General features: G+C 49.1%; 3 protein-coding genes and 3 long non-coding RNA genes across 23 annotated transcripts in view; 4 read left to right on the plus strand and 2 right to left on the minus strand.

Annotated features, from left to right (window-relative positions):
- LOC307180270 overlaps nucleotides 1-30,519 on the minus strand; it is a 491,651-nt gene extending 461,132 nt beyond the window's left edge. The window contains exon 1 of the long non-coding RNA XR_013825713.1: nucleotides 30,383-30,519. This is a non-coding gene — a long non-coding RNA (uncharacterized lncRNA). The remainder of the gene's footprint in view (nucleotides 1-30,382) is intronic.
- Nucleotides 30,520-32,025: 1,506 nt separating this feature from the next.
- On the plus strand, nucleotides 32,026-82,118 carry LOC307180269. 2 transcript variants are annotated; one of them, XR_013825712.1, is made up of 4 exons: nucleotides 32,026-32,094; nucleotides 72,644-73,002; nucleotides 78,564-78,845; nucleotides 79,977-82,118. It is a non-coding gene; the product is annotated as an uncharacterized lncRNA (long non-coding RNA). The 2 variants fall into 2 exon arrangements; XR_013825711.1 differs by having other exon boundaries at nucleotides 78,564-82,118.
- Nucleotides 82,119-123,883: 41,765 nt separating this feature from the next.
- On the plus strand, nucleotides 123,884-394,898 carry TBL1X (transducin beta like 1 X-linked). 15 transcript variants are annotated; one of them, XM_079910408.1, is made up of 20 exons: nucleotides 123,884-124,029; nucleotides 127,047-127,206; nucleotides 162,263-162,345; nucleotides 251,274-251,348; nucleotides 304,000-304,100; nucleotides 324,675-324,763; nucleotides 338,612-338,730; nucleotides 367,371-367,516; nucleotides 370,748-370,997; nucleotides 373,002-373,134; nucleotides 373,514-373,655; nucleotides 374,433-374,496; nucleotides 374,616-374,713; nucleotides 377,174-377,234; nucleotides 382,606-382,727; nucleotides 386,261-386,335; nucleotides 386,701-386,828; nucleotides 388,573-388,738; nucleotides 390,472-390,573; nucleotides 391,517-394,898. In XM_079910408.1, exons 7-20 carry the CDS (start codon nucleotides 338,673-338,675, stop codon nucleotides 391,541-391,543), a joined length of 1,572 nt encoding a protein of 523 aa, XP_079766534.1. In that variant the 5' UTR covers nucleotides 123,884-124,029; nucleotides 127,047-127,206; nucleotides 162,263-162,345; nucleotides 251,274-251,348; nucleotides 304,000-304,100; nucleotides 324,675-324,763; nucleotides 338,612-338,672; the 3' UTR covers nucleotides 391,544-394,898. The 15 variants fall into 15 exon arrangements, 14 of the variants coding, with proteins under 14 accessions (XP_079766534.1, XP_079766541.1, XP_079766530.1 ...); XM_079910415.1 differs by lacking the exon at nucleotides 304,000-304,100; XM_079910411.1 differs by lacking the exons at nucleotides 123,884-124,029; nucleotides 127,047-127,206; nucleotides 162,263-162,345; nucleotides 304,000-304,100 and adding exons at nucleotides 174,171-174,418; nucleotides 187,100-187,173; nucleotides 246,314-246,494.
- A 3,726-nt stretch (nucleotides 394,899-398,624) lies between these two features.
- Nucleotides 398,625-424,414, minus strand: GPR143 (G protein-coupled receptor 143). The gene is made up of 9 exons (XM_079911332.1): nucleotides 424,059-424,414; nucleotides 420,534-420,643; nucleotides 419,512-419,606; nucleotides 413,205-413,297; nucleotides 410,630-410,739; nucleotides 408,965-409,073; nucleotides 407,221-407,338; nucleotides 405,796-406,039; nucleotides 398,625-398,932 (listed from the first exon to the last, which is right to left on the minus strand). The coding sequence occupies exons 1-9, from the start codon at nucleotides 424,324-424,326 to the stop codon at nucleotides 398,838-398,840; spliced, it is 1,242 nt and encodes a 413-aa protein (XP_079767458.1). The 5' UTR covers nucleotides 424,327-424,414; the 3' UTR covers nucleotides 398,625-398,837.
- On the plus strand, nucleotides 411,096-420,710 carry LOC307180820. Its single transcript, XR_013825787.1, has 6 exons — nucleotides 411,096-411,242; nucleotides 411,543-411,594; nucleotides 412,191-412,320; nucleotides 419,306-419,540; nucleotides 420,231-420,257; nucleotides 420,550-420,710. It is a non-coding gene; the product is annotated as an uncharacterized lncRNA (long non-coding RNA).
- A 15,733-nt stretch (nucleotides 424,415-440,147) lies between the features above and the next one.
- The window catches only part of SHROOM2 (shroom family member 2), a 135,925-nt gene continuing 3,350 nt past the window's right edge, over nucleotides 440,148-572,722 (plus strand). The window contains exons 1-9 of one of the 3 annotated variants that reach the window (XM_079910391.1): nucleotides 440,148-440,487; nucleotides 501,560-501,711; nucleotides 516,301-516,432; nucleotides 523,675-525,922; nucleotides 527,128-527,225; nucleotides 559,083-559,736; nucleotides 564,160-564,678; nucleotides 565,763-565,934; nucleotides 570,481-570,753. In XM_079910391.1, the coding sequence (XP_079766517.1) occupies nucleotides 440,323-440,487; nucleotides 501,560-501,711; nucleotides 516,301-516,432; nucleotides 523,675-525,922; nucleotides 527,128-527,225; nucleotides 559,083-559,736; nucleotides 564,160-564,678; nucleotides 565,763-565,934; nucleotides 570,481-570,753 (4,413 nt within the window). In that variant the 5' untranslated portion in view covers nucleotides 440,148-440,322. The remainder of the gene's footprint in view (nucleotides 440,488-501,559; nucleotides 501,712-516,300; nucleotides 516,433-523,674; nucleotides 525,923-527,127; nucleotides 527,226-559,082; nucleotides 559,737-564,159; nucleotides 564,679-565,762; nucleotides 565,935-570,480; nucleotides 570,754-572,722) is intronic. The other 2 variants (XM_079910392.1, XM_079910393.1) reach the window with 2 other exon arrangements.

Consider the following 572,722-nt stretch of genomic DNA (forward strand, 5'->3'; position numbering starts at 1 on the left):
TGTTTCAACTTCCCCACGCCCGGCCCCTGAGAAACCCTGGTGTGAAATCATCCTGAAATCAGAAGAACACAAATAGCTTTTCCAACAGGAGGCAGGAGGCTCCTTTTCCATTGTGGATGGCGTGTCCACCTCCAGCACCCTGTGCAGACAGGCTCCCAAGCTCCCTACCTCTTCACGCCCCTGACCTTTTCTCGCTAGCACAGCCTCACAGCTCTCTGTCCTGGCCCATAAGGACCAAATCCCAGTTGTGGCGTAAACGGCCCTGGCCGTGCAGGAGCACAAGGGTCACAACTCTACCCAAGCCACACAGAAGCATTTTAAAGAGCTCTTCCACAGAGCACTTACAATTTTCTAACATAGCATATAACTCTGTTATTTGTTATTGTCATGCGTTGCCTCTCTCCCTCCGCCAGCATGCAGATCCACGTTCCTTGGGCACCTCTGCATGTTATATACGTGGATATATTTATCCCAAATGTTAAGTGCAGTGCCTGGGAATTCCTGGCAATAGGTGCTCCAACAAGATGTGTTGAATCAAGATATGCTGAATGTGTTGAGACTTCCCATTTTTAGTGCACATAGTTCTTAGCAGTATTGCTTATAATCAGAATATAGTTATGCCCCCATGGGGAATTACAACAGTTATGACTGCAAAAAGGAAACAGGAGAAATAAAGAGCCTGCAGAAAAGACTGAGACAATACGTTATCCTGCATCCATGTAACAGAACGATAGACAACCAAGTGAAGACGATGAAGGTCAGATGCCAAGGACAAACGGTGGCATCTTCAGGTCTTGTGCTGCGTTTATGCAGAAGATAACCTGGATCCACGGAGCTTTACCAACCCCACAGAGGTAGCTATGCCGGGCACAATGATCATTCTTGTAGACGTCTACGGAGTTGCCCCCTCCATACCTTTTCGGTTTTGAAACGGTAACTGTCTTGACCTAACAGGATGCTGCTCGTATTGACACACTCAAGAGCATACCGGGAAGACAGGTTAAATGGTAGAGGGCTGTCCCATCTGCATTTCTGAAACTCAGATCTAACGACGACATCCTCACCTTCACATCCTCAATGATTCCTGGTTGCCCATGTGCTAAAGGCTGATTTCTTCGTGTGGCGAACTTGCTCAGCTCTTTGGAACATTCTCCAACTACCCATCTCCATAGCCACGTTTTCATCACCCCCTTCCCACCTCCCTTCCTCCACAGGTCTTTAGACCTGGGGCTCCAGGTCCACCTCATGGAAAAACTGAGAAAAAAGCATCATTCAGTCTGTCAAATTTTCATAACCCCTAAGTCACTCTGTCTCCAATAACCATCCATTTACTTTAAAACAAACAAACAAACAAACAAAACAAACAGTTTCTAGTTAAGGAAAAGCTATGTACCAGGCATGGGGTTTTTAAAAAAAAAAAAAGGAAAAAAATTCATTTGCATTATTTCACTTTAATACTAAAAAAAAATCCTATCAACACGAATGTCATTCTGCATGTATATATATACAGACACTCAATAAGTATAAGTGCACTTCACCCAAGAACAGATAAAGATGGCATATAAACACAGGAGAAAATGTTCAGCATCTTTAGCCATTAGGGAACTGCAAATTAAAATCACAATAAAATACCACTATTAAATGGAAAATTGTTTTAACCGACCGTGCCCAGACTGGCAAGGACGTAGAGCAACTGTGACTCTCGCGCGCTGCTAGGAGGAAAGTAAAACAGCACGGCAACTTTGGAAACCAGTTGGGTGGGTTTCTACACAGCTGAACACACATTTAACGCAAGATGCAGCAATCGCACTCCTGGGGATGTACACAAGTGAAATAAAATCACGTGTTCACGCCAAGACATAGGTGTACATGTATGCAGTGACTTTATTCATCGTCTCTCAAACCTGGAAACAACCCAGTGTCCTTCAACTGACGGGCGGATAAACAAACTACAGTAAGTACATCCATACAAGGGAAGACTACGCAACAGTAAAATGAAAAGACCACTGATGCTCTCAACAAACTGGATGACCCTCAAAGGTGTTATGCCAAGGGAAAGAAGCCAGACACCAAAGCCTCATTCTGTACGATTTACTGTCCATGACATTTTGGAAGCAGCAAAACTGTGGACAGAGATGAGATGGGTGGCTGCCAGAAGCTAGGAGGGGGAGGGCGTGACCACAAAGGGACAAGAGAGAACTTTAGGAGGGTGACGGAACAATTCTATATCATGATTGTTACGGTGATTACATGCTTATTAGCGTTTGTCAGATCTCAAACCGTATATAAGTGGATGTGTTTGACTGGATGTAAATTACACATCAACAAAGCTTAGAGTGAAAAACAATCAGTCAACAGAAAGAAACACAAGTACCTTGTCATAGACCACAAGGCTCCTGAATGGTCAAGCTGGACTGTACATTTGCAGTATGCTTATTTTCGTATTTCCAAATAACTTACCAGTACTACTGCCACTCAGGAATATATTACAGCACAAAAATACGTACATAGGAAAACATCTATCATTGTCAAACTTGGACATAAAACCATATAGTCTTCTTGATCGTTTTTATTTATTTTTTGGGGGGCGGGGGGGGGTGGTCAACTTTTTGCCAGATCTGACAGGGACAACGTTTTCACCTCACAATATAGCAAACAACAAACACAAATCAGACATGTTCTTGTGGTTCGCAGTGCTTGGAGGATTGCGCTTGGTTTTAGCAGGTTGTGTTTTCAGACTTCTTTTTTTTTTTTTTTTTTTTTTTGCAGTATGTAGGCCTCTCACTGTTGTGGCCTCTCCCGTTGCGGAGCAAAGGCACCAGACGCGCAGGCCCAGCGGCCATGGCTCACGGGCCCAGCAGCTCCGCGACATGTGGGATCCTCCCAGACCGGGGCACGACCCCGTGTCCCCTGCATTGGCAGGCAGACTCTCAACCACTGCGCCACCAGGGGAGCCCTTCAGACTTCTTTTTAAGCTATTCAAATGTCCCGTGGAGGCTGGCTCTCCATCAACTTAACGACGTAATCTCTGGATCAGCCTGCCCACACGTGAGTGAGGCCAGACACGTGCTCTGTCCTCGGATTACCTCTCCTCCTGCTTCTGACGTGGGGCGTCTACCACACAGCTTGGGTGTGAGCACAAGGAATGATCTGTATGCGAGCTGACAATGCTACAGACTTTCTGACACTGACATGTATTGTTTGTTCTTTCAAAATGGTCTAGTATTTTCTTCCCCCATGCAGACTGTCACAAACACCTCCTTTTATGCTTGCCCACTGTGGAGAGGTCTATTCTGGTTGGCCTCCTTTCCCTAATATACTTAAAGACATTTTACAGTTTCCACTTCTTTGCCAAGTCTTATACATCTTGGACCCATGAGATCTGACACACATTGGTCATGCATCTGACTCCCCTTTTCCCATTTACTGAAAGCAATCTTTTTTCCTGCTAGTGTCATTCTGGGACATTTCTTCAGGAATGACATTTCTAGGACACTTCCTTAAGAATGACATTTAGAGAAAATTCTTCAGTGCATGTTTTTTGTGAATTTCCAGAAACAACTGTAAATAGTCTAGAGGTCTGTTGCAGGTAACTGACTTGCTTAATCCTACCTTTCAAGGCTGGGGGCTTTTTTGCTTTCCTTTGCCAATACTGAATGGAGTGCTAGGGTGCTCACCTGCCTTTAGTTTTATGACTTTTATTGTGCTGTGCTCATTAAAACTTAGCGACTCCCGCACAGCCCACTTCTGACGAGGCCTTATATGCCACTTCCCATTGCTTTGTTTAGACCTTCAAGTTTTCTGTTTAATTTCTCTTTCACTGTAAACTTGAGCCTATAACCATAAAACAGGTTTTCTCAACTCATCACTGTGGACATTTGGGCCAAATCACTCTTTACTGTGGTGACGGGGCCACGGGGGTGGGGGCCGTCCTGTGCATTGTTCCATGCTGAGCAGTATCCCTGGCCTCCACCCACTAGATGCCAGGAGCACCCTCTCCCCTAGTTAACTACAACAGAATGTCTCCAGATGTTGCCAGATGTCCCTGGGGGGCATGACCGCCCCCAGTTGAAAACCACTGCTATCAAACAACCCGTTCCATTTAAAAGAACACTCTCAGCACTAACAGCTCAGGAAACTACATATTAAATTTGCCAGCAAGTTGCAAGTAACACCCAGCAGCAAAATGGAAGTACTCATTCTCTTAGGGGAGACTGAGAAATTCTTTCCTTTTCAATAGGAAAAAAAAAGATCATTCCAGGTGTTTATACTGCTTCTCCTCTAAAGATATCTGTTCCTTCCCCCACAACGTCCTCACAGAGGTGAGCTCTCCCCTTCCCCTTCCCCTTCACCGGCAGAAAACAGGCTGGCCATACCAAACATCCTTCACGTTCAGCCCACGTGAACAATGGGGATAATAATGCTAGTGCCCACCACATAGGGGCAGCAGGGGGATTACATGAGTTAACGTAGATGGTGTGTCTGAAACAGCGCTCCTGTGCAGTAAGTGTTTTATAAGGAGTAGCTCTTAACATCGTTATAGCCAGAACGTACCATTACTCAATCACTTACTCTCGTTCTCATTTCACATCACATAGTCTTTACTGAACATCTGTGCTATGTAGACACTCTGCTGGACCAATGTCATGGTGTTCAAGAAGGGTACAGTCCGTAAGGAGATGATGAGGATGATAAAAGTGTAAACAAGATACAAAGGTGCCAGACAGGGGCGCCAACTGTGTCTAGAGGAGTCAGGGAAGGCTTCCTGAAGGAGAAGGTAGTTGAGCTGAGACCTGGATGACAAGAAGAAATTCTCCAGGGGACAAGGAGGATGGAGGGCACTGCCTTCAGAGGTCAAAGCAAAGGCTAGAAGTCCAAGAGCATTGAGTTAACATGACATTTTTAGGAAATTAAACTTCAAAATCACTACCAGTAAAAATGTGACCAGGGGAGCTACGGGAAATGAGGCTAAAGAGCAAGCTGGGGTCAGCTCATGACCAGCCTCATGGAAAGTACAGCCTCTCCCAGAATGCACCGAGAACACAAATGCCACGGGGTGTTAAAAGGTTGCCGTGTGGGAGGCGCAGGGTCAACCAAGACCATGAGAAATGCCCGGTCAAACCTAAATGAGTCTTTTGACTACAGGACTTTCCAAAACATTCAAAATGCCAAAGGTGATTATGAGTTTCCAAAGGAAAAAAACTTTAAGCAGCAATTCCCAAACTTAGGTGACAATCTCGTAAGAGCAGAGCTCCGGAAGGGATCTGGCCTGGGAAATATCGCTGAGCGAATGAGAAGACATTAAAGACTGTTTAATAAAGGAGTCTCATCACTGGTTTTGCACATGAGAAATGCCACTCTAATCTGACCAACATGGAGAGATTAAATGGGATTGGAGTAAGCCCGGAGGCGAGAAAAAACACAGGGAGACCCACACAATATTCCAAAGAAGGATAATAAGAGACCTAGCCAGGGTCACAGGCAGTGGACACGGAGAGGACAGAATGCCCTGGAGAGATATTAAGAGGTAGGAACCACGTGATGGTGGGTAATGAATGTTAGTCCTGAGATAGAGGGAGACGTACAAAAATACCCAAGTTTTCACCTTAAGCAATAAGTGAGATGCTGGAACTACTCACTAAGAAAGAAATCAGGAAGAAAAAAGTTGGTCTGAGGGGAAGCCCAGGAGTACCGTCTTAATGGGCTGCGTGTGAGGCACATGTGAATGCTCATGGGTCTGTGGGTAGGGGCACCAAAGACCCAGACTAGAGAGAGAAATTCCAGAGCCATTGACAGAGAAGTGGGTTGAAACCGCCGGCATCAAGAGGACTGGCCAGTGAGAGAGTGCAGAGTGAAAAAAGAAGGTGATACAGACCAGACCTGCAGAGGAACACCATTTAAGGGCTGGGCGGGAGCAGGAGCCTGCAAAGCAGTCACGGAAGAGGTGGGATGAGAAGAGAGAGCGGACTGCCACGTGACACAGGAAGGATAAATAATTACAAAGGAGGGAACGGCGTCATCCAGACTGAAGGTGAAGTTAGGGGAGGGACATTAATAATCCCACACCGGATGCTTTCGACAACACCCCTCCAGGAAAACAACTGTGGGGACCCCCGTTCAGTGGTTCTCAAATTGACTGGGGGTCAGGATCACCTGGAGGGCCTGTTCCAACCCAGCCTGTGGGGCTGCCCCCAGAGTTTCTGATTCACTAGGTCCCAGGTGATGCTGACGCTGCTCGGGAACCCCCCTTTAGGACCGTGGCTCTAGATAAAGGAACGCTGCCCTTTCCTCTCTGCCTTGAGCAAAACTGTCAGTTGGGGAAAGCACGAACGTTTCATCTTCTTTCTGTCTGGTCCTCTGATTCCAGAAGACGGAAGTAATTCATTTTACTGCCTTCTCATTCCAACTTAAGGAGCCCAAATCTACCGCATTTCACGGAACATAAAAGGGTTTCGACTACAAGACACACCTTTATTTTACGTAAGAAGAAAAAGATGCCAATAATTATGAGATGTGGCCGACTGTGAGAAGCAGTCTGGTTTCAGAATGTGAAATCCTACAAAAATGTACATTTCAGAATTGATAAAATGTGGCCAGTCCTGTCCTCTAGGGCCACCTGGGAAAAGTCTGAACGGAAGCCTGTTCGCCAGTGGGACCTATGATTCTGTGTCTCCTCTGTTCTTCCTCTTGTGGGATATACACACATGCTGACATCCACCTACCATATCCAAGAACTCTGCTCCTCCTGGGATCTCCCAGTAGCTGGGCCCTTCACCTGAGCCTCCAAAGGCATCGAACCCCACATTCCTCCAGTTCTCCAGAAGTTCTCAAAACTCATTATTAAATGTATCGGCACATCTCCATATAACTCCTGCATTCCCCACGTTTACCCAGGATAATGAGTGCGCAAACCCAGAGTGTGCCAGCCCAGACCGCCCACCACAGACACGATCCATTCAGGAAATGCCGTCACTACAATCGGCAAAAGCTGAAAGGAAACAGACACCCTCACGCTATTGTTCCTCCTCTTAAGCAGGAGAAATCTTCTGAATTCCATCAATGATTAATTCAAAATGACTTATAGCCAGTGGTTGCTGTTTCTTTGAACCTGGCTGCATGACAGGTACTGCTATCTGTATATACTTTCTCAAAAGCAGCACTCCAGGTAGATTACTTTTTAACGTGAAACCAAGACTCAGATGTTGGTGGTGCAGCCAAGATTAAACAAATAATAAGGGATTCATTGCAAGAGTATAAAATTTTCATACACAAGCTATTTTTTTTTTTTTTTTTTTTTTGCGGTACGCGGGCCTCTCACTGTTGCGGCCTCTCCCGTTGCGGAGCACAGGCTCCAGACGCGCAGGCTCAGCGGCCATGGCTCACAGGCCCAGCCGCTCCGCGGCATGTGGGATCTTCCCGGACCAGGGCACGAACCCGTGTCCCCTGCATCGGCAGGCGGACTCTCAACCACTGCGCCACCAGGGAAGCCCCAAGCTCTTTTATAAACACTTCCCCTAGCCTGACACTGGCCAGTGTCCACAGCCAAAATACTCAGGCAGCACCAAAAGCACAAGTGACCCTTTCACCTTTTGTGGTACCTAGAAGAAAATGTCTTTGACTCTCGTCTATGGAGTGAACTTGCCACAGAAAGTCAAAACAAAATAGCCATCCATCTCTGCTCTTTCGCGGGGAGTCTCGCAGCACTCCTCTCTCTTCTGTGAGAATTCTGCTTACCCACTTTGTGCCCCTTTGCTCTCAGAAGTACAAGTTGAAGTCAATCTGTCAACTTCTATGGGGCCTCCCAAAGCCAGGCGTCGCTGGGGTTGTCGTGCTACAATAAACAACCACGCTTTTATCACCAACACTCCCTTCTAAGATACAACACTTTACATATGTTCTACAAAACGTGAAAATGGCTACACGAAGGGCAGGCAGATCAGAAACAGAGGGAGGCCGTAAGACTCTCTGTTGAGACACTTTCTGGGTCTAACCCTGAGGCCACACTTCCTCAGAGAGGACCCAAACCTAGAAGGAGCCAGAGCTAGAACGTTCTTACCCAGGCAGCCCCTTCCACACCGTTAACACAGCAGATGAAAGGTCAACCAAAACAAATGCCTTACACAAACAGTCAAAGTCTTTTGCCTTGGGAGAGGGCTTTGAAATGACGGGAGGAAACCTGATCCCTACCTGAACGTCCCAGGAGAGCGCCCAGTAGTAGCAAATCCTCCAAGAGGGTCAAAATTGCCTGTTATTTTTAAAACCTGAAACTTAAAATAATCCCAGACCCCTTGGCCACATGTCATAAAAACTGCCAGATAAGTTGTACACATGGAATTGATTCCAACGATCCACCAGAGAAAGGGGTCTCTCACATTCGGCAACGTCTCATTTCCATGTGGAAAGAATTACTGGAACTGGGCAGAGATGGAAGGGCAGGGGAGGAGGGGTGGGGAAGGCCGGTGATGATTCCGACGAGCGGAACCATACTGCACTACCGAGTATGCAGTGCGGTGCGAGCACAAGTCACTGTAAGCGCTTAGAGGAAGACTTTTAGGAAAGCTTATATTTTTAAAGGTAGTTTCATACGTTTGTTACAGTTTCGACAGTTGTTCTTGCTCTGGCAAGGTTTCTTGTTGTAGTTGTTGTTGTTGTTTAACCTTTCCCAAATCTGAAAGCAATGAGTCCTTTGTATTCAAGCTCTGGTATCTGGAAAAGGCATCATTATGGATAGGTCGACTATGAGCTACCTGCAGGATTTCAGCTCTCCCACACGTGGGAAATTCTGACCCAACATCTGTTTTCCAGTACGATCCTGTCTTGACACAATTCCATAAGTACATCTGCATTGCCCCCAGGTGTTAGAAAGTCCAGTGATAGAGCCAAGGTCACACAGAAAACTAGGCTCCCTTTTAATTACCTCAATTCTTCTGGAAAGGTTTCTACAGTAAATGGGTTCCAGGAAACCTGAGAAGCAATACCCAGTGTTCCCAGGTTTGGTTTGGTTAGAAGACACTTCTAAATAAAGCATCATTCCCACAGTCTTCCGAGTTTAGATACCGCTTCTGAGGCTCTCTCTCTCTCTGTGAAATTCTGTAAAATTGTGCAGCTCATTGGAATCATCACCAGCCTCTCCTGGCTGCTTGCAACGGCCAAATCTATTTACAAAAAGCAGATGTTACCTAAAGCCTCCATATTCAACGTGTGGTTTAAAAGGCAGCAGCGACAGCATCTCCCGGGAGCTAGTTAGAAACACAGAGTCTCTCTCCGCCACCTCTGATCTACTGAACCATAAACTTCATTTCAGCAAGTTCCCTAGGTGACCTGCACGCACTGACTAAACCAGGGGAAGGCAGACTACGGATGTGCAGGCCAAATCCGGTGCTGTCTGTTTTCGTAAGTAAAGTCTGACTGAAACACAGCCAGAGCCGTTAACTTGCCTTTGCTTGCTTTCACACTAGCATGGCAGAATTGAGAAGCTGCAAATATGTACGTGGCCCTTTACAGAACAATGTTTACTAACCCCTGATCTCAACCTTTACTGTGGTGGCAAAGGGGGCGCTAGACACCGGTGCTAAAACCACAGCAGGAGATTATCGTAAGGACAAAGCAGACAGTCTTTTTTTGATAAGAGATCTGCTTGGCCCATTAGGTAATGGAAATCATCAGGCACATTTCTAGACCTCATTCAAGTTAAACCCCCCAAGGTCCAGCACCATTTTCCACCCTATGGACCCTGCCAAAGAAACACAGTGTCTGTCTTTATGAAATTTACAGGCAGAGAAGATGTAATTAGCATGAACTTAACGTGGTACCCCCTATATAATTCATTAATGCATTAGAAGGACCCAAATTTTTTTAAATTGATTTATTAATTTATTATTTATTTCTGGCGGCATTGGGTCTTCGTTGCTGCACGTGGGCTTTCTCTAGTTGCGGCGAGCGGGGGCCACCCTTCGTTGCGGTGCGTGGACTTCTCATTGCGGTGGCTTCTCTTTGTTGCAGAGCACGGGCTCTAGGCGCGCGGGCTTCAGTAGTTGTGGCTCGTGGGCTCTAGAGCGCAGACTCAATAGTCGTGGCGCATGGGCTTATTTGCCCCGCGGCATGTGGGATCTTCGAGGACCAGGGCTCGAACCCATGTCCTCTGCATGGGCGGGCGGATTCTTAACCGCTGCGCCACCAGGGAAGCCCGGACACAATTTGTTTAATACCAAGTTCTGGTTATTTAAGCCACACAGGAAATATTTAAACAGAAGCCGCCAGTGAAGCAGCAGGTGGGAAGCTTTTAACTGAAACCCCCACTGCTGCTATGGGGGTGGTAGGTGGGGGGACTCAGGGTATAGCCACATGCATGAGGCTTGGTGTACCAAGTGAAGAATATTCTCCCTGCCCCAAATCTCTCCCCTTCTGTCCCTCCCTCTCTCTCACCATCCTTCCGTGTCCCTCTCCTTCTCCCCTCTCTGCGCCTTTGCCCAACATGTGATTTTAAAGTCTACCACCTGCATTTCCTGGATGGCAAGACCTCTGCTGAGATGCCACCAGTGCTTTTGTAATAGGGAAGAACCAATGTGACTCTATATTAGATTTGTTCCTTTTACTTTAACATTTGTATTCTATCGTCTTTGCTTCCAGTTAAGAATGCTACCCATACCGTGAAATATATAGGATAGCCCATTCTCAAGGCTATGACCTTTGCTGGTGTAACACTTTTCCATTCATATAGTGATTAAAAGTTTCAGAACAGAGAATAACATTTGTCTTGTTGGACGATTGTAGGAACATTGTGACCTAACCTACATGGACAGCTGCAAGAACAAAGGATTCCGACACCAAGAAGTTCACAAGAACCAACCACAGCCCCTCCCCTTTTAGTATACTAACAGAAGCCTGAATTCTGACTTGGGTAAGATGGTTTTCTAGGACATTAGTCTGCCGTCTTCTCAGAGTCCTGGCTTTCCAAATAAACTCGTTATTCCTTGCCTCAACACCTCGTCTCCCGATTTATTGGCCTGTCGTGCAGGGAGCGGAACGAGCCTGGACTCGGGTAACAGTTTCGGCAAAAATGAGAAGACTTTCGATCTGAGCCCCACCTCCAGGGCCTGCACTCTCTGAGAAGAAACCTGGCCAACACAAAACATACAGGGTCTACCTTAGAAGGAGAAGAGCAGCTGGGAGGAGAAAAGAGGGGAGGGTCCCAAGGAGAAGGTCCTGGAGACACTGGGGCTGAGACAGTCCCATAGACACATGTGTGGTACCTTCCAGGTGCCTCAACACCCAAGGTCGCATCCCACACGGGCCGGGTGGCCTGCTGCTACCCTGCTGGTTGCTCGCTTTTGTTCACGTGCTTACTGGTCTGTGGTTAGGTTAGCTTTAAGCAAACTGTGGGTGGTCATCCTACTGTGTGGTTTTGGTTATTCTCAAGTAATCGTTGCTTTAGAAAAATCACAAGCACTGAAAAAAAATTTTTAATTAAAAACTTTTAGAGTAGCAGTCACAACACTCACACCCCTACTTGGACGAGCAGAAAAGGTGCTCTGTAGCTCTCCATAAAGTATTATACCTTACTCCTAAAACAAACTCTCCCCTCTGACCCAATCATGAGCAAGAAAAAAAAATCTACTTTATGTCCACTCCAGGGCAAAGCATAGTCCTAAAAAATAACATAGGTGAGTGGTGCCCAAGGTGTGGTTCCCGGTACCACCTGGGAGCGTGTGGGAAATGCAGAGTCTCAGGCCCCACCCCAGAATGGCCAAATCAGAAACCCCAGGGGTGGGGCCCTGCTATCTGTGTTTAGCAATCCCTCCAGATGGCTCTGATGCACATTCAAGTTGGAGAACCACCGATTAGACAGACAATCCCTTTAGGTAAACAAAGGTGTGTTAGCGTGTTCTTCCCTTGGGTTTTTTCACCCCTAAGACTGTGTGTCTGTGTGTGTGTGTGTGTGTCTGTGTGTAGGAGGTGGGGGAAGTTCGGGGGCTTTGGGGACCTCATGTCAGTAAATGAAGGGCCAGGTCCATGGGGGGTTGTCCTCTGCCCTCAGCAGTACCAGGAGGTATTTCTCATGCACCTGGTGTTACATTCTCAGCAGACATCTGAGGCTCAAATATTAGAGCACTGGTTGCAAAGTTTTTCTGCAAAGGGTCAGGCAGTAAACAGCTTTAACAGCCATAGGGCCTCAGTTACAACTACTCCAGTCCGCCGTCGTAGTGGGAAAGCAGCCACAGGAATATGTGACTGAATGAGTGTGGCTGAGCGCCAACAAAACTTTATTTACAGGAACAGACAACGGGCTAATCTGGCTCACAGGCTGTAGGCTGCTGAACCCTGAGTTAGAGTAACATGAGCTGCCACAACAAATAAGCCCACATGTCTCAATGGCTTTTAGGATACAAGTTTACTCTTACTCTTGTACCAATCCAACGCAGTCCAGCATTCCTAGCTGTCAGAAAGGTTTCCTCCAAGGACGCTCTGGACACCCAGGCTCTGCCTGCTTTGTGGCTCCACTCTCCCCCCACCTATTCCCAAAGGGACACGCATATCTCACCAGCAAATTAGTCACCACACCCCTCCTCAAGGCAAGAGGGCTACAAAACAGACTTGAGCTGGACACCCACTCCCAGCAGCGCCTCCACACTACGGAAGGGGAAGTGAATTCTGGAGACCTTTTAGCCATCCTTCTCACCCAGGATAAGAGAAACAGGTGGTGGCTGGAGGAAGAAAAGATGTCAAGGAAGAGCTTTCATAAGATGAAATTCATGTGCATGTTTGTACATGTATATAAAGGTCTTTCCCATCATTTACCCACGTACACAACTTTTTTTTAATCTGGCAGGTGCAGGGGTGGATGGGAGACACCTGTGGCCTGAGGAAAGTAAGGTGAAGCCCCTCATGGAAGGGAAAGAAGATGAGGGAAGGCTGGGACACACTTGGATGGACACCCCCCCCTCGCCCTCCACCTCTGCCTGGATTAAAACCTACATCAGATATTGGTGGCAATGTACTAATGAAGCCGGATTCTGCAAGGATGTGAGATAAAATCTTTACGGGCTGTAGACACGTACTCCTTTTCAGACCTTAGCATTTGGAATCTTAGGACAGTTCTATACACCGAAGGCCCTTGTCAAAATGAGGCTCCGCATGCGTGACAAATTGTTTTCTGAAAAAAAATCGTATTTGAATTGCACAAGTTTAAATAAGCCAGTGATAAGCCAAATAGCCTGCCTCTTGGAGAGCTGGAAAGAGAAAAGGGTCAGGACGGGAAATCATAAAATAAACAAATCACTGCTATGAAAATTTATACGGCTCCCCCCACCTCTGAAAGGAGAGTTCAGAACAGAAATGCTCACTCCTTACCACTGGCTATTAGATCAAGATGTGTTCAATCCGCGAGCGCGCCGCATGCCCCTACTCAGCCATGCTGTGTATTTTTCCATAGGTCTGAAACATCCGCTGTTTCCTCTGCTGCCTCCTCCCACAGACCAGACACTTGAGAGCAAATCTCATTTAGATGATGTTTTGTCTAGAGGCAGCCGAGCGGCTTCGTAGTGAGGCAGACGCAGAGCACGCAATTTCAAGCACTAGCATTCAAAAGCACAGAGCTAATTACCTGTAACTGGGGAAACAAGGCAGAGATGGATCCCCTGTTTGTGTTCAGGCAGGAGGCGATCAGAAAGATCTGTGTGCTAGGCAGGGCAGAAGAGAGCAAAGTGCGTCCTCGCCAGCACCGCCCCAGGTCCCACCAGGAGCCGGGCGGATTGCAGCGGTGGGGGCCACGGAAGCAGCCCAACCATGTGGCAGGGTGCCGTCCTCAGACGTGCGAACTTGGAGCTGCTGAAGACTACAAGCAAAATGGCCATGCAGCTGCACTGTCGGAGGACGGCCACACCGTACTTTGTAGGAAGTCCCAGCTACAGCAGAAAATCAACATACGTGGTCCTTCTCAAGACGCAGTACCTGCCATCCCAAGGGGGCCAAAAAAACCAACAAGAAGCAAAAGAAACACACATTTCAGTTCCTTAGATCATTTTCCCTTCACCTTTTTTTTCTCTGTTTTTCATTTAACAGTTCTCTCTTTTTCAGAGAAATAATTAGTGACGAAAACTTGGTATACTTTAAAACTGTGTTTAAAAGGAAAGAGATGGCCCAAATGGAGTCCGGCCTTTATAAAGTCTGACTTTTCTCAAAATTAGCTCATTGCAATTTAGGGGGAAAGTACAGATGGAGGAAGAATGTCACAAGTAACAGGATACACCTAGAATTCTTTTACCCTAAGAGCAAGTTCTTGGAATTTATAAATACCACCAATCTTTGAAATGCTGGATGGGGAAGACACTAATCCCACAATTTTCCTGTTTCCCTCTGCCTATAATGTCCTACCTATTCTTCTCCATCTTGCAAAATCTGCAGTGTTTCAAACTGCAGCTCCTGGGTGGAGGAGGCATGGACTGGGAGTTTGGTGTTGGTAGATGCAAACTATTACACATAGAATGGATGGACAACAAGGTCCCACTGTAGAGCACAGGGAACTTATATTCAATGTCCTGGGTTAAACCATAATGGAAAAGAATATAAAAAAGAATGTGTGTATGTGTATGTGTGTGTGTGTGTGTGTGTGTGTGTGTGTGTGTATAACTGACTCACTTTGTTGTACAGCAGAAATTACCACAACATTGCCAATCAACTATACTTCAATAAATAAATAAATTACTCAAATTGCAGCTCCTTTCCTAAGCCTTCCAGCCAGAGTTCACCTGCCCTGCCCCAAACTATTGTCTAATGCTTAAGGGCTACTCCCCTAATTCTCTGCTTTTAATTCTTAGTTATCTTTTTCATGTATTTCTGTTTTAAATGCCTCGACTTTGAATGCAAGTTCCTTAAAGACAGAGACTGTTATCATGTGTCTTCTTTGTCATACATCTTTGTATCTTTTCTCCCTCTGAAGTGTTTCCAACTTCAGCTGAAAGTAAAAAGTAGAAGCCCAAAGTTTTCAACTTAGGTTAAAGAATATTTGCCCCTCATATGCTTAAAGAACTGCTGGGTAAATTAAACGGTAAATCTGAGACAGCAGAGCCATTCCTCCACTGCCTAGCAGACCTAGCTAGTCCAGGTCAATAGCACTGAAGACAAACAAAACAAAACAAAAAACCCACCATCATAAACACCATGAAATGTGCAGGCTGAAATTTGCCACTAAAGCAAAGCAAAGCTTTCCAAGGACAAAGTTACTTTGAAATCCTATTTTAACTTCTGACAAGTAATTATTACTACATAAGCTGGGCTGAGAAAATTGACACTTTTTTTGAAAGATAGTCAAGGAAAGTTAATTGCAAGTGTAATATTTTCAGTAAATTATTTGGAAGAATGGGGGATGACAAATATTCTACTCTAGTATAATGTACTGAAAAATTGGTTGTAATATCTACTACAATCAAACATGAAGATTACACACATATACATAAATACGTGTATATATATATGTATTATACACAAAGCATATGACAAACACATACACTTTTGTTGCTCTGCTTCTTTATTTTGGATTAATTTTATTGTTTGGATTATTAGACTTTGGACACTGGCCTCATTCCCCACCTAAACTCCAAATTAAGAACCAGCGGTCCTGTTAGAAATTCCAATCAGGCTTTCTATAGTTGAACCTCTCACCCCTGCAGTTTATAAAGTGTTTTCACTTTGTTTTCTTTCGTTAGTATCTGGGGTTGTCTCTGTCCTAGTGCTCCATTAGATCCAATGCCCCCTTACAGAGAGCGAGGCACCAGTCCGGGTTAATCCATCCTGGTTGCATGGACTCATGGCCTTCCAGAAGGGACACCCCCATATTTAGTGTTTGAGCCATCAGATAAATGAAAAATGCTAATAGTGACAGTTTCAGATCCACACCAATAAGCCCACAGTGTCTAGTTGGTGTGACAAGGTAAAGTTAAAAAGAACAGTGTGGGGAATTCCCTGGCAGTCCAGTGGTTAGGACTCTGTGCTTCCACTGCAGGGGGGCAAGGGATCCTGCATGCCACGAGGCGTGGCCAAAAAATAAAGAAAGAAAAGAATAGGGAACACCCCAAAGCAACGTAGAAGGTAGCTATGCATACGTTAACAGTCCAAGAGATGAAGTCCTCCAAAGGGAGGGGCCGAGTGTGACCATGAGGAAATTATGTTCAGGCAGGCAACCTTACCATTAAGAGAGGCAATCATCTACCCTTTCCAAATACAAACCTAACCCTTGCCAGCATCAGTGAGAACTCAAACGACCTCTGATGTTTTATGGTACCCATCACCCCTCACTTAAATGCTCTCCAGTAAGGAAGCATGGTAAACCCAAGTTATAAAACTCTAGCAGGCTCCCCCCAAGTGCATCTGGCTTTAAATGGCTTCTCCAGGTCTCTGTAGAGTGGAGACATGCAGTGCTTCCATGAAATGCTAAATATGACATCAGAACACCTCCACATGCACAGTCAGCCGTCCCTATTCACCAATCCTCACCTTAGGACTTCTGTGCTGTGCGGAGACCTAGCATTTCCCACACTGCAGCCTTGCTCCTATCCAAGGGCCTTCCTCCCAGGAAGCTGCAGCAGCAATGTACAGGAGCCAGCTCCCGCGCAGGAGCTCCACATCCAAGCTCAGCTTCCTGTACCCCTGGCCCCAAGTTCCCTGCTTCTGACTCAACTGCACTCCCCATTCCATCACCCAAGATCCCTTTCTTTTTTTTTTAATTATTTTTTTATTTTTCGGCCACGCCACATGGCATATAAGATCTTAGCTCCCCGACGGGAGGTCAAACCCGGGCCCCCTGCCCTGGAAGCCCAGAGTCTTAACCACCGGACCGCCAGGGAAGCCCCCTAAGATCCCCTTCTGTGCCATGTGCTGGACAAGCTATTTAGGACCAGTCTCATCACATCCTGGACAGGAGCTCAGTATCTGCCCCGACACTGTCCACAACCACAGCTCAGGAGCACACGCTCTCCCTCCAGCCCCGCCCGACAAGGCCTGCCATATGCGGCCAGTTCCAGGGCAGACGGGAGCAGAGGCTCTGCAGCTGCTCAAGGATAAATCTTAATCACGGGCCTCAGTCTGGAGTGATCAGCACCCAGCACGGTCACCCTTGCAGAGTTCAGCTTATGAGGCTTGATGATATCTCAGAGCAGATGAGCCGTGCTGCTTGGGAAAAAAAAAAAACAGTAGTGACTGCAAGACACACACACACACACACATACCCTCTTTCCACCTAACTCCTGGAAAAGCGCAGAAGCCCCTCTGGGTCCGTGAGATGACAGGTGCATGTTTACGTTCCACTTCACTGTGACTGACCTTCCACATGGTTCTGAGTTCTAACAGCTAGAAGGTAAGAGACTTTTCAAACTGTACCCTTCGCAGGCAGGCAGGCAGGTGGGGCATAGAGGTGGCCGTCTCTGAACCCCTGTGGATCTTTGAAAGAATTCTGGGAAGAAATCTCTCTTGATCTCCTGTGACACTACACACGGCTGTATTCACATCCCTTTTGTGCCTAAAACCCCAGGATTCCTGAATAAACAATTGAAGAGTTTTTTTCAAAGGAGAGTGTTCGTCGCTTATAACAATTTAGAATACCTGGAGGTCTGCTTTAGAAAGTCATTTTTTTCATTTTTGAATTTGAATGGTAGAGTGTCAAACCTTTGATGAATCTCCTCTGCTTAATCTCCTCTGCTTACGTCAAAATCAACTTGTATCCTTCAGAAAGAATCACTCCCTAAACTACACAAAGAAAAATGCACGATTTACACACATGTTTACAGCGGCACTGGTCACAAGAGTCAAAAGGTAGAAACAACCGAAATGTCCATTAAAGGATGAATGGATATACAAATTGTGGAGTGTACCTACAATAGAATATTATCCAGCCATAAAAATAAATAAAATACTGACACAGGCTACAACGTAGATGAACCATGAAAACATTATGCTCAGTGAAGGAAGCCAGACATAAAAAGACAAATATCGTATGCTTCCATTTAGATGCAATACCCAGCAGGGGCAAATCCGCAGAGACAGAAAGCAGACTGGCGGTTGCCAGAAGCCGAGGGAAGGGGAAAGGGGAGTGACTGCCTCATGGGTACAGGGTTTAATTTGGGGGCGATGAAAACGTTTTGGAACTACATAGAGGTGGTGGTTGCACAATGCTGTGAAGGTACTAAATGCCAATGAATTGTTCACTCTCAAATAATCAGCTCTATTTAATGCAAATTTCACCTTCATTTTTTAAAATGACTTAAAAGGTCTGAAAAACATTTTCGCTACCTGATCTATAAGGTCTTTGTTCCAAAAGAGTTTATGTTTTCTTTTTTACGAGACTGTTCAAGAAACCTATAAAATCTTACAGTTGTGTCACTTTTTTTTAATGTCCCTTAGTGAACTTTAAGAATAACTGGTCCTAAGGGGATGGGGGGATGGGGGAGGGGGAGGGGAGGGGGAGGGGGAGGGGAGGGGAGGGTGAGGGGAGGGGGAGGGGAGGGGAGGGGGAGGGGAGGGGGAGGGGAGGGGGAGGGGAGGGGAGGGGAGGGGAGGAGAGGGGAGGGGAGGGGAGGGGAGGGGAGGGGGGAGGGGAGGGGAGGGGAGGGGAGGGGAGGGGAGGGGAGGGGAGGGGGGACCTTACTGTATGGATCCTATAACTAAAAGACAAAAATACAAATCAAATGAAGGAAACAGAGATTAAGAAGCATAGCTGGGCAATTGTAGGTAAATTAATGCAGAGGGATTTGAAGTTTTACCACATGAGAGTACAGCCCCAGGCTATCTGTAGAGAACAGCAGCACTGTGGGCACCATCTAAGAGCTTCTTAGAAATGCAGGTAGGGGTAATGGATTAACAGGTACAAACTACATACACAAAACACTGAAAATAGATAAGCAACAAGGACTTAACAGTATAGCACAGGGAATTGTACCCAATATCTTATGATAATTTATAATGGATTATAATCTGCGAAAATACTGAATCACTGTGTTGTATACCTGAAACTAGCACACGATCGTAAATCAACCATACTTCAACTGAAAGAAAGAAAGAAAGAAAGGAAGGAAGGAAGGAAGGAAGGAAGGAAGGAAGGAAGGAAGGAAGAAAGAAAGAAAGAAAGAAAGAAAGAAAGAAAGAAAGGAAGGAAGGAAGGAAGGAAGGAAGGAAGGAAGAAAGAAAGAAAGAAAGAAAGAAAGAAAGAAAGAAAGAAAGAAAGAAAGAAAGAGAAAGAAAAATGAAATGCAGGATCTCAGCCCTACCCAGAACTACAGGATCAGAATCTGCATTTTAGCAGATCCCCAGCCATCCGCATTATCGCTCCAGAACAGGCTGACTGGCCCTCACCCTGAAGGTGTTATTTTGCCTTCAACAAAGTGCCTCTACAAGGCCTTCAAAAGGCATCTGCACAAACCTGCTTCTTCCCCTCCCTCCAAGTCACCTAAGAATGTTCTATGCTGCCTCCCCACCGTGCTCACCCGCCAGACCCCTACAAGGGACAAAACTGTCAAGCAGTGCTATACAACCTAGAAACCCATGCAGAACTTTCTCACCTAAGTTTTATCAACTAACCAAGACTTGACCTCCTCCCTCAGAAGTACTTCTCTCCTTTTCCTGTCTTCCATCATTGATAAATAGACCGATGGGTTCTACTTCAGGTCCTCTGTTTCTCACAATTCTTATTCATCTGCAGATCCTTTATCTCTCTTTTATTGCCCACAGAAAAATAACCTCTAACTAAAGTTGCTATGTATAAACGTAATGCTCAGAGGGCTGCAGAAGAAAGACGGTGGTGGCTCGGAGTAGGAGAGGTTAGGAGAAACGGTCAGATCTGGACCCACATTGAAGCTGGAGCCAAAACGGCTTCCTGTTGAATTGGTGTGGACTGGAGAGAAAGATACACACAAGAACAACTCAAAGGTTTCTGGCCTGAGCTAGCAGAAGGATGGAGCTTCCATTGCTGAGATGGAAAAGGCAGTGGGAAAGGAAAGGGAAGACAGGAGGGCAATACTCACAACACTAAACAACACTAGGACGAGGTGTGCCCACTGCCCTGCAAGGGTTTCCACTCGAGGAAGCTGGACGAGGTGTGCCCACTGCCCTACAAGGGTTTCCACTCGAGGAAGCAGCCCCAAGAGCCCTTTCTCACAGCAGGCTCTCTATGTATTGACAAATGGATCTGTCATTATGACGAGTGCACGTGCAAACCTGTAAACGTGGGAGAAGGCCAGTGATTACTGCACTGAAAAACCCTTGGGGCTGCTCTCGGTGGCAGTGACGCTATGGAGATTCTAGGATGCGTGTGCCGCGTATCAGGCATGAATCATGAGACAAAACACTAAACCTCTGCAATCACACCATCTGACACTCGAGAAGATAACCCATACTCTTGTATTCCTTATTTCAGGAGGTAAATCAATTGGCATCTGAAGAAGCAAAGTGCTACATCTTGAGAAAAAACAAAACAAACCAAACGCAGCTTCCACTTCAGCGGAACAGATGCCAACAACCATGTGTATGTGTATGTAATATTTTATAATATATGATTTTATATAATATTATATTATGTAATGATTATATAATATATGAAAATTATATATAAATATAAAAATATATTTGTATACATCAAAACCATATGTAAATAATTATATAATATATATTTTTATATTATATATGATTATAGAATACAACTTTATATTTTATATATTATATGCCATAATTCTGTGTAACATCTGTTACATAACATACATTAATATGCATGATCATCAACGTATTTTCACCAGCATATACAACAGCCTCTAACAGCCTCTACCAAACCATAATATTTATGAACATCCCAAAGCAACACTAGACCGTGGCAGGCTGCCCACCCCTCTGGATGCCCTAGGCTAACGTGGGGTTGTCATCAGTGCACATTATGACCTCATTCCTGAACTGGCTCACATTCCTCACCTACCCCCAGCTTCCCTTTGGCTCACAAAAACATACACCAACCACCTACTTCAGTGCCCTTTAAATGTACCTTCTGTGCTATCAGTCATCCATTAACTTAAAGGTTTAAAAAGATGCAAGGAAAACTGAACAGAGAATTCACCTGAGCACCGCGAATGGCTCTCGAAGACAGAACCCAGCATAGGAGAGAGACAATCAATTAGCAGATGAGGCCTGGGGCACAGATCACGAGGTGTGCCCACTCAGGATGGGCCTAGAAAGCGACCATGAGGGACGAGCCAGAGGTCTGGAGTGAGATGAGTGATTCTGTACACAGGGCCAAACGTGAGTGAATGGCCACTGAAATAGGAATCGTTACTCCACAGGCACCGTTTTGTGAGGTGTCCCCTGTCTTCACACACCAAATGCATATCAGTCAGAGGAGGATAGTGGGTGTAACCAACAGCTCTCCTGGTTTAACAGAATAAACATTATTGCTTTTGCTCCGACACACAAGTTCCCACTCTGACGGTGCTCCTGTACACCTCTCCTCCTTCCGACTTATGGATATGCCCACTTCTAGGATAAGAAAGAACTTGCCTTCCAGGCACAACAAGGGGAGGAGAGAGTGTGGAACACAGCACACGAGGCTGTGTGGGGCTAGATAGGACCGGAGGTGGTGGTGTGTGTCATTTCAGCCTCATTCCGCCAGACAGAACTCAGGCATAGGGCTGCCCTATGTACCAGGGAAACTAGGAAATGGGGTCTAGCTGTGCTAGAGCCCACAGGAGGAGAAGGAAACAAGCGCAGTGAGCCTCTGCCCCAGGGCACCAGGTAGGGACCACAGAGATGACCAGAGAACAGTCATGGAAGAAAGAGTTTTTAAGATACGGTTTTACCCAATTAAGGAATGTCTTTAGAACTACCACTGTTCTCTTAACCCTGGGCTTAATATAAACAACAACAATAATCCCGTTGGTGGGGGGGATAAACTAAAAACAGCTAAACCCACACCAGGGAACATACTATGGAGTAGAATTCATTCATTCAACTATAGGTGTAATGTGAGCCGCCAATCTTACGGATAACAAAGATATAAGAGAAAACTGTACTTCAGAGTAGTCTAGGCAAGCATTTCTGTCTTGGTCTCTGACTCAGACCCACTTTACCTTTCAAAGTCTTAGTTCTTCCAGCACTGTCAGTATTCTAAACCAAGGGTCAGTAAGCCAGGGGACGGCAGGCCACAGCCCAAGGGCACATCCAGCCCACCACCTCTTTTTGCATATTCCTCAAGGTAAGAATTGCTTTTACATTTTCAAATGGTTGAACAAAATCAAAGAACAGAGCTACATCATGACCCATGAAAACTCCGTGAAAGTCAAATTCCAGCGTCCATGCATCAAGCTTTACAGCAACACAGCCGTGTTCATCTGTTTAGATGTTGCCTGTGGCTGCTTTCCACACCACAGCAGCAGCGCTGAAACCTGACAACAGACTGTGAGGCTCACAAAGCCGAAAATATTTACTATCCAGCCCCTTATAGTAAACGTTTACCAGCCCTTGGTCTAAGCCAAACTGGTTCCTCTCTGTTGTCAAATACGCCACATTTCCCTTCCCAGGGTGCAGTATGTTCAGTGTTCAAGCTTTTCCGTGTTTCTGGCTAAACCAAGTAACACATTGGCAATTCTTCATCTACTTCCCTTGCTTTTGCAGTTCCTGTTCATCAGTTCATACAACACCGGAATCTCAGTAAATACAGCAGCTACAGTGACCTGAGATGATGGGAAGGCCCCTGCTTTTCTATGCATGAACTGGGAAGATTTCGCTCAACCTCAGAAGTTTGAAGCAGAAAAAGGAATCCTCAGGCCTCTGTATGATCTGGAAGGTTTCCACCATTTCTTCCAAGTGCTTTCCTCCGTGACTATTTTCTACGTCTCATGTATAAACACCACGGCTCCCAGCTGTGGCAGCTGGGACGCAAAACCACTTCCTTTGCTGATGATTTATCATTTCACTATTTTATACACCAGCTTCCTAGGGCTGCCATAACAAAGTCAAAGCCAGGATTTACTAAGTCTCTCTGAATTCAAAGCCAAAAATTATTCCCACTAGTCCATCTTTCCGGCACTTTCTCCACCCTAGGATAAAAAGCCATGAATCTATTTCCTATCTACCCTCCACCATACATAGATCCACTGGTTTCATCCTACATTTTCTGATCTATGGATCCTTTTTCTCTGCCTGAAACAAAACATATACTTTTCAGGGCTTCCCTGGTGGCGCAGTGGTTGAGAGTCCGCCTGCCGATGCAGGGGACACGGGTTCGTGCCCCGGTCTGGGAAGATCCCACATGCCGCGGAGTGGCTGGGCCCGTGAGCCATGGCCGCTGAGCCTGCACATCCAGAGCCTGTGCTCCGCAATGGGAGAGGCCACAACAGTGAGAGGCCCGCATAACACACACACACACACACACACACACACACACACACACACACACACACACACACAAAAACATATACTTTTCAGTTTCCACCAAATCTACACTTTAATTCCTAAACTCAACTTTGTTTCTCATTTACTCTTATCTATACTTAACATAATTAGATAGAGCAATAATGCAACTAATAAAAACAATTAAGACCTTTTTACACCTGCATAAAGGTTCATAACTTATCCTGAGATGTTTTTTCTTACTGGTTGTCACGTACAGCCTGCCCAGCAGACCCTTCCAGGTTGGCCAGATTCCAGGGCTTACTCCTATGGGCCCCGCTGTAGCCCCCTGCAGGCCAGCTACAGTATCCCAGGACTCCTTGGCAACTCAGCTTCCCACATCAAACTAATTACATAACTACGTTAGGGGCAACTTTTGTTGCCATTTGTAAATGACTACTACTGGATGAGGCCACATATTTTTCATTAACTTTAGGTCATTTTTGCTCTTCCAGCCATAATTTACTCATGGCCTACCAACTAACCTTTCACTTTTGCAAGTTTCCATAATGCCGTACATCCGTGGGCAATTACTTGATATAATGAGTAAATAAAATCCTGGAAGCTTCGAGGTATTTTAAAAAGAAATATTTTATTATCATTAAGTAGTAGACACACCACCAGCACCACCACCCGCCCTCCACAGAGTTGTAAGCCAATTCCTCTTACGTAAAGTTACAAATTGTATTATGAAGGGATTACTCCTTTTCAAGGGAGGGGAGAAAACGGCAGCATTAGCTGCTGGAATCCAGAAACTGGAAGTAATGCAAATCACCACCAAATGGTCTTCAGCTAAAACAAAGACCAAACATTTCATAATTTAGCTGAGATCCTAATCCAAATTAACTCATAACAATGAATTAATGGCACAGATGGTTGTCACGGTGACCTCATTTTGGCTTTACATAATCTAGATGTCAGATGACACAGGAGAAACATGGTATTAGAGTATTGCTAAAATAATGAACAACGTGCATGCCTTAGATTCCCAGCATCTTTGACCTTCTTAAACTTACACTACTTTTTAAATCCATCTAAAAATATTCAAGACAGCACTTAGGCCGCTTCATTTATGCTAATGATTTGATCGCCCTTCCCTTCCCTTAGCAAAGCTAACCACACTAGAAAATACTGAACGGTTTAGACACCTCAACAGATTTCTGATCAAAGCAAGCATGAAATAATTTTCCCCACTTTGCACAGCAAAATTCTTTATACAAGTAAGTCAACAATATGGAGAGGAGACAATGCAATTCAATAGGCATGAAGAACGGCTTACAGAAGACGTATTTGCTAATATTATCATACGAAATTGTTTCTTTTGTTTTCTTAAGTCTCAGCTGGGAGACAGCAGCAACTGAACCAACGTTCTCCCAGCGTAGCCTGGGTCTTCAGTATGCTTTAGGGAATGAAATTACTTTCTAATCATGAAATCCGCTAGACTGTGGAACAGCCTAATAAAAGAATGACCCAGCAGCTTTTGGTCATTGTGCAGTTACCTCACAGGGCCCTGTGCTAACCTGCCTGAGGCACTGCTGAAATTAAAGCAAGTGAGAGGCCCTGGAGTGACAGAACCCAGGAGCCCTGCCTCTTGGCCTCCTGGTTTAGCATCTAATTCTCATTACCTCAGCCTCCCAGGGGTAAGGAGCTCGCCAAGTCAGGGGAGGCGATGCATACTGGGGGTGGGGTGGGTGGGGGGGGCAGGAAGAATCTGGAGTTTGTAGTAGAATTTAAAAACCAGCTTCTTCACTGTAGAATCTTGTGAGCTGTGACTCTCTTAGAAGAAAGGTGCTGCTCAGGAATAATCATAACCCAGCTGCAAGCCTTCACCCTGATGGCAGAGGGCTGAAGCATTGATGACCACGTGAGTGGCAACCTAAATACTCTGTCACATGCCCTCCCCTTTCCCACTCAAACCTGCGTTCTCCCTCCTGCTCAACCCCTCGGTCACAGCTTGGGTTCATATTGCGGGAGGAGAGAAAGTGGCCTCAGAATCTGCAGCGGGTGTAGAGCTCACCCTGGAGCCATGGGTCCCACACCTGAGAACCAATGACAATCAGCAAGCCCCAAAGGAGGGCTCGTCCAGACACCAAGGGTGGCCCCACCTGTTTCAGCAGGTCCCAGGCGCGCCCCGAGACTGCATATTACTAACCAGCTTCTCCACACCCACCCTTGCAAAACCACCTAGAGTTTAATTAAATAAGCCGTGGGGAAGATCTGAGATGCCTACTGCAAGCTCGTCCTTCACTGCTGCCTCTGGATTGGCGCTCGCTCACGTTTTGTTGCTGCACATGTCCTTTAATACCTGTCTGGTTGCTGCACATGTTAGATTTGGACGGGAGGCCGATGGCCCAGGTTAGAATCACAGCTTCCTGGTACTGCGCCCTCTGGAGAAAAGCTCATACCTTCCTTCAGTGAACAGAGAGAACCTGAGTGAGGACATCATTGAGGGCTCAGGGTGATGTGCGACGAGGCAAGCAGAGCACTGCCATGCAAAGCGCCCAAGAAGCATGGTGGCCTTTATCCTCACCGTGACTGCCTGTAATACGACTCACGTCGTGTGGCCGGCTCGAATAAATCAACATCGTGAGACGGCATTCTTTAAAGCTCCCCAGTGCTGCCTCTGCTTGTGTTTCCATGGCTCTATCCCAACCGGATACATAACTTAGAGCGTCCTCAGCCCAGATGAGATTAAGCAGAAGTAGAGGATATATTATGCTTTTACATTTAAGAAGACGACTTAGTAGGAAACTGGGAAACAATATGGGAATAAATGTAAGAAAAGCTTAAGGAGTAAATGTTACGTCTACAGGAAAAACATGGTTATGTAACGAGATAAATACTGCACCAGGCTTTCCATCTGATTAGGAGGGTTGCCTAGGAAGAAAAGTGATTTTATAACCATTTGATTTTTTTTTAAAGGAGGGAGGGAGAGACACAGGTGGAAAGGGGAGAAGAGAGTGGAGAGTGAAAGGGAAAAGGAGATGAAAAGAAAGGAAGAGAAACAAGGGAAAAGAAATGTCTCCAAGCATCAGCTGGTCTTCATTTAACTGAACAGGCAGCCTGTGGTGGTCTAGCGCAGTGGTGTTTTTGTCTGATGTACCAATGTGATGCTACTCCCACGGTCTACACAGCAGCCTGAAAGCCAAGCGCGGCATGGAGTCATGCAAGGCTCAGCAGCTGCCTCGCCCTGGAAGCTACTGCCCTTCACAGGAGCCCAGAACACCTTTTGTTACCTGAGCCCTTCACGCTGGTCTCTAGGCAACGGGGCCCCCTCCCATCTAGAGAAGGGAGGCAGCTAGCTGCTCCCAGGACTGCTGCTCTCGTTCTGTCCGCTGTCCCTGATTGCTGGCAGCTGTGCTCAGACAACCTCTCTCTGGCATCATCGGTCTGCTCCCCCTGACACGCTGATTCCTTGAAGCTTCAGTCTAGTGTTCAGGGGCCTCAAAATCATTTCTGATTACATACGAACATTAAGGCAAGCAGCAGTGGTGGGAAAAAAAGACTGAAGTACAGGAGAGGTTACCACAGGTTGTGTACGGGGAGCAAATACAAACATGCAAACATAAATGCACACGCACGTGCACAAACCTGTGTGCACATACACAGGTGCACCACACACACATCTGCACGCATGAATACACGTGCACACACATGAAGGCACGCAAACCTGTGAACACACATGCATGCACACACGTGCCCCTGTACACACGTGCACTGTTAAACTAATGAAACAAGGAGGCCATTAGACTGAGGGGGCTCTTATGCGGTGGAAGCCTAGTCAGGAAACCAGAATCAATCCCAAACAGCCAACTAGGCGCGAAGTTACAGCCAACCAATCACTTCCTTACTTTGCTTCTGCTTTTTCTCTTTCCAAGTCTACCCCAGCTCCCGTCGGTGGAGCGTTCCTAACCACTTCCGGTTAGGCACTGCCTGATTCAAATCCATTTTTGCTCAAACTCTTAAAATTGTTAACACGCCTTAGTTTATCTTTTAAGCACGCACAACCATACAGAAACACATATATACCCATACACACTCATGATGTCCATATACACCCACACAGGTGAAAGTAGTAAACTCTTCAACAACTAAAAAATTACACGAGCGGCAGATGTTAAGGGCCTCTTTCAAGGCAGAGGTCGTTATTTTTCAACTGTGAGCTGCGGCAACAACATTCTCAAGACTGAGGCTTTGAACCTGGGCCACCGGTACTCTCTGCCACCGATTTGCGGTGGCTGCTATGTGTTCTCTCATCCCAGTGACCAAGACCTGGTCTCGTGCTCCTATAAGGCCCAGGAAGCTTTCCATACCCGGTTCCCGAGTCTGAGGGAAGCAGTGGCCACGGCATCTCCCGTGTTAACCTTCCACTGACATGCTGACTGTAATTTAGCATGATACAGCTAAACCCCCCGTATTCCCAGGTTTACTCCTGGAAAACAGGTCCCTTGAGCCGAAGCGAGAAAATCGTGAAGCAAGCACAACACAGAAAAACGGTAAAACAAAATTAGATCGGGACTTCCCTGGTGGCGCAGTGGTTAAGAATCCGCCTGCCAATGCAGGGGATACGGGTTCGAGCCCTGGTCCGGGAAGATCCCACGTGCCGCGGAGCAACTAAGTCCCTGCGCCACAACTACTGAGCCTGAGCTCTAGAGCCCGCGAGCCACAACTACTGAAGCCCGCGCGTGTAGAGCCCATGCTCCGCAACAAGAGAAGCCACTGCAATGAGAAGCCCACGCACCGCAACAAAGAGGAGCCGCAGCTCGCCACAACTAGAGAAAGCCCGCACGCAGCAACGAAGACCCAACGCAGCCCCCCCCAAAATTTTTTTTTCAATTAGATCAGCTTAGAGAGCAGTAGACCGGGGACCTCCTCTCCCCCTCTACCTGCCTGCTCTTTGCACCAGGAACTAGGTCCTCCTGGTAGGTAGGCAGGTGCCCAGGTAGGGCCCAGGTGTGGGTGACAGCGGGAAGGGCGAGAAGAGCTATATACCCTATTCCCTGTCTGCAGACCATACTCAGCCCCACTGGGTGTGAGCAAAGAACAATTCATCATTAAAGGTTTTCAGGATGCCTGACGGGACCAAGCCCTCACAAGCAAATTGCCTTTCTCTCTCCCTTTACGCCTTCCCTTCTTATGTAAATGTATTCCAAAAAAAATGCCACTTTGTTTTCAATAAAATGACAACGTGAACCTGCCAGCGGTCTTCCGGCTGGCTGGGTGCTTGGCAAACATCTTTAACATCCCTATTAAAATGTGGCCTGGATCTGCAGAGTACAAACAGAAGGCGATTAGCGGGGAGGCAGGGTCCCCCGGGTGCGGGGGGACAGCTAAGCAGGGGCTTCAGATGGGCTTCTGCTTCTGATCTCTATCGGATAATTCTAAGTAATCAGGACAAATCAGCTTGTAAATGAAACCTAATTTTCAGAGTCCGAAGTTGAAAATGGAAATTTTCTTTCTGTTTATTGGTATGAATTTCACCCAATGGGACAGCCATGAGAGTTACAGCCATCAAGTCCTGATGTCTAACATCCATCATTCTAACAAGAGTTTCCAGTCAATTTTAACTGTTTTTGTCCTACATCTTCAAAAGTTAATAAGCTGAACATCTGAGATGTTCGTTAAGGGCTAATATTAAATTGTTACGCTGTCATCCACAGAAAGAAAAAGAAAGCTGATGTATGAAGACACTGCGTTTTCAAAATTGTGTGTGTTAAGTTCCTTCTGAGTGACACACTGTTTCTTTTTCATCTCAGGGCTGAGAGGGAAGATTATATTTCACTTTAGCTTTGCCTGCCGCAGGAACAATTCACTGTGTTTTTAACAACAATGGATAATCACGATGAAAAGATATTTTGTGTTAATTGTAAAAGGTAAAAATTTAGAGTAATACTTGTGTCTTAAATGACCCCATTTTTGTTTTAATCATACTAAATGAATGTGCCGGCAACCTCATTGGGATTGGATTAGGTTAAGTATCAGCTGTGGTACATCGGGCTCAGGTTCTATTTGCATTGCAACGTGCGCTATTTGACCAGTCCCTTATAACCATGTTCGCGTTTAATAATGCAGTTACTTAATGCAATTTAATTGTATATCATAATCACAACAAAAACAGAACAGAATGGAAGCGGCTCCAGGGAACTATCTCATCGAACCCTCACAAGAACCTTCTTCTATCTCCCCGCTTACAAAGGAGCACACAGATGCAGAAAATTAACGACTTGTCCAGGATCCAGGAAGCCAGGCTGGATGCGGACTCATGTGGAAGCCAGGCTGGATGCTGACTCACTCAACATGCCTCCTCCACATATATTACCTGCAAATGCTTCATTGTTTACAGACAAAACATACTATTTCTCATTAATGCATGTATGTTTCCATTTTGGCTCCGGGGCAGGGCTCTCATATTGTATCTTTGCAAGAGTAAAGAAAAAAAACTCACCTTCAAAAGGCAAAGAGTAGGATGAAGGAGACAATACTCAATTCCAGCAGCCTATTGCATCTATCCAGGGTCTCAGATAAACTCAGTGGGGAAATGTTTGGCTCCCGGAGCTGACATTCTCGATTTTTTAAAATTCAATTACGTTTCTTATACCAATTATATTTTTAAATATCATTTTACCTTTTTTCTTTGCATTCTCACACCACTTCTGATTTTTCCAAATTAATAAATACTGCAAAGTACTGAAGTATTAAGGTACTTTTTAAGTATCGATTAAGTACTTTAAAAGTACTTATTCATGTCCCAAACGGAAAATCCTATATGGGCACTTTGGTGACACAAACTCTATAACTGTCTAGCAAAAAGGCAGGGGACTTTGCAAGAACTTCTGGTGGCCACAGCTGGCCGCTGAAGTATTATATATGCTACCTGTTTCTGTGTAACAAATTGCACCGCGACTTGGCAGTCTAAAACAATAAGGACCGCTAGTTTCAATGGGTCAGGAATTTGGGAGCAGCTTACCTGGGTGGTGCTGGCTCAGGGTCTCGCGTGAGGTTGCAGTCAAGGTGTCAGCCAGGGCCGCAGTCATCTGAAGGCTTGACTGGGACTGGAGGAGGATCCAGTTCCGAGATGGGGTGTAGACAGAGCCGGCAATTTAGTGCTGGCTAGTGGTCAGGAAGCCTCAGTTCTTCATCCCAAAGACCTCTCCATGGGGATGCTTGACTGTCTTCATGATACGACAGCTGGCTTCCCCCAGAGCAGGTGACCCAAGAGAGAGCACGGCAACAAGCGGCAATGCCTTTTATGACCCGCCTGCCAAAGTCACAACCAAAGAGGTCCATGATATCCGTTATCATATAGCACTGGTCAGCCCTCACCGATGTGGAGGCAACTGCACAAGGATGTGAGTATCAGGAGGGGAGACTCACTGGTTGCCATGTTGGATGCTGGCTAAGCTACACTGTTTCCCAGAAAACAATGAGAGAAGTTTCAAAACCCACAGACCTGCTGGAACCTTGGCGGGAAAAGAAAGGTCAGGACCAAGCCTCCCTAGGGCTGGAGACTGGTTCACTTTGTACCAGGGCGGCCACCAGTGCACATTTCAACATCCGACGACGCATGGCAATTACAGCGTGCTCCTGAGATAACAAAAATACCAAACATCAAAGGCAATCCAGTCCTGTGAATGGCTGACGCAGCTAGCGAATTGACTGGAGTCAAACAGATGGCAGTACTGTCCTTCCAAATGGTCCACTCGGCTTGGGGCAAGAGTCCAGGCAGCAGCTGGGGAAAAGGGAGTCCCCATCCCCTGAGAAAGGACGCGGCTGCGGATCAGGGTAGGTCTCAAGCTGTCAAGTGAATGACAGGGCTAGTCAGGAACCAAGACCCAGGTCGGAGGCTAACGTTGAGCGCTGAACCCTCCACAAGTGCCCACGACCCTTCCGTGAAACACTGGCTATAAGCAAGGAACGCCAGCACACATTCCAGAGCGCATTCCCAGATGGATCTAAGCTTCTCACCTGTTGTGGAAAGCTCTGGATCTAGAGTTTAAAAAAAAAGAAAGAAAAAGAAAAGAGATGCCAGCCTCCATCGCCGGAGAAAACCCCAGCTGGCTCCCAGACGCCTGTCAAACCTGGTGCCGGCCGCTCAGGGCCACGTTGCATGGCAGGCAAACGAGCCCCGCTCCCACCGCGTCCCGGCGGCCCTCACGCCTCCTGAGGCCTCTTCTGCGCTGGGCCCCGCGGTGCGAGTCCGAGAGGCGAGCCCTCTAAGAGCCGAGGCTCTGGGTCTCATGGAGGCGCGACTCCTTGGTTTTCAGCGCTACCCGTTTGGGGTCTCCTCTCTCAGGCGCACACCTTCAAAGGTGGCATTCCAACCCTTCCCTCCTGGGCGGAGGGGGGGGGCGACTCCGGATTTCAAGTTCCCTCCCGACTGGGTGGGCAGCCGGGCCGGGGGGCACCGGTGTGTCCCAGCCCTTCCCACCTGCCCTCCCCGCCGCGGTGGGTCTTCTGTAGTAGGAGTTGCTCCGCGGGCTTCAGGGTTTGCTCAGAGAGAGGTTTTCCAGTCGGGCCGCCGCCGCCATCTTGAACCGGAAAGAGGACCGGAACCTGCGGTCGGGTGAGCGGAACCGGCGGCGGCGAAGGACGCCGGGGGCGTGAGGCTGCGGGAGTGAGGCGTCGCGGGCGGACAGGCGAGTGACACGCTGCCATCGACGAGGCGACTTTCATCGTACGGTAAGAGAGCCTTATTGTTTGCTCGCGTAACAAGAATCTGCAGCCGGGCGGCGGCTGGCGTCGAGTGCCTGGCGGGTGTTTCTGGTTCTCTGGGGAACGTGTGCTCATTTTCACCACCTGGCTGCTGTCACTCCAGGCTGTGTCCGCGGCAGAGGGAGCGCGACGGGGTCGCTGCGTGCGGTGTCCGCCCCTTGCGTGGGGAAAGCAGAAACTTGCATTGGAGGAGCGAGTTCCACGTATGCCTCGTGGCCCGAAGAGAGGTCGTGAGACCAACTGAGGCTCCGAGAGAGGCTATAGGAACGTAGGAGCTGACACAGGACGCCGGGGCAGGAGAGACGTTAGCATTCACGTTAGGATAGATGGGGTCTTCCTCAGACCCTCTGTGCGTCTCCCTTTTAGGACGCGTGGCTGTCCCAGAATGACACATGGCTGCGGCTTCGCCCAAAGCATACTTAACCGGACAGCAGTTCTTCAGGTTCCTCCGTGAAAAAATGAGAATTTTATGCGGGGGGGAAAGAGATTAATGGTCCCCCATTTGACACGCAGAAAGCAAAATCTTAAGTAAATGGCTCCAAGAAAGCTTTGAGCCCTGAGCATCCCGGATGCCGTTTCCTCCGTCATTCTCAGGTAGACAAGGGTGACCGAGTTTACCACCGCAGTGTGCTTTGTTAAAATATTCACCTTCCCAGCTTCCCTTGAAGCTGCAGCGAGCCATGGGATATCGTTCTAGCTGATGAGTCTGAGTAAGACACTCCTAGAGATTTGGGGGAACGTTTCAGCTTTCAGCTGAAAGCATCTTTCCTCCCTCCTTCCCTCTTTTCTTATTGGAGCCTAGAACATACACATTTGGGGAAACCATCTTGCAAATACGAGGCAGTGAGCATGAGGACTTAAGGGTACAAGCTGCAGACAAGAGAGGGAAGGGAAACAGCCTGGGGTGCGGGTGAGAATATGGACTCACTTCAGCTTGGTCACAGGCAGCCAAAGCCCAGCATAATTAATAGGATTGGCCCAGTATTGCCCAGACTTATATGGACACAGAAACTCTTTTTTGCTTCGTAGAATCTGTTAACCACATCCCACAAAATTGTTCTGCCGAGCATATTTTAGGAAAGACTGACCAGTAGCATTAGAAAGGATTTAAATAAGGGCGGAGGGAGGTGTTTCAGCTCCTCTACCGTGACGGTGTGAGAGGCCATGTGCTGCTCCTTGGGACGGGAAGGCGTCGGGGAGCCTGGGAGTCAGGGGTGAGTTTTAATGGAATGTTACCATAATTGAAAATAACTCGGGCTTCCCTGGTGGCGCAGTGGTTGAGAGTCCGCCTGCCGATGCAGGGGACACGGGTTCGTGCCGCGGTCCGGGAGGATCCCACGTGCCGCGGAATGGCTGGGCCCGTGAGCCATGGCCGCTGAGGCTGCGCGTCCGGAGCCTGTGCTCCGCAACGGGAGAGGCCACAACAGTGAGAGGCCCACGTACCGCAAAAAAAAAAAAAAAAAAAAAGGAAAATAACTCAAAGAACGAAAATCAGCAATGCTGGAAGCATTACGTCACACGTGTATTAGTCACCTTTATCTTCAGAACACAAATATTTTAAATGTTAGGTCCCACTCTGAAATTTATAATCTAGTTTTTATTACTGATTTGCATTTCTTGGACAGGAGTTAAAATTTAAAACATCTTCCGTGAACGAAATATACCTCCCAGCTGCTTGCTACCCCTGGTATCTTCCACGCACGGTAATTCAAAATAAGCACCAGCTCTTGACGATTAATATTTTATAAGTTCTGGTGGTGTGCAAGTCTGGGAGCCAGGGGTGCAGTTGCGGAGAAGCAAATTAGACTGGGGCTGAAGGGCTGCCCTGGAGCTGTGCTGTCCAAGAGGGCAGCCCCGGGCCACATGCAGCTACTGAACCCTTGAAATGTGGCTAGCCTGAATTGAGATGCGCCGTACGAATATTTCAAAGACTCGGTGTGAGAAGAAGAGTGTAAAATGTGCATTAATAATTTATATACTAATTACATGCTGCAATGATAATATTTCTGACGTATTGGATCGGTTACACATATTATTAAAATGAATTTCATCTGTTTCATATTTTTCCAATGGCACTGCCAGAAGATTTTCAGTTACGAATACGGCTGGCATCTGAGGCTGGCATCATATTTCTATTAGATGTTGTGTTCCAGACACTCTTTTTCCATTACTATATTGTGACCCTTTGGGGGAATGTTGGGGCCTCAGTTTCCCCACCTATAGAATGAGATGACTGGAATGTGTCGCTCCCAGTTTTAGATCTATGAATTTTAAAAGCCGTGTGTTCCTCTTTCCCTTTTTTGTCTCTTAAGTAAGGGAGTCATTTGGATATTTTCCTGGGAAGAACGCTGAGCTTAGCGTCAGGAAGCTTGCTTTGAGTTCTGTTTCTTCCACCCCCCGGCCAAGTGGCTGGCCACTAATTTTTTAGTATCAGTTTCACGTGGGAGGAACCCATATTTGAAATGGTTTAAAGAAAGCCCTACCTAAATGTGAAGCCGGCTCTCCGTAGATACGTGATTGTCTTGAAAGTGAGTGTTTATTTACAGACACAGAAAACAACATGTAGGAAAAAGTATTTTAAATAATGGAGGAACACCTTCCCAGCACCTTGCAGCCGCCAGCCTAAAGTACAGAAGTACATAAAATGCCTTCCACAGGGGCCCCATGTTAGTTAGTTTTCAGTCATTCTGCTTGAAGGCCCAGCGATTAGCACTTAGGTTCCCAGCAGGAGGGGAATCTCAGTAAGAAGACAAATATATGCCAGGTGCTGTTCACAAACTGGAAATACAGTTTCAAATGAAAAAAGTCAGGTCTGGCTTCTTCCCCTAATGGTGCTTATTTTTCTGCAACCCCAGAAGGTCCAGCACTGCACAGATCTGTGCGATAGCAATTAGGAACAAAAGCAGCTCGCACAGTAGACATGCAGGTGTTGATGTTTCTGTACATGACAGAAAGTTCCTCTCTGTTAAAGTTGTAACCTTTGAGAGATTACATGTAAAATGTCTAAGAATTCTGCAATGAGTTTGTCTCCTGTGATACAAGTAAGTGACCAGTCAGGGTTGGTCAAGTATAGGATGAATACTAAGACAAAACAGGTCAGAAGACAACAGATACCCAGGGTGATGCCAGAAGCCGAATGAGAGGAAAGTCTACGTATCTGAAGCTGAGGAGCACACGTGGGGCAGGGGACCGCTTCCCGAACTTCTACCTTAGAGTAGTGGGTTTTCAGACCTTGGGCTGCGGTGTGCCCAGGGCCCAAACTTAAAGGTTCAGCTCAGGCCACCAGCTCACACCAGAAGCCACTCTATAGGTTTGACTGGGCATCCTTCCTCAAATTCTTTATACACCTCTAGGTTAACTGTTATTAAACTATATGCAATTCATACAGGGTCACAATGCATGTCACTCAAGGAATCACTATCCTGTGTTTATGAAGAATCAAGATAAAATACTGTACTCAGATATTTTACGGAATTCTAGCTCGTGGAGTAGATGTCATCAGACATGTGCAGTGACCTAGCCACTTGGGAGTAGACTGGTGCCCAGGCAGGCCCTTTCCCTGTTTCATTATTCATTTATTCACTATGTATGTAATGTGTACCTGCGTTATGGGTTGAATTGTGTCTCTAAAGTTCATATGTTGAAATCCGAACCCCCAGGACCTCAGAATGTGACCTTATTTGGAAATAGGTCTATTTCAGAAGTAATTAGTTAAGTTAGGATGAGGCCATACTGTAGTGGGGGGCAGGGGAGGGGACTAATTCAGTATGACTGATGTCCTTTTAAAAAGGGAAGTTTGGAGACGCACGTAGAGAGAACTCTGCGAAGACTGGAGTTCTGCTGCCGCAAGCCAGAGAACTACCAGGTGCTAGGAGAGAGGCCTGGAATGGGCCCTTCCCAAGTACCTGCAGAGGGAGCCTGGCCCTGCCAGCACCTTGATGTCAGACTTTCAGTCTCCAGAACTGCAACACCATACACTTCTGTTGTTTAAGCCCCCCGGTCAGTGATACTCTGTGCAGTGGCCCTAGCAAGGTAAAACAGCCTGCTAACTGCCAACTCCTACTCTGATTGCCCAACGAGACCCATTAGGTCTTGCCCTCAGAGTTTAGCTACTGGAGGGCTGAGGTAGAAGTGAATAAGATGATTTCAGACGGTGATCAGGGACAGCGCTTGTACACAGTGCGTCGTGGATTCTTCTTTATATTTCTGATCACAAAACAGTGAGCGTGTACAGACTTAAATCAAACTTGAATAGGTATGGTGCCACGATGCATTCCATTCTGGAAATGAGTGGCCATTTGGCATTCAGAATATCCCATTCTAGAACCTCATACTTACAATTCAATCTTCCATATTTCTTCCTCAGTGCACATTGTCACTATTCACTATGATGCCTTTTAATCAGCATTTCTTCTCCTGTATTCCTTCTGTGTAATATAAATTTATATCTTTACAGGACAAGTCTGTAAAACCTCACCTAACATATGGTCAAGTTACCTAGGCAGGTTTAGAAAAATAATTCTTTTCATTGTATATCACGGGGCATTTTTTTAAACATTAACAGAGGGTTAGAAAATCATATGAGTGAGAGATAAAAGTAGAAAGTTGCGATGATTTAAGGGCCACTGTGCTGGCAGCTTCCATGGGAGTGTACTCAGGAGTGTGTCCTGTGGGTTAACGAGTGGATCAAGGAATACTGTCGTGAAGGTCGAGAAGCAAGCTGCCTGGGTGGAGGTGCTCGTGGAGCTTTTCATGCGTTAATCTGAACACATAACTAAATGTGTAACAAAATGTCCTACTGAAAAAAATTAATAAGGCCGTTCGACAGTACACATTTTACCATTGCCTCAATAATTCTTTACCAGAAAAATAAAGTTTTATGTGTGTATATTGATAAATAGGTAGCAGATGAATGGATGGATGGATGGATAGATAGATAGATAGATAGCTGTCTGTAGATAATTGTATCCCGGAAATAAGATGGTTACCTAGTTTCTCAAGCTGTCCTCCTCAAGTCCTGAAGTGCCCCGCCTCCCTACTGGGACCTTTGCCATTTTATCAGGACAAGTCTTCATTGTGCAGAACGATGCCAGCTCTGCAGGTGTTTGGCGTCCGTGGACTCCGTCCAGTGCACCTACCGAACCTCAGTCATGGGGATGAGGAAAGCCCTCCCTGCACACTTCTGAGTGCCCGTCTTGATCAGAGGTTGCCACCAGGCCAAACTAAATGCCACCAACAGGTTTTCCAACCTGCCCAGTGCTTCCCCACTCTTGTGTTTCAGGGAAATCTGGATTAGGTGGCAACATGTAAAGATTCATTGTTTTCCCATCAACCATCCAAGTGCCTGGCCCTCGACAAACTGAGTACCTGGTAGCAACTGGGCCCACATTTCCATGTGGCCACTGTGTGCGGGCTGCCAGCTCTCCTCCGCTACGGCTGGCTTACCTCCCTCTTTAAGGCACCTGTATGGCCCCAAAGGCATCTAGTTTACAACCTGATTCCCAGATTCTCTCTTTATCTGCTCCCCCGCCTTCCCGGAAAGCATCATTTTATTTTTACTAAAGTATAGTTGATTTACAGTATTGTGTTAGTTTCAGGTGTACAGGCTAGTGATTCAGTATTTTGCAGATTATACTCCATTATAGATTATTACAAGATAACGGGTATAATTCCGCATACGCCTAATTTGTTCCTCTCCCCTTCCCTCTCCCCACTGGTAACCACAAGTTTGTCTTCTATATTTGTGAGTCTGTTTCTGTTTTGCATATACATTCATTTGTGTATTTTTTAGATTCCACATGTAAGTGATATCATACGGTAATTGTCGTCTACGGTATTTGTCGTTCTCTGACTTATTTCACTAAGCATAATAATCTCTAGGTCCATCCACGTTGTTGCAAATGGCAGCATTTCATTCTTTTTATGGCTGAGTGATATTCCATTGTATGCATATGCCACATCTTCTTAATCCAGTCATCTGTTGATGAGCACTTGGGTTGTTCCATGTCTTGGCTACTGTAAATAATGCTGCAGTGAACATTGCGGTGCATGCATCTTTCCACCTTAGAGTTTTCATCTTTTCCACATATACAGCCAGAAGTGGGCTTGCTGGATCATATGATAACTCTATTTGTAGCTTTTTGAGCAATTTGCATACTGTTTTCCATAATGGCTGCACCAATTGATATTCCTACCAACAGTGTACAAGGGTTCCCTTTCTCCACACCCTCTCCAGCATTTATTATTTGTAGACTTTTTTTTTATATCTTTATTGGAGTGTAATTACTTTACAATGGTGTATTAGTTTCTGCTTTATAACAAAGTGAATCAGTTATACATATACATATGTTCCCATATCTCCTCCCTCTTGCGTCTCCCCCGCTCCCACCCTCCCTATCCCACCCCTCTAGGTGGTCACAAAGCACCGAGCTCATCTCCCTGTGCTATGTGGCTGCTTCCCACTAGCTATCTATTTTACATTTGGTAGTGTATATATGTCCATGCCACTCTCTCACTTCGTCCCAGCTTACCTTTCCCCCTCCCCATATCCTCAAGTCCATTCTCTAGTAGATCTGTCTCTTTATTCCCGTCTTGCCCCTAGGTTCATCGTGACATTTTTTTTCTTAGATTCCATATATATGTGTTAGCATACGGTATTTGTCTTTCTCTTTCTGACTTACTTCACTCTGTATGACAGACTCTAGGGCCATCCACCTCACTACAAATAACTCAATTTCGTTTCTTTTTATGGCTGAGGAATATTCCATTGTATATATGTGCCACATCTTCTTTATCCATTCATCCGATGATGGGCACTTAGGTTGTTTCCATCTCCGGGCTATTGTAAATAGAGCTGCAATGAACATTTTGGTACATGACTCTTGTTGAATTATGGTTTTCTCAGGGTATATGCCCAGTAGTGGGATTGCTGGGTCATATGGTAGTTCTATTTGTAGTTTTTTAAGGAACCTCCATACTGTTCTCCATAGTGGCTGTATCAATTTACATTCCCACCAGCAGTGCAAGAGTGTTCCCTTTTCTCCACACCCTCTCCAGCATTTATAGTTTCTAGATTTTTTGATGATGGCCATTCTGACTGGTATGAGATGATATCTCATTGTAGTTTTGATTTGCATTTCTCTAATGATTAATGATGTTGAGCATTCTTTTTTTTTTTTTTTTCCGGTATGCGTGCCTCTCACTGTTGTAGCCTCTCCCGTTGTGGAGCACAGGCTCTGGATGCGCAGGCTCAGCGGCCATGGCTCACGGGCCCAGCTGCTCCGCGACATGTGGAATCTTCCCGGACCGGGGCACGAACCCATGTCCCCTGCATCAGCAGGCGGACTCTTAACCACTGCGCCACCAGGGAAGCCCGTTGTTGACTTTTCTTTCATGTGTTTGTTGGCAATCTGTATATCTTCTTTGGAGAAATGTCTGTTTAGGTCTTCTACCCATTTTTGGATTGGGTTGTTTGGTTTTTTATTATTGAGCTGCATGAGCTGCTTGTAAATTTTGTAGATTAATCCTTCGTCAGTTGCTTCATTTGCAAATATTTTCTCCCATTCTGAGGGTTGTCTTTTGGTCTTGTTTATGGTTTCCTTTGCTGTGCAAAAGCTTTGAAGTTTCATTAAGTCCCATTTGTTTATTTTTGTTTTTATTTCCATTTCTCTAGGAGGTGGGTCAAAAAGGATCTTGCTGTGGTTTATGTCATAGAGTGTTCTGCCTATGTTTTCCTCTAAGAGTTTGATAGTGTCTGGCCTTACATTTAGGTCTTTAATACATTTTGAGCTTATTTTTGTGTATGGTGTTAGGGAGTGTTCTAATCTCATACTTTTACATGTACCTGTCCAGTTTTCCCAGCACCACTTATTGAAGAGGCTGTCCTTTCTTCACTGTACATTCCTGCCTCCTTTGTCAAAGATAAGGTGACCATATGTGCGTGCGTTTATCTCTGGGCTTTCTATCCTGTTCCATTGATCTATATTTCTGTTTTTGTGCCAGTACCATACTGTCTTGGTTACTGTAGCTTTGTAGTATAGCCTGAAGCCAGGAAGCCTGATTCCTCCAGCTCCGTTTTTCATTCTCAAGATTGCTTTGGTTATTCGGGGTCTTTTGTGTTTCCATACAAATTGTGAAAGTTTTTGTTCTACTTCTGTGAAAAATGCCAGTGGTAGTTTGATAGAGATTGCATTGATTCTGTAGATTGCTTTGGGTAGTAGAGTCATTTTCACAATGTTGATTCTTCCAATCCAAGAACATGGTATATCTCTCCATCTACTTGTATCATCTTTAATTTCTTTCATCAGTGTCTTATAATTTTCTGCATATAGGTCTTTTGTCTCCTTAGGTAGCTTTATTCCTAGAGATTTTATTCTTTTTGTTGCAACAGTAAATAGGAGTGTTTTCTTGATTTCACTTTCAGATTTTTCATCATTAGTGTATAGGGATGCCAGAGATTTCTGTGCATTAATTTTGTATCCTGCTACTGTACCAAATTCATTGATTAGCCCTAGTAGTTTTCTGGTAGCATCTTTAGGATTCTCTATGTGTAGTATCATGTCATCTGCAAACAGTGACAGCTTTACTTCTTCTTTTCTGATTTGGATTCCTTTTACTTCCTATTCTTCTCTGATTTCTCTGGCTAAAACTTCCAAAACTATGTTGAATAAGAGTGGTGAGAGTGGGCAACCTTATCTTGTTCCTGATCTTAGTGGAAATGCTTTCAGTTTTTCAACATTGAGCATGATGTTGGCTGTGGGTTTGTCATATACGGCCTTTATTGTGTTGAGGAAAGTTCCCTCTATGCCTACTTTCTGCAGGGTTTTTATCATAAATGGGTGTTGAATTTTGTCGAAAGCTTTCTCTGCATCTATTGAGATGATCATATGGTTTTGAGATGATCATATGGTTTTTCTCCTTCAATTTGTTAATATGGTGTATCACACTGACTGATTTGCGTATATTGAAGAATCCTTGCATTCCTGGAATAAACCCCACTTGATCATGGTGTATGATCCTTTTAATGTGCTGTTGGATTCTGTTTGCTAGTATTTTGTTGAGGATTTTTGCATCTATGTTCATCAGTGATATTGGCCTGTAGTTTTCTTTCTTTGTGACATCCTTGTCTGGTTTTGGTATCAGGATGATGGTGGCTTCGTAGAATGAGTTTGGGAGTGTTCCTCCCTCTGCTATATTTTGGAAGAGTTTGAGAAGGATAGGTGTTAGCTCTTCTCTAAATGTTTGATAGAATTCGCCTGTGAAGCCATCTGGTCCTGGGCTTTTGTTTGTTGGAAGATTTTTTTTTTTTTTGGAAGATTTTTAATCACAGTTTCAATTTCAGTGCTTGTGATTGGTCTGTTCATATTTTCTATTTCTTCCTGATTCAGTCTTGGCAGGTTGTGCATTTCTAAGAATTTGTCCATTTCTTCCAGGTTGTCCATTTTATTGGCATAGAGTTGCTTGTAGTAATCTCTCATGATCTTTTTTATTTCTGCAGTGTCAGTTGTTATTTCTCCTTTTTCATTTCTAATTCTGTCTATTTGAGTATTCTCCCTTTTTTTCTTGATGAGTCTGGCTAATGTTTTATCAATTTTGTTTATCTTCTCAAAGAACCAGCTTTTAGTTTTATTGATCTTTGCTATTGTTTCCTTCATTTCTATTTCATTATTTCTGATCTGATCTTTATGATTTATTTCCTTCTGCTAACTTTGGGGTTTTTTTTTTGTTCTTCTTCTTTCTAATTGCTTAAGGTGCAAGATTAGGTTGTTTATTCGAGATGTTTCCTGTTTCTTAAGGTAAGATTGTATTGCTATAAACTTCCCTCTTAGAACTGCTTTTGCTGCATCCCATAGGTTTTGGGTCATCGTGTCTCCATTGTCATTTGTTTCTAGGTATTTTTTGATTTCCTCTTTGATTTCTTCAGTGATCACTTCGTTATTAAGTAGTGTATTGTTTAGCCTCCATGTGTTTTTATTTTTTACAGATCTTTTCCTCTAATTGATATCTAGTCTCATAGCGTAGTGGTTGGAAAAGCTCCTTGATACAGTTTCAATTTTCTTAAATTTACCAAGGCTTGATTTGTGACCCAAGATATGATCTATCCTGGAGTATGTTCCATGAGCACTTGAGCAAAATGTGTATTCTGTTGTTTTTGGATGGAATGTCCTATAAATATCAATTAAGTCCATCTTGTTTAATGTATCATTTAAAGCTTGTGTTTCCTTATTTATTTTCATTTTGGATGTTCTGTCCATTGGTGAAAGTGGGGTGTTAAAGTCCCCTACTATGAATGTGTTACTGTCGATTTCCCCTTTTATGGCTGTTAGTATTTGCCTTATGTACTGAGGTGCTCCTATGTTGGGTGCATAAATATTTACAATTGTTATATCTTCTTCTTGTGTTGATCCCTTGATCACTATGTAGTGTCCTTCTTTGTCTCTTCTAATAGTCTTTATTTTAAAGTCTATTTTGTCTTATATGAGAATTGCTACTCCAGCTTTCTTTTGGTTTCCATTTGCATGGAATATCTTTTTCCATCCCCTTACTTTCAGTCTGTATGTGTCTCTAGGTCTGAAGTGGGTCTCTTGTAGACAGCATATATATGGGTCTTGTGTTTGTATCCATTCAGCCAGTCTGTGTCTTTTGGTGGGAGCATTTAATCCATTTACATTTAAGGTAATTATCGATATGTATGTTCCTATTCCCATTCTCTAAATTGTTTTGGGTTTGTTATTGTAGCTCTTTTCCTTCTCTTGTGTTTCTTGCCTGGAGAAGTTCCTTTAGCATTTGTTGTAAAGCTGGTTTGGTGGTGCTGAACTCTCTCAGTTTTTTCTTCTCTGTAAAGGTTTTAATTTCTCCATCAAATCTGAATGAGATCCTTGCTGGGTAGAGTAATCTTGATTGTAGGTTTTTCTCCTTCATCACTTTAAATATGTCCTGCCAGTCCCTTCTGGCTTGCAGAGTTTCTGCTGAAAGATCAGCTGTTAATCTTATGAGGATTCCCTTGTGTGTTACTTTCCCCTTGCTGCTTTTAATATGTTTTCTTTGTATTTAATTTTTGACAGTTTGATTAATATGTGTCTTGGCGTGCTTCTCCTTGGATTTATCCTGTATGGGACTCTCTGTGCCTCCTGGACTTGATTAACTACTTCCTTTCCCATATTAGGGAAGTTTTCAACTATAATCTCTTCAAAAGTTTCTCAGTCCCTTTCTTTTTCTCTTCTTCTTCTGGAACCCCTATAATTCGAATGTTGGTGCGTTTAATGTCGTCCCAGAGGTCTCTGAGACTGTCCTCAATTCTTTTCATTCTTTTTTCTTTATTCTTCTCTGCATTGGTTATTTCCACTATTTTATCTTCCAGGTCACTTATCCGTTCTTCTGCCTCAGTTATTCTGCTATTGATCCTTTCTAGAGTATTTTTAATTTCATTTATTGTGTTGTTCATCGTTGCTTGTTTCATCTTTAGTTCTTCTAGGTCCTTGGTAAATGTTTCTTGCATTTTCTCTATTCTATTTCCAAGATTTTGGATCATCTTTACTATCATTATTCTGAATTCTTTTTTAGGTAGACTGCCTATTTCCTCTTCATTTGTTAGGTCTGTTGGGTTTTTATCTTGCTCCTTCATCTGCTGTGTGTTTTTCTGTCTTTTCATTTTGCTTATCTTACTGTGTTTGGAGTCTCCTTTTTGCAGGCTGCAGGTTCGTAGTTCCCGCTGTTTTTGATGTCTGTCTCCAGTGTCTAAGGTTGGTTCAGCGGGTTGTGTAGGCTTCCTGGTGGAGGGGACTAGTGCCTGTGTTCTGGTGGATGCGGCTGGATCTTGTCTTTCTGGTGGGCAGGTCCACGTCTGGTGGTTTGTTTTTGGGTGTCTGTGGACTTATTATGATTTTAGGCAGCCTCTCTGCTAATGGGTGGGGTTGTGTTCCTGTCTTGCTAGTCGTTTGGCATAGAGTGTCCAGCACTGTAGCTTGCTGGTCATTGAGTGAAGCTGGGTGCTGGTGTTGAAATGGAGATCTCTGGGCGATTTTTGCCATTTGATATTATGTGGAGCTGGGAGGTCTCTTGTGGACCAGTGTCCTGAAGTTGGCTCTCCCACCTCAGAGGCACAGCACTGACTCCTGGCTGCAGCACCAAGAGCCTTTCATCCACATGGCTCAGAATAAAAGGGAGAAAAAGTAGAAAGAAAGAAAGAGAGAGAGAGGGAGGGAGAGAGAGAGAAAGGAAGAAAGAAAGAAAGAATAAAATAAAGTAAGATAAAATAAAATAAAGGTATTAAAATAATTATTAAGAAAAAAAATTTTTAAGTTAAAAAAAAAACGGACGGATAGAACCCTAGGACAAATGGTGGAAGCAAAGCTATACAGACAAAATCTCACACAGAATCATACACATACACACTCGCGAAAAGAGGAAAAGGGGAAAAAATAATAAATCTTGCTCTCAAAGCCCACCTCCTCAGTTTGGGATGATTCGTTGTCTATTCATGTATTCCACAGATGCAGGTACATCAAGTTGATTGTGGAGCTTTAATCCGCTGCTCCTGGGGCTGCTGGGAGAGATTTCCCTTTCTCTTCTTTGTTCGCACAGCTCCCGGGGCTCAGCTTTGGATTTGGCCCCGCCTCTGCGTGTAGGTCGCCGGAGGGCGTCTGTTTTGTGCTCAGACAGGACGGGGTTAAAGGAGCCGCTGATTCGGGGGCTCTGACTCACTCAGGCCGAGGGGAGAGAGGGGCACGGAGTGCGGGGCGGGCCTGTGGCGGCAGAGGCCAGCGTGACATTGCACCAGCCTGAGGTGCGCCGTGCGTTCTTCCGGGGGAGTTGTCCCTGGATCCTGGGACCCTGGCAGTGGCGGGCTGCACAGGCTCCCCGGAAGAGGGTGTGGATAGTGACCTGTGCTCGCACACAGGCTTCTTGGTGGCGGCAGCAGCAGCCTTAGCGTCTCATGCCCGTCCCTGGGGTCCGCGCTTTTAGCCGCGGCTTGCGCCCATCTCTGGAGCTCCTTTAAGCAGCGCTCTTAATCTCCTCTCCTCACGCACCAGGAAACAAAGAGGGAAGAAAAAATTTCTTGCCTCTTCTTCAGCTGGTCCAGACTTTTCTCCGGACTTCCTCCCGGCTAGCCGTGGCGCACCAACCCCCTGCAGGCTGTGTTCACGCCGCCAACCCCAGTCCTCTCCCTGCGCTCCGACCGAAGCCCGAGCCTCAGCTCCCAGCCCTGCCCGCCCCGGCGGGGGTGCAGACAAGCCTCTCGGGCTGGTGAGTGCCGGTCGGCACCGATCCTCTGTGCGGGAATCTCCCCGCTTTGCCCCCCGCACCCCTGTGGCTGCGCTCTCCTCCGCGGCTTCGAAGCTTCCCCCCTCCGCCACCTGCAGTCTCCGCCCGCGAAAGGGCTTCCTAGCGTGTGGAAACCTTTCTTCCTTCACGGCTCCCTCCCACTGGTGCAGGTACCGTCCCTATCCTTTTGTCTCTGTTCATTCTTTTTCTCTTTTGCCCTACCTAGGTACGTGGGGGGTTTCTTGCCTTTTGGGAGGTCTGAGGTCTTCTGCCAGCGTTCAGTAGGTGTTCTGTAGGAGTTGTTCCGTGTGTAGGTGTATTTCTCATGTATCTGTGGGGAGGAAGGTTATTTCCGCGTCTTACTCTTTCGCCGTCTTCCTCCGACTTCCTATTTGTAGACTTTTGGACAATAACCATTTGACAGGTGTGAGGTGATACCTCATTGTGGTTTTGATTTGCATTTCTCTGATAATTAGCCATGCTGAGCACCAGATTCTGCCTTTAGAGCTGCAGTTGACCAAGGATGCCTGGGTCCCCAGATATTCCGTGGACTGCTCTGGGATGAAGCCTGAGCAGTGGGACTTTTAAAGCTCCCTGGGTGATTGTAAAGTGCATCCAAGGCTGAGAGCCCTGCCCTTAAGCCTTGTTACTCAGAGTCTGCTCCGTAGATCTGGTTTCTCAGAGCATCAACATCACCCAGGGGCCTGTTTGGAAATGCAGAGCCGCAGGTCCCGCCCCATATCAGAACTTACTTCATAAATCTGTCGGCACGTTTAAACACCACTGACTAAGCCCTTTCTCCTCTCTTTGGTATAGTGGTTATTCCAGGGCCTTCAAATATCACCTCGACACAGAGGACTCCCAGATTACTCTTCCCTGATACTTTATAACACTGTGTCTGTACTAGGATGATGGAAAACTGCTGGGGCTTCCCGCTCGTTCTGACTTTGAGAGCTGTGCTTGGAATTTGGAGTCTACAAGTTTTCTCTGACTCCCGGACTCACTGGAAATGTGACTTGCAGGTCGCTGCAGTTTTTCTTGTAGATTTGCTTGTTTTTTAGGAGGAGACAGTTCAGAAATAAGCTGCCACTGTGTGCCTATCAGAGGCAGAAATCACTTTCTTGGACTTAATTTAAAAATTATGTATGATTGGGCTTCCCTGGTGGCGCAGTGGTTGGGAGTCCGCCTGCCGATGCAGGGGACGCGGGTTCGTGCCCCAGTCCAGGAGGATCCCACAGGCCGCGGAGCGGCTGCGCCCGTGAGCCATGGCCGCTGAGCCTGCGCGTCCGGAGCCTGTGCTCTGCAACAGGAGAGGCCACAGTAGTGAGAGGCCCGCATACTGGGAAAAAAAAAAATATATATGATTTATTCCTTCTTTTTTTTGTTTTTATTTCTCTTTATGGAGCTCCTATTATTGAGCTGTTGGACCCCTGGAGTGGTTCTCTGGTTTTTTATCCTTTCTCTCCTTGTCTTTTGGCTCTACTTTCTGGTACATTTCCTCAATCTCACTCTTAGTCGTTAGCTCTTTCTGCGCTTACCCATCTCCCCTTGGCACATACATTTTCACGTCTGCCAGGCTGTCTTCCAGTTGCTGACACCTACAGCTCTTGGCTTGGGGACTTTCTGTGGCCACAGACTCCACTGTGCTCTTGTGAGCAGCAAACCAAAAATGCCAAGAATTACTCTGCCTTGGGAGCAGCCTTCAACGAATGGCTGATCGGCTTTTTTCACTCAGCATATTTCCCTGGAGATACATCCAAGTTGTTGCATGGGTCCATAGCCTATTCCTTTTCATTGCCTAGTAGTATTTCATAGTACGGTTGTACCACAGTTGGTTTAACCATTCACCTGTTGAGGACGCTGGGAGCTGTTTCAAGTTTGGGGCAATTACAGATAAAGCAGCTATGAACATCCATACATGGATCTTTGTGTGAACATAAATTGCATTTCTCTGGGACCAAAGCCCAAGAGGGCAGTTGCTCGATTATACAGTATTTGCATGTGTCACGGTGCCAGGTTTTTGACATATCATCAGTGCTGACCTAGAGGAGTTTGGACTTTACTTGACAGCAATGGAAAGTGTTCACAAACTTTTGGGCAGATAGGATGCAATCACAGTATTGCTGTATGAAAAGTAATAATCTCATGCAGTGTGGAGACTAAACTGGTCATGGCGAGTCTGCGCCACCACTATAAATATAAGTAAAAGGATGAAGAGCATGAACCAGAAGAGAGTCACTGGGAGTGGACAAGAGAAACAGATCCAAGGGGCAAAGTTCTTTGGAATCTTACAGAGTTAATTCCACAGCTGGAAAAGGATACCCTTTTAAAATATGACCCATGGACTTTAACTCCCAAGAGGATATTTGAGGAGAAATAAAAGCAAAGCAAAGCAGAAAGGAAACTAGTTGTGCTTAAATTTATTTTCAATTAATGTGTCCATATAACATTAAAAACATTTCCTATAAACAAAACTCTGGTTTAAATAACAGCTGAGGGGAAAATCTCCACCTCATTTTTTTCCTGTCTGCAGCCTCTGTGTACTGCTTTTAATAAAATAAAACATGATGTGCTTCTGTGGGTAAATTATGATTTTCCCCTAATATATTCTAATTCAGACTATTTTCAGAGAGCTTGATCTGAAAATTGCTCCCATATCTATAAAAAGCACATGTATTTTGAGAACTAAAAGATGAGAAACAAGAAGGAAAAAGATACTTAAAAAAAAGAAATGCTTCAGCCTGTCTAGTTACAACTTGAGCCAAGAATTTGATGTCCTGAGAAAATAATTCTCTCCAACAGTTTTAGAAAAGGAAGAACCCAGATAAAAATAAGCCTCTAGCAAATGGAGCCTGAAGAAGAATCCATTCCCAAAAAAATCTAATTAAAAATATGTATTATCTCACTTGCTTGTGTTATTTTTGGTACCTTAAAGACAAATTACTATTAAAACTTCTCAAAGAATTGTGCCATGTTTCTCATAGCTCCCTATCTCTTTGTGGTTTCTTATTACAGAGGTAAATTGAGGGTGAGGGTTGGCGGTTTGCTTTGTCTTGTTTCCGGTAGAGTTGTTTTTCGTGACAAATTCTTAGAGGTAGAGAGCAAACCCACCATTCCATTTTTCAAATGCAGCTGGTGAGGCCAGTTTCAATACAGAAGAAAAACCAAGCCAAACAGGCAGTGAAACAGAAAACCTGCAGGGGTACATTTGCACTCAATTTTGATGAGCTGGAGAGTTAGCGCCACTGTTGAAATTTGGTCATACACAACCACCACGAGCAGCCCCAGCCAGAGAGACTGCGGACTCCTGAAGCTGCGTATCGCTTTCTCCATATTAACCTTTTTCTGCAGCTGCCTCTTTCTCCAGCCTGTACCTGTGTTCTACTGCACAGGGAACATAGGGTTCCTGTTCCAAGGCTGTCTTTAATGAGGCATTAGGCGGCCGTGCTTCATGTCGTGGAGCCACCCCCAAAACTCTTGAAGCTGCTTCTCATGAGGATATATCAGGTGCATCTCAGATGCTCTGCGGCAGGCAGTTGGGTTTTTTCTACCATGTTTGCAGACATCAACATGCTCCTTCCCAGGCTTCCAGCGGTGGAGAGGTTTTATGGAATGAGGCGAACATCAAGAGAGTTTTAGATTGCAGATCCCACATTTCCCAGATTCTCTTCCATGTGAATAAGTTCATTATTGAACCATAGCACATACACATGTTTTCTGTATCTAATGACCTGTTTCCTTCAATTACCATTATATGTGCTAAGCTCCTCAGGCATGTATAACTTCTAGCCAAGCAAAGGAGAAAAGGCATAATTCCAAGCTTAAGAGTGATTGCAGGGCTTCCCTAGTGGTGTAGTGGTTAAGACTCTGCCTGCCAATGCAGGGGACACGGGTTCGAGCCCTGGCCTGGGAAGATCCCACGTGCCTCAGAACAACTAACCCCACGTGCCAAAACTACTGAGCCTGTGCTCTAGAGCCAGAGCTCCGCAACGAGAGAAGCCACAGCAATGAGGCTGTGGGCAACGCAACGAAGAGTAGCCCATGCTTGCCCGAAAACCCAATGCAGCCGAAAATAAATAAATAAATGTATTTAAAAAAATACATCTTTAACAAAAAAAAAGAATGACTGCATACATAACAGCCTTTAACTCTTTTATCCCTTGAAGAAGGAAGTGCCTTTAAAACCACTCTTTTGTTCAAAAGCACATTCACAGTTCCCGAACTTGCTGTGTTTGAGTTCTTTTTTTTAAACCTTAAATTATTTTACTCTTTTTAAGTAGATCATGTCCAGTAGTTTATGGGAAAATTGGTATTCTACCAAGCATGTTCTCACATGTTGATAAAAACATGTGATGGAAGCATATGCTCCACGGTCGCCAGCCTCCAAGATGGCCCTCAGTGATGCTCACCAACTGAATTCATGCCCTTCCCACGTGGAACCGGGACTGGCCCTGCATGACCCACAGACTCGAGCAGAAATGATGGTGTGTGATTTCCAAGGCTAAGCCACAAAAGGCGTCGAAGCTCGCACCGTGGTCTTCTGGGTCACCCACTCTGCACAGTGCCGTCTGCCATGCTGTGAGGGTACTCAGGCAGCAGGTAGAGAGGCCACACAGACAGGGACTGACTCGCCAGTCAAGGGAGGGAGCTACCTTGCAAGCAGATCCCCAGCCCCAGTCAGGCTTTCAAGATCATCGCAGACCTGATCAAAAACTGACTGCAACCTCATGAGAGAACCAGAGCCAGGATCACCCATCTCAGTCACTCTCAAATTCCTCATGCTCAGAAACCTGGAGAGATAAGGAATTACTGCCACTGTTTTAAGCCTCTGCATTTTGAGGGTGATCTGTTACACAGCCGTAGTAGTTGGAACACACACATATATACATTACCAAACACAGATTACCCAGAAAAGGATTTAACTCCAACAGGAAAAGTTCTTTCCAAAGTGTCGGCCCTTCCAGCAGAGTATTCAGTGAAGCAGATAAAAGAATTTTTTTCTACTGACGGTCTTTAAAGTATCAAAACTCGAACATGGGGATACTTTGCATATCAATTAAATTTTTTCTTCTTAGAACCACTGTACCTCCTCCCACAGAGTCCCTTTTTCTGATTATATTCTGGTAAAGAGAGCAGAAATGGTCTGTACGCCTCTCCAGAATTTTCCGTAACTGGCTAGATATGGTTGCCAGCAGTCCATGTGAGTTCTGACATGTGATATGTAATTGAGCTGACAGAAAATATTAATCAAATCGATACTACGTAGAGCGTGATTTAGATTTTCTCCACGAAAGAAAGTTTAATAACTTAATTGAGTTGGAGGGGAACTATTGAGATAAAATTTTAAATGCTGTGTCAAATATTTGCATTGAAGAAGGGTAAAAGTCACGTTTTTCCTTTACTCTGTGCACGTAAAGGACTGAATATTTTCAAAGCTACATTACCAATAAAACTATCCTGGATATGCCAAGCCCTCTGGACTTTTAAGAAACAAATTAATTATCTGTACACAAAGGCAGTCCTGTGAGCCAGACTTGCTGTATCTTGCTACATATTTCCAATCCTGCTACATCTATGCCAAGATGGAATTCTTATCACGTTACTCATGTCTCTTTTAGCCAAATGTATCAAATTATAGTCATGGAACCAAGTGCATGAGAGCTCACAGACCAGTGGAACAACTCAGTTCATGAACTCTATGAGCAAATCCAGTATTCAGAAGGCCGCTGAAGAGAACACAGCCTGTCCCGCACAATGAAATTTAGAACAAAAATTGAGAAGGTTCTCTCACTGCAGCAGGGAGTTTCCCAGCCACAGAAAACTGCCTTCTGTATTCTGGGTAATTACCCCACATATAAAATATTTAATAGTCCTTTCTTCAGCCAGCCATTTTTCTACCCACAGATGCCACCTTCTCATCCCAAAGTCCACTCTCAAATTTCACAAGGAAATAGGCTATTAAAACTAAGGAAGAACATTTAGTCAGTGACTATCCTGCCTTCTTGTGGTTTGGGTTTTTATTGTTATCCTTTATATCAGGGAAAAGAAATAGCGCAGATTGGCTTTTTTGTTTGTTTGATGTTTATTCAGTGAGCACTTTCTCTGAGCAGAGAGCTGATTTGATCTAAGCATTCAACTGCTGTTAGTCATTTAATCCCCAATAACCATTGTGGGTTATCCTCTTTCACAATGAGGACACCAAGGCTCTGGGAGAATAAGGAACTCTGCCCAGCTCATGGGACCAGTCCAAGGAAGGACAAGGATTTGAACCTGTGAAGGCTAACATAACACCAAAGTCTACACTTGTAACCTGTACTATATCCCTGGTCACTTTAATCACTGAATTCAGTCACCAGAGGCATCTGTTCTCAGTGGCTTTAAAACAAGCCATTGTATCATCTATCGCATGGGTCGTAACACAGTAGGATTCCCAGGAAACCGGGGAATCTCCTGTACAGGAGTCTTACACCTTATACACAGTCCCTCAGACATTTCAGAAACCTAACAAACGTGGTGGTGGCACTGCTACACGTCATTAATGTACAAAAAAATACATCAAAAGGGGTTTTTCCTGATTTATGAGACTGTAATTGAAAACCCAAGTACTTGTCTAATTCATTTACAGAAGAGATTCTAAAAGCAGAGTGCCTCTTAAGGGAATGCTTGTAGCCAAGGATTAGGGTTTTTGGATTGGAGTCAAATCCAGACAGAATTAAGTGTTCTAGTCCTGTGTATTCCAGCTTTATGTATAACATTGTACATGTTCCCGATCAGTTATAAGGTGAGAAATACACAGTGGGCAACTCAAAATCAGAATCCATTTCTAAAACAAGTTAAACTATGGAAATTGATAGCAAGTATGTAACTAGGGAAAACTTAGCAAATTGTACATTAGAAAGTGAGTTTACCTTGCTAATGGCAAGCTGTCTGCCGGAAACCCACATAGGTGTGGAAGGGTAGACAATAAGTTCAATTCCTTTGTGCTAGCGACTCAGCAGTCCATTACTAGGAAGATTTATAAAAACTCACCACACAGAGAAAAGAATTAGAATGAATGAGAGGAGGTAAGGTGAGGGATTGCTGAGGAGCTGTCAAATCATCAAAACGTCGCATAGGTGGAGGTGCCTGAGTGAGATCAAAATACCTAAGCAATAAGACAGGTGAATTCTGTAACCGCTTGCCAGACTAAAGCACCTTAGGAGAGTAACAATGATAACGGTGATAATATTAATAAAAAATATCATCTTCAGTTGATGTACATTCCTTGAAAACAATTACCTCCTGAGAAGTCATCACTGGGTAACATTTAACTATCATATAGCACTGCAGTTGTTTATTGACCTCTCCGGGTTGGGTTTTTTTTTTTCCCCCTAAGATATCCATCCAGTATCTGAAAATTTAATTTAGAATCTTTAAAAAAAAAAAAAAACATTGATGCAGTTATCTCGTTTTTAAAATGATGAATCTGGAAGTTAGACGAGTTGACTGAATTACCTGAGGTTCTACTTTTATTTTTTTCCTGTCTCTGTTTATTTGGCAAATGCAACGTAAGCCGGCAGTCATGCTGTGCACTGGTCAGGCTGACCCTGGACACCCTGCATCGAGGGCAAAGTTAATACTACTAGATCCAGATCTTCTGACTTCTACTCAGAGATCTACAGAAGAAACATCAAAGTACCTGTGTCCACTAGGGTAAACAGTCTGTCAGTGGAGACTGTCTTAATACTTGATAGCAGTGTCTACAGCCGAAGCTCCGTCCCCACAGCTGTCATTACAGAAACCTAAAGGGATCTGCTAGGCATGGGGAAGTCCAGTAATTTCAGAAATGCTTCACAGTGAGTTCTGGAAGAATAAAAGGTGTGCCTCATTTCCTTCAAACTGATAGCACTTGGCATAGAAGAGTCAAGACTAGGGCACGTGCTCCATAAAGAATGCTTGAATGAGCCGAGAAAGTTGCGTTAGAAGGTTTCTGTCGCAGTTGTCTGGCATTCCTCGGGCACTTTTCTCATCCCTTTTGACACTGATCTTTGGGAAGAAAGGGGGAAAATGAGGCTAATAGAAGAAAGGTAAAAATAGCCAATATTTGGAGAGATCCAGAGCTGTCCGAAAACAAGCAAGTGAGCACTCTTGCTAAAATACAGCCGCACTGGTGGAATTACAGATATCAACAGATCAGAAGTCCAAGGCGACCAGAAGAGGAAGCCCACGCCAAAGCCCTGATCAGAGATGCGGCTGATCCCTGCCCGTTAGAGGCTTACAAACCAGAAAAGCTAGACCAACACAGGCACGCAGAAAGCAGATGCTAAAGAAAACCACTCGTGTGCTCATCAGGCTCGTTCCAGCTGGGATTCAGGGCATCACTGCTCGTTACCAGTATCCATACTGAACACAAAGAAGAAGACACCATAGGAAACGAGGCCCTCCTGGATAGCCCTCGCAACGATTCAGTAACGCATTGAATATGTGTAATGCTGTTGCATTAATATCTGCTCTTCATTAACAGAACTCACTCCTTTATTGGTAGACACTTGTTTCCTCCGCATCCTTTTTCTGCGTGTCTGTGTTGGTTTAACGCTTTTAGTTTGTAAGCCCCTGATGTGCAGAGATCAGCAACATCTAGGAATGGAAGCAAATGTTGGGAGTAAAGAACAATAGCAGGTAGATGGGAAAAATAAATTAGACAGCATGGGGATGGGGGGGGAAAGACAGAAGCTACTCTAAGCAAAGAAAGGAAATTATAATTAGAAAATTGCATCAGGAATCTACTCAGAACAGGGATGCAAAGAGCAAAGGAATATTGAGGGGGTCCAACCCGTATCAAACTGGAGTTCTAATAGAAGAGAATGGAAATGAAACGGTGAAGAAAACATTCCATGGCCCAGATCATTCCTGAATCATCCTGGATACCCTTCATTGCTCAATAGAAGCCCTGAACTAAATAAATGGGAACTTTTAAGTTCCATAATAAGTGTGAGGCCCCATGTTTCTCTGCTCTTTCCTAAATGACCAACCTCTACATAACTCCTCAAAATTTGCAAAGCTTTCTTCACGTACGGTGTCTCACTTAATCCTCTGAGCAGCCTGTGGTGTGGGTATCATTAAACTTATTTCTGTGTGAGAAAACTAAAACTCACAATCCCACAGCTAGAGAAGAACAGAGCCAGGGTAGGTGCCATGGTTTTAAAACATGTCAACAAATTCTTTGATACTTCTCCCTTCAAAAGGTGGAGCCCAGGTCCCCTTCCCTTGAGTGTGTGACTTAACCAGTCGATTAAGGGTGAAGTGAAGGCTTGTGAATTTCAAGACTCAGTCATAGGAGACACTGTGGCTTCCATCTTGCTCTCTCTCGGATCCCTCACCCTGGGGAGGTCAACTGCCGTGTTGTGAAGACATTCAAGCAGTCCATGGGACAGGGCCACTTGGTGAGGATGAAGCTTTCAACCAAAAGCCAGAGGACAGAGGCCTCCTACCAAAAGCTGTGTGACTGAGCCATCTTGAAAGCGGATCCTCCAGCCTCAATTAAGGCTTTGGATGCCTCCAGCCAGGGTTGACATCGTAAGTGCAATCTCATGAGCAACCCTGTGTCCGAACCACCCAGCTAAGTTGCCCCTAAATTCCTACCCCCAGAAACAACGAGATAATGAACATTTGTTGTTTTAAGCTGCTAGGGAATCATTTGTTATGCAGCAGTAGACAACTGATACACACCAGGAAATGAATCCAGATGTCTTGACCCCCAAAGCCTGTGCCCTTTTATTTCACACCACTGCTTTTTCTGTGACTTTTTATGCAAAATCAAAATATTTTGTCCCATTTGACTTCCATTTCCCTAACCATCAGTTCAGTCTTTGCCAACTGTGTCACATTTTTCAGTGATTATTTAGTTCTTACATTCTTAAAACACTGGCTTCCCCTTCTATATTTATAAGGGCCATGAGAACAGGGGATAGATCTGTTTGAGTGACCACTGCATCCCCAAATTTAAATAAATCCACCAAATTTAGTGTTTGGTCTGTAATGAGTACTCGATAAAAATTTGTGGATGAATGAATGGCCAAAACACATATGATACAACTAGTCTGTCACTGGGACTTTGTTTTCATTTTATGCTGAACCAAAAGGGAATAAATTCTGTATCTAAGAAGGAGGAGGGGATCCTGTTGGAGTTACAATTTTATTGACTCAAGCTCCGCAGGAGAAGTTTGTTTTAGTCTGATAAAGAAAATACCTGGAAAAGCAGAATATATTACTGTTTTTCAACAACATGCAAAAATCCCCAGGGCATGCAAAAATAATGTTTTCCTAATCAAAAGCGTCTTGTTTGATCCTTTTGCTTCCCGTCCCAGACCGACTGGAGGTTTTGGGCAGCAAGCCCTCAGACAGGAGTGGCCCAGCCTGCCGGTGACCTCAGCTGCAGAGGGGGCCGGGAGGCCTCGATTACAGACAGCATTTTTCTGGGCAAGTTATTTGTTCGCACATGAACCGTAAATCAACATGTGGTACTAACTCATGATGGCTTTTGACTTTGGGGGAAATGCCTAACCACCCAGATTTTATTTCACAGCCAGGGAAAAAACAAATAACGTGTGAGAGAAACAAAATGCAGGAAACGTCTATGAGACACGACCGAACTTTTTAAAAACCCAAGAACAATTAATGTTGCTACAGCAATGCAGCTTTGATCAAAGACCAAACATTTTTATAGCAACCACCAAAATGGGATGTGATAGCACGTGTACACGTGTAATCCAGTCCTCACTCCTTCCTTCAGCATTTTATCCTCTCGTCCAGTGCCCACCAGGACGCTCAGCTGTGATGGAGGTGTTCTGTGCTAACACAGTAACCACTCGCCGGTGTGGATGCCGAGCCCTGGAACTGTGGCGAGTGTGACGGAGAATTGAGTTTTCAGTTTAATTTCATTTTAATTATTGATTTATTGTTAATGACTATTACATTTAGTAATTTTAAATGTAAATGTCCACAAGTGGCTGGAAGCTCTGGTGTTGGCAGCATTGCTCCAGAGCCATTTCCCATAGGGTCTTCAGCTGGGGGCACTCTCAAGCTACTGGAGTAATTTAGGTTGTCAGGCTGGAAATTATTACATTTTGCCAAAGAGAGATAGCAAGAAACACCAAAATCTCAAGCTGTCTTTAAGACCTGCTAGGGGACTCTGTTGTTCTCCTGTCTTCTGGAGTCTCTCGTGGTCAGCTCCTGTACGGTTCTGCTGTCTTCTGGAGTCTCTCGTCGTCAGCTCCTGTACGGTTCTGCTGTTTTCTGGAGTCTCTCGTGGTCAGCTCCTGTACGGTTCTCCTGTCTTCTGGAGTCTCTCATGGTCAGCTCCTGTACGGTTCTGCTGTTTTCTGGAGTCTCTCGTGGTCAGCTCCTGTACGGTTCTCCTGTCTTCTGGAGTCTCTCGTGGTCAGCTCCTGTACGGTTCTGCTGTCTTCTGGAGTCTCTCGTGGTCAGCTCCTGTACGGTTCTGCTGTCTTCTGGAGTCTCTCGTGGTCAGCTCCTGTACGGTTCTGCTGTCTTCTGGAGTCTCTCGTGGTCAGCTCCTGTACGGTTCTGCTGTCTTCTGGAGTCTCTCGTGGTCAGCTCCTGTACGGTTCTCCTGTCTTCTGGAGTCTCTCGTGGTCAGCTCCTGTACGGTTCTGCTGTCTTCTGGAGTCTCTCGTGGTCAGCTCCTGTACGGTTCTGCTGTCTTCTGGAGTCTCTCGTGGTCAGCTCCTGTACTGTTCTGCTGTTTTCTGTAGTCTCTCGTGGTCAGCTCCTAATGTGAGAAGTGAGGCGTGAAGGAGCAAAGAAGAAAGCCCACCCCAGGCCTTCAACCCGGGTTCCTGTCCAGTCAGAGAAGGAGGGTTCTGTTCCACAACAGGGATGCTGCATTTGGGGTGAAATGGGCAGCAGAGTGAAGTAAAGATCTGCAGCATGGAAATCAGGTTTCATTCACCAGGAAGTTCTGACTGGAGCACAACAAGCCCTCAGAGGCCCTGAGTGGGATGCCCGGTAGCCAGACTGGCTGTGTACCACTGTCTCCTTCTGCTTTGGGAGCAAGTCCAAACTGTGCAGGCTGTCAGGGAAGCCTGCCCAGCTGTCCTCCCATCACCTAGCCACCTAGTTTCTCACTGCTCCCCAACAGATGTGACCGTCAGTTCCTGTGCGGAAGCCCCTGTCTAATCCGACTTCCCTGGCTTTCTGTAGACCTCCCTGACTGCACGCCCATCAGACTGCCCAGGTCAAAGCTGGGGAGCAGCTGGAACCTCGCCCTCTGCTGGTGGGAGTGTGAACTGACATGACCCCTGGGGAAACTGGTCTCTAGGTATCTACGAAAACCGACCACTCCTATTCCTGGGTAAATACATACCCAACAGAAACAGGTGCATATTTTCACCAAAAGACGTGCACTTTAATATCTAAAGCAGCTTTTTTGAAAGGTCCCTAACACTGGAAGCACCACAAATCCCAACAACGACCGAATGGATCAATGGGGTGTATTTATACCACGGAACACTATACAGAATGAAAACAAACTGTCTGAGAGCACACGCAGCAACAGCAGCACATCTGACATCATGAGGCCTCCAGACACAAAATAGCACCCCTCTCTCCTGTCTGCTAGATGCTTCCTGCCTTTTGCTGATATCATTCAACGTGTAGAAAGTACAGAAATGAGCACGATTAATCCATACTGTTCAAAGAAGTGGGGGTGGGTAGTGACAGAAGGGGCAGGGACGGGGGCAGTTGCAGGGTGCCCGTAACGTTCTGTTCTTGATCTATGTGCTGATTAGATGGGTGTACTCCGTTTTAAAAAGTCAGCGAGCTGTACCCTGAGGATACACACGTACAGTTTTCTATAGGTGCTCTCCAGTAGTTTTTTAAAAAGCTCTATTCATCCTCAAAAGTGCAGCTCAAAACTTACTACTTCCATAAACCGTGAAAGTCTTCTACAGTGATCTTTCATTCTCTCATCATTTAAAACAAAAAAGCAAAAAAAAACTGTGTATGGTTTCAGACACACACGTCTCACTGTATCCATCAGAATTTAAACACTCCAGTTTTTAAACCCCCCTCAGTTTTCGCACAGTAGTGGCCACAAAATACATATTTCATAAACTCTTTTAAATGAAGCACATCTTTTCTGCCATTACTTAAAATTGCTTAAATGGCAAAGACAGGTATTATCTCATACTTTCTGTGAATTTTCAAACAGCTGAGTTCAGTTAAGCACACATTTCCTTGCGCGTATAAAAATGGAAAACATGGCAACAAAAAGGACTCTGGAATTTTCCATCCATGCAGCTGTTGCTACACAGCGTCTGTGGTGTAACATTCTCTTAATGGCCCTCACTCCACAGTCCCACACAAGAGAAATGATTTCATTCTCCATGCAGTCCCATCGCTGTACTGGGCAAAGGTGTCAGAAATCATCGAGAGAAAGGAAAATACTCCCCCGAACTGTGATAAGCATGAAAACCGTTACAAAGTACTAGATCCAGAATTTGAAGATTCATGCTAAAGCCTACGTTGGCGAGTTTCCAGATGACGGTGGACTGACCAGCGTGCTTATTCTTCCACTCATGAATTCTGAGAGCGGAGGACGAGAGAAGTGTGAATCCATGGGCGAGTCCTAAACCACAGCAGTCATTTATAGGAGTCCTCACTGTGACCTAAGGACAGAGTAGGGAGGCTTTTCACTGACACACACTGTCAGTTAAGATGCATCAGTGAGGAGCTCCTTCAAGGCCTCACTTCTCCGTTCCTTCCGGCCCAATGACCACCACCAACAGGATTGGCCTCTCAAAGCGTTCTTCTGTTTGCTTGGTTTCATCAGCCCTGCGGAAAGAAGGGAAAGGAATCCCTGGTTTTCAGAAATGAGCAAAAGACGGGAGACTGAGGATTTCCCTAGCACTGTCACCTGTGCCCTAAATAAACAGTTGCAGATATAATCTCCCCACTCCTACAGCTCCACAGGGAAGTTTGGTGCCACTTGACGTGGCGTAGTCTGACATATTTACACGTGTGCACAGGAAAAGCAGAGCAGAACATCAAGCATGTGTGTTGCTCGAAAAGACTCTTGTCCAACATCCACAGAGCCGTGAGGGCTCCCTAGGAAGGCCAAGTCCATGAAATCCGAGAACCAGCCCAGCTAACGCTGTTTGGGGTGCTCTACGTCAGGCTGACCTGTGACTTTTCACTTGGTAGCAGCTATAAAATTCTTTACTCTTGGATTAAAGAACTTCCCAGAAATAATCATATTTATCATCTCTGTTCTAAGGAGTAACTAAAAGCAAAAAATTAATCACGCAGACACTCCCTTCCTCCATCTCTCTCTCTCTGCACCAGATATTTCCTTTTAAACAAACGCCCAGTCTCAGTTTCAAACCTCCTTTGAGCCCAGCAATTCCACTTCTTGTATTTACCCAAGAAAACTGAAAGCATAGGTGCACACAAAAAGTCACACACGAATGAATGTTCATAGCAGCCCTAATGTCCATCAGCTGATACCCGGATAAACAAAACGTGGCATATCCGTCCGGTGGAACATTACTCAGCCTTAAAAAGTAATGAGGTACCGATTCATGGGACTGCACGGATGAACCTTCAGAACGTTACGCTCAGGGAAATACACCAGACACGAAAGCCACGTGTTGTAGGATTCCATTTATATGAAAGAGTCAGACTAGGCACATCTCGAGACAGAAAGCATCTTAGGGTTGCCAGGGGCTGGGGGCAGAGGGACACGGGAAGTGAGTGCTGGTGGAGACGGGGTTTCTTCTGGAGGGTGATGAAAATGCTCTAAGGCTTATAGTGCTGTTAGTTGTACAACGTTGTGAGTACAGCTGACCCTTGAACAACACAGGGGTCAGGGCTGCCAGACCTCCACACAGCCTGAAACCCTGTGGGACTTGACGGTCATCCCCTTGACGGTCATCCCTCTGTATATGTGGTTCAGCGTACGGGCGGTCAACCACCCGTGGACCTTGTAGTACCGGGGCGCTCATTTATTGCAAAGATTCCGTGTAGAAGTGGGCCTGTGCAGTTCAAACCCATGCTGTTCAAGGACCAACTGTGTACTAGAAACTACTGAAGTGTGCATTTTGGGATGCCTTTTCTGGTAGGTTTATTCTATCTCACTGTTTTAAACCTCCATTTCAGACGGCTCCTCTGCTGCCCGTTCCCCCAACACACCCCCACCCTACCCGACCCCACCCCACCCTCCCAAATGCAGGACTGGGGAGTGAGGGGCCCTCTTCGCATCTCTTCGAGCCACCTCTTTCGAGCAGGGACGCAGCAGCCCCTTGCGGGTGGGGGTGGCATCACCTTCTTGGTCCTCAGCCACAGAAGCAGTCGCAAAGCACGGGTGCAGCGGGACTCTGGGCCTAGGAGTCTTTGTTCATTACGTTTCAAGCAAAGAATAGCAAGGAGGTTACGACCTTGGTGCCAACCCTTAGGGCCCGGAAAATGTGCAGTCTCCCTGCTGGACTTAAATCACAGGCATCCCCTCGGAGCTCCTGTTCATCAGGCTTAGAACAGCCCTGCGAGTTGCCCCCACAAAGCCGGAGGCCTGACTGTCAGCGCGTTTTGCTGTGTTTCCAGTGAAACAGGCCCTGGGACTCTGCAGGTCTGTCCGGCAGCATTTTCAGAAGATACCAAAGCAAACAACTGGCAATTCGAATGCAGACCAGAGACGTGGCTGCTGAGGTGTCAGGTGCTTGGTGGGGGTGGGGCGGGGGCGGGGGACTGCGAAACTGCCGGGCTCCCTCCTGTCATCAGCTCCTGGCCGCAGGGAGAACGGGAGGAGTTGCACTAGACCCCCCCTCCCCCCCCAACCTGCACAGGCCAAGCACCCTTACACCTGGGAAGGCCACACCACGTTGCCCCCCCCCGCAACCTGCACGGGCCAAGCACCCTTACACCTGGGAAGCCCACACCAGGTTGGCCCCCCAAACCTGCACGGGCCAAGCACCCTTACACCTGGGAAGCCCACACCACGTTGCCCCCCCCAACCTGCACAGGGCAAGCACCCTTACACCTGGGAAGCCCGCACCACGTTGCCCCCCCCCAATCTGCACAGGGCAAGCACCCTTACACCTGGGAAGCCCACACCACGTTGCCCCCCCGCAACCTGCACAGGCCAAGCACCCTTACACCTGGGAAGGCCACACCACGTTGCCCCAACCTTTAAGTCTCTGCCACCCAACTTGAGACGTGTCCAGAGCTTGCGCTTCCCCAGAAGAGATCCCCTTCTTGCCACAGTGCCTGAGATTCATCCACAAGGCCTCAACTGCCCTTTGGTTAAGACACTCTTTCCCTCAATACTCGTTTCCCAAATGCTTGTTTTTGCTGCCAGGGGTTCCACATTGAGCCATTAGCCCTGAGCACTGAGAGTGTCTCTCCACCCTTGTCTTCAGCTGTTCTCTCGCCGCACCCACCCACCCGTCTGCACCTGCCTGTTTGTCAGCCAAGGCAGCGCGCTCCCCTCCAGGGCTTTGCACCTGCTGTTCTCTCCGCGTGGGACAGGCTCCCTCCCTCTAGCTGCTAGCAGGCCCCCTCCCTGTATTCAGTGCTCTGCTCCAGGGTTGCCTTCTCAGGGAGACCTCCTCTGCCATCTGTGTGAAGTCCTACCATCCCCTCTTCCATCGTTCTCCGTAGCACTCAGGGCACCTGACTAGTGCACCTTTGGGGTTTGGGGCTGGAAACCCACTGGAACGTGCACTTTCTCAAAGACTGTCCATTTTGGCCACTCTGAGGTCTCCTGCCTCACTGCAGTTCCCCAATAAATAGTAGGTAAAGGAAAGAATGAGAAGTTGATTAAAAGATTAGAGATTACAAGGCGAGTCCTGTTCCCAGAAAGCTAAGTAGTGGTGTACAATCCTCAACTTACGGCGTAGACGTGCGTATCAGGTGTTTTCCATAATTCCCTGAGTGTTACACAGTGGGCACCAGTAAGCTCACTCAGTTACAAATAGCAGAGATCCCGTCTCCAGCCTCCACACTCCAGGGAACTCACTGGAGCAGTCCGGCAGTAAAGCTAGTGACAGACAAGACTTGAATCTGGGCTCAAAAAATCAACAGGACTACAATCTGGTTTTCCTCTCCAGTTCTCAGCTCTGCCTAGACAGCCATAGTTTCACTTCCACACTAAGCCTCCGTTGTGGGCCCTGGTGGGTGCCAGGCATTCAGGATGCTTCCTGTTGAAGTCCAACAGCAAAGAATCTTTTCAGACAGCACCCAAGGGCAGGTAAGGCTTTCCTTTCCCCGAAGCCCTTACATCCTATTGACTCTGTCATATGCCAACCACTGGATGCATCCATCGCTGGGACCAGCAAGCATAGAAGGAGCTTCAGCTGGGATCCAGCCCCCCCACACGTCAGACATGAAAACAGTGGAGGGCTAAATTCCTCAACAGGAAATCAGGGTTCCATCAGGTAGAGAAGTGGGAAGTCACTGCTGGAAAGACAAGCCACAAATGCCCAGTATATTGTGTGTATGTAGGCATTTAAAATGTTAAAAACCTAAAGTCTCTGTTAAATATAGAATAAAATTTTACTTCTCTAAAATCATTTCTTACCTCAAATTGCAGCTTCCTCAATTTTTAAGGGCAGTGGAAATTTTTAAAATCTTAATTGTGGTGGTAGTTACATGACTGTTAAACTGGTCAAAATTCGTAGAACTGTAGCCAAGATTGTAGACTTTATGTATAGGTCTGGAGAACAAATATGTTGCCTTTGCAGACCAAGACTGCAGCAAGTACTCGGGTGTGCCATTGTGGCATGAAAGCAGCCATAGATGATATGTAAATGAGTAGGCGTGGCCATGTTCCAATAAAACTTTATTTACAAAAACAAGCAGTGGGCCAGATTGGACCTACAAGTTGTATATAGTTTGAAGATTCCTGAACTACACACTTGAAAAAGAATGAATGTTACTACATGTAAATTGTACCTCGATAAGCAAACAAGAAAAGGGTAAAGCAGAAAAAGAAAGTACTCCAGGAAAAAAAAAACGCTGTAGTCCCTTCAGCTTACTTGAAGCAAGATTTTATCAGGAGAATAGAGGTATTTTTATTGTTTGGAAGAGGGATCTGCTGATGGTGTTTGTGCAACAGATGAGCCAGAAGGTTTATAGAAAGTTAAACGGGGAATTTTAAACTTGACTTCTGAAAATTATTTAACACACTCACTTGAAAAATTCACCAGGAAGTCGACTCCTTGCCTCTGTCCTTGACAGAGGTACCTGCAGCTGGCTGAGCCCTGAGTCAAGAGTCCAGAAATGAGCTGTTTTGTTTTGGTTTTATTTAGTGTGATGACTTTAAGACCCAGTGTCTTGTACTTCTAGTTTTTTATTGTTTGCTTCTTTTATGGCAAAGCAATCTTTATCGGACAGAGATTGTAAATAAGATCCGGTCGTTTCTTCCCCTTCGCTAAATAATGGCACAAACAAAACATCTCTGAGGCTGTTAGCCCACCAGAATTGAAAGAGAAATCAAACTACTGGGAACCAGCAAGTGAACGCTCTCAAGACCAAAAAAAAAAAAAAAAGTTTTTAAAGCAGAAGAGTTCAAAATCGGCTGGCATTCGAACACCCAAATTTGATGTAGGCAGAGTAACGTGGAGGTGCTCCCACACTGCGGAGACGCAGGTTGTATAAAAGATATACAGTCAGACTCTAGCGTCTGGATTTTTGTAAGATGTAGACTAGATAACAAATCAAAGTGTTCATCTCATCTCTGAGTGGGAGAAACACGCTTTTAAATCAAAGGAAGCTAATGTGCAGATCAGCTGGAATTTTCCACGAAGATGATCCTTCCCCCACACAAACATCAAGCCTTCAGAGGATGTACGTTAAGGGCAGATGTCATGCCAGGCTCCAGAAAGACAAATAAGACATGAGCTGCCCTCCGCTGCTGAGAGCCCAATTACGAAGACAGATGAAAACACAAATATTTAAGAAAACGTGTTGTGTTATAACAGAGTCTCTAAATACTTTAACAAGTCCAGGCCAATTTAATTTCCTCAAGGTGACGTTAAACATGCAAGCAATATGATTTCCCTTTGAAGCAATACTATTAAGAAAATATGATCAAAAGAGTCATGCAAGAGAAAAAAATTGTCACACATAATTCATTTTCCCCCTCCTAAGTCTGGTGCTATCATGGATAGTGGTGCAGAATTTTCTTTCTTTAAAAAGAAATGCCGGGGCTTCCCTGGTGGCGCAGTGGTTGAGAGTCCACCTGCCGATGCAGGGGACACGGGTTCGTGCCCTGGTCCGGGAAGATCCCACATGCCACGGAGCAGCTGGGCCCGTGAGCCATGGCTGCTGAGCCTGCGCGTCCGGAGCCTGTGCTCTGCAACGGGAGAGTCTGCAACAGTGAGAGACCCACGTATCGAAAAAAAAAAAAAGAAGAGGGTACATTGTACATGTGTGGTTAAAAAAAGAAAAAAAAGAAAAAAGAAATGTCAATTAAAAAATGTTTTTAAAAAATGTTTATTTTTGCTTGATTGTTTTGTGTTTGTTTTGTTGTGTTTTTTCTAAAATAACTTGAAGTTAATATTACCAAGAGAGATTAGGAGTAAAATAAAGAAAACATGGACCATCAGAGTTAATTTTAGTAACAGTCCTGGTCTTAGTAACCATCAGAACGTTTTCGAGACAGAATTTTGATATGGTTGTAATAACCAAGCCAGGAAGATGGAGTTAAGTTGAAAACATAAAGTCAATTTTTCCACTGAGTCATTTCCTAGAATGAGACATAAATATCCCCAACATTCTTTGCCCTGGACATTAAAATGGATAATTTGAGTGAATATCTCCTGCAGTTGATTAGAGTCACTGCAAGTTAATTGTGCGACATGAAACCTCACATGCGGGGCTCTCAGATTGTAAGGGTACCTCAGAAGGATCACAGAGGGTTCTTGTCTCAGTGCTGATTCCCAGCAACCACTCCCCAGAGAGTTTGATTCAGGAGACTAACGTGGGACCAGGAACTTAACTCATTCATCTGACAAACTGCATGGTACCCCTCCTGTAGCCAGGGAGGGACCAGGGTCTGCAGAAGCAGTCATCTGTGTGTTACCAGTACTCCAGGTGACCCGTAACCTAGAGGCTCCCAAACCTCACCACCATTGGCTCTTCAGGGCTCCCTGACAAGCCCAGAAGAATTTGGGAAGGGCCAGGGTCTCACATAGATACTGGCGGGAGATGTGCTGCATGCTGTCTAGTCCATTTGTAACCATTCAGTGAGCAAATCAAAAGTTTTAAAAGAAGAGGGGGACTTCCCTGGTGGCGCAGTGGTTGAGAGTCCGCCTGCCGATGCAGGGGACGCGGGTTTGTGCCCCGGTCCGGGAAGATCCCACATGCCGCGGAGCAGCTGGGCCCGTGAGTCGTGGCTGCTGAGCCTGCGCGTCCGGAGCCTGTGCTCCGCAACGGGAGAGGCCGCAACAGTGAGAGACCCGCGTACCGGAAAAAAAAAAAAAAAGAAGAGGGTACATTGTACATGTGTGGTTAAATTTCATCAACTCCATAAGTGCCTTTACGTTAATTGTGTCACTAAGACGTTTATTTCCTAAAACAACAGCTAATCCTCTTTATCTGAAGCTACCGGTTTTCCCAAGTCAGCAGAATAACCATATCCATGTTTCTTTTTCTTTGCAAAATAGAATCTCAGACAGCCAGCCTGAGAGGCATGCCTCAGGCCCCTTGCACTGCAGTCATCCATTTGTGTTTTGACAAATGAAGGAATCTCAGACCCAAATGACTAGAAGGAAACACGGCTTACATCCAGTCACATACTACGTTATTTGTTGAGTCCGTGTATGCAAAAAAGCTATTCTGAAGCGAGTCACGAATTGATTGTGGTCCGTTTGATTTTGTAACAACTCCACTCTGTGTTCACTGTTTCTCTCTAAATAAAGGACGCTGGTGTGCCTAAATAATCTGGCTGAATAGGAGACTTGCCTCTGTCTAGTCCAAGGGTTGGCAAATTATAGCCTGCTGCCTGTTTTTGTCAAATAATAATAATAATATTTGATTGGAACACTGACATGCCCATTCATTTAGGTGTTGCCCGTGGTTGCTTTCTGGCTACAACAGCAGAGTTAAGTCGTTGCCACAGAGCCATGTGGCTCTCAAAACTTAAAATATTTACAATCAGACCCTTTTCAGAAAACGTCTGCCAAAACCCTGATCTTGTCACTTGAGACCACCAGAGTTAGGACTCAGCCAGACAGATGAAAATGCTCGACGTTGACAACGAAGCCATCTAAGTCTGTGCAAAGAACGGCTGTGCGTAAAAGCAACAGAAGAAATCACACGGAGAAGGTCTACAGAGTTTACTCTATTTAAAGTATCTTTAAAATGAAAAGGACAATAAGGGAAAACATTGCAAAAAAATAACAGAGGTTAACGTGCTTGATACCTAAAGAACTGTCACAAATCTGTGGGAATGCCACCAGCAGTTCGGTAGAACAAACTGAAAAGGAATGGCTACAAGTTGCCGCTTTACAGAGCAGGAAATAGACAAAGCTGAAAAAAGAGTGAAAAGATGTTCAACCTAACTAGTAAATAGTAAAATTAAAAACGTAATGAAATACCATTTCAGTCTGGGAAAAAAACTGAGTGAAACAGTGAGTCATATCCAGGCTTAGTGAAGATAGGTGGACAAGGTACCCTTGAGCCCTGATCATTTGCGGGGTGGCTGGGGGGATTCTGAAGGGCAGTTGACAACATCTATTAAGATTACGTACACAGGCCCTGTGACCCCACAATTAAAATTCTTAATGTTCACCTTAGCGAAATACTTACAGTTGTTCACAAGACTGTACGTCAGAGGCCACACTATAGAAACTGTGCAGCAACTAGATAGGATGAAGCAGAAGTGAATGTACTGATGTTGACAGCACTCCAAGATTATTTTCACCCAGAAGAAACAACTTGCAAGGCAATATGTACATGAAGTTACCATTGAGTTTCTTTGAAGTCATATTTTTAACTTGTCATGGACTGAATTTTGTCCCCAAAAAAAGACAAGTCCTAACCTCCCAGTACCTCAGAATGTGACGTTATTTTAAAATAGGGTCTTCATCCAGGTAGCCAAGTTAAATGGAAGTGATTAGGCTGGGTCCTAATCCAATACGACTGGTGTCCTTGTAGAAAGGGAAAATACAGACACGGAGACAGATGCACACAGAGGGAAGATGATGTTAAGGCACGTTGGGAGAAGGTGGCCACGTGACTGGAGTGATCTCCAGGCCAAGGAAAGCCAAAGGTTGACAGCCAACCACAGAAACTGCAAGAGGCAAGGAAGGATCCTGCCCTAGAAGCTTCAGAGGGAGCACAGCCTTGCCAAAACCTTGATTTTGGACTTCCGGCTTCCAGAACTCCAGGACAATACATTTCTGTTGTTTTAGGCCCCCCAGATTGTGGTACTTCATTTCAGCAGGCCTAGGAAACTAATCCACCATCCACTCACATCTCCCCCAAAACACCTAGTCAGATCGGGACGGCTTCTACGCATAGATACCTGTGTAAGTGCACAGAAAATGATTGACAAGGTCGTACACCAACCAGTAATGCGTACCTCTGGGAGGCGTCTGCAGGTGACACGTGAGATGGACCTCACCTTTCCATGCATTATTTGATAATCCAGCCGCTAATACGTGTTAATGTAGCATTTGTTTACGTGAAAAATTCTCTCTTATAAGGTGAAATGGTGAAGAGCGTGCCCAGTGCCCCTCCCTTCTCGTGGAAGAAGAACCCCTTTTCTGGTCCCACCTCTCCCATCCCAACCATCTGGTTCCAACACGCCATCCACCATTGACTGATCCCACAGATGCCCTTTGGGACCAAGCCAGGTCCACTGGGTCTGACGGAATCCCTCCCTGTTGGGATAGCTAACGACCTAAGCCTGGGACACCCTGGCCTCTATGTCCACTGCTAGGCAGGGGAAGCAGCTCAAGTGGGACAGAACAAAGCCAGCCTAAGAAAGGAAACAAGTGATGGATGGGGCATGTCCGTGAGAACCGGTGGCCTGAAATCCTTGCTTCCAGCTGCTCCAGAAACCACCTCACCTCTGTCCTCACTTACTTGAGCCAATACTCTTTGTCACCAGTGCAACTTAGAATTGGGTTTCTGTCACACTCAAAATAGCCCTACACAGAAAAGAACAGGAAAACGTAAGAGAATAAACATTATCCATACAGTTCTAAACATCCGGTGGGAAAATGTTCAGAACCTTGTTAATAATCAAAGGAATACAGATTCCTTTAAAATGGGCTGTCTTGTTTGTTTGTTTTAACTCAGTGGCTTCTGTGCTCTGTGTGTGTGTCCCTGAAAAAACTGAAGTTCTCTGACAGCATATTTTATTCTTTTTTCATCTTTTTCTGCAGTTCCTAAATTCTTAACAATGAAAATCTATTCCTTCTATATTTAGAAGGTAATTCCCCCTCCTTTAAAAAACAAAAAACAACCTCTTACAAAAAATCAAGAGTGAAACATTTAGGACCTAGATACGAAGATATAGTCAAAGAAGTCCAAGTATGTGATCACTCACAGGGAAAAAATGAGGCAAGACGAGGGTGACATCATGGTTTAGAGCATATTTTGTCTGGCTTCTCAGCACACCTTAAATGTAGGGTGTTTGTTACTAATCTGGATTGAACAGGCTTGCGGTTGGCATGATTGTGTCCTATATTTCAAGCCCTTTAGTGTATTAGATCCTGATAACTAAGGCGGTATCTGCCTCAGTGCTCACCAGTATTCCAAGGAGAGCCGTACTCCCTGAGGAAAGATCACCTAGGTGAACTCAGGTCTGGCCCTGTGATTTGTTTCCCCCATGAAGGTGAAAAACATGACATTTCAGGGGGATGCTTTCCAGTGGGGTTGTCATTTCCCCCCCACCTCCCTATCTCCATCAGCCTCAGTCTCCACGTGACTCTTTTAGCAGAGGCCTCGGGCCAACTTGCAGTGACATGTAGCAAGAGCAAGAAAAAAGCTGAGTCATCGGGCCCTGGGGTTGTCAGTTAGTTACTGCACCATCACATGGCCTCCCCTCCCTAATGCAGTGGAAACCCAGGGAAAGAGACTACAAAGGATCTTTGGAAAGAAAAGGAAGGTTGCGCATACTCAATTGCAAAACGTATTTTAACTCTCTGACCTACTGTTCTATTCTCTTGCTATTTTTACACGCTGTAGTTATTCCTCTTGATATTCCACTAACTTAGCAAAAGGTTCTAGTGCTTTTTGAGCCTGATTAACAAGGAAGCAAAGGGAAAATCTTGGCTGTATCAGAAGCTTTAACATTTCCAGCACAGCTCATACGCTGCACTAAATTACACTGCTATCAACATAATCAAGCACAAACAAGGCCACGTTTCTGTAATACATTACCCAACTCATGATTCCCTCCACCTCCCAGTCTCAGAAGAGACTGCAGCGGGAACCACACAAGCAGCTCTGAGTAATTTTTCCCAGATTCATTTTACTCCAGTTCTAAGATGAGTTTAGACCAAAGATTTTTGCCTCGTGGAAGCTAACTTAAATCATTTCAGTAGATTCAGGCTCAGCTTGGGAAGTGTGCATATCAGGTGGCAGAAGTGCCCCTGTATTGCATCAGGGATATGCAAATATAAAGGAATAGCCCCTCACATAACAGTAAGGCAAGAACATGTTTTCATAAAACTTGAGGGAAATCGTGCATGCAAGAGATGCAGGAAAGAGTGAAATTACTTTTAACAAAGTGAATTGAGATCGTCGTCATCTAGAGCCAAGGAGCTTCTCACAAGCTGAGGTGCCTTACAGTGAAGCACACACATGCGCACGCACACACGCGCACTGACGTGCTATCTAAAATGGAGCACTGTACACACGCACGGCCACATAGAGAGGGACATACGTGGAGAAGTGGACACACACAGGCATGCACACTGTCTTCATTGGAGCAGTGTCACACACACACACACACACACCTGGACACGCACCACCTACAGTGGAGTGATGCACACACACTGGAAATACCACAGGAAGTATTTGTATCAAATTGAAATGAAATTTGTAGATTGCTGTGACTTTTTAAAAAAATGCCTTCTCAAACCACTAAGAGCTGCGGCTTTGTCTTATATGTTGATGTAAAACATTTTGGGGTTGGTCGGTGAATTTCTTGCTGTCGTAAAATTTTCAGCAAACTTGAGTCTTGACTTAAATAGGTAAACCACAGTGTTTTATCAACACAAAATTTCCCTGTGGTCCAGGTCAAGGTTGCCCAAGATGTTAATCTTTGACAAATTAAATGCTGTAAGTTCTGGCTAAGGCATGAAAACACAGTAATATCAAAAACATCAACTCCATATGTAGTTCTTTTAACCCCGTCACATGTAGGAGGCTTGGGGTGGGCAGGAATCTGCTGTTTAATATTGATGGTAGCCAAAAGGACTCCCACTGGCCAATTCAGGGACAATTAGAGCATCCAAAAGAAGAAGAATGCTAATTGATTATAACACATGTAACCAAAACAACAACAACAAATTACCAAAAAAAGAAAAAAAAACATGAGGCTCTAATGCACAAAAGTTGGGGTACAGAGAAGAAAATTTTAGCAAAGAACTTGCAGAAGACCTCACACAGTGTTAATGTGTCAATTATATCTTAATAAAGCTGGAGGGGAAATGAAAAAAGAATAGTTTATAAAAGAAATGATCAAATGAGTAATTCACCATTCTGTAACCAGCAGTGTAGCACTTCAAACAGGAACAGTTAGGGGATGGGTGTGCACCTATCTTCACAGTCCCAAAATATCACCCCCCTGGCCCCCATTGACTCATTCCTTACACAGGAGAGAAGGTGCCCGCATGACAAGGATATTGAGTGGGCACAGCCCTAACCAACTAACCAAGCTCAGCAAAAGCAATAAAAAGTCACCTTGAGCATTAGATCCCCCGGTATAACTCAATGGAAGGGACGCAGTAACACCTCTTCAGTGTTCTTGCCAACATTGTCCAACCTGCGTGGAATCCTGAGGAGACAGGCAGACAAATACAGACCATGGGACGTTATAAAAGACAATAAGCCAGGACTCTTCAAAAATGTCAGTGGCATAAAAGAAGAACTAAAGGCAGACAGACTGGTCTAGATTAAAGGAGATTACAAAGTCATGGCCAAATGCAGGGCATGATTCTTAACTGAATCTCAGACTATTTTAAAGGCTCTGGAAGCACATTCTGTACTGACGCCGGAAGCTCCTAGAATCTACTGAGTGGACACAGGTGTCAGTGGCCAGGCAGGTGTGGCGGCCTCCTGCTGCTGTGGAGGCTCACTGCATTGGAGGGGCACGGGACAGGTCTGGGGGCAGGCTGCTTTTGTGGTGGCGTTTGCACAAGGCTGAGACAGCCTGTCCAGGTGAGACCCCTGGCACCGACCTGCAGGCAACACACCCACACCCACTGCAGCTGAAACACACCCCCTGGCCCTAGGACCCATTAGGGTCTATCATTTTAAGGGAAAGTCCCTTGGCCTAGTCCCTTTGGGCTCCTCTAACAAAGTACCATAGACTGGGCAGCTTGTAAACAACAGACATTTATTTCTCACTGTTCTCTAGGCTGTGAAGTCCAAGATCAAGGTGCTAGCAGATTTGGTATCCGGTGAGGGCCTGTTTCCTGGTTCATAGAAGGTACCTTCTCCCTGTGTCCTCACATGACAAGAGAGGAGAGGGAGATCTCTAGTGTCTCTTTTACAAGGGCGCTAATCCCATTCATGAGGGCTCCACCCTTATGACCTAATTACCTGTCAAAAGCTCCACCTCCAAATACCACTACCTTGGGAGTTGGATCTCCACATATGAATTTAGGAGGAGGACATCAACATTCAGAACATTGCATTCCTGGAGTAGCTTAACACAGTTGCCCCTATCAAAGCCCGGCATTATTTTGTTAGTGGCAGCCGTATTGAAACAGAGATCCCACCAACAATTTCTAAAAGGCAACAGATGATTTAGAACTTACTAGACTGGTGATTTGTGCCTCAGTTTATATCACTTGGAAGGCAGTTTTAATGATATACGGTTTAGGGAGAGAATAAAATGGACTATTTTTGAAGGGAGTGTATTACTTTATATTACCAAGTATTTTGTATGTTTTATATTACTATAGATTTTGTATTTTATTACTAAGGGGTAATTTTGATAGTGAAATATGTGTAAAGTCCTACATTAAGTGCCCCTTACACAGTAGTATCCACTAAATTTTACTTTCTTTTCTTCCAGGAGAATACCGAGATCTTTGACAAAGTAATGAAAAGCAAGAGATGGAACAGGTGCCCTCAGATAGGCACTTGTGTGCAAGCCATTCACTGGAATCCCCAAAGGCTGTAAGCTCTTACGTCTGAAAAGTGCACCCCGTCGCCAGCCCTAACCTAATCCCACAGGAGTTCCCAGCTACTTAAGCAAGTACTTCAGTTGCAGCGAAATTACATTTACACACCAGTGTCAGAAGGAAAAATAACAATGGAAATGGAAATTCAACTTAAACACTGTCACTGAGGCACAGTTCACGGACTGCAAAACTGAAGGGACATAAACTGTTTCCAATTTCCCTCAGCCCTGAAAGGAAGAGCATGAAGCAGGTAATAAATCAAACTTTAATTTATAAACTTCTTGGGATTACACTTTCATGGATGACTATTTTATTCCAGAACTCCTTCTGAGCCTCCCTCGTCAGTAAAAGAAACATAGAAGCACCCCATTTATTTACCAGTCGCGACGGATGGCTCTCGTTCCCCAGCCCACCTCCCAAAATACATCTGCGCCGGTCACTGGTTTTTTTTTGTTGTTGTTGTTGTTTTAATGTGATCCTGAAAGGCTTTACATTTCAGGGCATTTCCCAATCACATGGAAGTCAGTTCTTATAAAATTACATCATGCCATGCTCTCAGTAAATAAAACGTTTTAACTGGGTGAGAAAAGGGCTTTACTACTTCTATAGCCCTTTGTAAATATTCCTTTCGCTTTACCGGCATGAAAACCCCCAAGTGTGTTGTTTCCTGTCTTTAACATCTGTTAGAGGGAGTTGCTGTTTCTCACGTGGACTGTGGGTGAAGCATGCCCTCACACTTCTGCAGCACTTGGGACACAGTGTGTGTATCCCGGGCCTTCACTGCCTCTGCAGAATGGATGAGAGCCGACCTACGCTTCCCCGTGTGGGTGGGTATCCAGGAGGCTTTGACACAAGGAAGAACCCCCATATGAGTGGCTGTACCCATGCTTTTTCTGCTCCCTTATTAAAAAAAAAGCAGTAAACTGTCAACAATTTCCTATTTAGTAGTCAGACCACCTTGAGAAAGATAGGTTGTCCGTTCACAGGTATTTTCTCCCTCTGTCCAAATCATGAGACTAAGAGTCATGTAGACACTTCACTTAAAAACTATAAATAAAACCCCCAAGTCTCTCAAGCAGGGATCAGCAAACTACACCCTTGGGCCAAATAAGCCACGCCTATTTTTATAAATAAAGTGTTATTGGCACTCGTCCACATCCCTTTGTTTTACATATCGTCAAAGGCTACAAGGTCGGATGAAGTTGCGAATTTTCAACAAAGATCCTATCTGTCTACCACAGAGCTCACAAGCGTCACTATCCAGCCCTTGACAAAACACGTTGGCCAATCCCTGCTTTAAAGCCATGTCGTCTAACAGAAATAGAATGCAGGCCACGTATATAATTCTAAATGGTTTAGTCGCCGTGTTAAAAATGAAAAAGAAACAAGTTAATTTTAATAATATATTTCAGCCCAGTAGATGCAAAAAGGTACGAGTTCAACATATGACCTAACATTGATACTAAAGTTATTAATGAGAAACTTTTTTTCTTCATATTAAAGTCTTAGGAAGCTGGTGTCTTTTTTTTTTTTTCTTCATATGAAGCCTTAGAAGTCTACCTCACATAACAATTCAGACTAGTCACAGTTCAACAGCTTAATAGTCACTTGGTCCCTGTACGTCCAAAGGGCATGATAAGTGAGAAGAGAAAAGGAAATAAAGAATGAGTTTTTCCATGAAGGCTCCAGCTTCACTCAAGTGAAATGTGAGATAACAGACTTTCTGCTCATCCTAAGTATATCCCAAGCAATATTTGGGATGTACTTGATATTAAAACATCCTTCGCTGTGTGTCCAAAATTCACACGTAACTAGGTGTCCTGTAATTTATCTGGCCACCCATTCCTCGGCCCCTGGATTTTCCTGTTTAGTAAAAATTCAAGCGAGAGGCAGCAAAAGGAGGGGATGGTCTCTGATGCCCTCCAGTCAGCTTGGTTGCCTCACCTCATTATTTCATTGATTCTGAAAATTGCTGGGTGTGCACACTCACTGGCCTGGGAAAGCAATTAATGCTAAATTTATCCAGCCCAAGGGCTGCCAGGGGTCATGCAGAAGCCCAGGCTGCACCCCTCAGCACGAGTCAGCAATGCCATCACCCACCAACGAGTCCGGAAGTTGAAACGCAGAAGCAATCTTCCTTTTAAGAAGGTTTTGCTCTAAAAAAAAAAAAAAAAAAAAAGTGTGTTGTCCCACCAAGGCACTAGAAACACCTTCCACAGAAAAGAAAAGAGGCCACACAAGAGTCATGATAAAAATGGACTACAGATAATTTTTCTTACTCCTGTGCAGGGGAAAAACATATTGACTGTGTCCTTTCCGCCTTCGGGGGAAAGGAGGGCAGCCCTTCTAGAAGCACTGAAGTGCAGAATTAGGGAGCACATAGTGAGATGACCAAAGAGTAATTTTAGAACATGAGAGCTGTCTGGGAATCCACGTAAGAATCCAAGTTGTGAAAACCAAGCTTCATGTGTTCTGTTTCCTATAGTCAAAAAATTCCGAAAGTATTCTCTCTTCTTAAGGCAGTGGTAACAGTTCAAAGCACAGGATGAAAATCGGATTGTGTGGAACAGAGTATCGTCTGGTGAGAGAACAGTTCGGTTTGGCAGTCGGGGACTCAGCAGATGAGTGAATTGCTTGGCAACGGCAGCATGATCAAAGCTGTCTACACAATTCGAACAAGTAAGAATAGACCCCAAAAATGAAGGAGAAAATGATCTAGTGACAGCTGCAATTATGCATTTTTTTTTTCATTTGCTCATCTTGAAAAATCATTTGGGAGAAACTTCCTCACAGAAAGAACAGAGAACCTTTATGTCATTCTTTTTCAAATTAATTCACTTGCTGAGCTGAAGATTCGAAGCACTTCATCGATCCGTTATTTAATGATGGCTCAAAAGATGTTTTGTGCAGAATGAGGGTTATCTTTCTGTTGGAACAAAACAAATTGTTTTAATCGTGTGCACGTTAATATGTCCAAATGAACATCAAACTCCAGAAGACTGAAATAACTCCACCCCATCTGAAGACACCAGAATTTTCAAAGTTCTCATGTTATTTCAGCTTCTAGCCTCAGTTACAAGTGAAGGCATTAGGAGGACTTGAAAGGTGTCCAGAATCCCGCAGATAGTCATCAGGTTCTCACAGGCTCTCTCCATTTGGATCGGTACCATGATTTAGTCTTATTTTCCTGACGTCTTGCCCACTTTGAGATTCTTTTATGCTACAAACCAGAAAGCTCACTCCAAAATAGAAAGCACAAAATGCACTGAAAAAACAATAGCCTGCATCGTGTCCATAGGCTTATAAACTAGTTTTTTCTTCTCTCTGTAGTGGGAGGCCACCAAGAAAGTAGTTCATCAGATTCTCAAAAGTATTATTGGACATAAAGATTTCTTTCTCTCATAGGTTTAAAAAAGAACAGACTGCCAGGTGTCTGCACTTGCAAGCCAGTTTTAAGTTACGCTGTATGCACTCTAGAATTCCTCAGGAAGGTGAAATAAAATCACTGCGAAAGTCCTTCCTGCCTCTGAACTGTGCAAAGATGGTGAATGTGGTAAATTTGGGGTTGTGTATATTTTACCACAATAAAAAGAATTTTTTAATAGAAATATAAAAAAATGGAATAGGGCTTCCCTGGTGGCGCAGTGGTTGAGAATCTGCCTGCTAATGCAGGGGACACAGGTTCGAACCCTGGTCTGGGAGGATCCCACATGCCGCGGAGCAACTGGGCCCGTGAGCCACAACGACTGAGCCTACGCGTCTGGAGCCTGTGCTGCGCAACAAGAGAGGCCGCAACAATGAGAGGCCCACGCACCGCGATGAAGAGTGGCCCCCGCTCGCCACAACTAGAGAAAGCCCTCGCGCAGAAACGAAGACCCAGCGCAGCCAAAAATTAATTAATTAATTAATAAACCCCTACTCCCAATGTCTTCTTAAAAAAAAAAAAAAAAAGGAATAAAACCAAATAGCCATAAAACATCACGCATAACACAGTGTTGACGGCAAGTCTTGTGCCTACAGTGCTGGCACCTACCAGATGCCAAATCTGCTTTTCCTTCATGACCTGAAGTTCCAGAAATTGCTCCCCATACTAAACACAGTTTTTGGTCCAACTGGCCATTCAGTCCTATAAGTAAACAGGGCTGTAATTTAAATAGGCTGTTAAGACACAGGATTATCTAGACTGTTCAACATCACAGTCCAGTTATTTTGCCCTAAGGTGCAAACAGAATTCCATTTAAATATTACCATAATAACCAGTGACATCTTCGAATTCCATGGCCACATTCATATTTCCCCTTCTCTTGACAGTTAGCAGTAATTTCTGTGTTACGGGAAATTGCACTTATCATTTTCATAAGCAATCATATTCTTTAATGAAGACTTTTGGGGGTTTTTTTCCCTACCAACAGGTAACTTAAGAGTAGGTATATTTGGACTTTTTTTTTAGGATTCAACATTCCATATAAAATTTCACACGTTTCTCGTCTACCGCACTGGTTGGCTTTGGGAATGGTTTTCACCTCTGTGCTCTGTTAGTTGTGGGTCTACCCATGGCACTTTGTGGACTTGGAGGAAGATGGGGGAATCCAGAGGGAGGGAGGGCATTGCTGGGCAGAGACTTAGTAAGGCATGAGAGTGGAAGGGACTAAAGGAAGGGGGAGGAATGTGGGTGCTCAGCAGAGCAGGTAAGACTGCACAGGCTGGGGAAAGTATTCCAGGCTGAGGAGTTTAGTTTACACCCAGAAGAGAAGTGGGGTACCTACCATTGGATGATTTTAAGCAAGGAGGCATGCAGTGAGGTAGATAGCAGCCCCCAAAATATATGTCCAAGTCCTAACTCCTGGCACCTCAGAATGTAACCTTATTTGAAATAGGGTTTTTGCAGATGTAATTAAGGTAAGGATCTTGAGACGAGATCATCCAGGTTCACAGTGGGCCCTAAATCCAATGACTCGTGTCCCTGAAAGAGAAAGGAAATGAAGGTTCGAAACTCAGAGGCCAAGACTCCATGTGAAGATGGAGGCAGAGCTCAGAGTAGTGGGCCCACAAGCCAAGGCAGCTGATGGCCACCAGAGCTGAGAGAGGGACATGGGGTGGATTCTCCCCCAGAGCTTCCGGAAGGGCCAATCCTGCTGACACCTTGATCTCAGTCTTCTGGCCTCCAGAACTGTAAGAGAGTACAGCCACCTGTTACAGGTCATTTGTTACGGCAGCCCTAGGAAATGAACACAGATTCATATAATCAGGTTTGCATTTCAGAAACATATTCTGACTTTGGTAGAGGGAAATAGCTTGAACTAAAACGCAGACCAGTTAGGAAGACTGTCATAATCCAGATGAGACCTGAGAAGACCCAGGAGTGTGGCAGGAGTGCTGAAGATGAGGTTATTAAGGCAAAGGCCTTTCACAGACATTGTCACGCTCAGGGTTGGGGGTGGGAAGTGGGAACCAAGGACAGAGCTACCAAGTGGAGAGAGGGCACAAGGGGAGGTGTTACCAGGAAAGAAGGGCAGCTGGACCCCAGAGATGGCAGGGAAGGTGGGCGTGGATGCAAGTAAGAGTCCTCATTGCCAAGTTAAGAAATGAATGACTTTCTACCTACTGACCACCGTTAGGCAAGGTCATCTGCTGAGAGTATGCTGAGAAGGGGCTGGGAGAAAGCTGTGTCGTTTTGACGCAGTTAGGCCTGGAGGATGGAATAGAAAAGAGGGGCTCGCAGAATCACTTGCTCTCAGGAGGGCCCAGCTGGGGTTGAAGATCATGATCTGTAGTAACATGAATTCACTCAGGTGTGCAATTTTTCTTTAGCAGCCATCAGCAGCTTGGATGTGGACCAAGGACGGCAGATGGCTGGGCTGATTCAGGATCACGCTTCCGCAAAGAGCAGGACGTAACATTTCAGTTTGTGTCCAATATGAGCTCTGTTGGACCGATCGACTTGACTTCAGTAAATTCTCTACTGTAAACGTCGGGTACAAAAACTACTCCCTAATGGATACATTGTGGCACTGTCTTCCGCTGAATACTCTGATAGCCTTTGAGAATGATGAGCTCTAGCTACGCAGACAGAGGAACATGAGGCCGGTAACGGTGAGTGACAGATGTAAGACCCCCAAGATACACGCCGTACGATCCATTAATACAACATTCATTCTGTTTAAGGGTATAGACGTGGAGTAAAGCTACAGAGCAAAGCAAGGAGATGATTATCCCCAAAGTCAAAAGAGTGGTAACTCGTAGTGGGGAAAGATGGGTGGCGATGAGGCGACCGCTGGCAGTGTTCTCTTTCGTGACGAGGGATTGCTGATTGTTCCTTTTCTATTATTTGGTAAAACATGTATCTTGAATGCATTTTTATGCCCATAGACCATACATCATAGTGAAAGAAGAAAGGAGGGAATCTCTGTGAATCTATAAATAGCATTCAATATCATTTTAATTCTCTACAAAACAGAGGTTAGTTAGTATTCTAATAAGCCAGGATTTTTTTCCCCCCAATGGCAAGCATGAGCAACTCAAATTGTGTTAAAAAAAAAAAATGCTACCTACTATGGTCTTTCTCTGTCCACTCCTTGGCTTCATGTTTCTCTATGCCTCAGTGCTGTCTTCAGTCTGAAGGACTGATAAAGATGGATTTATAAACAAACAAATCTGTTTGTTAGAAATTCTAGCAAAAGCCCACATCTGGCTGTCTCTAGATCAAGGGTCACAAACTTCTGCCTAACCAGTCACTGTAGGCAAGGGATTTGAAATGCTGTTTGGCCAGGCCTGGTCTTCAGGTCTACCCCTGGAGCTTTATATCACAGGGCCTGAGAGTTCCCTAAAGAACACACAGCCGGGGCTTCCCTGGTGGCGCAGTGGTTGAGAGTCCGCCTGCCGATGCGGGGGACACGGGTTCGTGCCCCGGTCCGGGAAGATCCCACATGCCGCGGAACGGCTGGGCCCGTGAGCCATGGCCGCTGAGCCTGCGCTCCGCAACGGGAGAAGCCACAACAGTGAGAGGCCCGCATACCGCAAAAAAGAAAAAAAAAAAAGAACCCATAGCCATGTGTTCCCTAAAGGAAACTTGACTTGTTTTAACCATAAGGCAGGGGGTGGACATGGGAGCAGACAAAACCCACCAGTGTCCACTACAGATATTTCCACCTTTCTTTGGCGCTGTCACCAAGCAGTAATTTCCTTTCATTTCCTACTCCTATCTTTCAAACACTTCCTTTCCAGCCCTCTCCCAAATAAAGAGCAAAGGCAAACAAGATAAGCAAAATACACCGAAAAACACCCAAGAATTTAGAAGGGAGCAAAAGGACTGAAAGAATGAGTGGTGCCATTTTCCCCAACCTTTGGCCTGTCATTAATTACCTAAAGGAACTCTGGGTCAAAGCTTTGCATCAGCCCAGATACATAATTGCTAGTGACTTACTGGCGGTAGATTCGTGCTCGCGTGGTGCAGCAGATGAGAATCGTTCTGCTTGGCAGGACGGTGAAGGGTGCCGGATTGACCCAGCTCCCTCAGCTTCGCCCAGTGACCAGCAACTTCTGCCCCAGAGCCTCAGGGGACAACACAACCCACTGCGCTCCTTGAACTGCATATGGGGGAAGGTCAGCAATGCCCTGGGAGTGTCCAGGACAGAATGGATTTCCCCAGAGGCAAAGGACAAGCTGCCTACCAGTGACCAAGCCAGCCAGTGCTCCAAGACCATTTCAACACAATCACAAGCAAAAATGTCTCCAGAATTACGTCTGTGGTTCACTGAATCCTCGCTGCTTCTGCCGACACTGCCGACACTGAACTGCAGGGCTGATCTGTGCACGTTTAGAAGCACCCTGAGATCACCAGCCCCTTCCAGTCACCCCTGCACTGGAATCAAGCCTTAATGAAGTCCCTTGAAACAGAGCTCCAACAGACTTTTCAGCCTTAGGACATCTCCTTCTTGAGAACGGCTTGAGGAAACCAGCAACATCAGAACATTCACAGCCGGGATATTTCTTCCCAATTAAAGCAAAGAAGAAAGACAAAACTCGGTCTCTTTTCAATAATTACCAGTAATCATTTCACAACAAAAGGCTTTGTGGTTTCTGGTACATACGATCAATGAAGATTAAATTAACATCTTGAAAATCCACATGATTATTCCACAGATATACCTTAGGCTCCCTCCTAGGTGCCCAGCTCTCTAGCAAGCTCTGGGGACCCGAACATGAATAAGATACAACTCCTGTCAAAAAGATATTACTCGGGAATAATTCACCCCTAGCGGCACATTCAGATGACACACGGGCTGCGGTGAAGGCGCGCAGGGCCCAGGTCTGGTAGTTAGCAGCTGCCCTTGCACCACCCATGGGCAGGTCCCTCCCTCCTCCACCCACTTCTTCCTCCAGACTGCACAGCCCAGGTGCCGAGAGACCACAGGGCACCCCTAGGCCAGGGTGCAGAAGGGATGGGAGTGCCTTAGCCACCCTCTCTCCCTCCTCCTGTGTGAAGCCCTCAGTCCTATTAGGACCATAGTTGTGTCCTCCCCAAAATTCGTAAACTGAAATCCTCACTCCCAGTAGGCCAGAACATGACTATATTTGGAAAGGGGGCCTTTAAAGAGATGATTAAGTTAAAATGAAGTCATTAGGGTAGGCCCTAACCCAATAGGATGGGTGTCCTTATAAGAAGAGGAGATTAGGACACAGGCTCGCAGGGGAAAGATCATGTGAGGACACAGGGAGAAGACGGTGGCGTCTACAAGCCAAGGAGAGAGGCCTCAGGAGAAATCAATGCTGCCGACACCTTGATCTTGGACTCTGGCCTCTGGACTATGAGGAAATAAATTCCTGGTGTTTAAGCAGCCTTGTCTGTGCTACTCCGATATGGCAGTCCCGGCGAAGCCAGTCCACTGCTCTGCGGCCGGAACGCAGAGACCGTAGGTACAGAAACTCTCAGGTTCATAGGAGGCCTTTTTTTTTTTCCTTCCCAATTTGCAAAGCCCAGACAGTTGAAATGCCAGACACTTCTTACTCTTTAGACTGAAATGGTATAGCTTACTAAATCCAAACATGTGCTACGCCCACGACGACCCATCCCCCCAGAAAAACTTACACGTGGCAACCAAATCCTGGCTTCTCCCTCCTGGCTCCCCCTTCTTCCTCTCTCAGACAAGTCCCCAGACGATTTTAAGGATTTTAAGACGTTGCATAACCTGGCTTGGAAGAAAGAGCCAGTGGAGCTTTTCCTGAATCTGCCTTCACGTGATGGTAACAGATTGTGAACTATACGTTTGCCAATTTTCCCCCGTGTCAGACCATTTTTAAGTTTTGTGTGCACAGAATGGCATTTAAAGGCCTAAAATATCTATAGCCCACGAAGTTCACATAACGTGCGCAAGAACAGCTGATGCAGAGTTGGGGTGGGTTTGGGGTTTTGTTTGGGGGAGGCGGCGGCGGCTTTTCTGGTTGGTTGGTTTTGTTGTTTTGCTTTGGGGCTGAAGGCGGGAGCAGGGAACAGGAGGGAACCGAGTTACAAGCAGCTTATTTAGGAAAGTCCTCGCTAGACTAGAGGGGGAAGGGCTGAGGACTGCTGGGGCTGGCGGGTGAGCAAGCCTGGGGTTGGGGGGGGGGTCCCTCTATGATGACCTGGCAGGCAGCTCCGCTGCTGGGTCTCGGGGCACCCAGCCTCCACGTTAAACCCACCCCCTCTCAGTCTGTGAACAAGTGGTTGTTTTAAAAAAAAAAAAAATGTTTTTTTTAAGCAGACTTCCTGTTATGTTCAAGGAAGGCTTGGGCCGTTTTATTATTAAGCAATTTTCTTTTTAAGTTTAAAAAAAAAAAAAAAAGGCCACATTTCCCCTCAGACTAAAATCTGCCTTACTCAAGTATCCATGTTTTAAATCTCATATTTTCTTAAGCCCTTAATTAAGCCTTCCAAAAGCTCGGCTATGTTTAATTTGCATTCCGAAACAGAAAATCTAATGTGTTTTAACATTGTCTGCTTCAGCTGAAAAGGAAACTGTAAATTTATACAGTCTGGCTTTTAAAAAAAAAAAAATTGGCAATTGCATCCTAATGAGTCTCTGGAATGGGGTTCCAACGCCCCTGTCCTTAGCCTTCCGTCCCTCCTCCATCCTCTGCTCCCTGCTCCCTCCTCCCTCCTCCTCTACTTTCCCTCCTCCTCCCCCTCCCCTCCCCTCCCCCTCCCCTCCCCTCCCCCTCCCTTCTCTGCTCCCTTCCCCCTCCCCCTCTACTTGCCATCCCCCATCCCCCTCCCTTCCCTCTCCTCCCACCCCTCTGTTTCACCTCCCATTCTTCACCTCCCCCTGCTCCCTTCGCCCTCCACTCCCTCCTGCTCGCCGCGACCACCTTCCCGCCGCAACTGCAGGCTCCCCCCTCCTCCTTCCATCTCCCCTCCCCCATACTCCTTCCCCTCCCCCATACTCCCTCCCTCCGCCAGCCACTCGCGGTGGGGGAGGGGCGAGCCTGGAAAGGTCACGTGGCCTCCTCGGCCTCCGGGACGGGGGAGGGGCGGCGGCCGAACCTGTTCTTTGTTAAGAGGTCAACGCCAGCGCCCAGCGCCGCCAGGAAGGAGTTACCGACGACCTTCGAAGAGCGGCGCACTCGCAGAGGCGCCCCCCCCCCCCAACTCCGTCGCCCCTCCCCCCAGGCCTGCTGACCCTGCTCTCTCTAAATCTTCTGCTCCGAAAATACTGCTCGGGCTCACAGTTTGCTCCCGGGGATCCTAGGGCCTTTTGGGGCGGGGAGTGGGGTCTGCGGGGAAACGGGAAAGGGACAGCAGAGGGGCTGGGCCGCGGGGGAGTGGCGGCTGGGTCTGGGGATAGGTGGGTGCGGGGGAGCTAAGGGGGAAGATCCTGGAGGCCGGGGGTGCTTTGTGGTAGCACTGGTGGACGGAGGTGGAGGATTTAAGGAAGGGAAAAGCCACATCCACACGTTTAGGGCTCTCCGCCCTGTCGGTGGACGCAGGAGGGTTTCTCTGAATTTCTGCTGAATGTCAAAAGGGTGAAGTTCCCGCTGCACAGTTTGAGAACCGCTCCCCACTACCCAGCCCTATAATTAAACCCCCAGTAGGACCGCGCGGGAGGCTGGGCCCTAGAACTGCTGTGTGCTGCCTGCCTGCCTAGTATCAGCCGCCCCATAACTGTAACTTCAGAAGCCCCTGGTGCGGTGTAGTGGCGAGAGGGTTCGCAGAGTTATCGGAGACGGTCGGGTTCATTACTAAGCCTCCTGATGAAATGTTTGCCACTTTCCTGAGACTTTACCGCTTAGATGTTAGAGGATGTTTACTCTTCCTAATACAAAGCGAAGCGTAGCCAACTTTCTGTCCAGGAAAGTAAAGATTCCCAGAGAAAACCGGTGTTAACGTTTGCGTGCATGACATGCCTGTCGTTTTTCTCTGCAGAAAAAAATGTTCCATCCAGACGGAGTTGAGGGTAGCGGGGAGGTGAATAATAAAATGGGGCTCGCACTGTTTAAATAGCTTAGCATTCTGATTTGGTTACCTAGCCTTAAAAATATTTTTTTAGGTCACTAAATACTTTTCAAAGGCATACTTTTAATGACGGCTTAAAATTCCAGTGTTTGCATTTTGTTTTTTGTTTTTTGTTTTTGAATGCAGTTTTAATTTCCTTAATGCAGAGCATTCTTCTTCTTCAACCCTAAAGAAATGTATCCTAAATTACCTCCTTGTGTAGTTATACAAGTAACTTTCTTTACCCGCAACCCACAGTGCAAAAAAAAAAAATGGTTACAGTTTCCTCCTGCCATGGATAAGTGTTTTGACGGCTTGCTTGGGGATTATTTGGAATTCCTATTTGAAGCTTTCCAGTGTTAAAGGTAGAAAAAAACATTGGCAAATTTTCCAAGCCAAGAGCTGCTTCCTGTCCTTTTGAGATCTCAGATCAGAGAAGAGGTGGGCCTGAAGGGGGAAAAGGGATGCTTCAGATGACTGGAGAGAACGAGAAATACCCCAATACCCTGGTTTTGGAAGGATCTGGGATGGGAAGCTCTCTGTCCCAAAGCACTGCCTGCCACGTTCCCTGGGATATCCAGCAAAGCCGAAACGTTCATGGTGAGGGGTGGAAATTTTCCCTCAGTTGTATTCTGTTAAGTACACAGTTTTTGTGTATGTACACATGCACATTTTAGGGGCGTGGTGGATATCACTAATTACATATAAATTGAATGACTTTGAATGCACAAAATTACGTGGTAGGGCAAGGAGGCATCACAGAGAGAAGACATCAGTCCCCGCCTGGTAATGACAAACTTCACAGGCCTGGGAGACATCGGGGTGATGGGTTTGAATGATTCCCTCTTTTGGTACCCATCACGCGGACTTTGTAAGCAAATCGTTTCCCCAAGTTATTTTTTCCCATGCTGCAACATGGACTGTGAAAAGAAGAGGTGTGAGAAAAATGCACAGCCTTTCATTTCACGAAGCGAGACCCCTCAACTTGTGTTCTACAGTCGAGAACTAATTCCAGAGGCGTCCTTGTATCTCTGCAGAACATTCACGTAGTGAATTTTTTGTTCTTTGAATCGACCACTTCAGTGTTACAGTGTGACCAGTGGTAAATAGCCACCCAAGAGGAAAGAAGACACACGTCCACACAGACTCCTAAAACAGCGTTCACAGCAGCATTATTCAGAGAAGAACTGGAATCACCCCAGATGTCCGTCAGCAGCTGAGTGGATAAACAGAATGTGGTCTCTGCACACAATGGAATGTGAGTCAGCCATAAAAAGAAATGAAATACTGGTGCGTGCTACAGCGTGGCTGCAACTCAGAAACGTTATGCTGGGACACAAAAGGCTGCCTATTATTTGATGCCATTTCTGTGAAATGTCCAGGAAGGATTAACCTGCAGAGACAGGAGGGAGCGGAGTGGTTATTGCCAGCTATAGGAGGGGAGAGATGGGGAGTGACACCTGAGGAGTGCCGCGTTTCTTTTGAGGGTGATGAAAATGTTTTAAAACTACATTTGTAGTCATGGTTGTACAACTCAGAATATACAAAGAAATAACAACAGCACTGAACTATACGCTTACGGTGGGTGGATTTTATGGTATGTAAATTGTATCTCAGTAAAAGAATTTTTTAAGGCGGTAATAGAATGCAATTTTTGCAGACACTGTCTCTAAGTGAAAAGGGGCCTCTAGCACAGACCTGTTGAAGACAGAGTATCTTCAAAATAAGCCACCCTGACACTAGCACATGGTAGAGCAACTCTGTGCCAGACACTGGCTTTTTCTTTGAGGTGTTTCTCTGTGACCCTGATCCTACCGGGTCTGAGCCCTAATCACTCCGTGTCTACACTTGGGCTCAGTCCTTCTAGTCTTTTCTGTCTTCCTGCATTCTGCCCAAGAAGCCTTGTGATGGTGGGCTTGGCCACCTCTCCCAATTACCCTACAAAAGACTCCATGAGTTGCTCTCACGGGAGACTTACACAGTTAACCCCTGATTCCTGAGGCTACAGTGCAGGGTTTCCTCCAGCTATAACCTCACCACACTTAGCTGAGCTCTCTTATCTTTCCTTCTCTCCAGATAGGAAATGCGCTCCTGGCCATCCACAGTCAGAAGCACATTTCCCATCGAACCCCAACGCTCATGAAATCACCCTTACCCTTGCCATGTGTGACAAACTGTCATTTTCTTGTTTATCCACTTTCATTTCATTTTTTCAATGCTGGTCACCACCTACTCCATTGAATTCACAACTATCTAATTATATGAGTGACCCTCCCCAGTTCAGAAAATATAGATCCACGGGGGTATTAGGCAATATATGCAGACCTTTTGGTTGTCACGGATGGGTAGGGGGTTGCTCCTGCCATCTAGCGGGTGGAGGCCGAGAATGCTACTTAACATGCTACAGTGCGCAGCAGAGCGCCCACAGCGGAGGACGACCTGGCCCCAGATAGCCACAGTGCCAAGGCTGAGAAACCCTTCGCTCAGCTTGAGCAAAGTAAACAGCAGATGAGGATCTGCTAGGCAGGTCTTGTAGTTAACTCTAAAGCAAGGCTGAAGGAGAACCCTCCGCGATTGACAGCGGTGACCTCGTTCCTGCCTCTCCTTTCTACTTGATCTTCACCTTCTGCACTGCTAATCCAGTGCAGACAGTGTAGGTCCCCAGACGACTTAGCTCAGGAGGGAGAGAGGCTCGACCCGTTATCAGTATTTAGCTGAGGGCTGGTTTGCGCCCAGTGGGTTTGCACAGGCCTCAATCAACCTAACTCGTGTAGGAGAGTATTGTATCCCTGTGAGCCCCATTCAAGCCCCCTAATTTGAACCAGCTTCCTCTGCCAGGGGTTGGTCCCCAGGGGAGTGTGGGTCTTTGTTATTTGGGCCTAAGGTTGCTTTGCGTTGCAGTGTTCTGAAATAAAGGCCCACTCTGCCCATACCAGGGCCTCAGAATGACACAGGCCTGGCTCCGCCCTCCACGCGCCTTGGCTGCAGGAAGCGTCTGGTGCTGGACCCTCCTCCTGCCGTGTGGCTTCTCCGCTCACATCTGCCTCAAGCCTCCCCCACGCGGCCCCCATCCTGCCCTGCCATCTGCTCCTGTGGAAACTTCCAGCTCGCCAGCCCCGCCCTAACTCTCCTTCTTTCTCACCTGAGAACCCAGGAACCATCCACGAGGCAGCTCGTGGGCCTCCACTCACCTCCACACCTAAATCACATGTTCCCTAAACTTTAAAACGCCTACTGCTGGAAACCTACCCCCAGAGATTTGGGGTTCTTTGGTCTGGGATGTGGCCCACCCATCGGAATTTTTTAAAGCTACCTGGAAACCCAAAGGGGGAAAAAAATTTTTTTTTTAAAGGGGAGTTCCAAGATTACCTAGCAGTTAGGATTCCGGGCTTTCAGGGCCAGGGGCCAAGGTTCAGTCCCTGGTTGGGGACCTGACATCCGGCAAGCCACGTGACACGGCCAAAAAACACAACGACTCGGAGAGGGTCATGTGTAGCCAGGGTCGGGGCTCTCCTTCCCCTCTTCTCCCCCTTGGCTGATCCCCAGTGCGCCGCTGCATTTCTTCTCTTTGTTCCCCTTAGAACTTCTTGGAGAACTCTGGGTATCTCTTTTGGGGGGTGTTTTCCTGTGAGTTAATATTCTGAATTTGGACTCATGGAGGCTTCTCCTAGGAAAGAAAGAATGCTAGATTATTGCTGGGGGAATGGAACTCAGGAACATGTTTTGAAAACTATTTTTTTCAGTTATGTGAACTCTAACACTGTTGGCATTTGGAACTGGATCCTGCCCTGTGTGTGGTAGGGTGTTGAACAGCATCCCTGGTCTCCACCCACCAGATGCCAGTTCCAGCCCCTGGTCCTACCTGTGACAACCCCACTGTCTCCAGACACTGTACACATCCCCTGCGGGGAGCAAAATCGCCCCAGTTGGGAACCACTGATGTAAGAATACACAGAAGTATGTTTCTGCTTTGCTGATTTTTAACTACGTTAAAAAATATACCTTTTCAAAATATTTTTCAATCTTATTGAATGCCAACAGCACTTTGTGTTGTCGAGGTGGGAGGGAGAGCGTCATGCCCACCCTCCCGGGTACCTGAAGAGGAAAGCAGGAACAGACCTGCTGGAAGAAGAACGACCTGGAGCTGGGCACATAAATCAGTGAGAGGCAACGCGTTCAGTGAAATTAGCAGAGGCACGGCCTGGCCTCTTCTGTCTCCCGACCGCCGCCCTGGTTCAGGCGCTGGCCTTGCAGGAGTCCACAGAGCTCCCACTGCTGCCGGGCCCAGGGCACCTCCTGACTTCCATTCTGCCCTCCATCCAGGCCAGTGCTGCTTCCTCTCTCTGGGGATCACGGGACCCCTTCCCTCTGGGAAGCTGCGCCTTGACGCACCGTCAGACAGCAGAAGAGCTGCCTGCAGTCAGGAGCGAGATGTGGCCGGGCCGAGAACCGTTTGTCACTTCTGCATGATGGGGCGCCATCAGGCCCAGCGCCCCCCAAGCTTGTGTCTGCACGCAGCTGTACCGGGGGCAACAGCTAATGAGGAGGCGTCTTTCCAAACCAACAGAGCATCAGGGGAGTTTTTAACATTTTGCAGCATCTCTAGAACTATGTTAGGAATTTCAGAGGAGACACTGGCCCTTGGATTCTCTCCTCCTGAATTGTTTGTGGGGAAATGAGCCACACTGTTTCCCGTTCTCGGACCTGCGTGCAGCACACTGCCGTGTAAAGACGTGTCCACGTGTGACTACACAGAGAGCCGCTGCACAGGGCGTGGGGCATGGCGTGGAAGGGAAATGCAGGGGCCTGTGTTCAGAGGCAGGACAAAGGAAGTTTCCTGGCTTCTGCGGTCTCTCTTGACCTGTCTTGGTGTTCTTACCTTCAATGTCACGCTGCTTCGGGCACTGCCACTCACAGGGGGTCCCCCACAGGTGCTGGGGTACTGTGACTCAGCAAGTGGGGCACGTCTGATGACCCCAGCCACCGCCCCGCACGCGGGGCAGAGGGCGGCATCAGTCCTGGGTGGAGACGGGGAAGTGGGCTGCAGAGAGCCCCCTCCCCGGGGAGCCTCCCGGCCCCAGCTCCGTGCTCCGTTATCCTCGGGCTTCACTTTCAAGTCCCACACTCAAAGATAAAATTATTACAGCTGTCCGTGTGGCAGTTTCAGAGTATTAAACCCCAGACCAGGACCCCACGTGAGCATGGGGCCTTGTGCCACTGAAGTGTCACACAGCCACGAAGCTGGCCCTGCCTACCCCTGAAGCGTCAGCCAGGCTTTGACATAACTAAGTAAGGGATGAAGAAGACATTTTCCAAATCACAAGATGATGCAATAGCCAGTTGCCCAAATAATTCGTTCTATTAGAAACAGAATTAGCATTCCAAGCACTTTTGCTCTTCTCAGTTGCCAAATTCTGTTTTCACATTGTTAGTCTCTATACAGTGGAAACATACAATGCACATTTTTTTAAATCAGCCTCCATTTTTGGAGTTCCTGGCATGTATTTCTTGATTGATTTGTAAAACAGCCAAAAAAGAACTGGGGATTTGTTGTGGCCAGAATACATACATTTCACAAAAATCCCTTGTTCAAAATATAATGAAATCACTTGCCCGGAGTTGGAAAGGGCCTAAGCAGTGTGGAGTAAGTAGGAAGCGTGATGGTAAAGGATTATCACCAGAATCTGTCACTTCTCGGCCGGGGTTTCTTGGCATGGAGACCTTGAACCTCCTGCCCTGGAATCTGCCCAGCCCCAAGGACCAGAGCGACCAGAGCTCCAGGGCTGACATCCTGGGCATCTGCCTTTGTAACAAACGCCCCAGGTGGCCTGACGCACCCACACTTGGAGAAGCACTGCCCAGTCAAACGTGGCTCTGACTGGCCCCAGGCAGTCGTGAACAGCACACGCTCCTCCTAGAAGTGGGACGAGCCCCCTCGTGTTCTAGCTGCTGTGCTTGTTCTTAGACATCCTTGGCGGGAATACCAGGCCACAGACACATGGCATCTAAAGGCGTCCCCAGCTGCCCCAGAGGTGCGGAGTCATGCAGCAAGATTCTAAGGGCGTGAGTGCCGGGCTCCTGGCCCTAAACTCGCCTCTCCAGCCGTTCTGGGTTCAAGGAGCACATGCAGGGGCTACTTACACTGCTTCATCCTAGCTTCTCCACCTCCTGAATCAGGTGTTGAAAAATACAGACACCCTTTGTGTCCTTCCTGTCTACAATCCCAACCTGCGATAGGAGGGAAAACTCCAAGCGCAGATACCTTATGCTTGGGAAACACATTCCTGTCTTCTTAGGAGGTGAGTTTCTTAACTTTAAGAAATCCTCCACCTGTGAAATGTTTTTGTTATATTCTTGAGACAGAAATCTGCCAATTTGGTAAATTTTTCTTAAACAAGATCCGTTATCTGTAGTTCTAAACATCTTTCTTTTGGGGGGAAGGGTAATTAATTTGCACTGGACAGGATGGACATTTGCTCCCATTTTCGAGTGTCCAGAACACTGTCTTCCGGTCACGTCTGCCATCCTCCCAGCCATGCATCTGTCACCTCCAGGACACTCCAGGAGAAGGAGCTGGTCCTCGTTCTATCAGCACATCTGTTTTTGGAAGGATCCCATCTGGCAAAACTTCGTCTTCTTTCCCCGAAACTTTTTGCCACAAGAGATGTGTTGATTTCATTTAAACTACGAATATACTGTACAATACAAGAGCCCAGGAGCCCTAAATGCAAAAGAAAAAAAACTTTAGGGTAAAATAGGAAGAAAATAAAGAGATTATTATATCGATAACTTCTGAGAAGCTTTCATAAATTCTGCAAGATGGTGATAACGGTCGACAACCTGGCAAGTGTTTCGGGGAAACGAACAGGAAGCGAAACCCACTGTGTGCATCACGGAGCCAGCATTTCAGTGGGTAAAGTCCCTCAAGCCTTCAGGGTCTTCAGAGCCATCTTGTAACCTACACACTCCATGGAGATGACACCCTCACCGCCTACATCCCATCCTCCAGCACAAGACTTCCTGGAGGATCTAATGGGACAAAGCTTTGAAACAAAGAAACGAACCAAGGGTGGGAGGGGCAGGAACAAACTTGGCTCTTCCCCAGAGTCTCTCAGGGTGACTGGTCTTTCTTTTTCTCTCTTATCCAGCACCGCGCCCCCGCCCACCTCCCCACCACCCCCCACCCCCACCCCCACCCCCGCTTCTTGTTCCCCATCATTATTTTGAGTCAGCAAAGAGGAAGTGTCAGGGCACTCCGCGGGAACACTCCTGATGGTGTACCTAAGGAAAAACGGCAACATCTCTCCTGTTGTTTTTACTCAGAAATCTGTGTTTGATTGGAGGATGCACTGTTCAAAGCAAAGAACTCCTTGGAGATTCTCCGGATGAGAAAGGGACTCATAGTAAACCAGTTCAAGGTCAGGCGGATGGGGTTTTTTTTGGTTTGGTTTGGCAGCGCAGCTCCCAGGCTCTCTGGTACACCAGGGCGTGCCTTAGCTGGATGTCTGCACAGAGAGTCACTTTTCATAAGGATCTGAAGGTGCAGGGGAGCGCCAGCCAGGGACAATTGCCAAAAATAGCCGACTTCCAGGGCTGCAGAGAAACTGCAAGACCAGCATAAAAGGACCCAAGTCACACCAACTAACCCATCGATGCGAAGCCAGGGGGCTAGGTTATAAAACACCCCACAATAAGATTTTTAGAAGGAGTGTTTATCTACTGAAATGTGCCTTGGGCTGCAGTTCAGCCAGCTGAAAGGAAGGTGCATTTTAGAAACGCAGCAAGGTGCATCCCCAGTAGAGAACCACTAGAGTAAGGTGACTAGTAGAGCAAATCGGCCTGGCTGGCATCAGGAGACAGTCCAGTTAGTCACTGGAGTGGGGGAGGGGAGGTTGTGCTTCACGCGGTCTTGTAGGGACCCAGATCTCGTCCATCTTGGGCTCCGCCGTCCGTCAGCATCTGAATTCTGCAGTCTAACAGGGAAGCAGAGAGAGAGAGCATGGGGCGGTCAGATGGGGGTTCCCGAAGCAGGAACGTAGCAGCCATAGAGCACTGGCAGCAGGCCTCATAAACCTGCAAGGGAGGTGGAATGCCGGCTAGCTTCATGCCCCGAAGAAAACAGAAACGGTAATGGGGTCTGAAGAGCACATGTATTCTCTATCAGACATAAATGCTTGTCAGGGTCCGCTGTCCCTCTAAAGAAATCTCTGGACGGATACGCACCGACCCAGGCATGGAAACAGTGGGGGAGGGGAGCTGGGTGTCTGAGAGTCGTGAGAGGGCAGGAGAGTTGCTCTCCACTATTTAGACGTTTTGAATTGTATATGCATGTCTACTAAAGAAGAATGAATTTTCGTTTCAAGTCCTCATTAGGAAAATAACGAGAGCTCAATGCACACAAGACCCAGAAATGGACATAAGCGCTTCCACAGGTGAATATAAAACTGCCTGTGGGCTTCCCTGGTGGCGCAGTGGTTGAGAGTCTGCCTGCCGATGCAGGGGACACGGGTTCGTGCCCCGGTCCGGGAAGATCCCACATGCCGCGGAGCGGCTGGGCCCGTGAGCCATGGCTGCTGAGCCTGCGCGTCCGGAGCCTGTGCTCCGCAACGGGAGAGGCCACAACAGTGAGAGGCCCGCGTACAGCAAAAAAAAACAAAAAAAACTGCCTGTGTTCTTGAAGACCAGAGTTCTGTCTTCTGAGGAGATTAAAGACAGAACACTTCAGATTCAGTGAATGTGAACAGGCTTTCACCAAAGTCGATTATATCTGCCTCTTTCAGTCAGTCTCCTGTCACTTCCATAGGAAACAGTTCTTGATTACTTTCAGAGTAATTGGAACCAAAATGTGTCTCTGTGAAAACATACTATTAAAACAGCTCAGGATGATTTTAATCTAGTTCATGATAATAAAAAAAAAAAAACCAATTTCATATGAATTTCCTCTATTCCAGTTTGAAAGGTTTTGCTCTAATAGCCATTCCTGTTAGGATTGCTAAACATATTTTACTTAATGTTCATAAACAGATACGCAATGTGGAAAGGTTCTTACTGGAGATTCACGATTTTTATTGAAAGAAAATCCTCCCCTAGAACTTCTGCACATTCTCTTTCTTCCCTGTTGGCTTACAGAATGTACATCCTAGGAGATAGTAACATTGTTTGAGGGTGTGACGTTTTGTTGCTCTTTGTGGTATTTCCTGATAAGTCCTTGCTGGAGGCCCTTTTAATTTTAAAAATACCTCTAAACACTGCTGTTTTGGAGTAGTTAGAAAATAATTTTCAGGTGGCTACTCTTGTATGCTCACTAGATTAAAATTTTAGATCCTGTAGAATATTTGTATCAGTCAGCTTTTTCTGCATAACAAACATCCCCAACACTTAATGACTGAAAACAACCACCGTTTACTTAGCTCATGATTCTTTGAGCTGGATTCAGGTGAGTGGCTGGACTCAGTCTTGGCTGAACTCAGTTATGAATCTGTAGTTGGCTTCCAGGTGAACTTGAGACTGGCTGCTGAGCAGATGGCTTGTCTCTGCTCCACATGGTCTGCCACCCTCCAACAGGCAAGGCAGACCTCAAAGAGAGAAGTGGGGTGTAAGACTCTTGACACCTAGGCCTGGAACTCACACATTGTCCCTGCTGTCACATTCTGTTGGCCCTAGCAAGTTATAAAGCCAGGCCAGATTCAAAGGAAGGGAAAATAGGTTTGACCTATTGATGGGGGTCATTGCAAAGGGGCATGCATGCAGGTGGCAGTGAAGGATCATGGCCGTTCTTACAATCTGCAATAGTATTTATTTCTATTTTCCTAATCACATTCTCCTATACGGAGGTTTTAAAAATCCAAGCCTGTAAAGAATGGGGTACAAGAGTTGAAAACCAGAAATCTCCATTGGATTCTGATTAGACACAAGCCCTGAATGGAATGTCCTGAATGGGCATTGTTTTTAAACTTTGAAACGTCTGGCTACATATCTGTCCTCAAAATATAACCTTGAACATCAGATTCTTAAGTTGCTCCCAAAGCTACCTGTTTTCTTGCTCGGTAAAATAATTACCCGTCTCCCGCAGCACTGGAAAATCACATGTGATCACTGTAGAGATAGTGGGTGTTACGGCAATAGAAAAAGATGTTGATTTGATACAAGGTTTACGTAGCTAAAACTCACGGATGTGGAACAAAACAGCCTCATTATTTTTGTATTCCGTTCAAAATGCAAAGTGTGGTGGGGAAGGAGAGGCAAGCCAACTTTAACAAATGGAAAAGGACAAAAACGCAGTAAAAGAAAATCATTAATGTCTTGTTCACGAGGAGGAGGCATTAACCAAGAATAATGAAAAAAGAAAATTGACAGCATGGTCCCTGGTGAAAACCATGCTGCCGCCGCAACTAAAACCAACCTGGAGCTCAGAGCCCCGTTCTCCCTCCTCCCACCCTGCCACCCTGCCAGGTCCCACCCTGCCACCGCCTCCCAACCCTTCACAGGATCGTGGGTCCACTCTCCACACATGCTATGATTTCCTAAAACATCACAAGGAGCTGGGGAGGGCACCCCCAAACTATTTCCTTACGTTTGTTTATATTGGCAGCACGTTTCCAAGGGGTAAAAATACCCATTCCCCCTCACCCCCAATATCTTTGGTGTTAAAATAAGAAGAAATGGTTTTTTGAGGTGGTGGGACAATTACACATGACTGTGTTGAAGGCATAGACCATCGAGCAGACTAAAAGTATCTGAAGGAGAAGCCAGGTACAGTGAAGAAATTACATCATGAACCTCTGAACCAGTATGTCCTTCCTCCTTTTTCTTTAGTTAATTTAATAAACAAGTTACTGAGCATTTAAAATGAGAAAGGCATTGGGCTAGTTGTGGGGGAAGCATAGAGATTAATAAAACATAGCTCTTTCTCTCGAGGAGATTATAACTTATCAGGAAAGAGAAGCACTTACTCAGTAACAGTAACACGAGGTTGAAGTAAACATAATCCATCCTCGTTATTCATGGATTCTCGATAGAATTCTTTATTGAAATCAATACTCATGGTGCTTTCACAGTCATTCAAGGCCACGTACACAATGGTAAAAATTTTTTGGTTGCTTGACAAGCATGTTCCCAGCCGAGGTTTTTCACACCCTATTTAGTACCAATGTTTTTTGCCCTTTGTGCTTTTTATTGATGATTTCAGCATTTAAAATGACCCACTAATGCTGAAGCGCTGTCTAGTGTCCTAAGCGTGAGAAGGCTTACGGAGAAAATATGTGTGTTACATGAGCTTCCTCCAGACATGAGTTATAGTGTTGGCCGTGAGTTCAGTTTGCATGAATCAATAGCACTTATTAAATAAGGTGTCGATAAACAGGAACACGCATACAAGAAGCTTATGTGCTGATGAAATGAAATGTTGCGAGCAGAGGCTCACAGGAACCTCACCCTGTCTTTCCCCAGGAGCAGTGGTTCCGTCTTCACTCACAGTGTTCATGGCAACCTTGTACAACATCACTACTGTGAATAATGAGGATCAACTGTTTGTTAAATGAATGAGTAAAAGGATGTGTGTCACAGAGGGACAGCTAAAACGCTCGGATATTCCGAGACAACTTCCAGTTGAAGGAAACCAGAAGAACTCTTTGGAGGAGGAAACATACCAGCTGAGTCTTGCAGACTGAGTCAGTTGTGGATTTAAAAAGTTGGTTACGCACACCCTGCAGGATGGAAGAGCACAGACAAAATCATAGATGTGGAAAACCCTGGTACGCGTCCTGCTTACAAGCACAAGTCCCAAGGTCAGACCCTCTGAGTCTAAAGGCAGTTCTGCGACCTCGGGTAAGTTACTCAGTTTCCAGTGAAGGGGGTTAATAATAGCATCTCTCTCATAAGGTTGCTATGAGGGTGAAAATCTGTTAAACCTTCATCAAGAGCCGCGTGCGTGTTAAATATCTGCAACAAGTCAGCTGTCACTGCTGTTATTATTTATGTCATAAGGTCAGTGGATTTTCGTTTGGCTCCGTCATAAGTTATATGAGGCAAAACTGGGAAGTAGAGCTGGAAATAAAGGTTGAAGTCAGGTCCCTGAGAACCTTGGATTTTTTTTTTTTTTTTTTTTTTGGCCACACTGCACGGCATGTGGGAATCTTAGTTCCCCCACCAGGGATCGAACCCACGCCCCCTGCATTGGAAGGCAGTCTTTTTTTTTTTTTTTTAAATACATTTATTTATATTTATGGCCGTGTTGGGTCTTCGTTGCTGCACGCGGGCTTTCTCTAGGTGCGGGGTGAGCGGGGGCTACTCTTGGTTGTGGTGCGCGGGCTTCTCGTTGCGGCAGCTTCTCTTGTTGCAGAGCATGGGCTCTAGGCGTGCGGGCTTCAGTAGTTGTGGCTCGTGGGCTCAGTAGTTGTGGCACGTGGGCTCGGTAGTTGTGGCTCACGGCCTTAGTTGCTCTGCGGCATGTGGGATCTTCCCGGACCAGGGCTGGAACCCGTGTCCCCTGCACTGGCAGGCGGATTCTTAACCACTGCACCACCAGGGAAGTCCCAAGAACCTTGTATTCTTGATGAGGAAACAGACTTTTCACCCCTTAGCACTGGGGAGCAGGAGTGGGTTTTTGAACCGGGAACAGAGAACATTCAGGTTGTGCTACAGCCTGAGGCTGATGGTGGGAAGGAGAAAGGATGGGAAGGGACACAGATGGGGACTGAGAGACCAGTGAAAAGATGGTCCAGAAGTGGGGAGGGTTCCAGGAGGGGACGGAGAAGAGAGAGTTCATGAGATCTGGAGTGGGTCAACTCAGAAGAGTCAAACGTTATGCATAGGGCGCTGGTGGTGTTTTGCTTCTTCATCTGGTGCCGGTTCCGTGAGAGCATTTAGGCTGAGAATTCAGGGAGCCTTGGCTTAGCGCGTGTGCACTTTTCTGTACGAATATGGCCGTGATGTAGCTGAAAAGTGAGTTAAAGATGTCAGGCAGGAAGGCTCGTTGGAAGATGGATCCATTTCAGTGAACAAGATGGAAAAGAAGCAGAGCTGGGCGGGGAAGGTGCCGTTCAGTTTGGCATCTGAGAGTTCGAGAAACTTCACAAATGGGGGTGATTTTGATGGAAAACGAATAGCCCCTTGGTTGCAGGGGCACCATCTGAAACCTTCCATTTCAGAGTCAAGAATCTTGAAGGTGGGCTACAGTTCTCTTGATTTTTAAATGAAGCAAGTAAAAAGGAAGGGAGGGAGGGAAGAAGGAAGGAAGGAAAGAAGGGAGGGAGGGAGGGAAGACTGGCCTCAGGTAGTGAAATTTAGGGTATTCATTGACAATTAGGCGACATTCTTGTCTTCTCACAAAAGACTAGCAGACGCTTGGATACAGGTCTGGCTCCCAGTTTTTCCTACAAGACAGGAGTGTACCACAGCCTGACTAAAATTCTCATAGAACTCTCAAAAGCTTTGCCAGCATCTTAGTTCTACTTGAAACACCAATTATCCAATGGGGAGCAGAGAGGTGCCAACCGAGAAGGTTTTAAATGTCTTCATTCCTCCTCCGTTAATCCAGCTCGTTTTACTCTGGGAAATAGGCTGGGGTGGGGTGCGGGTTAAAATCAAAAAGGTGACGTCCTATTTCTCATAAAAACAAGCCTCGTTTCTCCCTTCAAGTGCAAAAGCGAGTAATCAAAGATGGCAGCTGTCCTAGTGAACCTGTGTGTGCTCATTAAATAGCGGGGGGTACCCAGGGCGTTTATTTCAATGAAAACAATTAAGCATATACATTTTGTCTGCTCAGCCTTAATGATTCCCTGTTGACAGGGCTGCGTGCGGGGTACTTCTTGAGTTTCTAAGCAAGATGATTAAACGGAAATGACTGGCAAGTCTTATAATTTGGGTAACTGCCAGACAGACCAAGGATAAAAACACAAAAAAAGAAGAAAAAAAGAGACTGATGACCCGCAGCACTTTTTTTTTTTTTTTTTTTTTTTTTTACTGTTGGAAAGATTACCTTTGAGGCCCCAATATTTATCTGCTAGCGCAACGCGGCTTCCAAACTGGACCACCCGCCATCATACCCAAGCAGGACCATACCGTCTCTCTAAGCCTGGGAAACCACTTCTGAAACACCTCTAGGGCATCAAGGTCACGATGAAGGATTAATCACAGGAAATGTATAAAGTAGAAGAAAAACCGTCAAGGGCTCTATTTCCGACACTGCTTTCTCTAGAGTTCAAGGGATTCACGCCGTTGGGGCATCTGTCTTTGATTTTCATAATCTCACTCAAAAGAGATAGCGTTTGCCCTAAACTTGAAACACATTTAAAACACTGTGTGTTCTCAAAGAGTCAGAACATACCCCAATCAAAATTATGCTTTCCAAAACCTGATTTCATCAAAGAAGTGGATAATGAGGAAGGGGAAAGTCTCTAGGACTTCGCTGAAAATGCTGCTTCCAGAGTGTATACTGGGGCCATTAGATAGAAACCAGCCCTTCCTTAAAGTACAGGGCTTGTTAGGACGCAAGGGAAGATGATGTTAGACCCGCAGGCTGCACTCCATTCAGGAGGGATGAGGAATGAAATAGTTTGTGCGTGTTGCAACAAGGTGGAATCTGGGATCTTTTTTTTTTTTTTTTTTTTTTGCGGTACGCGGGCCTCTCACTGTGGTGGCCTCTCCTGTTGTGGAGCACAGGCTCCGGACGCGCAGGCCCAGCGGCCATGGCTCACGAGCCCAGCCACTCCGTGGCATGTGGGATCCTCCCGGACCGAGGCACGAACCTGTGTCCCCTGCATCGGCAGGCAGACTCTCAACCACTGCGCCACCAGGGAAGCCCCGAATCTGGGATCTTTTGATGAAGCTCGAGGAAACCAGAAAATTCACAACCTACTTCCTAAGGGTTAACTGTGCTTTGAAACCTAAAATGTGCTTTCTTCACAAAAAAAGGTAGATCTGAATCAAAAAATAATAAGAAAAAATGTAAGTTCACTATTCCAAATTATACATAACAGGAATTATTACTCGATGAACAGAAAACCAAAAGTCTCCTGTCATGTGTTTACCCTCTTGTGAACGGGGCACGCTCACGACAGCAGACCAGGGTCCAGTCTGCGTCTGTGGCCACAAGACTGGTTGAATGTGGAGCCCTGAGCGGGTGTCAGTTGCCAACACAATTCACTGAGTATCATGTCCTTTGGGTCACTGATCATTTGGCCACTGGTCCCAACACGTGGATCCGGTTAGCACAGGATCGCTCAGCCTCAGCACTCTTGACGTTTGGGACCAGATCTTCCTTTATTGCTGGGGGCCGTCCTGTGCACTGTACAGTGTTTAGCAGCATCCTGGCCTCCACCCACTAGATGCTGGAACTTACCCCCACCCCTGTGACGACAAGCAAAAATGTCTACAGACATGGCCAAATGTTTCAGAGGGGATGTGAGGACACAGTCACCTCCCAGTGAGAAGCGTCAGGCTTAGATACAGAGATGCAGATGCAGTCCTGCCTGTCCTGATCTCACGTTCACGACTGGCCGACCCACCCAAAGGCCCGCCACAACTGCCCAAGAAAAGCGACTCTTCACGGCTGCTCACGATTACGATCCAGCTGCCATTCTTCTCCACAACCTGACTCTTGGATTTCTGCCTCCGATCCAGGCAGTGAGACCTACGTCTGACCCCCTTACAAGAATTGTTGGACCTCCCACTCAGCTCTTGCTTCTAGGTCCCAAGTCTCCTGCTCTCGGGTCTCCAAGAGGAAGAAATTGTCATCAGGCAGCCCAGGGACCTCGGAACCTCACCAGCTGGGCCCATATCTCTGCCACCCTGTTTTCACCTCCACACGCTGTCAAGGCAAGGGGATCCAGTAACTACCGCCTGGCCTTTCTTGCACTGACCCTAAGGACAACACAGTGAAGGAATCTGCAAGTTGGTGAACCGGGTCTGCCATACTTGCTTCCACATTCTGTCTCATCAGTTGCCTCGAGCAAACTCTCCTCATTTCCCTTAAGGAAGAACTGATTAAAGGTTCAGACTTAACTCATGAAAAGTCAGCAACCAGTAAGTGTTTATTGAACGAGAAGCTAGGCCAGTGAGGACCTGGTGGTCTGGGAAGCCTCCAGTGTGTGTTCATTCGTTCAGTCACCCATTAGAACAAGACTCTGACAGGTCACCATTGTGTCTTCTATGGCTAGAAAAGTCTGATGCTGAATAAATATTTGTTGAATGAGTTCATTTACTTCTCAGAAACGTTAGGTCAATGACTATTACTTAAGGACATCTTGCATGTTCTGTGCCGGTGTCAGCAAAATGAATGAATGAATCAATCAGTCCATGATTCCTGGACACTGGTGGCTTTCTAGTGACAGGAGACCACCATTTTCATATTAGGGTTGTGGTGGGCAGAATTCTAAAGTGACCCCTGACATCCCTGACCCCTGGCATACACATGGCCTCTCCGAGTTAATCACATGCTAACACCTAGGTGCTTCTGAGGGGATTTTGCAGGTGGAATTAAATCCCAGATCAGCTGACCTTAAGAAAGGGAGATTACCCTCAGTGGGTCTGACCTAGTTAGGGGAGGCCCTAAAGGTGAGAGGGCTTTTCCTGGAAAGAGAGATTTGAAGCCTGAGGGGGAGTCTCTCTACTGGATTAAAAGATGAAGGAAGCCCTGTGGCAAAGACCGTGGGTGGCTTCTGGGAGCCGAAAGCAAGCCCCAGCTGACAGCCCACGGGAAACCCGGGCCTCAGCTTTACAACTGCGTGGAGCTGAATTCCGCCACACCCAGTTGCACCCGGGCAAGGACCACATCTTCGGCCGGGAAGCACAGCTCCACAGCCACGGCCAGGCCAACGCCGCGACAGCAGCCCAGAGAGAGCGGAACAGGGGATGCAGCTGCACGTACCCAGACTCCTGACCTACGTTCCAAGTACGAGCTGATAAACGGCTGTGACCTTAAGCTGCTCAGTGTGCGATGATTTGTGAGGTAGCAATAGAAAACGAATACAGAGTTCAAAACAACAGTAATTCAGTAAGTAGACCACAGAGCTGATGCTCATATTAATGAGGGAAAAGTTTGTATCATGTGGAACCAAACCCCTCCGCCCGGTGGCAGGAGGCTTCACCCCTCAGCCTACGACCTGCCTGAAGCTATCGTGAGAGCAGGAGATGTCTGTAAGGCAAAGAACAAGAGGAGGGAGAAAGCGGGAGAGAAATGTAGGGACGGGGCGGACAAAGGCGTCCACGAGCAATGCCGTGCTTGAGGGCAAACTGGGGAGACGTCAGTGAGTTGGGGAGAAGATACTGAGGACATTTGCCGTTCGTGTGGGATAATTAGCCAGAGAGAGGAGGGGAAAGGCTTTCACAAGTTCTGCTACGCTGGACCATGAATGAAAGCCCCATTTGGGCATTTCCTCAATGCAACGCAGACTTAAGTTACTTTGAGATGAAAATTAGTCCAGTTTCCCCATCCTTGGCTTCCCCCCGCTCTCCTAGCTCCTACCTGGAGGCCTCAGGTCTGGGAAGATTCCCTGAAGAGCCATCAACGCAATTCTACGTGAAAAATGCCCGTCTCCCTCTTGAAGCTCACTGTCCTGTGGCTCCCACCTTCCCTGGTAGCAGCGGAGAGGATGAGGAAGTGGGTGATGATAAGGGAGAGGCGCGTATGTCCGTGCCTTTTGTCAAGCTCCGCAGGAAACGACCACCTTCAAAGGGCACTCCTTGCCCAGACTCTCCCAGTCTCTTTCTCCTGCAGCAGCAGTTCTCAACTGCAGTGGGTTTTTTCCCCCAGGGAACATTCGGCGACGTCCAGAGACACGTTTGGTGGCCACGCCTGGGAAAGGAGGGGTGATCCTGGCATCGAGTGGGAAGAGAGCAGGGGTGCTGCTAGCCGTCCTGCAGTGTGCAGAGCAGCCTCACAACCAAGGCTCATCCAGCCCCAGGTGTCAATTATGCCGAGGCTGAGAGACCCTGACTTACGACCACTGATGGCCAAGGGTTGAAGATCAAAGATGCCAGAGAAAGCGATGGAAACCAAGCATATCTGCTCCCACAGGCGGGTCGCTGTGTTTGGTGTATTGGATGTTTGTCTGTGGAAAATCAGAAAAGAAAAAGAAAAAAAACCCACCATTATTTCTCAGGTTAAAAAAAAATTACTGAAATGCAAACCACGTGAGGATAGTTATCTTGTTCAGCTGCCCGCAGAAAAACATACAGCAAGACGCAGGCCAGTTTTGGAACCTCCCATCAAGCTGCCACAGGAGGAGGCGGTTCCTGATACCCGGGAGGCTGCCTTTCCACGCGTGCTGGCGATCCCTGCGCTGCCGGCCTGGCTGTACGCTCGCAGGATGGTTACGAGGCGTCTGCGAGGTAGGCTCGTCCCACGGTAGGGATCGGACACCCAAATGAACGCCGTGAGTTCTGCTTCTGGGAGGTTCCATGGGAAGAACAGATGTCACCGGTGGGGCAGGACTGCCTGAAGACAGAGCACAGAGCTGCTGGCCATCATTTGGGGGCCCAACCAAGACACCCTGTTTCTCTAAGTGGCTTCGTAGATGAGCAGGACGGCGGCCGAGGGAGGGGTGAACAGGGCAGGTGGGATTCGTTCTCAGGACTGCTCTTGCCTCCAGCTCTCCGCCCCAAAGGGCCGGCCTCTGGCCTGTCCATGGCAAGCACCTCTCAGCAGCGGGACAGCTGTGTTGCGCTCCTGACGAATGAAGCCTGGCGAGTTCTCCTGAGCTGGTGCGGTCATGTCCTGCTGAGTCAGAACCCGGGGGGATGTGGGTGTCTGCATCTGAGAGACACCCCGAGGGGCTCAGGGAGACCCACACAGAGACGCAGAGTTAGACTTATTGGGATACGATGGCCGAGGGCTCTTTCTGGAGGGAGACAGAAAGTGAGAGCAGGTGCCATGGTCAGGAGAAACAATTCCCTCTGTCAGCCTTTAAATTTTCTGGGCTTTGTTCCGTGCTGCCTTTATGAACGCGTAAACCTTAAGTTTCTATACAGCGGGATTGATGTAAGTGTATCAAGAGGCATATCAGGAAGAATTAATTTCATTTCGTCCTTTCCTTTTGTTGTGACAGAAGCACCCAGCCTGTCGACAGATCCCCAGAAACGTGAGGGCTCCCAGGACACTGATTCATTCTGTATTTACATGCTCCAGTACTTGTAGCCACGGCTCCTTCTGTGGCAGGCTTTTGCATAGCTTAATAATGCTCGGAGCGAAACAGCACGTCCTAAAGTCCAAAAGCAGTCTCTTCCTTAACGTGAGCTCAATGCCCATGATTTCATAATAATCCTAGAGTAGAAACAACTTTATTTTCAGGGATTTTACTAAAACGGTTCACTGATGATTTGGAGCTCCCATCCGCCACCCGCCACCCTCCCCCCCCTTTTTCAATTCGATGAAACTGAGTATTTACCGAGTTTCTACTACGCGCCAAGCTCTGTGCTAGGCTCTTGGGGTGGAGGTGCGGCCCACAGTTGGATCCAACAGACGTCCCTCCGCTGGCTCCGTTGTGGTGTTTTCTCTGCTGCATTCCAGTAAACTAGCCTGAGCAGAGACACAGTAAAACCCATCTAGGAGGTGAAAACAGATGAAGACACGTGGTTGTTGGGAACAGGAGACAAAGCTTGAAGTAACAGCAACCCTCAGGATTCGTCCTGCGGCTCCCGGTCAGAGGAGGACTCTATATTTGGCTCCAAGCTTCCCAGCAGCCAGTGTGAAGGGAGAAACACGATCACCGTGTACCCACAGTGTGGAAACACGCAGAGCAAATACAGCAGAACAAACACTGCTATTCTCCCTGAAAGAGCGTTCCTTCTCTCCCTTATTCTCCTAACGTGGACTCCCGCCATGGCCTGAGGCTAACAGTGTAGCCGGTAGACACACCGGGGGACAAGGCGCCTGTGAACAGCAGCCAGCAGGTGCAAGGGTGGAGTGTGGACGGGTAGATGGGACCCTCCATAGGGGAACAGAAGAAGGGCACCTGGAAAGACCTGGGGGGACAGAACCCCGAAGGTGGGCCAGATTTCCACAGAGGCAGAAAGAACGGCCTTGCATGCAGTGGGCACAGCCTTGGGCAAAGGCACAGAGTTAGGAGAGGACAAAACATCTTTTGAAAGAGGCAAGTCGGCCAAGGGTAGCTGGACTTTAAGCCTCATGGAAGCAGATGAGGAAAAGTTGGAAAGGAAAAAGCCTGGAGCTGAGACTGTGAAATCCCCGGAAGCTGGGCCGAGGGGTAGAGACACTATTGTGTGTGTCGTGGTTGGCCTCGAATGGGGAGACGTGGAAACTTTCTGGCAGCAGCCGGGAGCCCTGGGGTTGGTGCACTGAAAGAAGAGGAGATGGCGAGACCCGATCCACGGCTGGGGAGTCACGGTGTGATGGTGAGGGGGCTGTGAACCGGGCAGTGGACGGAGGAAACAAGGGGGCTCCGAGGATGAGCTTCGGGAAGCTGGCGCTCACTGGCCTCACCAAGGACTCAACCCTCGGCAAGGAGCCTCAGGGGGAACATAGGTGCTCCTCCAAGTTGGCTAGATCAGGAGCCACCGGCTGAGGGTGAGGGGAAAGGGTGGGCTGCAAAGGCTTTGGGCTTTAGAACCTGGGCAACCAGCAAGACTCCTGTAGCATTAACTGGAGTAGGGACGACAGACACAGAATCGATCAGACAGGTTGGAGTCTGAAGAGTTTTTACAATACACAGTTTTTATAACCTCCCGTCTGAGGTTGCCTGAAGGGGCAGAAGGGGTGCTGGAAATGTTCTGCGTCCCGACTGGGACATTGGGTACATAGGTGTCAAAACCCACCCAACAGTACACATGAGAGCTATGCTTCTTACTGCATACTAATTATACCTCCATGCGTGGAGATGTTTAAAATAAAGTTTCCAGCAGACCAACAAAGGTAAAGAGATCTTAGCTCTGCCCTAAAGGAGGTCATACAAGCAAACAGATACAAAAGAGCCCAACAATAAGCAGAAAGGTAAGGTGCTGAATATAAAGGGCAGAGCAGAGTCCTGGCTGGGGTTTGGGGATGGCTTCTCACACGCGGTGATATTTGACCTGGCTTTTGAAGGATAAATATACTGGGAATAAAACTGTCAAAAAAGAAAGGCAGGAATTCTAGTGTGCAGATGACTCATTGCATGATCAACTCAGACACATTTATTGTGGTGCATTTTAAAGTGCTGTACAAACATGCAGAAGTTTATGCCTATAAAGAGACAGCGTCGGGCTTCCCTGGTGGTGCAGTGGTTAAGAAGCTGCCTGCCAATGCAGAGGACACGGGTTCGAGTCCTGGTCCGGGAAGATCCCTCATGCCGTGGTGCAACTAAACCCACGAGCCACAACTACTGAGCCTGCGTGCCACAACTACTGAGCCCGCGAGCCACAACTACTGAGCCTGTGTGCCACAACTACTAAAGCCCGTGCACCTAGAGCCTGTGCTCCACAACAAGACAAGCCACCACAATGAGCAGCCCGCGCACCGCAACAAAGAGTAGCCCCAGCTCGCCGCAACTAGAGAAAGCCCACGCACAGCAACGAAGACCCAACGCAGCCAAAAATAAAATAAATTAATTTTAAAAAAAGAGAGAGAGAGACAGCTTCAGGCAGTGCAAGAACCTGGGTTTTGGAGGTGGGCCATTCTCGGGTTGAGCCCCAGCTCCACCTTTTATTGGTTGTGTGGCATTGGGCAGGTTCTGTAATCTTTCTGTAAGTGCAGGTGCTCCTTTGCCTACCAGCTAGTAGCAGTGAGAATTAGGGGAGTCAATGAAGTGAAGTGCTTAGTCCATGGTGAGTGTCCATGAACGTAAACTCGTGATCTGATTACCTAGCAAGGGCGTATGCTTAGCATTCAAGTGATTGTTAAAATAACACGCCAGACGATACCCATACAGTTATATGCTTATTTTCAAATACTTCAGGTCTGAATGTTTTAAGTTTGGTTTCTCACCTGTGAACCCCTGAGGACCTCCTGAATTTAACTTAGGACTCTCTGAAGTGTCTTCTATTAAATCCAAACATATAAACGTGCTGAAAATTTATCACAGTGTTGTGTATCTAAAACAGAGAACATTGTAACAGATGTGTGGGGAGTGTGTGTACATCATGTGTGTTATGCTTTGTTTTTTTTTTTTTTCCTCTCCCGTTAAAAGAACACACGCGGAGGTCCCATGTCCTAACTAACGGTGTACGAGACAGAGAATCACACTGCATATTCTAGAGCAGTCCCGCACCCTTGCTGAGTCTTTGAGGGCAAGGAAGTCACAGACAGGAGAATCTGTTGGTTTAAACCATTTCTTCAGAAGCTCTCAAGCTCCTGACTTGTCTGACTGATGAGGTGGCCAAGACTGACCTTTCCCCACCCCCATCACTTGAATCAAGGAAACCACCTTGCAGCCTGTCCCTGGACCACTTAGCAATCCCAATTCCAAAGGATGCTTCAAAGGGGACCTTTCTTCCTATGTGTACATAGCATTTCTCACAAGCTATGCCCAACACAGCATTATCGGAATGGTCACTGGAGACAGGTAAATGGTGAGAGTGATTCGAGCGATGAATGCTTTTTTAAATTGTTATATTTAGAACAGCCTGCCTCCCCGGCTGCCAGCATCCTTGCCGAGGCTGTCAGGTTTCCACGTTTGTGGGCTGGCATTGGTTTACTAAGATATTATAAAAAGCCAGTGGGGTTTTCTTATCTTCCTTTTGGGTGTTGGGGGCAGGGCAGGGGGGAGAGCTGGTGTCTTCTCCATTCCATGTTGTCTTTAGTTGATTGCGATGACAAGAACTGTCTTTTAAGTGGAAATCGTGACTATGCCCAGGAGCCGATCAGGGACAGATTTACTTCAATGAAGTGAAGGTCAAATTAAAATGGAAGGTGGAAGTCGACAAGCTTACTTGTGGGCAGCACAAATGAATGAATGAGAACTATTTCTGAGTGTGGGAAGTACGTCCTGCAGATGGGAAACGCGTATGTAGGAAAGGAGCTGCTGGCCACACGTCTTGTAGATTGGGAGGCGGTCTGCAGAGGGAGGTATTCTAGGGGGGAGTCATAACATCTTCCAGTGGAGACACTTTACAAGTGTTGCGATTCTGTGACTTAACTGGGGCTTTTAAACCTTCGGTGTCTTCAGCCATAGACAAGCTTTCAAGGTTCCTTATCTATTTCACATCTGTCGTGCGCCAACCACCCAGCACCCAGGGTGCATGCGGTTCCTTTCACCAGCTCATCTGTGCTCCTGCGGCCGTGTGCTATCAGATTACGGGTTAGAGTTCAGAGTGTTCGCGTTCAAACTTCAGCTCTGCTTTTGAGTACTGGGTGATGTCTCCAGTACTTGGGAAAGGCTGTGTGTTAGTTGCTGCATAATAAGCCCTTCCCTAATTTAGGGAAGTGAAACCACCATCAATATTTATTACATGTCAAAGTTCCTTTGGGTCAGGAATCCAGACGGCGCAGAAGGGACAGCTTGTCCTGGGTTCACATTATTTGGCCTTCTGCGGGAGACTTAAAGACTGGAGACCACAGCATCTAAAGACGGGACGCTGGAGGACCTCCCTCCGACTTGGCCGGTGCATCAGTTCCTCTGCACATGGCCCTCTCCACAGGACGGCTTGAGCATCCTAACAGGGCGGCTGGCTCCCCCACAGTGACTGCCCCAAGACTCCAACGAGGACCCTGAAACGGTTGCTATGACCAAGCCTCTAAAGTCACACACCATCGCTTTCTCAGTATTCTGTGGGCCACAGAGCGCGGCCACATTCAACGAGGGAGGAGCCGAGGCAACAGTGTGAACCCCAGGAGGTGCGGGTCACCGGGGACTGTCTTGGAGACTTGCTACCGCAGGCAGCATAAGCTAGCAAGCAGTGGGGTACAGTGGCAGGATGTGGTGTGTACAGTGCAGTGGTTTAGAGTGCAGTGCTGTGCAACGAAGGCTCTCCGACCACACCGCTGGGGTTCACGTCCCAGCCTGCCACTTACTCTGCGGCCTCACGCAGATTGCTTGATCCCTTTGTAACTCAGTGGCCACATATTTAAAATGCGGTAGGCTAGTTTATAGTTTGGAAGAAATTCATTCCCGGCACTGTCTTCTCCCCCAGCCCCTGCAGCATTCTCGAGAGGAGAATAATTCCCCACCTCATCAGCCCTGGGCTGGGCTCTGTGAGTGGCTTTGAGCTCATGGTGGGCAGAGTGTACCTCCCCATTTCTGGATTTTAGATTCAGCAATGCACCTTGCTTTGGCCAACGTAAGCAGATATGACAAAAGTAGGGGCCCGAAATGAGTTTGCACGGTTTTGCTTGCCCTCATGCACGTCTCCCATCACTATGGGAAACACACAGTACGGTTAGTCTACTGGCTCAAATACAAAGGGAGATACTTGGAGCAAACCTGAGCCCGAGCTGACCCAGCTGTGCCCAGACTAGATCCACTGAGTCTCAGCTGAACTGTGGACAGTGGACACACGAAGGAGATTAAATGATTGATGGGTTAAGCCAAAGACATTTTTGTGGTGATGTTTGTTACACAGCGTTTTTGACACACCAGCTAACCAATACAGGTGGCAATGATGAACCTATCTCATAGGGTCATGGGGATTATGCGAAATAATATATGTAAAGTACCTAGAACCCTGCCCGGTGCTGACGCTTGCTCGTAGAGCCTTGACTCACCTCTCAGAATGCAGGGTTGTCCCCTGACCCTCTGCAGACCCCCTTTCCCTAGTCCATGCACTCCACTTTGCCCCAGACTTCCTTGTCCTCCACCGCACTCAGCTTCACCCTCTCATGCCTTTCCACACCTTCCCAGGTGTCAAGCAGCTAATCTGACTAATTAATCCATGTTAGTACAATAGTGGGAAAATGTCACCTCCACCTCACTTCCTCCCACCAGCCTGGGAATCAGTGATTTGTTATTTTTGTTTGTTTGTTTTAAACATTTATTGGAATCAAGGGCTCCTTTTATCTCCCCAAGAGGAATCAGTCATGGTGAGCAGTGCAGAGGAGGGATGAAGGGATGGGCAGGCTGTCACAGGCTGGGAGGCGGAAGAGGGTTGCTGCAGTATTAGGACAGTTTCTTTGAAGCTGGTGGAGCTTTGAGGCAACCTGGCCTCTCTGAGCACATGGGTCCCATTCATGTTACTGCCAAGCTCTCCACCTAGGCTCAGGGCCCAGCATCCCTACCTCTGCGTGCAGGTGGTCGTTGCTGAAAACGTTCACTGGTCCCGCAAACATCCTCAGAGGAGCAGCAGAGGGTGAAGAGAATGGAAACATTCTCACGATCAGGGTGGGCGGCAAGGGTGGGATGCTTTACGGGAGACTTGCACGAGGAGGTGGAAGAAAAAGATGCAGCAGGAGGAAAAGAGGATAAAGCTAAGTGGGGAAGAGATCGGGCCAGACGAAGAAGGAGGCAGAAGAAACTCGGGAGAGAGAAATGTATCACTGCAGTGGAGAGAAAGGAAAACAAGAGGAGTGGAGAGGATTAGGTGTGGGCTGCATTTGGAAGCCAGACGACAGGAAAGCATAACTGAATGTGTAGAGACCCAGAGGGAATTTTGATTCCTACAGACTTTCTCAACTAGTCCTAAAAGGGGGAGAAAAAAAAAAGATGACGGAGACAGAATTTAACTTAGAAGTTCGTGTGGAAACTAACATGTTCCCGTGGGTCCCACGCCTGGGAATCTGCCTTTGTGAGTTATTCCTATAGCATATTTGCCTGGCTTCTTAACCCAAGGATAAAAGACCAAGGTTTTAAAAGGGGATCATGGGTGAATCTTAATGAGGCCAATTGTATCAGCCTGGATTCTTAGTTGTAAACAAGGACTTAACTCTGGCTAGTTTAAACAGAAAATGAATTTATTAGGGAATAATAAGTAGTTCACAGAGTCTCCAGGAGGCTGCCTCAGACACGGAGCTGGCAAGGTCAGAAATGGTGCAAAACAAGACAGAACAGCTCCCGCGAGGACCAGACCGCTGACACAGCTGGAAATAACGGCAGCTCTACCTTGAATAAGAAAGGAGGGTTGGCTGAGACACAGGAAGGAGAAGCCGTTTTCAGGCAAGGGATGGCATTGAGCTGTGTCTCAGTGTCCATCCTCCCTTCCTTCTGCTGCAGGAGTTCTCAGCCTGGGTGGTTTTACCCACAGGGAACATCTGGCCGTGTCTGGAGACATTTGTCGTGACTGGGGGGAAGCATCCCACTGGCATCTGGTGGGTGGCAGCCAGGGGGGCAGCTAAGCACCTAACAGTGCACGAGGTCCGTGCTCGGCTGGCCTCAGTCTCCAGCGGAGTGGCCCACCACAGCGTGGAACCCCACCGAATTCACAGCCTCGGCAAAAGTGACAGCTCGACTGCCGGGACCTCGGGGGCCACTCCCACGTTATCGACTCCTCCGCAGTTGAATCCGTAAACACCGCGGCTCTCCGATGACAGGGGTCAGCAAAATACAGCTTGCGAGCCAACTCCAGCCCCCTGCCTGTTTTTGTACGACTCATGAGCTCTGAGTGATGTTTATATTTTAAGAATGGTTTTTTAAAAATCAGCTGATGGCCTGGGATGGGCTCTTGCCTGCCCGCTCTCCTGCCTCCTGCGCCTTGCTGTATGCCACCTAACACCCCAGCCGTCACGGGCACCTCTCTTCCCTAGCAGGGGCGTGCTCCGCGGCAAGGTTCTGTGGTGGCCGTCCCCATCCCGGGATGGCAGCTCCATGGCACGTTCAGTGGGTAAAGGGGTCAGGGGAGGAGGGAGGGAGTCTCCTACCCACCCTCATCCAGGTGCCTTCTTCCAGCATTTGGAACAGAGACCCTGAAGAATGTGCATCGTACACTGGACTCTATAATTGCATAACGAGCGTCGCCAATAATAGTCATTCACTTCTGTTTACAGAAAGGTGCTCCGGTCTCTCCGCGCCGAGTCCTATAGTTGGTCGTTTTTGTGCTGCGGGAATCACAGGGAAGTACTTCTTTCTTCGGGCTTCTGCGGGCCCGACGTGGTTGCGCCAGGCCGTAGCTGACTGACACTGTGAGGGTCTCTCCACATTTCTTCCCCACTCATGTTCACATACAAAGGAGCGAGTTCCCCCGTGTGTGTAACAAGCCGCCGTGCTGAAGAGTTGAGGCTCCTAGAAGCAGTGCTCAGCAAACGGCACTTGGGAGCCAGTGTATAAATACCCCAGCTCCCTCCTCCTGAGCAGCGAAAGCTCCGAGGTGCCTGAGCTACGCAGTCTCCCTGCAGGTTCCCCGCGCCGCCCCCCCGCCCCGCCCCCGGGGATTGGGCTCCAGCTGCCCACGGTGCTCGCGGGCTTGGTGACGCTCCCCTTATTGGCAACCTTCAGTTCCCTTTCTCATCTCCTCACTCTGCTACAGCTGTCTCCTGGGATTTGCTCACACGTCAACCTGCTTGCACTCAAAGCCTGTCTCAGGGTCTGCTTTTGGGGAAACCCAGATCTGGACAGTTATCCAACTTAGAGCCCCACTGTAGGCATGAAGAAGACTTGGGTCCATTCACGTTTTAAGATGAGGGCAGTGCAGCAGCAAGACAGAGCATGGGCTTTTTAGCCCTTGGCTGTGGGGATGAGCAGACAGTTGTCAGCCGCAGTCTAAAGAGAGGGTGCACCAGCACCCAGAGACTGCCGACGGTGAAGTACAGGCCCCACGGCAGATATGAGTAACGGTTGATGGTTTTTCTCTGTTTGGTTCATAAATGTAACATGTCAAAGCTAAATCAATTGCTCTACAGCTCAGACACCTGACCCTTCAGAAAACAACATCTTTATGGAAAAAAGAGTGACCAGAGAAGGGAACACATGGGACGCCACATCACAGTCTCAATTACCTGACTCACTGGATCAGACTTCTCAAACAGAAAAGATTAAATATTGATTCTCAGTGGGGGCAGGGAGAGAACCGTCTTTTATTTCTCCTCCTCTATTCCTGCATCTGCCTCGTTAACCCCTATGTGGAAGGAATATTCAGATCCCCCTACCTGTCCATGACAACGTCCCACCTTTTATAGGGTAAGTGATTTTTGGAAGAACCATTTTACTGAGATTGTTAGCCATTAACTGTCGCCGAAAAAAATATGATGCCCCGCCCCTTGCAGAGAAAATATAGCTTTACGTTAGTGCAAGTGAAATGTGAATGTGGGAATTATTAGCTGTTGCATTAAAACTCAGTGCACACGTGCGAGGTTGAAAAGACTCTCAACATCTCTCGTAGTCCCGGATGGATTTTTATTCTTTTAAACATGATTGCTCCTATTGTACGAGATGGAAAAGTCATTATTACATATAATAAGTAAATGATAAAAACAAACCAACTAGATTTTAAAAGATACTTCCAAAATCTGCTTCTCATCATCCTTCTAAGCCTTCAGGGAGATAATTTCTGTTTTTAACAAGGAAACATAACAGTTCCTTACTGTGACTTCTTAAAATATGAAATAAGCAATGATGGTTCATTTCAGCCATTTTAGTCTTTCTATTCCTTTTGGTTCAGTGATGCTCAAACCCGAATGTACTAAAAATACAGAGCAGATTGCTCTCTTTGAGTTGCGGCATCATCTTAAGCTTCCTGCAACTGTGTTAGCTCCTGGCTTGAATCTCCACAGGGGTTTTCTTGCATATTTGCAGTAATACATCAGGCTTGCTTTCCTGCTACTCACGAGTGCCGAGGAGGACAAAGCAGCTAGCTTTTACTGTGAGGAGTGTTTCCACCCCTACTTCACAGGAGAAGCAAAACTGAGAAGGGATCTCTTCTCAAGGCCGAAAGTAGAGGGCTGGGGAAGACAGTGCCATTAACTTCTCGCTTCTGCCTTTCGGTCATGCCTGTTTCGGATTCCCACCACCTTGGCCTTCTCTCGGGTGTTACAGCTGATGCTGGCGTGCACGCGTAACTCCTCCTGTACAAGGAGGAAGGTAACTTTCTGCCCCACCAAGACCAGAAGCAGCACCTGCCTGAGCCCAGCCCAAACTGCTGGCCCAAGAACCACGAGCTAAATAAATGGTGCTTGTCTTAAGCCATTAAATCTCGGAGCTGCGTATCAAACAGCAAAAGCTAACCAATACAAATACTTTGAAGGGTTATTTTTTTTTTTAGCTCTAATGAGCATACAAGAGTGATGGTCTGAAAATTATTCAGCTCCTCAAAAACGGCAACATTTTCCGTGGTGAAAAAAATTTAATCTTTAAACACAATTTTTTAAAAAATTAAATGACCATAGAGTAGAAAGCAAAGAATGCCACCAAATATCACCATCTGAAACATGGTCACAGATCCTGTGGGATTAAATTGTTCCATAGATCTAACCACAAAAAAACCCACAGCTATTTGCATATGTCATCTTTTTATTTACAAGTAGCGAGATAGCTTTTACATGTTTTAAATGGAAGTCTAGTTTCCATACAGTGAAATGCATACGTCTAAATGTTCAGTTTGATCAGTTTTAATGACGCACACACACAGGTAACCCAAGCCCCTATCAAAATATAGAACATTTCCATCGTCCAGACAATTCCCTCGTGCCTCTTCCTAGTTAAACCTCTGCCCAGAAGCAACCACTGATCTGCCTTCTGTCCCTAAAAATTAGATCTGTCTTTCCTAGAATGTCATAAATCATGTAGTAGGTACTCTTTTATGACCGGCTTCTTTCACTCAGCAAAATGTTTTGGAAATTCATCTTCGTATGTTGGTGCATGTAGCCATAGTTCTTTCCTTTTTAGTGCTGAGTAGTATTGCATTCCATGGCTAGGCCGCTGCTTATCTACCCATTTTCCTACTGAAAGATGCCTGGACTGTTTCCAGTTTTTGGTGCCTGGAAATAAAACAGCTATGAACATTTTTTTTTTTTTGGGGGGGGCGTGTATTTTGGGTTTTTTTAACATCTTTATTGAGTATAATTGCTTTACAATGGTGTGTTAGTTTCTGCTTTATAACAAAGTGAATCAGCTCTACATATACATATATCTCCATATCTCCTCCCTCTTGCATCTCCCTCCGACCCTCCCTATCCCACCCCTCTAGGTGGTCACAAAGCCCCGAGCTGATATCCCTGTGCTATGTGGCTGCTTCCCACTAGCTATCTATTTTACATTTAGTAGTGTATATACGTCTATGCCACTCTCTCACTTCATCCCAGCTTACCCTTCCCCCTCCCTGAGTCCTCAAGTCCATTCTCTACATCTGCATCTTTATTCCTGTCCTGCCCCTAGTTTCTTCAGAACCTTTTTTTTTTTTTTTAGATTCCATATATGTGTGTTAGCGTATGGTTTTTGTTTTTCTCTTTCTGACTTATTTCACTCTGTATGACAGACTCTAGGTCCATCCACCTCACTACAAATATCTCAATTTCGTTTCTTTTTAGGGCTGAGTAATATTCCATTGTATGTATGTGCCACATCTTGTTTATCCATTCATCCGATGATGGACACTTATGTGGCTTCCATGTCCTGGCTATTGTAAATAGTGCTGCAATGGACGTTGTGGTACATGACTCTTTTTGAATTGCGGTTTTCTCAGAGTGTATGCCCTGTAGTGGGTTTGCTGGGTCATATGGTAGTTCTATTTTTAGTTTTTGAAGGAACCTCCATACTGTGCTATGAACATTCTTGCACTAGGCTGTTGTAGACATACCTTTTAATTTATCTTAGCTAGCTACCTATGAGTAAAGTTGCTAGGCATAGAACTGATACGTTCTAAACTTCTTAACAAAATGCCAGTCGTTTTTCCGAAGCACTTGTGTTATTTTAAATTCCCACCATCACTGTGTGCGAATTCTGGTGGTTCAACATCCTTGCCCTCCTTCAGTGTGGTCAATAACTGAGCCATTCCAGGACATGGCATTTCACTGCAGCCCAAATAACTTCTTTTTTATTTATTTATTTATTTTTGGCTGTGTTGGGTCTTTGTTGCTGCACGCCGGCTTTCTCTAGTTGCGGCGAGCGGGGGCTACCCTTGCTTGCGGTGCGCGGGCTTCTCATCGCGGTGGCTTCTCTTGTTACGGAGCACGGGTTCTAGGCACGCGGGCTTCAGTAGTTGCGGCAGGCGGGCTCAGTAGTTGTGGCTCATGGGCTGAGTTGCTCCGCGGCCTGTGGGATCTTCCCGGACCAGGGCTCGAACCCTTGTCCCCTGCGTTGACAGGCGGATTCTTAACCACTGGGCCCCCAGGGAAGCCCCCAAATAACTTCTTTTTAAAAGTTTCCTTTGCAGGCAAATGTTGAACAACACTTGTTTCGCTAAACAATAATGATTTTGGCTAACTAATTTGTATCACAGAGGCAGCTTGTTCAAGTACCCCATCGTAAGGTTAAGAGCCACTGGGACATGTGATGATAATGAATAAATTGAAATGAGGATGTGGGAGAGGGGATTGAAGACCAGAAACCAGGCCACTACTATCCAGGATTAAACGTGTCCAGCCCCTTAACCATCTTTGACGGTCTTGAGTTTGTCATGGGTGATGGTTGGAATTTAATCCATTCAGATATTTATTAAGCCTTAATTCTGCGCTGAGGATTGAGTATAAGGTCACGAACAGGACAGAGGTTACCCCAGCCTTCATGGAGGATACTGTTCAATATTTAGTGGGTGAAAGTCGCCAACTAGAAAGGAACTTCAGGACAGTGCAGTGAGGACCGTGGTCAGAAAGCACCTATCTAGGACTTGAGGGCTTCGTAGAGAACATCTAGGAGGGTGAACTGCCGAAGCAGGTGGCAAGGCGGGAGGGTTCCAGGCTGAGTCATGAGCCTGTAGGACAGATGAGAGAGAGTGGTGAGAATGAGCATGGTAAGCGAAGGATACCACGTGTGGAGCAGAACAGGGAGGCAGGGACCAGATCTTGAAAAGCTTGTCATGTCAAAAATGCGCATGTTACTCACAGGACAACGGGAAGCCATTTTTTTTTGGATTTATGAAGGGACGTGAGTGGAGATGTAAAATGGTGTGGCCGCAGTGGAAAATGTTTTGATGGTTCCTCGGTACGTTAAATATGAAATTCTCATATGACCCAGCAATTCTTCTCCTGGGTATGTACCCCAAAGAACTGAACACAGGCGCTCAAACAAGCATGTGCACACAAAGGTTCACAGCAACACTATTTACAGTAGCCCCAAATTGGAAACACCCCAAATGTCCACCAACAGGTGAATGGATATCTAAAGTGTGGTATTATAACGGAATATTATTCCAGTATAAGAAAAGAGTGAAGAACTGATACATGCCACAGTGTGGATGAACCTTGGAAATACTGTGCTAAGTCAAAGAAGCCAGACAAAAGCATATTGTGTGATTCCACTTACCTGAACTACCCAGATGTGGCAACTCCAAAGAGACAGAAAGCGAGTACGTGGTTGCCAGGGGCTTCGGGTTGGGGGGGAATGGGGAGAGGCTGCTCAGGGGGTGCAGAGCTGCCTTTGGGGGTGATGGAGGTGTTCTGGAACTAGAGAGCTGAAGGTGGCACAACATCGTGCATGTACTGGTGTCACTAGCCGTCAGTTTTCTTACGCGTGCATCACCACGGTTTCTTTGAGAGGGCGTGTGGTACCATGCAGTTTGTTTTGGGAAGATCAGTGTGACTGTGAATAGGGGGTGACAAGACTGGAGTTGGGGAGACCAGGTAAGATCTTTTAATTCAGGAGGAAAATGAGAGTGCGGGAGTAGTGAGTGATGGGAGGAAAGCAACAGGCGGTGGTCATACCGGAAAGAAGTCGAGGCATGGTGACGAGCGTCTGGGGATGAGGAAAGGCAGGGGAGGCGAAGATGAAGCCCCAGGTCATCGGGGCAAAAACATCTCAGAAATTATTCTGCTCTTTTCACACTTCTCTCGCTTTTAATAATACACCTGCATGGCTTGCTATTGGAGACAATATAGAGTTTGCATTGTAAATATTTCCCTTTTTTCCATAGCTGTGTTTATCCCAAAGCATGCCAGCTTTCTGCTGATGGAGACAGGGCCTAAGTCCCTCTGGAGAGACAGGCATCAACCAGTTCAAAAAGCTAGACTGCCCTTCAGGCATCTTACCTGTTTCTAAGGCCATGCTGACCCGGATCGAGCTTTTCCGGTTCCACAAGTGGTTAGGATTGTCATTTCTAGTTCAAACGATACATACAGAGAAAACTGTAGTTTATCTGATAAACTCATCACTGAAAGATAAAATTTATCTTGGGGAAACAGTCATTATAACGATAACATCAACCAAAGAGCCCAGCTATTTACTACATGCTAGGGACCATGGCCAGTGCTTTACATCTCCGAGTGTGCATGGCCTCTCATCCTCTGCCCCCCACCCCCCCCCACCTCCCTGCCCAAGAACCCAGGTCCTCATCTCAAATAATCCCCAGTCAGGGATTATCCGCGGTTCTTGCTTCCTGTCTCTACTTCTCCTCCCTCCGTCCCCTTGATAAGGTGAGAGGAGACCCTGTTCAAACCCGAAGATCCAGTGTCAAGTCCTAACACAGCTGTTGTAAACTCAGGAGAGACAGAGGGCTTCAACGGCCTTCTGAACCAGGAGTCGGCAGACTTGTCTGCAAGGGGCCAGAGAATAGGTATTCTAGACTTTGCTTTCCATCCGGTCTCTGTCACAACCACTCAACACTGCCATTGAGGCTGAAAGCAGTCAGAGACACTCTGTCCATGAACGGGTGTGGGTGCGTACCAATAAAACCTTACTTGCAAACATCGTACACCTTACTTGACCCGTGGCTACAGTTTGCCGGCCCCTGTTGTAAACTGAGGGTTTGCGATCACGTTTTCATTTTACTTACCTATAGTTGGCCTGGGCCTCCCTGCGAGAAAAAATCCAGGAGTGATGAGTGGGCTGCCAGGGGAGGGACTGTGGGCTTCAGTTGAAAGCAAAATCTCTGCTTTATGCCCCAGCAGGATCACTGATCATTACTATCCTTTCACCATTAGGTGCTCAGATATTGTTGAGATAATGGCCTAGTTAGAGGCTGCTTGGTTGTGTTCCAGTCAGCAATGCCTGGCCCTCCCACCAAGCAAAGCGGGGAAGAGGAAAACCAACCAACTAATTAATTCTTTGGTCCCCAGCAATTATGCAGGCCAGGACTAGTGAATTATTTAAAACTGAAAATTAATTATTCAGTGAGAGTTCCCAAGACGCATCTCCGGCCACACCGTCAGAGAGAAGAAAGCGGGGCATGCTACCACTTTAGAATTCAGATGCAATAGAGCGAGAGTCTGAACTTGCTGCTGCTGGTTGGGTCGGGGAGGAAGGAGCCACGGAGGCTGCGACAGGTGTGAGGTCGGGCACAGTCAGCCCCACAGTGGACCGCGTGCTTCAGAAGAGGGACGGTGCAGACAGAAAACGCAGAAACGATCTGAACGTGGGCTTCCCTGGTGGCGCGGTGGTTAAGAATCCGCCTGCCAATGCAGGGGAGACGGGTTCGAGCCCTCGTCCGGGAAGATGCCACATGCCGTGGAGCAACTAAGCCCGTGCGCCACAACTACTGAGCCTGTGCTCCACAACTACTGAAGCCCACGCACCTAGAGCCCGTGCTCCGCAACGAAAGAAGCCACCGCAATGAGAAGCCCTCGCACCACAACGAACAGTAGCCCCCGCTCGCTGAATCTAGAGAAAGACCACGCTCAGCAGCAAAGACCCAAAGCAGCCAAAGATTAATTAATTAATTAATTTTTTAAAAAAAGAAAAAACGATCTTAACGCGAATGCCCCTACCCATTAGCAGACCGAGACTGAAAAATGGTGTGTTCGGCTTGCATCTTTCTCTGTAATTGTGGATTCATAGAGAAAATGTGATTTTTAGACAAAGCTACTCGAGGCACTCGCTTCTCTTAATACTGCCGGCTAAGTATTGTTACTTGCCTGATAAGAAGCTGGAAGGCGCAGAACACGCGATCCATTCCAGGCAAACTCGTCACCAGGTGTGTGAATGAACTAATCCAGCAGGTCTCACGGAGGATTTCCTAGGAGCCAATATTTTTTCCACCAAATAACTTGTATTTTGAGCTAATTATAGATTCACAGGAGGGTGCAAGAATAATGCAAAGGAGTCTCTTGTTCCCATCACCCTTTTTTCCCCAATGGCAGCATCTTGCATAAAACCATGGCAGGTTATCAAAGCTAGGAAATCGACAAAGCCACAATACGATGAACTAGCCTACAGTCCTTACTCGGATTTCACATTTTTTTGTGCCACTCATGAAATGGGTGTGTCATTGTGTGTAACTGTATGAAGTTGTACCGCTTTTAGATTTGTATGACACCGCCACCCTCAAGACACAGAACTCTTCCATCGCCACGAGGGAAATCCCCACGTCATCTCTTTACTCTCACATCCCCCTTCTTCCCCAGCCCCTGGCAGCCAACGATCTGGTTTCCATCTCTATACTTTTGTTATATTGAGGAAGTCCTGCAATGCAGTCATAAAATATGTGACCTTTTGAGATTGGCTTTGTACACTCTGCATAATTCCCTGGAGATTCTTCCAAGTTGTTGCACGTATCAATAAATAGTGTGTCTGCACTGAAGGGCGTCCAGACTGATACCAGTTTTGGGCGCTTACGTATTTGGCGGCTGTGGGCCAGTGTCTGTGTGAACCTCAGTTTTCATTTCTCTGTGATCAATGCCCAGGGGTGACTGCTGCTGTCCAGATTTGCAGAGCGGGATCCAGCAAACATTGAATGATTTTACGTTTGTCCCCCTATTCCAGTTCCAGAGCAAACCATGTCTGTGCACCATGGTTCCTGACGAGATGTACCATTAGCCCCCAAAGGCATGGAACACCCTGGCTTCAGTGACTGTTATTCAGTCTCTTCTGTTTATGCAAGCAATCTAGATTAGAAATAAGTTTTTCCTATGGGGTGAGGAGGGGCTGACGACAAACTTTCTCTGCAAACCAAGCAGGACCCTCTGGGTCCTTCCTGGGACAGACCCCTCCCCCATATTCATTCTCTGCTGTAACTCCTCTCTGAAGTACCTGGATAACAGGGCTTGATGCACATTCCTGAGTTGTATTACAGATGCTAAGCCCCCACCAAATGGAAGAGCTAGCTACTTGGCTACTAGGCCTACTAGAGCCTAAGGATCGATCGTGTTAACCCACGTGGCACGCCCTGTTACCTCACCATCAGCCAACCCGAGAACTGTGTACAAGCTGATCACACACCCTGCCACCTGCCTCCCTCACCTGGGCTTTAGAAACGCTTTCCTGAAACCCATTTGGGAATCCGGGCTTTTTGAGCAGTGGCTGCCCTGGACTCCTTGTACGGTGCCTGCAGTGAAGGCTGCACATCCCTTCACCACAGCCGCTGGTCAATAGACTGGCTTTACTGTGCGCAGGCGATGGGACCCACGCTTGGTTCCGTAAGAGCTGGCTCAAGATCTGGCTTTAAGACAGCAAAAGAGGGACTTCCCTGGCAGTCCAGTGGTTAAGACTCCACACTCCCAATGCAGGGGGCACAGGTTCAATCCCTTGCTGGGGAACTAAGATTCCGCAGGCCGTGCAACGCGGCCGAAAAAGAAAAAGAAAGCAAAAGAAAAAGAGTCTCTAAGAGATATCTGTCAAGGGCCAAAGAAGTCTAGAAAACAGTGCAGGCTTTCACGCGGCAGGCTCATGTGAACAAGATCTCCTCCCAGACATGGATAATGTACCGCAGGGTCCTGTGGGATTCCTTTGCAGCACCTGCTGGAAGTAAGCATCGCTCAAGAAAACCCACATTTGTATGGGGAGCAGTGTTTCCTTGCCAGTTTCTCCACCTTGGACTCGGATCTGAGACTTGAGGCTTGGGAACAGGACATCAGTTAAGACTGGCCCAACAGCCCCCCAACCCCCCCCCCCCAAGTCACATTTGCTTTGGGTCGTTTTGAAACCAGCTCCTCTTTGATGATGAGTAGGTTAAAAAAAAAAGCAGGTACTACCCACAAGGTTAATTTTTCACTACGTCTTGTTTGCATTGTTGGTTTCCATTGCCCACAGTAGAAATGAAGCAGTGATTTTTATGCTCCGGGGGAAAAACAATGTTGAGTAAGAAGGCTAGTTTCAGTGACTTGCTTCTGGCCAGAAGGAGAGAGTGTGTCCCACGCTCCTGGAGGAGGGGGAGGGGGACCAGCATCCCCCACCAAAGTCGGGCAAGGGGGCCCTGCTTAGGCAGGGCGTGGCCAGAGCAGCACATCCCAGTCTCCACTTCCCAACCCAGATGGGCAGAGACTTACCGAGGGCCCTGTTTTCATCGCCATTCAGGCCCAATCTCATTCCTTCCCCAGAAAGCAGAGAGCAAGGAGTCTGTGTGTACCGCTGCCACCTCACGGACTGTCCGTTGTGAAATCCAAGTTGCGCGAACACTTTCTCTGAACGTGTAGCTGGGGGGGAAGAGATGATGCAGTTAGGTGGAGCAGTAGCTGCCGTGAACAACAAGTTTTCTTGAGTTGATGAACTAAGTAGGAGAGAAAAGAGGTCCCTTGGTGTGTCCTCCCCATTTCTGTGTCTATTTTCAGATCCGAACTGTTTCCTGTTAAAATATGCATGCCAACATTTTATTTTTAACAAATGCTAGCCAAAGTACGCATTAGTGTCTTCTCCTCAGTCTCTAAAATTGGGTACGATGGCCTAAATAGCTGGGGAGTAGCAGGAGGAGGAAAGATTCTGAGAAGAATGCAGACAGGAGGAGCTGAGTGGATGGAAAGGAGGAACTCGCTGTCTTGGTGGCGAGGGGCAGACTCCTGGGTCAGCCTCCAAGCGGAGAGGACAGGAGTGAGCGGAGGACTGGGCGGACTCACTTAGGATGCTCTTAACCCACTGGCTTGGGAAATTCGTTTGCAAGGGTAGCTTTGTTTTTTTTTTTTTTTTTTTTTTTTGGCTGCGTTGGGTCTTCGTTGCTGCACACGGGCTTTCTCTAGCTGTGACGAGCCGGGGCTACTCTTCGTTGCAGCGCACGGCCTTCTCATTGTGGTGGCTTCTCTTGTCACGGAGCACGGGCTCTAGGCGTGCGGGCTTCAGTAGTTGTGGCTCGTGGGCTCTAGAGCGCAGGCTCAGTAGTTGTGGCGAACGGGCTTAGCTGCTCCGTGACATGTGGGATCTTCCCGGACCAGGGCTTGAACCCTTGTCCCCTGCACTGGTAGGTGGATTCTTAACCACTGCGCCACCAGGGAAGCCCAAGGGTAGCATACTTTTGAAACTTGCTCCTTTATGTTGTATGAGGAAAATCACACCATAAAGACTCAAATTCTGGTGACACTTCATTTCATACAAGGAAGCTCAGCTGGTGAGGAATCTCCTTGTACTTGAAAAAAAAAAGTATTAAATCAAACTAAAGCTTGCATGTAATTCAATCAGAACGACTAATTCTCAATGCTCCGCTCCATCTCTCCTCACCCCATCCCATTCACCCACCCCAAGCAACAACTTTCCATTCCTACCTGTTTCTTCTAGAATTTCTCTCCATATTTCTAAGTACTAATAATATGCACATGCTGTTATTTCTTGATTTCTTCATTTCAGTCACCTTCTATGATGGTACCTGGGGATTTGGCTGGTTCAACCACCCCAGTTCAACTCCCTCCAGCCCCTCAACTTAGATGTTATGATTTTTGTTTAAACAGTCTTTGTATTGGGCTTCCCTGGTGGCGCAGTGGTTGAGAATCCTCCTGCCAATGCAGGGGACACGGGTTCGAGCCCTGGTCCGGGAAGGTCCCACATGCCGTGGAGCAACTGGGCCCGTGAGCCACAAATACTGAGCCTGCGCGTCTGGAGCCTTTGCTCCGCAACAAGAGAGGCCGCGACAGTGAGAGGCCCGCGCACCGAGATGAAGAGTGGCCCCCGCTTGCCGCAACTAGAGAAAGCCCTCGCACAGAAACGAAGACCCAACACAGACAAAAATAAATAAATAAATAATTTTTTTTCAAAAAAATAGTCTTTGGGGGCTTCTCTGGTGGCGCAGTGGTTGAGAGTCTGCCTGCCGATGCAGGGGACGCGGGTACGCGCCCCGGTCCGGGAAGATCCCACATGCCGCGGAGCGGCTTGGGCCCGTGAGCCATGGCCGCTGAGCCTGCGCGTCCGGAGCCTGTGCTGGGCAACGGGAGAGGCCACAACAGTGAGAGGCCCGCCTACCGCAAAAAAAAAAAAAAAGTCTTTGTATTATTTTTTTGTAAATGTATTTATTTATTTATTTTTGGCAGCATTCGGTCTTCGTTGCTGCATGTGGGCTTTCGCTAGTTGCGGTGCGCGGGGGCTACTCTTTGTTGCGGTGCGCGGGCTTCTCATTGTGGTGGCTTCTCTTGTTGTGGAGCATGGGCTCTAGGCATGTGGGCTTCAGTAGCTGTGGCACACGGGCTCAGTAGTTGTGGCGCCCGGGCTTAGCTGCTCCGCGGCATGTGGGCTCTTCCCGTACCAGGGCTCGAACCCATGTCCCCTGCGTTGGGGACCACTGCACCGTGAGGGAAGTCCCTAGTCTTTGTATTATTATGGCTTCCTATGTTCTCTGCTAATCCAAGTGACAAGCTATGATTACATTTCCTTTCTTGTTGGGCTCTGAATATTTTCTGGAATTAAAACCTGTCGCATGCCATTGCTTAGTTTTCTAGGGATGTATGCCAGTTTTTCCTACGTGCTTTGCACTGTCCACTGATGACTCCCCCAAATGCTCAGACACGTTAGTAACCTAACTGTCCTCGTTTTCCCCATGCAGAGACCACCCCTTCTCCCGCCTGCTCTGCAACGCACTGATTTGATCTGGAAACCAGCACACGGCTTGTGCTCAAACACCCCAGCCTCTCGCCTGCACTGGCTCTCGCCTCCTGGTCTCCTTGTGTTCCCCGTTCTCGGTTTACTACTTCGTGTTTCAGAAACACATTCTCCAGGAGCTTCCAAAGAGAGTGTGCAGGTGAGGTGCGTACCGTGGCTGTCTTTGCAGTAGGCGGAACCTGCTCCCTCGACCCCCTGGTTCTACCTGAGGGAGAGCCCCCTGGTTCTACCTGCATTGGAAACGTCCTCAGAATGTTCTCTGTTTTCCTTCTGCTCCTACTGCCCTAAGGATCCTACTGCCCTTGGACTCTTGTTCAGCCTCATCAGAGATGACTTGTTTTCCTCCGCAGAACCTTTTCACCCCTAGAAATAGAACAGGTGTCCCAAAGTCAGTGGTCTAATAGCTGCAATTTAAAAGGTGAAAAAGAAAGATGTGACGTTAATTTTAAGAATATATTTTATTTATCCAGTATATCAAAAATGTAATGGTTTCAACCTGTAATCAATATAAAAATGATCAGTGAGAGGTTTCAGCTTGGGGAAGTCTTTGAAATCAGGTGTGTATAGCACACTCACAGCCCACTTGATTAGGACCTGATAGGTCCAGTCAGCCCGGTGCTCAAGTATTTGGGTGAATAAGAGGGTCTTTGTGGATACAAAGCTGGCCAGCCGTCCTGGTAGGTGGCCGTCTCACAACAGGTCATGTCACTGCCCCAGGGCTTCTCTAGCCTCTGCCACGGGGCCCGACATTCGAGATGTGTTCTTGGAGTCCTGGAGGATTGTTCAGGTTTGCAACGTTTTCTGTGAAAGAGCCAACAATTCCTGGAAGAAGTGACTCTTCGGGCCTTACTGGGTAACAGGCATAAGGGAAACTGGGTATACGGCCAGCAGAGGGCCAGCCCCTGCCCAGTGGGTCTCAGGTTGGATGGCGGGCAGAAGGGCGGAGGGCAGGAGGAAGGAATACAGGACAGGGCTACTCTCCTTCCCCTTCTCTCTCTGTCTCCCTCTCTCTCTCTCCTCTTCCTCCCCCAGTCCCCATGACAGTCAAGACCCAGAGGTGCCCACCAGGGTGGCAAAAGATTCCACACTTGTATCTGTCATCTTCAAACTACAGACAAGAGCAAGCCTCCTACTTTGCTTGTCAAAAGTTTACATCATTTACATAGCGCTTATTCTCAGCCTGCCACTGTTCTAAACCCTTCTGCAAATATGCCCTCATTTAATCCTCATAACAGCCCTGTCCCCATTCTAAGGATGGGAATGCCGAGGCCCAGAGAGGGTCAGTGTATGGTTGAGGTGTGTCCCCAGGCAGTGGCTCCGCACTCCAAGCTCTCAGCCACTGCTGGTGGCTCCCCGTCTCCATGGGGTTCCTGCACACTTAGGCGGAGCGCAGGAAGTGTTTGGGTATTTCGCCATGAAATGGTCTGCTCTGGAAACAAAGCCTGTGGGCTTTGAACTGAATTTTGCAGAATGGGTTTAAATCCAGAGCCCAGGCGGCACTCCGAGCAAGGGCTGAGTTCCACGTGCTCCCTGGGGTTTCCATGCTGACCCTTTCCGGTTTCACCGAGTCTGGTCCCCTCATCCACCCTCACTGCCGGAGAGAGCCAGCTAGAGACAGAGGGCATCGCTCACCGGCTAGTAGTACCTTTGAATATGAAACTCCCACTTAAGCACATTCCAGCCGGGTTAGGCTCCCTGCTGTTTCCAACGAAGACCCTTTACTCTACCTTTTCCTTTCTGCCTTAGTCAACTTTCCGACTTCCAGAGTTTTCAACATGTTGGTGAGCCTCAAATCCCCTGTATGTGTCCTGCTAGGAACCAGCAAGCTCATAATTAATAAGATCTAATAAATTTGGGCTCCAATACTTTGCATTATGTGATGGTTTTGACAGAAGCTGGGCCAGAGTGAGCCTCCACTCTGTGAAGAAAAGGTTGGCTAATCACTGTAATCGAGTAAACATTGCAGGGACTGGATTCATCTGTTTTTCAGATCATGGAGCTATGATGCTTGTTTACGCCTGTGTAACAGCCACATGCTATTTCATACATGTAGTAATAATAGCTGGTCTTTTGTTTTCAGGACCATTGGTCTAGCTATCACGTCCTTGGGTAATGCAAGCATCCTGCCTTTTATTTTATTTTTTTGTTTGGCTTTGTTGTTACATCTGTGTTTGCCCAGTCGTGGTTTCCCCTGAGGCTCTTGCAGTCACACGGACCTGGGAATGTATAATTGTGATCTCGCCTCTTAAAATCCTACGCGTCTTGCACTCCAGCAGTTCTGAGCTATTGGAGCTCTTACTTCAGAAGCAACCCTAGGTGGAGAGACTGCTAAAAGAGAAAAAAGGTTTTCTGAATCAACAAGCAAAACCTTGCTGTAAATTTCCTAAAGATAGCATCGACAGGATACATAAATATTCCAAACTCGGAAGCAGAGACTTGTGAGATAAAGCCTCCAGTTTTGGGAGACAGTGAAGGGTCAGGGATCTATATTCTAGTCTGAGGAAAAGAAGTGGAAATTGCAAATCTGTACATGAGCTGTGAGGAGCTCGTATGCTGGTGGCAACGCAATTACCTTTGAATTAATCGTCAGGAAAATGAATGAATACAGGAATGTGGCTTTTGAGGTTTAATATGATTTTTCAGTAATAACTACGTAGGAAAATTAACTAATTCAGGACAAGTGTCTTCAAAAGTCTATTAAAATATAGCTCCGGTAAATTAAATGGTACCATCTGCTCGTGCTTCTCTCTTTAACACAACTAATAAATTGTTTTTCATGCATGTAATAAATATTAGATAACTCGAAATTGGGTTTTCCCTTATTGTGGTGTGATATTTTTAGCATGTGACCTTGGATATTCCAGAAATATTCCTGGGCTCTACCATGGTAATTAGTACTTAATTTCACTGCGATCGTTTTCCCCATGCTCCCGAAAAAGTGCACGCTAATTATGAATCATCCTCATTTGTTCGTCAAGGCAAGCCCTCCAAGGACATCCTTAAGATGACAATTTATTAACATAAACCAGGCTATTCTATGTTCTTAAAATAATAAAGCCCTTCAAATATTTTACGTTCGGAACTTACCTGTGAATTTATGGCAACCTCCCAAATAATCAGACTCACTGTCATTTGGTTCCTGACCCATCCTTTCAGAATGAGCACAGGCGCTGCCATCGGGAACCGCAAAGTGCGTGGGATGAACGTCTCCCAGCAAGAGATGGAAGCGCTCATGTCTGTTTGCTCCCTGCCCTGCACCCAGATGGCTGAGACATAACCCGCCTCGGCACCCGGCACACAGCGAGGCCTGGCAAAGGTGGGCAGCAAAGCCTTGGCTGGAAGCCCCTCCCCCCAACCCAGAGGGTAAGTCCCTTGGGGTGGGATCCATCTCCCTCCACTCCTTTCGCTGGAGCATCCCAGCACCTGGGACAGGAGCTGCCCTCAGGGTCGGCTGCGTGGATGTAAATACCTGTTTGCAGGATTGGCGCCTACATTCTGCACCCCAGTACCTTTGCCCACGAGACTGCTTCTCCCACCCTTCCTCCTGTTCCCCGGCAATGTTAGCATGAAGGTGCTTTCTCAGCAGTGCCAGAGTTGCCCTCCACCTGGGCTAATTTAGAGCTCCCGCCGGCAGTGGGAGGGGGCTGGGAGTGGTCCCCTGGGGCTCGAATTCTGGTGGCCACGGCACTAGACGTTCCTCACAACTTGATTGTGAAGTATTAGTGTGCCCATGCTTCAGGTGCAGGAAATAAGGCATACTGAGGTTTGAGGGACTCGCTGAGAACCCTGACCTCTCAAGTGCCACGTGGGCCTCTGAGCCCCGGTCTCCAGCATCCCTCTGCTTCCGCCGTGAGGCCAGGCCAACAAGCTTGAGTGTTTAGTTCACAGGAGAGGGAGACCCAGGAAGAGTGTGCCAGAGACACCTGTGCAACCACATTCTGTACCATCCACAGAAATAGGGGCGGGATGCTATATTCGTTTCCTAGGGCTGACATAGCTGGTACCACAGACCGGGTGACTTGAAACAACAGAAATCGATTCTTCCCCAGCTCGTGAGGCCGGAAGTCTGAAATCAAGGTGTCGTGGCAGAGCTGTGCCCGCTGAGGGCCTTGGGGGAAATCCATTTCCTGCCTTTCTCTTGGCTTCGGGTGCTGCTGGCAATCCTTGGTGTCGCTCGGCTTGGGGACGCATCCGTCCAATCTCTGTCATCACATGGGCTTCTGCCTGGGTGTCCTCATGTCCTCGTCCCTCCGTGCACGTCTGTCTCTGTGTGTCATCGTCTCTCCTCCCAAGGGCATCCGTCATACTGCGTCAGTGCCCTCCTTGATCCAGTAGGGCCTCCTGCTAACTAATGATGTCTGCAAAGACCCGATTTCCAGCTAAGAGGACATTCGTGAGAACCAGAGCTTGGAACTGCCACATGTCTGTTGGCGGTGGGGGGAGGCACAATTCAACCCCTAACACGCGAGCTGCGATGCCGCTTGTTTTCTGCTCACCTCGCTGGAGGCGTGCAGCGAGGGGAAACCACAGCTGGTGGAGAATGTGTTGCTGCTCAAGGCTGGCCCTACACCTGAAGGCAGCAGCAGTTTTGGGTAGATCCTCACAATATAAAGGTCACCCGCGGGCTCTGGGGTCTCATGCTGCTAAATGTCTCCCAATGCTCAGGACGGCCTCCACCGCAGAGCATGACCCCACCCATGACGTCAGTAGGGCTGAGTCTGGCAAACCCTGCCTCCATCCTGGAAGGGATCAAGTGAGACGTTCAGGCATCTCTCTGTGGGAGATACATGGGGTCCAGCTTGAGGAGCCCTGCCCCAGGCCATGCCCTGCGCTGTGTGAAACGCTCTTCAAATTGTCCAGTTCAGGAAACCCTGTTTCCTACCCAGGTGGACCCTGTCATGCTGATTTTTTTTTCAGTCCATTAGCAAAGGACTAATACAAGAGCAGGCGAGTTTTGAAGATGGAGGGAAAAGGTGTCGGAAGGTTCTGGAATGTGAGAGGCTGCCTGCTTGGACAGAGCAGAGGCAGCAGAGAACACATGGTTTTAAGCTGGGGGGAAGCAGGACATGGTGCTGTCAGCCCCAGGGAGAGGCCAGGCTCCCAGAAGGGAGTGGAGGACAGCTAGGGAGTAAGTGTATGCCTCACAGCTTGGCAAGGGAGAGTGGACCACAGTCCTGCGTCAGCCAGCCGCTAGGAGAACGGGTAACCTACAGTCGACTCTGGAGAGCTTGGCGTCTTGGGTTACGTCTCATAAAGAAGTCAGGACCGGGCAAGTCAGAGGCGACGCTTGCTCCATTGAACCGTTTGCAGTTCTGAGCTGTCTGTCTGTTTGATGCATACCCTGCTTCTCTCGGTGGATGTGAAGCTCCTGCAGTATTCTCCTGCTGTCTTTAACTTTCCAACCCCCCTTCTTCTTACATTTTATATTTGCTTAGCTATCTTATTTATTTGCTTCAGATGTTTGGTTGTATGATACTAAATGTCAGCAGAGCGTTCTTACACACCCAGGCTGGCTTCCAACACTGCGTTTTGTTAAGTGATTTGCTTGGAACAAGAAACATTTTTCTATGAAATTAATGTCCTAAAATGGTGGGCTGTCCCAGGCCACACAACAAAAGCCTCCCATAGATACACTCTCCCTGAGGACCTAGCAATAGTCGTATGGGACCTGGTGTTTTCCTGGGGAAATACCTTTGGTGGGTGATCCAACCTGGAATTGCAGATCGACCTGTACCACGATTCCGTATCAGGTGAGATGGACGGCCAGGGAGGAAGGCTCCTTCAGGAAGCAGGCATAGCTCCGTCTCCTAGCACAGGGCTTGCACATCAGCCAGGAGCTGCAGGAATGGGGGGTTTGAATGGTCCAAAAACTGGGGCAGGGGGTTCGCATGATGAGTCAGCTTGGGAGACGGAACCTGTAGGAGGAGGACGAGCTTGCGTAGAGCGCGAGGAGGAGTGTGGTAGGCAGAATAAAGGCCCCCAAAGATGTTCCTATGCTAATCCTCAATGCCTGTGAATCTGACCTCACGTGGCAAAAGGGAGGTGAATAAATCACAGATCTGGAGATGGGCCGCTTATCCTGGATTATCCGCGCAGGCCCAGTAGATCCCAAGGGTCCTTGTGAGAGGAAGGTGAGAAAGTCAGGGGCAGAAAAGGAGATGTACGGATGCAAGCAGAGGTCAGCCAGGATGTGAAGATGTTACACAACTGGCCTGGAAGATAGAAAGGGGGGCCAGGAGCCTAGGAAAGCAGGCGGCCTCCAGAGCCTGGAAGAGGCAGAAAAACAGAGTCCCCTGAGAGCCTGAAGAAGGACCCGGCCCTGCCAGCAGCCCATGCACTGTGAGAACGGAAATGTGTGTTGCTTTAACGCACTTTCAGCTTGTGATAATTAGTTACAGCGGCCATGTGGGGAAGGAACACGGCGGGGGTAGGGGGTGGGGCGGGGGTTGATGACCAGCAATGAGGGAAGTAAGGAATGCAGACGGAGAAGGACTGGAGGCTACTCCTCCCTTCACGCCACCACCTCTGTCCCCTGGCCACCGTGCTGAGGCAGAGAACTCAGGCGGGCGTAGCCTCCGAGGACGGACTGGGCTCACTCCTCCCTCGGGCCTGCCCTGGGAAACCCTGTCTCCCGGTAGCTTTCATCACCAAGGCCCTCATGACCCAACACTGTTCTCATCCCTCATTATTTGTCTTTTAAATGTGATAAGACATACGTAACATACAATTTGCCATTTTAACTATGCTTAACATCAATTCCATGGCATCAAGGGCATTCACGTTGTCGTACAAACATTACCGATATCCATCTTGAGAACTTGCTCTTTTTTTGTAATCGTATAAGTCATCCTTTTCCCCTCGCGGTACAGTTTTAGATCTTTTTTATTTATTTCCTTTTTTTTTTTTAATTTTAAAAAATGTTTTGGCTGCACCACACTGCAGGTAGGATCTTAGTTCCCTGACCAGGGATCAAACCCGCAGCCCCTGCATGGGAAGCGCAGAGTCTTAACCGCTGGACCACCAGGGAGGTCCCAAAGTATAGTTGATGTACAAGATCTCCAGAACTTTTTCATCTTCTCACACTGAGACTCTGTAACAATGGAACAATACCTCTCCACTACCTCCTCTTCCAGCCCCGCCCTGGTAACCTCACATCTATTTTCTGTCTCTAGGAATCTGCCCATTGTGGATATTTCATGTAAGAGGAGTCACACAGTATTTGTCTTTTTGTGTTGTCCACCTTATTTCAGCCAGTGTAATACTTCTAAAGTCCATTTGTGTTGAAGAGCGAATCAGAAGTTCTTTCCTCTTTTTAGGCTGAATAATATTCCATCACACGGATAGGCCCCCTTTTGTTCATCCGCTCATCTACTGATGGACAGCTGGGCTGCTCGTACCCCTCGGCTGTTGTGAATAATGCTGCAGTTAACGCTGGTATACAGTATCTGTTTGGGTTCCTGCTTTCATTTCTTCAGGGTTTATACCTAGAGGTTGAATGATTGGGTCCTATGGTAGCTCCACATTTAACTTTTTTAGGCACCAGCTGTTTCCCACAGCAGCTGCACGATTTTACGTTCCCATCAACAGTGTGCTGGGAGGTTCCCATTTCTCCGCGTCCTGGCCAACACTTGCTGGTTTCTGTTTGTTTTCATTACAGCCATCCTAGTAGTCACGCAGAACACTCATGCTTGATAGAAAAACTCAGTTGAGTACCTAAACTGTCCCTCGGGGAGCAGGGGAACTGGGTGAGGAGGAACCACGAGAAGCCTTCAGGAACGAAATCTTCAGCACTCAGAAAAGAAAGGAGAGAGGAAGGAAGTTCCTTGAGAGTCCCACGAGGGTGGCCCCTCATGGGTAAGAGACACACAGGCAGGAATCGTAAGACAGGCACCAGGCGTGCATTACCTTCCGCCTGACCAGACGTGGGGGCCTGGCCCTAATCCCTTCATCAGCATCTTTTTTTTTCTTTTAATATTTATCTATTTATTTGGTTGCACCGAGTCTTAGTTGCAGCAGGTGGGCTCCTTAGTTGCAGCTCACCAGCTCCTTAGCTGTGGCATGCAAACTCTTAGTTGCGACATGCATGTGGGATCTAGTTCCCCAACCAGGGATCGAACCCGCCGGGCCCCCTGCATTGGGAGCTTGGAGTCTCAACCACTGTGCCACCAGTGAAGTCCGCCTTAGTCAGCATCTCGAATACCCATACAAGGACACGCAGCTGTGGACCTCTTCTGCTTTACAATGATCCAGCAGAGCAAGAGACCTCAGAGGGAAAGGAGCCATTGTCTGCTCTACCGACATGACTATTTGATGAGCCCTCATCTCCGAGCATCACGGTAGGCCGTAATTTGACCCGCAACACTAGCCCTACGAACCTGATCAATTTGTGGCTGGAGAGTTGGAGAGGGTGGAGGTGTGGGATCGCTAGGCCATCACACACCTCTTAAGACAACTAACTGCTCTTCTGGCAGCATGTTTTCTGAAACAACGTCCAAGATAAAAAGATGGGTGTATGATACCGCATGGCGTGTGCGAATCAGACATGTCTGCCAGTTATGTGGACCAGTGAGGACATCTGCCTAGCGGCCTTTTTTCCTTTGTTACCATAATAGACAGAAGCAATTTTATGTCTTTAAGACATACTAATAGCAAAAAATCTATGCGACTTGGGTGTTTTCACAGTTAATTGTGTGCGTGTGCGTGTGTGGTAAAAAACATGACATAAAATTAACCATATTACCCATTTTTAACTGTAAAGTTCAATGATGTTAAGTATATTCACATTTTTGGGAAACAGATCTTCAGAACTTCTTCATCTTGCAAAACTTAAACAACTCCCCATTTCTACTTTCTGCTTCTGTGAATTTGAGTACTTTCCACACCTCAGAGAAGTGGAATCTTATAGTATTTGCCTTTTTGTGAATGGCTTATGTCAGTTAGCATAATGGCGTCAAGGTTTGGGGGGGGTTAATATTTATTTATTTATTTGGCTGCGTTGGGTCTTAGTTGCGGCGCACAGGATCTTCGTTGTGGCACACGGGCTTCTCTCTAGTTGTGGCGCTCTAGAGCCCAAGCACCGCAACTGCTGAGCCCGCACACGAGTTTAGTTGCCCCGCGGCATGTGGGATCTTAGTTCCCTGACCAAGGTTCGAACCCGCGTCCCCTGCATTGGAAGGCGGATTCTTAACCACTGGACAACCAGGGAAGTCCCTGGTCTCAAGGTTTATCCATGTTGGAGCATGTGACAGGATTTCCTTCTCTCTTAAGGCTAAATCATGTGATAGGATTTCCTTCTCTTTTAAGGCTGAATCATATTCCATTGTGTATACATATATTGTGTGTATAGACCACATTTTGTTTACCCATTGATAGGCATTTGGGTTACTTCCACCTCTTGGCTATTGTGAATAATTTTGCTATGAATGTGGGTGTGTGAATATCTCTTCAAGACCGTGCTTTCAGTTCCTTTGAAGATCTATCTATCTATATCTCTGGATGTGGGATTCCTGGATCATCACAGAGTTAGCATCTTTTTGGACTACAAAACAACAAAATTAACAGTGCAAAGACCAGTTGGCAAACTGTATTTGTACACCAGGGGCGAGCTCATAAGAGGGAAACTTTCTTGCTCCCTTTATGCCTTATTTACAGTTTATTATGAGAGCTTTCTTATTCCACTTGTTATGGAAGAATATATATAGAAACATACAAAAACCTTAAGTGTGCAGTTTAATGAATTTTCTTAAACTGAACACACTTGTGCAACCCACATTCATGTCAAGAAAGAGGACATTACCATACCTGAGAAGCTCCGTTCCCCTCATGACCTCCCCAAGAGTCAACTCTGTTCTGATCGCTCAACCTAAATAAGCATTGTTGATACTCAGAACATCATAGGGGAATAAAGAGAAGAGAGGAGAGGAGAGGAGAAGAGAAGAGAATGGAAGGGAAGAGAAGAGAAGAGAAGAGAAGAGAAGAGAAGAGAAGGGAAGGGAAGGGAGGGGAGAGTAGGGGAGGGGAGGGGAGGGGAGAAAGGAAGGGAGAGAAGGAAGGAAGGAAGGGAGGAAGGAGGGAAAGAAAGAAGGAAGGAAGGAAGGAAGCTGAGTGTGAAGGGCCCTTCCCTTGAGCTGTGTGACTTTAGGCAATTCAGTTAACAGCTAAGCCTCAGCTTTCAACCTTCTACAGTGGCGATTCTCCTAAATCCCAGCCATCGACCAGCTCAGCACTGTCATGAGGGCCATAACCAGGTTATCCAATTTTATTACAACTTAGAGAAAGCAACGTTCTGTTGGGGTTTGATGTGATAGAACTTCTGGGTCCATCCTCTCCTCTTTGGGATGGAGATTCTAGAAGAGCACTTGTCAGTCAGTCATGTCCACTCTCAAGTTTATTTGGGATTTTGCAGTGAGAGACAGGAAGCTGAAGGACAGATAGGATCTGAGAGTTCTACTTCCGGTCCGGAGGGAACAACCTCAAGCCAACAGGAAACATGAAGACTGAGTGATTCAATGCCAAGTGAAATGAACGTCAGCTCTGCCACTAGCGATTCCTTATTAGTCCAGGTGGCTCTTAATTTTCATGTCTGTACCTAGCACAACTTCTGAAATCCTCATTGAGAGGTGTGGAATCATTCCCCCACCTTTAGGTGTGTGTGAAATAGGACAGTTCTCATGCAAGGCTATGTAAATCCTGGATTATCTGGGTGGGGCCAATGTAATGACAGGAGTCCTTAAACGTGGAAGGGGAAGGCAGAAAAATTCAAATCAGAGAAGATTTGACTATGGAAGAATGGTGAGAGAGTTGCAGTGTTGCTGGATTTGCAGACAAAAGCCTTTGACCTCCGGATAGAACTTGGCTCCGGGTTGAGGGAGACACATGGAGCTGAGCCAGTCCTAGCTCAGCAGAGCTCAGCAAGGGCAAAGTTGAAGCACAGCCTGCATGCGTTGTGAGCAAGAAATAAAGGATTGCTGCGGTTGCAGCAGACAAAGCTCGTACATGCAGTACACCAGAGGATGCAGTCTGCAGGGACCAGCCTCCAGTGCACACCACGTGGCAGAGCAGGGCTGCGAATGGATCTGGGGACCAGTGGGGGAGAACCACCACGGCAGAGCATGGTGGAAGAAACCTAGAGTTACTTTCATGAGGGACTCTGGGCAGGAGACTTCAAGCCATGTGGAGGAGGCCAACAGAGCAGGCTGAATGAGAAGGGGATGAAGTGCAGGGAGGACTCTGCCCAGGACGGCATCACACTAACCCTGGGATTCGTCTCCCAGCCTGGCTTTGCACTGGATTCATGTTCCTGTCCTATGAGGAAAGGGGCAACCACCAAGGACTGCATGAGACACTCTGGGGTTCAAGTAGTGGTGATGTGGTCCCTTCCCAGCACAGGGTCACACATACAAAGCCACCCCTGCTTTGACTTGTGAGGGCTTGTAGTACACTGAGGGCAATGACCAAGGCAGAGGAGAAGACGGTGGTGCCCTGCCTGGCACTGTGGTGACCCAGGAAGCTTGTCCTTGACAAGGCTGACGTTTCTGAACCCCCTGTACATTCCTGAATGTCAGGGACCCACCTCTCTGTAGATTCCAGTGGTGGGCACTGTCATGAGTATGTACCGGTAAGTGTTTCCAGCTGTGTGGGTGCCCCACCCAGCTCACCAAGAGATGTGAAGGAGACAGGAAGTACATGGGAGGAGGAGAGGATAATCCTGGCCTTTGCCGGTCGAGGTCACGTACCTGTCACCTTGTTGAATTCTCTACATGGTTTATGCTGGATCGAAACAAGAAACAGATTTTCTTATTTTTCTTTGTGGCAATCTGACCTCATCTTTACTCATCGTTTAAGATGAAATCTTGCTGAGGAATTTGACCTTCTAATATTTCAAATTAGAATCCTACACAGGAGAGGTAGAGGGTCTTAAACAGGATGACCTAGGTTAGCAGTCAGGGTAACAGAAGGCTTTGCGGGGGAAGCAAGACCGAAGGTGAGATCTAGTGGCCTGACCCAGGCAGAGGGGACAGAGGGCATTCTGGGGAGGGAGAAATGGGTACCTACAATTCCTGAGAGGGGATGGAGAAAGGTCCCCTTTCCCAGAGGAAAAATGACTGGTGATGCCACTCTGTCATGCCACGCCTCCACTGTACCCACCAAGAAATGATGGGGAAAGTAAGCGCTGTGCTTAGAATCCAGGAATTGTCCTGAAACTGGTGGCACATTGTGGCTTTGAAAATGAGCGCAGCCCAGATCCTGCCCCCAGTGAAGTCTACTTAATTCGTTGCTGTGGGGCGTGGCCTGGGCTGTGGAATTTTTTTTTTTTTTTGCGGTACGCGGGCCTCTCACTGTTGTGGCCTCTCCTGTTGCAGAGCACAGGCTCCAGACGCGCAGACTCAGCGGCCATGGCTCACGGGCCCAGCCACTCCGTGGCATGTGGGATCTTCCCGGACCAGGGCATGAACCCGTGTTCTCTGCATCGGCAGGTGGACTCTCAACCACTGCGCCACCAGGGAAGCCCTGGGCTGTGGAATTTTTAAAGGCTCTTCTAGTGTTTTCACTGTGCAGCCAGTATTGAGAATTGCTGATCTAAAGCAATGGTTCCCCAACTTCAGCATTCACCGGGGCAACCCGGAGGTTTGTTAAAAGACAAGAGTCCTTCGCCCTACCCCTAGAACTCTCAATTCAGGAGGTTTGGAGAGGGGCTGGATCGTTTGTAACTCTCGTAATTTGCCAGGTGTTGCTGATGCTGCTGGTCCCAGGACCACACTTTGAGAACCACTAAAGGGAGAAAAAAACTGAACTTAGGTGCTGGGAGTGGGGGACCAGGGTAGGTCTACGAGTGAATAAAAGATGCTAATTTCAGGAAATTTTCAGCATTGGACCAGGTTGGGAAGAATTCAACATGGCCCAGTGCGTGGGCATCCCTAGACTATACAGAGCCTGACAACTGAAAGTCAGTTTTGCCAGAAGTCCAGGTAAGGTAGAGGAGATCCATCTGCAGGAGGCAGGACCCACTCCTGCACTGTATTCCAGTCCCTGGAGGCAAGAGCCAAGCTTGCCCATGAGAGCCAAGGACACAGAGAACCCAACATGGATCCCTCTTGGGGTGTATGAACAGGGGCTGTAGAAGGGGATGTGGGACCTCAGGAAGAGGGAGAGGCAGAGATGTTGGATCCCAGCTGGCAAGCAGATATTGAAGGAGCCTGGAAATTCAAGTGGAGAAGCCCAAGCCCCACCCACTGAGACTGACTGAGGGCTCAGCAGTCAGCATGCGTAACCCACCTCTCCCTCCCCTTCTAGTCTAGCTGGCCCCTTTTATGTTTATATAATAACACTTCTGGAGGAGGGGGGCAGAGGGGGCCACATGGAGGTGAAGGTGGCATGGGGTGATGGGAAGGAGGAAAGCTCTGAAGAAAGCACGGTAGGCAGATTCTCAGGGGGCCCCATGGTTCCCATCCCCCACGTGCATGCCTTGTATAATCGCCTCCCCTTGAGTGTGCGTGGGACCTGTGAACATGACGAGATGCAACTCCTGTGATTAGGCGACTAATCAGTTGACTGTGAGTCACTCAAAAGGGAAGACTACCCTGGGTGGGCCTGACCTAATCAGGGGAGATTTATGAACTGTGGGCCTGGCTTAATCACGCGAGCTTTACAAAAGCAGAGAGACTCTCCTGGGGGTCTCAAACACGAAACAAACAGCAACTTGTGAGCTGCCTATGGAAAAGGGTGGTCTCTAGGAGCTGAGGGCCTCAGTCCTACAACCATGAGGGACTGAATTAGCCAAAAACCAGTGGGTCTGGGAGAGAACCCTGAGCTTCAGATGAAAAGGCAGCCCGAGCCAACACTCTGATTGCAGCCTAGTGAGACCCTGAGCAGAGGACCTAGTTATGCCATGTCCAGATTCCTGATCCAGGGAACGGAGAGGACAAGTGTGCGCTGTTTGAAGTCTCTAAATTTGGGGTCACTGGTAATGCAGCAGTAAAAGAATCCACTAGGGAACATATATACACCCTCAGTCAGGCACCATTTAATACTTTTTTTTTTTTTTTTACTGGCTACGATGAAAACAAAATGAGTTGCATTCCCTTTGTCATTTATTCACTTGACTTCAATGAAGAGAGGGTTGGTCATGGAGAAATCAGCCGGATTCCCTGCAGAAGGCTTGCTACTATCACTTTCCAGGGTGACTGGCGGGGCTGTTTTCTTCAAGTTTTTGTTTTTTTGGCTGCGTTGGGTCTTAGTTACAGCACGTGGGATCTTTTGTTGTGGCACGTGGGCTCAGTAGTTGCAGCGGGAGGGCTTAGTTGCGCCGCGGCATGTGGGATCTTAGTTCACCGACTGGGGATCGAACTCGAGTCCCCTGCGCTGGAAGGTGGATTCTTAACCACTGGACCACCAGGGAAGTCCCTGGGGGGCTGTTATAGTCTAACCCTTTCTAAGCTCTTCACTTACCTGAATCTCAACTCGCAGGCTTCTGGCAGGTCCCCTCTACTCCCCAGGAGAGGCAGGGTCCCTGTCCAGGGACCCCCGACCCACTCTGCAGGGCCTTGTGAAAGCATTCCCTCTCAACTAGTGTGGGGTTGGCTTACGTGCTTCCTTATGCTTCCCGCTTTTCCGGGCAAGAATCACGACTTCAGCTTTTCCTGAGCACTTAACCAAAGGCACACTTGCAGCCTGCCAAATGCTGATGAAACACATGAGCTAGTAATAATATCCCAATGGCAAGTTTCTGCAGCGTAGCGGCTCTCAAAGTGCGCTTCTCAGACCAGCGTCAGCCTCTGCTGGGAACTTGTTCGAAAGGCAGATTCTTGGGTTTCCCCCAGACCTGCTGAGTCAAAACCCCCAGGACTGGGGCCCAGCCACCTGGGTTTGGTAAGTCCTCCCAGAAGTTCTGCTGCACTTTGAGTATCACTGCTCTGGCCTGATGTTTTGTATTTTTCAGGTCATCGGTCCCTTAATAATTCCCGGTTCTCTTTCCCCCGATTTTGTGGTAGTTATTTTATTTTGGATTTTGAGCTGAAGTTCTCCAAATCTTGTAATTCATATTGTGTCTGATCACATTGTTCCTAATTGTTGGAGACGCATATTTCAGTGGAATCATCATAGCTTCAGTTTCTTGAGCGGTGACTGTGTACTAATCGTAGACCTGAATGCAGAAAGCTTCCTCTCAAATCAGCCTCAGAAGAAGAGGTAGCCTTGGCCCCGACTTTCAGAGGCAGAATCCGGAGCAGAGCGCTGTAAATAATGCATGCGCCGCATCCCACAGCCAGCACCGACTCGAAATTCAAAGCCACGGTGTCTCGCTCCAAAATCGGTGCTTGTAACCCCAGACTAAACAGTTTCAGAACCTTAGACTCTGACTTTTAAAGGGCACCAACTGTTTATTGCATCCAAATATTTTGCCACCAGAAGCAGCTTGACATAGGTAAAGTGGAGTGCCACCAGGGGAGGTTGGAGGGCATCAGACGGAAGGTCCCTCCCTTCTCCTGGTGTTGCTTAATCACGCGCTGTGTTCATTCTGAAGCTTATTTGCCGAGCTATTCTTTTGTTCTGGGGATGACCAACGCCTTTTAAAGGTGTAAGGCCAACTGGCCCGAGGCAGGGGGACACAATCAGATTCACAGGTTGCATCAGACCGAAATTCTCCCGACCACCCAGTTCCAGGAACTGACCTGGAGACTTTGAACCCAGCCCAGCCTTCCCGCCTTTCGAGGGGCGGGACCAACAGTCCCCCAGGATACCCGAAAAGACCACCAAATAAGGAATACCCTGCACCCTCCCAGATTCACCACACCCCTTTCCCTTCTTCCCCTATAAAATCTTGCCCGACCCTCGCCCGGGTGCGACTTGTCTGGCCCCTTTCTGTGCGACTTGTCTGGCCCCTTTCTCTCGGACCAGTGAGCCTCGCCCGGGAGCGCTCCCTGATAAAGCTCACTTGAAGCTTTCCTCTGTTTCGCTGTGCCGTTTGTTAAGATCCGACCTTACAAAAGGAATAGAGCAGACTATGCCCAAAGCACTTCAAGGTCTTCCTTGTCGGTGTCGCTCTGGCACCCTGTGAAAACCACTTGGCCCTTCCACTCTGCTCCAAACTCCCTGCTCCCTCCAGCTGGTCCTGGAATCAGCTTCCACCACCTCTGCCTTCATACCGCTTTGTCCCCCTCTCACCTGGGACCCCTCCCCGGGGCTTCCAGCTGCCCCTTCCCCTCTGCATCTGGCCTCTGCAGCATTTCGGGCCACACCAACCATCTCTGTGACATTGGATGTGACACCACAATTATATCGGGGGGTCCTTAAGCAACCCCCCAGACAAAGGCTGGCAGTTCCCCCTCCTGCCTCCTGGCCCTCTTGGCCCTGCACTGGAAGGAGGTGTCCCGTGGTGCCTGAGCACCATGAAAACCGAGGGAAAAGGGATTCAATCTCCTGCCGCCATGTTGCTTCCTCCTCCGAGGTTCTCATGTCATGACACAGTCCTTTGGGGCCTTAAAACCTTTCCCTTTTCAGGACTCTCCTAGTAAAGTGGAGAAGTAACGTTATAAAACTTGGTCATATTTTGTTTGGGTTTTTCTATGGCGCTAACATATACATAACATAAATCTGAATCGTTTTTAAGCGCACAGTTCAGCGGCATTAAGCGCGTGTACAATATTGTGCGTCTATCCCTACCATCCACAGCCTGAACTTTTCCATCACCCCCAAGAGACACTCTGTTCCCATTAAACAACATCTCCATCCCTTTGTCCCCCAGTCCCTGGTGACGACAATTCTTTCTGTTTCTATGAACTTGCCTATGCTGGGTACCCCATATAAGTATATAAGTAGAATCATGAGATATTTGCTCTTTTGTGTCTGTGTCATATTATTTTTGGAAAAGGAAGAGAGTGATAGGTGTAGAGGTAGGGAGTGCGTAGTGATGAATGGAATTGGTCAACGGCCAGTGACAGAAATTCCTGTCGAAATTGAATAAAGCATAAGTCCTTGCGTGTTCGTTGTCTACTGCTCCGTAAAAAATTACCGCAAGTTCAGTGGCTTTAAGCGCACACATTTTGGGGATTCCCTGGCAGTCCAGTGGTTAGGACTCCACGCTTTCACTGCTGAGGGCGCAGGTTCAATCCCTGGTCACGGAACTAAGATCCTGCAAGCTGAGTGGTGCAGAAAAAAACAAAAAAACAAAAAAAACCCCACACACATTTCTATGCATCAGGAGTCCAGGCACAGCTTAGCCGGCTCCTCTGCTTGGGGGCTCACAGGGTCTGCAGTCCAGATGTCAGCTGGGCTGCGTTCTTATCTGGAGGTTCAACTGAGGCAGAGTCAGCTCCCAAGTTCCCTCAGGTTGTTAGAAGAATCCATTTCCTTGCAGCTGCAGGATGTAGGGCCCTTGATTCCTTGCCACACAGCAGCTGACTTCCTCAGTCCTGCAAGGTGGTCTCTAGAGCTTCTAGCTCCAACTTAATCAGAGGAGTGACCGCCACCCTACGTGCCATATTCTCTCGGTTAGAACTGAGTCACAAGTCCTGTCCACACTCCAGGGGATGGGACCCCCACAAAGGCATGAACACCAGGGGGCAGGACTCATGCGGGCTGCCTAGGGTCTGTGCAACACGCCTTCAGGGTGGGAGAACTGAGGGGAGAAATGTGCATGGAAAGCCAGCCAGGGGGACGTTTTGCTCCTTCTTGAGTTTGCATGAGGTTGCCCTGAATTTGGCCAGCAGACCTCAAAGATAGGTAGTCAGACCTTTCACCCCGAAAACGTGGGGCAGCCGGTCTTTTCTAAGAGCTTACAATTAAGACTGGAATTAAAAACACAATCAAGGGAAAGCTTACTTTTAAGTATTACTTAGTCATCTTCCTCCACCTGCAAGTTGCAGCCTCAGAATAACTTGGAGGAAAAAAAATCCCTGGTTATTTACATTTGCTCTCTATTTTTAACCGCCTTTCTGTTTTAAACATTTAATATCTTCCAAACCCCTATTGGAAGCCACTGAACCTGTAGCAAGATATCCTATTTATTTTTGTAGCTATTTTCATCTGCTTAGAGAACTTTTTGTTTTCATCTGAGCTCTTAGGGGAGGTGAAGCAGGTCAGCATGTCTGGCCCATTTGTCAACTGGCTGTGCTGCCTTCTTAATAAAACGGTGCTAAATTCAGAGCTACTTATCACGTGTCTCTTTTTATGTGGCTCAGTTTTTCCATTACTTGAAGTTCCCAAATGCTAATAAACCCTAATGTGCTATATTTGGTGGAATGAATGCATTATGCTTTTCAGAGTTGATGTTTTTACATAAATAGAACATGTTCTGCAAGAGAGAGGAAAAACCACCCTCGTAGGGCATACATCCATTTGATTTTTTCTTCCCCCTGTTGATCTGGAGCTGTTTAATCAGAGAAGGAGGGAGGGGGGAAAAGATAAACAAGGCAGAGGGAAAAATACACCTACAGATTCGGCCCACCTCTTCTGCCTTCTGTCTTCGGGCTGCAGGTTCCTTTTGTATCCGTCGATTTCACAATCACTAATCATACACTCTCAAATGGATCTAATGTAAAAGATGTGTCTGGAAGACAGAAAAATGACTCTCCAAGACTCCATAAGACAATACCTTTGTTGTTCTTCCAGCTGTAGTTAGAATAAACATTTTGCTATGGAGTCACTCGAAACTCATTAAAATCCCAACGATAGAAATCACCTCCAGTGAGAGAAATCAGAAGCGTTAGCAAACTTCCGTGGGAGTCATCGACTCTGAGTGGAACGAGGGCCCCTTGTAGACAGGAGCCGCGTCTCCATGTGGCTGCTGGTTGCTCAGGTGTACCCATAGGTAAAACACATGATGTTTTGCAAGTTATACTCAGAGGTTAAAGACAAAACTCCAACCTAACCTAGGGCTGGTGTAGTAGACACTGCAACAGAATGTGAAACCAGTGACTAAAAATCAACAAACATCATTCAGACCCACCATCGGGAATATTCTGTTTTACTCCCCTCCCCCTCCCCCTCGCCCTCACCGCACCCCACCTTCCTCTTCCTTCCTCTCCCCTCGAAATCTATCTTTGTTGCGTGATACTGTATTCTTTTTCAACCAGCTTCTGGCACAAAGATGGAGCATTTTAAGAGTTTAATGTCAGATTACTCACATTTCCCTCTTGAATGTTTTCTAATTCCATCCTTCCAAGGAGAGGAAGAAATACGAAATGTATCTCTCTACCTTGGTCTTGCCCTGCAGGCTGTTGTTGTCACCGTCTCTGACCGGTGTTTCTGGGAACAGTCAAACCAGTAGGTCAATGTAACTTGTAGTACGCAGCAAACAGAACCTGGCATTGCTTATCCTTTACCTGTTGAGCTATGCTGTTGTCATTTACGGCTTCTATTAAGGAAAGTATGCTTCTTCGCCTCCAGAAGCTCCAGCAGCAGCCAGTATCTGGACTTCATCCTGGGCGGCCGAGGGGCCAGTTCTCGTGGATTCTCAACCACGCACATGAATATGCGTCCTTGCAGCGGGTCTTACTGCACGTGCGTTTCTCTGAAATTAAAGTGCAGCCACATATCCGAGGAAGAGGCTTTTGTGTTTTTGCAGTCTAGTGGGAAAATAACTTCCGGCTACTTTTTCCAATTTTAAATTAATTTTATTTTGAAAAAAAAGGTTTAAATTTTAGGAACTTCCTTGGTACATTTTTTCTGTCTTTTTTTCTTTTTTTTGGCTAACATGAAATTCATATAACATGAAATTAGCCCTTTAAAGCAGACAGTTCAGTGGCATGTATAGTATATTCACAGCCTTCAAACTCACTCCTCGTTCCAGTCTGCCTTTGCTCTGGTCCCAGGCAGCCCTTAATCTGCTTTGTGTCTCTAATGATACACCTGTCCTGGGTGTTTCATATAAATGAAATCACGTCATATGTGACCTTTCCTCTCTGGCTTCTTTCACTCAGCATGCTTCTGAGATTCCTCTACATTGTAGCATGTGTCAGTAATTCATTAAATTCTTTTTTTTTTTTAAACCCCACATTTGTTTATTCATTTATTTTTGGCTGTGTCGGGTCTTCGCTTCTGTGTGACGGCTTTCTCTAGTTGTGGCAAGTGGGGGCCACTCTTCATCGCAGTGCGCGGGCCTCTCACTATCGCGGCCTCTCTTGTTGCGGAGCACAGGCTCCAGACGTGGAGGCTCAATATTTGTGGCTCACGGGCCTAGTTGCTCCGCGGCATGTGGGATCTTCCCAGACCAGGGCTCGAACCCGTGTCCCCTGCATTAGCAGGCAGATTCTCAACCACTGTGCCACCAGGGAAGCCCCTAAATTCATTTTTAAATGAAAATAATTTTAGATGAAAAAAATAATTTTGAACGCACTTTAGGTGTTCGTTTTTTGAGCACCTGCTGTGTGCAAGGCAGTAGACTGTAGTTAGCATGATGTAAACGTTGACCTTCTCCCCGAAATAAGCCTGCCCTGGTCACTGGAGCACCCCACCCCCATGCCACAGTCTCTGACATAAAACTATGCCAGGTGGGTTCCCAAATTAGCCAGATCCTGTGACTGAAAGCCTTTCATCTTTGGGGAGATTTATTCTCCTTCCCCTCCCACCTTTCTTTAGAGCAACGTCCATTTCCCCTGAAAGCACAGACTCATTTTAGACTTGTCATTAAAAAAAAAAAAAAAAAAAAAAGATATAGCATGCAAACAGTAAAAAAAGGGTGAAAAAAGAATTGTCATTTTAATTCATAGTGTGTCCATAAACAGGATGCAGAGGCCTGTGACTATCACAAAGAAGAGCCAGCCCTCAGGAGCGCTGCACGCTGGCAGGGGAGAAAGGACACCAAGGCAAGATGGAGACAGCAGCGTGAGCGATGGCCCGCAACCTGGTTTGTCCAGGTCGGGGAGGGGGAGGGAAGCGGGGAGGGGTGGCCCGCGAGGTAAAGGCCCCTCGAGGCCCTCTGATGTGAAATGGGCTTTGAAGGAACAGTCAGACTCTGTTGGAGGTGGGGGGGGGACATGGAGAGGGCAGGGTGAGGGCCTTGTGGCCAAAGGGGAGACTTGAGTCAAGACTTCGCTGCAGGAATAGGAGACAAGGCACAAATAAGCCATCTTGTTCAGAGTCAAGACTTATTTGGAAGTGAGCACGTGGTAGATGTCAAAACTGGCCCGCAAGAAAGAGAAGCAAAGGGACAGTAACCCCCTCTCCCTTCGCTTCCTCCAACCTCCCCACGGCCACCGTCTGATTCCCCGGCTGCTCCAGCTCAGGTGCGAATGACGACGACCACGAGGTCTTCCTGCACCCAAGGGCCGCAAGTTCTGCAGGTGCCTCTATGGTGCCAGATGAATTTCCCATCATGCCTCTCTTTCCATCCTTATGGCTCTCTCGACAAGTCTTGTGTGTGGAGACTTTGCTCTGCGTATCTGACTGCGCTCCTCTCTCCCCTCCTCCCCGTGGCAACCTCCTCTGCACTCTTCCAGACCCATCTCTCCACCCCCCAGGCAGAGCGGCTTCCTCCTTTATATCATCACCAAGTGTATCATACTCTTAGAATAACTGTTCAATCAAAAAAGACAGACTTTCTCTGTCTGGGTACACCTTGGGCATTGCCGATGATGCTGGGGCCTCACGGACGTTCCAACTTAGCTGGAAAAAAAAAAAAAAACCATAAAGGGAAGCCCTCCGTCGGGATCCAAGGCCCATATTGCAAGGTACCCCCGACTGGTAGAGCCCTTAAGTGCTCCAGATATTCAGAGGAGATAGAAAGAGCTGAGTGCAATTTGCAAAGCAGTCAGGGGGTGATGTCGGTAGAGAAGCGCAGGGAGGTCACGACGGAACAATCGAGAACAAAGACGCGCTGCAACGCAAGCTGGGGTAGACTGTGGGCACGGGCAACGTGCCCGAAAGAGTCCAGCGTGGGTGATGAGGTCCTGGGCGGGGGGTGAAATGAAGGGGCAGGTGGTAGACAGGCAGCAAGGGCAGGAGGAGCTGGAATGGACAGCCGGATTCCATTGCCTGGGGGTCTGTGGGGAGCAAGTCGTTGCAGATGGTTTCAAGGGTGGAGTTTGTATAACTGGGAGGAAATTGGAAATTCAAAAGTGGGGACAGCGTTTCCTTGTTGGGCGAAAGGCATGCTTGTGCCAGACCGTTACTGGGAGTGGATGGGTACAGCCCGAAGACCCTCAGGCCGAGTCACCCTCCTTCGGTGCTGGGAAAGGTGACAGTGATTTGTCACACACAGGCATTGTGGCCGCTGCTTGGCACGAAGCGTGACACCTGTCACATTTGTTTTTGGAATGCTTAGGCCTTGGGAGCTCCCAGAGATTGAACAGTGTGCATCACAGCACACCGCAGATGTTCCTGTTTCTATGAACAGCTAAATAATGCATGAGCCTCAACCAGACCATTTCTCACGGTGGAAACGGTGTCCTACTTCTAGCTCTTGTTCCACTAGTCCGGCCAAGTGAAAAACGTGTCCAGAGACCTGCTGCCCCGCCCCCCCAAACAGGATGTCCTCCTCTGGCCATGGCGCTGTGGTCAGAGACCCGCGCCCTGAAATCCACAGCCCTGCCCGCCCTCTCCAGCGCAAGGACCAGAAAGGATCTCTTCACTGTTCTTATTCTTGGGGATGGGTGGGGCGTGGCTAATTACTGGTAGACAGTGAGCATAAACCAGACCTTCCCAGAACCTCCCAGAAAACCAGCCTCCAAATTAAACCTGGTTAAAGGTGTGGGAGACGTAGACAGAAAGGTTCCATGTCAGGTAACAGGTTTAGGCTGCTTTGAGTTTTTTCAGGCCAGCACTGAAATCTACATTGTCTAATTTGCCAGCCTCAAGATTTTGGTGAACATAGTTTCCTCAATTACCTGAAATGGTGGAATGTTATGAAGTCACGAGAGACATGCTTTTTCATTTCATTTTAATATTTCTGCATTTCATTGAATGAAATTATAGGTAGCACAATTTCAAAAAGAAAGGAACAGAGAATTCCAAGTTTTTAGAATGCCCAGTAGGCAAAGTCTGAATTAAGAAATGAGATGGGGCTTCCCTGGTGGCGCAGTGGTTGAGAGTCCGCCTGCCGATGCAGGGGACGCGGGTTCGTGCCCTGCTCCAGGAAGATCCCACATGCCGCGGAGCGGCTGGGCCCGTGAGCCATGGCCGCTGAGCCTGCGCGTCCGCTCCACAACGGGAGAGGCCACAGCAGTGAGAGGCCCGCGTACCGCAAAAAAAAAAAAGAAATGAGGTGAATTCTTATGAGATAATGAACCTTCACACGCACGCACACAATCACTCATTTCTACCATGTATCACCCACGACTTTGTCTCCTACTAGAGTAGAAGCTTCTGGAAGGTAGGACTGTGTCTTAGTGCTTCATTTTTCCCCCATGGATCCATAAAATGCACTCAAGGTTTGTTTGAAGAGAATTACATTTATGTTACTAAAATGGTGTTTGTTTCAGTTTGTGTATTTTTTCTAGAGGACCCATTGAATTGCTATTTTAGGAACAGTTCCTTGCTTAAGAATTCACAATTGTATTAAGTAATTAAGTAAATTCCTAAATTACTTAATTCCTAGGAATTAAGTAATTCCTAAAAACATGCAGATTCAGTAAGAAGTAATAACTAATGCAACTTGAAAGGAAAGTTAGGTTGTGCTTTTCATACAAGTTACAGTTTTCAATGATTTGAGTACAAATGTATCCTGGCAGATTTCTTACCTGCTTTTTAAATTAATTTATCCAATTGTTGTTTCCTTTCTGAAGTATTTTATATACTTTATATCCAAATGCGTGCCTGTCATTTTTATGCAACCTGTGAAATTTGCACATAGGTTCTGGCAAAGGTGTTTTTTTCAAGCCAACTGAACTGACAGTTAAAAGATTATCTAAAGTGTTTAAACCTAAATGATTTTTTTTTTGAGGTTGTAACAGAAAGATCTCCTGAAGGAGAAAAAAAACCTTATCTTGTCCACCTGTATAGACTCTGACACAAATACATAATTTAGAGGAGATAAGTGGAAATGAGCGCATGCATATTTTTGAGCTAAATTAATTTTAACCGTAATAGCTGATGCAACTTTTGCAGCCGCCGGTGAAGAAAGTAGCAACGTGTTATTACTGCTGTTACTGTTACTGTCCCCTCCCTACTTACAAGGGAAAACCTTGGCACTCGGGGGGGGGGGGGGGGGGGGGGGGCACTGCAAGCCTTGCGCCATCACCTGGCTGCCTATCCACCAGCAGGTATCCAGCCTCCAGTCCCCGTGGTCTGGTATAAAATCTGGAACCTGGACCCTTCGTAAGCCGAACGATGCTTTATGGAGTGTGCTTAAGTAGAAACTAGTTCATGAGAACTCACTTCAGAATGAAGCCCTTGGAATCGACGTGGCCTAAACTAAACATCACCTTTGCGGGCAGAGGAATCTTGCTGTGGTTTGCGGGGTGGGAAGTGGGTGGTGTTGGAGGCCAGGACCTGCCTGGCGGAGGGCTCCTGGATCACAGAGCGTACTTCATCCCGCTAATTGTATAATATATGTATGATGTATGCTATGTATACATAGACGTATGCATACGTGGATGTATATACACACCAGCTGTATAACCCCAGTGAGGCACACACTCCTGCCTGACCTGGCCGAGGCGGTCGATCGGGGCCCTGCCCTGGAAGTCCTTCACACCCTTCTTCCTCTTTCTGTCCAAATCCTGTCTTCCGTGAATGGGTGAGAGGTGGCATGAAACAGACAGATGTCACCTGGGTCTTTTCACTTTAACATCCTCTTGCCACCACTTGTTTCTAATCCTCACGTCTGCTTTTGAACCAGGGATCTCTGCTCCCCTGAGCTCAGTGTTTTTCTGGGGCTGGGGGCCCAGTGTGTGCTTGGTTGGCTCCCCTCCCCAGCCCTCCTCTGCTGGGCCCCCAGCAGGATGGCAGACAACGGGGAAGTGTGCGATGCAGGTGGTCCCCGGGCTGTCCTCTGGCTCTCCCCACACGCCTGGCTGTCTGCACACCTAGGGCACCCACGGAGGGGAGGGGCTGAAGGACAGGTGGGTGGCACTGGGGCCCGGACAGCGCGTCCCCTCCTTCCGAGTGTGCCCCCCTCAGCCCCGGCCCGGGCCCTGAATTCCCTGCTGGCCGCCCTCATGCTACCGGAGCCCCACCCCATGGCTGCCTCACTGCTCTCGGCCTGGAACTCTTTCTGGAGTCTTTGCTGCCCTTCCTTGTGAAATACATTTCCTCCTCCAGCCTCTTGGACAAAGTGACTGAATAACCTCCTTCCGATGACCTGGCGATGTCTGAGCAGCGCCAAGCGTGTGGGGGGCTGAAGCTGGAGCCCTGGGCCACGGCAGTCAGGCTGGATCCGGGGGTCAGGTCAGCCTGCTGCCAGGCCCAGGTGCCGGCGTGCGGCCAGCCCAGGGGGCGGACGGGGCTGCTGCCGGGGTTCCTCTGCACCTTTGGGGGGCGCCCCGGGGAAGGGGGACACGTCGGAGCCTCTCAGTGCTGCACCTGGCTCCTTTGGTGTAAAACAGCTGTTGCACCCCAAACTGAAAGGCCTTAGTGGAGTCAGAGAGAGAGAGAAGAAGAAGAAGGAGAAAGGAAAGGAGAAAGAGAGACAAAGGAGGAAAGAGAGAGAGGAGAGGAGAGAGGCTCAGAAGCCATCTGAGCTGTCATCCCAGCCCCGAAGGGAGCATCCCTCCGTCCTCTGAGCGCAGCCCAGGTCCGCCGGGCCCTATCCTGGAGGCCCCCGTCCCTCGCGGGGCTCACACTCCCCCACTGCATTTCCCTCCCTCCTGCGAGGGGAGAGCCGCAGTCATCCCTGGAGGTGCCGCCGTGTAGCCAGTTCCCTCCGCAAAAGTAAGTCGGCTGGCTCTCAGGAGGTGCCGAGCAGACCCGTACGCGCTCCCTGAGCCCGTCGCTTTACACCTCAGCTCCGGAGTCGGGCTGCTCGGGAGCGGAGAGACGAGCGTCCTTGGAGCCTCGGTGCCCGCCCGCCCTTCCATCCTGCAGCCCTTCTGCCTGGAGCCATGAACCGCGTGGCTTCGCTTCGGTGGACGTGCTCCTCGGCTAACATTGAGCTGGTGCGGGGGCGGTTATGGAACGCCGGTCGTGGTTGAAGAAACTTTCCTTTGTCAGGGGCCCTTATCCCATCGGAGACTATGTGTCTGCCAGGAGGGAGGGCCTGGGGGTCGACCCAGCTGCCAGGCTCTGTTTTGTTCTGTGACAGTGCGATTCGGCTCCGGTCACGTCAAATAACACAGAAGGGGTGGACGGACCCCTGTGCCTGTGTTGTGCACCCCTGGGAGTGCCGGGGAGTGGCAGCCTCGGAGAGCTGCCCTGGTTCAGACAGGCTGCAGTGCCCCACCCGGCACGGGCAGCCTCTCAGGGGCGCGCTGTCTACCCAGCCCGACCCTCGGGACGCACAGGGCTCCACCAACACCTTGGCCACCTGGACGTTGGCTGGAGTATCCCTGTGACAGCAGCGACCTGGCCAGACCCAGAGGAAGTGACTAGAGGTTTGGTAACTCGCTCAAGGCCACGTGGCTCTGAGGGGCGGTGCCAAGGCCTGTGCATGTTTATCTGTCTCCAGCTCTGCTCTTGACCACGACACCCTCCAGCTCTCAGCACTGCCAAGAACCCACTTTGGAATGAGGTCATCAAAGCACGCTGGGTTCGCTCTGAGGGAATGGAGGGGGTCGTGAGGAAAACCGGAGTTGATTTTGAGGTCCCCCACACTGCGCGTGGGGTGGCCTTGTGGGAGCGAGGCAGATTCCCAGGACACAGTGCTACTGGCCAGTCGTCCTATGGGAACAGGGTCCTAGTCTGAGGAAGGATCGGAGCCCCCCCACCCTGATTCTGCAGAGGCCGTCTATTCTCATAGGTCCCCTCCACGACGGATGTCACACGTCAGCATGGCAGACTCAGCCTCGTTCCCGAAAAGCGACTCGGAGAAGCCAGATCTTATCACGGCTTTTACTAAGCGGGTGGCCCGTGGGCAGTTTGGCCATTCCGGCAGTCAATTTGCACGTAATTTGGGGGGGTGTTCATTTGACTTCCAAACAATGACACACCACACGTGAGAGGCCAGATGGAGTCTAAGAGACGCCTACACCTCCAAGCGCGCTGCAGTCTGTGTGCGGCGAGCCCCAGAGCCCCGACGTGGTCTTGATGTCGTCGCCAGCTTCTGGGGGTTTTTGTCGGAAAGACAGCCGCCTCCCTCCGTGGGTCACTCTTGCTGAGATGCAGTTGGACTAAGATGTACCAGGAAGTTAGACCTCCGAGGCTCACCCACAGCCTCACGCACACGCACGCACACACACACACGCGCACACACACACGCACGCACACACACACGCGCACGCACACACACACGCACACACACACATGCACGCACACACACACGCGCACGCACACACACACACGCACACACACACACACACCCCACCCACCCAGCCGGGGCTGCCCATAGAAGAAAAGTGAAAAACACCAGATAAACCCACGAGCAGCCAGTGCAGCCGGGAGAACTGACAGGTCCAGCTCCAAGGCGGAGGAGGACCACAGAGGCCCCTGGAGGGTTGCTCGACTCAGCTGGAGGAGTGGCCATCACGCATCTGCTCCGGGCAGCTCTGTCTCGTGAGAAGGTCAAATACGTATATATACACACACACATATTTTTTAATACGTATTTTATGTATCTATATATGTGACAGAATGGCCATTGGAATCCACAAAGCAAAGAGAGAGTTTCCCCGGTGGACAAGGAGATAGGGAGCCCGGGTAGCACAGCAAAGAAGGTCCCATGACCAGCACGCGTCCAGGGCAATGGCTGAGTGGGGCGATCGTGCCCCAGGGGGTGTCGGGCAAGGCCTGGAAGACAGTTTGGATCATTACAACTGGATGGAGGGGGATGGCCTACTGTCATCTAGGGAGTAGAGACCAGGGGTGCGATTAGACACCCTGCAATGCTTGGGGTGGCTCTCTACACCAAAGGGTGATCGGGCCCCAGATGTCAGCTGTGCCAGGATAAGAAGCCCCGCTGCAAGTCCAAGCTGTGTCTTACTCATTTTTAAACGCTGTTTCTAGACTAGGGGTTTCCAACTAGAGCAATTTTGTCCCCCACTGCCTAGGGACACTTGTCAATGAACAAAGACAGTTCGCAGGGAGGGGTGCTACTGACGTCAAGTAGGTGGAGACCAGGGATGCTGCCCAAGACCCTGCAATGCACAGGGCACTTCCCTGATGAGGCGTGATGAGGCCCCAAGCGATAACAGAGTGCCGAGATGGAGGAACCCAGGTCCCTGCTGCTCAGAGTGAGGGCCGTGCACCTGCAGCATCAGCGCCATCTGGAAGCTGGTGAGAAATGCAGAGGCTCGGGCCCCAGCCCAGCCCAGTGGAGCCCAAATCCGCAGTTTGACAAGGTGTCCCAGGTGACATGAGTGCTCAGGGGCGTTCAGGCGGCTCTGATCTAGGGGCCCGTATGCAGAGGTTGTAGGTGCTACTGAAAGGGACCAGGTGTCCTCTAATTTCTTTCTTTTTAAAATTTTTTTTTCCACTTAAAGCATTTGGCGTTCTTTTCTTAATTAATTAATTAATTTTTAATTTTGGCTGCGTTGGGTCTTCGTTGCTGCACGCGGGCTTTCTCTAGTTGTGGCGCGCGGGGGCCACTCTTCGTTGCGGTGCGCGGGCTTCTCAGCGCGGGGACTTCTCTCGGTTGCAGAGCCCCGGCTCTAGGCGCGTGGGCTTCAGTAGTTCGGACGCATGGGCGTAGTTGCTCTGCAGCATGTGGGATCTTCCCACACCAGGGCTCGAACCCATGTCCCCTTCATTGGCAGGCGGATTCTTTTTCTTCTTTCTTTCTTTTTTTAAAAAAATAGTTAATTATTTATTTATTTTAATTTTTGGCTGCGTTGGGTCTTCGTTCCTGTGCGCAGGCTTTCTCTAGTTGCGGCGAGTGGGGGCTACTCTTTGCTGCGGTGCGCACGCTTCTCATTGTGGTGGCTTCTTTTGTTGCGGAGCACGGGCTCTAGGCACGTGGGCTCAGTAGCTGTGGCGCATGGGCTCTAGGCACGCGGGCTCAGTAATTGTGGCGCACGGGCTCTAGGCATGCGGGCTCAGTAGTTGTGGCTCGCGGGCTCTACAGTGCAGGCTCAGTAGTTGTGGCGCACGGGCTTAGTTGCTCTGCGGCATGTGGGACCTTCCCGGGCCAGAGTTCGAACCCATGTCCCCTGCACTGGCAGGTAGATTCTTAAGCACTGCGCCACCAGAGAAGTCCAGTCATCCATGACTTATTGTCATGGATCCTAGGGGGGCTGGGGGTAATAAGTCTTTGTCCAAAAACACAGTAAGGGCAAGTCGTGAAAAGAAAACCTCTATATTCTCCTCCAATCCTTTATACGTGATGCCACTTTTAACTCCCTTCCTCTTTGTACCCTTGGGTTTTCTGTTTGTTTGTAACAACTTTATTGAGCTATCATTCACGTACCATTAAATTCATCCTTTCAAAGTGTGCAGTTCAGTGGTTTTTCATATACTCATAGGGTCGTGCCATCGCTCTCTAGTCCCAGAACATTTTCCTCCAGGGAGAGAATCACTATGCTTGTATACCTGAAGCTGGCACAACATTGTAAATCAACTGTACTCCAATTAAAAAGAAAAAGAGAAAAGAACCTCTGTGCCCCTTAGCAGTCACTCCATGCCCCCCAGTCCCCCAGCCCCTGGCGACCACTCATCTGCTTTCTGTCTCTATGGATTTGCCTACTTTGGGACATTCCATATGTTGCAAGCTGGATTGCGTCCCTCAAAAATTCACACGCGTTGAAATCTTAATCCCTAGTATCTCAGAACGTAACCAGATTTGGAGATTAGGTCTCTAAAGAGGGGATGAGGGTACAATGAGGTCACTAGGGTGGGCCCTGACCCCATAGGACTGGTGTCCTCCATAAGAAGAGGCCATCAGGGCACAGACACACACAGAGGGACGACCACGTGAGGACACAGGGAGGAGACGGCCGTCTACACGCCCAGGGGAGAGGCCTCACCTCAGGAGGAACCAGCCCTGCCCACACCTGGATCTCAGACTGCAGCCTCCAGGACCGGGGGACAGTAGATGTCTGCGGTTGGAGGAGCCCGGTCTGTGGTGCTGTATTATGGCAGGCCCCGCAGACTGAGACACCATATACATGGAATCACACAGCGTGGGATTTCCTGGTCTGGCCTTCCCTTGATTTCACACTGGTTGAAACCCCTAACTCACTCTCCTCCTGTTTGCCCCTCCCTCGGGGTCTCATCAACTTTCTTCTTTGGAAAACCTCTAGTTCCCGGCCACTGTTGCCAACTAGGCCCAGTGATCATTCATATCCTGGGGCGACTGGAGGAAAACCCTGAAATATTGCTGAGGCAGAACCACGATGATAATTTGATCCTTAAGATACAAGGTTGTATGAGATCTGAACCTAGTGGCTCAGAAATACGTTACGGCATTTGAAAAGTCATTTCCCCAGCGCTCTCGCTTTTCAGCTTTGAGGATTATTTCTAGTTCTCTTTATAAATGACTTAGTGTTTTCATCCACAATATTTTGGATTATTTTCAAGGCATAGCGTAAACATTTTCATGCAATTTACTGTAGCAAATAAAAAAGATATTCTGCTTTGTGATTCTATGTGTATATGTCTGATAAATTCAACGCAGTTCTTCAATCTGGATGTAGCAGTTGCGGTTCAGCCAGAGAAACAGAACCGGTAGAAGACACATGCTAGGAGATTTGCTGCCAAGATTGGCTAAGCCATTGTGTGGGAGGGGTAGGCAGGGCTGACATCTGTAGGGACTGCAGTTAGGAAGGGCGGGCTGGAATGTTTTTTGGGAACTGACGGAAACTGCCGTCCCCAAAAGAAACTTCTTCTTTTTCATAGAAACCTCAGCCCAGCGCAGCTGGCCTTTTACCTGACCGCGTGAGACCCACCCAGATGATCCGGCGTAATCTCCCTCGTTCAGAGTCAACTGATGGTGGGCCTGGATCCCATTTACAAAATACCTCCACAGCAATACCTAGGATAGTGTTAGCAGTGGGTTAAATTGTGTCCCATCCAAAAAAGATTATGTTGAAATCCCAACCCCTGGTACCTGTGAAAGTGATCTTATCTGGACATAGGGTCTTTGCAGTGAGAATCAAGTTAAGATGAGGTCATAATGGATTAAGGTAGGTCCTAAATACAGGTTCTTGGGGTAGGTCCTAAATCCAGGGGAGTTTAGACACACACACACACACACACACACACACACACACACACACACACACACACATGCAGCCATGTGAAGATGGGAGGCAGAGACTGGAATGACGCAGCTCCAAGCTAACGAACACTAAGGATTGTCAGATTCCACCAATAACCGGAACAGACGAGGAAGCGTTCTCCCCTAGAGCCTTCCACGGGAACATGTTCCTCTCAATACCTTGATTTTGGACTTCTGGCCTCCAGGACTCTGAAAAAGTAAATTCGTATTGTTTGAAGCCACCCGGGATATGGTACTTTGTCACACCAGCCCTAGGAAATAGACACAGTGTCTGAATAACTGCCGACAGCGTGATGTGTGAAGTCGAGACAACAAAAGACCATGACACCTGCCTTCCCTTCTCATCCCTCTGTCCTAACCTTCCGCTCCTCCATGGAGCTCTTATCCTAGTTGCTAGAAAAGCCAACGAAAACAAATAAACGTCAACATGTTGGCTCATGAAAGACAGATTGATTGGGGGCGGGGGTCCCACATCCTGACAGAGCCCTCAGTGCACTGAGGGGGCCTGGGGTAGTGGGAAGAGGAACGGTTGGCCAAAGAAACAGTGGGTACAGGGGCAGAAGCAAGCTGGGAAAATTTAGGGAACAGCACAGGCTGGGGTGGAGGCAGGGCAGGAACCAAGTAGGTGCAGGGAAAGTGGGAGAAGCAGAGTCTCCTGCCTCGTATTAATTTTCACTTGTCTTTAAATATACATGAAGTACACGCATGTATATATCCTCTGTCTGCGTGGCTTGAAATTTTATATAAAATATTTTTCTTGTCTCTTCCCCAGAGGCCAGTCCTATCCTCAAGTCCTTTCATTTTCCGTTTCTGCAAAATGGGATTGTGTCTGTGTGTGCAATTAGAAGTGTTTTATATATATATCTATATATATATAGATATAGATATAGATATAGATATATATATATAGTGTGTGTGTGTGTGTGTGTGTGTGTGTGGTACACGGGCCTCTCACTGTTGTGGCCTCTCCCGTTGCGGAGCACAGGCTCCAGATGCGCAGGCTCAGCAGCCATGGCTGACGGGCCGAGCCGCTCTGCGGCATGTGGGATCCTCCCAGACCGGGGCACGAACCCGCATCCCCTTTATCAGCAGGCGGCAGACCCTCAACCATTGCGCCACCAGGGAAGCCCAGAAGTGTTTTATATTTAAAAATAGTCATCTGTCAAGTCAACTGAAATAGAGCATTCTGATTTGTTGAAGCAAACTTTAACAATTTTAGAGTAGTTTTAGAGTGACACAGAGTTGAGGCTGAGAGCTCCGTCTACCCGCTCACCCAGGTTCCCCATAGTCGGGCTTTTTTCACAACTAACAAGTCAACCTTGGTCCAATACTATGAACTGGAGTCCAGTTCATAGTATTCATATTTGGATTTTCCTCAATCTTTCCACTAACGTTCTTTTCTGTCCCAGGACAGAGTTTAGTTGTCTCCTTAGGTGCCTCTGGGATGTGACAGGGTCTCCATCCTTCCTTGTTTTTGATGACCTTGACAGTTTTGAGGAATGCTGGTCACGTATCTTATAGAATGTCCTTCAATTTGGGTTTGTCTCCTGTTTTTCTCATGATTAGACCAGGCTTATGGGGTTTTGGACACGCTCAAGTTTTTATTTACGTTTCTTTGCCTATAATGTTTCAACAGACATTAATATATCTTAAAACAAGAATCATATTTAAGCTAGAAATCATGTATTTAGTAGTTGTGATCATTCGTTTAGAATCATTTATTTAGTGGCCATCCTGTCTTTGTCCTCTTGCGATAAAAATACGGAAAGCTAGGAGAGCACTTCTGTGCTCTCAGCCGCGGCTCAGACAGTGCCTTGGAAACGGACTGACTGCACAGGTCAGCCCCACACCCGAGCGACTAGACGGCAGTGTACCACTGTCGGCTTCTGTGACTGGGGAGGGTTTGATCCAAAACAGTTATTTCTAGAAGTGTGACTGATTCCCATTACTGTCTCAAAAATATATTAAGATGTTCTTTCCCTCCCTCTCTCCCTTACCGACATTTTAAGAATCACAGGTGACATATATCTGATCTTAGTAAATGTCCTCGATCTAGTGAAAATAACAGCAAACAAAAAGAGTTTCTTACACAGGTACTGGAGAAAAGCCCTGTGTTCAAATTCCTTTGAGTTTTTTTTTTTTCCTTTGAGTTTTATGGTGCATTCCTCGAATCTGCTGGGTTTTCTTTTCTTTCTTTTTTTTTTTTTTTGAAGTCAAGTTTACTGAGGTGTCATTTACATAAAGTCCACCCTTTTAGAATACAGTTCTACGAGTTCTGGCCAACATTTGCAGTCATCTGACGGCGCCCAAACCAAGATACAAAACCGCTGGGTCACCCCCCGCAAAGCATCCCCGTGGGCCTCTGTCGTCCACCTCTTGCGTGTGCCCAATGCTGGCGACCAATGATCTGATTTTGGTCCCCGTGGTTTTGCACTTTCCAGAACACCGGATAAATGGAATCATCGAGAATGTCGCCCTTTGAGTGTGGCTTCTCTCACCTCTCAGTTTACAGCTGAGATTCGTCCATGTTGTGGCACAGGCCAAAGCTGCTCCTTTCTAGGGTTCATTAGTGCTCCAACATAGGCATACACCGCAGCGAGCTTGTCCCTTCCCCTGCCGAAGGACATCTGGGTTGTTTCCAGATTTGGCAACTATAAACCAACCCACGCGTGTAGAGGTTTTTGTGTGAACCTACATTCTCACTTCTCTTAGGTGGCTAAGTAGGAGGTGATGGCTGGGTTGTCTGTGCGCATGACATATATATGTATGATCTTATCGGGTGGCTGTTCGTTTCGTAAAAACAACCTCAAAAAGGCCTTCTGACAAAGGCACCGTAGAAAAATGCAGACGTCCCGCCTCCATGTAGTTTCACCTGTGCGTTTCTTGAACCTGCTGGTTTTCTTTGTCAAAGTGGTGTTGAGCTTGACTACGTGGGAGATGATTTTTGTGCAACTATTTATAAAATCATCCTCTCTCCCAGGCTTGTTCTCCACAGCGAGTTTTAAACACTAAATGCAGAAGTGGAAACAAAGGGAGGGGGAAAAAACACATAATGTCTTATAGTGAAATATGGTTACCAAAAGAGAGAGGGAGGGGGAACGGCCTTTTGAAAATTATAATCTCCCGCTATTTTGTAACTGTGATAATAGCCACGTGTTATTTGGGGGGAATCGGAACCTTAACCCATCATGTGCAGCAGCCTTTTCTGCTGCTGTTATGGTAGTTGCCGGGTGGGTGGGCTATGAGATTATTCACGGATCGAGAGGCAACGTGGTTTGTGTTAGGAAGGCCATCGGTTTTGGAGTCAGAGGAGTTGGGCCACTCTGGCAAGCAGAATATGGTCCTCTAAGGATGTCTACACTTGAATGCCCTGAAACCTGTGAAGATGCCACCTTCTGTGGCAGAAGGGGCTTCGCAGATGTGGCTACATTTAGAATCTTGCAATGGAGTTTACACTGGATTAGACAGTTCAGCCTAATCGAATCACCAGGATCTTTGAAATTGGAAGGGGGCGGGGCAGGGGAAGAGCCGCTGGGGATGGTGTGTTGTGAGGACAGGACCAGAAGGAGGTCACATGCCGAGGAACTTGGGCTCTAGACACTGCGAAAGGCAAGGAAACAGATTCTCCCCTGGAGCCTCTGGAAAGAATCAGTCCTGCCAACAGCTCAATATTAATTCGCCCAGTGAGACCCATGTGGGACTTCTGGCCTGCAGAATGGTCAGATAATAAGCGGTCAGATCATGATGGTCAGATAATAAGTGGCTTTTTGTTAAGCCACTAAGTGTGTGGTAATTTGTTACAGCAGCAAGAGGAAACTGATGCAGCCACTAACCTCTGTGAGATTCAACGTGCCTTCCCTGTACAATGAGTATGACGGCCATTGTATCTCCCCAGTCACATCATAGGGCTGTGACAATGGGTGAGATTGTCTTTGAAAACGTTTAGAAAACTATAAGAAAACTGTTACATAGGAAAGACATATAGCTCCTGTCAGCTCGGTTCTTCCTTTGCTCACCGGCATCTGCTCCTATCAAGGTACATTTAATTTTGCTGAGTCCTTTGGATGGCCCCTAGCCTCTCTGAGTGGGTGGCTGGCCCCAGGCATTTCTGCTCTTCTAAGATCCAACCCCACCCACAAACAGGATGGGCTTGGTTCCTAAAAACACCCCCTGCTTCTTTTCCACCATCATTTTCCTCCTCCTTTTTCTTAAATATGTAAAAAAGGGTGTTCCTTAATTTAACTTTTTCTGAAAAGTTTTTGAAAACACACTATAATAAAGAAAACAATTTTCCTAGGAAGAGGTTAGCAACCTTGAGTCCTTCAGTCTCCTAGAAACAAGGGTTTCTAGGCCAAATAGTCAAGGTTATTCCCACTTCGCGGGCCACTTGACTCTGCTATTACAGCGCTGTAAGCTGGAAAGGAGTAGGCATGTTTGTGTTGCAATAAAACTTTATATGGACACTGAAATTCAAATTTTACATAATTTCCATCTCACAAAGTATCATTATTCTTTTGATCTTTTTCCCCAGTCTTTAAAAAAAAACGTATCCTTAGCTTGCAGGCTGTGCAAAAACCGCTATCAGAGCTGTCCTCTGCCAACTCCTGTCCTAGCACAGAATCTCCACCAGGGCAGGGAATTTTGCCTGTCTTGTTAACGACTCCTTCCCAGAACCTGTCTTTATAACAGCTTTTGATATTTTGCTCATCAGGGAGGCATTTTTTGGCATTAATTTAGAGTTTTAAAATATGGCACTATGATATTACTTATCTTGATGAGTAAGTTTTTGGCATCCCCTTAAAGTCACCTCACTGTAGGGTCCCGGCCCATGAGCCATGGGAGGGGGTCCATGGTGGTGGTGTGGATGAGTCTAGGTAGGCAGGAGGGCCATAGAGAATCATGGGATGCAGCTTGCACTCCCTCCCTTGGCAGGTAGGTCCCAGGGAGAGATTGCAGGGGGTCCGTGAACTTGGATGGGGAAAACCTCTGCAGTTAACCCAAACTGAGCATTTCTGACAACTATGACTATAGAGGAGATGACAGAAGCATTAACTGCATCTTTGATTTGTTACCAGTTTGTCGCCAATAGAAGTCTGATGTATTTTCAGAGCAGGTTAGAGTTGAAGCAGATTTTATTTGTACCCACCACTACTTTGAAATGACGGAAGTTATTAGTACCACCTCTAGAGCTTATGATTGGAAGTACTGAGAAAGAAGCACATGTATTATGACATTGGAATTTCTTTTTTTAATTTAACTATATTTTTACAGAATCGAGTTTCCTTGTAATCTTATGTATATTATTTTATGTATTTACGCAGTGGTAATCAATATAGTCAGTAACTTGCCAAAGAAGGTCTGGGGCATAGAAGTGGTTACAAACCCCCTCCTCTCAATCCTTTAACCTCTTGGGCCAAGTCTTTTACTCTGAGCATTGGAGATAAAAATCCCTGCCCTCCAGTATTACGGGGAGGATCAAATTCGACACTGTGCACGGACACCCCCATGCCCAATGTGAGGTGTTTTCAGTATTCAAAGGATGTGAACTGAATGTGACATTCCAAATAGAAAAAAAACAGCAACAACTCACATGCATTTGTCTGCTCGTGCTGCCGTAATAAAGCACCGAAGACTGGGTGGTTTAAATAACAGAAACTTATTAGGGCTTCCCTGGCGGTCCAGCGGTTAAGACTCTGCACTCCCAATGCAGGTGGCATGGGTTCGATCCCCGGTCAGGGAGCTAAGATCCTGCACTCGGCGTAGCCCAAAAGAATAACAAACAAACAAACAGAAATTTATTTTCTCACAGTCTTGGCGGCTGCAAGTTCAAGTCAAGGTGTCGGCAGGGGGGGTTTCTCCTGCGTCCTCCCTCCTTGCTGTGTCTTCACACGGTCTTCCCTCTGTGCGTGTCTGTGTCCCAGTCTCCCCTGCTTATAAGGACACCAGTCAGATTGGATAAGGAAGGGTCACCCTAATGACTGCATTGGATTTATTTACTACTTTAAAGGCTGTCTTTCCAAAAACAGTTGCATTCTAAGGTGCTGGGGGTTAGGACTTCAACATACGAATTTGAGGCGGGAGACACAATACATCCTATCTTGAAAAAAAGACTGGATGCCTAGGCAGGTCAAGGGTAGCAGAAGGGGCTACCACCCACCTCATCTCACATCCAAGGCAGGTGATGGAAAGCTCTGTCCTCACTCCTGTTTACTTCTCCAAGTACGTTCACCGCGTGCTACCACCTGATACAACCGGCTCCCTTTGTAGTTTCAGTTCCAGTCTCCCTGAGGAAAATTAGAAGCAAGCCCCGAAGCAAACCTCGGCCAGAGGTTTGTAAGTGAAGTTGGGGAGCACACCCCCCTTCTTCGTTTCTGCTTGTGGCGGATGCTTCCTCAAAGCTGAGACATGCTCCGCAAACATCCCCGAGAGGTCACTGTGCCGTGGAGCACACGAATGAATCCTGGACTCTCAGGCCTCTGTGAGTCGGCCAGTCACGGAAATAAATATCAGCCTATGCGTTAGGAGCCATAGAACATCAGATGGGCCTTGATGAAATTACATATCGGATTCAATGAAGACTGGGCAGTAATTCTCAAGAGAAGTTTAACACCTCTTCCTACTGTCTTTTTTTTAAAAAAAATAATAGACTTTTTTAAAAAAAGCCGTTTTAGATGTACAGAACGGTATAGCATATAGTACAGAGAGTTCCCAATTTTCCTCCTCCCACACACCATTTCCAGTGTTAACACCTTTTGTGTAAGAGTAGTACCTTTGTTACAGTGAATGAATCAATACTGATAAAATCCACAGCTGACATTAGAGCTCACTTCTGGTTCTGTGCAGGTCTACCTGTTTGGACAAATGCAAAATATCATGTATCTGCCACTACAGTATCATGCAGAATCCATTGACTGCCCTGAAAATCCCTTGTGTTCCCCGTATTCGTCCCTTCTTTCCCATCCCCAGAACCCCTGGCAACCACTGATCTTCTCAGTTTTGCCTTTTCTAGAATGTCGTAGAGTTGGACTCATCCAGTATGTAGACTTTTCAGATTGGCTTCTTTCACTTGGTGATAGGCATTTAAAGTTCCTCCTTGTCTTTACATGCCCTGATAGCTCATTTCTTTTTATTGCAGAATGATATTCTATTGTATGGAGGTGCCACAGTTTGTTTATCCATTCACCTACTGAGGACCATCTTGGTTGCTTTCGGTGTTTGGTGAGTAAAACTGCTGAACATTCCTGTGCGGGTTTTTGTGTAGACAGAGGTTTTCAACTTAGTTGGGTAAATACCTAGGAGCATGGGCGCTGGGTCGTATGTTTTGCTTTGTAAGAGACTGCCAGACTCTTCCAAAGTGGTCTTACGTTTTGCATTCCCACCAGCAACGCGTAAGAGTTCCTGTTGCTCGGCATCCGGTTGGCGTTCGATTTTTTGCCGAGCTGCGTGGCTTGTGGGATCTTACTCCCAAGACCAGGGACAGAACACAGCCCCGGCAATGAAAGCACCAAGTCCTAACCCCTGAATTGCCAGGCAATTTCCCGTAGTTTGTCTTAATGTGCAATTTCATTGTGATATGTGATATTCTGCATCTTTTCATAGGCTTGTTTGCCATCTGTATATCTCTTTGGTGAGTTGTTCTTTTTTCCAGATCTTTGGCCCATTTTTATTCTGTATTGTTTTCTTATTGTTGAGTTTTGAGCGTTCTTTGCATATTTTGGATATAATCCTTTATCAGATATGGATTTTGCAAATATTACCTCCCAGTCTGTGGGTTGTCTTTCCATTAACAGTGTCTTTTGCAGAGCAGAAGTTTTTAATTTCAATAAGTCCAATTCATCAGTTTTTTTTCCCATGGATCATGTTTTTGGTGTTGTATCTAAAAACTCACTGCTAAAACCAAGGTCGTCTAGACTTTCTCCTACGTTATCTTCCAGGAGTTTTATGTTTTTGCTTTTTACATTTAGGCCCATGATCAATTTTAAGTTAGCTTCCGTGAAAAGCCTTGAGGTCTGGGCTAGATTAATTTTTGTGTTTGTTTTGTCTATGGATGTCTGTTGTTCCAGCACCATTTGTTAAAAAGGATATTCTTTCTCTATTGAAATACCTTTGCTGTTTTGTCAAAAATTAGTTGACTATATTTGTGTGGGTTCCTGCTGCCTTTTTACTAAACATTTGGCAACTGTTTAGGGGGAATACTGATTGCATTTGTTGCGAGCGGATTCTTGTATTCCAGCTGTCTGCATCAGCAAGCGAAAATACTTGTTTGGAATATAGATATTGTGCAGCGCATACCTGTGTAGATCCTGGCTGCTCATGGCCTCCACATTAACCTTTATACTTTTGTCAGAACGCACTAGCTCCTTCCCTGCTCTGCTTTAATGTGCTTTTCCCCCTTTTTTCTTACACCATTCGAAAAATCTGCAAAACATATTAAATAAGATAGTCTAATTTAACACGTTCCTACCACCCATCTAGCATTCAGAAGGTGGAATTTCTCGGTGTTATTAGGATAAATGTAGGGGGTCGCCTTTCCTGTCTGAGGTCTTACAGAGTCCCTGGGGGCTCCTAGGAGTCTGTGATAAAAGTGCTCGACTCCATACTTGCAAGAAGACCGTTGGGATTATTGGGACACGATCAAACAGGCAAGATGGATTCCAAGCTCCCTTGCATTGTTAGCTACGGAAGACCAGCTGTAAAAAAAAAAGTGGTCACGCCGGGTCCTAGTTTGGAAGCAAGGATTTCCACCACTTTCTCGTACTTTAAATGATTGGCGTCTGCCAAGTAATCAAAACATACCAAGGAACCTTTTCATCGTGTTCAGTTCGCAATTTCCAAGCGGCTAACGACAAGCACGGCTGGCAAGCCAGTGGGCCAGTTTGGCTGCGCGGCTACTCGAGAGTGTGCGGTAGCCGGGGGCTGTGTCCCAGTAAAGCAGAGAGCTGTAATGATGTCAACTTGTTATTTACTTTCCAAATCTGAATGACTGAGCAAGGCGAAAGGAGAATCAATCAACCACAATGTGACCCTACAGGCGGAAAAAACGCAGCGCTCCCACCAGCAGGCGGTGGGGGAAGGGAAGCACGTGTAACCGGGGCAGGGTTGCATCAGGAGCTCGCTCGGGTTTTCTGTTGCCCCCCTGGTTTTTCGATTGCCTGTTAATACCTCAGCGTCAGTCCTCACAAGCCCAAGGAGCCCGGGAGCAACGACGGGCAGGCTCAAGGGAAGGTCCCACCACGTCCTTTTGGGGGGCCTTGCATGGCAACTGATACAAAATAAGGCAAAATCTATTCTGCTGATTCACAATTATGGAGACTGTGTAAGTGTATCTTTTATTGATGTGCTCTAATAATAATGTGCAGCAACCGTCGTTTTACATCACTGACGTTTCACAGCAATATTTGGCAGCATAATTTTTAGTCTGCCTTTTTGATGGAGGACCAGCCCCTTAAACACTCACCTCGGGCCCCCTCTCCGCAGAACCAGTACAGCAAATGGCCCCGTATCCCAGCAAGGAGCAAGTGAGGTTCCAGTGTAAAACGCTGAGTGTGTACTGGGCTCTTGGGGTGAAGCTCCTTATACGCCAAAGGGAGGGGCAAACTTATTCTAAAATGTTCGGCAAAGCAGACACCCAAGGTGCCGGCGGGTGGGTGCAGATGTCTGTTTAAGTGAACTCAGGCCTCGAGTGGGGGGCAGTTGTCACCAAGCAGCAGGGGAGGCAGGAGCGCTGGGGCCTCGGGTTCACCAGGGCTGGGCCGAGCGAGCTGCGGCAACCTTAGCACTTGGCCGGGGCCCGACGCCCGACGCCTCCGGGCGGGGGCGGGGGTGAGAAGGCCCGAGGGCCCGGCTTCTTCCCCCTGCCCCCGCCGGGAGCCTCCACCCCGTTGGGCCCGAGTTTCTTTCTCCCCACGCACTGCCGGCTCTTCGCTGGAGGCATTTTGCAAAGGTCGAGGCTCCCCCTGGGCCCCCACTTTTCCGGGGAGGGGAGGAGACCATTGGGGTGCCCTCCCGGCCGCCGATTTTGAGGGAGCGGCGTCCTCAGGCAGGTTGCAAGGGTTCTGCTAGGGCAGCTGGGCGGCTGCTTCTTGGAGGTGGGGGAGGGTAACAGAGCGGTGGTTCGGTTCCCCCCTCCCCTGGAAACCGCGGTGCTGGTGACCAGGCTCCTGTCCCGTGCTGGCTGGGGCCGGGCCTGGGACGGGGTGGGCACAGGCCTGCGTCTCCTTCCGCCCGCATGGAGGCCACGAGGGAGGGACGGGGTTCGGATACACTAGGGAGACCCGGATTCCCTTCAGCCACTCCGGGCGCGGCGGGGAGAGCAGAGTCAGGGGTGAGGGACGGGGGAGGGTCGCAGGTTACCCCGCCGTGGGGGCGGGGCGGGCCGGGACGCGAGTCTTCCCTGGAGCCCTGGGGGAGGGGCTGTTGGGGGCGGACTCTCCCCCTCGTGGCTGTGGGGGAGGGCAGGCCTGGTGTCCTCACCCTCAGTGGGGGAGGGACCAGCTTGGGACGCGCCCCTCCCCCCCGGGCGTGGGGGGGGGCTCGGGAGGGGAACCCGGGCTCCAGTCCCCGGGCGGTGGGGGAGGGTGCGGGCTGGGGGCCGTGGGGGGAGGGGCCGGCCCGGCGGCGGAGGCGGCCTCCCTGGCAGTCCTCCTGGCCGGGGTCGGCGCGCTGGCGGCCGCTCCCCCCGGAGGTCACTGCCCGTGCCGGTCCCTCCCGCCGTCCCGCCCTCTGCCGCCGCCACCGCTCCCGCCCCAGCCCCCCCCCCCCCGCACTCTCTGCGCTCGGGAGCGAGGTGCCGCCAGCGCCCCCGCCCCGCCGCTGCTGCCGCCGCCGCCGCCGCCGCAGCGCCCTCGGCCGCCATTCGGCATCCGAAACTTTCCAGCGCCCGCGCCTCTCGGGGACTCGGCTGCGGCGGGGCGGGGGCGGCCCGGGGGCGGCGCGCGGCTGCTCCGGGCGCCGGGCCCTCCTCGGCCGCGGCACGGCCCGGGCTCGGAGACGGCCGGCCGGAGGGAGGTTCGGGGCGGCGGCGCCGCCGCAAGTTGCGCTGCTCGCGGCGAGGTGAGTGTGCGGGGCTCGGCCGGCCGGGTGGCCAGCCGGGCGCGGGGTGGGGCGGGGCGGGGTGGCGCGAACTTGTCCCGCGTGGGGGCCGGCGGTTCCCTCCCTCCGGGGTCAGACCGGCGGCCCGGGGCTCCCGCACGCTCCGCCCGCCTCCGGGGCTCTGGAGGGGCAGGTCCCCCAGTGTCTCCCGGGCTTGGGCTGGGGTGCGGCGCGCTCCCTGCAGGCTGCACAATACCCCGTTTTGGCTGCGCCCCAAAGTGCCGGCGCGTTGGGGGCGGGCGGAGGCTGGGGGGGGCTCCTTTGTTTCGGGGAGGGGGAGGCGGCCGGCAAGTTTGAGGAAGCGCTCGATTTGTCCCCCGGTGCCCCTTTGTCTGCCCAACCCGGGGCTGGCTGGACGGACCTGCGCCGCCGCGGGATCCCCCGTGGGGGGAGGGGAGCCCCATTCATCCCCGGGCGCGGGCCGGCCAGTCCCGGGCCGGCTGGAAGCGCGGCGGCGCGGGCCCTGGGCGGCTCAGTTTCCGAGGCGCAGAAACTGTCAACGAAGTCGGGAGATCCCCAGCCCGAGCGAGGAGCGCGGGCTGGGGGCGACTTCGGCGGACGGGGGGCGTCCCTGGTCTGGCCAGGTCTGCGGAGCGCGGCCTGGGGAGGCTGCAGACCTGTTGCTCCCGGGCTGGGGGAGGGGTGCCTCCAGATTCGCGTCCCGGGCGCTGCTTACCAGGGGGACCTTGCCCACGGGGGCCGGTTTTCGGAACGGGGTGGTGCGCGCCTTCGGGGGTCGCCGGGTCTGTGACAGTTGCGGGCGCTGGGTTAGGGCCTGCCCTTCACGTGCGCTGTCCGTGCGCTGTGAGGCCCGCACCAGGGCTCGTTCTTAGCACGGCCTCGCATTTTCCGCGCCCCTCGCTTTGGAAATTCCACAAAGTTAGAGTCGGAGGTGGGTTTTTTTTTTCTTTTCTGTCGCTGATGTTGTAGAGCAGAACCCCCAAAGAAACAAGCTCCAGGTTCTGTCCCTTGTGCCACGGTTTCTGCTTTGCTTTGTCACATGTGGTTTGACCTGACTGCTGGATGTTTTTCTCTCCAGGAGCGCCGCCTGGGTCCCTGGGTTAACCTGAAAGGGGAGGGGCGGGACTCCAGCCTGGGAGGGGGAGGGGAGCGCCCCTCTTCAGTCCTGAACGGTGGTCTCGGGGTAGGAAATGGCCCAGGACGATTTTATGAAAAGTTTACAACTAGTCATTCCTAGGAAAGACGCGATGGGGGTGGGGGGCGAATGTTGAGTATGGAACAGTTGAGACGTGAAGATGACGCTTTTATGTTAAGGGATGTTAATATCTCAAACGTCCGGCAGATTTTCGTGGAAAACCCCCCAGCTGGATAATGAGTCCAGGGATGAAAAGTTGAAGTGCATCACTTGACCCACTTATGAAGATCGCCCCTTAAGGATATTCCAGAGCTGAAGGGAACGCACACCTGTGGGATGAAAATGGAGACTTCAGGTGTTGATTTGGTGGTGTGCTCAGCAGGGTGTGTGTCACTGGATCTTCTCAGGCTGGCTCTTCTTGTGTTTCCCCGGGGCTTAAGTCACTGCAGGAATTGTCAACACCCCCCATTTAAATTTCGCACCTTGACCCTTAAGTCTTCCCAAGCTCACCCCTCCCGAAGGTTTGGGTGTTTAAATGAAGTGTGTGGCGTCTAGTTGGTCCCGAGTCTTCACCTTCAACCATGGGAGCCTCAGTTTTCTCATCTGTGTGATGGCGTCATGAGTCTACCTGGGTGGGCTGTTCGGAGGGTTTCAGCGCTAGCCAGCAGAAAGGGGAATAGAGCCCCTGAGTCCACCTGCATCAGGACACCATGCTTTGCTAGAAAAGCAGTCTTTGTCCCCGTTTGGCCTGAACTAGTGAAAGGGCCCTCCCTGTTGTTGTGCTCTACCGTTGACCTTCAAGTCCTGTAACTTTTCTGAGTGTCGTTTTCTATGTGTGTAAAAATAAAAACGGGAACTGAAATCGTGGTACTCATTGGGTAGTGCAAGGACAGAAAGAGGGAATGTAAGTGTAAGTTTTCTGAAAACTACAGAGCTGCCTGTAAGTTTTAGCTGTTGGCATTGTGCAGGTGGAATCATTTTCCTAATGTTACCCTATGCAGTGAGGATTTTACACGCACTTAATACCCTGTGTGCAGCAGGTATTTCCTTCCTGCTTCACAGTCCACCGACGTGCTAATACGTGGTGGAGGGAGGATTGTTTGATTCCGAAAGCCCACCTCTTAAGCTTGGTGTTATCTTGCCTTCCTGTGTATACGTTGTGTGAATCTTCCCACTTGGAGACAAGCTCGTTAAATTACACACACACACAATTTCTCCCTCCCTCCCTCCCTCCCTCTCTCTCTCTCCCTCCACCACGTATTAGCACGTGGTGGAGGGAGAGAGAGAGAGGGAGGGAGGGAGGGAGGGAGAAGAACCTACATTGAAATCTGTTTATACACCTAGATGAATCTCAACAGAAATCATGAAATGTCCACCACAGTGGAAAGGTTGTTTTTCTCTATAGCTTAATTATCCAGTGTGGCAGCCACTAGCCAACATGTGCATATTTAGATTCAAATTAACTAAAATTCAGTAACCATTCTGTTGTTACTAAAATAAACAACTCTGTTGTTTCAGTGCTTTACCCATAATTCACATACTCAATAGATGTGTGTAGCTAGTGGCCGCCATATTGGGACAGCGCAGAACTTGCAGAACGTTCTATGGGAGGGAGATTCTCTATAGTTACTGCAAGTAAGGATTAATAAAGAAGGCAGTAAAGAGAGTTAGTCTACCTTTTGTGGGAGGAGGGGAGAGGCTGTAAGAGTTTGAAGTAATTTACTGGAAGACTTTAAAAAGAAAGGCAGGTGCATTTCAGCTAGCAGGTGACCTAGGAAAGTGATTTCAGTGAGATTTGACAGCTGTGGTTTTTGAGATTGAGGTGGTTTGGATCACTTTTGATTTAGAAAACCAGAACTCCAAGCTAGAGTCTCTCACTGAGTATTTAACCTTGGACATGGCATTTAGTGGCTCTCTGCCTCAGTTTCCCCATCTGAAAAATGGCATAGCCAGTCCCCACGTGGCCCGCCTTTGTGTGTGTCGTGGCGCACATCTCTCGGGATGGTGGGGAGCCCAAGGTGTCACCGTCAGTGAAGCCCCACGTAGGTGATTAGAGGCCTTACCTGATACGTTTAAAGCCTTGCTCACCATGGGCTACAGACTCCTCCCCCCAAGTTTAGGCCTTAAGTTTTAAGGTTTAATTTCTTGAGGGCAAAATCTTCTGTTATTAAAAGGCTGATCAGGAATCCTTCCAACAAAGTGAGGCTTAACAGTAGTCAAAGTATTTTTAAAAAGTGGCTGAGCGCTGGCCGCTTCCTGTAGACGGGTCCCTGAGTCAGGATGTTATTTTTATTACTTAGCTGGTGTGTTCTTTGCATAGTCTTTTGTATTTTTTTTATAGCAGCCTATTAGAAATTTTATTTGTGGTTGGGGGGGAAAACCCAGTTTTGCATCTGTGAGAGGTGACTTCCCAGATCGCCCTCTGCCATTTGTCCTCACTCTTGCCTTGTCTCAGGACTGCTGTGACCTGTCAAGCCTTTGAGACACCTGGGATATCCATGATTCTCTTCCAGAGGCGGGCAATGGGTTCCTGCAGAGGGAAGCCAGGCCCCCAAGAGCCATCTCACGTAGGTCCCGAGTGTCAGGAGTTCAGACCCTTCCTCAGTTACCTGTTGGGAGGGAGGACCCCACACCCCAACCCTGAGGCTGCCCCCTCTGAGCTTTCCGCCAGGTGTCTGCGTCTTGGGCTCTGCACACGTGGTTATTGCCAGGCCTGACCCGGGCCAGAGGACAAGCACGATCGCTCTGCCCTGTGAGGCGAGACCGTCCCAGGTGTGGTGTCCCCGATACCTTGCATTTGCCTCCTTCTTCTCCCGTAAAAAAGAAGAGTACGTGACTTCCAATAAGTTGTTAATCTTTCACCGCCCAAGACATTTAAAAAATAGTTTCAATCGGGAAGCAAGACTAAAGTCATTTTGTAAACATTTTTTTTTTTAAGTTGGAAAGATAAACTTTTTTTTTTTCCATAACTATGTTTAGCGTGAAGGAAGTAACTGGCCTCTTGAGTGGAGACTGGATGTGAGTTTTTCCCTCGGGTCTGGCCCTCCTTGGCCCTTGCGTCCTGTCCATCCTTTCCATGGGGCTCGACCAACCGGATGGCCCTGGCCACATTAGCAGAAAGAGACCCAGCAACCAAAATGAATGCTGGGTGTGGGAAGGGACAGACAGGCAACATGTTTATAGACGGAAAAGAGAGCCTGCTCTGAGAAAATGAGTTTCAGACCTCAGGGGGAAAATGCCGTCATTAAGGAGTGTGCTCCCCGGGAACTTGGCCATGGAGGCGGCCGCCTCCTGCAAAGCCCTCCCGTGCAGTTATCGCCGGCATCAGATATTTATTGGGAATCCGCTGCCTGATTGAAGATTGCAGATGTGAACTGGAAGCCATTGAAAAGTTAAATCGGAGCAAATTTAAACTTGAAAACAGAGGACAGAGTATTTTCTTCTGATAGAGGAAGCTGGGTTCCGTTTCCATGGCTTTGGTTTGTTCTTGGTCCTTGGAGGGAAGAGGTCGAGCTGGAGGGCGACTCGCAGGCTCCAGAGAAAGGGTGACTTAGAGACGAAGGTAGAGGAGATGGTTGTTCACGGAGGCCGTCTGTTCAGCCTGGAACTCTGGAAGCTTGTAGTCAGCCCATGGTTCTCAGGGCAGTTTGGTCCCCTACCGTCAAGCAGCTTTTGGCAATGTCTGGAGACGTGTGGTTGTTACACGTTGGGGGAGGGGGACGGTGATGTTCCTGGCATCCCGGAGGGGGGGCGGGGGGTCCGTGGATGCTGCGTAACATCCCACAGGGCACGGGACAGACCCACCCCAGAGAACGACCCGGCGCTGGATGCCCGTGATGCTAGGGTGGAGACACCAGCCCTGAGTTCTGCTGTCAGCTGTGCAGTCCTGTTTCGAGCAAGGTCCACGGGCAGGTGGACGTCAAGATATCCGGCGCTGTGGTTCTCACGGCTCCCGTAGGCCATTTTGGGATACATTAGGAAGTAAATGAGAAGGGAAAGGAGGCGGCGGGAAGCGGATGGCCTTTGAGAAGAAAGAAACGGGAGCGGCGCAAGACCAGGAGGTGTTGGGGACGGGAGGGGGGGCGCTGCGAGTCCCCTGAGCTCTGTCTCAACTGGAGTAGTTTAGAGGCCCCGATGCTAGCGCTCCTGCATGGCGCCTTCCTGTTGGTTTTGCTGATGTCATTGCAGATTGACCAGGTCTCACTTTTGGTCGGCTTCTTGGGACTTGGGTATTTATCAGGGGAGCACCGGTTCCTGGCTCCTGTTTTCGGACCCTCTCTGTGCCCAGCGAAATGTCGGTTAACCTGGCCTCGGGGTAACCTCCGTTTGGGAGGGCGGGGACAGGTCAGGGTGGGAGGTGGGCGGGGACAGGTCAGGGTGGGAGGTGTTTGCTGCTTGCAGGACCGTGGCTTCTGTTTCAGGCCCCGTCCTCTCCTGTGAATAGTTGATTCGGGAAGGGCCGGGGGGGACAGCTGGGTGCGGACCTGCAGTGGGGCCCTCTTCCGGGGCTGGGCACGGCTGGCACCTGGAGTCTGGTCCTCCGGAGCCAGCCCGTGGCCCCGTGTCCTGTTACCCCCCCCAGAGGAGCGCCAGGCCCAGCCTGGTTGGGGGCCCTGTGGGCTCCTGTGGTCATGGGGTCGGGGACGTGGTCGCAGGGAAACCTGGTTTGCAGCCAGTTCACCATGCACTCACTGCCTCTGGGCACATCCGTTACCTTCTCTAGCCTTAGGTTTCTTCTTGAGAGAGAAAGAAAATAAAATCTGTTTCTCAGGCTTGTATTAACAGAAGGAGGATTCTTATCATGCTTGGAGCTCAGTGTCCTTAGGTTTTCCTCTACTCTGAAGCTGGGAATTGGTGTGGAAATATCCAATGATGACAAAAATAATAATATATCTTTTTTAGTTACGGTGGTCTCCATCAATGGCTTGCTTGCTTTTCTTATCTCCCCTCCCCACCCCCACCCTTAAGTTAAATTTCAGGGCTGGCATACGCACACAAACACACACACATGCTATATACAGACACATGTATATCCTCTATATATTCCCTAAATTTACTATATGATAAATTACGAATTTCAGCATGCTTAAATTTCTGTAACCACCACCATCATCAGGATACCAAACAACTAAATTCCGTTACCCCAGAGGTGTCCGCGGTGCTTTGCCTCCACACTCCCCACTCCCTCAGCCCCTAACCTGGGGCACCTGCCCATCAGCTCCGCTCTCCTGGTCTTGGTAATCGCATTTTAACTCAGGATGAAATGCCTAATAGTGAATCTCTCCACTCTTCCAGCGCCTTCCTTGACTCATGAACTTTATACTGTAGCACACTTGGGCCCGTGTGTTTTCCTCAGAATGATTTTGCACTGTGGATTTTATCAAAAGCAAGGAAAAGCCAAAACTTAGAGTTTCTTAATACTTGTAAGAAATCATAGTGAAAAAGTATCAGGTGTCGTTTTGGAGCTGCCTGTAGGATTTGCGCATTTCCTACGCCAGTTGATCGTTGCTGCCAAATCAGTTGAGATGGGACGTTTTTGGATGCACTTTCAGAGACTTTTTGGAGCAGTACTATGTAAAATGTATCAGTAGGTTAGACTCATGTCTTTAGTTTCAAAAACAGGACACACATTAAGAGGCGTGGTTTTCCCAGTGGGTTGATAACGTGACCGTAAAGTGCGCTAAAAATATCCAGTTGTGTTTGCATTAGTTTGTTGTAGAAGTGAATTCCTACATCTATGTTTCTGTGTGGTGGTGAACCGGAATTTTACCTTGGGTCGTAATTTCACTATTTGTGATCGAATAAGGAATATCGTGTTTTCTAGAGGATCCTTCGCCTGGCGTCTGGGTCAGTTGTGTCCTGCCTTGGGTTGCCCGCCTGCTTGTGTGAAGTTGTTGAACCTGTGTGTGTCCTCACTTGCAAGTGAAAGGCTTGATGAGCTGATCTTGAGGCCTCTCCTACCCCGTGTGTGCGGATTGTAATGTGGAAAAGGCACACGTTAAATGTTGCGTGGGCAACATTTTTTTTTTTTAAACACATTTTTTTTTTTAAAACACTTTTGTAGGTTAAGGATTATGGTGGTTTTATATTAACTAGCAGTTTGGGTAAACTATGTTCCATGCTTTAACTATCGTTTTACCCATGATTGAAGTAAACAATATTCAGCTTAACATCGCTAAGTTACTGTAAAAAAAAGCCCGAGCAGTTCAGAAGACACTTTGGGCTGTGGGGTGCCTCTGAATAACTCTTACGAGCGTTGTAGTTTCCCAGTCTCAGGAGACCCCGTAAAATAAGCACAAACAATGCTCACGGCAAAATTCATAGTATTTAGAAGAGAGTGTCTCTGCCTTGAATTCCTGTCATTTTTTCCTATCGTGGTGGATGGAGCTGGAATCCTGAAAAGAAAACATGAGAGTTTTCTTTGCTTACTTCTCTTGAGCCTGGAACCCAGAAAATGACCCCAGATAGCCAGCCCTGAGCACTTTCCTTTCTGGAATACTTTCCGCCAACCCCCAGGGAGAATACAGAGGCAGGAGGAGGTGAGCACTCTCCCCGCGCCCCCCCCCCCTCCGCCGGCGTGATCACCTTCTCTCTCTCCAAGATACTGAAGACTTTTGTCATGTCTACTGCAACCTGGACACCCAGCCTCATCCATGTTGAAGCAAGGCTAGAGGGACACTGTCCGCTTCTTGGAGAGCTTAACTCGTAACTATTACAGACTTGCCCGTTGTCATTGGGCTTTAGAGTCTCTGTGAACATCCAGTATCCAGTTTGCAAACACTTCTGCTTGTTTAAACTTTCCGATAGATGGAAATTCGGGCAAAAGAAGCTTACTGTATGTGATGCCATTTTATTTCTTAAATCAGTAATAACAGATACTTTAATATGGTAAGACCACGTAAGTCACGATTGGGAAGAAAATTCTGTGTAACTGAGCAGTGCTTTTTGTTTCTAGTGCGTTGGGGTGATTTTTAGCCTTAGCCGGATCAGCTCTACCCTTCGAGGTACCCTTGTTATCTTGACATCCGTTTGAAGATGAGAAATGAGAACGTGGAGCTGGAGGGATGTTACCCCGTTCATATGATGCAGACATCTGTAGCACCGGTATGCAAACGTAATTCTCAGCACCTGTAAAGTTCCAGGTGGTTGCCGAGTTTTGGGTTGTATTTAGAAAAGCAACTGAGTAGAGAATTGATGTCGCTACCATTTGATTTATTTAGGAGACAGAATAAACTTGGGTCCTTGCCTTAGGTTCTTTTTACAGCAGAATCTTATCAGGCATTTTAATCCCTTGAAACTTGAATGCCAACTCTGTGTTGGTAAAGACTCAAGTATTCACAGTTATCAATGTAAAAACAACGGGTGCCAGTCTCTGACAGTCCCAGGTCAGTCTTGGGAGACACGCTTTGGTTTAGCTCCTAATTTGATTATGAAAAAATACCACATTAGGTTTGTATTTCTAAGATGCACGATGATTCTGTGCCAGTTTCAACAATTTCTAGAGATCTGTAGCGTAGTTCTTCAAAAAGCCTTGCCAGGAGAAACAGCATTGGAGGGGCACTCAGCTCAGAAGTTGATGAAAATAAGAAGTAATGATCTCATGTGTCCAGGGCATCACAGAAATTGTTGTAGACCAGATGAGAACAAGGGGAGAGGCCTGTGGAAATTAGACTCGCCTGATAGATTTCATGGGACTCTGGTAAATTTCATGGGCCTCCTAGGACATTTCCTTGAAACCAGTAGTCTCCATGTTTAGTTGGGGCAGAGGGTGACAGAAATGCCTTGTCTCGGGTTTTAATTCACAAAGTGGGCTCCCAAGTGGACTGGATATCATATCTCTGGCAGTGACAATGAGATTTGCTGGAGTGCAGGAAGAAACTTAAGTTCTCTGTTTATTTATTTTTATGTAATAGTTACAAAATGTCTATTTGTGGTCTATGAGAAATGCATATAATGATCGTTGAGTGTTATCTCTAGTTAATACGTTACGTGAGTTGGAGTTAATGCTTACAAGGTTTTCACTGAGAGGGATATGCAGTGAAAAAGCATCTAGAGATCACTGATGGGGTCCCCAGAGGTGAGAGGGGCTGATATTGAAGTCCCTGAATAAAGTGGGACACAGGTGTGTTCCCCTTTTTCCGTCTGGCTTCACCTGCCACGGTGTGTGTGTGTGTGTGTGTGTGTGTGTGTGTGTGTGTGTGTGTGTGTGTGTGTGTACACACACACACGTGTTGTGACTGAGATCTGACAGCTTAGAGATTGGACATACCTCCAGAGGCACAGCTGTTAATGATGTGACTTGGGGAAGAAAGAACATATGCTGACAGGGTGCTGTGCACGTTTTGGATCTACAGGATTGTGCGTGTTTTTAAAGCTGAAAAAATATTTGTGTTTCAGAACCAGATGACAATATCTCAGTTGCAGGTGCACGAGGAAACTTTGGAACAATGCTGTGCTTTTTAAGCATTTCATGACGCTGCAGTGTTTTCATAATCACTTAATTCTGTTTATAAATCAGCTGCTTTCATTGACGGATGCCCTCAGGGCTCCCAGGAACCAGGCTTTTTGTCAAATAGGTGATTCAAACTTTAAAAGATGGGAGATAGCGCTGGAACTGGGTTGTGATAAAAGTCTCTCGGTGCCTTCAGTCTGGCTGTTTATTTGTTGTTGTTTTCTTCCAGAAACATATTTCATCCATCGTGGTGGTTATTAAATCTTTTATTTTTTGCATTTCACATTAGAGGCTTTTTAAAAGAGAAAACTGTCATTTTGGTTGATGCTGTATTACTGGTGTTACAGAGAGTAAATAAATACAAGAGTTACATTCACACCCCAGACCACATTGTGGCCTGTGGAGGTGAGACATAGGACTCACCCCCAAACTGCAGGTCTTTGGCTGAGGTCGTTTGCTGAGAACGGCTGAAGCTTTGGTTTTCATGACACCAAGTGTCGACCGCAAGTAGTTCCAGGTTTCCGCACCAGCCTTTTTGTTTGTTTAATTTGAAATGATTGGTACGTTAGCTTCGGTTTTGTGTGTGATTTTCGGTGTTTGTGCCTGTTTTTCCCTTTGTGGATAATGAGTTTGCAGCATAGCTCTGTATGTAAAGGGAAGCTGACGTTGGTCTTGTTCTCTGTACCGTCGGGGCACCAGGGCCACACGTCATTTCACAGTCGTCAGGATCCACGTGGACATTCATTTGTCCTTTGGTAAACGGATATATTTATCTCCTACTTAAAAAAAAAATTGCTTCTCTTTACAGTAATATTCAGAACGCACCTACTGTGAAGAGAGGAGAAGCAGGAAGTAGTTTTTTTTTTTTTTTTTTTTGTCTGCACCACGTGGCCTGCGGGATCTTAGTTCCCCCACCAGGGATCGAACCCAGTCCCTCCAGGCCCTCGGCAGTGAACGCACGGAGTTCCAACCACTGGACAGCCAGGGAATTCCCAGGAAGTAGAATTTTTGACATCTACATTATGCACCTTTGTCTCTGCTCTCCAGAGATCAGGACATTTAAGCTCCCGTAACAAATTTAGTTTTAATGAAAGTCTTTGGGAATGTCCTTTATCTGCCCTGTGCCTGCCCATCTAAGAGGAGGGAGAAATTACACAAAGTATTTTGCTTTTAGCCGGTTTCCTTGAGCCTTGTCCATGTCCTGACTTCTTGCCAGCAGGTCAGCTAGACACTGGTCAGTCGCTTCAGGTCTGGACAGGAATCTTTTTCTTTGTTGTTGATAATTTTCTAATAATTATTCATTTGATTATTTGCCAGCCAAATTACCCTAAATAATATTCAGAGATGTATCAGAGACTAGCCGCATCCTGAGACTGTTCGCAGAAGTGGGCACAAAATTTGATTCTATTTCCTAAATGTGTACCTCAGGTACTCACGAAGTGCAGAGACCTGTGTATACCCTCTGGGAGTTAGAGGCCCAGGTGTACAGAGCAGGAATGCAGGGGAACAGTAGCACCAAATGTTTGCGTCAACGGGACGTGAAATCTCCAGGTATGCTGACCTTTGAGGGAAGATCTGAAAACAGATGAGTTTGTGGTGGTGCGAATTACCACTCACATCATTTCCGTCAGGGAGGCAGTTACTCTTCTTGGGAAGCTCGGGTTATTAGAATCAGCTATCTTCATTTTCCCACAAAAATATAAATCAGTTGTGGTTCAGATAATTGTATGTGAGGCTTTACCACTGGAAATTTGAAGTTAGCGGAATTGTACACCCCTGGTTAATTACATTAGTCTACTCAAACTAAATATAGGATACGATTAGCTCATGGAAATGTTTCCTTTTTCTCTCAGGCAGTACAGTGTCTGTCCACCCAATAGTTAATAGTTTTTAATTCCATTATGTAATTTTTGGATCATCCTGTGTTTCCAGAAAAGTTAACTGAATAAAACTAGAGACTGTATGTTTTCACTATTTCCCAGTTCATATTTAAACATGAAATGGTGCACAGAATAAGCTGTCCTTTGTGAATTTTAATTTTCTCAGCTCCTGGCACAATAGAGGGGTAAGCTGGGGTCCCATTTTTTTTTTAATTTTTATTTATTTATATTTATTTTTGGCTGTGTTGGGTCTTCGTTTCCGTGTGAGGGCTTTCCCTGGTTGCGGCGAGCGGGGGCCACTCTTCATCGCGGTGCGCGGGCCTCTCACTGTCGCGGCCTCTCTTGTTGCGGAGCACAAGCTCCAGACGCACAGGTTCAGTAGTTGTGGCACACGGGCCTAGTTGCTCCGCGGCATGTGGGATCTTCCCACACCAGGGCTCAAACCCGTGTCCCCTGCATTGGCAGGCAGATTCTCAACCGCTGCGCCACCAGGGAAGCCCTGGGGTCCCATTTTTCTGCGTGGCTTTTGCTTTAAGGGAAGTTTGGGTTTGGTTCATAGTTTGCTATCGAAGAGTATGTTCAACCTTCTTGAATTACCTGTTGTGTTTGCTTTTCCATTGAATGTTCTATCTTTGGACAAGGAATGTATTTTTCTGTATGGGTTTCTGGTGGCCCGGATGTTCATCAGAGCGGAATTTCTCTCTGTCCGCACTGCTGCCACTGGGCAGTTCGGCTGTTCTGTAGTTCCTAGTATTGAGTTGGACACACTGTAGATTCAGGTTGGGCTGTCATTCCTTTTGCAAGCTATGTGATACTTTGTTTTAGTTGGATTTGCCATAGATGTTTGCTTTGCCTTGGGATGGCTGTAGATGGCCACCTGTGGTGATAAATTTCACGAAGAAGATCGCTAAATCCCATTTAAGGTCTAGTTGATTTTCAGGAACCGTGTTACTGAGGTGTAAATTACATACCAAAAAAAGCACCCACTTCAAGTGTACAGTTTCAGGGATTTTTAGTCATTTTACCGAGTGGTGCAGTCATCGGTCATCATCCAGGTTTCAAGCATTTTCATTCCACAGTAAGATCGCTCCCGTCTTCAGGAAGGTCATGTCATCCATTCCTGCGCCCCCTGCCAGCCCCAGGCAGCCACTAATCTCCTTTCTGTCTCTGTAGATTTCCCTTTGCTCAGAACCCGATGGTGGGAGGTGATTTAGTGAACCTTCCCCGCCCCCTCTCCAGGAGAGGGGTGCCTAGGGAGAGTGCAGGGCCGCACGGGGAGCCTTGGTGTCCTCCCTGTAGGATCAGGATACAGATGGGTTGGTTGCAGGCTCTCCAGGCGGAGCCGTGCGGGAAGTAAGTAGCTCTGTGGAAAGACAAAAAGGTCATTATTCCCGTCTCACCCCTGGCTTCTTCGTGACTTTTTTTTCCCTTAAATTCTATATATATGTGTTAGCCTACGGTAGTTGTCTTTCTCTTTCTGACTTACTTCACTCTGTATGACAGACTCTAGATCCATCCACCTCATTACAAATAGCTCAATTTCATTTCTTTTTATGGCTGAGTAATATTCCATTGTATATATGTGCCACATTTTCTTTATCCATTCATCCCATGATGGACACTTAGGTTGTTTCCATCTCCGGGCTATTGTAAATAGAGCTGCAATAAACATTTGGTACATGACTCTTTTTGAATTATGCTTTTCTCAGGGTATATGCCCAGTAGTGGGATTGCTGGATCATATGGCAGGAATAAAGACACAGACCTACTAGAGAACGGACTTGAGGATATGGGGAGGGGGAAGGGTGAGCTGTGACAAAGTGAGAGAGAGGCATGGACATATCTACACTACCAAAGGTAAAATAGATAGCTAGTGGGAAGCAGCCGCATAGCACAGGGAGATCAGCTCGGTGCTTTGTGACCACCTAGAGGGGTGGGATAGGGAGGGTGGGAGGGAGGGAGACGCAAGAGAGAAGAGATATGGGAACATATGTATATGTATAACTGATTCACTTTGTTATACAGCAGAAACTAACACACCGTTGTAAAGCAGTTATACCCCAATAAAGAAGTTAAAAAAAAAGAAAGAAAAAAACTTTTACATTTAGGGACTTCCCTGGCAGTTCAGTAGTTAAGACTTTGCGCTTCCATTGCAGGGGGCACAGGTTTGGTCCCTGGTTGGTGAACTAAGATCCCGTATGCCCTTGCGGCACGTCCCCCCCCAAAAAGAGAGAGAGAAACGTTTACTTGTAGTCAGCAAACTGAAGCTAGAGGAGTTCGTCTTATATTTAGGGTCATACTAATCGTGAAGAATCGTGCATAAAGGGCTGCATTGGACAGGTGCGGAGTCTGGACAAGGAACTGCGTTTACAGTGATGGACTCAGTCCCTGGAGAACCCAGGACACAGCCATAGGGCAGTCAACCCTCCATGCCCCTGCTGCCTCCTCCTTGAAATCCCGTCCTGTTTCTTTCATGGCGTTGGATGTTTGACTTTGACGGAAGTTCCGTCTTGGTCGGGATATACCTTAGCTCAGTGGTCCTCCACCAAGGACAGTTTTGCTCCCAAGGGACGCTGGACAATGTCTGGGGGCCTTTCTGGTTGTTACCAATGGGGAAGGGGTGTCAGTGGCATCTAGTGGATAGAGGTCAGGGGCGCTGCCCAGCATCCTGTAATGCAGGGGATGAGGCCCCAAGGCCCACAAAGAGTTACTCAACCCAAGAGGTCATTAGTGCCGAGGTCAAGCATCCCGCCTTAGAAGCTTGAATCTCGTGGTTGAAGACTTGGTAAAGTTGAAGGACTAAAACCCGCATCAGACTTAGAGAAGTTGGGAAATCTATCCGTCCTCATACATTCCAGGGAAATACGGATCTTTTTCTACAGCAAAGGACAAGCAAGGTTTTGGGAGCTAACTTCAGAGGGAAAAGAAATTCCTTTAGAAGTATTCATTTACAAATAAACAGCGAAATTACGCGAGACGTCTGGGGTTTGATCTGGAAATCGCACTTCATCCTTACCTCTTCCCCAAGAACTGAGAAAGGAGGGCGGAAGATCCTGAGTGAAGACTCTCCACGTTGATGACTGTGCTGGAAGGGAGTGGCTGCCGTGAGCCCAGCCTTTCAGTGCATCTGCTTACGGCCCTCCCTCCAGGGTTTTGGTTTCTATAGGGTTTTCATTTGCTGTGCGGAGTGCGGAGCGTGCAGTGTGCAGGGTGTCACAATAGCCAGGCCTCCACCCCTTGTTCTCTTCATCTGGTCAACCTTTGAGCCCCCTGAGAAGTTCAGGGCCCCCTGCCTGGGCCCCAGCCCGCTTACCTGCGTGCATCCCCTTCTCTGCCCTGCATCTCCCAGCAGGAGCTGCCCCGCACCCCTGCGGCACTTGTTGCTACCCGAGGGGGGGGGCCCTTTCCCTGCCTGCACCCCTGCAGCCGGCCTTGCTTTGGGGGCTTCCAAAATGCAAGGCTTTTCCTCTGAACAGATTCTGGGTTTTGTTTCTTTTTCCTGTTCTAAGCTCGGTCCTGTTTCTAAGGTGATACCTAAGAATATGCTGATTTCCCTGAATCCCCGCACTGTGGGGTTGTAACTCCCAGCTCCTCCGGCAGAATAACCGATATTAGCAGTCCACAGTGTGATGTGGTAGATTCTGTTTCTGGCATGTTCAGCTGTCCATGTACAACTGTGTAGTCTTCCGTTTTTATCTATATGGGATCATATTACACTGGTTTTGCACCATCTGCTTGCTTGCTTTTTTTTACCCCTTTGTTAAGGTATAATGAAAGTACAGTAAACCAGGCGTATATAAGGTGTGCACGGTCATCAGTTTTCTCCTATGTTTGCTGTCTTGAGTGTGGTGCTGGCTTCTGGGACACGTGCATATCAAGATAACACGTATTTTCGTGGCTTCCACATTTCCCTGTGCCTTTCTGTAATCTCTCTCTGCTTCCCCCCACCTCCGGGCAACCATTGATGGCTTTCTATTACTAGATGGGTTGGTTTGCATATCCTGGAATTCTGTATCAGTGAAATTGCACACTGTGTGCTCATTATTTTGCCTGGCTTCTTTCACTCGGCCTGGTGATTTTCGGCTTTATCCATGTTGTGGCCTGTGTCACTAATTCATCCCCTCTTATGACTGGGTAGGATTCCATCAGGTATGGACGCACCACCGTGGATCCATTCACGCGTTGTTGGACACCTGGGTTGTTTCCATTTTGGGGGTTATTATGAATAGTGCTGCTGTAAATATTTTTGTGACCTTACCACTGGTTCTCAAACTTCATTGTGTACCAGTGCCCTGTGGAGGACTTGTGAAAACACAGGTTGCCAGGCCCCATCCCCAGAATTTCTGAGTCAGTAAATCTGGGCGGGGCCCGAGACTCTGCATTTCCAGCAAGTTCCCAGCTGACACTGATGCTCCTGGTCTGAGGCCCACACGTGCCTTAGAGGAAGTCTTTGTAGACTGTGACTGTTAGTTGTTCCAAATGTTTCTCTCCTAGACTGTTCCTTATAACGTTGCTCATGGTCTTAACCACCACGCTTCCCATTTCTGTACGCTTGGATGTGTCCGTCTTTCCTCTTGGCTTCCTTATTACGTCAAGGGGCTAATACCAGGAATAACTCAGGATGCGTGGGTCGGCGTGCTGATGAACGCCAAACGCCGGCCGTGATACCCTGCCGACTCTTGTGGTATCTGACTTGCGCCCTGTCTGCGGTTGCCGGGGTCACCTTCTGAGCAAATGGTCCAGGCCCAGGTGGGGCGGGATTGGACCCAGGCCCTGCGCCAGGGGCTCCCCATGCTGCTGGGTCCACTGCAATCTTAAGGCTGCTCACCCGCCTTTCCTCTCACAGGGGAGCAATACCTATCCTTTCTCCATCCCATCCCCTCCCCTCCCGTCTGAAACAGCCAGCCCAAGCCAGTGAACGTATTTTACTTTCAGTTTGCTTTTCGGGAGTCTAATCTGAATCTGCTGACCTGGAGCAGCCGGAAGTTATCAGTAGACGTTTGCTGCCGTAGCCAGTGTATTTGTTACCATTGTTTTTTTATTTTGGAGAGAGAGAATACTTTCATTATAGAGGGTTGCTTTAAATTACGGAGAACTGTTACTTTTGCAGAATCGTCTTCCTGCATTTCATCATGAGCCCCAGGCGTCCCACTTTGCTCCTCAGCCCGCTCCATAAACCACCTCTGGTCACAGTTTGCTGCCGACCTCTGCTCAGGCGTTCCAGAATCTTTACTGTGGAGTGGGCTGGTGCGCAGGATTGCAGGCTTGTTAAGTAAACTAACCTCCTTGGGATGGTTAAATTTTTTAAAGTTTGCAGTGACTTGTAATCATTGGCTGATATCATAGTGGTTGTTTCCTCTTCCTCTCTCTTCTTCTCCTATTTTTTAATATGACAGCTTTATTGAGATATAACTTACATACCATGCAACTCACTCATTCAAAGTGTGTATAACTCAGTACTTTCCTGGTATTTTTACAGAGTTGTGCAGTCGTCACCACTGTCTAATTCTGTAGCATTTTTATCACCCTGAAAGAAACCCCTTACCCATTAAGCCGTCACTTCCCAAATCCCCTCTCCACCCAGCCCCTGACAACCAATGACCTGCTTTTTGTCCCTGTGGATTTGCCTATTCTGGACATCTTCTATAAATGGAATCACACAATATGTACCCTTTGCTGTCTAGCTTTCTTCCCTTAGCGTTAGGTCTTTGAGGCGTGTCCATGTTGTAGTGTGTGTTATTCCAGTTTCTTGGTGAACGTTTTGTGGAATCTCTGGGTAATCAAGGAGGGCTTGGGGCCTGGGGTGGGGAATCAGGTGGAGGAATGTTACGGGCTGGGTAAACCCGGGGCACGGGCTGCTCCTTTCAGATGACGTTGAAATGGAAAACGGTTCACAGAAGGAGCCATGTTTTATAAGACCATTTCCAGTTCAGCTTCCAATTGGGCGTACACTGTATCTGCCTTCTCCTTCTCTTTAGTTCCATCTCTTCCCCTAAATTTCAACCTAGAAAACAGTTGTGGTCAGTTAAAGCTGTGTCTGCTGACCCCTCTTTTGTGCTGCCTTTTGGACGGCATTTTATTTTCTAAATTTATTTTTGGCTGCACTGGGTCTTCTTTGCTGTGTGCAGGCTTTCTCTAGTTGCGGCGAGCGGGGGCTACTCGTCGTTGCGGTGCGCGGGCTTCTCATTGCGGGTGCGCGGGTTTCTCATTGCGGTGGCTTCTCTTGTTGTGGAGCACGGGCTCTAGGCCCACGGGCTTCAGTAGTTGCAGCACACAGGCTCAGTAGTTGGCGGCACGCGGCCTCCAGGGCATGTGGGCTTCAGTAGTGGTGGCGCGTGGGCTCAGTAGTTGTGGCTCGTGGGCCCTAGAGCGCAGGCTCAGTAGTTGTGGCGCACAGGTTTAGCTGCCCCGCGGCATGTGGGATCTTCCCGGGCCGGGGCTCGAACCTGCATTGGCAGGCGGATTCTTAACCACTGAGCCACCAGAGAAGTCCCTGGATGGGATTTTAGAGGGTCCTTTCTTGGTGTGAGACGTAGGAAGCCTGTAGTCCCCAAGGGGGTAGTGTGAAGTTGCTCTGGGGTCGTGGGGTTCCAACCAGCTAGACTTTGGCTGCGTTCTGGGGCCTCCCTGAAGCCACAACGCCGGCTTAGACTGCGACAGAGTCGTAGAGTTGTTTACTTTTCTGAATGTATACGCCTTCTGCCTCTGTAGAGCCATAAATTACCGTTCCACGGTCAGGTGGGAGAATATGGGGGCTGACTTTTCCCCAGCTCTCCATAGGCACGACTTTCTGGGGTGTCTGTGCCTTGAACAGAGAGCTTATTGGTAAGGCTGAAGGTCATGTGTGTTTTCTCCGTTGATCTTATAATTGACTATGTTAGTTTCCTGTCACTCTTGGGACAGATGACCCCAAACTTCCTGCCTTGAACGACTCCGCTCTGTTATCTTATAGTTCCAGAGGTTGCAAGTCTGAGATGGGTCTCACTGTGTCAGTGGGGCCGCCTTCTTTTCCAGAGGCTTTCGGGAGAAGCCAGTCCTTGCCTCTTCCTGCTTCTAGAGGCCTCCTGCATTCCCTGGCTCATGGCCCCTTCTTCCATCTTCAAACCCAGCAGTGCAGCATCTCTGATCATTCCTCTTTGGTCACGTGTCTCTCTGACCACAGCCTGGAGAGATTGCCCACTTTTTAGGGCTCACGTGATTACATTGCCCTCCCCCCCCATCCAAGATAATCTCCCCTGCTCAGCATCCTTAACTTCATCGCATCTGCAGAGTCCTTTTGGCCATGCACGGTAACACTGTCACAGGGCCCAGGGATTAGGGCATGGGACTGTCTGGGGGCCATTATTCTCTGGCTCCATTGACAGTCTCCAAGGAGACTTATTTCCTTTGTTTCTGTCTCTAAATTTGTTCCTCTGAGCCCTGCAAGGTTTGTGTATTTATTTAATATTTGCTGTTTGTCTCTTGAATGATTCAGAAGTCGTGGAGCTGTTTGGTCGGTGTGCCTGCCGTTCACTGAGGTGGAGCCACTGGCTGAGTCGTGATTTACCTCTGGGCACACCCGGTTGTTTTCTGTCTTGGAAGGACCTGGGATTTTTGGTGCTGATCGAATACATTTGTATGTCTAGAGCCTCTCCTTCCCAAGAACTCCATAGTTGGTGGGTGGCCCTGCCACTGTCAGTTTGAGGGTCTCTCGGGGACTCTGACAGAACTATTCCCTGGAGTTAGTGTCTCACAGTCTGAGTCAGCTGTGGGAAAGACCACCACGATGTGAGAAGAGTGGGACGTGGCCCCCAGGACTTCAAAGATACCATGTGTGCCTTTATGGGGACTGAATTGGTGGGTTTGTGGCTCCATACAAGAGTGGAGGAAGACAGGTGGGGGTAGGGACAGAAAAGTCATAATAATATCCACTTGTTAATCAGCATTTTGGTTCAGAAATATTTGGGGAGTGTATCAGTCAGCTTTCTGCTTTGCTGATGATGTGTAACAAACAGCACCCCCGCATACAAAGGCTTACAGAAACAAGCACTTATTTCTTTACAGAATTTTTTAAAATTGAGGTAACGGTTTATAACATGTAAGTTTTCTGTGTACAGTACCGTATTTTGACATCTCTGTATGCTGGAGCGTGCTCACCACCAAAAGTTTAGTTTCCATCAAAAATACGGAATGCTTCATGAATTTTTGTTACCCTTGTACAGGGGCCATGTTAATCCCTGTATCTTTCCAGTTTTAATATATGTGCTGCTGAAAAGAGCACCAAGCACTTACTTCTTGCTTACTGGTCAGTGGGTGGTGAGGTGTGGCTCTGCTGGGCTCAGCTGGGTGGGATCAGGGAGGCCTGGTCAGGCTCTGGGCTGGGTTTAGGACTGAGCTCCTAATCTTCTCCTTCTGAGGCTAGTAGCCTCTTGGGGCATGTACTTCTGTCCCTCCTATCTGGTATAAGAAGAAGCCAAGCTACATCACGCAGTCACGTTTAAAACCTCTGCCTGTCCTTCCCACTAATGCTCGTTGACCGGAGCAAGTGTCGTGGCCAGATCCCACATCCATGGGCTGGGGAGGGCTGTTCCAGTCGGGAGGTCATGCAGAGTCACACAGCAAAGGGGGCAAAAGGCACGTGTGTTAAGAGGCAAGAGGGAAGAAGCGGGATTGTGATACCTTCTGCCCTGTTGGTGTGTGGGAAGGAAGATGACCCCAGTGGACGAGACTGATGCACCCAGTTATATCCAGGAAAATAGCCCCGTAGGTGGATGTTGGAAGCAGCAGGTGCCTGTGAAATATGTAGCTTCCTTGGTTCCATCTTAGAACAGGGGTTCTCAGCTGGGCAGGTGGTGGTGGTGGGGCAATCGTGTCCCCCCAGGGACATCTGGCAACATCTGGAGACATTCTGTTGTAACTAGGGGAGAGGGTGCTCCTGGCATCTAGTGGGTAGAGGCCAGGGACGCTGCTCAGCATGCAACAGTGCACAGGACGGTCCCCCACAAGGAATTACCTGGCCTGGGTCCACATGTGCCCAGGCTGAAGAGCCCTGCACAGATGCAGTTTCCAGGTGACTGTCGTGCACTTTGAAGTTTGAGCACCACATCTTGCAGGACTGTCTCCACTGGGAAGGGCAATTGGCAGTCCTTTCCATATAAAGACATAAAGCCCTCCCGAGGAAAAAGGAGTTGTTTAATCTCTCCCAGATGGCTGTGTGGAAGCAGGTTACAGCCCAAGGGTCTTGGCTAGGTCTCTGATTTCTGTGACTTATTCTCATCGGCTTGGTACTGTATTAATTCTTTAAATTTTATTAATTTTTTTTTTTTGCACAGCCTAATAAATGGACCATTTATTTGGTGTTGGAAAATCTGTTTTTTATTAGGAGATTTCCATTATGAGCTTAATACTCTTTTTTTCCAGGTGGCCTTTTGCCCACTGTTTCTCTTACGCATGTATTTTCTCTTTCCTCACCAGCAAGACTGCAAGTACTTGACAGCAGAGATCACGCCTTAGGTTTCCTTTCGGCCCTGCACCGTAGCAAGCCCACGGTAATTATGGGTCAGTTGCTCATGGTGTCCTTTGCAGTGCACGTTGTGCTGCATGGCTAAGGGTCGTTTATCATGTTTCCATGGACCAGCCTTTTGTCTCTTGCTGTAAATTCTGTTTCCAGTCTTTGGGGGCTGATGCCTTAGCGTGTTGACACTCGGTTGCTTTGTGGCCAAAAGAAAGTTTTGACCTCATTAGAGGAGGGAGCCGTGTCACTGAGAGGCTGACAGCCTCCTTCCTCCTCTCACACAAGTGTTGTTTTATTTTGGTGATTGAAATGTTGAGGGTATGAAAAAAAAATCAGAGGATCTGACTTGCTGGCGGGACAAGCAGAGGACAGTGCTGTGAGTGAGGGAGTGAAAGCCTGTCTATTCCCACCCGCATCGTCGTGCACAGCAAGCAGATAGAGATTTTCTACTAAAAAGCTGGCTGCGGAAGCACTTGCTCTAGAGGATGCTGTGTCACCTAGAATTGGCTGTCATCAGATCAGCCAAGTATCACCTCTCGGGGCGACCAGCAAGTTACGGAAGTAACTCTGTTGTGCAGAACTTTCTATTTCTCTCTTTCGTTCTCTCCCTTTCCCCCTCGGTTGAGTGCTGTTTAAATGAAATGGTTCTCCTTGATTGTGTCTTTAGTACAGTAGTTGTGAGAGCAAGGCTTTTGTTCTTCCTGATTCCCTGTTGAGAAAAGACATCTCCTGGCTTGTGGGATGCAGGGGCGGGGGGTCAGGACCCACAGAGACAGTTCCATCCTTCAACTGTCCTTTTTTATTTTCATTTCATTTTTTAAAAATTGAGATATAATTGACACATAACGTATTAGCCGAAGGCGTGTAACATAATTATTTGATATATGTAAACATTGTGATGTGACCACAGTAGGTTTAGTTCACATCCATCATCACACATAGTCACTCATTTCTTTTTCTTGTGATGAGAACTTTTTTTTTAATCTTTATTTATTTATTTTTGGCCACGTTGGGTCTTCGTTGCTGCACGCGGGCTTTCTCTAGTTGCGACGAGCGGGGGCTACTCTTTGTTGCGGTGCGTGGGCTTCTCATTGCGGTGGCTTCTCTTGTTGCGGAGCATGGGCTCTAGGTGCATGGGCTTCAGTAGTTGTGGCACACGGCCTCAGTAGTTGTGGCATACGGGCTTAGTTGCTCCGTCCATGGGGTACATGTGGGATCTTCCCGGACCAGGGCTCAAACCCGTGTCCCCTGCATTGGCAGGCAGATTCTTAACCACTGCGCCACCAGGGAAGTCCCGTGATGAGAACTTTTAAGATTTATTCTCTTAGCAACGTTCAGATATACTCTCCAGTATTGTTAACTACAGTCATGTGTTACGTTGAATCCCCCGGACTTACTCACTTATGTATGCATGTATGTATGCATGTATTATGCATGTATGTATGCGTGTATGTATGCATGTATTATGTATGTATGTATGTATGTATGTATGTATGTATTTGGCTGCGCTGGATCTCAGTCGCACTTGCGGGATCTTCCGCTGTGGCATGTGGGATCTAGTTCCCAGACCAGGGATGGAACCCGGGCCCCCTGCATTGGGAGTGCGGAGTCCTAGCCACTGGACCGCCAGGGAAGTCCCGGGACTTAACGTATTTTACGGCTGGAAGTCTGCACCTTTGATGCTCTTCACCCACATCCCCTCTCCCGCCGCCTCTGGCCACCACCATCTGTCCTCTGTGCCTTTGAGGTGTCAGTTCTTCTCTACCACCTTGTTGGCTGCCCTGTCACCTCCTGGGCTGTGAGGGCACCAAGTTGGTGTGTCTGACAAAGCAGGTGACCTAGGAGGTCGCATGGAGTAAAGGAGGAGATGAAATAGAAGTATGTGAACTAAACGAAAATTATGTGAACTACAAAATGAGAAAGGCCCTGAGCTGCCGCATTTCCACATGCAGGTCTAGCAATGTCACGTTATGCTACCGACCTTGGCAAATTTTCCAGCTGTCCTTCTGTCTAAAATACAACTTACATGAAAATGAGCCCATCCCTTGGAACTTAGTGGTTAGGAAACTGGAGTCAGGTTTGGGGAAAGGACCCTCACCTTGTTAGACCCGGCACCCCCCTCCCCTCAAGAGGCACCTGGACTGTTACTCATGGCGAACAAGTTGAGCTGAACGGCACTTAGGAGGAAACGGAACTTCCCTTTCTGTTGGGCGTGCCTGTAGCAAGACGTTCTGAGCACCGATTCTTGTCTCACAGCAGAACGTGATTCATGTTACTGTCGCTTACGGAGTAGAGTGTTGTTGAGATTGGGGGCGGGTGGGTGTGTGCGTGCGCGAAGGGGAGAGGAGCGGCCGGATGAAGCCGTGGGGAACGCAGGGAATATGTTAGAAGATGTGCTTTCGAGGACAAACAGTAAACTTTTGGCAATAGGCTGAGTTTGTGACCTGTGACTCAGACAGTGTGATTGAGGGAGATTCCAGTGGTCATTTACTTCCAGCCGCCTTATCGGTGCCACGGGGCAGTGTCTCATTCAGCTTTCCAGAACGCTCTCTAGGAACTCTTTATGCTTGATGGAGATGGTATTTCTCCTCTCACTTCACTGTGGTTTAAAGAACTGGGAACTGGCGTTACAAGCCGTCTCCACGTTCCTTTGATGATTGTGTAATTTATCAGTGGAGAGTTGCCCATGACCTTCCTGGCATCTGACTTCTCACAGGGTACCTGCGCTCACGGTCTGCCTGTGGAACACGTATAATGGAGAGTGAAGACTTTTACAACTAGGTGGGTCCTCCTGATTGGAAATTGGGGTTATTTGAGCCAACGCAAGTCAGTTCCTGACCTTATCCAAGATTAACTGCATTAAATCAAAGAAGACCTATATAACTGTAGGTTATATATATATATATTTTTTTGGTCCAATACCAAGACTGACGTTTCCCTGGAAAGAGCCCTTGAATAGGAGCAGAAGGATTGAATTTTAGGCCTAATGCTATCATTAACCACCCACTTGACACTGGCCCCAAGAGAATAAAGGAATCATCGTTTCTCTTCTGTCAGCTGATCGCTTAGGCCACATGCTCTCCAAGAGGTTCCAGCACACAACGTGATGGTTCCGTTTTCAAGACTGTCCTCAGCCCCTAGTCTGAGTTACTGGTATTATGGGGGATTGCTCTATCACTCGCAGCGGTAAGAACTGTGTATGGTGAAACCCAGTGGCCAGAAAGCTGTCTTTGGAATGTTCTCTTGTCACCTGTTAGGGAATGCGCTGTAATAATTATGTTCCCTGGAACTTTCAATGACTAAGCTGCCTTGAACAGGAGTCAGGAAAGGCCCACCTTCCAGCAGATTCCATTCTGTGGGGTTGTCTTAGAATTGAGGTCTGAGAGCATTTCTTGATTATCTAGTCAGGTGGATGTGACTTAACTAAAGGCCAGTTTGGACCCTGTTGGAGAAAATCAAGTTCAGACACTTAGTCTGAATAGAAGTGAGGAATACGGTTACCTTTATCTCATTATCTAAGCTTTCTTTGGAGGATATACAAGCTTGTACCGCATGTGACAAGCATCACATATGGAGGGATTTTCTTTTCTGCTTTTTTCTCTGAAAAGTCCTTGGGTGATCAGGTCATAGACTATTTGGTGTAAAACCCAAACCGACCAGACAAACAAAAAACAAAGCAAAACAAACAAACAGAAAAGCCGTATTTAATTTTATATTAAAATGTATAGCTTGAGAATCTTCATTGAAAAATCAGTAATCTTTTGCAGATTTGTTTAAATAGGCTTTGGTGCCTTTTAAGAAGATTCCTTTCCTGGTTGCTGTGTTTGGTCCCTTCAGAATTTGGGTCAGAACAATTCTCCAGGAAAGCAGCCATGTTAAACTGGTTCACTGCTAGGATGGCTTACATTACGGAAGAAGTTTCTACCTTTAGCCCTCTTTTTCTGCTGGTTTGCTTTCTTGGAAACATTATTACATCTGTTCTTAGGGGAGTTATAAAAGAGGAAAAAAGAGTTAACACACCGTGTTTTGTAACCGGCGTTGGCTTCTTGCCCTGAGTACTGTGTCTTTGCCGTCCGTTTCTCACTTCAGAAGTGCAGACGGGGTCCAGAGCTTCTCTGAGAGCTCCTCCCAAGCAAGGTGGAGCCGTGCCAATGGAAGGGGGCTGCAGGGATGCCTGCTAGGGCGGATGCGCTCCAGAGAGAGGGCAGGGGTTTATCTCCGCTTCCCATCGTCTGTCATTTCATTCTCTTTGGCTCCGGCTTTTTCCATTCGCAGCTGCCCTTGTTGTGTGTTGGAACCAAACTTCGCCTGTACAGAAGGGCTGTGGGCAGAGGGCCTACACGTGAAGTCGCTTAGCTTTTGCCCTGATGTAGTGAAGAGATCATAAAGGGATGAGCACAGGGGAAAAGCTGAGCGTGGGAGGGGCCACCGTGTCATTCCATACAGGGATGTCTGTGCAATAGGAAGACACAGAAGAATGGTTTTAGGGTTTTTTTTAGGTCGAGTGGAGATTAGTGATGGCTACATCTTTATGTGGCTTACGTGTATGGTCGATTTTCCTTATTCACGGTAGTTGAACATGTACAGTTGCTGAGACCTCATCGAAGCTTTGCTTCTAGGGGAAACAGAGGGTTCGGTTCCTGCAGGCCTCTGGCCACGTTATTTTCATCAACCAATCACTGCATAACCTTGTTTTACGTGTGTTTCTGCTTAAAGACACCTTATTAACTGTATACTGTTGATTCATCCATGTTGAAGTCGCGGTCAGCAGCCCTGTAGCTCATGCCTGAACCAAGCTTCTCCAACACACGTGTTCCCTCCCTACCGCACAGCACAGCCGTCTTGCCCTTCGGAACACCAGACAGCGCTGCAGCACCGTGCTTGGGGGCTGTTCTAAGCAGAGATGTCACCAACAAAAGCACAGAAATGCAAAACACGTGGCAGTAAATAGCCCACGGAGAGCACACTGGCTTACGGCCTGGGAGCTGAAACAAGAAGGTAGCACGAGGCCTCATTCCACCTGAGCTGGGAACGTGTGCACCAGCGGCTCGACCTTTTCACCCCGTGCTTGGTCCTTAAGTGACCACACCACCTCAGGTCTGGATCTGGGGCTACAGATAGATTTAGCAGGTAGGCAAATGCACGAATACCGTATCCTCAAATCATGAAAATTGACTCTGTGTGTATACACAGTGTGTGTCCCCGGGTATTAGATACACACATACACAGGTGTCTATTTTCAGGGACTTTAACGGCCTGAGAGCAGTGAGCGTTGTAACATTGGGTTGGCCCCAAAGTTCGGGTTTCGGAAAAATCCGAACGAACCTTTTGGCCAGCCTCGATAGTTGTGTCCTCTGGTCCCTCTGGAGATGCAGTGAGAGGTTCAAGTGTTTTAATGAGGGACAAAGACCTGTGAGAGATAAATGGGGGACGGGACTGAGTAAGGAAAGCCTCAGGACCTCGACGCGTATCTGATAAAGTTTGAGCCAGGCCCCCCCGCCCCCCCACCGTGAGCTCTGGAGTGGAGATTGCCTGATGGGTAGAGAGAAATGGCCTTGTTCAGTCGTGGGGCTGCTCAGAACAGAGCCATGGAGGATGGGCAGGTTCTTTCTTTCTTGAAAGGAAGAACTTTGCATCTCCACGCTGGCACAGGTGTAAACCAAATTTTGGACTTCGGTTTTATATATTAAAGAATTATTTTGCACCCATATTAGGTTGAAAGGAGCGGCATTCCCATTTCAGATCAAAAGTCGTCAAGTACCGGCAGAGTCTAATGGTCTAACCCAACAGAATCTTTTCAAGGTATAATGATATCGTTTAAGATGAGGATAACATCTGTGCCTTAAATCGCTTGTTGAGAAAAATCCACTGTACCTCATCCGAAACATGTTTGGACCCACCATGGAAGCCCGTCCGTGGTGTCCGGACTCCCGGATGATGCTTGGTTTTATCAGGACAGCCCCTCCCCCAAATGATGCTAGGAAGAGAATCGAGGTAGTATGAGGAGGTGCTGCGTTTGTGTGTATGTTTCAGGTTGTTTTAATCTGTGAACACAAGCTTTTCTGAGCAGCTCCTTCCTTTGCCTTCAGGTGTTGCGGGTGCTGGACGCTGGAGCTCCGTCATTGAGTAGGTGTTTTAAGAACAAACGGCAGATTTACAATGACAGCTTCTGCAGTGATGGGAATATTCCGTGCCGCTTGGTGGAACGTGTAACCACCACTGTGTCAAGTTAATAATTTCTCAACTTGGTCTTAAAACCAAATACACGCAGTTCGTTTCATTAAAAATACCTAAGTGGTAAAGGATGGGTGGCTTCCAATGGTGGTAGAGTCAGTTTTTAAAAACTGAAAGGAAAGTGCTTTGTTGTGATTTGCAATTCATATAGATAAGTCCTGTAAGCGGTTTCATCTTGTCTGTTTCAGGTGAGATAAAGTGTGAGACTTTCTAATTGAAGTATAGGTCATTTACAATGTTGTGTTAGTTTCAGGTGTACAGCAAAGTGATTCAGTTTTTTATATATATTTATATGTATACACACACACACACATATTCTTTTTCATTTTCTTTTCCATTATGGTTTATCACAGGATATTGAATAGAGTTCCCTGTGCTCTACAGTAGGACCTTGTTTATCCATTCTCTGTATGTACTAGTTTGCATCTGCTAATCCCAAACTCCCAATCCATCCCTCCCCCATCCCTCCCCCACCCCCCCTTGGCAACCACAAGTCTGTTCTTTATGCCTGTGAGTCTGTTTCTGTTTAGTAGATATGTTCATTTGTGTCATATGTTAGACTTCCTATGGTATTTGTCTTTCACTTTCTGACTTAACTGTTTGAAAATTGCTGAGTCCATCCCTATTGCTGCAAATGGTATTATTTTATTCTTCTTTGTGGCTGAGTAGTATTCCGTCGTGTGTGTATATATATATATGTATGTATGTATGTGTGTATGTGTGTATATATATATATGCACCACAGTTTCTTTATCCCTTCATCTGTTGATGGTTGTTTCAGTTGTTTCCCTGTCTTGGCTATTGTGAAGTGTGCTGCTGTGAGCATTGGGGTGCGTGTATCTTTTCAAATTATCGTTTTCTCCAGATATATACCCAGGAGTGGGATTGCAGGGTCATACGGCAACTCTATTTTTAGTTTTTTGAGGAACTTCCATTCTCTTTTCCGTAGTGGCTGTGCCAACTTACATTCCCGCCAACAGTGTAGGAGGGTTCCCTTTTCTCCACACCCTCTCCAGCATTTATTGTTTGTAGACTTTTTGATGCTGGCCATTCTGACCGGTGTGAGGTGATACCTCACTGTAGTTTTGATTTGCATTTCCCTGATAATTAGTGATGTTGAGCATCTTTTCATGTGCCTGTTGGCCATCTGTATGCTGAGACTCATTCTTTAAAAGGCATTTGTCCTCACCTGCATTCCTAGGTACAATGTCCTTCAGCCAAATAGTCTCCAGGAACACACAAAGCTGTAGTTGGATGAGGTTGGGTTTGTTGACCTTGCATCGCATTGAGGGGACCGTGGGACATCTCAGTCACAGGGTGCTAAGAAGACCTTGAAAGAGTTGGGCAGGGTTTATGGAATCGGGTCCCTGTCTGAGATGAGTGGTCTCTGAATTGTTTCCGTTCCAGCAGGAGAAGGCTGCAGCCTAGCCGTGAGTGCCAGGCCGGCTCCCAGCTGCCAGTGGCTGCTTTTCCCTATCGCTTATACATTCATGACTGAGAGACTAGATGGGTGAGTGACTGGGTGGGTGTGTGCCTCTTAATGATCACTCATTTTTAATACCGTGCATTGTAGCAACTGGATGTGGTCCTGGTGTCACCTGTTAGCTTTTTTTTTTTTTTTTTTTCTTTTCTGCGGTACGCAGGCCTCTCACTGCCGTGGCCTCTCCCGTTGCGGAGCACAGGCTCCGGACGCGCAGGCTCAGCAGCCATGGCTCACGGGCCCAGACGCTCCGCGGCACGTGGGATCCTCCCGGACCGGGGCGTGAACCCGCGTCTCCTGCATCGGCAGGCGGACTCTCAACCAGTGCGCCACCAGGGAAGCCCACCTGTTAGCTTTTGACGATGATGGAAGACCAACTTAATTCCTGCAGAGCCTTGCCGGGAAGGGAGCTGAGCATGACTCAGCATTATGGAACGTCAGGCTTAGTGGAGGTTGAGTTGTAATGTTGGCACTGGTCCGTGCTTTATGTTTTAGAGTTTCGGGTGTATTCTTTTTGATGCTTTTGTGAATGATATTTTCTTAATTTCATTTTCAGAATGTTCACGTCAAGTACTTGCAGGATATTACATTTTAAGGCAGTAGGAGACCTTTTTTCTTGCTAGTTACAGAAAGAGATTTTTCTCCTGGTTCAGTGCCTGTGTCTGTGGCACTGAGTTTTTAACGACCAGGAAGACCTTCTGAGGATTCGTTGGCTTCCTTTGGGTTTGCCGCTTCTTAGTTCTCCAGAGGACCAGTGACAGAGACTGTGTTTGATTTTTTTTAAATTTATTTCGGTAATTTTCATTGAAAACGATTTATTTTGGTTGATTATAGACCACAAGAAGTTGCAGAGAGAGCGCCGAGAGGTCCTGTGTGCTGTCAGCCAGGTTCCTCCAATGGTGACGTCTCACATAAGCTTAGAGCAGCAGCAAAAGCAGGACATCAGTGCGGCGCAGTACGGTTACGTCATCCACAGTCATTGCTGGGAGTTCACCAGTGTCTGCTTGTACTCATTTGTGACTTAAAGTTAAGCGTGAGTAGTATCTTCTCTCGCAAAACTCCAGTGGAGCATGAATGGAGCAGAAGGGGACGGAATGGGTTGAGGCTGTTAGACAAGCACCCGTGAAAGAGCCCCTTGACTTTCTTGGCGGCCGAACTGGACGGGGCAGGTGGCAACAGCCCCCCCGGAAGGCAAGAGGGTGCTTTGGGTGGTTAAAACCCGGGTGCAGGCGGTGCCTGAGCCCCATGTGGGGCATGCTCCTTTTGTTTGCAGTGCTCAGATGAGAGAAACCATTTCCCCTTCAAGCTCCAGGCAGATTGATGGAGAATATAATGGGGAGGAAAGCCCCCCAGCTCGTCCATCACAAGCCGAAATCACCGGCCCTGGATTCAGTTACTTAATCAGTTCCCATACGCCTTGTTTTGTAGACGGATGGGACAACCTCTTTTCTCCCCTTCGGTGACGGTAGTTATTGTGTTTGGTGTTATCCACCCCACTTAGACCTCACTTTGGAATTTCTTTCTTCTCTTCCGTTTGGTTGGTTTGCCACATGTCTGGCTAGGAAAGTGGAGACGTGAACTAAGCGTATAATGGACGTGAATCTCCCTCTGCATGGAATGTGGCCGAATGATTTTTCTTTCCCACCTCTCTTGCTGTGCAGGTGACGAGTTTGAAATGGTTAAGGTAGTCGTGAGACACCGCTGAGTGGTGTGACTCTCTCTTGGGGGGGTGGTGGCAGCACTTCATCTCGAGAGCCACGTTACGGCGTGTTGCCCTCCTGGGGGTTCTGCGTGAGCTGCTGCTCGGGAACTCAGGACAGTAGCTTGCAGTCTGGGCCTTGAGAAGCTCCTGTGAGTGAGGCGTGGAATGAAATTGCAGAAGCCGCGGCGGCTTATGGAAACCGGAGCCAGGCTGCTGTACTGGCTCGCGCCCCTGAGATGTGATAAGACTGGGAAGTGAGCTGCGAGGGCCATTGGTACCAGGGAGCCTGTCAGACACTTACAGCAGAGGCTTGCGGGCTGAACAAAAAAGGGTTTGCATCGCCAGAAAGTAGATGAGTGGTTGCCTAGGACCGGGGCTTTGGGTAGTGACTGCTGAAGGAGGGGGTCCGGGGCTGCTTCTGGGGAGATATAATGCACATGTTCCAAGGCTGATTGTACTCATCAGGGTTACACAGCTCTGTGAATATACTGAAAGCAACTGAACTGTATACTTCCGATGGGTGAATTGTGTGGTATGTGATCTGTATCTCAATAAAGCTCTTTTACAAAGGGTTCGGATCCGCTTTCATACTTTGAAGCTCGCTCTGAAAATATGTCACGTGGTCTCACGTGGTGGTAGAAGCTCCTCGTGCGTGGACATGGTGTCACTTTGCGCGCGGGGAGAGCAGTTTCAGAGTGATCAGTTCCGGAGAACGTGTCCCTGCCTGTTGTCTCTGCTCCGGCAGAGCCAAGAACCAGGCGTCCGAGGTGAGCGGGCAGTGTGGCTGATATCAGAGGAAGTGGGGCGCTGTCCTCTCTGTTATATATTTTCCCTTTTCTCACTCTCCTTAGCCTCTTCCCCTACCCCAAACAACAACCAACCAACCAACCAAGAGAAAGCGTGAGATGGGGTTGTGGCGTGGCCGGATGGCCGCGTTTTATTAGAAGAATGCGTATACACGGGAGGGAAAATACAGCCAACGTACAGCGGCCCACCCTTTCTCAAGGGCCAACATAGAGACAAAGATGGAGATAGCAAAAGGGCAGACTTGTAATGCGTCCTTCTGACTATTGAGAGGTAAGGAAATTTTGAAAACAGTAGTATCTCAAGTCACTCTTTTCACCTTGGTTGAAACTGACATAGGTGGTTTTCCTTCCTTGAGCAAGGGAAATGTATACAGTGCAGGTGCTGCAGATGAATGACCTCTCTCTGTGTTGCTCTCCAGGGAATCTTGCTTGGAGATGATTAGAAGCGCATCGCTCTAAGTAATGTGAACTATTTCTCCATTCATAAACAGAGCTCGATAAAAAGCACATCCAGGTGGTCATTTAATATTTTCTGACACTCAGCGATTTTGCCATGAGCTTTGTAGAATTGGCCGGGTGCTTAAGCTAGTCGCGGAATGACTGCAATTGCCGGTCAGGTTAAAAAACCATGAGCACTTAGTCTCCTAAAGAAACATCGTCTCAACAGTTATCTTTTGCTATTTTGTTGCTGCACGTGGTAACATGTCTTTGTTGCAGGCTGTGCATGCTATATTCAGTGGTGAGGGAGAGCTGAAGATAGAGGCTAGGGACTGAGATTCCTGGATGCAGAGCGTGTACGAGGAAGTGGCCCAGGAGAGCCGGACGAAGGGCCCCCCTAGTGGAACCAGCGCTCCTTTGTGTGTTTGAGAGTTTAATCTGCGGGGAGGGGATTTCTCTGTGACTTCCTGCATGTTGAAACCTGAGTGGCCTGTCCTGCCTTTGACCTCTGCTGTTTGGACTGTGGCTTCATTCACGTGTACCTGGTTCATTCTCAGTGCCAGGGTCACATCCTTAGGTTGACACCTGAACCTGAACTTTGGGGCTTGAATAGGGATGTAATTGAGCCTCGAGGCGGGGGTGGGGTGGGGGAGAGGGCGGGAGATAAGGATAAAAGTCGTTCTGTTGGACCTGTGACTTTTTGGGTGCCCGCTGACCGCAGGGCAGTGTCCTGGGTACTTTCTGTAGCTGGTTTTGAGCCTGCACAACAAATCCAAACCCAGAAAGGCTCTTCCTGTTTTGCAAGTGGGGAAACTGAGGTCAGGGCAGTGACGTACCGGGTCTACCCCTTGGAACTGGGACTTCAGAGCCCACCCTCTCTCCCAGGGCAGCCCCGTGCTTCTCAACAGTGGAAGGTTTTTTACCCTGAATGCATTACACTCTTCAGTCTTAGGACTCCGCAGGGACACTCGGGAGTCGTGGGGTACGGGCCGGTGGCTAGACGCCAGGGTTGTGTACGTGGGAGCCCTGGAAGAATGACGGTGTCCGATTCCAAAAGCATCTTCTGAGGCAAAGCTTGAGATAGGCTTCCTTGAAGGCAGGGGCCAGACTTGGCCTGCCACCTGTTTTTGTACAGCCTGCGAGCTAAGAATGGCTTTGTATTTTTAAACGGCCAAAAAAAGAATACTGTTCTGTGACACATGAAAATGATATGAAATTCAAAGTTTTCTTGGAACCCAGCCACACCCACTCATTTAGATACTGTCTGTGGTTGCTTATTCCCTACACAGGCTGTTGCAACAGAGACCCTCTGGCCCCTGGAAGCCTGAAGTATTGACTCTCTGGCCCTTTCCGGAACCAGCGTGTGATCCCTGCCTGTTCTGAGGCCCATACCACCTCCCTGGTGTGACCCGCACTTCCTCCTCTCTCCTGATCTGATCTTCATTTGCACCCTATTCCCATCTAACCTTGCTTGCCGGAGCCTGGTATTCCACAATTAGAGAGTCATTTGTTCGACATGAAACTTTGTTCCAATTAAAATCCCGGGAGTCCCAGGAGAGGTAGTACATTAAACTCTACCAGTCATTTCTGCCACAGGATTGGAAGGGATCGGTGCTGGCTCTGTCCCAGCAGAGCAGGGCTGTAGCATAAAAGGGGGGGGGGTACAGGGTGCTCCTGTGCTTGGTGGGAGAAGAGGGGAAGTTGGGTCATCCAGAAGAGACCTGTGTTCATGTCCTGCTTTTTCTGCTTCCCCACCTCAGTCACCCAGAGGCTGGCGGGATTGGTGGACAAAGGAAGATGCCCTGCCCACCATAGGCCTGGCTGACAGCCAAACGCCTTGGCTTCTCAGAGCGGAATTGTACGGCGCGGCAGGGCCCACAGCTGGGAAGTGGTACCACTGGCATTTGGCTCGCACCGTCTTCTTCCTGTGCCCTGGTGCTAACTACGTTCTGGTGCCTTCTGCGGAAGGCTTGGCGTAACGTACTAAGGGGGGTGACCCATTTCTTGCCTTTTTACCTGCTTTTTTTTTTTTTTTTTTTCCTTTTTTGCGGTACGCGGGCCTCTCACTGCTGCGGCCTCTCCCATTGCGGAGTACAGGCTCCGGACGCGCAGGCTCAGCGGCCATGGCTCACGGGCCCAGCTGCTCCGCGGCACGTGGGATCCTCCCGGACCGGGGCACGAGCCCGTGTCCCCTGCATCGGCAGGCGGACTCCCAACCACTGCGCCACCAGGGAAGCCCTCACCTGTGTTTTTGATGGTTGCTTCTCTTGAAGCCTAGACAACGGTGAACACACGTGGGGAAGATGAAATGTCACTCATTCCCGTCTTGCCCGTAGTAGCTGGTACCCCATACATGGGGGCAACCCCACTTCCCCCAGAAGCAGCCCGGTGATTCAGATGCTCGGCACTGAAGTGTCCGATCGCCACGCCATGGTGTGCTCCTTGGACGTTTTTTGTGGCCAGTTTACATTTCAGTTACGTTTGCAGGCTTTACAAGGCCATTCGAGACTGGCTGGGAGCTTGGTCATAGTTTTATAGCATTGTTTCTAGGAGAAAAACATTTCTGAGTGCGAAACCCATGAAGCCTTGGACAGTATCCCATCTGTAATTTGGAGGCCGCTCTGCTATCAAGATTTCTTCTTGACACTTGTCTCGTTCTGATGTGCATGGTGGCAAGCCAGAGTGTTCCATTAGCTGTGGTGTCCAGGGCGGCTTCTTTCCTTCGCGGTTCTTGTGTTTTCTTTCTCGATTTGTCAGACCCTTAGGACAGTGTGGTGGAGGCATCTACGTCTTCTGGTTGGGAGTGGCAGGGAGAGCGGGTTGGGAGAAGGGTTAAAATTAGCCAGAATTTAAAAGCAGCAGTGACAGCCCAGATCATTTTTCCTGTTAACCTACTTTGAAAGCTGCCAGAACAGTGGTAGAGTGGAAATTCTCCGGTTTCTCTTGTCCTCCTCTGGTAAGATCTAAAAATAACTTAAGGAGGAGCTGGGCACATGGCCCTTTGATCTCCTTGGCCTGGGATGTCTCTGGTTAGCAGCAGAGGCTCCCGGGACTCGGTGTTCTTCAGCGAGTGTGGGAGACGGTGGGTGGGGCCGGTTACTGTAATCTTCCTGGGTCTGTCCCTGCTTTCCATTTCTTGCTTCTCTAAATATTCTCTCTGCACACCTTCCCTTTACATCCCACCAGCTGGAATATGTGTACGGAAGCCTGGAACAGGACAGATCCCACCTTTATAGAGAACGGCTGGACTGGGTTTGTTAGCTGTTTTATCGAGGGCCTCCTGTTCCAGAATAAGTAGAACAAATATTAGACTCCCAGAGGCCCTGTGGTTTAGCTGGGGAACACAATGGCAGAACTGGATTTCACGTGTAGTAGAGGTGTCGGGAGTGCCCTGGAGCGTGGAGGTTGGGATGGCATCAGCTGAGAGCTGGTGAAATGGCCTGGAACCAGGGGCAGACATGGGGTGGAACCCTCCGTGGAGGAGAGCCGTGAAGGCGTGTGTCCGTAGGAGCCCACGCGCTCAGAGGAGGTGGGAGGAGGCAGCAGAGAAGCAGGGTGGTCGGGGCTGCTGAGGTGGGATTTGGCGCCCAGAGGCTTGGGGTGACGTGTGAGAATCCAGGTGTGGTTTTCAGGGTAGGAGCAGTGAGTCTGCAGCTGAAGACGGCATATGTGCGACGACGGGTGAAAGGCTGGAGGCAGTGGGTACACATGTCTCGGGGGGAGAGGTCCAACCTCAAAGGTCAGGGGAGAAGAGCCTTTGGGAAGGAAGCCAGTATGGGGGAAGGGGTTTTTAGTGGGGGAAGATGTGGTGTTTGAAAGCTAACAGGAAGTGAGAGGTTCCGGAGGTGCGATAAAGGACGGGGGCTGTAGTTCTTTGCCTTGGAAGAGGAGTAGTGGGGACGTGGCTTTCGGGACAGATGAGAAAGTAGTAAGTGCCTAGAAAAGAAGATGATTCCTCTTAAGAGTTTTACCAAGACGAAGGTCTTGGTTTTCTAAGAGAACAGGGGGTCCTGACTCGAGGGCAGCCAGCGCTCGTAGGATCAGCTGATGCACGAGACAGATTCGGCGTTCAGACTGTCCTTGGGTGCAGAGGGTGTGAGCTTGGGCTGGGAGCTTGGCGTCTTCTTCCTGCCTCACCCCCTCTCTATCACCAACCCTACCTGGAATCGTAGGCGCCCTCTTTAGTCTACCCTAGGCAAGGCTTTCTGTGTAAGAGGTTATTGGAACTCATTGGTTTGGTTTCTAAAACGCCATGGATGGGGCTTCCCTGGTGGTGCAGTGGTTGGGACTGCCCGCCAGTGCAGGGGACACGGGTTTGAGCCCTGGTCCCGGAAGACCCCACGTGCCGCAGAGCAGCTAAGGGAAGACCCAACGCAGCCAAAAATAAATAAATTAAAAAAAAAATCGATGGGTTGAAGCATAAACCAGGGCAGACTGCAAAGGATCGCTTGGAGACGGTCTCACCGAGCACTCTCCACTGCGGCCCTCTGCCCTGGTGAGGTGTTCTGTGTCCACACTGTCCGGTGTGAGAGCCACTGGCCGTGTGTGCCTGCGGATCGTCTGGGCTTCCAATGAGAGGGCAAGACGAGGAGGGCTTATTTATCTATTTTTTTATTTAATAAATTTATTTATTTTATTTATTTTTGGCTGCGTTAGGTCTTTGTTGCTGCACGCGGGCTTTCTCTAGTTGCGGCGAGCAGGGGCTACTCTTCATTGCGGCGCACGGGCTTCTGACTGCGGTGGCTTCTCTTGCTGCGGAGCACGGGCTCTAGGCATGCGGGCTTCAGTAGTTGTGGCACGCGGGCTCAGTAGTTGTGGTGCACGGGCTTAGTTGCTCCACGGCATGTGGAATCTTTCCAGACCAGGCCTTGAACCCGTGTCCCCTGCAGTGACAGGCGGATTCTCAACCCCTGAGCCACCAGGGAAGCCCACGAGGGCTTATGTAAATGTGTGAGTGGGATGGTCTGTCAGCAGAGCCTCCAGGAGCCGTGGCTTGGGTAAGGCTGGAAGTGGCTGGTGGGGAAGTGGCCGGGGCAGGGTGAGGGCAGAGGACTCGTAGGAGGAAACGTCTAGGTACTCACGGCCCCCGTGAACCAAAGCTGGGCTAACTATATTTTACTTGCTTCTACTGGTATTTCTTCTTACTCGTTAATTATGCTGTAAACTACAGGAAGTTTGGGACTATGCGTTTTTTCTGCTGAGCCTGGGAAAGTGATCGGCCCCGGCAGCCTTTTGCTAATTCTTCGCTAATGGATCACTGAGGGCCGTCTCTAATGACAAGCACTGGGGAGATGGCTTGATCTCCTTGGGTTCAGGGAGGGCAGGAGAACTCCTCCACGCCAGAAACACCTCCTCCATTTAACTCACTTGCTGGCCTCGCATCTTTAAATATCAACTCTCGTCAAGCCCTCCTCCTGTCTGTTGACATTTAGCCTTCAGAAAGGAAAAGGCCATCTCAGAGTTTCCATCTGTGAGCAGGGGGTTCTGAACATGTTGAAAACGTGGGCTTAATTTTGTAAGCTCAGTAAGAATTCATGTGGTTTGGGATCTGTTAAAAACTGTAGGCTTTGTAAGGAAACAAAACCTCTCGCACCTCTGTCTTCTGCAGACTCCCTAATGCCTTTAGTCTAGCGCTGCAAACACAAGCAGAGCGTTATGAAACAGCAGCAAAACCCTTTGCTTCATCCGCTAGCTTCTCGCTCTATTTTTGTCTCTCCCTCATCACACTTCGTAGGAGCACAGTTCCACGCTCCCCTGCCTTGCCCCTCTCAGCCCACACTCTCCTGGACCACGTGCAGTCTGGCATCCACCCCCCAGGCTCTGCCAGCGCCCTCCCCGGGGCCCCTGGCCCTGGGCCGCGGCCCCATCCTGCCCTCTCTGTTCCCCCTCCCTGCGTCCCCCAGCTGCCTGAGGGGCTCCGCAGAACCCCAGTGTTCAAGCATTAGTGTCAGGGAGGCACTGCGGTGGGTCCCCACTGGGAGATACTGACTTCACGCTCCTGCGCCCAAGGCTCTGAACAGCTTCCTTGTTTGTCCCCTTCTCAGACACCAGGATCCTAAACTTTCTTTTCTGCGTATGGACCCCCTTCAGCTGTCCATCGAAGCCTCGGAGGCATCTCGGAGTAGGATTTTCAAATGCATTCAAAGCTAGATAGGTTAGCAAAGGAAGCAATTACCAGTACTGGCATAAACAAAATTCCTGTGTGCCGTTACCCTCCTGCCGTCTTCCTTACTTTATGGTGGTGAAACATACCTGATGTGAAATGTGTCGTCTTACCCATTTTCTGGTGCACAGTTCAGTGGCGTTAGTACCTTCCCATTATTGTGCAGCCGTCACCACCATCCGTCTCCGGAACTTGTTCGTCTTCCCAGACTGAAGGTCTGTCCCCATTCAAGACTAACTCCACGTGCCCGCACCCTCAGCCCCTGGCCCCCGCTACTCTGCTTTCGGTCTCTGTGAACGTGACTGTTCTAGGTGCTGCCCATCAGTGGAGTCATACGGCATTTGTCCTTTTAGGTCTGCTCATTTCACTTGGCCTGATGTTCTCCAGTTTCAGCTCTGTTGTAGCCTGTGTCAGAATTTGCTTCATTTTTAAGGCTGAATCGTATTCCACTGTGGATAGACCCCATTTCGTTCATCTGGTCATCTGTTGATGGACATTTGGGTCCCTTATACCTTTTGGCTATTGGGAATAATGCTGCTATGAATCTGAGCGTCCAAACATCTCTTTGAGACCTGCTTTCGATTCTTTTTTTTTTTTTTTTTGGCTGCACTGGGTCTCCGTTCTGCGTGTGGGCTTTCTCTAGTTGTGGCGAGCGGGGGCTACTCTTCGTTGCGGTGCGTGGGCTTCTCATTGCGGTGGCTTCTCATGTTGTGGAGCACGGGCTCTAGGCATGCAGGCTTCAGTAGTTGTGGCACGCGGGCCCAGTAGTTGTGGCTTGCGGGCTCTAGAGCGCAGGCTCAGTAGTTGTGGCGCACGGGCTTAGTTGCTCCGCGACATGTGGGATCTTCCCGGACCAGGGCTCGAACCCGGATCCCCTGCATTGCCAGGCAGATCTTAACCACTGAGTCACCAGAGAAGTCCTCAGTTCTTTGATAGGTGCTTTTTGAGCATTTTAAATAGCACTATCTAGCAGTGGCTTTAACCGCTACCATCATTTCCAAGTAGTGGTGAGTGTCAGCAGTATTTTAAAGTGTCTGAGGCATCTGTAACCTGTTATGAAAATGTCTGCAATTCCTATTGGTGAGAATCTTGGGGGTCTGCTGTTTCCACAAAGGCTTGCTGCCTACGTTTCTAATGGAGTTAGGTGAAAGGTTAGTGAAAATAAAGTTGTTGCTTCCCCTCCCCACACAGAACCCATCCAGATTCACTGACCCTGCTGAACTTTGGCCTGCACATAAATTCCAGCCAAGTCGGGAGACTGACTTTCCCGGAACCCACGTGAAACTTTCCACCTCTGACGCTGCGGAGACTGCACCCCTCTGCTCTGTTACCCCCAACTAATATCCCGTCTACTGAAAATGCTTGCTTAGCTGGGGCTTCTTCCTCTCACCCACTCATTCATTCATTCAACAGGTACTTGGTCAGCTCTGTGTGACGAGTGCTCCCCTAGGTACTCGGGATTCACAGCGGTGAGGAAAACAGATGAGGTTCTTGTTGCCGTGGTGTGTACAGCCCCACCGGAGAGGGGGAAGAGAAGCCAGCATGTGCACACAAAGATTACAGGATCTCAGCAGTGATGAGTATCACGAGGAAATCCAGGCAGTGGTGAAAGTCTGTGTCTTCATTAGTCACAGGGGCGGGGGCGTTTGAGATGGGACCTGAGGGATGAGTGGAGTGGGAAGGGTTGCCTAGCCAAGGAACAGCTTATGCAAAGGTCCTGAGGTTGGCCAGGAGTGGATGAGCAGAGGGAGAGAGGGCCTGGCCAGGGCTCCTTGGCCGTGCCTCTGTGAGCTGAGTCAGGCAGTTAGCTCTCACCCTGGAGTGTCGGGCAGCGTCGGCGGAGGGGAATGCCAGGTGGGGGGGGGTTTGGCGTCTCAGTGGAGAACGATTTGGAGGAAGTCAGCAGCGAGCTGGGTTGACCGATGGTGTCTACTAGAATATTCTAGAGGAGTGCTTACTTGGCCCAGCGGGTGGTCCAGGACACGGGGGAGGAGGGTGTCGGTTAGAGACCAGACCCTGGCATTTACTAGGTTTCTTGATTTCTGTCCGTTTTCCTCTCCCCTCACTCCCCTTCCGGTGAAACCCATAATACTCGATTCCGCTTATGCGCTTATATTCCTGTCTTAAAGTGTATTCTTTTTTTTTTTTTTTGCCATATGCGGGCCTCTCACTGTTGTGGCCTCTTCCGTTGCGGAGCGCAGGCTCAGCGGCCATGGCTCACGGGCCCAGCTGCTCCGCGGCATGTGGGATCTTCCCGGACCGGGGCATGAACCTGTGACCCCTGCATCGGCAGGCGGACTCTCAACCACTGCGCCACCAGGGAAGCCCAAAGTGTATTCCTTTTAAATTCCTATTAGACTTGAGGGCAGAGACTTAGCTTTACTTGGTTTGAGTATTTAAGATATTATCCATAATTATTGACTTGAATGTATGCTTTTTTTTTTTTTTTTGGAGCCTGCATTCCTAGGTGTTTGGACAAATTTCCCAGTGAGAAAAGTGAAAACATAACTATAACTTGTAACAGCAGATACTGTGGGGAGTGCTGTGAGCCTGAGCTCCTGTTCCTAGGCCTTCCCGAGAGTATCCAAGTGGGGTATAATTGCTTCATAAGGAGACAGTTTTCACTGAGATTTACGTTACAGATTTTGCTTCTCAAAAAGAAATTATCTGGATTTTAGCGGAAAAACTATATAGTCTCCCGAGTGTCGTTTGGCCTTCGGTTGTGTTCTGAGAGCTGCTTATGGGCAGGAGGAAATAACCCATTTCGTCTGTAGTATAAACGTGTATCGGTCTTTAAAGTATATGTGACCCATAAAACAATACCAACCAGGCTGCAGTTACAGTCATTATGTAAATCAAAAGTTTTGGCGTGCACGCGCCCTTTGTGTTTTTCCTTGTTCGTGTGGGGTAGATAATTTTTCCCAGAGAGATTTTGGGTTAAAACAAGGCCCAATCCTGTTTGAAGTGCAGGCTGTTCTGGCTTTATTTTTCCTCCTTCTGCCTGAGAGGGTTGAATGCTGAAGGCTTTAGTGATGTGAGTGCGCGCGGGGACATTCCTGCCTTGTTTTTCCTTCTAGTCCTGTTTCCTGTGGAAGAAATAAGAGTAACGAGTGCAACATGGTTCAGAATGAAGGGCGTGTGTGTGTGTGTGTGTGTGTGTGTGTGTGTGTGTGTGTGTGTGTGAGAGAGAGAGAGAGACAGAGAGAGAGAGAGAGACAGAGACAGAGAGACAGAGAGAGCGAGAACACACACAGAGAGAGAGAGAGAGAGAGAACAGTCTCTTTGTAGAGTCCAGCCAGCTCTCACCAGAGGTCTGGCTCTGGGAGCTTTACTGAACTTCTCGCCGCTCATTTTGGGGTGAGAGGTGCAGATGAGCTCAAACTAAGCACACAAAAGTAGCAGAAGAGACCATGTGCTTTTATAGATGATGCCCCTGTTTTCCCCATTCTGTGGACGGCTGTTGGGCCTGGTCCCTTCCTGGCGAGGCTGTGGAGCCTGGGGAGGGAGAGCCTGCCCCCTGGGCCTGCCCGGCTCCCTCACAGGCAGTGCTGGGGCCTGGACTTGGCCCCGGGATCTCTGTCTTCATGGGTGGTTGACGTTTGTCTGTGTAGAGCCGAGTCGTACCTGGTTTGGCCTTGGAAGTCGCACGTCTCAGGCAGCTCCGTTCCTCGCTGCCTGGAGTGGGACCTCAGCCCTGACCCATCTGATAACTGAGCGTGGCCTTGCCCCAGTCACATTCCATTCATGGCCACTGGAATTGGAATCTCATGTGGTTTTCATGTCTCATGAAAGATTATTCCTCTTTTGATTTTTTTCCTCCCACCAGCCACTTAAAAAATGTAAAAACTATCCTTAGCTCGTGGGCTGTCTGAAACAGGCAGTGGGCTGCGTCGGGCCCCCGGGCTGTAGCCTGCGGTCCTCTGGCCCACACACGCGTTGACTGTAGATCTGTGTGCTTCTCACTGCACGTGTTTAGAGCTGTTTCTCTCTCAGAGCAGTCTCTCCTCATTTTCATTTTTTTTTTTTTTTTTTTGCGGTACGCGGGCCTCTCACTGTTGTGGCCTCTCCCATTGCGGAGCACAGGCTCCGGACGCGCAGACTCAGCGGCCATGGCTCGTGGGCCCAGCCGCTCCGCGGCATGTGGGATCTTCCCGGACCGGGGCACGAACCCGTGTCCCCTCGATCGGTAGGCGGACCCTCAACCACTGCACCACCAGGGAAGCCTTCTCATTTTCTTGACATGCGTTGGACTAAGTGTCCTTGTCCGCGTATGATGGATTTGTTCATACATGTGTTCTGGGACGAAGCGGCTTCCTTTCAGCGTGATTCTGTGTTTGCTCTCTTCATCCATAGGGCAGGTGGTGAGTTTCCTCAGTAAATCCTTTTGGTAGCTGAATCTGTGCAGGCTGGGGGCCTGCTGTTGGTGATGTCAAGGGAGACGAGGGAGTCGGTTCTTGCCCTCCTGGAGGTGACAGGCCGGTTGGGGAGACAGGTATGGAAAAGCGCTTACAGGCCATACCAGGGTACCAGAGGGCAGCACCCGGTGATCTTGGAGCTGCCCTGCTCTAGAGGTGTAGACGGGCTCTCCCCCTGGGCTGAGCCAGGAGAAAGCTGAGAGCTGGAGGTTGGGTGGGAGTTCAGATGGGCCAGGAGGGGGCGAGTCTTGCTTGTCAGTGACCCTTGCACGCTCGCCCACTGGCCCTCTTCCCTCTCCCCTGCGGCTTTCCCTGTTGATAAGCTGGGTGGGAGGTCTGCAAGAGGTCGTCGTCGGTTGGTTTTAATTGAGGTATAGTTGAATATAGTTTCAGGTGTACAACACAGTGATTCACAATTTTTAAGGTTATCCTCCACTTACAGTTGTAAAATATTGGCTCTGTTCCCTGTGTTGGACAGTGTCCCTGTAGCTTATTTATTTTATACCTAGTGGTTTGTTCCCCTGTCTCCCCTCCCCCTGCATTGCCCCTCCCCCCTTCCCGCTTGCCACTGGGAGCCCCGCGTTGGTTCTCCATGAGTCTGTTTCTTTTTTGTCATGTACATTCATTTGGTTTTTTAGATTCCACGTATAAGTGACAGTGTACAGTGTTTGTCTTTGTCTCACTTACTTCGCTTGGTGTAATAGCTTCCAGGTCCACCCATGTGGCTGCACGTGGCAAGATTTCATTCTTTTTACGGCTAATATTCCACTGTATGTATACCACATCTTTTTCCATTCATCTGTTGATGACACATAGGTTGCTTCCATATTTTGGCTACTGTAAATAAGGCCGCTGTGAACATTGGGGCGCATGTATATTTTCAAATTAGGGCTTTTGGTTTTTTTGGGCATCTACCCAGGAGGGGACTGCTGGGTCATATGTGACTTCTGTAGGTTGGGCTTTTGAAGCATGACTGTAGCTGAGAAACACACCACCCAGCACCTCTGAAGATGCCCTCCGTGCTTCCTCAGATACCGGGGCTGCATCGGGCCTTGGGTGCAGCACGTGGGCTCTCTAGTTGTGGCGCGTGGCCTCTAGAGCACTTGGGCTTTGTTGCCCCACGGCACGTGGGATCTTAGTTCCCCGACCAGGGCTCAAACCCGTGTCCCCTGCATTGGAAGGCGGATTCTTAACCACTGGACCACCAGGGAAGGTCCCTACCGTGGTTTCTTCTTCTTTTTTTTTTTTGCGGTACGCGGGCCTCTCACTGCTGTGGCCTCTCCCGCTGCGGAGCACAGGCTCCGGACGCGCAGGCCCAGAGGCCATGGCTCACGGGCCCAGCCGCTCCGCGGCATGTGGGATCCTCCCGGAACGGGGCACGAACCCATGTCCCCTGCATTGGCAGGCGGACTCTCAACCGCTATGCCACTAGGGAAGCCCCCGTGGTTTATTCTTAATGAAAGAGAGGAAAAAGGACCAGAGACACATTAGTTGTACGGGGCCCTTTGAGGAAAAGGACAATTCAGATCTCATCACTGCTTTATTAATTGTAGTGTGACTTCAAAAATGAAAAGGTTTACCATAATCCCTTTAGCCTGGATTTAGTCACTGACCCTACATGTGCATTAAAAATTTTTTTTTTTGATATTTTGGTTCATTTTTTTCAGGGGTCGGCAAAGTTTTGTGTAAAATGCCAGATGGTCAGAAGTTTGGGTTTTTCGGACCATATGGTATCTGGACACCGTGTGGCAAAAAGTGGCCGTTGGTTATATGGACAGACATTTCCACTGTTGCGCATCCAGTCACTGGAACTTCTTTCCCGCCATGGAAGTGAGCTCTGTATCCATTAAGCAACGGCTGCCTGCGCCCCTCCTCAACCCCCGGCAACCACTGTTCTGCTTTCTGTATGTGTGAATTTGATGACCCCTGTACCTCATAGAAGTGGAGTCACGTGGTGTTTGTCCTTTTGTGACCGGCTTTTTTTCACTGAGCGTGCTGTCCTCAAGGTTCATCCATTTTGTAGGGTGTATTACAATTTCCTTCCTTTTTACGGCTGTATAATATTCCACTACCTAACAGCAAATAAGTTATTGAAAGTAGATTTTCTTTGGTTACTTAAAGTCATTTTTATTGCCTTATTTTATTTTATTTTGGCTGCGTTGGGTCTTCGTTGCTGCGCGCGGGCTTTTCTCTGGTTGCGGCGAGCAGGGGCTACTCTTCGTTGCGGTGCGTGGGCTTCTCATGGCGGTGGCTTTTCTTGTTGCGGAGCACAGGCCCTAGAGCGCACGGGCTTCAGTAGTTGCGGCGGGTGGGCTCAGGAGTTGCGGCACGCGGGCTCCAGAGCGCACAGGCTTCAGTAGTTGTGGCTCGCGGGCTTAGTTGCTCCGCGGCATGTGGGATCTTTGCGGACCAGGGCTCGAACCCATGTCCCCTGCATTGGCAGGCAGATTCTTAACCGCTGCGCCACCAGGGAAGTTCCACCTTAGCTCGGCACAGTTTCCTAGGCATTGTCCTCATGGAAGGAAGTCTTAGGAACACACAGACTTTCCCATTTGAACAGTGAGGAGTCCTTGAGAGGCCCTGGAGCTCACTTGATTGTGAAGTACAAATTGTACGGTGGTGGCCTCTTGAATTAGGGAAAAAACGCCTGTGAAATAGAAGCTTAGGAGGGAACACCGAAAATGCTATCCAGAATTCACCAGGCTTTCTTCATTTGCTTAGCTCGGAGTTGGGGGCCGCCTGAGAAGGCGAGCCCACTTGCGCAGGTTGGGTTTCCGAGGTGGGGAAGCTCGGGCTGCCGGGCACGGGCTCTTAGGATCAGCATGTGTGGGTGGGAGAGGCAGGGAGAGGCCAGGTTCGGGGGAGGGGAAGCCAGGTGGGAGGGACTCACAGGGCCTCGGGTGACCCCACTGCAGTCTAGACACCCTTGTAACTGCCCCCACTGGCCGATTGCTGGGGCCTGACCTTGGCTGAAGGCCACTGCTGCCCTTTGGGGGGATCTAAGCGGCACAGTCTAGCTCCCATTGCCCCGATGAAGTGTGTTGTTGACCATTCCCGGGAAACCGGCATCGAAAAATTACTGAGGCGGGAAGTTCTCTGATTGTTTCATTTGTTTTTTGTTTCTCTTGGAAAGCTGTTTAAAAATCAGGGTATGACTTGTTAAAACTTAATCACAGAGGAAGTGCCTGAAGTGAGATTTTGATTAGGTTCTGTGTCAGGGGAAAGTATTTACTTGGTGGCCCGTTTTTGAAAATCGAGTTTTGTTGGGACATGGCCACACGCATTGTTTTCCCCGAGACTTTCTTCCCTGGGGGCAGAGTGGGTAGTCGCTACAGATACTGTCCCGATCCCAGAGTTGAAAATATTTATTATGTGACCCTTTGTAGGAGACATTTGCCACCCCTGCTCTGTGCAGTGGCCACAGCTTTCTGGGATCCAGAAACCAAAGGCAGTCTTGTTTTTGTTTTTTTTCCCCTCTTTCCCAGTTTTTGTGCGATGTAATTGACATACAGAGCTGTGTAAGTGTAAGGTGTACAGCACAGTGATGTGACTTACATACAACCTGAGATGATGAGCAAAGTTTAGTGATCATCTCTGATAGATACAACATAAAAGAAGAAGGGAAAAATATGTTTTCCTTGTGAGAGCGCTTAGGATTTGCTCTCTTGACAGCATTCATGTGTAACATACAGCAGTGTTGATTACATTCGCCCTGCTGTACATTACATTCCTAGTACATTACATTCCATGTAATGAATGTACATTCAATTCACTGCCTTCTCCGCTTCCCCCTCCTCTGGTAAGCACAAATCTGATCTCTTTTCCTGTGACTCTGATTGTCTGTTTGATCGTTTTTGAAGTTTAATTGACCTACGAGGCTGTGTCATTTCCAGGTGCACAACACAGTGATTCACTAGGTCTGAACATTTCAGAGTGATCAGCGTGGTAGTCTAGCTACCATCTGTCCGCATACAAAGACGTGACATTGTAATTGACTGTGTTCCCCAAGCTGCACGTTTCATCCCCGTGACCCACTTATTTCGTAATGGAAGTTTGTCCCTCTTCATTTCCCTTTCGTGTGTCACGCACCCCTCACACGTCTTGGGAAGGGTGACAGCACACTCAGCGTTGGCCCGCGATACAGAATTTCAGGCTGGTTGAAGGATGGTCCCCCCAGGGGTGCGATGAGCTCAGAATCCGTGTAGGTGCGGGGGGGCTGAGTGCAGTCTGCGGTTCTGCACGGCTGCCCCACGAAGTAGCCAGCGTCTCTCTGGTTTCCAGGGCTGAGACAGGCCAGCCTCGGTCGTGGGCGCTGCATTTCCTCAGGAAGGGCTTCGGAGGCTCTGGGTGAAAACTGGTAGGAAACCTCCACTGCAGATGCTTTTCCTCTCCCAGACATGGACGAGCAGGTTAATGTCTTAGAAACACACCGTACGGAGGCGTGAGCACAACCCGGGACACAATAGAAAACCTCGTAAGTGTGAGGGAAAGCATTTATGAATTCCTCGACTTAACAGGGTGATTTTGAAGAAGGAGCATGAGAAGGATCCTGTTTATCCTTGGCTTTCAAATGAACATATGTTGATAAGAAGCCGGGTGTTATTTTAATGGAATGAGGTGGTCTTTTCTCTCATCTGGCTGCTCTTTTGTTAAACAAGTAGCTTCTGGGTCTGCTTGACCTTGTGGGGTCACCAAGTCCAGAAAACTTTTTTATTAATGATTTTTTTCTCTCTTCAAGTTTGCCTGCTTCTTAATAAATTGGCAGAAATTAAGAGTTTCCTTAAATTTTGCCAGCAGGATTTAGAAGCAGTGAAAGCATATGCGGTCATTACATTTGAAATTGTTGTCTGGGTAAATTATAGTTTAAAATTCAATTTATACTAAATCTTACACTTTAATGAACAGACCACACATCACATATATATATATATATATATATATATATATATATTTATTTATTTATTTATTTTTTTTTCCTGTACACGGGCCTCTCTCACTGTTCTTGCCTCTCCCATTGTGGACCACAGGCTCCGGACGCGCAGACTCAGCGGCCATGGCTCACGGGCCCAGCCGCTCCGCGGTATGTGGGATCCTCCCGGACCGGGGCACGGACCCGTGTCCCCTGCATCGGCAGGCGGACTCTCAACCACTGCGCCACCAGGGAAGCCCAATATATCTTGTTTTTTAAAAAGTAATGACTTTTCTACAGCGTTTTTCTTCGAACATAAAGTGTTTTTTTCCGCCATTTTATTGAAGATGAAATGGGAATTCTTTTTTTTTTTTTCTTTTTTGCGGTACGCGGGCCTCTCACTGTTGCGGCGCACAGGCTCCGGACGCGCAGGCTCAGCGGCCATGGCTCACGGGCCCAGCCACTCCGCGGTATGTGGGATCCTCCCGGACCGGGGCACGAACCCGCGTCCCCTGCATCGGCAGGCGGACTCTCAACCACTGTGCCACCAGGGAAGCCCCACACATCACATATTTTTATGTTCTTAAATTATCCATGGCTTTAAAGTGGTAAACCAGTGCTCTCTTTTTTTTTTTTAAAGTACTGCATGTTTCCTTTTTTCCCCCGCTACCCCTTCAAAAGTATTTACATTTTTCTTTCAGAGCAAAGTGAGAAAATCCTGCCGGCCTCTCAGTTTTAAGGACTAGTACTTGTCTTTCCATCACACATATGCATGTTTTCTGGCTTGACTTCAACCCATGAAATGTTAACATGTAGCAGGAGGAAGACAGTTCTGGATTCGATCCAGAATACATCTGTTTTTTTCAATGGCACGTTTTACCCTTTCACCTTAATTCACACCTTCACATCGTATTTTTAGATGTATTCAATTAGAAACAGCTCCCCTTCTCAAACAATGGAATGTTTCACATTAAAGGTTAAACACAGTCACTGTAAGAGCATTTTCTCTGGGCTGTTTGTAAAGCGATCCCATAGGCAGCCAGCAGGTCACCCTGGAGCAGGGACGGGTGTGTTGATGTGGGAACTGTGCCGGCCGGGCTGGTAAACTGGATGAAGCGCAGGAGAGGCCCAGGGGCTCCAGATCCCCTGAGGGGTGGGGCCTCACTGATCTGCTGCCCTCCTCCCTGCCCTGGCTGTGCTGGGCTCAGAGCAGTGTCACCTGCTGTCCCTAGACATCTCCCCTGGGCTGTCCCGTAGCATACGTGCACCTAAAAGATTATTTACCTCTGTTTCCTCCTCTCCCACCCCCTGCCCGAACTGCCCCAGCTCTGGCCACTGTTCTTAACTTGGGAATAATAATAGTGTGGACTTAACAAGGGCATCGTGAGATTCAAGATAAAAGCCTTTGGGCCCGGCGGGCTTCCTGATTTTCATCTTTCTGCTCCACCTGTGTGCCCAGCTCTTCCCCCAGCCCCCAGGGGTCCTGGCCGCTGAGCATCCCCCCTTCCCCACGGCAGAGGACGCTGCTTCTACGTCAGCTGCACCGCCTAACTGGGCTGCCGTTGGAGTCTCCTGGGAGCTTTCCAGGTTTTTCTGGTGCCCAATTCCTACCTCACAGAGACAGGTTGAATCCTGGGTGCGGCCCCGTTTTAAAAACGATAGTGTGTGTTGTGTGCTTGGGATGTACGAGGAGTTCTGTTGGGTACTTTGTATTCACTCTCTCAGGAAACCCTACTGATGGCCTTCGTGTCGTATTATCCCATTATACAGGTGAGAAAAGAGAGGCGTAGAGAAAAAAGAGGAATTCCACCCAAACACATGAGGGCCCGGGGCAAGACAAATCGTGAAGCCTCTTCTCTTCTGCTTTTTCTGTCCGTACCTCGGACCGAGAGCTGGGCCTGGCACAGAGCGTGGCGTAGCATGTATTAATTAGTCTCTGAGGCCTGCCATAATGAAGTGTCGCAGACGGGGTGGGGCAGGCTTCAAGACCCGCCGTCCTGGAGGCTAGAATGTGAGATCCAGGCGTGGGCAGGGCTGGTTCCTCCTGAGGCCTCTCTCCTGGGCGTGTAGACGGCCGTCTCCTCCCTGTGTCCTCATGTGGTCGTCCCTCTGTGTGTGTCTGTGTCCTCATCTCTTCTTATAAGGACACCAGTCCTGTTGGAGTAGGACCCACCCTAGTAACCTCATTTAACTTAATCATCCCTTTAAAGACCTGTCTTCAAATACAGCCAGATTCTGAGGTCCTGGGAGGTTGGGGCTTCAGCATCTGAGCTTTGGGGAGACACAGTTCAGCTGTAACAGCGTGAACACTTGACACAGGTGTGTCGGATATGGGAGAGCGTGTTTCCTTTCTGCGTCCTTCGGGATGGCTTTCTCTACCTTCTTATTTCGTAACCGTGCATTCCCTTCCCCCTCCCCTCTGGTTTTTCAGAAAAACCTTATGGTCCTCAACGGTGTCTAAACGACATTTTGTAAATGTCAATGCTACACTTGAGAGAAATGTTCTGATGTTAGGGAGATACACTGGGAAGACAGTTTTTGCCAAGCTTCGGTTTCCTTCTCAGTGAAAATCTTCAATGAAAAGACATACTTCCCTTTTTCCCGGTGTTGAGAAGACGCAGTTTTCAAGTTCTAAGCACAAGGAAAATCGTCAGATTGCTCTGCACTCCTCTGTGGACATTCCTGACGCGTGGTTGGTGGCAGTAAGGCCAGTGCAGTTTCCAAGGCAAAAAGGGACTGCCTCGAACACGGTGGACCCAAAGGAAGGACAGAGTGATGCTTTGTGGTACCTTGAAAACGTGAGAGTCAGGGATGCTAAATTACCAGGCCAGAAGGGTCAAGTTGCCGGAGATTCCGACCTGGTCACTGGCTGTGCTTCTGGGTGTCGTACTCGGTGCTCCTGGGAGCGGCTGGGAACATCCAGCAGACGTCCTCTGGCTGTGGCTGAGCTCAGCCCGGATCCGCGCTTTGTGTGTTACTGCTTTAGAAGTCAGTAGACCCATCGTTAAGGGGTATCGTTAATACTGAACGCTTAGTATTAATGGACAGCGTGCTTCATATTCTCTTTGTTTGGGTATAAGTGGATAGACTAGTCTGTCTATAAAGTTCTGTATCCAGGCGTACCTCTGTACATTCCTACTGTGAAAAGCCTGTTTAGAACAAGCTATTTTAATGGAATTATGGGTGTGGGAGGAGTACAGTGATGTACATTCAACAGACCAGCAGTAGAGTATCGGTGACAAAGATTGGTGAAATTGAGGTGGGGGGCATGCATGTTTACGGTCATACGATGTATTCCCTAAACGTGTGTGAATAATTCACTCTTTATGCTAGAATGGCTTGACATTGATCAACCTGAATTAGCCAGCGAGCGCCTTGGCACCCATGTTGTACCAGTCAGATACCCAGTGGTGCCATGATTTTTAATGAACTCCGACAGCTTGAAGTGCACAGTAACAGGCATTATCCCGTGATGAGCTCAGTCCATGCCCTCTATGTTTTAAAGTACCTTACAAGCAGGTATTATGATAGCTATTAAGTGGCTGTTACATCAGAGCTATCAGATTTTAAGTGTATTGGGCAGTTCTTGTTTGGCCAAGCATTGGAATTGAGCGCTTTTATCATGTGGTGGTGTCGTACTGCCACTACCCTGGAAACTTAAATAAGTTCCGTTTGGTACACACAGGTAGTAATTGCGAGATAATTTCCATGGAACCCGCCTATAAACGTTGACCCAGCAGCCCTCTTTAGCGTAGCTGTAGAATCAAAGCACAGCTCATTCTAAGAAGGCGAGGGCACGTCTTCTAACTGGGGCGCTTCCCGACCACTGTGGTGCATTTAACCTCAGCGGGAGGGGAGTGCAGCTACAGACCGAGAAATGGCGTGAAGGTCACAGACTGCTAATTGAATTTTCACGACAAAGACACTTGCCAGCTACTGGATTGAGGCAACGACTTGAATTTCTCTTCTGCTTGAAGGATGCGAGCCATCTTTCTGCACCAGAAGCTGAAGTGCAGAATCTGTTCACAGACGTCTTTTTCCGATTTTGATTATTCCCGGAGTGGTTTCGAGGCTCTGCGTTGCTGCTGTTTGTGTCTCGGTCTTGAAGTAATTACTCAAAGGTCAGTCCTCATTCCTTCCAGAGTTACCAAAGGCTTTTGAGGTAATCGTTTGGAGCGCGGTTCTGTGTGGCCGGTATTTCTTGAGCGCTCGCTTGAGCGAGGCACAGCGTGGCGGCCAGGTGGGGCGTCTCAGGGATCTTGGTCCTTACCGTCGAGACGTGTCCTGTCTTGCGTGATCTGTGTACGTTGGTGACAGAAATGTCCTCGCATTCTTGTTTGGCTGTGTTGAAGAGTTTGCTGTTAGAGGTAGTTTTGCTTCCTATTGTAGCTACCTCACTCTCCAGCACTGTGCTGGCATATAGTAGGTGCTTAGTAAGTACCTATGGAGTGAGTGGAAGGATGACCTTGACCTGCCCGCAGTCTGCCCTGTGTCAAAGGCTTCGGCTGTGCTGAGGACCATTGACCCCTGATCCTCATTCATTGATGCTGCTCTTCACATTGATGACTACCCAGACACCTGAGAGCTTTGAATCTGCCCAGGGGTGATTTGCTGCTGTAACAAAGTACCGTAAGCTGGCAGGCTTGTAAACCGCAGACATTTATTTCTCACCGTTCTGGAGGCTGGAAGTCCAGCGTCATGGTGCAGGCAAATCTGTTGGCTGGTGAGAACCTGCTTCCTGGTTCCTACGTAGATGGTCATCTCCTCGCTGTGTCCCCACCGGTGGAAGGGCTGAGGGAGCTCTCTGGGGTCTCACGTATAAGGGCACTGCCGCTGTTCTTGAGGACTCCGTTCTCACGACCCAATCACCTCCCAAAGGCCCCACCTCCAAATACTGTCACACTGGGGAGTAGGCGTCCATGTCTGAATTTTGGGGGGACACAAACGTTCAGTCCATAGCAGTGATCGTATAAAAAGAGATGACTTTGGTGATGGCCTATCAGGTGTGCCCTCTCCTGAGAGGAACTCCCAGTAGATGGAGGAACGGAACCGGTCCTCTGATTCACAGGTGAGGCAAGAAATCGCGCAGCCCTGCTGTGGTGGTGCCTAGTGGTGATCAAGGTGAGAACGACTCAAATTCTGCTTCTGATGCCCCCCCCCCCCCAGCCCGTGGAGATGAGAGTTCTCATTCTTTCTTTGTGTGGGCAGGTGCATTTTATTTTCATCTTTTTAATTGAGGTGTAGTTGAGTTACAACATTGTATAGGTTGAGAGTTGTCATTCCTTAGGAAAACCTTCGCTGAGCAGCCGTGGCGTATCAGGAATAACCTGTTCTCGGTGTCCTGGGGAGATGGCACCATCGGTTAGGGAGGCTTGGGTTACTGGCAGCACGGGAAGGTCACTGGAACTGGAGACAGTGATCTTGGTAAACGTGGTGGCGATCGCCCGGGACTCTCTGCACGAGTGATGGATCTGGGCAAGGGTCCCTAGGCGGTGTGGACGCAGCTCGGTGGCAGGACAAGGAGGGTGGCACGGAGTGGGCCATTTGGGCGGTGCTCAAAGGTGTTGGAAGGGGAGAGCGAGCTGGGACTTTCAGAGGGTGGGTTGGGGTCTTGAAGGCCCACCCTTTCTACTCTATGGAAAGAGGGGAGGCCGCCAAGTGTTGTCTTTTTGGACAGAGAAGGGCCGCATCAAAAAATGTACCTAAGAAAAAATGATCTGAGAGTAACACGTAGCTCAAGCTGGCGCCCTGTGTCCCATGGGCCGGATCCCCGTACACCTCCACCCTGCCCCCAAGCTAAGAACGCTTGTTACATTTTAAAGAGGAGCGAAAGAAGAGTGAAGAGCAGTAACACAACACAGACGGCCTGTGATCCGCACAGCCTGCGAAGTTCATTACCTGGCCCTTCTCCGAAGTAGTTTGCCTCGCCCTGTTGGACTGGAAAGGAGAAGACAGCCTGGCTTTCCCTACACTAAGAGGAAGTTGAGCTTGTCCTAGACTAAGGGTAGGGGTCCTTTGGAATTATGGATACGGAGAGATAAGAGATGAGGATGGAGAGGGGCGCAGAACAGGCAGGAGAGGATGGAATCGAGAAGGGTTGGTGGGACTAGCTTTGGGAAGGTAAAGGCTAATTCTTCTTTTAAGACAGTGGGAGGGAGAATGAGCTCTTGGGTGGGGAGGAGAGAAGTGGAGACTCTGGAAGTCTAGTGCAGCGTGATCTGCACTGGCTTAGGAAGCTGGCCCGTGAGCAACGTAGAGCATTCTGGAATGTGTGCTGCAAAGAACGAAGTCCGGAGGCAGTTAGCATTTGGCTTACATGGGTGAAATGTCACGCGTCGCGTTACATTGTGATTTCTCTTTCAAGTGTGCACGCCTCCGCCATCCTAGGAAGCGTTACCTGCCAAGCATGTCTTGATACTTTTTATTTATCAGCGCTCGGACCGAGTGCCTGGCACCACGATGAATGGTGTTCAGCAGTGCTTGCTGAATGAATGCATGACCGCGCGCTGGATGCACAGTGGGCTGGTTCAGTATGGGAATGTACCTTTTCAGAGGGTCAGCAGCCCCTAACCAATGTTACCCACTAACTTTCTGCAGGGGCGGAAACCTTACGTCATCTGTGCTGGCTCTGTGGTAGCCGTCCAGGTGGGGCCAGTGAGCGCCTGAGATGGGACTCGTGGGACAGAAGAATTGAATTTTAAATTTCGTTTACCTTTTTTATTGTGGTCAAATAAATATAACAGAATTTACCGTTTTAACCATTTTAAAATGTACAGTTCTGTGGCTTTAACTCCGTTCACATGGTTGTACAGTCATCGCCGTCATCCATCTCCAGAACTTTTTCATCTGCCCAAATGGAAACTCTCTCCCCCCCCCTTTTTTTTTTTTTACATCTTTACTGGAATATAATTGCTTTACAATGGTGTGTCAGTTTCTGCTTTATAACAAAGTGATTCAGTTATACATACACATATGTTCCCATATCTCTTCCCTCTTGTGTCTCCCTCCCTCGCACCCTCCCTATCCCACCCCTCCAGGCGGTCACAAAGCACCGAGCTGATCTCCCTGTGCCGTGCGGCTGCTTCCCACTAGCTAGCTATCTATTTTACGGGAAACTCTCTCCCCTTTAAACAGTAATTCCCCTTCCTCCCCTCCCCCATCCCCTGATAACCTCTATTCTACTTTCTGTCTCTATGGATTTGACTACTCTAGGTGACTCATATGAGTGGAATCAGACAGTATGCGTCCTTTTGTGATGGGTTCATTTCACTTGGCATCATGTCCTTGAGGCTCATTCCGTGTTGGAGCATTTGTCAGACTTCCCTTTTACAGCCTGAATCAGGGACTTCCCTGGTTGAGCAGTGGTTAAGAATCCGCCTGCCAATGCAGGGGACACAGGTTCGAACCCTCCTTCGGGAAGATCCCACACACCGGGGAGCAGTGCTCCACAACAAGAGAAGCCACCGCAATGAGAAGCCCGCGCACCGCATCAAAGAGTAGCCCCCGCTCGCCGTAACTAGAGAAAACCTGCGCACAGCGACGAAGACCCAGCGCCCAGCCAAAGAAGGAAAGAGAGAGAGAGAGAGAAAGAGAGAGAGAGACACAGAGAGAGAGAAAGAGAGAGAGAGAGGGAGACAGAGACAGAGAGAGAGAGAGAGAAAGAGAGAGAGAGAGAGAGAAAGAGAGAGAGAAACAGAGAGAGAGAGACACACACACACAGAGAGAGAGAGACACACACACAGAGAGAGAGACAGAGAGAGAGAGAGAGACACAGAGAGAAAGAGAGAGAGAGAGAGAGAGAGAGGGAGGGAGAGAGAGAGAGCCTGAATCATACTCCATTGTGGGTATAAGTCACATTTTTTCTGGCCATTCATCTGTGGATAGACGCTTGGGTTACCTCTGCCTTTTGACTACTGTGAATAATGCTGCTATGAAGTTACATTCAATTTATACTTAAATTTAAGTTTGCAGAGGCACATGGGGGCTTGTGGTGCCGCTTGTGGAGAGGTGGGTGGCCCGGTAGAACCTGCAGCATCGAAGTCTTTGGAAGGGACGTGATTCTCTGTGACCACGAGAAGCCTCAAGATGTGCCCGTTTGAGGTGGTGGGAGTGCATCCGTGCAGCTGAGATCAGGTCATGGACGTCGAGGGCCGTGGAGGGCACGGGACACGGACTCGAGGAGTTTAAGTGTTAACCGCTGGGCCATCTGTGCTGTTTGATGTCTGAGGGCTCTGTCATTATTTAAACACGATGATTTATGGAGACTGATTTATTCTGTCTGGATTTTGTTCTGTTTTGTTTTGTTTTTCCTCCCTCAGGGGTCCTGTCTTCATGACAGCCGTGCTGCTCTTTGAGTTTTAATAATTTCTGCCTGATTTATGTGACTTTTCTTACAGTAAAGGGTTGATGGGAGGGTCCAGCTCTGTCTTATGTATCAGTTTCCTCAATGGTATTTGTTCTTGTTTTTATTTATTTATTTTTTTTAAAGAAGATGTTGGGGGTAGGAGTTTATTAATTAATTTTATTTTTTTTGCTGTGTTGGGTCTTTGTTTCTGTGCGAGGGCTTTCTCTAGTTGTGGCAAGCAGGGGCCGCTCTCCATCGTGGCGCGCGGGCCTCTCACTATCGCGGCCTCTCTTGTTGCGGAGCACAGGCTCAGTAGTTGTGGCTCACGGGCCCAGCCACTCCGCGGCATGTGGGATCTTCCTGGACCAGGGCTCGAACCTGTGTCCCCTGCATTAGCAGGCAGATTCTCAACCACTGCGCCACCAGGGAAGCCCCTTTTATTTTTTTGTGTCACATGTCCAGACCCAGAGCGTGTTTGTTATCTACCAATGAACCTTTGGCAGGTAAAGGTGGCCAGGGGAGAAGTTGCACGCTTGGATGCCGAGGTGTGGGTGCACCTTTGGGAGAAGCAGGCCCGGGGCTGCTGCCGTCAGCACCAGCTAGGGCGGAGGACAGCGGGCAGGTGGACCGAGTGGCGGTCCTGGCCTGCTGAAGCTCAGGGAACGTGGTACTGGAACAGGAGGGCCGAGGAGGGGCCGGTTAGAGTTCAGGTTGAAGGAGACTGGCAAGAAGGAATTAGGGTGTTGATTTTCTTAACCCTTCGTGGGCCTTTGAGTGGCTGAAGTGAGGGAAAGGAGAGATTGTGTTTGGGGACGAAGAGGAATGTTTGGGCACACGTGAACTTGTTTAAAGGCACAAAGCCCTTCTTGTGACCTTCATCACGATACTGTGGTCCCACGAAGGTCGTAGGTATCCTGGAAATCGCGTGGTCTGGGAGTGACTCGGATCAGGGTGGCATGAGGCTCCCCCATTGAATAGGTGTGGCGCCTTGCCAGGGTAACCTCTTTCTGCCTTGGTCTCTGAATCAGGAGAATGGAGTTGACGCTATTTACTTTATAAGGTAGTTGAATGAACTCAGTGAGATGAGATGGACACAGGTGAAAATCTTGGTACATGGGCACCTGGGAAAGGCTAGTTTCTGTTATAAACGAGGGGTGTTTTGTGACGGTCCCTACTCCCTTTTCCTCCTAACTTTGCATTTGCTTTGAAACTTGGCTCCTGTATCACCTTCTCCGGGAGGCCTTTGTCTCCCACCCAGATGGCTTTTTTTGGTCTGTGTTTTATAATATGCCAGGGGCAGTTTGTTATAAGCATTTCTGTTGTTTTATGATAGTCTATAGATGTACGTCTCTCCACACCAGAGTGTTCTTGTGTCACAGCCAGGGCTGCGTCACGTTCGTCGTGTGGTCCTGTGCGTCCCTCAGAGCCCGGCACCTGCGTGTGCTCGGGCAGACAGGTGAAGATCAGGTGGTTGAATCTTCGCATCCACCCGTGTTAGCAGTTCACGGGAAGGGCGTGTCCCACCAGTCGCAGATGATCCGTGTAGACAGTGGGCTGAGTTAGAACTAGACCGACCCAGTGGGCTCAGAGAGGTGCCAGGGGATAGACTCGGTTCTGGGTGGAGTCTTAGAAGACATCCATAGTTGGCAGTAGAGCAGAATATCCAGAGTGTGTACAGATGTTCCAACGAGCACTGGGTGTAGCTCGGGGAGAATTTGCACAAGAAGTGAAGTGGTGGACCCTGTGGGCAGAGATCATGGTAGCTTGTCAGCGTCGTCATTATTTCACTGTCAGAGCTCACACGCATTGAGCACTTACTATGTGCCAGGCAGGATTCGGGTTCTAGAGGGTCTGGTGTACTAGGGTGGGTTACCAGGACAAAGGATGAGGCACAGAGTGCAAGTTACAAGGAACCACACCCTGGGTGGCTACTGACTCGTAGCACCAGGGCATGCTAGAGCCTGATCATAATCAGAGGACATGGTCAGAGCCAGACGGTCAGCCCGGGCTGCCCAAGGCCCTGATTAACGGTTGTTGAAATTTGTTTTTTGGTTTTTTTTTGCGGTACGCGGGCCTCTCACTGTTGTGGCCTCTGACGTGCAGGCTCAGTGGCCATGGCTCACGGGCCCAGCCGCTCCGCGGCTTGTGGGATCTTTCCGGACCGGGGCACGAACCCGTGTCCCCTGCATCAGCAGGCGGACTCTCAACCACTGTGCCACCAGGGAAGCCCGAAATTTGTTTTTTTGTACTGGAGAGATTAAGTCATTTGGCAGGTGAAGCCAGAGAGCAACTGTGAACCAGAAAGGCCCAGCACTGGCACTGGCTCCTTCACAGACAACTGTGAAGTTGTCTTGCTGTGTTTCCCTCCTTATAAAGTGAAGCTTCCTTCACGAGGGTTAAATTTAAATACTTTGGGCTCATTAGTAGAAGGCTGGAGCAGCGGAGGGAAGTGATGCCCAGGGAAATGATCTTCCCTTCCAATATGTGCTAATTTACAAATAGCAAAATGTTTTATATTAACAGGTGAGAAAGGACAGTTAATTACAATCAAATCCAGATTTAGTGGGTTAGGCAGGATTTCTTTTCTCCATAATTTTTATTACGGATAAAAGTGGGAGAGAAGATGCTTATGCATTCCCTAATGCTTGGGGTGTTCTTTGGAAAACCCTCCAATTTAGTGAGAAGCCGCAGGGACTGTTACTCTTAGCTGGTCTAACGTATTTTATACGTATCCCTCTCTCATTGTCATGTTAAGGATGTAAAAATGCTTTTTCTATCAGTCTGACCAAGCATGAATGCAGCGTTAATTTTCTCCCAGTTTCTAACTTTGCTTTTCCTTTCTAATTGGTAATAAAGGCAGAATGTACTATGTTTTTTTTGAATTTTATCTTATTTTATTTTTTTATATAGCAGGTTATTATTAGTTATCTATTTTATACATATTCATGTATACATGTCAATCCCAATCTCCCAATTCATCACACCACCCCCCCCATCACCACCACCACTTTCCCCCCTTGGTGTCCATACGTTTGTTCTCTACATCTGTGTCTCAGTTTCTACCCTTCAAGCCCGTTCATCTGTACTATTTTTCTAGATTCCACATATATGTGTTAATATATGATATTTGTCTTCCTCTTTCTGACTTACTTCACTCTGTATAACAGTTTCTAGGTCCATCCACGTCTCTACAAATGACCCAATTTCATTCCTTTTTATGCCCGAGTAATATTGCATTGTATGTACGTACCACATCTTCTTTATCCATTCGTCTGTCAGTGGGCATCTAGGTTGCTTCCATGACCTAGCTATTGTAAATAGTGCTGCAGTGAACGTTGGGGTGCATGTGTCTTTTGTGTCTTTTTGAATTGTGGTTTTCTCAGGGTATATGGCCAGTAGTGGGATTGCTGGGTCGTATGGTAGTTCTGGTTTTAGTTTTTTAAGGAACCTCCATACTCTTCTCCATCGTGGCTGGGTCAATTTCCATTCCCACCAACAGTGCAAGAGGGTTCCCTTTTCTCCACACCCTCTCCAGCATTTGTTAAGAATGTACTGTTTGTATGAGGCGTAAGTAATGAACAGTTAAAGAGAAAATTTCACTCACCAGGATAAAGAAGGACGCTGGGAATCAAGCAATATAAGAACAAAACAAAACAAAAAAGCAAAGATGTTTTTGGTGGAATTTAACTATAATTAGCTGTACTAATTCAGTGTTGTAGAAACAAATGATCATAAGGCCAGCTCGTTCGTTATGGTGGAACTCATTCATTCATGATTTTTTTTTTTATTCATTGAATGTGAAGCACCTAACGTGGGAAAGTCGGTGTGTCGAGCTTGAGCTACCAAGGCTGGATTTGGCAATTCAGTTCTGCTTCTCTGAGAGAAAGAGGTTTCTGTGTTGCTCCTTGGAACACTGGGTGGTTAGACTGAGCTTGGCCCTCGGAGGGAGATGAGCCTTCGGGTGAATATTGTCAGAGGGAATTGCCTTACAAGGAAGGGGGAAAAAAGCTTCAAGAGGAGATTGAGCATTTCTCATGGCTGAGAGTTTATTCTGTAGGTTTGGCCCTCCTTTTAGTTTTGTATGCATTTATTATAGTACATGCTGTTTATTTACTTAAAAATTTAAAAATTCAAAGAGTACCGAAGGGTATGAGTTAGAAGTAAAAGCCTCTTTCTCCTTCCTAATCTCACTTCCCAGAGTAAACACTGTTGATAGTTTCTTGTGTATTTTTCCTGGTGTTTTGCATGCAATTATAAGCATATGTGTTGTGTGTACTTTATTTACAGCTCGATGTTAAACGAAAACAAACCTATTAACAAAATACACACACGTAAGCACGTATATCTTGGGCTGTTTGTATGCCAGGAGACATATATCCCTTTGTAGATCCAGTGAGTATCCTGTAGGGTTCTGGGTTTTGAACACGATAAAGAGTTCCTGCCTGACTGAAGCTGGACCCTTGGGAGTTGAAGCGGGGCAGCGAGGCCCAGTCTTGGGAGCAGCAGGCATCCAGGACAGTCTGCAGAATGGAGAATTCTCGCTCTGGCAGGAACGCCCTTTCATCACGCCAGTGTAACCAAGACCATAAAAGAAACTCCAGCTACATCTCTGTTCTGTGTCAGTACCTCACGATTCAAAGCGTGTGTGTGTGCGTGTGTGTGCGTGTGTGCGTGTGTGTGTGTGCGTGTGTGTGTGCGCGCGCGCGTGTGTGCGCGCGTGTGTGCGTGTGTGTGCGCGTGCGTGTGTGTGTGCGTGTGTGTGTGTGTGTGCGCGCGCGCGCACGCGCCCATATGCATGTGTGTATTTAACTGGATGACCTGGAAGCATGTGCCCATCTCTAGGCTAGACCAGGGGCTCAGTAGAGCCAGCCTGGCAGTCTTCCCGCGAGGACTTGCCCTCGCCAGGTTTTGAGGGGAGCAAGTACATAGACAAGTTTTCCGAGTTGGCAGGTACTGCAGGTAGCACATATGGGAAAGTAACGTTTATGAATGAATTCATGGCCTGACGTGCCTCTCTGTTTTGTTCCATTTTCCCCCTAAGTTGTGTATTCGTAGGTCACCTCCTTCTATGACAGTGGCTTTACAGTATCGTTTTCCGTAGAGGAAACACACCGTCCAGGGTCTCCTGTAGCCTGGTGACCAGCTGCTGCTGCTCTTACGCTGATTCACGGCCCGTTATTCGTAATGGGATGTGAACTTTTCTGGCTTCTTAAACTTTGAAAAGTCTCTAGTAATTTTATGAGATAAATGGTAAAAATTGACAAATGATTTGATAAGTGATAAAAATTCTGTGGAAGAATTTTCCATAGGCTGGCTTCTGGCTTTGATAGTTTGCAGTTTTGTTTCTCCTCTGCCCTCATGCAGTTTATATCATGACAGTCTATCTGGCACTGCCCACTGTGCCCTGACTTTGGATGATTTGTCCTAAAATAGAGTATTTCTGGAGGCCATTCTTAATTCCAGCACAGCCGGCAGTGACACAGGCATGCAAGGGGACGTTTGCGAGTCCCACAGCTGTATCCCGCTGAGCCAGGGCAGATGTATCGAGGTAACTCCGCTTCCCCTCGTCCTCTCTTGGTCGGGAGAGAGGGTGCAGGGAGCAGAGGGCTCAACTGGTCGCTGATGGTAATATGTCTCGCTTTGCAGATTTTCATAGTCATGAGCTCGTCAACACTTTGCTTCGACTGCTGCCAAAACCGTGGGGGAGGCCAGCGTGCCGGGGAGCTGGACCTTCCTTTGTGCCATGGTCGCGTCTCCTCTGTTCCTAGCGCTATGGGCGAGACAGAGAAGGAAAAGAAATTCCCCATGAAGAAACTGGGGAACAGTTAGGAAGAGGGCTAGGGCAGGGACAGTTAAAACCTGATGAACGTCCACGTGCTAGACCGTCTTAGACTGCACTGTAGAGTTAGCATGGGATTCCGCGCGACCCGATGTGTTTGGTGTGTACAGGAGCCCCAGATTGCAGGGAACCGTGGTGTCCCGAGAAGCTGTCAGCTGGCCCGTGCAGCGACGGCTCAGCTGTTCAGTCCCTGGGCGCTCGTAGGGCGAGTGCAGCGTGAGCCCTCGGCCTGTCTTCCCCATCAGGGCTCATCATAGCGAACGGTTGCCGTACTCTGTGGTTCTCAGCACGTCTCTGTGCATCCGCGTGAGACAGGTAGGCCAGGCCTTGTTACCCCGTTTGAGGAACAAAGTTCAGTTCACGGGTCTGGAAGCCACGGTGAGTGGTGACAAGCGTCTGTGCCTTGGCGTTCCAGGTGAATGTGTCTGCTGCCTCTGTGCCTCCCTGGACTTGATTTATGACTGTTCTGGGTGCCTGCCTGAGTGTCTTTTGTGGGACCAGGGGACGGAGCAGGAAATCAGCTGACTGGAGGGAGGCTGGGTCTCCAGGTGCGCTGGCCGTCGACCTCGGCCACCATGAAGGCCCCTGTGTGTCTCACTTCTCAAGGCAGCAGGGATGCTGGTGCTGTTGGAATCAGACGTATGTTTTCCTGATTGTGAGTGAGAGGTTTGGGTCCTTTCTTCTCTCCTCCTCTTCCCCTGGCCCTTCTCGGACCAGCTCACACCCCGCGTGGGGTACACAAGCCCATGCTGTGGATTGAAAGCAAACCACGGGAGGCAGGGTACGCAGAGACATCAGGCTGTGTCGTCTGTATCTTGGGGGCACGCAGCTCTCCTGGTCTGTCAGTGGTTGTAAAGGACGAGCGTGAGGACCCTCTGTTAAGTCTCGCTCTCGAATCTCTTTGGTTGGACTCAGCTGAGGTCTTCTGGGTGCCGGGTGTGGTGCCTGGAAAGGAGGAAATAGTGCATTCTCGCACGGACACGAGATTCTCGCACACAACCCGACAGCCGCGTGCCCCTGCTCTCCATCACGGCCAGGCCACAGCCACACAGAAAGGTTCTTGACGTGGCATCTGAATCAGCCAGGCGCCAGGGAGGATGCAGCTCCTCGAAGATCACACGTGAAAAAGAAACTCTAAACTAGGAGCAGTAAGCGTTTCACCAGCACAAGTGTCCCACAGGGGTGGAAACTGAGAGGACCAGAGCCAGAATGAGAGCGCTCTCTGGCCCCAGACGGCAGCGCTCAGCCCAGCTGCAAAGCTCAGTACGCGATTTAAACTCGTCTCCAAAATAGCCCAGAGCCTTCCAGCGGGCTTCAGCCCACGTGCAGGGAGTGTCTTCTCATACTTGGGGTTGTAGGTCTGGCACAACTCTGAGGTGTTCGGCGTTTCTCTCAAGGAAGCGCTTTCCCTAAGGAAGAGATGATTCTAAGTGCTCTTTCTTACATGTCGCCTCCAGGAAGGCTTGTCTAAGGAGCAGGTCACTAACAAAGGGCGAGAATGAGAAGTCCTGTGCAGCCTTCACTAGGGTTTAAAAGGCTAATCTGGGGGGCTTCCCTGGTGGCGCAGTGGTTAAGAATCCACCTGCCAAGGCAGGGGACACGGGTTCGAGCCCTCGTCCGGGAAGATCCCACATGCCGCGGAGCAGCTAAGCCCGTGCGCCACAACTACTGAGCCTGCGCTGTAGAGCCCGTGAGCCACAACTACTGAGCCCATGTGCCACAACTACTGAGGCCGTGGGCCACAACTGTCGAAGCCCGCGTGCCTAGAGCCCGTGCTCCGCAACAAGAGAAGCCACCGCAATGAGAAGCCCGCGCACCGCAATGAAGAGCAGACCCCGCTCGCCGCAACTAGAGAAAGCCCGCGCCCAGCAACGAAGACCCAACGCAGCCAAAAAAATACATGTTCCTAACTCCTACTAATCATCAGGTATTTGCTCAGGCAGGAGCACGAGAACTATGCCTCTTGCTGCCCTGTGGGGTCTGTGAGACTTTCTGGGGAGGTGTCCTGGCTGGGGATCTGGGGGTGCGTGATGTCTGTGGAGATTCTGGCCTGGTTTTCACTCTGCCACACTCGAGGTCACCTGCCCAAGGCCAGGCCTCGCGGAGTCTGCGGGGGGAGGATGGGCACGCCAGCGCGCCTCTCCGGAGAGACTTGGAGAAACTAGTAACCCTCGCACGGTGAACCAGAAATACCCAGCTCGACACAAGTGCCAAGTCAGTGGGTTTGGGTTTGTTTTTTTTGTTTTTTTTTTGACAAGAATAGTTTGAACTTTTATTTCAATATAAAGACTGACCTAACTGGATGTTTTGTTGAGGGCAAATAGCCAGTGGAGCTGGTGTCAGAGGGCAGAAGAACTCAGGTAAAGCCAAGCTTTTTTCCGCTCTTTTCCTCCACTTTGTATTTTGAAAAATTTCAAACCCGTGGAAAACGTAAAGAATACATTCGTCAGTTGTTCACGTTTTGCCGTATTTGGAATGTAAAAACCATTTACATGGTCCAAAAGTTGACCCTCTGTTTGTGTGCTCAGAAGTCCCTTTTCTCTCCTTACGCTTCCACACCATTTTCACTTCACCTGTTCAGTCCATCCTCATGGCTTTCTCCTTCTTTTCTTTGTTCCTTTCTGGATTTCTCTAACGTGTTTAAAAGCCCCCCCTTTAAAGATCTATTGATGATTCTTATATAAACCAAGTGTCACCTTTTTAAGTAGGGGTTGTGACCGATCATTATCAAAGCATGAAAATTCTGAACGTTGATAAAGGCGCTCTGGGGAGTTCCCGTCACGGTGGTCTTAGGCTGTGTGCAGAGCTGAAGGGGTCGGGGCGTTTGTACCTGGAGACCAGTTTCATGAGAACTGTCAATGAAACGTACTTTAACCTGTCAGACACCTGCTCCAGTTGGGTGTGCGTTTCATAACGTCAGAAGCTAACCCGTGGATGCATCCCACTTCAGCGTCACATGTTTTACTGTTTGTTAAGCTTGGTTTGCAGGATTTTTAGTGCTCTTTTTGGAATTATAAGGGTTTCTCCAGTGACGTGGTGAAGAGGTGCACAACTAGGACCATTTGTGATCACTCATCATTCAAATTATGTGTAACACATAAAAGAAGTTATCACAAGCCAGCCACACTGAAAGGCGCAAAGTTATGGGGGTAAGCAGTGTTGTTTATATACAAAATACCACGGCTTTCTCACACTTGAAGGTACCAGTTGTCCCCTGATACAGTTTTCTTAGCACAGACAACACAAAGATAGCATTTTGGGCTCAGAAAGCCCTTCCCCCGGTGGTGTCTCCGCCTGGATTTCCCTTTCTTTCTCTCATCTTTGCCTGTGGCTGCCTGCGCAGCCTCCTGTCCTCCCCAGGCCCTGAGCTGGGCCTGCAGGGTCAGTCCCCAAGCCAAACCCACCCACTGCCTGTCTTTGTGCAGCCTTCCAGCTGAGAATGGTTTTGACATTATTTAACGACTGGGGGGAAAACATCAAAGAGGAATATTTCATGACGCATGAAAATGATAGAAAACTCAAATTTTGAATTCACAAAATTTTGATTTTTGTCAGTGAAAATTTGTTTTCTCTCTTGTTATATAATTTCTACACTGTATTCTCAATTACCAACCTTAAAATATTTCCTGTCTCGCCCTTTCCAGAAAGGTCCACTGACTCCAACTGTACGGAATCAGACCCTCCGAACAGATGCGACAGATCGTGCGTCCCAAGACGTTATAAAAGCCGCCTCAGTTCTTACGCTTTACGAGTAGAAATAAGGGGAGTGGTTTGCTTCCTTCTGGGCCAGGCAGGCCCTCTTGCGAGCGGGAGTTCCGTCGTACCTTGGGCTCACCCTGCAGAATTCGTTTTGTGATGCTGTCCCCTGCCGGTGGTTTTTGCGCATGGGGTGGTACGTGTTGGGGGGTCGGACGTGACTTGGCCACCTCACGGCGTGGACTTAGTCATGTGCACCAGTCAGTTCCCTCTCAGACTTTGGAGAAAAAGAGTACGGGGGCGGCTCCCCTCTACCCAGGTTCTAAAAGTAGTTGTGAAGGAAGCTTTCACTTTATCCAGCCTTCAGTGTGAGGTGGAAGCCTGGAGGGATGGCAGGAACAGATCAAAGAGCTTTTGGAGGATTCAGGGCACGACGGGCAGACGTGGCCCGTTCCCCTACTCCATGCCCACCTGGAGGATCCATCTTAGAAATCACTCAGAGCCCCTTCGCTTCGGATCACAGTTGTTTCTAAGAGGATCCATGGGCCTGGGGTCGCAGAAGTACTCCTCTCTGATCCTGCCCAAGGCTCTGTGCCGTTAGTGGCGGGGGAAGAGTCAGGTAGACAAAAGCGTTGAGAATTCTTAGTGGCGTTCTGGATAAAGGGGAAAATAAAAGCTTTTATGTAGACTCTGTTTCCAGCAATACATTTCATTCTTTGTCCACATGTTGGAGGAAGATAAACACTAATTTAAAGGTAATATTTGTGTAACCTACGAAAATCTCGGTCCAACGAGGGAAAGATGGAATCTGGGTTCATGCAGGACCGTCTCCTGCATTCTCTCCCTGATTACAGGCTTCGGTGTAAGACTAATGAAAGAAAGCAGTTTTGATTTTTGTTACATTCTTCAAAATCATCTCAGTAAAATACTGACTCTTTTTTTTGTGTGGAAAAATGACTTCTAAAAGTTTCCTTTGTAAGAACTTACATTTTGGTCGTTTTAACAGAATGTAGGTCAACAAAGCGTAATGCAGAATTTATTGCATTTTTAAGATCCCCTCCAAGAAAGCTAATTCTCATTGTAATTCATAATAATCTGGGAAAGTAATTGTTCTGGTTTCAAGGACCGTGTATGCTTTGAATAATCTGGCCACACTCCTCCTGGGGACTTTCTGGTAGCTGGGAGCTGTGGTTCTCAACCAGGGGCAACTGTGTCCCCCAGGGAATATCTGGCAATGTCTGGAGACGTTTTTGGTTGTCACAGGTGGAGATTAGGAGGAATGTTCTTGGCTTCTTGTGCGTGGAGGCCAGGGATGCTGCTAGACATCCTACAGTGCGCACAGCAGCTCCCACCCCCAAAATGCCTGGACCCAAATGTTAACAGTGCTGAGGTGGACATGCTGTGGGCTCGAGGGTGTTTTGGGGCCTCGCTTCGTGACTTTTTAAAAAAATATTTATTTATTTATTTGCACTGGGCAGGCAGGCTCCTTAGTTGTGGCTCACAGGCTCCTTAGTTGCAGCACGTGGTCTCCTTACTTGTGGCAGGCAGGGTCCTTAGTTGCGGCTCCCGGGCTCCTTAGTTGTGGATCGCCGGCTCCTTAGTTGAGGCATGCGGGCTCCTTAGTTGTGGCATGCATACTCTTGGTTGCAGCATGCATGTGGGATCTAGTTCCCTGACCAGGGAACGAACCCCGGGCCCCCTGCATTGGGAGTGTGGAGTCTTATCCACTGCTCCACCAGGGAAGTCCCACTTCATGATTTTTTTAACATAAAATATTATATATGCACAGACACATGTGCACAGGCATGCACTCTGTCTCTCACACACATAGACACGCACACACACACAACACTGCCACTGCCACTGCACACAGGATGAGTGCTGTGGGACTGTGCCCTGAAATCTGGTTTTAAAATGAATCCCCAGCATTTCCCCAGGGATTGTAATTTCCTGTGTACTGCTGCGAATATCTCGTTGCTGATGGCGGTGGTAGTGACATTAAGACCGAAGGGCCTCGTTTGTTCTTCCGCTCAAGGGTCCAACGTAGAGTTGAGTTCATGTTTTCAAAATGTCGTTGACAACATTCTGATCTTTACTGTGGCACGTTGCAACAGAATTTTCTTTCGCACACGTAAGTTGGTTATGTCGCACTGTTCTCCTATACAACTTCCTGGTCCAGAAGCAGAGATGGGCAAAGAGAGAGGGGCCCTTATGCAACCATGCAGCTCCCTATAAATACGGAGGAAGAACTGTATGGGCACATGCTAGTTTTTGGAAATGCTGGTGTTCCACAATGTTTGTGGCGAGGACACGGGCCATCTGTCCCTGTTAGCTTGGACCGTGGAGGTTAAGGACGTGGATTCGTGGTGCTCGCGTTTCATAAGCACGTGCTGTGCCAGGTGCTCGGCCGGCTTGGAGGCGTAGAGAACAGGCACGTCGCTCCCCGTGAGAACTTTAGGTCTTCGGAGAGGCGGGCGTGGTGCCAGTGGCCCCCATTGCAGGGGGCAGAGCTGGGATGAGGGTACGGGTGTTGCCGTGTGCCCTGAGAAGGACCTGCTGGACGTGTGGGTGCGAGGCCCTTAGGTGAGGGAGCAGGGCAGGTGTGTGAGGCCCCGAGTGGGCAGGGCCACGTCCCGCAAAGCTGGGCCCAGCTTGCCCAGGGGGCCTCGACTGTGCCTCCGTTTGGGGCTGTGAATCTCGTGGTTCAATTTCTCTTGGCTACGAGGTCACATGTTTCTGGTTTGGGTGTTTTAGGAAATAGAGTGGAGGCATTTAGGGACTGGGCTGACCCCCTAGTCTTTGAGGAAGGAAGATGCCATGGCCTTTCTGTGCAGTGGACGAGGGACCGGTCTAGGGCTCTGCTGCCGCGTAGCTGTGTGATCTTGTGAAAATCATCTGGCCTCGGTCTGTTTATCTGTGATTTGGGGATTGTCGTCCGTGTGAGGATTAGACTGGGAAAGAGTCTAGAGTTGAGTAGGAGTTGGTGTGCCTTCCAAGGCAGGCTCCCGTGAGTAGCAGCGGGCTGGGCTCGCCTCCACTTCTGGGACTCAGGATTGCTGCAGCCCGAACCGTGAAGTGCGCAAGACGGAGCCCATCTATGCCGCTCCCTTGACCACAGCTCTGTACAGACGGTGAGGTGGAGGCCAGAGGCCTCCAGAAACAGGCAGACGTGTGGATTGGCCTAAAGCAAAGCAAGGCTGCTACTACCACCGGTCAGCGTTGTGAAAATGAACACTGCTGTTTCCAATCTCTGTTCCTGCCGCCACGCCTTACTCTTGTGTCATGTCTCATAGACTCCAGGTTCTTTTCCCATTTCTCAAGTTGGTCCTTGGTACTTGAGGTAGGCAGAGCCATGGCCCTCGAAGGACGTCCCAGGCCTGATGCTGGAGCCTGTGAACGTGTGACCTCACACGGCAAAAAGGACTTTGCAAATGTGATTCCAGGGTCTCCAGGTGGGGCCGTGATTCTCCTGAGCCCAGAGTCGCCGTCACCACAGAGGAACGTCAGAGTGGACGAGGGGGGTCAGCATCAGAGAGGGGATGTGTCCAGTGAGGCACAGGTTGGAGTGATGTGGGCCCATCTGCCCAGGAAGGCGGGCGGGCTCCAGAGGCTGCACAGGGTCAGGACCCAGCCTCTCCCCTCCCTGGTGCGTCTAGAAGGAGCACAGCCCCGTGACCCACTGTTGACACCTGACCTCCAGAGTGTAACACAGTCAGGCTGTGTTGCTTAAAGCTGCTGAGTGTGTGGTCATTTGCTGCACCAGCCATAGCAAACTGAGATAGGGGACACACCCGTCTAGGTGCTACAGTCAGGAGTTTCATACGCAGGGTCGAAGGGGTTCAGCTAGCAAGCGGTAGGAGGTCGGGGTCCGGCTAGCAAGCGGTAGGAGGTCGGGGTCCGGCTAGCAAGCGGTAGGAGGTCGGGGTCCAGGCCTTTGCTTCCTCCTCTCGCGCTGAGAAACAGCCTGGCGGCGTTTGCTGTCGCCGTTTTCCTTGATCTTGACTCTGCCCAGTGGGACGTGTGCTGCCAAGATTGACCAGATGTGACCATGTTCTTTTGCAGAACCTGGGAAAAATAATAGCCCTACAAAATTCTGATTTTATAATGATGGTTCAGTCCGACATAGAAGAGTTCTTTCACAGAAATGAGCTGACATCAGAGTGTGTGAGTTCCATACGTCCTTTTTTTTTTTTTTTCTTTTTAAAGCAGTGCTGAAATTTACACCATCTGGAAGAAGCCCAACGACAGGTTTATTAGCTACTGGGCAATTTAAAAATATATACTTTACTGTCATTCTTGAAGCTTTTGTCACTTGTGACACCAGAAAATTGAATTTCTTAATCCACTTATATTGAATTTAAAATCCACTTAAACTAGGGCTTCAGGTGTTAGGATGCTTGAGTCCTAATAAGCAGATACCCTAGTGAGTTTCGTCTTCTGGATTCTGTTGTGACCATAAGAAGAAATGTTTTACGTGTTCAGTTTTCATCACAAACCGGCTGAAAATCATGTTATGTATAAATAAGAGTTGATTCAATAAACCTTACTGTTCAGGTGTAATTTGAATGAGAAAGCCTGTCTGCAGGCCTCTTACCAACTTAAATTATGCAAATTAGGCATTTGATATTCGAGGCAGTGAGCTTATTTAAATCCTTTGTAACAGAGCAAATGGAGCATTTTCATTTTTTAAAAAAATTGGAAGTTGTCTCTGGATTCTTGATTGTGTGATAACAGTGCACCTGTATATTTTGTTGTACATTTGCGCACGTACACATAGGCAATCTTTGCTTGAAGGATCTCAGAAGGGTTTTTTTTAAAAAACGGCTTTATTGAGGCATACTTGACATACCGAAATCCACCTGTTGTCATGTTCAATTCAGTGATTTTTAGTAAATTTACAGAGTTGTGCAGACATCACCACAATTCAATTTTAGAACATTTATCACCTAAAAAGAATCCCTCTGTCCGTTGGCACTACTCCCCTACCCATGAAGCCCCTGGCAGCACAAGCTGTTTTGCGTCTCTGTGGATTTGCCTGTTCTGGACATTTCAAACAAGTGGAATCATATAATGTGTATCTTTTGTGTCTGAACTTTCATTTAGTATACTGCTTTCTTAAATTTATTTATTTATTTTTGGCTGCACTGGGTCTTTGTTGCTGCGCACGGGCTCTCTCTAGTTGCGGCGAACGGGGGCTACTCTTCGTTGCGGCGCGCGGGCTTCTCGTTGTGGTGGCTTCTCGTTGCGGAGCACGGGCTCTAGGCGTGTGGGCTTCAGTAGTTGTGGCACGTGGGCTCAGTAGTTGTGGCGCACGGGCTCCATTGCTCCCGCGGCATGTGGGATCTTCCCGGACCAGGGCTCGAACCTGTGTCCCCTGCATCGGCAGGCGGATTCTTAACCACTGCGCCACCCGGGGAGTCCTTAGTAAACTGCTTTCAGAGTTTATTCATGTGGTTGCGTGAATCAGTACTTCACTCTTTTTTTTATTGTTGAATGGTATTTTGTTGTTACGAATGTACCACATTTTGCTTATTCACTCATCAGTTGATGGGTGTGTGGGCCGTTTCCACTTTTTGGCTATTATGAATGAGCTGCTGTGAACATTGTTTATAGGTTTTTGTGTAGACGTATGTTTTCACTTCTCTTACGTATATTTCTCAGAGTGGAATTGCCGGGCCATATGGCCACTCCGTGTGTAACTTTCTGAGGAACAGCCAGACGGTTCTCCAAAGTGGCTGTGTCGTTTTCCGTTTCTACCCACGACATGTGAGCGTTCCAGTTTCTCTACATCCTCACCAGCACTTGTCATCATCTCTCAAAGAACTTCCTGAACCTCAGTTATAAGGCCCACAGTGTCGCTTGCTGAGTAGGAAATGAGGGCTTTTCATTGCCTGCTTTAAAGGTCCCGAGTTCCTTGAAGAAAGGAGCCGAGCGGATCTTCGTAGGTAATGAGCATCTCATAAAGCTTGGTCTGAGCACATGGGAGAGTAAAGGAATTAACGAGTGATGCCCAACAGAGGAAGAAACGGTGGGCACTGACACCCCCCCCCACCCGCCCCGAGGCCGCAGAGACTCGGGGCTCGGGCACAGAGGATGAGTCAGGACGGGCGAGTCCATTCCCAGAGCCCCGCCTGCTGCAAGACTCGCTTGGACTCTGAAGGGACGGGCTGAGGGGTGAAGCATCGGGAAGGAGAGCGCAGGTTTTCAGAACAGAATCCTCATCGGGGAATAGACGGCACGGCCATAGGACACGAAACCTGGCACTGCAGGGGCCACAGGGAGTTGGGGCCAGGTGCTGAGGAAGTGAGGCCCCGACAGGGATGCGGTGAGGGAGCCCCCCTGGAGAGGCATGACACTTAAGGAGGTGCTCACCCTCGGGGTCCCCACTCACCTCCCCCTCATGCCACCCGGAGTGACAGAAGTCCTCCCTGCAGCCAGCATTGGTGCTGCAGCTTCTCGAGCAGCTATAGAGACCACACGTGGATCGCACCGTACGTTCCCTGACGCCCAGATTATAATCCCTCTTAAACGGATTATAGTACGCAGGGAACTGGTATTCGGCAAGCAGAAGGCGTATTTGTTTCCTGTGGTTCCTGGAACAAATGACCACAAACGTAGTGGCTTCAGATGACTTACATTCAGTACTTCACAGTTCTGGAGGTCACAAGTCCAGCACGGGTCTCGCTGGACTAAAATTGAGGTGTCTGCAGGGACACTTATTTTCTGGAGGCTCTGGGGGAAATGTTTGTCGTGTTTTGTTTTCTGTTGCCTTTGCCAGCTTCCAGAAGCCGCCTGTGTTCCTTGGCCCCTGGCCCCTTACTCCCTCTTCAAAGCCAGCCATGGCCGAGTCTCACATTGCATTGCTTGGACACTGGCTGTCCTGAAACCCTCTTCCCCACTAAAAGGACTCCCCTGATTACTTTGGGCCACCTGTATAATCCAGGATAACTTTTTTTTGTAGGGTTAGATTAGCGACCTGGATTCCATCTGCACAGTTAATTTCCCCCGCTCCGAGGAACCTGCCATATTCACAGGTTCTGGGGCTTAGTATGGGCACAACTGGGGTGCGGAGGGGTGACTCTGCTACCGTAGAGGGCATCGGTTACGGTAGTTTAACAGCTTATTCTTGACGTGGTGTTAGTCCCTGCCTCCTGCTTTTCTGGCTGTGTAGGAACCAGGGCTTCAGTCAGGAGCTGCAAGGTGTGGGTTGGGTGTTTTCCGGAGCAGTGCTGTCATCCATTACGTATTTCCGGAGCAGTGCTGTCATCCATTACGTATTTCCGGAGCAGTGCTGTCAGCCATTACGTATTTCCGGAGCAGTGCTGTCATCCATTACGTATTTCCGGAGCAGTGCTGTCAGCCATTACGTATTTCCGGAGCAGTGCTGTCATCCATTACGTATTTCCGGAGCAGTGCTGTCATCCATTACGTGTTTAGGAAGATTTATGTGCGGCTTTGCAGGGGAAAAGACGAGGCAGGGGGAAGTTGTACGCACTCATCCCGAGGCTGATTGGGGAGTGGTAGTGGACGTGGAGAGAGGTGACGTTTAGGGATGCTCTGTGCATAAAACTTGGGGCCCGATTGATGGGTTGTTGGGAGGGGGTCAGAAAAGGTCAAGGGATGAGTCCAAGGTGAGAGCAGCAAAGCTCTGGGCCTGGATGTGAAGGGTGACAATTGGTGAGGCATAGGACATAGTCAAGAGAGACTGGGAGAAGATGGACACTTACATTTGAAGTAGTGACCTTTGGGGACTGGACAGGGACCCAGGTTGAGACTGAAGCAGGCAGAGGAAATACTGCCTTGGAAGAAGAGAGCTTTGGCGCTCCCTGCGAAGAGGGCCACCGTGTTAGCTGACCTTACAAGAGAACAGAGCTGCAGGAAAAAGAAATTCAAGGGTGGGGTGTTGGGGAAATGCCTACCTTTAGTGGATTGAGGATGAAGAAGAAGCAGAGAAATGATCTGAGAAAGAGATTGACTCATACGACGCGTGTTTATTGAGTGGCTCCTAGTTGCCAGGCGTGGGTGAACTAAAAGCAGAGGCAGGTCCTGCCCTCGTGGAGCCTGCAGTCCAGCTGGATTGCTCTGGACCCATTCACTTGGATAACTGTGGCCATTACGTGAGCCAGTGGAGGAGAGGGTTACGGAAACAGCAATGCCAGGTGTCCCCGAGGAGCGGGAAGGATGAGGCCTGGTCCTTACACTTGCTGGCTGTGTGGAAGGAGTGGATTATTTCAGGACAGCAGAGTAGGAAGCTTCCTCTTACAGTTCACATGGTTCCGACCGAGGGTCGTTTCCACCAGCTCCGCTGTGTTAGGAGCTCCAGGTTTAGTAACTTTCCTTTTCTTGATGCAGAAACCCATGTCTGGGACCTTCGCGTTCCTAGCTTGTTGTTCTGAAACCTAGGCCATCTTGGTTGTTGACTCGAGCGGCCGTATAATTTATTGTCCAAATTGGGGCACTTCTGAGAGGGAAAGGCAGCACTGTTAATAATTACCTTGGGACAACGGGGATCAACCAGGATCGTCTCCAGCAGAAAGACAGATGAATACGTTGCTGTCCCGAAATAAAGGTCATGGCTAGCTCGTGATGTTTTTCCTGAAGTTCTCAACTCGAATTTGTGGAAAAGTTTTAATGCCACATATTTTGTAATTATTTCTCAGGAAGCCTGGAGATTTGTTCACACACATACCAGGCATGGTTCACGTGTCCTGTGTGGTGCTATTCTGCAAATACCTTTAGACCCTATTGTGATTAACAGAAACATAAACAATTTCAAAGGCACCTTGGAATTTACTGCCATTATGTACTCTTGCTATTAGGTGTTTTCCCTTAAACATCAGGTAATAAATTGCAGCTTTGTTTTTTAATTTTTAAAAGATTTTTGGCTGCACTGGGTCTTGTTGCTGTGTGCGGGCTTTCTCTAGTTGCGGCGGGCTTTCTCTAGTTGTGGCGAGCAGGGGCTACTCTTCGTTGCGGTGCGCGGGCTTCTCACTGCGGTGGCTTCTCTTGTTGCGGAGCACGGGCTCTAGGCGCGCGGGCTTCAGTAGTTGTGGCACGCGGGCTCAGTAGTTGCGGCTCACAGGCCCTAGAGCGCAGGCTCAGTAGTTGGCGCACGGGCTTAGTTGCTCTGCAGCATGTGGGATCTTCCCGGACCAGGGCTCGAACCCGTGTCCCCTACATTGGCAGGCGGATTCTTAACCACTGCACCACCAGGGAAGCCCCAGCTTTCTTTTCTTTAGTGTAGGTGGTTCACAAAAGTTTTTGACACTTAAAAAATGGTTCTCCTTGTTTTATTGGGGCATCGCTTACAATACCAAGCAGTTGAACGCAGTGGTGAGAATCACAGTATGATCCAGCCCATACAGTCGGTTACTAGGCAACCATTAGAAACAATACTGTAGAAGTGGTATATTTATTGGCACCGAAATGTGTTTACAATATACTGTCATGTGTTTCTGTGACCCCAGGAGACCCGCCACCCAGTTGGGACTTGGAACACTTCTAAGACGTAGCTTTGGAGTAAGCTGGGCTGTGCGGAGACCTACATGCTGCTACCATACTGTTATCCACTTGTAAATTCGATTTACTGAGCTGTGCTTTGGTGCTGTGTGGTTGTCTAACACCGAGGGTTATTGTAAAAGTGACCCAATGGAAATCTGGTGGACAGCATTTACTGAGGGTAGAGTAGTACCAAGTCCACAGTTTCCTCTCTGGGACCCGTGGGAGAAATTTTACATGTGCAGCAAACTCTAGAGGCTGTGTTTTTGGTATCTGTGTCTCCTTCATTTTTTGGATACTGTGAGTCAGGCATCTAATTATATTTGTTTCTTTGAATCGATGTCTAGGAAACTCAGAGTCTGATTTATAGAGTTCCCTTCCAACTGATGTAACGTTGTGTCTGACGGCAAACTTTGGGTCCTGTCCTCACCTTTCTCAGCTTGGTCTCATTTTTTCGTGCCATTATCTTCTGTTTGCCCTAATTGACCCAGTTCATTATGTTATTTTTGCTATGTTGTGCGTGTGTGTGTGTTTGGGACCCACCTCCAATCTTCTTCTTCTTTTCTTTTCCCAGGTGGGAAATGAGGTATTTTAGTGACTGAGAGAGTGCGGTGTCTTCTTGGAAGTTGTTGGCTTACAGTGGCCTTTGAATTCTGATGCGCCAGCAGCATCTTACTTTAATGCGGCTGCTTCCTGCTGAAGTCCATCGGGGCAAAGTGTATGTCTAAATTTAGTGTGATGAGGACAGTGTCAGAAGCAGCTGCTGAGCAGACCCCAGTTAAACTGTTGAGGCCTTTCAGGCATGAAAATTAAAGTTCTTTAGAAACCAGTCTATGAAAGGAAGACTCGTAACAATGAACAAAAGTCCTGAATCATTTAATTTTACTGGGGGAGAAAAGCCATTAAAAAATAAATTCCTGGGCTTAAAGGTACATTGAATGGAGCGGAAAAGAAATTCTTTTTCTATCTCCACCAGAGTGGTAGAGCACTTTCCGCTAAACTCCATTGAAAACTGGGCCTCAGAGCCTTGATTATGCTTCATAACTTTAGCTGAAAAGCAGGAAATGAAATCAAGGTTATTGAAGTAAAAGTTCTTCTGGGTCTCCCGCTAAACGAGTGTAAAGAATTAGTGCAGGAAGAATAGCTACTTCGCGATTTTATGAGAAGGAAAGATTTGGAGTGACTCTTCTGGATCATTTCAGGGCCTTGGCTACTCCCCGGTAATAACAGCCAGTGGTAATGGCCTCTGATTAAGGGCTCTGATGGGCCAGGAGCTGTGCTGTGTATTTTACAATCAGGGTCTCTCCTCCTCCCGACAGTCGTGTAACGTAGGCGCCCTTCGTCCGGTTTTTACAGGGAGAGCGAAGTACGAGGCTCACAGGCTCTTGTCTGGGGCCACACGTATACTTGGTGACGAGGCTGTAAGCTCATTCCGGAATGTGTGGACCACGGTGGTGAAAGGAGTTTTATCCAATACTTAGTGGTGTTCTGTTTGTGCCAGGGAGGGTTCTCTGTCCTTTCTGTGCGTGTGCATGGTGGGGGCCGCCCCTAACGTTGTTGTGAGGGTTCAGTCAGTTACCTGGAGCTGGAGGCGTGGGGAAGCCTGGCCCGAGGATGCATACAGCCGGCCAGGGGTGGGTTGTCCCAGCCCTTCTGGTCGCAGTTCCCCAGCTCGTAGTTGCCAGGCCAAGTGCATCCTGGGTAGAATAACAGGACATGTCCGTATCCCAGCCAGAAGAGCTGCTAAGGCCGAGCTGCATCTCAGTTCTCACTTTCACTATGGGACCCCAGGGGTGTGCGTGGAAGAAATGCCCCTGGCAGCAAGGCGTGGATCCAGTGGGGAGCCTGCAGACAGGGTGAGAAGGACAGGTGACTTGTAGATGCTACCGGCGATACGGTTCTCAGGGTTGAACGCCTGCGTTCTCTCAAAGGCGCAAGGCTGGAGAATGTGAAACCAGTTAGGAGAGCTTGTTAACAGCCGGGGCAGAAGATTGGGGGTCGGGGGTGAGGCACGGCAGGGCCAGACAGAGTCTGTGGGGTGCGTGCGGCAGCTGTAGACAGACTGGAGACGTGTTTGTGAGCTGAACTGCCTGAGCTGGCTGGTGATGGAGAAACCCTCCGTTTCAGCCCCAGGTGTGGCCACCTGAAACGTCTCCAGATGTCACCAGACATCTCTTGGAGACCGCAGTCTTCCCCAGCTGGGAGCCACTGGTCTAAAGACTTGGGGGCAGGACTGACCCTCAGTGCAAACTGAAACAGAATTCCTAGTGACCCAACACCTCCCAGTCGTTAATTTGACAAATAAAAAAAATTTTTTCCCCACTTTTGGAAAAGGCTGGGGTTTAAGTCACTTTGAGGGCATCTTGTTTCCAAAGGGGGAAGGATCAGAGAGTTGCATAGTTTTGGTCTCTGCCTTATGAGGCTTCTTGAGCGTCTTTCAGTATGGTGAAGCTCTAGTGTATTTGTGTGAGAGTGTTGGGTGTTTTGGTTTTAGTTTTAAATTTTTATTTTTACCTAGGACATCTTTCTGATCTCCTAAATAGGGAGGTTGACACTTGAAGGAGCACTTTGGTTTGTGAATAGCAAGATGTGTTTGTGTGCCTGTTTGTGTGTGTGTGTGCGTGTGTTTTAATACTCTGTTCTCGCGTCAGCTGAGCATTGCCATTGGTGTCCTAGATTTTGAGGTATTTAGGTAAGCACAGAGTTGAATTTAATTGTTTTCCCAAAGGGATTTGCTTGCTGTGTTGTTAAATGAAATTGAGGACGGTACACTTGCCCTTTCCAGGTGAGGGTTGGGGGAGTAGGATGTGTTTGCACATCATAGAAACTGAAACCTGAACACCAGGACCATATGGCGTTCAGAAACTTCTGTGATAATTTCAGTGAATAAATAACGTGCTTGACAATTACATTTAAAAGTACGCTTAGTGCTCATTGCAGAATGTGGAGAGAGTGCTTTGGGAGTTGAGGACGAGATTCACTGGCATTCTTTCCTACCCCATGGCACCCTCATTGTGTCATCTATAGACCAGAAATTGATGTGTCACCTGAAGATTACATTGATAGTTTGGTGTTATATCTGCGGGGAGAGATTCAGATTGCTGTTAGTTGACAACTTGCTGAATAAGAAAGATCATGCTTTCCTAATACTTTATTTATTTTTTAATAAATTTATTTATTTATTTATTTTTGGCTGCGTTGGGTCTTTGTTGCTGCACGCGGGCTTCTCATTGCGGTGGCTTCTCTCGCTGCGGACAGAGCACGGGCTCTAGAGCGCAGGCTTAAGTAGTTGTGGCTCGCGGGCTCTAGAGAGCAGCCTCGGTAGGTGTGGCGCAGGGGCTTAGTTGCTCCGTGGCGTGGGCATCTTCCTGGACCAGGGCTCGAACCCGTGTCCCCTGCGTTGGCAGGCGGATTCTTAACCGCTGCGCCACCAGGGAAGTCCCTATCCTAATACTTCAATGTATCATCTTTAAACGTTGTGATTCTTTTTCTCTCACTAAATAAAATTTCATGCCACTGAATAAAATTTAACGCTTACAAACAAATATTGTGCGACTGATACCTTATTAAAGTTTTTGTGGTTTTTTCCCGTTGATGCTAGCTCTGGATGGATTATATAAGTGTAAGCCCAATTGGGTCATGTTACGTTACCTCTCTCATACCAGATTTTCATGTGACAGGACCTGTCTTGGTCTTTGTATATGGGATTTATTTGGCATATCGTGGTGTGAGTTGGGAAAGTGCTTTTCATTCGTCACGTGTGACATGTGTATGGTTGAGTCTGCTGTGGTGGGGCGATGGGCAAATGACACACATGTCCGTATATATGTGCTCATACACGTCAGCGCACGCTCACAATCCTGATTTTGCCAATTCTACAAGCGTTAAGTGCTTGTTAGTGTCGTAACGCTTTAAAGAAGAAATCAAGTTTATATGTGTCTCGGTGAGTGTCGCTTTTTCTCCTCATTTGAATAACTCACACTTTGACGCTGAACTTGTAAGACCTGCAAGCATAATAAAATGTCATTTTGCAGGAATGAATGGATATTAAATGACTTACCTGAAGAGTATATGAAGAAAATATGTTTCCCCATTGATTCTTAAATTAAAAATGAATGATGTTTCCTGAATATTTATTTCCCTACACCTACAGTGCTACGTTTGTTTTTCTTCAAAGTTTAAAAACGAAGAGTGACTTCCTTTGGTTGTGATCGTGCTGTTTGCCTTGAAGGCACAGCTGTGGCATGCAGGCTGTGTTCTGTACTCAGCCGTGATAAAGTGGTTCTCAGGGAGTCTGATGAAACCAGAGGCTAGTTGGCTTTGTGGCAGGTGCACAGGACTTGTGCAGTTTGGTTTTGTGCTGTTTTCTCTCGGTTGTTGCTAACAGATAGGTGACAGTTTACGATATTTGTGACATTTGTTGAATGAGTAAGCGAATGGATGAATGCACAGAGAAGGCCTTGCGTGCTGTTCTAGTTTCTATCCCCTGGAGCATCCGCTGTGCAGAAGCAGTGTTTCTTGCCGAAGCATACGTGGAGAGCCGTGGTCTACACCCAGGCGTGATGGGGTGAGGGCTCCCCGACTGCCGTCGTGAGGTGGCATTCAGAGAAGTTGCCATTAGCAGCCTGCCAGTTGTCTTGTGTTTTGTTATTTTTTATGTCTCACTGCTATTTACTGCTGTGATGTTGTGAGTACGGTACAAATTTCTGTTTTGTGAGGGACCTTCCTATCTCACCTCAGATGAAAGAGGGCCCTGGGTTGCCCTGTTTACACACTGGGTGTAATAAAATCCAGTCTTGGGTGCGGAGGGCTGCTCCTGCTTGTGTGATAGCATTCTGAAAGGTCCTCACGTTCTTAACGAGGAAGGAGGCCCTAAGGAATTAAATCACAGAACCTTATATTGGAAATAGTAACGGCGGGGATTTGGAAATTGCCCTCAGGTTTTTCTTCTGAACTCGTGTCTAACGTCATCTCGGGGTGGGTGCTGTCGGCACTGATGTTCCATCGCTGTCTTTTCTTCCTCTGTGTCGTAGTCTTTAGATCTGTGCTGTCACGTATGGTAGCCACTGGCCACATGTGGCTCTTTAAATTAAATGAATTAAAATTAAATTCAGTGTAAAAGTCAGGCCCTCAGTCGTACTGGCCACATTTCAACTGCTCAGTAGTCACACGTGGCTAAATGAAGACCTTTCTAGACAATGAAGGTACAGTGCGGAAAGCTTTATCAGATGGGAGATGGTTAGCTAGATTTTTGCCTAACAGGTATTCCAGGAAAGAGAGGGAGGGGAAAATACCTCAAGTCTGAAGAAGAGAAATTTCAAACCAAGTGACTAGAACAGTGAATAAAAATTCAGCCCATCAAAAAAATTACTACATGAAGGCTCATCATCGTGTCATTTTAGAAAATCAGGGATAAAGGCAGTATCTAAGCACTTTCTGGATTTAAAAAAAAGTCATAGGAAGGATTTTGAATCAGAATGACATCATATTTCTTAAGTTAGAAAACAGACTGAGCTTAGAATTCTATGAAAATTTATTTTCACTCAATTTTGAAGTCATTCCCTCCCTGGTTGTTAATTAAGAGTAGCATAAAGTGGTTTTCCATGTTCAGGCTATCAGTATAATTTAGCTCTCATACATCACTTCTCAGGAAGCTACTAGAGAATGGGTCCCATCAGAACGAGAGAGTAATCCAAGAAAGGGGAAGATTTGGGGTCCCGGAAACAGAAGGAGGCGGAAGGAATTCTCAGGATGCTGGTGTGATCTCGGGGCATCTGCTCTGAGCCGACCCACCTCTGACAAGTACAGACTGGAGCAGAGACCAGAGGAAGGTCTGGTGTGTATACATTTGGGGAGAGGGGGGTGGGGGTGAGGGCAGGATAGACATGGAACTGACAGATTATCCGAGTTAAAAATTGAAAGGTTGTGGAGGGTGTTGGAGGAATTATCAAAGAAAATAAAAACAGAGGCAACTAATAATCCCAGGAAAATGTAAGAGTTGCATAAGAAAGGAATCATAATCACACTGTACTGCTTGCTCAGCGGTGCCGATTCCATTGTCAAAATAATACGTGTGCCGTCTAGATTTAACCCCCCAAATGTTATACTGTTGGGGAAACGTGGGAGGGTAAGTCCAGGATTGGTGATCGGAATTTAAAAAACCAAAATTCCTCTTCCATGTGTGAGAAAATCAAGTTAAGTGGTATCTGATGTTGATAGGATACATTATAAGCAGCTTACTTAGAAACATGGGAGTCCGTACTAGGCAGCACTGCCAACAACAGAAGCAGTTCTAAGGTTTGAAAGTGGTTGCTCTGTGAAGTAGCATTGAGGATAGCTGGTGCTGGAAAGCTTGCAGTGAAAAAGGAGGAGTCTTTCGCCTCCCCTGTGTACGTGTATCACTTTGAAAAGAATAAAAATGGTTTGGAAAATGAAAGTATACAGTATACATACCTTGGGCAGAATTACAGAAATTTTAGTACGGTTCAGGTTCGGGGTTCTCAACCTTGGTGATACTGACATTTGATCCAAATCATTCTTTGCGGAGGGGGCGCTACGCTGCGTGCTGTGGGATGTTTCGCAGCCCCCCTGGCCTCACCAGATGCCAGTAGCATTCTTCCCCGGAGTCCTGGCAACTAAAAATGTTTCCACACGTTGCCCGGTGTCCCAGGGTTGGGGCAGGGGGGCGAAATCAGCGCCATTTGAGAAGCACTGATTTAAAGGATTTAAAATCTGGTATGGAATGAATCATCTCAATATATGAAAACACTGGTCAGCACAGTATGGGTAATGCAGGAAACAGCAGCTTCATCACGAAGAACTTGAACCCCATACGGAGCAAATGAAGTGCTTTGGAATTCTCTGGTACGGTGAACCGCTGCAGCCCACCCGTGCCTTTGGGACCAGAATGTGTCTTAGCCCCTGGCTCTTGGCCCAGTTAATTCAGGGCTCAGTGAGAAAAAGAAAAGGAGTCAGGAGGAAACCGCGGCTCCTCTGTCATGCACCGTGGCTTCGGAAAACATACTTTAGATTTTTCACATTATTTTCAGGATGATACAACTGAATTTCTCCGGAGTGGAAATGTTAATCATTATGGCAACTTTGGGGGAAAAAATGCGCGCTTTGGATACATTTCTCTGCTCAGTTGGCTGCAGGACGAGATACATTCCTCCTATCTCCCCCCTCCCCTCCCCTCTTCCCTCCCCCACCAGTTCTTTTGCAAGTTCTTGGTTCAGTTCCTTGCAAGGTGTTTTCCCTTAGAATTTACAAAGGAAGTCAACAGGAAAATGATTCCTCAGGTTTTTTTTTTTTTTGATGTGGATGAAACCTCATAAATAATTTAATACCCTCATTTCAGAGCTGAGGAATCTCTGGTTCAGAGAGTTTCTTATAATTAATTAGGAGCAAAGTGAGGCCTGTAACTCTGCTCTTTTTTTTTTTTTTAAACGTTTTCAGTTAAACAAATAAAATGCACGTTCACGGTAATGCTGTGGAAGGAAGGCAGAACAGGGCAGTGAAATGGATCCGGCCTCTGGCATGTTTTGTCAGCACTTGCATACAGTTCAGGGTTCTGAGCGTGATCTGCCAGGAGCGTGTGCCCTTCCTTGTCAGCTTAGATGAAATGAAACAAAAGAAAAGAAGCCAGAAGCTCATGAGGGCCTCCTTAATTCCAATTCCTGATGGTCCAGACGGAGCCCCTGCGGGGGGGGTAGGGGGTCTAGGATGATGCAGAAGCAAGTCAGAAAGGGAGGGCTCTGGTCCTCCAGTCTCCCCGCTTTTGTTGGGGGCAGTCCTGGAGCCAGGATGCACAACCACTGCAGCTGTCCTTACACTGGTGGCCCAAAGAGTGACGTTGGTCCAGAGTGCTCGGGCGGCTCCTTCCTCCCTCTGCTGGATTGAGGCAGCCGCATTCTCTCCACGGACCGGCCCTCCGGTACTCTTGTTTGCTGTCAGCATCCTCATTCCTAAGTACCACGATAGCAAGAGCATCCCCCGGCCGGTATTTTGGGAAACCTCCGTACCTTCCTCTTGCTCCCGTTCGTTGCCTCCAGTACCACTCAAGCAGTAGCCCCTTTCTCTTCTACGTTGCCTGACTTCTTGCGCCAACAAGTGCCACCTCCTCCGTGAAGCCTCTCTAGATTTCTTCCATGTGGAGAAGACGGCGTGCCTGAGTCCTGGTCATCCTGTCAGCCGCAGTCGTCCTTGTACGCCATCTCAGTAGCAGTTATTTGCTAGTCTTTGCCTGATTTTTGAGAGACGGCTGTCACTAGAAGCCAAGGACACCACACTATTTTGGATTTCCTCCTACTTTGCTGTACTCTCCTCTGTCTCATTGGCCTGGTCCTTCTTAGGGTTCAGTGGTCAGTATATATAATATATATATAATCGACTATATTATATATATAGTCGATTATATAATATATAGTCGATTATATCACATATATAATCGACTATATATATTACCTATATGGTCGACTATATATATAACATATATAGTCAATTATATATATTATATATATAGTCGATTATATATATATAATCTATTCTTTTTCAGATTCTTTTCCATTATAGGTTATTACAAGATATTGAATATAGTTCCCTGTGCTCTACAGTAGGTCCTTGTTCTTTATTTCATATATGGTAGTGTGTGTCTGTTAATCCCAAACTCCTAATTTATCCCTCCCCCCTTCTCCCTTGGGTAACTGTAAGTTTATTTTCTATGTCTGCGAGTCTGTCTCTGTTTTGTAAGTAAGTTCATTTATATCATTTATTTATTTTTTATTTATTTGTTTTTATTTACTTATTTTTGCTGTGCTGCACGGCTTGTGGGATCTTAGTTCCCTGACCAGGGATTGAACCCAGGCCCTCGGCAGTGAAAGCTCTGAGTCCTAACCACTGGACTGCCAGGGAATTCCCTGTATCCGTTTTTTAGATGCCACATGTAAGTGATAGCGTATGATACGTGTCTTCCTCAGTCTGACTTACTTCACTCAGCATGGTCATCTTGAGACCAGTGGTTCTCACAGGGGCGAGTATGCCCTCCAGGGGACACGGGCAGTGTGGGTCAGTTTTGGTTGTCACCTCTTGGGAGGATGGGGGACTCCTATCGGTGTCTAGTGGGAAGAGCCTGGGCTGCTGTCCAGGATCCTGCAGCGTAGAGGATGGCCCCACCGCAGACACAGCGGTCTCATCTAAGCGCCAGCAGTGCCGAGGATGAGAAGTCCTGCATCCGATGCTCCCATCCAGGCCCACGGCTTCAGAGGTCGTGGTTACTGCCGGACTTAACTCTGTGACTGTGACCTCTCCCACTTGCTGAGACCTGTGTGTTTAACCACCTAGTTAACAGCCTGCTTGGAGAGCTGATGGGCAGTTTCAAAGTTCACACCTTAAAAGACTCTTGATTTCTCTTCTGCTCAGCCTTCGTGCCTCCTGGGCAACGGCCCCACCTTCCAGGTTTTGCTCAAGCTCTGAACCTAGAAGCTGTCCTTGCTTCTTCCGTCCCCTCCCCAGCACACCTCCGCCCTACCGGTGCGTCCTCGGGTCACACCTCCAGACACCTCAGACGCTGTGCGTCCCTCTCCGTCTTGTCTCTCATCCTCCCCGCCTGCTTTGTGAGCCACTGTGTTCCTCTGCTGAGCAAGAGATTCTCTGGGTTTTGTTCTAAGAACGATGGGAGCCCCTGAAGGGTTGTTAAGTAGAAAGATGGTCATATTTTCTTTTCTCGTTCAGTCTGGCGCTGGGTGAAGGGAGGTCAAGAAGAAAGGATCAGACTCCTTTCCAAGGGCTGCAGAGTCCTCTGTGATCCAGGACCTGCGATCACTCACTTCTGCTGCCCAGTGCACTGGCCTTCCTCCCTGGCTCCCAGTCGCCAAGGTCGATCTCGCCACGGGACATTTGCACTTGCTGGCCACTGTCGCTCCCATTCAAGGGCTCCCTCCTCATAGAGCTCCATCCCAGGCCCCAGTGTAAACTCAGCTCCTTGTCTGCTGGTCACTTGTCTCCCACAACCAGTTTGAGCGTCATCACTTCTCTCCTGTTAAACGGTCTCGTTCTGAGTTTTCTGACGAGTTTACTGTCACTGATCTCCCCTCACTGAGATTCCCCCTATCCCCCCTTTTCACTGTCCAGCCGGGTAAGTGTCACATGACGGCAGACCTCAGGTGTCCCGGAAACCGGGGCAGCCCTGAGCAGCGCTTCCGCTTTCCACAGGACCGGGCGTGTCGTTCTCAGTAAGCACGTGCTGAGTTGCGTTGAATCTAGAAATACCTGTGTTGTCACTTAGCGTGTTTTAGGATGCTAGAGAAAACTGAGAGATGGGGTAGATGTTTCAGTTACTGGAACTCCCTGCTGATGTGATCACAGTCGGTTCTCAGATAGTGAGATGTTTGAACACATTTGTGTGTGTGGACAGTCACATCATGTGCTTTACATAGAGACGTAAGCCTGCAGTTCACCTACGGTGGTTGTCTACCATCTGACGCTGTTATTATTTCAGCTTCCTCAGACCTCCTCTTTCAGAAGTCTGCCTGCTTCGGGAACGGTCGAGAATGTATTCGAGATGTCTTCGTTGATATGTTTTGCCTGACTTTGGGTATTTTTTTCATTGACAGGTAACTGAAGACAGAAAACAGGCCTAAAAAATAAACCCTCGAAGGAAGAAGGGATTTGCCTACGTTTGGCTCTGAGTAAGTGGAATTGTAACATGGATTCTTTCTTATTCCGTAATGAATATCCTGTCAACCGCTCCACGTTTTCTGGGCTTAAAAATTAACTATTACTGTATGGCTGTGCGTACCGGAAACAGGGATTTCCCAGGATTTCTTGTAAGAGGAGATTTGGTGACCAGAACATGCTTTCTGTCTGCGTCGGCACTTCGCAGCAAGCTCCTATTTTATTTAGCTCCTGGAAGTCAGAGATTTTAGGAGAGAGAAAGGGAGATGGTTGTTAAAGTGCGTGTGCTTTCGAGGGAGGCGTCGTCGCGGCTGTGTTTTCCCATGTGCATTTCAGGTACGGATTTTTCCAAAGATGGCTGATTTACAATAAACAGAGTTTTTTGACTCTCTTTCGCCTTTCACAGGCTCCCTTTGTCTTGCATGTGCCTCTCAGAATGTGTTTGGAAAATGACAGGCATCCACTGCTTGTGGACCAACCAGAATTTTCCATAGAAACCTCGTTTGGCACCACTGTGAGGCAACGTGGCCTGTGCTGTAGGCCCCTGGGGAGGCGTTTTCCTGCTGTCTGAGCCCCACGTGGACCGTTGTGAGGGGTACAGAGAACCCAGACTCACCGAGAGCAGGGCCGTCTGGGTTCTGGGGTTGCCGTCTTGGCTGCTGTATTTCACCCAGTTTACAGCGAGGCCCGATTCTCACCCACATCAAGAGCAGCCTTTTCAGACCACCTTTTATGAAAGTCTCCTGTTTCTGGGATGACCATCCTTTGAATCTGTTGCTTCTGGAGCACTGTGGAGTATCCCAGGATGTGTGAGATGTGTCTTGTGTTTTGGGGTAAGGGATTACAGGTGCTGGAAGGCCGTGGTGGGCATGGGGTGTGCCGTGGGTGGTGCAGACAGCTCCTGCTCTGGGAATTCCTAGGAAGGGTCTGTTAGCCTGTGCTAGAGCAGCTGAGGAAGGCTGGGCCTTTCTCTTCAAAGGGACACTCGGATTGGGTTCGGTGCTGCATGGGATTTCAATACATACTGAGGAAATGCGTTCTAGACGGGGGCTCTGTGGGCAAAGGTGAGGACTCAGGAATAAGAAAGCTTTTTCTTTTTTTAGGGAAAAGTGGATAAGCCAGCCTGGTGGAATGCAGGGGACTGGGGGGAGGGGCAGAAAAGGTATAAGGAGGAGGCAAGGACTCTGAACTTGACCCTGTCTGCACAGTGCCTAAAGGACACTGATTCGGATTCTCTTAGCGTTAGAGCTGCCATGTTTGTGCACCAAAGGTGACCTTTAGAACCAGCCCCCACGGGTGAAGAAGGATGAGTGTATCGTGGCAAAATACTTCTATAACACCTTACTGTGTGCCAGACATTGCCGTAGTTCGGTTAACAACTTTATTGAGTCATAATTCACACAGCTGACGATTCACCCATCTGGAGTGCACATACAATTCAGTGGTTTTCAGGGTATTCACAGAGTTGTGCAACCGTCACAGTTGATTTTAAAACATTTCGTCCCTCCCCAAAGAATCTCATACACGTTAGGAGTCACTCCCCATTCCCACCTTCCCCAGCCCCTGATCACCACCGGTCTACGGTCAGTGTCTGGGGATCTGCTCATTCTGGACGTTTCACATAAATGCAGTAAATCACGTAACGTGTGCTTGGTGGCTGGTTTCTTTTTTACGTAGCATAATGTTTTCAGGTTTCTTTGTAGCATTCCTTTCGTTTGCCGAGTCACATTCCATTGTATGAATACACCACATTTTGTTTATCTGTTCATCAATCACACACCGTTATTTTCGAAGGCTTCTATTTTGAAGTAATGTTAGACTCAAAAAGAGGCTGCAGAAATAGTACAGTGAAGTCTAGGGCACCCTCCTCCGCCTTCCCCGGCTGATAACATCTTACGTGAAGGTACTGCTTACCAAGAGTAGGAAATTGGACATCGGCACTGTTGACACAAATGTAGACCTCATCTGGATTTTAGCAGTTGTTATGTGCGTGCATGCGTGTGTGTGTGCATGTGGACAGTGTATGAAATATGATCACGTGTAGATTCGAGCAACCCCCACTGTAATCTGATGCAGAACTCTTCCATCAGCACGGGGAAGGCTCCGTAAGCCCCGTCTGTACGGTCACCCTCTCCAGCTCCTGGCGGCAACTGGCTTCTCCGTCTCTGTAATTTCATCCTTTCAAGAATGTTCCAGAAATGGACTCAAGCAACGCGTGGCCTTTTGAGCCTGCCTTTAGCGACTTAGCCTCCAGCACTTCCGATCCATCCCGGATGTTGTGTATTACTGCCAGCGCCCGCTATATTCCACAGTCTGGATACACCAGTGTGTATGTATCCACTCCTTCGTTGAAGGGCGTTTGGGATCTCCCTAGTCTGAGGCTGCGACACAGAGCTGCCGTGAACACCCAGGCACAGGTTTCGGTGTGAGCCAGATGCTGGTTTCCGGCCCCGTTTATTCCTCACGCCGTCCGGCGAGGTCGGTGCCACTGTCGCCTCTATTGTCCAGAGAAGGAGGCTACGGCACAGAGCAGCCCTGGGTCTCCCCGGGTCACGTGGGCAGTGCTGGAGCTGCCGAGCTCAGAAGAGGCAGCGATGGCATTGGGCTTCGCCACCCTCAGGACGCTGCTCAGGAGAGAGTCCTGGCCCGGCTGACGCGGAGAGCAAGCCGCCCCGCGTCCCCCACCAAAGAGAAGAGCGCCAGCGTCAGGGCTGGGATCTGAGCCGCCGCTGGGGATGGATTCCTTTCGTGGACAGAAAGAGACCCACCTCGGAGGGAGCTAAGCCCACTGTCCCGCTGAGCTGCTTCCCCCTTTGGAGGCCTCTGTGTGCGGTCGGCGTGGAGGGTCAGGCACCTGGGAACCTGGGGAAGCCCTGCAGGCGTTGTCAGCTCTCGGGGTGATGGAAGGCAAAGCCACCGTCCACGGGGCACGCACCCACGTTCGTGCTGCCGAGAGCCACCTGGCTGCGCTCCCAGAGCCGCTGCCCGTGCGCGTCTGCGGGAGCTGCCTTCAGAGGGGCTGCTCGCTGCCACCTGAATCGGTCATCCAGGCAGCGAGAGGCTGAGTCGTGTCCTCTGTTCTGCCCTTTGTCACTGTCGTTGTAGTGCAAGGACAGAGGGAGGAGAGGAGGAGAGCCCTCCTGCTTCCGCCACCCGCGCCTCTGGCCCTTCTGGGAAGCTGCTTCGATCCTCTGAGCCTCGGTCTTCTTTTCTGTACAACGAGGAGGTTAATCCCTGCTTCGTAGTGTTTCGGTACAACGTGTGCAACATTGTCTTGAGCACGTGGAGTCAGTGCACATTCCTGTTCTTCCTCCTGCCCTTTCCCCACTTCCCCTGCCGTATTCACAGTCTGGAAGTGATGGAGAACCCCGGTGTACACAGTGTTTGCTCTGGGGCTGTGTTCTGTGTGTGTGTGCGTGTGCACATGTGCGCGCACACGCGTGTTGCTTATTCTAAGCACCTGCCTTCTGCTTTCTCATTTTTCTCTGCTGTTCTTTTTTTTTTTTTTTTTCTTTTTTTTGGTAGGGGGTTCCTAGTAACTGGAATGGGTGGCCAGTTCTCACCAATTCCTTTCTATTCATAAAATCCAAGAAGGGCTCAAATGAGCCCAGTAGCTGTCATTAAAAGGAGCCCTGACTCTGAGAGAAGTGGTTCCCTGGAGCCCGGAGAGTTTCCTGTTAGAATTAATTAGAACCGGACACAGTAACAAGGACAAAACAGTGTCTTTTGTGGATCTCATCTGGGTGGACCGTTGTGTTAAAGACCAAACCGGTTGCAGGAGTTTTCATACTAAGTTGGTGCAGGTGGCAGCCTGGGGAGGGGTGGGGTTTGTTCAGCAGGCCTGGGGTGCCATGGGCTAGAGTGGGGTGTTGCTCATTTGTCTTATCGAAAGCCACAAAGCGTCCCGGGTGCCCTCGGAACCATAGCCCGTTGATTTAAAGACGTGCATTCCATGTGGTAGAACGATTGCATTTTCTGTGGTCTTCAGCCGACGAAAAGTGCCTGATGAGGTGCTGTTTGATAGCGTGATTCAGCCCTTCCTTCCTCCCTTCCGATCCTCGGTTCAGATTTATTCCGTGTACTTTTCTTTCAAACAACGTTTGTCTTCTTGAATGCCCGGAACACACAGGTAGAGCCCCACAGACACTGCCTCCCTCCAGGTTATCAGGAAAACTGCTTTCCCCGGAGAAGCTACTCTTTTCCTCTCGAACCCACACAGGGTGGGCGAGGGCTGTCGCGAGCAGCCATGTCCCAGCTGAGGGATTGAAAGTCTGGTGAGCTTCTGCACGATGGAACCTGATGCAAAGAGACATTACGTTCTGATTAATTAAATTCAAGAATAAGCTCTTGAAATTGGCTGTCGGTTCTGGTTGTAAACTGGCCCGAAAACGATGAGACGTTTCTGACATCTGTTGCTACTTCTGGCTCTTGTACCAAATCAAAGTATGTTGTTTTTCTGAGTGTTTCCTTTTGGTTTTCCTTGTAAACATGGGTGGTTCCCAGAGATCTCTTTCTTGGTGTAGGACAGTGGCTCTCAAGTGCGGGCCGGTTTTTACCCCCAGGGGACACTTGGCAAAGTCTAGAGACATATTTGATGGTCACATTTGATTGACTTGATTGGGGGTGTGTGTGATACTGGTGTCAAGGGATGCTGCCAGACATCCCACAATGGACAGGACAGTCTCCCGCACCCCGTCACACACCGCAGGAGTGTCTGGCCCCAGATGTCAGTAGTATGAGCTTGGCTGCTTTGGGGGTTGGCCCCAAACTTGGCACGTATTGAATATCGCCCTCTGTCTTCTTTCACAGTAGTTTAGTGGCTGTCGGCATTTACTCTGAAGCACCGTGGTCAGGAGCTTTTGATCCTCCTACGATGTCACAAATACGCAGTATGACTATACTTTTAGAAAAGAATATGCTTGGATTTCTGTTCCTAAATTCTGCTTTCCTTTGCAGGAAGAAATCCATTTTTGACGGTGTGATGGTGTGTGTCAATTCAAAGGCGTCAGTTCACTTCGACTTCATTTAATTTATAGTCTGTTAGAAAGGTTGCATAATTGTTTTTTTATGGTCAGTAATAATTCTAGATCTTATTACTTAGAATAATTGCGGGGAATTTCCTGGTGGTCCAGTGGTTAGGACACGGCGCTTTCACTGCCCAGGGCCCAGGTACGATCCCCGGTTGGGGAACAAAGATCCCACAAGGCATGCTGCACGGCCATCAGAAAAAAAAATTGTGGGATCCTCCAGGTTCCTACTTATTGACTGATTGATTGATTGGTTGGTTGGCTGTACCACGAGGCATGCGGGATCTTAGTTCCCCGACCAGGGATCCAACCTGCGCTCCCTGCACTGGAAGCTTGGAGTCTTAACCTCTGGACCACCAGGGAAGTCCCCAAGTTCCTACTTTTATAAGATTCCTCTGTGCACAATTAGCAAATTTTTAAGGGAACCCCCGACATGAAAATAGTCCTCCACAAGACTGTAACTGAAAGTTCATGCCTTTACTTAATAGCTATTTAAGTCACATTGATGAGGGATTATTTTTTATAGTGATAATACGCGTAACATATAATTTACCATCCTAACCATTTTTTCCCCAATAGGTGACAGTTTTATTTCCCATCTTAACCATTTTGAAATGTACAGTTCGGTGTCGTCAAGTATGTTCCCATTGTTGTGCAGCCACCCACGTGCAGAGCTCTTTTCACCTTCCCAAACTAACACTCTGCACTCATTAAACAACTCTCTACTCCCCTCTCCCAGCCGTGGCACCCACTGTTCTTCTTTATGTCTCTGAATTTGACTGCTCTAAGGACCTCATATAAGTGGAATCATATAAGATTCGTCCTTTCGTACCTGGTTAATTTCACCCAGTGAGATGTCTTCACAGCTCAGCGATGGTGTAGCATGTGTCAGGACCGTTTCCCTTTTTGTGTCTGAATAATGTTCCATTGTGTGTGTGCACCATAGGTTGTTTATCCCTCCCCCATCGCTGGATAGTTGAATGGTTTACAAAGAACTATTTTAAAGTTGGCTCCCTTTATGTCTGACTTGTGACCACTGTTTAGACATAGAAAGTGTTCCAGGCGGTGTGTGGGGAAATGATGAGGTACGCACACGGAACACTCCAGAATCTTCCTTGTACTCTTCCTCAAGTGCCCTTAACACATTTCTCTGCTGATGTAGGAACTGCCTTCTGAGATGAGCTTATATGTTCATCCCACCTGCCTCGTTCCCTTCCACAGGAGAGAGCAATAGAAGTATTTTGATGGGTAGCAGAAGTGTTCAGAATGGTACCCTGTGCCAGCCCACGTCCCACCGTGCTCTCTTTTTTTTTTTTTTTGTGGTACGCGGGCCTCTCACTGTTGCAGCCTCTCCCGTTGCGGAGCACAGGCTCCGGACGCACAGGCTCAGCGGCCACGGCTCACGGGCCCAGCCGCTCCACGGCATGTGGGACCTTCCCAGACCGGGGCACGAACCCGCGTCCCCTGCATCGGCAGGTGGACTCTCAACTACTGCGCCACCAGGGGAGCCCTAAGGTTTTTTTTTTTAACGTATATATTTATTTTTGGCTGCGTTGGGTCTTCGTTGCTGCACACAGGCTTTCTCTAGTTGTGGAGAGCAGGGGCAACTCTTTGTTGCAGTGCACGGGTTTCTCATTGTGGTGGCTTCTCTGTTGCGGAGCGCGGGCTTCACTAGTTGTGGCTCTTGGGCTCAGTAGTTGTGGCTCATGGGCTCTAGAGCGCAGGCTCAGTAGTTGCGGCGCACGGGCTTAGTTGCTCTGCCTGTGGGATGCATGTCGGACCTTCCCGGACCAGGGCTTGAACCCGTGTCCCCTGCCTCGGCAGGTAGATTCTTAACCACTGCGCCACCAGGGAAGACCTCCATCCACTTTGAAGACGTTTTTCTGTGTGACGACATAGTGTTTGGTTTACACAACGTATGTTCCTCTAAAACACCAAATCTAAGCTCCCAGTGTGTTTTCAGCTGAGTCTTGTCACGGCATTTACTGACATAGAATATTGTCACTTTGCGTTCTGTAGCTGTTTGTCTTTGCAGGCGGATGTAGGTAGAATATTAATCTTGTATGAAATTCAGATAAGCAGGGAGCAGGTGGATTTATGGCTCTCAAAACCTGTAAACTCTGCAGCTGTGGTGAGTTCTTGAACTGTGAATAAAGAAATTCTGGACTGTGGCTAGCAAGGGCTGGCGTGACCTGATTTGCCACAAAATACATCACCCTGTCAGGGATCTGTTTCTTGCGATGTGTCTTCTCTGGTTTGCTCCTGATGCTGTGATGCTGCAGCCGTGGGCTCCCTTTGAGAGCAGAGTGAGATGCCTCCTTCGTGTGGTAGCCCGGGCATGGGCAGAGCTGCTCCGCACCCCTGGGAGGCTTCGGGGGCCCAGTGGCTAAAGCACGTTTTCGCGTCCATTTAGTGTCTGGAGGTTGAGGAGTGTCCGCACCACAGGCTCTGTGTCAGCCAGGTAGGGTGCACGCGAGGCTCGGCGAGCGGGCGCCCCTCCCGGTGTCACAGGACTGCAGCGCCTGCAGGACGAACGGAGTGGGGGGTACCGGGCCGTGCAGGGATTTTGGGAATGGCAGCTGAATTACTGCATTTTGGAATCGCTTTTGGAATCCCAGAGTCACGGCTGGGACAGACTTCCTGCCCTGTGTGTCCATGTCCCCCAGCAAGAAAGATTATTCCTTGGAGGAAGTGCAGAAACGATTGTGAAAATGTTCCCTTCTGTTGATACTGCAGAAGTGGTTATCAAAAGTGAGTGCCCCTGCCCCCCCCCCCACACACACACACACTTCCCTAGATCCCTAGAGTGGAAACATCCTCTGCTTGCTGACTGCCTCCACTGTCTCAGAGAAGGAATGAGCTGTGTGAGTGCATTTGCGATTCGTCGCCCAGGCTGGACGGCTTGCATACACTTCAGCCAAAGCCACGTTTTCCAGCAGCTTTATTGAGGCATAATTCATGTCCATCAAATTCACCCCCTTAAAGTGTATGATCCGATCGTGTTTAGGGTATTCACAGAGCTGTACAGCCGTCACCACAATCTAATTTCAGAGTAATTTCAGTACCCCCAAAAGAAACCCCATACCCCTTAGCAGTCACTCCCCGTTTCTTCCTCGCTCTCCCCAGCCCCTGGCAACTGCAGATCTGCTTTCTGTCCCCGTGGATTTGCCCGTTCTGGACTTGTCGTATAAACGGAGTCATACGAGGCATGGCCTTTGGTGACTTGTTGCTTTCGCTTTGCATAATGTGTTCAAGATTTCGTGCGTGCCGCAGCCTGCGTCAGGGCTTCGTTCCTTTTTACAGCCAAACAGTACGATTTCATTGTGGCGTTAGACGCTGTTTTGTCCGTCCATCCATCCGTTGATGGACATGGGTTGTTTCCACAGTTTGGCCACGGGAATCATGCTACTGTGAACATTCCAGTACAGGGTTTTGTATGGTTGTGTGTAAAAGTAAGATCAAAATGACCCAGTGAACCATTCGCTCTCAAAATATTGGATTGGCCAGAAAGAGTTAGATGTTCCATAAGAGGTTACGGAAAACCCCGAGCAAACCTTTTGGCCAACCCGATGATAAAGGGAGGTTTGTAAGATGAAAATGTACAGTTTTCCCAGTTAAGGATTTTTAAGATAAGTATCCTTGTAAATGTGTTTGTCTTTTAGCACCTGCCCCGTCCCCCAAAGTATAGCGCAACAGGGCTCTTTGCAGTTTAGAAGGTGTTGTGTCCTTCCCTGGGTTGGGGTAAACCGGGGCCCGTGATGAGCGCGCTGTACCCAGGAGTCACTCGGACGCCGTGTGCTGGGTAAACTGGGGCCCGTGATGAGCGCGCTGTACCCAGGAGTCACTCGGACGCCGTGTGCTGGGTAAACTGGGGCCCGTGATGAGCGCGCTGTACCCAGGAGTCACTCGGACGCCGTGTGCTGGGTAAACCGGGGCCCGTGATGAGCGCGCCGCACCCAGGAGTCACTTGGACGCCGTGTGCTGGGTAAACTGGGACCCGTGATGAGCGTGCCGTACCCAGGAGTCACTTGGACGCCGTGTGCTGGGTAAACTGGGACCTGTGATGAGCGCGCCGTACCCAGGAGTCACTTGGACGCCGTGTGCTGGGTAAACTGGGGCCCGTGATGAGCGCGCTGTACCCAGGAGTCACTCGGACGCCGTGTGCTGGGTAAACTGGGGCCCGTGATGAGCGCGCCGCACCCGGGAATCACTCGGACGCCGTGTGCTCCGCATTTGGGCAGATACCAGGCCTGATGAAGGCGGTGCAGTATTGAAACAGGTTTGTAGATGGACCTGGACGACTCCAGCAGCACAAAACTGGGAGCAGGCTCCTCAGGAAAGGTTGGGTAACATGATGAGATGCCGCAGTTCGTCTAAGTGGGTCCACATAGCTCGTTTGGATGGGGTAGGTTCCACCACTTTCCTTTAACCCAGACTATATTTTTAGGCCAATCTAAATAGTTTCCAGGTGCGTACATTCTTCATTTATTGTATGTAAAGTTGGAATAAATGCCTTCTCTCTCGACTTCCTGTTTTTAAAAATACAGTTCTTAAAATTACCAACTTGTCCAAGGGTCCAGGGGTCATTTTGTAGAAATTCCCATTCTTTAAATCTTTAAGCACCACCACATTTTTTAAAATGAGTCATTCTTATTTTTCCAAGCCTAGATCGTCCATCGTGCCTGGTGGTAATTTGCCTCCCGGTCATTCTCTTCCTGAGGGAAGAGGTCTTCGAGAAGCATGGGCCGCGTTAGAACTGTAAGGAACGCCGTTGGATGGCCTAGGGCAGCCGCCCCCCATAGAACTTCCGATGAAGGTGGGGTCGTTCCACACCCGTGCCATCCGGTGGAGCGGCCACTGGCCCCGTGTGCGTCTGGAGCATTTGAAATGTGGCCAGTGTCCTGAGAAACTGGATTTTAGATTTATTTCATTTCAATTCATTTAAGATTAAAGAGCCCCATGTGGCCAGGGGTTACCCTTCGTGGACAGAACGGGTAGATCAGGAGCCTTATAGGAAGGGTGAGTTCAGTGAGGGCCACAGTGGTGGCAGGAGACAAGATCCGTCTTTAGAAGAGCCAGACCGACCTGGGCCTTTATCTGGGGCGGGGGGATACCTGACCCCTTGAGAACAGTGGTTCTCTAAGGAGGTGACTTTGCGTTTGCTGCCCCTCCCCCTCCCCAGATATCTGGCAGTGTCGGGAGGCACTTTGGGGTTGTCACAGCCGGGGGCAGGGGCGCTCCTGGCGTCTAGTGGGTGGAGGCAGGGATGCTGCTCTGCACCCTGTGGTGCACAGGACGGCCCCCCACGCAGAGTGATCTGGTCCCAGATGTTACCAGCGCCTTGGGGGAGAAGCCCTGCTGCAGATTCACGAGGCTGGCCGGGTCCCTCCACGTGGTGCGGACGGCTGCGGCCCCATCTTGTAAACGGCGAGGTGGAGCTTGCTCACGGGGACGAAGCTGGGCAGGTGTGCAGCCCGGTGAGACCAAGGCGGGAGGGATGAGTGGGGCGTGCGCCTCCCATGTGCTGGCCCGCTAAGTGCACGGCTAGGAAGCTGGCGTTTGTCAGGGGTCAGTGTGCGAGTGTCCTTTTAAGTGGCAGAAGCCACAAAGTCCTCCCTGCTCTGCGCTGCATTCTCTCAAGTTGAATTACGGGAACCCTGCCCCTCCCTGGTCACCAGCGTGACGGGAGACGGCCACGGGGCCTGAATGTGTCCTCGTCACTTCGGGTTTGGTGACTTACCCCTCCAAGATACTCAGAAAGCATTTAGGAAGGTCCTTTTTTGCCAACCAGTCTTGGCAATATCGAGCCCGTATCCGCTGGGTAACCGCAGAGGAGCATACACCTCTCGTTAAGGGCCGTGAGTGAATTCTTAACAATGTTTCCTGGGGGGCTTCCCTGGTGGCGCAGTGGTTGGGAGTCCGCCTGCAGATGCAGGGGACACGGGTTCGTGCCCCGGTCCGGGAAGATCCCACATGCCGCGGAGCGGCTGGGCCCGTGAGCCTGTGCGTCCGGAGCCTGTGCTCCGCAACGGGAGAGGCCGCAGCAGTGGGAGGCCCACGTACCGCAAAAAAAAAAAAAAAAGAATGTTTCCTGGGTATAGTAAACGGCCCCGGCACGCACCCCAGCTGGAGGCGGTCCCCCCACCTCCCAGCACCCCCAGCCCTCCCCCCCAAAGCAAACTGCTGTCGTGGGAGCTGGCCCTGGTCCCAAGAAGGACGGGGCGTCGTGAGTGATGCATACATGTTTGAGGGTCGAGGCTGAGCCCTGCATCACGCCAAGCTGGAGGAAGCAGAAAGGAGCCCTGGGCGATGCAGGGCCGAAAAGGGCTCTGTCGGCGGTGCAGAGTGGAACGAGATGCTGCAGTCAGACAAGCGACGTCCTGTGCTCGAGCACAAACGGGTCGCCGCGGCAGGATGCAGGGGCAGCTTTGGCAGCGAGGCTGTTCCTGGCATCGTGGAACTGAATTGGCCGTTTCTTTTAAGGATACTGCAAAGTGTTGCGATCTCTGTCATCCTAAGGAAGCTCGGACAGCTTGCCAAACAGATAACATTGATAATAAGAGAAAAAAGAAAGGAAACCATGATGCTTCTATTCTGTGGAAGTCACTTTTATCCTGTTTGCAGAAACCATAGATTTAAGTGGGACAGATGTGTCAGCAATTTAATAAGACAGTTATCCTAGGGGTTAAGTTGAAGTCATTCACAAAAATCAGCTCTCTGGCAAACTTGAAACCCCAGGGGGATTTTGGATCCTACTTAATGTAAAATTCCTTAAAGCAGAGGCTAGCAGGCGTGTTGTTACAGTTCCAGGCAGTTTATTTATTCATTTATTTTCCCCTAAGTATTTGTGAATGTATGAATTACTCTGTGTGCCAAGCATGGAAAATAAAACCACAGAGAGGGGGAGGGCAGTGTCAGATAAATTCCTTTTCAGCAGAGAATCGAGGCGTCTTGTTATAACAGAATGCATCTCCACAGCAACGTGATGCAAGGAGCTGTAACAGAGCTGAACTTTGCGGACCGTATCTCCACGGTCGATGCATTGGGAAGCCCGCCCAGGCATCGTCGCAAGCTCCAGTCTTAAACTGGGTGTGAAAGGGGCTTTAGGACACCTGCCTGTGGAGTAGCGAAGGCACAGCTTCTAGGATTCCGATTTTACGGCTTCTAGGGACTGGCCTTGACGTATCTTGGGTCGATGCTTACCGATAGAACTGGAAATCGGAACCAGAATAATTAGACTGACTTTTCAGATCCCATATGTGAGCCGAGAAGGGACTCGAAAGCACGCCCTGTTTATTCTTGCAAGGCTGAGGGAGGAAAGGACGGGGCCGTGAGTCGCTAAGAGCCGGTTGTCATTTTCCTTTACGCAGCTCGGGATGCCCTCTGCGTTTGGGGGTTCCGGATCCGGCGGGTTAGGATCCCCGTGCGGCCAGGAAGAGAAGTGAGCGCGTGGGACTGCTAGCTGGTTTACACTCTGACCTCCTCTCAACAGGTCAGCCTTTTAGTCCCTGCCCCGCGCTCCCCCCTCCAGAAGACAGCAGAGGAGGAAGCCCACAGCCATTTCACACGCTGGACGTGAGCACTGTTCTGCAACTGGGAGTGACAGAAGGTCGAGGAAGGGAACGGGAAGGTGGAGATGACACTATTCGTTAGGTCTTTTAAGTGGGTTCATGAAAGTAAAGGGAGCCACACTGGTACCAGCGTTTTTTGTTTTTTGTTTTTTTTTTCTGGCTGTGCCGTCTGGCATGCAGGATCTCAATTCCCTGACCAGGGATTGAAGCCATCCCCCTGCAGTCGAAGCACGGAGTCCTAACCCGTGGACCGCCAGGGAATTCCCTGGTACCAGCTCTGCTATTAGTTAAAATCATATTGATTTAACCCCTGTCATTATTAGTACTGCTACGGTTCTTGTTGCTCTTGGAGAAGTTATCGCACATCCATCTTGAGTCCCTAGAAATGACAGCCCTGCTGAGTGAAAGTGGTCAAGACCCCTTTCGTGTGAGGCCTGACATTACACGGAAAGTTTTTTTTCATCTTCCCAAAGGCCATCTGAGTGAGTTGGTTAAACTCGTGTGCTTGCACATCTGCAAGTTCTTTTCTCGTGCTCTCTGTGTGACGATTGGTTCTACCATTTCTCGTCCACCAGGATGCATCAAAAGGAGTCAGAGTTCACACTTTGCTCCAGAACGTTCCAAGGATTAGGCTGCAGTGAGGAGCCTTCAAAGGCTCTGGTTCTCACTGAGGGGGGATTTTAACCCCCGGGCGACTCTTGGCAACGTCTGAAGATGTTTTTGGTTGTCCCAGGTAGGGAGGTCCTCCTCTCATCTCTTGGGTGGAGACTAGAGATGCTGCGCGTCACCCTGCAGTGTACAGGACGGTCCCAAGAACGGTGTCATCCATCCCCAAACATCACTAGTGCCGCGGCTGAGAAGCCCTGTCCTAGGGTACTTTCCACTTGCTCAGTGCTGCAAGAAGGGCTCTCTATCTAAGGATTGTCTCCTTGGAGAGGGTCACGTCCCTGTACACTGGCCCGCTGTGCATGTCCCCGAATTCTGAAAGGAAGCTGGAAATGTGAGGGTCAAGTCAAAGGAAGCCTCCTGCCTGTTGAGCAAAGCAGGGACCCTTGTGAGCTGGTGGAGGTCTGCTGCTTGCCCCAGCCCAGCCAAGGCCTGACTGTGTTGCCTTTTTTTTTCTTTTTAACTTTTATTTATTTTTGGCTGCGTTGGGTCTTTGTCGCTGTGCGTGGGTTTTCTCTAGCTGCAGCGAGCGGGGGGCCACTCTTGGTTGCGGTGCGCGGGCTTCTCGTTGCGGTGGCTTCTCTTGCAGTGGCTTCTCTTGTTGTGGAGCACGGGCTGTAGGCACATGGGCTTCAGTAGTTGTGGTGCGTGGGCTCGGTAGTTGTGGCTCACAGGCTTCAGTAGTTGCGGCACGCGGGCTTCAGTAGTTGCGGCACATGGGTTCAGTAGTTGTGGCTCGTGGGCTTCAGTAGTTGTGGCACACGGGCTTAGTTGCTCCGCGGCCTGCGGGATCTTCCCGGACCAGGGCTCGAACCTGTGTCCCCTGCAGTGGCAGGCGGACTCTTAACCACTGTGCCACCAGGGAGGTCCCCCTGACTGTGTTCCTCATCGCATTTTTCATGTAGGTTTCGCCGAGGTTTCTCCTGAAGGATGCTGGCTCAGGGCTGCCCCTCCGGGTTCATTGCTTTCCAGAGCGGTTAGGGTGAAGCGTGAGCTCAGTGTTCCCCGAGGAGGAGTTATGAGAAGCAGGCCCGCGTTTGCTAAATGCAGGTATCGGGAAGCTTCAGCATCGTTACCAGAATGCTGCTCACCATTCCCGAGGGCTGTTAGGGTTGGAGACCGGGTAGCAGATGCCTGTGTCTTCTACTGCTCAAATGAGATGTGTTGGGAAGGCCCCCGGCCAGTACACTCACAGCCTTAATTATTGCTTCAGAACAGCAAGTGGATGTTGAAGCAGTGTTTTCATACTCACTTGAAGTGCGATCTCTCATATGACGGTCATATTGTTGGACCTGCCGTGTTGCATTCATTAGGTCTATAATCTGAACGCTTCTTGGTTGATGCTCCCCAGGGGAACCTAATCCCCACAGGGGTAGCCTTAGGAAAGGGTCAGGCATTCCACGTGTTGATTCCATTTCTTAGTTCTGTGTGTGCGCTACGGCCCTCGTGCCTAGAAAAAAGAATTCCTTATATTTATCCAGTGCACCTAAGTCCGTGGTGCTTGTGATACTGTTTATCTGGTCAAGCATACAGGGAGATGAGGTTTATGAATTTCAGCTTTATTTCAGGAAACTCAGTTGGAAGATTACTGGCCATTCATCACTATGGGACGGCTGCTTTAATCAATGGGGTTCCCGTGGTTTTCTGCTGTTTCTGTTTCAAAGAGGGTAGTGAGTAAAACTGGATATTAAAGTTAATTGCATTGGTTAAAGATCGGGACAGCGTTGCATATATAGTTTAGAAGCTAGTCGGCTAACGTCTGACATATACACTCTTAGCTTGTTAACATGGAAATTGTCAAACATACAAACAAAAGTATATAGAATATTTTGGTATATTCCCCCTCACCCTGCTACACCCACTGTCAGGATTTCATGAGATGATGTCACCTGTCCCCTCACTGTTTTTTTTTTCTTTTTATTAGAATAATTTAAAGCAAATCTCAGGCATCTTGTTATTGAGTATTTTCGGATGTATCTCTAATATAGAAGTATTTTTAAAAATTTTTAAAAACCAAATACCATCAGTATCCTGTATGACTTTCCTCTGGCTACTGTAAACAAATTTCTACAAACCAGGGGGTCTTAAAACAGCAGAAATGGATTTTCTCACAGATCAGGAGATCAGAAGTTCGAAATGAAAGTATTGGAAAAGTCAGCTCCTTTTGGAAGCTCTGAGGGAGAATCTACTCCATGCCTCTCTCCTGGCTTCTGGTGGCCCCGGCTGTTCCTTGGCTTGTGGCCGCATCACTCCAGTCTCTGCCGTCATCTTCACACGGCCTCCTTCAGGTGTCTGTGTCTCCAGATCTCTCCTTTCACTTCTAAAGACGCCAGGCATTGCATTTAAGGCCCACCCTAGTCCAGTATGACCTCATCTGAATTTGATTCTGTCTGCAAAAGACCTGATTTCTATATAAGGTCACATTCACGAGTACCGGGAGTTACAACGTCAAAGGATGTTTTTCAGGGGACACCATTCGCCCCACCCAGTAACGGTGAGCTTAACTCTGAGCCAAATGTGCTGAGTTGATTAACTCACCAGCTACCAGAAATCTTTGCTGGAATGTGTTCATTATTGTACAGATGGTTGCCTTTAATTGAGAGGTGGTTTTACCCGTCATCCCATCCCCAGGAGGGAAGTGCGTGTACTTGCTCAGGGTCACACTTGTGGCGAGCTGTGGGGCTGGGGAAGAACCCTGTCTGGCTCCAAATCCAAGGAAGCCGGCTACGGTTTATAATGCAGGTTCATGAGATGTGTCTGCTTGAAGTCTTAGAATGTAAAGTGTGTATTGGATGATCTCCGTGTGTCTGTAAGGCTGTACATCCACTCCTTAATTATTTAAGCAAGTTGTTGGTGCTCTAAAAGTACACTCTTTTTTCACCAGAATTTTACATGTATTTACATCACTGTGTCTTTAGAGCATTTCTTTAAGGATGCTAAACTTGGCCATGCTTCTCGTTTGTACACCACCCACCATGCCCACCTGAAGGGGTCTTTCCGTTGGGTTGGCCCCCGTCGGGATTGCAGACCGATGCTTGCAGGTGAATTAATCACGCTCTTAGGGCTCAGTGATGGGTCTAGAGTGTTAGTTTGCTTGTCACTTCACGTCACACGGATGCTTTCTACAATAGTGCATCATAACTCGTTTTTTAAAACGAATAGAGTTTTTCTTTAAAACAATGTATGGGGTACAGAAATCATTCTTTTTCTTCTTCTTTTTTTTTTTTTTTTTTTTTTTTTGCAGTATGCGGGCCTCTCACTGTTGTGGCCTCTCCCGCTGCGGAGCACAGGCTCCGGACGCGCAGGCTCAGCGGCCATGGCTCGCGGGCCCAACCGCTCCGCGGCACGTGGGATCTTCCCGGACCGGGGCACGAATCCGTGTCCCCTGCATTGGCAGGCGGACTCTCAACCGCTGCGCCACCAGGGAAACCCCATTCTTCTTTTTAATGAAAGTGTTTATTGGCAGTAAACTTAGCCTCAACTTACTTGTATTTACAGTGTCATTTTGAAATGGATACTCTAAGAGAACTTTTGTTTATACTCAGGATAATAATTACACAAAATTAAGTGATGATTCCAAACGTCCTTCGAATAGATTACTGGCAACATGCCTCATGGACCGAGGCTTCCTCTTGGGATGTGTTTTTGGGGTTGACTTTCTTGCTGCTCTCAGCTGCCTGGATTCCTGCTCACCCACAGATAATCCCTCGACATTTTAAGCATTGTACTTACTCTTGCTTAACTCTTCATCAATGGTTGAACTCAAGAGTTCTTTTTAAAAATTGCATGTTTAAAAATTTCCTCTTGGGAGTTTTCCTTTTGAAAAGGATACAAATAGTGCTAACCATTTAAAGTATACATTGTTAGCCATATGTTAATTTTCATATCGCCAACGTCTAAGAATCACGACGTAATACTAGTATGGGTTCAGAGTATGTCCCCTAAGATATTTACCAATTACCAAGGAGAGGATGGATAACCTCACCAGGAGTAAGGCATAGTGACATCATGTGATGCCCTGAGAAGGACACAGCATCACTTCTGTGGTATCCCTGCCGGGAATGCATAACCTGCATCTAATCAAGAGAAGTGGACAAACCCAAAAGGGGGTGGGGGGGGGCGGCATTCTACGAAATACCTTCTCGCGCTCGTCCAGAGAGGCGGCATTCTACGAAATACCTTCTCGCGCTCGTCCAAAGAGTCTGGCTTTGAATGGCAAGGAAAGAAAGGGCGACTGAGCTTCCCTGGTGGCACAGTGGTTGAGAGTCCGCCTGCCGATGCAGGGGACACGGGTTCGTGCCCCGGTCCGGGAAGATCCCACGTGCCGCGGAGCAGCTGGGCCCGTGAGCCATGGCCGCTGAGCCTGCGCGTCCGGAGCCTGTTGCTCCACAACGGGAGAGGCCACAACAGTGAGAGACCCACATACCACACACACACACACACACACACACACACACACACACACAAAGGGCGACTGTCACAGGTCAACGGGTTGTGGGGTCCTGGATGGAAATCGGAGACACAAGAAGGACCTGTGAGTTTGCTTAAAGTCTGTAGTTCAGTTAGGTGTGCTGTGCCCGTGTTGATTTCTTTGTTTTGACCATTGCTGTGTTTATTTAGGATGTTAACACAGCAGGAAGCTAGGTGAAGGCTTCGTGGGAACTCTCTACTATTTCTGCAACTTTCTATAAGTCTAAAATTATTTTAAAATAAAGAGGGTTTTTTTTTCCCCAAGGAATTATTTTACGTACGATTTATATGATTAACGTTTTGCCTGGTGTTGCCGTAACTCTCAGCAGTTCTGTTTCTTTGTAGAGAAAGTGCCCAGATGTATTTTCACGCAGAACTATCAACTGAGACCTTGTTTAGTTTGCACAAAATGTCACGGAGGTAGGGCTGATTTTACATAGGAATTCTGAACATTTGCACGTTTTTTTTAAGGAAGCTCATTTTGTAGCGTTCCTCTCCTTGGAAGAAAACCCACCCGTGTTTAAAACACAGCATCTTTTAAAGGCACTTGAATTTTCAAAGAATGTTTTCCCCTTACTTTTGCTTTGCTTCTTATGAGTAGGGCTGGTCAGGGGTGTTCTGAATTTAGCCTTTAAATCAGCGCTGCATGTCATTCTGGTTGAGCTGTGGTCTTATGCTCAGCCTCGCTGGAAGGGGCCCCTCCTTCCCGTTCTTAGCAGTGTTAAGAGAAACCAACGAGAAGATGGGGCTGTTTGAGTCTGGATTGGCCCATCCCATAGGGCAAAGGATGCCCCTGGGGGCGTCCCTCAGAGACTCAGGGGCTACCCCCAATCCAAGTCATTATGGGGTGTGGGGGGCTTGTGGGGGGAGGAGTGACGGAAAAAGTGGGTCGGGGCCAGGAGGAACCCAGCAGGGAAGACCCGGTACAGATCGCAAAGGGGAGCCGGTCCAACATTTCTTGGGCTCTGCCATCCCAGCTGGGACTCTTGTTAAGTCCATGTGCCCTTGAGCAAAGGCTCCAAGTTTTAAGCCTAAGTTTTGTGCTCTGTCAAAGAATATCTTTCCCCGCATATGAGGATTAAATGCAGTTGTCCACGGAAAGCACTTAGCACAACGCCTGGCCCTTCAGCAGTCACTAGGCCCATTTGATGTTATCTTTTGTCCTCATTTCGTAGCAGAAGAGATCACTGAATCGCACAGCCCTCCTATCTGCCTCTCTTTGCTCAGATGCCATGCTCTGTGTCCCAGTTCACTGCTCTCCCTTGTCCCAGCTGATTTAAGCTGTCTCTTACCAGTTGATATACTTACAGACTAAATGGTTGTTATTCTGAAGTGTATGTATTCGTTCAGGGATGACGTAGTGACTCATGCTTTGTGCCGGTTATTATAATCAAGTGGTGGCAGTGGGGTGGGTCGGGGAGTGCAGAGGACCAGCCAGTCGTCAGCCGTCTTACGGAATGCCTGATGGGGCGCAAAGCCCTGCCCCTTCCTCTGGGAAGGGAGGACCCCTGAGCATCCTCCTGTGTGGTGATGACAGCTGTGTGGGGCTGCCCCTGCCTTCTGGAGGTCGGGGAGGTGACATCTGAGCCAGCGCACCGGTGATGCAGAGGTTTTTGGAGTCCAGAGGAAGGCATCCTTGGCTTAAAGGGCAGCATGTACTCCTAGGGCATGTCTGGGAGATGGGGCCTTCGGTGCAGCTGGGACCGGGGGGAACGCCCAGGGGACAGGGGCTGGTCCAGAGCATTGCCTGGGAACCAGCCAGCTCGTTTATTTTTTATTATTTTTGTGGTACGCGGACCTCTCACTGCCGTGGCCTCTCCCGTTGCGGAGCACAGGCTCGGGACGCACAGGCTCAGCGACCATGGCTTACGGGCCCAGCCGCTCCGCGGCACGTGGGATCCTCCCGGACCGGGGCACGAACCCGCGTCCCCTGCATCGGCAGGCGGACTCTCAACCGCTGGGCCACCAGGGAAGCCCCAGCTCGTTTATTAATGAGTGAAACAAAGCCACTTGGTCACCCGAAGAACAGCTTTGATTTTATTTCGGTAATCTACATTATTTTGAATAGGAATGTAAAACTAAATTTTCCACGGGCAAATGCGTTTCTTAACCGTTCATTCCCTTAAGCTTCCATGAAATAGTTTCTTATGCGTCGACGCCATTTTTCCTCTTCCTGCTGACGCCTGTTCCTGTGTTCGTTCCGCGTCTGCTTTTTCCTTCGTGATCTTTGCCTTCTTGACGTTCACTGTCAAGAAGGGCGTGTGAGATCTTAGTTCCCCAACCAGGGATCGAACCCGTGCCCCTTGCATTGGCAGTGCAAAGTCTTAACCACCGGACCGCCAGGGAAGTCCCTCTTTTTTTGTTTTTATTGTGGAAAATATACATAACAGTATCATTTTAACCATTCATAAACGTACAGTTCAGTGGCATTAAATACATTCATAATGTTGTGTAGCCGACCATCTCTACCTGCAACTTTTTCATCATCCCCTCCAGATAACTCTGAACCAGTGAGACAGCACCTCACCCTTCCCTGTATCCCGGCCCCTAGCGCCTTGTAAGCTATGTTCCACTTCCTGTCTCTAAGAATTTGACTCTAGGCGCCGCATATACGTAGAATCATATAATACGTGTCCTTTCGTGTCTGCCTTATTGCCCCAGGCACAGTGTTTCCAAGATCCTTCCATGTTGTAGCCGATGTCAAAGTTCTGTCACTTTTTATGGCTGAGTACTGGTCCACTGTACGGTCACCGCTCCTTTCAGAAGAGCGATCAGTGTACTGCCCACGTCGCGGTGCCAGAGGCCAGAGTGCTCGTGGGTCTTCCCATGTTACATGTTGTACTATGTGCTTCATGGGAGAGACGTTTCCTCTGAGTTTTCACGTGTGTTGCCTGTTTTCACACCTCGCTTCTGGAGACGTGGGCATGGGATGTGGTACTTTGTCTCTTTGATACTGTCGTAATGGGATTGCCCCCATCTGACCTATTCAGACCAGACAGAGCCCTTCCTCCCTCCCTCCCTCCCCCCTCCCCTCCCCCTCCCTCCTTCCTTCCTTCCTTCCCCCCTTCCTTCCTCCCTTCCTTCCTTCCCCCATTCCCTCCTTCCTCCCTCCCCCTCCCTCCCTCCTCCCTCCCTCCCTCTCCCCTCCCCCTCCCTCCTTCCTTCCTTCCCCCCTTCCTTCTTTCCCCCCTTCCTTCCTCCCTTCCTTCCTTCCCCCATTCCCTCCTTCCTTCCTTCCCCCTCCCTCTCCCTCCCCCTTCCTCCCTCCATTCCCTCCTTCCTTCCCTCCCTCCCCCCTCCCTCCCTCCCCTCCCCTCCCTCCCTCCCCTCCCCTCCCCCCCCCTCCCTCCCTCTCCCCCTCCCCTCTCTTCCCTCCTCCCCTCTTTCCTCTCTTCCTCATTCAGCCGGCATTTCCTGAGCTTGTAGCAGGTGGGCACTGCGATAAGAACTGACCACCAGCTAGTGGACGTGCACAGGCCCAGCCCCCCCCACCCCAAGGGAGACTCTGTAGCTTCAGGATGTACTTGGCTCAGCTACATCCTCTTCCCTAGGTGTTCATCTTGCCTTCTCAAGGAATTGTTAAGACTTTTTAATTGCAAATAAAGGGGTTTAGTATTTGTTTCTGTATATCTCATCCAGTGCCTTTTAAAACTCATGTTTCCTGTTTTTTCTTTTACATGAGAATAGCCACAGCCGTGGAAAAAAATCAATTAAAGCGTGATTCACCACCACCATTTGTGACTGATTTCTAAGTAGGACTTTGTTCTGGTCCTTGGATCACTGCGCTGCAGTCTACATGATTCCTCTCCACTTGAGGGAAAAGAAATGTGTGTCTGGGGTGGGGGGTGGGTGCGCATCCTTTTAGCTTCCGGGGGTCTGGCGCTGCCCCATCCCAGTGTTGACACATCACTAGAAGGTTAGGGCACGTCCGACATGGGGGTGGTGAAGAATTCAGCCGGGATATGTTCTGTGTTCTGTATTGTAGAGAAATCGGCTGGTTTTCACGCCTTCAGTGGTGAATCAATAGGACACACGGTGGCAGATGACGTCTTGGTTTCTGCCCTAATGAGAGCAAATTATTCTTCTTGTCTTCATGCGTCCCTAAGTCCTGCTTAGGAACTTGAAGCAGACCACACCTCTGTGAAGTCCGTAGGTGTCTCCATGGTGAAGGGGGTGTACACGCACGGGTTAGCCTGGTTTCCTGCCCCTGAATGCGGGGAAACCCCTCGAACACCACGGAGCACATTCAAGTACGCTCTGCTCGTACCGTACAGCGTCTGGGGTGAGGGAACGATGGATGGGTGGGGCGGTGGATGACAGTGCCCACCTGTTCGGAATGTCCCCAGGTTGAAGAACAGCAGGTGAAGTTCATTTAGCAGATGGCGGCCTCCCAGTGCCCCAGGTGTCACTCACCTCTACCTGCTGCCCAGATCTAGTTTGGGAAGGTGTAAGGCCAGGTGGGCGCCACAGGAATGGCTCTGGTCTGGGGACGGGTTCTCTCCTACCTGCTCCCCTCCCCCCAGCACCCTTTCACCTGTCCTGCACCTATTCCCCGTGCTGCACCTAGCTCCCTACCCTCCCGAACCCAAAGCCCTTCCTCTCTCTACTGCATCCCACCCTTCCCCAAGCCCACCCTCTACCCAGGGCCCGTCCTCTGCTGTACACCATCTCCATCCCTTCCCCTCCCTCACCTCCTAACTGCCCTGCCCCTACCATTGCTTCCGCTCTCCTATGCCCACACCTGCCCTGGCCTCACCCCCAGAGCCTACTGCCTGCCCACCTGAGAGCCCCCCGGAGCCCATACCTTTAAAATGGGATGCAGAGAGACTCCATTGGTGCGGTTATTCAAGGAAACGCATTTCTTAGGATAGAGCATCACAAACCAGAGTCCTGGAAGCACCAGGGTGTATTAAAATTAAGTTTATAAAGCAAGACACTCTCCCAGAGTGAATTTGTTCGAGATTCCTGACAAAACGCCGTAAACAATTTTTCATACCCGTGCACATGTTACTGTAATAACCTCCCTGGTTCTAGGTAGCTTTATTCTAAGAGGAACAGAGTGGTATGGGGCACGTGGTAAGCGCAGAGTAACATGTTCCAGTTCTCAGGGATTCCTAGGCGGTAATTTGATAGCATCGGTATTAATAGTACTTGGAAAAATTTCTTGGGAAAATTTCTCCAGGAAAATGTTCCCTATTGATGTGCTCCGGCCCCGTCCTGGTTTACTCTCTTTCTGGGGTTTATTGTAAGAATTTAACCTTAGCCGTCTTCGTGGTGCCTGCCCTAGATGGGGGGAGAATTATTTGGGAGACTAACTTCTTAACAATCCACCGGAAATAGATTTTAGCCTCAAGGGATCCTTGTAGTGTCTTGTGAGGTTAGAGCTTCAAACAACACGGATTATTTTTAGAGCCACATACTAGAATCGCTATGTCGTACCTTGATGGGTTTATTTTACTTTCTATCTCGAATTATTAGCATACACCTGAACCCTTGGAGGCTTCTCCCCCATCCCGCAAACTCTCCAGATGCCGCAGTTTGCACTTCCTCTGTCTGAGGCAGAACCCTTTAAGCAGTACCCTGAGGTTTCAGAACTTGGATTTCATTCTCACCTCATTGTCAGCTACGGGGATGGAAGTGTCACATTTTCAAAGGTCTGCAAAGCAGAGTTACGGTGAAATCAAATAAGTTTCGTGATGTTAAGATATAGACAGATCGAAATAGAACAGAGCAGACTGGGCAGGTGCATGCCCTACCTTTGCGAAGTCTCTCACCTCTGAGATGTTTTCCTTTCTCACCTTTGTATTTGCAGAGCTGTGCTTTTCTTTTCATGAGCTTACAGAAGTTACGCCTTGAAGGGAGAGTTGCTTTGGCAGCCTGATGAACGGGGAGGGGGGCTTCGGAGCCTTGCAGGGAGGTGGCAAAGCCATGTCCTGACTCTGTGTTGGGCTGTCCCCTCCGCCCTGTGAGATAGTTGGTGGTTCTTATCCTTGTCTGACGCTGTCAAAGATGGGGCTCACCCACGGCCACAGGCGGCTGGGAAATGGTCCAGCGACTGTAGTCGTGAAGGTTTTCTCGTCAGCAATAAAGTTAGATGGGTGTACCACGTTTTATTTCCGTTTGCTGGCGGCGAAGTGGCTTAACAACCTTGCTGATAAGAGGGAACTCATTATTTCGCGTTTGGAATGTAAATACCTTTTTGCCCAAGTGTTAATCTTGCTTCAGTTTTTCCATGTAGAGGGTTCGTATAATAAATAATTCCCTTAACAGAGTCACTGACTGCATGGCTCCTGGGAGCCACGGGTTAGGTGCCCTTCTTTTCAATGTCTTGCTGGCTTTTAGGAAAAGGTAGACAAACATGAAGGGGAATCCTTAACCATGGCTCAGATCCCTAGGACACTTTAGGAATTGAAAACCCTCAGTGGAAACAAGCACAACCTGAAAGTTGAGGTGCTTTTTCTTTTAAGTGTGCCGGCGCCCCAAATGGGTTTGGTCGCCAGCCGGAGTTCAAACCAGCGCCAAGATTTTCACAGCTGACATCTGGCAACAGTATCCCTCAAGTCTGACTTGTACTGTGCTACGTTTGAAACAGTTTACCATGAAATCATGCAAAAAGTGTTGGGGGTGTCCTTCCTGAAGTTTTAGGTATTTCTGTTTTAATTTAATTGTTTACATCAAGTCATTCTCCTAATCAGGAGAGCTAAAAATCAAGTACACAGAAACACTGTGCATGTGGAGTTTTTTCCAGTCTGCGCTTGGTGACATTTAACCATTCACCTGGGCTCAACGAAATAAATTATTTTGTAAATAAGATCACAAGGAGACTGTTTAGTCTAGTGAGGGACCAGACGGTTGCAGTAGTGACTGGGAGAATGTTGCAGGCAAACGTGTGGCTTCATTGGTGGAGAATAGACGTGCAGTGTTTAAAAAGTACTTGGAAGTGTCGAGCTAAAGATGGTGCCGATGTGGCTCCTCTCACGTTGCCCACGGCTAGTAGGGAAGATAAGAAATGTTTACCCTGATTTGTCATGCAAGCCAGCCCTCTAGATACGCGTATCCGCAGGAGGCATGGGTCCGCACAGTTGCCCGTTCACCCTGGAATGGCGGTCCCAAGCCAGGGCAGTTTTGCCTCCTAGGGGCCTATTGGCAGGTGTGGAGATACTCCAGGGTACTGGAGATACTGTCGATACTATTGGCTGTTGACTGTCACAGCTGGGGGCAGGGGTGCTCCTGGCATCTGGTGGGTGGAGGCCAGGGATGCTGTTTAGCATCCTACAGTGCCCAGGCCAGCCTCCACCATGGGGAGTCAAGCCCCTGGTAGATGCCAGGAGAACCCGCCCCTTCGATTCGGGACAGCCCAGAATGTCTGCAGACATTGTCCAGCATCCTCTGCGGGCATCATTGCCACCACCCTATCAGCTCTGAGGCTCCGAAACCGCCCATGGACTGCCCTTCCCTCTCTTTGTGGCCTCTTGAGTTCAGGGGAGCTAAGCGGCCCCTGGGAAACTTGCTTAATATCTTGTAGGGGCAGAAAGAGAACCCCAGGTCCCCATTCCTCATCGTCTAGAGCGCCACCCTCCGGCACGGCCACGACTTGCGTCGTAGTCTCTGGAAATGCACATGCTAGCGTCTTGCGGTACCCTCTCTGGGTTGCATAAATTTTATAATGTTTTGGATGTCGCTTGAAAGTCATTCATGGAGGCTGGTGGATGTGTGAAGTGCGTGTGCATGAGACGTGTGCAGGCGGCTGGAAAGTCATCACAGAGCTTTCCCTCTGTGAATCCAAGTGTGGACTAGGTGGTCACCAAGGTGTATGTAACAGTCCATAACGTGCCCCGAGTGGTCCTGTAGCCGTGCTTTTTTCTCACTTTTAAAGCTGCACGAGGTGCAGGTGTCCAACCCAAGTAGAGAGAGCTGTGTAATCGTTAAGTTCTCTCCTTGCAGTTGCCCCCAACCTTTTTTTTGTTTTGTTTTTGTTTTTTTTGCGGTACACGGGCCTCTCACTGTTGTGGCCTCTCCCATTGCGGAGCACAGGCTCCGGACGCGCAGGCTCAGCGGCCATGGCTCACGGGCCCAGCTGCTCCGCGGCACATGGGATCTTCCCGGACCGGGGCACGAACCCATGTCCCCTGCATCGGCAGGCGGACTCTCAACCACTGCGCCACCAGGGAAGCCCTATATACATCTTTTGATATCGATTCGAAAACAGTCATAAGGAGAAAGTCATAAGGGAAACTAATGGTGAAGGAAGAGGCTAAGACCTCAGTGGATAGAAGAATCAGGAAAGTAAGTTAGAAATACAGCTTCAATGCCAACAAAAATGGAGAAGGGTGTTTAAAAAGCTTTAGGCTTGAGGCATATCCACTGCTTTATTTTAGAATGTGAGCTTAGCTGTCGATTTCAGAGGACTGCAGTGCCTCTGCCCCGGACCCCGTAGAACTCTTTGCTTTTCGTTTTCTTTATGAAATTCTGGGAGCATTTTTCCTCGCAAAGATTTCATCGGGAACAACAGTGAAATCTCTCACGGTTCTCCAGCCCGCACACAGATTCAGCCACCCACTGGCCAGAGTATATCTAAATGCCCGAAGTCAGAGACGCTGACGGAATCCTTTTTTTTCTTTAAAGAAAGAAATGCATGATATGCCCAAAATTTATGGAAAGTGTTTAGATCGAGCATTCCTCGAGTCAGGTGTGTGTCCTTTAGGAGCTGTGCTGTGGGATGGCCCGTGGCCCAGCCTGCCCCCCACTGATACAGGCTCAGATGTCTTACCCGAGCACAAGTGAGGAGTTCTGAGGCCCCCCTGGTCCTGTCTTTAAGCACTGTTCTCCTTTCCTGCATCTGTTGTTAACTATTGCCACTACTAGGGCTTTACATAGTATATAGTCAACATCACTGTTGTGGATTGAACTGTCTCCCCCATCCCCCAAAAGAAGATATGTTGCAGTCCCAACCCCTGGCACCTTGGAATGTGACCTCATTTGGAGGTAGAGTCTTATAGAGGTCACCAAGCCAGGGAGGTCATTCGGGTGGGCCCTGACCCCGTATGACTGCTGTCCCGTAAAAAGAGGAGATCTGGGCACAGATGCATGTGAACGTGAAGATGCCCATCTGTAAGCCAAGGAGAAGGGCCTGGAGCAGACTTTCCGTCCCAGCCCTCAGATGGAGCCAGCCCTGCCGACTGCTTGATCTCGGACTTCCAGACTCCAGAACTGTGGGAACGCGTTTCTGTTTAGCCCACAGCTTGCGGTCCTTTGTTATGGTAGCCCTATGAAACAAAAAACTGTTTGCCCTACGAAACTAGTACATTGGCGCTGGTCTTTCCATATATTTCAGTCCATGAAGTGAACCTGGGACTTTTTTGAGGAAAAGGAACATTGTAATGAAGTTATCTTGATTCCTTCTGCAAAGGCCGTGTTTCCAAACAAGGTACATTCTGAGGTCCTGGGGGTTAGCACTTCAGTATATCTTTTGCGAGAAACGTCAAGTCAACCCAAAGCATCCTGAATGAGGAGGGTCTGTTGTCTCCTCCTACGCACTGCCACGTGGTTCGGTGGAACTCCCCAGCTGGAGTTGGCGGGAGGGTCTTTCTCAGCGGGGTTGGGTCATTGCAGCAAGAAGGAGAGGGACGCCGCGGATGAGTTCCCATCAGAGGCGGTGTGCCGTGAACCCGCGAGTTTGTATGGAGAGGGTGGAGCTCCCCAGCTGGAGTTGGCGGGAGGGTCTTTCTCAGCGGGGTTGGGTCATTGCAGCAAGAAGGAGAGGGACGCCGCGTATGAGTTCTCGTCAGAGGCGGTGAGCTGTGAACCCGCGAGTTTGTGTGGAGAGTTAACTCGATTGTTTGCAGAAGTGTTCTCTTGGAAGCTTCTAAACTTCTCATTTTCATCCTCCCCTGTTTCCTTTGATGGCTCTGGCCACATTACTACTTCAGTGCAGCTGATTCAATGACTTGTTTGTAATTCAAAATTCGTTTTGGGGTATAGGTCTCCCCAGAGCTAAAAAAAAAAAAAAGGACACCCATGAATGTGTTATAGATTTTGCCCATAGAGAAGAGTGTATAACCCACAAGCAATATCTTGATTGGAAAATAAAATACATCGTATGTTGGGATACAAGGGCAAGAGGGGTTTTTTTGTTCTCTTAATCTTCATCATTTTAGATGTAGCCGTAACACCAAGTCATAGTGGATGACCAAGCTTAGACTCTTCCATGAATAAACTGGGGGGGGAAGGGGTGTAGAAGGATTCCCACTGGGAGGAAAGATAAGAGTCTGATCACGTGATGGCTGATGCCCGAGCACTCACGGGCACTAGAGGTGGAAGAGAAGCAGAGACACTGGCAAGTCCCCAGGGTTTTATTGGGCCAGAGCTGGGTGTGAGTCTCCAACAGTACTGCAGTTTGTACCGTCAGGCAGGCTACTCATAGGGAACTCTTAATTAGATTTGGAATTGAGGCTCCCACCCCCAATTGGGGCTCCCTGGTGGGAAAGGGAAGAGTAAGACTCTCTTGGGTTCACAGGAAAACAGTAGGTGTTAGGAAGAATTTAAATGTGCTTCCTCCTACCAGCCTCTGGTTTCTAGGAGCTGATTTGGTCTTGGTGAGGGTGAGGAATTAGAAGATGGTGCCCAGGGCTTCCCTGGTGGCGCAGTGGTTGAGAGTCCGCCTGCCGACGCAGGGGACGCGGGTTCGTGCCCCGGTCCGGGAAGATCCCACATGCCGCGGAGCGGCTGGGCCCGTGAGCCGTGGCCGCTGAGCCTGCGCATCCGGAGCCTGTGCTCCGCAACGGGAGAGGCCCCAACAGTGAGAGGCCCGCGTACCGCAAAAAAAAAAAAAAAAAAAAAAAAAAGATGGTGCCCAGTTTTCCTGCACCGCCTTGGAGCACAGTGCAGGGTGGTTAGTGCCGCTTCGGAAATAGCTACAGGGCCGAGGTTCCTTTAATTAAAGACCTTGAACATTGGACTTCGGGGGCATAACTGAAACTTCCAGTTTGCGGGGGAGGGAATCTTTATAAAAGGAAGAGGTGCTCACCTCTTGGACTGTGAGTCGTATGTGAACCCCACGGAAGCACTAGAGAGAGAGTGGAAGAACCAGGGAGAACCGCTGTTCAGTCTGTGATTCTCTGCTGTATGGCTGTACTGAACCTGCACCCGTGATGGGAAATCAGTCTTTGGCACTGCTCTGTCTCTCTCTATTGGATCAGTAAAGCTCCCCAGGTCTTCCTTTGCTTTTAACTGCTTATGATGGAAACCCAGCAGGATGTCACAGCTTGGAAAAAGTACCAGAGAGCATCGTTCCTTTGTAACAGAGAAGAATACTCACCTCTCCACTTAGGTAACGTTGATGAGCATTTCTGACCCCAGTCGGAAATACTTCTTGACAGGTATTTGAGTCATAAAATCGAAGAGGCCCAGAAGCCTGCCTGTGTTGTTCCTAGATCCGTGGAAAGCCATGCTTTTTCCTGTAGTGTTTTCATAATATCGTATCTGAATTTAATTCAGTGCAGCCAGTACTCGCTGAGTATCTCATGCGGATCAGGTGCTGTGCTGGGCACGGGAGGTACACCGATAAATAAACCTTCAGTTTCATCATCTGATTGGATAGGACAGGCCTGAACATGGCCAGACCCCTCAGTGATATGGGAGCAGAGAGACAGGTCTTCTTTCTTGCAAGAGGGAACAAACCGGTCAGGGCATGTGGACTGCGTTACAGTCGCTCAGGGGGCCACTGGAGAGTTTGTTGAATGGAGAATGATGTAATTCATGACGTAACATGTTCTAGGGTGTTACCTTTGGCAGCGGTGGGGTCTGAGTCTCTCAGGGGGTGAGCACATCAGTGACAAACTGGCAGAAATCCGGCGGGGGGGGGGGAGTTCAGGGCCTGGAGGATGGTACCCCTGCCCCTACTGTCGGCCTCTACCAGCTAACCTCTGTTCTCACAGTTAGACCACCACGAGCATCTGGGGCAGGTAGCACTGGGATTCTCGTGGCCACGTGCGGGCTCCGTGGAGTTTGCAGGAAGGGGGTGCGGGTGAGGGCTGGCCTCTCCTACAGGAATGTGCTCCTCGGCTGGGTATGTATAGGGTATTTTATCACGTGAATTGCAAAGGTTGGTGACAGCTGTCCCACTTTGGGCAGCCTCTGTAAGGGCAGAACTTGTTTCTGGAAGCGAGTAGCAGACACAGACCCGTTCACTCCCCCTCGAAGTGTGACGTGGGCATGAAGGTCGTGTAAGGAAATAACGGCAGCGTGATGTCTTCCATCCGGGACCCTCCATTGCACGTTTCTGGGATCCCGGCTCCCCGTTCACTCTGTTTCGGGCCCCTCTCCCACCTCTCTGACTGGGGTGGTGAGGGGCTGCGGGGTCTCGGGTGGGCAGGAAGGGAGCCCAGCGGACCGTGTGCAGGAATTGCAGCCCTGGCCCACTGCTGTGCGCTCAAGTGAGACAGAAACGCTGGCTGTGTCCGCGGGAAGTCAGGTGTGTCATCACCCCGTGGTTGCGTTTTCCTTCTTTTCATCGTCACACGCAAATGCTGTCTTTCTGAGAGAGATGGTTGTGAGCACAGCAGTGTTCTGTGCTGTGTGCAGTTCTCATCTGTAGAATGATCTGGAATGTCCGTAATACTGTTGAAGCTCAGTGAGGTGACTTCAAGGCTGTGAAGGAGACAATTAATCATCATTACGGATACATGTGTCTTCAGGTTCCTTTTCTTGTGCTGTAGACTGGGAGCCTTAGCATTTCAGCTTGTCTTGCCACCAGTTTTCTGGTTTCCTGACCAAGGTGAATTGTATCCTTTGTAAGCCCTCCCTGTTGGTTCTCAGAATTCCTGGCTCCGAGAGCTTTGTCGTGAAGTCGAGTCAACAGCAGTGACTGGTCCTGGATTTAGAGTTCATCTGCTTTAAAATATGTAGCTTTTGGGCTGCCCTGGCGGTGCAGTGCTTAAGAATCCGCCTGCCGATGCAGGGGACACGGGTTCAAGCCCTGGTCCAGGAAGATCCCACATGCCGCAGAACATCTAAGCCCGTGCGCCACAACTACTGAGCCTGTGCTCCACAACAAGAGAAGCCACCGCAATGAGAAGCTCGCGCACCACAACGAAGACCCACTGCAGCCAAAAATAAATAAATAAAATAAATAAATTTATTAAAAAAATAAAATATATAGCTTTGAAGTTGAACGTTAACATATTTTTTACATGGTAGCTGATTAATTAGATAAAGTCAAGAGGTGGTTTCTTTCACACCAAATGGATGACAAGTATTGGGTAGAGTTGACTAAGATTTCTTCATCTTTTTTCTCATATACACATACTCATTGAATTTCCATTCTTGTAAGGTGTATACTATTTAATAAATGATAATAGACCGTGTGTTTTTGCTTTTATAAATGTCACGAAATCCTCAGTGGTGTTGTCCCTTGTATTTTCTAATAGTTGATCCTGGTTGGCTGGGTGTGGAATAACAGAATGCAGAAGTTTGAATAGCAGACTTAGTTCTTTTCTTCATTTTTAAAAGAAATTTTTATTGGAGTATAGTTGATTGACAATGTTATGTTAGTTTCAGGTGTACAGCAGAGTGAATCAGTTATACATACACCTATATCCGTTCTTTTTCAGATTCTTTTCCCATGTAGGCCATGACAGAGTACGGAGTAGAGTTCCCTGTGCTGTACAGTAGGTCCTTACTTAGTTACCTGTTTTATATATTAGTAGTGTGAATATGTCAGTCCCAGCCTCCCAGTTTATCCCCCCCCCATTCCCTGGTAACCATGAGTTTGTTTTCTGCATCTGTGACTCTACTTCTGTTTTGTAAATAAGTTCATTTGTATCCTTTTTTCAAGATTCCACGTATAAGTGATATCCTAGGATATTTGTCTTTCTGTGTCTGACTTACATCACTCAGTATGACAATCTCTAGGTCCATCCATGTTGCTGCAGATGGCCTTATTTTGTTCTTTTTTATGGCTGAGTAAGCAGGCTTAGTTCTTGATCACATATAGAACTGTTTGTCATTAATCCATGTGGAGTCGGCATTCTTGTCAGGCCTGGCAAACGAGAAGCATGAATCGTTGACTGATATGCCGCAGAACTCCTGGAGTAAATGAAGATCCCTTCACTTTTCAGACATCCTAAAAGGCGAGAAGACAAGAGGGTGAATAATGCACACACAGATACGAGCCGGTTTCTGCCCTTCTCAGTAGCGTATCTTTCTCCTTTTGAAGAGAAACCATTTCAGAATTTTGAATGAATTCTTCAAGAGGACTCATTACTGGGAGGAATGGAGAACGAGCTCATTATGGCCATGTTTTCTCATCCGTTCTGTGGTTTGATGTCGTAGACCCTGGGGGCCCGGCTAGGCTCTAGTTCCAGGGCCTCTTTTGCTGATCTGAAACCCACACACCACCTTGGGTTTTAGAATAATTATTTAGTGATGTTAAACAGTAAAAATTGTGCTGTTTTAAAGGATCTGAAAATGCATACGGGGACATGCGTGTAGATAGCAGTCATATCAACAAACATGCTCTTTTTTTTAAAACATGCTTTTTTATGTATACATTTGTAGGCAGCATTTTGTAAACCCGAAAATGTCAACTCGGTAACTTGGGATCTTGTACGTTGTCCCTCTCCACTCCCACCCGAACCCCAGGTTCCTCCCAGGACATGCAGGTGACAGTGGTTGAGCAGAGAAACCACCCGGGTGAGGATGGGCTGAAGTCCCAACGCAGGACCAGAGCCCATCAGAGGGACCATTTTCCTTACGCAGGGATTCTCTGAAAGGCTGCGAGGGAAGCCTTTTTTTTTTTTTTTTTTTTTTTAAAGAGATGCATGTCTTTTATTATGAAAATTGCTGTTACATTACAGCCAGCATCCGAAACAGTGTTTTAATAAGCACTTGTCTTGATCATCAAGCAGAGCAGAAACCGTGATTCTTAGTGGTTGTATCGGTTTCCTAGGGCCGCCTTACCAAAAGTACCACACGCTGACTTACAACACCAGAAAGTGGTTCTCTCACAGTCCTGGAGGTCAGAAGTCCCAGATCAAGGTGCCACCGGGGCGGCCCTCCCTGAAGGGCCTGCCTTGCTTGTGTCCTATCTTCTGTGGTTTCTGACAACCCCTGACATTCCTGGACTTGTAGACATGTCACTCCAGTCTCTGCCTTCTGTGTGTCTCTGTGTTCGTGTGACCATCTTCTTAGAAGCACACCCAGTCGTTACTGGATTAGTGACCTCGTTTGAGGAGTTCTCTGTGTGTGTGCACGCATTTTCTTTCTCTCTCCGTTTTATTTTTGCTGACATACGATTGACCTACAACACGATGTTATTTCCAGGTGTACAACAGAGTGGCTCAATATTTCTGTATATCCCAGAATAATCACCACAGTAAGTCGTGAGCCATCTGTTACCGTACAAAGATGCGACATTATTATTGACTATATTCCCCGTGCTCTGCATTTCATCCCCGGGACTCATTCATTTTGTAGCTGGAAGTCTGTACCTCTTAAGCTAGTCACCTATTTCACTCACTGCCCGCCCTCTCGCCGCTACAACTACCTGTTTCTATGAGTCTGTTTCTGTTTTGTTGTGTTTGTTCACTTGTTTTGCTTTTTAGATTCCACATATAAGTGAAATCATGCAGTATTTCGCTCTGACTTATTTCACTTAGCATAATACCCTCCAGGTCCATCCATGTTGTCACGGATGGCAAGATGTCATTCTTTTTTATGGCTGAACAGCATTCCTCTGTGTGTGTGTGTGTGTGTGCGCGCGCGCGTGTGTGTGTGTGTGTGTGTGTGTACACATTTTCTTTATCCATTCATCTGTTGATGAACGCTTAGGTTGCTTCCATATCTTGGCAATTGTAAACAATGCTGCAATGAACATAGGGGTGTGTATATCTCTTCAAATTAGTGTTTTTGTTTTCTTCAGGAAAGTACCTAGAAGTGGAACTGCTAGGTCGTGTGGTAGCTCTGTTTTTAGTTTTTTGAGGAACCTCCATCTGTCTTCCGCAGTGATTGCCCCGGTTTCCATTCCCACCATCACTGTGTCAGGGTTCCCTTTTCTCCACATCCTTGCTAACCCTTGGTTATTCCTTGTCTTTTTGGTGATGACCGTTCTGACAGGTGTGAGGTTGTGTAGCGTGGTTTTGATTTGCATTTCATCTTGATGAATTCTGTCTGCAGCAAACCTAGTTCCAAATAAGGTCACATTGTGAGGTCCGGGGGGTTGGGACCGCAACCTGTCTTCCTGAGGGGACCCAGTTCCACCTGTAGCGGTGGCAATTCCCCACACCATCCCACCCCACCCGTCTTCTCCCAGACGCCCCTGGTGTCCTGACGTGGCTACGTGGCCATGCACGACTCATGCCCGTGGCCATTTACAGGGCAGCCAAAGAAACCAAACCGTTGTGGATTCTCTGTCTTTAATAAAATGAACGAGTCAGTACGACAGATCTGCAGGTGCAGTGATCCGTCACCAGCCAGTCCTGGTGCCCAGGCGCGTGTGCAAGCAGGGCGGGCAGCAGCCTCGACCGAAGCTGGGATCGCGTGGGTGGATTCTGAATTTCATGACTTTCCTGCCAAAGGTCTGCGAGCTCTCATGGGCTCTCCCTCAGGAGGTATTTTTCGTGTGCTACAGTTCACAGGGGGCTGGGGCCGCTTTGCTGGCGCGTGGAGCCTGTTCTCGGTCACACGCGAGCGGGCCAGCGGCGGTGGGCTTTCTCTCGGGACTGGACGGGGGGGATGGTGCCCACGAGGACGGGGTTCAGGGGACGGTGTGGACCGTGGGCCCGCTTGCCTGGTCCCTGGACTATTCCGTGACTCAGCCACCTGAGGTTGACATTGCTAAAGCTCCCAGCCACAATGGGGGGGGGAGGGGAGGGGGAGGGGGAGGCAGGAGGCCCCAGAGCCGGCCTTCCGGAGTGCAGCCCCCTTCGTGTTCTCACCAGAGGCGCTCCCGAGAAGCAGCAGCTGTGCCCTTGGGTGTTTTTGCTGCCTGGAATCACAAGGCCCTTCCGTGAAGTCTTGCCCAGTTTCCTCTGAAAGAAATTATATTGTGGACGAGTCGTTGGTGCAGTTAGACGTCTTTTGAGACTCTCAGGCCCTTTTCAGGGAAACGTGTTAAACAGACAACGCGTATGCTCAGAAATGTTCCGAATGTGGAGGTCTCAGAGCGCGGTAGGTGAAACCTTGACCTTGGATTTGTCTCTCTTGGCGGCAGCGGCTTCACATGGTAAACAGGAGGTCACCTGGGTGTCCCGTCACCGTGTTCACCCCTTGGAGACGGACTTGGGGCCTTGGAGGATCAGCTTCCAGTAGCTTCCAGGGCAACAGGGAATACGATTTCACATCCTAATTACAGCCCCCAAGCAAGATCCAGCTTAATAATTAGAGTCCCAATTAGAGCATGGGCACATGCATCGCTTCTGTTCGTCCTGGGCACTGATGTCAGACTCATGAGAAAGCCAACCAGACACGGGAATTTGCATTGGAGGAACATGATCCACATTCTGTTATGTAGTATAAGTAGTTTAGCCACACAGGGGACTCTTTCATGATGATGCAAAATGCAGCACAGGTTCTCAAGTTTTTATGTCAAGAATTTGCTAAAATAAGTCAGACGAGTTCAGGGTTTACCTCCTCGTGAATCAAGAACCTGAAGCAGGAACTTTTCTTCTAATCTAATGAAAAATGCAACTTGTACCATTTGGACATAGACATGCCCAGCTGAGGAGAGCAAGTGATTTGCTGGGGGTTTAGGGGTAAAAATACCTGGTTACTAAGGGTGCATGAATCTGGGAGGTAAATGATTTACCCAGCAGATCCAGATTTTACTAAAACAGAACTGTTTGATGGTGGCAAGATAGACTCTGCTGGGTCTTACGTTTGTTTGTGTTTGCTTGCGTGCTTGGTTGAAGGCAAACAAATGGAATTAAATAATAATTGGCTTGGAGGAGGTGATGGGGGAGCAGATGGGTGGTATTAGTTTCTATGGTACTGTTGTTTCATGTCCACTAATGCACTCAGGTTTCAGCCCCTGTATTAGTTATCTATTGGTGTGTAACAAATTACCCCAGCACTCAACAGCTGAAAAATACAGATATTTATTATCTCACAGTGCCTCTGAGACTCAGGAATCCAAGCACAGATTAGCTGGAATGTTCTGGCTCAAGGTCTCGCATGAGTTGTAGTGAACATGTTGTCCTGGGCTGCGGTCTTTTTTTTTTTTTAACTTTTATTGGAGTAAAAATTGATTTACAATTGGAGTAAAGTTTATTGGAGTATAGTTGATTTACAATCAACAAGTTATGTTAGTTTCAGGTGTAGAGCAAACGGAGTCAGTTAGACATATACATATATCCACTCTTACTTATTTATTTCTTTATTGGCTGTGTTGGGTCTTTGTTGCTGTGTGCGGGCTCTCTCTAGTTGCGGTGACTCGGCGGGTACTCTTCGTTGCAGTACTCGGGCTTCTCACTGTGGTGGCTTCTCTTGTTGCGGAGCACGGGCTCTAGGGTGCACGGGCTTCAGCAGTTGTGGCACGCGGGCTCAGTAGTTGTGGCACACAGGCTTAGTGTCTCTGAGGCATGTGGCATCTTCCCGGACCAGGGCTCGAACCTGTGTCTCCTGCATTGGCAGGCGGATTCTTAACCAGTGTGCCACCAGGGAAGTCCCTATCCACTCTTTTTTGGATCCTTTTCCCATATAGGTCACTACAGAGTATTGAGTACAGTTCCCCGTGCTATATAGTAGGTTCTTTTTTTTTTTTTTTTTAATAAATTCATTTATGTCTGCATTGGGTCTTTGTTGCTGTGCGTGGGCTTTCTCTAGTTGCAGCAAGCAGGGGCTACTCTTTGTTGCAGTGTCCGGGCTTCTCATTGCGGTGACTTCTCTTGTTGCGGAGCAGGGGCTCTAGGCGCACAGGCTTCGGTAGTTGCGGTGCACGGGATCAGTAACTGTGGCTCGTGGCCCCTAGAGCACAGGCTCAGTAGCTGTGGCGCATGGGCTTAGTGGCTCTGCGGCATGTGGGATCTTCCCGGACCAGGGCTCGAACCCGTGTTCCTTGCATTGGCACGCGGATTCTTAACCAGTGCGCCACCAGGGAAGTCCCTGTATAGTAGGTTCTTATTACTTATCTGTTTTATATAAATCTCCCAATTTATCCTTCCCCTCCTCCTCTCCCCAATAACCATAGGTTTGTTTTCTGTGTCTGTGACTCTATTTCTGTTTTAAATAAGTTCATTTACATCATGTTTTTACATTCCACATATGAGTGATATCATATGATATTTGTCTTTCTCTGTCTGACTTACTTCACTTAGTATGACAGTCTCCAGGTCCATCCATGTTGCTGCAAATGGAATTATTTTGTTCTTTTTTATGGCTGAGTAATATTCCTGTGTGTGTGTGTGTGTGTGTGTGTGTGTGTGTGTGTGTGTGCGCGCCACATCTTCTTTATCCATTCCTGTCTTGGATAGGTTGTTTCCACATCTTGGCTATTGTAAATACTGCGGCCGTGAACATTGGGGTGCACCTATCTTTTCAAATTATGGTTTTCTCTGGATATATGCCCAGTAGTGGGATTGCTGGGTCGTATGGTAGGTCTATTTTTAGTTTTTTAAGGCACCTCCATACTGTTCTCCATAGTGGCTGTACAATTTACATTCCCACCAGCAGTGCAGGAGGGTTCCCTTTTCTCCACACCCTCTCCAGCCTTTATTGTTGGTAGATTTTTTGATGATGGCCATTCTGACTGGTGTGAGGTGATACCTCGTGTTTTGATTTGCATTTCTCTAATAATTAGTGATATTGAGCATCTTTGCGTATGCTTTTTGGCCGTCTGGATGTCTTCTTTGGAGAAATGTCTATTTAGATCTTCTGCCCATTTCTTGATTGGGTTTTTGGTTTTTTATATACAAACAGCTGCATGAGCTGTTTGTATATTTTGGATATTAATCCCTTGTTGGTTGCCTGGGCTGCAGTCTTTGAGCGTGGACCTGGGCTGGAGGATCAACTTCAAGGTCATTCCTGAACGTGACAGTTGGAGGGAGGCTTCAGTTCCTCACCTCTCTGTAGGGCCACCCATGACCTGGCTTCCCCAGAGTGCGTGATCTGTGTGAGTGTGAGACAGACTGAGACAGGGAGAGGGGAAGAGAGCACGGGAGAAGGAGATAGACAAAGAAAGTGCTAGAAGCCATGTGCTTTCATGACCTAATCTCACAAGTGATGTGCCATTACTCCTGCCATATTCTGTTGGTCACACAGAGCAACCCTGGCCAGTGTGGGTCAGGGCTGTTTCAGGGTTCAGGTACCAGGGAGTGGGGCTCCTTGGGCACCATATAAGAGGCTGCCTACCAACCACAGCCCTCTCATTTTTTACACCCATAAATTGGCGTCTTGGTTAGAGAATTACTCATTTGAGTACATAGTCAACTTTCAGAAAATGTTGGGAAGATTCTTTAACCAGGTCCATTCCCTCACCCTTGGAGACATTAAAATGTACAAATGAAGGCTCTCACTTTACTACATAGTTAAATAAATATTATGTACCCATTTCGTGCTCTTAACTGTATCCTTGGATGTAAAAAAGTAGTTTTCCTCCCATGAAATGGAAAGATCTATTGAGCCCCTCGTGGATGTGCCTCATCAGCTCCCCTCTCCTCTGTAAATTCACTTCAATCTTCCAGTTACTGTGAGAATCACTGCTGCCCCTCTACATGCGCCTTCTGCCCCGAGACGTGAACGAAATGTTGACCCTGCCTTTTCAAAATAGGAAATAATTGAATTACCCTTTTATATCATCTTCTGTGCAAAGTTAATGGGGAAAAAATGAATGAGAATTTTTTCCGAGCTCTTACTCATGATTTCAAAGATGATAACAGCTTTATTTGACTTTGCTGTCATAGCACTAAAATCGTTCATTCATTCAGCAGGTACTGATGGAACACCTGTGTGTGCCAGGCCTCAGCGAGGCCCTGGAGTTTGCACTGTAGAGGCGCAGAGGTAGAGTGTAAGGGCAAACGATCTTTTAACAGTAATTTGAGGCATATCAGATACAAAGAAATGAACCTGGTGGGTAGTAATTTCATCTTGTGAAGTCTGGATACTCGGATTGACTTAACGGACATTTCACAGGATCCCAAGCTTTGAGATTCTCTTGTAGCGCTTCTGTTTTCTAAAAGGCAGCTGCAGTGCAGAGAGAGGAGTGGCTTTCCTGAGTCAAGAACTGGAGCTGGCACGAGGTGGACCCTCAGGGGTTGGCCCCCAAGGCAGCATTGGCCCCAAGCCAGGTCCGCTCTGTTAGCGCCTGCATGGTCAGAAGCCCCCAGGTGGTTCATTCACGTGCGGTGCTGCATTGGAAGCCCTTAGCTCGTCCTAGATGTTGCCGGTCGCTTTGGCATGAGTTCGGGGATGTCAGTGTTTCCACCTTTACAGCTAGTGGCCCTCACCCCTGAGACCCAGGGCTTGGCCAGTATCCCTCTTCTTGCTTTAATTTTTCCCTGACGGACTCTCACCTTCCCTGCTTTTCAAGTCCAGCTAAGGCAGATAGCCAAAAGTTCCGAAGGGGAGAAAAGCTGAAAATACTGATAAAACAAAGGTTAAAGAAGATGGCATTTTGAACGGTGGAAATGCAACTTGGTAGGATTGTGTGTGTGTGTTTCCTCCAGGGTTGCCAAGGCTAATGATTGGTGATGTGTTGAAGGTTTGCAGCAAGGCAGACTCATAACTATGAAAGAATTATTGATGGTTTTGCCCCAGTAACAGATGTTGACCCAGATGGGGTTGTTTGTGAATGTATTTATGTGCCGGTTTTCTACCTGGGGAAGTGAGCCACTCTGTAGATGGCAGGTACCACTGCTTCTGCGCCAGTTTCCTTCAATCACAGTTGCGCCTCTCCAGGCAAGTTCGTCAGAAAGCATTGGGTAAATCAGGGAATCATAAGAAATGAAACACGTATATGTGGTTTTTAAAAACTTTATCAACTGTATTTGAGACGTTTTCTGGATTTACCCTTTCTTCCATTAATCTCCTTTTTCAGTCCCAGGATCCCATCCAGGACACCGCATTGAATTCAGTTGTCCTGTGTCCATCTTCCCTTTGGGCTGTGACGGTGTCTCGGACTTCCCTTGTCTTTTGTGGCTCTTACTGTTGTGAGGGGTACTGGCCATGAGTTTGGTAGAATGTCCTTCACTTCGGATTTGGCTGAGGTGTTTCACGTGGTCAGACTGGGGTTATGAGTTTGGGGAACGAAGACTGCAGAGTCGAGCACGCTCTGATCGTGTCACATCAAGGGAGTGGGCTCTCAACATGACTCATCTCTGATGAGCTCAGCCTGACCTCTGCTTAAGGCTGCGTGGGCCGGCTTTCTTCACCATCGAGTTTACTGCTTTTCCCTTTCTTTCCGTACACCGTTCTCTCAAAGCCCATCCCCGGTGATGTAGGGGGAGCCAGTGAGGCTTCACCTCCTGGAGATTTCAAGTTAAACTGTGTAAACACAGGTTTATTCACCCATCGCTAGACAGAAGGTCATAGAGCCTTTTCTTGGAATGGGGATCCAGTAATTCTAGTTTGGGGTCACCTTTCCTTATAAACTGTACCCTTGGTGCACCCTCTATAGTTTGCCGTATTGATTTCGTTCAAGTGCAGTGGGACGTGAAGGACGTTTGTGAAACCGACTCAGTGCAGGATCCATCTGCGGATTCGCTGCCTTTTCCTAGATCTCTTCAGTGTTGTCCACCCTGCCAGCATTTCCATCATACATTTCTTTTAAATTAATTTATTTTTGGCTGTGTTGAGTCTTAGTTGCTGCGCGCGGGCTTTCTCTAGTTGCAGCGAGCAGGGGCTACTCTTCATTGAGGTGCGCGGGCTTCTCACTGCGGTGGCTTCCCTTGTGGAGCACGGGCTCTAGGCACGCGGACTTAAGTAGTTGTGGTGCGCGGTCTTCAGTAGTTGTGGCTCGTGGGCTCAGTAGTTGTGCCTCGCTGGCTCTAGAGCGCAGGCTCAGTGGTTGTGGCTCACGGGCTTAGTTGCTCCGCGGCATGTGGGATTTTCCGGGACCAGGGTTCGAAACCGTGTCCCCTGCATTGGCAGGCGGATTCTTAACCACTGGGCCACCAGGGAGGCCCCGTGATACATTTTTGTTTGATGATCTGTCTGTAACAAAGCATCCGAAGTAGTTTCATTAGGAAAAAAAGATGGTATTCCTAGCTCATTAGTTTATATAATATTTAATTACTTTTCATAAATGCAATATGAAGCCCCACTGGCATAAGCAGGTTTGGGACCCAAAGACACCACGGGTTATGAAGCACCCAGGTACCCAGCTGGGGTGGAAAGGCCCTGGGCTTGCTGGGAAGGAAGGAGGCCCCAGCCCAGTGAGCTCCAGGGCCCGTGGACGTGCACGTCCGCAGAATAGACTGCCTTGAGAAGGTCAAGTGGAGGCCTCGTTAAGAGACCTTCTCCTCTGTGTATTTTTAGAAACAGCAGATATCAACCGTAAATATTTAATGTTGTGTTTATAGACTTTGGCATCATAAAACTTCAAAAAGGTGACTCAGAGGTGGCTGAGTGTGTACGTCAAGGACAAAAGCACTTCCCTAGCATGCTGCACTGTGTAAGGGAAACCATAATTGACTTCATAATTGACTTCACTTCTTAGAAAAGAAGTGAATAGGTAAATAGCTGTCTTATTTATCTTATTCATATTCACCAGATGAGGAATTAGTCATTATTCCTTGCTGGCCAGGGTTTTCATAACTCTTTTCTGATGTTAAAAAGTAATGTGCTGCCTGTAATGAGCAATTTGAAAAAAGGCAATGAAGTCCGGAAAGAAAAAAAAACACTTCTCAACCCACCCATAGCAGTTCGCCGTCAGCGTTTTGGTATATTTTCTTCCAAATGTCTGTATTCACGTGCGTGTATCATAATGTCTGTTCGGCTTTGTAGTACAGCTCTTCCACTTAACCTTACAGACCAAGTGTTTGATCGTCGCTGACATTTATTGAAAATATTTTCATGCATCTCTGCCGTCAAGTGCCTGTACTGTAATTGATTTAACACATGTTGGAGATATAGATTGCTTCCCGTTTTTGCTTTAGGGTAGATTGCTGAGAATAAAGCTGTGGGCCTCTTGAGGCTGATTACCAAATTGCTTTCCTGAAGGGTAGGGCCCGTTGCAGAGCATTGCCCGGGGAGGGGGGAGGGGTGCCAGCCTCTCCGGCAGCTCCTGAGATTGTGGTCAACGGAGCCGAGGATGCAGGCCCTTTTTTGTTTTGTTTTGTTTTGCATTTCTTTGATTTAAAAAAAAAGGAGGTGGACTATTTTATCTTGTTTGCCAGTCATTTGCATTTCTTTGTCTGTGACTTGGACATAAGCCGCTTTACAGGCATTTCTCAGGTTCTCTTTCGAACGTTACACTTTCTGGGTTTCATGTGAATGCGGTGTCCAAGTGTCAGCTACATGGGCCACTTCTGATGTTTGCCACGATGTTAGTCTCCTGACCTTAGCCAAACTGGGTATCTGCCTATCAGGGCTGCATAGTAAACAAGAGTTAAGTCCAGAAAGCAAGAAGGCAGCTTAGCAAATGAATTTGTTACTAAGATTATACCTACATGTACACCTCTGTCCTTAACTCTTTGACCCCTTTCCTGAAAGCTGTCGTGTATGTGTGAGAGTTAGGACGGCTTGTTAATGAGAGTTGATGTGTTTGAATGTCACTGTGGTATGTGGATACAGCTCATCTTGTATTTCCTAGCGTGTTTATCAAAAGACAGTATCCTTATAGAATGACATCTGTAGGAAGAGCATAGATTCTTATGTTAGCTAATAAAGGATTTTAAAATATATATAATTATAAATTGGCAAGCTCGCTAACTTCTTTCTACTTGTCATTGGCCAACGTTTGTTTCCCAAGGATGTGTGTATATGTGTGAGTGAGTGTGTACGTGTGACATATGTTTTGTTGTGCCAGTGAATTAATTGAATATCTATTATGTGACGAGCTCTGCGCTGTCTTTGAATCATTGAGCTGGTTCATAATACACTGGGGACAAGGAGGGAATTTCTTTTTTTTTTTATTGCTCTGAAGTCATTGGCTGTTACTACTCTCTCCTTTCACTGTTTTATAACATCACACAGAAAGCTTTACAAATATTCTATTTCAGTTCCTCCTTTTCGAGTGTTTCAGTATTTCTATTTTTTTTTATTCTCTAAAGAATGCTTTCCAAACTTGGAAATGAAACTAATGAAAGGGGAGGAAAATGATGATTCAGAAACTAATGATAGAAGGACTTACCTGACGGTCCAGTGGTTGAGACTCTGTGCTTCCACAGCAGGGGGCGTGAGTTTGATCCCTGGTCGGGGAACTAAAACCCCACATGCCTCACGGTGTGGCAAAAAAAAAAAAAAAAAAAAAAATATATATATATATATATATATATATATATATACACACACACACACACACACACACACACACACACACACACACATATATGATAGTTAAAGAGAAACGCTGATGAATTTTTTAAATTCATTTTTTATTTTTGGCTGCGTTGGGTCTTGGTTGCTGCACGCGGGCTTTACTTGCGGCGAGCGGGGGCTACTCTTTGTTGCGGTGCGCGGGCTTCTCATTGCAGTGGCTTCTCTTGTTGCGGAGCTTGGGCTCTAGGCACGTGGGCTCAGTACTTGTGGCACGCGGGCTTCAGTAGTTGTGGCTCACGGGCTCTAGAGCGCAGGCTCTGTAGTTGTGGCCCAGGGGCTTAGTTGCTCCGAGGCATGTGGGATCTTCCCAGACCAGGGATTGAACCTGTGTCCCCTGCATTGGCAGGCGTATTCTTAACCACTGTGCCACCAGGGAAGTCCGTCTGGTGATTTTGGAGTGCAGTGTCTGTCGTTTTATAGCTTAATGGATTTGGCTTCTCAGTGGTGTTTGTGTGTTTTTGCTCAAAATCATGTTGAATAGGTAAGTCTAGCCATGAGTCATTTCCCGCCAAATTTCAACAGATGAGGTGTAACGCATGGAGAAGTGGTCGTATTTCTGTAATAAGGAGTACCTTCTCAGGACCCAAGGTTCTGTTTCCTTTCAGGGTGTTACTCCTAGACGCGCTAGGCGTTTTCTTGGTTCTACATTATGCAGTACACACAGAAATGAGGAACGGAGGGGACAGCAGGACCCACTCCCAGGTTCCTTTCCAAATTGTGGCTCAAGGTCAAAGACGTTCAGTTTGAGCTGAGTTTCCCAGGGCACATGGGTGCACATACCTGCACAGTGCCAGTTCCAGCTGTGGACAAACGGAATCCATGTTCTCTCCACCGAAAAATGTCTCGGGCACATAATTTTAAAATTTGCACGTGAACCAATTTAAGAGGGATTGCGTGGCCTAGAGGGTCCCCAGACCCTTCCATCCTGCAGACCACAATCAAGGGACTTTAGCTGCTGCAGGTGCTCAGACTGACTTGGAAGGTAGCCAGGTCCTCGGTCTTCACTGTCTTTCTTATACCTCGGCATCCCCATGAGATGTAGATGGTTATTCCCACTGTACACTTAAGATACAGGGTCTCAGACAGGTTGAATAATTTGACCATGACTGTGGAAATGAGTAAGGGTTCAGAGCCAGGAATTAAGCCCAGGGCTGCCTCCACCAGATGCCTCCTCTGATGAAAGGGGTGTTTTTCAAGCGTTGTTCATGTGGTAAAAGACCTCAGGGTTCCAGACAATTAAAATTGGTTCCAAGACACACTGTGAAGACTTAGGTTTCTGACCAGGAAATCATTAGTCCCAATAGTTTTAAAATATTTTTTTTGTTTAATATTTATTGGTCTGCACCGGCTCTTAGTTGCCGCGTGAGGGATCTTCAGTGATGGTGTGCGGGATCTAGTTCCCTGACCAGGGATCAAACCCGCGTCCCCAGCATTGGGAGCACAGAGTCTTAACCGCTGGACTACCAGGGAAGTCACTAGTCGCTATAGTTTTATTTCTTTACTCCCTCTTCCCCTATGATGAATCTCTCTGTGTTATATGAGATCAGTTAGCAGCTTTTAACCTTTCTAGTACGTTGGAAGTGAAGAGGGGAGTCGTTCAAGTCAGCTGGTAGCCTGGGATGTGACTTTATATAGCTTTGGGGGTGACGGAACTCTGGTTCCCTAAAGCACTACCTCACAATGGGGGCCCCAATGTTCTGTCTTACCTCGTGTCTGGGATGGCTGCTCCAGCTCCTGCCCTCACATCACATCCCTGTCCCAGTCCTTGAGTAGGAGTGAGGAGGGGGACTTCATTGCCTTTAAGAGCACAGACAAGAGGTTTCATTTCTGACTTCTGCTCATAGCCATTGGCCAGAAGTGGGTTGCGTGGAAAGCTTCTCCTTTTGGAAGGGGTGTGGCCTTGTGCCCACACAAAATCCAGGTGTCCTGTTCTCAAAGGGTGAGGGGGAGCCGATAATGGCAGTCTAGCCGACCCTGTCCTCACTTTAGTGGGAAGGTGGCGTTACTAAGACGACACGTTAGATGCAAAATTCTAGACTGTGGGACAAGGGTCATATATGGTACAGCAAGGGCTCCTGCAAAGCGCATCCGTGGCCCATCTTTTGAAACTCAACTGTGAGTACTTCCTGTCTCCTGGCCACCACTTACTCTGAGTTTTAACCAGGTGACTAGAGACCTCTTTCTTTGTGCACGAAGTGGGAATATGATCTGCCCCGTGTTACAAGGATTACATGGAGTAATGAAGATGGAAGGGAGCGACTCTGTTGCCTTTCTCAGCGTGGGTTGGAGGGCATCTAATGCGCTGTTGGGAGTTACCTTTTTACACGGGTGTGTGTTGTTCGTAACGCAGCCTTCCTGTACAGGAAGGGATGTTGGCACCACATAGCACGTCGCGTAACGTTTGCACACGAGGTTCCTGATGAACTTTTATGCTCTTTGGTCATTTGCATTCACTCCATCTCTCAGACGAACACAGTCACCTAACCAGTAAGTGTTTACTGAGCACCTACCACGTGTGTCGGGAACTCTTCTAGATGCAGGGAATATAGCTGTGAACAAACCAGACAAAAAGCTTACATTCTAGTGGATAAAAATATGGGTCAGGTATGGCACACCGGGTGTTGTGGTACCAAAAACAAGTGCGTGTGAAATCACTTTGATATTTGCACTTACGTTGCACTTTATAATGTTTAAATACGGGCGTTATTTAGCAAAGAGCAGATACTAACAGTCATACACCCGCACCCACAGAAGAGGAATACAGTAGAAACGTTGAGTATTGATCGAATATCTTTAAATGTTAATATGGTGTATTTGAATTATTTGTTTATAATTTTCAGTCATGTGAGTAGAAAATTAAAGTTCATTTAAGTTCTTTTTTGTTTTCAACAAATACATAAAACACCACCTCCCTCTATATAATAGTACCGGGTTGAAAAAAAAGACGACACAACACTCTTTAGTGTTGCCAGCTAGAAAGAGTGTAAGGAAAAATTGACCGCTCCTGGGGTTTGTGTAGAAATGAGCAAACCTAGTGATTTTCCCTGGGCATGATCTCTTTTCAGCTCCTGAGAAGTTTATTGTCTTGCAGGTTGAGTGGAGCGGATAGTGATTTAGAGAAGAATTGAGGTGATTAATAAGAGGCCCCTGATTTTGTTTTAATAACATACTCTGACCCAATAAAGAAAACTCAGACTATATTTTCTTACAGTGGTAGTGCTGTTAAAATTTATGCAAATGAACGCTTTTATGTATTACTAGGCCTTTCATAGTATTTTGCTTTCCAGGGAGCTTTATAAATCATTATATTTATTTCTTACCCAGTGTATCAGTTCTAAATGCACCTCTTGACCTGCCACCGTGAATTTTCATTCGGTGAGAATCACACTGTTAAACGGAGGTTTATGCCGTGTAGAAATTAAGGAGATAAATGCGGATACACGCAGCTGTGTGAGGTCCCAGTGTGTGATGAATTGCTTCCTTACATTTATGGCGGACTTCTCTCCCCCTAATGTGCACGTGGGAGCAGCCCCATTTATGAGTGCTTAAATGGGGACTTCCTCTGTGTGACACCGTTTTGACTGATGGAGCCATTAAAATCCGGTAGGAATAATGCGATGGGGGAGGCAGCAGAGCCGGCTCCAGGACATCATGTTTGTTTTGCTTGACCAGCTTGTTTGGGGCTGAAGCGACTAGATGTGTGGTGTGTGGCGAGTACAGCTTCTCGTGGCGCACGTTCTGATGAAATGTGTTAAAGAGGTTGCTCTACTGCATTTTAGGTAGATGCCGTGTAAATTCTTAGCCCGCTGATGCACGTCTGATCATGTCGTCTTCCTTTCTCACCTCCCCCTCCATCCCTCCACGAAGCCTGCCCCGATGGTAGACACGGGCTCTCTGGTCACAACAGTGCAGGACTACATACAAAGTGCCTTCTGGGTGGAGTGGAAGGTTAGCTTCATTGCGATCTGGAAGATTCAGACCATCCTTGGGTTTTTGCCTTTTGCTTTTTTCCCTCTTGATGAAGCTGATGATCTAAATTTTTGTAGTAAATATGGTGCATTGATAGTGGTATTATCTGACCCATAATTCATAAAATTGAGTGGCATATCTACAGTGTTTTTAGTCTGTTAACTTTTGGGAGAACGTATTCGTTTCCCAGTGGGAGTTAACCTGTGGAGAGCAAAGGAGTTGGCATGAGAGTTATTTTTGTGAGGTAGTAGCTTTATTTTTTTAATAAATTTATTTTATTTATTTTATTTCATTTATTTTTGGCTGCGTTGTGTCTTCACAACGGCTGTGTCTTCATTGCTGCGCACGGGCTTTCTCTGGTTGCGGTGAGCGGGGGCTACTCTTCGTTGCCGTGCGTGGGCTTCTCGTTGCAGTGTTTCTCTTGTTGCAAAGCACGGACTCTAGGCACGCGGGCTTCATTAGTTGTGGCATGCGGGCTCAGTAGTTGTGACGCGCGGGCTTAGTTGGTACGCAGCATGTGGGATCTTCCTGGACCAGGGCTTGATCCTGTGTCCCCTGCATTGGCAGGCAGATTCTTAACTACTACGCCACCAGGAAGGCCTGTGAGACAGTAGCTTTAGAAGAGAGAAGTGTCAAAGCTGTGTGGATTGCCAATCTTTGAGGACATGCTAGTTGCCCATTACAATGTGAAGAGTCTTTGAATGCGGGAAAGACAGCAAGATTGAGTTCTTACATAGAATGAAGGTGTCTTATAGACAGCATAGGAGCAAGGGGAAAAAAAGGTTCAGCTTGTATAGCACATGAAAAGTGGTTGCAGGAAGAACAGATGAATCCCCCAGGTACATAAGGAGATGGGTTTCTGAAGCTTGGCGCTGTTGACATTTGGAACTGGATCTTTTTGGTAGTGGGAGCTGTCCTCTGTATTGCGGAATGTTGAACAGCATCCCTGGTTTCTACCCAGTAGATTCCAGTAGCTCTCCCCCCAGCCGTTATAGCAACCAAAATGTCTCCACCTATTGCCAGATATTCCCCCCGGGGCAGGGGTAGCATCACCCCAGTTGAGACCCACCAGAATAGATAGATAAATGCAAACGGATACAAGGATCTTCGGTTCTTTCACGGCAGTGCATACGGCGTACCATGGGAGCCCAAGGAGGCAACCGGCAAACCGTTGGTCTTGGGCTCCAGAAGGCTTTTGACTTACACTCATGTCCCCCAGAGAGCATTAAGTCAGTAAAGACAGAGGTGGGGGAGGAGGAGGGATTAGATGTAGAGGATCAGCATGATGATTTGTTTTCTAATTTATCATATTTCATGGATACATAGCTCACTTCACAGGTAGCTGCATTTAAATAAAATTTTCATAAATGAATTTGTATAAGCTAATATATTCAACACAGTACAGGATTTACTCATTTCAGTATGAATTTACTTCAAATTCCATTGTGTATCCTTTTCTAATATTAAGAAGCTAGTTGTAGTGAAAATACTCTTATTTGTGTTATATATTCAGCATTTAGACCCTTGTGTCTGGTGAAGGGGCTTCAGAGTATTGGGGGTGTCTGGAATATTGTGATATAGTGATTTACTGCATGAATTTGGTATTATAAAGTTGTAGCCATTTAACTTTGGGCCTTCTCAGGACTCCAAGAAGGGTGAGTAACGATCAGAACTTCCTGGCATAAGAACTGGTACGATCAGAACGATAATAACTGGTACGATCAGAACTTCCTGGCACTTGGAAGCACAAGTGACTTCTTGATCTGTGCACGTTAGACATGGATGTTTCTCACACGGATGAAGTAGGCAGTTCAGTAAGAAAGGACCTTGGAAACCTCCCCCCTCATCTGACCTGAGCATTGTCATGTTAATTGGAAAAGTCAGTTAAGCTGGGAATCATTTAAAAAAAGATGCAAACGCGCCTTACTTTTGTTGTTGTTGTTTTAACCTAAAGCACGTGCATATCGAGTCGTCTGCCAGTACCTTTGCTCTGAGGAAGGTTCACAGCCAGGAAGTTCTGCCCTTTGCTCTGACACCATCCACACCCGTAGTGTATTTCATGTGGTTTCCAGTTTCTAGTGAAAACTCAAGGACACCTGCACGGAAATCTCAACTTCTGCATCTTCCTACGTTTCCACCTTGCCTTCCAGTCATCGTGGTTGTCTTTCCCACACCTAATTTCACAGCGTCTGTTAAAATGATTCCCACTCACCCTGTCCATAGAGCATCAACTTCATTTTAGCAAAAAACCAGAAACAAGGCTCTGTGTGCACTCATACTTCATGTGAAATATCTCAGTGAAGGGTGTCATTGCAGCCGCAGGGACAGCTGAGCAAACTTGGACTGGCTTTGGGAGCAGGTGTATCCGGAGGTGGGGGAAGAAGGGCGGGGGGGCGGTTCTGAGCGCTGCTTTCCAGCTGTGCACGTCCATCCCTGCGTCTCGGGCATCCCGCCCTGAGTTGCTTCTGTAGAGGAAGTAGCAGGCACAGGTAAGCGTGTGTCAGTTCCCTGGGCCTCCTGGTGTCACTTTCCTGAGCTGTGCACACGTAAGTTTGTGCCTGGCTGGCGACAGCAGACAGCAGGCTCAGCCACTGGGAGCGGCAGACTCCTTTACGGGAACCTTTTGCCCTTTATCTTTTAACTGTTAGACCTTCCAGCAAAGAGTGAAGCCTAGTAATTATGTATGTGTCGGACTAGCCTGGTTGTCAGTCTTATGTACTGCTGGTATTAAACTCTTGTATGTAGGTGACACGGGGATGCACCAGCATCTACTCATAACCGTATGAATTTAGAGGGATGTGATTCCACACGGCTTACGCGCACACACTCTGTGGTTGTCATTAATGCTTGTTATGAAAGCCCTGTAAGACCTGAAAACGGCACGTGAGTCGTCAAGGAGGAAGATGCCATCTTCACTGGAGTTTGGGTGTTAAGTACATCGTGTTGTATCTGAACTTCAGTTCGTATGCTCTTCCGTGTCCTAGGCTGCTTATTAAGCATCTTCGTGGCGTCTGGCACAAAGCTTAGCTTTGCGGATGGCGCGTGAGCTGGACACACTCTGAGCTCAGCCATGTGGATGCAGAGGCCGTGCCCTGCTGGGGCTTGCCTGCTGCTTGAAGACAGGCAGTAAACGGGAACTGGTCAGCGAGATGCCTTGAGAGTAGCACACGCGGTGAAGAATGAGCAGGGAGATGTGGCCAAGGGGCTTGGGGTGGAAGCGCTTCCACACTGGAGTTAAGAAATGGAGACTGATGAGTTGAAGTCTCAAGGATGTAGCTGGGAAGAGCCCGGAGAAAAGAGTTCCAGAAGGAGGGAACAGCACATGCAAAGGGCAGGCAGCGGGACGGAGCTCTAGAAACTCGAGGGACGTAAAGGAGGCCAGGCCAGCATGATGGAGGCAAGCGACTGACCAGGAGATGAGGTGAGAGCTGTGTGCAGGGGACCCCCAGACAGTTCCTTACAGGATGTGATGGTAATGGTGATGTGTTTGGACTGGAAACCCTCCAGCGGCTTCCCTCTGCACTAACTGGTGGCTGCTGGTGGGGGAGGGATTGAAGTGGCTCCAGGTGGGTTCCAGGCATAAGGCAGCCCCCCTCCCCCTCCCCCTCCTCCCCCCTTCCCCCCTCCCTCCCCCCTTCCTTCCCCCTTTCTTCCTCCTTCCTTCCTTCCTCCCTCCCTTCCTTCCTTCCTTTCTCCCTTCCTTCCTCCCTCCCTCCCTCCCTCCCTTCCTTCCTCCCTCCCTCCCTCCTCCCTCCCTCCTCCCCCCTCCCTCCCTCCCTCCCTTCCTGCCCTCCTTCCTCCCTCCCTCCCCCTCCCTCCCCCTTCCTTCCTTCCTTCCTGTCCTCCCTCCTTCCCTCCTCCCTCCCCCCTTCCTTCCTTCCTTCCTGCCCTCCCTCCTTCCTCCCCTCTCCCCCTCCCTCCCTTCCTTCCTGCCCTCCCTCCTCCCTCCCTCCCTCCCTCCCCCCCTCCCTCCCCCCTTCCTTCCTTCCTCCCTCCCTCCCCCCTTCCTTCCTTCCTCCCTCCCTCCCTCCCTTCCTTCCTTCCTGCCCTCCTTCCTCCCTCCCTCCTCCCTCCCTCCCCCTCCCCCTCCCTCCCCCTTCCTTCCTTCCTTCCTCCCTCCCCCTCCCTCCCTCCCTTCCTTCCTTCCTGCCCTCCCTCCCCTCCCCCCTCCCTTCCTTCCTTCCTGCCCTCCCTCCTTCCTCCCTCCCTCCCCCTTCCTTCCTTCCTCCCTCCCTTCCCCCCTCCCTGCCTGCCTCCCTCCCTTCCCCCCTTCCTCCCTCCCTCCCTTCCTCCCTTCCTTCCTCCCTTCCTTCCTCCCATCCTCCCTCCCTTCCTCCCTCCCTCCCTCCCTCCCTTCCTTCCTCCCTTCCTTCCTTCCTCCCTTCCTTCCCCCCTTCCTCCCTCCCTCCCTTCCTCCCTTCCTTCCTCCCTTCCTTCCTCCCATCCTCCCTCCCTTCCTCCCTCCCCCCCCCTCCCTCCCTCCCTCCACCCTTCCTTCCTTCCTTCCTTCCGCTGGGTCTTAGTTGCGGTTCCCTGGCTCCTTTGTTGCAGCAGGTGGGCTGCTTAGTTGTGGCATGCATATGGGATCTAGTTCCCTAACCAGGGATCAAACCTGGGCCCCCTGCATTGGGAGCACAGAGTCTTATCCGCTGCGTCACCAGGGAAGTCCCAGTCTCATTTTCCACTAGCATAGCTCAGCGGACCTGGGAAGGAAAGCACAGACTTGGGACACTCTTCAGCAGGGAGCGCCAGTAGACACGCAGACGGCCTAGCTGGAGGAGTGTGGGTCTGACACGTGACCCTGAGTAGGAGGCAGGTGTCATTTATTTGCACGGCGGGCTGGAGGAGAGACAAGTTGGTGTGGGTGGCGGGTGGGTGAAGGGTTCCGCTGTGGACATGCCGTGTGCGAGATGCTGGTGGGACCTCGCAGTGGATCCATCAGGCAGGCTGGTCCAGAGATGCGTGTGCAGCTGGGAAGGCCAGGACCCTGAGACATGTATTTGGGGTTTGAAGCCAGGGGCTGGGTGAGTTCACGGGGAACATGGATGGCAGTGCAGTCCTGTCCAGAGGGGCTCGATTTGCAGTCAAACAGAAAGCAAGGCAAGGGTCAGAAAGATGCCTTTGGAGACTTCCGTGGCAGTCCAGTGACTTGGACTCTGCTCTCACTGCTGGGGCCCCAGGTTCAGTCCCTGGTGGGGAAACTAAGATCCTGCAAGCCAAGAGGCACAGCCAGGAAAAAAAAAAGATTCCTTCTGGAAACTTACGGTGGCTAAAAGGTTTCCAAAGTCATGCGATAATCCCTTGTATTTTCATAGAGGTTTACAAAGTAAGCTTGTAGGAGATCAGAATCTAGTGAACCTGCCGTCAGGAGACCTCTTGACAGAAGGTGCATCAATATCATCTTACTCTTCTTAACTCTTTTCTTTCTAATGAGGGAAACGGCGTCCACTAAGAATTACGCTTAAATTTCCCTTTTTTCCCTCACCTTGCAGCTTTCGTCTTAGGTGGGAAGAAGTGATTCAGCCTCTAGATTAAGTAGATCTGAATACCTGCTACTTTTCTTGGGCTTCTGGAGTTTCTGCTCCAGTCACAGGTACGGTCCTGATCATCATATAACGGCAAAATGTGTTCATTTTTTTGAATGACTTTTACGATTAGCCTTGATTTAGCAATAACATTGATCCCATTTCCCAGCCACGAAGATCAATACAAATTTAATTAACCAAAACATGTCATTCTGCCACTGGGAAGCTAAATTCTCCAAGGACAGAGGCTGCTTAAGGATTTCTGGGTTTGACTGACATTCAGATATTCCAGAAACTACCAAGATCCTGCGACTGTTTCTAGGGAGTGCCTCTGCTTCCCTGGGAAGTATCTCAGAATGTCACCTGTGAGTTTGAAGATCACTGAGGACAACTTCTTTTCACAGTTGGAGAGTTTGACTCTGGGTTATGGAAAGAAAGCAGACATTTATTCTTGACTTGCTTCAGAGTAAATTGTTATAGACATTTCGATCTAAGTTTGTCTGTAGCCAACAGCAGGGTCTTTGGAAGAAATACATTTGCATTGAAGGTTCATTTTCTTTGAGATCTTTTTTATTATGGTAAAACCTATGTAACATAAAATCTACCGTGTTTTAACCCCTTTTAAGTACACAGTGTACTGTTCGGTGGCATTAAGTGCATTCACCATCCACCTCCAGAACTTTTTCATCTTCCCAAATTAAAACTCTCAGTAGTAACTCTCCTCTCCTCTCCATTCCCCGCCCCCCCCCAGCTTTCTGTCTCCATTTCTGACTACTCTAGGTACTTCATGTAAGGGGGACCCTGGGTTACTTGTCCTTTTGTGTCTCACTTATTTAACTTAGCATAATGTCTTCAAGGTTCATCCGCATTATAGCATGTGTCAGAATTTCATTTTTTTTGTAAGCTAAATAATATTCCGCTGTACGTATAGACGACATTTTGTTTATCCATTCGTCCATCGGTGGATATCTGGGTTGTTTCCATCTTTTGGCGATCGTGAATAGTGTTACTAAGAACATTGGGCTGCAAACATCTGTCCAAGTTCCTTCTTTCAGTTCTTTTGGTTTTATACCTAGAAATGGAATTGCTGGATCATCTGATAATTGTATGCTGAATGTTTTGAGAAACCATCCTGTTTTCCTGGAGGTTCATTTTTAAGTAATCTTGGTAAGGTATGACAGCAATGGAATCTAACCGTGCTTCATCTTATCTCACACAAGAGTTAGCAAACTACAGCCTGTGGGCCAAATTTAACCCATTACCTACTTTTGTACAGTCAACAAGCTAAGGATGGTTTTTACAGTTTTAAGTGGTCCAAGAAATCAAACCAAGAAGAGCGACAAGTCGTGATGCATGAAAGTTCTATTAACTTTATTGCACGTAATGAACGTTTCCTCGGAGCACAGCTGTACCCGTTGACATCTGTATTGTCTTTGTTGCTCACTACAGTGGTGGAATTGCGTGGTTGTAACTCTATATGGCCCATGGAGTGAAAACTGTTTACTGCCTGACCCTTTAAGAACAGGTCTGCCAACCTCGAATCGAACAGGTTAACATGACAGCAAGTCAGATGAGCACAGTTACACCTGTTGAATGCTCTGCTCGCGTACGGGGGCTTTTCCAGCGGTCTTGGTGGGTCATCAAGCCGTCTCCCTAATGTATCACACCGTTCTGAACCTCATTTGTGTCACCGTTTCACAGTTAAGCATCAGTCCTTGGGGAGACTTCCTTCGGTCGGAGATGCAGGGGTAAAACCCCAACCAAGTTCGAAACTCACCCACTTCAGGTGCATGTGCTTTTCTGTTCCCAGTGCCAGAGTTCGCCTCCCTGTGCTTGTAAGGGACTGTCTCTTCCCACTGAAAAAGAAGTAAATCTCTGTATAATGGAGGATCCAAACTGAGAAAGATTTCTCAAAATTCACATACTTTTCTCATATACTTTTTTGGGAACAAGGTTTGTGCCCTACTAAAAGGCACTGTCTTCTATTTTTAATCTGTGATATTTCTGTAAAACCATGTAAATGTCATCCTTAGAACGGAAGGGCATTTTCAGCATTTTTTTGCAAAGTGCTTTTCTGTGCAGTTAGGGCTGTGTGTGACTTGTGAAGATTTCTCTTCACACAACCGGAAATCTGACACAGCACTGGTTCCCTCTGTTAACAATGACATCTTCCAAGTACCATTTTAGGGTAACACTTTGTTCGGTTTAATTTGTTGTCAGAAATACCATCCCCAGAGCTTCTTAGTTTACACAAGTACCTATATACTTACGCATTTAACATATTTTCTTTAATTCATGAAAGCGATCTTAAGGCCTGAGAGAAATTTGAACAGCTCAAAGGAAATCAGGCTAAGCTTAAACTAGGAAATTCACTTAAATTCTAGTTTTCCTTTATATTTGTTTTTTATAGGAAATAGGGCATTTGCATTTTTGAAACTGTTTGAAATTATATTTGCATGAAGAAGCCTGTTGCCTCCTAGGCTGGTAAAATGGTATCAATAAAATAGAGAAAGGCAGGCAGATAAAATCATTTGGTTACGTGTAGCGTGAAGATAACCGCTAGTCAAGAATTGTAGCATCTACACTCAGTCTAATCTCATTTGTTTTCTCATGTGATCCTGTTCTTTCTTTCTTAGACACGCTTGCTCACTTAAGAATTCCGTTGTTTGAAAACCAAGTAATTTGTTTCCATTTAAGAAAAACTAGGGGGCTTCCCTGGTGGCGCAGTGGTTGAGAGTCCGCCTGCCGATGCAGGGGACGCGGGGTCGTGCCCCGGTCCGGTAAGATCCCACATGCCGCGGAGCGGCTGGGCCCGTGAGCCATGGCCGCTGAGCCTGCGCGTCCGGAGCCTGTGCTCCGCAACGGGAGAGGCCACAGCAGTGAGGGGCCCGCGTACCACAAAAAAAAAAAAAAAAAAAGGAAAGAAAAACTAGGGATAAATGTGATTATGTTCCAGTTGAAACGAAAGCATTATTCTCTTACAATTTTGTGTGACTGTTTTAGTCCCTTTAAGGGAATTCTCACATTCATTCCTTTGTGGAAGTGACTGATGAAAATGTTTGTAGATTTATCTTGGCTTTTTATTTTTATTTATGTTTTAATTGTGGTAAAATACACATAAGATTCATCTTGGTTTTTATTTTTTCTTTAAAAATCACAGAGAACATAGAACAAAAGGAACACAGCAGAATTCCAATGCCCAGTGTGCAGCTGTTCCCATGCTGTGATTATAATTGTAACTGTCGTTCTGCACAAGCCTACACGTCTGGCTTTGTGTGTATTTGAACATGTGAGTTTGTGCAGTGTAACTGTAGAGCACTGTGCTCCTTTCATGGCACAGAAAAGTTACGTTACTCACCAGGAGACACACTGGAGTGCTTCATGGCACCAGGAGGGCTTCGTCACGACACAGGCGGGCTTTACTTAACTGATAGCCCTCTGCGAGGGATTCTGGGGTTGAGCCAAGGTCACTCCGGGACCACACTGCTGCTCAGAGAGTCTGCCAGCCTGCATTGTAAGGGATGTATTGTAAGGGAGCCACTACCCTTTGCAAGCGCCGAGTGTAAATTTCTGAGAAACAAAGCCACACTGAAATCCAGAGAAGAGAAAGCCAGCTTAGACCGGGCGTGAATGCAGCATGATCGAGATGGGTAAACAAGACATAGGCAAGAGTTTGGCCTTCGAGGCAGATATAAGCTGTTAGAAGAGGGACCGGTGTTCTATTTTTTTTATTTTTAAGAGTCCCTCAGAAGTACCATCTAAAGATAGGCCGAGTGGTGCAGTGGAGGGACGACGGGATTTAGGGTCAGACAACCTGGCGTGACCTCCAGGTTCCGACCCCACTGGTGGTCGGCTGTCCAAGTCTGTGAGAGATCGGAGCATGGTGACGAATTCAGTGGTGGGCAATGCATCCATGTCGCCCTGAAGCATGACACACATGCTGTGTTGCTCTGTCCCACACGTGCACATTTGGGCATACGTATTCCTGATCGGGCACGGTGAGATTCTCTATATTTTATGTGATTCCGGCGTCCCAAGCCCACACTATAAAAGCCAGTGGGGGACCTTCACGCCCTTAGGAATCTGGGAACTCTGATGCCAGTCAGGAGAGGTAGTTGACTCACAGAAAGGCTCATGTGTTCTTTTTTCTATCTCAAGGCTCAGTCTCCCTTTTAAACTAGGAAAACTCAAGTCTTTTTTCGACAGAGGCAGTGCCAGACCCCGCACTGGCTTTTGCTTCCGGGAGGTATGTTACCTTTCAGTGCCCCACGTCATCCATTTCCAGAGGTCAGTGGTACCTGCTCCGTCGCTGGGCTTATGCCAGAGTGCTTCATCACGACAAACGCGGGCTTTACTTAACTGATAGGTTTCTTGGTCCTGCTTCGCGCGAATTGTCTGAAGTGTTGCTTTCCCCAGAGAATTTCATACTAGAACTGCCTCGTGCAGCCACCGCACGTGAGAGTAAACTTACGCTGATGTGGTTCAGCCACATGAGACCGAGGAAGAAGCAGACGTAAAACTCTTCAGCCATCGTGTCCGAGAGACCCAGCCTGCGTGTCCTTCCAGCCCCTGTCTTTGGAGGACTGACGGAAGGGCACCCACACGAGTTTATTCTAGTTAGCAGTGTCACGTAGCAGGAAAGGGCAGTGAGGAATGAGAATTCTAAAAAGGTGGGCAACATTCATTTTAGGAATTGGAAAATACTCACGTTCAGTAGCCATTGTCGCATGAAATCAGGCCTTATGTGAGAATGCACGCTGTACGCATTTAGCTGTGATTTTGCAGTCATTTATCTTAATAATAATTGCTGCTTACGATTTCACAAGTTTCCAATACCAGCGATAGAACAGGGAAGCATTAACATCTTGAAGGCAGATCAGTCAACAGAGTTAAGAATTTTAATGGGAATTAGGGTATGTAGAAATTGCCTAGGTTTTATCCCTAAAGCACTGACATTCCGTTTCTGCTGTGTCATTAGCTCAGCTGACTGCACACTCTGCTGGTTTCTCGGTCAGAGGAATGACCTACTTGGTCACACTCCTCATCTATAAATAAATGGCCTCTATAAATAAGATATTCACTGTAGATCTAAGACTCCGTGAGTCTGGGTTTGACGTAATGGGACAGATGCGCACGTGAACAAAACGTAAAGCCCCACGGTGGCTCACTCCTGTCCGGCTACTATGTCCTAGACATAGAGAGTAACTGTGAGAAAGTCTGGTGTCAGTCAGGTGAAAAAAATAAAGTGTCCTAGAAAATCCAAAAATGAATTCAACTTAGTTGCTTGTCGGTACAGTGCAAATGACTGAATACATTTCAGACCAGCTCGGAAGTGTTAAAGATTAACCAAACGGGAAAGGGTTAGAATTATGCGTAATGGGTGCTTTGTGTACGTGCAGGTTGATCGTTCAAAGTGTCTAGAAGACTTCTCTCGATGAAGTGTGTTATTGGTTGCAAATTCCGAGGTACTTCCATTGTGCAAAAATAACTGAGTACCGGACTTCCCTGGCGGCTCAGTGGTTAAGAATCTACCTGCCAGTGCAGGGGACACGGGTTTGAGCCCTAGTCCGGGAAGATCCCACGTGCCGTGGAGCAGCTAAGCCCGTGCGCCACAACTACTGAGCCTGCGTTCTAGAGCCCGTGAGCCAAAACTACCGAGCCCGCGTGCCACAACTACTGAAGCCCACACACCTAGAGCCTGTGCTCCGCAACAAGAGAAACCACCGCAATGAGAAGCCCGCGCACACCGCAGCAAACACCCAAAGCAGCCCAGAATTAAAAATTAATTAATTAATAAATTTTTAAAAACCTGACTACCTACCTTCTATCTAAATTACTGTGAATTGTGAATTGCTGTGCTGTGAAATGAGGAGAGCCCCAAAACTGAAGCTAGAACTGGGGGTTCAAATCCTAACCACTTATGATCTGTGAAGCCCGGTTCTGTTCACTTGAACTTTCTGGATCTTGGCCTCTTTAGCCACAAAGTGGGAATAACGAAAGGGCTGCTGTGATGGTTAAGTTGTATAATGGACCTAAGGGACTTCATAAAATGTACACTTCCTTTGCGGACTGGCGGGCAAGGAGTGGTTTTATGTAGGCAGGTAGTAAGCCGCCTTGCTGTTCAAGGATGTTAGTGATGAAAACAACTGGTATGTGCCACTCACGACTAAATTCAAAGATTATAGTCAGCAAAATATATTTGTGTTATAAGTAAGAACAGGTGTGTGCGGAAACTTGTAGAAGACTGGAAGAAGCTCGTGAGAAGCTGTCTCTGCGTGGTGAGAGTGGGAAGACTTGGGGAGAGAAAACTTTTAACATTTTATCCTCATGTCAGGATTTCTCAACCTCAGCACTAGTGACACGTGGGGCCCGATAATCCTTTCTCATGGGGGGGACGTCTTGTGCACTGTACGAGGTTCGCAGCATCCCTGACCTCTACCCATTCCGTGCCAGGGCCCTTCCCCCCAAGTTGTGACGAGGAATGTCTCCGGACATTGCCCGATGACCTTTGGGGGACAAAATTGCCTGCGGTTGAGAATCACTTAAAATCTCTCCCCTGAACATGTATTACTTATGTAATTCTAATGGCATTTTTAAAAAATAAAATTTACCCAAAGGAGTTGAAAACTTACTTCCGTGCAAAAACCTGCACACAGATGCATATAGCAGCTTTTATCCATCATTGCCAGAACTTGGATGTCCTTTTGTAGGTGAATGGGTGAACGAACTGTTGCATCTAGACCGTGGGATTACTATTCAGCGCTAAAAAGAAATGAGCTCAAGCCAGGAAGAGACGGAGGAGCCTGAAATGCACATCACTGAGTGAGAGAAGCCAACCTGAAAAGACTACATGCGGTATGATTCCAACTCTGTGACCTTCTGGAAAAGGCCAAACTACAGAGACAGCGAAAAGATGAGCGGTTGCCAGGGTTTAGGGGACGGGGAGAGATGAGTAGGCGGAACACAGAGGATTTTTAAGGCAGGGAAACTGTGCTTTATGATACTACAGTGGTGGCCACGTGTCATTCATTATAAATTTGTCAAAACCCATAGAGGGTACAACACCAAGAGTGAACCCTAATGTAAACTATGGGCTTCGGGTGAGGATGGTGTGTCCGTACAGGTTCATCGGCTGTAGCAGATGTACCCTCTGGAGGGGGGTGTGGACAGTGGGGGAGGCTGTGCATGTGGGGGGGGGCAGGGGGCGTATGGGAACTCTCTGTGCCTTCCCCTCCATTTTGCCGTGAACCTAAAACTCCTCTAAAAACTAAACCTATTAAAAATAATTTTTAAAAAGGAAAAAAATTAAAGATGTCATCTCCGCAGTGATGAGATTATTCTGTTCAGGTGCACGCTTCTGTGATCCATAAAATAAAAGAATTGGGAAGTTTTCGCGAGACTTTGCACTTGGGTTCTGAAAGCACCATCTTAACGCAGCACGGCATTTGCACGAGTGTCCTGAGGGCTCCCCGTGGCAGCTGTGTGTGTGTCCCAGGAACCAGGGACCTGGGCTGAAGTGCACCCCACGCTCCTGCTGCCGCCTCCACTGTGGTCCTTCCCAGGAACGAGGCACAGACCTGCTTCACTTCTGGAATAAAGCGCTTCTGCCGTGTGTTCATGTCTCGAGTCACCCTTAATGATATTCTACGGTTGTCTGTTTTAATTTAGTATTGAGTTGTGAGCGCACACCTTAATACAATGAACATGGTTTTGCCCCAGGGCAGGGGTCGGCAGACTCCTGCCGGTAGGCCCACCCCGCCTTCCGCCTATTTCTGTAAAGTTTTATTGAAACACGCCCACGCCCGTTACCTACTGTCTGTGGCTGCTTGTGAGCTGGGGCACAGCTGAGTACTTGTAACAGGATGGCTGGCGAGTCCAAGATACCTGCTCTTTGGCCCTTTGCAGAAAAAGTGTGCTCACCCCTGCTTTACACTTCTGGAACTTTACCTTCTTGTGTTGTCATATCTCGACGTGTCTCCCAATTTTTAAATTCAATTTCAGGAAAGGGGAGGATAACCAATAGAGTAACCTAACTAGACAAATAATAGAGGCCGCCAAGTACATCCCATCTGGAGGATTCTGGGGCGTTCCTTGTGTTTTTCTGCACACCGTGTGTACTAGCATGCATTTATTGAAATGCCTGCCGTGTGGGCTTTTTGATGAAAGATACAAAACACCATCGTTTTCTTTTATTAAAAAAAGAAGTGTTTGCAGCATTCATGAGCAGGGCACTTGAAAGAACAGGGCAGTTGTATGCGGAATTTTGTACCGGGTGCTGCTGGAGCCATTGTTTTAAGAAGGTTTCTCAAGAAACAGACTCCGAGACTGAGGTGGAGTGGGAAGTTAGCTGGGGTTACAGATCTACTGCAGGGGCATGGGAGCAGGATGGGGCCGGGCATGGAGCTGCCATGCCACCTGGAAAGCCCTTTTTGCCCCATCCCTCCAAGTACCACCCCCTATCCAAGCACTTCTCTCTCTTTTTATTTTTTTGGCCGCGTCATGTGGCATGTGGGATTGAGTTCCCCAACCAGGGATCGAACCCATACACCCTACACTGGCAGCGTGGAGTCTTAACCACTGGACCACCAAGGACGTCCCTCCAAGCACTTGTCTCAGCTCCAGTGTGACTGACTTCAAGAACAGAGGCTGTGACTTCTCAGAATTCTGTTCCTAAACCCCCAAGGGTGTCTTAAGTGGGCAGGCGGATGCACCCTCGGTGTGGCAATGCTCAGACTTCCTAAGGAGCCTGGTGGTCTGGTCACTCTGCCATCTGCTCCCAGCAGAGCAGGGTCACTGGGTTGTGTCGTGTTCACGTATGGATCCCTCACGAGAGGCAGGTGCTCTCCTCCAGGTCCAGGAATCGCTCTGTTTCGCTTCCTGTTCTGTGTCGTCTTCACCTGCATAGCGCCCTCCCCAACCTCACTAAGCAGGGAGGAAATACAAGAAGTCACAGAAGATGAGAATGATAAGTGGAACATAATAGGAATACATATCAATACTGTATAGTAAATGTATAAAATGTATCAGCATGTGTCAAATATACATACACGTATTCAGAGACAATATGTACTTATGCAAAGTGGGTTTGTTACAGAGTTGAGTGCGGCTTTTTTATCTAGTCTCACACTCAGCCTTTTAATCGGAAAGGTTGTACCATTTACCACCAACTTTTTGTTTTCTGCTTGTGTCGTGCGTTCTGGGGTTTTTTTTCCCCTCCGTTCCTCCACTTTTGCCTAAACTGAGAATTTTGTATGATTTTACTTCACTGTTAGCTTGTTAGCTACACGTCTTTGTTTTGTTTTTGCAGCGTTGCGCTAACGTTTGCAGTATGCGTCTTATCACAGTCTGCATTTGAATGATACTTTACCACCTCATGTATAAGAAGCTTACCGCGGTCTGTTTCTGTTTGCCTTCTATACCTGTTTCTTTGTGCTTCTGTTGCCATACATCTTTCATATATGTTTCAAACGCTACAATACATAGCTATTTTGCATTAAGCATTTATATGTAAAAGAAACTTCAAAATGAGAAGAAAATACTTTTATATTCACCCCAATAGTTACCATTTCTGTCACCGTTCCTTTGCATAAATCCAGATTTCCATCTGAGATAATTCTTCTTAAAGAACTTGCATTAATATTTCCTGTGGTGCAGATCTCCTAGCAGTGAATTCTGTCTGCATTTGTTGTTTGAAAAATTCTTCACTTTCATGTTTTGAAAGATGTTTCATCTGAGTGTAGAATTTTAGACTGACATATTCTTTCAGCCCTTGGAAGGTTTTGTTCCGTTGTCCAGAATAATGCAAGCCAGAAGACGACAAGTTTGTGGGATTTGTTTATCTTTTTCCTCTGGATGTAAATTTTTTTTCCCCTCTGGCTGCTTTGAAGAGTTTCTTTTGTTGCTGACTTTCAGGAAATTGTGCTTTTCTTGGGGTTTTCTCTGGTGTTTATCCTGCGTGGGATTTGTTTAGCTTCTCGGATCTATTTTACCTTTTTCAAACCTAGAATTTTCCAACAGATTTGATCTTGAAATCTTTGCTTTAAATATCACGTTGTCATCTTTAAGAGCTACTGTTTTAGAAATGAGCGCTAAAATGAACACAGTCTACTTTGGGAAACGAAGATAAACATGTGTTTATAGTCTTTGCGTGATTGTAAGTTTCTGTTGCCTCTTTGGACCACAGAGAGTTGGGGTCCCCGGAAAGTTCTCAGACCCCCGCCCTGGTCGTGTGCAGAGTGTGTCCACATCATTGGCTTGTGAATGAGGTTTTTCATCAGTCACTGTCTGGGTAACTGCCAGCTTTACGGGCGTGCTGCAATAGGAACCCTTTCCCCGTCTCAAATATAGGTCAGAAACTTTACCAAAACCTTTCTCACGTTTCGTACAGTGATGATCTGTTGACACATTAATGCGCAGGAAAGGAGAGTTGTTGGCACAGCCAAGATTGCCATCTGCAGGTAACAGTACTGAAATGTTACTTACAGATAACACTCAAACTCTACGTTTTTTTTAGGCATTGGACAACAAACATTACCATTTAACTATGGAGACTTTTTTAAAATAGTATTTTCAGGGCTACTGATTTTCTTTTTAATTTTTATTTTATTTATTTATTTTTGGCTGTGTTGGGTCTTCATCGCCGCGCGAGGGCTTTTCTCCAGCTGCGGCGAGCGGGGGCTACTCTTCGTTGCGGCGCGCGGGCTTCTTGTTGTGGAGCACAGGCTCTAGGCGCGTGGGCTTCAGTAGTATGGCACGCGGGCTCAGTAGTTGTGGCGCACGGGCTTAGTTGCTCTGCGGCATGTGGGATCTTCCCGGACCAGGGCTCGAACCCGTGTCCCCTGCATTGGCAGGCAGATTCTTAACCACCGCGCCACCAGGGAAGCCCGACCATGCAGGCTTTTTCAAAGGAAGATCTTTTAGGATGTTACTTGGTTTTAATTTATAGCTTTCTGTTGTTTTTATGGTGTATATGCTTATTCTTAAAGAATATTAAAGGTTAGCCCTTTGGAATTTATGCACAAAATTAATATTTATCATTAAGAAAAAAATCAAAGCATTTTTTCTGTGTCAGAACTTTAACAGAGAAGGGATCCCTTTAGTGTTGTCTCTTCGAGTTTACACATAAAAAGAGAAGGGTACACTCTTACCATAGTGGCAAAAAAATAAATAATCCACCTAAATAAAAGGTATTCCAAAAATAGATTTTTTTTAAAAAGATGAGATGATAAGAAGTGAGATGTTTAATGCACTGTGACCTTTCACCTCACAGTACCCATTTTCCTAGTTCAGTGAGTGAAAAGAGAAATGAGGATGATGGCCTGATTTTAATTCCCAATGTATAAAGCCTCATCTAGAAGTGTCCTACTTCTTGACACTATTATGATATTAAAAGTAACATTTATTTTTGTAAGTCATTACCAACTTGGCACACTTGGATTCATTTCCGTCAAGTACTGTGATCTTTAGATTTCAAGCTTCCAAAGTCTAAAGAAACGCACGTTGGTTTTATATTCTCTTGGAGAACCTACAGTCTTCCAACGGCAGAACCTCCCTTTATTGGACTGTCTAGCAACTGATGTATTCAAAGTCAATCAGAAAGTTGTCTTTAAAATTTCAGCATATTTCTGAAAAGTCGGAAATTTGGGAGAGTTGGGCAAACCATCGCATATTGTACATGGAGTGTCATTATCTAGGTGGATACCTGGGTACATGGAGGAGCCAGATGAGGAAGGTGGTTCACAAAATTGCTGCTGCCTACAGCTCAGAGCCATGAGAAAATCGTAACAGGAGAGAGATAATTTAGTGTATGTGAACCCCTGGTATGACACTGTTAGTGGTGGTTCCTGGATATATCATTGAAAACACATCGTGAGATTCTGGTAGGAAGGATTCTTTCATTGTTTATTAAAAGGATTACATAACTTAAAGCACTTAGAACAGAGCCAGGCAGATAATAGATGCAATTATGTGTAAACTTTTTTTTTTTTTTTTTTGGCGGTATGTGGGCCTCTCACTGTTGTGGCCTCTCCCGTTGCGGAGCACAGGCTCCGGACGCGCAGGCCCAGTGGCCATGGCTCACGGGCCCAGCCGCTCCTCAGCATGTGGGATCTTCCCGGATCGGGGCACAAACCTGTGTCCCCTGCATCGGCAGGCGGACTCTCAACCACTGCGCCACCAGGGAAGCCCTGTGTAAACTATTTGTATTGGTTTTTTTTCTTTTCCACTATAGTTTATTACAAGACATTGAACATAGTTCCCTGTACTTTATAGAAGGACTTTGTTGTTTATCTGTTTTATATACAGTAATGTGTATTTGCTAATCGCGAAGTCCTAATTTATCTTCCCCTGAACCCTGCGCCTGCCAAATCCCCTTTGGTAACCGTAAGTTTGTCTTCTACATCTCTGAGTCTGTTTCTGTTTTGTAAATAAGTTCATTTGTATCATAGTTTAGATTCCACATATAAGTGGTATATGATTTTTGTCTTCCTCTGTCTGACTTACTTTACTTTGTATGATAATCTCTAGGTCCATCCATGTTGTTGTAAATAGCATTATTTCATTCGTTTTTATGTCTGAGTAATATTCCATTGTGTGTGTGTGTGTGTGTGTGTGTATGTGTGTGTGTGTGTGTACAACATCTTCTTGATCCATTCATCTGTTGATGGACACTTAGGTTGCTTCCATGTCTTGGCTATTGTAAATAGTGCTGCTATGAACATTGGGTTGCATTTATGTTTTTGAATTAGCATTTTCTGCAGATATATGCCCAGGAGTAGGATTGCTGGATCATGTGGTAACTGTATTTTTAGTTTTTTAAGGAATCTTCGTATGTTTTCCATAGTGGCCATACCAATTTACATTCCCACCAACAGTGTAGGGGCGGGGGGGGTTCCCTTTTCTCCACACCCTTGCCAGCATTCATTATTTGTAGACATTTTAATGGTGGCCATCCTGATCTGTGTGAGGTGATACCTCATTATAGTTTTGATTTGAATTTGTCTAATAATTAGCAGTGTTGAGCATCTTTTCACGTGCTTTATTGGCCATATGTATGTCTTATTTGGAGAAATGTCTCTTTAGGTCTTCCGCCCATTTTTTGTTGGAGTTGTGGTTTTTTTTATTGAGTTGTATGAGCTGTTTGTATATTTTGGAAATTAAGCCCTTGCCAGTCTCATCATTTGCAGATATTTTCTCCCAGCCCATAGGTTGTCTTTTTGTTTTGTTTATGGTTTCCTTTGCTGTGCAAAAGCTTGTAAGTTTGAGTAGGTCCTATTTGTTTATTTTGGTTTTATTTCTGTTGCCTTGGGAGACTGACCTAAGGCAACACTGGTATGATTTATGTTAGAGAATTTTTTGCCTATGCGCTCTTTTAGGAGTTTTATGGTATCATGTCTTATGTTTATAAGCCTTTAAGGCATTTTGAGTTTATTTTTGTATATGGTGTGATGGTATGTTCTAACTTCCTTGATTTACATGTGTCTGTCCAGCTTTCCCAGCACTACTTGCTGAAGAGACTGTCTTATCTCCATTGTATATTCTTGCCACTTTCGTCGAAGATTAATTGACCGTAGCTGTGTGGGTTTATTTCTGGGCTTTCAGTTCTGTTCTATTGATCTGTATGTCTGTTTTTGTATCAATACCACACTGTTTTGATTACTGTAGCTTTGTAGTAGTATTGCCTAAAGGCTGGGAGGGTTCTGCCTTCTCCTTTGTTTTTGTTTTTCCTCAGGATTGCTTTGGCAAGTCTCCGTCTTTTATGGTTTCATATAAATGTTTGGATTATGTGTTCTACCTCTGTGAGAAATATCATGGGTACTTTTATAGGGATCACATTAAATCTGTAGATTGCTTTGGGTAGTATTCTGTAGTATTGCTTTGGGTAGTAATCCATAGTATTGCTTTGGGTAATCTGTATTATTGCCATTTTAACAATATTAATTCTTCCAGTCCAAGAGCATGGAATGTCTTTCCATTTCTCGGAATCATCTTCAATTTCCTTTATCAGTGTTTTATAGTTCTCAGCATATAAGTCTTTCACCTACTTGATGAGGTTTATTCCTAAATATTTTTTTGAAGCGATTTAAAAGGGATTGTTTATTGTTTTTTTGGTTTCTTTTTATTTGTTTCTTTTTTTTTTTTACTTTCCCTTTCTGATATTTCATTGTTAGTGTAAAGAAGTGCAACAGATTTCTGTATGTTAATCTTGTATCCTGCTACCTTGATGAATTCGTTTATCAGTTCTAGTAGTTTTTGCCTGGAGTCTTTAGGGTTTTCTATATATAATATCATGTCATCTGCATATAAGAATTTAATCTCTTCCCTTGCAATTTGGATACCTTTTATTTCTTTTTCTTGTCTCATTGCTGTGGCTAGGACTTCCAATACTATGTTGAATAGATGTGGTAGAGTCGGCATCCTTGTTACAGATATTAGCAGAAAGACTTTCAGCTTTTCACCACTGAGTATTATGTTGGCTGTGGGTTTGTCATAAATAGCTTTTATTATGTTGATAAGTTCCCTCTGTACCCACTTTGGTAAGGGTTTTTATCATGAATGGATGTTGAATTTTGTCAGATGCTTATTCTGCATCTATAGAGATGATCATGTGGTTTTTTTCTTTTCTTGATGTGATGTATCACATTGATTGATTTGTATATGTTGAACCATCCTTGTGACCCTGGAATGAATCCAACTTGATTATGGTGTATGATTTTTTTTATGTGTTGTTGAATTCGGTTTGCTAATATTTTGTTGAGAATTTTTGCATCCATATTCATTGAAGATATTGGCCTGTAATTTTCTTTTTTGGTAGTGTCTCTGTCTGGTTTTGGTATCAGGGTGATGGTGACTTCATAGAATGTCTTCGGGAGTGTTTCTTCCTCTTCACCCTCCTGGAAGAGTTTGAAAAAGGTTGCTATAAGTTTTTCGTTGTTTGGTAGAATTCCCCAGTGAAGCCATTCGGTCCTGGAATTTGTTTGCAGGAAACTTTTTTTAAATTATTGATTCTATTTCACTTCTGGTGACCGGTCTGTAAAAATATCTATCTCTTCTTGATTTAGTTTTGGTGGGCTGTATGTTTCTAGAGACTTGTCCATTTCTTTTAGATTGTCCAATTTGTTGGCATATAATTGTTCATAGTGTTCTCTTGTGGTTTTTTAAAATTTCTGCAATATCAGATGTTATTTCTCCTCTCTCATTTCTTATTTTGTTTATTTGGGTCCTCTCTTTTTTCTTCTTGGTGAGCCTGGCCAGAGGTTTGTTGATTTTTGTTTACCCTTTCAAAAAACCAGTTTTTGGTTTTATTGAGTTTTTCCATTGTTTTATAAAACTCTATTTTATTTATTTCCTCTCTGATCTTTATTATTTCCTTCTTTCTGCTGACTTTAGGTTTTGCTTGTTCTTCTTTTTCTAATTCTTTAGGTGGTAGGTCAGGTTGCTTATCTGACATTTTTTCCTTACTTTTTGAGGAAGGCGTGTATTGCTATGAACTTCCCTCTTAGGATTTCTTTTGCAGTATCCCAAATATTTTGTATGGTGGTGTTTTTGTTGTCATTTGTCGCAAGGTATTTTTTAATTTCCTCTTTGATTTCATCGTTGACCCATTGGTTTTTTTAGTAGCGTGTTTAGTCTCCATGTAATCGTTTTTTCCTCATTTCTGTTTCTGTGGTTCAATTCTAGTTTCATGCTGTTGTGGTCAGAAAAGATGCTTGAAATAATTTCTGTTCACCTTAAATTTCTTGAGGCTTGTTTTGTGTCCTAGTATGTGGTCTGTCCTGGAGAATGTTCCACGTGAACTTGAAAAGAATGTGTATTCTGGGGCTTTTTTGGATTTAATGTCCTGAAAATATCCATTTTTGTCTAATTGTTCTATTGCGTCATTTAGGATCCCTGCTGCCTTATTGATTTTCTGTCTGGAAGATCTGTCCGTGGATATCATTGGGGTGTTAAAGTCTCCTACTGTTACTGTATTCCCATCGGTTCCTCCCTTTACGTCTGTTAGTATTTGTTTGATGTATTCAGGTGCTCCTTTTTATTGCTTTTCAGTAACTTTAACCCAGGGTCACCAATCCTATTGAACGTGGAAAGTTGGGTCACAGAGCTGTTTTTCATGTGGTGGCACTCAACACATGCTAGCCGTCTGGGAAGCATCCTTGTGAAGGACGTGCTTTGGGAAACTCTCTCCTGCTTCTCTGAAAGCTCCGTTTGCTTGGCTTCCAAGTCCCTGTGGTTCTAGGCTTTCCTGCAGCAGCCGTGCTTGTCATTGTCCCATTCTGTGGGTGATGATGGAGAGGCGATTGCTGAAAAGGCCTGCTGCCCCGGGTATCTCTCCCACCTGTCCTTCATGGTGTGTTAGATTCTGAGGGTCAGGAATGCTGTGGTGACTTAGCAGGGTGGTTCTGGTAGAGGTCTCTTTGAAGTTGCAGTCAAGACATCAACCGGAGCTGCAGGGACTTGATGGTCTGATAGGTACTGGATGATGCAGTGCGATGGTGGCTCTCACGTGGCTGGCGTATGGTGTTGGCTGCTGGCCGCAGGCCTCAGTTGTGCTCCGTGCTGACCTCTCCACCAGCAGTTAAAGGAATTTAATTGTACACATTTGATTCATTTTTATCAGGAGACACAATCCATATGTGTGTAGTGAAGCATTTCATTTATGACCCGTAAGAATGCAAGTTTACCCTGAATTTCCACTGAGTGAGCCGTATGGAGTATTTGCTTTGTTCCACAGGTTTGGGCAACCAAGAAGGAAGCATTAGGACAATCTATGAAAATATCCCCTAGATAATTCTTTTTGAATCTAAGCCCTGTGTGAAACTGTTACTTCACCTTCTAATATTTCTCCGTAAGAATCAGGCGGAAGTCATAAAGAGATGAACTTAGTCTAAAATCTCTTCTGTTAAAAAGTTTCTTGGCATTATTGGCATTTGGGGGCTGATGAGTCTTCCGTGCAGGGAGGCTGTTCTGTGCGTTGTAGATGCTGAGCGCTGTTCCTGGTCTCTACCCCCTAGGCGCCAGTACCTCCCCTCCTCCACTTGTGACGACCGAGAGATGTCTCCAGACATTGTCTGATATCCTGCAGTCCCCTGGGGCAGAGAGCACAGCCATCCCTGGTTGAAAACCACTGTGTAAAATAGGACACACCATGATAGTTCCATGCTGCTATTAGGGGTTACATACGTGGATCATATCAGATATCAGTGTGAGTAGGTACCTGGGTAGCCAGAGTCACCTCAAGGGGTCCTGGGAAGCCAGAAGTGCAGGCAATTCCCAACTCAAAACTTTGGAGCTGAACTACCTCAGGGGAGGGAGAAGGATTTAGAGTGATAGCCAGGGCTGCAGGCAGAACAAAACCAATGCAGCACCTCTGGTCGCCCTGACAGACTTGGCAACGCTTCTGAATGGAAGAGTAATTTGGTTTGCCCCAAGGAGAGCGACACTGCACTATTCCTTGTCTCTGGCAAAATGATGTAGAACAATACATACTCAAGGGATGGGAAACGGGGGCGCAAACACATTCCTGGACATCAGTGTTCCTAACAGCAGTATTCACAGTAGCCAAATGCCCGTCAACTGGTGGATGGAAAGGTAAACAAAAGGTAGTCCATGCGTTCAACAGAATAGTATTCAGCCATACAGAGGAATGAAGTACTGATACCTGCTGCATTGTGGATGAACCTTGGAAACATTATGCTAAGCGAAAGAAGCCGGACACAGAGAAGGTGTTGTATGGTTCCATGTATGTGAAATGTCCGGAACAGGCAAATCTGCAGAGACAGAAAGCAGGCTGGTGGTTGCCGGGGCGGGGGGAGGGGGAGGGGGATTGAGGACTGACTACTTAATGGGCCCAAGGTTTCCTTTTGGGGTGATGTAGATGTTTTGAGACTTGACATAGGGAATGATTGCACAGCATTGTGAATATACTAAAGGCTTTACGCTTCCTGTGTGGGAGGACTATTAGTCATTGTCTACACCATTCCATGCCAAGAACTGACGGCAACCAGAAAATGAGTCCTTTTTATATTTATTACTACCTTTGAGAGTAAAGAATATATTGCACTTGTTAAAATCGTTTGTGTTTCAGACTTCCCTAGCGGTCCAGTGGTTAAGACATTGCCTTCCAATGCAGGGGGTGAGGGTTCGATCCCTACTCAGGGAGCTGAGATCCCTCATGCGTCACAGCCAAATAACCAAAACATAAAACAGAAGCAATATTGTAACGAATTCAGTAAAGACTTAAAAAATGTGGGGGGGACTTCCCTGGTGGTCCAGTGGCTAAGACTCCGTGCTCCCAATGCAGGGGGCCTGCGTTCGATCCCTGGTCAGGGAACTAGATCCCACATGCTGCAACTAAGAGTTCGCATGCCACGACTAAAGATTCCGCATGCTGCAACGAAGATCCTGCACGCCGCAACGAAGATCCCATGTGCCACAACTAAGACCTGGCACAACCAAATAAATAAATAAATATTTTTTAAAAAATCATTTGCGTTTCACACAAATCTTTTTCAGCACGTAAATTTTTGCCATCACTGTTTTGTTTTGTTTTGTTTTGCGGTACGCGGGCCTCTCACTGTCGTGGCCTCTCCCATTGCGGAGCACAGGCTCCGGACGCGCAGGCTCAGTGACCATGGCTCACGGGCCCAGTCGCTCTGCGGCATGCGGGATCCTCCCGGACCGGGGCACGAACCCACGTCCCCTGCATCGGCAGGCGGACTCTCAACCACCGCGCCACCAGGGAAGCCCTGCCAGCACTGTTTATTGATAGTGGTTCTATTTAGGTGTTAATAATGGGAAAATCAGGACTGACCAGGGATTGGAAGTTCAGGTTTCTCACTTCAACGTATTATTTCTAGTAACGAACTAATTAATTTTGACATGTTGCATAACCAGAATGTTATTAACCAGTCATATTTCACATTTTTTGTGTTTATAACACACAGATGATGTTAATTACATGTACTGAATTTAACAACTTATATCAAAGATAACCTTCAATTTGTGAGTTACCATCTGTTTTGGGCCAGAGAATAGGAATTTGATACTAAAGCTTTTTCCTGAACAGCTTGTAATGAGAGCTGTTTATATATTAATTACTTAATTGAATTGTTATGGATTTTAATGTTTTAATTTTCAAGCAGTTTGGGGCTTATTGTGGTGACATCTGCTTATATTTTGATACTTTATGGTGTTTAGCAGTTTCATCATAAGGCTCTTGGGTTTACAGCCCAATCCCGAAAATAATTTGCTGTCTGCTTCAGGTTTGCTGTAAGGAGTATCGTCCTATTTCATCTCCACTGCCGAGTTTTTTTCATAATGAAATGTATTTTTATTTTATAAGCAAAGTCAGTATTCCCTAGTGCCTTCTTCAGTCTGGTGCCCTTTAATTTCTATTCAACGAGCTATAGAGGAATTTTGTTTAAATCTTATTATTTTCCTCCAGTGGTAGATTTTTTCAGTTGTCCTGGTTTTATCTTATATATCCTTATGTGGTTTAAAAATGTACTGTAATGAAACTTAAGGGCCTATGAACCTGCTTGTAGAATCCTTTTAGTCTCCTTTCTTTGAACAGTGTAACTGTAAACGTGACTCAGTGGGAGTAATTTACTAGAATTTCCTTAAAACATTTCAAGAGGTTCTGTATACATCCACTAATAAGAAACACCTTCATTCGTAGCCTCACTTATGGATTTGAATTATATTAAACCTGGCACCTCTTTATTATCACTTAAGACTACTGAACAAGAATTTGGAGAAAACAGCAGGCATTTAATTTCCTTAGTTCTTGAGCTTGTAGATAATTTCAACCCTGTAGGAGACTGGATTCACTCACAACTGAAGAGAATTTATGAGGAAGAAGGTAAATATTATTAAGTAGATCCTGGTTGACTGCTTACTGTTTATACTGACTGAAAGGTAAAAATGAGTTTTTGATATGAAGGATTATCTTATGACATATACCCCTGGCTTCTTCAGAAATCCATGCAAGTGGAACCCCTGTGAAACGGAAACGTAGGAAAACAATAATGTAAAAGTTGAGAGTCAGTGCTTGCTTTTGCTTTATTTTAGGGAAGCCAAAAAAGGCAAAAAGGATTCTGACGTTTCTGTGTTTTTTTGAGCACATAAAAGAGTGGATATCTGCACACTAACATGTGTGCCGTGATTATTGTAAACATGTGCCCAGGCAATGTCTGTATTGTCAGAAAAGATGTCTGGAGCATCTTTTCTTCTCTTAAGGGTGTGTACAGTTTAATTTATTGGTTGTATGCGATACGGTCCCTAAAACAAAGATATTTCAAGTGGGCATTAATTATCATTGAATGATAGCAGGAACAGTATCTGAGCTAAAATCAATTTTATTTACTTTGAGACTTTTTCCTTACAAATCTCTACATGTACCATAATACTGACTGGCCGTTTTAATTTCTCCTTTTTCACACTGCAAATAAAACTGCATGGTTTGAGTTAAAGTTTTAGGACAGAGATTATGAAACAGTAAAATGTGTTAAGTTTGAGTTGGGATGAAAAAGAAAAACAAGAATAGGACAGGTCAAAGGTGAACAATTCCCGAAGAATTTTAAGGTGTTTTTTGTTGTTACTGTTGTTGTTGTTGTTGTTTCTCAAATCTCTCTGTTTCTCACCAGGCAGGTCCCAGCAGACACTTGGCGTTTTATATGATCGGATGCTGGGGAGCCCACTGGTTCACAGGTCTACACATGAAGTCAGCCTAAAGGTAAACGCCTGCCTTTGATCTTTGTCTTTTACCTGAAATTCGCTTGAAGCAGAGCTGCGTTTTGCCAAAACTGAACACCTTCTGTTTTAAAATGCTTTCTTGAGACGGAGTCTGAGGTCTTTCTCCTTGCTGAAGTTGAAGGTAATAGATAGAGAATCGTTAAATAATGATGGGTTCTTTAGTCCATTCTACATAACAGATTGGCCTTTTATTGCCTTCTAAGAATTGTGGATGCTGAACCAGCCATTATAAACTTTTCTGGGTCTTACCGGAAGCAGATGACACTTTCTAAAATCATTCCCTCTTGTCAACACGGTGAATTAAAATTAAGCTGCAAAATTAATTACAATTGGGCCCACGAGTCTGGATCTTAGTTGGCCCCTGTATCTTAATGCTATGGTTTATTAGTTTCTTAATACGCTTTGTGTCTGTCTGCAAATTGATTTACTACTTAACCTTGAAACTTCTTAGGAAAGCGTGTAGCTCACTATTTATAGATCTCATGAGAGGATAAGGTGCCCAGAAGAGCTAACCGAACAGTCGTAGCTGCACAGGCATCAGGGGTTGAAGCCCAGGGAGTTCCCTGGCGGCCCAGTGGTTGTCGGGACTTAACACTTGCATTACGGGGGGCATGGGTTTGATCCCTGGTTGGGGAACTAAGATCCTGCAAGCCGCACGGCCAAGAAAAACAATCAACAGTTGAAGCCACATCCCAAACTGAAACTGATGGCTCCCTCCCCGTCCGCTACCAAGAAAAAGCGCTGTTATCTGTTGGTAGATGGGATTCTAGGGTTTGCTTTTATCGTTTACTGTTTTGTGTTTTCTGGTTCTTCCTTTAATTTTTTTACATTAAAAAACTGATAGAACTTTTGTACTTCTAAAAACATCAAGATGGAAATCTGGGGAAGCTTTTTGCTTTATTGTTTTAAAGGAACCAATCAGAACTAAAATGATAGACCCAGATTTAACCAAAGTAAGAACCTTAGAGGGGTGGGGTAGGGAGGGTGGGAGAGGGACGCAAGAGGGAGGAGCTATGGGGATATATGTATATGTATAGCTGATTCACTTTGTTATAAAGTAGAAACCAACACACCATTGTAAAGCAATTACACTCCAATAAAGATGTTAAAAAAGAAAAAAGAATCTTGTGGAAGTATTTTTGTTTAAAGCCAAATATATAACAAGGTAAATATGTGCAGTTGACCCTTGACTGGGTTTGAACTTCACAGGTCCACTTATACATGGATTTTTTTCAATAAACCATGGACTACTGTATACAGTCCATGGTTGAAGCCACAGATGAGGAATCTTGGACACAGAGGCCCAACTGTCAAGTTATAAGTGGGTTTTCAACTGCACAGGGGCCAATCCCCTTAACCCTAAAGGTTCAACTGTATTAGAATTTCAATATTTTACTTAAATATTTGAAAAGCGTAGTTTGTTTTAAAAAATAAAAAACTATAAAAGGTTAATTGAGTCTGTGACATCAGATGTTGACATCCATGTTGTAACATGAATCCTTTTTATGGCCAAATAATATTCCATTGTATGGACGTACCACGTTTTGTTTATCCATTCATCAGTTGACGGACATTTGAGGTGTATTTCCTTTTATTGAGTGGTTATGAATCATGCTGCCGTGAACGTTCGTGTACCAGTTTTGTGTGGATGTATACCTTCATGCCTCTTGGGTATATACCTGGCAGTAGAATTGCTAGGTTGTTATGGTAACTCTGTTTAACATTCTGAAGAACCGTCTAACTTTTCCACAGTGGCTACACCATCAGTCAGTATGTTTTGAAATGCAGTTGAACCATATTTTAAATGTCAGAGGGAAGAGGAGAGAGGGGAGGCCTGTTGCTCATGAGTGTTTCGATTGTGTATTAATTCAGTATTTAGGGAACGTAAGCTTTGCTTGGATTGAATTGAATTGAGCACACGCTGACTTCCTGCTGTGGGTGAGGCATTGGTGCTTAGCTTTATAGATGACTCTGGACATTTTTGTAGCCTTTATTTAGCTCCTTGTACAGTTTATACGTGCAGATGGTCATTTGGGACCGTGCTGGGAAATGACACACTGTTGCTTACCCACCACAGTACCCACGGTGCATCCACGAGCTGGGGAGTCATCTGTGTAAAAACCACATGCCCTTCCTCTCTGTGTTGGGTGCTGTGCGTCAGAAAGTGAGGGCTCATATCTGTTCCCCTTAGACTTCCCTAGTGTCAGCAGGTGCCTCCTTTGAAAGCCATTCGCAGCAGACCATGGCTGTGGTGTTTTCTTGGCTGTCCATTTCACTGTGGTTGGTGTGTTCACCAGGAACATCCACATTTCGGGGCATCACCTTCAGGTTCTCAGACAGGAAGATTTCAGGCTGGGAAGCGGTGAGGCAGGTGTGCTCTAATGTGGAAAGGGGAAAATCTTCAGGAGAGCAAGGTTGGCAGACCTTTTCTGTCCAGGGCTCAAGAGTAGATAGTTGAGGCTTTGTGGGCCAGTGGTCTGTGCTGCGGCCGCTCAGTCCTGCCCTTGTCGTGTGAGAGCGGCTACCGATCTTACGCAGATGAACAAGTGTGGCTGAGCGCCAACAAAACTTCACTGATGGACACTGGAATTTGAATGTCATATCAGTTTCATGGGTGGCAAAATAGCATTGTTTTGATTTCCTTTTCAACCATTTAAAAATGTAAAAGCTATCGATAGGTCACAGTCCTTGCAGAATGCAGCTGCAGGTGGGAATTGGCCCGTGGGCCACAGTGAGCCCACCTCGACCTAGAGAAACACACCTGTGTTATTTCTCCCTCTTCTGACTGCAGCCTTTGAGTTGGAGGACATCCGAGGTGCAACTCTGCAAGGTCTGTGGCGTGCTTAGGCCAGCATCCAAGTTGTGGTTCCTTGACGAAAGCACTGCAGATTCTCAGGGAATCGAGACTTGTAGGAATCTGAGGGCCTTCCATGTGAAGGGCGGCTCTGGACTTGTGTAACCGCCGCTGCTCAGATGTTCTCAGCCCTAGGCAGTTCCCCGCCCCTCCCCAGGGGACATTTGATCACGTCTGGAGATGTTTTTCAGGGAGATAGCTTCTGGCATCGACTGGGTGGAGACCAGGGGTGCTGCTCTACAGTGCACAGGGCAGCCCATCCCAGAGATTTCTGTGCTCCCCAAAGTCCGGAGTACTGAGAGTGACGAACCCGACTCACTGCTACTGTCCCTACTTTATTTTGTGTTTTAATCTGAACGGTTCTGTGGCTGTGGAAATTTAAGATGGCGAGCATTTGACTACAAGACTGAGTTCCTGCGTTTGCCGACATAACATGAGACTCATTGAACTCTCAGCAGATGCTTGGGTTCACGATGCTTTAAGTATTTTTCTTTTAAAACTTTTTTTGTTGTTGTCATTCATTTAAATTTAAGCATCAAAATACGCTTTAACACCAAGATTTTTGAGACGCAGGCAGGCTACCTCAAAGGGCAAGGCATCGCCCGCCTTAACATCTACGGAGAAAACCACAGGGTTTATTTTTCAGAACTCTGGAGGTCACTTTATATGAGTAAATGACCTCACTTACGACTCCACCTACTGCAGAAAAGGGAATCATCAGGGCCCAAATAAATCCTGCGTTATGTGGGTGAAAATCACAGCGTCTTAGAGGTTTCATAACCAGCCTGTACATATTGCTGAAATTTGTCTGAGGGCCTAGTGCACATGGTAAACAATCCGATTGCAGCCTGTCAGTCTTAGAGATAATTAAAATCTGTACGTTAATTTACAGATTAATCGGAAGCGTTAGCTTACAAGACCCAAGTCATTAGAAAAAGAAGACAGACTACTCTTATGTGGAAGCAGCGGCTGTCTGTGTCTCCCAAGGCACTTTGCTTTGAAATCTTGGGTACCTGAACTGGCATTTCACTGTGTAGGGGAGAAGACTGAAACGATAACTGTGCGATTGGTCTCACATGCATCGTCTGGCTCCGTGATGCAGACTTTCTTAGCAGGGGTTTGCTGTTACTGGGTGGGACATTTTTTAGGAAGGCTTCCTTCTGGGTCTGCCTCCCGATCAGGCAGAGAAGTGGAGGGTGGGGAGGGTTTGCGGCTCAGAGGGTTTGCGAGAGGACCCGGGGGCCGCTCTGGAGATGCGCACGTGGTCTTGGCGGTAACTCCAGGACGGGACGCCTCTCTTGTCACGTCAGCATCCTTCATGGCTCTGCACACAGGGTTGGGATGCAAGGCCCCAGCCAGCCGTTAATTAACCCAGAAGGGCAGCCAGGCACAGAAAGGACCCTCTCTGAATGCCTCACGCAGGGGATGTTTTGGATTTTGTGAAGCGCCGCATTATTTTCGTAACCCGAGAAGACTCCCTTCTCTCTGCTCTCTCGACCCTGCGGCTTTATTTCCTACTCAGCTGGGTTGCTCTCATAGTGATGATTTCTGAAGACGCTGCCAGCTTTTAATGACATTTTAATGAACATGAAAACAGTTCACGTTCATAGGAGAGAATTTGGAAGCTACAGAAAGGCACGCACACACACACAGATAAAGTTCCAGCGTGATCGCACCCTGGAGAGATGGGTGTATTTTATTATCTTTTTTATATCTTAGAGGGTATCTTTTGTGTGCGTGTGCAAAATGAAATATAGCGACATGCACGTTCCATCCTGAAACCTATTTTGTTCATGTATCGCCGTATCATGGACATTTTCTCCCATCGTGAAAATCCTTTTGAGGACTGCATCTTACGACACTAGTTCATTTTTATATTTAAATGGCAATTCCACTGCTAGGCCTGTGAACTCTGATAATAAAATGATAGTTCTTTGATTATATTTATAATTTTGGACCATTTGACTCCCAAGTAAGTAAATATAACTGTAAAATGAGTGAAAAATCTTACCTTTGGGGGGATTTTTCTTTTCTTACCATAAAATAATAGACATACTCATTGGTGAATGAAGATATGTCTATTAAAAAAAGAAAAACCACTGTTAACATTTTCCTGTTCCCCGCCCTATCTTTTCTATGTATGTATTCTCCTGTAATCGGGGTCCGACTGTAAGTGCCTTAATTTATTGAATCGCACTCATGCTGTCATCGGACAACAAAACAGCTTTCGGTCCTTCCAGTGGCTACGTATCGGCTTCGTTACAGTTATGCCGGAAGAACAGGTATATGCAGTGTATAAAACAAGCCCGCTTCATCTCCACAAGAAGCTGGGTCCCCGTCAAGATTGTACAGAAGAATTTATATGTAAATGCTGGTGCGTAAATTAAAACTCCTCATCTTAAACTGACCACCGGGAAACTCAGTTTCCGTTTGAAGAGAGAAAAACATTATGGATAAAGCGAGCAGGGAGGTAAGACCCAGTGCGTTCCAGTCAGCAGAGAATTTGTGAAATGCGGAGAGAAGGAAAGTGCCTTGTTACGATGAGGTCATTTCTAGCAGATTTTCCAGCTGCTCTGGCTCTCGGTCCTCAGTCTGCATGGAATCGAGTCCCAAAGCACCCTGGGCCTCGTCCAGAAGATTACTTTAAGAGATGGATTCTTCCAGCGTGAAAGCCAGCAGACTAACAGCGGAGACAAGACATGAGACAAAGTTTCTTCCGTCCCTGCTTTAAAGGATTTTAAGAGAACATTTCATAATGGGACAGATTGTTAAAAGAGAAACTTCTGCCACCAGTGATACCAGCCGAGCACCACGGCCCCCGCCCTGTAATCGCTGTGCGCTTACTTCGCCGTTTCCGACCCAGCCTCCCCTCCTGTTGGCAGGGAACGCGCTTGCCCTCTCTGTCTTCCTCTAGCAGAGCCAGCTCTCAAGGAGCTCTCTTGTGATTATAGCCTTTAAGATAATTAAAGAGCAGTGAAGATTTTGTTGTCTGGGGGCAGTGCTCTCCCTTCCCAGAGCACGAGAGCATATTAAATACTGTAAGTGCATACTCAGTACAACGAAACCCTCAGACACCATTTCTCCTGCAACTGAATTACTTTGTGAACTGGACTGTGAGTCATAGAAGTTTTTGCCACCTTGAAATTAGATCGTGAAAAGGAGAAATACTATAAATAATAATGATAAATAATCTTCCCTTTAGCTTCCTGATGGATTTAACCCCGAATTATTACTTATGTTGGAATACTCATCTTTAGTGGGGCAACTCCAGGGATGTCATCCGTCCGCACTAATTTTTCCTCCTTCTGTAAGCAGAACAGTGAGGGAATGTGTAGCTTTACCTCGCGGTGAAGGCGGTCATTTCTTTTTTGCGCACTCACAACGCCAAAGACCTCAAATCAACCTGACTGGAGGTGCCTCGAATCAAAACCGGGTCAGGCAAGAGAATAAACACAATTGCAGTAATTAAGAACCCTTTTTAATTTTTTTCCTTCTTTTGGAGGCCGAGGACGATCTGCCGGTGCTGAAAAAGCTCTCCTTTATTCTAGAGCTGGGGAGGTTGGAAGGCATCCACGGGAGTCGTCAGGACTTGAGCTGGCCACGGCCGGCTCCGGAAGCCGGCGAGGTGCTGCAGTGAGACCCGGCCCTCCGGGTCTCCGTGGTGGGAGTGCCGGGCCAGGAGTGGAGGGCGGCGAGGTGCTGCAGTGAGACCCGGCGCTCCGGGTCTCCGTGGTGGGAGTGCCGGGCCAGGAGTGGAGGGCGGCGAGGTGCTGCAGTGAGACCCGGCCCTCCGGGTCTCCGTGGTGGGAGTGCCGGGCCAGGAGTGGAGGGCGGCGAGGTGCTGCAGTGAGACCCGGCGCTCCGGGTCTCCGTGGTGGGAGTGCCGGGCCGGGTATGGAGGGAGGTGCTTTCTCGGACGGGCTCTCGACCTGCCGCTGGCCTGCTGACGCGTCACCCGCTGCCAGCTCTGAATCACTTTGGCAAGGGTGCTGTGTTCCTCGGGCCCTTTCAGGGGGCTCTTTGCTTTGGGGATGCTCGCAGGTAGCCGAGTGGGAGTAATAGCCGTCCTACGTCTCTCCTGTGCCCGGGGCCCTGACCTGGGAGTTCGTATAAAAGCTGTGCATCCTCACCACCTCTGCCAGGTGTAACGGCTCTCGTCATCCTCAGTTTGGAGAAGGGAAAACTGAGCCACGTGACCCGCCCTGCAGTCCACAGCTAGAAAGGGATGGAGGTATGATTAGGAATCGGGCCACCTGGCTCTGAGCCACGAGGCCCCCGAGTCCTCCGTTTTGTGCTCTCCTCTGTGGCTCTCAGGACGTTAGTTCCCTTACCTCTAGCCAGTAAGTCCGCGGACACCAGAACCATGACCCTGGTGTACCCCAGCTTTATTGCAGCCAGTACAGGCATTTTGAGCTCCACATCACGTGCCCACAAAGACCATCCTTGGAAGAAAGGACACAGGCCAACTTCTCCCCCACCTCACAGCCCACAGTGACGGCACAGAGGGCCATCTTCCCGCCCTGGGTCCCAGGGAGCACTTGGTTCATCCTTGAAGGTTACCCCCACCCCCACACACAGCTCCTTCCTTTCCTTCCTTTTTCATACTTCTCCGCCAGATCTTGTGTCCGTCAGTCGAGGATTCACCTTCTCCCTCTCCCAGACCTTCCTCCCTCTTCCCTGACCTTCCTCCCTCTTCCCTGACCTTCCTCCCTCTTCCCTGACCTAGCCTTCCCTGGAACCCTGCTGCCGTCCCTCTTAGTACCTTGTGGTATAGGTGCGGGACTTTAACTACAGGGGCTTTTGGTTATTTGCATAGACATCTTACTAACAGCTTCAAGGAAGCGGTGTGTGTGTGTGTGTGTGTGTGTGTGTGTGTGTGTGTGCGCGCACCTGCATCTGAGTTTGTTTCATCCTGCCATTGCCGTCGCCATGCCTTGAATATCGTAGGCGCTTGGTAATTTTTTCTATCATCGCTTTGTACCTCATTTATCTCAAGTGCGGGAAAAGCAGGGTGAAGCATTTGCCTGTTTCCATTTGCAGCGGGGTTACAGTAAACACGAGACTGGGGTCCACATGCTCGTCTCCCATGAGGAGTGGCGGCTTCTCACTGTGGGGTCTTCTCGTCACAGAGCGTTTCTTTCTGAAGAGGTGTTTGCAGGAAGTAATGTCCGGCCCTCATGGTGATTGAAGAAAGTCCTTGGCGAGCGTCAGGGCTGTGCTAGTATTTGCAGTTGCAGAGTGCTTCAGAGCTGACAGACACCACCTTCCCACCTGCAAGATGGAACGTGGCTCTCATTTCAGACTCACAGAGGCAGAAAGGAGGCAGAAGAGTGGCTCCCGGGGCCTGGGGAGGGGGGAACGAGGAGGTGGTGTTCACTGGGGACAGAGGTCATTGGCGGTGGTGAAGAAGCTGTGGAGGAAGGTGGGGGGTGGCTGCACAGGAATAGGAATGTCCTTAATGCCTCCACCGGGTTGTGCACTTCAGAATGGTCACGATGGTAAATTAAACGTTGTGTATATTTTAACACAATTGAAAAAACAAAACAAAACACCAGACCTGGGAATTGAGCCACTGACGTAAATTTCACCTGTCTGTGTCTGGGGGAGAGAAGCCCGCGCCCGTCCCCGGAACTTTGAATAGCACTGTAATACCAGCACGTTTATTTATTATACATGAAATTATACAGAAAATCCCTGATTTTAAAAAATCCGTAATTTTATTCTAACATCTGTCTCTGGAAATTGAGCTCTTGTCTTGGAGAAAAGAGGATAGGTAACTTTTTTTCCCAACCTTATGTAGATCTTGACGAAATTTGTCTAAAGCAGTAGCTTTTGCCAAGTGAAGATCAGCCGTTTTACTCATTTGAGTCAGAATAGTGATGTTGACGCAGTAAAATGACAGCAGCCACCTTCAAGCGCTTTGCTCAGAGGCGCCGCAGTTAGACACCAGTTAATCGTTGGTTTCTCTTGATTTTGCTGTAATCAAACCCGAAGCGTCGGCGTGGATTGCATGTTGCTGTGGTTTATGGTTTGTTTAAAGAGTGTTCTCCGGTGTGTATTGAATAGTCTCACAATATATATGCACATTTCAGTCCACTGGTCACTGTAAATCCTTTTTTTGGAACTAGTTAGGTTTTAGAAGAAATAGTCATTTAAGAAATTTAAGCCATTTAATTTAAGAAGGTGTTTTATTGGTGGGGGAGACTTTGATCCAATTATTAGATCAGTTTTTTTGTTGTTTTGTTTGTTTGTTTTTTGCGGTACGCGGGCCTCTCACTGTTGTGGCCTCTCCCGTTGCGGAGCACAGGCTCCGGACGCGCAGGCTCAGCGGCCATGGCTCACGGGCCCAGCCACTCCGCGGCATGTGGGATCTTCCCGGACCACGGCACGAACCCGTGTCCCCTGCATCAGCAGGCGGACTCTAAACCACAGTGCCACCAGGGAAGCCCTAGATCAGTTTTTTAAATTAATACATGTATAGGCATACCTCATATGTGTACATACGTGTACCTCATGTGTACAGTCGTACCTCATAAATGCCACATGTTGTACTTCGGAGACATCGCGTTTTTTACAGATTGAAGGTTGATGCCAGCCCTGCAGCGAGCAAGTCAGCTGGCGCCGTTTTTCCAACAGCATTTGCTACTTTGTGTCTCTGTGTCACATTAGGGTAGTTCTTGCACCATTTCAGACTTTTCATTATTATTATATCTGTTATGGTGATTTGTGATCAGTGATTTTTTTTGTTTGTTTTTTGCGGTACGCGGGCCTCTCACTGCTGTGGCCTCTCCTGTTGCGGACCACAGGCTCCGGACGCGCAGGCTCAGTGGCCATGGTTCACGGGCCCAGCCACTCCTCGGCATGTGGGATCTTCCCGACCGGGGCACGAACCCGTGTCCCCTGCATCGGCAGGCGGACTCCCAACCACTGCGCCACCAGGGAAGCCCGTGATCAGTGATTTTTGATGTTAGTGCAAAAAGATTACAGTTCACTGAAGGCTCAGATTTTGGTTAGCATTTTTTAGCAATAAATTTTTTAATTAGGGTATATAGCTTTTTTTAGACACAATACTATTGCACACTTAATAGACTACAGTATAGTGTAAACCTCTTACATGCACTGGGGAATCAGAAAAAAATCCTGTGACTCACTTTATTGCTGTGGTCTGGAACTGAACCACAATACCTCCAGGTGTGCCTATGTTGAGGTGGACCAGTCAGTAGAAACACATGACACTCTTGTGGACCAAATGGTATGACATCCCTGGTTCTATCGCAGGCCGGGGATGGTTTTTGTTTTCTTTCCTCTGCTGTTTACAAATCAAAAATCCTTTAAGAAGTTAACACCATATTGGGGAAAACTCTCTGATCTTGGATTCTAACTTAAAATTTCAGAGAGAAGATGAATCTGGGATCAGAAAGTAGAGAGCTAGAGCTTAAACAGAAATTTTCTTCGTTGGGAAAAAGGCTAATGCCTAAAGAAGAACAGAGGAACGGACTCACAGAAGGCGTCCATAATTCCCGTCCCTGGAGGATCTTAAATGCTCTTGCTCCAGAGTCCTGTGCTAACGCTTGTGCAGACACTGCTAATATATATTACAGACACTTGTGGGGTGGGGAACGTGAACCAGGCTGTGGGTGCAGGGGTGTCGTCCGTATGTATCCAAATACTTTCTCCTTAGAAAACGAAGATCTGTATGCTGAAAGACAAAAATCAGCACTTTCCTTATGAAAATGTGATTTTGTGGAAAGATTTTACATAGACTATTTGAAAAAGCCAAGCCCTTCTGGTGCATTTTAAGGATCCTTTTTAGTAGCGTGGCCATTTCATTAAGCAATGTCTATGAGCTAGCTCCACGGTGTCTTACAATTTTATAAATGGAATTCATTTCAAACACAAAATGCTTAGTTTTCCTGTATAACAGTTGTTCTCAGCCAGCAGCAGTTTAGCAATTTGTAATATTAGGCAATGTCTGGGGGTGTTTTTGATCATCACAACCGTAGGGGATGGAGGGGAGGTTGTGCTGGCGTCTAGTCTAGTGAGAAGAGGCCAGGGACGCTGCTAAACATCCTACAGTGTGCAGAGCGTTCTCCTAACAGAGAATCGTCTGGCCCCAAGTCAGACTCCCTGAGGCTGAGAGACCCCGTTGGTTAGCTTAGATTTCACTGTTTATAAGTACTCAAAATGACAGTAAAAGGGAGTTAGGGGTGGTGTCTGAGTGCATTCAGGCTGCTATAACACAGTACCATAAACTGGACAGCCTAAACAACAAACATTTATTTCTCACAGTTCTGGAGGCTGGAAGTCCAAGATCAAGACACCAGCAGATTTGGAATCTGGTGAGGGCCAGATAACACCATCTTCCCTTCATGTAAGGTTTACACTATACTGTAGTCTATTAAGTGTGCAACAGTGTGTTCTTACATGGCAGAAAGAGGGAGAACTCTCTGGGGTCTCTTTTTATAAGGGCACTAACCCATTCATGAGGGCTCCACCCTCATGACCTAATCACATCCCAGTGGCGCCACCATTTACCATAGAGAGAACCTGAAACTGAATTCCTCATGAGAACTGAGTCACCATCATTACTGCCACTCAGGATCATCAAAAGTCTCTTTAGAGCTACACTATTCTGCCATGCACATCTCTGTTATTATTTGTTCTGTCCCTTGAATAATGTTTTATTTTTTCACTTGTATATGCTCTGATTTCATAGCTTTTTATTTAGTCTCAGATATCTTCCTAATGCCATCCTCTGTGCGAGCTCCCCAGAGTTCAAGCAGACGTCTCAGGACAAATGTATATTCTGACCGTCAAATTTTCTTCCCAGTGTCTACAAAAGTGCAGAAATACCACCTAATTAAGTGAAGAAGATAAGTATTTTTGCATGACAAAATTCTGGTAACTACAAATTAAAATCTTGTTGTTAAGACGACAAAGTGAGAACTGGAGTGTCCCAAGAGGCCACTGTATTAGTTATCTGCTGCTGCATAACAAATGACCACAAGGTCAGCAGCTAGAAACAACACGTTTATTCTCTCCCAGTTTCCCAGGGTTGGGAGACTGGGCACGTGCGGGGCTCCTCTGCGCAGAGCCTCGAGAGGCTGCAGCCACGTGGTGGCTGGGCTGCATCCTTATTTAGAGCTGAGAAGGGAAGGGTCTTCTTCCAAGCCCACACTGTTGGCAGAACTCAGTTTTCTTGTGGTTGTAGGACTGAGGCGCACAGCTTCCTAAAGACTGCCCTTGGTTCCCTCGGCGGTTCGTGTGAAGGCCGGCAGGAGCGTCTTTCTCTAGTCCAGTAAGAGTCTTATACAATGTAATGTAACACTTATAGGAGTGACATCCGGTCATCCTTGCCATATAACCTAACCAGGGTGTGGCCTCCGTCTCCTTTGACATATTCCGTGTGGTAAAAGGGAGTCATAGGTCCTGCCCACACTGGAAGGGGAGGGGATTATATCAGGTGGGACTCATTGGGGGGCCGTCGTGGGGTGTGTCCATTATGACAACCTTTAATTCAAATCCTCCCAACTTGAAATGTGCGTTTTGTCCTTTAATCTTGTTCTAAACAAATGGAAATTTAATTGTAATTCAATAATGAAAGATTTGCCACCATAAGGCTGCCTGAAAACGTATGGCGTGGATTCTGAAGACAGTTCCCAAACAGCCTGAAATGTTCAGTATTGACGACATAATTGAAGGAAGCTGCGGCCCTTCTTGGCCACTGCCGTTTGGAGTGAACGCTCTTGCACACGTGTGAATTCTGCTCTGTCTGTGGGTGAAAGAGTTCTATTTGAGTGACTTCGGTCCTCTTTGGGCCAGGGTGCTCATAGGTCTGACTTAGGATTGTGAAGAAAATAAGGCTCTTTCTTCTCGTCTGCCTCAGACACAGAGGCTTCCGAAGTTCTCATCATCCCCTCCCTCCTCCCCCAGGTTTCTACGTGCCTTCCAGTCCTGCGGTCTCGGCCAGACTGATGCAGCCAGTTCTGTGGCAAAACACAAACGATGTAGGTTCTCTCTGTGTCTGTGGGCTGGCTTCCTGACACCTGGCCTCTGTGTAGAAGTCATGTCAGGGTGACACATACGCTGACTTAGCTCCGCACTGATGTGTGTCTGCCTTCTCAGGGCCATGTGCACCCTGTAGGTTCAGTGACGGTCAAGTTCATCCCTGAACTTTTATCAGTGGAAGGTGTTATGATTAATCGCTGCTTCAGAGCCACAGGTGTTTTCCAGACCATATGGTCGCCCTGCCTGGGGGTGTCGACGTGCCTGCTGGCCTACCCGGTCGTCTTCCCCATCTGTCTAGGGAAGGGCGGCATCGAAGGCAGCCGCGTCTGTCCTACTGCGCATCGGGATTCCGTTCAAGCTCGCTGTCGACTGCGTTGTGATCATAACGCACACTTTAGTGAATAAAAAATCAGTGTCTCGGGGCTTCCCTGGTGGCACAGTGGTTGAGAGTCTGCCTGCCGATGCAGGGGACACGGGTTCGTGCCCCGGTCCGGGAAGATCCCACACGCTGCGGAGCGGCTGAGCCCGTGAGCCGTGGCCGCTGAGCCTGCGCGTCCAGAGCCTGTGCTCCGCAACGGGAGAGGCCACAACAGTGAGAGGCCCGCGTACAGCAAAAAAAAAAAAAAAAAAAAATCAGTGTTTGTTCTCATTTTCTGTGGTCCCTGAGTTTGTCTCCATTAGTGGTTTATATATGAGTCCATCCCAGCATTTATAAAATACACCAACTCATCTTTTTTGGGAAAACTTTCACCTGTATGAATGTGTCCATATATACATGCACACACACACACAAATATAAAATCTTTATGTAATCACGAAATACAACACGGATCAGCCATTAATTACCTTCACATGCACAACATCCTGAGTATTGTATTTTTTAATCATCTCAGAAAGAATGCAGTAAAAAAAAAAAAAAAAACTACAAGCAGTGCTTCAAAACTCTCTTCCACTTTCTCCTCTCAGCGTTCTCACAGAAGGTGGCCCCCGCTTCGTAAAGACCTCATCGCCGCGAGGTGAGGCTAAGATGAGCATAACCAGTGACGAGGTGAACTTTCTGGTGTATCGCTATCTCCAGGAGTCAGGTAAGACGGAGGCTTCCTGTCCGTAGGAAATCGTCTTCCACATGCCAAGTGCAAGGCGAGCAGCCATGCACTGGTCGAACACTCAGGCGCTCAGAACACTCTTGTTCAGAGGATTACAGGAGGGAGGAGACGGTTCTGGGGCCGTCCCATTCCGGGGGCGGGATGAGGCAGTATGTTCTTTCCCCTGACGTTTCTGTTCACGTGAAATCAGATTGGAATTAAGATCAAGAGCAGTTGTGATAGATACGGTGAGGGGCGGGGGTGATTTGGGGTTCCTGGCCCCCAGCACAGGGAGGGCATTTATGGGCTGGTGTGTACATATGGTGTGTATATATGGGGGTGGGGTGATTTGGGGTTCCTGGCCCCCAGCACAGGGAGGGCATTTCTGGGCTGGTGTGTACATATGGTGTATTTATATGGGGGTGGGGTGATTTGGTGGGGTGGCTTGAACAGAAATATATCGTCTCAGTGTTCTGCAGGATAGCGGTCTCAAAGCAAGGTGTCAGCTGGCGTGGCTCCTTCTGAGGGCTGTGGTGGCGTCTGTCCCAGCCTCTGTCCCAGCTTCTGGTGCTTTCCCGGCTGTCTTTGGCTCTCCTTGGCCTGTAGGTGCATCCTCCCCTGATACATACCTGCACCTTCACGTGGCATTCTCCCTCTGCATGTACCTCTCTGTCTAAACTTGTCAGGTTTCTCCTTTTGTAAAGACACAGTCATATTGGATTAGGGGCTCATGGTGTTCCAGTACGACCTCATCTTAACTAATTACATCTGCAGTAAGCCTTTTTCCAAATAACGTCACATTCTGAGGAGTGCTGGGGGGTAGGACTTCAACATGTGAATTTGAGGGGACAGTTCAACCTATAACAGTTTGCTCTGCACACATTTAAGCTTTATACACTTGGTGTCATGTTTTATATATTCTGCAACATGATTTTTCAAGAAGGAAGCCAATTCCCAGGTCCCACTTGCCAGAAACACACGTGCTAGGACTCAGGGTGAACCAACTGTGGGCCCCTGGGACGGGCTCTTTCAGGGTCAGCCCAGAAGGGTGCGATGGGCAGGCCTTGAAGGCAAACCAAATGGCTCGATTCTTATTCTTGAACACATTATTTACCCATTGGAAAAATGGTTATCCTGGGGCTTCCCTGGTGGCACAGTGGTTAAGAATCCGCCTGCCAGTGCAGGGGACATGGGTTTGAGCCCTGGTCCAGGAAGATCCGACATGCTGCGGAGCAGCTGAGCACGTGCGCCACAACTATTGAGCCTGCGCTCTAGAGCCACGAGCCACAACTACTGAGCCTGCATGCTGCAACTACTGAAGCCCACAGCGCCTCGAGCCGGTGCTCTGCAACAAGAGAAGCCACCGCAGTGAGAAGCCCGTGCACCACGAGGAAGAGTCGCCCGCATTCTCCGCAACTAGAGAAAAGCCTGCTCAGAGCAACAAAGACCCAAACGCAGCCGAAAAATTAAATAAATAAATTAGAAAAAAAAAAAGGTTATTCTGGGCAAAAGGGATGAAATACATCGGGCATGTAGCATGTTATAAATAAACCTCTCCCCACCAAGCCTGGATCTCTCTTTCTGCAGCGACCCCAGCTAGAATTAGTCGTGGAAAGTACACGTTCTTTCTACATATACACTCGAACATTTGGATTAGCTTTTGCCAGAACATAGTATAAAAAATGGATAAGCAAAACAAAATAGGCACTGCCTCCCCCTGTAAACCAGGGCAATCACCACCACTGCTCTGATGCCTTAACCTCAGAACTTAACCAGGGAATCTCAGCTGCAGTACAAGTGTTCCCCTAGCACTGATCTGATAGATTCCCAGAAACGATTGCAAGTGAAAATTCCATGTACCCCACCCTGTCTCCCTGTAGATTTCCAGCATTGCATTTGGGATTCTTTCCTTTTAGAAACACCTCCTCCCAAAGATAGGATGAAGGTAAAAGCACAGTCACAATGTGTGAACCAATGACAGGCTACAATTCCCGCCTCCGTCTGCGCACAGCAGGGTGAATCAAGGGTGCGAAAGAAAGCTTTCGTGTAACCCAGAGAAAGGTTTCTCCCGGGCCGTGGGGCAAGAGCGTTGTGGACCTCTTTGAGTAAACACAGAAATCTCCATTCCTCCCCCAGAAAGGCGAAACTTCCTTTTTTGGTGTCTGTTTACATTTGTCTCACATTTGTTGATAAAATTTCTGTAACCAGGCAACTGAGAGGGAGACTTGGGAGACAGCAATGTATAGAATTTCATCAACGCTGATTGCATGTAACGTCTGCTGAACTGCTGTCCTAATTTGTCAGACTCCCTAGAGAAAGTGCCATAGGTTGAGTGAGGAGTTAAGAGAGGACTCTGTGTTCCTCTGACGACTGACTCGAGTACCCCACGAGGACGTGCCCCAAAGAAGAAATGCCTAAGGTGTAAGTGTTCATTTGGGGGTTGTTGTACATGTTTATCTCAAATCTCAAGCTTTGGTTAAGCGTATGTTTATTGAGCACCCACCAAGTGCCAGGAGCACCTTCTCCTTGGCCTGTCAATGTCTCCTTTCTAATTTAAAAAAAAGAAAAAGAAAGAAAAAAGTCTCTTGATTAAGTATCTGTGCTCTCTCTCCTTTACCACCGTCAAATGCATTAAAGCTAACTAAGTCCTGTATTGTGACAAGTGATTCATTCCTCAACCCCTCCCAGCGTGGCTTCTCTGCCAAAGGTTGAAAGTTCTCTGTTGTGACGTCTTCAGTAATCTTCATCCTCAGGTTGTGTGTAGAAGAAAGTGGGTGTGGAGGAGGACGGAGATGGTAGGTGGTGAGGACCCCGCGGTGAGGCAGACCCCTGGTTCTCTGGTAGATCTGCTCATCACCTCACAACCAGGAATAGACTCAGAGGTCCACCACCACCACCCACCACCCCCCCCCTGCCCCGAGGGACAAGTTCCCTGCAACCACGGGCACTCCTGGTCCTGCGGCCTGAGCCGATGCAGACAGTCCTGCACTAAACGTATCACATATCAGGTAGGATGCCTTCGGCTGCAAGTAAGATAACCGACAGAACATTCATCCCCCCAGATAGCAGGAAGGCAGGGTATTGAAATGATACTTTCCTGAAAGTGTTCTGCGAATCCACATCTCATCTCTGCAAACTCAGGAAAGAATCTTGAACATGGGCTTGTTTTGTGTTTCTGCCCTCAAGAGGCAGAGTTCGTATCATCTGGGACTCTTCCCTGACCGTATCATCTGGGACTCCTCCCTGACCTTCACCCAGCTGTGTATATATTCCACAGCCTTTTCCTTCAAGGCTTCTTGTCACCGTTCGTTGTCTGAAGCAAGGGCCGTGCCCGTAGAAAGCACTCCCTAAACACTATTGATTTGTGACATCTCACAGGTGCGCTTCATGGCAGCCTGATACGTGAAGCTGGTTAGTTAGTAAGCAAGGCTTTTCAACTCAGCAGGAGGAGATTTTGACCAGCTCTGGCACCAGAGTGGCTCAGTTGGTTTTTGCATGAGTTACCGGTAGTCCAGTTTTGAGGGCTAGGAGTCCGTTGGCCTCTGCCTTACAGGGGTCAGTCGTGTGGTCAGATCTGCCATCTGGGCGATTTTTAAGAAGCAGATTGTGGCAGAGCGTCTTTGCCACGCAGCCCGTAAGTTCCCTTCACGATCCGAGCAAAGGCTCGCTGCCCAGCACGCATATAAGCCAGTACTGTGTCACCAGCTTTTGAGAGAAGAAGGAGGTCTTTTGCGAGGTCAACCTGCCAGGACTCACATCTGTCTCCCTGATCCAGGGTTTGGGGCAAAACTCAAAGGGCTGGGGGAGTTTTGAACTTGGAAGCTGACGGGCTAGTCTCCAGTCAGCCCGTACAAGCTCCTCGCGCTGCTGGAAGCCAGGTTTTCCTTACGGAAGGGTCTCTCGCTTCACGAAGGGCTCTGGTGGCAACGTTTCTGTTCTCTGAGTTCCACAGACTGAAGATTCTTGGTTCCAGGGTCATCCTGGAGACGGGTTCTTGTCTTGTGCTGACACAGGGCTGTCTCTGTAAAACAACTCCAGGTTCGAACAATGAACAACCTGTTTAAGGAGGCACAGCCTCTCTGAGCTGCTCGGTGTTCTCCATGCTCTTTCAGTATGCATGCCTGTCAGCCTGCCTGGGCTTCCGCGAGCAGCCCCTCCAAACGCCGGGCGGACCGTGAGTTCCTCCCCGCTGCTCTTCGTGAATACAGTGGCGGAGCCCGGCGTCGGTATGAGAAGTGAGGACATCCGATGAGGGAGTCTCTGTAGGCATATTAAATACTTCCTCTGGGGCCTCATCCTCAAATCTAAATTATAAAGGAAATTTGTTCTCCCAGATCCAGTGGGGCAGGGACCCAGTGGACGCTAGCGTTGGTGGCCGGCAGCTCTTTACACAAGCAGGGGGGTTACCTGCCAGGAGTTGCCAAGGCTCTGGTGAAGGAGCTCAATGAATGGGTTTGGAGATCCGTCACAAACAAGCTCGAGTGTCTTTGTTATGTCGTGTGCACAGGACCAGCTCCATGACGGACGGAGGGAAAGATGGTCTCATATGGAGCTGGGTCAATGTCACCATTAATTCTGGAAAGGAGAGAAGGTCTGGGGGTTTGGGGCCAGATTCTCCATGACGTTAAACGATGACAAGACCTTTTTCTCATTCATCTCAGTTGGCAGCCTTGGAGAAGACAGACATGACCTTTCCTTGTTAGATGTGGCTGCTTCTCCCCTCCCCACCCTCATCTGTACCATCTTTTTCTTTTTCTTTCTCTCTTTTTTTTTTAATGTAAGGTATAATTTTCATGCCATAAAATTCATCCTTTTTGGAGTACAGATTTGCAGTGTTTGCCAAACGTTTACAGTTGTGTAACCACCAGCACAATCAAGATACGGAACAGCTCCATCACCCCAAAAAGTCCCCTGTGGCCCTTCCCCCCACTGCAGCCCCTGGCAAGCACCTCTCTGCTTCCTGTCCCTGTAGTTTTGCCTCTGCGAGAATGTTTTGGGAGTGGAATCTTCCAGCAGGGAGCCTTGACGGTCTGGCCTCTCTCGGTGCGTTTGACGTTCGTTCACACTGGTGCGTACATCAGTAGTTCCTTCTTTATTGCTACATCATATTCCATTTTAGGGATGCAGGGCGGTTAGTCCTTTGTCCTGTGTGAGAACATTGGAGTTGTCCCCAGGTTTTGACGATTACAGCCAAGGCTGCCACAACGTTTGCGTACAGGCTTTTGTTGTACGTGGGCTTTCATTTCTCTTGGGTTGGTATCTGGGAGTGGGATTGCTTGGCCGAGTGGCCAGTGTGGGTTCAGTTTATCAGAAGCCACCACATCCTCTTCTGTCCCACTCGGCAGCGAGGCACTTCACAGCCATCCGTGGTTTTATAGGTTTGATTCGAGTTGTAGAGCTCATTGGTGCCTGGGGCGCAGGACATGTTGGGAAGTAAGGAAAAGGACACTGTCCCCCGCAGATATATCTACAGGATACTGATGACGTTTTACGCTTCCTCTCAGGGTTTAAAATTAGCCTTCGTGAGCCTGTACCGGGGTCACGGTTTCCCCAGATCTGCTGAGTGAGAGAACGTCCGCCCGTGCACACCGGCTCCTCCTTAAGCAGGCACCTTTCTGCGGGAAACTAGGGAACTCTGCAGCCTGGCCAGCCCTCCAGTGGGTAAGACCAAGCGTGTGGGCAGGACATATGTCCGTCTGGGCCGGCTTCCAGGTAGATAGCAGGATTCCGACCGGCAGGGCCCCAGGTAGGGCAGATGCTAAAAGTTTCCATGCGTTGATTTGACTACACACCCAAGGTATTAATGTCATTGAAACTTGGGGAAGTGTTTCTCTACTGTGAGTTTTGTGACTGACATTTGCACACCAGGAAGAACAGACAGGCTTAATCAAAACCACTTGACGACTGTGGTGGTAACCGTAACAGTGAACAAGGAACACAAGTGAGAAGTTGTTTCCCTAACGTTTTGCCAGGTGCGGGTGTGTTACCTGGCTGCGTGTCCCCAGTGGCTGTTTCTTTTAACATTTTAGATGGTAAGAGGAGCTTATCATTATGATAGATGGTAGAAATTCATTTATCATATATCACAAATCAGCAGGATGGTGAACTTCTTTCTTCATTGTAGAGATTTAAAGACTTCCCAGTAGGATTGAAAACTCCTCATACGCTGGAATTTACTTTCTGATCTGTCATGATGCGTGGTCGAGAGGCCAATCTATTACACATATGTTTTGCCTATATTAGCATCGCCGTAGGTGCCTTATTCTGAGAGGAACATCAGTGGTTTTCAAAAGTAAAAGTCTGGGGCTTTCTTGGTGGCGCAGGGGTTGGGAGTCCGCCTGCCGATGCAGGGGACGCAGGTTCGTGCCCTGGTCCGGGAGGATCCCACATGCCGCGGAGCGGCTGGACCCGTGAGCCATGGCCGCTGAGCCTGTGCGTCCGGAGCCTGTGCTCCGCAACGGGAGAGGCCACAGCAGTGAGAGGCCCGCATACCGCAAAAAAAAAAAAAAAAAAAAAATCACAGTGGGGGCTTCCCTGGTGGCACAGTGGTTGGGAATCTGCCTGCCGATTCAGGGGACACGGGTTCGAGCCTTGGTCTGGGAGGATCCCACGTGCCGCGGAGCGACTAGGCCCGTGAGCCACAACTGCTGAGCCTGCGCGTCTGGAGCCCGTGAGCCACAACTGCTGAGCCTGCGTGTCTGGAGCCCGTGCTCTGCAACGGGAGAGGCCACGACAGTGAGAGGCCTGCGCACCACGATGAAGAGTGGTCCCCACTCACCGCAACTGGAGAAAGCCCTCACACAGAAACGAAGACCCAACACAGCCCAAAAAAAAAAAAAAAAAAATCACAGTGGAAGCAACGCAGTGTCCGTGACGGAGGAGGGGGAAGCACAGTGTGGTTCCTCCATTCAGTGGGATGTTACCCGGCCTTACGAAGCAAGGCAACTCGGACCCGTGCTCCCACGGGGATGGACCTTGAGGGCCCTGCACTCAGTGAAGTAAGCCAGGACAAAAGGCAGATCCTGCGCGCTTCCACTCACACGAGGTCCCTGGAGGAGTCACGTCCACACGGACGGAAAGGTGGGTGCCGGCAGGTGAAGGAGGGAAGGGGGAGTTCGTGTGGGAAGGGGATGGAGTCTCCGCTTGGGAAGATGAACAGATTCTGGAGGTGGACGGTGAGGATGGTTGCACAACAGTATGAATGTGTTTCACGCCACTGAGCTGGACACTTCAAATAGGTAACACGGTGCATTTGTGTCATGTATATTTTAACCACAACTTTTAAATAAATCACAGCATTATAGGTAAGTTTTCTGTATAGCGTATTTCAGAGTTTGGAAAATATGTCTCAAAAGGAAGATAAGAAACCACTTAAATTCCACAGTAACATTATTAACACTGAAAGGCTTCTTAATAGAACCATACAGCATTTGGGGTGAGTCCTTGGCACACGTAGCGTCATTTTTAAGCTAGGTTGGTATCCTACAAAAATCTGGTTATTTTTTAAAAATAATGCTGAAAACAGCATGTTTTGCAGTAGCAGTATACTGGAGATTTCCCAAATGTCTGTGATTGGCTCAGCAGATTGTGATAGGTCCATATCCCAGAGTCCCACTCAGCAGTAAGTGGGAACGAATTATCGATACATGACACAGCCTGGGTGAGTCTCCAAGGAGATGTGCTGGAAACCACAAGCCATCGTCAAAGGCCGCAGACTGTGCGGTTCCTTTTGTAGAGCGCTCTGAAGAGGGCAAGCCTGCAGAGATGACTGCCGGGCGTCGGGTGGCTGGGCCACCTGCACAGGGCTGCTGTGGGGGAGTTCTTTCATGCTGATGAAAGAGCTCTGCGTCTTGACCGCAGAGATGATCACACATGGACACATGGGATAAAATCTTACACGCTACGTGCGTAGGTGATGCGCGTGCGCACACGCACAGGTCAGAAATGGCGAAACCTGGAGAAGGTTTGCAGTCAGGTGACCAGTCGGTTGGATGTAACTTCTCGGTTTTGATATTGTCCTAGGGCGAGATGAGATGTCACCATTGGGGGAGGCTGGCTGAAAGGCACACAGGACTCCACTGTTTTCACAACTTCCCGTCAGTCCATGATAATCTTGAAATTATTAAACAAAAAAATTAAACAGGAGTGATAATTTTGCACTTCCATGGTCTGCAGAGCTGTGTGTGTGTGTGTGTGAGAGAGAGAGAGAGAGGTCAGTAATACAACCGAGGCCGAGAAATTTTAATTAGAATTTGCAGGTCATTAGCCATTGTGCAGGCCTAGGGTTTTGTTGTTGTTGTTGTTGTTGTTTTCGGTACGTGGGCCTGTCACTGTTGTGGCCTCTCCCTTTGCGGCGCACAGGCTCCGGACACGCAGTCTCAGTGGCCATGGCTCACGGGCCCAGCCGCTCCGCGGCATGTGGGATCTTCCCGGACCGGGGCACGAACCCGCGTCCCCTGCATCGGCAGGCAGACTCTCAACCACTGCGCCACCAGGGACGCCTCTAGGCCTAGGTTTTGATGGGGTGTCTGTTTTACTCGGATTCCACTAATAGCTGTATTAACTAAGAAGTGGATAGCCACACTCACCTTCTGGGGCTTTTGGAAAGAGAAAAAATAAAGAAAGGTCATCTGAAGGTGAACGGCAGTGGTCATGTGTACATAGCACAAGTTTTTGCTTCCTTGGGAACTCAGCAAACTCGGTGCCGTGCTCACCTGGCCGTCTCCTCCTGGGTAATTGTCGTGAGAAGCAATTCTGCATTTGATTGGGACCATAGGTACTGGACGGGCTGTATTTTTACGGGGAGGATAAAAGTCTATGCAGTGTTCCCCATCCCTTTTCCAGTGTTGTACGAGGTTGTTAAATATCCCCTCATGGTCTTTAGCTTGACGAATTCTATTAGGTGGGCAAAGTTGAGGGTCTTAATCTCTGGAGATATTCTGAATGGCCACAGGAGCCTCTCCTGGCAGTCAGGAAAGAGCCAGGGTTTCTCAGCCGCAGCGCTGTTGACATTTGGGGCGGGTTGTTCTTTGCCGGTGCGGCTGTCTGGTATTGTAGGTTGTTAAACCGCATCCCTGGTCTCCACCCACTGGATGACAGCAACGCTTCCCCACCCTCCCGTGTTACAGCCAAAAATGTCTCCACTTTGCCAAATGTCCCCTGGAGGGCAGAATCATCTCCAGTTGAGAACCCCTGATACACATCCTTGAGCTGTGGGATGTTTCTTCTTCCAGTTAGTTTTTATTGGAAAGTGGAGTTGTAATGGGATTCTCATTTTCTCACTCTATCGTCTTCTTGGGCTGCATTTTGATTCCTTCTGCTGCAGAACTCAAGTAGCCTTTAAGAGTGAGCATAATGCAGTCCCTGTTTTTATTAAATTTTTCCAGGGTATTTTTCCACTCGAGGAAGAGGGAAGTCTGCCAGCACCATTCTCTAGCAGATAATAAAATAATCGGGAGTAGCAGTCTTCAGTCTGGGTTTTGTTTTCGGTTTGGGGGGGTGCTTTGGACTCCCAGTGAGGAGTTTAGATAACCAGGAAAAGGGTGTTCCTCTTAATATTTTTGAATAATTGCATCTCCAAAAATGATTAAGCGGCATTGCCCTCTGTAATCCCAGCAGCTGACACATCAGCCGGTAGGCTCCGCCGTGTTTCCTAGGACCGTGGAATGACTTCTTATGCAAGACACGTTTCCCCGGATTCGGGAAGTCATTTTAATGGTTCAACTATCTTAATTTAAACGCAAGTTCAGGGCTTATTGTTCAGCTGAGGCTCTAAAAATATTTTTGACTGCAGTGGCTCTTCTCCATTGCTAATGTTGTCCCTGTTTAGAAAGAGAATCTTTATGAAACGGTAAAGACAGGCATTTCTCTGAGGTAATGGTAGCCTTTGCTTTAGAAATCATAAAGGAAAGTATTAGTTTCATTAAATAATAAATCAGGAAAACCTGAACAGTTTGTCCATGTGAGTAGAGGACGAAAGTACCTTTAAAATCATGTGAGGGAGTTCCCTGGCGGTCCAGCGGTTAGGATTCGGTGCTTTCACTGCCGCGGCCCGGGTTCGATCCCTGGTCGGGGAACTAAGATCCCACAAGCCGCCCGACCAAAATAAAAAAATAAATAGAAATAAAATAAAATCCTGTAAAGCAGTGATGTGTCATGTGCTCATGTCTGCCAGGAGATAGAAGCAGCGCCTTTCTGGTGGTTTGTGGGCTGCGCCCCCTAGAGCGCCCTCAGGCTCGATGGTTCGCTAGAAGGATTCACAGAAGTTAGCAACTGTCACACTCAGTGGGTTACAGCACAAGATACAGGTTATAATATACTGCATGGTGCTCTCCCTGAAGTAGACACAGGTTAATTGTGTGAGGCCATGCCTGTGTTGAGTAGCCTGTTGTGTAACCCTTCCACAGTGTATATCCGTGTGTCAGAGCATCACAATGTACACATTGGCATACGTCAGTTATACCTCAGGAAGGCTGGGGAGAAAAGATACAGCTCAATCAAAGTCAATCCTATGTGTCTCCATTTCTGTTATGTTCCTCTTAATTGTAGTATAATTTGGTTTATATTTTGTTTGTTCAAATGTCTTGTTTATGCAACATCTGATAGTGCCCTTTATTTTGAATTGATAGCTTCAACTTTTCTCCATTAAAATTTTATCAGGGGGCTTCCCTGGTGGCGCGGTGGTTAAGAATCCGCCTGCCAATGCAGGGGACACGGGTTCAAGCCCTGGTCCGGGAAGATCCCGCATGCCGCGGAGCCACTAAGCCTGTGCGCCACAACTCCTGAGCCCACGTGCCACAACTACTGAGTCCATGTGCCACGGCTACTAAAGCCTGCGTGCCTAGAGCCCGTGCTCCACAACAAAAGAAGCCACCGCAATGAGAAGCCCGCGCACATCAACAAAGAGTAGTCCCTGCTCGCCGCAACTGGAGAAAGCCCGCGCGCAGCAACAAAGACCCAACGCAGCCAAAAATAAATAAAAATAAAATAAAATAATTTATTTTAAAAAATTAATACACCCGCCCCCCCCCCAAAAAAAAGATACAGATTACAATCGGCCAAGGGAAGAGGTGCACAGGGTCCAGTCCAGGAGAACCGGGCACAGCTTTGCAGGTGTCCTCTCCTGGCGGAGCGACCTGATGGTACCTCATTCTCCCAGCAGCATGTACGATGACACGCGCAGTGTTGCTAACCACCCAAGCTTTGGTGTCCAGGTTTATATCAGAGGGCAGTCATGTGGGCCTGCAGCACCTGCTGAGGGGGACAGAAGGAGAACCTGGACAGGCCCTGGCTGTGTCCATCCTGCCCCAGTCCAGTCCAGGTTGTGGTTGCATATCCGTCACTTACGCATTTGTGAGTATGTGTTTACCTCACTTTAAAAAATCACTTTAAAAAATGTAGGGGTGGATAAGTAGCTGGAGAATATGATGCCCACGCCTCTTATGTAGAAAAGAGTAAAGCACCCCCAGGAGAGCTTTGTGGCATCACTAATGCACACGCCTCCTCCAGCGAGGCCTGCCCACGTTCCCTTTGCAGAGCACAGTCTGCAGAGGGGCTGAGCCTCCCCTTACGCTGTGCACGGGCGTCGGGAAGAACCTGTACTATGAGAATCGTCTCATCACAGACCCTCTTGTAGTGCTAGTTGCCAGCGAGCTCCACTTCGTTCAGAAAGAGTGTTTTCCTAAACTGCTCTTTGGGTTTGATGATAACCGCTTAGAGTAGCAAAACGGAACCGTGGAGAAGTTGCCTTTTTATGTCCCAGATGTTCACAATCATCCCATTTCCCGTGCAGTTTTGGTTGTGCAATCTTTTCTAAGCTCACTGCTCTCATTTGTATGTGTGTGAAAGCTCAGATTCAAGACTTGCCATTCTTGTGCTCATTAATTTGTCGGGGGGGCGGTGGGGGAAGCAATTAGAATAAAAACCACTCGAAAATCAGTTGAGTATTTATAAGTTACAGTTGTTTAAGTATGTGTCTTGCTCAATATAGCCAAGCAATTTCCCTTGGTATTGCCATCAGAGAGAGGTTAGATGCTGTCGAAGATGCCCTTAAGTCTTATTATACCGTAGTTTCCTACTTTAAACGTTAGTGATGATATGAAAAAACCTAAGATGGTTCCTGTTTCCTTTTTTTAGCTAAGACGAAATAACCACTTACGAAGGTGCCTGTTTCCAAAGTTCATACACCATTACGTTTAAGATCCGCCTGCTCTGAAATTCTAATGTGACTTTAAAAGTGTCCGGCTTTGATGTATTTTATTTCCTGCCAATTTCAGTTCCCTTTCTTCCTTCCAGACTGAAGAGCCAGTCATCTGGACTGTCAGACACAACACTGTCCTTTTCTCCCAAGTTTCTATATGTTGCTCTACTGATGTCTCCACCACCCACTTCTTAAATGCCATTGTCCCCAAGGTGACATCCTTATCTTTCCCTCCCATGTCTATGTGGCCAGTGTGCTGTTCCTTCTGCAAGTCTAGGTGTCCATCCTAGCCTCTCTACTCACCCCCAGTCTAGGTGTCCATCCCTAACCTCTCTGATTCCCCAGTGTGGGGGTCCATCCCTAACCCCTCTGATCCCCCAGTCTTGTAATCTACCTCCAGCCGCTCTGTTGCCTTCCATACTGCTGTTTTGGCTGTGTATCTCCCAAGCATTCTTTAACATCATTCCACACTTAATACCATTGCCATTTCCTGACCACTGTCCCTCCCCGGCAAAGAAAAACTTCCTCTGTCCCATAATCGTGTCGTGGCTTAATATGAAAACATCAGAATCCTGTTCAAATATTCCTTCTCCATAATATCTTTCCTACTGTCTCCATCAGCTGGGCACTCCCTGTATCTTGTCAGTGCCACCTCTTTCCCCATTGTCACTGCTTTGCCTTAGTGACAGTGGCGCCCACTTGTCGAGCACGTGCTGTGTGCCAGGCATGATTCTAAGTACTTGACCGATAAAACCATTACCCCTAAGAAGGAGGTGCAGCTGCCGCTACCATTGACAGATGAGAAACCCAAGGCGTTGAGAAGGTAGCCACTTGCCCAGGTCACACTGCCAGGAAGTCGTAGAGCTAGGATTCACAACAGGCCATCTAGCTCTGGAAGCTTACACTTAAGTGATTTTTCTGGACTCTTTTTTTTTTCTTTAATTTATTTATTTTTGGCTGCCTTGGGTCTTTGTTGCTGCGCGTGGGCTTTCTCTAGTTACGGCGAGCGGGGGCTACTCTTGGTTGTGGTGCGCGGGCTTCTTGTCGCGGTTGCTTTTCTTGTTGCGGAGCATGGGGTCTAGGCACGCGGGCTTCAGTAGTTGTGGCACGCGGGCTCTAGAGCACAGGCTCAGTAGTTGTGGCGCACGGGCTTCATTGTTCCGCGGCATGAGGGAACTTCCTGGACCAGGGCTCGAACCCGTGTCCCCTGCATTGGCAGGTGGATTCTTAACCACTGCGCCACCAGGGAAGCCCTTTGTTGACTCTTAATGTGGTGAAATTGTTGATTTATCTTTCGGCATTAAAGCCTGCATTCCTGGAATAAACCCCACTTGGCCCGGACATTTTGTCCTCTTCATATATACCACTGAATTCCGTTTGTTCTGTGTCTGGAATATTTGAGTGTATTTTACCAAGAGAAGTTAGGCTGTGGTGTTCCTTTTTGGATTTCCTCATCATGTTTGGATCTTAGTGTTATAGTGGCCTCATAAAACAAGTTGAGGGATCAGAAACTGCTTTCCTAAGCACCTGTTGCTCCCATCACCTAGTTTAGGTCTCTCCCCTGGATTAGTTGGAGAAATCTTTCTGTAAAAGATAGTATTTTCATCTCTGTCACAACCAGTCATTTCTGTCTTTGTAGTGCGAAAGCAGCCACCAAAAATACATAGACATGGGCTTCCCTGGTGGCGCAGTGGCTGGGAGTCCGCCTGCTGATGCAGCGGACACGGGTTCGTGCCCCGGTCCGGGAGGATCCCACATGCTGCGGAGCGGCTGGGCCCGTGAGCCATGGCCACTGAGCCTGCGCGTCCGGAGCCTGTGCTCCACAACGGGAGAGGCCGCAACAGAGAGAGGCCCTCGTACCGCAAAAAAAAAAAAAAAAAAAAATACATAGACACATGAGAGTAGCAGTGTTTCAGTAAAACTTTATTTGCAAAAACAGGCAAGGGAACAGATTTGGCTCAGAGGATATAGTTTGCAGACTCCTGTCCAAGCCTACTAATGGAATGTAGGAGTTTCTTCCCATCCAGGGAACCTGGACGCCCCCACTGCCCCCATGTGTGTATAGTGAGTATTGATTACTTCCCTGTCCTTTGGACACTTCTGTTGCCCTCCTCTGTCTACACATGTATTTCCCATCCTCAGTTCTCTTGTACTGTCTACATCATTTTTGCGTCTACCTAAAAGTATTTTGTTAATATTTATTAACATTTTTCCTTAAATTGAAGCAGTTACTTTATTCTGAATTTTCAAATACATCTATTAATTGTACTTGCATGAGGCACATTAAAGTAAATAACTTTGACTTTAAAAGATCTGGCCCTGTGCTACGTAAAATTGTTTTAGGTACTGTCAGAGGTAGGGATGCCATCCGGGAATCCTTGATATGCACGAATAAAGCAGTTGTCGTGGTTTGCAGGTCTCTACCTGTCTCTCGCTGGCTTGTCTGTTGAGTGGTGGCACTGCCCTAGGTGCTGGGGTTGGAAGGACAGATGGGAGGGGGAAGTCTTTTCCTCCCCACCTAGAGACTGTCACAGATTAATTAAAGAGGCGTGTGACACAGAGGCTGATAAAAGTGAGGTTGGAGGAGTTCGCAGAGGACCACAGGGGAGGGTGCAGAGAGCAGGAGGCACTTGAGCTAGAACTCTTCAGGCAAAGGAGGAACGAGAGCATTTCAACCAAAACCAAGAGCCAGAGTTCGTGCCGGGAGGCTCAGCAAAGCCCCGCGTGTTTATGGAGGAGGAACCATCTTGGCGAGGGCAACAAAGGATACGGGACGGGAGGGGAAGGAAGGAAGTACTGGGACGCTGGGTCAGCAGCACAGGAAGGCCAGGCTGTCCGGTGGGAAGCCACTGATTAGTCTTTGAAAGTAAATCTGGAGGCCGTGTGTGTAAGTCAGGGATGACTCGCAGTGAAAACAGAGACTCAACCAAAATGGTGACTGTTGACACCAATTAGCAGCCGGGGGAAATGCTCATATTGTGTTAGGTTAGAAAGAACACGGGTGCAGAATTCTAGGACCCCAAGAGTTACACGTAAAAATTACTTTGCGTAGGGCAAGCGGACTGGAGGAAATCCCCCGTGTGAGAACAGCACTTGTGTCGAGCATATAATGCTTGACTTATTCCTTCTCTCCTCCAACTTGGTTTCTCTGTTTTCCCCCCAAGTCCTATGTTAATTGTAGTTTTTAACCGTGCTGTCCGTTGTAAATCTCCGGTTTGGCAGTCGTGCTCGACTTTCCCAGTCAACGAATAGCAGGGTTCACGAGGGTTCAAAGCCGTTGCGGCCACGGTGCCAGAAGGGGCGGGCTCCGAGCGAGGCTTCTCCGAGCGGCGGCCGGAAGCGGGAGCTGAGGTCTGGGTGAGCTTGTGGGGGCAGGCGGCCGCCTCCCCGGCGCCCCTCGCGGAGCTGCCGCCCCCCCCCCCCCTCCCCCGGCCAGCTTGGCCCCAGGAGGAAGTAGCACCCTTGGTTTACAACCTGACTCGTGCTCTCTCCTTCTGGAGGCCTCCCAGGTTTAGCGGATGTTACAAGTCTTGGCAGGGGTGCGAGGTCTGCAACAGCCAGCAGCCCAGGCTGCTCTCCGCCGCCACCCCTGGGGTCCAGGCCAGATGTTAGAAGTGAAACCCTGTTTTTAACGAGGTCCTCCTGGTATTTCTTCTGGGCGCCATCCAAGCAGTCCCATTTTACACTGAATTCCACGTTACGGCAGGTCGGTGAGAACAGGTCTGCGGCTCAGAAAGCCACCTCCCTGCTCTCGGTTTTTTCTCCAGCAAGATACTGGAGAATTGGGACAGTGTGGGAGAGCTGGGTCTCGGGGATTTTTTTTTTTTTTTTTAAGATAAACGCCTTGAAGTGTAGAGTTGTCATGAACATGTATAGTGATGTAGACTGAAAAATCAAAAAGAACTCTCAGCATATGTTTGCGCTTTTTACCATGGGTAAAGCTAGAGTTTACGGTTATAAATTGCTTCCCGGGCAGAAAACGTAATCCTCTGGTGAGACGAATCCATCACTTCCAAAAAGAAGAAGTGAACTGATAATACATCGGCCCCCAGAGATGAGGGTATGATTTCTTATTCTCCCGCCTTTTCTGTTTACATCTTCTCACTCCGTGTGTGAGCATGTGTGCGTGTCTGTGTGTGTGTGTGTGTGTGTGTGTGTGTGTGTGTCTGTGTCTGTGTTCCTCTGTTTGATTTATTTGGTCCAGCTCGCTCTGGACCACCCTCAGCCTCTCTCCCGTCTTTATTTTTATCGGTACTGTCCCCACCCGCACACCTGAGTCACCCGGTCCCCCCACCCTCCTCGCCCCCCAAGAGGAAGGCGGGCCGCTTTGCAGGCAGCTGCAGTGCTGTTAGAGAAAACTTTGTGATCCGGGAAGTACTGGCAGAGGAGAAGCTGTGCTGACCGCGCCGTGTCCAGGGATGTTACAGAAGTAAGGAAGTGCTACGTATTCCTTAGCAGTCCACGGTTTCGTTTTCAGAACGACCCCATTGTCAAATCCCGGTGGCCAGTTGGACTGGATGAGTGTGTTGACCAGTGGCTGCTTGGTGGTCATTAATCTTAGGGCTGGAGCGACGGCCAGAGCCATTGACCTCTCTCTCTCGAGGTGGCTTTTGCAGGCATGTGGAAATCGTAGTACAGTCCCCCCATGCACAGACTCTCACATGTGTGCTTTCACTTCCTGACCAGTAGGGGGCACCCCCACCAAGCTCCCCACCCTCCGTTATGTTCATAAAGCCGTGGTCCCGGTTCCTCTCTCTGTTTCTTGGCGTCTGGTCTCTGCATGTGATAAGGTTTCTTGTGGCCCTGGTGGCCTGGCGTGGCCGCTTCCCACTGGAGTTGTAAGGAATGGCTTCTTCTTTCCGTGGCCTTCATCTCTCCGTGTCATCACTCACTCACCTCCATAAATTAAAATCCCGTGGGTTTGATTGGGACGATAAGGTCATTTTTTCCTCTGCCTAGAATTTTAGATTTGAAAGGGACCTCGGAGATCACCTAATTCCACCTGTTTGTTGGTCAGAAAAGGAAGCCAGGGAAGCAAGTGAGGGCAGGCCCGGGCCTCGGAGCACATGGGTGAAGTGTGTTCTCTCTGTGAACAAAAAGAAACAGTACCAGGGCTTCCCTGGTGACACAGTGGTTGAGAGTCCGCCTGCCGATGCAGGGCACACGGGTTCGTGCCCGCGTCCGGGAAGATCCCACATGCCGCGGAGCAGCTGGGCCCGTGAGCCATGGCCGCTGAGCCTGCACGTCTGGAGCCTGTGCTCCGCAACGGGAGAGGCCGCAACAGTGAGAGGCCCGCGTAAAGAAACAGTAGCAAACTCCTGCACCACTGCATCTGACTTTGCTGTCTCTTGTTCCCAATATAGTTTTTTCATACACTTCATCTTTGTTTGCCTCTTTAACCTGGAAAGCATTCTGTCTAGTTTCTGCAACGTAGGCCTTGTTTGCAACTTATTTCGTTGAAATTTGAAATATAAATGGTATAAACTGAAGAGATGATTTTCTTCCTCTTTTTAAAAAGGATACCATTTTGAATCATTCAGAGGTTTCTAAACAACTTTTAGTAGTGTCTGGTGTGTGGGTTAAGAGAATGGACTCAGAGATCAGATGGCCACTTGCTAGCTGTGTGCCCTCGGGGAAATCACTTTTAACTGCTCTGTGACTCAATTTCCCCATCTGTAATAGGGATTTATTAAGACTGAATCATAGGTTGTTGGCAACTCGCTAACCTAATTCATGAAAAGGGCTGATACACATAATAAGCACTTAATATCATTACTTTTATGATTAACTATTATTATTCTCAAATAACGTGATGGGTTTTTAATTCTGGAATAGACATATGGCCAAGAGCCCTCTTTGGTGTTTTAAGACTGTTGCTTGTATGACATCTTCATCTAAAAGCTGCTTTCCCGAAACTGAGTTATTTGTAGTGAGGTGGATGGGCCTAGAGAGTGTCATACAGAGTGAAGTAAGTCAGAAAGAGAAATACAAATACCGTATGCTAACACGTATATATGGAATCTAGAAAAAAAACATGGTTCTGAAGAACCCAGGGGCAGGGCAGGAATAAAGACGCAGACGTAGAGAATGGACTTGAGGGCACAGGGCCGGGGAAGGGTAAGCTGGGACGAAGTGAGAGAGTGGCATGGACATATATACACTACCAAATGTAAAATAGATAGCTAGTGGGAAGCAGCCGCATGGCACAGGGAGATCAGCTCGGTGCTCTGTGACCACCTAGAGGGGTGGGATAGGGAGGGTGGGAGGGAGACGCAAGAGGGAGGAGATACGGGGACATATGTATATGTATAGCTGATTCACTTTGTTATACAGCAGACATTAACACACTGTTGTAAAGCAATTATACTCCAATAAAGATGTTATAAAAAAATAAAAGCTGTTTTCCCTCTGTTATGCCGTTGCACCTAAATCCTTCATTCTTGTACTTCTTCCTAGTCTTTCATTCTGAAAACAATGAGGACTCAGTTTTATTCAGTTTCTCACCCCCCTTCGTCTACATCAGCTTCCCCGGTGTCTCTGAGCCGTTCTACCAGTCCATCTGCAGCCCCAGCTGCTGTACTGAGGAAGGCGCTCTGTGTTACCAGATGAATCCCGATGGGCTTCCTGCCCTCAGGGAGCGTCGTCAGCCTTCTCAGGAGCTAGGAGACAAATGGGGATAAAGCGGGTGCTGCGCACTGCACCACGGCAAGATGGAGGAACGGGGAGGCTGCCGCGGGAGCTGGGAGCAGAGAGCGGCCGTCCCCTAGCGCGAGGACAAAGAGCAGGGATGCGCGGCCGCAGGCCTGGGGACCGGGAGGCCTCAGCAGTAAGGGAGAGGGAATTGAGCGGCAGGGTCGCTCAGCCTGACCCCACTGGCTTCGAGGCTGGATCACTCTTTGGCTTGGAGAGCTGTCCTGTGCATGGTAGGTGTTCAGCAGCCTCCTGGTCTCTACCTACTAGCCGACAGCACACACATACACAGCCCCTGGCGATGAGCAAAGATGTTTCCAGATACTGCCCAGCACCTTCCTCTGGCAGATGAATGGCCCTCGCTTGAAAAGCACGAACCACTGTTCTGGACCAAGAGAGCAGAGTACAAGCAGAGCCATCCTGCAGGAAGGCAGGTGTGTGCTTCTAGCAGAAGCAGCCTGGAGAAGCAGTGAGATAAGGCCGGGCTCAAAACAGGCGGCGCAGCGCTTGAGAGTCTGCCTGCCTGTGCAGGGGACACGGGTTCGAGCCCTGGTCTGGGAGGATCCCACATGCCGCGGAGCAACTGGGCCCGTGAGCCACAACGACTGAGCCTGCGCGTCTGGAGCCTGTGCTCCGCAGCAAGAGAGGCCGTGACAGTGAGAGGCCCACGCACCGCGATGAAGAGTGGCCCCCGCTCACCACAACTAGAGAAAGCCCTCGCACAGAAACGAAGACCCAACACAGCCAAGAATAAATAAATAAATAAAATTAAAAAAAAAAAAAACAACACAGGGAATCAGAGGCCTCGAGGGCTATTCCCAGGCCTGCACGCTCCTCACTGCTTTTGAGAAGGAGAGTAAGTCCTAGGTTCCTTGTGGGGCATCAGCCAGGTTACTGTGGTAGTTCTGTGTCCCATCACATAGCACCTGGAAAGCCTGAATGCTGCTGCCGGACACAAAGGAAGCGCGGAGTAAATGTCGGTGCTAGGCTGCTGCCGTCGTTGCCACTGTCAATCAGACAGAGCAGGAGGAGAGTCTTAGTGCCTTTGGGCCGCTGTAACAAAGCACTGCAGACTGAGTGGCACATAAACACACACGCTTGTTCCTCGCCGTCTGGAGGCTGAGAAGTCCTGGGTGCCGGCAGGTTCGGTGGGACCCCCTGACAGCCCCGCAAAGTGCTCTGGGAAGAAAGTTATATTTACTCCTACAGAGATAACTGTGGGAGTTTCTGCTCGTGTTGATATAAGGGCCAATCCCATTCCTGAGGACTCTGCCCTCATGACCTCACCGCCTCCCGAGGCCCCGCCACCTAATACCATCACCTTAGGAGGGTGGGTGTCAACATATGAATCTGGGGGAGACAGACATTCAGTCCGCAGCAGAAAGAAATGAACGAGCACATATGGGAGGCCATGACATCTGCTTTTGTGTGGTCCGTGTGTGTGTACACATATATGTATACATGCATATATCTACGTGTGTGTGTGTGTGTCTATCTATATGTATACATACATATATCTACGTGTGTGTGTGTGTGTGTGTGTGTATCTGTCTATCTATATGTATATTTACAGTAATCAAGTTGGCACGCTTTTCCTATAAAGGAGTAGATGGTAAATATCTTTGGCTTTGTCGGCCGTACTAGCTCTGTTGTAGCTACTCAGCTCTGCCGTCATAGTGTGAAAGGAGCCGTAGGCAATATATCAACTCATGTGCATGGCTGTGTTCCAGTCAAACTTTATTTCTAGGCACAGGCAGCGTGGGCCTCAGCTTGCCTATCCCTGATCTAAGTAATTTTCGTATCGTGCCCATTGGCCTTGGACAGCTGTCAGTATTCCAAGTATAAAGTCCATTAAGTACTTTATAAAGATTCTGTGTTTTAGTGCCTCAAATCGGTGCCCTTGGTATTTGTTCCAGCTGAAGATGCAGAACCAACGGCACAGCTGCCTAAGTATTCCGTGTCTGCTTTTCTCTGCCGAATAAGCAGTGTGTCTAAGGGCCGTGAGTGATCATTTAGCAGGTTTTGCTGATGAATCAGGCCAGCGTTAATGGGGCAGGATGGTTCACTGCACGGCTCGAATGGTTTGGGAAGCCATTTCTGAAAGAGGTATGGCTTAGTGGTTTTGCATTAAACAAAGCATGTACTCAGTTTGTTTTAAATCTGTTTCTATTGCCTAGTTGGATGAAGCACCTTCCCTCACCTGCTGTTTTCCTCTCTCATGAGATGGTAGCACCTTTCACCCTAAATGGGAAGGATTTTACTCTTCCAGATCTTTTTTTTTTAATTTACTGTTTTTATTGAAGTATAGTTGATTTACAATATTGTGTTCGTTTCAGGTATACAGCAAAGTGATTTGATATGTGTAGAGAGATGTATATATATCTGCATAGATATGTATATATCTATATTCTTTTTAAAAATTCGATTCCATTATAATTTATTACAAGATATTGACTATAGTTCCCTGTGCTCTACAGCAAATCCTTGTTGGTTATCTATGTGATGTATAGTAGTGTGTATCTGTTAGTCCCATACTCCTGATTTAGCCCTCCCCATCTTCCCCTTTGGTAGCCATAAGTTTGTTTTCTCTGTCTGTGAGTCTCTTTCTGTTTTGTAAATAGGTTCATTTGTACTGTTTTTTTAGATTCCACACACAAGTGATATCATATGGTATTTGTCTCTGTCTGATTTACTTCCTTAGTGTGATCATCTCTAGGGCCATCCATGTTGCTACCAATGGCATCATTTCAGTTTTTATGGCTGAGTAGTGTGTCTCATTGTGTCCACACTGCATCTTGTTTATCCATTCATCTACTGATGGACAGTTAGGTTGCTTCCATGCCTTGGCTGTTGTGAATAGTGCTGCAGTGAACACCGGGGTGCAGGTATCTTTTCAGATTAGTTACTCTTGAAGGTCTTACTGTGCTTTATAAAAAACGTAGTGCTTGTGTTGAACCTTTCCCAGTTTCTCATGATGATACCCTTTTTTCTCCTCGGAAGTATCTTCACTTCGTCTGGTTAGCCGCCGTTACCGTGTGTTATCTGAATTCTGTCACGCGCTTTTCGACGGCAGCAGTCCACCCGCGGTGTTTATAAACGCAGCAGAAGTGTGAGTAGACGAGACCTGTGGATTGTGTCCTTTTGGGGGGTGTGCTTCCTCTGGGCCATTGGTTGTCTGCCATGGTTAGGGTGAGTTAGGCAACATCTGTAGACCTTTTTGGTTGTCATGGCCGAGAGGAGGCTTGCTACTAGCATCTAGTGTGTAGAGGGACTTCCCTGGCGGTCCAATGGTCAGGAATCGGCACTTTCACCTCCGTGGCTGCAGGTTCCGTCCCCTGGTTGGGGAACTAAGATCCTGCATACAGCACGGTGCAGCCAAAAAAAAAAAATCTACCGTGTAGAGCCCAGGGATGCTGCTAAACATCTGCAGTGCACAGGACTAAACATCTACAGTGCACAGGACAGCCCCTTCCAGCTCCCCGGCCCAGCGAAGGATGGTTTGTAGAGACCAGGGATGCTGCTAAACATCTACAGTGCACAGGACAGCGCCCCGGATGCCGCTAGACATCTACAGTGCACAGGACTAAACATCTACAGTGCACAGGACAGCCCCTTCCAGCTCCCCGGCCCAGCGAAGGATGGTTTGTAGAGACCAGGGATGCTGCTAAACATCTACAGTGCACAGGACAGCGCCCCGGATGCTGCTAAACATCTACAGTGCACAGGACAGCGCCCCGGATGCCGCTAGACATCTACAGTGCACAGGACTAAACATCTACAGTGCACAGGACAGCGCCCCGGATGCCGCTAAACATCTACAGTGCACAGGACAGCCCCTTCCAGCTCCCCGGCCCAGCGAAGGATGGTTTGTAGAGACCAGGGATGCTGCTAAACATCTACAGTGCACAGGACAGCCCCTTCCAGCTCCCCGGCCCAGCGAAGGATGGTTTGTAGAGACCAGGGATGCTGCTAAACATCTACAGTGCACAGGACAGCGCCCCGGATGCCGCTAAACATCTACAGTGCACAGGACTAAACGTCTACAGTGCACAGGACAGCGCCCCGGATGCTGCTAAACATCTACAGTGCACAGGACAGCCCCTTCCAGCTCCCCGGCCCAACGAAGAATGGTTTGGCCCAAATGTCAGTCATGCCACAGCTGAGAAACCTTCCTGAGGAGAGATTCATCGGGGATGCCTCTTGCTTAGCAGGAGGCAAGTCTGTGGGCTTCAGTGACCGCTCCAGGCCGCCCGCGCAGTGGACAGCAAGGACGCGCACACTGAGCCGTCCCAGGAATCTTTCATCAAGGTGCCACCCAGCTCTGCATTCTGCCCCTGTTTACCAACTTCCACACCTGCCATTGAGCAGCTCTGAGCATTTCCACCTCTGTCACTGACATCCGGTTCTCTGTTCCTCCCAGTGTCTTGTTGGGGAGAAGAAGGGATGCACTGAAAGCTGGGGGACAGCTGAGGAGGCGTAAGGCACACAAGTCATAGCACTGGCAGACTGAAAACGAATATGCTCATTAGCCCTGGAGCCTCGTTGGGAGGGGTGGTGCGCTGCTGGTGGCATATGGAGGCTGGCCACCCCCAACACAGGGGCATCCTTCCTGGAGATGCCGGTCTTCCAAGGTGGCGCATTACACGGCACCTTGGCACAGGGCAGTAACCATGACCTAAGAGGAAGTGCTCAAGCAGGCCTCCCCGACAGAGGCTGAGGACGTCCCCCTGTTCCACGGTGAATGAATTCCAGAACCGGGAAGTACCCTAACGACATCAGTTGTCCTCATTGCATGGACAAGGCAACATGGAAAAGGGATGTTTCCACTAGTTCATGGTCTTCTATCTAGATTAAAAAGCATCTGCGGGGGCTTCCCTGGTGGCGCAGTGGTTCAGAGTCCGCCTGCCGATGCGGGGGACACGGGTTCGTGCCCCGGTCCGGGAAGATCCCACGTGCCGCGGAGCGGCTGGGCCCGTGAGCCATGGCCGCCGAGCCTGCGCGTCCGGAGCCTGTGCTCCACAACGGGAGAGGCCACAACAGTGAGAGACCCGCGTACCGCAAAAAAAAAAGCATCTGTGGAAACCATGTAAATGTCCATCGACAGATGAATGGGCTAAAGAAGATGTGGTGCATGTATACGATGGGTTACTTACTACCCAGCCATAAAAAGAATGAAGTAATGCCGTTTGCAGCAACATGGATGGACCTGGAGTTGATTATACTAAATGAAGTGAGTCAGACAGAGAAAGACAAATACCATACGATATCACTTCTATGTGGAATCTAAAATACGACACAAAGGAACCCATCTACACAACAAACAGACTCACAGACATAGAGAACAGACTTGTGGTTGCCAAGGGGGAGGGTGGGGAGGGGATTGAGTGGGAGTTGGGGTTAGGAAACGCAAACGAGTACATGTGGAATGGGTAAGCAACAAGGTAGAGCACAGGGAGCTCCATGTAATGTTCCGTGACAGGTCACGATGGAAAGGAATATATACATGCATAACTGAGTCACTTTGCTGCACAGAAGAAACTAACACAGCATTGTAAGTCAACTATCAATAAAATTTTTTTAAAAAATCTTGTGATAAACCATAATGGGAGAGAATATGAAAAAGAGTGTGTGTATGTATAACGGAACCACTTCGCTGTACAGCACAAATTAACACAGCATTGTAAATCAGCTAGACTTCGATTAAAAATAAATTTAAACTGGAAAAAGTCTCTGTGTTCCTGCTGCTCTTGCCTCTGATTCTCCCTTCAGCTCCTTGAGGTACTCCTTAGCCCCGCGTGGTAGTAGAGGAAACGGAGGCCCAGCCCAGTGAAGTGGCCTGGCCCAGACCCTCAGGTCCTGTGTGGCTGAGCGAGGACGGAACCCAGGACTCCTGACACTTTGTCTGCCTGGCCCTCCCACTTGCCTTGATGAAATCTGGTTGGCCAGAAATCAAGAAGAAAGTCTCAAAAACAAATGGACTGAAAGCAACCATTGATTTGGAGGCCACACATAGATCTGTCCAAAGAAATGCAGCTAATGTAAATTTAAACAGATAGGAGGACTCTCTTCAGCAGTGACATGGAACATTACAGCAAGGGTTTGAAGATAACCTAGCTTCCAGTCATGATTTACTGTCATCTCCAATAGCGGACCCAAGTGTTCAAGGTCATGGTTCCCTTATAGAGCTTTATCCTCCTTAGTCATCATTTTGCTTTAGTGGGGGGACATTCCTTCTAGCAGATGGCTTTCAGCCCTCCTCTTTGCAGAAGCCTCAGACTCACACACACACACACACCCATTCGTCTTCAGTGCTCCATCCCCTTCTTTCAGCCGTCCTTCACTGAGTATCGTCATCAACATGTTCTAGAAATGGAATCTACTTGGAAGAGCAGTATCACGGGGAGAGATAAGAAAGTTATGCAACCAAACTATACACCCAACCCAGATAAAGAGAGCAACCAAGGACGTATTCAAGTCTTGGCTCAGAACTGGGTTTGCACCCAGTTCTTTTCAAGTTGCCTGCACTGTATCTGTGGCTGCTGGTGGTCCAGCTAGGAATGAACTTGGCATCCACCTGGAGAATTGAAGAATTTTGGTTCCTGTGCCCGTGGGTCTTAGAGTAAGTAAGGTTAAAAAGGTGAACCTTGGAGTCACGTAGTCTAGAGTTGAAATTCTAGTTCAGCCTCTCATCACATGTATGGACCTTGGACAGGTTATCTTATTTCTCCAGCATGTGTCCTTCTCATGTGTAAAACAGAAACACCAACTCTGAAAAGCTGCTCTGAAGATGGAGATAATGGAGCAAAGTGCCCAGGTTGATTAAAGGTGGTAAGGTAGTCAGAATCTGCTGTGTTTCATGTGACTTAAGTAGCATTGCTAACAAATATCCTATATTATTAACACATATATGTGGAACCTAGAAAATGGTACAGATGAACCGGTTTGCCTGGCAGAAATAGAGACACAGATGTAGAGAACAAATGTATGGACCTCAAGGGGGGAAAGTGGCAGGGGTGGTGGTGTGATTAATTAGGAGATTGGGACTGACATGGATACACTAATATGTATAAAATGGATAACTAATAAGAACCTGCTGTATTAAAAAATCAATAAAATAAAATTCAAAAAAAAGTAGCATTTTTATGGCCCTGTGTTACTGGAGGGAATAAATGAGTGGGTGAGCAGATGAATGAAATAATACTTCTGTAGACTGAATTTTGTATTTCCCTTCCGAACACACACACACACGTGCACACACACACACACACACACACACACACACAGACACACAAATACATATGCTGAAGCATAATCCCCAGTGTGATATTTGGAGGCAGAGACTTTAGGAGGTGATTAGGTCATGGGGATGGGGCCCTTGTGAATGGGATTGGTGCCCTTCTAAGAGGCCGCATGGAGCGCTCTTGCTCCTTCCACCTTGTGAGGTTACAGGGAAAAGACAGTCATCTGTGGACCAGGAAGTGGGTTCTCACCAGACACTGAATTTGCCAGTACCTTGATCTTGGACTTCAGCCTCCGGAACTGTGAGAAATAAATGTCTGCTGCTGACACCACCCAGTGTGTGGTGTTTAGTTATAGCAGCTGTAACGGACTAAGACATACACCAAAAGCTTGACTTTTCTCCCACAGCTGCTCCATCAGTCACTGAGATGTATTTGTCAGGAGCCCTGGTCACAGTCAAAGCTGTGCTCTGGTGGAACACTCTGTAGAAGTTTCTAGGTGGAGTTGTGTGGTGGGCTGCGATTGGTGTCCTACTGCCTGAGTTTGGAGCTAGTGACTGGGGTCTGTCAGTTACCCTTGGGAGATCTCAGGACCTGATCCGTAAAAGGGAGAAAAGAGAACGAGGGAATGACTGCAGAGGGTTACGGAATTAGGAGGAAATCCTTGGAGCAATGCCTGACTGAGAGAGTGTATACCGTGTAATGGCTGGCGGGTGTTATTTTATTACTACCGTGGCGGGCGTAGTCCTGCACTAGACCTTGTGAAGATACCAGGAGGATAACAAATGGCTCTCAGTCCAGTGTCCTGTCCCATCAGCTGGTGGAGACACGAATGGAAGAGATGGTAGGAGCCAGGTGGACGGGGCTGTCACCTAGGAAGAATTCTTATGAGAGAGAAGCCATTGTGGCCCAGAGTATATAGGGATGAGCCCATGCGATGAGGAGTCCGGCCAAGAACGCACTCGGTCCTGCTCCATCCATTGACCTCCGATTTTTCTAGTCTACCCCTTGCCGGAAAATGAGTGATAAAAGCTTAGCGATTAAGACCGTCCACAGGGCGGCAGAGACTCGGGGGGATAGAGTCATTGGTTAACACAGGGGTGGGTGGTTCTGTTCTGGCAGGAGTGCGTAGGGGAACGGAGGGCAGTGAGAGAGAAAACAAGTTAGAGGGAGAAGGGAAGGCTGACTGCAAAGGGCGTTTGTTCATGTCCTTCAGAGAGTAAGAGCAGAGGGACTCTGTGCGGGGAGAGCCTCTGAGGTGCTGTCCTGTACAGTCTAATTTAGGGGGTTACAGTGCATAAAGAAATGTACACAAGTTAATAGCAGCTACGGTGCTACTCCTGAAATAAGTATCAAGTGTCTGTTTTATATATTCTTAATAATGAGGCCATGAGCGGCAGGTGCGCTGAGCAACAGGGATTGGAGAGAGAAAGGGACGCAGATGCAGACAGAGCTCTTCTCGCCTGAGGGAACCTTCCCATCTGCTGAGCGTTTTGTTCATTGCAGAGGCTGGTTGTGTTTTGGTAACGAAAGGCAGAAGCACTGAGGATGTTGACTCTGACGGAGGGCGGGGGGCCCGCTGGGTTGATGAATGTGAGTGTGGCTCGAGCGGCGGGGAGACCCCCGCCAGCCACCCGCCAGCACGTAGGATGAGCCAGGGGTGATGGGAGGGCGCTCGTGGCGGAGACACCTTGGGAGTGGGCTGCCCGGGGCCCACACAGGTGAGGGTCTGACAGAGCAAAAGGCAGCCTGTGCCTCGGACCCGCAGCCCTGTCCCCCATGGCCCCGCAGCTCCCCCTGCACTGCCCCGTGCCCTCCCTTATTGAAACAGGCATTGTTTGCGACCTGCAGTCACCGTCCTGACTTTGCTCCCGACGTTTGCCTCCAGGCAGCTCCATCCACACCTTACCTCCGAGCCCCTCTCACTTGCCCAGTGTTGTCAGCGGCTTCCTACGGAGGCACTTGCTGAGGGGTGCTAGGGGAGGAAGGGGGAAACCCAGCACCTCTTAGCCAAGGGGATCGCCCAGTGTTTCGGTAAAAGGACCCAAGGCCACACCACTGAGTCCGGACCGACCTCTTTTTCTTCGGGCAGTTGGTGGTGAGATTCATGTGCCGTGAGCACCGCAGGGAGGGTGCAGGCAGACGTGAGCCTGAACTTCTGGGAGGAGCCCTGCAAGCCAGGCCGAGAGCCCCGCGGTCTGACTGCTGTAACAGAAACCTTGAACCCGGGCCGACACGGGCCTGTTTGGCTTTTAAAACGCGGAAAGGGCTCTACCTTTACAGCTGTTTCCCGTCCCGCGCAAGTCAGAGGCCTGCCTTGCTCTGCGTCTCTCCCTCTCGCTGCCGGATCCTGCCCGCGACACCCCACATCGCAGGCCGGGCATCCTCCGGCCACGTCCCTTCCGCTGTTAAGCGCGTTGACATCAGCGGTGCCGCCTTCTAGGTCTCAGTGGCTGTGCCTTCCGCCCTTGGTCCAGGCTTCACGGAACGCTGGCCTCCCTGTCTTGCTGCAGGTTTTTCGCACTCGGCGTTCACGTTCGGTATCGAGAGCCACATAAGCCAGTCCAACATCAATGGGACTCTCGTGCCGCCGGCTGCCCTCATCTCCATCCTGCAGAAGGGCCTGCAGTATGTGGAGGCCGAGATCAGCATCAACGAGGTACGTGCACCCCCGGGGCGGGCCCAGGCCGCGCGCACGCTGCATCGTGCGCGCGCACACCCTGGATCGCGCGCGCGCTGGGAAGACGCGTCACCTTAGCACACGGTTCCCCGCCATCTCTCGCGGTCGGTTAGGGTTCCTTCTCTCTTTGCGTTAAATACTTTCTTCAGTGGGGGGTGGCGCTTCTGTTGTACCCAAGGAGCAATCTTCCGAGGCCCTTTAGGTGGTTGTGTCGTTTTCCATATCCATGCGCACATTGCCAGCTGTGGACTGACGTCACACTACGTTGCCAAATGGGAAAAACACGCAGCAGAACCGCAGCTGCTTTATACGCTCATCCCTGGGTATGCACCGGGGATTGGTTCCACGACCTGCCGCAGGTACCAAAACCCGTAGTGCTCGGGTCCCACAGTTGGCCCTCCTGTATCCGCAGATTCCACATCCGCGGATTCTACCAGCCGCGAATGGTAAACGTAGTAGTAAATGTGTTGGGAAAAAAAAAAAATCCTCGTATAGTGGACCTTGCCAGTTCAGACCTGTGTTGTTCAAGGGTCAGGGGTACTTCAGGACAGGTGTGGGCCTTGCACGTGCACAGAAGACGCCCTCCCCCCCTGGAATATTTTGAGCAGTTCAGTCGAAGAGGGATCCTGGGAAACATTTGCCTAGAATCTGTGGTTCGTGTGGACCCGACAGAGGGCACAGCCAGAGACCACGGAGGACAGATGAGGACTGTTGTGTTCGAGAGGATTCCAAGGGATGGTTTTGTTACCCGTTGAAGAGCTGCAGGGGAAGGGGGCAGTTGTATCCATAATTATAAATTTAAGTCACTCCAATTTGTTTGTGTCCCCTCCCTCTTTATAGATTGGGGCACAGTGTTCCCTCCCTCTTTATAGATTGGGGCACGATGAGTCCTTGGGCCAACTTCATACCAATTTTTAAATGGGCTCTTTTGGTTGAAAACAGTGCCCGTCTCCCCTGTTCTATTTTGCTCTTGGGATCGTACTGTGAAGATGCCCGGGGCCTCCTGTGATGTCCAAGGCCTCCCTTGCATCTCGGTCTGAGCCCCTCTTACTTTCACCGCACTTCCCGCCGTCTCTCCTTCTTTCTGCCCTCGTTTCTCCCACCTCGGTCTGGCACGCTGCCCTGCCCCAACTTCCCGTCTCCTGTCACGGTCCATCCTGCACAGCTGACGCCGTCCACTGCCCACATGCCCCTCTTTACCACCAAGTGTCCCCTTCCCGGGTCACACCACCCTCGGGCCCAAGATCTTCCTGAACCCTTCAGTTTCCTGCATCCCCTCTCCTTCTGAACTGCTCTCACCCTTACAAGCCTGTCTTTTTTTTTCTTTTCTTAACATCTTTATTGGAGTATAATTGCTTTACAATGGTGTGTTAGTTTCTGCTGTATAACAGAGCGAATCAGTTATACATATACATATGTCCTCATATCTCTTCCCTCTTGCGTCTGCCTCACAAGCCTGTCTTATGCATAGCATTTAACTCCACTTTCTCTTCAGCTTTTAAAACTACGGAAGGAATGTATCTTGTGTTCTGTCACGTGTATTCCTCTGCTGTTTTCCAAAACCCCACATCCTTAAAAACACCTGAGTGTCTGCCTACCCTGCGCTCTTTCTTGCCTAACAACGGGCAGTCTCCTCTTTCCTTGTCTTACATTGGGTGCCTGGGATCTTCCACCAGCAACTTGAGGCCCTGTCGCGTCTCTCTTTCCACAAAACAAACAAGTGTGGGGATAGGGTTACAGGACCCCAGAGGCCCCACCGGCTCTCAGATTGTGTGATGCTGAGTGAGATTGGATTTCCCTTCCCCCTGCCTCTGTGGCCCCCTGCCCCAGTTTCCATGTCTTTCATCCGCGGAGAGGCCCCCATACCTTCTCTCTCTTGGCAATTCAAAGTCCAGTGTGTCCAGAGGAGAACGAAAGGTCATCTCATTTGTCACTTAGGTTTCGGGTAGTTAAAAGTGAGACAGTGTGCTTTTACAGCTTAAACTAGAAGGTTTTTTGTCACCCTGGGCAGTTACAGCCTTTTGCAAAATCATCATCCACTTGGGGCTTGAATATACGAAGAAGGAAGGTGACGTAGAAGCCGGCTGACCAGTTGGTCAGCACTGGCCCCTCCGTGGCTGGAACCCGGGCAGCTGTGAGGTGACTGGCTCCTTTTCCCATGTTCTCTGTTATTTTATGTTGTTTCCCTGATTTTCAAGTATTGTATAGTAACCTGTAGTCAGCTGGGGTGATGTTTCATTCACACGCTGTGTTGCTGAAACTTAGGTCCTTCAGTTCTTCCTGACTTATGAGAAAACAGGCTAAAACGTGTTTGCACGTCCCGTAGACACACTGAGAGGCTCTGAGTTTCGTGTGAGTGATATCTGGAGCGCTTTCTAAGGAAAGAACTCCCTCCTGTGTTGCTAAGTGTGTATGGAAATGTTTTCATTATCTATGGAAGCCAGAGACTCCAGGGAAGTTCGGAAAACAGGAATTGTAACTAAACAGTGCTGTTGTTAGAATATCGTGGCCATGTTAGTCTGTGCCCTGATCCCAGGAAGTCATTTCAGATGGTAACAGACGTGTGTGTTTTAGTACATCAGACGGACAGATGCGTTAGGAATCATATCGTGAGCGGTGAGGGAATGTCTGATTTGGGCCTGCGCTCTCCCAAGAGACGTCTGTCCTATCAAAGGGGAGCGGTTCCACACTTGTCAGAGCGCCTGGGCGGGGTTTCCCACCCTCGGCACTCTTGACACTTGGGGGCCAGATCATTCCTTGCTCCGGGGCCGTCCTGGGCCCTGGGGCGTGTGGAGTAGCGTCCCTGGTCTCCACCCACTAGACGCCAGGAGCACCTCCACAGTCGTGACAACCAGAAATGCCTCCAGACTTGACCACATGTCCCCCGAGGGGGTAGAATCGCCCCCCTGTTGAGGACAGCGCGTCAGGGGTAGCCCTGTTGTCATGACAGGAAGTTTCCGGATTCAGGTTGGTATTTACCGAGTGCTGGGCGCCCTCTGGCAGCAGCAGGCACACCGGGCCCTCCATGGACGCTCGCTCTTGCCGGCCCCTACCCGCCTGCGCGCTCTGGGATCCCTTGCCCTGGCTCAGGACGCCCGGTCCGGCCCCGCCCGCTCGGCGGCCCCGCGGCTCCCGGGATCCTGCGCGTCTGTCCCCGACGCGCACCCGTCTCGCTGGGAGCTGACATCTGTGCCTGGGCTCTGTCCGCAGGACGGCACGGTGTTCGACGGCCGCCCGATAGAGTCGCTGTCCCTGATTGACGCGGTGATGCCCGACGTGGTGCAGACGCGGCAGCAGGCCTTCCGGGAGAAGCTGGCGCAGCAGCAGGCCAGCGTGGCGGCCACGGCGGCGGCGGCGGCCCCGGCGGCCCCGACGGCCCCGGCGGCCGTTTCCCAGCAGAACCCACCAAAGAACGGCGAGGCCACGGTGAACGGGGAAGAGAACGGAGCGCATGCGATAAGTGAGTGCGGGGCTCCAGAGCTTCGCGCTCCGGCAGCTTCTCCCTCGTCTGAGTCTGGGCAAGTCCTGCAGACCCCTTCCAGGCCTGCCTGCTGGGCGGTGCGTATGCGGCAGCGTCTAGGGCTGGCTTGTTCTGTGGCCAGGAGGGCTTCGCGCTCTGTTCTCACTGAGATCCTTGGACGCAGCATTCTCTCAGCTTTAGGAGGTTGTGCTACTCTGAGGACTCATTTGTTCCACCTGTGATTACTGTCGGGCACAAAAAGGAGGCCCCCGCGCCGTCCTCTGGCCTCGCGGACGAACTCTGACCTGACACTCGGAGCTCATGGTCACTGACAGGGCACCCGGCACAGACAGCAAGTGCCGTCTTATTTGGTGGTTGCAGCAGGGTCCCTGTTAGGTAATGGCCCTGAAGCGTCCGGCAGTCGAGTCGGAGAGCATGAACCTTTACCCAGGGAGCCTGCCGGCACTTTGACACGCGGCGTATCAACTCGGAGACGGCCTCAGGGTCTAAGCTCAGAGTGTGTGCGCGCATTGCGCACGTGCGTGTGCGTGTGTGCATGCGCGTGAGTGTGTGCGTGCGTGTGTGTGCTTCCTCCTTTGAAAATCATTTCCCTCCGAGCAGCCATGCCGCCCCTGCGGGGGCGGCTCATCCCCCCGCCCCGGCACAGGCCGTCTCCCGCTAGAGTCGAGATGCAGCTGCAGCGCTGCGCAGGAAGCCGGGGCAGGCTGCAGCGCGGGTTATGTTACAGCAGGGTGGCTTGAAGCCCATCTGTCTAGCGTCCGATGAAAAGACCTCCCGCCGGCAGGCCCCATGATCACTGTTAACGAGGTCCAAGGTGACGGGACAGGGAAAGAAGAAGAAAAAATAGGTGGCTTGTACCCACAGGTCATTTATGGGCTGCCCACTCCCGTGGGATACATCCCTCAAGGCGCCCAAAATAAAGAAAACAGGAAGGAGGTACGTGTCCTTGTCTTTAGGCTTCCGCCCCAGGCAGCGATCCTAATTGGTGAGCTCTGAGAAACCTCTGTATCCGCCGAGACAGAAATTTTGCAAACTTATAAATTGCACCGTGTATTTTAAATCTTAACCTCTAAGGGAGTGTGGCCACGTGGAGACCGTCGCATGCCTTAAGGAACGCCGGTGGCTGGCAGGCCTTTGTTTCAGGAGTCCCTAAGCGTTACTTTTCACCCGAGGGCTGGCCGGCACCCCATCCCACGTACACCGTCCGGTGGTTTCCCACTCTCACCTTGTTCCGGAAACTAGTCCCACCTGCTCTTTGCTCCCATCTTGCTACAAGGCAGGCTGTGGCCTGAATGGAGTCTCTGAAGTGATCGTTCATTCTGATCTTCAAGAATCTTTTTTCTTGTGCCACAGAGGGGGAAAACGGCCACTACCCAGGGGGAATCTCTTCCGGGTGGCACTTAGCATGCCCTGTCGCCCTTCCAGAGCCTGGACCCTGTGGGTTATATGGAGGGAGGACTGCTTGGGTTCAGAAACCTGGTGGTTCTGCTTGGCTTGAAAAGCATGGTACGCAGACGACTCCAGTCAGAAGATAGCACTTGAGTCCCAAGACTCAGGGGTTGAGGGTAGCAAGCTTCCAGCAGAATGATGGCCTGTCCCCGTGGTAGCTTCACAGGTAGGGCGCTTCACAGCTAAGCACCTCACAGGGTGCTTCCGGGTAAGACCCATTGTCCCGTCAAGAGAAGGAACCTTCCGCCTGCTCAGGAGCCGGCTGGCTGTCATCTCTTCTGTCCAGTCTTCTTCCGGCTGTTGTTAGAAATTAGCCTCGCCCTAGTTATAGAGAGTAAATACCGGTTTTTATTCCTCTGTCAAATTTGGAGACTGTCAAGAAATGTCACGTATCTACTAAATTACACAGAACCCATGATTTGGTTGTCATCGCCATGGGTGACAGCAAAGGAGGTTGTTTGTAAAACCCACGTGCCCTGAGGATGTTTCCTTGGTATCCCTCAGACCTGTGTCTTTCCCTGTTTCCTGTGACAGATAATCATTCGAAACCAATGGAAATAGACGGAGACGTGGAGATCCCACCCAATAAAGCCACCGTCCTTCGGGGCCATGAGTCTGAGGTGTTCATCTGTGCCTGGAACCCTGTCAGTGACCTCCTGGCTTCCGGGTAAGGGTGTCCGGCTGGGGGTGCCCAGGGTCTGGGTGTCCGAGTCCTCCCTCACAGGACATGCGCTTCCCCTCCGTACCTTGTTGGTGGCATCTTCCCAGTGAGTGCAGACCGGGGCTTGGGGCGCCCCGAGTACCTCAGGCTGTGCAGAAGTGCCCGGTCCAGCCGTTTTCTCAGCGGGCCGGGGAGCAATGCACAGACATTTCAAATCACTAAGTGCAAAAAAAAGGTCGGGAAGAGAAAACCACTGTGAGTCAGCGATATCGAAAAGACGGAGGACCCCGTGCCGAGGATGCCCGACCTAGCCAGACAGCAAGTAGTGATGAGCATTGCTGGCCCTGGGACCGGAAGCTGAATGCTGTGTGTGTTCCTTGCACAGATCTGGAGATTCAACCGCAAGGATATGGAACCTCAACGAAAACAGCAACGGGGGCTCCACGCAGCTCGTGCTGAGGCACTGTATACGGGAGGGGGGGCATGACGTCCCCAGTAACAAAGACGTCACCTCGCTGGACTGGAACGTAAGCCTCCGCCCCCGCCCAGACACTTGAACATCTGTAAACCACAGCGAGGGCCGCCGTGGTGCTGATGGAGCCGGGCAGACGCAGGAAGGGGGCAGTATTGTTGGTCAGCCCCCCCGGGGGGCTGGCCCCCGTTTCTGAGCGCTCCTCCCGAGGCCCTCCGTGTTGGCGGACCTCTAGCTGGGTGTTCCGTAGCCACACGTTGGCAGGATGGAGTCTGGGGGTTTTATCGGGGAACCCGTTCTGCTGGCGCTCTGTGAGTTGTCACGAAGGAAAGATGACTTTCCACCCTGACGCTTCAGCACCTGTGTTACGTGCATTTAACACGTGAGAGACGCAGAGCTCTCTGACTTCTTTTTTTTTTTTCTGATTGGAACATCTTTTGATTTTCTTGCCCTTTATCATGTTTATGCATATTCTGCATTTCACCACTCTTCCCCATTTGCACATATTTTGAAGAGCTCACCTAAGTCTCTAGGAGTCTCACGATAACTTTTCGTACCGTATTTTTATGGACGTCGTCAGTGGTGAGGGGTTGCAATGTGTTTTCCTTGCCCCCTCGCCTCCTTGATGGTTGTATGCGGGGAGCCTGTTTGGTCTCACGTTTTCAGTGAAGGGCAGTGCGAGCTAAAGTAGGCCAGCGTGACTGGTGAGTCTCGTGACTGGGAACCTGTTGTCGACGTCAGGTGCTGCCGCCCAGGGATAATGCGAGGGGCCCTTTTCCACTGCTGCCCCTACTAAGCTGCTTGTCGCTCTGTGTTTCTCTCTGGCCTGCAGAGTGACGGCACACTGTTGGCTACAGGTTCCTATGATGGTTTTGCAAGAATATGGACGGAAGACGGTAAGTCCTGACGCCCTTGTGTTGGGGTCGGAGAGGAGGTGCTTGGCCTGTCGTCATCCGGGGAACAGACTGAGGCCCGGAAGTCACCCCGCTTGCTGTGTTTGTGTTTTACGTACCAGGTAACCTGGCCAGCACCTTAGGCCAACATAAAGGCCCCATCTTTGCCTTGAAATGGAACAAGAAGGGGAATTACATTTTGAGTGCTGGAGTAGACAAAGTGAGTGTTTGCTTAAGATACATTGCTGTCCTCTGTAGGTGCCTGTTTATGTTTAATCTCAGATAACATCCTGCTTTCTAGAAATTCTGAGAATTCTGCCTCCCGCTAAGAAATCAGAGGGATCTGTTTTGTTTGCTTCTGTGGTTTTGGTCTTAGTGTTCATTTCTAGCACATCGTGTCTTCACGTACCCTAGACGGCTCTACAGACCTTTATCAAAGCTCTCCCCCGGCCCGTCACACCTTTTACCTTGAGGTTCATAGTTCACTGATAGAAAGAAGAAAATCCCCAAATTGCGTTTGTCCACTGCTTGAAGAAGCCCACTGGCGTGGGGTGTCCTCTGCATAAACGTACCCCACCCGCCCAGAGTGATCTTAGGAACACAAACGGTTTTCTCTCCCCAGGCTTCGTTTTCCCAATCTGATGACTTGTTGCCTCGCGCTGTAGACCGCAGGCTTCCCTGAGGGCAGGAGTAAGGTAGACACCCATGCGAGGGGCGGGGCTCACTGGGATGATGTGGCCCTTTTCACAGAGGGGGAAATGGAGCCCCAGAGAACTTCACTAATTTGCCTCGGGACACATTGGTATAAAGTCGGATCGGAGACTCAGGCCCTGGACGCCAATAACAACTGCCCTGTAGCTTTCACACTCTGCCAGAGAATTCTCTGCATCTTCAGGTCCTCCCTGCCCCTGAGGCCGTTCTTTATAATCATTCTGGATTTTCTCCCTGATTATCTTCTGTTTCTACCAGGCGATGAACTGGATGGTTAGTGGAAATGCACATTCGGAATTCTAGTAGCCTCTGAGTCAGACACTATCTACCATGATTAGTCAACCGTGGCAGGAATAATAGTTACTTTCTGTGAAGTGATACGTTCTCGGGGAGGAAATGTAATTTAGGGATGTTGACTTTGACCTTCAGCGCGAGCTTAACCCAAAGTGGCTAAAATGTACTTCAGTTTCTTGAAAGCTTTTGTGTAAGGAATACTTTCTTTTGCCCAGTGTATATTTAACGTTAAAACATCAACAAGGGGCTTCCCTGGTGGCGCAGTGGTTGAGAGTTTGCCTGCCGATGCAGGGGACATGGGTTCGTGCCCGGTCCGGGAAGATCCCACATGCCGCGGAGCAGCTGGGCCCGTGAGCCATGGTCGCTGAGCCTGCGCATCTGGAGCGTGTGCTCCGCAACAGGAGAGGCCACAGCAGTGAGAGACCCGCGTACCATCAACAAGTTGTTACAATTATTGATGGTAGTAGGTGAAATTGTATCAGAATTGTGGAAGGGTTTATATGTTCTCTGCCTTGCGAGATTTGTGAGTGGCTCAATTAAGGAAAACAGTTATACTTTGTCAAACAAAAAATTGTTGGGAATTCCCTGGCAGTCCAGTGGTTAGGACTCCGCACTTTCGCTGCCAAGGGCCCGGGTTCAGTTCCCGGTTGGGGAACTAAGATCCTATTAAGCTCTGCGGCGCGGCCCCCCAAAAAAGCAAACTGTTAATTGGTCTGGAGCTGACCGAAAGTTTCAGAGATACTCATTGCTCTGAGTACTTCCTCTGAAAATTACTGCTGTCGATACGAAATAGAACTAGTTCTTCTTAAAGTAAAATCTTTATTAAACGTCATTGACAGGGAGGTGTAAAGGTTCCAATTCAGTTGAAAATTCCAGTTGATTAAGAACTAATTCCAGTGGTCTTCATCGAGCTGCCAGATGGCTTCTTCCCTAAGTGTCTCCCAACATTAGTACAGTCGTAAGCATTTGTGATTTACTTTGTTTTCCGGGGAGGAGATCTTTTTTTTTTTTTTTTTCTCCTTCTATATAGACCAATAAATCAGTGCCAGACCCCAGTGTAACCCAATTCTCTACTCTGTCTAGTGATCCCAATTCACGGAGTGAGTGACGGTCAGGGGAATTTTCAGAAATACCCATTTCTGCAGCTTTTCATTGGGAAAAGTACCAAAAAGGTGTTTATCGTTACAGTTTTTTCAATAGTTTTTCATGTTTGGGGATAAGGGGGATTTCCCACCAAAACTGGTAGTTTTGCGAGTATCAGTTCCAGCTGCTGTGTCTGGTGGAGTAACCAGCGCACGTGGCCAACTTCATGAGTGTGACCCTCCGGATCGTTAATTGTGTAAGAGACACCCTGGGTTCCAAAGACACGGGTGAAAAAGAGAATGCTACGAGTATATGGATCTTATGTTGAAACGATAATATTTTCGCCATGCTGGAGTGAAATGAATTTTGTTAAAATTAGTTTTACTGGTTTCTTTTTTAATTTTTTCGTGTGGTGACAACATTTTAAACTTCCTGTGTGACTTGCATGCTATTTATATAGTGTTTATTGGACAGTGCTGCTTTAGAAAAAAGAGGGGCTCACTGCATTTTCTTATATCATAAATTTTTCTAGAGAAAACTTTGCAAGAAGAATAGTAACTAACTTTTTTTTTTTTTTTTTTGCGGAGCACAGACAACAATAATTTGGGATGCCCACACAGGAGAGGCCAAACAGCAGTTTCCGTTTCATTCCGGTGAGTATTTTTTTTAAATTTCCCTTTTTATTCTTTGTCATTCAAAAATAATAATTCAGAGTCCTAGGAGGTGTCCCTTAAAGTAATGGTGAACGCTTAGAGGATGGCAGGCACGGAATATAGCTGGTAGGGAGGAAACGCTTCTCACAGGAAGCACTGCTCTTGAGGCCTCCAACATACAGAAACCCTCGGCGCTCGCTCACTCCAAAGTTTCATTGCAAAGCTGCAAACCCCAGCCGAACTGGTGTGGGCTCCCTTCTGCTGCTGCCCCAAGGGCGCTGTGTCAGGGGCGTCCCTAAGACCTCGCCCGGCGTCAGCAGTTCACCCAGGACGACTCCCAGGGCGTGCAGCTGAATTCATAGCGCAGATGTATTACAGTAAAAGGATACAAAGCAATGTCAGCAGAGGGCAAAGGCACACGGGGCGAGATCCAGACCTTCCAAAGGTTGTCTCCTGACGGAGTCGCGTAGGACATGCTGGGTTCCCCCGAAAGCGAGCGGTGATCATGCGTGTGACAGGTCGTGTGAAGTCAGCAGAGCCTGGTGCCCAGCATTTCTGGTTCGTAGGCACCCTGTGCCCGCCTGCACCCGAATGCTTCACTCCCAGGAGGAGCGTGGGATTCAGTATAAACCACGTTGTTTGCACAGACGGTGGAGGCGCAGAAGCCGTTCTTACCAGTTAGGCCATGGTGGGAAGTCCGAATTCCCAGACTCGGGCCAACGCCATCCTTGCCGCCAAGCCTTCCTACAGGGAGCGGCGTCAGGCCTGCAGTGGTCTTGCCTGGACGGATGTGTAGCTGCTGTTCTCGACCGCACACGTCTGTGTGTGTGTTGGGTCCTCACCAGGCCACGTGGGGCAGCCAGGGGTCTAGGGAGTCCAGGTTCCCAGATTCCCCCCTGATGCTTCATGTTCTGTGGGACTGAGTCCTGTTGTTAGATGTGGTCTCTTATCTGAGGACAGAGGTGGAAACTGATAAACTGTTGGGAGAAGCTGGCTTGAAGTCGACAGCAGGGCGTAGGTGCCGCTTCCCGTCACGGGAGGCGTCTGCTCCACTGAGAGGGAATCGCTGCGTGTACAGGGTGAACATCTTGCTGTGTCAGGTGGCCCGGGACAGTGTTTAGGAGGGGAGCAGAGAGGCTTTCCTGCTGGGTATTCCTGGGTGCCTGGTGACGGTCTGAACCAGAGGACTGGCCCTGAGGACTCCCCAGGACGGTGCATCTCCTCTGTGCCCAGGGAGGGCTCCACGCGGGGGACGTGGTCCTGCAGGGAGCAGACTAAGAGGAAAGGTCCCGACCAGGCCTTGACACGACTGGGACACATGCGTGGACGCCAGCCTCTGTGACTCCACGCGGCACTCCGTTCCCTCCTGGCGGAGGCAGACCTGGGAGGCGCCGGCTTGCACCCCGCTACCCCGGAGAGGCAGCCCACCTCTTCCACGGCTGTCCTTGGGACCACACCGGAGACACCTGCTGGGGCTGCCAGTGAATTTTCTTGTTGCTTTAATCTGATACCGTTGATGATGTGGAAGTTGGTGGACGTTTTATAGAATATATTTCCCCACGAGGAAATGGGCAGGGCTCCAAGAGCAGGCAGCCTGGCGTCCCGACCTGTGTCTGTGTCTGTGTGTGTGTGTGTCTGTGTGTGTGTGTGTCTGTGTCTGTGTGTCTGTGTCTGTGTGTGTGTGTCTGTGTGTGTGTGTATGTGCCTGTGTCTGTGTGTGTGTCTGTGTGTGTCTGTGTCTGTGTGTGTGTGTCTGTGTGTGTGTGTGTCTGTGTCTGTGGGTGTGTGTGTCTGTGGGTGTGTGTGTGCGCGCCTGTGTGTGTGTATGTGCCTGTGGGTGTACGTGTCTCTGTGTGTGTGTGTCTGTGTGTGTGTGTGCCTGTGTGTGTCTGTGTGTCTGTGTGTGTGTGTCTGTGTCTGTGTGTGTGTGTGTCTGTGTGTGTCTGTGTCTGGGTGTGTGTGTGTGTGTGCGCCTGTGTGTGTGTATGTGCCTGTGTGTGTGTATGTGCCTGTGTGTGTACGTGTCTCTGTGTGTGTGCCTGTGTGTGTGTGTGTCTGTGTGTGTGTGTGTGTGCCTGTGTGTGTACGTGTCTCTGTGTGTGTGTGTGTGTGTGTCTGTGTGTCTGTGTGTGTGCCTGTGTGTCTGTGTGTGTCTGTGTGTGTCTGTGTCTGTGGGTGTGTGTGTGTGCGCCTGTGTGTGTGTACGTGTCTCTGTGTGTGTGTGTCTGTGTGTGTGTGTGCCTGTGTGTCTGTGTGTGTCTGTGTGTGTCTGTGTGTGTCTGTGTCTGTGGGTGTGTGTGTGTGCGCCTGTGTGTGTGTACGTGTCTCTGTGTGTGTGTGTCTGTGTGTGCGCACGCCTGTGTGTGTCTGTGTCTCTGTGTGTGTGTGTTTGGAGCGGGCAGAATATACAAAGCACTCGCCACTGTCTAGTTGCACGACATTTCTGTCATCCCGTAAGGAGACCCCTTACCCATGAAGAGCTCACTGTCCATTCCCCCTTCCCCATCCCCGGCACCCCAGCCTCCAGGTTTTGATCTGTGTGTGTCGTCTCCATGTCAGACTTCTGTGCCGTAGACTCTGCAGACCAAAGCAAGTGAGCCTGGTGGGTTTCCATCGTGTTTGGCATAAATCCCAAGACCATCCCTACCTCTGCTGCCGGGACAGATGCAGTGACAGGGCAGAGGCGTAGAGCCCCAGGTGTGCTGACATCCGTGCGCACGTGGTGGGGGATATCTGTGATGAAGAGAGCTCTGGCTTCTGTTTTTCAGAGGATGATTTGCCCAAAATAGCCATCAGTAAGGTTCGTCTAACAGTTTTATCTTAAGAGTTCGTGTACCAAGGCTTCCAGCGGAAATTAGTATTCCCAGAGCATTCCCAAGGTCCATGGGATGGCTTTCCATCCCGCAGACCACATGTCTCTTGTGTCCTGAGAGAGCTTCTCACCTGCGGTGTTGCTGCCCACGAGGTCGACCCGTATCCCGTTGCTGGGGCAGGAAGCTCTGTGTGTTCTCTGCTCTTTCTTTGTAGTGACAAGTGGTGTGGTAGAGACTGTCCAGGATGGAAGGAAAGAAACGGTGCTGTTTTTCAGGAGGAAGCGCAGGCAGGGAGAGCGGTAGGGCCACCTTTCCTTAGCATTTGATGGGTTGATCTGTGAAACCGCCTTGCCCCATAGGTGTTCGCCATGAAGGCCTGGTGGGGCACGTCCGCTGTTTACCAACAGCAGGAAGTGTCAGCTCAGAGCCTGACGGCGTTCCCCCGCTCAGCAGTGACAAGGAACAGTTACCAATCGACTACTGATAACACGCGACAGCTTGGATAGGTTCTCAAGGGGGTTCTGCCGCATGGAGAAAGCCCGTCTGCAGGGGTCACGTGCTGGATGACGCCATTGACATAACATTCTCGAAATGACGAAATGTTAGATGTGGAGCCAGAGTTGAGGGGTGGTCCGGGGGGGCTCGGTGTGCTGGTAACGTGGCACAGGGAGGTCCTCGTGGTGATGGAACAGGGTTCTGGATCTTGACTGCGGTGGTCGTTACACAGGCCTGCGCGTGTGATCAAACAGTGCCGCACTGCACACACGTGGCGCGCGTTCACCTCCTGGGCTGGGCGTTGTACTGTAGGGGCATAAGATGCTACCGGGGGGGAAGGGTACAACGTGGGGCCTCTCTATTACATCTCTGCAGCGTCCTGCGATTCCGTAAGCATTTCAAAATTAAATTTTTTTTTTAAAAAAAGCGAAGTAATGCTTGGCTGTACCTGGACTGCTGCCGACGGTCAAACCTCATTGGCCAAGTGTGGGCAGGGAGGCCACACAGACCCCCAGAATAGCTTAGCCCCACCCACACTGGATGGTGAGCTCCCGGGGGCAGGGCAGGGTCCTGGCAGCAGCATCGACGCAGAATGGGGCCAGACACCTGAGTACACAGCATCCTCCGTTTAGATGGCAGGGGTTCAGCGCACGTTAATTCTTAACGGCCAGGTGCTGGTCACCAGCCCCCGAAACGCCCGCCAGATTGTCCCTCTTCCAGGCGTATTAATTGCACACCCCGCTGCAGAGGCTGGCCCAGGAATTCGTGATTTGGCTCCTGCAGTGTCGTAAACAGCAGCAGCTGCGGCTTTGCTCTTCGCGCTCTGGCTCCCGGGAACATCCTTCTGACCAAGTGGATCCGGTTCCTTTGTTCCACTGGGCACACGTGGGAAATGCAGCAGAAACCGTGGGCCCGTGCTGGACCGCTCTGCAGGGGGTGTGACACAGAGATGCACGCCCTGGGGTGTTGAAAGAGCCTGCTGCCTCCCGGCCACATCCTCCCACCCGTAGCCTCTGTGTGGGGACAGAGCTGGACAGGGGAGCCAAGGGGATCCAGCCCTGCAGCTGTGGAAGGCTGGCGCGTGTGCACGGGTGCACCTCTTGCTTTAAGGCTGAGCACGGGAGGGGCAGTCCGAGTTAGCGTATCCTGAGGAAGCTGGATTCTTCTCCCAATTCAGTGCTGACCTGCCTGTAAGAAACACACGTGGGACATGGTCAGGGATCGATCTGTCGATGAAGATCTCACCAGGGGCTTGCAGGACTTAACCCTCTGTTTGTCCAGAAACAAGGAAGTGTGTGGAGAGAACAAAGATGCTTAGTCGTCTCTCGGGGAGGTCGGGAGAAGGGAAGAGGGCCGTCACCATCCCTCAAACCTCACAGAGCTCTTGGAGCCACTCGCCCCTGAGAAAGGCCCAGGAGCCAGAGGCAGCGTTCACCATAAGGTCACTTGCGTCCCCTCAGGCTGTCCCCTTGTCAACGATGAGCATCCTCCAGTTGGTGGAATGCATTCATTGTGTGGTGGGGGATTTTGGGGGGCCGCGGCACGTGGCCTGCGGGATTTCAGTTCCCCAGCCAGGGATGGAACCCGGGCCCTCGGCAGGGAGAGCACAGAGTCCTAACCGCTGGACCACCAGGGAAGTCCCTGTGGGAGATTTTCTCAGTGCGGAGACCTTGAACACAGGATATGAAATCTTTTTCCTCTCCTCTCTATCTAAAACACATCCAGTCAGCCCAGCACAGTGATATTCCTGGGAGCGGCAAGGTGCGGGAGAAGACGGCGTGCTTCTCCCCTACCCTGTCTCACCTGTGCCAGGGGAGCAAGAGACTGCGCTTATGCCGCCCGAGGTGTCACGGGGTCTCGCTCCGGAGGCCTCTGGGCATCCCTCCAAATGGGAAGGACAGACTTCAGGTCTGTGGGGGACAGAGGCTGTGTCCACACTGGGGGTGCTGCTTTATCTTGTCCTTAGGCATCTTGACGATGCTGTTACTTCTTCTAAGTTGCCTGAGCTCTGTGCACAACTGCTAAGTGCAAATGTTCCCCCCTGACCATTTGCTGCTCCACAGCCCCTGCCCTTGACGTGGATTGGCAGAACAACACTACCTTTGCTTCGTGTAGCACAGACATGTGTATCCACGTCTGCAGACTCGGCTGTGACCGCCCGGTCAAAACGTTCCAGGGACACACAGTAAGTGCGAGTTCTGACTGTGGGGCTCAGGTTCGTGCGAATGTGCTGGGAGCTGGGAGCTGGCTCCTCTCTGCCTAGAGTTAAAGGATGCTGTGACTGCAGACCAGTTCTTGTGCAGCCCACTGCTCCTTGGGCTGTTGTAGCTATCTCAGGTGATTGGCTAACCCAGTTATCCATCTGGGAAGGCAGTGTAAAAAAAAAAAGTGACCTGAGATGAGCCAGATGTTGGATTTTGCAGGAAAGACTTTAAAGTAGCTATTATTAGACTGTATGAGGAAACAAAGGAAAGGCTGTTTGTAATGAGTGAATAGATGCAGAAGGGCAGCAGAGGAAGGAAAACTGTTCTTAAAACAGTCAAGGGGAAATCTCAGAATTGAGAGGTAGAATGTCTGAAGTTAAAATCTTAATGGATGGTGGAGGGATTGCAGAAATAAGGTTAGTAAACCTGAAGAGAGATCACAGAAGCTAGCCAATTTGAAGAACTGATAAAAGATTGAACAAATGAATAGAGGCTTAATGACCTACGAGACAGTGTGAAGAGCTCTAGCATATATGTGTAATGGAGAGAGAAGAAAAGAATGGAACAGAAAAATTATTTGAAACGATGATTTTGCCAAATTTTCCTAAATTTGGTGGAAAACAACATTCAATCCAAGAAACTCAAGACACCAGCTGACTTCTCACTGAATTCCTTTTTTTAATTAATTAATTTTTTTTATCGAGGTGTAGTTAATTTACAATATTATATAAGTTTCAGGTGTACAACATAGCGATTCAAATTTTTGAAGATTATAATCTATTTATAGTTATTATAAAATATTGGGTATATTCCCTGTGCTGTACACTATATCCTTGTAGCTTATCTATTTTATGCGTAATAGTTTGTACCTCTTAATCCCCTCCCCGTCTTGCCCCTCCCCCTTCCCTCTCCCCAGCAATAACCGTTAGCTTGTTCTCTGTATCTGTGAGTCTGCTTCTTTTTTCTTTTTTTTCTTTTTTGCGGTACGGGGGCCTCTCACTGCTGTGGCCTCTCCCGTTGCGGAGCACAGGCTCCGGACGCGCAGGCTCAGCGGCCATGGCTCACGGGCCCAGCCGCTCCGCGGCATGTGGAATCCTCCCGGACCGGGGCACGAACCCGCGTCCCCTGCATCGACAGGCGGGCTCTCAACCACTGCGCCACCAGGGAAGCCCTGCTTCTTTTTTCTTATATTCACTAGTTTGTTGTATTTTTTTGGATTCCACATATAAGTGATAGCGTACGATATTTGTCTGACTTAGTTTATTCACTAAGCACAACACCCTCCAAGTTCATGTTGTTGCCAGCGGCAGAATTTCATTCTTTTCTTGTCTGAGTAGTATTCCGTGTCTGTGTGTGTGTGTGTGTGTGTGTGTGTGTGTGTACCACATTTTCCTTATCCACTCATCTGTTGATGGACACTTAGGTTGCTTCCATGTCTTGGCTATTGTAAATAACGCTGCTGTGAACATTGAGGTGCGTGTGTCTTTTCAAATTAGCGTTTTTGTTCTCTGGATGCATCATCAGATCCTCCCGCATAGCCCATGAGGCTCTTTGCAGCCTTTCCCTGGCAGATCCCTCTAGTGTGCAACGCCCCCGCCTCTACCCCGGTCCTCCTGGAGGACCTGCTGGCTTTGAGCGCCTCACACCTGCACTGTTCCCCACCTTTGACTCACGGCGTCCCTTGCCACTAACTTACCTGACATAAGTTGCGTTGTCCTTGGCACTTGCGTTCCCTTAGTACCCACTTCCTCCAGCATCTGTCCCTACAGGTCCCTGCTTCCAAAACAAGGTTCTTTCAGAGCCCAGGGACCAGTTGTCCCGTTACCATCTTGTCGTGGCTATAAACAGACCCTTCTTTTTTAATTTTTCTGACCTAAACTTACTTCTCCTCTACGCCTAGACCGTCCCCGAGCTTTCACTAGGAAATCTTTGTGACTTGCCGTATGCCCCATTCGGGACTTTTGTGCCATCGCACCACCTGGCTCTTTAAACGGGTCTCATTGCAGCCCATCATTCCACACACGCTGTGAGCTAAATGTAGTCCAGCTGATTTCTTCCCGAGACCCTGTGAGCCGTTTCTGGGTGCTTTCTGGGAATTGTGACTTGGGCTGCAGAGGGAGGGAGAGGAAAGTCCACTTGCACCCTGGAAGATGCGAGGGGGTTCGACTGGGGACAGTCAGTGGGCACCAGCTCCCTCTTGCAGGCAGGCCCTTGGAGATGCGCCCTCGGGTTCTGTTCTCAGCAGTTACACTCAGAGCCTCCCACGCTGCCCTTGTCCCCGGTGCGCACCTCTCGCCAGGCACCGCCTCTCTTGGTGTCCTCCTGGGTCCGCTTGCCTGTGCACACCCTCTGTCCGACCGCCTCGACCTCCCGGGCTCACCCACAGACCCGCTCCTTGTACTGCAGGCTCCAATCCCTCCCTTTTTTCTGGGCCTTCCACCACGGGTACCACATGGAACACAGATGCAGCCTTATCCCTCCCTGTCTCGCACCGTTCAGCACTCAGTGCCCTTAGCAAGTAGCGTGACCATTACCATTTATCATCCAAACCAGAGCACTTAGCAGCGTGGGATTAATTGGGAAGTTAATTATGGGTGTGAAATGAGTTAATTGTTAGGCTGCAGCAACAGGCATGAGGGAACGGGACGGGGCTCCACGGTCCCCCTACTAGAAATGGGAGGCCCGAGACCCGCGGCTGGCTCCCGCCGTCTCTCCCCGGCCCACCCCGCCGGGCACATCGTCCCCGCCTCCACTCAGCTGCAGGCGGCTCCCTTGCCCACGGGAGCATTTGCCTCGTCCTCCAGGATTTAGCCTCGAGGTCCCCTGGCCTCCAGAACCGGAAGGCCGCCTGCGGCCTTGTTCCTTTCTGCGCCTCCCCCCCGCCCCGGTCCCCTTCGCACACTGGCCCGCCTGCTAGAGCTTTCCATATGGGCCGAGTTACGGCGTTCTGTTTACTTGGCTCTGTTTGCTCTGAAAGTAGCCAGGTAACGTGTGCTCGTCTGCGTGTGTGTGTTCAGGTCACAGCGTCTTGGGCCTGGGTTTACCCCTCTGGCATCCTTGCTTCTTTACGTTTCCTCCCCCTCCACTCAGCACCAAAAGAGACGTGTCCTGACAGATTTAGACAGAGCGGGCAGCTGCTGTATCAAGAGTGAGCCGGAAAATGGCTTTCCGAGTCAGCTTTAAAATAACTTACAGGTCTTCCTGGTTTTACGTGCTGCCCTTACGCTGTGTAAATTCATTCGGCTTCCTTCCTAGTTGTGTTTTTTTTTTCTCCTTAGAGAGCTGAGATGGGGGTGGCTGGTTATGTGTGGCACACGGCTGTACATTTCGTATCACGGAGCTAGGCGGAGTAAGGAAAGGGGGCATGTGCACGTGGCCTGGGCGTGTTCTTTTCTATCCAGGGTGGATGCAAGTAGGCTTTTTGCAGAGGACGGTGCGCTCCTCCCCCTGCTGGAAGGTTGTATTACTGCGCCCAGGCCCTTCTTTCTTTTTGAAACCCTTTGCTCTCTTTCAGAATGAGGTCAATGCCATCAAATGGGACCCTTCTGGGATGTTGCTAGCATCCTGCTCTGATGACATGACATTAAAGGTAAAGCATTCTAAAAGGCTGAGCCGTTTGACCCCAGACGACCCCCTGTACTCAGTGCTGGTCTTAACATTCACTGCTCCCCCGGCTGCATATTCTGTTCTGAGCGCTGTTCCCGCTTGGCAAATGGCAAGTCGCTGTCCTGCAGTGACCTCCTGCTTCATCCTGCCCTTCCTGCGGCCTTTCTCATGGGCGCCCCCTAGTGTTCAGCCGGCCCCTCTGCTGGCCAGTCTGCCAGCTGCCCACCCCGCTGGGCGTGAGCTTCCCAGAGGCGGGAACCTAAGGAACGCTCCCAGCAGGGATGGTGGAGAACCTCCCCCGGTGGGAGAAGCAGCCGTTGCTCACCTTGTCCCCAATGTGTTCTCTAGATCTGGAGTATGAAGCAGGATACGTGTGTTCATGACCTTCAAGCTCACAGCAAAGAAATATATACCATAAAGTGGAGTCCCACCGGGCCAGCCACCAGCAACCCCAACTCCAACATCATGCTAGCAAGGTAAAGGGGAGACAGCCCTCAGCCCGGTCTCGGTTCCTAAAAGTAGCCGTGCTCACTGTGGCTGAGCCAGCAACATGGCCGGGAAACGTTATTCATATCCAGAGAGCCCAGAAAATGTTGCCAAGTTGTCTTCCAAATGTGCTTACACCCTTCCAAAGAACGGAGAGGCGGCTGATTTTGAAAGGGCCCCGAGACATAAATTACCACGTGACGGCTAACTCGAGGTAAGGACGGTCTTAACCATGAGGCTGGTGAGAGGAATCAATACATGTCCGGGCCCCCGGCGCTTTGCTTTCCTGATGGAGAAAGGAAACAATTCAGCTTGGACCTCGGGCTCGGTGTACTTGGTTCAACTTGGAGCTGCAGGTGGTGAGAATGCTGAATGGTGGTAAACTCTCCCCAGCCGCAGCCAGATCTGACCTAACCGTTTATACAGTGAATGCCCCCCTCCCGCCAAGACACCAGCGTTGGAGGCAGAGGAGTGGCTAGTCAGTCAGATGCCAGAATTGGGAAGAGTGGTTGTAGGTCACCACAGTGGCCTCCGCAGAACTACGTCACTTAGGCTGCGGTCAGCAGACTTGTCCCCGCGCTCATTGGACCCCATGCACGATATAACGTTCCAATCCCAATATGATATTTTAACACGAACCTTTAGAAAAACGAACTAAAGAGATTCTGAGGCTGAATTTCCGGATTACTTAGGGGTCCGGAGACCGTGATCCAACAGAGCGTGGGTGTATGTTTAGCTGTTTGGCCTGGGAAAGACCAGGCTTGCAAGGAATGTTTCCCTGCCAGGAAGCACGAGTGGGTTGGTTCTGTATAGGTGCAGAGAACAGGGTTGTGGGGAGAAGTGGCAGGTGGCATGGCCCTCCTATAAATGAGGGAGAGCCCTCCGTCTTTGTGGTGTAGCTGTGGGGTGGGCGGCCTCGCCCGGCAGCAAGGACTCTTGGAACTGAGAGGACCGACCCCAGGCCACCTGTTAGAAAACACTGGATGGAAGTCCCACGTCGGCTGAAAGGCTGATCCAGAAAGACACGAAGGCTGTTACTCTCTTATTTCAAGTAACTGTCGTGAAATCCACTTAAATGTCTAGGGTACAGATTTTCTTTATAACTTGGAAGGTGCTTTGTATCACGTGGCACCCGTTACGAGCGTAAGCGGTCGTTCTACTTAACGAGCATAGAGGGACATGCTGCTGCCTGGAAGCCCCTGCAGAGAGAAGGAGCGCCGGGTGAAGCATCTTTGTGCTGTGTACTCTTCTTTCAAATTTGGAAATTACTGAAATTTGCAGCTCCCAGGAGTGCAATTGTGTATTTGGATGCAATTATATTTTAATTCTGTACTCGCTCGGTTTGGTATTTCCCCAAATACGGCTCTCAGCACTGTTTTAGTTGGCAACGATAGATGTTGTGTTGGTAAGTTGTGGGAGCACTTTAGAAAATGTAGTGAATACAAAAGTACGTATCATTCATATCTTAGAAAAACACACAGACAAATGAGTGTGGACGTCAGTTTGTTTCCCTCGTAACAGCACCCAACAAAAGGAGAAGATTTGTTTTACGACCGTGGCTTTGTTTTCAGTGTATCTGGTTCACGGTTTAGAAGAGGAAGAGTGTACCCGCTTGTTGTCTCGAAACGTAAGAGCCAGGAAGGGAGAGCAGCGCCTGCTGTCCGTGCCGCGTCTTAGGGAAACAGTCAGGACCCCGCGTGTGTTGTGGTGACGTTTTCTCTCCCGTCTTTCCAGTGCTTCGTTCGACTCTACAGTTCGACTGTGGGACGTGGAGCGGGGTGTTTGCATCCACACACTCACCAAACACCAGGAACCAGTCTATAGTGTAGCTTTTAGCCCCGACGGGAAGCACTTGGCCAGCGGCTCCTTTGACAAGTGTGTGCACATCTGGAACACTCAGGTAATTCCCTGATTCCCACTGCCCACTCCTCTCCAGAGGGAGCGCCCCCACAGTCGTGTTTTTGGTGGCCCACGCCCGGAACGGCAACCAGGGAATGAGTGTGTGCTCAGGAATGCCTCACCTCAGACGCGGAGCCGTGACACAAACCCCAGCTCCCCGGGTGGACCCCAGACCCGGTGCCATCTGCCCTGTGTTCCGTGGGGGCGGTCGGTCTTCCCCGCCAGGGACGCCCATCGACTCGTTGCTTTTTCTGAGTCCTTGGCGGGTAAGCCCTCCACCTGCCTCTTCCTTCTCTTGGGCATGAGCAGTCACCTTGGACGATCGTAACCCAGTCATCTTCCCACCCGAGACGCTGCCCTGTGGGTACTGAGGTCTAGGTCAGAAGTGGCATTCCATCCGAGCTTTCCAGGGGGAACGGCCGTCCGGGGGAGGCCAGCCCTGACCGCCTCTGCTCCACACCAGCTCCTGTAGCTTCTTCAGGGAACAAAATCAAGGACCGTGGGGAATATCCGTTGGCTGTTGTCACGGCATTTTGATTTTTTGAAGGGAGGTGTTTCATGTTTGGGTAGCAGCAGGAATGTCCCTGTTGGTTGTGCTGTCACAGAAGTAAAAGGAGACGGTGTTTGAGTATACTGGGCTCTTGTGTCTCCTGCTAATGGAAGAGGGAAATGTGCTATGGGAGGGATCACTGCAGACAGCCAGCAATCCATCCTGTGTGGCCTCAGGATGGATGAAATGGCCTCTCCTCTCCTGGTTTTCTGGGGGGTTTTTTTTTTGTTTGTTTCGTTTTGTCTTTTGTATTTTTTGGCCGCCCTGTGCAGCACGTGAGATCTTAGTTCCCCGACCAGGGATTGAACTCGTGCCCCCTGCAGTGGAAGCGCGGAGTCCTAACCACTGGACCGCCAGGGAAATCCCTCCCCTCCTGTTTGTTCCCACGCTCCTTCCCGATTCCTTTAGGCCTGGGTGGCATTTGGATGGATGTACTTTCTCAAGCCCGCTCCCCCTTGTGGCTGGTGCAGGGGGGCGGTGCGGGAGCCACGTTAGCTGGCGGGGCGGGGCGTTGGGGCCCGAGGGTGGTCCACTGAGACCTCAGGCTTCCCAGGAGCCGCCTCACGTGCTCATGTCTTCTCCGCGAGTAAGAGGCAACGGCGGCCCTTACGTGGAGCCAGCCTGGTGCCGAGCCCGGCTTCAGAGCCCCAGATGGGCCACCCGGAAAACAGACATTAGCGTGTAGCCGTCTGTTCATGGAGCTCTCGCTGGAAATAGTGATGGATGGATTTCTGAAATGACATCATCAGTTAGATAACTCCTGCTGTCAGCAAGTCATTAAATCATTTTACCCCTTTACTTACTTTTTTTTATAAGTCACAGAACTCTTTGAGACATGTCGAGGGTCTCTTTAATCTTCAGTGCGATGGACGCCTTCTCTAAATATAAACACACGCGAGATCTTGTTGACGTGCCCCTTCCCCGGCTGCCTCAGTCCCCCTGCCACCCTCGGTCGCTGGCCCCCGGGAATGACCCCTGGGAGGCGTGACCTCGGCTGCAACATGTTTAGGTCGACTCCGCGGGCTGCCGTAGGTCAGCTGTGCCCCCCGTGGCAGCAGGTCTGAGAGGCGCGTTACGGCCACTGAAAACTCCGTTAGTTTCTATGTTTGAACGTTTCTGTGCTGACACCCTGGGGGTCCACGTCGGCGCTCTGCATTGCGAGTGACGGTGGCTTTGCTTTGCAGAGCGGAAGTCTCGTCCACAGCTACCGAGGCACCGGCGGCATCTTCGAGGTGTGCTGGAACGCCCGAGGGGACAAAGTGGGCGCCAGTGCGTCGGACGGCTCCGTAAGCAGCACCTGTAGTTTCCGGGGGGGCGGAGGGCTCGGCGGTGGAGACGCGAAAAGTCAGACCCCTGATACCCGCGGGGGCTTCCGGCGCTGTGGTGGCGTCCGAGCTCCGCGGCCAGTGTGTTGGTGAAGGAAAATGCCGGGCCTCTGGGAGCAGCCGTCTCTCTGACTTCCTGAATGGCGTTTTCTCGGTGAAATTGGTGGTCCGCAGCCGGGGTGATTCTGCCCCCTGGAGGACATCTGCAGCGTCTGGAGGCGTTTTGGGTGCCACCGCTCTGGTCGGGGGGCTACTGGCATCTGGTGGGCGCAGGCCAGGGCTGCTGCTCAGACCTCCTGCAGGGCACAGGACGCCCACAGGAGAGACGTGACCGGCCCCAAGGAGCGCAGGTGCCGAGGCTGAGAAACTTGGTCCTGCCTTGGCTCCCAGCCTGCTGGGCCCTCTGCTGATAAAGGCCCGACTTTGCATTCCACGGGTCTCCGGGGTCCCGGTGGCCCTCTGCTGATCCCCGAAGATGTCTAGCTTCTGGATTCACGCCTGCACTTGGAACTGCCATGAGCTGTAGGGCAGGTGGCAGTGGGCTGGCTGGCCAGATGTCAGCCCGGCCCCCGATGTGTGCTCAGGCGTGCTTTGCCCTCTGCCCCGCCGTGTCGGTGTCTGGTCTGTGACACCCGCCCATGGCTGTGGCCACCCCATTAGTTCCCAGCATAGCCCTTGACCTGGCTGTTCCCCTCTGTCCTGTTTGCCTGGGGTTGGTTGGTCAGGTGCTCAGACGTTAGCCTGTCGTTAGAGATGCTCTGAACCCTCTCTACTGTGTACCAATAAAACTTTGTCAGAAGTGGGTAACAGGCTGGATTTGGTCCACGGGCCGTTTGCCATCCTCTGCTCTAAAGGCGTCTTGTGTCGTGTCTCGAGATAACAGGAACTTTCTCTCTCCTTCCAGGTGTGTGTCTTAGATCTGCGAAAGTAAACACGAAGTATTTTAGAAACAAGAAGAGAATTCTAACGGACCAGCAGTGAATGTGTGGGGTTGTAGCACTATTCAAACACGATTCTGTCAGCTCCAAAACTGTATGAACTTGACCTTAGAGTGTACTTTGAAATCAACTCATCCCTGGCCACAGGAGTCTCTATTTTTTTGTAATCTTTATCAAGAAGTTTAAAACAAAAACATACACACAGTCATATCAAAGGGGGAAAAGAATGGTTTCCACCTGGAACATTCAGCCTGGGAAGCACGAAGCCACCAGCTAGACGGTGCACGGTTTGGTTTCCATCCAGAACAGGCTCTGATGGCTGAGAGGAAAAGAAAAAAAAAAAACTGTGCCAAATAGAAAAAGAAAAAAAATGCTGTGATAAACCAAAAGGGGGGTGGGGAACTCCTCACGTGGTGGGTTTTTTTTTTTTTTCTTCCTAAAAATTTGGACACTACAGTTACTCTCACCAGGATGTTCAAAGACCAGTTTGTACGGATGACACGGGCAGCTTTGTAATCCCAACACTTTCTATTTTCTAGACTCTTTGTCACGTGGTTTTTCTATGGGCTGGAATCCTGTCGTCTGGGGGCCTTGGGTCTGAGGTGGAAACTGTTTTGGGTTTGTTGCTTCTTTGCTGATGTCGCCTGCCCCCTCCACCTCCTTCCTTCCTTCCTTCCTTCCTTCGTGGTCTCGGTTGGCATCACGCCCTCACAGAGTCTCTGACAGGCGGGGCTTTCTCGCCCTCCCCTCCCCCCCCTCCCCCTCGCGCACTCTCTCCGCCCCTTCCTCATAGTTGCTTCCCGTCTTAGGTCTCAAGGGCACTTTTGGCGCATAATAAGTGCTTTATGTAAGAAGGCAGGGCAGGGGGACTTTTTACAGGAGGAAGAAAAAAATAAGTGACTTATAAGAGAAAGAACCCAGAGTATTTTTGGAGAAAAAAAAATATTTTTATGTTAAAACAATTTTAAAATCCTAAAATGGCCATCAGACATAGAGAGCTTTGTGTGATTCATATTTAAAAAAAAAAATAAAGTTTAGGAAGACACAGGCAGGGTCTGAGGTAGCTTTTTCCCTTCACTTTCAGCCTGTCGAGAGGCAGTGAGGAATCTGTGTGGGAAGGGGCCAGCTCTGGGGTCGGCGTTGGGACTGTTCTACAGCAGAGAGGAAACTCCGAGCCCTTCCAGCTCGAAGACGACCTTGGCGTGTTTCAGGGTGTGTTGACCACATAGTAGGCAGCAGGAGAGACCTGGAGAAGCGTGCCTTTGGACCCAAGAAGTGTTCCCAGGACCAGCGGCGTGAAAGGGGCCGTCACAGCCGTCCACTGGGCAGGATGCCGCCTGGCATCGTTCGGGCCGCGGGGCCACTTGTGGTCCCCCCACCAAGAGCACCTCGGCTGGTCCTTGCACAGCTGACGGGACGGGCTCCAGGATCTCACTGGGTCTAATATCGACAAAAACGAACAGGGAGAGAGGTTTTCGGTCCTGAAGGTGAATTCCGTAGGTAGAGTGTCACTAATAATTTCTGTCCCCTTCATAGTTTCTTCCTCTTGCAACAGAGGAGGAGAAAGGTTTTCTTTTTGTAATAATGAATCTTTTTACTGTTTTTAAAAAATTAAACGTGGCTTTGTGTTCCTAGAGGAGTTTTCCTTTCATTGGATCAGGTGACCTTTGTACTTTTGTTGTCGTAACCCGACGCTGACCCATCTTTTAAATTAGCAGCGGGGAAGCAGCGGAAGACAGGGCCTCTGGGTTCGTCCGTCTTCCTGCAGCCACAGGCTGGGATGGGGCAGGGGGCCGGGCCCGGGGGGCTGGCGGCAGGCAGGGTGCAGCCGTGTGTGTGTGTTCCAGCAACAAGGCCCGGTGTCACTTAGAGGGTGCTGTCTGTCCGTGGAGTCAAAAGCTAACGGGCAGAGCAGACCAGGCCCTCCTGCAAGCCTCGGGTTGTCCCGGGACCAGCCCCGCGAGCCAGAGTGCATTCATCTTCCTCGGATCATTTATGGGCTTCCGTGGATCTGCGAGTTACTCGAGCCCCGTCTGCAGGAGACCAACACGTGCCCTGGTTATGTGGGAGCGGAGCGTTTCACTTGGGACCTGTTGCCTAAACGCTTGGCCTTTAAGAAGATCAAAGTCCTCCAGGGTCTCCACTGCCGTCTGTGAAGATGGCAGATGTCCCCGGGCGCACTGGTAACGCCCTGCCACCAAGAAGGTACTAGGTTTGGGGTGCAGCTCGGGGGGGTCTAGACGAACACCATCTGGACCCCCTCACCCAATGGAAATGTGTCACGTCTGCAGGCATCCGCTGTCCAGGGTCAGGACACAGTTTGCGTTTGACGAGCCAAAGCCTGCTGGCGGGTGAAGACGGTCGGTTCGCGACACGATGCTCACCGGACGGTCGGCACCCAGGGTCTCCAAGCGCCGACTTTAGCCTCTTGGTAAATCTGAACCAGTTGGGACTTGCCGGGTTGGAGCCGAGGGCCGTGAGGCCGCTGACACGGGGCTCGATCCCGGCCCTGGCAGTGACCTGAGGCTAAGGAAGGCAGACCGTCCACGTTCCTGGCGTCCTCGGCCGGCCACTGGGAGGGAGCCTCCCAGGGGCCCCAGGGAGGCAAGACGAGGAGGCAGCCAGCGCCCCTGGAAACCCGTCCCCACTCTCAGCAGGACGGCAGCCGTGCCCTGAGCCGCAGACGCTGCTTACCAGCTGCACCGTGCCAGCCAGCGCTCAGCGGTCGCCTCCCTGTCATCGGTGCCCCGTGGCTCGTGTTAGCGTTGGGCGTCGTGTACAGCTTCTAACACCTGGAAGTAAAAGCCTCAGTCTCGGTGACCAAATGGGACCTCGATTCTGAAAGCAGGAGTAACACAACGACTCTCCCCGGGATTTTCGGTTGGGTTTGCGGTGACTGAGAACTCATTCTGCGCACACCTGGGAAAGGGATGCTGCCCCACGGGGCACGTCTGGCCCCACGTGACACCCAGAACGTGACGTTCGTTTTGTCTTTCTAAAAATAGATCTTGGAGCCAAGTGAAGTGCACTTTGTCAAACGTAAGGGTCTGCTTTTGTTCCTTGTTGTTTTCCCTTTTAACCTCTGTTCCACCTTTTTCTTTTTTAATGGTGTTTCTTGTCAAACGCAGAACCATTCCTCCCGCCGCTCACTGAGGTGAATTCTGGCTTCTGCGGATTTTATTGTCTGTGTCAGACGTGCAGCCAGATGTGCTTCTGTCCGCGTTTTCCAGATTCTGTTCCATCCACACGGCCCCCGTCTCGTGCTCCCCCCCGCCCCTCACCCTCACGCGCTCCCAGAAAGAGAATCACCTTGTGCGTCGTAGCTCATTTGTTTCAAGAGAGAATCAACAGATCATATTCAGTGTCTTGAATAAATTGCTCTATTTTGATAGAGAACTTGGTGGGTGTCTTTCTTCGTCTTGGTCGGCACCTCTGGGGCCCACGCTGACACCCCTGAGTGTAGACGGAGCTCTGCGTTTTCTCCAGGAATAAACGGGAGGGCCGCTTTCGGGGTCGCGATGGCAGGAGGGTCAGCTGCCCCGTTACGATAGAAAGGGAGCATGCTTTTTAGTACGTTTCCTTTGTGTTACTGTGTTTCAGGCTGGCTGTTGTAGAAAGTCAAAGCGGATGAATTTTCTCCTGTCAAGTGGGGTTGGTTTGCTGGGAGTTGGAGTTCAAGGATGAGCTTTGAGTAGTCAGCAGAACCTAAGGTGGTAGGATACTGGTGAGCGGACACTGGGCACGATGCGGACAGACATCTGGAAACGTTGGCCGGAGTCTGCTCTGTGTCAGCCGCGGCCAGGTGTTTCCACTGACGCCACTTTCGTCAGTGAACGGATGTGACGTAGTTGTCCCCGTGGTAGCCAGACGCAACGAGACGAGACGGGCTGCGTTTGGCTGTACACATGGATCACAAAAGAAGGTCGTGGTGTCGTTTCCTCTAATCGCAGCTCGATCCTGGGCTGGAACAGAGCCAGGGGCTGGCCCACCCCTTCCTCCCTCTGCCCCAGTGTTGTCTGGGGTTCAGCCTTGCCTGGTTTTGTTTTTCTCTTTTTTAAGTCTTGCCAAGTTGACCAAGCGTGTTCCCACGTGGTGGATTTGGGGTGAAGCTCTGAGCACCCCAAGCCCTGCTGCTAAAGCCACGGGGAGGCCCCGGGGAGACCTTTGTAGCAAGCACAGTGGGCTTGCACAGCGCGGGGCAGAGCTTCCCGGGATAGATGCGTGTGGGACGCGGGCTCTGGTGGCTTCAGCAACGATGCTGGTGGCATATTCATAGCTTCGAAGGGGTTTCTGTGTGCTGTGAAGGAAACTGGGTTGAGTCCAGATTGTCCAGCTTTCATCCTCAGATGCATGGAACCCATTGCCGCAGTGATTCTAAAAATGTTTGTCCGTCGAGGCTCCCACTTTATTTCGGGAACCCAAGCTTCCCCTCACTGCACAGAGACCTTTTTTTTTTTTTTTCCCCGGCTGCCCACATGTGGGTGCTGTTCCTAAGGTCCTTGAGGTGCTCCTTATATTCACGGAAAGGTTTCTGTGCACCTGTGGGTGCTGGTGGCGGTCACTGTTGGTGGAAGCCTGCAGATCACTTGGTGAGATGCATGAAAAGGGCTGGGAGAGGGTGGGAAGCAGATAACGTACCCTTACAAAAAGACGCAGAAGTGGGTGGAATGTTGTTTTTCTTTTTCTTCCAGTCTGGCTCCTTTTTCTCCCAAGTGTCTTCATCCATTTGCAAGGTAAGCAAAGGAAGACGCAGCTCCACCTGGAGGACCACGTGGGGGTCGCGGGGAGGGGGACCCGTGATGGGGGAGGGCTTGGGGAGCCTCGGGGTGGGGGGAGGGTGGGGGGCGGTACCCATGGTGGAAGGAAGCAGGGACTGTTACAGTGTTACCTTCTCCTGAAACTTGAAGTGAAATCCTCTGGGGGATGGGGGACTCCTATTAGGAATATACTTACCCTAGAGCAAAGTTCTTGAGAGAAACGGCCACCAGAAAACACAACTGTAAACCTCGAAGAGGGTATCTTTGGAATAGGGGGAATAAGTAGACTCATTTAAACGTTTCTTAAGGTGTGGTAAATAAACTGGCCAATAAATTGAAATCAAACAGAAGCCGCCTGATAGGAGCAGGCTTCTCTTTGCACCCAAGCTACACTCCCAGCTACACCTGTCACGTGCAAACTCCTGGCTCTGGGTCCCAGTTCCCTCCCCTTTTCAAGAACCTTCCCATCTCCCATCACCATCGGTTCCTCTCCCCTAGATCTTTCCACTTATCGTCCCAGCTACCATCTACAAAACAGTAACATAGCAGCCCCCTGCGGCAGCCAGCCTTACACGGAAGTTGCTGAAAGCCAGGCGTGGTCTGTCGTGATCTGCTGTGCTCGCTTGTTATTCCCGGGAGTGACCGATAGCATCTCTGTCCCCAGTGCCCAGGTGTAGCTTAGGGCGTGGCACGTAGCCACGGGAAGGTATCCACTCACCGGCTCACTCTGCCTCCATCCCAATCGAAACCACCCTGCCAGCTGTGACGCTGACACCCCATCTGCTGAGAGAGGTCCCTTTAACCAGATAGTCACAGCAGCCTGAGTTCTCACGTGCAAGCTCTGAACCTGACTGTGGCTAATGTAAAGCCAACAGAATGGGTGAGGATGACATTGAACACCTCGGGGGGAGTCTCTGGAGAACCAGGCTTGGGGGCTGTGTTCGACCGCAGGATTGGGCCCATACACGTAACACCGGGTGCAGACGCGGCGCTGGGAGCTGCCCACACCTTGGTACTGGACACTGGGCTGGCCCCTGAAAGCACACCCCGGATGCCTTCCGAAGCAGACACACCAGCTGCCGACCCCTTTCCAGCAGTGCTTCTGCACGGCCCATGGCCTTGGGCACCCGCTTCCACCTTAGACTTGGGACACGAATCTGATTTTCTGCCAGGCCCATGCTTTGCTCTAGCTGCGAGGGAGCCTGGGAGAGTGAGCAGCTGGCAGCTTTGCTCTAGAGTGGGGTTGAGGCTGTGCCGCATTCAGCATGGGGAGTCCTCCGAGGACGGGCTTCTGATGCTGCGGGCAGATGGAATGTCGATGCAGAGATTAAGAACGCAGATGACACCCGGGAAGTTCAAACTCCTTCACACCTGCTGGACGCTTTGGGTCAAGGTGGCTGGGACGTCGGTCCATCTTGAGGAGCACGCAGCCCTGGGTACCACGGTCACAGTCATAGGATGCCCTGAATCCATCTGCGGCCACGTGACTCCAAAAACGCAAATCCAGAAGCATCCTGGACAGCTTTTGTAGAGCAGGATGGAGTCGAGTCTTGATATAAGCGAGGGTCACATGGCAGAGCTGACTGCAGTGCCCTGAGGAAATGGTGCCTCGCCTTTCGAGAGACTTACCTAGGTGGCTTGCGTCTCCAGGGAATAGTACACACAGGATCTTTGCCCCCAGATATATATGCACATGTGTATGTTCAGTATCTATAGTATACAGATTTTATGAACAGCCGACCGTCTGCACTGCCCATCCCCCGGCCAGCGGCTCCCGCGGATGTGGAAGACCCCCCACGGGTGTGGACCAGGGCCTCTGGATTTCGAAATCGTGCGGGTCCTAGAACAGATCTCTCATGGATATCAAAGGACGACTCTCTATATAATTATATATGTATACTTTATATATGTAATCTATATTTCAGCTGATGGAAAGATGGAAACGTAGGCAATGATCTGAGCATAAGTCAGGTCCCAAGGATTCCTTAGACTCAATCATTGCTCAACACAACGTGGGGACCGAGGGCTAACTTGCCGGTCCAAGCCTGTCCTCCGCTGCCCCCTAGTGGTGGATAAGGAGCTTGCTGTGCAGCTGCTCTTCGGTGCTCCGTCGGTCCTGCTGCCTCTTCTCGTGGCCTTTTGGCATCATCACTATCTGACTCAAGAGCATTCTCTGGAGGTGCTGTTCAGACAGAATCCAAGGCAGGCTGGGAGCTCGGACACAGCTCGTTTATTAACTTTTCCAAGGACCTGGGTCTGGCATTTACATTACAGCCAGATCAGAAAAACGAATGTCAGTGGAGAGTGTCTGATCTGGAAAGCCCCGCCCTGCCATCCCCAAGCGCAGGCTCACGGATCATCCCTCCTACCACAAAGAGGATCTTGGGGAATACACTAACGTGGTGATGGGAGTGAGATTTGGGGGGATGCTACACCCTGCAGTGCGCTGACTGCAGGCGAGATCACAGTCCTAAGGGATGAGAAACGTGGAGTCTGAGGAAGACGGGATCTGGACCTCTATCTCGTCCTCTCACAGGTCTCCCTGGGCTTTTGGAACAGATTCAGTCTCCTTTCCGTTGCGGGACACACTTGCAATATGGATTTCAATTGTGCTGGAGTCAGAACCTGGAGAGGAAAAAAAGACTGTCACGTGACGGTGTCCGTGTCCGAGAACGTCTTTCACAAGCTTCACAACCGTCTGTATTTAAAAAAGAAAAGTACATGATACTTTCATCTACATGTGGTTAAATCATTCCGAAGGACAAAAGTCCTACAGAATCATCTGGGGCAGCTGATGTATGACCTCCCTGAAGGGAGGTCCACCCTGTCTCCCTTCCTCCAAACCTCACCACTGGGCAGCTCACCGCATCTCAGCCGAACCCTGTGGAGGCTGCAGCCCAAACGGAAACAGACTGTTGACACGGGGGAGTTTCGGAGCCCTGGAACACACTAAGGGGACCGAGATCTCAGCTGCCCCAGGGGTCACTCGGGGGCAACAGGGCTCCGGGGTCGCCCGGCCACCTGCTCTCAATTCCACGAGGTGCCCCAAGGACTCCTCTTACTAAAACTTAAGAGGAGGGATGTAGGTAACCATCAGTAGAGTGAAAGCAAACGTCACTCCAGCCAAAAGAGTAATCCTGGAGGTCTGTTTAATCACCCCAACAACACGCCTTCCTTTAGAAGGTGTGGGAGATCTTTGCAACAGATGTCTGAATTGTTCTTTCTACGGATATCACTCCACAAATATCCAGGCTCGCCTGCTGGGTGCCAGGTTCTAGGGGGGGTGTGTCCGGAATACAGCGAAGGAAGACGCAGAGAAGGGCGGACTTTTCAGCGGTGCATGGGGCAGGTGACTGCCCTTCAGGAACATCTCCAAATCCCAACTCCCTCCACCGAGAGGCCCCGCTGACGGCTGCAGCCTCCTCCCCTCATGTCCCTCTGCTCACTCACAACCTCAGGCACATGCTTCTCTTACATCCAAGCTCGGTGCTGCCCCAGGGCCTTTGCACATCTCTCTTTCTGCCCGCAAAGCGCTCCAGATTTTCTCATGGCTCACTCCCACACTGCATTCAGGTCTCCACTCAAATGTTACCTCCTCAAGGAGGTGTCTGGGACGCGTATCTAAAACCACTCTCCTGCCCCCTCTTGACGTGTTGTTCTTCGCAGCACTTCTCGCCGCCTTGAATGTTGTACAGTTCTTTGAGACTTTCATTCACAAATGCTGATATAATAATTATTATATAATCATACGGAGAGTCTCAGTGGACAGCGCATTTGTCTACCTTAGTCACCACAGTATCTGTAGTGCCTAAACAAGGCCCCGGCACGATAAACTAACGCTGAATGGCTAAATACCGTGGGGTCACCGCCTTGACGTCCGTGGGACACGGCGCAGGCACCGCAGAGCGCTCACGGAGACTAACGTGTAAAACCGGCAGGAAGAAGCCCGCAGTAAGAAGAGCCACATGCAGAGTTTCCGAGGACACTTGAGGGGGAAAAGGAGAGGCCGGCAGCTCTCTGTGGGCTTGGAAATGCCTGGGGAAGCCGGAGCTACAGGAACAGGTGACGATATTACCCAAGAGGACGCAAGCGCGGGGTCTGCGGCGTGGCCGACACAGCACCGTCCCCACCACCACCCACACCCCACAGCGGCCTGCGGCCTCCCACACAGGTCGGAGGGAGCCGCCCCAAGCGTGAAGAGCCCACCAAGGGGCGGGGAAGGAATTCAGACGACGGGGGAAGGGCCGGTGCCTCCGACGGGGAGGGTGGGAGCGGGGAACCTGCGCTTCCGGAGGAGTTCGCTGGCTCTTCCCCGAAGGCTCGGTTCTCTCGGCGTCGCCCGCCGTTCATGAGCGCGTCCTGGGCTCGTGGGAGCTTGTGTGCGATTTCTGTGGTCTTTTCAAAAAGCCTCTGGGTTGGAGGGTCACACGGGGGCTCGGGATCAAGATCTGGCCCGTTACCTGACGCTTTGGGACACATTCTGCCCCCCTTTTCAGAGTTCCTGCTTCCTTCCCCGTCCCCCGGGGCTCCACGGAGGAGACCCCTTTGTGTCACGACAAGGCCATGGTGGGGGTGAGGGACTAATTCTCTGTCGGTGCATGTGCACATCTGAGTGCGTGCAGGAAATGCAGCCGCCAGCGACCTCCCAGTGCCCAAGGGCCGAGCGCCTTCCTAGCAACTCCCGTCAGGGAGCCTTGCAAGCCCAGGCAGGTTCTCGAGAACTTCCTGGCTCCACGCAGACCTAACATTTGGGAAGGCATGTTGGATGCCCCGGTGCCCTCAGCTGCTGCTCTTGGATCCCTTAAAACCTCGAGGCCCTAGATCAGAAATCCCAACCAGGTGGTTACTTGCATGAGCCATAGAGAGCGTACAACCCCTGGGCCTGCGTCCCCTTCAAGGTGTTGAGTTGGGTCCCGCCAGCCCGACAGAGTTGGAGGCCCTGGGGTGTGTTCCCTCCCACACTCCCCTGGCAAACACAACCTATGGCGCCACCTGGTGGTACGTGGAGGGGCAAGTGACGGCAGAGAGAATCACAAAGAACGGGGTGTATGAGAGAACAGAGAAATGGGGACGGTAACGGGGAAGTGTGGGAGAGAACAGGGAATTCGGGGATTGTGAAACTGTGATGGAGGATAAAGAGATGTGCAGAGACGCAATGGTGGGAGAGAGAGTACTGTGGGAAACGGCAGAAACTTGGTGGGAGGTGGGGGAGATACGGAATTGCCAGGCAGAACTGAGAATTATGGGGAAGAGAGTACTGTGGGAGAGACTAGCCGTTGTGGAAGAGAGGCATTGTGGGGGAGAGAACTGTGGGAGATGACGGGCAATTGTCAGAGAGAAGGAATTATGCTGGAGAACAGAAATCTCTCCGAGAAAAAGAATTTGGGGAGCGGTGGAATGCAGTAGCAAAAGGAACTGTAGAAGACGAGATTTGTGAGAAACCATGAAGATTCCAGAATTGTGGCAGAAAATGGGAAATTGTGGGAGCAATAGGGGGCTGTGGGAGAAACACAGAACTGTGAGTAAAGCAAGGGGTTGTGGGAGAGGATGGAGAATTGTGGGAACAGCAAAGGATTGGGGAGAGAAAGGGCAACTGTGGGTGAGAGGGAATGGTGCAAGAACTAGGGTATTGTGAGAGACACGGAATTGTGGTAAAGACACTTGGGGGGAGAGAAAAGACTGCGAGAGAGAGAGAGACAGAGAGAGAGAGACAGACAGACAGACAGTTCCCCCCCCTCACTTCCATCCACTGTGTTCTGCATAGGCCACAAGCTTCCTGCCTGTGGACACACTACATGTGCTCTCTTCTAACGACAGCCTTCTTCGTCTCTCCACATGCCCCGCGTCTCGGCCCTACCCCACTGACGCAATCCTTTATACCCTCTGGTCCATCTTGTCCACAGCCACACCCCTATCCCTGTGGCCACGCCCCTCTGCCACAGCAAGGCAAGGCCTGTTCTCCTCAACGCCCCTCCCCGCCAGGCCTCCGCCTAAGACGTGTCCCCTTTGTGACCACGCCCCCAGCTCCACTGCCGTCCCGCCGTGCCCCCTGCCAGTGGGCAGGGCTTGGGGGAACCTGGTCCAGGGTGACGTTGAAGGCTAGGGGAGCAGATCTCCTGAGAAATACACACCCCAACCTTTGAAGGCAATGATAAGGTTAAAATATCCATCAGATCCTGAACTTTCCCGTTGTGAGCACAAAGTGTCCCTGTTAAAGAAGGGCCAGAGATCTGACACTACGCTCCGTAAAGCTCATGGACAGAGGAGATAATACTTTAAGGGTTTCTGGTGCTCACCAGATAAAAACCAACCGGGTTTCTGCTTATTTGTGAGAAGTACCCTTTTTTCTTGACTTTTAGTCCCAAGGGAAATTCTGATTCTTCATAAAGATGCGATTTTGAACGAAGTTGTCATAGAGAATTACGCACAGATCCCCTCAATGTTAGCTGTTGCCATGGTCACGAAGCATGATCATCCAATCAACTCTCCCACATCCATTCACTAGGCTAGTCCTACAAGCAAATCTGAGTGCATCTCTCCACTTAAAAACCTTAACTGGCCTCTCGCTGGCCACTAGATAAGATGCCAACTCCTTAGCAGAATCTGTAAAAACCCTTCGTTATCTGTTCCCGACCTGCCTCTCCAGCTTCCCACAAATCCCACGCTGTGCCCACCCCTGAACAACGTACAGACATTCTGCCCTAAGTCTCCACACGGGGCGCCCTCCGGGCTTCCTCCCCTCCCATTCCAGTCTGCGGTGCAAGACCCAGTCTGAACATCACCTCCTCCAGAAGCCCTCACCCATGCGCCAACACCAACAGAGGCCCTGCCTTTTCTGTGTTCCTTTAACGCGTCAGACTTTTTAGAATAAAATACAGTATTGTCTTTACTTAACTGACACTTGCAAGTTTCCTACATGATCCTTCCCAGGGACACGCACAGTCCACACACACCGCCCCGCCCCTCAGCTAAAACGCCGTTGGCCATATTGCAGAGGCTCGATGAATATTTGTTCAAACTCGGTTGACTTGTAAGTGCCAGACACCACGTCAGATACTTCCTTTCGGAGGCTCAGTGGAAGCCTGTTGGCCTCGAAGTGAATCCTAAAGTAGAGGCTTAAGGATATGATAAACCAGTCAAGCTTCATCTTAACCAATGCAAACAGGGAGAAGCCTAACTGTATTTACTGCTTCGAGTTTGCATCTCTGGGCTTTTCTCCCACATGTAATAGTACTTTCTGTATTATGAGTAGCTCCCTCCCTTTACTAAAGAGACTAAAAGCAAAGCGGCTGGAAAGGAGGAGAAAGGAAACGGCCCAAGACCAAGCCAGCCGTATCTCATTTCCAAGATTACCACTGTAGGCAGAAGGCTGCCGCTTCCTGAGGGTCCTGGCAGCGGCGCATACAGCCTGTGGTATAAGAACAGGAGTCTTCTGCCTGGGGATCATTCTGCCCTGGGCTTGTTTCCTGACACGTATCCACATCGTTTGCCCAGATCGCTCTGCCTTCATACTTTAAACACAGATTGGAAATTTTCACGGACTCTTTCATTCTCTGTCTCGCCAACATTTGCTCCATGTCTCCGCTCAGGTTATGAATATGTAATGGGGTTTAGGTATGCTTAGTAGAGTTAGCATTTATGGAATGCCCTCTGTGTCCCAGCACTATTTAAGCACATAGCACAAAGATCTATTTAATCTTACGAAAATCACGGTCGTTAGCACCCTGTTAGAGGTCAAGAAATACTGAGTGAGATTTGCAGGAAGGGCTGTAGTCCTCAGCTCACTTGGAGGAGGCCGAGATGGACAGTCCTGCGCCCAGAAGCCACGAGCCCTCCCTGGAGGGTGTCATCGTGGCTCCTGCGTAGCAAGTCCATTCCTTATACTTAGACCATATGTCACCTTGCTTCTAACAAGCTTGACAAATGTTGCTTTTATTCAAAGAAAGTGCTTACTCATTATAAAGTCTTAGTAAAAAAATTGGTTAAGAAGATCTCAACTCTTTTTCCCCAGCTCTTTTGAGATATATTTGACACAGTACCCCAACTCTATGTTACTAAGAATTCTTTAAATCTTACGTCTAAGAAGTCTTTACAGCTTACAATTAATTACTCTTAGGCCTTTTAGAACTAATTTCCCATCAAAAATGTGTAATTTAACATAATTATTACAAACGACTGTTGGGCCCTTACCACGTGCAGTGGTCAAGCATGAGTGCAAGATGGTACATGGGTTGCAGGGTGATGCATTCTGGTTAAAAGCATTTGCAACCAGCCCCAGTGTAATAAAGTGGGAAGAGGGAGGGGCTCCAGGGCCTCAGTGGGGACAGAAGGAGGGCATGGGGTGGCCTCCTCCCCAAGCAGCATTTGTGGGAATCAACCTCCCGACCCCCAGAAGAGGTGCTGCAAACATGTGTCCACTTCTTGTAAAGAATTTCCAGTCTTGTTACTCAATGCTAACAGCAAAATGTCTGCTCAAGAAGAATCTTTCAAGGGAATAAAGGTCTGCATAGACCAGGGACAGTAAAATTAATCAGTTATCATAACCATGACAGTCCCTGAGATTTCGTTAGGAATAAGGATCATAGGTCTAGTGATTTTTCTCTCTCATTACCCATCTTGATTAGAATATAAGTGCGCTTTTTGTAATAGTAAATTCAGAATACAGAGCAAATGATAAATTATAAGGGTACAGTATGTTTAATGAAAAGTACATATAATAGTTTATTTATATATTTTATAAATATATAAATTTATATATACAAATATATATAAATGTATATATAAATGTATATATATATTTATATATATAAATAGTATACATGAATATATAAATATAAAATGTATGTAATAGGTTTAGTAGACGGCAATCTTTAGAGAGACATTATTGGGGCCTTGAACTTTCTTCCTCCTTGTCGGCTGGGTTAATAGACATAACCCCAAATCAGATTAAACAGGAGTTTAAAAACAGGACCCATCTGAGGACCACAGTGCTAGAGTCTTGAAATGAAAAGGGCAGATCAGAAGAGCCAGCACCGGACGACCAGTGTGTTCCCTTAAATGTCCCCGAATGAGGTGGACAGACCAAGCGGCATCTAAAAGCTGCTGAGGTCAGGTCGTACCATTCATTGTCTGACGGCAAACGTTCGCGACAGGTCGTACCATTCATTGTCTGACGGCAAACGTTCGCGACGGGTTTGAAGTGGCAGTTTTGCTCCTATTCAAAAGGCCGTCCAGCCCAAGGTGGAGCCGCTCATAATTATTACAAGGCTACGGTGCTTAATAGCTAGAGGAAAGGTACCACTGTCATAGTAAAAGGAGAGGTGGATGACGCGATGAGGCCTAACGCTGTCACTTTCCGCTCTCGCCTTGAAGCAGGTTCCAGACATCAGGACAGAGATGCTATGCACCAGCCACGTGGCCGTTGATAAAGCATTTCCAGGGGAGCCAGGGGCCCCGCCGTCCGCCTGCCTTGGCGGAGGGGCTCTTACCTTCAGACAGCAGGCTCACGGCCTCGTCGGAAGTGTGCCCGCCGGCCCGCCCCTCCTTCCTGGCAGCGGGGCTCTCCCGGGGCTCACGGGAGCCCCTCAGGGATGGGGGACTCCGCTCGGCGGCCGAGGTGCTCATCGATTCCCACTGGATCTCCTTCCTGGGTGCCTGAAAAGCCGGGCGGCAGCCTGTCCAGCCGTAGAAGGCCAGGGACAACAGGAACCCTTGGGCTGGATTCAGTATCCCCTGGCAGGGAGGACAGAGAGACAGGGGTGAGTAGGGTGGGACGGTGGGAATCAGAGCGCTGGGTGCTCCCAGGGTGACTCGGGGCCTGCTGGGCTGGCCTCACTGCGACCTGCCCCACTGGCCGGTGTGGGGCGAGACAGATTGGCTGGCGGTGCTGGGCCCTCAAAGGTGCCCGAAGACACAGGAGGTGGGGTGGGGAGAGGACCTGAGTCAGACCAGGGGGAAGGCGGGAGAGGGAAGGCCCTGCGCGGCCCAGCCGGGCTGTCTCACCTCTGGCCCGTGGCCGTGCTCCCTCGCAGGGACTCGGGGCCCTGCCCCTCGCGCCCCTGTTAGGATGTGACTGCACAAAGGCACCTGAGCCTGTCAGTCCAGGAAACTCTGCTTACGTGTGGTCCCTGCACGTGACCACGGCACGGGCAGGGGTGGAGGCAGGCAGTGTGGGTCTTACCCTCCTGCGTCAGCTTTCCCCCGACTCTGAAGCAACATGCATTTTAATTCTGTGTAGGGCACCGTGCATCTCTCCACGAACAGCTCGTGCGTGGATTTTTGTATTTGGAAATGCAATATGATGAAAACACTGAGGGAAGCGACCCATGCTCTTCCCACCTTATCATCATTTTGTGTATTCCTCGCCAATATTTTTTCATGCACGTGTTACTAGGTAGTTGAAATCAGTATAATTATTAGATCTTGCATGTTTCACGGAACACTAGATTTCACAACTGTCATTTTTTTACACTGTCATCTTCGACATCGGCATAAGATTCCTCAAGATCAAAGACCATCATTAACTTAACCGTTCCCTTTTGTTTAAAACAATGTGGGTTACCTATAATGCTTTATAATTACGGACAATGTTATAAGCAATACCTACATCCCTATGGTTTTTTCAGTCTGAAACATTTCTTCAAGAGAAATTCCCTGATATTTTAAATCAGCCTGAAAGGTTTGATTCACTTGCCAAGTTGATTTACCAGAGTCATGTCCATTTAATAACGACCCCAACACTGAATGAAAACAGCTAGCTCGTGGACCCAGGCCAGATGTTAGCATCCCAGGAACCTATTCAACTCCCTGCATATTTAAATAACATATAGATCATACTTCTGAGTGGTTTTATCCCTTCTGTTTTTTTTTTTTTTTTTCTTTAGGAAGAACATTTTAAATTAAGATAGACCTACCATCATGAACCATGTGGTCTCGGCTGCATTTCTGACCTGTTTCAAAGAGTCTCCATTGATATCTGGTTGCATTTCAAGATAGAATAAAAGGCTTTCATTGATGATATTCGACACCCAACTGTTAGAAAGAAAATGGCCCACAGGTGAAGAGAACATGTGACATAATTCTTTTTTTTTTTTTTTTTTTGTGATACGCAGGCCTCTCACTGTTGTGGCCTCTCCCGTTGCAGAGCACAGGCTCCGGACGCGCAGGCTCAGCGGCCATGGCTCACGGGCCCTGCCGCTCCGCGGCATGTGGGATCTTCCCGGACTGGGGCACGAACCCGTGTCCCCTGCATCGGCAGGCGGACTCTCAACCACTGCGCCACCAGGTAAGCCCCCACAATTCATTTTTAACGCTGGGGGTCAGGGACCATGCCTCCCGACACCTAGAAGTCCTGGGGCGGGGGCGGTGCTGCTTAGCAGCAAGGAGGACGCAGCACACCAAGAACCTGACGTAAGACATGCCACCCCTCTCAGCCCAAAGCAGAGACCAACATATCCTTCCGATGGTCGCACTCAACACCACATCAGGTGGAAGGTTCTAGCACATGTCAAATAACCCAGAGTTCATCCTTCCTCTGAAGAGTAAGCTAATGTTTTGATGGAGACCAAAACAAATCTTGACATTTTATGTTTGAATTTTTTGAGGTTATTCTTGGCAGGGAGGTGACGTTTGAAACCACAAGCTCAGTGTATTTTTAGAGGGAGCTAATGTACGTCTCTCGTAGGAGACTGTGCAAACAAACCTGCTTGCATCACATCAATTATTAACACCACGAAGGCGTGCTCTGTCTTGCGAAGCATTGCTTCACCACAGCGAAGTGTTTCCTGATTCCAGTCGATTTTGCATTGGTCACAGGTCTATGCCCAGCACACCCACTTGAAACGCTGGGGCAGGACACCTGTGGTGGGAGGGGGGGTGGGTGGGGGAATGGGGGTGCGTGGACAGTTGAGGACAGGAAGATTGCTCTCTACCCTTCTTTTTTTATTATTATTTTTATTCTTTTGGCCATGCCACGCAGCTTGTGGGATCTTAGTTCCCCAACCAGGGATGGAACCCATGTCCCCTGCAGTGGAAGCGTGGAGTGCTAACCACTGGACCGCCGGGGAAGTCCCACTCTACCCTTCTTGCCTGAGCGGTGAGTCATAACACTAAAGATGGGTCCTTGCCCTTGTATCTTGTCAGATACAGGAATCCTGGTGTCAAGACTGATGCAAGGACTTCCCTGGTGGTCCAGTGGTTAGGACTCCACGCTTCCACTACAGGACGTGCGGGTTCGATCCCTGGTCGGGGAACTAAGATCCCACATGCTGCGTGGCAAAAAAAAAAAAAAAAAAAAAAGCCTGCTGCCAATGGGTGGACTTAGAAGGCACTTGATTTAAATGCTAACCCCAGCGACGGGGCGAAACTCCGGAGGCATATGGGTGGGACGCATCAAAACTAAACTCGGGACTTTTCGTTCTTAGGGCTCTTTATGTAGTTTGAGTAGATGTGAATAGCTTTCCAGAAGTTCACGGATGGTAGACTTGCCTTCCTGTCTCGCAAGCATTTCCTCCAAAGGCACCTAGCACAAGTTTCAAAAATTTCCTCTCCGAAGACTCTTCCCTTTGGAACTTTCAGGTCACACTTGGAAAAGCAAATGACAGGCGGTTTGCATTTCCCTTCCCAGGGACAGTTTTTTAAAAAAAGAAGAAAGGTTACCAAATAATGAAAACCAGCATTATTTTGAAAAATCGGGTCTTGATCACGTCTCCCATCCGCCTCTCGTTCTCCGTGTAAACTCCTTGACTTCCTTTTAGTAAAGAGGCCACTGTAAAGAGCAGAGGGGAACAGCACGTCATTTGGTTATTTACGTTTCCCGCGTGCAAAGGAAGGGCAGTAAAGCAGGTGGGAGCTCCGAAGCAGAGCCAGGAGACCGTGACGCCCAGCGAGACCCGGCCGTGCTTTCCTCACCACCTGCACGTGGGACTTCTCGGAGACTCACGGGAATATAGAGTTTTTAAACGTTTACTATGGAATCACTCTAGATTTACACAAGATTTGCAAAGACAGTACCGAGAGTTCCCGTATACCTACACCCAGCTGTCCCCAGAGTTAACATCTTACACAACCATAGTCACATTGGTCACCATGAAGAAGTCAACACTGGTACAGTGCTGTTAACTACACTCTGGATTTTATCTGGGTTTTACTAGTTCGGGAACTATATGTGTTTACGGTTTATATTTTTTACTATAAAAATAATGCATGCTCACTATTGTAAAATGTTGAAAGATTTGACATTTATCCTTGTAGACAAGTTGGAAAATACAAAAAAGTTTAGAAAAGAATTGATAACCCGTAGTTCACCCAGAGACAACCATCGTTAGCATCTTAGTGTATTTCCTTCCGGTCTTTATTCTATAAGTCATTTTCATTTGTTTGATGTAATCAAATCACTATTTTTTAATGCAATTTTGTTAAAAAAAAAAGCTATATTTAATAGACTAGCTTTTTGGGGGGAGGGTTTTTGTTTTTAATTTTTATTGGCGTAGAGTTGATTTACAGTGTCGTGTTAGTTTCAGGTGTGCAGCACACTAGCTTTAAATGCAGAGATGCAAAGAGCGGCAGTGATTTTTCTCTCCCTAGTGGTAGAGCACTTCACTTAGGTTCAATTTCTGCAACCCATCAGCTGATGCTGATCATCAAGTGACCTTTCTGTCAAGGTGTGTTTCTTTCTTCTCATTCTGCCCGTGAGGGACCCACAGGGCGGCATGAGGGGCCTGGAGACTTGCCTCGGGGCACGTTTCCTTGAGGACGGGATGGGGGCTGGAATGCAGGTCCCCTGCCTTGGCCCGGAGGTCTGTCCAGGGCATTCTGCTGACTCACAAGATCCCTTTCACCCAGTTCTTCCTGATGCATTTGACTCACTTCCTGTGCTCTCCTTCCTGTTTACTGCCCAAGTGGGAGAAGACACAGGCCCAGACATCACGGGGAGGGCCCAGGCTCCCAGGACGGCTCAGTCCACATCCATCCCTTCCCCTCGGCTGCCCTTTCCTTTCCTGATCCCGTCTCCCCTCCGCAGTTTTCCAAGGCCACTGGGGTCCTCTGGGGCACGCCCATGGCAGACTCAGGAGGAGCCCAGACAGAAGTGAAACGTCTCCTGGTCCCGGCTTTGAGCTAGCAGACGTTGGCCAAGGACTCGTACAGCCCATAATTGAGTAGGCTCGCTCCCTCTCGTTTATTAAACCCCCTCACTTTCCCCACCTGTACTGTGCTCCTGTCTGGAGGATGACACATGAGGTCCATGGTCCTAGATAATGATCAGAGCCCGTGGCCTGGGGCCGTAGCCGCGGCCTCGCCCCCAGAGCACTTCCCTGGGTTTACCTGCAGTCACTGTCTTTCGGAACAGGATGGGGTTGGCCACGAGGACGAGCAGCAGAGGCAAGTACGTGGTGACGTAGTGGGGGATGGCGTGCTCCAGACCCCTGTCACACCTGAGGGAGGAAAGCCGGGTCATTCTCCAAAACACCGGGGCTCTGCCTGAGATACGCCGACTCATCTGCAAGTCGAGACAAGAGGACCAGATCGAAGGAAACACACAGATCGGCTTCTGACTCTGCCCGAAGGAAACTGACTCGTATCTCACGTCTGCGGACAAGCATTAAATCACAGAAGAAGGAGGGTCAGTCACGGTTCTGTGTCTCGTGAATCAGGGAGCTTTTAAAGTTCCCTGCTGGGAAAAGGTGAAGAGGGGAAAAGGCGCTCTGGGGTGGTGGATCCCCCCCAACTCCCCCACTGGGTCTCTCAAACAAGTGGGTCTCCCCCATTTGTCTTTCAAACAAGACAAAGGCGTTCTACGAACCTGCTGGGTTTTCGGCACTTACTACAGCTGTCAGCTAAGCCTGGCTGACATCACGCATAGGATCCAAGCTCTGTCCTCGACCATCAAAATACCCGAGCCTCACACGGCACAGGATATCTGTTGTCATGGTGACAGGTAATCATTTCAGGGGTTCTTTTCGGGGAGGGGGACCCGGATTTCTACTGATGGGTCTTGAGAATCATCTATCACCACAGGACACGGTGGGTGCCACACACAGGTATGCTACCGAGGCCGGGGCTATCAGTTAACAAATACATAGCGTAGAGGAGAACGGCAAAGAGGAAGAGAGAATCCAAAGCAGAGGGGATGTTGCCCAGGCCCGACCCCAGACGGGGTGGAAAAGCAGAGGAGGGAACAGCTCCTGTGGCCACGGAAGGTGGAGTGATAAAAACGCTACTGCTCTCGTTTTCATAGGTATGAAGTGCTCACACCAGAGGGGAAAGTGGCTGAAAGTGCATGGAAACAGGTAAGAAAAATGCAGTGCCCATCTTTGTTGCCTTAAGGATGACAGTACCACCTGAGGATGGTGCCTTCTTTCTGTTTTTTGGTTTGCGTGTTTTGTTTTTTACCCTGAAAGCCGTATTTTATTGGAGTATGGTTGACTTACAATGTTGTGTTGCTACCTTCTTTTATTTTATTATTATTATTTTTTTTGCTACCTCCTTTTTAACAGAAGCTTTCCTCTTGAGCTGTGAAAGCTAAACTGTGGTCGGGAAGGGCTTGAGGGGAGAAAGGGAAACAAGAGGGGGGAGAGATGAGATTCGGGTGCCTCTACTGAACGTAAGGAACAAACGAGAGAGGGTGGGAGCCTGCAGAGCGCCGAGGGCTCTGGGTCGTCGTGGGCTCTGAGGGTGGATGTGAGGAAGGATGGAGATGCTTCGGGGGGCGGCCTGGAGACCGCGGGGCACCTTGGCGTTCCTGAGTGTCCTTGCAGCAATGGCTCCCTCGCGCTCAGACGCAACGTCCCCAGGATCTCACAGGTGGAGGCCAGAGATAAAAACTCCCTTTCCAATTAAGCGCATCCCTCTGTAACAGCTGCTAACTCTGTATTTGTCCTTTTAGGGTTCCTGGGGAGAGTGGGCTGTTTGGAGGGATCTACACAGAGGCCACAAAGCAACACCAACGTGGAGACATCTGAGTGAGTGGCTACAAGAAATCGAAAAAGAAGGGGCAGAAACGGTCTGCACCACAGGTCAGCAAACTTTTTCTGGAAAGGAGCAGATAGTCAATATTTTAGCCTCCAGAACCCTCATAGCTTCTGTCAAACTACTCAGCTCTAATGTGTAACTGGCCATAGACCATACATACACAAATGGGCACGGCTGTGTGCGAATAAAGCTTTATTTACAAGAGCAGGGCAGAGGGCCGGATCTGTCCTGAGGGCTGCGCTGTGCTGATCCCGGGTGTACACTGCCCTGAAGTCACAGACAAAGAGACAATGTCCAACCTCTGTTTTTCAGCTTTCCATTGAAAATTAGAGTATATATCCTTGGAGGGACCTTGAGGCTTTACAAATGGTTGCACTGATGGGGTTTTAAACTTGAAGAAATGCCTGAGACAATTTCAGAGGCCACATCGCCCAGTGTCTGTGTTCAGAACAGCACAGGATGGAGAGAGGTGAGAAAGTGCAGACAGCAGAGGCTTAAAATAAGCTTGTCAAGAGCGAGCGACCCTTTGTGTCTTCCAGCCATCTCCAACTCATTCTTGGGATGCTCAACTCACCTGCTCGCCCAGAGGAAGCTGGTTTGAAGAATGAAAAATAAACAGTGGGCAGGGGAAGGCTGCGTCCGTCTGGAGGGGGACAGGCCTGGAGGCTGGCACACAGGCTGGTACGGGGGAGCCGTGCCCCCAGCTTTGCATCCACACCGCGCACAACACCGACCCACACGCAGGGGACAGGCAGAGGCAGGGACGCTAACTCAAGGTGCCAGCCACTGTGCTCTCAGCTGCACAGATCCAGGACGATGGCCTGCCCGCCCGCTCGGGGTCAGCGCCCGGGCGTCTCCTGCAAGAGAGGCGGGGGGGGGGGGGGGTCCAGGCGTCGGGGGAGTGGGCTTGCTGGGAGCCCCAGCTTACCTGGCCACGGAAGGGTAGTACAGCATGAATGCTCCCTCCAGGCAGAGCAGTGCGGCCAGGCCCCAGGCCATCATGTGGTAGAGCAGGATGGTACTGGGGGAAGAAGGGGCAGAGGGGCGGCCACGCCTGAGGTCCAGCACTGACCAAGCCCCGAGCTCCGCGAGCGGCAGGAAGATGCACACAGAGCAAACCCTTGGCAAACAGCTGCCTGATTTTGCCTGGGAGGTTTTTATTTTTCCTCTGATTGAGGTGAAATTCATATAACATCAAACTCACCATTTAAAAATGAGCAACTCAGCGGCATTTAGGACATCTACAGTGCCGTGCAAGCACCCCCTCTATCCAGTTCCAGAACATGTTCATCCCCCCAGAAGGAAACCCGGACCCACTCAGTGGGCTTTCCCCATCATGCTTGTGCCCCCGGCCCTGGTAGCCACTCATCTCCCCCCATCTCTGTGGATTTGCCTGTTCGGGACATTTCCTCCAAGGGGCGTCACACACGACGTGGCCTTTTGCGTCTGGCTTCTTTCCCTCAACCTAAGCCTTTCAAGATTGAGAGGAGGGGACTTCCCTGGTGGCACAGTGGTTAAAACTGCACGCTCCCACTGCAGAGGGCCCGGGTTCTATCCCTGGTCGGGGAACTAGATCCCACATGCATGCTGCAACTAAGAGTTTGCATACCACAACTAAGGAGCCTGCATGCCTCAACTAAGGAGCCCGCCTGCTGCAACTAAGGAGCGCGCATGCCGCGACTCAGGAGCAGGTGACCGCAACTAAGGAGCCTGCCTGCCACAACTAAGACCTGGCACAACTAACTAACTAACTAACTAAATAAATAAAAGATTGAGAGGAGTGAGGCACGGGTACCTCATAATTCCTCCTAAGTGCCTGGCTCCCCCAGTAGGCAAGCAACTCCTGGCCTCTGTCCTTCCTGAAGTCACCTCCATACCTAATATGCAAGCGTCTTAATGCTCAATCCAAACCAAGAAGAAGGTCTCTAAGAAATGCGTGGTGGTTCGACGTTCCAGGACAGCGGGGAGGTTTCCCGTCTTGTCCCCCTACCCCCCATTCCCTGCATAGTTCAAATTCTCTCATCGTTACCATCTCCATCCTTCACCTCTGTACTCCCACACACCCCACCCTGTCCCTCTGAGAGATTCAAGGCAGCCAGCCTTGCAGGTGGGGTCAGGACGATGGACCACCTGAGCCCGTGCAGAGCTACCTCGCTCTTCCAAGACAGCCTTTGTTTGCCTCTTCTGTGCAATGGGACGTGGCCCGGGGCTGCTCCCTCAGAGGTGCCCACTGTTACTCAAAACTCTGCCAGATGGGACTTCCCTGATGGCGCACTGGTTAAGAATCCACCTGCCAATGCAGGGGGACACGGGTTCGAGCCCTGGTCCGGGAAGATCCCACATGCCGCAGAGCAACTCAGCCTGTGCGCCACAACTACTGAGCCCGTGCGCCACAACTACTGAGCCCGTGCGCCACAACTACTGAAGCCTGCGCGCCTAGAGCCCGAGCTCTGCCACAAGAGAAGCCACCTCAGCGAGAAGCCCGAAGAGTAGCCCCTGCTCGCTGCAACTAGAGAAAGTCCACGCGCAGCAACAAAGACCCAACGCAGCCAAAAATAAATGAATAAAATAAATTTTTAAAAAAACCCTCTGCCAGACGCCTGGCAGAGGGTGCAGCCCCTGGCCCATCAGGACTTTAACCCTGCGGACCCGCCGTGGGGACAAAGGGCGTGGTCAGGGATGCGGTGAAGGACGCCCTTCTACAAGGAGACAGGAGGGAAGAGAGATGGCCCAGAGGGCATGCTTCAGGGAGGAGACACTGCACAGCCGGCCCACCGGGCGGCCACGCGGACGCGGCTGCACCTTCGCCTCCCCTGGCACTGCTGGTTCTGGAGCAGCCCTTCCCTGCCTGTCCGGCTTTGGGAGCGTGCGGGGGTCTGTCCTGCCCACAAGTCACAGGCTTTGCCTGACACTCAGGAAACTAAGGAGCAGCTTTGCGCAGGGGCTGGGCCGTGGCAGGGTGGCATCTGCGTTCCAGACGCCAAGCCTGGGCTGCAGGGAGCCGCTGGGGTCATCTCCTGGGTGGGAGGGCGAGGCCAGCTCGCGCTCCCCAAAGCCCGGCCCTCGGTTCCCCTCGGCCCCAAACGCCCACGAGGGGGGGGAAGTCAGAGCCGGCCGCGGGACCCAGGCCGCGGCCACGTCAATAACCGATACAGCCAGAAAGCCGTGGCGGATCGATCCGGAGCAGCCCCGGCTGAAGACCCTCATCCCTTTTTCTGACGGCAAGCCAGTTTTCACGTGCAGGCACGCGAAGGCCGCTCCGCCCCCCCACGACCCTCTTTGCTCTCACACTCCCCTTTTCTTAGGGCAAGCAGAGCTTCTCCCGGGATCTCAGGTGCCGGTCGGCATGGCTAAAACGTGCGTCTCCCGCACCTGGAGCCCAAGAGGCAGTTTACATGTTAACTTTCAATCTGCCTTAATGACATTGCTTAGGGAAAATTCTCCCGCGCCAAAGGAAACAGCTAAATGCTGGAAGGATCTAGAAGGGAATGTGGAGTTTAATCCCGCCATACCGGAGGAGTCTGGCCCCCTGCCTGGGAATTCCTCAGGACCCCTCTCCACCAGCTGCAGGTTCTTCATTGCCACCTACAGCATCCACTCCGCCCTCGGCTCTGCAAACAAGCTGGCGATTCAGAGAGGGGCTCCAGAGGCTCTGGACCCGCACGCTCAGCTCTGGCTCTAAACCACCCCGGGCTGGCCCTTCAGATACCTCACCCTGGGAAGCGTGACTTGGGCTAGGGACGAGGTCGGGGCTGGGTCTCCGTGGCTAGAGAGCACCCGTCTTATTTCTCTGCTGTGGGCCCGCTCCTTTTTGATGGGAGAGCCCACTTCACCGCCGACGGTCTTCCCAGCCCTGGAACCCTGCCCTTGGGAGGCATCTGGGTGTTTGGCATCCCTGGAGGGCCGCCTCCTGTTCGATGGGCGGGTCCTCGGAAGCCTGGCGTCCTCTAGTCCCTGCACATCCGCAGACTTCTGCCTATCCTAACGCCAAGCTCCAAGATGAATTCCAAACACCCGCCGGGGTGTGAGGAGGGCTTCCTGATCGCCTGTCCTGGCTTCTGAGGGCTCTGTCTGTTCTCCGGGTCCAGAGAGCTGTCACTCAGCCCTGTCCAACTCCAGTCCCTCACGGGTGGAGGTGCATTTCCTATGACAGCAGGAGACATACTCTTCTAGCTTCTGTTCGGTGCTCCAAGGTTCCTCTTATCTCCACAACTGAGTGGTGGTCTATGAGACCTCTAATTGTATCCTAGCTCCGATCCCTCCCAAACTGAGTGAGGGAACCATCCCACTTGCACTCAGCTTCTGGGACAAGGTCTCCTCGTGCTGCCTACCCAAAGTCATTCTCCCTTTTTTCCTCAGCAACAGAACCTGGATGTCAGGCAGAGCAGCAGCACGCTTGGATAATCAACTGTATTTCCTACCTCCTCTTACAGCTAAGTGTGGACAGAAAACTAAGTTCTGGCCAATAACATGAAAATGTTATTGTTGTGTAAAACTCTCATGGACAGCAGGCCTGCTTAAAACAGGCCCCTGCTTAAAGGGATCTGGCTCAGGGGACAACAGGCCCCTTTTGCATTGCCCCCTACCTCCTTCCTGTTTTCTGGAATGCTGATGTGATGACTGGAGCTCCAGCAGCCATACTGGGCCATGATACCTTGAGGATGGAAGTCACATAATAGAATGGTGGAGCAGAAAGAGAGAAGGAGCTTGGGTCCCTGATTTCCAGCATAAGAGCCCTAGATTGCCTACCTCTGGCCTCTTTTAGCGTGAAAGAGAAATTCCTATCTTAAGCCACTATTGTTTTATGTATTTTTGTAGCCAAAGCTAATTGTCACTGATACACCTGGTTGGCAACCTTTAACCTTAACTGTCTTCCCTACAGAATTTTCACAACCGAGTATACCTCGGTTCTGTACAGATGTGTAAGAGCTTGGGAACTAAGGCAAAAAGGTAGAAGAAAGAAACGCAAAACTGAAGAGAGTACTAAATTTCAGGCCAGAGAGGCAAAGTGAATGATGATGTGATACACGTAAGGAATACCAAGGATCTTAGAGTGGTGATTCACTAAGATTGCCCAGTGTAGCCTGTAGCTTAATATGGTCTTTATTTGGTTACTCACGTTGGTTTCAAAAGTGAATTTATTGAACCCGTGGTGCTGGGGCAACTGGATATCCACCTACAAAAGAATAAAGGCGGACCTATCCTCACCTCCACACATAAATTAATTCAAAGATCTAAATAAAATTGTTCAAACGATAAAACTCTTAGAAGGAAACAAAGGTATAAATCCTTGTGACCTCGGGTTAGGCAATGGTTTCTTAGATGACAGCAAAAGCACGAGAAATAAGAGAAAAAAACACAAAAACTGGATTTCATCAAAATGAAAGACTTTTATGCTTCAAAGGGTACCACCAAGTAAGTGAAAAGACAACCTGCTGAATGAGAGAAGATATTTGTAAATCATATATCTAATGAGGTACTTGTATCCAGAATATATAAAGAACTCCTATAACTCAATAATCAGAAAGACAAACAGCCCAGTTAAAAACTGGAAAAAGGAAGCAAAGAGATATTTCTCCAAAGAAAGTACACGAATGGCCAATAAGCACATGAGAAGATGCTAAACATCATTAGTTATCAGGGAAATCAAAACCACAATGAGATACCACTTCACACACAGCAGGATGGCTAAAATCTCAAAAAACCAAACACACAGAAAACAAGTGTTGTTATCAAGGATGCGGAGAAACTGGAACCATTACACATTGCTGGTGCAAAGGTAAAATGGTACAGAGCCTTTGGAAAGCAGTTCAGCAGTGCCTTACAAGGTTATACAGAGTTACTATATGACCCAGGAATTCCACTCCAAGGTGTATACCCATAAGTATATGGCGAAAACGTATGTCCACACAAACACCTGCATACAAATATTCATTGCAGCATTATTCGTAGCAGTCAAAACAATGGAAACAACCTAAAAGTCCAGTGACTGATAAACGGGTAAAAGGCAGATAGCGAAACAATGGAGTATTATTCAGCCACGCACAGGAATGAACAACTGCTGCGTGCCACAGTATGGATAAATCTCGAAAATAACAGGCCAAGTTTAACCAGCCAGATACAAAATGCCACACATTGTATGATTCCAGTTACAGAAACTGTCCAGAACAGGCAAATCCAGAGACAGACAGTAGATGTGAAGTTACCAGGAGCTGCGGGAGAGGGAAGAATGGGAAATGACTCGTAACCAGTACAGAGATTTGGGGGATGAATAACACGTCATAAAGCCAAATAATGGTTATGGTTACACAATTCTGTGGATATGCTCACAAACAATGGATTTTATACATTTAAACAGATGAACTTTATAAAGCTATTTAAAAAGAAAAAAGCAAACAAGGGCTCCATGCAAAGGGGGCCTAATGGAAGTGCACCACGAACTTGGTCGGGGACCCATCCTTCCTGGGCCTGGAGCCCGGAGACCAGGACACCCGCCGTGCCCTCCTGCTTCTCTTTGGCACGTAGGTTCTCTGTGCTTCTGTCTCCTCCATAACGTGCACATCCCAGCTCCAACCCCAGCTCCCAGTTACCGAGCGCCTGCTACGTGCCAGGCTCCATCCATAACCATCCACGGGTACTATCACATTTACTGTTTCCAGGAACCTCCTGAGGTGGGTACTGTTTTACAGCTGAGAAAACGGAAGTCCAGAGAGGTTCAGCCACTTGCCAACAGTCACACAGCTAGTGAGTGATGGGGCAGGAATTTGAACCCACCAGGACCCAGGCACTAACCCTTCCTGGGTTCCTCCCAGGCAGCCCCTGGCAGCTCCAGAACCCTTGGGCTCCGTATTTAGCATCCTGTATCAATACATACATCTAAGAACTTTTCTCCTAAACCTTTAGACACCATCAGAATTTTTTATTTTCATGCCAATTCTTATTTTTTTTTTAAGTCTTTGTCGTGTTCCAAATATTTAATCTATTGAAATACTGTTTTCAGGGTTTTAAAATCCTGTTTTTTTCTGGTAGGGGGCACCTGGAGAAATCCTCGATATTTCGATTGTGCCTTCAGCCTTTTATAAAAATGAGCTGAACAGACGTTTCTCGGTGGAGGGGTCAGCTGAAAGGTTCTGATCAGCTGTGTCTGCCGTACAGAGATGCAGCGCTCAGCGGTGTCTCCAACCTTCCCTCAGGCAACAAACTAGGGCAGAAGCCAGCTGGCTTGCTCTGAATACCTCAGTCCCGCCGATCTCCGGATCACCAGGTAGGCATCGACCGCATAGCAAAACAGCCACCAGAAGCAGGCGCTGTACAGCAGCTGGATCCACATCTGTAATCGGGAAGAGCCGGCGTCAAAGCTCCTGGACATGGGTTTCCGTGAAATGAGCTGGCAGACGCCCACTTCCTCTGACGTCACGGGGCAGCACGTGAAAGCCCTCCGGAGAGGCTTGGAAGCCCAGGGCGGCATGTGGCCTGGGACGGGCGTGCGCCTTGGTGCCCTGTCTGCTCAGCTGCACCGGGTCCAGCGAGCCCTGCCTTGTGCTACGCTTGTGCTCAGAGGTAGAGGGCTCAGGTGTGCGGCTTGGCCTGGCATGAAGCTCTTTTGCTGAGGACCAAGGAGGATGGGCAGGAAGGACCTTCCCAGTAGAAGGAAGGCGGTGGCGGGGGGGACTCCGTACGTTAGAAGCGGCACGAGATCTATATACTAAGACAGAGGCTCCATCGGGATGCAGCTGGGAAGCAACAGAGGGGAGGAAGGGAGAGATGCTGACGGCTGTGGCGCAGATGGCGGGTCAACAGGGTACCAGTGTCCTTTGAGGTCATTCACTGGAGTGTTAACTTGGCGGACAGAGCAATATGGATGGACAAATGGCTATTTTTAAATATATATTTGTTAAGTAAATACATCCATTAAATCAGTAACTTTTTTTTTCTTTTTTCCTTTTTTGCCCAGCTGGTTTTGACTGCGGCTGGATCTAAGGTAAGGATTGAATGTGTGCTTAAGGGTGGGGATGGGAAACATACTAGCACAGTGGTTCTAAAACTGGAGTGTGGGTCAGAGGCCCCTGGAGGGTTTGTTAAATCACAGACGGCCCGCACCCCAGGGTCCCTGGTCAGTGGGGTGAGGGCTCTGAGCGTGTGCATTTCTAAAAGCTACAGTGGGCTGGCGGGAGGGATGCGACCACGCTTTGAGGACACAGCGTAACAGAGCGGGGCAAAGGGGAGGGAAGGGGGAGACCAGGGGAGGTACACTTACTGCACTCCCCATGCAGAAGGCGGTGGGCCACACGTCTGTCCCATTCACGGCTGAGATGTCGTCCACGAAACTCGGGAACCCTAACCACACCGTAGACCGGACTGTGATACCTAAGGGAGAATCAGGTGATGCTTTGTATCTGCTCCTAATACAAATCTAAAGGTGACTTGTTGACTCTGTAAAAATGATGGATGGACGGATGGATGGCTGGCTGGATAGCTAGGCAGATAGACAGATAGACAGGAAGGGAAAGAGAAAGATGTGAGGGAGACAGGGAGGAAAGAAACACGCTGGTGTGTGCAGAGAGACAGAGAAAAAAATAAGACTCAGAAAATAATTATTATGGTAGTGGAGCAATCCCAGGCACTGTGATTTCAACTTCAGCCCCCATTAGCCACAGTGCTGTCCCTAACGTTGTCTGTCTGTCTATTTGGCACCCAGAAGTGATTATGTGAATAACAATTTATATTTCTTGGCTATATTTTTAATGTCCAAGTTAACTAGTCCTCACGTAAAAAAGAATGATTGAGAAAGCACATTCTGAAGTTTAAAAAGATAGTTCTTTCATTCTTTAAAAAATATACATTTAAGATTTTCACAAATTAGCTCTTGATAATCTACTTTTGCCATTTATTATTTGTGAGTTTTCCTTGCTATTTGACCCAAATATCTGATTCTCCTCAACACAGTATACACACGTAAGGCATATATTAGGGTTCTCTGTTAAGTAATTCGATAGATAGCCTTTGTTTAAGCATTCACTGTGTAACACCCCGCTCAAGGGGACCTGTGAGCAGCACAGAGTTACACACTAGTGCTGTGTGTCTACTTCACATACAGACATATACACTGTGTCACATGCTACCAAATATACCCTGTGTCATATACCACTAAAAGGGTGAGTATGAACACTAAAAGCCTAAGATATAGCTTCTCATTCTTAAGCACAGATAACAAAAATAATGCTTTGCGTCCACATAGTGCTTTGTCGTTTTCAGTCCAGAGCTCTGCTTTGAGCTCGATAAACACTTTTTTTTTTTGTATCTATATGAGGTGATGGATATTTACTAAACTTGTTGTGGTAATCATTTCATGATGAATGTAAGTTATTATGCTGTGCACCTTAAACTTATACAGTGCTATGTGTCAATTATGTCTCAGTAAAACTGGGGAGGGAGTTCCCTGGTGGTCTAGTGGTTAGGATGCTGGGCTTTCACTGCCGTGGCCCGGGTTCAATCCCAGGTCAGGGAACTGAGATCCCACAAGCTGCACGGTGTGGCCAAAAAAAAAAAAAAAAAAGAGAGATATTTAAAAAAAAACTGGGGGAGAAAAACCACCCCATGAGATAGGCATCTGTATTTCTATTTTTTTTTTTTTTTTTGGCGGTACGCGGGCCTCTCACTGTTGTGGCCTCTCCCGTTGCGGAGCACAGGCTCCGGACGCGCAGGCTCAGCGGCCATGGCTCACAGGCCCAGCCGCTCCGCGGCACGTGGGATCTTCCCGGACCGGGGCACGAACCCGTGTGCCCTGCATCGGCAGGCAGACTCCCAACCACTGCACCACCAGGGAAGCCCTGTATTTCTTATTTTTCAGCGAGGAGGTCTGGTCACCAAGCCTTCCCCTGACTCCTGCTTCTGCCCATTTGCCCGCAGTGTCATGCACCTTCCTTCTAAAGGCCAAAGGATATACGAATATTACTTTGCTGACCCTCAAAAGATGTTTGCGTGCAGCTCTATTTTCAGATATTCAAGTTACAGAAACTAGATTATTATTAAGATGCTTTTCCAAAATGCTTTAGCAGAATCAGGAAGAAAACCAATTTTTTATTTTATTGTCCTGCACCAAATTGATTTTTTCGCTATAGCTTCCTGTCTTACTCCTCGAGTCTAAGCAAGTGACTAGAGGTTCCATAGCATTTATCTGAAGCCAAGATTCTTGAGTGTCTCCAATCACACAACCAGGAACAGGAGAACCAGGCCCTGGGACACACAGCCACCTGTGCCCAGAGAAGCACTCAAGGGGCCCCCGAAGCTGCTGCCCCCTCACGGCACAGCGGTGGAAGGCACTTCAAATACCGCCAGCAGCCTTTCCTTCAAGAGCAAACACGACTGAAAAACACAATTCCAAAATGCCAGCACCTGTCAGCCAATTACAAAACATGGACAGTATTTGGATCCTGATTTGAAAAAACCAGTTGTAAAATAGCATTTATGAGACACCTGAACATACACCAGTGATATTAAGGAACTGGTTTTCATTATTTTGGGGTGATAGTGATATCTGTGTGATATGTTTGTTTTTTAAAAATTCTTATCTTCTACAGCTATATATTGAGATTTGTGTGGGTGAAATGATATAAATTCTGGAATCTGCTTCAAATTAACCCAGTGGAGAGTGGGATACGGGGATGGGGTATAGATGAAGCTAGGTGATGGGTACAGGGGGTTTGTTATACAATCTCTCTACATTTGCATATGTTAAAAAATTTCCAAAATAAAAAAGTTAAAATGCTTGGCAATATCTAGCATAGAGGTTTGTAAAATGTGCCGTGCTGGAGTTGAAAGCAGGGGTCAACAAAGTCTCTGTAAAGGGCCAGAGAGAAGATATCTTAGGCTCTACGGGCCATAGTTTCTCTGTTCAGCACTCACTTCTGCCCTTTTAGGGCCAAGATGCCCCCAAACAAGGCACAAGTGCAGGGCATGGCTGTATCCCCATAAGACTCCACTTACGGACGCTGCCATTTACATTTCATGGAATATTTACATGTCAGAAACAGTCTTCTTCTTTAGATTTTTCTAAAAACACTTTAAAATGTAAAAACTTTTTTAGTTCCTGGGCCATAGATAAGAGGCAGCAGGCAGGATGTGGCCTAAAGGCTGCAAGTTTGCCCATCTGTGGTATAAAACCCAAACTTAGATAGATAAATAAACAAGTAAGTAAATAAAAGTGTAATAGATATACATACATATACATATATACACACATATATATACACATATACATACATATACATATATACACACATATACACATATATGTATATATATGTGTATATATATATGTATATATATGGGTTTCTTCCTGATTCTGCTAAATCATTTTGGAAACGATTTTGTGTGTGTGTGCACGCGCACGAAATATTAACTGTTAGTCTCTCACTAGTGGTACATTTAGGGATGCATTGTATTTTCTGGGTTTTCCTTCACAGCACCGTCTAAAGTTTCCCTATAAGTGCAATAACAAATACATCAAACTGTTTAAAAAACAAAAAAAACAATGGTCCCCCGAAGGAACTTTTACCGACCATCTTGTATCGCAGAGTCCCCTGGTCGTCCAGTCCGGCCCCTGGGGAGCCGCCTCCGGCTCGGCCCTCCTACCCGTGGGCCGGGCGTCCTTACCCGCGTGGCGACCAGGTCCTGGGCGGGGGCCGCGCGCGCTCATCCACGCCCCCGGCCGGGAGCGACCTGCGGGCCGCGCGCCCTCAACCGCGCGCGGACGGGTCCCCACCCGCGGGCGCGCCCTCACCCAGGCAGCCGAGCAGGTCGCAGGCGGCGGCGGCGCGCAGGATGCGGGCGGAGGCCGGGGTGCGGGCCGTGGCCGGCGGGGAGGCTGAGAGGAGGCCGGGGCCCGCGGGCCGGCGCCCGGGCAGCAGCCGCAGGAGGCCGAGCGCCAGGTGGAGCGCGCCGCTGCCCAGGCACAGCGCGTGGAAGGCCCGCGGCTGGAAGCTCAGCACCAGCTGCGTGGCGGCGTCCCGCGTGGCGCAGCAGAAGGTCCCCAGGCGCGGGGAGGCCATGGTCCGTGCTGGGGATGCGGCTCGGGTGTGCCTGGACCCCGCCGGCCGGCCCGGGTCATGTGCTGGTCCGGCCCTTGGCGGGGGTGGGGAGGGGGGGAGCCGTCATGTGCCCTGGGCCTCTCCGCAGCCCCCGCCCGATCCCCCGCGCTGGCAGTCAAGGCGCCAGGCTTGCTGGGGGCGTCGCGCCTCTGCAGACGCGTAACGAGGGTGATGCTTGGTCGGGGGCGGGGGGTGCGGGGGAGGGGCGGGGGAAGGAGCGCGCCGGGGTGGGGAAATCAGCTCTCTCCCCTTTCACCAAGGCCTTCCCAAGGGGAGGCGTGGGGCCTTGTTAATTCTCCAGAATCCAGAGCCCCCCCTGCCCCCACCACCCCGACACCGGCGTCTCATCTTGACTCATAAGAAAGCATGCCTCGTGCCAGATCTGCCCGGTGTGGGACTCTGCCGTCCCTAGTTTTGATCCCTTACAGGTTCATAAACTGTGACTGCAGTGATTGGCATTAAAATACTTCTTTTTTAGGGTCGCTCTCCCATACGGAAACGACCCCCTAGAGCTAAGATTTTCCCTGAAAATCAACAAATCTTGAAGAAAGGGGAAACTGCTTTGCCCAGCTCCACACACACACGCACGCACGCACGCACGCACACACACACGCACTGTGCACCTTCCAGGGCTCTTCCATTTTTACTCATCTCAACAATGTAGGGTTAAGTTTTTCACATTGTAAAATTACTCGCTTTTGAGAGTACCTCTGTTTAGGAAAAAAATGTTCAAGTTTATTCAGATTTTCTTAACTTCTTTCCTTTCTAGATGAATTTCAGTATACATTGAAAATCATGCTTTATTCTCTATGTATAAAAGTTTCAAAATGATATTAGTACTAATGATAATATACTGAGTGGACTGTTTTCTTAAAAACACTTCAGGGTTGAAAATAAAAGAGCCCCCTCTAGATTCTGGCTTTACTAACCAAAGCTTTATTTTTTAAAAAGAACCCCACCCCCACCCCCAGCTCCATCATATTTATTAACAGCAAACCTAATAGGCCTGTTTGCAGCCAGGAGCAGACACACTTTGACCTCTCCCTGCAGCACATGAATTTTTCCAACCAACCAGAGGTGAGGCGTCCCTGTTGTTTTCCTCTGTCTCCTCCCACCCTGTCTTCTCGTCTACATTTCCACCACCAGCTTTGCAGTTTTAAGTAAGACAAAGTTTGGGCTCAGGTCCTCAGCCTTCTTCCCGGCAAACCACAGGACTGGGCTTCTGTTGGGACCCGTGAAAGGCAGACGGGAGCTGCACTGCCAGATGGAAGCAGAGCCTTTAACCAAGAGCTCCAAGTGCCACTACTTCAAAAAGATCTGACCCGGCGCATCTGTAAGCAGGGGCAGCTGCTTTGATAGAAGTCCGGAACAGACCGACATTGTCAAAACCTTAACTGCTCTTGGATTTTACACCCTTGCTTGTAAAAACAGTAGGAAACATCATAGGGCTACTCCCCAAACGCTGGTCTGCCGCTCCTTCAGAAAGCATAAATCTCAGTATCTGTTTTGAACAGTGGATCTTCTATTTCCTTAGCTCTTGGAAGGCAGAAGTGGCTTCTGGAAGTTTGTGTGTGGAATGTGCTTTAAAAGATAAAAATGAAGAAGGAGAGTCTGTTCGTCTGCTCCAATGCCAAAGGTTCCGGGAGCCAATCTGTGCAGAAGCGTCACTGCGTTTCAATCTCTGTCGCAAGCCCAAGCTGCAGGTACCCCGCCTCTCTGCTTCCCTCGTGCACACCTGCAGGCCCTGGAGGACTCAGGTGCCCAGCGTCCTCCAGAATGGAGGTTGCCTACAAAGCTTCAAGAGGATAAAAAGCGTTGCCGTGGCTTGTATCTTGGTCTTCAATTCCTTTTCTGCCTCCTGGGGAGTTCAGTAGTTCTGCAAATATTCCACACGATGGATGGGTTTTGAACCCAGGCTTAGAAACCAAAGAGCCTCCTGACTTGTGGTTTTTGTTGGCAACTGACCTCACCTGGCAAGACCTGAGAGTCTTGGCTTCTGAAGGAATCTTGTCCTTTCCTCTGAAGAAACAACAGAAGTGGATGGATTGAGAAGTAGCGCCTCAGTACAGCTTCAGCTCTGCAGCGGTCACGAATCTGTCAGCTACGCCGTGTCAGCCTGGGAAGAGATGAGACCGAGCAAGCCCTGGAAAGGAGAGGGTGGGATTTGTGTCCTGAGAGGAAAAGGGAAACTAAACGAACATGAATATCATCGCTACCCCGACCGCCTTCCGTGAGCTGGCAGCATTAAGAACTTCAAGTCTTGCTTAACTCATACCCCCATCCTTGTGGCCCATCTTTTTATCTCTAGGTTCTGTACAAAGCACCAGAAGAGGTGAGGAAACCTATCCAAGGTCACGGAGGTGGTAGAGCTGATGCTCAAATCCAAGCAGATTACGCCGTAAGGTCCAGAGGGGAACTGGAGATTCATTTCCCCGTCAACGTGAATGTCTGCGAACTGGTCAGACCAATGAAAGCACTTTCTCCACTCACCATCTTGAAGCAACAAGAAGTCCGCTTTTGAGAAGTTGGAAGCAGGTCGCAGATGGCGGCATTTGAGGCCATCAGAACGTGACTGCACTTTCAAGGAAGTTGGGGGTGGGGCAGTGAATAGGATGGACACACACATGTATGTGTTACCTGTTTCAGACTTCGTTTAAATGGTATGTTTCCTTTTGTGGCACAGTATACTAATCTAGTAAAATGAGATGAAGTTATTTCTGGGCAGGCCCTTTGCTCTGGAGTCCTGATGCACATGAGACTGTCAGATCTCAGGTATCTAGTAGAAGACGAAATCCGCTCATTAACCACAGGCTTTGGCTAATTTTGAAATGACTGCTTCGCTGCTACTCAGGCAGCTGTGAGCAGAGGCAATAGGAAACCCACAGAAACCTCAAGAGCTTGGCTTGTGGCGAGAGCGCCCGCGTGTCTGCAGAGGACGCAGCCTTACGTGCAGCTGGTCACACACACGGCAGAAACATTTGCCTGATACACACCGCAGAACAACAGCTCAATCTCAGAGGGACTGAAAGGCAGAGAAAGTGCGGGTCAGCCAGTCCCCTCAGGGAGCCCGTGGTTTCAATGTGATGGCTCTTCCCCCCAAGTCTTTGGGTCCCACTGTGTTGCCTTTAGTTGGACATCTAGAGTAAACCGTGTGCGATAACCCCAGTCTCTCAAACTCATGGCAGCTCTTCAGTCTATCACAGGGGTCAGAAAACGTACTCTTCAGAGGCCAAATGGTAAGTCTTTTAGCCTTTGCAAGCCGCATGCTCTCTGTGGCGGTTACCCAACCCTGCCGTGGGACCCCCAGACTAGTCATCGGCAGAAGGTAGATGGATGCGTGTGGCGCTGTACCAAGAAAGCTTTATTTACAAAAGCAGACAGCCGGCCCTCGGGCTATAATTTGTCCACCGCTGGTCTTTTCTGTCAAACTAAGCAAACCAAAATAATAGTAAACTAAGAAGTATGTATGGGCTTTTTTTTTTTTTTTTTTGGCCACATGATGCGGCGCGTGGGATCTTAGTTCCCTGACCAGGGATCGAACCCAGGCCCTCGGCAGTGACAGCCCAGAGCACCAACCACTGGACCGCCAGGGAATTCCCTGTATGGGCTTTTGTGAGGTGTGGTTACTAGATTTTTAAAGAGTATTTGATTCTGCTTTAGAAAATAAGAAAAACTCTGCAAAGAAACAAGTAGCTCGTGAAACACGTGAGACCAGAAGCCTCCGAACATTAGTGAGCTTTTCAATTGGCCATCACTGGTGACACCTATCCTGGCTACCCTTTCTCTCAGGGCTTTAAATTGTCTTAATGTTGTGATTGGAGCATCTTAATCTGGTCTCAGGGATAGCCTAGCCAGTTATGAACTTGGTGGCTACCATTGAATCAGTGATTTCCCACAGAACACTTTTGAATCATAAAGATGTTAAAAGAGTCAGGAAAAGGAAAAATTTCCCTGTAACTTTGTAGTGAGAAACCTGGCAGTCACTACCTTACCCTAGAGGTCAAGGTGAGTGTCACCAGTGACAAGCAAGTGGATGTCAAGTACCCCCTGATGGGATGCGCTGAGGGCGCTGCGTCACTTCTGCAAGTTCCTCCCGAAATCCATAACCCAGTCTGGTCGTGAGAAAAATGTCAGACAAGGCCACATTGGGGGACATTCTATGAAATACGTGACCAGTCCCGCTTAACATTGTCCATGCCATGGAAAACAGGGAGAGGTGGAGAAACAGGCCAGAGGAGGCTAAGGAGACACGACAACTAAGTGCAGCAAGGGATCCTGGGACATCAGCGCACAAACTGGAAATCCAAATGAAGTCGCAAGTTTAGTTACTAGTAAGGTAATGATGTTAATTTCTTAGTCTAGACAAAAGAACCATAGTTACGAACGCTGTATTCAGGGAAATCAGGTAAAGTGTGTACAAGCTTTTTGTGTATTATCTTCGCAACTTTTCTGTAAACCTAAAATTATTATTATTATTACTATTATTTTCTGGCCGTGCCGCGCAGCATGCGGGATCTTAGTTCCCGGACCAGGGATTGAACCCTCTCCCCTTGTGGTGGAAGCGCAGTCTTAACCACTGGACCGCCAGGGAAGTCCCAACCTAAAATTATTCTAAAATTTAAAAAATTTTATTGTTTTAAAAGCCAATCACAGGGCTTCCCTGGTGGCGCAGTGGTTGAGAGTCCTCCTGCCGATGCAGGGGACACGGGTTCGTGCCCCGGTCCGGGAGGATCCCACATGCCGCGGAGCGGCTGGGCCCGTGAGCCATGGCCGGAGCCTGTGCTCCACGACGGGAGAGGCCACAACAGTGAGAGGCCCGCGTACCGCAAAAAAAAAAAAAAGCCAATCACAGCGTATCTCACCTTCTGAGATGCTCCACACTCTGTCTGTGGAGTGTGTTTCTCTCCAAATAAATCCAATTTTTACCTATCAAAAAAATATATAAATAAAATAAAAGCCAATCACACGATAGTGCCTGCAGGCCTTCTACAAGTCTAATTATGCAAAGGTAAAGAAGTATCATAAGTCAATTAAATTTTTAGAAACTTGCTCTGTGTGCCCGGAAGAAATCTCTACATTGCGGTTAAAATTCTACCACCTTTCAGAAAGCCTGTTTCTGATACTTCCTGTTATTTCTACTGCTAGTCAAGTACTTCTACATTCCTTGAAATTCAAATAGATTCAATTGAAACAAATATTTTGGCCAGCAGCCAGTGAAGGAATTTCCAGCAGCCGAATCAGTAGCCCTCCAACACCAAAGCAGTAGCGGCTTCCGTTTTCAGGGCCTCTCCTTCCCATGCAGCCCCCGAATTGTTTCAGCTCTGAGGATGCACAGATGGCCAGTCCCTTTCTCCTCGTGTGTGTGGTTGCAGTTGTGCTGGGAGTGAGAGGCGGAACGGGATGAACGTTATCGAGCTCCCACAGTGTCCGGACTCTCCTGGCTGTCGTTTTATTCCGTGCTTCTCACGGTGTGCTCTCACTAACGGGACACACCACCCTCGGAGTTTGTTAGAAATTCAAGTTCATCGTGCCTTCTCTGAGAACCTCTTATAAGTATCTCTATTGGTTTTTTCCCCCCCTCAAACTGTGGCATTTGAAGCTAGAAAGGCCTTCATTCCCTAAACACTCAAACGATATCGTCGTGAAGGAGCAGAAAGTTCATGCTGCCTTTGGGAAAATCAGTCCGTTCAAGGATCTCACGGAAATCTCACGCATGTAGAATCTTTTTCTTTTTCTCCTTTTTGGCTGCGCCGCACGGCATGTGGGATGTTAGCTCCCCGACCAGGGATTGAACCGGGGCCCCCAGCACTGGAAGCGCAGAGTCTCGATCGCTGGACCTCCAGGGAAGTCCCTAGAATCCTTTTTTTGCTGCTTGGAAATTGCTTGGGCTGGTTTTCACTAGAACCCACATGCCGCAATTTTATGCTACGATTTCGTTGGCACTGCTATCCCCAAGTTGCAAGCAGGTTGGGTCGCAGAAGGCATTCAAGATTTGAAAAAGATGTTCCCCAAATGTAATTCTCCAGATGGAGGTAAGGCTGCCAGGCTGGCCTCACAACTCCTGTTCTCTCAGGAGCCCGGAGCCCGGCCCCCGGGGCAGAGCTTTGATCTCTGGCCCCTGACCTCAGCTGAGGGTCACTCAGGGGTGGGTGGTGGACATGGCCCAGGCAGGGGGCCGCTTTTTATTCTGCCCTTCGTCCCCTCACCCCTCCCTGAAGTCTCCCTAACTTTGAATGTTGAAACAGAGGCTGAGCTCTTGGTTTCTCTGAAAGCCCTGGGCTTTTCTTTGTAAAGCAGAGGACCGCACCAGAGACCCTGGGGAGAGAGAACTAATACTAGACCCAGCATGCCTAGGGCAGCCACTGAGAACTTGGGTCCCCGATTAGAACTCAAGAAGGCAGTGACAGCAGATGACTCACACCCCCTCTATTCATTCCGCAGGGAAAAGTGTTCTGTCTGTGGCAAGAAGTCACCACCATTCAGAATCTCTCCTGGGATCACAGGGAATGAGACACCATTCACCTGAGTAGTAAACCTGGATTAGGCCTGAGTTTGTGGTTTTAAGCCCCTGAATTTCAGGATGGTTTGCTGTGAAGAGATGTCATTTTCATCTTCTTCTTCTTATTTTTTTAAATTAATTTTTATTGTAGTAAAATTGCTTTACAATGTTGTGTTAGTTTCTGCTGTACAGCAAAGTGAATCCGTTATACATATAAATATATCCATTCTTTTTCAGGTTCCTTTCCCACATAGGTTATTAAAGAGTACTGAGTAGAGTTCCCTGTGCTATGCAGTAGGTCCTTATTAGTTATCTATTTTATATATAGTAGTGTGTATCTGTCCATCCCAATCTCCCAATTTATCCCTCACCCCCTTTTCTCCCCTGGTGACCATGTTTGTCTTCTACGTCAGTGACTCTACTTCTGTTTTGTAAATAAGTTCATTTGTGTCATATTTTAGATTCCACATATAAGTGACATCACATGGTATTTGTGTCTGACTAACTTCATTCAGTATGACAATCTCTAGGTCCACTGAAGTGACATTTTCAAGTGTACTTGGAGAGTCAACCCACTGCTCAGCCCCCTTGCTGTGATGCTGTCTCGGCCCTCTGCTCCCGTGGGCCCAGAGAGCCCAAAGCAATCAGTGCTATTCTGTGAAATACAACCTGAGAAAGAGATGCCAGTGTGTGTTTTGTAGGTATCCCAAATCTTTTTTTTTAAATTGCAATATAGTTGATTTACAATATTGTGGTAATTTCACGTGTACAGCCAAGTGATTCAGATATATATATATATATATATATATATATTTCAGATTCTTTTCCATTATAGGTTATTACAAGATATTGAATATAGTTTCCTGTGCTGTACACTAGGTCCTTGTTGTTTATCTCTTTTATGTATAGTTGTTTCTATCTGTTAATCCGAAACTCCTAATTTATCCCTCCTACCCTCCCTTTCCCCTCTGGTAACCATAAATTTGTTTTCTATGTCTGTGAGACTGTGTCTGTTTTGTATATAGATTCATTTGTATTATTTTTTAGATTCCACTTGTAAGTGATATCGTATGATATTTGTCTTTCTTTGTCTGACTTACTTCATTTAGTATGATAATCTCTAGGTCCATCCATGTTGCTGCAAACGGCATTACTTCATTCTTTTTATGGCTGAGTAGTATTCCATTGTTTTTTATATATATATATATATATATATGCGCCACATCTTCTTTCTCCATTCTTCTGTTGATGGACACTTAGGTTGCTTTCATGTCTTGGCTATTGTAAATAGTGCTGCTATGAACAGCGGGGCACATGTATCTTTTCAAATTAGTGTTTTTGGGTTTTTTGGATATATACCCAGGAGTGGGACTGCTGGATCATATGGTAACTCTATTTTTAGTTTTCTGAGCTGTTTTCCACAGTGACTGAACCAATTTACATTCCCACCAACAGTGTACAAGGGTTCCCTTTTCTCCACACCCTCTCCAGCGTTTATCGTTTGTAGACTTTTTGATGCTGGCCATTCTGACTGGTGTGAGGTGTTGCCTCATTGTGGTTTTGATTTGCGTTTCTCTAATAATCAGCGATGTTGAGCATCTTTTCATGTGCCTGTTGGCCATCTGTATGTCTTCTTTGAACAAATGTCTATTTAGGTCTTCTGCCCGTAGGTATCCCAAATCTTTTTTTTTTTTTTTAATATTTATTTATTTGGCTGCCCCGGGTCTTAGTTGCAGCACATGGGATCTTTAGCTGTGGCATATAGGAGCCAGCTTACTGACCAGGGATCAGACTCTGGCCCCCTGCATTGGGAGCGCAGAGTCTCAGCCACTGGACTACCAGGGAAGTCCCAGGCATCCCGAATCTTTATGAGGGCTTCCCTTGGAGCAGTCCTCACCTGGCTTGAGGGTGGGACCAGGCTTCCCTAGGTACCACCTGAAGTCAGCAAAGAGCTAGCCTGTTCTGCTGGCCCTCAAGAGAGCACTTAGGACCACCAGCAAGCTGCGGGCCTTTAGCCAGGCTTTTCCCACACTAACAGGAAGAGTCCCATTCATTGTCTAGAACACCTTAGAGTGGTTTCCATATCTGCAGTAAACCAACTAATGTTCCCCAAAGATGACAGGTCCTAATCTCTGGAACCTGCAAATGTTACCTGATTTGGAAAAAGGGTCTTTGCAGATGTGATTAATATAAGGATTTTGAGATGGAGAGATGATCCTTGATTCTCTAGGTGGGCCTTTAGGGCAATGACAAGGAACGCCCGCAGCCACCAGAAGCTAGAGGGGGCAAGGAACAGATTCTCCCCCAGAGCCTCCATACGGGGTATTGGCCCTCCTGACACCTTGATTCCAGACTTCAGGCCTCCCAAAGGGAAAACATTTCTCCTGTTTTAACTAGTTTATGATACTTTGTTACGACAGCCCTAGGAAACTAACACAACATCTGCTAAACCGTCTCAGATTCAACCTGCCCAAATGAAAGCCATCAGTGCTCCCTTCACTTGTTCTTCTGCCCCAAGTTCCATGTATCAGCTGCTCAACTCAAGTAACTTCAGCCAGAAACCCAGGAGTTGTTTTTGACAGCCCCCAACTCCCAGGATACACACCCGCCCTAGGAGTGGGGCCTGGGGGCTCAGACAGATTCAGAATGAACAGGATTGGGGAATTTCTGTGCTCGTTTACAATAGAGAACATTCCTCTGCTCGTGTGGTCCCCACCTGATGAAACGTCGCCCCTACTTCCTCTCAGCTGGCAAGATAGTAGCTCAGTCACTCCCTCCTGGATGTGCTTTGAAATACTTCACAGAAAAAAAAGTGGGTAGGGATGAAACAAAAGAGGTCTATTTTTGTGTCTGCTTGAAATTTCCACGATAAAAGATGAAATTTTTTTTTCAAAATTTCACCTATGGTTTTGTTCATCCTTTTTTTTTTCCTTCTCTTCTCTACTTGGATTTCTTTCCTGCTGAAACTTTTGCATCTAAAAGACGTTTTGCCTGTAATTGTGCTCTAATTGTTTCAGGGTGGTTCATGATTTTTTCCCTCACAGCCACAGTTAATGTTTCATATTTCCGGCATCCTTTACATTCCTTCGCAAGCCCTCCCTGCTGTTGGACAAGTAAAAAGGGCTCAAGAAATAGATGCTCATTGGCTACTTTATTTTTTTAATTTATTTTTGATTGGAGTAAAATTGCTTTACAATGTTGTGTTAGTTTCTGCTGTACCATGAAGTGAATCAGCTGTATGTATACCTATATCCTCTCTCTCTTGGACCTCCCTCTCCCCTCCCCGCCCCCCCATCTAGGTCATCACAGAGCACGGAGCTGAGCATTTATTGTTTGTAGATTTTTTGATGATGGCCATTCTGACCTGTGTGAGGTGATACCTCATTGTAGTTTTGATTTGCATTTCTCTAATAATTAGTGATGTTGAGCACCTTTTCTTGTGCCTGTTGGCCAGCTGTATGTCTTCGCTGGTGAAATGTCTATTTAGGTCTTCCGCCCATTTTTTAATTGGGTTGTTTTTTGATATTGAGCTCCGTGAGCTGTCTGTATATCTTTGGCTACTTCATTTAAAAGAACAAAACAAAAACTGAAAAATAGGCAATGGCTTTCTAAAAATGTACTTTAAAATATAAAAACGTTTAGGATTTCCCTGGTGGTCCAGTGGTTAGTACTTGGAGCGTTCACAGCCAGGGCCTGGGTTCGATCCGTTGTTCGGGAACTAAGATTCCACAAGCCACGTGGCACAGCCAAAAAAAAAAAAAAAAAAACCTAATAAAAACTTTTACAATAGTAGCTTCAGCTAAGTACTCTCTTTTTAAGGACTCCTGATTTGCATAGTTAGGTATTGTTATATATATATGTGTGTGTGCATTTTTTAAGCACCATTTATTTAGTCCCTTCTAGTTGCCAGCAGGAAACTTGGCCCTTCACATATATAACAGTTTAAAGAACATGTCCTAAAGGTAAAGGAATTGGGACTCACACAGACCTAAGCAAGAATCTAGTTTTATAGGCAAAGCTTCCCCATAGAAGGTTTCAGCCTGTGTGGTGATTGGCATTTGAAGGTCGAGGGAATCTCAAAAGGTGGTCAAATGCCTAAGTATCAATATCTTACAGAAGGAAGTCAGCTCCGTCGCTCAGTGAGAACTGCCCTCTGGTACTGGAGCTGCCGCTGGTTCCCGTGAGTGGTAGCGTGTGAGTCCTTCACCGGGACCTGGGCTCAGTGACCTCAGTCACGTTATTTAACCCTGATGAGTCTCAGTTTCTTCTTCTGTAAAATGGGCTGATGCATGCCCTGAGAAAATCTGCTGAGAGGACCCGAGTCCATCTGAATAACATGCTTGGCACCCAGCAGGCTCTCCGTGAATGACAGTCACTGTTTCTCAGCTGCTGTGGCTGCTTTGTTTGCAGTTATAATTGCTGGGCCGTAGGATGCAAACTCCAAAGATGGGGCCACAAATACTATCACGGTGCCAGGCACATGGAGAGACCCAGCGGTCTGTCCTCCTGTCCCCTGCACAGAAAGACGAAGTCTCTCCCCCCTAGAGATCTGTAAATATTCCAAGTAATAACAAGATCCAGGGTAAAATCCTTGTGAGAGGGAGAAAGTGGTTGCTGGGTTGTACAGACTCAGCTTTATCTAGGATCTGCAGCTAAATTCCAGTGTTTGTAACAATACCTTGCAGGAATCAAGAATAAGATGACAAACATTGGTGACCAAGGGCAAAGTCATTGTGTCAAAGTTTTCCTCTAACTGCCACCATACCTGTGCTCCCTGATCTTGACTGACCCTCTACCAGTCTTAATCATAGGGTCCCCAACTCAGGTACACTGTGAGTCAGGTAGGAAACGGCTAAACCTGCCTTTTAAAAAATATCCCACTGAAAGGTGTTTCGGAAAGCCTGATCTTACTAACTGAAGGGTACTTGGCCCTACAACGTGAAAGGTAAAAGCAAAATTCTGGAACTCCATCCTCCATTACGTCTTATAATTATAAATCTCCTGTTAGGACAAAAAACTAAAATAATTTGAGCTCTGTTTCATAGGGAGGACTAGTTATTTTTTTTTTAATAAATTTATTTATTTTTGGCTGCGTTGGGTCTTCGTTGCTGCCCGCGGGCTTTCTCTAGTTGCGGCGAGCAGGGGCTACTCTTTGTTGCAGTGCGTGGGCTTCTCATTGCGGTGGCTTCTCTTGCTGCGGAGCACGGGCTCTAGGCACGCGGGCCTCAGTAGTTGTGGCACAAGTGCTCAGTAGTTCTGGCTTGCAGGCTCTAGAGCACAGGCTCAGTAGTTGTGGTGCACGGGCCCAGTTGCTCCATGGCACGTGGGATCTTCCCGGACCAGGGCTCGAACCCATGTCCCCTGCATTGGCAGGCGTATTCTTAACCACTGCGCCACCAGGGAAGTCCAGGATTCGCTATTGATTACATCTCTGAAAGTCGGTTCAATTTGCCCTTGGTTGACAAATTCATTGACTGTTGAGCAAGTGAAAGCAGAGCTCACTTTCATTTCACCTATTTCCTCTCTATCAAAGGAAACAAGCCTCAGACTTGAAAAGGTGGCACACACACACCCGAGGCTATTGGATGCCTAGGCGTGGTTGCTTGGAGGATGCTCCTTGGGTCCGGAGGGTATATGCTCAGCCTCATGTTCTGAGCAGTGAAGATGAAAGTCCAAAAAGTGAGAAGCTACACAGAACAAATGTGCCCTGGGCTTTCCAGAAGGACAAAAGCTACGTGCTGACAAACATACTCCACTCTCAGAAATTCTGGCTGAGCTGTGAGTTCCTAGAAGAGAAAGCTGTCACCACTAGAAGTCCACACTGGTTCAATGTTATACTGAATTGTTTCAAAAGGGGTGCAAGGTTGATAAATTGGGACTATGCCTTTCATTCACAAGACGGTGAAATTTTCACAAGATTGACAGTCTTGTCATAATATGTCAGACATGATACAGAAGTTTAGGCGTGACAGGACCACAGGCAGATGTGCTCAACTGTGTAATCCCAAGAATGTTGATGAAAGATTTATGAGGGGCTGAGAGGAGAGCATCTATCTCACAGCAGGCCACACATGGCGTGGCACTGTCCCTTTCATCATGTTTATTAATGTCAACGTAGACAGCTTTATAAATATTCAAATGATGCTAACTCGGAAGGGAGGCCTAATGTGAAGATTAAAAAAAAAACAAACTCAGCAGAATGATGTTTAGTAAGGATGAAGGTAAATTTACACCTAAGTTCAAGGAATGACAGCGTAACACTTTCAAGTGGCAGATGGGTGATCTGACAATGATTATACAGTGAACATAAAATGTTAAAGACGACTTCAGCTGTGATTTATGAAGGCAATGATTTCATGCTTTAGTGAATCTAATGGTCTGAATATTTCAGCCCCAGGTAAGATCTGAGATTTAAACTGAGATTTTTTTTTTTTTTTTTTTTTTTTTGCGGTATGCAGGCCTCTCACTGTTGTGGCCTCTCCCGTTGTGGAGCACAGGCTCCGGACGCGCAAGCCCAGTGGCCACGGCTCACGGGCCCAGCCGCTCCGCGACATGTGGGATCTTCCCAGACCAGGGCACGAACCTGTGTCCCCTGAATCGGGAGGCGGACTCTCAACCACTGCGCCACCAGGGAAGCCCTAAACTGAGATTTTTGTCAATACCAGCTTTAACCGGGGGCAGCATGTTTTGGGATAGGGGACGTGCATAAACTCTAGATGCATTTATATGGTCCTTTAACTTTTGGTTGATCATATACATCTTTTTATTTATTTTTTCCATCCACTTTTAATGTATCTAGGCCATGCCACGAGTCTTTCGGGGTCTTAGTTCCCAGACCAGGGATTGACCCGGGGCCCTTCGCAGTGAAAGCGTGGAGTCCTAACCACTGGACCACGAGGTAATTCCCTCCATCCACTTTTTTTTTTTTTTTTTTTTTTTGCGGTACGCGGGCCTCTCACTGTTGTGGCCTCTCCCGTTGCGGAGCACAGGCTCCGGACGCGCAGGCTCAGCGGCCATGGCTCAAGGGCCCAGCCACTCCGCGGCATGTGGGATCTTCCCGGACCAGGGCACGAACCCGTGTCCCCTGCATCGGCAGGCGGACTCAACCACTGCGCCACCAGGGAAGCCCCCACTTTTTTTTTTTCTTTAGTTTACTTATTTTTGGTCAATCCTCACAGCATGTGGGATCTTGGTTTCCCGACCAGGGATTGAACCCGTGCCCCCTGCACTGGAAGTGCAGAGTCTCAAGCACTGGACCACCAGGGAAGTTCCCCCCAACCACTTTTTAAATTAAACTTTTTATTTAGAGATAATTATAGATTCACATGTAGTTGTAAGAAATAATACAGGGACCTCCTTTGTATCCTGTACCCCACTTCTCCCAATGGGATCATCCCGGAAAATGATAACATACTATCACAACCGGGATGTCAACATTGATACAATCTGGGCTTCCCTGGTGGCGCAGTGGTTAAGAATCCGCCTGCCAGTGCAGGGGACATGGGTTCGAGCCCTCATCTGGAAAGATCCCACATGCCGCAGAGCAACTAAGCCCGTGCGCCACAACTACCGAGCCCGCGTGCCTAGAGTCTGTGCTCCACAAGAGAAGCCACTGCAATGAGAAGCCGGCACCACAAGGAAGAGTAGCCCCTGCTCGCCACAACTAGAGAAAGCCCGTGCACAGCAATGAACACCGGACGCAGCCAAAAATAAAGAAATAGATAAAGGAATAAATTTATTTAAAAAAAATGATACAATCCACCAAGCTTATATATAGGCGTGTATTTAGTCCTGTGCAATTTAATGTGACCACCACAGCGAAGGTACACTTGAGATGGATTTTTACAGGCACCTTCCTTTCAAGTCTCCATTTACAAAGGAAAAGTCACCTCATTCTTCTAACTAGAGGCATTCTGGACACGGCAGCTTGGAGTTATTTATGAGGCGGTAACCCCGTGCCCAGCGCCATGACCGGTGCCCAGGGGAGCTTGCTCTCCTTCTTCAATTGTCCGGATAAGATGCAACTGATCAGCCACAGAACCAGAGAATGCAAATCTCTCTTGACCGCTGAAGACACTGGGACTGCTGCTGAGAGTCCTCGTCCTGGCTCTACAGCGGCAGATCCCAGACAAGGACTCAGGGACCCCTGACTCTCTGTTCTGCGCTCTCCTGGCTTGTCCTTGCCACCTACTTCCTGCATCATCACCTGGATGAAGCGTCTTCGAGGAACCAGCTGTTTCCTAGCGTCCAGCTACAGAACAGTAACATACCTAATACGTCAAGTCCTCTGGGCACAATTGTACCAAAGGGAGAGCGGGGTTTGAACGCAATGACTTCCTCAGCTGTAACTATAGAAAGAGCCAACACCGGCCACTCGGTATCTGGGCTGCAGCGCCGGACAATGCGGGCGCGCGCAGAGGGCTCCAGGGACCCGCCATCCCGCTGCCCTGCGCTGGGGGCACAGTGGGCCGGCGCGGGGACAGGCGGGCGGCACGCGGGTGGGCGCGGGACGGCGGCGGGGACCCCCGCGGCGCTCCCGGCCTCACCTGCGCGGCCGCCCACCGCCCGCGGTCCGCGAGAACAAAGGCGGGGGCGCCAGCCGGCCGCGCGCTCCAAGATGGAAGGCGCCGGGGGCTCCGGCCGCCGCTGGGCCCGCCTCGCCCCGGCCGGCCCGCGCGGGCGAAGGCTTCCGCCGCCTCACCTGCCGCGCCTAGGCTACCCGAACAGCGAGCGGACGTGCCCCGAGCCTCCGAGGGCGGCCCGGCGCCCGAGACGGAGGAGGGGCCCCCGGACCTCGAGCCCCCGCCCCCGCCCGCCCTCTGGCCCCGCGGGTCGCGCCCCTCACCCCGAGTGCGCGCCCCCCACTCCGCCCCCCAGGCCTCCGCGCGCCCCGAGCGTGAGCTCCGGCCCCGGCCCCCAGTACACTGCACTCGGCTGGCGGCGCGAGGTCCTGAGCGCGCTCCCAGCCTCGGGGCGACTTGGGGAGCCCCGGGCGCGCGCCCCCGACCCCCGCGCCTCTCCCCGCCCCTCCCACCGCCGGCGGCCGCGGGGGTCCCGGACGGCACGCCTCTACCCCCACTCCGCCTCCCACCCTCCGGGCAACTCGCGGGAACCCGAGCGCTCGCCCCGCCCCCTGCCCCCCGAGCGGCGCGAGCCCCCGAGCGCGCGCCGGACCCCGCCGCTCCCCGCCCCCTCCCCGCGGGCCCGCCCCCTCCGGGGCCCGCCCTCCCCCGCGCGCCGCGCCGCGCCGCGCCGCGCCGCGCGTTCTCCCGGCTCCCTCCCTGTCCGGGGCCGGTACTTTCCTCCCAAGTTGCAGCGCAAGTTTGCCAGTGGCCGGCGGCGGCGGGGCGCCGGGAGCCTCCCTCGCCCTCGGCCGGCCGGGGCTCCCCCGAGTGCATGGGCGCAGGTCGGGCGGCCCTGGGGGCCTGAGCGGCCGCGCCGCCTCCGAGCCCCGCGCCATGGAGGGCGCAGAGCCCCGTGTGCGGCCAGAGCGCCTGGCAGAGGCCGAGGCGCGGGCGGCCGATGGCGGGCGCCTGGTGGAGGTGCAGCTGAGCGGCGGCGCCCCTTGGGGCTTCACCCTGAAGGGCGGCCGCGAGCACGGCGAGCCGCTGGTTATCACGAAGGTACGGAGGGCGCGGGACACGCACGGTGACAGCCGGGAGGTGGCCTGGGGCCGAGGGACTCGTTGGGGGGTAGGAGCGCTGGAGGGGGTGTCCAGTTCGCGCCCCCGGGCCCGGGACGCGCGTCCGCCCGGGTCACCTGCGAGGACGTGGGTAGTAGGACTCGCATAGGTGTGTGGTCCGGGCGCCACCTTGGTCCCTCTGCGTTGTTTCCCGGTCCTGCTGGCTCCCAGCGCCGCGCAGTTTCAATGGCTCCTGTTCCGGGTCCCCTCCCCTCCCCCTCCTGGGAAGGGCCTGGCAGGGTCTCCTGTCACTCCCGGCTTCGCCTGCGCCGGCCTACACCTGTGGGCCTACCCAGAGGTCGGGGAGGGACATTCCCACGTGCCGGGGGTGGACAGAGACGTCCCCACCTGTGTTTGCCTGTCTAGGTATTTGTTTCTGCACTCCTTGGACCTGCACCCGTTATCGCTAGGAAGCCCAGACTAGCAGCTGCCGCCAGCCGAGCTTCTCGATTCCCGAAAGCCCATCAATATTTATTGACTTTCGCTTCCAGCCCTAGACCCACGGCGCTCTGGATACCTGCAAAAACAAATTGAAACTTTTCGTCGTCCTTTATGAAAGTGGGGTTTGAGCCCCCAAAATAAGTTCCTAGTGTGTGTGTGTGTGTGTGTGTGTGTGTGTGTGTGTGTAGGGGTAACTTTGAATTCTCTTGTCTCGAAACAGAAAACCATCTTGAAACTTACCAGCCGAACCCGTATAAACCTGTAAAAAGCACACAGACAGCAAACCAGTCGTCCTGTTTTCTTCTGGTTAAAAGTGTCTGTTGGTCAGTTTCTCTGGGAAGGTCCGGGCCGCGCCATTCCTGGGGACAAAGTTCCCTTTAAAATGCAAAAATTCTTGGCTTCTAGTAGCGTTTGAAGGTGACTTACTGGTTTTCTCTGCTTTCCTGCTTCACCACAGCAGGAAGAACTAAAGTGACTCCTAACCCACCCCACCGGATTGAATTTGGGAGGCGGTGTGGCTTTGTTGTCTAGATAGTAAATGAGACACTCAACTTCTGATCTTTATTTTCTCTCATTTTTATATTTATAAAACTAGAGACTTTGAGGGGAGACGTGCACTGAATTTATGTGGAACCGGGGAAAGAGGCTGTCATTGTTGTTATAAGTTTCACCCATGTGCAAACCCATTAATGAATTGGATTCTTTGGAAAAATGTATGTGGTGGAGTAGCCATAGAGTGTACACCTTGTGCAGCACAGGCATTTCCTGCATATACGTGTATTAAGGCACAGTAGCCTGTGCCTTTTCAATAATAAAAGTTTTACCGGGCATTTCTGATGGTAAAAGTTAAAAAGATATCAGGTAAGTTACTCAGACTTTTATCGTTTCTACAGATTCTTTTAAAAAAGAATATGCGCGCGCGCGCGCGCAATTCAACCTGTCTTCCTCGGACCTGTCTTTACAGCAGATGGAGTAAGTCGTAAAACATTATTTAAGATGACATCTTGCTTTTTGGGCTTATGCAGTGTAAGAAAGCTGGACTTAAACTCTAAAATTCAGTTGTTTGACCGGAAGCCGGAGAAGGGGACCTCCTCCTTTCTCTGTACCTCAAGTTCTAAAAAACCCCGCGCGTTCTTAGTTGTTTCTCCTCAGCTTGTGCAAGAGGACAAGTTCTAGGACAAGTTCTAGAAACTGAAGGAGGTGGGCAGTAAAACCCACGGACACACACCAGGGCCTAATCAGGGCACAGGAGGCAGGCAGTCTGCTCCTGATTGGGCCCCTGGGTTGACTGTCACGGTAGTTGCTAAGGTGTGTGGGTAGGTAGGGCTAGGCTGGTAGCGGTGTACACGCCCTGCCTTTCCAGATCGTGCTTCAGGATTTTGCAGAAATAAAACTGCTTCTGAGTCTTATCTGAGATGCTCATATGTCCCTCCCTTAAACTGCTGCTTGGTTTTTGTAGGTGCTGTACTGTGACTGGAGATATGTGGTTTCTTTGCTTAGGATGGAGAGGATTCAGGACAGTTTGGGACATCTGTGACAGATTTCCATGCACGCTTGTGTACACATGCACACACGTGTCCTCACACGCGCACACACGTGTGCTCACACATGCATGTATATATTCCTTAACCACACATTGTATTGCATGGTATTTGCAGTATTTCACCTACTTGTCTTTTCTCCTGCATTAAGTCATCACTGATGCATGTTTACAATCCAACAGCTGGTAATTAACTGTCACATTATTAGAGAAGGATAAAGGAAAGCGTGTCCATTATAATCACTTAAAAAATGGAAATAGACTGTTGTGATGGAGACTGGGGAAATTAGTTCCACCTCCAGAATGTAGATGAATCCAAGCTTTGAATCTTCCTTTCCCAGTACCTACTAAAAAATCTTTAGGGCTCGTTAAATAATAGGCCTTCTAATGGCTTTTTTTTTTTTTGCATTTAAAAAACCTTGTAATTAAATTGTTACATATTAGAGCCCTGGGATATTATACAGCTCATTTCTAACAATCTGACTTGGAAGAAGCTTGATCCAGTGTAGGAGGATGCACTCTGTTTACGATGATGATGTCTCAGTTGAAAGCCTCATAGGAGTGTACATCTTAGAACTGGAAGTGATGCCAAGAACAAGGCTGGCTCAATCCCTGATCTCCTGATGGAGTTTTTTATTTTATTTATTTATTCATTCATTTATTTTTGGCTGTGTTGGGTGTTTGTTGCTGCCCACGGGCTTTCTCTAGTTGCGGCAAGGGGGGGCTACTCTTCATTGCGGTGCGCGGCCTTCTCATTGCAGTGGCTTCTCTTGTTGCGGAGCACGGGCTCTAGGCGCGTGGGCTTCAGTAGTCGTGGCTCGTGGGCTCAGTAGTTGTGGCTCGCGGGCTCTAGAGCGCAGGCTCAGTAGTTGCGGCGCACAGGCTTAGTTGCTCCGCAGCGTGTGGGATCTTCCCGGATGAAGGCTTGAACCCGTGTCCCCTGCATCGGCAGGCGGATTCTTAACCACTGCGCCACCAGGGAAGCCCCTTGATGGAGTTTCATTAGCCTATTTTGTAGATGGAACAGCTGAGGCCAAGGAGGGTTCAGTGGTGTGCCCTGAGGTCACAAACCTGGCAAATCTTGAGAAGGGTCCTCGGGACCAGGTCTTGACCCTGCACGTCTCTGCTTTCTCTCCACGTGCTGCCATCTGTCTGGAATCCCTTGCAATGCCATCTTCAGTAACTTTGTCACATCCTATGAGGGTATTTCAACCTTGGCACTACCGATGTTCTGGCCTGGATGTGTCTTTGCTGGGGGCGCGGGCGCTGTCCTGTGCATTGTAGGGTGTCCAGCAGCAGCCCTGGCCTTTGCCCACTGACACCACCCCCCAGTTGTGACAACCAGAGAAGTCTGCACACGTTGCCAGATGTCTCCCGGGCACAGGTCACTGTCGCTAGAGTGACTGTACATCCCTTTAGCTTTGAAAGGATTTTAGCTTTGAACGCGTGTGCTGAATTCTTCTTTCTGAAGACACTCAGAGGCCCCTGGCATAGTCAGCTTTGGCCGGGAAGGCTGTTTTCTTCCTAAGCGCTCGCTGGCCCTGGTGATAGGCTTTATTTACATAGTAAAACTCAAACAAATACTTGCTTCATCTGCATTTTTGTATCTGGAAAAAGGAAATGGAAGCAGGAACTCCCGAGTGCTGTGTTTCATGGGCATTCAGCGGGGCTGCCCGGGGAGGACTGCCTTTTCTCTGGGTCGGTTGAAGTTACAGGGATACTGACTTCCCGGGAGTGGCATTCCTGGAATTCAAAGCGCACACTTGAAGTCCCCCAGCAAGGTGGCAACCAGACTTGTGACCGTTCGTTCCATTGACACTGACTTGCAGCTTGAGGTATTACCAGGGCTGGAAGAGACACAGAACCCCAGTGTTTCATACTGCTGTCGGAGGGGAGCAGAAATAACGTCCGTGCCTTAAGCTCCAAAGACTCTGACTTGTTAGTGTTTCCGAGACTGTGCTTTGACGCGGGGCCTCTCAGGACCTGTGTAAGCAGGTGCGATGTTGTACGTGGTCCTGCTGTGTGCGTGGCGCCTTCTTGCCCCATCAGCTCAGCAAGTGTAGAAGTTCCGTGGGCGTGGCTAGGGCCTGCTTTCTAGCGTGGCCCTGGAGGGGCTAGAACTCCAGGAGGGGAGGGCCCTTGGGGATTCGTTAGGAAACCTTAAGTGGGCCAGCTGGGTGTCAGCAGGCCCCCTTCGGCCTCAGGAATGTTTGTGAACCGGGGAAGGAATGAAGCCCCTGGCCCTCCTTTTCACCATTTCTTAGCCCTCCCCGCCCCTTCCCGCCAAGAATGCGAGAGAGCCTCAGCCAGGAGCTCCAAAGAGGACAGTAATTTGGGCCTGGCCTGGTCCCACGGGCGGCTCCTTTGGGAACCCGTTGATTTTCAGGTTGCCTTTGGGGACCAGAGCCGTCCTGGGGGGTGGTGCGGGGGAGCTGGGGCTTGGGGTGCCCAGCCTATGCACCCTCTCGGGAGCCTTCGGACCGTGCGGCGTTCGCTGGATGCCAGGCCGTGTCCTTAAACGTCCTTCTTGGTCTGCACACTGAAGGCGGGGTGGAGGGGAAGCGGGGCACGTTTCTGGGGGGTTGGCCCACACACCCAGGTGGCACATGTCCTGTGTCAGCCGTTAGAGCTCCTGATGGTGGAGGCTTGGGGCAGAGACTAGCTGTCGGTTGGGGGTGGGAGGTCCCTTCCGCGGTGGTTGGGGGTGGGAGGTCCCTTCCGCGGTGGTCTGAAAGGGGCTCCGTTTCATGGGCTGTGCTGAGTCACGGTCGTTGGTGACCTGGCAACCCTGGTCAGGACAAGTTGTTGTCTGGACGTCCTTATATTTGCCCCCAAGAGCCAAGTTCTTTATCAGTTACCACTGAAGGCTGTGAAAAAGGGTGGGGGGGGTGTGTTGAATTCAGCTGTGTATCGGGAACCGATGGATCTCAGCCTCTCTGGGTTTTGCTCGATGTCGGTGTCGAAGTACAATCCCACGTCAGCACCCATCTAAGGACCGCTGCCGCTTTCCCAGGGCTCCATAGAAATAAATGGTGGGTGGGCGAGGGCTGGGCGCCCCTCCTCGGCAGACCCAGGTGCTGTGGGTACTGTTATGGCCGAGGCAACTCCTGGGCACTGTGAGATCCCAGCCTCTTGGAGGCCAGCTGCAGTTTGCTGATTGTTCAGAGGAGTGTAATGCCAGAGACTCATTTGTATTTAAAAATTAATAGTACGGTTAAAAAAAAAAAAGAAGGGTGAGTTTTCTTTCCTGTGCTGAAACCCCTTTCCAGTTGGTGGAAGGGCAAGACCTGTCTTGCCAGCTGGCATGCAGATATATCTTTATTCCCCTGTCCCAGCCTGTGCCTAGCTGGGTCCTGTTAGTTCTTACCCCTGGTCCTCTTGAGGTGTTTTGGGTGCAGGGGTGGGAAGTCTGGCAGAGAGACCCAAGTCCCATCCCGAGCTCTGGTGCTGGAGCTTTGAGGTGCAGTGGGTGGGGGGTTCTTCCTCTCGTAGAAGTTAATTCAGCAGGACTCACATCTATAAATCCAGAAGCTTCCACAGTGTGAAAAGCTATAAACGTAAGCTGTCCATCACACTCCTGCATCGTGATGGATTTTGCCCTTCCTGGTTCAGTTATGAGCGCTTCGTAACATGTCCTAACACTCATCTTTTGAAAAGAAGAAAACAGGTTTGCCCGAGAGCTAAATGTAGAAGAGAATGAGAATGGAAGGCTCATAAAAATAGCCGTTTTCACCTTGTCCTAACTATCTGGGATTTCTTAATTCACCTTTCCATTTCTCGGCCAAAGAAACTGGGCTCCCAGCTTGCAAAGGGCTGGCTTTTCTACTTGGAAGGCATTTTGGAGCTGTCCTCTTGCCGAAGTTGCTTTGTGTCAGCATGCAAATGAACCTGGATTTGAGGATTTCTTCGGGGCTCTGGGGAGCTTTTCTTCTTGTACACTGGGCGCAGTGTAAACAGTCAACGAGATAATTTAAGGACTTAAAGGCTGAACAGACTTTTTATTCAGTCTTACCTCTTTTACTTTTCATGCACTGCAGTCAGGCATGGGGCCATCCTTTGATGAGGAATTATGCAAGCCGCTCTCTTCCAAGCTGCAATTTCCACCCACACGAAGGGTTTTGAAAGCCCTCAGGGTTGCATATTGCTCTTTTGGTCTTTTTAAAACCTTGCCAGTGCTCAACAGAGGGAGGGTGTATTCTGGAAGAATTGTTTTCCTGTTACCTTGCTGGATTCGATATTTGCATGGCCCTGTGGTAGGTGGAGCCTGTTTCCCTGACCAGTGCGAATGTTAAGGCCTCTCTTTGGGGGAACGTATCTTAGTGGAAGGACGACGGTAGGATATGGTTAAAAAATAATTGGACTAACTTTATTTTAGGTACGAACAACTAAGGTTGTTCTGAAAAGCCAGGATATTCTGAATTGCAATGCAGAGGTGACTTTTTTTTTTTTTAACCTGGGCTGTTTTTCTGAAATCTCCTGGGTATGAAGTTGGAGGTAATGTCTGCCGCCTCTGTGGGATGGGTCTGGAAGAACAGTGCTCTACGTGGCCTGGGAAGGGTTGGGATTGTCTTTCTTTTGGCCAAAGGTGACTAAGACTTTTAGATCAAAGGCAAATTGTGAAGGTCAACAAGAACCCAGGCGGGGTAGATTGTGTGGGCTCTAAAGGCAACATTTTACTTATTCAAGGGAGGAAAGACACAAAATGTTACTGTATCTTTTTTTTTTTTTTACGGTATCTTTTTGAGATTTGTTTTTATTTTTATCAGAGTGGCTCTTGCAGGGTTGAAATAATCAAATAGTTCTGCAGGGCTTGTTATCATACCAGCAGTTCCCCACTGTCATTTCCTCTTCCCTAGAGAAGCTATTGAAACTTTTTAGCTGATTTCTTTGGGCATTTGCCTATATTCTGTACGGCTGCTACTTTCATTGTTCCGTTTCGGGATAACTGTTGACTTCCCACTGTGGGAGCTTGAGATGTGGTCTTTTTTTCCACACCAGCTACCCAGACACATACCTTGGGCCCCCATACTCCCAACGTAACTACATCATAATTTTGGTTAGAAGAGGGTTTTTTCAACCTTAGCCTCACTGACGTTTGGGGCCACATAGTTCTTTGTCGTGGGGGGCCGTCCTGTGCCCTGTGGAAGCAGCATCACTGGCCTCCACCCCCGAGAAGCCAGTACAGATTCCTCCGTCTCCGGTAGTCGAGATGGTCAGAAACGTCTCCAGATGTTGCCAGATGTCCACTGGGGGACAAAAATCACCCCCTTTGAACTGGGAGTTTGGGATGAGCAGATGTAAACTATTGTATGTAGGATGGATAAACAATAGGGTCCTACTGTAGAGCACAGGGAACTGTATTCAGTATCCTGTGGCAAGCAATAATGGAAAAGAATATTAAAAAAAAAATGATGTCTCTATGTGTAGAACTGGGTCACTTTGCTGTACAGCAGAGATTGGCCCACATTGTAAATCAACTCTACTTCAATAAAAAAAATAAAATTAAAAAAAAAACCAACCCTGTGCGCTGAGAAGACCATGGTTCGGGGGAGAGTCATGTGCCACGGTGTTCATTGCGGCGCTCTTTGCAGGGGCCAGGACCTGGGGGCATCCTGGCTGTCCGTCGACAGATTAATGGGTGGGGAAGATGGCTGGTGGGGGGCGGCCGCGTGGCACGGGGAGATCAGCTCAGTGCTTTGTGACCACCTGGAGGGGTGAGACAGGGAGGGTGGGAGGGAGGGAGACAAAAGAGGGAGGAGACGTGGGGATGTATGTATGCGGGTGGCTGACCCGCTTTGTTGTACAGCAGGGGCCGACACCATTGTGGAGCAATTGTACTCCAATGAGGATGTTAGAAAAGAAAAACTAATATGAATACAAAAAAAAATAAATGCTAAAGCATCTTGTTAATATGTAGAAAAAGTTATTTAAAGACAAAGTTTATTTTTAAAATTTGTTTTTCGTCTCATAATTGACAGAATAAAATGTTACAGCATTTGCAAAAAAATAAAAAAATAAAATAAATTGCCCCCTTTGAGAACCACTTGGTTAGCAGTATTCGGTGTGTGTGTTGTTTTGAATGCCAGTGCCAACACTTGCTGAGCCTGGTGGTGCAAACTATGATTATTTCTCCTGCACAAGTTTTCATAACCACCAAGTGTAAGGATACGCTTTGTTTCTTTGCCTGATTTTCTATGTGCATATCGTTGATTCATCCGCCGCATCTTCCCCAGTTGCAAAAAATCTTTTACTATATTCAGACACACAGAGGGTCGTCTTTTGAGACCTTCTCTATCTGAGAATGTCGTTATTTTACCTTGACAGTAAATGGACTGTTGGGTGTGCAAGTCTGAGTTGGAGACGGTTTTCCCTAGGCACTTTCTTTGCAGGTGGTGTTCTGACCTCTGCAGGTGTACGGTATTGTTGGGGAGACAACAGAGCTTTCTGTTTCTTTTCTTTTTTTAATTTAATTAGTTTATTTTTATTTCTGGCTGCGTTGGGTCTTCGTTGCTGCACGTGGGCTTTCTCTGGTTGCGGCAAGCGGGGGCTACTCTTCGTTTTGGTGCGCGGGCTTCTCATTGAGGTGGCTTATCTTGCTGCAGAGCATGGGCTCTAGGCGCGCGGCCTTCAGTAGCTGTGGCACGCGGACTCAGTAGTTGTGGCTCGCGGGCTGTAGAGCGCAGGCTCAGTAGTTGTGGCGCACGGACTGAGTCGCTCTGCGGCATGTGGGATCTTCCCGGACCAGGGCTGGAACCCGTGTCCCCAGCGTTGGCAGACGGATTCTTAACCACTGCACCACCAAGAAGGTCCCAAAGCTTTCTGTTTCTTAGTCCTTTGGACTAACTCTAATTTTTTCTGTCGTATTTTTCTTTTCTCTGTATTTTTGTTCTTCTCCGGAGATTTTGTACAGCCTTATCTTCCAACCCTTCCATTGAGTTTTAAATGTGTGCTTTTAAATGTGTTCTTCTCCGGAGATTTTGTACAGCCTTATCTTCCAACCCTTCCATTGAGTTTTAAATGTGTGCTTTTGGGTTTTTTCTATTTCCAGAGTTGTTTGTTTTTTGTTTGTCTGTTTGTTTTGTTAGTGTTGTTCTCGAATGTTCCTTTTTGATACCATACTGATCTTGTTTCATGGTTCTTCTTTCATATCTTTGAGAATATTCACTGGTTTTACAAAATGTCTTCTTGCCGTGTAGATTCCGTTTCTGAGCTCCGCTGCTTTTTGTGTGTTTGTTTGCCTTCTGTTGGGGGCTCAGTTCGTCCTTGCCGTCTGCAGGTATGTAAGAGTGGGTGACCACAATGTTTTTTGGAGGCTGGTGCATGTGGGTGAATGATCTAGCCAGGCTGCTTCTCTGGGGACTCCTTTAAGGCCATAGCTTCGCTTGTTTCTTTTGCGCTGGTCACATCCCTTCAGATAGTAATGTTTTCCTCTACTGAACATAAGTTTCTGGTGTAGGGCAGATTTGAACGTTGGTGCGAGGTTTGCCAGTTTGGAGGAGCCCTGCTTTGCTTGGCGACGTGAGAGTGGTCATCTCTGCCTCCTGCTGTGGCCACAGTGGTTCCAGTTTGGAGAGAACGTCTTGCATATGTAGCTGAATCGTGCACTCTGTCCTTAACCTTTTCTCACCCTTAATCCTTCAGGCTGTCAAACTAGAATCATTCCTACTTCACTATATTGACACAGGGGTGAAATGAGTCAGTATGGAAAGCTAGCTCTAGTAGATTTTTTTTTTTTTTTTCCATTTTAAAATTTTTATTTATTTATTTTTGGCTGCATTGGGTCTTTGTTGCTGTGTGCGGGCTTTCTCTAGTTGCGAAGAGTGGGGGCTACTCTTCCTTGCGGTGCACGGGCTTCTCATCACGGGGGCTTCTCTTGTCGCGGAGCACAGGCTCTAGGCACGTGGGCTTAAGTAGTTGTGGTTCGTGGGCTCAGTAGTTGTGGCTCACGGCCTCTAGAGCGCAGGCTCAGTAGTTGTGGCACACGGGCTTAGTTGCTCTGCGGCATGCGGGATCTTCCCGGACCAGGGCTCGAACCCGTGTCCCCTGCATTGGCAGGCGGATTCTTAACCACTGTGCCACCAGGGAAGCCCTAGTTCTAGTAGATTTAAATTCCATCTCTCCTCCGCCTTCCCCCCTTTCCCCTACTTCATCCTGCTTCACTAAGAATTTGGAAAACTATAAAAAGTAATGTGAAAAAATTTCTTTAAAAAGTAATGTTAATGTATGAAATTGCCAATTTATTATGGAAAGACTTTAAGCTGGGTTTTGTATGGCAACATTTTAATGTGTCTCCTAGAGATTTTGGTACTTATTCTGACTGTTTAGCATTGGATTTGTAGAAAAGCATTTAATTCAAATACACATCTTATGCCAAGCACCAGTACATTAGTTGTGCTATTTACAGCCTACTGGAAGTGATTATTTCCTCCTTTCTACCAAAAACTGGTTTTTAAAAAATATATTTATTGGGGCTTCCCTGGTGGCGCAGTGGTTGAGAGTCCGCCTGCCGATGCAGGGGATACGGGTTCATGCCCCGTTCCGGGAGGATCCCACATGTCGCAGAGCGGCTGGGCCCATGAGCCATGGCCGCTGAGCCTGCGCGTCTGGAGCCTGTGCTCCGCAGCGGGAGAGGCCACAGCAGTGAGAGGCCCGTGTACCACAAGAAAAAAAAAAAATATATATATATATATTTATTTAGGCTGTACCGGGTCTTAGTTGTGGCATGCGGGATCTTTAGTTGCAGCATGCAGGCTCTTTACTTGCGGCATACGTACTCCCAGTTGTGGACTTTTAGTTGCAGCAGGCATGTGGGATCCCCAACCAGGGATCGAACCTGGGCCCCCGCGTTGGGAGCGTGGAGTCTTAACCACTGGACCACTAGGGAAGTCCCTAAAGTATTTTTGAATAATACTGGTCTTTCTTTTTTATAATATTAATGAAAGGTAGCTCTTTCAGATCAATGTGATATTCAGAAGAATTGGATTTTAAAAAGTGGTTTGGGAAGTGAAAATAGGAAAGATGAAGGTTAAATATCCCATGGCAACAGACTCCATTTCTTCACCGCTTTGCTTTTTGGCAGTAGAAAATCTTTCAGGGCATGGAGTCAGACCCACAGGCTTGGTAGAGATGCTATCTGTTTACTGGAGCCTGTGTCTCCTTTTCCTTCTGCACATGCTGCTGGACTACACTTCCCAGATTCCCTTGCAGCTATGAGGCCATAGTTCTACCCAATCAGAAGCAAGTAGAAGTGATGCAGGCCATTTACTGCCTGTCGTGCTTTCCTCTTCTGGTTGTCTGGAATGAAGATGGTCCTGGGGCAGAGCCTCATCAGCACGGGTCCCTGAATGCCTGAGGAGGAAGCTAGCTGACCATAGCCTGGTTGCCCTCCCAGTAGTACCAGTATATGAGCAAGAAATAAGCCTCTGTTGTATTTGGGCCATTACACGTTTCTTTGATTACTCACTACAAGAGTTAGACCATTCTAACAAACGAAATCTGGAGAGAAATCAGGAATTTTCTTTTTTGTTGTTGTTGTTTTTTTGTTCTGTTTGTTTGTTTTAAATTTTTATTGGAGTATAGTCGATTTACAGTGTTGTAAATAGTTTATAGTATAGTTTCAGGTGTATAGCAAAGTGAGTCAGTTATAATATACATATATCCACTCTTTTTTAGATTCTTTTCCCGTATAGGTCATTACAGAGTACTGAGAAGAGTTCCCTGTGCTGTACAGTAGATCCTTGTTAGTTATCTATTTTATATGTAGTGGTGTGCATACGTCAATCCCAGTCTCCCAGTTTATCCCTTCCCCCCCGTTACCCCCCTTGGTAACCGTAAGTTTGTTTTCAAAAGTTTTCCTTTTAATGAATACCACTAGCTTTAAGAGACTGAATATATAATGTTTAATTTACACCCATGCAGAGGGAATGTTATTTACTTTGTAGAAGGAATCGCTGTGGGTGTCCAATTAGCATGTAGCTTATTCCTTGCACACTTATTACGTAAAATGAGACCTGCGTGCTCAGAAGTTCCGCTTCTTTCCACCGTAGCTTTTCCCTCAGCTGGTAATTTAATTTTCACCCCGTGTTGCTTTGCCCTCCCCTCCCTGCAGACGATTGCCTGGGAGCTATGGAGAGGTGGGGCAGAGGCGGGGAGGCTCCCCAGTCCAGCTCCTTAGCCCCCTGGGAGGGCTGACCACAGGAGGGGAGGGTGGCTGCCCGGCTGCCGGTATGCTGTCAGGGCGTGCACCTTTCTCCTGGTTGAATTGTGCTTTACTTACCGCTTTGGTTCAAGTGCAGAGGGTATTGCCTGGGTGGGTTACATTAAATCCTCATTAACCGGGCTGCCTCTGTCAGATTAATCAATTATGATCTTGTATGGCAGGCTCTTCTTTTCCCTAGGGAATAGAACACAGAGACACATGAGGTAGACCATCAAGGAAAGGGAGATAAAGGCGAGTGCAAAGTAAAGCTGGTCCCCGGAGGAGGGTGGCATTCGTGTGGGGATCTGAGGGTTAGGGGGCAGGGCATGCCGAGAGGGGTGGCGAAGGAGAGCCTCCTCTGTTCCAGGTGTTGAAATGCTTACCGAAAGCCTGGGAAGGTGGGTGGGGGGAACCCCGGTGGCCCTCCATGACTTTCAGAGGAGGTGAAGGGATTCTTTGCTTGTGGCTTGGAAATGCTGAAGCTGATGAAATACTGCTGCTGCTGAAATTCTGATCTGTCTGTGTGAACTGTGCCATGTTTGTAAATCTCTAAACCCAGTGATACTTATCTGTGCTGATTGTGCGTGTGCTTGTCAATTTGTAAGCATAGCAGTGCTGTTTTTTTCTTGTTGCAGAAAGATTCAAACCAGCTTCAAAAAATTGAAACTCACGGAAAAGATAATCAACAACCCAAAACATTTAATAATCTTATTTTTGGTAGTAGAGCTATATTGAATTTTTTTTCCCCGTCTGTGGAATTCTTTGCTTGGTACCGTGCAGATCTAATTACGAGTTGCTTGAACGTAATTCTCTTAAGAATTACGTTGTTGACAATCTTTGGAATCACATGCTAGCTTAAAGGAAGCTGAGTTTTGTGTATGCCACTTGGAATTTTAAAAATGATATGTTTCGTTTCTATGGTATATATTGAGTTTTATCATTTAGCTTTTTATAGACAAGCATATAAAAAAGAAAACCCTAACTTCTGGAAAACTGAGTACTTTGTATTGATCAAATATGTTGGTCTTTAAAACAGCTGTGTGCTTTTTTTGGTAGGTGCAGCTTTTCTTTTAATTTTCATTAGTGTTTAGATGCCCTGAATCTTTTTTTTTTTTTTTTTTTTTTTTGCGGTACACGGGCCTCTCACTGTTGTGGCCTCTCCCGTTGCGGAGCGCAGGCTCAGCGGCCATGGCTCACGGGACCAGCCGCTCCGCGGCATGTGGGATCCTCCCAGACCGGGGCACGAACCCGCGTCCCCTGCATCGGCAGGCAGACTCTCAACCGCTGCGCCACCAGGGAAGCCCAGGATGCCCTGAATCTTGAATGAAAGTTTGGAAAGGAACATCTGGACTTGAAAAGACAGGCCTGCTGCTGCTTGAGTCATATTTATTTTGCGTTGATCTCACCACAGAGTGGATGAAATCGTCCAGAGTGGATGCCTCTACGGGTTACGAGCTGGGGTGGGGCTGCTGTTTCCCCTCTTCCTCCCCACTTTCAGGGGCTGGCATTTTGGAGAGAAATTATTAGAACCTCACACCACTGCATGTACTTGTGCAGTTTTACCCCCAAAGGTGAATTTACATTGTCTGCTGCTGATCGAGGACACTCCTTCCCGTGCTCCCTGGCAGGGACTCGGTTTGCTTTTACAGAGTGTGATTCTCGAATTACCTGTGGTGTTATTGCCGATCTGAAAGAGATGTCTCATTCACGCAGAAACGCTCTCTTTCTTTTGACCCTTGTGAAAGTGACCTCTGGCTCTTCCTGTTGGCGTGCGCGGCAGTGTCGGTTTCTGCTGGAGGCCCCTCCTTTCTCCTCTCTTGTCTAGGTGGTCTCGTGCGCTTCCTTGAGGCAGGCAGACGGCGCTCGGGTCTCCACTGCAGGCCCAGAATCTGGGAGAGCCCCCTGGGTACCGCCCAGGCTGCTCCAACTCAGCGTGTTGCAGATGCAGAGCTTGCAGCTTCCTTTACCTTAATTCTCCTGCACTTCTGGGCCTGCCCACAGGTGTATCCCCCAATGCAGGAGTCATCCTTGATGCTTGTCTCTCCTTGACCTTCCGTGGCCAACCGATCACCCAGTCCCTGGAGCCTCAGTGTCTCGTATTTGTACCTTCTCTTTCACCCCCGGTGTCCCGGCCTCCGTTATCGCCTCTCGGGGCAGTCACGGGACCGGTCTTGTACTGTCACCACCTCTGGACTCTCCGTGCGCCAGCCTCCTCTAGACCCCCAGCCGTGCACGTGCCAGAGCCCGGCGGGGCTTCTCAGGCTCTTGCTGGAAAGGTAAACTCGTGTTGCACCTTAGCTGGTGCAGAAGGTTCTTTACCTTTCAGCTCCTGCCCATTTCCAGCCTCGTCTTCTGCAGTCCTCCCTCCTGCCTTGACTGAGGAAGGAACCTTAGGTGTTTCTAAAGAACGAGGCCATGCGTGTTGTGACACCATTACAGAATGACGCTTCCCAGGCCTCCCAGCGGCAGGGGATGACTTGCGGTGTGTGACGGGCAGTGGAAGGAAAAGCAGAGGCGGGACTGGAGGAGTCTGCCCTGTAGAGACGGTGCCCCGGCCTCACCACAGCGGCTTGTCTTGCACATTGCTGTCGCCTGGTCCTGCTTTATCCTGGAAAGGCAGGCACGCGCACACGTGTGCATGAAGCCCTGCCAGAGTCCCCCGCAGCGGGGAGAAGGGGAGAGGGTCCGTGGGCTGTCCTGAGTCTCCCTCGCCTGCTCTCCCAGGCTGCATTTCTGCTGTCTTTACTGCCTCCGAGGTCCCTTGTTAACCAGACTTCAGTGTCATGGGCAGGTGCAGGAGGGGGTGGCCCAGGGAGTGTGGAGGACGCAGAGAACCCGACCTGTGACCAGCCTGGGGGCCAGGCCCGCCCCGAGCACCTGTGGCCCCGCGCGGTCGGCCAGAACCAGCCCGGGCCTGGCGCCACGGGGCGCTCGTCCTGTGGATCCACATAGAGACCACGGCCTGGCTTCCTTGCCATCCTTGCAGCCCCGAGAGCATTCCGACCTTGGATCTTTGTGCATGTCTCCCAGCTCTGCACCCACTTGGACTAAGGGTGCATGCACAGTGTTGAGGAAGCCCGTTCCATTCCCTGGGGGCGCTGGAGAGCGTGCAGGGCAGGCCTGCCGGAATGTTTTTTCCCTTGAGTTTAAAAAAAATTTTTTTTTTGGGGGGGTACGCGGGCCTCTCACTGTTGTGGCCTCTCCCGTTGCGGAGCACAGGATCCGGATGCGCAGGCTCAGCGGCCATGGCTCACGGGCCCAGCCGCTCCGCGGCATGTGGGATCTTCCTGGACCGGGGCATGAACCCGCGTCCCCTGCATCGGCAGGCGGACTCCCAACCACTGCGCCACCAGGGAAGCCCTAAAAATTTTTTTTTTAATTGAGATATAACTCACGTAGCATAAGATTCATCCTTTTTAAAAAATGTACAGTTTGGTGGGGTTTAGTATACTCGGTTGTGCAGCCATCGCTCTAATTCCAGAAATTTTCATCACCCACTAAAGAAACCCTGTGCCCACGAGCAGTGCCTCCCCGTTCCTGCTGCCCCCAGCCCCTGGCAACAACCGGTCTGCTGTCTGTCTCCATGGGTTTGCGTCTGCTGGACATTTCATCTAAATAGAACCACACAGTGCGTGGCCTTTTGTGTTGGCTTCTTTCACTCAGCATCACGTTTTCGAGGCCCATCCATGTTAGCGCGTGTCAGGACTTCTTTCCTTTTTATGGCTGAATCATATGGCACTTTATGGGTAGAGCACATTTTGCTTATCATTTGTCAGTGGCTCGACGTCTGGTTGTTTCCACCTTTTTTGCTTTTATGAATAATGCTCCTGTGGAGAGTCGCACATTCACAGTTGTCTGTGTGTGGATGTATGTTTCACTTCTCTTGGGTGTTTTCCTTGCATTTTGAGCCTGCCATCCGCACGCCCAGGCGTGGTACCTGCGATTCCCTGGGCACGGTCGGCGGGGGCGGGGGTGGGTCATACCTCTCATAACTCAAAAGAATAGAATCGGTCATTCTGGCTTCGAGGCTGTTTAAGCACAGTTGAAACTGACCATTTGGAAACCTTAAAATCTTTTAAAATCTTAAAAAGAACACTTTTCAGAACTCATGGGACTTCTGTCTTAACGACAACAGAGGGGATGTGGGCCCCTGCCCTGACACACGCGGTCAGCGTCTCACCTCGGCCCCTGGAACACTCCAGAGTGTGTGTTGGTTCCCGGCATCGTCTTCGTCTGTAGGATGACAACTGACTTTCTGAGGCCTTGCTTTTGCCTGCTGCTCCTTGCTTTTGTGCAGGAGTGTAGAGCACCTCCAAACAGCCCTAGAAAGTGGACACCCGTATTTCTCCTGTATCGCAGATGAGGGTAGAGATTTGCCAAAAGCGGGGACTGCGCCCACTGCCCTGGTCACCCAGCAGGGCCGTCCTCGGGAGGAGGGAAGCTGCAGCCTGTCTCTTGAGTGCGTGGAAGATGCCCATGGACCGTCTTGGAAGGAGGACACCGTCCTTTCCTCCTGGCACCCTGCTGACCTCCATTCTTCTGTTGAGGGATGCCTTTTCCTCTCTGCAGGGGTGGATTCTGGGGTGCAGACACCGAGTAGGGTCGCTCTGTGGCCGAGGGCAATAACAGCTCAGCAAGGCGTCGCCCCTCCTTGGGAAATGAGCTGCTCTCTTTTCCTTTCTGCTCTCTTTCCTCTTTCCAGTAACACAGCTTCAAATGAAAATGAGGCTCCGCATCTCCAACCTTTCTGGTTGTTTAACGAACCCAGACTACAGGGGAATCCCTGAATGGGCTTAACCTTTCCAGGGTTGGGGGTGCCTTGATATTATCTTGATATCACATTGTACAGTTTATCAGGTTTTCTGCTGAGTCTGTCTTCTCACCCTTGTTCTGTAATGAGCCTGCTGGGAGGCTTCACCAGGGTTGTTTATGTTTACAGGTGGGAAACCAAGCCCCAGGCGGCCTGCTTGCAGATCACATTAGGTGGTCAGGACTCCACGACTCTAGCCGGGGGCCTTTGAGTACAGGAGTGCACTAAAGCTCTGTTTTCTATGTGACTTAAAAAAATCTTTCTTTTTTTTTTTTTGGGCTGCATGGCTTGCGGGATCTTAGTACCCCGACCAGGGATTGAACCCGGTCCCCCTGCATTGGGGGCATGGAGTCTTAACCACTGGACCACCAGGGAAGTTCCCCAAAAATCTTTTTTTTTTTTTTTTTAATATTTATTTATTTGGCTGCGCTGGGTCTTAGTTGCGGCACGCGGGATCTTTTTTTTTTTTTGAGTTGTGGCATGCGTGTGGGATCTTAGTTCCCCAACCAGGGATTGAACCCGGGCCCCCTGCATTGGGAGCATGGAGTCTTAACCACTGGACCACCAGGGAAGTCCCCGAAAGTCTTTCTTAAGGGCATTGTTTAAAGGGTAAAGATCCTGAGGATTTTATAAAATTACATGCCATCCCCCCGCTTCTCTGAAATGCATATGAAGTACCGGAAGTCTCACCTTGGCCGTAGACACACTCATGATATTTCTAATACTAGGATCATCCTCTGTAAACTAGAGGTCAGCAGACTTTTTTCTGCAAACGGCCAGGGTCAGTGTTTTTGGCTTTGTGGACTGAACTACTCCTTTCTGCTGTTGTGGCATGAGAACAGCCGTAGACAACGTGGAAAGGCCAGGGGGGTTGCGCCCCAGCAGGCGGTGGTTTTCACAGTGCGGCCCCCAGACCAGCGACATCAGTCTCACCTGGGGCCTTGTTAGAAACGCAGCGTCTTGGCCTCATTGCAGACCTACTGAACCCCACACTGGGGCTCGGTTGGGAATCCTCCTGGGGATTCTGACGCTGGCTCCAGTTTGAGAACTGCTGCTCTAGAAAGGTGTGACTCACCTGCCATTTATATAGGAATTAACAAGTGCTAGCCTACTGAATCAGGGTTGGTGGTGCCCAGGAATCTGCATTTTAACAGTGGCCCCAAGATGGTCTTATGCCCATGAGATAAGAACCAATTTCTAAAGCGGGACTAGTTTGGACCAGTAGAGGAGATGGGGGAGGTGTCAGGGAACTTCTGAAACCTCAGCTGGGACTTGTTTGGGGTAGGGGGTGGTGAGAAGAGGGTGAAGTGGAAGATTGGGGTAAGGGTGGCCTTGTCCCAGAAGGTGGATTTCTTTCTCCCAACCCCTCATGTGTGTCCCAAAGCTGGGAGTTTCTGGAACTGAAATTCAGCCCTTCTGTTAACAGCTATCGGACACCACATTTCCTAATGCGTGTGTTTGGTATTTGAAATGAAAACGGGTCAGGAGCACACACTGTATGTTTCCTTCGATATAAATGTCCAGCGCAGGCCAGACGCACAGAGACAGAGCTGACAGGCAGTCGTCAGGGGGAGGAATGGGGTGATGAAAATACGCTGGAATTAGAGAGTGGTCGTGGCTGCACCGCTCCCAGCATGCTAAACCCCACTGGATTTCCTCTTTTTATAAATTAATTTTTATTGGAGTAGAGTTGACGTACAATGTTGCGTTAGTTTCAGGTGTACAGCCCAGTGAATCAGTTATACGTGTACCTGTATCCTCTCTCTTTTAGATTCTTTTCCCATAGGGGCCATGACAGAGTATTGAGTAGAGTTCCTGTGCTGTACCGTAGGTCCTTGTTAGTTATCTATTTTGTATATGGATGTACTCTTTGAAGGGGTGAATTTTATGGTGTGTGACTTACAGCCAGATTCTTTTCCTATAGAGGCCATGACAGAGTATTGAGTAGAGTTCCTGTGCTGTACCGTAGGTCCTTGTTAGTTATCTATTTTGTATATGGATGTACTCTTTGAAGGGGTGAATTTTATGGTGTGTGACTTACAGCCCAGTAAAGTTGTTACTTCCCAGAAGGAAATGGGTCAAGGTGTTCAGCCTTATCCTTGAGTTGCCCAGACCTGGCGGAGAGGAGGCTGATGGGAAGGCCCCTCCTAGGGCTCGTCCTGTGGGCAGACCCTCCACACCCCTCACCATGCATGTCACAGGGATTCCTCTGCTGGTGCTGGGTGGACCCACAGGCGGACAGCCTGGGGAGAGAGTCAGGCCCTGGGCTGGGGGAGGGGCCCACGCTGTTCCTGCAGGTTAGTGGCAGGGGAGGGGGCTGCCGTGGGTGAGGTGGGCGCTGAGAGCCAGGGAAGGTTGTTTTTTAAAAAATGTATTTATTTATTTTTGGCTGTGTTGGGTCTTCATTTCTGTGCGAGGGCTTTCTCTAGTTGCGGCGAGCAGGGGCCACCCTTCATCGCGGTGCCTGGGCCTCTCACTGTCGCGGCCTCTCTTGTTGCGGAGCACAGGCTCCAGACGTGCAGGCTCAGTAGTTGTGGCTCACGGGCCCAGTTGCTCCGCAGCCTGTGGGATCCTCCCACACCAGGGCTCGAACCCGTGTCCCCTGCATTGGCAGGCAGATTCTCAACCGCTGCGCCACCAGGGAAGCCCAGGGAAGGTTTTTAAGAAGGAGGTGATGGCGGGGATCTCTCCGCAGCAGAGGGCAGATGGGTGCGGGGGTGTGGGCAGGAGTCGGAACGCTGCGGGCTCTGGTGCCGATAGAGAGAAGGCAAGGGATCTGAGGGGTACCCCGGGGCACAGCAGGGTCCACCTAGCGCTTGGCTGGAGGATGCTGGAGATGTCCTGAAGGAGCTGGGTGGCTGCAGGTGCTGGTCCCCTCTCCCATCCCATTTGGTGGAGGCCCGGGGCTGCACGGCCATGGGAGTCCCAGCTCCTACGTGCAGGTGGCACCTCTAGAAAGCCCCGGGGAGGGAGCAGTGTGTTCCAGGGCAGCCCTGGCCCCTCCTCTTTGCCCAGGTGTAGTTGGGGTGATAGGGCAGGTGTGCTAGGGGCGCCTCCCCTGGGCCTCTGTGCCTTCCGGAGGGTTCCCGACAGACAGTTGGCTTGCCTTGCTGCTGTGTTTTCCATGCTTGGTCCTAGCTGCTTCAAAAGGAAAGGAATCATTTGGAAAACAAAACTCCCTTGAGTGTAATAATTATTGAAAAGTAGGTGTCTAGTTCAACCATTGGAGTCACTTTGACTCAATTTTTGTCCTTCCCCCCCCCGCCCTCCTTTTTATGAAACATCCGTCAAAATAAGCATGTCACAAACAAAACAAAGGCTAGGTATTGACTGGGCTTCTCTGGAAGGGAAGATTACAGTCGTTTTGCTTTTCTTGTTTTAAATAACATGCAGCCGGCGATATCCTGGTGAGGATTAAATGTCATAATGATGATTTCAGGGGCTCTAGAAGTGAGGAGATAGCGGAAAGTTCAGATGTCCCTTTCATTACAAAGAGTTAGGAAGAGTGTCTCTACATGGACGTGTGTTCACCGTTGAAGGGATTACAGACCACGTGTAGAAATGACCTCTGTGCATAACAGAAAAAGCAGTAATTTAAAAGTGCAGTAAATATCAAACAGCCCTGGGCTGACAGCCTGCACTTTGGGGACCCAGTTCCAGTAGTAGTATTAAAAGCTAGACTTCCCTTGTAATTTAGCCCCAAGCTGTAGCCCGATATAAATAATATGAATCCCCACAAAACTGTAACTCATCAAATGAACCACCTAATTTTGCACAGATCAGTACCCATTCTGGTTATGTGACTTCTGGCAAATTGATTGCACTGTAGAATAAAAATCGATGGCTGTAATTGAATAAATCTTTTCCATGCTTTGTTCTCTTACCTTTCTTGTTATTCTTAATTGTAGATTGTATATATTTTTTAAATTTTTATATTTATTTATTTATTTATTGGGTTGCTCTGGGTCTTAGTTGCGGCAGGCGGGCTCCTTAGTTGTGGCTCGCTGGCTCCTCAGTTGCGGCATGCATGTGGGATCTAGTTCCCTGACCACGGATTGAACCCGGGCACCCTGCATTGGGAGCGTGGAGTCTTACCACTGTGCCACCAGGGGAGTCTGTTGTAGATTGTATTTAAATTGTCAGTAGATTGTATTTTTATAGTTGTGCCTTCAATTCATTAAAATTACATGCTGCGAAAACATAATCAGGTATTACTTTTCTCAGAAAGAGGGAGGATCTGAGAAAGTCATTTTTGGTTTTTGGCTATGTTTTTTGTTCTTGGTGGGAATCAGGAAATCATGTTTCAGATTTAAATAAAGAAACAACATTTAGGTTTTAGGCGAACGAGGTTAGTACATTCTGGGTTTTCCCTCAAATCGTTCTAGTTTAACTGTTTAAGCGTTTAAAAAAATCATTGATTTCTAGTGAGAGAAGGGAAACACGTTAAGTTCACATACATAAAACCTAGAAGTCTTCCATTGATTCTCCCCGCCTCCCAGGAATGAGGCGTTTGGACAAAAGTAATTGCACGGAACCTTTGTTAGTTCCAGAATTTCGAGCCTCCAAGTCCAGGGAACAGTGATGGACAGCGGGAGAAGCATTCTGGGGACTGGAATGCCTGCGAGCGGATCAGCAGCCCCGCTGTGCTTCTGTGATCCCAGCACACAAGAATTCTGCCCTTTTGCACCGGGCAGGGTCTTGATTGGGCCAGGCCAGTTAATGTAGCTGTTTTCCCCCATTCAGACGCTGCATTAGGGTTCAGAACCTGGGCAGGGTAGGGAGAGCCTCTCAAAGCCAAACACTCCCGGAAATCCCAGGTGGGATGCAAGGGAGCGCCACCCACTGGGACCGCCAGCATCTCCACTGCTCGTGACGCTCTGCTGAAAGGAATGAAGCAGTTTCACTTCTTGCCCTGGAGTAGCTCATTTTCAGATGTGGTGGAGTAAAAGCAGGAAAGATTTTGGACTTCCCTGGTGGCGCAGTGGTTAAGAACCTGCCTGCCAATGCAGGGGGACACGGGTTTGAGCCCTGGTCTGGGAGGATCCCACACGCTGCGGAGCAGCCGGGCCCGTGCCCCACAGCTGCTGACCCTGCGTGCGCTCTGGAGCCCGTGAGCCACAAGTGCTGAGCCCACGTGCTGCAACTGCTGAAGCCCGCGCGCCTGGAGCCTGTGCTCCGCAACGGGAGAGGCCACCCAATGAGAAGTCTGCGCACCGCGACGAAGAGTAGCCCCCATTCGCCACAACTGGAGGGAGCCTGCACACAGCGACGAGGACCCAGTGCAGCCCAAAATGAAAACAAATAAATAAATTTATTAAAAAAAAAAAAAGCAGGAAAGATTTCTCCTGAATGAAAGATCACTGTTCTTACATCAGGAGCTTTGGAAAAATAACCCCTCAGTATCAAAATACAAAGGTTATGGAATGATATGTGCTTGGAATAGCTGTAAAGGGCTCCATCTAGAAACTTCAAGTTTCAAAAATTTCTCTGTGCAGCTCAATATTAAAGAAAAAAACCAGACTGCTCCTGGACAAAATGAAAGGAATTGCAGGGAATGTATTTTAAGCCTGCTTCGTTGACTGGGGTAATTACCCATGATTCTGTCTTCTGAGTAGAGACCACATTCATTGTGTAATTAGTTTTTGCTTCAAGAAAACAGTATTTGCACAGATACCCTCCTGATAGCATGAAATTTTAGCTTTTAAAGCTTTTTGGGTTCTCACTAAATGGTGAGAATCTGGGGTTCTATTCCCATCATCCACTTGGCAGTGAGAAAATTAATGGGCTGGCATTTTAGGGAAACTTACATGCGTGGTTACTTCTCTTCCTGTGTTTATATCCACACTGTCAAAAATGCATCCTGGCTAGCTCATTGTTTAGGGACTTGGGTGTTAAGGACAGTCACTGGGTGCTCAGGCTGTGTTCATGGTACCGTCTGTATTGCATGAGAGCAAAAGGAGGAGCTGCTTCCCTTCGGGAAGAAGAACCTGTGGGTGTGTTTGAAGCTCTCCGGGTGACTCCACCTTGACCCGTGGCCTCCTGCAGCTGTATGGCCCCCTTAGCATGAGCTTCCCCAGGTAGCAACTCCAGGGCCTGGCAGCGTGGGCCCAGCATTCCCCTGGGAGCTGCATCCCCACTTCACTGCCCAGCGCCTGACACGTTTTAGCTACTCAGTGAATGTGTTATGCAACGGCCTTTGTCAAAGTCAAGGGCACCTTTCTTCCTTTTACTTTCCTTTTGCATATTGGGTTTTGAAAGCAGGTTTGTAGTCATCCCAACTGAGCTCTTTGTGGATCACCTAGCGGTATGTGTCACCGCTGGGCTCGGGTGACGCGGGCAGAACAGCTTGATACAAGGTAACCGTAACATCTGAAGTTTACACCAAATGACTTTTCTTTGATAGCTCTCATTTTACCTGTTTCAGGTCTCGATTTCTAAGAGTAACTTTACTTTCATTTAAACACAGTAAGAACAACAATAACAAAATCACTGCATGCATTCTCACTTTTCACAAGATGAGCACGAGTTGGGAGATCTCGTCCAAAGGCGCAACTGCGTTTGTAAGACGGACTGTGGCAAAGGGTGCCGAGCCTTAAAGCCTCTGGTCAGTTTTGAAACCCGAGTGACCCTGACTCCCGGAAGTGTCACTGTGGGTTTTGGGTGCGTACGGGAAAGGGCACGACTTGACAGTTCTTCTGGGTGGGGGGTGGGCAGCGGACTGAAACCCCGGCTGCACATTGGAATCACCTGGGGGAGGGAGGGGCTTTGAAAGCTGTCGCTGCCTGGCCACACCCTGGGCCAGTGAAGTCGGGGTCTCGGGGGTGGCCCAGCGTCCGTGACTCTGAAGCTGGCCGGGAGATTTGAATGTGCAGCCAGGTGGCGAATCACGGCGTGACATTTTAGTTTTTACTCGTGTTGGTAGGTTTACAGACAGGCACCAAGAGCTCCCTGCAAAACTCAGAAAATTCAGTCCGTCTGGCCAGAGGTCCCCCGGGTACCCTTACAGGTGTGTTTTCTTAAGCGGAGGAGGCATGTTTGCAGCCAGGGCAGGGAAGCAGGGTCAGGCTCTGGCTGGGTTCTCGTGGCCGGGGGGGTCACGGGAAGCAGGGGCGGAGGGGGGCGCGGCCTGCAAGCTGAGGCTGGGGCCGAGGGATTTTTAACACAGCAGGGGAGCTGGGGTGCTGAGCTGTGCTTATGGGGTCCTGGCTGCCAGTTGCAGGCCTGCCAGGTGCCGGGGTAGACGCTTGAAGCGGGCATTCTCTAGGCGGGGTTTCTGAGTCAGCAGCGTTCTCCTCAGGGAGCTTGTCAGAAATGCAGAGTATCAGGCCCTGCCCCGACCCGCTGCTTCAAAAACTGCACCAGAAACCCCGGGGGTGGGGGGAGCTTAGCAGCGTGCGTTTAATGCCCCTCCGGGAGCTCCTGTGCGTAGCCCAGGTTTGGGAATCTCGACTGTATATCCTTTCTCTCGCTTACTCCCCACATCTGCTCTGTGGAAGCGCTTGTTATTTTGTAACACGCTACAGCTGAGGAGATCATGCTTTTACGTGTTCCAGCTGCTGGAAATTGAGGCTCGGGGATATATCAGTCCAGGGTAGCGACGTTGGCGGACGGCGGAGCTGCGAGCCGCGGTCAGCCGGGTGCCCCGGGGCTCTGGGCGTGGGCGCAGGACTTGGGGCCACTTGCAAAGCCCCTGCACCCCAAGTCCGTCACCTTTATGACATCTCCTTCCAGGGCTGCCGGGATTAAATGAAGTGTGAGGTATGTAAGCGTGGGACCAGCAGTTGGTGTTAATAGATGGTTAGCTTTTGTCCTTTTTTAATCTTTTTAAAGGTTACATACTGTGTGGTTCCATTTATTTGATATTCCTTTTTTTAATAAATTTATTTATTTGTTTTTGGCTGCATTGGGTCTTTGTTGCCGCGTGCCGGCTTTCTCTAGTTGCGGCGAGCGGGGGCTACTCTTCGTTGCGGTGCGCAGGTTTCTCATTGCGGTGGCATCTCTTGTGGAGCACGGGCTCCAGGCGCGAGGGCTTCAGTAGTTGTGGCTCTTGGGCTCTAGAGTGCAGGCTCACTAGTTGTGGCACACGGGCTTAGTTGCTCCGCGGCATGTGAGATCTCCTCGGACCCGTGTCCCCTGCATTGGCAGGCAGATTCTCAACCACTGCACCACCAGGGAAGCCCAGGCGGTTAGCTTTTAACAAACACTTATGTGGCCCTTGTGGGGGGTTACTTTCTACTTTATGCCCTGCTGTAGCGCCTGAGGTTTTTTAACAGCATCATGGCCTGTGTATACATACACACAAGTCTGTGTACAGATAGTAAAGCAATGGTTATTTCCATTTGAACAGGCAAATAGGAGACTCAGCACGGGTAGCATAAAGACCTTAGAATTATGCATGAGTTAGGAAACAGGACGCTTGTGAATTGAGCTTAGACAGGCACTTAAAATCTCTGGACACATGGACTTCCCTGGTGGCGCAGTGGTTCAGAATCCACCTGCCAATGCAGGGGACACGGGTTCGAGCCCTGGTCCGGGAAGGTCCCACATGCCGCGGAGCAACTAAGCCCGCGCGGCACAACTACTGAAGCCTGCGCGCCTAGATCCTGCGCTCCGCAACAAGAGAAGCCACCTCAATGAGAAGCCCGCGCACCGCAACAAAAAGTAGCCCCCTCTCGTTGCCACTAGAGAAAGCCCGCGCGCAGCAATGAAGACCCAACGCAGCCAAAAATAAAATAAATAAATTTTAAAAAATAGTAATTAAAAAGAAATCTCTGGACACAGTTCTCTTCTACCTCTAAACTTGGTGTGCACAGGGTGGTTTGAGCAGTGGGCTGGAGCGTGTTCGAAATGCTACAGCAACACCCGTCAGATTCCCCGCTTTTCAGTGTCCTTGCAGTAGCTGTGATTGGTGTGTTTGGCCAGGCGGACGCCTGGTCAGAGGTGGCAATGAACAGAGCTGTCCTGTGGCCATGGAATCCCGGGGATGCCCAGTCACCACGCTGGGAGAGGTGGTAACAGGGCCACCGTCTGTCCAAACAGCAGGTGGTTACACACTTGCTTCCCTTTCAGTCCTTAGGGTGACAAGGGCCCACCCAGGGTTCTAGGGCCCACAGGCTGGGAGTCCATCCCAGGACAAGAGATTTTTTTTTTTTTTTTTCATATGAAAACTGGAACAGAGAACTTCAGGGCTGAGAAATTGCTTTTGGCTGAAGATGAATCACACGTGAGTGTATTTTCTGAAGTTCGCGTCCAAGTCAGGTAGAAAGTATGATTCCGACTGGGAAAAGAGCATATACCTGTTTGTCGGGGCGCAGTTACCTACCTGAATGCTTATCGTGACATCCTAGTTGGGGTAGGTACCAAGGTTAGTTATGCTGAGTGTTTTCAGGGTGAGAAAACCCAGGACTGGGATCTCACACAGTATGATGCAGGCGTCAGGTTCAGCTGGGAGAGCATTTCCAGCCGGTGCTTTTGAAGATCAAGAGCTACTAGCTTCAGAAAATGATCAGATTATTTCAGATTTCCGGTGGCACGTTCGGGTGCTTCTGAGGGGTCGGACTTGGAAGAGGTAGGGGACTCGCTTTTTGCACGTTGTCAGTGAGCGTGATCAGGTTGGCAGGAGATGCAAAGGAAAACTCAAAGCCGGGGCCAGGCGCACGCGGGCCGGGGCTGCTCTCTCTGATATCATAGTCTTGTGGGGCTCTGTGCTGGTTTCCTGTGACGGGAGTGTCTGTGCAGGCCGCCGGGACAGCTGGTGATGGCGGCAGGCTTGGTAGTGGGGAAGCCGTTGGCTCAGAAGCAGGCCGACGGGAAGGGAGCGGGCAAAGCCCGTTCGGGAAGTCGCCACCAGCTGGAAAAGCAGCCCAGCCCGAGTGTGGAGCAGATGTGCGGCTGTGAACGGTGAAGTGTGCGGCGTGCGGCGGGGCCGTGAATCACCGGGCGCCCCTGCTGGTCCAGGTGCTCCGGGGCCCTGTCACTGGCTCCCAGCCAGCGTCGTCCTGATTCCCCCCCCCCGGCTGGCTGATGGACCAGGTGCTCCCCTGGCCAAGGTTAAGGTGTCAAGTATTTGATGTCACTTGCTTGTGTCTAGGTCACAGGAGAAACCCACCTAATAAATGGGTCAAAGGGAGGGTGAGGACGTGTTCCTCCTAGTTTGCGCAGCAGGCGTGGCCAGACGCGAGGGTTTGGCCGTGACCAGCCGTCGCTTGAAGAGGAGAGGATAGAGTCGCCAGGACCACTGTGAGTGTTTTCCTTCACCTTCTACCAAGTGTTTTCTGGTATCGCTCTGGTAAAGGAAAACCGCAGGCAATCCTTAGACTCTGCTAGGAATGGACACACCTGAAAACTGCAGCCTGGTGCAGAGCTCACCAAGCACCCTTAACTGTCGGCGTGGGCCGGCAGGCTGCTTCTCATTGGGAACACATGGACCCCAGTGGGGAGTGGGCGTTCTCTTACCAGCCGTTTCTCATTGCCTGTTGGGGGAAATGAAAGCTTGCCGAGGTTTCTCTCTGGCTTTCCTGTGAAGACTACTCTCACTAGTCCTGTGACTAGTCTCTCCAAGAGTGAGAATTCCACTCTGAGTTTTTCCAGTATTTCTGAAATTCCCCTCTCCTAGGTCACGATTGTGAAAATAGTTCAGAACCCTGGGTGTGACGTTTGAGCTGCCGGCTATTTTTGCTTGTAACCTTATTGTGAATCTCTCTACGTTTTTAGCCTCCCCTTACCCGCAGGGACCTCCTAACTCTAAGCACTTAGTTACTAAGACATCGACCACCGAATGGTGACCTGCAGGCACATTCGTACGCGTGGCTGATGATGGGAACAGAGCCCTTGAGAGAGCTGGACCCTTTCGGTTGCAGGGAGCCAAAGCGTTTTTACTACCCAGAGCAGAAAAGGGAATACGCGCACTCCCCCAGCTGGGACACCTCCAAGATGCATCAGGCGTGGTGGGAGAGGGCCTTGTGCCAACGCTGGAGGCCCGCGTCTCCCTCCACCACCCCCTTAGGTCTGATTGTGTCCCTCCTGCTGGCTGGCTTCTCGGGCAGACTGCCCCACGGGCAGGGGATGGTGGCCGCACGTGGCCCTGGGCATGTGCTCTACAGGCGTGCCTTCTCAAAGGGGGTCCTTTCCTCCCTGTCAGGCCTAACAGGTGCTCAGCTAGACTGCAGCCAGGGGTGGCCTAACGGGTGCTCACCTAGACTGCAGCCGGGGGTGACTTTGTCCCACACACGTCTGGTGATGTCTGGAGGTACTTCTGGCAGCTGAGGGGGAGGGTGGCTCCTGGCGCCTGGTGGAGAGAGGCCAGGGATGCTGCTTGCCGTGCCGCAGTGCACAGGGCGCCCCACCATAGAGAGCGGTCCGTCCCGGCGTGTCAGTAGTGCTGGGTTGAGAACCACAACGCCAGACCCAGCGGGTGGTCCCTCGCATGGGTTCAGCAGTGAGCCTTCGCCGTTGGGAAAGGGGCAGGGCAAACGGGATGGTGGTGGGGACACCTGTGGGGGACAGACGGTTTTCTCAAGAGGAGGGAATGTTGACAGACAAAAAGGAATCTCTGGAGTTAGCTGCTAGGTGTGGGCCCCCGGGGGGCCCTTCCTCTGTGTTCTCCGGAGTAGTGCGTACACAGCGGACGCTCCGTAGATGCTTGCTAAAATGCATGGAAGTTGCGGATGCATCTGGAGCTCTTTAGGCGGGATTGCATAGCTCAGCATTTACTGCTGTGCTCAGGTGTTGGGAGTTTTGGGAACACACTGCAGATGAAGCAAGGGTAATTGATGAGCTCTGATAAGTCATCTGATACTGGTCCGCAGTGCCCTCCCCAGCCCCCTTTCTCTGCCTTGGTTTCGTTTGTACAAACCTTGCCGCTTTGTCAGCTAATTTTACACCCACTGTTTTTCCCTGCCCGGTAGGTACCATTTCTTAGTTGAACCCCTCTCCGTTTCTTCACGTGTCATCTGCAGACCCTCATGATGTCTTAGGGCAAGAAGGGACTGGGAGTTACACACCCTCGTGTGATGGAGAAAACACCGAATTCCAGGGAAGTAGAGGACACTCCCCAAGGTCATACAGCTGGTTTTTGGCAGGATAATGCTAAAAGGAGGTTTGTTTGGGGCTGTTTCTTAAAAAAAAAAAAAAAAAAAAACACGAATGACACAATCATATAGTTACTTTTAAAAAATAAATTTATTGGGCTTCCCTGGTGGCGCAGTGGTTGAGAGTCCGCCTGCCGATGCACGGGACATGGGTTCGTGCCCCAGTCCAGGAAGATCCCACATGCCGCAGAGTGGCTGGGCCCGTGAGCCGTGGCCGCTGAGCCTGCGCATCCGGAGCCTGTGCTCCGCAACGGGAGAGGCCACAACAGCGAGAGGCCCGCATACTGCCAAAAAAAAAGAAAAATTTATTTATTTTTGGCTGCGTTGGGTCTTCGTTGCTGCACGCAGGCTTTCTCTAGTTGCGGCGAGCGGGGGCTGCTCTTCATTGCGGTGCGCGGGTTTCTCTTTGTAGTGGCTTCTCTTGTTGCAGAGCACAGGCTCTAGGCGCGCGGGCTTCAGTAGTTGTGGTGCGCAGGCTCAGTAGTCATGGTGCACGGGCTTAGTTGCTCTGCGGCATGTGGGATCTTCCCGGACCAGGGCTCGAACCCCTGTCTCCTGCATTGGCGGGTGGATTCCTAACCACTGCGCCACCAGGGAAGACCGTATATAGTTACTTCTAAAGAGTCGTAAAAACAATGGTAGTGGATATGGGTTAAAAAAAGCAATAATTATTCCAGCCTGGGGTTTCAGAGACTTGTGCAAAATAGATGCAGGCTTACCTCCTCCTTTTATTTATTTATTTATTTATTTATTTTTTTTTTTGGTATGCGGGCCTCTCACTGTGGTGAACTGGCAGTGTGACATTATGGGGTGACATCTGGGTTTTTTTTTTAAGACTTTATTTTTTAGAGCAGTTTAAAATTGACTGTGCGATACAAAGATTTCCAGTGTGCCCACCCCCCGTACACACACAACCTCCGCCGTTCTCAGTCTCCTCCACATTTGTCACCAGGCCCGAACCTGTGTTGACACACCGTCGTCAGCAAGTCCGTAGTTGACATTGGGGTTCACTCTTGGGGTGGGACATTCTCAGGTTTGGACAGATACATAATGATATCTATCCATCATTATAATATACAGAATAGTGTCACTGCCCTGAAAGTCCTCCTTGTTCCACCCATTCATCTCCTGATGAATTTTTAGACTGTCTGCATAGTTGAGCCTTTTCCAGAATGTCGTATAGTTGCAGTCCTACAGAAAGTAGCATTTTCAGGTTGGCTTCTTTTAGGTAGTAGTATGCGTGAAGGTTCCTCCATGTGTTTTCATGGCTTGAAAGCTCATGTCTTTTTAGTGCTGTGGAGCAGAAAATGATGTTACTTCTTATGGAATGAAATATCGATTAAAAAAAAAATCCCCCGCCCCTCATTTGTCCTTCTCCTCCTTGGGTTGCTGAGCAGCTTCTCTTCTGTGTCCAGTTGGTCCTGTACAATGTGCTTTGGAAATAATGTCACTCAGTGAGCGTCTATTCTGTAGCAGATTCTTTGCTACGTGTAGGACACACATTATCCATTTGATTCCTCGACAGCGACAGCGCTGAGCTATGTACTGTTATTCCTACTGATAAATGAGGAAACTGGAGTGTGCACACCTTGGTTAGTCCAAGACTATGAGCCAGTACTTAGTGGATGCAAATCAGGGCTCTCGCTTTCTGGATCCTGTGTGCTTTGCACCTGCACCGTCTCTGATCGGAGTATGTGCTTTAATATGGTAACGTGGGTGTTCTCCAGTAGGGCAGGGCTGAGGGTTCCCTGAGGACACCACGTGGTGGTCTAGACCATCTTCAGAACACTGTTGATCATTGCTGTTGGGATTGAACAGGAGTCACTGCAGAAAATACTCTTCTGTTTGGTTAAAACCTGCTGTAAGGAGTGAAGTAAGTCAGAAAGAGAAAAACAAATACCGTATGCTAAAACATGTGTATGGAATCTAAAAAAAAAAAAGTCATGAAGAACCTAGGGACAAGACAGGAATAAAGACGCAGACCTACTAGAGAATGGACTTGAGGACACGGGGAGGGGGAAGGGGAAGCTGGGACGAAGTGAGAGAGTAGCATGGACATATATATACTACCGCATGTAAAGTAGATAGCTAGTGGGAAGCAGCCGCATAGCACAGGGAGATCAGCTGGGTGCTTTGTGACCACCTAGACGGGTGGGATAGGGAGGGTGGGAGGGAGGGAGACGCAAGAGGGAAGAGATATGGGAACATATGTATACATATAGCTGATTCACTTTGTTATAAAGCAGAAACTAACACAGCATTGCAAAGCAATTATACTCCAATGAAGACGTCAAAAAAACAAAAACCTGCTGTCAGGAATTCTAGCTGAGATGCACAGTTTGTTCCTGTCCTTTAAGTCCTATGTCGTGTTTTGTTTGAGTGTTGCTTGGTGAAATTAGCTCTTGTCTTAAAAGAGGACAACTGTCCCCTTTCTTGGGCACTTGTTCCTCCAAGTCCTCTGTGGCTTTGTCCTCTCCTGTCCCCACTAGCTGGTGTTTGTCTCTTATCTGTCTGAACGATCAGCCCCTCGGGAACCTTCGCTTGCTGTGTGGTCGGCCCGCTTGGGTTCTGGGTTCTGGGTGCCTGCCGGGTCCTCCCGCCCCCGCCCCACTCCCGCAGTTTGTCGTTTGTCGTGCTCTCCACGGTCGTGGACTTAGAGATCGTTCGATGCTTTGCCTCACGTGCAGTGGACTGCAGCCGTAAGATTGGTTTCTCTGCCCCTTTGACAAGCAAGGGAGAGCTGGAAATGCCCTCTCTCGGAGCTGGCCGGGCGGAGGTCGGGGGCTAGAGGTCCCATTTGGTGGGCAAGTTGCTGCTCGAAGGTGCCGGATTAGAGACGATCCCCCGGCACAGGGACAGCGGAGAGGGGAAGGGAGCGGGTGAGGGAAGAAGGGGACAGCTGGATGGAGAGGAACGGGTGTGAACACCAATGGAGTGAAGACGCTAGAAATGATGGGATAACAGCGGTCCAGCGCTGGCGTGAGAAGGCGTCCCTGAGGAACCTCGTCTCTGCGCTGGCGGGACACTTCCTACCCGCCTGCCTTCTCATTCACCCTGCAAATTCCCAAGCTATGTGGGCGGCTTCCCCCAAAAGAGGCCTTGGAGCCTCTTGGGAAGGAGTCAGGACGAGCATCTTCCGGGAGGGAGGACAGAGGGGCTGTGTGGTGGGGGTGACCGTCACATCAGAGCTGAGCAGAAGCGGCTCCACACGCACCCCGCCAGGGCCCACACGGGAACACGCCCGCCGGTGGCCGCAGAGCCGCTGTTCAGCCTCCGCTGCGGAGCCGTCCCCAGGGTCTGGCCGGTGCGGGAGGGAGGAGGCGTTGGCGAGCACACTCTCCCTGCCTGACCGCTGGCCTCCAGCTCACGGGGAATGTCAGCCTCGCCCTGCACTGGCCCCGGAACTTCAGCAGCCGCTGCAGCGCCGAGCCCAGAAGGTTCCCTTAGAAGGCGCGGGCTGCTGTGTCCTCCTTGGCCACTCGAGGTTGTCCCTGTTCGTCCCGACAGATGCCAACTCCCAGTCTCGCAGAGAGCTTTTCGTCGTTACGGAAAGCAGGTTTTATCCTGCTAACCCTGGAAACAGCTCGCTGATGGAAACAACGCAATGCCAATATTTACTGTAAATATGGTGACCTAATACTTTCATTTCAAAACTGGGAGTCGGGAAACTTAAAGCACGGCTCCTTTCTCCCTGACAGGTGACCTCAGGTAAAACATCTGACTTACACTCTGTGGTTGCTTGGAGGACCAGAGCTCTGCAGGAGGGAGGGGTGGGCTGTCTACGTGTACTGCACGTGCGGATGTATAGGTGGCAAATAACTTCTGGGAATCAGTCTGTCTGCCTCCCCAGTTCCACCGCTCTCCTCCTCGTGGGTCCCAGTTCCTTCATCCCACTCTTTGTTTTCTTCCTTGACGGGTGAGCTCAGGTAACATATCTCATCACTGGCCTCAGTTTCCTCATCTGTAAAATGGGTGGAAAACCCTCCCTGTGGCCTTGTTTCCAGGACCTGCAGGGCCTGATGTGTTGCCTGACACTCGGGCAGTGCTCAGCAGATCGGAGCCTCAAATAACGAGGGACGTCTGTGACCCTCGTTTGTGTGTGTGGAATGTCCGTCTTCCCTCTGCACTGGCCTGTGCCAGCCTCCCTTGTTTGCCTGCCTGTTTTGTCTCCCTTCCCGTCTTCCTCCCCCTTCCGTCCTCCTTCCCCTCCCCTTTCTTCTTCTGCAGCTTTATGTAGGTATGTCATTTCCATACTATACAATTCGACCGTTTTACGTGTCCAGTCCAGTGACTTTTAGTAAAGTCAGAGTTGGGCATCCATTCCCGGAATCCAGTGTTTCAGAGCATTTCCATCACCCGAAAAAGATCCTTTGTACTGCCTGGTCCCACCCCGGCCCCAGGCAACCACGAATCTCCTCTCGGTCTTTCCGGGTTTGCCTGTTCGGGACGTTGATATGAATGGAATCGTGTTCTCTGTGGCCTTTTGTGCGTGGCTCAGCATCACGTGGTTCAGGTTCATCCGTGTTGTAGCCTGTGTCACTAGTTCATTCCTTTCTTGCTGAATACTAGTCCGTCGTGTGGACAGACTGCCTTTGTTCATTTGTTCATCAGCTGGTGGATATCTTCGCGGTTTCCCGCGCGCGCCCTGTCTTAACTGTCCGAGTGGGCGCATCCCCACCTCCGGTGGGCCCCCGGGGGAGGTGATGAAGCGCCGTGGCCAGGGGGAGACAGGTCACCTAAGTCCTTGGACTATCAGTCAGTTCCATCGCTTGTAAATAGGGCTCCTAAAATATGTCATAAGCTCGTTAGGAAAATCTAATAAACCAACTATTTGAAAAATGTGTTTCATGTGGTCTCTGTCTGACCTCAGGAAGTAACTCTGAATTCCTGTAACGTGGAGAAAAATCCCCGGCTTCATCAGACTGACAGCTAAATGGACGAAGCTTCGGGAGGCACCTCTTCCACGTTGCTATTCTTAAGATAAAGCGTGTAGCGTGCTCGTGTCCGGTCTTGCCTCCTGCTAGTGTGGAAGGGGTTCGTCTGTAGAGTGTCAGCTTGTCTGGGGGCGGCGGGCTGCACCCCGAGGCTGGATGCCTTGTCTTGCATTGTTCTGCCCTCTCCATGGAGTGGAGCGAGCGTCAGGCGGTCACAGACACCTCGTCCTGCGTCCAGGCCCTCCTTCACGGGGTCGGCAAGTCCCTCGCGGGCCTGGCTCTGCGGTCAGTGCCCAGCCCGGGACAGTGGGGGACACTCGTCCTCGTGTTGTGCATCAGGCCACTGGGCAATGGGGGGCGCAGTTTATTGGCAGAAGCGCAGGAACTGGGTGGTCCCGGACACTTGGCTCGCGGAGCAGGGGTACTGAGGTGGGTCGGGGTTGAAGCATGGGGGTTGGCTGGGGTTGGCCCCGTGCTCCCCTCCACGACGGCTGGAAACCGCTATTAGTGTGTTTTATTATGGTCTGCGTGGCTCAAGGGAGCCTGGGGCTGTCTGAATCCCGCAGCACGCATCTGGTCTTGACCACTGAGGAAGGCGTTAGAGTAACTTGCCTGTTTCCAGGTTTCTAGAAGAGCAAGCAACTCGTCATAGAACATCCTTTGTTTCTTTTCAGAACTTTCACAGCAAGTCCAGTGCAAACTTAGGCCCTGTAGAGTTAAGCCAAAAGGAAACAAAACCTTAGAGAACGTTAAGACGGCCTCCCTGCCCTGCCTCAGTTCAGGTTGGAAAACATCTGCGTATGATGGTCAGGGAGGGGAGAGCTCCGGCACTTCTTCCAGAAGCGGCCTCAGCTCTGTGACCTGCATGGGAGAGCAGTTATCCGCTGAGATGCAACACGAGTCTTCCGTGGAAGGAAACGGGAAACCTAGCAGAGGGCTGGATGCATGGAATCGGCGACATCATTATCTTGACTGAAATTTCACCAGGTGGCTCTCGGGGTTGAGATAGACGACATTGAGTAATACCAGGTTACACCGAACATTCATGGTTTTTGTCACTTCCCTTGGCGTGCTTGAGGCCAGCAGCCGTTGCCTGCCCGGTGAGCGGCGTTGGTTCTCCACAGCCGTGAGGGGGCTCTGGGGAAAGGGAGGGTTTCTGCTGGTCACCCCCTGTGGTTTGGGTGCCATGTATTCACGTGATGGGTCTCCTGCTCTCCTCACCCGCGTTTCCTTGCTGCGGCCTGGAATCTGGCCAGGAAGGAAACCTTGTGTGTTCTTCTGAGGCTCAAGAGCTTCCCCACCCCCTCACCCTCCAGAAAACAAGTGACTGAGGGTGAGTCTTTGAAAACCACAGCTGGAGCTCCTAGTGCCTTCTGTGTGTGCTTCCTAACTGCTCATTACAGCCCCACCTCCAGGCCTTGCGAACGCCCTTCCAGAGGGATTCTTTTAAAAAGGCTTTAAGGGGAGTCCCCTGATGGCCTAGTGTTAGCTGTCACTGCCATGGCCCGGGTGCAGTCCCTGGTTGGGGAACTGAGGGTCCCGCAGACCACACAGTGCAGCCAAAAATAAAAATAAAATAAAAGGCTTTTAGGAATAGAGTTCAGTTGAATGACTCAATGAAGTTCTGACTTTTTTTCTTTTTTTGGTTTTGACATTTTATATACGCGTACTGGTATACGCACACACGTGTACGTATATGGATACACTGTACATGGGAAACCGTCCGCAGCATCGAAGGGTGAACGACAGGCATCACCCTGAAAGCGTCCTCATGCTGCACCCTTGCAATCTCTCCTTCCAGCCTCGCCCCCAGCCCTGACGCCAATCTGCTTTCTGACCCACTGGGGGTCAGTGTACGTTTTCTGGAATTTCATACAAACGGACTCTGGTCAGTACTCATTCCTCTCCGGCTGCTCCCCTCAGTAATTGTTCTGAGGTCACCTGTGGGGACGAATATACCAATAGTTCGTTCCATTTTTTCACTACTGCACTGGCAGGCTGTGTGTTACGTGCTGGTGGGAATCTGTATTTTTGAATATTAGAGGCTACTTTCTAGAAATAGTTGAAAGGAGAGCTAACGAGGCGGACAGAGCCAACTTCCCTTGGCTGTGAAGGCTGCCGCTCTGGACGGATGGAGAGAAGCATGTGTCCGCCACTTCCGATTCCTGCGTTTAGCCCCAATGCCGCGAGCTCTGACTTCAACCTCGACTTAGGTCTTCTCTAAACTGGGAAGGTTATCTCCTACCGTGTTGGAGGCCATTGGACACCTTCATTTTATCACCAGCAGGAGAACAGTGGAAGGTTTTTCAGGGGATTATTAAGGGGTGTGACGTCCATCTGGGAGGAGAATGTGACTTCACAAGGCCTTGCACACCTGCTTCAGTGTGCCATTCCCAGCCCGCCTGCTCTACTAGTATCTTTTTAAAAAAAATTCAAAGAATGTCTGTAGATGTACTTAAAGGCAGTCTTTCATACAGAAAAAAAAAAATGTAAATTGAACTCACCTGTATAGTTGATTCCTGTCTTAAATTCTTGTGACTGCCCTTAGAAAACAAAAATTTGAACCTCAGGGTTAAACTCTGCTGTTGTCACGGTTGCTAAGTGAAAACAGATTCAGAATTCTAGGCAGGTGTTCAGCCCATGGAGTATTCTGCTGCCATTCAAGCTGCTGTTTATGCGGAGTTTATAGGAGGGCAGATGCTCGTAACTTAATGTAAAATTGCATGTGCAACGCAGAAAGAGGAAACAAAATTGAGAGTACAGAAAGATGTTACGTGTTTGTGTTTTGGTGGTTGAATGTGGATGAGGTCCCCCCACCCCCATTTCTTTAATACTTTCAAGTAATTTAAAACTTTTCTGGAGTGAGTACTTGTTTTTAAGAAGGAAAATGAGTGTTGCATGCAACCTGCTTTGCAAAACTGGGCTTTCCTGACTAGGGTTACCGGCAGACTGAAAGACGTTCTCTCTTTAAAAGTGAATATGGTAACATATGTACGCAAGGGCTTTTGTAATGGAGAAGATATTACAGTATAGATTACCGTACATGCGTTTGATGTGTTTGCGGCCTTCTCCCTTTGGCTTACATAATAAATGATGAAAACCCTGTAGAGTTTCCAGCTGGGGCCACCGAGAATTCCTAGGAAGGGAAAGCGGAGTCGACAGGAGAGAAGAAGCTGGGAGAGATGCCGGTGTAACAGTAGCTTTTTCTTTCTGTGCTCCGCTGTGTGTCAGACGCAGGATGCTCACTGCACTGTCCCTTGCCCCGCGGTTAGTATTCCCCCTCCTTTCCCGAGGTCACACAGCTCAGCAAGGGCACTGACAGACCGCGATGTCCCAGTCTGCCTTTGAGGCATTGCTGGACACTCCTCAGCAGTTACTCACCATGAGTTACATGCAAAAACGACCAGAGACTTTTCAGTAACGGGCCACAGAATCGAATCTGATATCGCGATGCTGTGCGGCGTGTATGTTTCTGCGTGGTATCGTAACTGGGCAACTTCTTTTTTTTTTTTTGCTGTACTGCGCGGGATGTTAGTTCTCCAACCAGGGATCGAACCCGTGTCCCCTGCATTAGAAGTGCAGGGTCCGCTGGCCCGCCAGGGAAGTCCCAGTAACGTCTTTAATAAGCATTCTGTGTTACAAGTTTCTCTTATTTATGATTTCCTGAGATTCTTTCAGTTCTTGTTAAAGCAGCATAAATTTAAGGAGTTTGGACCTTTTCCCCTCAACCTAGTTAGCGTTCTACTTAATGATTGACATATCTTTTATTTAAAGGAACTCCTGAAGGTCCGTGTGGGGTTCTGAGCGATTTCTGAAATGCATTCGCACTTTTCCGTTGCACCGTGCAGCCACGCCTGTCCTGGGGTCCTCGGGAGAGAATTCAGCTGCCGGGCGTGCGGCGGCTGGATGACTTTTAGTCCTAGCCTGAAAGCACGGTGGGCTCTTAAGGGGGAGTGGAGGTCCCCTCCTGTCCCTGAGTCTGAAGGCAGCACGTAATCTGATGGTACACAGGCCTTTGGTCCATTCAGAGCCTTCAAGGGGATCTCCCCTTACGTGCTCTCGCAGCTGTGGAAGGCCGGGGAGCCAGGCGGGATTCGGTCTGGTCCTTCGGTTTCCTCGGAGATGCTGTCTTGCGTTCCACACCAGTGCCACGTCGGGGAGGGCCGGAGGCCCGGTCTGTCCCTCTCTCACGTTTCCCCTCCCTCCCGCCTTTCCTGGAGGTGGGGTGGGGTCTGTCTTGGGAGGGAAGTAAAGAAAGCTGGAATTTGTCTCCAGTGCTTCCAATGTGCCCTTTTCTGACACTGCCCCGCCCATCAGGTGGCTGGGGTGCCGTCCGCCTGACAGGGGCTCGTCATCCAGTGGGTTGGCCCAGGAGGTCTGCAAGCCCTGTCGCAGTCAGGCTTGTTGTTGAATCCTTGCAGCTCTTCTGTGGCGTATAGGACTTTTCTAAGACATTTAATTTAGTGACTTGTATCTTAAAAAAGAAGATGATATGGGTATCCATTTCTTAAAGGCTAAGTTTTCAAGTTACTCTTGGGGAAATAATGCGAGTTGCCTTCTGCCTTGCCCCCGTGATCCCTCGAGCTGGATGTTGCCGTGTTTAAAGGAGAGCCCTGCGTGCTGAGCTCTGTTTCTCCAGGCTTCTGAAGGCGGTGGAGTAGGGCTGCTTGTCTGCTTACTTGCTGTCCTGTTCCCGTGTCCCTACAGCCCGGCTGCTCCGGAAGTTCTCACTTGTGGGCTTCACCCCGCAGCTTCCCTGGGCATCGTGCCCTGGGCCCCACAACTGCTACAACACTTTGGGGTGGCATCTTGGCTTCCTGGTGCTTTTGTTGGGAAGCCATCAGCGTGACCTTGACCCCAGGGGCCCTAGACCTCTTACCGGGCAGTGGGCTGGCCTGTCATTGGATATGGTTGTTGAAGTGCAGATGCCAGTCGCCGGTGTCATGGTGGTATTGATGTAAGAGTGGCATAACCCTGCTGTAGGCAGTACTGAGGGACACCCCAGCAAGGGGCTGGTTCTGTTCTAGAACAGATGCTTTTGGGGCTGTGCTGCTATGTGTTTTCTGAGTTTTGTTGCTTTTTTATTTCCTTGAAATAGTAGACACTCTCTTTTTTTTTTTTTTTTTGGCTGCACCTCGCGGCATGCGGAACTTCCCCGACCAGGGATCGAACCCGAGCCCCCTGCAGTGGAGGCACAGGGTCTTAACCACTGGACCGCCGGGGAAGCCCCTTTTTTTTTTTTTTTTTTTTGCGGTACACGGGCCTCTCACCACTGCGGCCTCTCCCGTTGCGGAGCACAGGCTCCAGACGCGCAGGCTCAGCGGCCATGGCTCACGGGCCCAGCCGCTCCGCGGCATGTGGGATCCTCCCGGACCGGGGCACGAACCCGTGTCCCCTGCATCGGCAGGCGGACTCTCAACCACTGTGCCACCAGGGAAGCCCCCCCTTTTTTTTTTAATGTGTATATTTTTGGTAACGTAACTTGCATTCAGAAAAGTGATCCCACAGTGATAAACAGCTGGATGAATTTTCATGGGATGAACACAGCTGTGTAACCCACTACCCAGATCAAGAAATAGAACGTTCCTATTTATGTTCTGGGAATGTTCTAGTCTCCCCGAGGTGCCCTTGAGTCTCCCCGCCAAAATACTGCTATCTTGAACTTTCTCACCACAGGTTAGCCCCTATTTGACTTTTATGTAACTGGAATAATGTATTTATGTCTAGCGTTTTTTACTCAATCTTACATACGTGACATTCACTCCTGTTATTGCTGGGGGCAGTCGTAGCCCGTTTTCTTTGCCGAACCTCAGTGTTTCTTTTTTTCTTTTTTTTGTTTTTTTCCGGTACGCGGGCCTCTCACCGCTCTGGCCTCTCCCGTTGCGGAGCACAGGCTCCGGACGCGCAGGCTCAGCGGCCATGGCTCACGGGCCCAGCCGCTCCGCGGCATGTGGGATCTTCCCGGACCGGGGCACGAACCCGTGTCCCCTGCGTCGGCAGGCGGACTCTCAACCGCTGCGCCACCAGGGAAGCCCTCCGTGTTTCTTTTTCTAAGGGCACTTCTGAACGTGGTTTTGAGCTTAGTTTAGTCCCTTCTCATCCTTCCCCAGAGGCGAGCCATCTTGAACACAGATTTGGCGTCTGTGTTGCCTCGGAGCCTGTGTCTGGCTGCTCTGCAGTGGGTGTCTGCCTTCCAGAAAATTCATTGTTTTCCCACAGCCGGTGGGTAACTCTTCAGTAGAGCCTTGGGGATCATGTGAGCTGCTTCTGGGTTTCACTTCCTGTCCGGCACACCTGAGGGTTGTAGAGGTTTGCAGGTGGTGGGCTCTTAGAGGTGGAATCTGCACTCCAGGACATGTCGGCTTCCCACGGTTAATGAGGGTCAGCCAACTGCCAGAAGATGGCTTTGGACCTGTTGGGTTTCCTCATTTGGGTTTCTCAACACTGTTAACCGTGTTTATCGTTCTGTGCTTGTCTCGGCTTGAGCTGAGTATCCATGGAGCCGGACGGATCTCGTAGAAGAAGGCTGGCATGCCAGAGGGATAGCATTCAAACCCAAGGGCAAGGGATGGGACCTTGAAATTTACATCCGTCTCTGGGTCCGTCATGGTCGGGGCTTTGACGTGACTGCGAGATGGTGCTCGAGGAGTAATGGTCGTGTTGGGGGCTTTTGGGGTGCATCGTGGGCTGCTGGGCGAGAATCTGTTTCATAAGCTGGCTTCTGCAGCGAGTGACCATGGCGGGCTGAAATGCAGCGTGGACCAGAGGATGGTAGCATTTTGCGGAACATCCCAGCATACCGCTGAGGTTTTCAGTACAGAGGAGCATAGGAGACTCAGTGTCCTGGGGGCGTCTGCATAAGTAAGTAGAGGTCCGGGGAAAGGGAGAGGAGGGGGTGCTGGAGGAATCATAAGGTAAAAGTTTTACCGGGAGGAAAACTGATCAAATGTCCAGTTGTATAGAATGTGTTGTTCCTGAGAAGTCCGCGGGGCAAGGCGTGGCCTGTCCTGAAACGAGTGCTGTCTGGGGTTTATTTTAATCGGTGTTCTCATCTTCACCAGTGATTGGGGAACCTGCTTGTGCTAACTTTCGTGTGTCGACTGCTGTAACACGGTCCGACTTTTCTGCGTTTCCAGTGTTGCCTCGTTTTTTCTAAAGATTTTTTCCATTCAGCTTACTCCTGTCCCAGTCGCTTTGTCATTTTAAAAATAGTTTTTTTCTCTTTTTAAACTATTTATTTATTTGGCTATACCAGGTCTTACTTGTGGCATGTGGACTTCTTAGTTGTGGCATGCCTGCAGGATCTAGCTTCCCGACCAGGGATCGAACCCAGGCCTCCTGCGTTGGGAGCGCGGAGTCTTACACACTGGACCACCAGGGAAGTCCCAGAATAGTTTTTCTCCTTAATCTCTGGCACCTGTAGCTGCATTTCTCCTCACCCACAATGCAGGTAAGGGGTGGAAGGAGGAATATATTATGGATTTGAAAGGCTTACGTTCTAAGGGGGTTAATACCACCCAGGCCTTGGAGTGCGTGTCGTGAGGGTTATAGATGTACGAATCCACATTTTGTGAGCTCAGTTCAAGGTAGCTTTGGGGGATCCTGCCTTTGTTTTCCACCCTGACTGTTGAAATACGTTTGTTATGGTTCTTGAATTTAAAAGGATTTTCAAGATGCTTGTCAAAATGCTTCGCACACGACGTGCTCATTGGTTCTAAGTATACTGGGAGTCAGATGACGGTGCCTACAGTCATACGAGCTTGGTGTATCTGTTCAGAACGTAGTGGAGCCCTTCCCATAAGCCAGGTTCTGTGCTGGGAGGTCTGGGGAGACTTCCAGGAAGAGGACTTGGGTATGAGGTGGATAGCTCGCCACAGGGCTCATCACCTCACTTCGTAATCTGTGTCCTGAACCCAGCAGAGTTGACAATCAGTGAGTTAATGTTAGGAGTCTACCCAAAGTAAGGCAGGACAGGCTTTCGTTTTATTGACCCCAAGGGACTGTTCATTTAAAAATTGTCCATTAAATTCTGTACTCAAATGAGAATATGGTTAAAAATCTCATACCATACAGACATCCTGTAATTCCGTTAAGTGCAGAGGGACATCACGTCTAATTCCCAGAGTTTTCTTTAAGTGAGCTAGATAAATTCACATCAGTGAAGCATTATTGATGTTACTGTCTAGCTGTCCGTCGAGATGGAAGAAGATACACTTCCTTTTTATAAAAGCTGAGTGCTTTAATGGTGTGGATTTAAAGCCAAGTTCTGTGTCTGCCTAGAAGGGTGGTAGAGAGAAGGGCCCTGCGTTCCACATGCTTAAGTTCCCCCTCCCTGCTCCCTTTGATGTCTGTAACTGTCGAGTGTTTTCCATGGGCTGAGTTGTTGATAGTCTGCTGAGTGTTAGTGGCAGCAAACAGGCTGCATCAGTAGAACTTGGGTAGTCATTTTTCTAAGACTTTGCAAAGTGGCTTCAGATTATGAAGTGAGTGAGTGGCTTGCTGACCGGCTGCTGGGTGAGAGTTCACATCCTCTGAAACGAGTAGTGGACGTTGGTCGGTGTTTGGCTTCCTCGCTCCCGTGGCCCTTCCTTGGAGCACCCCGATTCCTTTACGAAAATCGCTTCCCCGTTGTTAAGTCTTGGCTTGTCCCCACGGCCTCCCAAGGGTCAGCCAGCCACATTCCTTCGCTTCTGCCCCCGGAACAACCTGGGTGGCCGTGTGATCCGCTCTTGGCCAGTCTTTTTAATTAAGCTTGTATTTTGAGGGAACTGTAGATTGACTTGAAATTGTAAGACTATAGAGAGATGCCACATACCCTTTACCTGGTGTCTCCCAATGGTAACACCTTGCAAACCTCTAGTAACAGTGTCACAACCAGCATGTTGACATGGATACGGTCAAGATACAAAGCGTTCGATCCCGCATGTGGCCCCTGGATAGCCATACCCGCTCCCTCCTGCCCTCAGCCCCACCTTAAGCCCTGGCTGCTGGTTTTGTAATTGTTTCATTTCAAGAATAAGACATAAATAGAATCAGACAGTGTGTCACCTTTGGGGATTGGCTGTTTTCACATAGCATAACTCTCTGGAGATGTGCCCACGTGTATGTATATCAGTAGTTGATTTTACTGCTGAGTCATGTTCCATGCTGTTCACTCACTGAACGACCTTGGGCCAGTCTCTTGTCTCAGACTCCTAGGACTTTTATCCTTACACGAGGAAGTAAGGAAAGAAGGAGGGGTTGGAGCACATTCACGCAGCCGCCTCCAGGACCTTGGCATGCCAACCAGCCGGTTTCTGCCCTGGGGCCGTTGCAGACTTTCCTTGTCCTCTTTGCTCTCTGGAACCTGCTTGGGCAGTTCCCGGTCCTGTGGTTTGCATGTTTCCCCATCTCTCTGTAATAAATTCCACTTTGCTTGTCTCTCGGTCGGAGCCTTAAATGATCCAGAACCCGGTGATTACTTGGTCATATATGCCCTACCTCGAGCTAACTGGCCATCCAGGAGGCTGGAGTTCAGAGAAAACAGTGCAGCGCTGCCACTCAGATGTTTGAGTTTCTCGCCGGTTCGTCCAGTATTTTCCTCTGAAGTTTGTGTGTGCAGACGGTGCTGTTACCCCAGGCGCATGAATGGAAATGTGGAAAGGTACAGGATTGTTTTTCTTCTACTCTGTCAAAACACTGCTGCTTCCCCTTTCTGGTGACACTACTCTTTTAGCTTTTGCTTTCGGTTGCCTCCTCTGTCCTGCTTTTATAAGGATAAAAAGTTCAGAACCTTATTCTGTGGTAAAACTCTGTTAATCAGTCATTGACCACTTAGCCTGGAATTTAACTTAGAGCCAGGGATGTTCCCTAGGTGACGAGTGCCTGTTTTGTCCCATCAGTTTCTAGTCTTGTATTAATAGGAGTTCACTGTGTCAGACAAGAGGCCTGTCTCTGCCTCATTCCGTTCAAGTTAGGGTCCAGCAGGAAGGGCCTGCTCGTTAAAGGCAGTGTCTCCTGAAGCTGATGGAGATGTACAGAAGGGCAGGGCGTGACTACCAGCTGGCTGAGCCATCCACATCCTTTGGGGGAGGTTAGTGCCCATGAAAAGGCCGAGTGGTAGTCTGTAAAAAACAATAGCAACAACAAAAAAACCTGACAGCAGCTCCCAGCAACATATTCAGCTAAAGCTTTGATTGCTTGGAATATTCAATTGACTAGATTGATTTTCCACGCTCTGCTCCTAAGGACCTTCCAGGCTTCTCTGTGCTGGGGTGGAGAGCAGCAAACATATGACCTCCTGGTGCCCAAACCGTCTGTACAAGTTTTCCTGCTGAGACTTGTCTAGCTCCTTGCTGGGGTTTGTTTGTTTGTTTGTTTGTTTGTTTGGTAGCATCTGAGGCTTAATTCTTTCTTATTTTATTTATTTTATTTTTGGCTGTGTTGGATTTTCATTGCTGTGCACGGGCTTTCTCTAGTAGTGGGGGCTACTCTTTGTTGAGGTGCGCGGGCTTTTCATTGCCGTGGCTTCTTGTTGTGGAGCACGAGCTCTAGGGCGCACGGGCTTCAGTAGTTGTGGCTCGCGGGCTCTAGAGCGCAAGCTCAGTAGTTGTGGCTCGCGGGCTTTGTTGCTCCGCGGCATGTGGGATCTTCCCGGATCAGGGCTTGAACCTGTGTCCCTGCATTGGCAGGCAGATTCTTAACCACTGTGCCACCAGGGAAGTCCCTGAGGCTTAATTCTTAACGGCATCATCTTGAATTTCTGTTTGAACTGGGTCTGCCAGAGGCTTTCTTTCTGTTATGCGCAGTCTCCCTTGGGACACACATCATAACCTTATTAGGGCACAGGTCTGCATGAATTGCAGTTTTCAGGTGTGTTGAATTAGACCCACAATAAAAATGACTGTAGAATTGCTGTTGCAGAAAAATTTAATTATGCTAATAATTGAGGCTAAAATTACTTGTAGATATATAAACATTTCCTAGTAACTTTAGTCAGGAAATGGAAAATTCTCTAAAACACATTACAACTTAGAGAATTTTATAAGGATACTCCTCATAGATAAAGTTATATTTTTAAAATGAGATACTAATTTTCTAGGTTACAGAAAAATCATGCAATAATCATTAGTGCCTTGGGGGAAAATGGTATTTTAGAACATTATAGAACATAAGAACGTAAGAAATGTAATCTGTTTTAAAAATTTTTATTGGAATATAGGTGACTTACAATTTTGTGTTAGTTCAGGTGTACAGCAGAGTGGTGCAGTTATACATATGTTTGTTCTTTTTCACATTCTTTTTGCATACACTTATTACAGAATATTGAGTAGAGTTCCTTGTGCTCTACAGTAGGTCCTTGTTGTTTATCCATTTTATATATAGTGCTTTGCATCTGTTAACCCCAAACTCCCAATCCACCCCTCCCCCTGCCACCCCCTTGGCAACCACAGTTCTGCTCTCTGTGTCTGTGATCTTGTTTCTGTTTCGTGGATAAGTTCATTTGTGTCATATTTTAGATTCCAGGTACAAGTGATATCGTTTGGCATTTTGGACAAAGTATTTTTTAATACCCTGTCATGGGAGATAGCTGCCTGCCCCCCCTTTTTTGAACACAGTGATAAAAGTCCCAAATAGTCCCATATCAGTCCTAGCAGACGAATATATATTTTGTATTAATTTGTCCCCCGTAGGGCGGAATAAAGCACAGGAGATGAAACGAAGGCAGGCTGTGGCCAGCTTCAAAAATGCCCTTGCACAGCAGTGTAAAGCAGCTATACTCCAGTAAGGAAAAAAAACACCAAAATGGCCTTGGTGCTGCTGAGTGTTACAGCGCCCCAACCCAGGAAGACATAATGGCTCCTTCCCTCCTCCGGGCACAGTCTCGGGGTGTGTCGGGCTCTCGTGGCCCGTGCCTGCCTCTGCACACTTCTGCCCATCGTAAACCGGCACATGGTTACCTGTTTTCCCTTGACGAGTGAGTAATACAATCTTCAGCCTGGGGAAGAAGGAGAAGTGGGCTCCTGAGCAGACTCTGACGTCCTGATACAAGGTTGCACACCTCCCTCCCCGCGAAGCACAGCGCAGAGGCTCTCGACGCGCCCTGCCTCGGCAGACGATGAGGCGCTGCTGTGTCGGAAGAGGTAAAGTCATTTTAATACGAGTCTTTTTTTTTTTTTAAACTTAAGAATGAGTCCAGTTTTTCCCCAAAGCTGTGAATGCACTTGGGAGACATAAATGTAACATTCAGGAATGAGGATTTCGCCTATGAAAGCTGGCCGCTGAAAAGTCGGCAAAAGGTTTCTGTTTTTTTTCGGTGCAGACGCATCAGGCTTGGAGTAGCTTAAATCTTTTCTCTCTTTTTATTGAAGTATAGTTGAGTTACAATGTTGTATTAATTTCTGCTGTACACCACAGTGATTCCGTTATACATATTTACATTCCTTTTCATATTTTTTTCCCATATGGTTTATCGTAGGATATTGACTGTAGTGCCCTGTGCTCTACAGTAGGACCTTGTTGTTTATCCATTCTATATGTATTGGTTTGCATCTGCTCATCCCAAACTCCCAGTCCGCCCCTCCTCCACCCCTCCTCCCCCTTGGCAACCACAAGTCTGTTCTCTGTGCCTGTGAGTCTGTTTCTGTTTCGTAGATAAGTTCATCTGTGTCATATTTTAGATTCCACACATAAGGGATATCCTATGATGTTTGTCTGACTTACTTCACTCAATGTGATCATCTCTAGGCCCGTCCATGTTGCTGCGGATGGAGCTATTTTGTTCTTTTCTGTGGCTGAGTAGTATTCCATTGTATACATGTACCACATCTTTAGCCATGCATCCGTGATGCACGTTTAGGTCTCCATGTCTCGGCTGTTGTGAACAGTGCTGCTCTGAATATAGGGGACGCATGGAGTAGCTTAAATCTTAAGTGCTTTCTTTTTTTTTTTCTATTTTTAGATGACAGAGGGAGGTTACAAGTTAGAAACATAATATTTTGGCAGTTTTGGTTTGATTCTAAACTTCAGTTCACTGGGGAGAAATAATATTACTGCGGAGATGAGGAGTGTGTTTAGTGAAACACCTGTGTGCATGTGGTAGTCCCATTGATTTAAACTCTCTAGATTTTCTAAGTCTCCAACCCTCACTCCCCTCGTCCATGATATATGTTTTAAATGCATTATACTCCTCTGTCAGCCAGGAGTACAGGTGTTAGATGAAGAGAAATGTAGTGACTTGGAGCTGGTAGATTTCTAGGGCGTACGCAATATGTCTTAAATAAAAACATGAGTACAGCAAGACGTTATAGGTTTTCGTAGCCTGTGTCTCAGACGTGATAATAAATGATGCCCCTCAGCGGTTTTTTGTTTTTTTTTCTTTTTTGGCCACCATGCGCGGCCTGTGGAATCTTAGTTCCTCGACCAGGGATTGAACCTGTGCCCTTGGCCGTGAAAGTGCAGTCCTAACCCCTGGACCGTCAGGGAAGTCCTTCAGTAGGTTTTTTGTTTTTTTTTTTTTTTTGCGGTATGCGGGCCTCTCACTGTTGTGGCCTCTCCCGTTGCGGAGCACAGGCTCCGGACGCGCAGGCTCAGCGGCCATGGCTCACGGGCCCAGCCGCTCCGCGGCACGTGGGATCTTCCCAGACCGGGGCACGAACCCGTGTCCCCTGCATCGGCAGGCGGACTCTCAACCACTGCGCCACCAGGGAAGCCCCGTCAGTATTTTTTTAATTAGAAAAGCTAACAAAGTTTTAGTGTTTCAAACTGTTTTAGTTGGTGTTGATTTTTTTAACATTATAAACATTAAAAGGAAAAAACGATTTGCATTTATAAAGAATTCGGACTCATTCTAAAGTATGGATGTCTTCTGGATGAACCCGTCTGGTTCTCTAAGGACCTCACCCTAGGCCCTTCCAGGGAGCCCCGGGAGAGGGTGGGGTGGGGTGTGTGTGTGCTGCTGCCTCGCCGCCCAGCCCCATGCTGGGCACACCTAGGGCCCTGGGACCCTTCGGGTCTCTGCCCTGCATCCACAGTCGGTGTCTTTGTTCACGGCCACAAGCAGAGGGAAAGGGTGGTTCCAGATGTTTCTGCCCTTTGATGGCAGAGACAAAGGCTTTCCTCACAGGCCTCCAGCCGACATCCGCTCCCGTCTCCTGTCAGGACCGTCACGGCTACCCTCCCTGTGAGGGGGGACGCACGTGGCCCCTCCTGTGTCTGCGGGGACTCTGGCTCCACAGTGCTGCCGGCCACCGCGGATGGTCGGATCCTAGTAACAACGGTGGAGGGCGGCACCTGCGCAGGATGGGGTCAGGGATCCTGGAGGATCCGGATGGGGGCGAAGCCCTGATAGACCGGCCGGCCGTGGGGAGGCAGGAAGAGGACCTGGCGGTGGGCGTAGCGGAGACCACCTTGGTGTGTGCAGGATCCTGCGTGGGGTGGATTCTAACTGCAGAGAGGAGGCGTGTACACAGAGTAGGACGGGAACGCCCCAAATCACAGGCTGCCCCTTGGGGGTTATGCGCATGTGACTTACCCATGCAACTTTTCTTTTGGTGTGGGGGGCGTTCTCGCCAAGTTTTAAAAGCAGAAGAGTGCCAGCGATTTGAGGACAGAGGAATAGTACCCGTAAAAATCCAGATCTCCAGCTTCTTTAAAACAAAACAAAAAAACCCCAGAAACCTGGAAGACCCGCCCACACTGGCTGTTAATTTCCCCGGGGCTCCCAGCAGCCAGGACCGGATCTAGCTGCTGCGCCTTCAGAGGGGAGCGCCCTGCCGCCGCCCCAGGGCCCCCTTCGAGGGCTGTCTTTTGCACCCCGGTCCCCTTCCCTACTCTCTGGGTGCGAGTGTGTGCAGCCCCGAGGTTCCTGTGCTTAGTTAGGTTCCCCAGGCTTGGCCTTTGACATCTATCTTTGTCCATTTGAGCTGCTGTAATTTAAAAAAAAAAATTCCTATAAACAAGAAACATTGAGTTTTCATAGTCTGGAGGCTGGAAGTCCAGGATCCATCCAGGTGCCGGCAGATTCAGTGTCTGGCGAGGACCTGCTTCCTGGTTCATAGGTGGCATTTTCTTGTATCTTTAGCCGGTAGAAGGGGTGAGGCGGCTGTCGGTGGGGGGGGGGGGCTCTCGTATAACAGCACTGATCTCATTCCTGAAGGTTCCACCTTCATAACCCAGTCACCTCCGCGAGACCCCACCTCCTTATACCGTCACATTGGGGGTTGGGTTTCAACATGTGAATTTGGGCGGGGGACACAAGCATTCTGTCTCTGACAGCATCCCTGAGGAGAGTTTTTCAAAGAGACAGCCCTCGTGATGGGTGAGATCTTCTCTCTTTCACCCAATAGAGAGACGAAGCCTTCCGGGGAGCTCTGACTCATCTAAAGGGAAGGTGAGGTGGCCTTGGGCGGGTCCCCTTGGAGCAGCCCCTCTCCTGAGTTGCCCAGCGGCAGCCTTATCTAAAAGAACAGGCGCCGTTTCTTTGAAACAGCAGAAGGCTGGGAACGTCCATCACAAATAAACAGCCATGTGTCTGACAAGCAGGGACACTTTGTTCTTGTGTCCAGCAGTTCCGCTTCCTGTTTCTTGATTGTCTATCAGCTCCTGCAGATCGCTTTTCTTCTTTGAAAACTGCAGACTTAAGTCACTCCAGTCATCCCTGTTGAACCGGTGCTTAAATGTTCCCACTACTCATGTGCAAACGATGTATGAGAAGAGGTTCGAGTCGGGGCAGGTCTCTGTCCCCGGCGGCTGCGGAGCCGCTTGCTTCTGCCCGGTCCGTGCCTGATGCTCGTGCAACGCACTGCAAGGGCAGGTGTGCCTCGTATTCCTCCTGTGGTGTAAGGTGAAGGTTGGCTCTAGACGGGAACTGCACTCTCCAGGCTGCCTCTTTTCCCTCTCTGTTCACCCTTCCCACAGACATTGCGTGACAGACGCTGGTATCGGAGGGGAAGAGATAAAGAGACTCGGGGTTTTATCCTCCAGGAGGTGCTAGTCTTGCTATGGGGCTGGCAGCAGAAGCAGGGAACCGAAAACAGGGGGTTTGGGGGACTTCCCGGTGGTCCAGTGGTTAGAACTTTGAGCTTCCATTGCAGGGGGCATGGGTTCCATCCCTGGTCAGGGAACTAAGATCCCGTGCGCCACGTGGCGCGGCCAGAAAGAAAGGAAGGAAGGAAGGAAGAAAAAGGAGGGAAGGAGGGAAGGAAAGGAAGAAAGGAATACATAGGGCTTCCCTGGTGGCGCAGTGGTTGAGAGTCCGCCTGCCGATGCAGGGGACACGGGTTCGTGCCCCGGTCCGGGAAGATCCCACATGCCACGGAGCGGCTGGGCCCGTGAGCCGTGGCCGCTGAGCCTGCGCGTCCGGAGCCTGTGCTCCGCAAAGGGAGAGGCCACAGCAGTGAGAGGCCCACATACCGCAAAAAAAATAAGGAATATATAAAAACCCCAAACCTGGGGGTTTGGAGCCCTGAGTGGTGATGCGCTCAGGGTATTCAGGAGGCCAGGAGGTGGCCACTGGGTCCCATGGTGGAAGCGGTGTTGGGGGGTCCTGGTGTGGGACCCAAAAGGATGAGTGGGGTGAGCCAGGCGGAGTGAGTGTGTGCCTGTCAGGGGTAGCGGGATGTGAATAGAGGGGACCCAGCCAACAAAGCCTGCAGGCAAGGAGGACCATTTCTGCGGGGAGAAAGGACAGAGGCTTCTTAGTTGCAGCCCCGTGCTGTTTGGGCCGGGCTCAGGGCGTCCAGAACAAGGCCTGTTCCGCCTGGTAATGGTGGGATCTGGCTGAACACAGTGGCTCCACCTGGCCTGACTCGCTGGCCTCTCGCGTTGCTGGTGGAAGAGGCTTTGCGGCAGGTTCAAAGGGGTGTTAGAGCTGTCCGGTTTCCTGTGTTCCCCAAGAGTCATGATGACTGTTGCAGGTACTTCGTCCTTTCTCTAGTTCTCAACTGGGGGAGGTGGCTTTTGTCCCCAGCCCCCTCCCCCCCACCCCCACCCCGGGGCACCCTGAGTAGTATCCGGAGACGCTTGGGTTGTTCTGACTTGGGGTTGGGGACGCTGCTGACACCTAGTGGGTGGGGACCGAGAATGCCGCTCCTCAGTGTCTGACGGCCGCCACCCAGAGCACAGGACCATCCAGCCCTGGTATTGGAGGGGAAGCCCTGGTATTGGATGTCTGTAGCGCCGTGGTGGGGAGAGGCGGTGTGGTACCCCGTCGTACCCCATCGTTGGGCTATGCCGTGTATTGTCTGCTGGACATTTGGGTGGTTTCTGTGTTTTAGCTGGTGTGGTTGATGCCAGTATGATCATTCTTGTACGGGCCTCTTGGTGAACATACCTACACAGGGTTGACTTGAAGGTTATTCTCTCTGTTTCTGCAAGTGGTTGTGTTGATCTGTGCATCCGCCCCGTACACAAGAGTTGCAGGGGTTAGAAGCAGGCCACGTGTCCACTGACAGGCGAAAGGATAAGGAAAATGTGGCATACACATACGATGGAATATTAGCGTTAGAGAAGTGTGATCACGTGGACGAACCTCAAGCGCCGTAACCAGACACAGAAGGACAGTCCTGTATGATTCCACTTACACAGGGTATCCTCAGGAGTCAAGTTCATGGAAACAGAAAGCAGAACGGTTGTTGCCAGGGGCCGGGAGATGCTGGATGGATATGGAGTTGTGCAAGATGAAGTTCTAGGGATCGGTTACACACAGTGTAATTCTAGGGAACACTGCTGAGCTGTACCTTTAAAAACGGTTGACGGTAAATTTTCTGTGGGGTTTTTAAACCACGCTTTTAAAAAACAAGAATTACAGGTGCTCCTTGCCAAGCTGCTTTCCTTCGGGTTCCTGGTGTCTTCGTGGTTGCACTGCACTCCTTTGCAGCTCGTGGGACGCACCCTGCCTCTTCTCCGAGGTACGCTCGCTCGCTCGGGGCAGCAGAGGCACAGTGGCTGTTACAGGGTGACAGGAGTTTGAGCTTATGTAAATGTGGGAGAGGGTCCGTAAGGGAGACCTGGGGGATCCTGGACGGAAGGAGTGCCTCTGAGAAGCCACGCCCAGCCGGCCTGGGGAGCTGGCCCGGAGGGTGCCTGCATGCAGCCACCTGTACGTGGGCCCGGGCCAGGCATCTCCTCGTAGGAAGACAGGGGATGCAGAGCAATGGGGTGTAAGAGAAGCTGGAGGCCGCCGGGCTCTTCTGCATCGCTTCCACCTTCTATCCTTGGACAGATTCTCCTTTGGACCCAATCTAACCAACCGTACAGGGATAGAGATTCTAGAAAACGTAGTTCCTGTGTTAACCACGAGGACCCGGAGCTGTGCCTGTTATAGACACCTGACCTGTGCCAGCAGCGTACATTTCAAAGGGCTGTCTGGGGAGATGGGGCATGTGTCCTTTTTTCCCCTTTGCTTCCTTGCAAAGCCACAGTATATAAACCATGACATCTTTTAAAGAGGTATTTGTGTCTTAGCCTGAGAACTTAAGTACCACTTCAATCATGTTTTTTGTTTTTTTTAATGCGAGAAATGCGGTCTGGGTTTCCATGAACATAATCCACTTAGGGGAAAGTTTTGTAAAACACTCCATGTGTAAATGGCAACTTGCTGTATTTTAGAAGTTTTCTGTAAGGCTATAGTCGCTAATCAAGGGAAAAAGAAACTTTAAATTAGCTTGAGAATAACCAGTAAGAACATCTAGGATAACTGAGCTTCGGGATTTCTTTTCCCCCAAACAATGTTGCTTGAAAGGACTTAGAAACCACTCTACCTAAATAGCTTGGAGTATTGTAAGTGAAGCAGTCTCCCTTTACCACTTCAACGTCTGGTTTCCCCGTGTTCATGATCAGGAATGGGGATCATGTGTCCCTGAACTGGAGAGTCCAGGGACCTAGCCTGTGCTGTAGTCCTGATTGGAACACCAGCAAATGACAAGTAAAATGATTTGTAAACATACTTGTATAATACTTCTGAATTTACAAAATATTTTCATAATTGTCTCACTTTTATTCCCCTGTTGGTCCCGGGTTGTAAGACAGCCAACTCTTCCCACCCTTGTTTTGGGCGACAGAATTGAGGCAAAGAAAAATCCAGTGACTCCCTTCCAGTTGTGTAGTGAAGGGGTCGGGGTGAGTCTCCAGCCCTCGATCCGTCACCCCTCATCTCTGTGAAACCTTGCCTGATACCCCTCCCCGAACCCTGTGGCTTGACTCTTCCCTCCTCTGTGCCGCCGGGGCCCACGAGTGCCTCCCTTGCTGTGCCTGTCACATGGAATTTATATCCGTCAGGGTCCAGTTGGGAGGCAGAAAGCGCATAGTGATTGGAACAGGGCCCGCATAATAGGAAACAGGATTCCGCAAACCGGCCACATAGCAAAACACCCCTTATGTCTTGTCTGTCTGTCCGGCAAGGTTGAGCAGTTACCATAGGGACCGGAAGGCCCCGCAAAGCCTAAAATATTTGCCATGTGGCTCTTGAAGGAGAAGTTTGCCAGCCCCTGGTGTAAAGGATGACTCACTATTAGCAGATTATTACTTATTGTCAACTTACTGAGTCACGATGAGCTAGGAACTCCTCCGGGGTAGAGAGAGCTTTAAAAGAGTGCAGGAGTAGCAGGTGCAAGGACCAACCACTGCCTCTAGAGCTGAAGCACGTTACCTATAAGGGAGGAGGAAGGAGGTGTGCGACTGCCCCCCCCTTACTGCCCTCCCTTCCCCCAGTCTGAGATTCAGATCTGCATGGCATGGGTGTGACAGCAAAGTCACTGAGCCCCTCGGGCTAGCTGACAGACAGGAAGCTGCCCGTGCAGAACCTGGCAGGTGGCCAGGGAGCTGGCTGGCATGCCAGTGGAACCCCTGGGAAGCCGTCCGAGGGCATGCTTCTAAAACTGGCCGGGAAGCTGCCCGCTGGAGTGCTCGTGGAACTTGGCTGTGGAGCCGCGGTGGATTCAGCCACTGCCTTGTCCACAGGAGGAGGCGGAGAGGACAGCAGCCCCTCCAGCGCCCTCTCCTGAGGACCCTTGCAGAGCTGCCAGCCCACGGAGGAGAGCTATCCTCAGGTCCTGCCCCAGTATCACCGCTCGCTCGGGCAGCGACGGGTGGTTTGCACTTAAGAGGCTAGCTGGCGTAGTGTTGAAATGGGTCGTTCGCACACCTTGCTCCTTCTGGATTGTAACGTACCAGGCACGGGTGTTCGGAAAATGCTCCCTGAATGGTGCTTTCCAGAAACTGTCCCTTGCACGGGTTGGCCCGTGTTCTCTAGAGTGCTGTGCTGTGCTGAGGCTCTGGACTCCGCAGGGTCCCGAGGCCCCTAGACCTTTGCCCCACCTGGAGAAGAGGCACATACCTTGGGCTTTATCCTCCCCGGGGGAGGCCGTGGCCCCTTGGCTCCGAACGAACGCTCCTCCCGGGGTTCTCTTCTGCAGCCAGCCTGGGGTCTGAGCTGCCGCTGCTGATCCCCTGTTGCAAATTCCCTCCCCTCTCTGTTTCTTAAGACCTCTCCCTGAGCGGCCAGCTTCTTGTCTGTGTGTGTTTGGACTTGGGGTTGCGCAGTGCAGCCCCCACTGCCTCTGGGTCTTCACACGTCTCATTGACCTGCTCAGCCCCTCAGCCTGGCTCTGTCGCCTTGTTGGGGCCACACCTGCCTTTGTCTTGGGGTGGCATGTGATCCAGCGTTCGCTTTAGCCATGAGTGGCAGGCGTGTGTTAGAATCTTCAGAGCAGACCCTCGTGTTCTTGCGTGTGGGACGGAATACTGACGTGCTCACCTGAATCCGAATGTATGAGGTGGGTGTCGGTTTCTTAGGATTTTTTGCATGTGGGGGTAGTTATCATTTTTCTTGTTTTTTGGTACTTTTTTTGTCAACCATGAGGAAAGCAGTTTTCTTCCCTAATTGATATTTTATTGGTTGTTTTGAGGATTGGTACACACACGGTTCAATCTGTACATCCTTCCTAATGTATGTAGGAACTGAGGAACTAAGAGACCACGTAGTTCTGATTCTTTTCTAAACAGGTGTTCCACTGACTTTCTGGCTTAAAATGTGGAAACAACTTTTCCTTAAGAGGATATCAAGTATGAATCCCTTCAGATGTGGATAGGCTGTGACATCACAGGTCCCACGTCACCGTTTCATATCATAAGCACCACGTGCTCAAGTTTCCATGTTTTCTTGGCACATTCATGGCGCGTTATTAGGGAAACTGGAGTGTCGTGACCGGGGACAGGAAGGGCCAAGATCAAGAAGTGGTTTTCTTTAGGAAGTAATTATACTAAAAAAACATAGGAGTACAGGTAATTTTATTTTTATTTTTTTAATTTATTTTTTTGTTTTGTTTTGTTTGTTTGTTTTTGCGGTACGCGGGCCTCTCACCGCTGTGGCCTCTCCCATCGCGGAGCACAGGCTCCGGGCGCGCAGGCTCGGTGGCCATGGCTCACGGGCCCAGCCGCTCCGTGGCACGTGGGATCTTCCCGGACCGGGGCACGAACCCGTGTCCCCTGCATCGGCAGGCGGACTCTCAACCACTGCGCCACCAGGGAAGCCCTAACTTCTTATTTTATATCGGAGTATAGTTGATTAACAATGTTGCATTCGTTTCAGATGTACAACAGAATGATTCAGTTATACGGTATACATGTATCTATTCTTTTCTAAATTCTTTTCTCAGTTAGGTTGTTACAAGATATTGAGCTGAGTTCCCTGTGCTACACAGTAGGTCCTTGTCGGTTATCCATTTTAAATGTAGCAGCGTGTATCTGTCAGTCCCAAACTCCCTAACTATCTCTCCCCCCACCCCCCTTGGTAACCATAAGTTCGTTCTCTAAGTCTATGAGTCTGTTTCTGCCTTTTGTAGCATTTTTAAAATTTTCCACATATAAGCGATATCATACGATATTTCTCTTTGTCTGTCTGACTTGTGTCACTCAGTATGACAATCTGTAGGTCCATCCATGTTGCTGCAAATGGCATTATTTCATTCTTTTTAATGCCTGAGTAATATTCCATTGTGTGTGTGTGTGTGTGTGTGTGTGTGTGTACACACACACACACACCACATCTTCTTTATCCTTTCCTCTGTTGATGGACGTTTAGGTTGCTTCCGTGTCTTGGCTATTGTAAACAGTGCTGCAGTGAACACTGCAGTGCACATATCCTTTTGGACCATGTTTTTCTCCGGGTATCCTGTTCAAGACCTATTACGTGCGTGACTGCGTCTCCAAATTGCCATTGAGTATGTTTTGTGTTGTCAGGTTAAGAAAAACTACCCCCCATGGAATGTTAAGCTGAATTCATTATCCCACCCTTCCCTGGTTGGACCAAAAAATAACCAACGAACAATGTCACCTCTTCAGAAAGCGTTTATACTCCAGAAATGGGGTGAGGTGGGATTTCCTTCTTAAGCATGTTTCCAGAGCTACGGCGAAGCTTAAATTCCCCAAATAGTCGATAAAAACACTCCTCGGGATGTACAAGAAGGGAGACAGGGACCAGTGACTGATGGTATGTTCACGTCTTAACACTTGAGAGGTTTTTGGTTTTCGATGGGCTTCTCGGTTACCAGAGATGCACTCTCCGATTAGTTCACAATTTGATACTTTTCCTGGATGAGTCAGCTCTCTTTTCTGAAACAAGGGAGCTCAAGGAGAACGAGTTAAAATAGTTAAATGAAGCAGACCAAGGAGGTGACGTCAGTGATTGTCCTGGCTCACAAAAGGCAGTGCTTTCTCATGGCTTGTTCTCCAGACAGCAAAGCTTTCTTTGAGATAGTCATAACTGATTAATCACGGGTGTGATTCATGGCCTTTGAAATATGATACTGGACTTAACACATTCTTCCTCCTTTGGTTTTGATCTCTGGGTGTCGCGATTTTCCACATCAGTCCCGCTCAACGTCTGAGCTCCCCCCGGCCGACCCCTTTCCTGTGGCCCTTGACGTCCAGCATCGCTTCTGTCCTTAGACCTTCCTTCCCAGTGTCTGGAGCACTTGCTTACATTAGTGTTCTCTGCCCTGTGTTGGTTTGAGCCCTTGTTTCTGTCCAGTACAAAGACAGAACCCGCCGCCTTCTGTTCTCGGGCAGAAGAAATTCTTTTCGCGTCAGCCTCCAGGATGAAGCTACCAGACGCATTTGCTGGAATAAGAAGGTCGCTCCCCTGCTTCCGTGCTGGCCTTCGGGGGCCCCCACTGCCTCCAGGATATCATGCCAGATTCCGACCCAAGGTCAAGTTCCTCATCTTCCTCTTTCTGCCCTTATCTTCAAACGCTCCCCAGCCAGAGCTCTGCGCTGGGCCAGGCTGACATTCCTCAGACCGGCCCGGCTTCCTGCCTCTGCCCCATCTTCACATGCAGACCCCCCTGTGGAATGTCCGCCCCCATCCATGCCACCCCTTTCAAGTTGCCCTTCGTGGGCCTCTCTCTTCGTGAAGTCTTTCATCTCCAGCCCCGAGGCCAAGCGAGCCCGGCCCCTCGCGCCCCTGCTGCCCTGATGTGGTTCCTTCCCACGGGAGTCCCGGCTCCCAGGAGAATCAAGGTTCTCCGGCCTCCGTGGATGTCATCCTTGATCAGCTGTAACTAACATCCGTTGGATGAAATACAAAAACTTTGTTCCAACGAGACTTCCATTGACTGTTTTTTCCCCCGCTGCTGTTTCCAGAAAAAGTGTTTCCGTAAGAACAGCAAGGAAATCTGCACATTTGGGGACACTTGAGTCTTAATTGAGGCCCTACACTGGAGTTTTCCAATGCCAGTGAACACTCAGACCAGAATATTGGACCTGGCACGTGAACGTGGGACGTTGATTCTGCCCGTGGCACACGGACAGGCATCGTGGGCGTGGAGTCATTTGTTCTCGCGTGCCTGTCTTTTTGTAAAGGGACTTTTCTTCTGAGCTACAGCGAGCGGCACTGAGAACTTCGCCTGGTGGCTCTGGGACAGGACTGCCCTGTTTGTGGCTCCCGAGTGCTGTAGATGTCAGGCAGTTCCCTCTGCTAGTGGCAATGCCAAGCGCTCTCTTGACTATAAGGCAGGGGACGGTGACAGAACGATCCTGAGTGTCTGTAATGTGTGATACACTGTACAGTGCTGGCAGGCAGAGTCAGTAAGTATCCTGTGAGACTAGAGCCAACTTCAGGTTTGCTCTCCACCAAGTTCAAGCCTATTTAATTCTTCCTAATGGGAGAAGTTTGATGGGGTCAAGAGTACAGACTGGAGGTTTTCAAAACGTCTTCTTTTACAACTGTTTTCTCCATGAGCACAATAAACGTCAAACAGACAGTTTGTCTTGGCGAGGAAGCCAGGCGGGGAGAATTCCCCAGCTTCTGTGTCGCCCAAGCCCAGCGCCGTCTTTGCTGGGAATGTAGGTAGAGTGTGGTCGGGACGGCGCAGGTGGACACTTCGGAGTGCGGTCTTCACTGGTGCAGGAGGAGCTTGGGAAGTCTTTGCGGATGAGGGGAAGCAACACGATGTCATCAGACTTCGATGCCAGCGCTTGGAGACAGTCTCGCAGAACTTGTGCATCCAGGGGTTTGTGGGAACGAGACTGAAAAACCCACCGGGTCATGGGTGAGTCACACGGGTTGCCTCCAGGACGTCCTGCCTTGGAAAGCTGCCCTAAGGCCCTTGCAAGCTCCTTGGTCATAGTTGTCTTGCCTGAAGAGTTTTCTTGTGAAGCTGAAATTCAGAGAGGCATCATCGCAAGGAGAGGGACGCACGTACACGCGCTACCCTCGCTTCTCGCCAGCTCTGCGCGTGTTTGCTTCTTTGGGCTTTTGTGACTCTCACCCCCTCTTTGTTCACTTCCTGCACCTTCACCCACCCATCTTCTTCCAGGTTTCTCCGTGTTGGGGCCCCAGGGTTCAGTCCTCAGCTCTTGGTGGGTCTGTTTTCTGTGTAGGAGGCCTCCGTCCCCGTCCCTCCAGTTTTTAAATTCCTTCCGCTGCTGGTCACCCCGTGAGCAGGCCACCTCTCCCCGGGTACCCTCCCCTCCCCTCAGGCAGCCGCCCACCGACCCTCCGCCTGGACGGCCCTTTGGCCTCCCACCCAGGGCGTGCCAAAACAGAAACTCCCCACCACGTAACCTTCACCTTGGCCACGTGTGGCTGAGTGTGTAATCTTGGTGGGGTGGAAACTCATTTACGATCTGTTATCATGTCGGGATAAAAGTTGTCTAGACTTTGAAACCGGTTGTTAACCGAATGGTTCGCTTCATAGTTTAGTTAGGAGTGCTCATTTTGTTTATGTCATGGACTTGCAATGAATAATTGCTTTATTAACCTAGGAAAAGTTCAGCTGTCCTTGGGATCGGGCGGAGACTTTAGGAAAGCACCACGTGGTTTCAGAGCGGAGCCTGTAAGTTGCCTCGTTTCCAGCTCTGTAACTACCGGAGGAGAAACGTTCACGGCTTTAGTGCTTTGTGAGGTTCGGAACGGACTTTTAGGTTAGTCCTGGCAAACAGAGCAGCGAACTTCCTAACCCGTACACCTCTGTGCCTAGAAGCATTCATCTCTTTCACTAGTTTTCCTAGCAGTTCGTAAAAATAATGGCTTTTCGGTGTGAAACGGGGGTTGGCAACTTTTTTTTAATAACAAGCCAAGTAGTAAATATTTTTGGCTTTGTGGGTCAGACTCTGCTGTTCTCTCCTGTAGAAGTGTATAAACAAACAGCTCTGGTTGTATTCCAGTAAAATTTTATTTACAAAAAAAAAAAAAGCAGCTGGCTGGATTTGACGCATGGGCCACGGTTTGCCAAGCGCTAGTACAGAAGCAGGTTGGTTAATCGACGGATTATTTGATGCTGAGTTGGATTATTACTGTATAGGGAAGACGAGGGTGAGGATTTAAAGATGAAGATTCCTCAGGGTAAAAATCATAAAACGCTTCTAAGGAGTCAGTCAACACACATTCATACACGCGTGTTTAACACTGAGTAGGGAGTATTTTACGTTCCCAGCGTGGTGTAGTCATCTAGGACCGTAATGAAAGGAATCAGATGCTAAGCGTCAGCAAGGATGTGGAGAAACTGGGGCCCTCGGATGCAGAACGTAAAGTGGCGCAGCTGCTTCAGAAGGCAGTCTGGCAGGTCCTCACAAGGTTCGCCGTAGCTACCGTGCGACCCTGCCATTCCACTCCTAGGCGTACACCCAAGGGAAGTGAAGACGCACGCGCAAGCACGAACTTGTACACCAGTGCTCACGGCAGCGTTAGTAGCCAGAAAGGAAAAGCAGCTTCAATACCCATCACCGATGAACGGATAAATAAGATGTGGTCGGTCCCTACAGTGGAGCGTCCTTCAGCCATAAGAACGAGTGAAGCTGTGACGCAGGCTACGACATGGTGCACCTTGAAAACCTGAGTGAAGGAAGCCAGACACAGAAGGCCGCCTATTGTAGGATTTTGTTTATATGAAATATCCAGGATAGGCAAACCCTAGACGCAGAGAGCAGACGCATGGTTGCCAGGGGCTGGAAGCATCGGGAAGTGACCGCTGACAGGCATGGACGAGGTTTCTTCTGGGGTTAGGAAACCGTTCTAAAATGGGTGGTGGTGGTGACTGGACAACTCTGTGAATATACTAAGAAGCCACTCATTTATCTTTATATGGGTAAGTTGTGTGCTGTCTGAATTATATCTAAATACAGCTGTTACGGAAATAACTAGGTGCGGGATTAATCTATGAGAAATAACTAGTAAATAATAATTTAAAAAAAAATCTATCATGATTTTTTGGAGGAAGGAGATCCAGAAAGTGAATCGGTATTTCTGGCTCTGCTGTTTCTGGTGTGTTTCTGAGAGCTCGTGCGCTTTCCCGCCCCTCCGTGAATGGTACACCTTGCGGAGGCAGACCGGGTGAGGGATGCGTCCCTGGTCTCCCGCTGGGAATCAGGGCCCAGGTGGATCCCTTCACCCCTGGGTTGTCCTGAAGCCAGTCTGAGAAAACCTGTGGGTGGCATGTGTCACGGGCATGTTGTCTTCCTGGCCAAGTCCTGGGGACTTGTTTGCTTGTTCAAGAGGCTCACAGGGTACACTTCTGTGTTGCAGATCGAAGAAGGAAGCAAAGCGGCGGCAGTGGACAAGTTGTTGGCCGGAGATGAGATCGTTGGCATCAACGACATCAGTCTGTCGGGGTTTAGACAGGAAGCGATTTGCCTGGTGAAGGGGTCGCATAAGACCCTGAAGCTGGTGGTGAAAAGGTAAGACCTGGGCCTCGTGCCTTGTTTACAAACAGAGATGAGCGGGACCGTGAAACCTGGAGTCTATTGGCTGCGCCGTGTCACTGTGGCAATCGTGATTTGGACTTGAGTCGCGTGCGCGTGTGTGTGTACATGCATGTACACTTAGGAATCTATCTCTTGGCCAAGGATGAATCCAACATCAAAAATTTTAAACATTCTTTTTTTAAAATTAATTTTTATTGGAGTATAGTTGATTTACAGTGTTGTGTTAGTTTCTGCTATACAGCAAAATGAATCAGCTATACATATACAGATGTCCACTCTTTTTTAGATTCTATTCCCATGTAGGTCATTACAAAGTTGTTGTTGTTTTTCCAATAGTTATTTATCTTGGCTGCGCTGGGTCTTAGTTGTGGCACTGAGGGTCTTCATTGCAGCACGTGGCCTCTTTAGTTGCGGCATGTGGACTTGTAGTTGTGGCGTGCATTCAGGATCTAGTTCCCCAGCCAGAGATCGAACACAGGCCCCCTGCATTGGGAGCGTGCAGTCTTGCCCACTGGACCGCCAGGGAAGTCCCTACAAAGTATCGAGTAGAGTTCCCTGTGCTATACAGTAGGTTCTTAAAAGATTTCTTCTTTTATTACTGTTGACTGTTAATTTCGATGTAAGTGATTTTGAATACTTAAATCTTATTCTTGGCAACATGTCGGTGGTTTTCTGGCAGTGAGGAAACTGCTTATGCTCCAGATGATGAAATGTCATTGCCTGTGTTTTACACAAGGTGGCAGACTACCAGGTTTCGGGGTTTTATGCTAAAATGGGATGCATATAGACTTACAGGTCAGCTGGCAGGTGTTTCCAGTGCTGTGCTGAGGTCTGAGGGGAGCAAGTGCATATTCCAAGAAAGGAGATTGTGGATAGGAGTTGGGATGATTCAAAGGGGTCAGAAAGTGAAGTTGGGCACGGGATGCTTCTACACACGGGCACTAGAACGGTACTACGGGGCAGCATGGAGGTGTTTTGGGACTTTTTTTTTTTTTTGGCCACGCTGCACAGCTTGTGGGAATCTTAGTTCCCCAACCAGGGACCAGGAATCGAACCTGTGCCCCCTGAAGTGGAAGTGCTGAGTCTTAACCCCTGGACCGCCAGGGAATGCTGGTGACTGGTTTCAGATAGAAATAATTCTCGACCTTGTGTTCTACAGTTGGCTAATTCATAGTAAAGTGTTGACGTGCCCCTTTTAGCAGAATTAGTGCAGTCTTTCCAAGGTTGGCTGTAAATTTTATTTTACTTTTTAAAAATTTATTTATTTATTTATTGTTTATTTTTGGTTGCATTGGGTCTTTGTTGCTGTGTGCGGGCTTTCTGTAGTTGCGGCGAGCAGGGGCTACTCTTCGTTGAAGTGCATGTGCATCTCACTGTGGTGGCTTCTCTTGCTGCAGAGCACGGACCCTAGGCGTGCGGGCTTCAGTAGTTGTGGCACACAGGCTTCAGTTGCGGCTCGCGGACTCTAGAGCACAGGCTCAGTAGGTGTGGCGCACAGGCTTAGTTGCTCCGCGGCATGTGGGATCTTCCCGGACCAGGGCTCGAACCCGTGTCCCCTGCATTGGCAGGCGGATTCTTAACCACTGCGCCACCAGGGAAGCCTGGCTATATATTTTAAAAAGTAAATTGACTCAAGGCCTTCAGTTTTTAGTACAGACTTGAAGACATATCCCTGTGGACTTTTTATGTATTTATTTTGGGGGGACCAAAATCGCATCCAAGGAGGAGCTTCAGAAACGAAGAAGGAAGAAATTTCATCCTTTGCCACATTAATGTAGCAGCCTCATTTCTCAGTGGAATAGGCTGTCCTCCTTGTAAATCAGAAAACTGAAGTTTCAGAATGGCCATTTTGGAGACTTCTGGGGGAGCAGGGGACAGGACGGGTACCATCATGGTGTGTAATTTCTTTGAGGTCACCTTATTAAGCCTCCTAAGGCAGGACGTGTGACGTTCTCACAGGATTCCGTCAGACTTGGTGGAGCGCTGGTGATGGTGAGGGACACTTGACCCACACAGGGGAGACAGCGGTTATAAACCACCACCTGAAGTGTCTCCTTTGTGGGGCTGCCCGAGCCCCCAGAACACACAGACGGCTCGTTGGCTTACTGTCCATCTACCCCCACTGGGAAAACACTGGCTTCGTTGACGCGGTGAGCAGACCGTCTCGCCAGTTTGCGGCTCCTTATTGCAGTGCCCGACGCGCAAGGGCAAATGAAGGGCTTGGACTTACTGAATCGAATTGGTTTGAACTGCCCCGGGACGGGCATCATTGGAGGGCCTCATGGGGATGCTGACACTGAGGTGTTCATTCAGTAAAACCTGTCAGTGTGACATCGGCCAGCCCGGGGGAGGCAGCAGCGAATAAAAGCGAGCCAGTGACACATCCTGGGGGACGGAATCAGGATGCATGAATATTTTCACCGGTTGCATCTCACAAGGTAAAAATGAAATGTTGGTCTATGTCAGATCTTATTCTAGGGTCCAAAAAAAGAAAAAGCAGGTGTGTAATAAAGTTGGTTTAGTAACAACAGCTATAAAGAAGGGAATTTGCACCCCAGTAGGAAGTTGGATGAAAGACACTCATAGGCAGTTTCTAATATGAGAAATGCACATAGGAAACAAGTGTTTAAAAAGACGTTTAACTAGGGATCGACAAGTTTACTTACAAACCAGGTTTTGATTCTCCAGCTGGCCGAGATCTAATGGAATAGCAATGCCCGTTGGTGCTGAGATGTGGGGAAACAAGTGCTTATTTGATGTAATGCTGATGAGACTTTCTGGTAAGCGGTTTGGCAACATGTGTCAAAAGGCCTATTTTGGACTCAGAATTTCGTTTCTTGGATCCTAGATAGTCAGCAAAAGGAAATGACTGAAGTGAATTAGGGACCATCCGTACTGCCATTATAAATGGTGTGAGCCAGATGAACTTACCTACGAAACAGAAACAGACTCCCAGACACAGAGCACAGACTGGGGGTTGCCAAAGGCGGGTGGGGGGCGGAGGAGGGATGCATTGGGAGGTTGGGATTAGCAGATGCAAACTATTACATGTAGAATGGGTAAACAACAAGGTCCTACTGTAGAGCACAGGGAACTCTAGTCAGCAACCTGTGACAGACCGTAATGGAATAGAATATGAAAAAAATACATGTGTGTGTGTATAACTGAGTCTCTGCTGTACAGCAGAAATGAACACGTTATAAATCTATACGTCAATAAAAGTTTTTAAAAAGAATACAAGTGCTACTACAAAATTAAAAAATGGTGTCAGTGGGCTTCCCTGGTGGCACAGTGGTTAAGAATCTGCCTGCCAATGCAAGGGACACGGGTTCGAGCCCTGGTCCGGGAAGAATCCCACATGCTGCGCGGAGCAACTCAGCCCATGCACCACAGCTACTGAGCCTGCATGCTAGAGCCCGCAAACCACGATTACTGAAGCCTGCACGCCTAGAGCCCGTGCTTTGCAACGGGAGAGGCCACTGCAATGAGAAGCCCGCACACCGCAGAGGGGACTGAGAAAGCCCGTGTGCAGCGACGAAGACCCAACACAGCCAAAAATAAATAAATAAAATAAATTTATGGAAAAAAATGGTGTCAGTATTTCGTGACATGGAAAGATGCCCCTCAAAGTCCAGTTGAGTGGAACACATACAAGCAGTTATAGAACTGTATCGGCCCATGAAAAAAAGTTTTAATTTTGGTAAAATACACATAACAAAACTTACCATTTTATCCATTAAGTGCACAGTCTAAGTGTATTACTTCTCTGATGATAAAAATGGCGAGCTTGAAAAAAAAAATGGCGAGCTTGTTGCACTTTTTTTTTTTTTTTTTTTTTTGTGGTACGCGGGCCTATCACTGTTGTGGCCTCTCCCGTTGCGGAGCACAGGCTCCGGACGCGCAGGCTCAGCGGCCATGGCTCACGGGCCCAGCCGCTCCGCGTCATGTGGGATCTTCCCGGACCGGGGCACGAACCCGTGTCCCCTGCATCGGCAGGCGGACTCCCGACCACTGCGCCACCAGGGAAGCCCTCGTTGCACTTTGAAAGAGGAGAGGCCTTTGGGGTTCCGTGTGATGTGTTCACAGGACTCCGCAGGAGGTTTGGTCCCCAGGAAGCGGTCAGCTGTGCTCTGTTCTGGGCGGTGCCCCCAGGAGGCTCTGTTTATTGCTCTGTGATCAAGACAGGCAGGATCACCCTAAGGGGTGGGTGTTGGAATGCCGGCTACAGTTACTCCAAGAGTGACTTTTTATTCCGCATTTATGAGTACTCAGAGTAACCCATGGGCGTGGGACAACAGTCACTTTGGAACGGGAACTGGGTGGGATACATCAGCCTTTCTCCCAAGCCCTCTCATCTTCCCATTTTGCCGCTCCGGAGAGTGGCCGTGTCAGTACTAATCTCTTAGGTTTCCTTTTAGACACAGGTACCTCCTTATGTGTTACACGTGAAAATGGGGGTTGGTCCAGGGTGAGTGCTCTGAGTCGAGATTTCTCCTGACCCCGTGCGGCTCCACGGTCGGGATCCTCTGCTGTGTGTCTAGCAGGTCCTCTGTGTGCGGACATTTACGGTGCTTCCGGTGTACAGCAGACAGTGCTGCGGTGTGATGCTTTTGTACCCGAGACCCCATACATGTGCGTGTAGGCCGTCCTGATCCGTTCCTAGCGTGGGAGGTTTGGAGGCAGAAAGTACCGTGCATCGTGAAGTCTGTTTTTGTTGGCTTTGTGGATGTGATAGGTGACCGATGCTTTTACCGTTTAAATGGGCATTTCTGTCATTATGACCGAGGTTGGGCATCATTCCATGTGTTCAGAAGCTTTTTTTTTTTTTTTTTTGAATTCGAGGAACATAGTTAAGGATCTAAAAACCGGATGATGTGAATTCTGTTCGGAGTACACACCATGAGAACTGGGGGTAGAAGGAGAGAGAAGGCCTGGGGGCCCGGCCCGCTGGCCGTGGAGCTGACTGCGTATCCAACAGACTTGTGGGGAGACCGGTCAAACTTTGGCTGTGAAGGGTTGATGGGGGCCCTGGTGTAGAATCCCACTTTGTAATCCGCATACCCGGTTTCCCTTTAAGTGAGGGGTGTGCAGGATGACTATTTAGTTTAGATAGAGCTTAATAGTCTAACTAACACATATAACCCAATATAAAACCAAACCAAGCAGTTTGTCCAAATGTTTTTTTCTTTTCAAACACACTTTTAAAAACAAACTTAGGTGTTTTTAAATTTTTTAAAGGTAATTTTGGATTAAATTTTAATACTGTGTGTGGGTATTACTTTTGCCTATTAGAAAAGTCTGAAACGGTGGTTTTGCCTAGAAATGTGAATAAAATTCTACAAAATGGTTTATTAATACTAGGATCTGTTAATGTCATCTGGCACATGGTGAATTACGGTTGTAAGTACTGAAGATGCACATCATAAGGAGTTTTAAAACTCCATATGGGGCTTCCCTGGTGGCGCAGTGGTTGAGAGTCCGCCTGCCGATGCAGGGGATGCGGGTTCGTGCCCCGGTCCGGGAAGATCCCACATGCCGCGGAGCGGCTGGGCCCTTGAGCCATGGCCGCTGAGCCTGCGCGTCCGGAGCCTGTGCTCCGCGACGGGAGAGGCCACAGCGGTGAGAGGCCCGCGTACCGCAGAAAAAAAAAAAAAAGAAAAAAACTCCATACTAACTTACCATTTACCTTATTACAAAGGCACCAGTGAGTGCTTTTAACATGATTTCTCTTAAATCGGTGACGTTTTCTTCTCTATCTAAATCTCACCATTCTCGTGTTTCGTTATCCCTAGGCAACCACTAATCTGACTTGTATCTCAGAGATTAGTTAGCATTTTCTAACTAGTGTTATATGTAGAGCTACAAAATGGATCATGTACTCTTTTTATATATATATATATATATATATATATAAATTTATTTACTTTTGGCTGCGTTGGGTCTTCGTTGCTGCGCGTGGGCTTTCTCTAGTTGCGGCGAGCTGGGGCTACTCTTCGTCGCGGTGCGCGGGCTTCTCATTGTGGTGGCTTCTCATGTTGCGGAGCACGGGCTCTAGGCGCGTGGGCTTCAGTAGTTGTGGCGTGTGGGCTCAGTAGTTGTGGCTCGTGGGCTCTAGAGCGCAGGCTCAGTAGCTGTGGCGCACGGGCTTAGTTGCTCCACGGCATGTGGGATCTTCCCGGACCAGGACTCAAACCCGTGTCCCCTGCATTGGCAGGCGGATTCTTAACCACTGCGCCACCAGGGAAGCCCTAGATCACGTACTCCTTAAAAAAAAAAAAAAAGTGTTTAGTTTATGAAGGCACTCTGTAGTTAATTCAGACTGCGCCACCAGCACATCAATATCCAATGTTGCCCTACCTGCGGATCACCAAATGATAAATGAGCTGCCTGAACCCTCAACTACCTGCCCAGCCCAGGCACCTTAAGAAAGCGTGGCTTTTCTGATGAAGATTGAAAACAGCTTAGGGTCCTGAGGGTGAGAGTGGCCAGTGCAGGCTTGGTTTTTCTCGGAGGTTCTGGGAAGAGGCATGTACGCGCCTCGGTGTAAAACACATACCCGTGGTTTTATGAACAAAGTGGGCATCGTGGATCACATCCTGACGCCCTCCCGCTGGTGACAGCTGCTGGGTGTGCGTGTCTTGCTTCAGCCTGTGCGGCGAGCAGGGCACCCGGCGGCCAGGCGAGGGTGGTGGCGGGCTGACTTCACGAGGCGGTGGCGTCCGGTTTCACGGGGCATGGGCACCGCGTATCTTGTCATCGTTTAGAAGCCAGGACTGGCCGAGCGCGATGCCTTGGGAGACAAGGACCCAGATCACTGTCTCTCCCCAGCCACGTTTCTTTCCCAGACAGCTGAGAGCCAGCGCTTCCCTCCCAGAGCTGTGTCGGCTGGAAACAAAGCAGGGTAACAGGAAGCCCCACCGGGTGCACACATGTTCTCCTTTGAGATGTCCAGGTGGTATCCTGGCGTCTGCCCGGGAGTCAGTGGAACCGGGGCACCAGCAGGGGCAGCCTGGCCGTGCCTCCCGGGCACTCTGTCCTTCCCTCTTTGTTCGGCCAAGGAAGTGCTGCTTGCAGGAAAGTGTGGGAGGATGTGGTAACCTCTTCTTCTGTGTCTGTTTCTCTGTGTACTTGTCGCCTGCACTTTCTTCCCCCGTGTCGGCCCCTCCCTGGAGATCCTGATGGGCAGGTGTGGGATGGATCTCGGCGCTGGTATTTCCCTGAGGGCCACGGGCTAGTTTGCTGGGTGGCCGCAGTGCTCATACCACTGGCTTAAGCAAATGTGCTTGGAAAAGGTTAAGACCCGAAACTGGGTCACTCGAGGCCTTTTCCTGATTAACGCAGGCGTCGGTAAGCCCCTTGCTGTGGGAGACGTGCTGAAGTAGGGGACGCTTCTCGCCCGGTGCTGGGTTAAGGCTGTTGCCGTCCGATGCCGTAAAATGCTCACTGAAAGCTCTGTGTGCACAGCACTGGGATACCATCCACTGTCCTCCGTTCACAGGGAAGTTGGTACCATACGTTCAGCTCCTAAAACGTACATGGAATTTCAAACACCGTAGGGAACACGTCTCTTAACTGTCAGGCCGTGAATTCTATTGTATAGCTTGTAATGACTCTCTCCGTCTTCCTTCCAAATGTATGTGGTAATCTTAGTCTTGTCTACAGTGAACTTCGCCTGCCACTTCGTCGTTCGTGGCCCTCTTGAGCCGTCCGCTGCTGCGAGCAGTTTTTATGCCAGAGCCACGTTATGCATAGGGTTGACGTATGTTTCCTGCCTCTTTGCCGGAGGCCTTAAACCCTTCCGTGACTCTGCTTACGTCCGCCAAGCTTGCCTTCGGGAGGAGATTAACACCCAAGGATGGAGGTTCGCTGCAGGAGGCCGTAAGGGATGGCCACATGGGGTGGCGTGGCGACACATCTGAAGAAAGGAGGTGTCTGGTCAAGTGACGGCACCCACGCCTGCTAGGAGCAAGTTTCTTGCCCCGTGCATGGGTTTCTGGACGTCACTGAGTTGCAGTGAGTTCTACACCAAGCCAGTGTCGTGCTGGACTCCCCTCTGCTGCTGGCTCCTTGGAGCTGTCCTAGGGCAGGTGGCTCTGTGCGTGGCCCCAACATTGATGAGTGCAGGTGTTCCTGAAGCAGCAAGAGGAGAGGGATGGATGGGACGTCAGCAGGTTGTATCCCTCCTGCTTTTCCCTCCTCCCCCTTCCTCTCCTTTCTCCCCCCTCTCCCCCACCCCCAAGAGCTCTTCCTGGGGCAGAAACTGTGTGTTCCCACAGAGGGTGTCAGTCTTACTGGGGATGCTGGTGGGTGTTGCCTTTGGAGGGTGGTCTGAGATTGCTCGTTCAAATTTCAGGGGAAAAGTGTCTGTTTTGAGCATTTGCGGGATTTGTTCCTGTTTGTTCCTGTGCTTATTTTCTTCTTAAAACAGAGTAGACCCAGAGGTTTATCCTGGACAGACGCCGACTCGTTTGGGCTGTTTGCCATTCTTGTTTTTATGAAATAAAATCGGGGGGAAAAGCCACACAGAGCAGGACTGCTTTATTTGGGAAAAGGTTGCTTCTACTCAGATGCAGATTCAGCGTGTGGCGTAACCAGCTTAATCAGCTGAATCTCCAGGTGAGGTGTTTCAGATTCTAAGCCACGTAGAGAGTGGTAAACAGTTAGGATTTTGTTTTTCGTTAGGAGGCATGCGAGTGATGTCGATACAATTTAGTTTGGAAGCGCTGGTGGTTTCTAATATATGAAGGCAGGCAGAGAACGTTTCACGTACTTTTGTTTCTATACCCTGACGTATGAGACTCTTGCTCTGTTGCTAATCCTTAGGGCTGCTCGGACGTAGTTATGTTAATGGTTGCACATTTGAGTGTCTGGGGTGTCTTTACCGAAAAATCCATTCTGTTTAAAAGTAGCCAAGAAGCTGCATCGGTGCCTTTCTGAAAACTGGGGACATGCACTGTGACCTCGGGTGGTTTGGACAAAGCGTTTTTAGTACGGGTAGTGCTGGGTGAGACAGTCCCCTTCACCCCCCTTTGCAAAAGTTAATGGAAAAATAGCCAGGCCATTTGGGTCTGCTCCAGTTCTGCCTGCGTTCATTGTGTGACATTTCTACGCGGTCTTTCCTGCTCATGCACCTGGGGAACGCCAGAGGCCGAGACAGGCGTGCACTTGCCCTTGCTGGGAGACAGATAAGGGGTGCCCCGGCCTCGTGGGGCGGAACCCTGATGCTTTTATCCCGTGTGAATGCTGCTACACGGCCCTGGCATTGGTTTAAAATGCAGCTTTGATGTCTTGTATCAGTTTCAGCTATTTAGGTCATTTGGGAATTTTCCTCTTTACCTCTTTCGCCTCGTGTATAAAGGCAGGAGCGCCTGGACTCTTATCCCGGTTTATCAAGTGTGATGTCACCACCCACAGCATCGTGTTGTCAGATCAGTGCCCGGGAAAACAACTCCGCCATTCACAGAGTGGTCTGACCTCTGTTTTTATTCATTCACGTAATGTACGTTGGAAGCGCTCCAGCCAGGCGGCTGAAGTTGTACCCATAGGTCCTGCCCTCGGGGCGCTGGCAGCTGAGGGGGCGGATGGGCATGGACAGGAAAAGCTCTAACAAGTGGTGGCTCTGGCAGAAGGAGGGAGGGCTGGAGCAGAGCTCAGCAGTCAGGCTGTCCTTTGAAGGCTGAGCCAGCTTTGAGACACAGACGTGGACCTGAGTCAGTGATGCCGGGACCTCCTAAAGAGGCTGGCAGAGCGGATGGGGGAAGGGAGGAAGGGTATCTCGGGGCTAGAGCGGCGAGTCTCAGACCTGAGCTCGCCTCGGAATGACCTTGAGGGCTTGTGCAAACACAGCCGTCCCAGCGATGCCAGTGCCGCCTGGCCCGGGCTTCGCTCCGTGGCAGTTGGGAGCAGCTGAGGGCGGTGGGGTGAGGGCAGGAGCTGCCAGAGCTGAGTTGCAGGGAGACTGGTAGAAGGTAGAGGCAGCTCGGGAGAGGGAGAGGCCGGTCAGCATGTGTCCTCTAGAGGCTTGACCGGCGCAGGAAGGAAGCAGCAGCTCAGGGCAGGCTTCATTTTGTGTCTGTAGGGTGGTGCTTTTTATGTGTGTTTCACTTTTAAAGAATAAAAAGGCTGTTTGCAGTTCTCGCCCTCCTCCAGCCCAGTATCTCGAGGGCCTGTACCCTCTGTAGGCCGGTCCCTCGGGGCCTCTGCACACCCTCCCTCCCTAAGCTTCTGGGGGCTCCTTGCCCGGAACTCACCCCCATCACCCGCAGGACTCACTGGGAAGCATTTGAGGAACTTCCAGCCTTCCCTTTATCTGGAAGTCCCTCCCCACTGCCGCCCCCCTTGGCGCTCGCTTCTAAGATGCCCCAAGCATCACTGTTGGTTTCATTTTCCCCCGAGGATGTCGCCTGCAGCCAACACACCCTGTGGTGCCCCCTCACAGTGTCCCGCCAGGCCCTTCCCGTTGGCTTCTCAGCCTGCAGGCCTGGTACTGTCAGCCCCCCCCCCCCCGCCCCCCGCGCTCGTGGGGACCACATGCGGACTGCGTTTATTTTCTGAGGCAGCGCCTGTTGGCTGCACTTGGAAACGTTAGGAAAATAATCCGGCGTTCACGTGATTTTTTTTTTTTTTTTTGAGGGACTTCTGCTCTTTCTCTGAATGAGAAACATTTCATTGAAGCCCTTATTTTAATAATTTCTTTTTAAAAATGAATTTTCTGTATCTAGATCCATTCTTAACTTTCATTGGTATCCTAGCATTTTTTATATTTGAGATCTAAACCCCTTCCCTTCAAAAAAAAAAAAAAGACTACCTAGCATAAAAAATTATTTTTAGAAATTGAAGTAAATTTAGATTAATTTTGGTGTGCACCTTTTGGGAAAGGTTTCAGAGAAGCCTCATTAGGGCGAATAATTTGATTTGGAAGCCAGAAAACCCGGTGTATTTAATAGTCAGCAGCATTGCTTTTCAGTATTCATGTGGAAGGAATATTATGCCATATTAAAAATGACATTTTGGAAAAGTGACGGTGGCCTGGAGAGTCAATGCTCACCAAACCAGGCGGGCTGCAGAGAGAAAGGGCCCCGCCAAGTCTGCACGATGCTCTCAGCCGTCTGAAACGGGGAAAGAAATGCAGAGACGTTACCCACCGTTCATCTTCAGATGACGGGTTATCCTCCTTTATTGTCTTAATCGCATTTCAGTTTTTAAATGTTCCATGTTTTCTACAATATGCCCATTCTTTAAGCTTTCCGAGCAGCAGTGGCCATGTGAATGAAAAGGCTTTCTTCCCTGTACACTGGGGTGACCATGGTAGTGGCTGTTGGTCTCCCGTGGGCGTGACTTGGACGCAGCCCTGTTGCGTTTCCGGAGCTGGCAGGATTGTGCAGCTGCACGCGCAGGAGGGGTCGGCACCCGCACCCCGGCCGGGTCACGGCTGTTTCCTCCCTGGCATCGCTGACCACACTGCCTTGCACAGAAGCATGGCCTTGGATGTCTCTGGGCTGAGCCGTGCCGTCCTTCTTCCTCCCGGAAGGGGCGTCCTTGCTGGTCTCTCCAGCCGAGCTGGCTTGTGTCTGACTGCGTGGCCTGCGGAGGGGGCGTTCCTTTCACAGCTCTCCCTCTGTTCCTGTTTGATGTCTGTTGGAGGGGGGGGGGGGGGGCTGGTCCAGCTGTAGCAGACATAGCAGACGTCCCGCCCGCCAGGACAGGAAGGTTCGGGTGTGGTTCGCTGCATACCTGCTGTGTGTGCCTTTCCTTCCGACACGCGTGGCCCCCTGAGGGGGCAGGGCGGTTAACCCCTAACCAGGTACCACGTGGTCCGAGTTCTCCGAGGCCCTCACATCGGGGCACCTTGCCCACCTGTTTTGGCACAGCCTGTGGCCTGTGCACCCCTCACGGCCCCAGACTTCCAGGGACCCGGGTGGTTTAAAGCCACCTGGAGTGCGTATCTTGTGTGGGAAGAAACACCATCGTCTGTTGAAACGAGCGCCTTAAATCGGCCCCTGCCATTTCTGTTCCATCTGGGAACGCTAGGTGGCGCCAGAGCGTTCGGTCCTCGGAGCTTTCCTGCCCAGCGTGGTCACGGGCTTGTGATGGAGAGACCAGCGCTCAGCCACATGTCCTCCTTTCATCAGCCACATGTCCTCCTTTCATCAGCCACATGTCCTCCTTTCATCAGCAGAATCCAGTTTTAAACATCAGAGGGGCTGACAGAAACTGCCTGAACCTTTCTCGATTCCCAGATACGTTCACTGTGCTCTAGGAAAGTCTGAGGACCTGACGAGAGCCACATACGTAGGGAAATTTCAGTCTCCCCAGGAGCCATGATTCCTCACTTACAGCTTCTAGGTATCACCCTTTTCACTGTGTTTTCCTTTTTTTTCTTTAAAGCTCCAGTTAGTACCGTAACTGTTGACTATGTCTCCTCGAAGTAGAGGCATGTATCTGTGTACAGACATACCTTGCTGTGTTGTGCTTCACAGATACTGCGTGTTTTCTGTTTGTTTGTTTTACAAATGGAAGGTTGTAGCAACCCTGTGGCAAGCAAGTCTGTTGGCAGCATTTTTGCAACAGCACTGGCTCACTTTGTGTCTCACAGTTTGGTAATCCTCACAGTATTTCAGACTTTTCCACTATCATATTTGTTACGGTGATCAGTGATCTTTGATGTTACTAATATTATTACTAGGATAGATAATAGTGTTTCTCAGCAATAAAGTCTTTTAAAATTAAGGTATGTACGTTCTGTTTTTGTAGGCATGATGCTGTTGCACACTTGGTGGACTATAGTATAGTGTAAACATAGCTTTTATATGGACTGGGAAACCAAAAAGTTCACGTGACTAGCTTTATTACAATGTTCACTTTATTGTGGTGGTCTGGAACCCAACTCGAAACATCTCCAAGGTCTGCCTGTATTATCCTTTAAAATAAGAGGAGAAACATTTAGTCTTCTCAAAGAGCTCGACTTCTGCCCCAGTAAACCAGCTGGTTCCCCACTCATCCCAATTACAGAGTTGAAATATGTTACCACAAAGTGTAAGGCGTTTTCTTTTCCAAGCCTCTTTTTCCTTTGCCTGCAGTTTGTCTAGTTTGTTTCCTTCATTAATTACCCGTAAAGGAAGATGACAGACCTTACGGATATTATAGCACAGGAAAAGCCATCTGAAAATGAAATTCACGTGGCCAGAACCTTCCTTACGAGGATTTTGAGAAACTTTATGAGGTACAGTTTTGGTTTTACAATCCCTTTACTTCTGTGGTGTGATGAATTCGTCTGTTTTATGCTTTAGCTCGTGGGAAACTATCAAAGAGTCAACACATTCCACATTTTGCCACCCGTGTATTTTTCCTCGTTTCTGAGTCATCAGAAGGTTTATGTTATAAATGCTTTCTGGGTTTTCTTTAATATTCGTTGTTGCATAATATTCTTTAATGTTTTTGCCTGTTGGAAGAATGTTTGATCCCCATCAGGTACTTAGAGGCTCAGTTGAACCCTTTCTCCCATCTCGATTGGGCTGTACAAAGTGTCCCTGGTGAGGCTAGATCCGTCTTAAATTGCAGGAGGGGGCTTCCCTGGTGGCGCAGTGGTTGAGAGTCCGCCTGCCGATGCAGGGGACACGGGTTTGTGCCCCAGTCCGGGAAGATCCCACATGCCGCGGAGCGGCTGGGCCCGTGAGCCATGGCCGCTGAGCCTGTGCGTCCGGAGCCTGTGCTCCGCAATGGGAGAGGCCATAGCAGTGAGAGGCCCCCGTACCACAAAAAAAAAAAAAAAAAAAAATTGCGGGAGGAGGAGGGGCGAGCATGGGCCATGTGCTCCTGCAGCAGCTTTACCCGGGAGGCCCTGTGATGTTCCTACGTCGGCTGCAGGGATGTCCAACTGGACATGCTGTTTCATACCTGGGCAGGTGTGGTCAAAAACCTAATTAGCCACCCACGGATGGTGGGGGCGGTGGAGGCGGGCAGGGAAGGCTCCTGCCCCGTTCAGAAGCCCTGGCAGGAATGGACTGGAGCCTGTTGGTCTTAGGGCGTGGTGATTCCCATGACAGGAACCCTTAGATGACTTCGGACACTCTGGGAGGCTCAGAGGAATACATGTCCACCAGTCCCCGTTAACTGCAGGATAGCTGTGTTCACTTAGTGAAGTGAGTGAATAAATAAATGCAGTCAAAACTCCACGGGACCCAGCTCAAGCTTTTCTGCAGCCCAGTGCCTTCTCCTCAAACAGGCTAAGGGCCCGTGCAAAGTTGCACTGGCACCGGACAGACAGAAGATGCTGCTGTGTCTTGGGGGTGGGGCAGCGGGGGTCATGGGCAAGATTCATGTACTTACTTAGAATGAATTTGGAAGCCTAAGGGCTGGTTCACATTCTGGGGCCTGTGATTCTCGCCCGGGGATGTTCTCCGGTAACGAACCTGTACAAAGAGCGTTGGTGCCCAGATGCAGTGGGAAGCACCTGACAGCGATGCAGTAAATCACCCAGGAATCGTTTCTGCCTCCCACTCCTTTCTTCGCCTGAAGTTGTCCTTGCTGTGAAGTCCCTGAGCCATCTGCATCCTTTTTCAGGAGGACTGAGCTGAGCTGGAGGCCACACTCCTGGCACGTCACCAAGTTCTCCGACAGCCACCCCGAGACATCGGCATCTCCATTCCCCTCTACCAGCTCCTGCCCCTTGTGGCCAGGCCAGCACCACGCCAGGTAGGCACGCCTTTCCCGCCGGGATGGGAAGCTGGTTTCACTTTCTGCCACACTCATGACTTCCCTGCCTTGTCGTAATTGTGCATTTCTCATTTTATTTTAGTTTTTGTTGAGGTACAGTTAATGTACGATATTATTCATTTCCGGTGTACAACATAGTGATGCAAAATTTCTATAGCTTATACTCCATTTAAAGGTATCATAAAGCATTGGCTCCGTTCTCTGTGCTGTACAATATATCCTTGTAGCTTATTTATTTTATAGCTTATACCCCTTCCTCCCCTACCCCTATCTTGCCCCGTCGCCCTTCCCTCTCCCCACTGGGAACCACTGATTTGTTCTCTACGTCTGTGAGTCTGCTTCTGTTCTGTTATATTCGTTTGTTTATTTTTTTACGTTCTACATATAACTGATATCATACAGTATTTGTCTTTCTCTGTCTGACTTAGTTCATTAAGCGTAATACCCCTCTAGGCCCATCCATGTTGATGCAAATGGCAAAATTTCATTCTTTTTTAATGGCTGAGCAGTATTCCATTGTGTGTGTGTGTGTGTGTGTGTGTGTGTGTGTGTGTGTGTGTGTGTGTAAGATATACCAATCTTCACCTTGTAAATAATGCTGATATGAACATTGGGGTGCATGTATCTTTTCAAATCAGTGTTCTCATTTTCTTTGGGTATATACCCAGGAGTGGAATTGCTAGATCATAGAGTAGTCCTATTTTTAGTTTTTTGAGGAACCTCCATACCGTTTTCCACAGTGGCTGCACCAGTTTACATTCCCACCAATAGTGAACAAGTGTTCCTTTTTCTCTACGTCCTCACCAGCAGTTGTTATTTGTTGTCTTTTTGATGACGGCCATTCTGGCAGCTGTGAGGTGATACCTCATTGTGGTTCTGATTTGCATTTCTCTGATTAGTGATGTTGAGCACTTTCCATGTGCCATCTATATGTCTCCTTTGGAAAAATGTCTGTTCAGGTCTTCTGCACATTTTTAAATCAGGTTTGTTTTTTTAGATATTGAGTTGGATGGGCTGTTTATATATTTTGCATATTAACCCCTCATTGGTCATATCATTTGCAAATATCTTCTCCCATTCAGTAGGTTGTCTTTTCATTTTGTCGATGGTTTCCTTTCCTCTGGAAAAAAAAAGGCCTTTAATTTTCGGGATTTCCCTGGTGGCGCAGTGGTTAAGAATCCGCCTGCCAATGCAGGGGACACAGGTTCGAGCCTTGGTCCGGGAAGATCCCCCATGCAGTGGAACAACTAAAGCCTGTGTGCCACAGCTGCTGAGCCTACGCTCTAGAGCCCGCAAGCCACAACTGCTGAAGCCCACGTGCCTAGAGCCTGTGCTCCACAACAAGAGAAGCCACCCCAATAAGAAGCCTGTGTACCACAATGAAGAGTAGCCCCTGCTCACCACAACTAGAGAAAGCCTGCGTGCAGCAACAAAGACCCAACACAGCCATAATTAATTAATTAATTATTTTTTTAAAAAAGCCTTTAGGGCTTCCCTGGTGGCGCAGTGGTTGAGAGTCCGCCTGCCGGTGCAGGGGACACGGGTTCGTGCCCCGGTTCGGGAAGATCCCACACGCTGTGGAGCGGCTGGGCCCGTGAGCCATGGCCGCTGAGCCTGTGCGTCCGGAGCCTGTGCTCCGCAATGGGAGAGGCCACAGCAGTGAGAGGCCCGCATACCGCAAAAAAAAAAAAAAAAAAAAAAAAAAAAAAAGCCTTTACTTTTAATTAGGTCCCATTTGTGTATTTTTGCTTTTCTTTCTTTTGTCTTAGGAGACAGATCCAAAAAAATATTGCTACAGTTTATATCAGAGAGTGTTCTGCCTGTGTTTTCCTCTAGGAGTTTCATGGTGTCTGGCCTTACATTTAGGTCTTTAATCCATTTGGAGTTTATTTTTGTGTATGGTGTTAGGGAGTGTTCTAATTCATTCTTTTACATGTAGCTGTCCAGTTTTCCCAGCACCACTTACTGAAGAGCCTGTCTTTTCTCCACTGTATATTCTTGCCTCCTTTGTCATGGATTAATTGACTATATGTGTGTGGGTTTACTTCTGGGCTCTCTATTCTGTTTCATTGTTGTATGTGTCTGTTGTTGTGCCAGTACCATATTGTTTGATGACTGTAGCTTTGTGGTATAGTCTGAAGTCAGGGATTGTGATACCTCCAGCTCTGTTCTTCTTTCTCAAGATTGTTTTGGCTCTTCAGGGTCTTTCATGTTTCCATGCAAATATTAAAATTATTTATTCTTGTTCTGTGAAAAATGCCCTTGGTATTTTGATAGGGATTGCATTGAATCTGTAGATTGCCTTGGGTAGTATGGTCATTTTAACAGTATTCTTCCAGTCCATGAACACGGTATATATTTCCATCTGTGTATGTCATCTTCAGTTTCCTTCATCAGTGTCTTACAGTTTTCTGAGTAGGTCTTTTAGCTCCTTGGTTAGATTTATTCCTAGGTATTTAGTTCTTTTTGATACAGTGGTAAATGGGATTGTTTCCTTAGTTTCTCTGTCAGGTAGTTCATTGTTAGTATGCAACACGTTTTTTTGTATTGATTTTGTATCCTACAACTTGACCAAATTCACTGATGAGCTCTAATAGTTTTTGGTGGCGTCTTTAGGATTATCTATGTACAGGAAGTCCCCTACATACGAACGAGTTCTGTTCTGAGAGCACGTTTGTAAGTCCAGTTTGTTCGTTAAGTCCAACAAAGTTAGCCTACGTACCCAGCTAACACAGTCGGCTATATAGTACTGTACAGTAAGAGTTTTATAATACTTTTCACACAAACAATGCATAAAAAACAAACACAAAAAATAAAACATTTTTAATCTTATAATACAGTACCTTGTAAAGTACAGTAGTCCAGTACAGTAGCTGGCACACAGGGGCTGGCATCGAGTGAACAGACCAGAAGAGTTACTGACTGCAGGAGGGAGAGGAGGTGGGAGATGTAGAGCTGAAGGATCGTCAGCAATAGTAGACGGAGGGGGAGCTGCAATTTCACTCACTCCTCACGTTGCTGGCACAGGTTCTGGTTCCTTGCTGGATTCAATTCTATCTACCCTCTTGAAAAAACGATCCAGTGATGTCTGGGTAGTAGCACTTTTTTTTTTTTTTTTTTTTTTTTTTTTGCGGTACGCGGGCCTCTCACTGCCGTGGCCTCTCCTGTTGCGGAGCACAGGCTCCGGACGCGCAGGCTCAGCGGCCGTGGCTCACGGGCCCAGCTGCTCCGTGGCACGTGGGATCCTCCCGGACCGGGGCACGAACCCACGTCCCCTGCATCGGCAGGCGGACTCTCAACCACTGCACCACCGGGGAAGCCCGGTAGTAGCACTTTTCTTCTTGTCATAGATGACACGGTAGCACTGGATTGCATTCTGAACGGCTGCTGCAGCCTTTGTGTACCGTTCTAAGTTTGGGTCCTGTGCCTCGAAAACTAACAGTGCCTCCTCAGATAAAGAAAATCCCCTGCCGTTTCCTGCGTCGTGAATCTCCTTGGTTCTTCAGCTACTTCTCCCTCTTGTTCCTCTGTGCTTTCTCTGGGCCTCCAGTTCTGTCAGGTCTCCATGAGTAAGCTCCTCGTGTTACACAGCAAGGAGTTCAATGAAATCATCCTCTTGCAGATCTCGCTTGAAATAAAGGTACTGTACTACTGTACTCTACACAGTACTGTACAGTACACAGAAGCACAGCCACTCGTAGAGGATGCACGCACGTTACAATGTGCCAGACACGTGAACTAACTTATGTGATTGGACAGGCGAATGCGTGCTGCCGTCTTTGAAAGTTCTCAACCTGAAGGTTCGTAGGTAGGGGACTTGCTGTACAGTGTCACGTCATCTGCAAGCAGCGACAGCAGTTTGACTTCTTCCTTTCCAGTTTGGATTCCTTTCATTGCTTTTACTTTGATTGCCGTGGCTAAGACTTCCAAAAGCATGTTGAATAAGAGCGGTGAGAGTGGGCAGCCTTGGCTTGTTCCTGATCTTAGAGGAAATGCTTTCAGCTTTTCACCGTTGAGTATGATGTTGGCTGTGGGTTTGTCGTAGATGGCCTCTATTATGCTGAGGTACGTCCCCTCTATACCCACTTTGTTGAGAGTTGTTATCATAATGGGTGCTGAATTTTGCCAGAACCTTTCTCTGCATCTCTTGAGCTGATCATATGGTTTTCATCCTTCAGTTCGTTAATGTGGTGTCTCACGTGGGTTGATTTGTAGGTGTGGAACCATCCTTGCATCCCTGGGATAAATTCCACTTGATCATGGTGTATGATTCTTTCAATATATATTTTGGATTCAGTTTGCTATTACTTTGTTGAGGACTTTTCATCTATGTGCATCAGTGGTACTGACCTGTAATTTTATTTTTCTGTAATATCTCTGTCTGGTTTTTGTATCAGGGTGATGCTGGCCCTGTAGAATGAGTTCAGAGCATTCCTTCCTTTGCAATTTTTAGGAAAGTTGGAGAAGGAAAGGCATTAGTTCACCAGGTGAAGCCATCTGGTCCTGGACTTTTGTTTGTTGGGAGTTATTTATTTATTTTTTTAGATTGAGTTTCACTACTGGTAATTGGTTTCTTCATATTTTCTACTTTCTGGTTCGGTCTTGGGAGATTGTACTTTCCTAGAAATTTGTCCATTTCTTCTAGGTTGTGTTTCTGTGGTATCAGTTATAACTGTTTTCATTTCTGGTTTTATTGATTTGGGGCCCTCTTTTTTTCTCGACGCGCCTGGCTAAAGATTTATCAATTTTGTTTACCTTTTCGAAGAGTCAGCTTTTAGTTTTATTGATCTTTGTTAATGGCTTTTTAGTCTGTATTTCATTTATTTCTGCCCCAATCTTCATGATTTCTTTTCTTCTGCTAACTTTGGGCTTTGTTTGTTCTTTTTCTAGTTCCTGTAGGTATAAGGTTAGGTTGTTCGAGCTGTTTGTTTCCTGAGGTAAGCTTGTGTTGCTCTAAACGTCCCTCTTAGGACTGCTTTTGCTGTGTCCCATAGATTTTGGCTTGTTGTGTTTTAAATAGCATCTTTCTTGACCTGAGAATGATGTTCTTTTTCTGATGAGAAAAGGCCGTGGACACACCGTTACTGGTAGGAACTCTAAATTTTTTCACTGAGCAGGCAGGCGTATAATGCCTGAAAACAAAAAATAAAACAGCAAGAGAAACGACAGGCAAGTGTGCTTCCTCATTTATGTTGTCCAGCTGATAAATCAGGAGCCTGGAGGCTTCGCTTTCTGGCTGAATCCCTTTGGGCCAGCCGAGTGGGATGGCTGTCCGCGTCCCCCACGTGTCCACAGCCACCACGTTACTTATTGCTGGGCAGGTTTTTTGGCCAAAGCTCCCCCAGGAAATTCTGTTAAACACCAGCACTCTCTCCCCAAACCCCAGGTTGCTGTGTGGAGGTACAGGGGCGACCAGGGGGCTTCACAGCCCATGTGCCAGGCCTGGTGGTTTCTTGGTAACTGTGAGACAGAGGATGTTCGAATGGTGAGCTGGTGGAAGGGGGGGGGGCGCTGCTCAACCTGGCTTCTCTGGAGCCCACATTTTGGGGTCAGAAGGGCTAATGCAAGGCACACATGGGAGAGCACCATGGGTGTGTTGGCTTGGAGACGTTCCTCCTGGCCACGTGGAGCGTCCAGTCACCTGAGGCTAGCGGCCAGTGTCTTCACTGGTCTGTTAGAAGGATGATGGTAACAGCAGTAGTGTGGCTGTGGGGTATGTACACCAGTGCACGTGTGTGTGTGTGTGTGTACCTCTGTGTGTGTATGTGTCTGGGTATGTGTGTGTATCTGCGTGTGTGCATATTTGTGGTATGCATGACTGTGTGTGTCTGTGTGTGTGTGTGTGTGTGTGGAGCTAACGTAACTCTTTCAAAATGAGTTTTTGGCTGTTAGTAAATACTGGTCTGCTGCGAAGGAAATAGGTCTTAAATACAGTGTTACCTATTTCAAGCCATAAGAGATTATAATAGTTGGAGTCCAGGGTGTTTTTGAAAAACCAGATTCTCCTCCGTGTGGTAAAACTTAAGTAAAAAGCGGGCCTTATATTTCATTAAGCCCGTTTGGTGGTTTCTTGATTAAAGAAACACATACGCCCCGTGGAAGAAGTGCTTAGCTTTGTTTATGTTTGCTTGGACTTAGAATCTCCTGGAAAAATTCCCTCAGGGATACTGGTGGGAGGATGGAGAAGAACATGCTCCATTTCTGCGAAGGGTACCTGGTCTGTCCTCTGCAGACATGGCGTGGAACGGTCATTGCCTCCCTCGTATGACTTAATGAAAGCACTTAACACGCCTGGAGAAATAGTTTCATTATTGAGAGCTTTAAGTGTGCAGTAGTAGCACTATGTCTAAAAAACAAGTACATACGTTAGTCTTAAAATACTTTATTGCTAAAAAATGCTAATCATCATCGGAGCTTTCATTAAATCACAGGCACACGTCATTTCAAAAGGAGGTATGCCTGTGATTTTAATATCTGGGCTTGGAAAAGTCATGTTATCTCTGAACTTGCCTTTTTAAGTTGAAGATCGTTCTCTTTTGATGGCTTTCTTTGCGTTAGCAGTCTGTAGTATGAATCATTTCCTGCACTCAACCAGGGGTCCACAGACTCGTCTCGCAGGGGGCCAGACAGGATTGACACCTCGGGCTGGTGGGCCAGTGTCCGCGGCAGCCGCGCAGCTCTGCCGTTGGGAGCAAAGCACACAGCCATGACCGAGTTCCCGTCAAACTCGAGCTATGAGCACTGAAATCGGAATTTCGTATCATTTTCACGCATCAGGAAGTAGTCTTTTGATTCCGTGCCCCGCCCCGCCCCCATTAAAAAACTCTAAAAGCCGTCCTTAGCTCACGGGCTGCGGTTTGCTATCTGCGACACTTAACCGGTGATTGAAGATCAAGGTGTTCACAGGGGCATTGCCTGCTGCTGCCTGCTCTGGACCTGGTCCAGCCTGTGGGTGTCGAGCTGAGAGATGTACCGCGGCGTGGAAGGTTTTCTGTTTGGGGACAGGTGTCGTGTGGGTAGGACTCGGTCCTTTCAGCCTGCCCTTGGAAAGCTGCTCTTTGAAATGGGAAAACTTAGACGCGCCGCACCCAGGGGTCTCGCTCCGGGACGAGTGGCTGCCTTCTGCCCAGGGCCAGCCGCTCCTACGTGCATTGTCTCATCTTGCCCTTTGTTGCAACATGACTCTAAAGCACGCTGTTGCCTGTGGTTCTTGTTTCCTAGCTCTTCGTCCCAGGACCTGTCGAGCGGCCTGTGGGAGCAGACGCATCTGCAGCGCGCCTCTGACCACTTCAGCTCCCTGGGGAGCGTGGACAGCCTGGACCAGCCTGCCCAGTCCTACCCGTCCGGGCGCCTCTCGGCTGCCAAGTCCAACAGCAGCATCGACCACCTGGGCGGCCCGAGCAAGCGGGACTCCGCTTACGGCTCCTTTTCCACCAGCTCCAGCACGCCTGACCACACCCTGCCCAAGGCGGATGCCTCCTCTGCTGAGAACATCCTCTACAAAGTAGGCCTTTGGGAGGCCTCCACCGGAGGCAGTGACCGGCAGGGCCTGGCTGCCGGCGACCCTCAGTGTGTGGACGAGAGGCTCGGGTGCTTCCCCCCCAGGGTCCCCTGTGACAGCAGCAGGAGCCCCAGACCCGAGGACAGCCCTGAGCCCAAGCTAGCTGCTTCCGGGAGGTCCAGTTTTGGGCCAGTCTGGTATGTTCCCGATAAGAAGAAGGCCTCTTCGTCCCCTCCTCCGCCCCCTCCCCCTCTCCGCAGTGACAGCTTTGCGGCCACCAAGAGCCACGAGAAGACCCAGGGCCCTCCATTCTCAGAGGCGGCCACCACGCAGCACCCTCCGGGCCTGACCCGCGCTCAGTCCCACAGTGACTGGCGACCAGAAGCGGCCGATCAGCCGCAGAGACCAGCGCGCCTGGGCGACGGGAGGAGAGCCGGAAGCTCGGGCTGTGCGCCGGGTGTCCCCCTGGACTGCGGGTGGCCGCCGTGCGACAGCGGGGCCAGGGCCCTCCCGGGGGCCCCCAGCCGGCTCCAGGCCTCCCTGTCCAGCACGGACGTGCGCTGCCCGCCGCCTTCGCCCGCGTGCCAGCACCCGCGCCACTCCAGCGACGAGAGCCCCTTCTTTCACGAGGGGCCCGGTGCCGCCACGTGGCTCAGGGAGCAGCCGCCTGCCGAGCGCTTCCCGGATGACAGCCCCGCTCCGGTGGGGCGGCCCAGCGCTGGCGACCAGAAGGGGGACGGTGGCGCGCAGAGCCGCTACTACTGCGTGACCTCCAGACGCGGCCCGCAGGGCGGCGCCCCGGCCGCGCAGCCCCGCTGCTACCCGCCCCGGCTCGAGGGGCCCCCGGGCGCCCGGCAAAGGGGGAGGGTGGCGCCGGCGGACAGGGAGGCCGGGGGCCACTGCGAGGGAGCCGAGGAACCACCCGCGGCCGGCCTCGTGGAAACGGCGAGTGTGAAGAGGGTCGCAGGCGGCTTCGCGTGGGACCACGCGGGCGGCGAGATCTGCCCCCTGCAGACGCCCATGCTGCACTCGCTGACCCAGGAAGGGGCGCGCCGGCCCGAGGCCGGCCACGAGGGCGCCCCGGAGAGGCCCCCGCCCGAGGCCCCGGCGGGCAAACCCATGCGGAGGAGCGACCGTTTCGCCACCACCCTGAGGAACGAGATCCAGCTGCGGCGAGCCAGGCTGCAGAAGAGCCGGAGCACGGCAACCCTGGCCGGCGCCGCGGAGGGGGACGAGACCACCGCCGAGGCAGAGGCGCGCGACTGGGGGGTGCAGCCGGCAGGGGGCCCCCCGGAAGCCGCCTTCTCCAGCACATATAAGGACCACCTGAAGGAGGCGCAGGCCCGCGTCCTGAGGGCCACGTCGTTTAGGCGCCGCGACCTGGAGCCCTGCCCGTCGGACCCCGACACCCTCCCTCGCGTCTGGGAGGCAGCCCCGGCCAGGCTGCCCTCGAGCGCCGGCGGCGCGCTGCATGCCCCGCGCATCGCAGGCCGGAGGCGCTTCACGGCCGAGCAGAAACTGAAGTCCTACTCCGAGCCCGAGAAGATGAACGAGGTGGGGCTCGCGGGAGATGAACGCCCGCGCCAGCGCCCCGCGCCTCCCGACGAGACCGTGCGCACTTTTGCCGACAGGTGGAAGTTTTTTGAGGAAACCAGCAAGCCCGTAGGCCAGCGGTCGGGGCTGAGGCCGGCACCCTGTGGGTTCCCCAAGGAGAAGCCAGAGAGGCCTTGGACAGCGGGCCCCGGAAAGGAGGGAAAGGTGGGGAGATCAGACCCACCTCAGAGGCTGGGAACCTTTGCAGAGTATCAAGCCTCGTGGAGGGAACAGAGGAAAGCCCCGGAAGCCAGGAGTTCTGGGAGGTACCACTCGGCAGACAACATCCTGGACGTGGGTCTGGACCAACACGAGAGGCCACAGTACATCCACGGAAGGTCCCGGTCGTCGCCCTCGACCGACCTCTACAAGCAGGTAAGCGTCCTGCAGGGAGCCAGGACAGAGCCACCGCAGTCCCATCTTAAGGTGCGTATAGGACAGCCCCAGGACATCATGGCCCATTGCCGTTGTGACTTGTGTCCAGCTGTCTGAGCGTTACGTGCACCAGCTTTTCTAGTATCAGCACCTGGGGACAGAGGCGATACACGCATGACAATTGCGAGTGCCCTGTTCTCACCCACGTCTCGACTTCCCAGCCTCATTGTCAGCTCTCGCTGAAGCGGTCTTTCCCTTTGATTAGCTTGCCCTTAATATACAAAGGGAAGAAATTGGGGGAGATGATAGAAAATGGCAAGCACTCCTCTGAAATTACAAGGGGTGCGTTATAGCACGGCTTAAGGCAACCTTGATGTCACTTGTGCTATTAGTTTTCTTCTTAGTCCCTTTTTGTGGTGAAATATTTTTAAAGGTTGTTCTGGGGCAAATGTAATTGGAAATGCAGTGTGTTAAACTATTTCACTTTTTTTTAAAGTAGGAGTTTTGATGGTGAAAGTTGATGGGAAGCTTTCTGAAAAGCTGCACATTTGTATCCATCCCTCAAAGTCCATAGTCAGTCTCCCTCTCCCACTCTCTCTGCTTTTTCTCCCCCTTCCATCTGCATTTGTACATTTCAAAGAAAAGATTTCCTGCAGCATCAGATGGAGGTTCTTTTAAGAAAAACCAGCCATCGGTTTGTTACACAATAATGAACGTCCGCGTGTGAAGACAGGTGCAGGTTTCTGTGTGGCCCCCTGGTGCAGAAAGGCCTGCAAACACCGCGACCGTGTGCCCATGCCCCGTGCGGTGTGACCTCTGAGAATTCCATGCTTGATCGGTCAAGAAACAAGGCTCCCAGACTCCAGGTCCCGGGGCTTGAGGTTTCGCTGCAGGGAGCCGTGACCAGTTGGGTTTGATTTGATGAGGGTTTGGGGGCCAGTGTGTCAACACAGATTTATGACCCTCACGTAGGAGTTCTGCTTCCTGCCCAGAGCCGAAGGGGACACACGGTCTTGTTGAGTCTTTTTGGTGAGACGCTTTGGAGAGCCGGGCTCGCGGGTCCCGTGGCCGGCTGACGGCAGGCGGCGTCACTGCCTTCGTGGTGCGGGCTCACAGGGCGAACCCACAATGAAGGGTTCGTGATCACAGAGGTCTCGGAGGCGGTGGCTTGATGACCGGGTGTCTCATTGTGCCACCCTTGGCAGGAAGCTTCTGTGGAAGTGCGACGGCAAACGGAGGACCCCGGTGCGCGCAGAGAGCTTTCTTCCTCAGTCCAGGCCGAGGAGGGACGCCCCACCCCAAGGTAGGAGACTCTCGGACTCGGGGTTACTGAGAAGGCATCTTGGGGTGGGCTGTGTTATGGTGGGTGAGCGCTTGGGCGTCCGGTTTCCGCCAGACCCGAAGTGGCCACGAACCAGGTTCAGCTTCCAGCGTCCCCAGGACCAAGCCCTCAGCCCTGCACCACTGCCGGCGGGAGAAGCATCCCCAGGGCGGGGACGCTCTGAATGCCATCGTGGCATTTTTGGTTCTTAAAACAGCTGCTGTGTTTTCCGTACAGTGAAGTTCTTTATGTTCACAGAACGAGAAACCCAGCGTAGTGGCTTGAATGACATGCTTTATCCAGAGCGGCCATCTGACGGGATGCCTTAACGTCGAGGGCACGGCTGGGTTGCTGGGTCTGGAAATCCACATTGTCTGGAAGGATTGTTGGTCAAAGGACGAGGGCAAGCCTTTCTCAATTGGCCTTATTTACTGACTTAATTTTGAGCTTTAAAATAGAAATCGAGTCGGTTGGCTCCCCAGGAGGGGATCAGAGCATCTGAAAGAACGGAATGGCAGCAGTGTTACACTGTCACGTGCCCTGATTCTCCAGTGTGTCCAGTGTGGCTGTGTCACTGTAGTGAGGGTGGAATTTAGGTGAAACACATACTGTCATCTGGACCCTTGTCCACAAGGAGGGCGGGGGAGGGAAGTGTAGGTCACTGCAGGAACTGGGGTACGACCTTATTTTAAAAGGGCTGATGGAAGAATGGAAGCAAATTTGTACACAGTAGCGTCGCTGAGTGCATATCTTTCTGTTCCTCGAGCATCTCTGGGAGTTGGTGTGCCGCTCAAATTAAACACCAACCTCAAAATTGAAGATTCTGTCCCAGAGATGACCAGTTTAAATGCTTGCTTTTGAGAGCCTTACGTAACGGGGTTTTATTTCATTTGGCTGTCAGCTGAGCGTTGCTGGCCTTGAACAGGAGTGCCGGTGGCTCTGAGGGAGCAGGCGTGGTGGTCTGTGTGTGCACGTGTAGGATATGGTCGCAGTTACTTACCAGTCTGCACGGCCAAGACCAGAGACCCCGGGTGAGAGAGGAAGGTCCGTGAATCACACACGTACAGAGCCGAGCTGTGTCTGAGCGGCACAGTCAGAGCTCCATGGCTCTGGATTGCGAGCAGCTCACGTGCCAAGTGCCAGCTGTCCTCTTTATCAAAAGCCACTTCCGGGCCCCGCTGCCGTCGTGGGAGTGCGAGCAGTGCTGTAGTGCGGTGCGGCGCAGTGCGGCGGGGACGCTCCCCGCACACTCGGGCGCGGGCTTCGCTGCTGCACGGAGGCCTCGGGCGTTTATCCTGCAGAGAGACACGCATGTGCTGCTTGGAGTTCAGCTCTCCTGCTGTGAAGAGTCCTAACACATGGCTTCTAATGTACATACCGTGTGTGTGTGCGCGTGCGTGCGTGTGTGCGCGCGCGTGCGTGCGTGTGTGCGCGCGCGTGCGTGTGTGCGGTAACGGCACTGTCGGCAGCGAAGGGGTCAACGGGAACGGGGGAGGGACCCCACGCTGCCTGTCTCACAGCTGCGTCCTCTGGCAGGCTGCGTAACCACTCTGACAGAACGAGTTCCAGAAACTTTCTGCTTTTGAGCTGCAAACCCAGCAATTTTCAGAATCATTGTGTGTGCTTTTAAAGAGTGGTGAGACTCAGTGAAATCCTAGATTAGGGATGTCAAAGAGGCTTTTTTTTTTTTTTTTGAGAAAATGTTTATCTTCTGAAGGAGCAGCGAGGAAGAGTGCCCTTGAAACATTAAATGGGAGAAAAAAGAAATGAAAATGCAGGCAGGGACTGTCCTTTGCTCACCAAAACTCAATCTATAATGCAAAGATTTAAAGATGCCCGGTGTTTTGCATACATTGATGTAACATATCTGTGTAAAGAAATCGAATCGCTGATCTGTTAACAGGAACACGATGATGAAGACTGGCTTCTGTTGTGATGCCAGGAGAGCGTCGAGAGAACATTTATGCAGCAAATCGAATTGAGAACATTTTTGTGAGGTTCAGGATTCTGTGTTCCAGATAAAGTAGGACAGAGCTTCTGCCCCAGGGGACCTCCCAGCGTAGGGGGGACGGAGAGACACCAGCACTCAGCACTGAAGCGATGATGCGTAATTGTCATCTTTGTGAAAAGTCACGGGATGGTTCAGAATCTTGGAGGGACGAGGGTGAGGCGACTTCTGCCTGGGGGTTGTGGACACGACGGTGGTGTTTGAGCAGGACCCAGGCCCTCGGGAGAAGATCTGACAGCGTTTGCTTGCCTCCAGCTGTGTTCGCGTGGGAGTGGCCTCCTCAACCATCATGTTTCCAGAGCCAGCGTCCACTGTTTTTGGAGATTTTGCGCCAGATCTCCAAGCTCAGGTGTCCTGACTGACGGCAGTCTGCTCCCTGCCCCAGTGTCACGGTGACCTTGAGAGCTCGGTGCAGCAGTTTGCGTGGCTGCCGTGACAGACTGCCGGGGTCTGGGCGACATCAGCAGCAGACAGGCATTTATTTATTTATTTATTTTTGCGGTACGCGGGCCTCTCACTGCTGTGGCCTCTCCCGCTGCGGAGCACAGGCTCCGGACGCGCAGGCTCAGCGGCCATGGCTCATGGGCCCAGCCGCTCTGCGGCATGTGGGATCCTCCCGGACCGGGGCACGAACCCGTGTCCCCTGCATTGGCAGGCGGACTCTCAACCACTGCGCCACCAGGGAAGCCCCAGACGGTTATTTTCTCACAGCTCTGGAGGCCTGAGTCTAAGCTCCAGGTGCTGGCAGGGTGGGTGTCTCCCAGGGCCTCTCTCGGGGTCTTGCAGGCGGCCGCCTTCTCCCTGTGTCCTCACCTGGTCTTCCCTCTGTGTGTGTCTCTGTCCTGATCTCTTCTTAGAAGGACACCAGCCAGATTGGATTAGGGTCCCCCCCATGCCCTCATTTTGCCTTAATCACCTCTTGAAAGAGCTTCATTCCATCACCTTCTGAAGTCCTGGGGGGTTAGGACTTCAAGGTATGAAGGGGGGAGCAGAGTTAGCTCCTAATACTAGGAGGAGTGTCTCTGCTTCTCTCTAACGCCTTTAACCGGTTCTGTCTGCTGTGTCCACTCTCTCAGGAAGCGTCCTTTCATTGTCCAGACAAGGTCACGCCTGATGTCCTAGCGTTTAAAATAAAGGAGCTGCCATCCTAGCGAGCAGCTGGTGAAGAGGGGAGAACAGTGACGCCCCTTTGGAGGGCTGTTGCCGGCGTGGAGTTGCACACACCCTCTGGTGGGTGATTCCCTTTCTAAGAGTGACCTTCTGAGCAGACGCCCATCGCCCTGTAAACAGCGTATGGGGACCAGGGGCTCTGGTGCCGCCTCTGCCGCTTCTCATGGAGCTGCCCCCTCGTCGGCTGCTCTCTCCCTGCCTGGATGGCTGGTAGCGCCCCTGGCAGACCCTGGGCAGAGTGGAGGTGGGGCTCTGTGCTCCTTCTGGATCGTGGGGAATGTGCTTCCATGTTGGCATGACCTGCGTGCTGGAATTGTATTGACGATTTTAGTATACATGACAGTACAGTGCATGAAGCGGGCTTTCCGTGCCCGTTAGAGGGGAGTCGTCAGCATCTCAAATTTGGCATGCAGACTTGTTGGCCAGTGTCGTGTTTTAAGCCTTGTGAGAAAGCTAAGTTTACCACGTGGGGTTCGTGCCCCTCACACGTGACGGTCTTCTAGAGGACTGCGTCTGCGGGGTTCTGCAGACAGGTCTTGTAGGGGAAGAGCCCGGGAGGCTGTGGCCACTGGCAGGCTCTCACTCCCCGGCCTTCTCCCGGCCATTTCTGCCCCCATAGGAGCTGCCGCCAGCAGGCTGGCTCTGATCCGCAGGCTTGTGTTTTGTTGCGACAGATGGGAGAGGAGGGGCGGGGGGAGAATAAGAATAAATCCTAAATCCCGCTAACAGCCAGAAGGTGGAGTCTGTATGAAATCAAGCTCTTTCATTTCACGTGAAATTCATCAACAAGCTAAGTCCACCTGAGGGTCACCTTCCTGTACTTTTGCCCTGAGAGGTGATTTGCGGTACAGAGCTCGATGCCAAGGCTGATTTCCATTTACTCCACAGGCTGCTTGCAAGTAGGTTTCAGAGTGAGAGCGTTGCCATCCGACCTGCACCCCTCATTTGTTGCTTTGGGGGAGACGTTTACTTCTCCTGGCCTTCAGTTAGCTAAGGGGCGGTTGAAGCTTTCCGTTCTGAACTGCTGTGCTGGGTAATTAGGAAGCCCACGCTGGCATGATCACAAAGGGAACCTCAAGCTTGGAAGTTTTCTGGGGTGGAGCCCGGCATCGGCACAGCTCCCTCTCGGGCAGTGCACTGTCTCCCGTGCCCAGAGCCCTTGCTGAGACACAGACCTCCGTCCTCCCAGAGGTGAAAAGCAGCGGCTGTCGGAAGACCCTGGGCCCGGGCTCCGGTGGTGTGTTTTTACGTCTTGCTTTGTGACGACACTTTCCCCTCGTGTTTATAGCCGCGTGGCTTCAGGAAGAGCAGAGTCAGGACGAGGCGCAGCAGGTTGTTGACCTGCCGGCTTGGTCTCGTGACTGCACGCTATTCTGAAGGACGCATTGTCAGGCGGTGGTTTGAGGGTTCCAGGGCTTGGGGCCCTGGAGCAGAAAGTGAGGCCAGGGAGCCAGGTCCACGGAGCAGTGAGATGTGGGCAGAGACCGTGCCGAAATGTTAACCACTGCGGCACCGAGGGACAGCAACGGAGACTGGACCCGGGCACCCTAGTTCCGGACGCGGCGGGGAAGCGGTCCTCCACAGACCCCACTTGTGAAGGCAGCCTCTGCCCTCTGAGAGGGTTCTGACACACGTCGGCTGATTGCCCCGGTGGCTGCATGCGAGTCCTTTGTTGGGGGGGGGGGTGGGGGAGGGAAAAGCCAAGAGTCCACGGCCCCTCTTCTTGGATGGAGAGACTTCCACAGCTGTTTGACAGGATCCTCTGCTCTTTTATCCTCTGGTCTCCTTTCTTCTCAGTTGACTCCTGTCTTCAAGCTCAAACCCTTGGGACTTCCCTGGTGGTGCAGTGGTTAAGAATCCACCTGCCAAGGCAGGGGACACAGGTTTGATCCCTGGTCCGGGAAGATCCCACGTGCCACGGAGCAGCTGAGCCCGCGAGCCACAACTACTGAGCCTGCGCGCCACAGCTACTGAAGCCCATGCGCCCTAGAGCCCACGCGCCACAACTACCGAGCCCGTGCTCTAGAGCCCTCGAGTCACAACTACTGAGCCCGCGTGCTGCAGCTGCTGAAGCCCGCACACCTAGAGTTATGCTCCGCAACAAGAGAAGCCACCGCATTGAGAAGCCCGCGCACCGCAAGGAAGGGTAGCCCCCGCTCGCCGCAACTAGAGAAAGTCCGTGCATAGCAAGAAAGACCCAATGCAGCCAAAAAAAAAAAAGCTCAAACCCTTGTCAGTTGCCCTTGGTCGAACTTGCACGTACAGGTACTCTTTGCTGTTTTTGCCTTTCTCCAGAAACCCACAAGAACACACCGCCACTCATCATCTCCTTTTGATCCTTCCACCCATGCTTCTTTGCTCGATGCCGTGTTTTAAGTCAGCGTACCATGGTTTAGGGCTGGGATGACCTGGAAGGCGGCCATATGGGTTTAAGTACACCTTACGTTAATGCTCTTCATGGTGGCAGGGGTGTCGGCAAAGTCTCCTCTGACTGCTTTTGAGACGATCTTTGCTGCCTTTCACTTCTTCTAGACCCTTCTGGCTCGTTGTCTCATTAAAGTGCTTTCCTCTTGGCTCAAGAACCGAATTGTCGGGACTTCCCTGGTGGTCCAGTGGTTAAGAATCCGCCTCCCAACACAGGGGACGCAGGTTTGATCCCTGGTCGGGGACCTAAGATCCCACGTGCCACGGGGCAGCCAAGCCTGAGCAAAAGAACCGAATTGTCAAGGACCGGATCTCTGATTCCTGTTTCTTCTAATGGGACCGAGTGTGGCGACCTACTTAATCCTAATGTGGTAGACTTTCATACCGTTAATGGGTGAAGTCACGTGTCTTAATCCAGGCTGCGTGGTGAATCCGTGTTGGGAACACGAGCACGTCTCATCCGTGAGCTGTGAACACCGACTTGTGGCTCCTCCCCTGCGGAAGGTACGGCCTGTGAGAGGCACTGCAGCATCCTTGCAGGGTGGAAACGAGATCGAGCTTCGTTGCAGAAGTGGACGTGGCAGAGCCACGTTAGGATGAAAGCTTGCTTCCCAGAGATGATCGAGGGCATCCCTGATGCCGGGGAGGGTCGTGGTTGAGTCCACGTATCCTTCTCACACCTGCCTCTCCCCAGGCCTTCTTGAGCAATGTTCGGGAACTTTGGAGACCAGGTACCAGGCGCAGGCTTTTCTCTCTTGGGCAAGGACGAGGCAGCTTAACTGCAGTAGGTTTCTCCTGTGTTCCTTTCTGTCTGTGTCGGCATTTGATATTAGAACTCTGAAATCATTGGAGAAGACCCGCGGGCAGTGAGTCTCGGGCCCACCGAGGTCAGGCGCCCTGACGAGATGGCTTCGAGGACCGGACACCTGTCCAGTTTGACCTCCGTCCCTTGGGACTCACAGGCTTTGTAGGTGTCTGTGTGTTGGGTCACGTTGGCTGCTGTCTGTGAGGTTCCTGTAAATGACTTGCTTTAATTTTTAAGTTACGTGAAGTAACTTATGCTGCTGTATTTAAAATGGATAACCAACAAGGGCCTGCTGTGTAAAACAGGGAACTCTGCTCACTATTACGTAACAACCTAAATGGGAAACCAGTTGGGAAAAGGAGTAGATAAGACTTAATCACTTTGCTCTACATGTGAAACTAATGCAACATTGTTACTCAGCTAGACTCCAACATAAAATAAAAGTTTAAAAACATAAAATAAAAAATAAGTAACTTACGCTTTTTGCAATGGGGCTGAAAAGATTGTATTTATTTTAAAATTGTGGTGGGATCCACGTAATGTAAAGTTAACCATTTGAGTGTATGTGATTCAGTAACACTTAATACATTCACAGCATTAGGCATCCATCACCACCGTCTAGTTCCAGAAGATTTTCATCACCCCAAAAGGAGACCTTGTACCCCTTGAGTGGTCGCTCCTGAAGTGGGTTTATTATTTTTCTCCCCCCTCCCCCCTTTCCACTTCTCATTTTCCTTTTTTTAAAAATTATTTTTGGCTGCGTGGGTCTTCATTGCTGCACAGGGCTTTCTCTAGTTGCAGAGGGCGGGGGCTACTCTTTGTTGCGGTGCACGGGCTTCTCATCATGGGAGCTTCTCTTATTGCGGAGCACAGGCTCTAGGCGCGTGGGCTTCAGTAGTTGTGGCACGCAGGCTCAGTAGTTGTGGCTCGCGGGCTCTAGAGCGCAGGCTCCGTAGTTGTGGCGCACGGGCTTAGTTGCTCCGCGGCATGTGGGATCTTCCCGGACCAGGGCTCGAACCCGTGTCCCCTGCATCAAGGGCGGATTCTTAACCACTGCGCCACCAGGGAAGTCCCCGTGAAGTGGGTTTATTTTTAAGGTTCAATTTGAAGTGACGCCCTCTCTAGAGTTAGACCGCATCTTATACATGGCTGCCATCAGTCAGAGGTGAGGTGGACCCTTGGCTGTCAGAGTTGATTTCCTCGTACTCGGTGTGTTAAGTGGTGGTGAGACGCCTGCAGCTAGTCCCAGAAATCAGTTTTCTCGTAAACTTTCTGAAGGTCCACATGTTGAAAATAAAAAACAGTGGTTCTGCGATTTGCCTCTTAAGCAGCGTAAGGTGCATTAAAATATTTCCGCGTGGACGTGAAACATGCATGAAACCGAGGAGTCGGTGGATCCCCTCGGTCCCCCAGGCAGCCACCTGCTCTCCCCTGGCACTGTGGAGGTCGCATCACCTCCACCAGCAGCTGCAGTCAGAGGACAGGAAGGTGAAGGAGGAAGACAGTGGTGCGGGCAGTGGGAGGGCGCTAGCCGGGAAAGTGCATGGACTTGAGGTTTTCTCAGATGCAGCACTTGGAGCACGTGGGTTCCTGGAAAACGTGCCTGTTCTCTTTCGAGTTGAACCTTTTGTGTCTTTATTTCCATGTGAATCTTAACATTCTTACCAGGATATCCTGGATGGTGTGCACGGTCGTGCCTGTGTGTGTGGGGAGCCCCACTGTCAGAGGTAATGAGGTTGCTGTCCCGTGCAGGGAGGAGAGAATGAGTCCAGGCTCACACGTGAACCCAGCTCTCCCGCCGAGGCGAGGGACAAGTCATCAGGGTGCCATGCCAGCAGAGCTCCAGGTCCTGTCTGTCCGGAGACGCGTGATGAGTCCTTTCGTGGCATCTGGGAACCCAGGGTAGCTGAACCCACGAGAGGCGGGGTGTCCGGAGCCACGAGAGGAAGAGTTCATTCCCAGCAAAGCCTTTCAAGTCACGTTGGCTTTATAGTTCTTTTCCCACGTCACTTGCAAATGTGTTGTGTGTTATGTAGTCTATGAGCCATAAAACTAAGGAAAATATATTTAGACACATTTAACAATACAATAAAAGGCCACACGTTGCGTGATTCTGGTGCGTGTGCGCTGCCCAGAACAGGTCGATCCGTAGAGACAGAAGGGAGATGGGTGGCTGACAGGAGTGAAGGCCCGAGGGAACGGCAGTCACTGCCAGGCGGTGTGGAGTTCTTGGCGGGTGAGGGAAACGCTTTGGAATTAGATAGCGGTGGTGGCTGCACAACTCTGTGAGTTTACTGAGAGCCGCTAAATCATACGCTTCCAAAGGCTGAATTGTAGGGTATGCGAACTTCATCTCGATTTTTAAAATCCGGTCGGTGCTGAGAGTCCCCAGGAAGAAAAGGTTTTAAAATTTAAAACGAGGCCGCGCGTTACCCAGGTCTGAGAGTTGCGGCTCTAGCTCAGACTTGGCCAAGGATCAGATGGTGAGTACTTTGGGCTTTAAGGACCTCAGTGTTCCTGCTTGCGGACATCTCTGCCCTTGTAGCCCGGGAGCAGCCGTGGACAGTCCATGAAGAGGTGGGTGTGGCTGTGCTCCCATAAAACTGGACAGAGAAGGTTTGCCAGCCCTGGGATTTGACCAAGGGCCGTAAGAGATTGGCCTTCAGCGAGTGTGCTTCCAGGACGGGGAGGTGAGGCCTGCATGGCCGACTGTCTGGATGTTTGCAGAGAGGCTTCTCACGTGCTTCTCTGCAGCATGACGTCCGTTCCTCTTGCCATTTTCATTTTACTGGTCTCTCCGGCTTGGTTGACTTAACTGTGGCCCATTCACGGCATGAGCGTGTGGGAGAGCGAAGGATGCTGTTAAGCACGGGCTCCTTGGTGATGCTCTGACTTGGAGCGCTGGCATCCTTGGACTGTAAGAGCTCAGTTCAGGCGAAGTGACTTGGGGAAGGGTTGAGGCTTCGCCAGGCTAGGCCCAGCGGCTACGAGGAGTTCTTGCGGCATTTCAGCGTGCCGGGGTGCTTATCGTGTTCCGTTCCCTTCTTATCTGTGGACTTCCTCGAGGACGTGAATGTACTGTATCAAGTGAAGGCGCATTTGTATTCAACTTGTTACAAGTATTTACGATGCACAGCCTTAACGACATGAACACAGCGTAGGCTTTGAGCACCTTGTACACCCTGATAATTACGCCTTGTTCTAGGAAACACGGATATATGAAAACCCAACGATAAACCTTAATATTATAAAAGTGCTCCCCCTTTACAAATTGTTCATAGAGGGTGTCCTTTAAAAATGGATTCCTAGAGCAAAAGCAGCACCCAGATCCTGGTTTCTAATACGCTTCTCCATGAGGAGGACGCAGGGATCCTTGGAGGAACGGCTGACGCTAGGGCTGGGGCAGAGGGTGTGTGCGGAACGAGTGTGGAGTGTCTTGCGCCCTAAAAGTAAGGAAGTGTTCAAACAGACACAAAACCCTGTAACGGTGAGGCTACGCCAGAGGGACCACAGGGGTCCACTTAGAGGTAGGTATGACCAAAGCTGCAATGAAATAAAGTCGTGCAGGATTATAACCCAGCGTATAAAGTATCCCTGAGTCCACACTGATAGACGTAAATGATTGGGTATATTAATAAGTGGGGGAGAAGAGACAAATCTGTGCCGAAAAATTCCAGATCTCTGTAGATCCTCTGCTCTCAAGGGGGTGGGGCAGAGCCCTTCATTCCTGTAATACGGGCTCCATATGGTAACGTCGTTCCGCAGAGGGCAGGGTGAACAGGTGGGGTGAAAGTCACGTGACCGAGGAGAAGCGGATGCACGCCGTACCTGACCCTGCCAGCCGATGAGCAGACTGCTGTGTTGACAGCGTGATCCTTGGTATCGTATGGTAAGCAGGGCATTCACCTCTTGTGGCCTGCCCTCCACGTCCATAACTCCAGGGTAATCACGACAAAAACATCAGACGCATCCCAGTTGAGAGGCATTCTGCAAAATGCCGGCACGGTACTCCTCCAAACCGTGGAGGGCGTGGAAAACAAGGGCAGTCTGAGCTGTCGCTTAGGTGGGAGGAGCTGAAGCAGGTGTGACAACTAAATGCAATGTGGTGTCCTGGCTGGGATCCTGGGACAGAAGGAGGCTATTAGGCGAGAGTGAAGGAAGTCTGAATAAAGCGTAGACTCCAGTTAATATGAATGTACCAAGATTGGGGTCACTAGTTACAGCGAAGGTACTCATGTCATGTGTAGACAGTAGGGGAAACTGGGGTGTAGGGTACATGGGAACATTCTCCTCTCGTTGCAATTTTTCTGTCAATCTAAAACCATGTTAAAATAAAGTTTTGAGATGTTTCGAGTTACTCAGTTTGTAAACATCAGGAACATACCTTTTGAGCAGTAAGTGGGTGAAATCCCTGGTCAGCCGCCAGGCTCTTACTGGATGCCTGTTACGTGGATGGCCTCACATTGTGCTCTGAGGTATAGACAGGTGTGGAGCTGGCCTGGGGTGGATGGTGCCCTCTCTTAGTGATGGGATCCTGTACTTGGTAGAATAACACGTGGAGATGAAAACTAGTGCAAAGAATGTGGGACGTGGGGGGGGGGGCAGACACAGGTTCAGATTCTTACTCTCGTTCTCCGTGTGCTTGCATCAGGCCACCTAAGCTTGCTAATAACTTCCCTTCCCTGGATGATGGGATAGCCACACCAACCTTCCTTGCAGACTCACTTAAATGCCAAATGGGTGTCACACGAACGCAGTAGCGCAGTGCTTAAAATCAAGCAGGTGTGAAAAAATGGAAAAAGTCACTCTTGGTGAAATAGTGGTAACGTGGGAGATGCTGCAAAGGAGCACGTGTTACTGGTTTAAATGAGGAAGAGTCGGAAGTAACCGCAGTGAATTTTGAAGACGTTGACTGAAGCAGGTGGTGAAATGAGACAATCCGTCCTGGAGGGTAAGTGCAGGACTGGGGAGGGTCGGGGTTGTCCGTGCGGCTGTTAGAGACCCTGGTGGGAGGGGCACTGCCTGCGGCAGGGGGCGGGAGCTGCCTGAGGAGGGGAGGTGGGGCGCGGGGACTTTCAATGCAGTTCATTGTGAAGTGTCAGGGTCAGCCTGTGACCCCTTTGTGGTCTGCAGCGAATGCCTTGTGCGCAGTGAAACCTCCGGAAACACTTTGTTAGTTGTTTGGGTTACGTTCCTCCTGAGTGTGTAATAAACCCCCAGATACAGAAGAACGTAAAATAGGCTGTTGTTTGTTTTTGTTTTGTTTTGTTTTAAACGTCATTGTTTCATCTGACTTAACGGCTGTGGGATTGAGCCTTGGGTTGCACACGTTATGCGATGGTCTAGCACAGTTAAACAGGCAAAGCTGCGTAAAATTCGTGCAGCAGGCTTTTCTGCGTTTCCTTCTTTTAAATTACAAAGAGGAAGACACCCGTGCCTTTAGGGGTTTAAAAGGGCAAGGCTTTGGGGGTTTAGGCGGAGAAGCCTTGGGAACATTTCCCCCTGAGGTCAGGAGTCGTCAGTGAGGTCACAAGGGAGCCTTGAGTCCCGGGGTTAGAGTGGGGGGGCGGGGGCGGGGCTGCGTGAACTTGACCGTCACGAGGACGCCGGGGCTGCCGCAGAGCGGGTCCGTGGGGCGCTGTGCTCACGGCGGGCGGAGAGCCGGTAAGAGAGCCTGGGTCCCCTCTCGGAGCATCTCCTGCAGGACAGGGATGCTTTCCTGCCGCCGTGGCTGTGTGCCAGGCTTTGCAGCGACTCGTGCCCCTTTTGTTGTGCTGTTTTGAAGAGCAGGTGATCAGCTCACAGGGCGGTGTGAGGCCAGTGGGAGAGGTCTGCAGACACGCTCCTCACGTGTTGTTCTGCCTGAAAGGGAACGATAATGCAGATCGGCGTGCAGAGTCCACCTGAGCTCTGCCCGTGCGCACGTGTGTGTGTGGGCACGCGAGCCCGTGCTGTGTGTGTCTGTGTGTGTGTGTGCTTGTACACACGTGCGGTTTTGGTCGCCTGGGTTTCTGCCGTTGGCTGAAAGCGTGCTGGAGCTAGAAGGCAGTGCCCCTCTGGACTTGCTCTGGTGAGCTGGTGTGACTGGGAGCCCTTGGTATGTGGGGCGCGCTCCACGTGAGGTCTGCAGACCTGCCTTCCCTGCCGAAGGGTCCCGGAGGAGACTGGCGGGAGAGCACTAGCGTTTCACGAAGACCCTTCCTTGCTTTGCCTTTTCTTTTTCCGTAGCAGTGAGACATGAGCGTTCTCACAACGGAGGCTTTGACTGTGGATGTAGAAAGGAAATGGTGAGTCAGCCACATCAGAATGAAAAAGGCAGGGAAATCAGGTGTGCGTGTTGAGTCGTGAAAAAGATGCTTGGTGGGTAAATTCACTCATCGCCTGCTGATGGCAATGAAAAAATGCAAATGGAGAAAATGGCACGGGGTGGTTCTGAGCATTTTGCAGCTTTTGCTCTGCAGTCGTGACAATTTAAAGGCAGCATTTCTTGCGGGGTTTACTGTACATGTGCTGTGGGGTTTGGGGTGTTTTTTTTTTGCCTTTTATATTGTGATAAATAAAACAAGTTATTAATTTTGGCCATATTTCTAAACGACTGAAATTGTTTGGCTTCACTAAAGCAGGCTTCTGTGTGTGTGGCGGGAGTGTGCCATTTCCACAGGGAAACGGCTGCATGTGTGTGGTACACAGACGCTCACGCACAGTTCGGGTCTGCACTGACTGACTCACGTGGGTAGGAGTCAATCTTGAAATGACTTAGTGGTCGTGCTTAGGTGGAACGTAAAGAGGCACAGGGGTTTGAAGACAGGTTTTCAGAAATCTACCTGACAGCATTTATAATGAAAGAACCTGCTGTCGTATACATTGTCTGAAGACTTACACAATGAAGGCATGGAAAATGATATTTTAACATGTCGTAAAATAACTGAAGATTAGGGACAGGTTTGATGAATGGTTGACATATTTCTTTTCCTTGCAGAGCAGAATCTTTGAGGGCGTGTATTATAAATATTTTTTATGATTATGTTGCAGAAAAGTATTTGATGGCTGGTAGGAAACTGGACATCTCTGTGCAGCTTTTGGTCAAGCAGAATGGAAAAAACATTTCACACTTTCTCTCTCTGTCTCACACACATGCCCACAAACATATACCCCTTAGGGAAAAATATTTGCAGGGGTATTTTCATCCATGGATGCATGAACGAACAAAACACAGAAAAGCCATTAATAAAAGGAGTATTAGAAATCACCGTGCATATTGGTGTTGACCATGCAGGGCAGGTAAGGCTTCTCCTGCCCAGCTGGGGTGACAGACAGCCCTAAATGTATGCTGATGGCTGCGTGTTTGGCGTGAACCGGCGGCTCCCCCAGCCACCTTTGGGTTTTGGAGGTTGCGGAAGCTAATACTTCACGTGGCCTGTAGAATGCATTTGCTTTACTCTCACTGCCTTGAATTCTTTGCCTCTTGTGTGCATTAAAATTTAGGAAGGTCTAGGTGGGGAAGCAGTAGAAACAAGAGGTGGTGTTTTGTGTCCACCGGATCGGCCCATCTCTCCCCGGTCAGCAGACACTCGTGTGTTCTAGTGGGCTTTCTCTCCAACAGGTTAGATAAGTCATTTCTGTGAGGCTTGTAGACATCCCTGGATGTCTGAAGAGATCCTAAAGTTATTTAGTTTTTCACCTTTGAAAAAAGACTTGCAGAATCCTTTGTGTTCATTACTTAAGGTTCAGAAGGGCTTCTCGCCTGTATACCTTGGACCTCACAACGTGGGTACCATGTTCATTTGACGATAAGCAAACTGGGGCTTCAGTAGCTGGATTCACACAGCTTCTGGGGCTTCAGTAACTGGATTCACACAGCTTCTGGGGCTTCAGTAACTGGACTCACACAGCTTCCTAATGGAGAGCCCTGCATGCAGTACGGCTGCTCTTCAATCTGCTGGGTTCCTGCTAAGTCCTGCCACCTCGGATGTTGGAAGGTTCTCCAGATGGGCACAGCCTGCATATAGACCTGTATAAGATGCCACACCTCTTCTGTTATTAGCTGTCACGTCCCAGGGCCAGTGCACCAACAGTGCAGTGAGAAGGGGTTCCAGTGTGGGTTTCCGGGGCAGTGGTGTAATACAAAGACCTCTTAACCAGGCTGAGAAACTGCGGACTCAGGTCCCAAGCCTGCGTGGACGTGACCTTCTGTTTCTTCATCCACGAAATAGGAAGTTTGGATGGAGTGATTTCTGAGGACCCTTTCAGCTATCATCATTTTTGATTCTCGGGGAGAGAAGCCAGGGACTCAGATTCCCCTTAAATGACACATCCAGGCCAGTGGGTTGTATTGTTGTATTCATTTGCTACCAACATTCATGTGAGTGAAGACATATATGAGATACACGCGTGTGTAGCATCTTTGAGATCCGTCTGTCAATAAATGAGCTCTGCAGCAGACTTGATTTTTCTGCCTGCAGGGGTTTCTTTTTTTTTTTCTGCAGGGGTTTCTTTTTTTTTTTTCTGCAGGGGTTTCTTTTTTTTTTTCTGCAGGGGTTTCTTGATGCAATGGCAGTGTCACTGACAGCACACCCACTTGGGTGTTCTGTGGTGAAGTCAGCTGCTACCGGACGAAGTTCTCCCAGGTACAGCTTACATACCATGTGTTATTTAATGACTTTGTTAAAAAGTCCAGCCAGTGGGCGCTTACACATATTTGGAGGCCATTAAAAATAGAATAACTAGGGGCTTCCCTGGTGGCGCAGTGGTTGAGAGTCCGCCTGCCAACGCAGGGGACGCGGGTTCGTGCCCCGGTCCGGGAGGATCCCACATGCCGCGGAGCGGCTGGGCCCGTGAGTCGTGGCTGCTGAGCCTGTGCGTCCGGAGCCTGTGCTCCGCAACGGGAGAGGCCAAAACAGTGAGGGGCCTGCGTACCGCAAAAAAAAAAAAACAAAACAAAACAGAATAACTAGAAATTCTAGGAAGGTATTAAACATTTATACAGACATACACACCTGCAGATATATGTGTGTACACATGAGCATGCAAGTATGTGTATATATACACATGTGCACATAAATATGTATTACAGACATTTTATATAGGAATAAAGTAAATTTTCATGTACAGTATATATCTGAAGCCTATTGAGTAATCATTTCTAAATATGGTTCAGCTGAGTAACAATCATGCAATATTCTGAGATGGTATTTTCAAAATTTTGGGTCACGTGCATTGCGCTAAAAGGACACGCTTAAAGCAGATGGTTTTCTCTTAATTTTCGGAGATCCTATGCTATTCTAAGTATGTTTTAATCTCTTACCACAGAGTTTCCCAGAATTAAAAAATGGCTCCTTATTTCATAAGCTTGTTGTATGTTTTTGAGAGCTAGGATTTATGCTTATCTGTGGTTACAGCCTTCTAGGGTGTGTGGTATATAGTCTGTAATAACATTTCCTTCTTTAAATTCCGGAAAGCAGAATGAAGACATTAAAAATTGCCCTCAGCCTCACCGTCCAGAGAGACCGCTGTACCCACTTCGTGTCCTTTTTCAGCACAAATGTTCATTGATACACATGTGATCACACGATACGTACTGTATATGAACAGCTTTTTCTCCCCTTGTACGTATGTGCTGCCTGGCATTCTAAGATGCGGTGGCCCAGTAGGAACACCATGGGCTTGTAGGGATGTTCCCAGTCTTTCACAGTGGGAAGTGATACCACAGCGGACATAAGTGGTGAAATATTTGTGCTGTTACACGCTCATTTCCTTAGGAGAACATTCTAGACATGGAATTGCCAGGCAGTCTTTTGGAAAATACCCCCAAGTTGCCCTCCATAAGGTGGGTCCCTTTCATAGCCCACCACCAACAGCCTAGGCCCGTCCTCCTTCTCCCGAAACCTTGTCCATGTTAGACATTTTTAAAATTCTGTGACTTGGTAGGCAAAACTATTTCATTTTTAACCAGCATTTCCTTGGTGACTAGTAAAGTTGAACTTCCTTGTGTGCTCTTATCGAGCCATTTGTATTTTTTCTTGTGAGCATTACTGTTCACATTTTCTATGTCTTCCTGCTGATCACTGTTCTTTACATTGCAAATAGATGCCCGAGGTGTGTTGTGTGCTTGTCAAACACTAATGGTTGGTTAGGGTTAGATTTTTTTTTTTTTTAATTGAAGTACAGTTGATTTACAGTGTTTTAGGTGTGCAGCAAAGTGATTCAGTTATACGTGTATATGTATTCTTTTTCAGATTCTTTTCCATTATAGGTTATTACAAGATATTGAATATAGTTCCCTGTGCTGTACAGTAGGTCCTTGTTGTTTGTCTGTTTTATTTATAGCAGTGTGTATATGTTAATCGCAAACTCCTAATTCATTCCTCCCCTCCCTTTCCCCTTTGGGAACCATAAGTTCGTTTTCTATGTCTGTGAGTCCGCTTCTGTTTTGTAAGTAAGTTCGTTTGTATCATTTTTTAGATTCCACATATTAAGAGATGTCACATGGCATTTGTCTTTCTCTGTCTGGCTTACTTAGTATGATAATCTCTAGGTCCATCCATGTTGCTGCAAATGGCAATATTTCATTCTTATTTATGGCTGAATAATATTCCAGTGAATATGTATACCCCACATCTTCTTTATCCATTCGTCTGTCGATGGGCATTTAGGTTGCTTCCATGCCTTGGCTGTTGTAAATAATGCTGCTGTGAACGCTGGGGTGCATGTGTCTTTTCGAATTAGAGTTTTCCTCTTTTCTGGACATATGCCCAGGAGTGGGATTGCTGAATCATATGGTAGCTCTTTCTTTCTTTCTTTTTTTTTTTTTTCCGGCCATGCTGCATGGCTTGCAGGATCTTAGTTCCCTGACCAGGGATTGAACCTGGGCCGCCTGCAGTGGAAGCACAGAGTCCTAACCACTGGACCACCAGGGAATTCCCAGCAGCTGTATTTTTAATTTTTTAAGGAACCTCCACACTGTTCTCTGTAGTGGCTGCACCAACTTACATTCCCACCAAGAGTGCAGGAGGGTTCCCTTTTCTCCACACCCTCTCCAGCATTTATTATTTGTAGACTTTTTGATGGTGGCCATGCTGACTGGTGTGGTTAGTTGTTTTTTTTTTTTTCAAACTGTACAAGTGTTTGGGTTTTTTTTTCCCTCTTAATTGGGGTATAGTTGCTTTACAATGTTGTGTTAGTTTCTGCTGTACAGCAAAGTAAATCAGCTATATGTGTACATATATCCCCTCTGTTTTGGATTTCCTTCCCATTTAGGTCACCACAGAGCATTGAGTAGCGTTTCCTGTGCTATACAGCAGGTTCTCATTAATTATCTATTTTATACATAGTACTGTATATATGTCAATCCCAATCTCCCAATTCATCCCACCTCCCTTTCCCCCGCTTGGTGTCCGTACATTTGTTCTCTACTTCTGTGTCCCTGTTTCTGCTTTGCAAATAGGTTCATCTGTACCATTTTTATAGATTCCAAATATATGCGTTAATATACGATATCTGTCTTTCTCTTTCTGACTTACTTCACTCTGTATGACAGTCTCTAGGTCCATCCACATCTCTACAAATGACCCAATTTCATTCCTTTTTATGGCTGAGTAATATTCCATTGTATATATGTACCACATCTTCTTTATCCATTCATCTGTCAGTGGGCATTTAGGTTGCTTCCATGACCTGGCTATTGTAAAGAGTGCTTCAGTGAACATTGGTGTGCCGTGTATCTTTTCGAATTACGGTTTTCTCTAGATATACGCCCAGGAGTGGGATTGCTGGATCGTACAGTAGCTCTATTTTTAGTTTTTTAAGGAAACTCCATACTCTTCTCCATAGTGGCTGTATCAATTTGCATTGCCACCAACAGTGCAAGAGGGTTCCCTTTTCTCCACACCCTGTCCAGCATTTGTTATTTGTAGATATTTTGATGATGGCCATTCTGACCGGTGTGAGGTGATACCTCATTGTAGTTTTTATTTGCATTTCTCTAATAATTAGTGATGTTGAGCATCTTTTCATGTGCCTCTTGACCATCTGTATGTCTTCTTTGGAGAAATGTCTACTTAGGTCTTCCGCCTACTTTTTGATTGGGTTGTTCGTTTTTTTGATATTAAACTGCATGAGCTGTTTGTATATTTTGGAGATTAATCCCTTGTCGGTCACTTCGTTTGCAAAGATTTTATGTGGGTTGCAGATATTTTCTGTGGGTTGTTGGTCACTTTGTTTGCAAACCCATTCCATGGGTTGTCTTTTCGTTTTGTTTCTGGTTTCCTTTGCTGTGCAAAAGCTTTAAAGTTTCATTAGGTCTCATTTGTTTACTTTTTTTATTTCCATTACTCTAGGAGATGGGTCAAAAAAGATCTTGCTGTGATTTCTGTCAAAGAGTATTCTTCTTATGTTTTCCTCTGAGAGTTTCATGGTGTCTGGCCTTACATTTAGGTCTTTAATCCATTTGGAGTTTATTTTTGTGTATGGTGTCAGGGAGTGTTCTAATTTCATTCTTTTACATGTAGCTGTCCAGTTTTCCCAGCACCACTTATTGAAGAGGCTGTCTTTTCTCCATTGTATATCCTTGCCTCCTTTGTCATAGATTAGGTGACCATAGGTGCGTGTGTTTATCTCTGGGCTTTCTATCCTGTTCCGTTGATCTATATTTCTGTTTTTGTGCCAGTACCATACTGTCTTGATTACTGTAGCTTTGTAATATAGGCTGAAGTCAGAGAGCCGTGATGGCCATTCTGACTGGTGTGGTTAGATTTTCTTTTAAACCATACGAGTGTTTTTAACTGTCACATCATCACCCTTGCCAGGTGGCTTTGTGCAGTCTGTTTGTATTCTGGTGTCTGCTGGCTCCTGGTGGCTGTGCACTCGGCTCAGTGTTTGCAGAAAGGGTGTCCACCCGGGGGTCTATGGGCTGAATCCCTTGTGAGGTGTAGACTGCCATCTGAAATACTCTGCAGTGCTTTGCAGAGAAGATAAAACTGCTTGGGAGAAGAACCCGCGGGTTTGATGAACGTCTAATGTGGTGATGCCATGTGGAAGCAGGAGTCAAAAGATGGGCGCTGCAATCCTCGCTCAGGGCGTCGGGCGGGTCACTTAGGCTCGTGGCATCAGTGAGGCGGGCATGCTGCGCTTTCTCGGGTGTATGGAGCTCTGTAGGTGGAGGTTGGTACTAGATTTGTCTCCCCGAGAATAGAGACGTGCCCTCTTTCCCAATAACCCCCACTCACCGTCCTCCCTTTTTGCTCTGGGTGGCAGGAACCTCAGGGTCACATTTGAGGCACATATACCCTAATCACATTGGAGGCACATATACCCTAATGACACTGGAGGCACATATACCCTAATGACAAGCCTCTTTGTGATGCTTTCCCACCCTTACGCCTTTTCACTTTTTAAAAAGATATTATCTCTTGTTGGGATGTTTCTATGTTCATTTTAATGCTCCTGCTGTGTTTTCGTCTGATAAGTCACCTCAAAACATTTGATCATTGAGGGTGTAAGTATGTTGAAATAAGGTAAATAGGTGTCGTAGAACTATAAACAGATTCAAAAGAGCCAAGCGCTTCTCAATAATCAGTTAATATTTTTGTGATGGTCATTGTTTTATGGAAAGATCAAGTTAGTTCGAATTGCCCTTAATGACCAAGTCACCCTAATGGAATCTGCCCGTTGGACTCGTGTCTGTAGCAGTCGGGGCAGCGTGGTGGTCATAAGCGGAGATGGAGCCGGGGCTGCCCACCTCTCAGGTAAGGTGAGGGGGCAATGTGAGTCCTCTCCCAGGCCCGTCAGCTCCGACACGCTGGACTCCTGAGGGTGTGGGTTGGTTTCCAGATCAGAAGAAGAAGTGCATTCTCAATGGACAGGTCTTTGGGTGACATCGTACAATATCTTACAGGTTACCGATTGTGTTCGTGTGGTTAGGTGCCCTGGAGCCTGCAAAGTCGTATCAGGTAGACAGAGCACCTCCCTTGAAGGCGCTTACCCTCTGCTGTAATGGAGAATAATACATAACAGATTACCACAGACCAGGTGACTTCAGCAATGGTCATTTATCTCTCACAGTCCAAGATCAAGGTGCTGGCCAGTTCAGTTCCTGGTGAGACCCCTTTCCTGGTGGGCAGACAGCCATCGTCCTGCTGTGTCCTCACACGGTGGAGAGCAGGGGCGTGGTGGGAAGCAAGCTCTCTTGTGTGTCTTCTTATACGGGCACTAATGCCACTCACGAGGGCTCCACCCTTACAACCTAATCATTTCCCAGCCATGTGATACCATCATGTTGGGGGTTAAGATTGAACATGAATTTTCAGGGGACACAAACATTCAGTCCATAACATAAGTGTAAATGGCTGTGATGTAGGGTAGTCAGAAGGCCCAAGAGAATCAGTCTGCCTGCTTTGACTTCCAGTCCTGTACCTTCCCTCCCTCCTCCTCCCCCTCCCCCTCCCTCCCTCCCTCCCCCTTCTCCCCCCCACCTTCCTTCCTGTTACCTCCCTGGGCCGTTGCTGAAACCTGCTTTGTGCCAGGCACTGTTAGGACCCGGGACACACAGGGTAGACAAGACAGAAGTGGGTGCTGTCAGTCTAGCCAAGAGGAGTGATATTAAATTAAAATAATACAGATGCGTCAAGTACAGTTTAGGGACAAACCCACAGAGATTAAATCCTTATGGGGGTTCACGAGCAGAAAGGCTTATCTTTGGCAATAGGCCGGGGAAGCGCTTGATCGCAAAAAAGTTTCCCTTCATTTGGATCTTAAAGAATAGGAACGGTGTCCACGCGGCAGAAAAGGGAGCCCCAACCGTGTGGGGCGGGGAAGGACCTTTGTCCGAAGTGTATGTGCAGGAACGGGGGTGACTGGCGAGTGGCAGGTGGTTTGGGGCGGACGTGAGGGAACCTGGCAGATCAAAGCGGGCAGGCTGGCCTTGAGTTGGGTGGGAGGGCGGGAAATTTTAGGGGGAGAGAATTAAGCATATCTGCCTTCCATGCTAACTGTAATTAAGATGTGTGCGTGTCTATAAAATTGAAGAAGTAGAGGAGACAGGAGGATTGGACATGCCCGTCACCGGTCATCTATCACACAGGACGCTTGAACATTCCGGAAAAGTCACCGCGAGATGGCTTTGCTTTCAGAAAATGTAACTTGTGAATGTTGTAAATGGATTCACGCTCTAATGTGTTGAAATGGGGTGTTTCCCCCTTATAACTGCAATATGGTTTGACTCGTAGTTTGAATCCTTCACATCTGCTGCAGACAGTCGGCCATCTTTGCAGACAAGAGTGCTGAGTAACTTACAAGGGTTTCAGGCAATGACCGCCGTAGAGCGAAAGGAAACTTTCTTAGGCAGTGGAATTGTACTTAGGCTTGGTTGTGCTGGTGAACGCACAGCCTTGCACATTTACCCAAACTCGTCCACCGGGTACACCTCAAATCAGTGAACTTTATGGTATGTAATTGATACCTTGATAAAAGTGGGATGGGCTGTGGAGAAAAATGCAAGTGGAAATGTTATGGAATGTGAAAACCTCCTACATCCATAGCTACCTGTCTAGGAAATCAAACGTGCCTTTTTAAAACAGCGAAGTGCTCAGAAGAGCGTGTACCTGTAAGGGTAAGGGACAAGAATTAAGGTGAACCCAAATTCATAGTTGCTTGTTACCTAGGGCCTAACATTTTTAGCTTTTTCGTTTTCATCAACCGTAGATCACACTTAATAAAAAATGACACAGGCTAAATAAAAATGACACAACTTAGATGTTCCTAAAACTGTTACTAAGGTAAATGTCTGCCGTAATAAAATAATATTTATCACGGTGACTGTCCAGACCTGATTTTTCTTCTAACTCTTATGACTTTGTTTTTGTCATTTTTGGTTATTATTATTATTTTTTTGGGCTGCTCTGTACAGCTTGCAGGATCTTAGTTCCCCAACTAGGGATTGAACCTGGAGCCGTGGCAGTGCAAGTGCAGAGTCCTAACCCCTGGGCCACCGCAGAATTCCCCCCCACCACCCTTTTTTGTGGACCGTCACGACTTTGAATGACAGTTTGTGGAGGTGCCCTTGGTTCACAGGTGGACGGTCACGAGGGACCATTGCTCCTACTAGCAGCTCAAAAGGAGGGGGGCACAGAAAAGTAATTCAAATCGTTGTTTTAAAAAAACTCCCCAGATGCTCCCCCATGTAAATGAAATCCCTTCCCTAGCATTCTTGTCATAGCCTGCAGAGTGCGTATCAAAGTGAGCACTGACATATGTTTGCATTTTGCAAAAATTACTGTCTTCCTTGATTTCTAGACCAGGGCTCAGCAAACTACAGCCCAAGCGCCCAATCCCCTGGGCCAGGGTTCGGGAAGCCTGTCCTGGTGCACGACTGTGGGTTGGTCCCTGCAGGCTTGGTACCAAGGGGTATCTCATCGTTTTGATTTTTTTCAGATGATGATGATCTAGTTGGGGAGAGACATGCCACGCCAAGGATGAAAACTTCAGGAGTAGCTTTTAATACCCAAAGTGGATAGAAAAGTGAGAGAGAAGGAAGTTGGGAAGGGAGGTCCCATAAAGCACAGCTTCCTAACACTGGCGTGACATCCAGATTGCCTGGGAGGTGTTCTGTCAGACACAGATTTGCAGGCAAGCATTTCCTCCCCGGTCCCTACCTCCATCTGCCCAGGCCTGGCTTTCTGATGGAGTAAGTCTGAGGAGAGCTTAGATTCGTGTGTCTAAAATCATCTACATTCTTCAGAATAGTCTCGACAAGAATTGGAGGGGGGGTTGGTTTGAAGAAATAAGATTGGCTGTGAATACAAGATGATTGTTGGATACTTGGGGATTGCCTGTATATCCTCTCTCACATATTCAGTGGAAATTTTCTTACCTAAAAAACTTTAGGACTTCCCTCGTGGCACAGTGGTTTCAGAATCCGCCTGCCGGGCAGGGGACACGGGTTGGAGCCCTGGTCCGGGAAGATCCCACATGCCGCGGAGACACTAAGCCCGCGCGCCACAACTACTGAGCCTGTGCTCTAGAGCCCGAGAGCCACAACTGTTGAGTCCATGTGCCACAACTACTGAAGCCCGTGTGCCTAGATCCCGTGTTTCGCAACAAGGGAAGCCACCACGGTGAGAAGCCTGCGCACCGCAACTCAAGAAAGCCCACGTGCAGCAACGAAGACCCAGTGCAGCCATGCATAGACAGATAGATGGATAGATAGATAGCTTGCTTTAAAACCAAAAAATAAAACTAAAAATGTTGCCCGGCTCTCCGCAGTAAGGGCAGGGGTGGTTCTGGGTGGGAGGGAAGGGCAAGGGGTTGTGTATCTGCAGCATTCTAGTTTTTCTTCTTTTTGGAAACGAGTACGGAAAGGGTAACTTTATTCCTGGTAGTAAAGCCTCTGATGTTTGTTACAGTTTGCTCTGTTCTTTTCCGTGGGTTTGGGATACTTTGTTTGTTTTTGCGGTACGCAGGCCTCTCACTGCTGTGGCCTCTCCCGTTGCAGATCACAGGCTCCAGACGCGCAGGCTCAGCGGCCATGGCTCACGGGCCCAGCCGCTCCACGGCACGTGGGATCCTCCCGGACCGGGGCACGAACGCGCGTCCCCTGCATCGGCAGGCGGACTCTCGACCACTGCGCCACCAGGGAAGCCCTGGGATACTTTCTAATGTATCCACTTAGCTCTCTAGACAGCCTGGTCTACTGTCAAACAGGATACAGTGGTCTCCTATGGGCGTAGCAGGGGCTGTAGGGTCAAAGGCAGGTGGAGCTGCTTTTGAGTGCCTCCCCGCCTGTGGCTTGCGTTTTGTTCCGCGCTTCAGGTGTCTTCTGCTCAGCTGTTGGTTGACCGGTGCTGACTGTGTGGGACCGGCTTGGCTGCCTTTGTGTGCAGCTGAGCCGAGGGGTCTGAGTGCCCATCTGAGGAGGTAGCAGCTCCGCACTGGGACTGGGAGGTCACTGTGGATCCCTGAGGACCCTCTTCTGTCCTCCAGCTTCACAAGACAGATCGTGTCCCGCCTGATTGCCGAGTCAGCTTACGGCACACACTCACATTGTCACCTATGACAGGTGGCCCAGCGTTGCTGATGGCCAGCCCCGCCTCTCCAGACATCTTAATCCAATCAGTTTGGCCAGTTGTAAGAAAATTTCAGATCGGTGTCAGGCTTGCCCAAAAGACTGTGTGTAATGTATGTTTTTAGCAAAGCAAGTAAGAGAAAGGCAGAAGAAAACTTGGCTTAAAAAAATCACATGAAAATAGCATTTTTATTCCGTTAGTCTATGGTGATATGATTCTCTTCTTCTGAAAAATAATTTTGCAACAGAAACCGGTCTGGAGCTTTGATTGGCAGAGGGGATTTGCCTGATTTCTGTCAAAACAAAAACAAAACCTCCAAGGATCACATCTTGGGACGAAGAATGAAGGTCTCTAGCGACAGAAGTAAGAAAGGCCTGGAATGGATTCTCGAAGAAAATGTAGTGCTGGATACTTGAGGGGCTGTCCCAGGTGATCATCTCTGGACCCAGGTGTTCTCTGTTACTGGAAACCAGCCCCTCAAGAAATCAGTGCCTTTACACATTTGGTTTTGGATCATCTGTGAGTGGCGTCTTTTCATCTGTTCTTCCCACTTAACCACAAATGACATCAGTCTCTCTAATTCGAGTTCTTTCCTCTTACCATCCAAGTTCCTGCAAGCAAAAATAAAACCCAAAGGAAGCAGCAAACCTTTTTATCATCTGTTAAGACACGGAAGGAGTAACATTTCATCTGGTTTTGTAAAGTAAGTGCTTTCCCCACATGGCATTAGAATCGCGGAAGGGAGAGCCTGCTTGGGGGCTGGTGCAGAGGAAGCTTCCCTGGAGAGGTTGCAGGGAAGAAGTGACCGGGGACTTCCCCGGTGGTCCAGTGGTTAGGACTCTGCGCTCTCACTGCCGAGGGCCGGCGTTCAGTCCTTGGTCGGGGAACTAAGGTCCTCCTACAAGCTGCGCCGTGCAGGCAAAAAAAAAAAAAAAGAAAAGAAAAATGAGTAAGTGAAGCATGATTCAGGCTACCGTCTTCCCTGAAGGTGGTCCTCCAGGATACACATTGGGAGCTGAACTTGTGGACACGGCCCTCCTGCATGCCCTCCAGTGAGGGCATATCTGTGCATTCATTTGGTCAGTGTTGGTTTTGTGCCTGGAAACAGAGAGAAGGACAGTCGGACAGCCTGTGCCCTTGGGGGGCTCCCCATGTGGGAAATGCCAAGGAAAACTGGTGTCTCCTGGGAGAAGAGTGGTAACGCCGTCATTCCAGGGCATCCGTGCTGTTTGAACGGACTCTCATGTGTTTCTGTCCATTGGTGAATGGATTGGTTGGTCAGCTGGTTGACGGCCTCTCTTGGGTTCCCACGTCTTGCCCCCCATCTCATTGGGCTTGTATGGGGTGCCGTGTAGACAGACGAGCCTGCAGTTCCCCAAGGCGATGGGTGGCTGCTGGGGATTCCTTGGGGGACAGGAAGATCCCTGGCGACACCAGCGGCTCCTTCAGGAGACCTGCACATGGAACGGTGTGGGTGTCCCGTGTCCCCCCAGCCCCCTGGCCCTGTGCTAAGGCCTGGTGGTCCTCCGGCTTCAGACAACCTGAGTGGCGATGCCTGATACATCCCAACACGCCAGTGTCCCTGATCGTTAACAGACAGTTCGACACTTCACAAAATCACCGTGGTTCACACCCGCAGCCAACAGACGTGCGGTTTCTAGGAACCTCGGACTGTGACTCAAGTCCTTGGTGGAAGCATGTCTCTGTTGGAAGGCAGCCCCTCGGGTCTCACCAGCTGTCAGGCAATTTCACTCTGCAGACAGCGCAGGCCCCGGACCCTGGGTCTGCAGCACGTTCTCAAGCACACTTCTCGGAGCACCCAGCCGCCCGGTCCATGGCTGACCTTGGCGGTGTGCTGGCCATGTGTACAGTCTAAGTGGTGGTATCCGCTGGAAGTTCTCTCTGTCTCCCCCTCTCTGTTGTTGCAATGAGGCAGTTCCACTGCACGGAGTTCCGGTGGTGCCCTTCGTACCCACAGATGCCCCGGGGTGGGTGGGGGGCTGCCGTTGGGATGCCCTTCCCCGCTCGGGGGCCTGTGCTGTGCCGTGATGTGGGGAGAAGGTACACAGGGTGTCGGTATCGCGGGGACCTGCTCTGGGGTCTGCTCGGCCGCACGCCGGCCCCTTCCTGGTGGGTGCCAGGTGTAGCATCCGGCTGGTAGGAAGCCCCACTCCGGTCCTTCCACACCAGGGGCTTTGTCTGCCTCTGCCCCCGCCCGCAGCGACCCCATGGGGCCTGTGGTTCACCCGGGGAGGTTAGGGAATGAACCTCCGTGGGGGCACAGTCACTTGCCCGACGGCACATAGCTAGTAAGTGCTTCTGCGCCTGCAAGTGGGTGCCCGAGGGAGCCCCAGTCGGGCGTGGCCTAGTTCTCTCTAGCCGCCTCAGGCCCCAGAGCACGTTAGGAGGAACAGCCTCCAGCCGTAGCTGTGGGCACAAGTCACACTTGGCCGTGCGTCCTCTTCTGCTCATTGATTCCAGAAGTACTTAGGAAGGGAGGGAAGGAGCCTGTGTGAATTAAGTTGTCCAAAGAGTTGGAATTTTTCTCTCTTCTTTGGTGAGGATAATTGCTCACCCTGTTTACAGAGGTGTGCTAACTTAGTGATCCCAGGGAGATCCAGAAACACTTGCTTATGTTGGGAATGTTCACATGCAAGCTCATGTGAACCCTGCTGCCTGCATCTCCAGAAAAATGCGTCTTCCCTCCTTACCTTTCTGCCCGGGGACCGAAAGCCATGAATGCATTTGTGCATGTAACAGACGTCCAGGCCGTGGTGTGACCCAGTGCTCGTAGCTAACGATGGCCCGCGAGGCCCTGGAGAAGAAAACCTGGCTCCCTGTCTCCGTCGAGGTGCTCACAGCCCCAGGGTGAGAGTGGAGACCAGTGAACAGTACAGTCATCAGAGAGAGTGACCAGCCCTGTGCTAGGGGCTACCCAGAGGCCGGGAGACCGCAGGGCTTGCGGAGCCGCGGGCCTGTGTGAGGGCAGGGCAGCTGTGCAGAAGATGGGGCGGCAGGGAGCAGAACACTGGCACCCGAGGACACAAGGAGCCCAGTGACGTCACGGGCTCGTCAGGAACAGATGGCATCTGGAAATAGAGCCGCTGCCTCTCAGGGATGCAGCCTGTGCTTAGACACAGGGCTGGCTGTCTCCACACCATGATCAAAAGTGGAGACTTGAGGGCTTCCCTGGTGGCGCAGTGGTTGAGAGTCCGCCTGCCGATGCAGGGGACACGGGTTCGTGCCCCGATCCAGGAGGATCCCACATGCCGCGGAGCGGCTGGGCCCGTGAGCCATGGCCGCTGAGCCTGCGCGTCCGGAGCCTGTGCTCCGCAACGGGAGAGGCCACAACAGTGAGAGACCCACGTACCAAAAAAAAAAAAAAAAGTGGAGATTTGAATCAGAGCAGTGTTGACGGGATTTCAAGAGCATTTGATACATAACTTATAATATTACATTTTTTGGGGCTGTTAACAGTGGTTTGTGTCCTCTCGCAGGGTGTTTGCACTACTGGGCAGTGTTGAAGGTGGCCTTTCCTGCGCTCTTCCCCCTTCAGATTAGCTGTGTTTCCCTCTGCAGTCCTGTCGCGGACCTTTCTCCTCCCCGTGTCCTTCACAGCGTCCAGTCGGCCTGCTGGGCTCCAGCCCCCGGAGGGGGCTGCGGGTCTGTGGAATCCTCAGCCGCTGAGAACCTGCTGCCTGTCCTCCCTGCCCTGGGAGCTGCTGTCTCCTTGGTAACAGGTCCTGAGTGTGTTCCACAGGGGAATGAGCACCCGAAGCCGTATATCGCGGCTGCCTTTGCAGTTCTCCTTTGCGCTGCTGACTCCCCGCTCCTGGGTCCACCCTGGAGTGCGTGCAGGGAGATACTTAGTTGCTTACTCGCCCGTGCAGAGTCCTTAACTCATTGTATATTCTTGGTCTTTACGTCTGGATCTTGCTATCACCATTGACTGTGAAGATACAATAGAAGGGGATATACATGCATATACACGGATACCACACAGATACGTGTGACACATGTGATATGTAAACACACACACATTATCCATGTTATGTACAAACTAGTCACTTGGAACCTATTAGAAACACAGGTTGGAATATGACCCCGGTAGAACCCCAAGTTCCCGCCTTTAGTCCTTTTTTCCTTTGTGAGCTGGATTCCCTGAATTCTTACCAGCTGGGACAGTAAGGACCAATTCGAACCTATCAGAAACACAGGTTGGAATATGGCCCCGGTAGAACCCCAAGTTCCCGCCTTTAGTCCCTTTCCTTTGTGAGCTGGATTCCCTGAATTCTTGCCAGCTGGGACGGTAAGGACCAATTCGTGCTGTTATGGCTTTCACTTTGCAGGTTCGGGAGGAAGCCAAGAAAAAGTCAGGGGTGGAGGACAAACTTGGCCCAGAAATTGCCACGTGAAGTTAGATGTGGGGTGGGCCACAGGGGACCAGCTGTGCTCCTCCAATGAGAAGTGGCCAGGCAGCCCTCACTTAGAGAGTGCCCTCAGGTCCTGCGAAGGCTGCGGCGCTAGTAAGGCAGGAAGGAGCCCGGGGCACCTGCTGACGACAGAAGGTCTTTTGCTCTGAGTCACTGTCCCACTCTCAGTGGGGCTTTGCTCCTACAGGTGTGACCTCTACCTTCTCTGGGTAGATCTTAGCGTGTCCTGTCTAAGGCACTTTGCAAATAGAGCTCCTTTTATTTTTATTTTTTAAATTTACTTTTGGCTGCATCGTGTCTTCGTTGCTGTGCGCGGCCTGTCTCTCGTTGTGGCGAGGCGGGGGGGGGCTACTCTTGGTTGCAGTGTGCGGGCTTCTCATTGCCGTGGCTTCTCTTGTTGTGGAGCACGGGCTCTAGGCATGCGGACTTCAGTAGTTGTGGCACAGGGGCTTAGCTGCTCCGCGGCATATGGGATCTAACCGGACCAGGGCTTGAGCCCGTGTCCCCTGCATTGGCAGCCGGATTCTTAACCACTGCACCACCAGGGAAGTCCCTAGAGTTCCTTTTAAATTAACATATTAAATATGAACCCAGATGGCCCAAGACACTTAGATTTTAGCAGTAAATTGTAGCTGATCTAATTCTCCGTTTTAATGAGGTGGTGGCTATTCATTTAATAGGTACCAGGTGCTTTCGTGTGGGTCTGTGGATGCTAGAGTTCAAGAGTTTTATAAGCAAAAAAGTTCAAGTGTTCCTCAACTCTTTGAAGTGAAAGACTGGGGAGGCGTTCATGAATTGTCATAAATTAGGTTTTACTGTCTTAAGAGGCACTATGGTTTCAATGGAAGGGAGGCACGAGGTTTGCTTTTCCGCGGCAGGCCAGATGAAGTAGTGTGTGACAGGGCATCTGAGCTGTGAGTCACACTTCTCCCACTGTTGTCCATTTGATGACGTCTAAATGCCATTCTGTCTTTTGTAACCAGACAGCTGCTGTGTATTGTTCTCTAAACCATCCATTACATTGTTTGGGTTATTTTGATAACTTCTAGTTTAATGTTGTCAACGAAAATAATCGAAAAACAATCTGTAACAGGAATAGAAAAGAGTTTTATCTGAGCCAAACTGAGGACTACAGCCCAGAGAAGCCTGCTTCCCAGAGTAGTCTGAGGAACTGCTCCCAAGAAGCATGGCGTTCGGCACAGCTTTATGTCTTGTCAAAAACAAAGAACGTTAAACAAGTCGGGAATACATTGCTTCACAGTTTCAAAACAGACCAGCACGTACACAGCGAGTCAGTGTGGCCCTGGCACCTGGGAAAGGGAGTCTTAGCATTGAAGGAGCGCCCGCATGGACTTTCCGGGAACAGAAGCATTTAGTCTTTATTTTTAACATGGACGTTCTTTACTTGTGGTCAGTGCGCCCTTTTCTTTAATAATTAATGCAGATGTACAGTGTATGTTTGCTAGGCCACAAACAGGCTGTTTAAGTTAGCATAAAATTCAAGTTACCTTATGTGTAAGCCGGAATGACTTCCCCAGACCTCAATAAGTTAGCATTTCTTTCATCAATGTGTGCCCAGTACAGATTAAAAAAATAAACAACACCTAACTTCCCCGAGCTGGGTTAATATTGTCTTAATTTGGAAGCAGAGAACAAACCTGCCCCTTTTAGGGTCCAAGCAGGTCTGGCTCTCTTCTGTCCTCTTGCAGATGCTGAGCCCTTGCAGCTGCTGTCTCTGGGCTGGAGGTAGTGCCAGTGAGGAGTGTGGCCCCAGCTGGCTGATGGGCGAAGGGAGGGGAGTTGGGGTTGGTCCATGGTCTACTCTCGACCAGCCATTGAACCTGGAAGGGACCTTTCTCCTGAGGACATAGCAAGAGAGACATGCAACGAGCAGTTGACTCTGAGAACAGCTGCCTGGATGGGGTTGGGACATCTGTAATGCCCAGGCCTGGTATCGTGTCCAGGGCCGCAAGGGGTTGCCAGGGTGTGTGGGGACGAGGTCTTCTATCCCACTTGTTTCGCAGTAGGTTACATCTCTTACTGGCACTTGTGCTCTACCTACTGGGTGTCTGATTGCTGCCCTTTTTAGGGTCTCCTTTAACAGCTCTGAGGGTGTCTTAACGGAGAACAGCTCTTCCTGTGAACGGAAAGGTCAGTCAGAGGCTCATTTCATTATTCAGTCAGGTGGGAAGAAAGTGTGTCAGCGAAAGCAGCAAAGGCGTGGCCGGCTGACTTGTTGCGAGTTTGATGGTTATCATAACGCCCACGAGTTTTAGCTTCGGCACAGCTATACGTGCACGTGAAGCATGCCTGCATGTGTTTTGCAGGTGTGTGTGTGCGTGCGCGCATGCGCGCATGTAAGTACGTTTCAGGGAAAGAGAGAAATGGATACGGATGTGGAAATGGATGAGTATGGAAAGATCAGTGTCGCACTGCAGCTTCCAAAACGAAGCCTCTGTTTTTCTTCTATTTAATGACAGACTACTGATTTTAAAGTTTATCAGTTTACTTGCTGCCCGTCTTAGAAAGTTCCGTCCCTTTGTATATGGTAATTTCCCGAAATAAACCACATGAAAATATTGTTGCAACATGAAGTAAACATTTCTGAATATCACAGTTTGAGGATTTCTACACACATTGTTTTTTTAAATGTTTGTGTGAATTACATTTTGCCCCCAAATTGCAGTCTGTGTGTACACGTGTGTCTGTAACGTGCGTACCTCCTGTCCTGTGGTATGACACGCCAGCGTACTGGCGAATGTCCAGTGTGTGTTTGGCGTTGATGCCTTGTGTTAGGAATCGCAGCGGGGACAGGCGCAGGCAAACGTATGTGGATTGAATTCCTTAACATGACTGAAGGAGGTTATGGAGACGTGGGTGTAGTCCTGTTTGGGGAGATGTTAACTGGAACCGCTGGCTCATTTTTCTTCCTTTCTCCCCTAGACAAGCAGATGCCCCATGTGCAGAAGACAGTCCGGGAGCGCAGCGGGACCCCCAGCAGCCGTCCCAGGTCTCTGAACCAGCTGGCTCCCGGGAAGCTCCGGAGGTGCCCCCGGAGGGCCGTGGCCGGGCGGGGACCCTTCCTTGCGATTACAGATACCCGGAGGAACGCGCGCCCGCGGACCGGCCTGCCGCCCCGCACGCCCGGGGGCAGGACCCCCGGCCCCTGAGCGCTGCCCCGCTCTCCCGGAGGCCCACCCCACAGAGGCCGCCGCCGCCCAGGCGTGAGCCCAGGCCCTTGGCGGGCGTACCTGCGGCTGCTCACCTGGGCGCGCCCGGCAGGCCCCGCCCCCTGGCCCCGGAGGTGTGCTCGTGCTCGGACCGTCCGGCCCTCGCCCGCTGCAGCCCCGGCGCCTCGGCGGAGAAGCCGAGCGCCGCCCGGCCCGCGGCAGATGGCCCGCGGGCTGCGGGGGAGCCGGCCGGGCAGCATGTAGACGAGCGCGCAGGCTGGCCCCGGCGGGAGGCGCCGCTCCTTTCCAAGTTCCGGCCCTTGCAGACCTCCGCCATGGAGACCTCGCGCTCCCCGTCGCCTCAGTTCGCGCCGCAGAAGCTGACGGACAAACCCCCGCTGCTCGTCCAGGATGATAATTCCACCAGGTACTGTCTCTGGACGGCGGCCTGAGGCCTTCTTCCCCTCTGCCGGCCCCCTTCCACCGTGGGAGGCTTTCAGCGCTCCTTTCCTGGGTGGTGAACCACTGCCGCCTTGCTCCCGGCTCCCCGTCCTGGAGTTTCAGTGGGTCCTGGGGGCTGACATGGGGGAGAACCCACCACTCGAGTGGTCAGCTGGACTGTTAACTTGCTGGGGGCTTTCCTGCCCCACAGGGGGTGAGGGAGGTAAAGGAGGGAGTAGACTGTCCCCTGGTCCTGTTCCCAAGCCCGACAGGTTGATAGCTGCGTTACCTACAGGCTTCTGCACAGCGGGGCTGGTTTTCCCAGCTGAGTTCTGTTTGTAATCAAGTTTAACCTAAGCATGAGACTTTCAAGCAAATTCGGTGTTTTTCGTGATGTCCAGTATTTCCACATGCCTTTTTTTCTAGTTCTTTTTATATGAAAAGGCTGAGGTGGTGTTTACCTTTTATTAAAGCAGAGGAAAACTCGATCCCATCCCATGGTGCTGTTCTCAGGGTCACCGGCATGGGATTGTCGGTTGTGCCCACTGAGCCACTGGTGAATGCTGTCAGGCAGGGACCAGTCAAGAAATGAGAAATAGAAGGGGGGGAATTTTCTTCTCATTCTCTAGAGCACTGGTTCTCAGCCGGGGGGGTGGCATTGCGGCCCCCAGGAGGACACTGGGCCGTGTCTGCAGACGTTTTGGGCGTCACAGCTGTTGGGCGTGGGGCTTGTTCCTCGGCTCCTGGCATCTGTTGGGCGGAGGCCAGGGGTGCCGCTTAGTATCCTACAGTGCCCAGGACGGCCCCCCAGCAAAGAATTCGCTGGCCCTGCATGTCAGTACCGTCTGATATAGTAGCTACCAGTCGCACGTGGCCATAGCGATATAAGTTAATGAGAATGAAATGAAACCTGTTGCCCAGTTGCGCCCTCTGGGGCTAGTGGCTACCACCCTGGACAGCCCAGATGATGGCTGACTTCATCATCATGGAAAGTTCTCCTGGATCTCCCCGCTGTAGAGTCTTGAACTTTGTTTTTTTTTTTTAACCCTTAAGATAACTTGACGGAGAGGAAACAGTACCGATAGCGTCCTGGGTCTCCGTGCGTGGCATGGCCAGATGCGGCTGCGCCTGCGGGCCGGCACTGTTCTGCATCGTTCAGAATGCAGGTGTCACTTAGAGATCCTTTCTGTTGGCAATGTTGTTCAGTCCTGAAAGGGAGGAGAAGCGAGGAAGTAGTTTGTGTGGTTGGTGGAGTGTGTTGGTACCGCTGTAGGGAAGGTGACCGGGCCCCTCGGGCCTCGGGAGCTGGTTTGGGCACAGCGGGCTCCACGGCTTTGCGGAGAAACAGGGCCACGTGTTTGCTCAGTGCTCACCACGTCTGTAGACTTCAGGAGGTGGGAAGTGGTTTTCATTTTTTCTTGTCCTGAGCGAGTGTGGGTTTTCTTGCCCTGTCTTTTATGTGAGAGGGATTTCAACAACCCGTGGCGGTACTTGTTGACGATACTGAGTGCCGGTGTCTTCAGGCGTCCGCTCTGTTCCCATCCAGTGTGTCATTTGGGACAGCGAAGGCTGTCTCGTCCCTTGCTGTGCCAGCCCTCGTAGAGCACCCGGTTCTGGTCAGCGTGCAGAGCTAACTCGGTACGTGTCCCCTCAGGGAGCACAGTGCAGCAGACGGTAGCCACGCCACCCACGAACTTCCTGCCGAGGAAGTGGCTCATACTGTACTGAGTTCGGTGTCCCCGTCCCCAGAGCGGGTGTTACCGGTTAGCGTGGGCCTGAGAGAGTGGCATGCCCGTGGCATACACTGCGAACCAGAGGCCGGCGCTCCACACGAGCGCTGGCCGGCTCCATACCCACCATCAGCCACCAACGGGCAGCGAGCGCAACACAGTGGCCGGGGCCTCGCAAGCTGCCTGGTGTTTGGGCACAGCTCAGAGACTCTCTGCTTGTCTGCACGTGTGCTGACTGATTTCTTGAGCACTACCCGCCCCCCTCACCTCCCTCCACGTTCATCTGTCCCTCCCTCCAGTTACCTCTGCTGGGGAACCAGCCGGGGTGCAGAGCAGCTCCTGTGTCCCTGAGACACGCCTTCCCGAATTCAGCAGGCAGGTCCAGAGCCCTCCCTCGTGCCAGGCCGCGGATGCAGAAAGTGCAGCCTTCCCACCCTGTGGGGAATTTCAGAGTCATTCACTCCGAATAAAAATACCTCAACTCCTGTTGCAAAGCCAGGAAGCTTACTATGAAAAAAACTTCTAAAATTTTGAGGGTTTTGCTGGTTTACAACAACATGGAGACAATGCCCAGCAGCACGGGCGAGTGAAAATGAGAGATTTCATTGCGCCCAGCAGTGTTCCCAGGAGATTTCCTGGGGCCGGTTTCTGGGTTTGGGAGCGTGTGTGAGCATGGAGCTGGGGGGCTGCTTCGGGGTCGTTCGGACAGTCTTGCGGTCACCTCGGGCATCTTGTGGTTGGAGAATCTCCTTGTGGGGGTTGTGGTTTATCAGACCCAGGGTGGCATGTGGGCTGAGGGCTCCCTCGGGACTGGGTGTGTGAGCACAGCAGGTTGGACTGCTTGCTGTGGGGGGCTGGGCCCCTGTGGGCGGCCGGCGGCTCACCTGGACGGAGCCCGCGCTCTGAGAGGAGCCGCTGCACGGAGAGGGGGCCAGGCCTGGCACAGCCCGCATCCTCCATCCCTCCTGGTCCGGCTTACCATGAGGAACGGATGCGGTCTGGCTGCGGTAAGGTCTTGTCCACTGTGTTTTGTCTTCACTTTGAGGTAGAAGTTCATCAGACTTCTTAAATGTGAAAGTCTGCCTAGGTTTCAAGAGGAGAGATCATTTGTGCTTGGAAATGACCAGGAAGAGATGCTTTGTTGGAAAGTATAGGACAGCCTGCGGAGGATTTGTTTTTGTTTTTACCTCGTGTCTTCCTTCGCTGGAAATTAAGTTTCCCCACGAATCGGGCCGGGGGAGATGCAAATACAGGCTGACTTTGAAGTCCCTAACAGGAGTTGAGGGTCTCTACGCATGGAATGCAAGGAATGGAATGAAGAGGGGTTCTTGTTTGTGTGTCCTTGCTTCGATAAGATGCCAGAACTTTCCTTCGGAAGTTCAGCATGTCTCAGCAGTATTATGCCCGGAGTGACAGCCTTTTGAAATTTATTCACTAAGAAGGCACGACAGGGACTATATATGACCACCTAGATTAATAAACAAACACCTCTGCTCTCAGTGGTTTCTGCTGGAGGAGAGAAGAAAATAAAGTTATTTCATTGTAGCCTGCGTGCCCCACCCTTAGGAACAAGGAAAGAACCGTAATGTGTTGTGTTATGCCCCTTGTGCACCATAAGATTACGTCCATTCGGATCATAGAAGTGGTTTTACGCTGAGTTAGGAACAAGTCGGGGTGTTGGTTGTATGATTTTGGCCTGTCTTTTGCCTTCCCTCCTGGCTACCAGCAGATGGCTCTCTTTCTCCAATTTGTCCTTCAAGGGTATTTGAAATGGATTTGTGTCCCAGCGGCCCTGGTCCGGGGGATCCCCGGCACCAGCCGGCTTTCGGGTGGCCCCTGACGCAGCCCCATTGCCTCGACCAGGCCGTTCCTTTCCGTTTTCTCTTCCATGTGGCTGCTCGAGGTGCCTCCCCCGCTTTCACCGACAAACTTTTTTTATTTTATTTTTTTTTAAAAGGACGCCTGCATGAGTCATTTCCAAGATAGCGCAGGAGCAGCGTGTCCCATGTTCGCTGCTGGATTCTTATCTGTCTGGTATGAAATGCCGTGTGGAGGGCAGCTCGAAGCGTGGGGCAGTGGCAGGCAGGTGGGGTGAGACCCGGGGCGCACGAGGGTCCAAGGACGCTTCCAACCGGGACCAGGACCGGGCGGCGCTCAGCGTCTGCTCAGAACACGGCTGCTTGTTCTAAAGGCGTCCTCCGGCCACCGCGAGGACCACGCAGGCACCCAGCTGTGAGAGACGCTGGCTGACGCACCGGCGCTAATTCTGTGAAACACGCCTGTCTGTTGCAGGGCTCCCTTGCAAAAGAAAATCTCACTGAGCAGGCTTCTTACCGTTGGCTCTGCCATTGACCTAAAAACAAATGAGCATCACACTGCCCTTCTGTCAGTAGGCCCACGGATGTGCCTTCAGGCGTGCAGGTGACCGTTGGAAAACGGAGAGACACCTACACGCCCAGGAGGCTTAGGAGATCAAGGTAGGGGTGGCAGGCACTCCTCAACCTGGTCTCCCCATCCTGGGACGTGTGACCATGAAGGCTTCTCCCCTGGGGCCGCTGCAGGCCTTTGAGTCAGGCTGTAAGGGGATGCGGAAACCAGCCGATTTCTCATCCAATTTCTAATTCTGGTCTGTGCCTGGGCGTACAGCGTGTCTTTAACAGACGGCCCTTCTCTTTGCAGAATCGAGCGGGTGATGGACAACAACACCACGGTGAAGATGGTGCCCATCAAGATCGTGCACTCGGAAAGCCAGCCCGAGAAGGAGAGCCGCCAGGGCCTGGCCCGCGTCCCGGAGCTACCCGTGCTGCCCAGCGGGCTCGAGCGGGACCAGATCAAGACGCTTAGCACGTCCGAGCAGTCCTACTCCCGCTTCTGCCTGTACAGCCGCCAGGGCGCCGAGCCCCAGCCCCCTGGCACCCCGGTGCCCACGGCCAAGGACAGCCGGGCCTCCACGCCCACGCTCAGCTACGTGAAGGCCAAAGAGAGGACTGCCGAAGACCTCAAGTCGGAGGAGCTGGCCCGCGAGATCGCGGGCAAGGATAAGTCCCTGGCGGATATCCTGGACCCCAGCGTGAAGATCAAAACCACCATGGACCTTATGGAGGGCATCTTCCCCAAAGACGAGCACCTCTTGGAGGAAGCTCAGCAGCGGAGGAAGCTGCTCCCCAAAATCCCCTCTCCCAGAACCACAGACGAGAAGTGAGTAGACGCCGCCCTGGGTTCTGCCCCCTGGCTGGATGTGGTTTTGCCCGGTGCCTCTTAGGCTTACAAGGGCGAGGGAGTGTATCTGTTTGTCTGTTTTCGTGACTGCTCTTTGGGGACAGATTTCCATAAGTGCTTATTAGCACTCTGGGGCTCTTTTGTCACCCTCCCGAAATTAAAAGCCCATTCTGGGGATGATGACGTCAGGTCCTGGCAAAGATGTGAAAATACACGTTTCCGGAGATGCCCACGGGGCTTCTTCTCACGAGGCGGTGGTTCTCAGCCGGAGGCTGTTGTCTCCCGCCACGGGACAGTTGGCAATGTCGCGATACACTTGGTTGCCACCACTGGGAGAGGTGCCCCGGCATCTAGTGGGTGGAGACCAGGGATGCTGCTTGCGGCTCTGCACTGCACGGGACGGCCCCCCATCAAAGAATGGTCCGGCCCCAAGTGTCACTAGTACGGAAGCTGAGAAACTTGTCACAAGAGGGGTGAAAGTTGAGACTACTTCTTAGTGTATGTGTTTATGAAAGAGGTTTTCTGTTGTTGCTTATTTAACTGAGGGAGTGAACTTGCTGCAATAGGTTCCGTAAAGAGCGCTTTCCAGCCCGTCCTTCAGTCACCTGCCCACAAAGGTGTATCTGCTCACATCTCTCCTGTTTCTGTACATGGTCTCCATAAGCATCGTTGACTGACGGTAGGCGGGAGTACCTGGCAGACAGGAAGTCAGGCCGTAGCAAGAGGCAGCAAATGCGGCTGCTGGTAGAAAGGTGCCCGGTGACCTTGGGCGTGCGGCCACGCCTACGGATAGCGGCAGACCTCTCCCCATGGACCTCGGGCTCCCGGTGGATACCATCTGCACTCTCCTCCCTCCGGGGCGAGCCTTCGAGCACCACCTGGCGGGGTGTTTTAGTTCTGACCTCACAACCTACTCCTTCCCCACTCTTGCTGTCTCATCTCTCTAGCTGGTGCCTTTCCGTTAGCACCACCATTTGCCGGTCACAGCCCAGGCTGTGGGACTCGCGGGCACATCTGTGTGTACGCTCAGAGCTAACGGGTGTTCTGATGTTTTGTTACCCAGGAAGGAGGAGCTGAGTGTGCCGGCGGCCGTGTCCCTGGCCACCAACTCCACCTACTACAGCACATCGGCCCCCAAGGCGGAGCTGCTGATTAAGATGAAAGACCTGCAGGACCAGCAAGAAGCCGAAGAGGATTCAGGGAGTGACGCCGACCACGACCTGTCGGTGAAGAAGGTAGGGGAGCTGCAATTCCAAACGAGAACGCGCCGGCTGGCTGGCAGGCAGGCCGGCCGGGGGCGGCACCCGGCTCCACCCCGACCCTGGGCCCTGCGCCGAGCGCCGTTGGTGTTGGGCTTCTATGTGGGACGCTGACATTTGGGCCTGTGTATTAAGCCCTTTGTGGGTGAGTCTTCTGTTCTAAAATTGGGCCTCTCTGCCAGGGTCTCTTTGCCATCTCTTTGTAATGAGATCCAGTGTCAAATTAGCTAGGTGGCCACCAGTCTCTCTCATTTTAAGGTCAACTGATATGTCTCTTCTACCCCAGTTAAATCCAGAGGGCTTAATTGTATGACCTTCCGCAAGGCACATGTCCTCTTTGACTATCCGTTTCAAATATCTGTGATCATCTGTGATCCGATGATGTTAATTAAATTCAACAGTATATTGTGAAGTGCGTTGTTAACCAAAAAGCATCATCTGTTCAACTCCAAAAACTCACCCAGGCACTTGGGGATACAGCAGTAGACAAAACAGACTGGAGTCAGTCTTTATTTCCCTGAAGGCACTTGTGTGCTCACAGAGGAGATGGATAGCCAACATAAAAACAAATATAAAAAAACAAACAGGGCCCCGTGGGCCAATCCCTGCCCCCCACCTGCTCTTGTAAATACAGTTTTATTGCAACACGGCCACACTCGTTCATTTACATATGGTCTCTGGTAGCTTTCACGCTACACCAGCAGTGTTGAGTAGTTGCAACAGTGGCTGTGTGGTCCCTGAAGTCTAAAAGATTTACTGTTTGGCCGTTCATAGAAAAAGTTTGCCAACCCTTAATGGAGTAGGTCGGGTGGTCAGAAAACTAAAGCAGCATGAAGGAATAGAGAGAGGTAAAGGAGTATGATTGTAGAGAAGGCTCTGATGAGCGGATGATGAACAGAGACCTGGAGTGATGTGAGCGAATGTCTGGTTGATCTGGGGAGGGTCTGGGGGAGTGGGGTTTGGGCAGCAAGTGCAAAGGCCCTGGGGTGGGAGTTTTGTGACACATGGGGGAAGCAGCAGCGACCAATAGCTGGAGCTGTGTGGACAAGGAAGGGGGAGGATTAGAGAGGAGGTCAGAGGTGAAATAGCGTGTAACCATGAGGTCACGGTAGGGACATAATTATTGCTATCAGTGCCGATGTCTTCACTACTGTACGAGCTTCAGATCTTCATGGCATGTCAACGGGCCAGACTTGTGACATCTAGGTGTGATTACCTGGTTTTTTTTTTAGGAAGGATTTAGCATAAAGGGAGAAAGGAATTGCCCAAGGCAGTCAGTTTCAGAGGATAGCATGTGCTGTTGGTTTAATTCCAGGGGCTTTGAGCATGCGTAGTCAGCACCAGGAGAAGAAGGAGGGAACCAGCATTTGGTGCATTTTTCCGTACACTTAGCATCTTGGAAGGGGCTTTCATAAAAAATACCAATTTGCTTTGACAAGGCCCTTGCAAAGGATAATGTTTAATACCTCCTCGTATTGTTAGTTGTTTAAAAAATGCCATTGATTGGTTTCAAATATGATACACAAACCCATTCCAGAAGAAATACCCTGACCCTTGTGTAAGAGAAAGTGACTTTCAATTTAGGAAGTGATAGCCTTTTTTTAATTCAAAAAGGAAATGAAAACTAAGAGTTTTGGTCCTGGGATTTTAGAGGCCCTGTGTCTGGCACAGGGTACCATTTGCTTTCTTCTGGTTGTGTTTTCCACGTTCTTAAAAATAATGAATTTAAAAAAACAAAGTGTTGTTATTCTCATACACCTAGAAAAAACATCCAGTTTGGACAGTTTTAATTCCGTCCACACCCTAGATGCAAAGAACTATGTTCTTTACACTGTGCCTTTGTTTCTCATGATGTACTGAATTTGGGAAGCAGCAGCCTTGGTACCGCTCCTTTCATCTGTCTGGGGCCTCTTCCGATTTCTTTGGGGGCACGAGATGCCGGCTTTGGGATTGACATGAGACTGTGAGCTTGCCCCCTGCCCATCACCCCACCAGGATTAAATTCCTAAGTCAACTGATGTTTTTGGTTCAGTAAGCGTATGTCGGGCACTTTCACCCCAAGCAGGAAATGCTTTAAGCGCTAGGTCAGTGCTGTCGCTGACCCAGTAGTCCTGTTCTCCTGGCTGCGCTGCCTCTGCTGCCTTTCCAGTGCCCTCATATCTACGGTGTCACGCGCTTACGAAGTGTGCACGGGACGAGGAGAAGGGAGGGCCGTGCAGGTGCGCTTGGGAGGACTTGATGGCTCGCTTGATAGGAAAAACGCTGCATGGAGACCCTCTTTGGAAGCATCGTCCTGAGACACAGATCACCCGTATCAGGCATACGAAGTGTAGGGTGCCTCCAGCGCTTCAGCGGGTCTCCCGAGGTGGTTTGATTTTTTTTTTTTTCCCTCCTGCCCAAATAGTCCCTGGGATGGGGCAGTGTCTACCGAACGGTAGCGGTGAGCTCGGAGCAGCTTCTCATGCACACTTGCAGTCTTGCCGGCAGCGGCTGTGGACAGGCGCCTACTGCATGCCAAGCAGCGGGCTGAGCCTCCGGGGATTTCACCCATCTTCATGTTAGCCCTGGAGGTCGGGGCAACTGCTCCCTGCTTAGCTCTGGACACCATCCTGGAGGGTTTCACGAGACTGAGCCTTCTCCCTGCCGAGCCCTGCGGACTCCGTCTGGGGCCAGAGTTTGGAAACTGCCCCAGGACGGGGCGGCGGGGGGCGGTGGACGGCTCGGACCATTTTCATGGGTCTGTTGTACATAAAATAGTGTTACTCACTGTGGAGCAACAGACTGAGTTTAAAAATCCTAATCGGACTTAACATTCCAACTAATTGTTTAATCCTCATTTGGGTGCGGGCAGCAGAGCACTGCCTCCGTTTTCATCACCCCAGCCTCAGGCTAGCACAGGGATGCGTTGGCCTCCTAAACCCCACGTAACCTGCCGTGTCCGTCGACACGAGGTTGGCGGACTCGTGCAGGGCGGGTGGCAGCAGGGTTCCGAAAAGGACAACGGGGGACTTTGCTTCTCGCCGTTGGCCCTTCACCGCTCACTGTGTCAGGGCGGGCCGCCGGTTGGCATCCGCCATGCGTGGGTTTAACAGCAGAAGCACGTCCGTAGTCATGGGAACAGGGTTTTTCTGGGGAAGGCTTCCCTGCTGGACCCCTTCTGAGCGGTCCTTGTAATTTTTCTCAAATGTGATGACCCACGAGACCGATAATCTGCTTTCTCTGCCCCTCAACTCGGACCACATGGTGCCGCTTCACTTCAGGATGGTGACCGATTAAAAGGTCCTTTGTACGTGTCATTTTTGCTCTGTAAAAATTCGTCATTTCGAGAGCTGGCAGGAGGGGGGAATGGGGAGCTCGTACTGAATGCTCGGAGTTTCCGTTTCGGAGGATGGAGAGGATGTGGAGATGGGTGGCGCTGCTAGCCCACAGCGCCGTGCATGCCTCAATGCCACAGAACAGCACCCGAGAAAAGAGGCGGGACGGTAAACGTTGCAGCCTGTATATTTCATGACGTTTAAAGAAGTCATTTATTTACATTTTGGTCAAATGGAGATCAGTACTTTATTATTGTGAAAGACTTGCCTAAGTTCATTGACATCCTTCATTTGTCTTAATTTTTATTGCTCATTCTACATGGAAGACACGTTTTAATCACGGAGTTCAGTACCAGACGTTCAGTACCAGACTCAATAACTTGTGTGCATGTAAGTCTTCCAATTGGGAACTGCCAAAGAAGGAAGCGCAGGGACTTCCCCGGCGGTCCAGGGGTGAGGACTCGGCGCTTTCACTGCTGAGGGCCTGGGTGTGATCCCTGGTCGGGGAACTAAGATCCCACAAGCCGCACAGCGCGGCCAGAAAAAACAAAAGCAAAAAACAAAGAAGGAAGCACAGGGTATCACAGAGGCCCGGAGAATCCTTGCAAAGATACAGGCTGAAACGAGGTTTACCGTGAGTAGCCCCAGGGGTCCCACTCCTGCATAGTCTGATAGGACAGTCACAGGATGAGAATAGGTTTGTTCTGTTCCGTTTCTAAATCAAACGCCAGTGATTGAACAGGAAGGCCTTATCCTTCCCCTAGTCTTAAACATCCCCAGTTAGTTAGTTATGGCTGCGTTGGGTCTTCGTTGCTGCACGCGGGTTTCTCTAGTTGCGGCGCGCGGGCTTCTCATTGCGGTGGCTTCTCGTTGTGGAGCACGGGCTCTGGGCGCGCGGGCCTCAGTAGTTGCAGCACTTGGGCTTCAGTAGTTGTGGCTTGCGGGCTCTAGAGCGCAGGCTCAGTAGTTGTGGCGCACGGGCTTAGTTGCTCCACGGCATGGGGGATCTTCCCGGACCAGGGCTCGAACCCGTGCCCCCTGCATTGGTAGGCGGATTCCCAACCACTGCGCCCCCGGGGAAGTCCCCCTGTTATTTACTGATGCCAAACAAGCTGCCGCCCGGCTGAGCTGAGTGGCCCGCAGATCCGGGATGGGTGAGGGGGTGCCGCAAGGCGGCCCTGACCGCGTCCCCTGCCCTGTGCCCACAGCAGGAGCTCATCGAGAGCATCGGTCGCAAGCTGCAGGTGCTGCGGCAGGCGCGGCAGAGCCTGCGGGAGGACATGCAGGCCAACAGCGCGCTGGGCGACGAGGTGGAGGCCCTGGCCAAGGCCGTCTGCAAGCCCAACGAGTTCGACAAGTTCCGCATGTTCATCGGGGACCTGGACAAGGTGGTGAACCTCCTGCTGTCGCTGTCCGGCCGCCTGGCCCGCGTGGAAAACGCCCTCAACAATCTGGACGACGGCACTGCTCCTGGCGATCGGGTAACTATGGCCAGGGCTGACCTGGAAGGCGGGGCGGGGTGTCGCTTTCCTGTGGGGGGTGGAGCAGACCGCTGGGAAGCCTCTTTCAGCCGCCGCGGCCACCTGTCCTCCTCATAGCGCAAGACGCCGGTTGAACGCCCAGGGCTTGCTCGCTCCGTCCTTGTAGCGGGGGTGGGGGGTGGGGTGGGGGGTGGAGGCGAAGCGGCGCGCGTCTGGGAGAGTGGACCTCTTCTCGTATAGTCCCACGACCGCTGCTAGTGTCGGTCTCTTCCTAGTAACCTTTCCCCACCGCAGGTAAGTGGGTAAGTGGAGCTCCCCCGCTGCCTGACGAGTCCTCGGCCCCCAGTGACAGTGCCGTTTGATGGTGATGTGGTTGCTGGGACTTCACAAGAGGGCCGGCAGGGTCTAGAATGAGTCTAACAGCTGCTCTGCTTTCCTCCTCCCTCCACAGCAGTGCAACTTGGGACATTTCTTAGTGGGTCTGCGTGTCTGCTCTTTGCACATGCAAGACACCATCTACCCTACAGGCTTTACTACTTCGTAGGTCAGGTAGCAGGAGCACATCTAGTTTGCTTCTTTCCACATAATAGGCCTTCAAAATGATCATCTTCATCATTAATAAGGCACCTTAGCTTCTCTACAAGGGGAGCAGAAAAGGCACCCCTCCCCCTGGACTCCAGGTGAGAGTGGTTTCAGGTTACACAGAAAGATCTTACAAAGCGCGTGGCTTTGAGCCCATGATCTTTTGTGCTTAGCCAAGTCGTTAGTGACTATCAATCACGGAACGTATTGCATAAGGGTCGAAAAAGTAACGGGCTTTGGACCCCGATCCCCTTGGGTTACGTTCGCATTCCATTTTGCTGCTCTTGCCGTCTTTGCCCAGTTTATCTGAAAGAACTTAGGGAAATAACATGAATGGGAAAGAGAGACTTACTTGTAATTGAAATAGTAAACTCTCAAGGATCGATTAAATGAAAAATAGTAATATCTTTGCAGCTCAGCTCATCCTTATCTCCCCTTGCTTGGGACTGACCAAGCCTTACTTAGAATTGGAGGAAGTAGAAGCAGTCACACACCGGGGACCGTGGTCCTCCTGGGGACCTGGCTGCATAGCTCCTAACTGCATCCCTAGGGGGGCCGTGGGAGGGAGGAGAAGCAGACAGGCGCTCTCCCCCGTGGCTGTGTGTGGCTGATGCAGCGTCACCTTCGTGGACCCAAAGGAGTGCTCAGTCACCACGTCCAGGGGCAGCACAGTGGGCTAGCCTCCCGTGTGGCCAGTGCCAGATGAACATCTCCGGGTCCGGCAGCCAGGGCTTGGGAAAGCTGCGGTTTGCAGAGACAGGCACGCTAACGAGTGAAAAGATGTGGCCTCAGGCTGTAGGCGGCTTCCCCTGTCTTCCCAGGTAGAAAATGAGCACGTGGGCAGATGCAGACACGTGAATCCCTCCCTCCCATCAGCAGCTTCTAGTTGCCAGGGAGCCCAGCTGACCTTAGTGGCCCGAACCGCATTTCTCGCGTCAGTTGAGGTCTGTTTCCCTTTTGGTTGGCATGAATTGGCCTTATACCTTGCCTCTTGCCGTGAAAATACATTGTCTTTGTTTCACAAGCACCTGAAGCTCAAGGTGTCCCCCGGAACAGGTGACCCCGAAAGGTTGTGCAGTCGGGGGCACTTCCCGGAAGCCTCACCCCAGGAGCAGCTTCTGCTGTCAGCCTCCGTTTAATAGCAGCTCACCTTTTCTGAGCTCTTTCTGTGGATCGGCGCTCTGCAGAGCACTCGCGCACCCGGGATGCTCATGCGTGGCCGTGGGTAGAATGTCCAAGCTGCAAGGTGGTGGTGTCAGAAACTTGCACCGAGGACAGGGCGTCCGTGGGTTCTGCCAGCCGGCACTTGCAGACATCTACCGCGTTCGCCTCTCCCCCCCTCAGTTTTCATTAAAGTTAGAGAGGGCAGGGGAAGTGGGGGCGCGCC

Source organism: Stenella coeruleoalba (assembly GCF_951394435.1).
Source record: "Stenella coeruleoalba genome assembly, chromosome: X".
In the NCBI taxonomy this organism is placed as follows: Eukaryota; Metazoa; Chordata; class Mammalia; order Artiodactyla; family Delphinidae; genus Stenella; species Stenella coeruleoalba.

Coding starts and splice junctions, on each gene's coding strand:
- TBL1X (XM_079910408.1), top strand. CDS start 338,673: ATGAGCATAACCAGTGACGAGGTGAACTTTCTGGTGTATCGCTATCTC. Junction 367,517..370,747: donor CCGAGATCAGCATCAACGAG/GTACGTGCACCC, acceptor CTCTGTCCGCAG/GACGGCACGGTGTTCGACGG. Junction 373,656..374,432: donor TCACCTCGCTGGACTGGAAC/GTAAGCCTCCGC, acceptor TCTGGCCTGCAG/AGTGACGGCACACTGTTGGC.
- GPR143 (XM_079911332.1), bottom strand. CDS start 424,326: ATGGCCTCCCCGCGCCTGGGGACCTTCTGCTGCGCCACGCGGGACGCC. Junction 407,339..408,964: donor ATGCTGGTTTTCATTATTTG/GTAACCTTTCTT, acceptor TCTTTCTAACAG/TTGGGTGTCGAATATCATCA. Junction 398,933..405,795: donor CGTGAGCCTGCTGTCTGAAG/GTAAGAGCCCCT, acceptor TTTCCTCTCCAG/GTTCTGACTCCAGCACAATT.